At 39.2% G+C, this 576,716-nt stretch overlaps 1 protein-coding gene, 1 long non-coding RNA gene and 3 pseudogenes across 17 annotated transcripts; 2 read left to right on the top strand and 3 right to left on the bottom strand.

Annotated features, from left to right (window-relative positions):
- Window positions 1–47,855: 47,855 nt before the first annotated feature.
- Window positions 47,856–48,510, bottom strand: LOC101423092 (deoxyuridine 5'-triphosphate nucleotidohydrolase pseudogene; annotated as a pseudogene).
- Window positions 48,511–71,398: 22,888 nt separating this feature from the next.
- Window positions 71,399–72,123, top strand: LOC131278363 (large ribosomal subunit protein uL10 pseudogene; annotated as a pseudogene).
- A 13,857-nt stretch (window positions 72,124–85,980) lies between these two features.
- On the bottom strand, window positions 85,981–86,081 carry LOC111766634 (U6 spliceosomal RNA; annotated as a pseudogene).
- A 188,809-nt stretch (window positions 86,082–274,890) lies between these two features.
- LOC131278291 (uncharacterized) lies at window positions 274,891–281,449 on the bottom strand. Its single transcript, XR_009185611.2, has 2 exons — window positions 281,124–281,449; window positions 274,891–279,345 (listed from the first exon to the last, which is right to left on the bottom strand). It is a non-coding gene; the product is annotated as an uncharacterized lncRNA (long non-coding RNA).
- On the top strand, window positions 279,475–534,167 carry APP (amyloid beta precursor protein). Of its 16 annotated transcripts, none has more exons than XM_058296123.2 (18): window positions 279,483–279,689; window positions 345,502–345,669; window positions 369,420–369,549; window positions 397,994–398,106; window positions 399,878–400,071; window positions 425,928–426,127; window positions 442,096–442,263; window positions 444,511–444,567; window positions 459,088–459,221; window positions 462,717–462,791; window positions 463,527–463,685; window positions 479,255–479,383; window positions 480,243–480,342; window positions 507,186–507,407; window positions 514,692–514,745; window positions 520,236–520,336; window positions 524,130–524,276; window positions 532,973–534,167. In XM_058296123.2, the coding sequence occupies exons 1-18, from the start codon at window positions 279,549–279,551 to the stop codon at window positions 533,072–533,074; spliced, it is 2,394 nt and encodes a 797-aa protein (XP_058152106.1). In that variant the 5' UTR covers window positions 279,483–279,548; the 3' UTR covers window positions 533,075–534,167. The 16 variants fall into 16 exon arrangements, with proteins under 16 accessions (XP_058152116.1, XP_058152106.1, XP_058152113.1 ...); XM_058296126.1 differs by having other exon boundaries at window positions 279,517–280,116; XM_058296130.2 differs by lacking the exon at window positions 442,096–442,263.
- Window positions 534,168–576,716: the final 42,549 nt, after the last annotated feature.

Raw genomic sequence — 576,716 nt, 5'->3', positions numbered from 1 at the left:
TTCTAGTTCCCAGCTTTTTTCTCAGCCTCTTGCAGTTTCTCTGTCTTTCTGTAGCTGTCCATGATCCTGGAGTCCTCTCTCACATGGCAGGATAAAATGGCAGCTCTGTGTGTGTGTGTCTGTCTGTCTGTCTGTGTGTATGTCTGAATGCTTCCCCTATTTTTAAGACTCCAGCAAGAGGGCTGAGACCTACCCTGGGACATGACTCACTAAAGCACTCCAGTCAAAGGCCCTCCACTGAATCTAATCCAATGAAAGGACCCCACACCCACAGGAATGGATTAGACCCAAGAATATGGTTTTTCTGGGATTCACCAAAGTTTAATACTGTCACAAGGTATAATAATCAATGCTTTAAAAAAAAAAAGGTCAATTCTCTTCCCCCTACCCTCATATATATGCCACATAATTTTTGTTCACTTTGTTTTGTTTGAAAGTAGCATGCTCATTTAATTCCCAGCTTAAAATTTTTCATGAAAGCATGGAAATTAAATTTTACCAGAATTACACAGCTGCTGCAATATTCTGAAATTCTACAGGGCATAACAGAACATCATGACTTCTAGTAAGTTCTCTGTGAATCAGGGTAGTTGAACTACTCTGCAGTGAAATAACAGGACATACCTGTGCCAAGGCTAGTTCAGAAATTGGAGGTATCAGCTTGGTCTGCAGAGTTCAGACATGAATTCACCAGCAATTCTCATTAAAAACCAAGGGTGCTAGTCTCCTTCCTGATGGACGGCCTTGTATTTAATTAGAGAGCTGTGTTCATCTAAGATGCAAAACAACTTTGAGGGCAAAAATATAGAAACTTTGTAAACCCTCATTAAGTCTATTACTAACACAGTGATTTCCTTTATTGAGGTCTCTGCTATGCTTTAAGCAAGCCTGAGATAATAAAAATCTACTTTATAGGAATATTAATCAATGAAATTTCAAATCACCAGTTCCACTAATGCATTTAATTTTTTATTGACCCCATCTAGATTTACAATGAAAAATTTCAGGAATTTTTTTTAATATAAAACATGGATGTAATTTTTATATTACTTTAGGCAATTTTCTTGCCTTTTTTTTTTTTTTGGCAGCATCTTTCTAAAAGTAGCATTAGCTACAATTTTTTCCATTTTACACATGGCAAAATTGAGGCTAGAAGATGAGTTTGGCTTGCCTATCTCACACAGATGTACAAGAAAAGGTATAAAGGTTTTCAACTTCTACTGTGTTCCCCAAAAAGAAGAAGCTGCTCATTTGCACTATAGCCAAACCATTGCATCCACTCTTCTTCTTTTTTTCTATTTCTGTGCTTTACTGATTACGGAAGGATTTATTCTTGGTGAAATTACAAAGTCAAACATGAGTTGGAACAAATAAAGGAAAAAGATAAAACTAAGTGTTCTTAATACAGCAGAAAAGCAAGGAACTACCACACAATAATGCCTACCCTAAGTATTATGCCATCCATTGCTATCCCAAGGGTTTGCTCCTAATAATTCATGGGAATACTTGCACATGCAAGAAAAAAGCATAATTAAGATTGCCTGCTGGCATTGTCCTACATAATAGAATCTGTTTTTTTAAGAAGCTCCACATTGTCTCCTGAAGGTTGATTCAGGAGCTTTTTAAACTGACAAGATATGTTTTATTATGTTTCCTTCATAATGAATATTGGAGTAGTTAATGTAGGAACTGGTTCTTTATTGAAAACAATATATTATATAGAAAAACTTTTACTCCATCTGAGAAAGCAATCTACCAGTTCCCAATATGGGCTTATTAACCACCTAAATTTGATCTTCTCATGAAGGTAATTTTTAATTATCTTCAACAAGTACTAGCAAGGTCTTTTTAACCAGAAAAAAAAGGGTGACTATTCTAGGCTAAACACTTATTAAGTAGCTAATGCAATGGACCTCACTTAGCTTGTACTTGGCCTAAAATTTACTGAAGTCTGAAACTCTTGGTTATTACCACTTACATAGCATTGGATTTGTTGCTTATGTAATAACATGATAGAGGTGACATTAAACAAATTAAAAAAGAGAAAACTCCACACAAAAGGTTATCTACTAGTCACCAAGGGACATATTAGAATCAACTAGAGACTTGTTATACTTAGATAACATTCTGGGTTGGTCTAGAAAAATCTTCTCTGGAATTGTGTTGATGAACTGTTCAATTTTGAACAATCAATCTCACTTTATGACTTCATGCTAATAGGAGAATATTTTTTCCATCCCAGAAATGTAATATAATCTGAGGATGCCTAGTAACAACCACTTTCTTTCTTTACCAGTCCAAAAATCTATAGCTCTCCTGGGAACAGTAGGAGATTTTTTTCACAAAAATAATGTCTATTCAATTCTAAAATAACCAGGTCCATTGTCCTGGACAAATAAACAAGTCAATTTAATAAAATTAAATCTGTGATGTCTTATAAATAAAATTACTGGTGATAATATTTAATTATTTAAGCTTTCATTTGGTAATTTTCTAGGTTCAAGAGCAAAATATGAATTTGTATTCTCAATTTTTAATACAGATCGAATTTATTCTCAATCCTGTATTGAAGGAGGTAAGATAAAATATTATGGAATAATTTCAAATCATCTTCTAGAGAAAATTTTAATGTGTAAGGGAACAGAATTGATCTTTCTCCAGAAACAACTTTAAAATATGAACACATCTTATCCATAGACTTGTCCAAACATTCTTCCCTTTATAACTCTCAGTAGTAGACAATTCCCCCAGGAGCTATTGTGGACCTGACAGTATATGGAATGAAAACTGACAGACTGACCCTCTAGTTGAAATCAATCTGTTCCTTTAAACTTTGAAGCTTAAAGGGTTATTTATCATTTTTACTCACTCCATGGGTATGGAATTCTCTTGTAAGATTTTAAGGGGTCAAAGCTTTGGTCACTGTGCAATACTCTATTTATTTTCTTATTGTAGGACTGCAAAGCCCAAGTATGACTTATAGCCCAGCAAGTAATCAAATTTGCAAGAAGAAGGAAAGAGTAAATTGACCCAGAATTAAGTATCCACCTTAGAAATTTATAGTAAGGATCACAAAGAGATATCTAGTAGTCAGGAAGTATTGGTAGATTCTTGGAATTCATGGTTCTTGTGATAGTTGGAATTTGGTGAATTCCCAAAAAAGATTGTTTTTTAACTAATCCAGTCCCCTGGGTGTGAGACCCCCTGACTATTTTAGATTTGGTTAGGGAGACCTTGATTAGATCACTTTAGATTGGACTATGTCAATGAGGTACGACTTAGGTTAGGTCTCTGCCCTCTTACTGGGACCTTACATAGACGGAAAGATAGAGAGAAATAACACACAGAGAAAGGAACCTGCCATTTTGATCCTGCCATGTGAGAAACGGGACTGCAGGAAGACAGAGAAACCCCAAGAGGTTGAGTGAAGTCCTGGAGTCTGGAATCAGCAGAACACAAAGACTGTGGAAAGAGGGCTGGGTCCACAGAGTAGTTCAAGACTGAAGAGATGGGCTATATGCCTGATTGCCACAGCTGGACTTAGGAAGAAAGCAAAGCAGCCAAGGTTGAGAGAGGAGGCCTGGAAGGAGACAAGCCATATGTCTTATCACCCACAACCGGACTTTGAGAGACAGTGAGCCCAGAGGGGGATCTTGGCAGAGACTAGCAGACCCACCATCTTGACTCACCATATTGCAGGACACCCAGATCACCAGTAGCTAACTTTGGTGAGAAAGCATCTTTGATGGTGCCTTGCTTTCAGCTTTTACCTCAAATAAATTTCCCAATATAAAAGTCAATCCATTTCAGTTATTTTTCATCAGCAGCCTTTGTCAAACTAAAATAGTGCTCTTCATTTCAATTCACCTAAGAAACTGGGGTTAAAACAAACATTGTCTGACCTTCCCCTCATACTACAGTGTTGGTGGCATCAGTAATTTTTATGTTAGTAGCGCTAGTAATAATTGTGGTAGAGACTGTAGATGGGTCTGGGGATCCTTGGCCAGGTGCTTGCCCACTGAAAATTTAATCTTTCTATAATCCCCTGACCTTTTAGATATGACCTTGACATCTTGCCATACCCTTCCTCCATTCCCACCTTGGTGGCTATACCTGTAATTTATATGCCTTGATGAAGGCCAGAAACCTCTTTGGAATCTACTGAACTTCCCAGCTAATGGTGAGTTCATCTACTAACTTACCGTTTCATTTACACAGCAACCCACAGACTTGGCTCTCCTCCTTCTCTTCCAAATACCTATCCACATCAGGAAGGGAATTAGGCAAGCCTCTCCTCAAACTAAGATGGCCATATCTCTTTGAGCACCATAATTTGTGCTGCCAGCCATCTTTGCAACTGTTTTAATTTTCTGACTGCTAAAGCAAATACCATCAATGGGTTAGATTAAATGACGGGAATTTAATAGCTTGCAGTTTTGAGGCTAGCAAAAGCCCAAATCACACCATCATCAAGGCACGCTTTCTTCCCAAAGACTGACATTTGGGGACCGGTTGCTGGTGATCCTTGGTCCTGGACTCCTCTGTCACAAAATAATGCATTTGGTGGCCTCTCCTGGCCTCTCCCTTCTTTCCTGGGTTCCACTGACCTTCAGCTTCTTCCTTCCTTTGGTTTTTCTCTCTGTCTGAATTTCATTCTACTTATAAAGGATTCCAGGGAAGCAGATGAGGCTCAAATGATAGGGCTTCCACATACCATATGGGAGGGCCAGGGTTCAATCCCTGAGGCCTCCCGGTGAAAAAGAAGAAAAGAAAGCATGCCTGTGTAGTGAGCCAGTGCCATGTGGCAAGCCAATGCTCACATGGTGAGCAGAGTGCCTGCGCGGCAAGCCAGTACCTGTGCAGGTGAGTCACACAGCAAGATGATGATGCAACAAAAGAGAGACAAAGTGGAGAGTCAAGGTGAAGTGCAGTAGAAACCAGGAACTGAGGTGGCACAGCTGATAGGGAACCTCTGTCCACATCAGAAGTCCCCAATATCAATTTCCAGTGAATCCTAGAGGAGAAAAAGTGGAAAAGACAAAAAGAGATAGTGTGATGGATTTGGACACAGATGTGACCTTTCTACACATGCCTCTTCTGTCACTTTTACTGAACCTGTGGTTAGTGCTGGGGTTGGTGTATACTCAGGAGACTTGATTCTCTGGACTGGCCATGTGCCAGCAAGTCCCTGAGCCTCAGAAGAGTTCCAACTTCTTCTCTCTGGTTTGTTGGACTTACCCAGGTCAGTTGACAGGGAGGTAAAGATGGTCAACCACAACACCAGGTAACCAAGAGTCCTTATAACTACAAGCAGGAGAATCACATCCATCAGCCATGTGAAGTCTAAGCCCCCTCTTGACTGAGAGGTGGAGTAGACATCACCATCCCAGGGTCCACAGGAGGGAGGAATAAAATATGGATTAGAGTGGACTTACTGGTATTCTACTATAGAACTATTGTAACTCTAGCAATGGAAGAAATTGTATCATTGATATGGAGAAAGTGGCCATAGGAGTTGCTGAAGGCAGGGAGAGGGAAAAAGAGGTGAGATATGTGGGCATTTTTAGGACTTGGAATTGTCCTGAATGATATTGCAGGACATTATATATCCTGCCACAACCATTTGAATGGATTGGGGGAGAGTATAAACTATAATGTAAACTATAATCCATGCATAATAGCAGTGTTCCAAAATGTATTTACCAAATGCAATGAATGTGCCACAACGATGAAAGAGGTTGTTGATGTGGGTGGAGTGGGGGGGTGGTTTGGGGTATAAGGGAACATCTTATATTTTTTAATGTAACATTTTTCATGATCTATGTATCTTTTAAAAAAAGACAATTGAATAAAAAAATTTAAATTGCTTAGAAAACTATACAAAAACAAACCAAATGACAAGCAAAACAAACCATAAAACCAACTCAATGGCTGAGCACCAGCTTCCCACATACAAGGTCCCGGGTTCAATCCCTAGCCTCGGTACTGCAAAAAAATAAAAATAAAAAATTATATACATGTAGTAATAGAATTTTGTGTGTGCACAGAAATAAATAGAACAATGAAGGAGCTGGATAAATACAAATAAATAAATAAATACAGAAGATCACATAGTGAAAGGACACAGACAGCAAAAACACCAGGGTGGGGGGAGGGGAAGGGGAAGGGGAAAATAAATAAAATAAAAATAAATAAATAAATAGGTAGATAGATAAACAAATAAACAAAGGCTTCCAGTAATAGGATTAACACCTATCCTGATTGAGTTGGGCCACACCTTAGCAGAAGTAACCTGATCAATATGTCCTTCTAAAATGGATTCACACCATAGGAATGTATGAAGTTTAAGAACATGTTTTTTTCTGGGGTGCATCACTCCAAACCACTACAGAAGCCATTCCACATACTTCTCAACACTGGTTTCTGCGTTCTCCCACTGGCTTTTATACTCTTGGAGGTTCCAACATGAAGCATGAGGTACACATTTTGATATGGACCTGTCATCTATACATGGAGTTTCTCATGCTGTGCTCTCTTAACTTTGTTTTACTGCTGAAATCTGCAAAGGAAGTGGTACTAGTCCTTGAATTGCTACCACTCTCCTACATTTATATCAGCTGTGCCTGGATGTTGCCGAGCTCAGCTATAGAAAGGCTTAAATAAGTAAGGGAATGAAATTGCTAACCCATTTGAGTCTCTTCAAATACTTGATGGCCAACTAGCATTTCAGGCAATTTTTAAAGTAGATGGATTATATTATTTTAACGTGGAAAATGTATTCTAGGTAAGGAACCAGTCTCCTCAGCTTCGAATATTATCTTCAAAGCATATTGGGTAGGAATGAAGTCTGCTCTTATTTGCCTGCCAGCCCTGTTATTTGAATCTAATCCACACTTCCTGTAGAAGCTTTTCAAACCTTAGTGGTACACTAAGATGTACACAAGCCCAGTGAGGAGCTATAACGCCCCTCAGCAGGAGGAAGATGGTAACTGTGCTGCAACCGTTAGGAAAGCAACATCCCCTCCCTAAGTCAAGACATGGACTTCACAAAAGACAGAGAATTAGATATGGGGAGGAGAGGAAAATCATAATGGCAAGTATTGCCCACTCACCCTTTTCCCTAATAGCAATTTCAAAGGAAAGGATTCAAGTGCCTCAAAAAAGGGTCAAATCATAAGTTAATGAAAGCAAAAAACAATCTGTGGTCACATCTGATGGATTGGGAATATCACATGGGTTGGGAAATCTGGCATAAGACAGAGGATGACAAGGAGGCAAACTAAATGGCCCCACCAGAGAAATGAGAAGTCGTGGGGCAGGAAGCCAAGAGCTGCTGGCGCTAAAAACTGTGGAAGAGTAGGGTTGGCAGCAATTCTGGAACTGGGGCAGCAAAGCAGAAGAGAGAGGCAAAGAGAACCAACTAAGAGCACTAGCCAGCTGACTCAGGGAAAATCTGAGCTCTGTCTGATCCAAGGCAAAGCCAGACTGGCACCTAAACAGATGTCTTCAAGGTGACTCACTGATCACAGGTAGGAAACCAGGAAATGGGGAAGTAGTAGATCTGTTTTTCCAACAGCTTCATTTTAAAACTCTTGAGGAAAGTCATACATGTGTTTTTTCCTTTCTCCTGCTTTTCTTCACTGGCATGATCCTTACAAGTGCCAGAAGAATTAGGTTGTGTGTGAACCACGTTAGTAACCAAGCAGCCATTTAATAGGTACCTAATATACACCCAAGAATTACCCAGGCAAGAACAATGGAGGAAAGACATATCACAGTAGCCCGTCGCTGCTGAAAATTTAAGTCTGAGGGTGAAGGAATTTGGCCAAACTCACTTTGCACAATGGATCTCACTGCTACCATTTAAGTTCATGTATGTGAGATGGGTTATAGGAGAGGCAGTTGGCTTAGAAAGGAACAGTGTCTCTCTAAATCCTCCAGTGATTTTCCTCCCCACCTTTGAACTCCCTACCTGGCAAGAAACAAAACAAAACAATAACCTAAAAAACACCCCAGTGGATTAAGAAACCCTCAACAAAGAGTCAAGAAACTGGAAAGGAGATGTGGTTCAAGTGATAAGGCCTCTGCCTAGTATATGGGAGGACCTGGGTTCAATCCCTGGGGCCTCCTGGTGAAAATGAAGGAGGGAAAGTGTGCCCGCATGGCAAGTCATTGCCCATATGGAGAGCTGAGTGCCTGAACAGTGAGCCGAGTGCCCATATGGTGAGCCAAGTGCCCATGCAGTGAGCCAAGTGCCCACACAAATGCCTGTGTAGCGAGTCAAGTGTCCACATAGTGAGCCAAGTGCCCATTCAGTGAGCCAAGTGCTCACACAGTAAACCAAGTGCTCACGTGGCAAGCCAAGTGCCCATGTGGCGAGCCAAGTTCCCACATGGAGAGCCAAATGCCCACATGGCAAGCCAGTGCCTGTGTGGCAAGCCGAGTGCACATGCAGTGAGCCAAATGCCTGTGCAAGTGCCTGCATGGTGAACCAAGTGCCTGTGTGGCAAGCCAACTGCCCACACGTGTGCCTGCATGGTGAGCCAGTGCCCATGTGGTGAGCTGAGTCCCCATGCCACATGCCAAATGCCTGCACAAGTGAGTCACACAGCAAGATGATGATGAAACAAAAGAGAAATGAAGGGGGGAGTCAAGGTGAAGTGCAGCAGAGACCAGGAACTGAGGTGGCACAATTGACAGGGAACCTCTCTCCACATCAGAAGTCCTCAGGATCAAACCCCGGTGAATCTGAGAGAAGACAAAAAGAGAGATAGATATAAGAGATCACACAATGAATGGACACAGACAGCAAAAAGAGAACCTAACAAGGCAGGGGAGGGGATAAAGGAGGGGATGAAGGAGGGGGAAGGGGGAGGAAAAAAATGAGTCGATAAACAAAAGGTCAAGATACAGATATGCCACTCAATTATAAAATATTAAATGTTATCTAAGCGTACATAAACTAAGTTTCTTTACCTGGGAAATGAGGGTAAAGATGCAACTTTTTCAGTCTTGTCATATATCAAATAAGAAAGTGAAATGAGAAAAGTAAAAAGTATTATAAATGTACAGTAGTATGATAATATATGATAAGACATTTTTTACTTCTGTTTTATTTCTTTTTTATTTCTTCCGTTTCTCTTTTCATTTCTCTACATATAAATACAGGGAATATGAAACTCCCAGATTGAATATCTTCCCAAACCCAGTAAAGCATGATGAAACACAGAAAAACCAAAAGGTATTGGGAGTATCAGGCTCATCAGAAATGCTATTTATTAAGATCACATGTTAGATAAAATCATAATATCCACATACTAATATTCACTGGTAAAGAGTAGCAAGATCAGCTTAATAGCACTAAGACATTACCAACATCCATTCCCTTTTGTTTTCCTTTCTTCTCTTTCCACATTCTACATTTTACTCTGTCCTTCCTCCAAAATGGTTTCATTTACCATTTTTGGCCAAGTCAGTCATCTTGTCCTTATGTGTACAATTTAAAGTCACTTGATTGTGCATTGAAACGTTATTAGTATTGACCTTATTTCCAAATGTCTGCATAATATGGTGACAGCGTCTATAATTTATCAAAGTCACCATCTTAGGGACCCAAACTGTTTTAACTCTATGGTTTTCTCTATACTCTAAGGAAAGGTCAGATAGTTAAGGGGAAATTGAGATGGAGAGGAAATGGAGAATTTGGGATATTTGCAAAATTTTAATTTAAAATTCTAAGTAGTTCCAAAAGCCTCCTTCCCCTCTCCCCACCCCCCCACTCGCATCCCTTGTATACAACTGGTCATTGAACTTGTTGTCTTAGTTTCCTGAGGCAGCTGTAACAACATACCGCAAACTGGGTAACTTAAAACAACAGAAATGTATTGTCTCCCAGTTCCGGAGGCTAGAAGTCAAAATCAAGGTGTTGGCAGGGCCGTGCTTCCTCTGGAGTCTGCAGGGACCAAAGCATGGCAGACCTCAACCTCTGACCCCACTACATGGAGGTCTTCTTTTTCTGTTGTCTGTGTCCAAATTCCCTCTCCCCATAAAGAAACCAGTCATATTAACTAATCTTAACTAATAACATCTTTATTGATGCGTTTCAAATAGGATCATAGTCACAAGACTAAGGGTTAGGACTTGGGGGGTGGGTAGCACACTTAATTCCATAAAACCTATTTTAAAAGTTTATTTCCATTCTGCCCCCACCCTCTCTTATTGCCATTCCCTCATTCCAAGTCTTCATCATCTTTAATCAGAACTCCTTCAATACCCTTTTAACAAGTTCCTTATTTCAGGCTTTCACTCCTCCAGGCCAAACCTCAACTATCGTCAGGCTTTTCTGTTTAAAGGCCTTTAATGCTTCAAGCCTGCTGCTTATTAACTGACACCAAAACTCCACAGCCCAGACCTCAGATCACACATTCAATGGACTGTATCTTTTAACACTTTATCATACATCCTTCCCTTCAATCCAAGTGGACTCTTCATAATCACCACAATGTGTGATTTTTTAAAATGGAAGCACTTAAAAAAATTGGAATAATTATGTGGTTTGACCCCTGAATATTAGCCTTTCATTTAGAAGATCCTTTTGCTCTATTTGAAATTACCATTGTTCTCATAGAATTTAGTGTTAGGAAGAAAAAAATTACCAAATCTAAATTCTAACCTATTGCTGTGCTCACTGTTTCCTTTTATTCTTTTAACAAACATTGACAGAGTGCCCACTGTATATATTTCACTGTGCTTTGTGCAGTGGAATGAATGGCACTGACTGGATCTGTTGAGGAATGCTTATTAGAAGAAATGGAAATCCATTTAAGGCCTAATAGATAGCAGGGAAAAGAATGTTATATATGAGTTGAAATAGCACAGGAAAAAGTCACAAGTGTTATATGTACAGGAAACTGGGGGAATAATAACTTGGCTATAATGGGTGTATTATGTTGGGAGCAAAAAATAAACATATATTATGAAGGTCTAGTGACACTTAGGTCTTACAGAATTTTTATAGTAAATTTGGAGACTAAAGTAATTATTTTCTGCATTAAAGTTGAATGAAAGTTAAGGATAAGCTCCATGAAATACCATAAATATTTAATAAATCACTTTCAGCACTTGATTTTAATTCACCATAGTAACACAATAGAGAGGTCCAAAATCTACCCACACCTGTATGATCAATGGATTGCAACAACTTGGGAAAAGACAGTAAATACTACTAAAAAAATAGAAAGAAATGAACTACTGACATACTCAATGACATAGATAAATCTCAAAAACATTATTCTGAGTGAAAGAAGTCAGACACAAAGGAGAACAAACTCTATAATACTATTTATATGAACTTTAGGACAGTCAAAACTAATCTTTAGTGATAGAAATCAGATCGGTGATTGCCTGGAGTAGAGGGGTGGTATGACAGTTTGAAGCTTTTTGTGTGTGGTCTTTTCTGGGATCCACAGAGCTAATACATTCTTGTAGGTGTGGGACCTACTGATTGGATCGGATTCTGTTGGGGGGTCTTTCATGGGATTGTCTCAGTGAGGCATGACCCAGGGTTGGTCTTGGTCCTTTTGCTGAAGTCCTTTATGTACAAAGTACTTAAAGCAGAGACACAGAGAAAAACCTGCAGAGGAAGAGAGAAGTAACCCAAGAGCTCAGAGAGAAACCAGAAGAAAGGAAGTCAGAGACGGTGCAGCCAGAAGGTGAAGCAAAAAGCCTCAGAAGAGAAGCCATTGCTTACATGTGCCTTGCCACTTGAAAGAGTAGCCCAGGATCACCAGCAGCTGACCTTCAGTGAGGCAAGATCTCTGATGATGCCTTCCTTTGGACACTTTCACAGCCTCAGAACTGTAAGCTTTTAACCTAATCAAATACCATTGTAAAAGGCAACACTTTTCTGATATATTGCTCCCAGCAGCTTTAGCAAACTAAAACGGGTGGGAATTGACTGCAAGGGAGCACCAGGGGACTTTCAGGGACAATGGAAATATTCTATATCTTTATTCTACATCTTATTTGGGGAGATGGTCACATGGTCTATACATTTGTCAAAACTACAGAACAATACACCGAAAAGGTATGCATTATAGTGTATATAATTGTACTGCAAAACTGTTATTTTTAAAAGGTTGGATGTCTATGGAAAATTTGACACGTAAAATGAATATTATAAAATATAACTTAATACACCCTTCTCTGAGTCCAATAATATAACAACTTCCTTAAGCAATTTATATCCTTGGTATAAGGATAAGCCCTGATTTTGTCCTGCATCCATCCCAACTATTTGTCACATATTAAACCCAACAAAAAAGATACTACTTGCCGATGCGCTCAAGGAGTGCAGTGCCGCGCAGGGGTGTCCCCCGCGTAGGGGAGCCCCACGCGCAAGGAGTGTACCCCATAAGGAGAGCCACCCAGAGTGAAAGAAAGTGCAGCGTGCAGCCTGCCCAGGAATGGCGCCGCCCACACTTCCTGTGCCGCTGACGACAACAGAAGCAGACAAAGAAACAAGACGCAGCAAATAGACACAGAGAACAGACAATGGGGGAGGGGGGGATTAAATAAAAAAATAAATGAATAAATAAATAAATAAATAGATAAAAGACACTACTTGTCTCATTCATCCTTGTGAATAAAATCAACCAACTCTTGTTAAATACCACTTACATAATACAACTGATTTCCTGATCTGAATCAATCAGTAAGATACAGTTAATGTAATGAACAAAGTAGCCAAAATCTAAGATTCCAAATGCTTTTGAGTCATTTTACTTTTGTCTCAGTGAGTGCAATCATCAAGTGGGGGGCACATCAGTAGGAGGAAGCCTCATTCCGGGAAAAATTGATGGGAACTACATAAAGCCAGACACTTAAAGGCATCTTAAAGGCCAACAAGTACTTACACTCTTTTTAAAGACATAGGGAGATGGCGGCAGACTTGGCCCAGTGGTTAGGGCGTCCGTCTACCACATGGGAGGTCCGCAGTTCAAACCCCGGGCCTCCTTGACCCGTGTGGAGCTGGCCCGTGTGCAGTTCTGATGCGCGCAAGGAGTGCCCTGCCACGCAGGGGTGTCCCCCGCATAGGGGAGCCCCACGCACAACGAGTGCGCCCCATAAGGAGAGCCGCCCAGTGCCAAAGAAAGTGTAGCCTGCACAGGAATGGCCCCGCACACTCAGAGAGCTGACCCAACAAGATGACACAACGAAAAGAAACACAGATTCCCGTGCCGCTGACGACAAGAGAAGCGGACAAAGACGACGCAGCAAATAGACACAGAGAACAGACAACCGGGTTGCAGGTTGGGGGTTGAGGGTGGGAAGAGGAGAGAAATAAATAAATAAAAATAAATCTTTAAAAAAAATAAAAATAAAGACATAGAGAATTTAAGTGCTTTGCCTAAGATCGCATGGCCAATGAGGAGTAAAACAGAGACTGGCAACTTCATTTCCTAACAACTCGACCCTTGCTCTTTCCAGGCGGCCTGTGCTGTTCACACTCAATTCTTGTTTTGCTCAGTGGAAATGCAGAAGAGAGAAAGAAAAGTATAATGTGATCATCACAGAAAATGAAGGACAGAAGTTCATATCCAATAATATCAAAACCCAATTTTTTGTACAAAGAAAATGCAAGAATGGAAAAATACAGACTCCAAAATTGTGCCAATTTTATTACTTACATTCAGAGATTTCTTTATAGTTTTTCAAGAAATTTTTTGCTGTATGGATTTGGTGTGTAAAAGCTTGAAAAAAGCAGGTCCTATTTGTCTTAAATGGCTCTCAAACTACATTTTAAATTTATTTGTAAAAATTTATATCTCTGGATGATTAAAAATTTTCTTTTCAAAAATAAAAAGTTCCTTACTTATGAACCTAGCTAAGCCATAAATAAATAATGTCACAATCATTCTAATACATAAAGCAAAATAAAATTTATTGTGTTTCATTAAATAATATTTTAAAATTAGAGGCATAATCCTTGGAAAATAAGATCTAGTGATTTGTAATATAAGATCTCTGAATATATCATATTCATATATATATATACCTTTATTCACTTATTTATTAAATTTAAAATTTGTTGAGTACTTCTAATGAGTCTGCCTTAGACACAGCAGAGAACAAAATAATTTCCCTGGTCCCAGTTTGCTTATATTCCATTGTGAGAAACAAAGATAAATGAATAAACAAATATGTAATGTGAGATATTAAAGGTTTCAAAAAAGACCAGTAAAGCATGCTGGAGTGATATCAAGTAATGGGTGTTATGAAATAACTATTTAAATAAGGTGGTCTAACAAGCCCTCTTTGTAAAGGACATTTGCACAAAGACCTAAATAAAATAAGAAAGCAAGCCATATATATACCTTGGGGTAAAGCATTGCAGCCAAAGGAAAAAGCAAGGGCAAAAACTGTGGCCGTTTGAGATTATTTTATGAATCTCAATAAGAGAAAGATTATGTTTGTAAATTAATATATTCCTCTGGGTGTGATACCCTTTGATTGCATTAAATTCAGTTGAGGAGTCTTGAATTAGATTACTTGATAAGATTGATTTAGGGCTTTTGATTGGACTTTTTGATTTAGGACTTTTGGTCAGTGAGGCATGACTCAAGTTGAGTATCTGTCTCCTTGCTGGGTCTGATAAAAATAGAAACAGAGAGAGACTCAGTCAGATAGACACAGGAAAAGGAAGCCACCTTATGTGATCCTGCCATGCAAGAGAGGTTTAACTCACAGCTGAGGTGCAGAGAGAAGCCCCCAAGGGAGTCAAGGAGCTGAGGTCCAGAGAAAGAAAGAAAGAGAGGGAGAGAGAGAGCGTGCACATGTGAGAGAAAGCACATTAAGAGAAAAGCTATGCCAGGTTTGCCTACAGCTTCAGAAAGGCAGAGACATCGACAGAGATTAGTGACCATCTTTGACACATGGCAGCTGACTTTGGTGAGAAAGTATCTCCAATGGTGCCTTGGTTGAAATTTTTACAGCCTTGGAACTATAAATTTTTACCCAAAATAAATCCCCTTTATAAAAGTCAACATATTTCTGGTACTTTGCATTGGCAGCCCTTTGACTCAGACTCAGATAGGAACATATTTAATATGTTCAGAAAAAAAGCAAGAAGACTGCATAGCTGGAGTGCATGGGAAAGTGGTAGAATGATAGAAAAAGACTTGGAAATGTGGGGACTTGTCTCTGTATTTTATAGTAAGTGTGATGGAAAGTCTTTTGAGGGGTTATGAGATAAGTGACTATCCAATTGGCATTTCTAAAATATCATTTTGCTGTATATAGATGAAACTCTTAAAAAAAAACAAGAGTAGAAGCAAAAGGGCAAGTTATAAGGTTTTGACTAGTGGTGATCTAGGAAGAAAGTTTGAAGGGGGAATAATGATGAAGGTGCTTAGACATAATTGGATTTCTGGACACATCTCAGAGGTAGAGCCAGAGGATTTATTAATGTATCTTGGATGTTAGGGAAAGAACCATCAAGGTTTTGAGCCTGAGTAACCAGGTGAAAGAAAGTGCCACTTACAGGAATGGGGCAGGCTACAGCAGGAGGAAATCAGTGTTCAGTTGGGGGTATAGTAAGTTTGAGATGCTTACTATACACCTAAATGGAGATGTCAGTTGAATACCTGAGTTTGGGGTTCAGGGAGAGCTTGAGGCTAGAAATAATGATTGGAAAATACCATTCTATTGATAATTTTTAGAGCCACAAAATTGGATGAGATGATCCGTGCAATGGTCATCAATAAGAAGAGAAGAGGGTCAAAGACTGAGTCCTGGAGCTTTGAAACATTTAGAGGATCTGAAAGAGAAGGGGAGCCAACAAAGGAGTATGATAAGGAATGGCCAATGGATTAGTAGGAAAACCTGAAGATGATGGGATCTGAGAATTAACAGAAGAAAATCCTTCAAGATGGAAAAAATTATCACCTTAGTCAAGCTTGGACAACAATCATGGACAAAAAAGTGATCAAATGAAGATCAAGATGGGAGCTAAAAATTGACAACAGGGAGAGCATCAATGACCTCCACTTACAGGGTGGAGACTAGCCTGCATAGAACAGGTATAAGAGTAGACAGTAAGTATATGTAGCCAACAAGTAAAGAAATATTTTCCACAAGTTTTGCTATAAAGGACAGAGATATAGGGCAATTACCGAAGGAGAAGGCTATTTATACATTCAAGATCTCTGATAACAACTATAAAATAGGTTCTGCCCTAAAACCAACTTAATGTTCATAGGTTATATTTCTAAATATAAAGGAATTTTCTTAAATTAAAAAAAATTAATTTTAATAATGGCATAATAAAATGAATTTAAGCTCAGAATGCACTTTTGATATTATCTTGAAAAGTTCAGCAGGGCAAAATGCTGAGAAATGCAAAGCAACATTTAGTTTCATGTAATCTACCAAGCATCTTAGAGTCCTTCTGCACCTCCCAGAGGACATAACCAATTACTGTACACACCAAAAATGCTCAGTAAATAATAGCTGATTTGAATATCACTGCACCAAATCTGGCCAAAGTAAGATTTGAAAGAATACCAAAACGAAAAAAATTCAAGGTTACCTACAGATCAGGGTCTGCCAAGAAATCCCAACAGTGTGAAAGTCAAAACAACCATGTGGGCAATTTGGATAAAAAATACATACAGTAACCATGTAAAATTTAGAAAAAAAATGAAACCAAAATCAATTAAGCAATAGGTAGATGGTGAGAATTTACCAACATTTTTTATTTTATTGTTTATGTTTTATATTCCAGAAATAGTGAGCATACTGTAAGATGCTGTATTCATTCTCTGTGTAGTTGTTTGAAGTGTCATTTCTCTGAATCTGACATCATTTACAAGTTCATTCCCTTTAATTAAAATAATTTCAACTGTTCATTTTTAGTTAGGCATCTCCTCTCCATATACCCAAGACTCTATCTTCAGGAGACACGAGTCAGGGTAAGATGACACCTCCCTGGTTTCCATACTTCACTCAGCAGCAGTGAAGTGGGTGACATAAACTCCCACTTCTCACTACCTCCCAACATTCACAGACTCAACACCACTCCCTGCCTAGAGACTACCAGGATTCATCTAATTATGGCCCTTTGCACTATTTATGTCAGTCCCCATAAGATGCTGAGGCTCTCAGATAAACCCTCACCTCCTGCCTCTGTCCCCTCATAACTCTCCATATCCCTGAATCTGTCCCAGTTCCTCCCTAGCTCCTGAAACCCTTCTACCATGCCCTCTAAAATTCATGTCAGACATCACCAAAACACCCATCACTCTCAACATCTCCTCTGGAACTTTATTATCCTTTTTGATCTAACTGAATCCTGAACCTCCTTAAAGGCATGCTCCTCAAGAGATGGCTGTGCTTTCTTCCACATCCTTCATATCCTGGGATGAGAGGTAGGAAGTGTCCTTGCTTCTCATGGCCACTTCCAGACTATTGTCCCACTCTCCTCCCTACAAACCCCAGCTTTGAATTCCCTTGTTTATCAAAAACCTTGGCATCCAATTTAATATCATTCTCTCTATAAAACCATTTCTCCCTTTAATCTTAGTGATTTCAATATCGCCATAAATGATATTTCCAATACTCTGGACTCTTCTTTCATTAAACTCCTCTTCTCCATAATATTGATCTCAACCCTTCCTTAGACACAAACTCCCATGGTCCTAACCCAGAACTTTCATTGTAAATAAATGAAACCCCTCCTTTATCTTAGTTTCAAGCATTCTGTTCTTAAACCTTCAACCCCTTCTGCTCTAATAAAACTTTCATTCCTTTGACCTTGCCCCTGTTCCACTATTCTTCTCCCTCCTCATGTTTTCTTTTTCCTCCTTACCTTATTTAAATTTCATTTCAGTCAGTATAAATTCTCCCTTATGAACAATATCAGTTCCTTCCTCTTCTATCACATAATAGCACTCTCTTAGCAAAACTTTCACCTTGGTCAATTTCATCTTTCCACCTTCTCTACACTTACATCTATGCAACTAAATGTGACTGGAGTGAACTGTACAAACATATACTTGCTGTCATTTAAAATTCATGACTTCTAACCTCAAGAGGCCCCTAATGCTGCCCCAAAATTATTATATTTCCTTAGCCGATTTTTACACTCCCATTTTCTAAACAACTATAAGATAATTCTCCTCTCTATATCATCATCTTTCAACCCTCTCTCACTCCCAACTGATGACCTTTCTTTTAATTTCACTGAAAATATTTATGCAATATGAAAAGAACTTCAAGTTCCCGCCGCCACTAGAATGACCCACATACCAGCATAGGCATCCATGAACTATAACTTTCCTCCTATACTATACATCCCCACTCATTCCTTCCATGATTACATCTCATCTAATAATTTTAATTATCATCTAATTATCAATATATACCAAATTTCTACCTCCAGGCAAGACCCTCCTCCTAAACTCAAAACTCATAAAGTCTACCCATCATGTCATAACAGATACTTCAAACTTGACAAGTCCAAAACTAATGGCTGAGCTTTCCTCAAAATCCATGCTTTTCCCCCAGTTTTCCCCAATTAATCAATGGCAACTCTATCTTTCCATCTTAGGAACCATCTTTGACTTCTTGACTCTTATCTTTCTTTCACATCCCACATTCAATCTGTCAGCAAATTCTGTTGGCCGTACTTATGACATTTATTCAAACTCGCCATTTCTTGCAACCTCTACTGTGACCACTTGTCTAAAGCACCATCTCTCTTGCCTGAATTAGGTAATAGCATCCTAACTAGTCTTATCAATTTCACCCTTGCCTGCCAGTCAATTTTTAGCTCAGCATTCAGAGGGACACTTTAAAAATACATCAGCTCATGTCACTCTTTCACACAGAACTCTCCAATAGCTCCCTGTTTCACTCATAGTAAATGCTAAGGGCTTTACAGGGCCCAGTATTACCCACCAAATTCTAGTCTTCTGCTACTACTCTGATCTCATCTCCTTGTACTCTTCTCCTTGATGGATGCTCTGTAGTCACATTGATGACTTTGCTATTCTTCTTCACGGCAGTCAGGTCTTTTCTCAGAACTTGAGCCAGATGTCTTCTGTTTGACCCTCCAGATCCATTCTCCATCCTTGTTGCTCTGTGTCCAGGAAAGATGACCCAGATGACCTATCTCAAAATTCTCCCTAGCCTTCTGACTTCTAGTTGGTTTTGGCCAATGGAGAACCCCAAACTTCTTCATCTGAGGGAGGAAAGAAAGTGAGGTTGGAGACTATGCTTTGCTTCCTTCCTGAAGTGTTGGTTCTGGCTGCTACATCCCTCCACCTAGGGTCAACAGCTCCTGTCAGGTAGACTCAGCACACAGCTGTTTCTGACTCAAGCTTCAGTAACCTCTTATTCCTCATGACTCAGGTCCAGTGATGATTATAGTGCCCCACTGATCAAGGCTCCTAAATACTACAAAGTCTCTTGTCATTTCTCTATGGCCTTCCTGCATCTTTGTAAATGATCACTTTTTTGACTGTTCTCAAAATATTCAATTTGAGTGTGTCATCTATCTCCTGCTGGGATCCTGACTGATGCACAAGAGCCTTTACATTTGTCATTTACTCTACCTGCCACACTCTTTCCCAAGATATGCACATTGCTCACTCCAGGCTTCTTTGGAGTCTTTGTTCAGATGTCACCTTCTCAGGAAGGTCTTCCCTAATCTATTGAGTTAAAATTGCATTTCTCCTCTCCCTCGTTTTCCTATACATCTTTCCTAGTTTATCCTTATCCATGGTTCTTACCCGGCTCTAAAAAACTAATTCAGTATGTATTTTACTTATTGCTTATTTCCTCTCAGTAGACACTAAACTCCCTAAGGGCAAAAATTTTTCTTTAATTTCATTCACTGCTGTATCATGAACACTTAGAACAGTATCTGGTCACCATGTAATAAATGGCATTGAATGAATGCAAAAAACAAAAACAAAATACAAAAATCTCCTAAGACCTTGTGACAGACATGTTCTTAATCTTAATCCACATTCTCGTGGCTGTGAATTAATTTATAAATAGGATTTTTTTGAAAGTGTTATTTTTAGTTAAGGTGTGACTAACTGAATCAGGGTGGATCTTAATCTATGTTTCTGGAGTCTTTATAAAAAGAAGAATCCTGGAATGCAGAATGAGAAAAGACCACATAGCAAGAAGCCAGAAGTCAGCAGAAACCAAGAGAGACAGATTCACCATGTAACAGGAGGCAGAGACATAAAGCAAGGAACTCTAAGAAATGCAGCAAACCAACACAAGAATGCTCAGACTTTGGAGGGAAAGCATGGTCTTGTAGATACCTTGATTTTGGACTTCTAACCTATGAAACTGAGTTAATGAATTCCTGTTGTTAAGCCAAGCCATTGGGTGGCATTTGTCATGGCAGCCTGACAAATCAGGACAACCCCATAAAGTTAAGAGAGCTTGAATATTTTGCAAGTTTTAGTAAATTAATCTTTAATCAGTTTAGCCTTGTTCAAACCCAGACAAGTTGTTAACTAGAGATTTGATTATGTCTCACCACTGGTGACAGAATATTCTTATATGAACAAGAAAGGTGTAGAAAAGAAAGATCCACACTTCAAATTCCACTCTTAAAACAAATGTTATAGTCCATAAATCATCTCAGTTGCTTAATTAGACATACAGCCAGTCTCAGAAGTATTCACAGCAACAGCTTTGGTTTGATTCATGTGATTACTCAGTGTTTTCCATCTCCTGGCAGTCTATTGATCCTCTATATTATGAGTTTGTTGGATAAAGTAATTTTTTACTCAAGTAATTTTGCATGGATGAATTCCCTACACCTCAGTACAGTTATTATTAGTGGATGTAGAAAAGCCAACAGCTCTGCATTTCTCTCAGTCTTTGGGTCTGTAATTCTCTAATTTCCTTGCTCCCTTAAATTCATCTTCTCCTCATTGAAAGTAGGAAACCTTTATTCTTTTGTGAATGAAACCTTTTTGACACCAACCTGCCCAGGATCCAGGTGCGTAACCCATAAATAATTTAAAGTTAAAAGAGTCGACACCCTGATGATTTCACTATTATCATTTTCTTAGAAGATTCCTTTCATGTGAGGATCTGACAATTTTTTACCAGCATTATTGGATGATGATACCATTTTGTCTTCCTGTTTCCATATTTGTCTGCCTTGGAAGTCTGAATCACTGCTTTAAGGCTGCTATGAGAAATGCATTGTTTCAAAAGGTAATAAAATGATTCTGTCTGAGGTTCGTGCATTGTGGTTAAGATCTTTGCAGAGATACTGAGCCTCTTTTACACCCAGGTAGAAATATAAGATAAAATTAACTTAGGTGATATCTAAATTTGATGCCCATTTCATATGCCAATATCACCTTGGCAAATATCAACTGATGCTATAGAGCAATCATATTCTTTCACCTTCAAAGGAGGTTTAATAACTCCTTGACTTATCGAGATGAAGTGTGTTACTTGGTAGGAGTCTGCATATAATAATGACCTATATATTTAATAAGTAATTAATTGCACAGAAGTTAAGATTACTGGTCACCATGTATTATAATAACAGTGTTTATTTATTTTCTGATTAAAAGACACACTTATTCATTGTTGGAAATATGAAATACACAGGGAAGAAAACTATAGAAACTAAACTCACCCTTAGTCTCATGTGGCAGATAAGGAGATGTGCTACTCGGATCCCCCTGCAAGGAAGGATGTGCTGTCCAGCATTGAGGAGTGGACCCAGGAGACAGCCTCTCTCTGTGGGCTTCTTCAACATCAGCCTCCACTTCTGGACTGAGGGCACACTCATTTCAGGCAGGCAGCCCCCACCCCATGGCTGAGCAAGGAATTGATGTAATAAGCCTAGTTATTTCTGTCCAATATCAACTCCTCTAATGGGCAACCTTTGCTCCTGAGCTCCCCGTCAGCCTAGCAGAGACTTTGTCAGATCTGCATCACAGTCCAATGGTTCCTCTGCCTAATTTTTCTTCTCTTTTTCTTTCATGAGTTTTACTCCCCAATAATCTTTCTGCCCTCCTAACTCTGTCATAATGTCTGCTTCCCAGATAACCCTGAAACAGGGTAGTCATTGCTGAGATTTTTTATCTATTCTTCCAGTCCTCTCTTTTCTTTCTCTTTCCTGCTCTTTCTCCCTTTCTCTCTCCACACACATACACAAATGCACACACGCACACACACACACTCTGTGGGTGTTGAGGACAACTGGAAAATTAGAGGGCACAATCTCCAAATACCATCAGACTGACACCAACTGTAAGTTTAGAGGGTTCCCAAAAGCACACTCAGTTTAAATAAATCACTAGAAAGACTCACAGAACTCACAGTCATGGTTATGGTTTATTATAAGGGAAAGGATACAGATTAAAATTAGCCAGGGATAAAGTGTACAGGGCAGAGTCCTGATGGGTTCAAAACCCTTCCATTGTTTTTTTCCCATGGAGACAAGATGTGTTACTATTTTGGCAACACTGCGTGATAATATGTCCAGAGTAATTCCAACCCTGAAAACTCACCCAAGCCTCAGTGTTCAGTTACTTACATTAAAACAGAATTTGCTATAGCTTCCATATACCCTTCCATGGAACCTAAGAGCATATTCCATCCATGTCTACTTAGAGCTGACAGGATTTTAATTCCTTGAGGCACAAGATGCCCTGGGATGGAAAAGCTACCTAATGCTGTTGCTATTGTGCTTGCCCTCAAAGCTGACTGATGCGAGGAAACCCACTGACCATCAACCTCAAAAGGTCTCTTGGCCCTGGAACTTCTAACACCAGGAAACTACGGCCTTCAAAGGCTGCTAAAATGCTGAAAGATTCCTGATGTGAGGGCAGGAAAGATTATAATCAGAACAAAGCCAGGAAAGACAGGACAATGTTCCACCTATGCCGCTTACTGGTTCTCTAATTTTGGTTATATCACTTAGACTTATTTTTCCTTATCTCTAAATTAGAAGTATAATTACCTTCCTCACAAAGTTGTTGTGAGATTCAAGTAAGATAATATGTAGGAAAGGGATTTATAAAACAGAGCATAATATAAACTTCTATTGTTGTTCTTAAGTAATGAGGGTGGTGCAAGTATGCAAGTAACCAGTGGCTTTAGAGCTCTGGCCTTCTTAGAAAAACACCACGGCAGACAACCTCATTTCTTTTCTTTTTTTAAAGATTTATTTATTTATTTATTTATTTTCTCTCCCCTCCTCCCCCCACCCCGGTTGTCTGTACTCTGTGTCTATTTGCTGTGTCTTCTTTGCCCGCTTCTGTTGTCATCAGCGGCACGGGAATCTGTGTTTCTTTTCCTTGCGTCATCTTGTTGTATCAGCTCTCTGTGTGTGCAGCGCCATTCCTGGGCAGGCTGTACTTTCATTCACACTGGGCGGCTCTCCTTACGGGGTGCACTTCTTGCACATGGGGCTCCCCTACACAGGGGACACCCCTGCGTGGCAGGGCACTCCTTGTGTGCATCAGCATTGCACATGGGCCAGCTGCACATGGGTCAAACATGGGTCAAGGAGGCCTGGGGTTTGAACCGCGGCCCTCCCATGTGGTAGACGGATGCCCTAACCACTGGGCCAAGTGCACCGCCCTCATTTCTAACATGTAACTAATGATTGAACTCACACAAACTTTTGTCAAGTTGAACTATGGCATCAAATCAGTATCCATTGACTGACAGATCTACAGGATTCAAGCCAGTCAGTGGACACTTTTTAACTACCATTGAGCAATCATAGTAGCCAGAGTTGAAGATAATTTTGCTGAATCCTTAGACATTCAGTGGCGCCTAGGTAGGTTTGGCAAAATTGCCTGGCAGAACAAGCAAACACTATTGGTTCCAGAGCATTTGAAATTGCCGAAGAGAAAATTCACTAACACTCAGATGTGAAGAAAGTTCAAATTGCCCCCACGTGTCCTTGGGAAAGATTAAAGCCTATGCACATACAAGTATAACAGGGCAGATTCAACCTGAGGTTCTATGTTTTCAAGATGCTCAATCCAAGCAAAGGACTTGAACTCCAGTTGACCAAGATGACAGTGAAAGGTATTCTAGAGTGCCAACCCTCACCTCCCAACACAGAATCTTTGAATAGCTTGAACAAGGTGGCAGAGAAATCTTCTTCAAAACTCCAGAAAACAGTTCAAGGGTAGAGTACCAAGACAAGTGCTGAATCAAGAAAACAGCAGCTTGAAAAATGGTAGGCCACGCTAGGTGTGCCCTCGTAGCCCCTCCATCAAGCCCTCCCTAGCACAGTGTAAAGCCAGCCTGCACTCCCATTGTGACTGTATGTCCCTATTCCTGTAGGAACAGAGTAACCCTTATGCACATACCTGGATGCCTGGATGTCAGTGCCAATTTATCAGGTGAATGAGTGAAAAACTGAATCAGGAAACTTATCTGAGATTTACCCTTTCAGAATTTGTCCTCAAGACAGAGAAGGAGTTTGCAGATGGCCAAAGCAGTGTAAGAAATAATTAAGTCCAAACATCCTGGGCTAAAGTATTATCTGCATTGTCATGCAATAGAGCATGCAAGAAGGGTGAAACACTGTTGCATAGGAAGTAGAAGGGACATTTGAATTCCTGTAAATGGGAGAATCCTTGAAGCCACAAGCAAGCACAAACCTAGGACAAGAGGTAGGCTCCATGCAGGCTCAGATGACACAGAGGCAACCCTGCACTTCAGGAAGGCTAAGCTCTGAAGAAGATCATGAGGTGAAGAAGAGCCAATTTGCAAAGACTGCAAACAATGCTTTTTACTTTGCTTCATTTGTTTCTCTTAGCTCCTGGAACTCAAGAAAATATCTGTCATATCACTACCTGGTTACAAACATAAGGAACAGATAGCATAGGGACTAAATCAGAGAATTAAAACTTTAAAACATTAAAATGTGCAGTGTGCAACAAAAGATTACAAGACAAAGAAACAATAAATGATGACCTATCCAAAGGAACAAGATAAAAATCCAGAAACCATTGGATGATCAGACTTTGAACATACCATACTTCCTTTCTGAAAGAATTTCAAAAATTGATCCTCAATATGCTCAAGGAGAGAAAGAGAAACACGTAGGAAGAATTAAAGTATATCAGGAAAATAGTGAATGAACAATATGAGAGTTTCAATGAAGAGATAGAAATTTTTTAAAGGAACCAAACAGAATACTGGAGTTGAAGATCACAATGAAAAATTCATTAGAGGATGTCAACAGAAGATTGGATCTGGCAGAAGAAAGAATTTGTTATCTCAAAGACAGGACAATTGAAAAGATTCAGGCTAAGGGGTAGAAAGAAAAAATAATTTGTAAAAGTGAGTAGAGCCTAAGAGGCCTACGAGACACCATCAAATGTTCCAATGTACACATTATGGGAGTCCCAGAAGGAGAAGAGAGAAAGAAGAGGAAATAAGGAATTTTCAAACAAATAATGGTAGAAAAATTCCCAAATATAAAGTCAGACATGAATATTCACATTAAAGAAGCCCAAAAAACCTCAAACAAGATAAACTCAAAGATAACCAAGCCCAGACAATAATAATCAAACTATCCAATGCCAAAGAGTAGGAGAGAGTTCTGAAAGCATGAAGAGAAAAGCAATGAGTTTTGTACAAGGGAATCCCAATAAGATTAAGTGCCTATTTCTCATCAGAAACCATGTAGGCAAGAAGGCAGTAAGATGAAATAAAGTATTAAAAGAAAACAATTACCAATGAAGAATTTTATATCTGCTGAGACTTTCTTTCAAAAATGAATCTGCATTTAAGACATTCCCAGATAAGCCTCAGGGAGTTCATCACCACTAGACCTGCCCTACAAGCATTGTTAAAGGGAGTTCTTCAGAGTGGAAGGAAAAGACACTAGACAGTGGATCAAAGTGACTTAAAGATCTCCAATAATGGTAACCATGTGGATAATTATAAATTTCAGTACTATTGTATTGTGGGTGTTTTGTTTTTGTTCTTTTGTTTTGTTTTGTTTTGTTTGCTATGTAAGTCCACTTTTTACTTCCTACAGGTGCTAAAATACAATGCATAAAAATAATGATAAATCTATGGTTTGGGGTATACAATGAATAAAGATATAAATTGTAACAAGTACAACAAAAAAGTGGAGAAGAGAAGGATATAGGAAAAGTTTATATGTATGCTTTGAAGTTATATTGGTAGAAAATCAAATGTGATTGTTACAGATTTAGGATGTTAAATTAAAGCCCTGTGGTAACTACAAATAAAATACATGAAAAAAATATTTATTAGAAATAAAAGAGAAGCAACTTAAAATTGTACAATACAAAAAATCAAATAAATATAAAATAAGTATTAGTGGAAGTATTGAGGGAGAAAAATATGACTTACAAAGGCAAAAAAAAGCAAAATGTAAGAAAGCCTTAAATTGTCAGTAGTGATTTTAAAGGTAAATGGATTAAACTCTCCAGTAAAAAGGTAAGGATTGGTGGAGTAAACAGAAAAGTATGACCCAACTACATGCTTCTCACAAGAGTCTCACCTGAAATTCAAAGACATAAGTTGATTGAAAGTGAAAGGATGGAAAATTATAGCTTGCAAATAGTAACCAAAAGAGAGCTGGGTAGTTACATTAATATCAGATGAAATGGGCTTTAAATCAAAAGCCATTATGAGGGACTAAGAAGGTCATTATATACTGATAAAGGGATCAATTGAATGAAACTATGTTACAATTGTAAATATATATATATCTAATGGCAGACCCCCAAACTATATGAAGTAAATATTGACAGATTGAAGGGAGAAATAGATGGTTCTAAATAAGTAGTAGGGGAATTTGGTACACCACTTTCAATAATGGATAGAACATCTAGACCTAAGATCAATAAGGAAATAGAAGACTTGAGCAATACTCCGAACTAACTAGAACTAACAAACATATATATGTATAAACAGCAGCAAAATACACATTCTTCTCTAGTACACATGGATCATTCTCTAAGATAGACCATATGTTGGGTAACAAAACAAGTCTCAGTAATTTCAAAAATATTAAAATCATATAATATGTCTTCTCTAATGACTATGGAATGAAGCTAGAAATCAATAACAGAGGGAAAACTGGAAAATTCACAAATATGTGGACATTAAATAATGTCATCTTAAAAAAGCAAAGCAAAGTTGGAAGATTTCACAGTTTTAAAATATTATTAATCTATAGTAATCAAAATCACTTGGTTCTGGCACAAGGACAGATATATAGACCAATGGAATTGAACTGAGATTTCAGAGATAAACCCTCACATTTATGGCCATCTGATTTTCAACAAGGGTGCCAAGTCCATTCAAATGGCAAGTAATAGTTTCTTCCAAAAAAGGGTGCTGGAAAAACTGGATGTCAATAGGCAAAAGAATGAAGGTAGACCCCCCCCACACCATATATAAAAATCAATTCAAAATATATCAAAGACCTAAATATAAGAGCTAGAACTATAAAACTCCTAGAAGAAACATAAAGAAGCACCTTAAGGACCTTGTGTTAGGCAATGGTGTCTTAGACTTAACACCAAAAGCCTGAGCAAAAAAATAAAATAGATAAAAGGGATCTCATCAAAATTAAAACTTTTGTCCATTAAAGCACTTTATCATGAAAGTAAAAAGTCAACATACAGAATGGGAGAAAATATTTGGAAATATATATGAATAAATTCTTTAACTCAGCAAGAAAGATCAGTAACCCAATTTAGAAATGGGCAAAATACTTGAGTAGACATTTCTCCAAAGAAGATTTAAAAAAATGTCCAAAAAGCATATAAAAAGATTCCCAACATCATTAGCCTTTAGGAAAATGTAAATAAAAGCCACGAGATACCATTTTACTAGAATGACTTCTATTTTTTTTAAAAAATGGAAAATAAGTGTTGAAAAGAATGCGGAGAAATAGGAACACTCATTCCCTTTGGTGGGAGTGTAAAATGGTACAGCTGCTGTGGAAGATAGTTTGATGGTTCCTCAGAAAGTTGAGGATAGAATTGCCATATGACCCAGTGTTTTAGTTTGCCAAAGGGCTGCTGATGCAAAGTACCAGAAATGGGCTGGCTTTTATAATGGGAAATTTATTTGGGGTGAAAGCTTACAGTTCTGAGGCCGTGAAATGTCCAAATTTTCTGGGTAGGTCTGGGGTGAGGACCTCACATAAGATAGGCAAATTCTGATTTCTTCCATGAAAGTTTTGGACCTGAAAATGAGTCAACCTCTCCTTGAAGGCCTGGTTTGTAGAAACATAAAGGCTTGTTTCATGAGGAAAGAGTCTGTGAGGAGTAAGGAATAAAATAGATATGCATAAATAACCAAGCAAGAGAGTCCTGAGTGTTACCAACCCAGTTGCAGGCATTCCTGAATCCTAGACCTTGGGTTTCAGGAAACTCTTTAAATTCCCTATGCCCCTTTTTGCTTAATATATTTTGAATGTAGTTCCTATCACATGTTGCTGAAAGATTCCTAAATAATATAAAGAAACTGACATTGCAAATAGGCAAAATAAGCACACACAATATTATAGAGATTCAGGAAAGAGCATCTTCCCGAGCAAAGCATCTTCCTTGATTCAACCAGGTGTGCTTTATGAAATTTCACAATGAAGGAAGAAGGGGATCACCATGTACAGAGTAACTCCTAAATTCCCAAACCTAAGCTAGGTATCTTAAAATATATTTATTTCATTTAGATAATCAGTCCTTGGCTACTGGAGAAAAGATTATCTTTCCAGATCCATGTGACAAAAAAAAAAAAAATAAAAGATCTCTTCCTGAAATGGATACATATATATCCAAATTATTTTTATATATACTTATTCTAGTGTTAGGTAAAAGTGATATTAATTATTCATACAAGATTTAGAAATGTGAAAATCATTATTGAATGACTGAGAAAGCAATGATGCAAGGAAATATGAATATTTGAGCTCAGACCAAGACATTTGAATAAGCTTAGGGACAGGGGGAAGGGGGCAATGAATGAGGAGGAAGCACAGGGATACAAAGAAAGGAAAGCTGTGTCTAGGCACAAAGAGTACAACAGAGGGTAGAGATAATCAGGTACAAAGAGAATAGATTTGAAAGCTGTTGAAAAACAAATGTCCAGAAAGAACATGTTTGGAAAAGAGACTGGTTCATGGAAATGCCTCTTAAAGGAATTAATTATGGCTCATGTATGAGAAAGGCAAGTGGATTATAAAGTTTGAAGAGATTACATAGAAAGGAATAAATATCCTTAGTTAACAGAAGTTCAAGAAAAACACAGATGTGCCTAGATTAAGATTAGAAGGAAGTATAGTAAAAATGTGATATGGAAAATAAAGGTCTATAAAAGTCAATTCTGTATTCCATGATAAAGTTTTTATTCTCAGCTAAGATATTAACAGGATGTTGCATTTATTATAATTTAGCTACCAAAACAGAACAATAACTACTCTGTGTGTGTGTGTGTGTGTTTATAATGCTTTATCTAACATATTATTAAGAAGAGGTTGATTAAGGGTGGAAAACCCTTCAGCAATGAGGTCATTGTAGTGAAAGGGACAAATAGTAATAGTGGAATCATTATTTGTACTCATCCCACTTTGGGAACCAGAAAATTATACCTAGTACTTAGTTTAAGCCTTGGTTCTACAAATTTCCTTTTCCTACTACTCAGGGCCTCTGGAGGATAGTTGCTTACAACCTATGAAATGCATTTGAATCTCAAATCTCCCTTCTGCTTCTCTTCTCCCACCTGAGTCTCATTTGAGAGATCTTGCCCTCAAGCAATTCACCAACCAACATGTGGAAAAAATATTTCCAAACAAAAGGAATTGTAATGCTTTTCAAAATGACATGCTCAAATGTGATTTGAAATGTATATCCCAAAACTTTTAAACGATGTCTATCATCACAGAGACAGAGAATGCCAGATCCATCTATTGATTCTCTATTTTATTAGCCTGCTTCAAAATTATCACTAACAATTTAAGGAATGACTCAGTTAAATCCAGTTCTAGCAATATTCAGATATGGAAAGTGTCAGCTGACTGGTGTGAAGTAGAAAACTGAGGTAAAGTGTTTTTCAGGGAAGTTAGCAAAGCAGTTGAAGAGAGAGACAATTCTGTGTAGAAATTCTTATTTTTCCTGCATTCCTAAAAACCCTGTAGGAATGCAGGAAAAATAGGAATCAGGCCAACACCAGACTGAGTCAGACACTAACAGGGACTGAGAACTGGTAGCCAAGCAGGGCACCAGTCAGTAGAACAGGCCAGTGGTTGTCATTAGCCATGCCTAGTGGGCAAGAGTATCAGCAAGGCTCAGGCAGCCATCTTGGTCCTTTCTTAAAGGAATCCCCAGAAACATGGTCCTTAGCTTAACTAGTACCAGTCATAAAGTTCTGCTGACCACCAAGTAGAGGAATCATATGTTTCAATTTTAAGCCATTTTAATACCATGACAAATGAAACAAAGGAAAATAGGATGCCTGCCCAGAGGCACAGAAACAATGAGGCTGATTTTGCTTCTGTTTCTTAACCTTCAGGGCAGAAAACTGGCTTTAAGGACAGCGTCAGCAGCAACTTTCCAGACATTAAAAAGATTAAAGGACATAGTATTGGACTGAAGAAGAGAGGAAATTATTTGCTTGTTGGCAGAGAGGACATTTCTATTGTTATTGCCCCTATAAACTATATTTACCCTCAGTTCCAAATACGACAGGGCTAATGGGATTTTTTGAGGCAATATATCAAACTATCCCTGCTGAGGAAATTCCAGAGGGAAGCCTGGAGCCAAGGAATACCTTGAAATTTATCTAAGTGACAAGACAGTTAGAGAAGCAAACAGAGCCTCTTGCTTGCCACTGTGACCACCACAGCCAAAGCAATGCTAATTAGAGGAAGACCTGTGCTTTTATTCCAGTGAAGAAAGGAAGATTCAAGGATTAAGTCAATGACTACCTAAAATCTTTATAACCAGGCTTGGACTTAAGTGAAAATGAAAGAATTGTCTTGGCATAAGCACAATTAGAAACCAGAGATTTCCAACAGTATTAAAAGAAAACATGAATGCTTTCTTGACATGTACCTGCCTATTTATTGGATTGAAAAGGGTCAAGATCACACATATATTACAAAAGCTAATAAACTGTCTACTTTGCTTTAAGGAGAGAGGGATATGGAAAGACACCCTCAGAGGGAACCCTGAGATGCTCGGAGGAGCCCTCCTCCAGCCTGTTCAGTGCTGATTTTTATCACCTTAAGTATGTGTGAGGCAAAAACGATGCTTCGCAAAGCCACAGGTCATATCTAGATGTTCACTGTGATACACCATCAGCTCTAGCAGTACACAGCCAAGCACATCCTTCTTACTTACTCAGCTGGTCTTGAGGGCTCATAGTGTGTTCATCTTCTTCACATGCACCAAGTTCCTTCTCACCCCATCAATCTGTTCTGTCTCAGTATGGGTTCCTGGGAAGTAGACTCTAAGTCAGAGTTAAACATTCAGAATGTTTACTTAGGAGAGCCATTGGGTGCAACATCTGAGGAAGGAAAGAAAAGGAAGCAGGATTTGGTCAAGGAAAAAGTCGCATTGAGATGGAGGCCCAATAACAACCTCAACCAACTATATGGACTACTCTGAAGCAAAAATGGCCTCTGGAGTAGTTCTGGCTTGGGCCAAGATAGCCAGGGCTTTATACTCTCATATTAATCACACTTAGATGTGAGCTGACCCAGAAAGGGACATGACCTTAGGACAGGGCAGCTTGCTGCAGCGCTGGCAGTCCCTGAAGGGAATGACAGTTGAAGGCTGATAATGATGACACTGCCAACAGCTGGGGCAACAAACCCTTCCTTGGATGGTGAGTCTGGACAGCAGCTCAGAGTGTCAACCTCAAGCTCTTCATGCATTTTCTAAATTGGCACAAAACTTCAGACAGTGAACATGGAATTGAAGTCTGAACCTCCCTGCCTTTCCCAATGCCGAAGCCATAGCAGGAAAAGGAAAATATGAAAACATCTAGAAGAATGAAAACTGCTTTAGACCAAGCACCATAAAGAATTAAGATAACAACAGCCTTAATATTGAGATTGTGGGCCAAAGATAAAAAAAAGTTCTTCTGTCTTAAAACCATGTCTTTTGTCTTCTTCTGAGAAATGTTCATTTTCAGTGACTTCTTATTGAGGATATGTTAGGTGCTCGGCATGGTCTCTTACTTTGAGGACACTGTGGTCCATGTGGAAAGGAAAATAGAGCACACAGGAGCATAGAAGTACATCTTTTGAGAAACTGCATGCTCCTGGGAAGTCAACGTAGCATAGTATAGTAAAAGAGCATAGGAACATGGGCTCAGAGTCTAGCTTTTTAACTTAATTACTGTATGGAATTGATCATATTTCCAATATGTTTACGCAAGGCACCTACACCTCTGAAAATCAATTTCTTTATCTGCAGACTGGATCTAATATACCTAGCTTACAAGTGTGTTGTGAAAATTAAGGTAAGTATAGGAAACACGTTTTGTAAATCACATATTTTGTAAACCATAAGGACTTATGATTTACAAACCAGTTTTGTCTCTCTTAAGGAAAAATACAAATCTTTGCTGGTCTTATTATATCCAACTCTTAGTGTGTCAGAGAAGAGAGACATAAACTTACAAGAGTTGGAAAAGTCAACGAATTCCAAGAAGGGATCTTGAAACTCTGAGCAAGAGCTGAGAGCTAAAAGTTCTCTGCTGACTCAGCAAGGCCACCCATCAAAGATCCTCTTTGATCTGTCCTGCACGATGTTAAATTTTGAGTTTATTTTTAATGCTTTTAGGTGGGACATTTCCCAGTATAATGCCCACTGACTATAGACATTATCAGTGTCTGCTACAGAGGACAAATCCACTCCAGAGGACCATGGACTATCTCAGGATGTTTAGGAGGAGCTGGGAGGGGCTTTTTACAGAATGTGGACCTGTGTGGGAGGATTCTGAGGTAGATTTAAGGAGGCAGGATTCAGGTCTAGATTGGAAGCTAAGAAGTGGGGTAATTTAGTGACTGACTTGCTTATTAATTTGTATCTAGGAGGTTGGAGGGTTAAAATGGGGTAAGAAGTGCCTTGGGTAAAGGAGTAGCTATCACAAATATTAGACAGAAGAGGGGGATCTTCAGTCACTTTTATATTTGCAGAGTGGACTTGTCTCACTCTTGTTCTGAATAGTCTCAGAGTAGCCTTGCCTGAACAATACACATATTCTGTGATCGTGTCGATGAGCCATTGGGCAGGATCTGCTGGCCTAGTTGCCAGCAGAGTCACTTTTCATTTTCTCATGTCTTGCCTCTCACCAGAAGCACGGAATTTGCATTACATTCTGACCCCCTTTAGGTATCTGAATTTTCCACCCTGCCTTAATTGAAGTAGACAACTTCGGGATTGAACATTTAAACTGAGAAAGGTCTAACTGTAAGGAAGGAAGCTTTCACAGAGGAGGTGATAATGCAAGGAATCTTGAAGGATGAAGCAAAATGTGGCAAATGAGAGAGGGAGAAAAGGGCGATCTGTACCGCAGTGATTCTCACATTGTGGTCCACAGATCAGCAGCCTTATCATCACCTGGGAACTTCTTAGAAATTCTGGGGGTGGTGTCTAGACATCCGGGTTTAACAAGTGCTTCAGGTGATGTCGATGCAGGCTAGAGTTGGAGAACCACAGTCCTACCAGTGCAACCATGAGTAGTTCAGTGTGGCTAATAAATACTTGATGATTATGGAAGGTTTAAAGAGGGAAGTAGACATTGAGATGTGAAATGGGGTGGAAAGGTGGGAGGATGTGACAATGATACTGGATGCTTTTATCCCTAGCTTAATCCTTAGCCTAGGACTTGAGGTCCAAGCACTGCAGCACACCAAGGTCAAAATGACCCATCATTTCTCATCTTACAAATAGGTCAGAAGGATCCATCATCATCTTATTGGAAATAAGATAATTAAGACTAAAAGAGCATCATTCTGGATACTCTACAAAAAGAGACATAATGTAGAACTTTCTCAACATTAATATGGTGAAAAATTAATGCACTTGAAAGAGTCCATCAAAAAATGTTTAAGAAGTTATCAGTCAGAAAATTGTAGTAATTGAAAAAGAGACTTTAAAACTAAATCAAAGAGGATCTTACATTAATTGTGTGGAAGGCAGGCTTTGTGTTGGATATGAGAATGCAACCCCATCTCTAATCTTTTAGTAAAGTTAAATCTCTTCACACCTAGCCGAACTGTGTCTTTCCCAGGTAGAGGTCTGGAGCCCACCTCCCAGAAAAAAGATTGCCACAGCATTCACCTGCCAGTGCCTGACAAGAAAGGGATATAATGTGGAGGGTGAAAAAGAACAAAAATTATGATCCCCATGATCCTTTTGACTTAATAATGAAATTAAGAGTCAGTAAATTGAGTTGTTGAGAAGTAAAAAGCATAACCTTGCAGAAAAAATATCTAATGAGCCACTTCTGCCCCTGCTTCTGTAAATCAGCCCATGAGAACATGGCCTTGCAGGAAAATATCAAACGAACAACTCCTGCCCGCACTTCTGTAATCTAACAAACCACTCCTGCCCCTGGTTCTGTAAATCAGCCCATGAAAGCATGACTTTGCATCTGCCTTCTGCTTCTGTAACCCCACTTGCATAATTTCACCTAGCAATGCTTTAGCCAATGTGCAAAAGTCATGCTGATCCCACATAAAAGCCTATATAAACCTATGAAAACTGAAAAACGGGGCTCAGAATTTGGAGTTTGGTTCTCCTCTGGGCCTGTGTGGAATAAATCTGTTCCTCTACCTCTTGAGTGCAATTTGGGAGTTTTCTGCCAATCAAAACTGGCTTTGTTGAAAATTTTGGTTCTCTGGCCAGAAAACCCAACCAAGCAGGCCCTTTGAGCCTCCGGTTTGTGATCTATAGGCGGGGCCAGTGAAGGTCTCCACACGGATGAGGTGGCGCCACCTGCCCCCTTGACCTGGCCTCCTTTGGGGGAAGGATACGTGTGGGCCATATCCTCTGCTCCGACCTGACTCGGTCGGTGAAGAGGTGGATTGAGCAACATCAGAAGATGCTGGAAAGGTTAGGTAGGCCCCGGGGTTCTGAGTCCCAGTCAGACCCATCTCTGGATGGAAGGGGAGACTGATCAGCTCCCCAAATCTTGAGATTCAAGATTCCAGGGTAGGGTAGTCCCACTGTGTAACCTCTGAGTGACTGAGTGAATGAATGGGGACTGCAGAGGCTTGCCTCTGCTGATCCAGTCTGTGGCTCCACTGCCTGTGCTACAGAGTCTGAGTGGGCCCCAACCTGCACTCCACGGCTACATCATGGAGATAATGGCTAATCTGGACTCTACACAGGTGCCTTAGCTAAGACGAGCCTAAGTTCTATTGAGAGACGTGGACAGGCAGGTATCTGAGTGGCCTCATGAGAGGCTCCCCTCCTTTGTTTGTCCTGCAACACCAGTTCAGGGATGGGATCATCACAATCCAAACTCAGACTTAAATTGTATGTTAAAAAACTTCAAGAAAGACTTTTCTAGGGATTACAGTGCACGTATGTCCCCCAGAACTCTCCAGACTCTGTGTAAATTAGAGTGGCCTAAGCTTGGTGTTAACTAGCCCTCAGAGGGAACCCTAGATGTGACCAAGGTTTGTGCAGTTTGACAGGCAGTCACTGGGACCCCCAGTCACCCTGATCAGTTTCCCTACATCAATTCCTGGTTAGAAATTGCCCAAACCCTGCCCCCTTAAGTTCAATTCTGTGTTGGAAGGAAGGGTCAGAGTAGCGTCCTAGTAACTCAAACAGCGGGACCTCAAAAACCTATTATTCTACAAACATCTCTAGAAGAAGACCCATTGCCCCCTCCGTATGTCCCAGCTGTTCCAGGACATCTCCTTGCCCTGGAGCCTCCACAAGCAGATCTCCCAGAAACTCTTCCACCTTCAGTCTCCCTGGACCTGTCAGCCCCCCCAAGGGGGAGCCTAAAATCTCTTTAGCAAGGAAGCTTCGGTCAGTGCAGCCGGCACTTCAGATGCCCCTTGGTAAAACACAGGGTCTAGCCCAGATCAGTGCAGGCAGAACAACCCAGCCCAGGAGGCCAATCCTGTTTTATCAGTCTTTCACAACAGCAGATCTCTTAAACTGAAAGCATCACACCTTTTCATATTCAGAAAAGCCTCAGGCTCTTATCAACCTCATGAAGTCCATTTTCTAAACCCACAGCCCCACTTGGGATGATTGTCACCAATTCCTCCTAACCCTGTTCAATGTGAAAGAGAGACGCTGGATCCTCAAAGAAGCCAGAAAGTGGTTGCAAAAGCAAGCCCCAGCAGGTGTCTTGGAGATAGAGGAATGGACCCAAAAAGCAGCACCAGAAGCTCAACCGGCCTGGGACTTTAACACAAATCAGGAATAGGCTGCCCTTCCGTGGTATTGAAAAGCCCTCCTCAGGGAGGTACAGGAAGAAGCGAGGCAGCCCACAAACATGTCCAAAATGGCCTCCCTCACTCAAAAGCCTGAAAAACCTCCAGGAGATTTTTATGAGCAACTCTGCAAAGCCTTCAGAGTTTATACCCCCTTCAACCCAGTAGCCCCGCAGAGGCAAAGAATGGTCAATGCAGCTTTCATCACCCAGGTGGCACAGGACATCAAACAAAAACTTCAGAAGCTAAATGGTTTCACAGAGATAAACATCTCCCAGCCCCTCAAAGTCACAAACAAAATATTCATTAATCAAGACAAAACTGCTGAGGGGGAAGCAAAAAGCAAATGAAACAGCAGGTCTCCCTGTTAGCGGCAGCCTTAAAGAATCCAGACTCAACCAATTGATGAAGACCTCCCCATAAAGGGGAGATACTTCGCCCTGAAACACTCTGGTGCTGCCAGTAAAATGCATAACAGAACCCCCGGTTCCTAACCCATACAAATAATGGGGCACTTACCACCTGGGGTCATCTGGTTTGTGTATCTGGATTTAAAAGACACTTTTTTCTGCCTGTGAGTAGTTCCCCAGAGTCCGTCTCTATTTGCTTTTGAATGGAAGAATCCCAGGGCTCAACAAAAAAACTCAATTAACTTGGACTCAACTCCAGCAGGGCTTCAAAACTCCCCCACCCTTTTGGAGAAGCCCTGGTGGTGGATCTGGCTTCCTACCCACAGAAAAACTTAAATTGTACTCTCCTTCAATACATTGCTAACATCTTGCTGTCTAGCAAAACAGAAAAAGTATATGCCAGCCACCCCGACTTCCAGGACAGGCCACTTCTTTACCCAGATGAAACCCTATTCACAAATGGAAGCAGTTTTATCAGAAATGGAGAGAGCCTTGCTAAATATGCAGTCACCATGGCTAAACAAGTAGTGAAAACAACTCCCCTACCTAAAGGGTGGTCTGCACAGTGAGCAGAACTCTGGGTGCTAATTTGAGCCCTACAACTGGCCACCAGGCAAATGGTAAACATTTACACTGACTCTAAGTATGCATTCACTATTGTACATATTCATGGAGCAATTTATCAGGAGAGGGGACTCCTAACTGCAGGGGGAATAGAAATTTTTTAAAAATCCTTCAACTACTGGAGGCAGTCTGGAAGCCAAGCAGGGTCGTTGTCATACACTGTTGGGACATCAGAAGAGAATGGATGCAGTTACTAAAAGAAATACACTAGCTAATAAAGCAGCTCAACAGGCAACCAAAAAACCCTCAAACTGCAGACCCCACCACCGGTACCTCACCTGTCCCTTCTAGGGCAACACGTTAAAAAAACGAACCTACACCTGGGAAAAACAGGAATAGGCAAAGAGAAAAAAAAGGCACCAGACCCCAGAGAGAAACTGGCTACTCCTGAATAGGCAAGTCTTCATTTCAAAGGGGGCCACCTCCACCCTTGTTCAACAATACCACCAGCTCATCCACTTGGAAAAAACTGCTTTAAAAGCCCTGCACAGAAAATATAAACTACATTGCCCAGATAGCCTCTCTCTGCACCACCGTTAACAGCCAATGCCAAACCTGCATTAAAAACAACCCTTCCAAAGTCCCCGGGCCCCAGCTGGCATCCAGCTTACAGAAACTGCCCCTTTTGAAGATTTAACAACAGACTTTACAGAAATAAAACCAAGTCGAGGGTTTAGGTACTTATTAGTAATAATGTGCATCTTCTCAGGCTGGGTCAAGACCTTTCCCACTTGCACTGAAAAAGTTAAAAAAGTAACTAAAGCTTTGCTCCAAAAAATAGTTCCCTGGCATGGGATACCCTTATCCATAGGCAGTGACAATGGCCCAACTTTCATAGCAGCCATCATCCAAGAGCTAGCAAAATGTTAAAAATCAAGCGGAAAGTCCAGACAGCATAGAAGCCCCAGAACTCAGGGAAAGTAAAATGCATAAATCAAACCCTCAAAACAACCCTAGCCAAGTTCTGACCTCCTGTAAATTAGCCCTCCTTAAAGTCAAGTGCACTCCTGGGCCCTCAAGCTATTCACCTTTTGAAATTCTGTTTAAATGACCACCCCCAATTATTCAAAACTTCAAGGAAAATCTCAGACTCCTAAGAAAAACTGACCAAGATTCTACCCTCCAGCAGTTAGAAAAAACCCTACCCAAATACACAAAACTTTCCTGTCTCAGGATTCCATCCCATTAGGCCACCCAGTATTCCCACACTTACTAGGAACTCTAGTTTGGGTAAAAACCTGGAAAAAGAAGCCCCTCCAGGCCCCTAGATGTAACCCCCACTGCTCTCAAAGTTTCAGGTATACCCCTTGGATTCATCATACCAGAGTTAAGAGGGCATACTCTAATGAAAAACTAGGTAACTGGATAGCTCACACTGTACCTGACTGTCCCTTGAAAATTCAAATTGCCCATTGCCACCAAAAATCACCATCACCTGACTAGATGGACTCCTGTTCCCTGTGGTTCCTGCTCCTCTTCAAACTGCTCAGCTCACTTTTTGGGACTGAACTAACAACTACAGCTCCCAGAGACTGGAATGAAGTTTTTTAAAAAATGTGCTAATATTAATAGCATACTTGTGTTTTGTAAAGTGCTTTACTACCTTAAGTTGTTTTTCCACTTAGATTGAGTAATGCCCTATAAAAATTGTAAGGGCATTAAAGGGGAGAAATGTTGAGAAATAAAAAGCATAACCTTGCAGGAAAAATATCTAACAAGCCACTCTTGCCCCCACTTCTGTAAATCAGCCTGTGAGAACATGGCCTTGCAGGAAAATAGCAAATGAATGACTCCTGCCTCCCACTTCTGTAATCTAACAAACCACTCCTGCCCCCCACTTCTGTAAATCAGCCCATGAAAGCATGACCTTGTACCTGCCTTCTGCTTCTTTAACTCCACTTGCAAAATTTTGCCTAGTGACACATTAACCAATGAGCAAAAGTCATGCTGATGCCACATAAAATCCTATATAAACCTATGAACACTGAAATATGGGGCTCAGAATTTGGAGATTGACTCTCCTCTGGGCCCACATGTAATTAATCTGTTCCTCCACCTCTGAATCCCATTTGGGTTTTTCTGCTGTTCGAATCTCCTGGCTTTCCTGAAACAAAGTTTCTTTAAATCTAGGCTCTGAAAGATTTAACTAGTGTTTTCATTCATGCTGAGATTTGGGGCTTTTTTTCCAGAAGTAATTGAGTTTCTTTCTCTGTTCCATGCCATATGAATGCATCTGACTACACCAATTATTTATCCTTTGTACCCATTTGACAGTGAAGAGTCTGAGTTCTCTGAATATCTTCCCATTCAACTTGTTTTCTTGGAACTTGGACTTCTCTGTTGACAGTGTAACTAATTTGCATGCATCTATCTTCTGCCCTCCTCCATACCTTACACAGATGTTATCGTTTATGCTTTAGCTTTTTCAGATCCCTTTATAACACAAACTAGTTTCTTCATGTTCACTTAATTGCACCCTGAGAAACTGTCTGTCCACATACACAGTGGCAAAAGACAATCACAGGTGACTCAAAAACTGATACGGGAGTTACTGTGGAAAAAGTTAAAGGGAAATGTGGTATGCAGGGTTAGGATTAATGTGCATTTCACATTTTTAGTTTCTATAAGAAAAAGTTGACATTATCAAATGAGATACAGACTTTACAAAACCATTTATTTAGCAATGGTTCATATGCCTTTCTTCAACATAGACATAAATGTCTGGCTTCAGGGAAAAAGCATTTTCTTTCCTCACTCAGATGAAAAGAAAACTATTCAAATGAACTGCCATAGTATTTAATCATATCACTGAAACCTTTTAATAGAGAATAAATGCAACTCTTTACTCTTTCCTCTTTAGAATTATAAAATAAAGCTAACTTCCAGTGCTAAAATATTTTAGTGTGATTTTGCATCTTCCAAAAAAATGAAATTAGGAAAATAAAAAATTTAAAAGAAGCTTCATATAAATTGAACTCTTATTTCGATCAACACTTATATTCACTTTGCTTTTTTTTTATTTGTCAGCTTTCCTTTTGATTGCATCATTATAATAAATGTCTAGATTATGTTTTCAACTGTGATATATTTTGGAGACTTTGTACAAATGATGCAAGAAAAAAATGAGCAGGACTGTGCATTAAAGTGCCACATTTGAAAAAATTATGAATGGAAAAATTATTGACTACTTACATTCCAGCTAGGATGGCCTGCTATCTACTCATTTTTTTCAGGATTATAGCTATGATTAGAAAGTTCTTATCCACCTTGCTATCAAAATGTTTAACAGGGAAGAGGCTGTGGTTCAAGCAGTTGAACTCCCATTTACCATATGGAAGGCCAGGTTCAGAAAAGTTTGGTCTCAGGGAACTCCTGGTTAAAAAAAAAAAAAAAAAGGAAAAAAAAGTGGGTCCCAGACTGGCATGGAGAGGCACAGACCCTGGCATGGCAAAGTGATGCACCAAAAAAGATGACACGAACAGATTCTTTTTAAAAATGTGTAATAAGTAATGGCCTACAACACACATACGTTTCTATGCTCCTATTTAATGTTTTTACACTAGAGGCAAAAAGTTTTGTGGGAATCTTGATTTGGGATTGTTACAGTTATGACTGTAGTTGTATTTTGATCAAGTGAGATTCTGGCCTTTTTTGTGACTTGAGGAACTGTCATAAGATTCAAAGCCACCGTTATCAAGACTTTCCTTGAAACAACAAATAATAATACCAGTTTTTAATCACTAAGAACTTATATAGCCATATCAGTTATTGAAATATTTCCAAACAGGTTGAAAATCAACTTATGCCCTGAACATCCCCAGCTCAGTACCCTACCTCTCCATCTCAGCTGTTAGCCCTTCCTCCAGTACTTCTATCTCTTGAATCAGCAACTAAAGGGTTAATGTCTGGCTGAGTTAGAAAGTCCCATCAAACAATTCTTATTTGCAGCTACTAATTGATAAGTACTTGTGCCATAAATATTTTGAATGGCATTCCTGATTAAATCTTATCAGTTATCACCTCAGCTAATACCTTACATCCTCATGACAGAATAAGTGTCTCAGAACAACCCCTAGATATTTAAAGGAAGAAGAAGGAGATAAAGAAAGCCAGGAAGGAAAAATAGAAGATGACTAGATAGAGGGCTCTGATGGGAAGCTTCAAAAGACTGCTAAAGATTGAGAGAGAGACATAAACTATAATACATGCTATGTAGCAGTGCTTCAAAATATACTCATCAAATGCAATGAATGTACCATGCTAATGAAAGAAGTTGTTGATGTGGAAGGAGTGGGGGTTGTGGGGAGTGGGGTAAATGGGAACCTCTTATTTTTTACTATAACATTTTGTGTGATCTATGTATCTTTTAAAAAAAATAAAATTAAAAAAAATTTTTTTTTTAAAAAAGACTGCTAAGAGAAGCTTTACTTCACATTTTCCTTACGGTCAAGGCCAACCTTACCAAAGGCAACTACCTAATGGTGCCATGGGATTTTCTCAAGGAAAGGTGTTTTACTATGCTCTGCAGAACAATAAATGACCTGTTCTGCTCTTCAGTTAGAATTTGGGAATGTTTATGGATGTGAGAATTCTGCCTACCTGTATACAATAGATGTACTCCCCCAGATCTCCTTACAGGACCTGTGCATCTATCTCTCATTTGCTCTAAGTGGTGCTTCTAGTGCCACGCAGATTCACCTCGTCAGGATACCCATCCTCAAACAACAGAAACCGCCTGGCCTGGGGGTGGTACTCTTCCACCACTGAATTAGCCTGCTGCGAAGGGTTAATGATATGCCTGGCTTCCTTGCTTCCAGGCATGATAATTTTGGGGCACCACTTAAGCTCCAGAGCTCCTTGTGGGTAATGTCAATTGCAACTCTGCTCCTTCTTCCTTTCCTCACTTATTTGTGAGAGCACTCCCTCAATAAATCACTTGTACAAGAATCCCTGTCTCCAGCTCCACCTTTTGAGGACCCAATGCATTTTTTTAATCAATTTTATTAATACATATTAATAAAACATACAATTCATCTGAAGTGTACAATCAATGGTATTTGGTATAATCACATAGTTGTGCGTTCATCACTTCAATCATTAATTACAGCTTTTTCATTATTTCAATAATCATAAACAAAAACAGACAAGGAAACAAATTCCTCATCTCTCAATCTCTCTACTTCCCCTGCTGTACATACCTTCTATTTCTCACTATTCTTGCACAATTATTTATCTTTAAATTAACTTATGAAATTATTATTTATTTATTAAGTTGTTTTATTGAGAAATATTCACCATAAGATCTATCCATTTTTAACACAGAAATTTAAGACTTTTTTGTTTCCAAATATAAATGGAAAGAAAACATTATATGGATAAATTTTAGAGATTTTACTAAGCAGAAATTTGAGGGACATCAAAACTACTTAATCTTTTTTATTTTATTTTAATTTTTTTAAAAACTACTTAATCTTGACTCTATAGAGTCTGACATTAGGAACCTAAAATAGAAATTGAAATCCAATTTTTCTTTTCTGTCTAAAATCTTTTTTCTTTATCCTTCATAGGTGAAATGTATGGTTAAATTATGTTTTCCCTGAACATATGGAGAATGAAAGAAAGTGTTAGTACCTTGGAGACCACCAATTAGCTGCCTGAGCTACTGAGAATGTTTCCAGGTGTTCTCTATCCTCTCTACCCTGTTCTGAGCCTCAAGAAGTTAATCTTGTGTACGCAAGAAACTTTACAACTTCTATTTTTTCTTTTTAGGAATGAAGGAAAAGTCTCCAAATTTTGAGCCCTTCTTATGTCAATTCTACGAAATTGCCTGTAACTTTATAATATTTTTAAAAGTATAGTTTTGTAAATATTTAATAATCTGTTAATTTGATTTTTTCCCTCCTTTTTAAAATTTGATTTTGAATTGTAAATGCCAAGTACTCTGTTCTGGGGGTTTTTATGTTTTATTACACTTTTTTAAAAAGGAAAAAAGTGTATATTTTTAGAATGTTTTTATGGGTAAATTTAATGTACTCAAAATAAAATTTTTCAAAAAGGCCACATCAACAGACTTCCTTGCCCTCCAACTTCCACTTTGGCCAATAGAAGACATGTAAGGAAATTGAAGTATTAGTGGAGAATGAGGCAAGCATCTTTATTCCAACAGCAACCTCCCTACCAATTTATTGCAGGTTTTGACTGTGAACTTCCACCTAAAGTTGGGCAGCCCTTTTTGTTCAGCTACTCTGTGTTTCAATAACTAACTGCTGCCCACCCTTGCCCCCTTGGGATTCCTGCTTTTGGCAGTTCTAAGGCACTGTGTTGTTACACTGCACTTAACTTAGTTAAACCTCTCTTCACTCAACCTTCTTAGATGCTATTACACTATGCAGAACAATAGGATATCCCAATGAGTCTTACATAGAAACTGAAAATATTTCCTACTTGAAAAAATAATCTGATAAAAATATTTAGGTACTTTTGTCCTATGGTATCTGATTACTTAGTAGCTTCTAAATTCATTATTCCCCATTGCTTTTTGGCTCATAGTCACTCAATCATTCCTTCATTCTTTTATTACATAAATCATTACTGGTCTCCAACTAAGACTGATGCTCTTGGGCTATGGTAACCATGTAAGCCACAGGGTGATAGCTATATTACCATGTATTATATGAGAAATTTCTTCATACGGATAGTTTCCAGGTTGCCTGGAAGGTGAATGAAAATGCTATGGAAGAAAAACATTCTGACCTCTGATTAGGACTTCAGTGAGAAAACCCATGGATTAAGTAAGTGAAAAGTAACCTGTAAAAGCAGTTCTCTTTCAATAAGCTATTATGCAACCTTGAAGTACCACTCTGGAGAGAGCTTCTTGGATGAGCAGGGTGATCATGATCATCTCTTTGTCCAGAAGATGCCCTGGTAGCTAAGTGGATGAACCTGGACCTGTGCCAAAAATTTGGGATGAAAGAGTTGTGAGTCCAAAATGCTTTGTAAAAAATTTCCCAGGCTCTCTTACCTATGGAGCATATCATTCAACAGTGACTAAATAGTCAATTTACTGAAAGTCAGTCAAATAAACTGTTTTATATTCTAGACTGAAAAACCAATTGTGTGACTGAATTTTTCATTTTTCAAGGCAGTCATTGTGGAGAGAATCTAAATTTTGCAGATGATTGCTTTTAGAATAACAGTGATGATTAATCTCCAAGTTGTTCTTTCTGCTGCAGACATCTTGTAACCAAGAAAATTAATGCTTCAGAGTAAAAAATCTTCAGGACAAAAGCCTGATTTAGGATACGAAAATATCTGTAACTTTTACCCCATGTTGCTATATTACTGAATCATAACTATTTTTTAAGCAAATAAATTTCTTTAAATAAAAGGATTTAAAAAGTACTGATATAAGCAAGAAAAGGTAAGGAGCTTAACAAAATAGGGAGAGTAGTCTTCATCTTTGACTCCTACCACCTGGCCCATTTTCTTTGGCATATCATAGGTGTGCTATAAAGGGTATAGAATGAACAAAAAATATAAGAAGCTATTTGTAGCTGGTAATAATCTCATCTGTCTAAGCGAATGAAAAAAAAGACATTTGATGAAGATATTGGTTAGTATAGCACATATTTAGGATCTGGGAGGTCCATATTATGCAAAATTACTCAAAATCACATTTGGTAGAGATCTGTAAGCCCATATAAATAAAGAGTTGTTGATATTTCTGTGACACATGGTGTGTTTTTATGTCGTTGTTTTTTATTTCTCTCCCCTTCCCCCTCCCCCAGTCTTCCCTCTCTGTTGTCTGCTCTCTGTGCCCATTTGCTGGGTGTTCTTCTGTGACGGCCTCTATCCTTATCACTGGGAATCTGTGTTTCTTTTTGTGTCATCTTGTTGTGTCAGCTCTGTGTGTGTGCAGTGCCATTCCTGGGCAGGCTGCACTTTCTTTCGTGCTGGGCGGCTCTCCTTACGGGGGGGCACTCCTTGCGCATGGAGCTCCCCTATGCAGGGGACACCCCTGCGTGGCAGTGCACTCCTTGCGGGCGTCAGCACTGCACATGGGCCAGCTCCACATGGGTCAAGGAGGCCCGGGGTTTGAACTGCGGACCTCCCATGTGGTAGACGGACGCCCTAACCGCTGGGCCAAGTCCGCTTCCCATACGATTTTATTTCTGTTGTCATCTCATATTGATCATGCCTGATATAAATGTTTCAAGCAAGTGATGGCAAATAGGAAGCCATATCTGCTGCAGGTGCCAATTTATCTTCAAAAGGAGTGAGACTGAAAATCATTCCCTTGGGCAATTGTTGCAATGTGGGACACTGTTGACTGGTCTCTGTTAAATACAAAGGCTATCCCTTACAAGGTAAGGAATTTGGGAGTGAAGTAGATTCTCTGCACAAGGCCTTTGGATGATATGCCACTTATCTTCATAGTCCAAAATTTTGCTCAGTGTGAACACTGGCTGTAAACATTTGGTGCATGAATCAATGCATTTCAAGATTTTGAAAAAAGTAACGTTCATTTCATCATCCTAAAGAATGAGTGTACCAAAACTATAAGTGACCTCATTCAATAGGGTAGGAAGAAGATATTTTATGTGTGCAATTTGACACAAAGCAAGTTTCAGGTGGTAGCAAACATGATAAGCACATTAGGTATCCTGGAAAACCAATGGGTTCCATTAATAGTCAAACCAGGAAGCATGTTTCTTAATGTGTAATCTTTTATTGTAAACTGTGGTTTGGTAGGAATGAATTTATTCCATTTGGTGGTTTGAACCTCTATGTACCACAGAAAATCATGTACTAAAAGCTAACTCATTCCTGAGGGTTTAGACTCATTGTAAATAGGACCTTTTGATGAGGTTGCTTCGGTTATTGCGTGGCTCGGGGTGGGTCTTAAACTTCTTTCTGGAGTCCTTTATAAGAGAATGAAATTCAGACAGAGGGAGAGAGCCACAGAAGCAGGAAGCTGAAAGCAAGGAAACCCGAAAGAGAAGGGAGAGACCAGGAGACTCCACCAAGTGCCTTGTCATGTGGCAGAGGAGCCAAGGGGCACTGGCAGCCAGTCTTCAGGAAGACAGTATCACCTTGCTGATGCCTTGATTTTGGACATTTTTCTTAGCCTCAAGACTGTAAGTTAATAAATTCCCATTGTTAAGGCATTTTGCGGTATCTGTTTTCAGCAGCCTAGGAAACTAAAGCAGTCCACAAACTTTGATATGGTAGAAATACCACACCTGTATCTTCTTGAATCAATTGAGTTTCAACTCTGAGATCCACGCCATTGGAATTCCCACTCACACTTGGCCCCATCCTCTAAGCACCCCCCATAAACACACATGCACACATACACACAAGATAAGGCACTGATAAGGCAAAGACATGGAGAAAAAAGATATGCTGTTTTACCAATGACAAGGTACAAAGATCTGTTGATTTTCACTCTTTTTCTGAGTACATTTTTTTATGGTCTCTTCAGTCTGGCATCCTGCCCCCTGGGCCACACTTCGGACCCAATTATTTGAGGTGAGTCTGGGAACTATATAGCCATGCCTTTCTGAGGACTCACCCCTCTCTCTGGTGCTGCCAGATTGCAGGGTTTGTGTTCCATAAGGCAAGGGGCTAGTGGAACTATCTCCTCTTCCCATTTTAGCTCAGCTCTTCCCCTGCTTTCAAAATCTCTCCTGATCCAACTCTGGGATTCCCAGAATCTCTTTTAAAGAGCTAAGATTTGAACTTAAGTTTGCTTATGTTTTCTGCCAGGCTAACATACATGCAACAAAGAATTTCAAAGCCTGGATTCTGTTTTGAAATAGAGCAAGGAAAAAACAGAGTTAGGACAAGCACAATTTGTTTTGTTAAGTAGTCTACTGCAATGAATCACAGTGGTTTTTTGTTTGTTTGTTTGTTTTTAACTTTAACCTCTGCTTTTTATTATCTTTTAGTTCAGTTTATGCAATAATTTGCATCTGTACAAATTCAAGTTTATGGAATAAAAGGCATTTTTTATGGTTTATAAAGCAAAGAAAAATAAGTTGCTGATGGGATAGCATTTAGTGAATTAAATAATACACACTTTCCAATAGATCTATATTTATACATAAAATGAACTGAAAAAGAAACTGTTTGTATTAAGACACCACAAGGCAGATTTACATACAACAATAAGTAGAAAAACACAAAAAAAATTTCTGTGATCCCACAAGAGGTGCCCTTTCCTTGACCGTAAGAAAACCAAATATTTTTAGAAGTTAAAGTTTAATAGGTTTATAGCCACACAAACACCAAAACACTTTAAGTGAAGCATTATTTTTAAGGAAAAAAGTATGTTCTTGGCATATATTTTAATTCTTTCCAGTAGACCCAAAACCTCCTGAACCCCTTTCAGTGACATCCAAAACCTGAACTTCCTCTATTTCTGGATAAAAAATCCGTTCACAAATCAGCTGTGCAATTCGATCACCCTTTTTCACTTCAAACTTTTCTTTGCCAAAATTAAAAAGCACAACACCAACATTTCCTCTATAATCTTCATCTATGACACCAGTTCCTACATCTATGGAGTGTTTTGCAGCCAAGCCAGAACATGGAGCTACTCTTCCATAACATCAGAAGGAAGGGCTGTTTGAATGTCTGTTTTCACAAGGGCTTTTTCCATGGGTGGTATTGTATAATCATAGGCACTGTACAGGTCAAAGCCCGCAGCTCGCGCGGACCCCTGGGTCGGGGCCGTGGCGTGCTCCGAAAGCTGAGAAACGCTGATCCCCACGCCACCCTCTCCGCAGGCCTAGCCTGCTTACTGGGGGAAATGGCAGGGGTCTCTTCAAGGCAAGGCGGTGCAGAGAAGGGAAGAGAGAAGAGAGAACCCAAAAAGAGAGCACAAGATGAGGCCCCCAGCAGGCAACAGACCGAGTTCTCACAGTGGATTTTTAGGTGTAAAATTCGAGGAGGGTATAGATGAATATCTGTAAAACAAAGTAGACTAAAAATACGGTTCATACCTAAATCAAGAGGGAAATGGCTATGAGGCTATGAGTCTCTAAAAAAGAGCTGGGAGGTTATCAGAGGGGTTGCCCTTATGCACACTTGAGCAGAGTCCCAGAGACAGATAAAGTAGATACAACCCCAGGTATTGGTTCTTCTGAGGGCTACAGAGACCCACAGGTTTTATTGTCACGGCAGATGGAGTTCAGTGCCATGTCAGTTGGCCCTTCTTTGGAGTTGGTGTTTCTGTGTGATGGAGCTCTTTTCAGATGTGATCTCTTTTCACAAGGCTTTCCTGTTACTTTACCAGAATTGTAGTTGGTGCTGGGGTTTAATATATACCCAGGGGATGTGAATCTCTGGACTGACCATATGATAGCCAGGCCCTGAGCCTCAACAGACTTCAGCTCCTACACTCTGGTTTATTGAACTTACCCCACTCAGCTAACATGGAGTTGAAGAAGGTCAACCACCACACCATGGAGCCAAGAGTGCCTACAACTGAAAGCAGGAGGATTGCATCCAGCATTCATGTGGAATCTAAGCCCCCTCTTGACATAGATGTGAAACGGACACAAACAATCCAAGGTCCACAGGATGAAGGACTAGAATATGGATTAGAGTAGACTTACTGATATTCTATCCATGAACTATTGTGATTAGTAATTGAAGAAAATGTGGCATTGATGTGGAGAAAGTGGCCATGGTGGCTGCTGGGTGTGGGGAATGGGAGGAAGAGATGAGATGTGGAGGTGTTTTTGGGACTTGGAGATATCCTGGGTGGTGCTGCAGGGACAATTACCGGACATTGTAGGTCCTCCCGTGGCCCACTGGATGGAACGTGGGAGAGTGTGGGCTATGAGGTGGACCATTGACCATGAGGTGCAGCGATGCTCAGAGATGCATTCACCAAATGCAATGAATGTCTCATGATGATGGAGGAGAATGATGCTATGGTGGGAGGAGTGGAGTGAGGGGGGTGGGGGCTATATGGGGACCTCATATTTTTTTAATGTAATATTAAAAAAATGAATAAAGACAAAAAATAAAAGTAAAATACGGTTCATGAAAGATAAATAGAAAACCCTATTTTAGAAAGTGTCTGATAAATATAATTTCCAAAAAATTCACTTTAATTCTACATTTTTATTCCTCTTGCCTGCAAGACTAGTATATTATCGGGCAGGGGGTGTGGGGTGAGATTGAAGTCCGTGGGACTATGCAAGGGTGTGCATGTACTTACTTCTTCATAAATTTTTATACTGCAGGATAATTTCTCTCTCAGAAATTTGGCTGCTTTAAGAAATAAATTTAGAATTCAGGTGGGATGTCTTTTAAATAAGATCACAGATAGCCTGGGAAGCAATTAATTAATTGTTTAATATTGTAATCTGCTTCCAATTGGCATGATTTACCACTCTTTTATTTTGAGGTCAAACCTTTCGTTTAAAATACAGAAAGCACTTCTTTGTGAGAAAAAATGCATGGAATCTTTTTACCCCCACAACTTAACCTGAGATGGTGGTATCTAAAGCAATTTTTAAAACTAATTACAGGGAAGCGGACTTGGCCCAGTGGTTAGGGCGTCCGCTACCACATGGGAGGTCCATGGTTCAAACCCAGGACCTCCTTGACCCATGTGGAGCTGGCCCACGCGCAGTGCCGTGCCACGCAGGAGTGTCCCCGCGTAGGGGAGCCTCACTAGCAAGGAGTGCGCCCTGGAAGGAGAGCAGCTCAGTGTGAAAGAAAGTTCAACCTGCCCAGGAATGGTGCCGCACACGTGGAGAGCTGACAAAACAAGATGATACAACAAAAAGGAAATGCAGATTCCCCTGCCACAAAGAAGAACACGCAGCAAGTAGACACAGAGAACAGACAACTTGGGGGGGGGGAGCAGGGGAAGGGGGAAAAAGGGGGCCAGGGGGAAGGGGGAAGGGGAAAGAAATAAAATAAATAAATAAATCTTTTAAAAAAACTGATTATATAATTCTTTATTCTTGTTAGAAGATCACTTTGCCTGGAAAAAGGGAATGTTTGCAGTAATTAGTAACAAGCTAAATGGATGTACTTTACATTAGGAAACAGTAACAGACATTCAAGATCAATAGGTATATCACTGAGCTATGCTAGATGAGTTTATGTGGAATACACTTCCCTAAAATTTTGACTACATACTCTTTTGTGAGAAAAAAGACACGTTATATAGTCACGAAAAAGCCAATAACATACATGTTTTTAAGGACAATTACACATTTAGTATGTTTGCACATGTTTACCAAATGTTTCCAAGAATGCTTTGGAATCCAAATACATTTCAGAATTAGCACTCCTCTTAAATATATCACAGCTTCTGCAGTTCTGGGTAATAATCTAGATCATGGGCAATTGCTGCATCCCCAGCTGGGCTCCACATCTGTTCTGAATATGTTCGTACGGGCAAACACTTTAAGAGATAAGAGGCTGATCCTATAGAAGAGGCTGATCCAACAGGACCAGATCAACATAACCTGTATTTCAATGTTCCAAAGAAACTTCTTGTTGAATATTTACATTTTCTTTTGAACTTTCTATTGTTGAAGAGAAAAGAAAGTGTGGGATGACTCTTTTGCATTATTATTTTTATTTCTTCATTTCGTTAACAGATGTAGTTTGAAAAAAAGTAAAGAGCTATCACAGGTGAGAACAGTCTCAGAAGTGGGTTCTTTCCTTGCCTCTATAAACTTTAAAAGTGCTTCTGAAAGTGCACCCTCAACCTGTTACAGACAAATCTATTTCATTTCCTGACTTACAAGAAATGTTGGTTGTATTCAAAGTGAGTATTTAGCTGCAAGTATTTAGGTCCATGTATGCAAACAAAGCATAGATTGAAATCTGTGGCTACCCATAGATTATTCCCAAAATCCCTCCCAACACGGCGACCCCAGTCACCACCCTGGGTCTCCCTGACCTCCTCATAACCCAGAAAATACTCCATCACTTTGACTGTATCCGTTCTGATTGGTTTGGAATCCATGCTCCCCAGTTTTAAAATATTTTCCCCATTATCTCAGTTCTTGTAGTTATACTTACTCTTCAGTGCCTGGAGATAGTAAGACAGATCAAGGAAGGGTAGGGTTGTCAGAATATTCTTTGTGAGTAAGCAGTTTTCCATTATGAAGTGAATCTTTTTTCTTTCAAGTACTGTGTTACTCCGGAGACCATACCAATGTTATGAGGAGATCAGGCAAACATTGGGAATTATATCATGTTCCACGTGCTCCTCCACCCTCTCTGCTCTGTTGTTCAACCACAGTGTCTTCTTCCCATCACACATCCCATACATTCCACACACAACTTGCCCTACCAAGGACACTCCATGGTCATACTTTCCCAAATTCCTCCCATCCTTTTCATACACTCACTCCATTCATATAGCTCTACTTCATGCTCATGCTTAGGACGCTAATTTTGGCTTTCATAGGAATCAACTGGTTAAACACTTCTTTGCTGTTGTGATCATTACTGTCTATGAGAAGGAAAGATGTGTCCTTGTAAACGGAGTTCTAACCATGACATTCTGAAGGCAGTGTCCTCATCCATCCTTGGCTAGCAAACTGAAGAACGTTCTCCTTTGACAAGTATTACAGGCCTGAAGAGGAACACTGACTCACAAGAGGGTCATGCCTGCCTCCCATTTGTATAGTCCTTTCCAGAATAATGAGCATTTTCCAAAGTTGTACTTATACAGGCTGTGAAGCAGAGGTTTTACACTATTATTCAGTGAGACTGCTCATAGCCTCTGCCTGCATGAAGCAAGCAATGAAAAATAAAGCAGTCTGCTTTAATATTTCAGAATGTCTGGAATGGGTCCCAGATCATCAAATTGTTGGGTCCCAGATCACCTTCCTTTTGTTTTGGCTCTGAGGTCACGGCAGTAGAATATTCTCTAACGCAATTGTACTTGCCCTCTCTGGTCGTCTTGTATTCAATAAGGATAAGCATTCCTTATTGGTATATTATTTTCAAAAATTATTTCAATCATCATGAATATTAGGCTCTATTTGTTCTTGTGCAATCCACTTGCTATATCATCTTGCCTGATATTTCATAGCTCAAATATTTAAAATCTGCCCAATTTAATTAATCTAGAATCCATCATGCCAAACAAAATTCATTTCAGCTTTTGGGTTTTCTATGGGAGAGCCCTACTATTCTCCCTCTGTCTATATTCTAGAAGCCCAGTTAGGTATACTGTTCCTAGTTTGACATCTAAGAAAAATGATCAGTATCTAGACGTTTGCTAAAAATTACCCAAAACCTCTTGGAGAAGAAACAGTAGCCAAGAGTGTGGGGGTTGAAATGGCAAAGATGTCACTGGTTTTCAGAAATATCAAGACCATCTGCTATATCAATAATATTTCTGCTACAGTCAAAACCAGCTGGTGAGAGGAGAGGCTTGGCAGGATGGCCGTCTCTGTGATGAGGAGACGGGCCCTCCCACCACGGAAACTTGTTCTGGAAGGAGGTGACAGTTAGATGGGAGAGCCAGTGGGAGCTGCAGGCCACAACAAGGTCCGTGTCTGCAAACAAAGCATAGATTCATACCACCTATGGGGGCTGCTTTGTCCTGGCCATGCCTCAAGAATGCTTTAGTTACACATCTGACATTTTTACAATTGAGACACCAAATTACTCACTGGGGCACCACCCCACACCTTGCTTGGAGATACTATGTAGCATCAATAAACTTGATTCACTTCTCTTTTTGCAGTTGTCCTGAAAGAATATGAGAAAGCTGTAAAAAGGAGGCTGGATCCGGTGGGATGGGAGACTTTCTTAAGAATATCCTAGTCAGTGGTGCATTAGTTTACATGAAGGAGCAACCAGTTAGATGCCATGCAGGAGGGAGTGGAGAGCACTGGACTAGGAAAACATTTCCCTAAGCTATTTTTACTCAGACAAAAGGAGTCACTCTTGGCACCATTTATTTTCTCCTGGCCCCCAATACCCAATCATCACCAAAAGCTCATGATTCTGTTCAATCCAGTGGCCTCTTAAAGAATATCATCACCATTTAAAGGCAGACAGAATGTAATTTGATGAAAGAATAAAAAAAGCCTGCATTAGATTAGGTACATTATTAGGGAAAGTAAAAAATGTGATTCAATTGTATTTTGATTTCAACCCAAGAGAAAACTAGAGTTAGTATGATTTTGACATTTATAGATCTAACCTTTTCTATTTTAATAGCAGTTACCTTTGTTCTTTTTCACACTTCTATATAACATATAGGATTATATAAATAATATATAAAGTATAATATAAACATATAAATATATTTATGTTTAAATTTGGTTATATATAATAAAACATATTCTATGTATAATAATGTAAGACAATATATATGTTGTGGAGTCTTTGTGTGGGTGTAAACATTCCGTTTGGCTTCAAATTCAACTATTGAGCAGTACTGTTCTGTATGATTTATTAAGCCCTGTTCTATGGCCATGGTTTTTCCAAGAAAATAAGCAAGTGATGATCTCCAATTTAGTACGTCTTGGATAATCTCTTAGAAACCTAAGTGACTTTTTCTTGGTAAAGACAGATTGGTCCACCCTCCCTATTTGACTTTATTTATATAGGTAGCTTCTGAGAATTATCACAGTAGCCAGTTCCCAAGACAGTCCCCTTAAATAATCCATAAGATCACTTTTATTGTGCTGTAGTCTAAATGTGAATTGTGCAGAGATTTTTTTCATGGCAGTTCATAAATATTCTGTTTCCTTTTTAGCTAGACTTGTCACTAACCAAGCTCTTACAGTCACCATTTGTGAGGTAACTAGCAAGACTTAATTCTGCTTCTCCCTACTCAAAGTATGTATATACTTACAAAAACAAGTACCTGGATTCATGAAGTGGAGCTATAAATCTCTCTCCTGCAATGGAGATTCCGCTATCTTCTAGTCTCTGTGGTGACCACCCTGCTAACTGTGCTACAAAATGACTTTAGCCTGCAGGTAAGCTTCTACTGGGCATAATGGTCTGGTGGATAGAGTGTGAAAATAATCCACTCCTCCCTTCTGCCCTGGGGCCCCTGGTGACCTTGAGCAGGTCATTTGGTCTTTTCTTTGCATTTCAGAATTCCTATCAAAAAAATGGAAAATCTCTCTGCATCTTTCTCTTTGCAGGAATCATTGGAACATTGCTTTAGTTTTTTCCTATTATATATACCCTAGATTTATTTTTATTGTTTTTCTATTTATTAGCCCTGATGATACGACTATTCAATATTCCTAGGTCAATCAGTAATTATACCAAGAGTCAAAGGAAACTGTTTTACTTTGGGCAGGACTTTGGATTAGAATGATTAGGTAACTGTAAAAACCTGTGATTATCCTTTCTTTTTCGTTCCTCATTTTATCTACCTTGAACTATATTTTCTTAATTTGCCTTCTTTCTTTAGTGTCTGCTCTATGCCCCCTCTTACATGTTCAACCGTGACTTCCCCCAAAAGATATGTTCATATCTAAAACCCCAGAATGTGACCTCATTTGGAAAAAGGGTCACTACAGATGAAGTTAGGCCTGTTAAAATTGGGCCATTCTGGAGGAGGGTGGGCCTGGATTCCAACATGACCGGTGTCCTCTTAAGAAGGGGAGAGGAGACAGACGGAAGGCATGGTGAAGGAAGCAGAGATTGACTGAGGCCACTAGTCAAGGAATGCGAAGTGTTGCTGGCCGCTGCCGGAACCCAGGAGAAAGGCATGGAATAGATCCTTCTGTACAGACTTCAGAGGGAGCACGGCATTTCTCACACCTTGATTTTGGACTTGTGGTCTCCATAACTCAGAGACAATAAATTTCTGTTGTTTTAAGCTAACCAGTTTATGGTGATTTGGTATGGCAATCCCAGGAAACTAGAATGCCTCCCAATCTTCTTTTACAATATCCGAATGTCCTAAATAAAGAAAGGGCAAATATGACTGAGTTCTAGTATGTCTGAGATCATTTATTCACTCAGCAAGCATGTAAGCCACAACAAGTTTGAAGGGCTGTCATGCAGAAACAGGTATAGCTGTAAGAAGACAAAGTAAGGAGAGAGGTTCAAAGAGATTAATTTTGACTCAAAGTAAACGTTTTTCTTCCTGTGTAGCCATGCATGGATGGATGTGACACATGTAGAGTGAGGAGAATTGTACTGCTAGCAGAAGGAAGCCTTGTCCTGAAAATGAGGGGAATTCTGGGCACCACAATCAGCTACCTGCAACTACCCCAGAAGAACAGGCTCGGCCAGCAGAGACTTGTCCAATGATGTAGTCACGACAGGCCTGATGGAAGCAAGATGTGATACTGGTGGGCCTCATTCAGTTGTTGGGAAGGAGACCTGGCAAGGGGGAAACTAGGGTGGTCAGCTGTGATGTGCACAGAGGTTTCAGGACCTGAGAACATTATCTAGCCACAGTAGAACCTTAGCCAGCAGCTGGAAAACTCCCCCACTCTCAGGAAAAGGGACTGCCTAGAAATGGGCATAGTAGGAGCCTCCACATAACAGTGTTTTGGTAGCTTCCTAGTTTTAGAAAGAAACTGGGATTCTGGATAGCATATTCTTTCAGACAATTAGGAAAGGGGAAGGGGGATGGGGGGAAGCAGTCTCTACATCTGGAAGCTGGCTCTACACACACAGCTGGATCATGTGATTCTCCTGTTGAGCACAGTTTCAGAGAACTGCAACAGGGGACAAGGTTACTCTAGATCATGATAAAGTGTGACAAAATAAGGACACTTCATAATTTTGTCTAAGCAAAGTCAATGGCCAAAATGAGTAGCTGCTACTGCTTTCCAATTACAGCATTATCCTTGCTTCAGTATGCCCTATTTATAAGATTTATTGATATAACCAAGTATAGATGTGACCCCCCCTTCTGGCAGTATCCAATCTAGAGTGAATGCCCAGTTCCTTAGACCTTACCCCAAATCATGCAACCAAAGCCCAAACCTTGTAACAGTCCTTTCTAACACCCTCTTCTGAGACACCCCATGGTGCCCTATGATATGTGTTCTCCTTTGCTGCCACAGGTAATAAATCCAACTTGTTCATCTACAGTGTGTTCCTGGTGGTCTTTCGCTGGATGGCCTTGCCATTATGGAGTTGGAATCAAGAGACTCTGTCCTAAGGAATGGGCAAACATTTGGAGGATGAACACTCATTAAAACTGCAACAAGTCAGGAGCTGTATAAGCAGTCGAGGCTCGCCTAGAGCCCTAGATCCAGCAACTAGTTTTCATCACGACTGAATTCCAAACCACACAAGAAAACAGAATGGATGTCACGATTCTGACTCTATGTGGGATTTGGGGGATAAATGGATTACGCTTGGGCCTGCAGCATGGAGTTAAGGAGAACAGAGGCAAAGAGCAATCAATGAGCTGAGCTCTTTTGACAGTATATTAAAAGCTCTGAAATGTTATAGACCATGATTTTTATGATCAGAATTGTCAAATCTATCAATCTCCCAGAAACACATTAAAGAGAACCAAATATTAACACAATAATAGAATTACTTAATTAATAGAATCTAGGAAAACCTTAAGAAAGTCTAGCTATGAGGCCATTTATACCATATTCCTTTTATTCAGCAGATGATTGGTCACAGACAAACACATATTGTTATCTACGTATCTTATTTGATTCTATTTTCAAACATTTTATATTTATTCCCAAGGCCATATGTTCTAACTTGTTCTATTCTTTGCTTAAAGCAATTGCTCTCAAATTTGCCTGCACATTAAAATCCCCTGGAAAATTATAAAAAAATCTCAATGTCCAGGCCGTATGCCAGGCCAACTACATCAGGATCTCTGGAGTAAGACCTAGCAGCAGTTTTGTTTTGTTCTGGGTTTTTTTTCCCTAAAGTTTCCCAGTTTACTCCAACATACAACCAACACTGAGACCTACTGGTATAGAGTTTCTTTCTTGGCTTTGATAAGGGGCTCATTATTTAACAGGCAATCCCCTTCCAAAGAGCAGGCTATACACCTTAGCTATGTTCCTCTAGCAACACTGTTCTCAACCCTGCCTGCATATCACACCTGGAGGGTTATAATTTGCGAGTCTCTAGGTGGGCCCAGTGACCTGTTTCATTCTAAAGGGTAATGGTAGTTGAAAACTACTGCTCTTCCACCCGGCGCCCCTGGTAATATTCAAAATAAGTAAGAACAGCTTGGCATCAACCAATCAGAATGGATGATGGCAGTGATGATAGAGAGAGTAGGGTGTCTGAGACACCCAATGGTTCCTGGTGTCAAATCTTGATTGCTGGACCAAGTAAGGCCCAGGGGATCTTAAGGAAGGGGTCTGGGAAGCCTGAGCAGAGAAAGTCTTTTGGAGAACCTCGGACAGTTACTACCAACCAGTAAAGGAGCATTTTAATGTTTTAACATCTGGTACAGGCTTACCTGCAAGGTCGGGCTGAATATTAGCCCAGCAAGGCACACTGCTAGGGTAGCATTTATCATTCCTGTATTGAAACCTTATATTTGCTTATTTGCTTTTTGAGGACACATATGTGCTCAACAAATGCAGAAAGAAGGAAGGGAGGAATGCAGGGAAGAAGGGAGGGAAGGAGGAAGGAAGGAAGTTTGCCTAATGCAGAGAGTCCTTTTATTCTTTCTCACAACCTACCAAAATATTTTCTTTTAGACAATAGGTGCCATCTTAGTGTCTTTATCATTGTAAAGACCGTGAAGAGTTTCGTATTTGCCTTTTTCAACACTGAGTACCAACTGTTTGTTTAGCAAGGTGTTAGGTGTTATAAGGAATAATAGAAAGTATAAGAAGGTATTCCTTATTTCAGGTGCTTCCAGATACCTACGCCTCCAGATTGGATCCTGGTGCCATTTTATTTCATTGCATTCGAAGGCCTCATAGATTCATCACCCTGCAAATGGGTGCAACTGCAAAGCTAGCATCTCAGGTCCACGGCTGGCTAGTGTGGAAGGACACTTGGGGACAAAAAGACTTTTATTTTACCCTCTTCCTTATAAATGATTTCTTATTCATGTGTCAGATGTAATTTCCTGTTTGATATCAAGCCATGTGTTACTCAATGAATATTACTGTACAAAACTCCTCTTGGTCCAATTACTTAAAATTGCTGTAGAAGCAGAGGTCAAAACATTCAACTGTCCTAACTCCAGTATGTCACTGGGCCACATTAGTTTTCATGTCCTCTTCTCAAAGAAAATTAAACCATGAACCTCCAGTCAGTAATAAAACAGAAAGGAGAACTGCCTTTTTTTCCTATAGACTGAAGCCCCTAGTCTTCAAGTGGTTTATTGATTCCAAATATGATTCCAAATACAAAAGAATCTAGGAAAATAGATTTTCTTTATATTTTTATAATTTATGATTCTATATTTGATTTGGTTCATGTATTTTCTATTTCCATGGTGATTCAATATGATACATGCATTTCAATCACTACTGAGTATTTAATAATGACATTGATAATGACAAAGAATGACTAATATCCACTCAACTGTGTTCTCATGGACATGCAGAATGAAAAAGAATGTGCTCCTTGACTAAGATCCTGCTTCAAGGAATACCTTCCTGGTCTTTCTCCAAATGGTGCTTCCATAGATGCAATGACTATCTTGGCTTTTGATACAAGGCACCCTCTGCATCCTGCAATTTTAATTTCAATCTGGCTATGGGTTTTCCCCTCTCTTGATTTTAGAGTGTTTCTTTGTTAAAGTGTCATTAATAATGTTTGCAAGTAGTTAATATTTAATACTGATTCTTCAAGAAGATAAATACTGGTCTACCCTATCAGTGACCAAAATAAATTATTCAGTTTTCCAATGAACAGGAAAAGCCCTTTTCATGTTGGTATCAAGAAACAGATTGAACGAGTATAATTTAATCATGCCTCCACAGGGTATTATAGTACACAGCTCTTATCACTCAGGGACTTAATTTGATGGTTGGTATTCTTTATGATATATGTCTGCATAATATTGGGGTTTCACTCTACTTATTTGAATACCCAAAGAAAGGTTAACATTCTATTATGGTAAATCTTGAGAAAATAAGTTGTGAGTTTAAATTATTTTAATGTATTCTATCTTTGGCATCTCTCTGCATTTAATCTTTGTGCACACCTGTTTTTATAGGAGAAGGCTGGGTGAATTTGCAGCTGAAATACCTCATAAGCAGGGAAAAAAGGATGGAAACTGTTACGAAATTATAGAAGTCTGAATGAAGGGCCCTTCTAGCACCAACGTAGGTGAAGTTGAGACGTACTAACTCACAGAAGGAAGATTGATTCCATGCAGAAGGAGCAAAGCAATTTAAGTCCAAAGGTTTGCAATAAACTCAACGTTAGTCCTGGCTAGCCCCACTGTTGATGTGGGTCTGAGAGTTGTCTACAAGTCATATAAAGACAAGTTCATTATCAAGGGGATTTTCAATTAAAGACAAGGCACAGCAGACCAAGAGAAAATACCCAAAAACCTGGGGCAAGGATTAGATAGAGTTGGTAATTGTAGGCCACCTGGCCCACCAACTGAGAGAGAGAGTTAGAACAGCAGCCCACATTCCACCACAACTTCAGTTGGGTCACACAGAAAAGCAGTCACTGATGGGGTTGCAATGAGATACACTTGTTCAGCACACTGAATCCATTTACCTCTGGGCACTGGAACATCAGGAATGGATGCCTGAAGAATATTTCCAGGCACCCTGGCTACTGATTGAGGGGGCAGCCAAAAGGTATGAGTGGGAAATAAATAAGCTAGAAAAGGGAATGGAAAGAATGGTAACAATAATAATTCAAGGTCTCAGACATATTTATTTTTGTTTACAATGGAGCATATTTGTACTCCATCAAAACAAATTTTCAAATGTAAATTAGTAGTGACCAATAGCTCTGTGCTTTCAATAAAATTACACCAGGCTCAAAATCAATCAGACTTAAGAAGACAAAATGTTATAATTAGAACAATTAAATGATAAAACCAAATATAATGCCATTGTAGCCAGCTGCTCTCCAATGCGTTAACTCATTACTTTAGTCATTGAACAAACAATTGTTGAGCACATACCACGTGTAAGGCACTGTTCAGGCAGCAGTGGAAAAGACATGCAGAGCTATGTGAGCCATAGAACACTAACAAGGAAAATACAAAAGAATTTCAGATAATGATTGTCACAGGAAGATAATAATGCAAGTTTATATGATAAAGGTTGACTGTGGAGGGGAAGTGGGAGACTTCTTTATACAGAATGGTTGGAAAAGGACTTTCTGAGAAATGGTCGTAGACTTGAATGGTGAAAAGGGGCCAGCAGAAACAAAGTTCCAAGCAGAGGACCAAGGGCTAGGTCTGCTGCTTGGGTTCAAACACATCTGGGCATGTTTGATGAATCAGTCTTCAGGTCCAAGAAAGGAAAAAGTAGGTAATGACTTAGAGAAATCTATAGATGCATTGAGGAGGACCATACAGTGTCTCTTATGGGTCGGGAGACCACATCTGGGACAAATGAAAAGGGATGCTGCAGGTCAAAGACAGAGGAAGGTTCTGTTTTCACAAAGGAACAAGAGTCAAAGAGAAAAAGCACATGCCACAGTTAAGGATGGGAATGCCCCCATTCTTTTGGGGAACCCAGAACAATTCATAGCCCATGTAAACAAAAGGGAATACAGCACCATCTTCACCCCTTGAGGGCTGCGGAAAGACAGAGCTAGCGGCATATTCTCAGAGAACACCAAAGTTGAGATGATAGAAAGGACAACTTTCAAGGGATTCTGAGAGGAGCAGGACACCCACTCCCCTGACAAATGAGCTAGGATGGAAGCAGAACTTCCCTCCAAATGAGCTAGGATGGAAGAATATAAGAGAACTAGTCAAATGCATGTAAGACATTTCAACCCTAGAAGCACTGGCAGGCTACAGGAGTCATATCCTAGATCAAACCTCTCCAACTAGTGTCCATGAGGTACTGAGTTCCTCGCCCCTCACAGAGACTGAGCAATGTGGGAGCATCTTGAGTCCCTAGCAAATCACTCCTGACCTCGGGCCGTCTCCTGATATTACAGTACAGATGTATTACAAACTATTACCATTTTCTATGTTAGCCACAACAGAGAAGATGCTAGAAACCACTGCCCCCAGATCCTATCATTACCAATAACAGCAGTCCATTCATAACCTCACTTCAAATAACGACTTATTCCAGTCATCATCTCCCATCTTTCCAAGCTCCCATTCTCTAGATCCCTGAATCTAAAAATCATTTGGCCTCATTAGGACCTATATGCAATTGAACCTTCCTAAATAAATATTTGTTGAATAGATGAATGAATAGATGGATTTTCTTTTGTTCCTCTGATCTCCCTTATGTATTTTTGTTTTCCCTGAAGTTCTTAAGATTAGGATGAGGCTATTTGTACTTAACTGAGGAAAACGTAACTTTCCCAATCAAAAAAAAAAAAAAAAATTAGTCTCTAACTTAAAACATAGTCTGTGTGAATTAGCCTGAGTTAGGAAGCCCTTGTAGCAACCACCTACTCACCTCTTCTGATGCTCCTCAGTCTGTTTCCTGTGGTTGTCAAGAAGACATGTGTCTTTGTTTTTAATGTACTGTATTTTTTTAGATGTTGCTTATCCCAGCTGTCAACAAAAGTGGGTGTTTATGCACTTGTTTTTAAGGACAATGGGAAGCAATACTGATATTATACAAAGGGTTGTCCAAGTTTTATTTAAGGATTAAATGTGTCAGTGTACTTAGAAAAATATATATATACTAAATGTGGTAGGGAAAGGTTCCATAGTCTATAGAAAATGTTGTAATCTGCTCAGGTATCCTAATATTACCTACCTGCTATCCTCAAAAATTTTCTAGAGGTTATATATTTATCCTCAAACCCCCCAGCTCAATCTATCCCACCAAGTTATGAAATTGCAACATTCAACAAGACAATCAGACTTCACAATGACTGCAGCTTCCCTGCCAAGATAAATTTCTCCATCTTTCATTTGCTGTTTACCAGTAGCTTTTGACCCAGATGGCCACTTAAAACTCTGTGTCTCTTTATTTACCTTTATCTTACCCTCCTTCCCCAACGTACAGAGACGTCTCTGTTCTTTTTCCTCATTGCTCCATTCTAATACTATTTCACTTTTAATTCTCTAAGGTCTGGAAAATTTATATGTAACAAACATTTCTAAAACATTATTGCATATCATTGTTCAGCCTACTGGGATTTTTTAAAAAATAATTTAATGTGTATACATGTCTTAGAACTCTATCTATAAATAGCTTAAACTACATATGGTTTTATGAATGTTGCTTTTAATGACTAGCAATTTGTTCATGACTTACAACACTTATTATTTTATATTAAGGTCAACTGTTTAGGTGCTTCTTTTCCCCAACTCAGCTACTCAGCAAGTCTTATTATATTTATATCCACAGAATGTTGCTAAGGTTTGGAATATAGAATAAATTCAGTAAACTGTTGAATGAATGAATGGTATGAAGTTATTTAAAATTGTGTGAATATTTATTCAAAGGAAAAAAAACTGGCTGTTGAGCTCCACCTTCAAGAAATGAGTAAATAAATAAATAAGGTAAAATTCTATTTTAGGAAATTTTGAAAGAGACCTACAATTCAAAGTGTTTTATTGCAAAATTAGAGAAGCAGTCACTCACATGTATATCAGTTGTTCTTAAAGCTACTCTGGAACCTGAACTTTGACATCACTGGCAAAACTGTGTAACAACCACCAAGAATAGAACAAGAAATCTGAAATTGACAAAAGAGCAAAACATGTGATTCAAGTGATATCGTTATTCTTGGGCTCACAATGTTACTCGTGTAGTATAACACCAAAATGTATGTAAATTCTCTCCTAATTTCAAATCTAGCCTTAATATCAGTCAAAAAATTAAACTCAAACATACCAAGTACTCTGGAAAGAAAAATAACATTGGTATTATTGGTATAAACATTGGTATAAAGAAAAATAACTAATTGGTAACATTAGTCTAGAAACTGTTTTATTAGCCAACTGAATCTAGTCAATTTTTAACAACCAGTTATCAATATGATTACTTGTTCAACTGTATTCAGCCACTATGTTATTATTTTTATATAGTTTAACAGGGAAGAGTTTTCTCTGACTCTCCAAAATCATAACAGGTTCTTTCTTATGGGCTATTACTCATTTACCATCCATCATCTGAGAGAGATGAAGGCTGGAAAAGAAAGACAAGCCTTACAGTGACTATATAAGACAGAGATTTTTAAAAAATAAAAAGGCACAATCTCCATGTAAAACAATAAGTGAAGTTAAGTTGGTTCTCTCCAATTTTGGTCATCTGGGCATTCATGTAAACCCACATGGAGTTTTCATTGGCTGTTATTAACCAAATACTGAGACATCCTGAAACCAAAACACAAAAATCTATTGTGAAAGGGTCCCAAATGTCATATTATAGGTAAAGGATGTTTAGGTTCTTTGTTTTGGGCAAGAACATGCATACTCTGATATGAACTCTACATGAAAAGACAAATCTTTAACGGTGGCCAAAGCTAATGAAGAGATCAGCTGTAATGAATGGAATTTGAGAGAAGAAATAAAATTAAATATTTCAATATGTCAAAGAATGTGCTTTCATAATATATTACTCAGGCAATCCTTTTCATTGTTTCAAAAATATAATTTAAATTTAAATATATCAGAGGTTGAAATAGATGGATTTTAATTTCATTTAAAATTTCTTAATTTATTCAATTCACTTATGATGTTTAAAGAAATTTTTGTGACTAATGCTGTTTTCAAAACAAAATATCAGCTTAGAAAATGTAGACTGTAAAATAAGATAAGATTTGGCATTTTATTATGAAATGGAATAGACCAATAATGGAAAATGGAGATAACCCAGTTAAATATATTCTCCTGAAAATCACAGTTAAATGCCATATCTTAAGGGTCCATATATATTTAACTCAAAAATAAGCATGACCAATGTCAGAAAGTTTACTTTATTGTAAACTTTGTTTCTATCTTAGGAAAGGGTCACTTCAAGCAGATTTTTCAGGCAATGGTTACTAGGTTTTGAAACATACATTTTAAGGAGAAAATTCTACTGTTCTCCAGATTTAGGGTTGTGAGTCTGTCACACACTGGCTTTTCCTATACTCAATGAATAATTTGTATCTACATGCATTTTTTAAACAAATCAATTTTATTGATACATATTAATAAAGCATACAATTCATCCGAAGTGTACAATCAATAGTATTTGGTATAATCACATAGTTGTGCATTCATCACTTCAGTCACTATTAGAGCATTTTCATTATTTCAATAATAGCAATAAACAAAAAACAGACAAACAAGAAAATTCCTCACCTCTTAATCTCTTTATGCTTCCCCCTATTTCTACCTGCTGTTTCTACCTATTCTATTCAAAGAGTACAATCAATGGCTTTTTCTACATGCATTTCGCATCCACTTTTAGGACTCCAGTTTTGAACATACTTCTCTTTTATCATGTATTTAGCAAAACTTGAACTGAGGAAAGTTTTACTCCCTGATTTGTTTTTTTTATCCCTATCTCTTTTAGAATGACTCATTTGGAAGTTTAGCAAGAAAGTCTTTCTTATGGCATTTTAGCTGGCTATATGATTATAGTCTATTCCATTACTTTGGAACTGGTACATTTGCTTTTCTATATTTCCTAAGAGGTGAATATATTCAAAGCATTCATTCTGTGAGGACCTTACTTTTGTTAACACTAACTTATAAGAACATTTTCTCTCCTGTCTACTTTCCTGGAAGCTGGGAAATTCACAAGAAATAGGTTTCTTAGTAGCCTAATCATGGCTTGGAAAGAAATAAGCTGTTGTTTTTACCAGGCTTCATTTACCTTAGACATTACACAGATAAATTCTAGTAGGAAAATCACCCCCTAAATGGAGCTGGAAATGGAGTTAGGAAAACAAGTGTTTTTGCTCCAATCTTTAATGCCTTCTTTGACATGAACCGCCCCCCTCCCCCAAATGTTGATATTTGGCAAATAACCCTGATTTGGAACAATGCTGTCATTTATACTCTTGAATTTTTATTAATATTTAATAGTATTATACTTTGCATTTATGTAGCACGTTATATTATTTCAAACTATTACCTTGTTTGATTCCTGTAAGAACTTAATGGGGACACTAAGCCAAATATTTGTATTTCTATTTAGAAATTAGAAGTTTAAATGGCTTATCAAGTTCACCCAAGTCCTTGCTAGAATAAAACTAGTCTGGAGCCACTGTCCTAGAAATATTTATTCTACACCACTGAGATTCATTGTTATTTGGATAAATATTCAACAAATATGAACTTAACCATCTCCAGAGAAAACATCAGGTAATGTAGTAGCTGTGAACACAAAGTACTTTGAAAATATAAATATTCATATATTTATTAACATTTCTTCTGTGAGATGAGACCTTTACCTAAAATCTTGGAGAGTCATCTTTCTATGACATTAATCAACCATCACGTCATTCAGATGGCAAGCATATGTTTTTCGAGGATGTCATAGGGCTTTATGAAAATATTATCATATATAATTATAAACATACAACAATATTCAAGAGAAGAAATTCAGAGAAATTTGTTACATTAAGTTCTGGTGATAGTACTAATAGAAGTGTAAATGGAAGGAAGTTAGGAGAGAAGGAGGGGAGAGAATAAGAAAGGATCAAGAGATCAAGAGGTTAGAGAGGGAGGCAGATAAGGAGGGAGGGAGGATATCTAAACTTCTGACCTTTTTCCTGTATCCTGAGAGTTGAACTCTTGAATTTAACTCAGTCTGGAATGGATGGAATTGAAGAGTATATCAGTTAAATGTGTTAGGCTGTGAGTAGCAGAAAATCCAATATACAGTTGCTTAAATAAAATCTAAAAGGAGATGGTCAATGGTTGATGTATTTGTTAAGTAATGTTATCAAGGAACCAGGCTTCTTAAATATGCCAGCTCTGCCAACTTTAGTGTGTGACTTTGTCCTTGTGATCACAAAGTAGCTTCTCAACCAACCTGCTCCTTTTGCACATTCCAGGCAGGAAGAAGAGGAGGCAGGGGGAAGAGAAAGCAAACAGCTTCTCTAGTGGGGCTTTCCCCTAAATCTCATTAGCCCTCATTCTATCACGTGGTTCCTTCTAGCTGCATGAGAAATTGGCTATCAAGTATTCCCCTTTGCAGCCTCCATAGTATAGAAAGGCAAGGGAAGAGGGTGTTGTTGAACCAATAGTACCGGCCACAGAATGATAGACTGTGGGATCTTTCCAGAAAAGAAAAGTTTTGATACAAATCTTGAAAAATATATCTCAAATATAGTGGGAAGTAAGATCAAGACAGAAAGAGGAGGCACAAAATGAAAATTCTGAAGAGCAAATTTTGTTTTTCTCTTTGACATTGTAAAATGTTGTAAGCTAAAATGGACTCGGGTAATATTCAAAGTCAGGATAACTCTTACAAACCCATGAGTGCTAATATGAGTGCATATTAGATGTTTGATAAATACTTATTGCATGACCAAATAGATGAGCTGTGGTGCTGCTTCTTACTTTGCAAAAGATAATTGCTTGTCTAATTTAGGGCTTTCATGATGTAAAGAGTTGTTCATGTCTGAACGTGAATTCTTTTGTGTTCAATTCACTAGCGTAAAACGTAAAAGCTTGATAGTGTGCTTTCAATACTGATCACTAGAATTAAATCTGAAACCTATTCTTATATAAACCATTAGTTTTAGCATTTGATGACTAAAGAGAAATATATTATTTACTTATTTTAATCTTTGATGAACCATTTCTAGAAACTACTTGACCTCAAAACAACCATTTTCTACATCATTCTTAACTTTACTATTAATCTCCTTTAGAATAAATGAAACTGTCACTTAATATGTATGGAGTAAAAGAGTAAGCTTGAGCTTTTGCAGTGATCAGGACAAAATAGGTGTTTTGTGAGAGGGGTATGACCCAAGTGATCTTACCTGAACTGTATAAAATGAAGGTAGACAATCTAATGTTCAAGACAGATTTGCTCTTTTTCACTGGTAAAGAAAATGATAGGCTTAGGCTCAAGTAAGAACATGAACAAGATGGAAGATTTTTATTTCTGAAAGATAAGAAAGAGAAATCATGAGTACATAATAAGGTCTAGTTCTCAAGTTGAAGGAAATGTCAGTTCTCTTCATTTCAGGAAAATATTGTCCCAGAAAGTGGATTTTGAATGCTGAACAAGAATATGGAATGATTCAATTCCATACAATCTTCATCTCCACTTCATGGCTACAAATTTTCATAGACCTAGGGGAAATAGACATGAAACTATATGGCCTTTGCCTTTATGTTCTTTGTAATATAAACTGCAAGTGCAAACAAAGATATAAGCAAGCTTCACAACACTATATGTACTTTCACAGAGGCATCAAAAAGATACAAAAAGATGCATGCAAACAAATCTACTTGAGGAGAAGAGAGTATCTCAAGAAAATATCCGCAACAACCATCTAGTTCCCTGGTTTTCAAGCCCTTTTGTAGTCTAGCCTCCTTCCACACTGATTCATGGTAGACCTAGGTGACAGAGGGACAGTGGGTGGCTTTCAAGGCTAGGTCATAAAAGATATGCCTGCATCTATTTTGATGGCTCTTGTATCTCTTGCTCTGGGGGAAGGCAGCCTTTAGGTCTTAAAAATGCTCGAAGTAATCCTAGGGAGAGCTTTACAAGGTGAGGAACTGTGACCACTTGCCAACAGCCAATGCCAGCTTGCTAATCACATGAATAAGTAATCATCGAGGCAACCCAATCAACATTTTCACAGCAAATATACATGAGAGATCCTGGACCAGAACCACCCAACTAAGCCAATTCTGAATTCCTGACTCATTGTGTGAGATAAATGTTTATTTTTATTTTATACCACTAATTTTGGGGTTAATTTGCAATGCAACAATAGACAATTAATACAAGTCATACTAGTTCAACTGGAATTAGCTAGACAGAGACGTTGTACAACTCATTTTAAGAAGAAGAAACAGAATATATAAACGTGCAGAGATGTGAAACAGCATGTGTTTAGGACGTGACAATAGACTCAAAGTGCAGTAGCATGGGGTATATGAAGTATAGGAAAGAAAAAGGCATTTACTTAGAATGATGAACACCAAGAGGAAGAGCTTGGATTTTATCACCATAGGCACAGGGACACAATTGGAGCTTAGTAGTACATAGTAATAATCACAATGATGATGACAATAGTCACCTATTTGGGACTTACTATGTGTGTCAGGCCCTGTTCTAAGCATTTTATAAAAATTCATTTAATCCTTACCACAATCCTATGGAATAGGTGTTTTTATTATCTCCATTTTACAGAGCAGGAATCTAAAACATGAAAAAAAGGGGATGGAAGTTGAGGTTGCTTGCAAGGGAGTGGTTAACAATATGAATGAAGAAATGACTGGAAATAGTGCTCAATGGATAGAGCATCTGCCTACCACATGGGAGGTCCAGAGTTCAAACCCGGGTCTCCTTGACCCATGTGGAACTGACCCACACGCAGTGCTGATGTGCGCAAGGAATGCCAGGCCACACAGTGGTGTCCCCTGCGTAGGGGAGCCCCACATGCAAGGAGTGTGCCTGGTAAGGAGAGCCGCCCAGTGCGAAAGAAAGCGCAGGCTGCCCAGGAATGGTGCCGCACACATGGAGAGCTGACGCAATGAGATGACGCAACAAAAAGAGACACAGATTCCTGGTGTCACTGATAAGGATAGAAGCAGTCACAGAAAAACACACAGTGAATGGACACAGAACAGACAACTGGGGTGGGGTGGGGGGTGGGGGAGGGAGAAGGAGAGAGAAATAAATAAAAAATAAATCTTTAAAAAAAAAAAAGAAACAGCAAGAGGTACTGCTGAGTAAAAAGAGAGGATGTACTAATCCATTGGAGGCCACAGTGAGGTTGGGGTAGAAATACTTAAACAAGTGAGTTCAAAAGTACCCAGGGGCAAGAGGGAAATTATCATTGCTAAGAAGAGAGGAGAGTATTATCCAGTAAGGTCCAGGGGGAGGTGCAGAAGATGGAATCCAAGGCACTATGGAAAGGAAAGAAACTTCATAAACCAGAGAAAGGAGAGAAATGTGCATATTTAAAAGAGGAAGGAAGGAAAATTTAAAGAGTACTAGACTAGGGCCTCTATATGCTTTAGGAAGCAAGGTTCAAAGCTATTTGCGTGAGTGAGGGTTTCAGCACGGCACAATATTAAGGAGAGTACGGAAGATAGGTACTAGCTTCCAAGGAAGGGGAAAAAGGTTGCCGATGAGCATGGAAACCATCACCAGACAACACTAAGATCTTCTTGAGTTTGGATGTCAAAGGAATTCTTTTTAGAGAGTGATTTACTGGCTACCAATCTTGCACAAAAGCCCATAAGTGGACTCAAAAAAGGATGTAGAACTGAGCAATTCATTTGGTAAATAATGGCACATGGCTTTGTGAGGGCAACAGAATCTGGCTTTTTATATTCATTCAATGTTTTGTTACAAAATATTTACTTTTTCAGGAAGTACTATGTTCCTAAAACCAAGCTGTGTATTAGGATAGATCCTTTCCATACATCAATCTTATGGTCACTTTGGTAGGGTAAAACCAATAGATAAATGTTTGGAATAAAATATTAAGTACAGAAAAACTCCTAATGACAGGAGTAAACATTTTGGTATATGCAGCAAAGATCCAATCTAGAAGTTTATCATTTAACCAAATGCTGAATGATACCAATTATAACAAATATTAATATTTATTGAAGATTTGCTGCTATAATAAAAGGTAGTAAATTGTGCCCGTAACCAAGTGTCACCAAGTAGAAACTTTGGTTTACCACAAAAAGACTTTTCCTTCAAGGATATTTTTAGGGTAGCTATAAAATGATCTTATCACCTCACTTTTCTTTTCTGCAGAGATTCTCTGGGAAAACTCCCTCTCTAAATGGAGGTCATGATTTTTGTCACCTTCCCACTGGGAACTCTCAGTGTCCTTGTTTATATTTTGCAAGTTGCTTTAAGTTCCTGGGGGGAAAAGGGTGTGTGGTGACATTACTATTATTATCCATCTCCTGTTCTCATCTGCACTTATTTCTCTGTAAGTCCTATTCATAGTTTCTGTAAAATCCAAACAGTGAATATTTGACTGGGGAGGCTAATAAACCACCCAGAATTGCTTCTGAAGTGAAAGTAAAGTACAAAAAGAAAAGATCACCTAGAAAGAAGAACAGAATGAACATACTTTTTATTTAAAAATAAGCATTGCTTTAACCCTCTCTCATGATAGTTCTTAAATAATCAACTAATGACCTAATTTATCTCCATGGTAGTGAGGTTTTATCCAAAACCACTCCATCTTGGTCACACCGTCTTGTGGAATATATATGTGAATAGAGCTACTAGCTCCCTGAGGCATCCCGGATCTCCATCAAGGTTCATCACCAAAGTTCTTCATGTCCTCCTCCACTCGTCTATGTGCTGTTCCCACTCCTTATAATTTTTGCATTGTAATTGACTAGGTTCTTCTCTGTTTTTTTTTCTCTTCCCTAATTTCATCCAAATACTAACTACAACTTATTCATTTTTAATCACTATAGCACCTAGCATAGTTCACGGTAAAAAAAAAAAGAGAGAGAGTGAGAAAAAAAATTATACTGAATTACTCAGTTGATCAATTCCATCTAAAGCTTAGTACAATTACCTAACATGGGTCATCTCTACTTTACATTCAAAACTACCTTCAGTCTCGCCAGACGTCCTCGTGAGAGAAACATCGTCTATAAACCCTGTGCGGCAATCCCTGATGTACCGCCGTGATGCCCAGGGAAGACAGGGCAACCTGGAAGTCCAACTACTTCCTTAAAATCATCCAACTCTTGATGATTATCCAAAATGCTTCACTGTGGGAGCAGACAACGTGGGCTCCAAGCAGATGCAGCAGATTGGCATGTCCCTCCGTAGGCAGGCTGTGGAGCTGATGGGCAAGAACTCCACGATGCTCAAGGCCATCCGAGGGCATCTGGAAAACAACCCGGCCCTGGAGAAACTGTTGCCTCATATCAGGGGGAATGTGGGCTTTGTGTTCACCAAGGAGGACCTCACTGAGATCAGGGACATGCTACTGGCCAACAAGGTGCCAGCTGCCGCCTGTGCTGGTGCCATCACCCCATGCAAAGTCACTGTCCCCACCCAGCACACTGGTCTGGGGCCTGAGAAGACCTCCTTCTTCCAGGCTTTGGGCATCACCACTAAGATTTCCAGGGGCACCATTGAAATCCTGAGTGACGTGCAGCTGATTAAGACAGGAGACAAAGCGGGAGCCAGCAAAGCCACACTGCTGAACATGTTGAACATCACCTTTTCCTTTGGGCTGATCAGCCAGCAGGTGTTTGACAGTGGCAGCATCTACAACCCTGAAGCACTTGACCTCACAGAGGAAACTCTGCACTCTCCCCCCATTACTTTCTCTCCTTTCAACTTAGCACCATATGAACCCATCTTAGAAATGTTTATGATCCTTTTTCCTCACACCACAAGGTAAGTGTGCTGGTTAATTCCATGAGTCAACTTGACTATGTTTTTGGGGTTTTTTTTAAAAGATTTATTTATTTATTTATTTCTCTCCCCTCCTCCCCCCTCACCCCAGTGGTCTCTTCTCTGTGTCTATTTGCTGTGTCTTCTTCTTTATCCACTTCTGTTGTTGTCAGCAGCATGGGAATCTGTGTCTCTTTTTGTTGCGTATTCTTGTTGTGTCAGCTCTCCGTGTGGGCGGCACCATTCTTAGGCAGGCTGCACTTTCTTTTGTGCTAGGTGGCTTTCCTTAGGTGCGCACTCCTTGTGCGTGGGGCTCCCCTACACAGGGAACACCCCCGCGTTGCACAGCACTCCTTACGTGCATCAGAACTGCGAATGGGCCAGTTCCACACGGGTCAAGGGGGGCCAGGGTTTGAACCACGGACCTCCCATGTGGTAGATGGATGCCCTAACCACTGGGCCAAGTCCACTTCCCCTTGACTATGTTATGGTGTACACTTGTTCAGTCAAGCAAGTACTGACTGGCCTGATTGTTACTATGAGGGTATTTTGGAGATGCATATAAACCATTAGTCAGTTAATTGCCTTTATGGCTGATTACATCTGCAATTAAGAAAGGAGATTGCCTTCAGCAATGAAATGAGTTTCCTCATCCTAACAGTTGGAGGACTTAAAGCAAGAACAAAGGATTTCAACATAAGAAGGAATTTCTAACTCCACTTCAGCCAGCCAACTTCAACATCACCTTCATCAGAGTTTCCAACCTGCAGCTCCTCCTGGGGAATTCAACTTTACCTACATGGTTTTTCCAAACTGTGACCTGCCTTATGGAATTCTGACTTGCCAATCCCCAGAGGTGCATGAGCCAATTCCTATAACTCCCTTAATATTTCTATCTATCCATCATCAATCTATCTATCTATCTATCTATCTATCTATCTATCTATCTATCTATCTATCTATCTGTCTATCTATCGCTCAATCATCTCCTGCAGTTCTGTTTCTCTGAAAAACCCTGACTATTACAGTACCCTTCCTGTGAGCAAGACCATTTTCTGCATGGTTCACCACTGTGTCTGGAACAACAATGGTCAAATCTGTATAGGGCAAACAGGGGAGCTTTTTTTTTGTTTTTTAAAGATTTATTTATTTATTTTATTTTATTTATTTCTCTTCCCCTTCTCCCCCCAGTTGTCTGTTCTCTGTGTAACAGGGGAGATTTTAAACAGAAAGGCACCCATGCTTTACCTGGAGCAATTAAACCAGGATCTCTGAAACAAGAAACCCAAGCATTGCTCTATCATCTTGCTTTAAGTTTTAACAAGTGGTTATAATTTCCACCCAAGTTTGAGAACCATGGACCAAGAACAAAATGGTTGATTAATAAGTGTACGTTAAATGAATGAATGAATAAATGAAAGAATAATTGACCATAATGCAGCACTCAGTATTTAGCATCTGATATTTACATAGGAAATATCCCTTTGCTTAGTTTCAAAGCCACAGCTATAATCCTAAAGAGCTGCCTTGAAAATTATGACATTTAATTTGAGCATCAACCCTTAACAACTCCTGGAAAAGCTTCTCCTGGTGGGTCAGTAGCAGAATCTTTGTTTATAAAGGAGAGTGTATTACAAAACCAGTGAGTAAAAATAATCCTTGGAAAAGTTGAAGATAAACAAACCTGTACATGACAAATAGATGCATGTGATAAGGAAATTAGTTAGCACAAACCAGATCTTATGCAGCTTTTGACAAATGTTAGATGTCAGCGAAGCAGACAAAGCATATATACAACACCTAAACTTAAAATAATGTGAAATCTTTTGAAAATATTCTTGGAAATATTTATTTTACCTGGATTTCTCTCAATCAGTAAATTCCTCATGCAGAACTCAGAGGAGGAAATATTCACAGCAATTATATTTTGCCCTTCAGTGAGCTTCCTGGACTAGATAGGTTTATTCCTATATTTTCTAAGTATTCCATCACCTACTCATGTTCTGCTTCAGCCAGTAATAGAAAAAACATAAAAGTTCCTATCAATATCTGACACTCTAAAAAAGAGCCATGATTTTCCTTTTGAGTAATATGCATTTTTCTGTAGTCTTACCCTTCAGTCCTGGGATAGCCAAAACAGTAAGCTGGCTGAAAAACTTATCTAGTGTATTGGTGGGGAATCTTTGGTGCTAATAACAATTTTGCCAAGGATTATTTTATCCAATTTCCAAATGGTTATGGTTACAAGAAATGACTAAGAACTATGGTTATTTAGTACAACTCACAATTCTTTAGGATGGCTACAAACATGGAATTAACCTTGGGTTAAATAATATTGGCTCAATTATTTCTTTCTAAAGCAAGAATGATTTGTTTGACACATATGCTTTGGAAGGCTGTTTTGTCTGCATTTGCCACAAAATGTAAGCCACATGGTAAGACACTTTTTTCTCTGCCCTCAGAGTGTCACCTGGCTTTGCCACATTTCTGCACTTGGATTATTAGCATCCTTATTAAGTCACACTCTATCTATGGGCCTGGAGTCAGAGGTGCTATTGCCTACTGGATGACTGGTTGGGAGTGGGCGGACAGTGGTTGATCTCCTACCTCTACCTAATGTTCCTCACCAGCTTTTCCCAAAGCCTGAAACAAATTGAACATAGAAGCAATTTCTTGCTAAAAGCTCCAGGAAATGGTCCCAAAGCTGAGAACGAGAGGGAGTAAAAGAGAGGGACTTGAACCTTATGACCATGCACTGCTCAAATCTGTAAGTCCTCACGCCTTGGCCTTCAAAGGATACCTCTGAAGCTCCCCAATGCCCTGACCTCCCTTTCCCACTCATTCACTGAAGCCCTTCCCCTTAAACCTCTTCACCTCCTGTCCCCTTCCCTCCATCCCTGAGAGACTTCAGTCTACCCTGAGAAATAGTGATGCTTTGTCCCTCGGTCTTTCTGCATGTTTTGCAAATTCGACCACCTTGGGCACCTGCAGAAAGTCCATGGCTATCCCTGCCCAGTTTCAGCTGGCTCTGCAGATGGGAACAGAGAACTCTGGTTCCAGAGCAGGAGCCTGCTGAGAGGGTGTAGTGTGGTATATAGTGAGAAGAAGCCAGCATCAGGTCCTATCCTTGGGATATGGGAATCTTCAATCCAGGCTTTGGCTACTGATTTTTGTAAATTATATGAGAACGAACTTACCTTACCAAAGGAGATTAATTCCTTTGGAAGACCATACCCACACCATCTAGGGGACATGATCAGTTGCTATTCTTATTACCCATTGATTACACTCTATTTCTTATGAAATAAGGTGGGAAAATTTTTAAGAAAGCATTCAATGTATCCCTGCTCTGGATTATATTATGAAGCTTCCTAACTTTAACCTACAAGCCATAAGAAAAGGGAAGGGGAAGTGGATGTGGAGAAGGGGAGATTGTAGTTTCAAATCACTCTCCTCATAAGAGCAATGACATTAATGTTTTGGGGAGCAGATGTGGCTCAAGCAGTTGGGCATCTACCGCCCACATGAGCAGACAACAAGCAGAAGCAATGAGCAGACAGATGAAAGAGACATCTCGGGGTGGGGACCAAATGCTGGTAAAGGTAAAGACAATGTTTTTTCTTTTCTTTTTTTTTTTTTTAAAGATTTATTTATTTATTTAATTTCCCCCCCTCCCCCGGTTGTCTGTTCTTGGTGTCTATTTGCTGCGTCTTGTTTCTTTGTCCGCTTCTGTTGTCGTCAGTGGCGCGGGAAGTGTGGGTGGCGCCATTCCTGGGCAGGCTGCTCTTTCTTTTCACGCTGGGCGGCTCTCCTCACGGGTGCACTCCTTGTGCGTGGGGCTCCCCTACGCGGGGGACACCCTTGCGTGGCGCGGCACTCCTTGCGCGCATCAGCACTGCGCATGGCCAGCTCCACACGGGTCAAGGAGGCCCGGGGTTTGAACCGCGGACCCCCCATATGGTAGACGGACGCCCTAACCACTGGGCCAAAGTCCGTTTCCCGACAATGTTTTTTCAAATGAATAATTCTTGCTTATTTTTCCCACTAAGTGACCAACTATTCCAAATTTTTTATATTCTGTTAGAGTCATTGTGGTAGATTGAATTACGTACCCCAATTTAGACATGTTCTTAACCTTAGTCTGCATTCCTGTGGATTTGAACCTATTGTAAATAGGTCATCTTGAAGATATTATTTTGGTTATGGTGTAACTCAGCTGAATGAGGGTGATCCATAGTCTTTATTAAGGAGTCCTTTGTAAGCAGAAGAAATTCAGACAGAGTTCAGAATAAACCACAAGAGGAGCCAGAGTCAGAAGTTGGCAGGAACCCAGAAGGGAAAGGAGAGGACGTCGCCAAGTGACAGAAAAGCCAAGGAACCCAAGGATTACCAGCCAGCCAGAATGTTTCAGACCTTGGGAGGAAACGAGACTTCTAGCCTTTGAACCATGAGTCAATCAATTCCCATTGTTCAAGCTAAACCATTGCCTGGAATTTTCATAGTAGTCTGGAAAACTAAGACAATTGTGAAAATGTTTGCTTGTGCTATTATAACGTAATGGAGGGAAGACAGTATTGAGAAAAGAGTGTGGGTTTCATGTCAGGCTGACCTGGTTGGGATCCTAGCCCTGGAACTTGCTAGCTATACCAACTTGGCAAATCACTGCTTCCCTCTGAGCCTTGCTGGCACTCTTGTCAGCTCTCAATAGATGTTTTCTCTCCTCCTGCCCCCCACTTCCTTGCCCCCCACACCCCAAGTAACACAGCAATCAAACAGTGCCCCTAGATCTAGCTACAGATTTACAGGAAATACAGGGAACAGAGAAATATGTTAAATGACACCACAGGAATGAAATCAGTAAAATAAAGACTGTAGGATTCTCCACAGGATAAATATTCCATTTCTTCAAAAGAATTCAAGAAAATAATAGAGAAGAGAATCCTGTGGTTTAAAGGAGATTGCAGGTAGCAGATGTGGCTCCAGCAGTTGGGTACCTGCCTCCCATATGGGAGGTCTGGGGTTTGGTTCCTGGTGCCTCCTAAAGGCAAAACACACAGACAACAAGCAAACAATGAGCAGACAATGAGCAGACAATAAACAAAAACAATGAGCAAGACAAGAAGCAAACAACAAGCAGACTGTAAGCAAAAACAAAACAAGCAGGGAAGGAACATAGCTCAAGCATTTTGGGATTCCCACCTCCCACATGGGAGGTCCTAAAGAAGAAACGAGCAGACAATGAGCAAAAACAGCAAACAAACAGATGAAGGAGCCATCTTGGGGGGATGGGGATAAATAAAAGAGATTACAATTTATGGATATTATTTAGGTAACAACTCAAGCTGAAAAATAATTACAAAATTCTATAAGACAATTGGGGAAATGTGAACACTGACCAGATATTTGATGATATTAAGGTAATGTTATCAATTATTGTCATTGTGATTAAGGTATTTTCATTGTGTTATATATTAAGAGTCCGTGTCTTTTAGAGTTACATACTGAAATATTTACAAGGAGATTATATATAATGTTTGGGAATTGCTTCAAAATGATCTAAGAGTGGGAATGAATGGAAGCTTCGATGAAACAAGAATGACCATATATTGAAAAGTACTGAAGTTAGGTTATGCAATATTCATTTTACTCTTCTCTCTCAGCCTTCCTCTCTCTCTTTCTCTCTCTACACACACATATACATATATATATTCTATATATTTTTAAAGTTCCCATAATAAAAAAGTTAACAAAAACTAGAAAAAAGAAAAGAAAAAGTAAGTATGTTGATAGCAACAATTAGCTATTTCTTTGCAGTGCAGTAATGCCTAAAGAAAATAGTAAGTACACACCTGTATAGAATAAACTGATATACTATCAGATTATTTACTGACTTCAGAACAATTCTATATAGAATTCTATCCAAGAGCATTTAATTATTAAAACAACAAAGAGTCTTACCATATAAAACTCTCTCCTATGGTAGGTTATGGGTCTAAATCATAATTCAAGGAGTGATGTTTTAGGGAAATTTCAGGAAAGTGTTTTATGGACTCTTACCAATCAGACACACACACCTGTGGGTTCATTGTTTGCAACAACTTTGATATATATTTCCTCTTTTATTTACATTCTCACTCTAGCCTAGATCTACCTCATCTCTTCAAAACTCCCTGTTTCAGGATATCTCAACCTCAGCACTATTGACATTTTGGGATAAACCTTTTTCTGCTATTCAGGGGCTATCCTATATAATGTAGGATGTGCAATCCTGGTCTCTACCTACTAGATTCCGGTGCTACCCTTCCCCTGTTGTAATAACCAAAAATATTTTCACACATTTCCAAATGTCCTCTGAAATGTGTGTGGAGGGGAGCGGGGGCGGGAGGGGGCGTGTGGAATTACCTATAGCTGAGAACTATTCTTCTAATTTGGTAAGGTAAAATTTCAGAATCTGAGGCAAAAGCCTTCTGACACCCCAGTCCACCCGTCTACTTGGATCAAAGTATTCCCCAAATATGAATCTACCACATTCAGTTCTACATTAAAGTGGCCCTAGGAGCCTACCTTGACCCTATGACCTAAGGATTCTGGCTTTCCTAAACTATGTTGGTCAACTGCCAAAAGAGCCCTGGTTGTGAATAACTCACTGTCTCCATCTTTCAGGTATCTGTCATATATAACCTTGTGCTTTTATCTCTTCAACATATGTACTCCTATCTCAACATTTAACCTGCAGACTGTCAAAGTCAATGACTATAATTTGAGCTTCTATTTATTTCCAACATGCCTAGGAATGGCTACAATATATAATTTTTCGTTCACTGATCCTTTTTCAACTTTTTACATCAAGGAACTACAATTCATCAAAAGAGTTTTTGAAAAAAATCAATAATAAAGAATAAGAGTAAAGCAAGTTTAAGTTTATCCTCTGTGCCACGTTAACAATATCACTTTAATGGCATATTAAGCTTTGATTGCTCTGGATCCCCATTCATGAGGAAGCAAATGTGGCTCAAGCAGTTGGGCACCCACCTCCCACAGGGAGGTCCCAGATTTGGTTCCCAGTGCCTCCTAAAGAAGACAAGCAGTACAGTGAGCTGACATGAAAGCATGGCAAGATGACACAATGAAATGACACAATGAGATGATGCAATGACATGACACAACAGGAGACACAATGAGGAGACATGAGAGATACAACAAGCATGGAGCTAAGGTGGCTCAAGAGATTGTACACCTCCCTCCCACATGGGAGGTCGCAGGTTTGGTCCCCAGTGCCTCCTAAAAGAAGACAAGCAGATACAGAGCACACACAACAGAGACACAGAGAGCAGACAGTGAGTGCAAGCATAGGGTGGGGGGAAATTAATAAATAAATCTTTAAAAAAGAAGGTATATAAAGAGCATTTGGGGAATGATTTTCCCAAAAATTGATTTTTTAGTTCTTCTGTGGTGCTTACCCTTTTTTTTTTTTTCTTTTTGAGCTACCAGGGCTGGGAATTAAAACCAGGACAACAGTGTGGGAAACTGGGGTTAAACCACTGAGCTACATTGGCTGCCCCAAGTTGGTATTTTCCTTGGTTTGTTTGTCTGTTGATTGTTTTTAGGAGGTACCAGGGATCAAACATGGGACCTTATACATGGGAAACAGGTGCTAAAACCACTTGAGCTACATCTGCTCCCCAGTGTTTACCCTTTGAAGATGGCAAAGATTTTTGTGTAACTATAGGACTAAAAAGCAATAACTTAAAAAATGAAAAAATTCACTTTTCCACTTTGTTTCTTTATACTCTAGTCTACAACATTTCAGCGATGTCTTCCCAGCACTCGTACCTGCTTCCGGCAACAACATTCCCTTCCTTTGAATCAAGACAAGATCATGGAGGGGTAGATAGCTCAGTACTCTGCTTCAAGGCACATAGGGTAGTCACACCGGCATGGTCAATCAGCTTCAGGGAGGTTCAAAACGAAACCCGACAGAGAAGTCCCTTTTCTTCTTATTTTCTAATCAGGAGAACACAAACCTGGGACTAATATTGACTTCTACCTACTTGGAGTGATTGGAAAGAATCCAGCAAAAACAGAGAGAAACAGAGATGGTTACAATTATGCTCCCATTGTAGTCCTGGTCCCAAGTTCAGTGAGGCATCTCAGTATCTACGGTGGATTATATTACCGTTGACAGTTCTTCATTGTCCTCCCTGTAAATGGACCACACCGTCCTTCCTGTTGTCATGTCACCTACAACACCTCCTTGTAGGAGAAGATAGTTCCCTCAACTCTTGATATCAGGCTTGGCCATGTGGCCTGCTTTAACTGAGAGAACATGAGCAGAAGTAATGTGTGCTAGGCTGCAATTATTTATTTCCTCTTCCACAAAGCTAAGATAGGGGCTGCTTCTTGATCCCAGGTCCTAGAACCAGAAAATACCGGGAGCAGAACCACAACCTGTAGGAAACATGGACAAGAAACAAACCTTTGTTACTGTAAAGCAAAAGCTCCTTCTAAGAAATTAATAAATCTTTATCTTCCTTTCTTTTTCATTGGAACTATCACTCGGTTGAATCACTACAACTGGAAGCATTCTGATTACTTATTTCATGACTAATATATATTCTTTATACCATGACTAATATATACAATTCAGCAACACATTTACAAAGCAAATTACCAAGGTCAATATGTGTGAACAAGTACACACAGAGCTAGTCTGTCTTAGAAATAGTTATTTCAATTGTCTAATAAGAAATTACTTTCAACATAAAACATATGTTCAGTGATGCAAAACAAGTTTTCACAATAACACTAATTTGTTTTCTGTAACACTCATTGTCACATTATAGTGAGGTACTGTCTCAAGGTACCCTGTGTGATTCTACCCCCCTCCTGGGGAGAAGATGGTAGCAGCAAAAGTAAAGGGTGACAAGAAACTGAAAAAAAATGGAGCAGGACAAGACAGCAGTCCCTAGGTATCACCAGAAGAAGAGAGCAGTGCAGGAGGCCCTCCCCAGAGAGTGTGAAGAGCTGGAAAAGAAGAATAAGGATCTGAAAGAGAAGGCAGATTCCCTGGCGAAGGAAATCCAGTATCTTAAGGATTCGATAGAAGAGGTTCCACAAGACAAGAGGGAAGAAAATGTTCCCCTACTTTGGGTAGTCAGGAGTGTGTGCTTATACATAGGCTCACTTTGAATCAGTGTGTGTAATAAAATTATTTTGTAGTGGAAAAAAAAAGAAGTATATGTTAAGTATATATTAAAAGTATATATTAAGGTGTTTAGGGACATGATAGAATTCCACTATCCCATTAGCTAATGTGGTAGAGACTACTAATGCGTATGTGTCTCTGGTTCTCCTCTCCTTGATGTAAACTCAAGAAGACCATACTTCCCAACAGCCTTGCAGTCTTTTGGGACTTTATGACTAGTTCTATCTAGCCCAATGGTTCTCAACTGCAAGCAATTTGCCTCCCCCACACCCACCCACCCACCCCTAGAGACATTTACCTATGTCTGGAAATATCTTTGATGGTCACAGCTGTTAACTAGTATGTAGAGGTCAGAGATGCTGATACACATCCTACAATGCACAAGACAACCCCCCAACAACAAAGAATTATTCAGCTTAAAATATCAACAGTGTCAAGTTTGAGAAAAGCTCCTCTAGGCAATGAAATGTAAGAGAAAGTGGTGTAGGTCACTTCCAGGCTGGGGCTTTCAAGATCCTGTCCTCTCTTTTGGAGACAACTGTGGAGGTCATATGTTGACATGGAAGTACAAGACACAAGTGGCCTGGGTTTCTGAGTCATCACAGAGTGAAGAACTATCCTGGAGCATTGCCTGATGCTTAACAGACTTTATGTAATCAATACATAAATCTTTTGTTCTTAAACATTGTTGTATGTCCTAAATCAAATGTCAGGGCCTATAGAAGTTTGATGTTGTTTATGAATTCCAAAAATTTGGATTATACTGGTAAACAGGTTTGTCATAGGTTTCATTCTTACTTGGTTAAATTATGATTAGGGGAAAGCAGACTTGGCCCAATGGATAGGGCGTCCGCGTACCGCATGGAAAGTCCGCAGTTCAAACCCCGGGCCTCTTTGACCTGTGTGGAGCTGGCCCACGTGCAGTGCTGATGCATGCAAGGAGTGCCATGCCACGCAGGGGTGTCCCTCATGTAGGGGAGCCCCGTGCAAAAGGAGTGCGCCCCATAAGGAGAGCCGCCCAGCATGAAAGAAAGTACAGCCTGCCCAGGAATGGTGCCGCACACACGGAGAGCTGACACAACAAGATGACGCAACAAAAAGAGACACAGATTCCCAGTGCCGCTGATAAGGATAGAAGCGGTCACAGAAGAACACAGCGAATGGACAAGAGAGCAGACAACTGGGGGTGGGGATGGGGGAGAAATAAATAACTAAATCAGTCTTTTAAAAATAAATAAATAAATAAATAATGATTAGGGCTTTGATTGGCCATGTCGGTAGGACATTGAGTCCCTGCTTGCTTGGTGGGCAGGGGCTCATAGAGAAAACTACATGGCAGAGAAGTAAGTAGATTTTAATGCTGGAGCCTCAGAAAGTAAATACACTGAAAAGCAGATATGTGAGAAAAGAGAGAAGGCTCCATTAGACACAGCAGAGGCCCCAGGAAAAAAGACGAGTTGTTCACCTGATAGTCTACAGCTGGCCTTGTGGAGAGAGCAGAGCAGCTGAGCTTGGAAAGAAATGAGCTGTGGGAAGAGAGGAACCCAGGAAGCCTGAACCCTTGCAGACATCAGCAGACATCTTTCTCCAACATGTGGCAACAGACTTTGGTAAGGAAAGTAACTTGTGCTTTATGGCCTCATAACTGTAAGCTTCTACCCCAAATAAATACCCTTTATAAAAGCCAACAGATTTCTGGTATTTTGCATCAGCAGCCCTTTGACTAATACAAGGCCAATTTACTATTGCAGCATCTGCTATCTTATAATTCAGCTATTATTAACTCAATTATATTTTCAAATTTTCACTTATATTCATGTAAATTATACTAAGCTATTTTCAGTGCCTGATCACATCCTATGCACAGTATCAAATAACTTTCTTTTTTTTTTTAAAGATTTATTTTTTATTTATTTCTCTCCCCTTCCCTCCCCACCCCCAGTTGTCTGCTCTCTGTGTCCATTTGCTGCGTGTTCTTGTTTTTGTCTGTTTCTGTTGTTGTCAGCCACATGGGAATTGGTGTTTCTTTTTGTTGCGTCAGCTTGCTGTGTCAACTCTCCATGTGTGTGGCGCCATTCTTGGGCAGGCTGCACTTTCTTTCGCGCTGGGCTGCTTTCCTTATGGGGCGCACTTCTTGCACGTGGGGCTCCCCTATGCGGGGAACACCCCTGCATGGCATGGCACTCCTTGCACGCATCAGCACTGCTCATGGGCCAGCTCCACACGGATCAAGGAGGCCCAGGGTTTGAACCGCGGACCTCCCATGTGGTAGGCGGATGCCCTACCCATTGAGCCAAGTCCGCTTCCCCAAATAACTTTCTACATACCTTATTTTTTAGGCAAATATCTTTTAACATCTCAGTCATTAGTATTGCTGAAGATAAAGAAGGCGTTATATAGGCCAAAACAGGATTTGAAAAATGTATTTAAAATACTGGTTGGCAGCGCACTCAACATTCCTTAGAGTATAGAATTTAAGCTTGTATGTGTGAGAAGAGATCGCCCGGGTCTGAAAATGAACTGATAAACTAGAGCTTCTAGGAGGTGTAGAATGTTTTGTCCAACAGTCATAAGAAGAGTTTCAAAATGTTTTCCTCAGCAGAACTGATGCCATGCTGCCTATCTAAAGCAAGTAATGTATGTTCATAATCCAATGGTTGGTAGCTTAGATAGGAAATCTAATAAAATCCATTTTGGAGCCAAGAATAAAATCTGAGGAAAATGTTTCCTAGTTAATTATTCTAATCATTCCTCCTCATGTGCCAAGGAGGGCTCATATTCAAATCCATTCTTACTATGGGGTATTTAAATTAGCCAATAACAATACAATAAAGCTGAGTTCTCAAAAATTTTACAAGGAGAGCAGCCTTATATTTTTAGTACTTTCCACTCTTTTCTTTCTCAAAGTCACAATAATTTGTAAAGCTTTCAAGTCACGCTTCAAAGTCTTTAATGACCATCTTCTTATGAGACATTAAGTTGGTTTAAAAGGAAAAAAAGAAATAAGAAATGTGATTCCTAATGTTCTGGCCCCAGTGCATAATATTGACAAGTTCTGAAATGGGAGACCTACAGCAACTGTATATTTAATTTCAGATTTTCCAGATGGAAACCTTTGATTGCCGAAGATGCAATTAAAACCAGAACTCATATACCTCACTTTTACAATCTGAAGTTATTTCTATGTGATCAAACCTAGGCTAGAGACCATTTAAATGTAAACAAGGGGAAAAAATCCCCTGCCAAATAATCTTGACCTTGTGATATTTATTTCTCTAATATTGACCTATGGAAACGAAACACCATGAAGTCTTGGGCAGAACACTTGACTTGTAGTTCTGGGGTTCAAATTCTGATATGAAAGTTCTCTAAAAATTGCAGATTGCTTTGCAAATGTTGCATTTCACACAGACTCTATCACAAACACTCTAGGACCTCACTATCACTCACAGAAGGGAAGAGGAAAAGTAAAAATTTGAGAACACAGGATACTCAAATATGTTGTAGGAATAACCAACGAATTGCTATATTTTGCTCAAGGTCATGCAGAGAAGCCAGCCTGGTGTGTACAGATACTACTACCCAAAGAGGTCCAATCCAAAGGATGACATGGCACAATTGGAGCATAAGAGACAAAACTAGTTTCTAATGATGCTCAGAGAGGGATGACAACCAAGGACGTGGTATTACAGGAAAAATAATGTAGCACCATGAGGGATGAGGCTGGTCAAAGGGTAGGCAGAAGTACTAAGACCTCAGCCCCATAGACCAGAATTCATGGTTGAGTTCTAGGTGCTACAGGAAACTAGAATATTCAAGACACAAAGGCAAGAACCCAGTCCAATGTTCTGGCCAAGAGAAGCACAGGCTGTCTATGCAAAAAGATGATCAGAATAGTATCTGTAATACCTATATCACATTCTACCTTCTAGTGGAACTAGAACTCCTACTTTGCACCCCGCCCTCATCAGGACGGTTGTTAAGAGCAGGAAAAGTAATGGGCATTTGCTGATATTCACCTCAGAGTTGAGGAAAGTCGATGACTTTCAGCTCCTGACTTTTGTTGTTTGTCCTACATTTAAAAATATGTTTCTATGCTCTCTGCCTCTTTGGAGGCACTAATATAATAATCTTTTTGTAATCAATACTATTCAGTATATAAAAACACCATTACTGGAGATAAATGGCATCAGTATTATATTTCACATTGACAGTGCCACTTGGAATTTGGAAGAAAAATTAAGAGAAAATACTCAGTTGTTTCGAATTATGTAGTTAGAAACTAAAAGAAATACTACCGAAGAAATCAGTTTGTTCCAAGTATATTAATAAAATAACTTATCAGGTATGAAACATGTTATATTACATGACCTTTAATTTCTGACTATTTATAAATTGTATCCACTGCCATCTTCACCAGACTATGAAGGTGGATAATGCATTGTATTCATCTTTATAACTCTTCTAGTACCTGACTCATAGTAGGGCACTGCTTCCATTTTTTTTTTTTTTTTTTAGTTAGGAGTAAATTTTATTTTTATCCATATATCTCATCTCCACTGTGGGGTATGTCAGTCAGAGACTTTACATGGCCTGAAAAAATGGCCAGGTAAAGACCCAGTTCATAAGTCGGCAAAAGCATACCTGAATAGATTCAAGAAAAATATGGAACGCTTCATGAATTTGCATGTCATCCTTGCACAGGGACCATGCTAATCTTCTCTGTATCATTCCAATTTTATTTTATTTTTTTTTTAAGATTTATTTATTTCTCTCCCCTTCCCCACCCCCCCGACCCCCACCCTGGTTGTCTGTTCTCTGTGTCTATTTGCTGTGTCTTCTTTGTCCGCTTCTGTTGTCAGCGGCATGGGAATCTGTGTTTCTTTTTGTTGTATCATTTTGTGTCAGTTCTCCGTGTGTGCGGCACCATTCCTGGGCAGGCTGCACTTTCTTTTGCACTGGGCGGCTCTCCTTACGGGGCGCACACCTTGCACATGGGGCTCCCCTACATGGGGGACACCCCTGCATGACAGGGCACTCCTCGCAATCATCAGCATTGCACATGGGCCAGCTCCACACGGGTCAAGGAGGCCCGGCGTTTGAACCGCGGACCTCCCATGTGGTAGACGGATGCCCTAACAACTGGTCCAAGTCCACCACCTCATTCCAATTTAAGTATAAGTGCTGCCAAAGCGAGCACCACTGCTTCCATTAATGTCCTTAAATCCAAGGCTGACATTGCTAGAAGCCATTAGCTTTATGGTCTCATATTGACAGTGGGTTAACTGTATGAAAATTGTGACTATTCTACCCACATGGTTGATCAATAAAACAGTAACATTATTAACAACAAGTACAAAGCCCCTTGGGGTTTCATGAATTCGGTCTTAATTTTTGTCTTTGGGGAAGATGTTTGAGGGAAATCATGGTGATTGAAGGTCTAAAATACAATTATCAAACTGTATATGAGGGAAACGGACTTTGGCCCAGTGGTTAGGGCATCCGTCTACCATATGGGAGGTCCGCGGTTCAAACCCCAGGCCTCCTTGACCCGTGTGGAGCTGGCCATGCGCAGCGCTGATGCGCGCAAGGAGTGCCGTGCCACGCAAGGGTGTCCCCCGCGTGGGGGAGCCCCACGCGCAAGGAGTGCGCCCATGAGGAGAGCCGCCCAGCGTGAAAAGAAAGTGCAGCCTGCCCAGGAATGGCGCCGCCCACACTTCCCGTGCCGCTGACGACAACAGAAGCGGACAAAGAAACAAGACACAGCAAATAGACACCAAGAACAGACAACCAGGGGAGGGGGGGAAATTAAATAAATAAATAAATCTTTAAAAAAAAAAAACAAAAAAAAAAACTGCATATGAGAGACCTAAATTAGAGGTTTTAGGGCCAAACACATACTAGGCATGTTTTGTTAGGTCCACACAGTATGCAATGCAATTCTGACCCTAACAACCCAGAGTTTGTCCAAACTCCTTGGGGTAAGGGGAGCCCTCCACAAGACTGCCTTCACTTCAGACACAGCCACAAGTTCAGGGGTCCCAGGCCACCCTCACTTCTAATCATCTGACTGCACATTCAAGGATTCCCACTACTCCCTTAAGTTTGATAATTAAGTAGAACAACTCACAGACTCAGGAAAGCACCTTAGTTATGACTACAATTTTATTGCAGCAAATGAAAGATACAAATCAGAACCACTGGGGAAGTGGGCATGGCTCAACAGATAGAGCATCCGCCTACCATTTAGGAGGTCCAGGGTCCAAACCCAGGGCCTCCTGACCCATGTGGTGAGCTGGCCCATGCACAGAACTGCCACACATAAGGAGTGTCATGCCATGCAGGAGTGTCCCTGTGTGAGGGTGCTCCATGTGCTAGGAGTGTGCCCTGCAAGGACAGCCACCCTGCATGAAAAAAGCGCAGCCCATCCAGGAGTGGTGCCGCACAGACGGAGAGAAGATGCAGCAAGATGATGCAACAAAAAGAGATGCAGTTTCCCGGTGCCACCAAGGGTGCAAGTGGACATAGAGAGCAAACGCCAGGGGGGGGGGGGGGGGGCTTGGGGGAGGGGAGAGAAATATATAAAATCTTAAAAAAAAAAATCAGAACCACTGCAAGAAGAGACACATCGGGTGAGGTCTAGGAGATACCCAGCTGGGAAGCTCGTCTCATGGAGTTGGGGCACGTTCCCTTACTGACACATCAATGTGTATTGCCAACCAAGGAACCTCTTGAGAGCTTCAGTGTCTAGAGTTTTATGGGATTCCATTCCATATGCATGACTGATTGAGTTATTGGCCATATGATTGAACTTAATCTCCAGTCTCCCTCCCTGAGGTTGGGTTGATATCTCTCAGCACAAAACTCCAACCCTCTAATCACATGGCTGGTCTTTCTGGTATGCCAGATGACAGCCCACATGGGGAACCCCCATCCTGAGTCATCTCATTCACATAAGCCATCCCAGTAAACACTATCAGGTGTGGTCCCAAGGCCTACCTCAAATAACAAAGATACTCCTATCACCCCCAAAAATTCCAAGTCTTCAGAGTTTTCCTTCCCCAACCCTACCTCCCCAACTCCTGGTCCCAGGAGCCTTGACCAAGGCCAGGTCTCCCTTTAGCGGCCAACTTCCTTATTATATACAGTCTCTCTCTTTTTATTTTCTAACTCTGTAACATTTACAGATCAGGAGATTTCATATCAAAATTCAGATTTCCAAATTCTTTTTTTTTAAAACCCTGAAAAAGAGAGCAACAATTACTTAAATTGTGATGCTCACCCTGTCCCTGTGGGCATCTGAGTTTGCCCCTGTTCTTTAACTTTGACCAAAGAGATACTGCTTTATCTTAAAAGTGTCCTCTCAGATCAGTAGTGAAGCTTTGGGTGAGATACATGGAGCTGTGATGACGGCAGGGACACTTCAATGAAACAACCGTGGTTATACTTAATGTCATGTGCAAATGAATATCCAGAAGGTAAATATGCTATTTTTAAATGTCTTTTTAGGTGAATTCCATTAAGTGAAATTTCAAAGTGCCAAATATACCGAGGACCAATTATTCTATTGTTTTATTTTCTAGCATTTTCAAAGGCAAAAAGAGTTTTTCCAATACCATTGTATTATCATTATCAGTCATAACTTCATAGTCTAAGGTTTGTACTTGTCCCATAAATATCAAATATGACATCCTTGTAAAATAAAGAGAGGTAACAGACCATAAGAATATATTATTTTGCTGAAGGTCCTTAGTCATCGACTAGGTTCATTTTTTTCCCAAGATTCTAAAATGCCCACTTTTCCCCTTCAATAGCTTTGATTAGAATTCTGAAAATAGATGCAACCCTCTTGTAATATAGCAGGCAAAATGTATAACAGACAGCATTAATCTCTCACTAAGCTTTAAATATTCCCTCTCTTGTCTCGTACAAAGCAAGCTTCATCTACCATGTATTTTCTTGCCTCTGATTCCTTTGAGGTTATTGATCTTTGTGTTATTTCTGCAAGTGCATGGAAAGATTTAATTATGTGTATGAATTAAATCTATGACACACAGAGACTACTTTATTCAGCCGAACATGTCCTTAATATACTTCAAAGTGAATCTTTAGGGGAAAAAAGCCTTCATTAAGAGCTGTTTCCCATTATAATTTCTAAAGTAACTTGATAGCCTTATGCAGTTTTACAACATCACTAAATATAAATGAAGAACAAATAAAAATAAATATTACACATCAAGAATGCTCATAAAACCACTGTGTAATTGTTCTATCCTCTAAAGAAACCCAACTAAGTAGCATCTAAAATCCTAGTTTTAATGTTTTATACTTTCTGTTAAAACCTTATTATAAGTGTTCCCAAGATAAGGCCATATGCTTAAACCAGCACTAGGCCATTTCTCCTCTTCTGCGCACTAAAACAACAAAATAACTCAAAAAATAAATCCAGAAAGCAAGCCTTTGTGTTAGTTTTATAGCACCAACTTTTTAAATGAGGAAGATAAACCTTTTTAATATTAAAAGCAAATTATTTCTTCCTTATGGTTTATTTTTCCGTAACATATAATATTAAATGTTCTGAACAGAGTATTTTAAATAGTAGATGGTTCTCTTGATCCTGGGGCATAAATACATACTATGGTATTGTAACAACCAAGAAACAGTTCATTCTCTTAATTACTTACAACATTTTTATTCTCTGAAAAAACTTACAATGTGTTAAGAAAATAAATTGAGAGAAATTTAAAAGCAAAAAAATACCACACAGTCTCTACAGAGATCAAAAAATCCAGCTAAGTACAAAATGGAAGTGAAATAGTTGAGGGTATTTAACCTTAGGTGTCAACTTAATAGAAATAATTTATGGTTTTATTTATTACTATTATTAATATGATAATAGTAAGAAATCAGTCATAATTATATAATACAAATTAATAATCTGTAGGAAGATATAATTTAGGTATCCATCCAAGGGATTATGTATTCTGAGAGCAGACAATGTAACAATAGCTTAGCAGTCAGAAAGTATTTTGAGGACTAAAATAAAGATGGGCAAACTGCAGAACCGGAGTCAAAATTTGTAATGTATATTAAGGTGTTCACAGTGGAGCAAGATTTAAAGCTCTCTGGGAATGAATCAAGGCTCAGAAAAATGAAGTTCCACCTAAGAAGAAGTGATGAATATTTCTGCCCCATTTTGCCCAAGTAAAACTGGGAAGGAATTTTAAATAAGAAAAAAGATTTAAATTGATTATTTAAAAAAAAAAAAAAAACTTGAACGGACATTTCATTAAGAGACTATTCAAATGGCCAATAAGTAAATGAAAAGGTGCTCAACATCATTATTAAATAAAGAAGTGCAAATTAAAACCCAAAATAAGGTATACCACTAAACAGTCACCAGAATGGTGAAAATAAAGACTGATCATTCCAAGGGTTGACAAGGATAAGGAGTAACAAGAATGCTCATACACTGCAGGTGAGAGTGTGGGAAAATTGATACAATCGTTTTGGAAAAGTTCTTAATAGTACCTATTAAAACTAAATAAATGCCTATTCTATGACCAATTAATTCCACTCTTACACATATACCTGTTGAGTTTGCCAGGACTGCTATCACAAATACTGCACAGTGGATTGACTTAAACAACTGAAATGCATTGACTTACAGATTTTGAGACTAGAAGTTTAATGTCATGCTTTGGGAACTTGCTTTCTCCCAGAGTCTGCAGCAGTTTGGTGCTAACTTGCCACAGTCCTTAGGGTTCCTGGGCTTGCATCTCTGCCTCTGTTACATGGTGATCTGAATCACTCTCTAGCTTCTTCCGACTTCTGGCTTCTACTCATTGCGTGAGAATTTCCTTTACTTAGGAAGGCTCTAATTATATGGACTACTGACTACTCTCATTCAGTCTGGCCACACCTTAACAAATAACATCTGTACAAATGGGTTCATATCCCCACCCCGAATCACCTTAACTGATAACATATTCAAAGATACTATTTATATACAAGGCCCAGGGTTAGAAATTAAACATGTCATTTGTGGGAGATATGAGTCAATCCCCAACAATACTGAAGAGAAATGGATGCATACGTAAACAAAAAATGAGACAAGAATATTCTTAGCAAGTTTCTTCATAATCACCCAAAACTGAAAACAACTCTATTCATTAACAGTAGAATAACTAACTTACCTGGGCAGTTAAAAAAAAAAAAGAACTATTGCTTAATACACTTACCATGTATGATTTTTACACATATAATAATGAGCAAAATGACACAAAGGAGTACAAACTATGATCTCATTTTTATGAAGTTTTATAATGAGAAAAACTTATCTGTCTTGAAAATGTAAAATATTTGTTTTGGGAGTGGGTTTTAGATAGGTGAGTTTTAACATGGTAGGTGCATGTAACAGTTTGATATTATTGATGAATTCCAAAAAGAAATACTGGGTTAAGTTTATAAACTGATCTTTTCCTCTGGGCATGTTAGATTATATCGGATTCATAGGTTTACTTGATTAAATAATTATGTAAACCTCTTGTGCCAGTAAGACCAGGCAAAGGACAGAATTAAGGGTTTCTAGTTGGAGTATTCATGTTGGAGTTGGATGCTGAAGCTGGAGCCCTGGGAAGAGAGGAACCCTAAGTATGGAAAGAAGCAAGCCCTAGAAAGAGAGGAACCCCTAAGCCCAGAGAAAAGACCTGGGAAGAGAGGAACCTGGGAAGTCTGAACCCTGTTAGATGTTGGCAGTCATCTTGCTCCAACAAGTGGAAATAGACTTCGGTGAGGGAAGTAACTTATGCTTTATGGCCTGGTGTCTGTAAGCTCCTGTCCCAAATAAATACCCTTTATAAAAATCAACTGATTTCTGGTATTTTGCATCAGCACCCCCTTGGCTGACCAATACAGTGAATAAGAAAGACTTCTGGTACACTGGAAACATTCTTATCTTGATCAGGATGGTGGTTATACCTACACAATTGTGTCTGTGTATGTAGAAATCCAAAGCATATTAATACTCAAATATATACAAAATTCATGAAGTTGTGCACCTAAGATCCATGTGCTTTATAGGCTATATACATTTTAATAAAAAATTAAAGACTTTAAATCTTTATAATAGAAGGAAGTATGAGACTGCCTGCTCAGAGTCCTCATTTCAGATGAGAGCACAGAAGATGAACATTTCTGTTTGCTTTCTTCCTCACTGCTCAGCATGAAGAACCAAAAAGATGGGTCATTTTCTTATATTGGTCTCTACCCAAATGATGTGTACAGATTTAAGTGAACACAACTACACATAAATATAAGCTAATATAATGTGTAAACTCTAGCTAGTTAAGAAAAATTAAAAATGCACATTTGCTTTGTACTTTCCAAATGTAAACAAAGTTTGTTGTTTTTTTTCATTTGACTTGACCTTCAAAATCAGACTCCATAATAAAGAGAGAGAGATGTTTGCTATAGTAACCAGAGATTCATTTATTCATCAGTGATTCATTTATGTAACCAAAGAAACCTTATGAGAGGGATACAGTGATAAAACTATCAAGGTTTCTGATCTTGGGGATTCACAATCTGTTGTAAGTTTTAGCCTTAGTTCATGAGAGAAAACTGGTTTAGGTCAATTTTAAAGAAAGGAACTATGATTGATCTTCTGACTAACTATCAAAGGGATTCAGAATTACTTCAATAGTACCACCTTATAGAATAGGATAATGTTACAGAAGATGAAATTGTTCAGGTAAAAATTCCCAAGAAACAAGTTGAACACTACATAGAAATGTTTAACTAAAAATATATAACTAGCCCTCCACTAAAACTAAGAAGTTTTGTTTTCATTTTTCTCCTTTTATGTTTTCTAGCTTTTGCCCTTCTTAAGCCACACAACATATTCTTATTTCCTGTGATTCAGTACATTTATTTTTCAAATATCAATGCCATACTTAGAATTCTAATACTATTACTGTCTTTTACAAAGATGCAGTGTTCCTTTTCTTACCAAAATTATGTGTTACAAGATATATATATGTGTGTGTGTGTGTATCCTTGTGTTCTTTTTAAATAAATCCACTTCTATAATTAAAAAGCTGAATTTATATTAGTGAATATTGAGCAATTATTTATATAAAATGAATGTTTTACTTTTAAAAAAAAGATATCCTATAAGTAATTTATAGGTTTTGTCTATTTAAAATATGTTACTATTTACAAAAATTTGATTTTCATGTAACTATTTCCACAGAGTGAGACCCATCTGTGTTACTTATTTAAAATTCAGTGATTATTGTGTTATAAGAAACGATTTTGGCTTTTCCCAACAGTATAAGATATTATCTCAAGCCAAATATCCTTAACTACTCTTTTGTCACCTCAAATTTTAAAAGGAATTTCAATTTGCTAAATAGCTGCATTGAAATGGAGAGTTGCCTTTTATTGTACAAAAGACACGCTTCTATGAAAACTGCTTAGAAGCATTTTCCTGCAATTACATTATTTAAAAAGGTTTTCTATTATCATTACTATAATAGGGCAGATGTCTGCTGCATATACCATGCCTTCATTAAGAGCAAGGTTTTCTGAGGTGTTTACTACTGGAAGCATTTTAGATTACAGCACAAAAAATCCATTGATTATTTTGCAAATGAAAATTTTAGCCCCCACTGACATTTAAAGATGGCATTTAAAATGGAAGGCATGAACTGAAAGGTAAGATGTAGCAAGCAGGATGCAAGAAAATAAAGGAGAAGAGCAAAAGTTAAAAACTAGTCTTTTTATAGGAGCCAGTAGCTCTGTGATATCTTGGAAGCATTTTCCTTAAGAATGGGACAACAAAAGGGCCTGACATGTCAGGGAAGGATGTCAGAAATTAGCTCTCCTGAGTTAGGAGAGACCACTAGGCTACAGATATAGTGGGAATTTAGCAAAGCGGTTAAAAGAGTGTGCTTAAGTTTCAAATACTATGGGAACCATTTACTAGCTGTGTGGCTTGAATAATTTACTCTCATGTTATGTCCCCAGACTTGGTTTTCTGAAAAACAAGTATGAAAATAATATCTACATTGGAGAGGTATGACTGGTATTTAATGAACAGTCGATAAATGGTTGTTTTATTTTTATTAACAAATGGTATTTATTATTTTGTTACTGCATAAGGAAGTGATGAAGCTAAGCTTAATGTTAGTCATTAGGATTTAACTGACTGGATTGTAGAAACAGTTTTTGGAAGGTGATGCTGTATGTTAACATGTCAGTGGCAGTGCTGGGCACCCTAGTGTCAGACCTCAGGCAACACCTGGTAGTTGGGGAGACATTGGTATTTAATTAAAGATATGCATAAGAATCACATATATAGGTTTTTAAATTTTGCTTGCTTGCTTAATAAAAATACATCTTTTCTGCAGAAGTTCAGGAGAGATCTCAATCACAGGTGAGAGCCAACAACTAAAGGAGAGGTTTTCAACAGCAAAGCAGAAGACTCAGATGCCACCCACACAGACAAAAAACTTAGGGCAACTGTAGCATGCCTTCAGGAACCAATGAGAACAGCCAGATGTGCAGATCTGGGAAACCCAGCAGGGATTCAAGAAGAAGGGCTCATCTTTGTTGATATGTGGGTCTTAGGGTTTCAACCTGGACCCACCTACTCAGGCAGAGCCCTCGGGCTGGGGGTCATGGCCCTTCTTCTACCACCAGGCTTTTTAAAGACAGGCTCCACAAATTCAAAGGGACAGACTGGCCTGGAGATAGGCTTTAGTGGATTCAGGAGATTCTGACAGTGAGCAAAAAGGGAAATGAAGACTGCTATTGATGTGTCCAGAGGACAACCACTTCTGTTCACATGTTCCAGACAGAAAGAAAAATTAGGGACCAAAAGAAACAAATGAGCTTTTGAAACTGGAAATTCAAAGAGGAAAGTCAAGGCACAACAGCCTCGGCTGTCCCAGGGCTGGGCTGGAAGGCGCCTTTGGGTCATGGCTTAATTTCCTAAGGCTGCAGCAACAAAGTACCACAGACTGGGTGGCTTAAAACAACAGAATTTATTGCCTCACAGTTCTGGAAGCTGCAAGTCTGAAATCAAGTTGTCAGCAGGGCCATTCTCCCTCTGAAGTCTGTAGGGAAAATCTGCTCCACACCTCTCTCCTAGTTTCTAACAGTTGCTTGTCAGCCAGCCATGGCTCTCTCTGCCTCAGTCGTCACATGGTGCACCCCTCCTCATCTTTTGTGTCCAATTCTCCCCTTCTTTAAGGACACCAGTCATATTGGATCAGGGCCCACCCTAATCCAGTTTGGCCTCCTCTTAACTAATAATGTTTTCAAAGACCCTATTTCTAAGAACTGGGGCTCAGGGCTTGAGCATGTTTTGGGAAAGGGGCACAATTTGTATGATTTGGGCACTGTTGACTAGAAAACTTTAGCAATTCCAGACTAAAGTTAAAACTAAGAGAAAGGGGAAGCAGATGTGGCTCAATTGATAGTGCATCTGCCTACCAATTTTTGATCCCCAGAATCCCCTGACTTGTGTGGTAAGCTGGCCCCCGCACAGTGCTGCTGCATGCAAGGAGTGCCGTGCCACACAGGGGTCCTCCTGTGTAGGGGTGCCCCCCCCACAAGGAGTCCACCCTGCAAGGACAGCTGCCCCGCGTGAAAAAGCACAGCCCACCCAGCAGTGGTGCCACACACACAGAGAGCTGATGCAGCAAGATGATGCAACAAAAAAAGAGACACAGTTTCCCCATGCCACCTGATAATGCAAGTAGACGCAGAAGAACACACAGCAAATGGACACAGACAGCAGATAACGGGGGGAAGGGGAGAGAAATAAAAATAATAAATCTTAAAAACAACAACAACAAACAAAAAACTAAGGGAAGGCATTGTTTACTATAAACCTATAACTGGTCGAAAAAACAGTCTATTAAATTTTTTAAAAATAACAAAAACTGAGAACATCTAGATTGCTTCTTGCCAGTTCTCACCTTGAGCAAGAAAGGCTAGGATCTAACATAGATTAGCTTTGAATAGTGGCAAAGTGTTTTTGACCCTTCTTTTTTCCTAGGAAGAAAAAAACAACTGGGTTTTGCTAATGTTTTTGTATTGTGGCCTTCATAGCTCTATTCACATACCCCTTTATATAAATACAGCCACATAAATATACCCACACAAACTCATGCAAACACCCACAGGCACACAAACACATCTATACAAATTAGCCCATACAATGGAACAATGTTTAATTGAGTGGATTCTAAGTTACAGCTTTTCCCCAGAATCAAGAATGGGCATTTCTGTTCCTGTATACAAATCACCACAAATCCCTGGTGGTTATTTTACGGTAAACATTTCAGATTCTCAACCTACAACAGCCACCACTATCAAAAATTCGATGTTGCTGTATAATAAACCAGGTGTGTACAGAAGGTACTTTGAGATGGGGCTTCTAGCAGAGATGCAACTAACTGTGTTTAGCAGGAGAGTAAAAAGAGTGTTGTCTCTTTCTTTTATCTAACAAGCATCAGATTTAAAAATAAAAATGAATTGGGTAATTTACACACATGGTTCTACAAAGTCAAGGTCTAAATTATGGTGGTTCTTCATTCATCTAATAAACATTTCGTGCCTGGCAATGAGCTGGGCAACAACACATGTGTGGTCACATGAGGCAGAAAGGAAAATAAAAAAATAAACAGTCAAGCAATTCCATCACAATGAGTGGTGGTAAGTGTGTGAAAGAAACTAACAAGAGATAGAGAATGATGGGGGACAAGAATCTACTAGAGATGGGGGTAAGGAAAGGCCTCTCTGATGAGATTGAGCCATAACCCTGGTAAATTTTGTTTCATGGTCAGAATCTGAGCATTTCAGCCAGAAGGTACAAAGGGAAAATGAAAAACATCTTCAACCAAAACAGAATCCTCTGTTTGTTCAAAGTTATATGCCTCACCAACCCTCTAAAAACGTAAAGATCTCTAGGACACTAAGAAGATAGATGAGTAGCTTGCTGCATTGTCCTTGAGTTTTATGGACTTCCCAATTCACTGTGAACAGCTTACAGAAATTGGAAGTACAGTGGGTTCAGTCTCCAGCAAAACTTAGCGCACAGCACCCCAGCTAGAGCGCTACTTGCGCATTCAAGTCCACAAGAGAAAGTGATTTCAGCATTCAATTACCAGGTCTAGTAACACAGAATAGAAAAGGGAAAGGTGTGCTTACCCAGGGTGGGAGTGACCCGAGTGCTCAAGCAGGTTAGCTGCTTCGGTAAGTTTTTATAAATTACTAAGAACTTCAGCCCATGATATAACCAAGTGTATATAATATATACAATTCTAAGTTTTCAATGACCTCAAACTGCTCTAATTTGCCAATTTTCCTTTATTAAACAAGTGGAGCTGCTTATTGTAGAAAGATCATAAAATGCAGGAAAGCAGAAAAATAAAAAATAAGAAAAAGTAGCCCTGTGTAGTAGACTGAAGGTGATAATGGCCCCAGTTTGTCTATTATCCCTGTATATACATCCTTTGCATGTGACCCTCCCACTCTGGGTCCAGCCATGTGGCTTGCTTTGGACCAATGAGTTTCCAACAAGTGTGAACGAACCTTAAGAACAGTAGAGGGATTTTTTTTTCACTTATTTATTATCTTTTTTTTTAAGTTCCTAGATCACATAAAATGTTACATTAAAAAAATATAAGAGGTCCCCATATACCCCACTCCCCACACTCCCACTTCTCCCAGAGAGATGTCAACTCTTAGCTTAGCCTCTTCAGGACTGCTGTAATCATGAAAGATACTTACATGATTGAGCTTGCTCTTGCCCTCTGCCAGTGCTATAAGGACCTGCCCCAGCTACCCACCTTGTCCTAGGAGGACAAGGAGAGATATGTGGAGCAGAACTGAATTGCACCAACTATCCTAGCCAAGATCAACTAGATGCCACCCAGACTTGTAAGAAAGCCTGCCCAAGATCAGCAGAGGCACCTTGCCAATCTATAGCTGAAAGTAGACACATGAGCAAGGCCAGCAGAGATGAGCCAAACCCAGCAGGGATCCGCTGAGCCCTGCAGATTTGTAAGCCAAATAAATATGTATTGAGGTTTTATGGTTGTTTATTAGGGAAAATTATTGTGACAATTTCTGAAACAGAATAATTGAACAGTGTTCTCATTTTACTTTAACACTGTGCTCTATTTATGGACTTTTTAAAGGTCAAAGGTAGCTGCCATCAGAATCAAGCAGGAATTATGGGTCTGGTATCCTGGTTTTAATCTACCACATGGGGATGGAACAGACACTAGGGGAGAAAATCCAACACTAGTTCTGACAGTGACATTTTACTGTGGTAAATTAGAGCAATTTCTGATAGCCATCCAGGCAATCAACAAGGAAAAATTCTAGGGGAAATATAGTAGATGGTCCCATCAAGTCTGTCCTGTAACATAGCCTAGAGGTAGGAGTAAAACTGGAAGTGAGGTTGGGTAGAGAGGAAGCAATCCTAAAGGAAGGAACAGAGGGACACTTAGGGCTCCCTCTCCTTAAGCAACTCTGGCCAACTTAGGGTAACAAATTGGAAAAAATTCTGATTCACTCTCAGATTCTAAAAGAAAGCCAGACCAGCAGGGTTCAGTAAGACAAGGAAAAATAGGTACCTCTGGAGATCTCAGTAACTATAAATACTTTAAAATGTCTCCATTGTGTGCTTCCTCAAAAATGGGTCTGTTTTAAGCATCTTTAGTCTACGTGTTAATCTGGTCATAGCTTAAATTCTGGCAAGGATTATCCAATGGGCCTAGCTTGGTTCTCATGCCCTCCCCACTTAATGAGCAGTGGAAGGAGGGCAGGGCACTGTGATTGACAGCTACCCCAGACACCATGGAATGGGTAAGGGAGATATTCATTATGAGAGGCAAGAGCTCCAGGACAGACAACGACTATAAATGTCTACTGGAAACAATAAAAGCAAGGGAGAAAATGTTCCAGTTTATGTGAGACAACAAAGGGGAGCGATCCATCTACCTTAGATTGGCCTTTGGCTGAGAGAAGGGAAATGGTCTGTTTGCATCAAGAGGCAAATGTGTCCAGGAACTTGTCTCCACCTAAGTGAGGGCTGTTTCTCTGTTACTCTGGAGGAGTTTAGCTCCCAGTAGGTGTGAGTCCTTGCTATGAAAATGTGATTGCTTCCCAACATAGCACCCACTGGCCTTCAGGATATTGGAAAACAACCCAGTAAACACAGTGACTCCAAAGCGTGTGGATCTGAGCAAGGGCAATGGGGACTATATGACTTCAATGGGTAGAAATGAATGTGACCATAATTCTTAAGTAGAAACTCTGTATACTCCAGCATCTGTTTCTAAACCAGGTAGACTTAAATATAATATGAAAAAAATTAATTTCAAGACTTCAGTTGAGACAAATTTTACCTCACAAGGTATGCCAATGTGGTCCTTGTGCTGTGCGGAGCTCTGCCACTGAATTTTTCCAGAAATGATCTAACGGGGACAAGCAATCATCTAAAGTCCCTCACCACATTCATAGTGGTCAGGGCAAAAGTACAAATAGAGGCCCACATTCCAACTGTCTAAATATGTAAAAGATCTAAACCAACTAATAAATGGTTAAGTGACGTTGACTGAACCTTGACAAATACCCTTGCATAACAACCTGGAAGGCGAGGTTCAAATTTAGAATCCTTAGATCTTTTGGTTCAGCAAGAGCTAGCTCCCAGCCTCTGACCTGAAGCCTGCTCCATTTTTCTTCCTACCCCTAGCTCCAACCCACACCCTAAATACCTTCACGAGCATGTATGTAGAAATCCCATGTCAAGAAGCTCCATTCTCAATCCTCTAACATCCTTAGTACACTAGGGGCAGGGTATGCACACCAGCAGAGTGGTCTGCTCTTGTGATGACAAGACTCTGGGAAGAGGGGAACCCAGTGATATACCACCTAGAACCCCCTTCAAGGACAAACTTGTTACCCCATTTTGGGAAATGTTGTGGACAGATGGCTTTTAACTCTTAACCCCTTCAGGATTGCTTCAGCTGCAGAAAGCTCCCACACCTAAAGCCACACCCATTCCCAGGGCAACTTCATCCAATGGCTGATTGATGTGGGAGAATAAGGGCTCAATCATCTAGTCCCAACTCTAGACAAAATGTTGAGAAAAAGACCATTCAGTCTCCAGAGCTCCTCTGGCGTTGGGTGAGACATTCGTTGGACCTGAATCATGGTTCAGCTTCTCCCTTTGTCCAATCCTGTTTCATTCCTTGCATTTTCACAGGTATTGATTCCAAGGCCATTTCTTTCTCAACATGCTAATCTCTTCAGAGTCTTCTTGCTGGGGAATACAATGTGAGAGCATCTGGAGAGGCTCTGAAAGCAGATTCATTGCTATATAAGCCATGATTCCAGAGCTCTGGATAGACAGTCAGTTCTGTAGTCCAAAAAGACAGCTGCACGGATTCCATAGACTCTTCATCACATAGCAAAGAGGTCCTTTTGGCTAAGGGCCAGTGTGAGGTCCTCTAAAGAAGGGTACCTAAGGCAGAGGTCCCTACTGACTGGGTCTAAAGTCAACTCTAATCCCCTATACTGCTTTGTAAAAGACTCTATGAATTTTTCCTTTATTCCATCTATATTATTTTCCTATTTCTGCTATAACAAATTACTACAAACATTTTGGCTTTAAATACAAATTTATTATCTAACAATTCTGGAGATCATAAGTCCAAAATTGGGTCTTACAGGGCTAAAATCAAGCTATTACCAGAGTTGCTCTCCTTCTGGGGGCTCTAGAGGAGAACCATTTCCTTGCCTTTTCCACCTTCAAGAGAGCAAGGCTGCTGTCATGCCTTGGCTCACGACAGAGGAAGGATCTTCCATCTTCAAACTCCAAATTGTAGTATCTCCAAATCTTTCTCTGAATCTCACATTCCTGCCTCTCTATTATAAGGAGCTCACTGTCCCATGAAAATAATCCAGGATAATCTTCCCATCTTAAGATCCTTAATCATATTTGCAAAGCTTTTTTGCCACGTAAGGTAGAATATTCACAAGGTTCAGGGATTAAGACATGGATAACTTTGGGGGAGTCATTATTCTCCCTTCCACACCATCTCAGAGTGGGAATTTCAAGTTTCAGCTAATTTTGTGAGGTTTAAGCCATATTTCCAAAAACATCAGTGAATCCATCAATATTTATCAACTTCCATTCATAAAATTTGAGGTCAAGATGTGATGTTCTTTATATTAAAATTGGTCTGAAAAGTCATGAGCCTACTGGTTGTCAAAGATGGTGGCATAAGACACTCCAGGGTGCTGTTCCCCCACAGGATCCTTACAACAAGCAAAAACTGGCAGAGCCATCTTCTTCTGGGTTTTTTTTTTCTGGGGCTTTGAAACTCCAGAAAACAGTAAAATGGCTGCAGTAAATGAGTGAGTTCTAAGTCAAGAAAACATAGCTTTAAGAATATTAAGAGGGAAGCAGACTTGGCCTAATAGATAGGGCATCCGCCTACCACATGGGAGGTCCAAGGTTCAAACCCCGGGCCTCCTTGACCCGTGTGGAGCTGGCCCATGCGCAGTGCTGATGCACGCAAGGAGTGCCCTGCCACACAGGGGTGTCTCCCGCTTAGGGGAGCCCCACACGCAAGGAGTGTGCCCCATAAGGAGAGCCGCCCAGTGCCTACCCAAGAGTGGCGCTGCACCACACGGAGAGCTGACACAAAATGACACAACAAAAAGAAAGATTCCCGGTGCCACTGATAAGGATAGAAGTGGTCACAGAAGAACACACAGCAAATGCACACAAAGAGCAGACAACTGGGGGGGAAGGGGAGAGAAATAAATAAAAAATAAATCTTAAAAAAAAAAAAAAGAATATTAAGAAAACCCCCTGGACATCTTACTGACCTCTGTCCTACCACTTTCCTAGCACAATATGGTGCCAGCCTGAGCTCCCATTGTGGGTAGCTGGTCCTGTTCTGGAGGAAGCAAAGTCACCCCCGTGCAAATACTGGGGTGCCTAATTTTGGTGTCAATCTAATGGGTGCCAACCTGAAAAACTAAACAAGGAAATTTGTCTCTGGCTCAGCCTCCCAGAACTTACACTGCAGGCAGAAGAAGCTTGCTGACAGATAAATCAGTGTGAGAAACGATTAATCAAAGCAGCCTGGGGTAAAGGTAGACTTTGCCTCACACCATGTATGAAAATTAACTAAAAATGCTCAACAATTATCAAAGGCCTAAATATAAAAACAAAAACAACAAAACTCCTAGGAGAAAACATAGGGAAGCATATATAGGACCTTGTGTTTGGTAATGGTTTCTTAGGCTTTACATAAAATCATGAACAACAAAAGAAAAAATAGATTAAAGGATCCTTATCAAAATTTAAAATTTTGTGCAATAGACTTCATCATGAAAGTAAAAGACAACCTACAGAATTGGAAAAAAATTCTTGGAAACCACATATCTAATAAAGTTTTAATAACCTTCTTCTCAATAAGGCCTCCACTGCTCACACTACATGAAACTACAATCAGCTCCTGCCCCCAGCCATTTCCTTTTCCCCTTACATTATTTTCCTTAGCACTTGTCAAGTCTAATATCGTACTTATGTATTGTGTTATCTTCTGCCATCTCACAATGGAAAGCAAGTTCTATGACAGCAGGAATCCTGGTCTGTATCCCCATCCCCTACAGCGGCACTGCCTATTGCCTGGTCAGCACTCAAAGCATAATGCCTGAGTTAGTTAACTGAATGTTCTATAGGGGAAAAGAAGAGCTCAACATTACTGGAGAAGGGAAAAGGATGGTGTCTTTTTTTTTTGGAATTTCAAACAGAAGGGATATGACCATACATTTTAAAATGTTGGAGATTATTATAAGCAAACCTTAGCGAAACTTTTAAAAAGCAGCATAGCAAGTGGTTACTCATGAAGTCACAGATATATTACCTACAGGATGAATGAGAACCAAACAATCCTGTTCTAAGCTATGCAAATAGATATTTTCACTTGAAATTTAAAAATGCAACCATAGTATCAGAAACAGATCTTAAATATCATACATTCACCTTGATAAAAATGAAGATGAAATGCTCTAGAAACGATCAAAAGTGGCTCTGATATGCCCACACAAAGACTCATAAACAATTGTTCATAGCAGGATTGTTCATAAGAGCCAAAAAGGAAAACAACACAAATATTCATTAACTGGTGACTGGATAAACAAAATGTGGAATAAATCTTTACAATATCTCAGTCATAAGAAGGAATAAAGTGCTGCTACATGATACAACATGCCACATGCAAAACGGCCACCTATTGCATGATTCCTTTTAAGTGAAATATCCAGAAAAGGAAAATCCATAAAAACCAAGTAGATTAATGGTTAGCTAGCACAGGTGGTGACTGCAGATGGGCACAAGGAAAGTTTTTGTGGTGATGGAAATGTTTCAAAGTTGAATTGGGATGGCCGAACAACTCTTTAAATTTCCTAAAACTTACTAAATTATACACTTAGATCAACTGAATTTCATGTTATGTAAGTATTCCTTAGTAAAGCTGTGTTTTAAAAACAGCTCTGAAACAAATTTAAAAAGTGACTTTAGTAGTGTCAGAGACACTGATGTCAAAAATGCAAAGTTTGAATATTGTTTCAGAAAAAGAGAGAATGGATAAAAGCAGTATTTCTAAGTTAATATATTTTTAGAAAACCTGATTTAAAATGTGTAAATTAAAATTAATACATATTATAGACATTTTACTATTTTGTCTATATCTGTGAAAGTTTATATAGTCAAATAGGGCTTGTTTTTTTTTAAGAACAACTTTGTTTTAAGTACTATAACGAGAACTTCTTTTATAACATAAAAAACATAACTTCAATCAGTTTTTTCACAGTTACACCAAAGAATAAAACTTCTAACTTAATTAGAATTTGCATTTTCTCTTAAATATTACCAAATCCATCCATTAAAAATTGGAATTTTAATCTTGCCTGATACTATGGTATTTCACTTAAGGATAATCGTTAATCAATAACCAAATCTGAATGGCAAGAAGACACTTCTGTCAACTGACCAGTTTTATTAAGGTATTTACTAGAAAACTTTCTATATATTATCACAAATAAGTTATATTTCTGTCTTTAAATGCCAGCTATCCAATAGGGCTAGAAGATAATTGCAATTGTAGGGTTTGAGCCAAATATAATTTTTTTAACAAAACCATCTTGAAAGATTTACATTTTTCCAAAAAATCATTGGATTTACAATGAAATAATATAAGGTTATGCTTTTTTTTCAGGATCAAGGCAGAAGAAGAAAAGAAATCTCAATGACTCCAGGCTCTTTGCATCTGCTGAAGAGGCAGGGTTAATATACTACTTTAAGAAATTAACTGTCCTAATTATTCTAGTTTTCTCTTTTTTTTTAAAGATTTATTTTTTATTTGTTTCTCCCCCCCCTCCCCACCACCGTTGTCTGCTCTCTGGGTCCATTCGCTGTGTGTTCTTCTGCGTCTGCTTGTATTATCAGGCAGCACTGGAAAACTGCATCTCTTTTTTGTTGCGTCATCTTGCTGTGTCAGCCCTCCGTGTGTGTGGCGCCACTCCTGGGCGGGCTGCGCTTTTTTTCACGCAGGGCAGCTCTCCTCGCAGGGCGCACTCCTTGCACGTGGGGATCCCCCATGTGGGGGACACCCTTGTGTGGCACAGCACTCCTTTCGCGCAGCAGCACTGCACGTGGGCCAGCTCACCACGTGGGTCAGGAGGCCCTGGGTATAGACCCCTGGACCCTCCATATGGTAGATGGACACTCTATCAGTTGAGCCACGTCTCCTTCCCTTAAGTTTTCTAATAAATTTGTGTTCGTATTTTTTTAAAGTTTAGCCACCTACTGAATGAAAATATGGGATTCTAGTTCAATAACATTGGTATGAATGCCATGGCTAACAAAGATAATGCAAGGAACTACCTTAAATTTTTTATTGAGGTTTCAAAATACCCTTAACTTAGAATTTCTGAACTTAAGTTTTTGGAGGACCTTTTTATAGCACCTTACAACACAGAAGGAATGGCTTTCTCCTCTTCCAGCTGGGCAGCACGTAGAACTTGAAAGCATTTAGACTAGCCTTTTAAACATTACTTTAATTTGTTCTAGGGAGGCAGGCTATTGTTACAATGCGCAGGTTTGTTAAGTACCTCTATGTGCTTTATAGACATTTTAATTATTTCTAATATCAATAGTATTGGTTTCTCTTCTTTCCCCAGTAAGTTTGTTCAAGGGGGAAAAAATCTTTAGAGCATTTGCAAACTTTCTGGACTTTAATTTGTAAAATATTAATATTGGACAATACGTAATGATACAGTAGATTTTATATAATGGTGGGAAACAAGCTGTAGGCTGTGGCAGGCCATGAATTCCTGCTATTCAGAAGAGTGTTCTTTGGGACAGCCCATAGGCTGCAGTGAGGTCAGCTCATCTTTCTTCTCCCCTCCAGAGTTCTCAAATAGCTTAGATGGGAAGCTGAACATGATACTTGGTCCTAATTTTTGCCGTTCAACCATTTTTCTTGATCATGCTGTCTGATTCCATACATTCCAGAATGTTCAATGGATTTGCAGTAAACTTCCAAGATGAAGGGAAATCTCTTGCTCATTATTTGCCCAAAACCTTGGTCTGTGTTCATTTTATTAAACAAAAAATAAGCTCCAAAAATGCCTATAACTTCAGCTACTAAAATTCCTTTAAAGATCTTCTTTGCCAGGGGTTCTGTTACCGGATTTTGTTTAGGTTCTTGACTATGCTGCAGAAATGAATTTCAAGAGCACGTCGGGTAAGTTAGGCCAGTAATTTATTCAGGTAGGGAGGGAAGAGAAATGGGAGAAAACAACAGAGCAGGGGTCCCTGGTAGAGAGAAAGGGGGTGAAAAGTTATAAAGCAGGCTGATTTGCAGGCAACATTTTCCCATTATAGGTTATAAATGCCCAGATTTTACTTGTGTGGTGATCCAAGCAGGGGAGAAGAAGCTGGAACCTGGGTCCAGAGGCAAGAGAGCACAAGCGAGAACTCAGGCACCACCACTTTTTACACTACTAATTTATTCCACCCCTTTGCTAATGGCAGGGGGGGAGTTTCAGCTGCTCACTGTTTTGATTGCTTATTTCCCCCATCAATCTCCCAGAAGGGCCCAATGACAAAGTCCTTGGGGGAATATCCAGGGCTACTCCTGATTCTGGAGGAAGTCTGAATGGCAGAATCATGGGGAAGGGTCCTCCAGCAGCCATCTTGGGGGTTACTAATGCCCACGTGGACTCTGCCAGGTTTCAGATCCATCTATTGATTCCCTGTCTTACTAGCCCGCTTCAGTTCCACAGTGTGGACATCCTGAAGTGCAAGCACAAGCAGGATGGTGGCTTAGCTAGGGTTCCCCCTTGCTTACTTTGCCAGTGATGCTACCACAAATGCACGCAATGGGTAGCCTTAAACACAAGAATGTACAGGCTCACGGTTTCAAAGCCAGAAGTCCAAAATCAAGATGTCAGCTTGACTGGGCTTTCTCCTGGCTTTAGTAGCATTCTGGTGATGGCAGTCCTCTGTCACACCCTATCTCTCTCCCTTTGTGCCTGTTCTGGCTTCTGCTGACTTCACGCTTTTCGCTTCTTCCTGTGGCTTTCTCTGACTTCTGGCTTTTCTCCCTGACCCTAAATATACTCTCTCTCGAAAAGACCTCCAGTCATATGGATGAAGGCTCACTCTCTTTCACTTTGGTCACACTTAAATTGGATTTTCAAGCATCTTATTTACAAATAAATCCATACCCTGATTTATCTTAACATACTCAAAGATACTATTTACAAATGGGTTCACACCCAAAAGAATAGGATTAAGACTGGAATGTGTCCTTCGTGCATTGGGGAGTGATGATGATTGAATCCCCAATACCCTAAGCAGAATGCCAGGAATAAGGACTTGGTGGCAAGATAGTATATTTGTGATCTGAACCCAAGAGGTAGGAGTGAGGGAGGACAATTAGAAAGAGCCGGAGCAAAAGCCACTGTTGAGGTACTTTGCTATAGAAACCTCTGAGAAAAATACAGAATGCCTCCCAGAACTGTTCACCCAAAAGATTAAACAGTAAAGCATTTTCCACTGGCTCTCATCTCCCATTGGTTGAGGGTGGCACTATTCCCATACCACCCCCATACTTCTGAGCTGCCCAATGGGAGTGAGCAGAGAGAACTGTCCATTGGAGAAAGCTCTGGGGAGGAATGCAGAGGGACTGCTGCAAGCTCTTTCAGCAAGACCTGACAGGAGAGTCTGAGGTTTCACAGACTGTCCACCACAGCTGCCATTGAAATCAGAAGATGGAACGAATGCAGTGTGGGCACCAACGGCATCTGCTTCAGGTGGGGAAAGCAGCAAAGCATGGGGCATCTTATTTGGGATTGACTACCATTTAGAAGGTTTCTTCATTATTGTCAAAGTGGCTTCTAAACTAATAATTCCACATACTTACTGAACACTTTCATTCATATTTGTCGCCCAGTTTCACCATGAGGCAAGTATTATCATTATTTTTCAAGTCTACAGAAGGGAAAAGATAAATATTTCTTATTTAGCTACCAATATAGCATTCTGAGATAAAAAGATAAAAATAAGTAAAACATTCAGGAGCCTGTTTTGTCCAGCAAACTGGCAAAGTTGTATTAGCACTATATTACCCAGTGCTGATGAGAATACAATGAAATGGCACTCTTATGCACTATGAAGTAGAAACTGATACACAACTTCCAGAGGAAAATCTGAAAATGTGCAACATACACACCTTTTTAAAATAGTCATTCATATCATGTCTGTTGACCCAGAAATGCCCTCAAAGCTGAGCAGAAAATTTATATACAAGGATATTCAGTATAATCTTATTTTTAGTAACATACCACTAATTTTAATAACAAACAATTTTGCCATGGGATGATAAAAATAAAATAGGGTACAACCATGTGATCATCTCTGGATGCTTTGAAATTCATATTTTTAAGGAATCTGTAATGAAAATTTTTTAGTAGACAAAGTGTCACTTAAAACTAATCAGCATATGGGAAGCAGATGTGGCTCAAGTGATAGAGCTTCTACCTACCATAGGGGAGGACCCAGGCTCAATCCCTGGGGCCTCCTGGTGAAAAAGAAGAAGAGAAGGTATGCCTGCGTGGGAAGCCAGTGCCCACGAGAGTGCCTATGTGGTGAGCCAGTGCCTGTGCAAGTGAGTCATGCAGCAAGATGATAATGCATCAAAAGAGAGATAAGGGGGGAGTCAAGGTAAAGCATAGCAGAAACCAGGAACTGAGTTGGCACAATTGACAGGGAACCTCTCTCTACATCAGGGATCTCAAGATCAGGAGAGAAAATGAGAAGAGAAGACAACACAGCAAAAACAACAGGGCAGAAGGAAGGGAAGGGGGAAAAATACATAAATAAAATAAATATTTTAAAAAAACTAATCAGCATACTACAAACTTAGTTTAAGTATAAACATATACGCATTTTAAGTACATTAGTATGTATATTTATATATGTGCTAACATATCCAAATATAAAAAATACTAGAAGGAAATAGAGCTATATATTAGTTGATAATTCTGGTAGTGGTAGTAGGATTCAGGCACTCTTTATTTAGTTTTTATACTGTTCAGTATGTTTTAAATGTGGGGGCATAAATTCAGGAATTATTGTTTTTCTCTAAAGATATAAAAGAATAAATACCAGCTTTTCCAAAATTTATGACCTGAAGGGGAAATCAAGATAACAAAAAATCACCACAACTTTAAAAATCTCAATAGCAATATCAAAAATTTATAGTTAAATTATTACATGCTAATTTCAATGATTCACAGATTCTTTTGTTTAAAGAAAGAAAATTGCTAAATGTTCTGAAGATAAATAGATACCAAATAATCTGTTTTCCTTTAATTTGATCTCCTTATATTCATTTTGAAGCTGGCTAGAAGATAGGGAATCAATAGATGGATCTGGAACCTGGCAGAGAGTCCACATGAACATCAATAACCCCCAAGATGGCTGCTGGCAGACCCTCCCCAAGATTGTGCCATTCAGAACAAAGACTTCTCTGGAAGCCAGAAGAAGCCTGGGATATTCCCCAAGGACTTTATCATTGGGCCTTCATGGGGGATTGATGGGTGGGGTAATCAATCAAAACAATAAACAGCTGAGACTCCTCCTATGCCAATAGCAAAGGGGTGGAATAATTATCAGCTCGAAAAGCAGGCACAAGGCCTGAATTCACTCTCTCTCACTTCTGGACCCCTGTTCCTGCCCTCCACACCCTGCTCTCACTGTTTTTTCCCTGCCATGGTCACCATGCAAGTAAAACTTGGGTATTTATAATCTATAATGGGGAATTGTAGTCTGTAAATGAGCCCACTTTATCATTTTTCAGTCCCTTCCTCTCTACCTGGGACCCCTGATCTGTTATTTTTTCCCATTTCTTGTCCCTCCCTACATGAATAAAGTACTGGCCTAACTCACCCAACGTGCTCTTGAAATTCATTTCTGAAGCATAGTGAAGAACCTGGACAAAATCTGGTAACAACATTGTTTTTTTCTATATTTGGAAAGACCAAGGACTAGAATTACTAGAATTTTAAATAAATCATTAATAAGGAGGTAAAATAATCTCCTGAGTTCTTTGGGGGAAAACCTGTAGTTTATATCAATTGTGAAAATTCCTATGGACAAATGAAAAAGAAGGCAGAAAACCTTTATACTTAACACAGATTCTTGCCTCTGACTGTAATATAGAATTATCCAAGTGACTTCACTTCAGCAAGATCACCAGGGAGTCTGTCTGCAAAATTTCTCTAAGGTCATGCAGGGTCACTGAGGCAGAGTCTGGGTTATCGGACCAGAGCCAGTGTGGTGGATTGAACTGTGTCCTCCAGTTTGAACATGTTCTTGGTCTTCATCCACATCCTGGTGAGTGTGGACCCATGGCAAGTAAGATCACTTCAAGGTGTTACTTCTGTTAAACTATGGACCAAATGAATGAGGTTGGGTTTTAATCCAGATTATAAACAGGGTACAAGTCAGACAGAAAGAGAGAGATGACAGAAAGAAGCTAGAAGTTAAGGAACTTGGAAGAGAATGGAAAAGATGGTTCCATGAGCATTGCCATGTAATGGAAAAGCCAAGGAACCCCAACGTTGCCAGCCAGCCAGAAGATACTGACCTGGGGAAGAAGCATGACTTCTAGTCTCTGCATCTGTGAGCCTGTAAATTCCTGTTGTTTGGAAGCAGATGTAGCTCAAGCAATTGGGCTCCCGTCTACCATTTCGGAAGTCCACAGTTCAATGCCCAGGGCCTCCTGGTGAAGACAAGCTGGCCCATGTGGCAAGCTGGCCCATGTGGAGTGCTGACCTGTGCAGGAGTGCTGGCCCATGCAGAAAGCTGGCACAGGAAGATGTCACAACAAAAAGAGACACAGAGGAGAGATAATAAGAGACAGCAAATCAGGGAACTGAGGTTGCACAAGAGAAAGATCACCTCTCTCCCACTCTGGAAGGTCCCAGGATCAGTTCCTGGAGCCACCTAATGAAAATACAAGCAGACCCAGAAGAGCAAATGGTGAAGGGGGGGAGGGGGGAGGGAGGAGAAATAAAATAAGTAAATCTTAAAAAAAAATTCCTGTTGTTAAGCCGAACCATTGTATGATAGTTATTTTAGTACCTAGGAAAATAAGATAGTGTTAAGCAAAATCAGAAGGCAACAAATTTGGTTTCTGTACTACATGTACCAAGTACGTATGAACAAGCACATCTTTCTTTGGAATCTCTTCTTCCATTCTATGCCTTCAAACCCACACTGCCCTGATTCTGAATTCTCTCCCACCCTCACCCCAGCTATCAAAATTGCCCCACTCCTCCCCTTCTTTGACTCAGTCTCCATCCAATCTGAAGAACTATTCTGTCCTTTAAAAACATTTCTTAACAGCTGACAAGGCATGAAAAATGGTTAAGGCATTTTCTACTTTCAGGCAGCAGACTCAGATTATCAGGGCCCTTCCAGAGGTCACAAGTAAGACGGAAAAATGGCTGTAATAGTGAGAATTACCCAAACTGTGTCTGAATAATGGCAGAAACACTCTGCGGTAGGCAAGTCTTTTGAGTCACACCATACCAACAGTCTGTGCCCTGACCAGTAGTGCCAACCCCTGATGAGCATTGATCAAGTAAATATTGGCAACTGTAAGAATAGTTGTGCAGCCTTTTTGTTTCACTTGCACAGAAACAGAATGGGGAAAACACAGAAACAAGAAATGGGCCAGAAGCCTGGACCCTAAGTTCGCAAAAATGCCAAAGCAACTATAAAAACAGAAAGTAGAATATTCAATTCAACACATCATCTGCTGTAAAGCTGATGTGAACTCTCCCTTTCCATTACCCCATATCTTCAATAAAGCCAACAACTCACACAAAGGTTTTGTGAGATAGATGACATTATGCAATGATGGACAATATGAGAACAACTAAGTGAGAAAAAAGGATCCCATTTTTCAAAACAGCTTAATGACACATTTCCTAAATTTCTTCAGTAAAATCAGAGATTAGGAAAAATGTGAGCCCCACACTATAATGGGAGCCATATGTGCTTCTGGGCCTCCAGGTATTTCACAGCAGTGGGAAGAGCTTCTAGCCAATTCCAACTGATCCTCAAAGGACAGGTTGTGTCGATGTAAATGACAGAAGCTAACTTGAAGTATAGGTTACATCAATGCCACCCCATATTCTAAGAACATAAGATCAGGTATTTCTGTGCACGTTACTGAACCAAAACTATCAGATCCTTTTTGCTCCTTATCTTTTCACTTAGCCTTTCCTGGTCTAGAAGTCCTACCAAGATATTCCCGGGCAAAGGTTTCCCAGAAGTGGTTAACCCAGGCAAGTTGATTTCCTTGTTGTCAAGGACACCTTAGATAATTTGAAAGTACAACTGATAATTGTTTTACTTCTCCAAGTTCATAATGAAGCTACAGAAAATAATCACTCAAACTGACTACTGGCTAGCTCAAACAAACAACATCAGATGGTAGCATACCTATCTTTTTTTAATTTTATTTATTCATTTTTTTAAAAATATTACATTAAAAAAATATGAGATCCCCATTCACCCCCACCACCCCCACCCCACCACTCCCCCCACAGTAACACTCTCCCCCATCATCATGACACATCCATTGCATCTGGTGAGTACATCTCTGGGCATCACTGCACCCCATGGCCTGTGGTCCACACCATAGCCCACACTCTCCCACGTTCCATCTAGTGGGCCATGGGAGGACATAAAATGTCCGGCAATTGTCCCTTCAGCAACACTCAGAACAACTCCTACTCCCGAAAATGCCTCCACATCTCATCTCCTCCTCCCATTCCCCACACCCAGCAGCCACCATGTCCACTTTTTCCACACCAGTGCCACATTTTCTCGATTATTAACCACAATAGTTCATGAACGGAATATCATTAAGTCCACTCTAATCCTTACTGTATTCCTCCTTCCTTGGACCTTGGCTTGGTTGTGTCCATTCCACATCTATGTCAAGAGGGGGCTTAGATTCCACATGGATACTGGATGCAATCCTCCTGCTTTCAATTGTAGGCACTCTAGGCTCCATGGTGTGGTGGTTGACATTCTTCAACTCCATGTTAGCTGAGTGGGGTAAGTCCAATAAATCAGAGTGTAGGAGCTGAAGTCTGTTGAGGCTCAGGGCCTGGCTATCATATTGTCAGTCCAGAGATTCAAATCCCCTAGATATATCTTAAACCCCAGCACCAACTACAAGTCCAGTAAAGTAGCATGAAAGGCTTGTGAAAAGAGATCACATCTGAGTCCAGCTCCATCACGCAGAAACACCAGCTCCAAAGAAGGACCAACTGACATGGCAGTGAACTCCATCTGCCATGACCATAGAACCTGTGGGTCTCTTTAGCCCTCAAAAGAACCAGTACCTGGGGTTGTATCTACTTTATCTGTCTCTGAGACTCTGCTCAGGTGTGCATAAGGGCAATCCTTCTGACAACCTCCAGACTCTTTTTTAGAGACTCATAGCCATATGAACTCATTTGTCCTTTACATTTCCCCCTTACTTTAGGTCAAACAGCATTTTAACTCCTGTTATTATACATAGACAGGGATATTCTGCTGGTCCGCGTTGAACCTTTAATTCAAGGTCATTTTCTAGTTACGTCATCAGCTGGTACTTGGTAGTGATCCCTCGGTGTCAGGGAGGTTCATCCCCGGGTGTCATGTCCCACGCTTGGGGGAAGGCATTGCATTTACATGCTGAGTTTGCTTTGAGACTGGCCACATTTGAGTAACACGGAGGCTGTCAGGAGGGAACTCTTAGGCACAGTGCTGCTCTAGGCCTTGTTCTTATTTCAGGTGTATAGGCTCACAAGCATAGTCATTAGTATCAGGGGGTCACTGTTTGACCCTCATTCCTTCCTGGTCCTTGCCGTTGCACCTGGGGGACTGCCACTGCTCCCCTAGGGACCATGACAGAGCCCCCACCCCCACCCAGGCCAGGAACCCAGTACCCCCCCAGCTGTTGTTTTTAATTGTTTCCACTATGAGTATATCCAAACATTTCCATGCACCCTGGACACATGCCCTGTATAACTCCCTGTCAACCATATGTCCCCTGTCAATAACATCCCATACCAGTATTCCTCCGCTGCCATTGTTGAACCACTCTATAATCCAAAACTTCCTGAAAAGTGAAGCCCAATATAATGTCAGGTTCCTTAATAGTAAAATGGAATATAGCGATGAGTTTAAAGGTTAGACATAGAATACATATTGATTTGGAAAAATTCTACATCCTATCTTTTTCTTTTCTTTTTTCCCTAATTACTGAGCTTCTTTTCACAAGAGCCTTAGATCACAGTAATTCATATATACAATATACAGTACTCCCACATATCCATTATAAAACCTTTTCCCTTCCACAGCGATAATCTTTTAACTTATTCATATCATATTTACTGAAACTGATGTATGGATATTGAGACAATAGCTTTCAAACAAGAAAACGTTTGTGTTAACATTGTGGTTTATACTTTAGACTGTACAGTTTTCTAATTTTTTTAGTTTGTTATCCTATGTTTTACATTATGGTTTACATTATTAGTCTGTTGTCCTCTATATGTTTTTGGTGTAATATTACATGTTTAATATCCATCCTTGTATACTCTTGTGAAACACTTCTTTTGCCCTCACATTTACTTTGGTTCCATCTATTCAATATCTATTTCCCCCTCCCCTTTGGGCCCACAGTGACAGTCAATCTTCTTTTCTTGAAGAGCCATGTTCAGAGATACTTGCAACAGTGTTGAGGGCTTGACTTGCTCAACTGCCCTAATGCCCTGGGAGCCACCATTTCTCTTGAGAGATACAGTTCCCTCTATTTGATGGCATTAGTCCTCCCCAGGTTGTGGGTCTACCTTCACTCTCATTATATGGGTCTCTACTCAATAGTATAACCCACTCTGGCAAAAATGAGCGTTCAGATATTCCCTGGGAGTCTGTCCTGCGTCAGATTATCCCCTTTGAGTATCTTAAACAGGTAACTTTCCTAATTATATTTTGAAAAGGTTTTCTCAGCATTATACTCTCAACCAACACCTGACAATCTCCTATGTTCGTGTGTTGCCCCACCCTCCCCCCAATTTCTTGGGCAATATTACCCATCTGCCCATACCTAGCCCCCCTCAAACCCACAAAGCCCCACCCAAAGGTACCCTATGCCCCCATTTTATCCTTTCCTTGTACACATACTTACCTCCAGCTTATAGATTTCACCCATGTAGATGTCAGCTTACATCCTTCCTCTACCCCCCAATTTCCTATAAGCCTATCTTCCAGTCTCTAGCTCTCTGAGGCAGCTTGCTTATTTCATATCATTGAGGTCATGTAGTATTTGTCCTTCAATTCCTGCGTTGCTTCACTCAACATAAGGTTCTCAAGATTCATCCATGTTATCACGTGTGTTTGTAGTGTATTTGTTCTTAAAGCCGAGTAGTATTCCATTGCATGTATATACCACATTTTATTGATCCACTCATCTGTTGATGGGCATTTGGGTCGATTCCAACTTTTGGCGATAGTGAACAATGCTGCTATGAACATTGGTGTGCATATATTGGTTTGTGTCCCTGCCTTCAGTTCTGGTGGGTATATACCCAGCAGTGGAATTGTTGGGTCATATGGCAAATCTATGGTTAGTTTTTTGAGAAACTGCCAAACTGTCCTCCAGAATGGTTGGATCCTTCTGCATTCCCACCAGCAGTGAATGAGTGTTCCCATTTCTTCACATCCTCTCCAGCATTTGTATTCTTCTGTTTTTTTCATAGCTGCCAATCTTATGGGAATAAGATGGTATCTCATTATAGTTTTGATTTGCATTTCCCTGATAGCTAGAGATTTGGAGCACTTTTTTCATATGCTTTTTAGCCATTTGTATTTCTTCTTTGGAGAAGTGTCTGTTTAAATCTTTTTCCCATTTTTTAAATGGGTTGTTTATCTTTTTATTTTCAAGATACAGGAGTTCTTTATATATGCAAGTTATAAGTCTCTTATCGGATATATGGTTGCCAAATATTTTCTCCCATTGTATAGGTTCCCTTTTTACTTTCTTGACAAACTCCTTTGAGGTGCAGAAGGCTTTAATTTTGAGGAAGTCCCATTTATCTATTTGTTCTTTTGCTGCTCGTGCTTTTGGTGTGATATTCATGAAGCCATTTCCTATTACAAGGTCCTGTAGATGTTTCCCTACACTGCTTTCCAAGGTCTTTATGGTCTTGGCTCTTATATTTAGGTCTTTGATCCATCTTGAGTTGATCTTTGTATAAGGTGTGAGATGGTAATCCTCTTTCATTCTTCTACATATGGATATCCAGTTCTCCAGGCACCATTTGTTGAACAGGCCATTCTCTCCCAGTTGAGAGGGTTTGGGGGCTTTATTATGTGGCTATATATGTGAGGTTCTATATCAGAGCTTTCAATTCGATTCCATTGGTCTGTGTGTCTCTCCTTATGCCAATACCATGCTGTTTTCACCACCGTAGCTTTGTAGTATGTTTTGAAGTCAGGTAGTGTGATTCCTCCAATTTTGCTTTTCTTTTTCAATATGTCTTTGGCTATTTGGGGCCTCTTTCCTTTCCAAATAAATTTCATAGTTAGTTTTTCTAGTTCCTTAAAGAAGGCTGTGTTGATTTTTATTGGGATTACATTGAATGTGTAGATCACTTTTGGTAGGATAGACATCTTAATAATATTTAGTCTTCTTATCCATGAACAGGGAATATTCTTCCATTTATTTAGGTCTTCTTTGATTTCCTTGAACAGTCTTGTATAGTTCTCAGTGTATAAGTTTTTTACATCTTTAGTTAAATTTATTCCTAAATATTTGATTTTTTTATTTACTATTGTGAATGGTATTTGTTTCTTGATTTCCTCCTGATCTTGCTCATTATTGGTGTACAGAAATGCTACTGATTTTTGCACATTGATCTTATAACCTGCAACTTTACTAAACTGATTTATGAGTTCTAGAAGCTTTGTTGTAGACCTCTCATGGTTTTCTATGTATAAGATCATGTCATCTGCAAATAATGAAATTTTGACTTCTTCCTTTCCAATGTGAATGCCTTTTATATCTGGTTCTTGCCTCAGTGCTCGAGCAAGTACTTCTAAGACAATGTTAAATAGAAGGGGAGAGAGTGAGCATCCTTGTCTTGTTCCTGACTTTAGAGGGAAGGATTTTAGGATTTCTCCATTGTAAACAATGTTGGCTGTGGGTTTTTCATATATACTCTTTATCACATTCAAAAAATTTCCTTGTATTCCAATCCTTTGGAGTGTTTTTATCAAGAAAGGGTGCTGTATTTTGTCAAATGCTTTTTCTGCATCTATAGATATAATCATGTGATTTTTTTTTCTTCAATCTGTTTATATGGTGTATTACATTGACTGATTTTCTTGTGTTGAACCATCCTTGCATACCTGGTATGAATCCCACTTGGTCGTGGTGTATAATTCGTTTAATGTGTTGTTGAATACGATTAGCAAGTATTTTGTTAAGTATTTTTGCGTCTAGGTTCATTAGAGAAATTGGTCTGTAATTTTCCTTTCTTGTGGTGTCTTTGTTTGGCTTTGGTACTAGGGTAATGTTGGCATCATAGAAGGAGTTAGGCAATGTTCCTTCTGTTTTGATTTTTTGGAAGAGTTTCAGCAGGATTGGTGTTAGTTCTTTCCGGAATGTTTTGTAGAATTCACCTGTGAAGCCGTCTGGCCCTGGGCTCTTCTTAGTTGGGAGGTTTTTAATGACTGATTCTATCTCTTTACTTATGATTGGTTTGTTGAGATCATCAGTTTCTTCTTTCGTCAATATAGGCTGCTTATGTATTTCTAGGAATTTGTCCATTTCCTCTGAATTGTCGTTTTTGTCGGAATATAGTTTTTCAAAGTATCCTCTTATGATAGTCTTTATTTCTGTGGGGTCAGTGGTGATACCTCCTTTCTCATTTCTTATTTTGTGTATGTGCATCTTCTCTCTTTTTTTCTTTGTTAGTCTCGCTAAAGGTTTGTCAATTTTATTGATCTTCTCAAAAAACCAGCTCTTGGTCTTGTTTATCTTTTCAAGTATTTTCTTATTTTCTATTTCATTTAGTTTTGCTCTTATCTTTGTTATTTCCTTCCTTCTTCTTCCTGTGGGATTACTTTGTTGTTGTTTTTTTTCTAATTCCTCCAAATGTGCAGTTAGTTCTTCAATTTTTGCTCTTTCTTCTTTTTTGATGTATGAATTTATGGCTATAAATTTCCCTCTCAGTACTGCTTTTGCTGCATCCCATAAATTTTGTGTGTTTTGTTATCATTATCATTTGTTTCAAGGTAGTCATTGATTTCTTTTGAGATTTCCTCTTTGACCCACTGTTTTTCTAAGAGTGTGCTGTTTAATTTCCATATCTGCATGTGAAATCTGGACCTCTGGCCCTTGCAGATTTCCAGCTTCACTTCACTGTGGTCAGAGATATTATTTTGTATGATTTCGATCTTTCTGAATTCATTAAGGCTTTCTTTGTGGCCTAGCTTATGGTCTATCTTGGAGAATGATCCATATGCACTTGAGAAAAATTTATATCCTGCTGTGTTTGGGTGTAATGATCTGTATATGTCTATTAGATCCAGCTCCTCTAATATACTGTTCAAATATTTTGTTTCTTTAGTGATTCTCTTTTGAGATGTTCTGTCCAGAGTTGATCGTGGTGTATTAAAATCCCCCACTATAATTGTATATGCATCTATTCTTTCACTTAGTTTTTCCAGCGTTTGCCTCACGTATTTAGAGGCACCTTTGTTAGAAGCATAAATATTTATGATTGTTCATTCTTCTTGAGAGATTGTCCTTTTCACTAATATGTAGTATCCTTCTTTGTCTCTCACAATTGTTTCACATTTAAAGTCTATTTTGTCTGATATTAATATAGCTACTCCTGCCTTTTTTTGGTTATTGTTTGCTTGTAAGATTGTTTTCCAACCATTCACTTTCAGCCTCCATGAATCTCTGGGTCTAAGATGTGTCTCTTGTAGACAGCATATAGATGAATCATATTTCCTTATCCAATGTCCTAGTCTGAATCTTTTGATAGGTGAGTTTAATCCATTAATATTCAGTGTTATTACTTTCTAGGAATTATTTATGTTAGCCATATTTTGATTGGATTTGTGTTTGTCATATTTTGTTTGTTTGTTTTGTTTTTCTTCTCTTTTTGTCCTTTTTGTTGCTCTTACACTCTCATCCAACTCTGCCTGTCCTGTTTTTTCCTTTCTTCCTGCAGAACTCCCTTAAGAATTTCTTGAAGGGGATGTTTCTTGTTGGCATACTCTTTCAATTTCTGTTTATCTGTGAATATTTTGAACTCTCCATCATTTTTGAATGCTTGTTTAGCTGGGTAGAGTATTCTTCATTGGAAATTGTTTTCTTTTAGTACCTTAACTACATCATACCACTGCCTTCTTGCCTCCATGGTTTCAGATGGGAAATCAGCACTTAATCTTATGGAGCTTCCCTTGTATGTGATGGTTTTCTTTTCTCTTGCTGCTTTTAGAATTTTCTCTTTGTCTTGAGCGTTGGATAATTTGACAAGTATATGTCTTGGGGTGGGCCTATTGGGGTTTATGATGTTTGAGGTGCATTGTGCTTCTTGGATATGTACATGTCTCTTTCAGCAGATTTGGGAAGTTTTCAGCCATTATTTCCTGCAACACTCCTTCTGATCCCTTTTCCTTCTCTTCTCCTTCTGGGATGCCTATAATACATATGTTTGTGCATTTTGCACTGTCATTCAGGTCCCTAAGTCCTAGCTGGATTTTTTTCTATCTTTTTATCAATCAATTCTACTATCTGTTTGATTTCCGATGTACTGTCTTCCACATCGCTAATTCTCTGCACTGCCTCTTCTAATCTGCTGCTGTTTGCTGCAAGTGTATTTTTGATTTCTTGAACTGTGGTGTTCATTCCCATCATATCTGTTATCTTTTTGCGTATGTCTGCAATTTCCCCTCCAAGTGTTGTCTTCATATTGTTAACCTCTTCCTTTACTTCATTAAATTTGTCTGTGATATATGTTCTGAGATCTTTAAGTACTTGTGCGAAGTTCTGCTCCCCTTCCTGGTTTTTAGTTTGTTCATTGGATTCAGCCATATTTTCCTGATTACTGGTTTGGTTTGTAGATTTTTGTTGCTGTCTGGTCATCACTTTATTTTGACAGGTTTAATCAGTTCCTTAGCTTCTTTGTCTAGTCTTGGGGATTAATTAGCTGTTGTTTTTGCGTAAGTGTTATATCTTCTCTTTGTCACTCTGTTCTTCTTATTCTAATTTCTTATTGCTGGCTGATTTCACTTTGAAGGAAAGTATTAGGGCCAGGGAAAGGCAATTGTGTAAGAAAGGAAAATGTGTAAAGTAGTATTGGTAATAAATGTTAACAGAGCAACAATATGAGATCTGGGAGGATGGATATTAGATTCATGTAAGTTGTGTAGAGTTATAGCAGTAAGTAGAGTACCTAAAATGAGGTAGTCGACTGAATATGGGAGGAATATTGTATGAATTAAAAAGCTAGTGTTTTTGTGAGAAAGGGAAAGAGAAAAGAAAGGCAATAGTTTCAAGAGTGGATAAAAGACAGAAAACAAAACAAAGGTATTAGAAATTAAGAGTTAGACAATTTGGGGATCAAAGAAAGGGAGGTGGAATATAGGAGAGACAGTAGATGATGGAGGATATCAAGATGTGGGGGAAAGCAGATAGTGTAGGTAGCCAAAATCAATTCACACAGAAATGAGGCAATGGAGGATGAGGAAACCCAGCAAATGTGAGGTGTTCCCTGCAGCACCTATTGTATAATTAAGATAAAATAAAATAAGAAAATGAAGGACAAGAGAAAAGAGAGGGAAAAAAAAGAGAGAAGAAAGAAAGAAAGAAAAAGGGGGGTGGGTAAAGAAAAGGGAGGGGAACAAGTAAGGAAAAGAAAAGAAGATAGAGAACACCAACAAAAGCAACAACAAAAAAACCACTAAATAAATGGAGAAAAAAAAAGACCTTGGGGGATACAATGGGAGAAAAGACCAGGAAATAATGCAAAATTGGCAACCAGGACAATAAAAAATAAAAAATTAAAATTAAAATTAAAAAAAAAAAAACGCAAACTTTAATGGCTAGGACAATCAAGGACCTCGGATGGGCCTCAGGGCGTGGTGGATTCAGGGATGGAAAGTCTGTGATATTGCAGACTCAAGAGGTGTGAGTCTCTGGGGTGTGGGCCACCAGGGTTTAGGGGACACAGACCTGGCAACCTCAAATCCGGTTAACAGGGAGCCTGGGATCACCGCAGTGCAACACAGCCTTCAGGGATCCCCGCAGCTGGGTGCCAGCCCTTCCCATGAAATCGATGTCCAGACACCTCCTGCCCTGCAAAATCCCAAAACAGCCTGGTCCTGAAGAATTTCTAACGCTGCCCGGCTGCTTCTTTGCAGGAGAAACTATCAGGTGCACTCACTCAACCACCATCTTGCCACTGCCACTTCTCTTTTTTTGTTGTTGTTTTTTCGAGGTACCAGGAATGGGTATCAAACCTGGAACCTTATATAATGGGGAAGCCAGCACTCAACCACTGAGCCACTTTGGCTCCCCTGAGTTGGGTTTTTTATTTGTTTGCTTGCTGTTTCTTTTTTGTTTGTTTTTAGGGGCCACTGGGAACCAAACCCAGGAGGTGCCATGCGGGAAACAGGTTCTCAACAGCTTGAGCCACATCTACGAGCAGCAAACCAATCTTTTTTATTCTTTCTTAATTGGCTGCCTTTCCTCTTCCTCCCTTCTTCCCCAGTCTGGATAATATATATCATTTTCCTGGCTCTTCCAATGCAAATGTTACCCCCTATTATGGTTTGAATTGTGTCCCCAAAAAGATATGTTCAAGTTCTAATCTCTAGTCATGGTCTGTGACCTTATTTGGAAATTGGGTCTTTAAAATGTAATTAGTTGATGGGAAGTGGATTTGGCCCAATGGATGGGGCATCCATCTACCACATGGGAGGTCCAAGGTTCAAACCCAGGATATCCTACCAGTGTGATGAGCTGGCCCACGCGCAGTGCTGATGCATGCAGTGAGTGCCATGCCATGCGGGGGTGTCCCCCGTGTAAGGGAGCCCCACGCGCAAGGAGTGCACCCCATAAGGAGAGCTACCCAATGCCAAAAAAGTGTAGCCTGCCCAGGAATGGCGCTGCACACACGGAGAGCTGACGCAGCAAGATGACGCAACAAAGACGAGACACAGATTCCCTGTGCCACTGACGAGAGTACACGTGGACAAAAAAGAACACACAGCAAATGGACACAGAGAGCAGACAACTAGGGGGGAAAGGGGGAGGGGATGTGGGGAAGGGGAGAGAGATAAATAAAAAATAAATCTTTAAAAAAAAACATAATTAGTTGAGACAAGGCAAAACTGGATTGGGGAGGGGCCTTAATCTAATATTACTGGTGTCCTTATAAGAAGAGGAAAATTTGGACAAAGACACACAGGGAAGATAGCCATGTGATGACAAGGCAGAAATTGGAATTAGGGTGCCACAAGCCAAGGAATACCATGGATTTGGGGTAACCACCAGGTTACCAAGAGGCAAGAAAGGACTATAGCTATGCTAACATCTTGATTTCAGACTTCTAGTCTTCTGAACAGAGAGACAAGTTTCTGTTGTTTTAAGTCAGCCACTGTGCAGTTCTTTTACTATGGTAGCCCTAGAAAATTAAGACACCCCCATATCTGATGAATAATTCACTTGCAATATAAATAATAAGGTTTACAAATGTGTCTGCCACACTTCACCAAAAGCTTAGTTAAGTCAGGGATATGTTTGAACATTTGATGCTGTTCCTGGCATTCAGGAAGTGCTCAATAATTACCTGTTGAATAAAGGAAAGTTCCTTTCCCATTTCAGGGCTTTGCACTAGCTGTCTCTTCCTCCTGGAATTCTTTTCCCATGACAATTTCCATGCTTCACACAGGCTCATCTGTGAGGTCTTAGCCTCAACCGTAACTTTATATTTACTCTGTTTCTTACTTTCTATAAAGTAGACCCTGCCCTGGATACCCTCAAGCATCACCTGGTTGATTTTCTGCATAGCAGTGTTCAAAATCTATATTTTTCTTATTTTTCTCTTACTTTTTTCATTCAGCTTGGTCTTAGACATTATCTGAGAGCAAAGGGCCTTGCTTGAGCTATTTACAGCTCTTTCCTCAACACCTAGATCTCAAGTGTTTGTTCAAAGGTTGATTGCCCCATCTGGGTTGGACAGCTGAGTCACAAACAAAGCTTTACCGGATAGCCAGGAGCTATTTTCTGAGTGTGAACACTTTTGCTCACTTGCTAGTTTAGCACGTAATCGCCAGGCCTGGGCAGTGTGAGGCTTAGGTAGACCGGCCTGGATCTCACTGCCTATCTCAAACAGAGCAATGCAGCATTGGCAGAAGTCCCTCTTTATTAGAGCTATCTGCCCGCCACCCTGGACACAGCTGCAAAAGAATGTAAAAGATTTTATTTTATACACATATAATTCTTTGCCATCTTGAGCTTGATTTTGTTCTGGTGTATCCAAATCTATACATTTATTTAGGAAAATGGACTTGGTTGTTTAATAAAAAGTACTTATAAGTCTTCAATAAAAAATTTCACTTTTTGAAACTTGTCTCCAACCTCCTCAAAAAGAGTGATGCTTTTAGAAATGAAACTATTCCCATCTTAGGATGATTTACCACTCTGAGTGATTGAATAAAGATGCCTCTAAATCTCTATGTGCATACAGGAGCCTTCAAGTATCGGGAGAAGTGCATTCACTTTTTTCTTGTTGGAGATTTCAAATTACCTCATTTCCTGATTATGGCAAATCTTCCTTTCATGATCTAATTAAACTTCTATATAATGTCATTATGGAAAAAATAGCATTCTTCAAATTCTCTTGGACAAAATTATGATTTGGGAACATATGCTCATTTCTCTTAGGAGTATAACATTTCTTGATATTGAAAAAAATTATTTTCATAACCGTATCCTGCTGATTCAAATTTTTTTGAGAATAGATAATTTTTTAATTCTTTTTTTAAAGAAGCTTTAGATTACATAAATGTTACATAAAAAATATAAGGGATTCCCATATGTCCCACTCCTTCCCTTCCCACACTTTCCCACATTAACAACATCCTTCATTAATGTGGTACATTTGTGAAAATTGATGAACCCGTATTGAAGCATTGCTACTAACCATGGACTACAGTTTACATTATAATTTACTCTTTATCCAACACAATTTTGAAAGTTATGACAAAATATGCAATGGCCTGTATCCATCACTGCAGTGTCATGCAGGACAAATCCAACAACACAAATGGCCATTAACAGATGCATGGATAAGCAAACCGTGGTATATACATACCATGGACTATTACTCAGCTGCAAGAAAGAATGCAATATTAACACATGAGATAACATGGATGAATCTTGAAGAACTTATCTGAGTGAAATAAGCCAGGCCCTGAAAGACAAATATTACATGACCTCACTGATATGAATTAAGAAAATTGATTCAATTTTGTGCACAGTGGTTCAGTAATTTTCTCTACAAATTTATACTTAATTAGTTCCTTCTTTTCTCTTTCATTATCTTCTAAAGAATTCTTTCTCCTAGTTCTCCTTCCATCTCTGATCAGTCTCTTCTTTGCTGATTTGCTTTCCTACACCCACTTCTTAAACACTGGTATTTCTCAGGGTTCCTTACTTGGCCCTCTTCCATTGACCTGGATAATCTCACGTGGTCCCTTGGCTCTCTCTGTCACCTATGTGAAAACTGAAAGTAAATCTTTATTCCCATTTCTAAACTCTCTTATTGTCAGGCCTATATTTCCAACTGCTTTCTGATCAGCTCTACGTGGATGTCTGACATTTCAAACGTCACTGAACTCAAACTGAACTAATAATTTTCTTACATCCAAGCCAGCGCCTTCTGAAATCCTATTTTCAGCCTGTAGCATCATCACCTCCTTGCCCAGTAATCCAACTTAGAAACCATATTCCTATCCCCAAGCTTTTTGGTTTTTCTGCATGATGTTCCTCTTCTTTCTTTTTAATTATCCAGTCTGAATTAACCATTTATATTCTACAGTTATTAAATTAATGGTTCAGACATCTCTCTCCCCACCCTATACCCCTACCTTCACAGTTCCTCTGGGGCAGGAACTGTTTCTTATTCATTTTCTTAATCCTCCAAGAAAGCATAATCATCCTGGCATATGTAAGCCTACAAAGATAGGCTGAACTATTTGCTAATTGTTTAAAACAGGATACATGCACTTCTGTTGTGGTCTGATTCTTCCAACTATTACCAACAAAAGAAAAGAGGTAGTTAAATCTAACATGAATTCTGTCAGCTAAATTTTTGGATAATTTAAATAATGGTCAAAGGAAATGTTGGAATTAATACTTTGAAAGTATTTTAAAAATGTTCATAGACTGAGTTATCATGTCATATTATCCAGGTGAATTATTCAATTGAATATCCACATCTTACATCTTCCCTTTAAAATGGAAGGGTAATTATGTGTATTATTCTGAGAAGTAGGAGGAAATATCTAGGTTTCTCACTTTTTAATAATTCTTACTAATTTAAATAATTTATATTGTGTGATTAAATGTCTAAACCAGGAGTATATTGAGAATTCAAGTGAAGAGTATGTTTGCTGAAAGCCTTGATGAAAATATTAGAAAGAGGTTAAAACTACACTGAGAAATGATGTGTCTATTATTAGGAACTCATAATTTGTACCAAAACAAAATCATAGATCAGATTTCTCCTCCTAACATAAATTTCCTTTTCCTCTTTGTGAAAAATGAAATTTTTGTCTCTCTAATACAAAAATAAAATTGCATAAAACCCAGCTCTTTTTTCTATAGTCAGAACTATTTATATATATGGAATTGATTTTTTATGGATACCCCATCATCTTTGATTTCATTGGATTATAAATGACCCTGATAAAAACACTGGGACTCGGGGTTATCAGTGGTATGGTAAATGAGGTTACTTGAGGCCAGATAAACAGACTGTGTTGGCAGCCATTAAAGGAAGGCCCTTTAGCTGAGACTCCCACTGCTATGTATTTTCCAGTGTCATTGTACTTACTGAGCACGTAAAATGTTAGAACACATGAATGTGTATTCACCAAGGTTTCTTTCCTAAGTGTCTTTTACAAGAGTAAATTGCATGATTGAACCAATCTCTGAAAACCAACGTTTATTTTAAGGAACTTTCCTATCAGGAGATTGAGTACATCCTTAAATTAAAACCAATATTTAAAATTCCAAAAAATAATAATACAAGGAAGCAGCATAATATGTAGGAAGTAAAAGCTGTAGTTTGGATACTGAAAAAATTCTCTCAGAAAATCCAACAAATCATTATTTTTATTTAAGAAGACAATAAAACTTCAAAGCATTGTAAATGCTGCAAATGGATTAACTATTATTTTTGTTTTGTCAGTATCTAAAAAGAGACAGGCATTCCATAAGAGAGGAATGGAGGTTTAGATGTAACATTTCTAGGTGTGTCATGTACAAAAGATTTACCCATCCAAAATTTCAATTCCTCATTTAGAATTCCATATCATGTAATAGAAATGTAGCATTTTTTAATTATTTGAAGAACAAAGTGTCCAATATACCTCAATTTTCATAGTACAGAATAAGAAAAGCATATTTCTATAACAGCAAACTCCTTTTGAAAATTCAATACCAGAAAAGCTAGTTCTGTTTTTCAGAGCATTGCAACACTCAGTAATTTGATTTGCTTAACCCTCACTTCAAACTAATTTTAACAACGACAACAATAAAAAGTTTTTTGAAGAAGACTAGGAAATAAATAAGGCATGAAAGAATAAAGTTATAGCTTTTAACTACAAGTGTCCAGTGTTCTTAAATAAAGCTCTCAAAAAAAATGGGAAGCGGCACAAGAAATGATCCATTTTAGAGCAAGATCATAACGACATACAAAATGTTACCAACTCAGATTCTGCTCACTTGAAGTTTTAAGATCATAATCTTGTGATACTCCCCAAAGGTGACATTCAGAACTTGATGACTGTCCTATGCTATCTGTACACATATGAATACATGAAGAGAAACAAAGCCCGAAAGTAAACTGCAAGGCGTTAGAATGTGCTAATACCTGACCAGATCTTTTCTGATTATACACCAATACAAGATCCTTAACCAAATCAGGGAGTTATTATGAGAAAAAGTTATACAGATATATACATGGAAGTACACACACTGACATTCACACAAACACACACATAATGCATTGCTCTTCTTTTGTTAGAACTTTATATTAAAAAATTTCAAGATAAGAACACTAAAATACTACTGTTCTCTACTCTACAGACAAGGTAAGATGTTGATTCAGAATGTGGGTTCTGAAGTCAGACTACTTAGGTTTAAATCCTGCCTTTTCCTTTCAGTTTGAGGAACTTACTTAACTTCTACATTCCTCAGTTTCCTCATACGTAAAATGAAGATGACCATATCTACTTCATGCAGTTGTGGAGAAGTAGCAATAACCATATAAAAATAAATAACACATAAATGTTAACAGGCACTGTCATAATAAAAGTAATCCCTTTAGTTTCTGCCCTAAAACACTGTTAGAAATTAAGTGGTCCAAGTTTTCATTAATTGTGCTAAAAATTCACAATTGGTTTATTTTCTTTATCTGCAAAGGAATTAAAAGTAGTATCAAAAGAAATAAGTTTTCTGTGAATAAGTTTTGATTTGTCACGTTTTCTATGTTTAATGCCTGCTAATTCACTCATCTATTTAGTCATTTGAAGGGGAAAAAACCCTTACAAATAAAATTTTACATTCATAAATGTTCAATATTAATAAATCTCTACTCTTCACTCATCAAATTATTTTTTAAATTATAACTGATCATTTCCAAAAGAGCTACATTAAAACTGATAGTTTAAACTTCAGCATAAACTTTCTTTCCTAACTTATTATACATTCATACGTTGGTTAATATCTTTCTACGACATAAGATATGTTACAAGGAAAAGTCTGCATTACACAGTTAGTCATGATCCAGTTAAAGAAATCAATTGTTTTAGGACCTGTAAGTGGTAAGTTGTCTAAATTCCATTTGAAGTGTAAATTATTAATTTTAAGTAGACTGTGAAAAATTATTTGTGTATATTGTAATTCTTAAAGCCATCGCTAAATAAACTATATCAAGAAATAGTGTAAAAATGGAAAAGATAAAAATGAATATTTTAAGGTATTCAAATAAAAACAAAAGAAAGCAGGAAAAGGGAAACAGTAATAATAAAAGAGGAGGAACCAAAAAAGAGAAGCGCAAATAATAAGATAGTCGACCTAAACATTAATGACCATATCCTGGGTTATAAAACAAACCTCAGAGTAATAGCTAATGGTCACAGTGTGCCTTTTTGTAGTGATAAAAATGCTCTAAAATTGGCTGGGGTGATGGCTGCATATATCTGTGAAAATACTAAAAACCATTGAACTGTACCCTTTAAATGAGTAAATTGTATCGTATATGAGTTATATCTCAATAAAGCTGTTTTAGAAATCCTTAACAAATTTAAAGATTTGATCATACAAAGTATATTCTCTGAAAACAATGGATTTAAACTAGAAATCAATAATAGCAAGATAACAGGAAAAACTCCACACACATAGAAATTAAACAGCAAATTTCTAAATTGGCCATGAGTTAAAGAGGAAATCTCAAGAAAAGATATAAACTAGTTTGACAATAATAAAAATGAAAATGAAATATATCAAAATTTGTGGAATACAGTTAAGGCAGTGCTGAGAGGAAAACCTATAGCAATACATGTTTATGCAAACAGCTGTAGCTTTGAACTGCTCCAAGGTGCATGGATTTCAGTTACCATGGCTTACTTAAATAATACCAGTTTCCCTACAACATAGTTCAAATTATAGTTACCACAATATGTTTATTGTAATTAAACAAAGCACAAGCTTTGATGCTAGTTCTTCGGCCCACAAATCACTGTGTTAAAGATGCACATCATGATCAGTGACTAATCAATTACTTCTTTCAAAGTCTGTCAGCAATAGGTTGCTGAGCATCTGTTAATTTGTTCATGCACAGACAGCAAAGAAGATAGTTATGATATCCCCTTTACTCCCAATGATAAACCCATGTAACATTTAAAGAAATCAATAATGAAAAGATGCAATTGGGCAACAAAGATGTGTGTGCCACAGAGAAGTGAAGTGAAATTCCATTCAAATGTAAAAGGAGTTATTGAAGAAATAGCTGCTGGGGACATGTTGACATTGCCACCATTTAGAATACTCTACAAATATAGACAAAGGAATTTAGTGACAATTGAGCTTATTGACATAAATAAAGAAAATGGTAGGGACAAAAATGATATGATGCCTCAGAGGAAGTGACACTGGCAAAACTTCACTTGATGGAACAATTGAAAATAGTTCACAACATTGGAAGCACAAGGTATAAAATGTTGGAAGCTAATTCAAACTCAGAAAGGAGTAAGAGAGCTCACCAAGGCATAGCAAAGATGTTTGCTCCATATTATATTATACAATAAGGAGCTCAAACTCTTTTAATAAGTTTTTATAGAGAAATAAAATACTTCAATTCTCACTATTTCTAATGTTTTAAATTACAGTGTATTAAATAAGTATTAAATTTACTGTTTTTAATTTTGCTAAATATTTATAATAAACAGTTTTTACAAATCTTTTTAGCAGTCATGAAAAAAATTTTCATTTTTTCCATTTATTATTGTGATTGCTCTGCACAGTTTCAGCTTATATGGTTATTTTTCAGTCCTACACTACCAGGCAAAGCAAGAACTGACTGTATTAGAAAAGATGGAAGGACGCAACTCAAGCTTCCCCTTTAAGATACTAGAGAAAGAAAAGCAAAATAAATCCAAAGCAAGCAGAGAAATAATAAAAGATGAAGGCAGAAATTGATGAAACAGGAAACAAAAGAAAAAATGAAACCAAATGATGTCTCTTTGAAAATATTAATAAAATTGATAAACCTCCATCCAGTAAGATTGACAAGGGAAAAAAGAAAGAAGACACAAATTACCAATATAAGGAATGGAAGAGGGCATATCATTGCAGACATTAAAATGATCATAAGTCTATACTACAAACAACCCTATGCACATAAGTGCAACAATTGAGATGAAATTAACCAACTCTTCAAAAACTCACCCAAGATGAAATAGAAAACCTGAACAATACCGTAACTCTTAGAAAAAATGAATTTGTAGACAAAACCCTTTTCAAAAAGAAATCTAAAGGCTCAGATGGTTTCACTGGTCAATTCTACCAAATATTTAAAGAAGAAATAACATACACAATTGCTTCCAGAAAATAGAGGAGGAGGGAACACTTCCCAAATCACTTTATGAGGCTAAAATTACCCCAGTACCAAATTAGATAAAGACAGAAGGAAAAGAAAACCACAGACCAATATCCCTCATTTAAAAAAAAAAATTTCTTAACAAAATATTAGCAAATCAAATCCAGCAATATATAAAATGAATACACCCTGACCAAGTGGAGTTTATTCTGAGAATGCAAGACTGATTCAGCATTTGGAAATAAGTTGATGCTATCTATTATATTAACAGTATATTGAAGAAAGACAACATAATCATTTTTGTTGTAGAAAAGGCTTTTGGAAAATTCAACACTCATTCCTAATATAAACTCTCAGCAAACTAGGAATACAAAACAACTTCTATCTGATAAAACGCATCTATAAAAAATTTACACCCACATTATACTTAATAGTGGAAAAATTCAGTGTGTTCCTCTTAAGAACAGAAACAAGGCAACAACGTACACTCTGACCACTCCTATTAAATATCATCTGAAAGTTCTAGACTGGGCGCTTGCTAGGGGAGAAAAAGTCCCCTTGACTTTCTCCTAGAAAAAGTCATATAAATTAGAAGGAAAATAATAAAAATGTTCCTTTTCACAGACAATATTATTTTCTGTATAGAAAATCCCAAGGATTCTCTAAAACACCTCCTAGAATTAATGACAATTTAGCAAGGTCACAGGATACAAGGTAACACACAAAATTCAATCATACTCCTACAGCTACCAATGAAAAATTAGCAACCAATTTTTTTTTAAACATTTAAAAAATATTTAGAAAAGCTGCAAAAAAGAGTAATACTTAGAGAGAAATCCAACAAAACATATAAAGGATCTACATGCTGAAAACTTCAAAATGCTAATGCAGAAAATCAAAGACCTAAATAAAGCAATAAACACATTATGTTCACAGATTGCAAGACCCACAATAGTGAAGATATCAATTCTCCCCAAATGGGTCTATAGATAAAATGTGATTGCAACTAAAATCCCAGAAGAATATAGTCAAGCTGATCTAAAATTCATCTGGGCAAGCAAAGGAAATAGAATAGCCAAAACAATTTCAGAAAAGAATAAAGCAGGAAGAATCACAATTTTAAGATCTACTATACAGCTACAGTGTGTTATTAGGGGAGGGATAGACACATAGGTCAATGGAGGATGAAGTCCAGATTTAGATTCCAACATATATGGCCTACATCGCTTTTACAAAAGTGCAAAGGCAGTTGGAGAAAACAATCATTTCCATAAATGGTGTTGGGGCAATTAGACATACTATTCATAGGGAGAAAATTGAACCTTGACTTAAACCTCACAACCCACACAAACAGTATTGCAAAATGGATCATAGATATGCTTATAAAATGTAAAGCCATAAAACTTTTCAAAAAATAGGAGAGTCTTCATAATCTCAGTTAGGCAAAGCGTTCTCAGACATGACACCAAAAGCATGATCCCTGCAAGAAAAAATTGATAAATGGGCCTCATCAAAATTTTAAACTTTTGCTCTGTGAAAGAAAACAACTGTCAAAAGAATGACAAGAAAATGAACAAAAAATAATTGCAAATCACCTATCCGACAAGGACTTGTATCTAGAATATATAAAGAACCCTCGAAGCGCAACAGTAAGAAAGCAAACAGCCCTATCAAAAAATAGGCAAAAGACTTGGACATTCTTCCAAAGAGGTTATACAGATGTCAAATAAGCACATGAGAAGTTCAGCATGATCCTTCAGCAAATCATTTTAGCCATTTCAACACCTATTAGAATGGATGTATATATGTATCCTTTCTCTCTCTACATATATATGTACAATCCATTCAAATTGTACACTCCGTGGCTCTAGTTTTCATCACAGTTATGTTGTCATCATCATGGTCAGTCTTGTTTACATTATTCCAAAAGCATTTTGCATTCTTTATGTAAGAGTTCCCTAAAGGCAGAGAGGATTCATCCACACTTAGCATAATATTGCTTTAGCCTATAGAAAGTCATCAAAATGTTTATTACTTGGATGAATTATGCATATTAATTAAACTTCAGATTCCCTTTCAAGAAACAAAAACGATATTGACAAAACCAAGTACTGGTAAGGAGACAGAGCATCTGTAACTCTTACAGCTCACAGGTGGAAATGCAAAACGGGAAAGCCATTCTGGAAAACAGCTTGGCAGTTTCTTAGAATGTTCCATATACTTACTATATGATCCAGTAATCCCACTCCTAGGAATTTACCTCAGAGCAATCAAAACCATGTTCATGTAAAAATCTGTACATAGCAGTCTTTTACATAATCACCAAAACCCGGAAACGACCCGAATGACCTTCAACAGGTGAATGAATAAATAAACTGTGACACATCCATAGCATGGAATTCTATTCAACAATCAAAAGGAATGAACTATTAATACACACAACTTGGATGATTCTCAGAAGCATATGTCTATTGAAGGAAGCCAGTTTCAAAAGGTTAAGCACTGTATGATTCTATTTATATAAGAGTCTTGAAGAGTTGAAGGTATAATGCCAGAGAAGCATCGGTAGTTTCCAGGGGTTGGGGTGGCCAGGGGTAGGGTATGGCTACAAAGAGGTAGAGAGTTTTTGGGGGAGGATGGAACTGTTCTCATCCTGATTATGGTGGCAGTAACACAAATCTATTTGTGTGTTCAAATTTATAACTATATATATACACACAGTTTCCTCTATGTTAATTTTTAAAACCGGATTTTAAAAATTAAATCCTTTCAGAAATAGCAGTCTATGTAGGTGGACTCACCAAAAGAAAATTTCCATTTCATCCTGAAATGCTTCCTTGAATAAGTATTTTCATTTCTTTTGTCTTCCTATACATTTCTTTCCCAATTTCATCCTGAATTTTCCTTTGCCTCATTGCTTTTTCTTGTTGTTAGTGCTTGTGGTGCCATTTATTCTTTTGTTACTTTAGAATTCTTTATTCTTATATTTTAAGGAAAGCAGATGGACAGCACCAGGGCAGCATTCTTAAACTTTTATGCATATGGAATCTGATAAAATACATGTCGTAAGGCAGATTTCTTATTCCTCTCCCAGAAAGTCTCATTCAGAATGTCTAGATAGGTCAATCAGTGGATTTTAATGGTTAGAGAATTGAATCAAAGTTTCAATATTTTACAAGATGCCTTGATAGAGTAAGTATCAAAAATAAATTTTATATGACTGTATTCAGAATGTATCTATATAAATCTAGTGTTTTTCAAGAATTTTACTCCCAACTTTAAAAATCAATCATGGCAACCAAAGAACTTAATCTTTTTAAAGATTAATCAATAACCAAGTACTTACAAAATCACATTTTGTTTATATAAATTCAACTTGTTGAAAGTGGGGAGTTGTGGGAAAATAGGCAATTCTTTTCTTTATTCTGCAAGCTGACAGATAACTGATTTATTACCCTCTTCTTCTCCACCTCCAAATTTACTTGTAGTTTTATCAGATCAACTAACTGTTTTGGCACCATAAAGCCACAATATATACTCAAGCTGTTTGCCTAGTAAATTAACTACAATATTATGGAAGCATTTTTCATATGCAAATGTGCACTATGAAGCTCATTGAACCAAACTGAAAACCAGCAGCAGTTTCCTCTAAAATTTGAAAATCATCTCTTATCATTTATCTTCTTTAACCATCTGGTCATAGCGCTAAATAGCTTAGTAGAAAAATTGCTTTATATTTTCACTGGCTTGGGAAACAGTAAATTTTTGTTTTTAATTTATTCTATTAATCTTTTATTAAAAGAAACCATAGAGGGTCTCTAATGTTAGTATACCTACTATATAGAGTTGTGAATATATACAATTTCTGATCTTCTGAAATAGTTTTTTCCCATGTACTCTTACTTAATTCATCTCACTGTCATTTCTTCTAACCACACAGTATTGTGGAGTTTTGGTGATTTTATACATAGAAAAAGATATTTTCATTCCTTTATTCCTTTGGTTTATTTTCTTATCCTACCTGATTCATGCCAACTCCTTTCATTTTAATTGTACTATGTCATCTTCTACCTGAATTCCTTTAGCATAGCAAATGCAAAGAACCATGAATATCCGCTGAATCTCTTATTTTTAAAACATGGTATAAACATTGTTTCTTCCATAATTTCTAGTACAGTCTATTTTTAAATAATTGAATATCCTTCTTCACCAATTCCCAAAAATAAATTTCACTCTTCTGTTTCTCTCAAGATTTACTCCTCAGGGATAACTTTGAAACTTCCTGTAACAAAGAAAAGATAGTCAATCATTTTATTTATAGAGAAAGAAAGTGTGTTCACTGAGCAACTATAAGGATTGGCCAAATGTAAAATTTTGAGATTTAAAGACCATATATTTATCTTTTTCCCTCTGATTTAAATGTACTCTATTCAAAGTTATAGTTTTTTTTAAATGCAAAGCTAATTTCCTAAATCAACATACAGTTCTGTAGCAGTAAAGACTAGAAACAGGCAATCAAGAAGATAATTTACCACCAAAGCCATTTCTTCTCCTTTTTCCAAATATCCAAGAGAAAACTACAATACAAGATGCCTCAAAACAAAAACATTGATTCCCATTGGCCTCTGGCAAAACTTAATACTCTTTCTTGCTTAGATAACTTAATCTTTAACCAGTAAAAATAAATTCTGTTTTGCAAGGATGCCTTCCTCTTATATTCTTACAAGAGACATATGCCAAGTAATTTAGCAATTACATGGCCAGAAGAGTTTAAACGTGTTGTGTTCTATTGAAATAAATAACTAACTACACCAAAGACAGATGGCCCCAGAGAAGGTGAAGCTAATAGTTCTGCAATCATGAAGTCATCCCAGGAGAAACACCTTTACAGCTGGTCACTGTGAGAAAGAAAGTCTGGCCCATCTGTTTCCTGCACTCGTGTTGCTGGACCTCGATTACACAGCAGGGGCCACCTTGGCAGCACTGCAATGAGGTCACAGGACTTGTTTCCAGATCCAAAACTCTGCTCTTGTTTCTACTCATGTCTCTTACGATCTTGTTGTCCTCCATCTGCAGAAAGGAAAAAAATAATGCCAACCTTATAGGTAATTATGAAGATTAAATGAGATAATATAGTAAAGATATATAACACATATGAAAGTAAGTTCCCTCTCTCACATCTTTCAGCAAAGATCTAGAATAAGAGTTTTTCTTTTAAATCTTTTCCTGGTGTTAAGGAAAATCTCCAGATGGCAACCATGGAGTCATTCAAAGATACTGACTCGTTACAACTAATATCATTTGCTTTATGTTTTTCTTACAGCAAATGGCATACCTCCAGCATCAAAAAATGGTGCAATAATTTTTTGTACTTTTTTCAAATTTTTTTATTAAGAAGTTTTAGATTACATAAATGTTACATTAAAAATAGAGGGGATTCCAGGAAGTGGCTATGGCTCAATCAGTTGGGCTCCCGTCTACCATATGTGAGGCCCTGGGTTGGTGTCCTGGGACCTCCTTGTGAAGGCAGACTCTCCCACATGCTGTGGAGTGCCACCCAGCCCTCAAGCACCATGGAGAGCCGACTCAGCAAGGTGATGCAACAAAAAAAAAGGGAGACAAGCAAAAACACAGAAGATTGCGCAACAAATGGACACAGAGAGCAGACAGCAAGCAAGCCACAAGGGGGGGAGGGGAAATAAAATAAGTACAGACACAGAAGCATGCACATGGAATGGACACAGAGAGCAGACAGCATGCAAAAAACCACAAAGGGGGGGATATAAAAAGAATATATAGGGAATTCCCATATGCCACTCCCTCTCCCCCTCCCACACTTTCCCACATTAACAACATCTTTCGTTTAGTGTGGTGCATTTGTTACAATTGATAAACACCTACTGAAGCATTGCTACTAACCATGGACTATAGGTTACATTACAGTTTGCACTCTGTCCCGCACAATTATATAAGTTATGCCAAAATGTATAATGGTCTGTATCTGTCATGTCAGTGTCATGCAGGACAATTCCAATGTCCTAAAAATGCCCCCATATTACACCTACACACCTATTCATCCCTCTCCCTCCCCTCAGAAGCCTTTATATCAATGATATAAGTTCTTCCATTGCTAAAATAATAAGTCCACAATAGTATAATAGTTTAAGTCTACTTTAGTACCTTGTTCATTCCCCAATCTTGAGGATTTGGGGATGGTGATGCCGAATCTGATTCTCATTGAGAGGGGACTTAGATCCCATAGGGCAGATGGATGGAACTATCTTGCTTGCTGTTGCAGACACTCTTTGTTTCATGTGATGGCATTGTCCCTCATCGTTTCCTTATTAGTTGTCATGGGTGAATCTAATGAACTGGAGAGTAAGTTTTGCAACTTACCGAGATTCAGGGCTCAACCAGCACATGAATGAACAAAAGATTTATGTTTCTGGGACATATATTTAACAAGTATAGTGCTAATTATAGGTTCAAATAAAAGAGACAGAAGAGCCATGTTTAGGGAAACTATAAATGAGTCTAACTCTGTTACACTGGGAAGCATAAATTCCAAAGTAAGGCCCACAGACAGAGTACTGAACTCCTGAATTTGTCTGTCCTGCTTATAGTGTCTAGATGTCTCCTCAGGAGCCCCACTGTTTGAGGCACACTTTACAGAGGCATTCAATAAGATCATGCTGAGCTGTGCATAAGTATAACCTCTAGAATGACTTCCCAAATCACTTTGAAATTCCTTAGCCATAAAAAATCATTTGTACTTAATATTTCCCCTTTTGGTCAAGGTCTTTTTCTGGATGCATTATTAGTTGGTGTTTGGTAATAATCCCTTGGTGCCAGGAGGCTCATCCTCAGGAGTCATGTCCCATGCCAGAGGAGGGGGAGAAGGTAGTGTGTTTATATGCTGAGTTTGGCTTAGAAAGAGGCTATATTTGAGCAACAAGGAGGCTTTTAGGAAGTAACTCACAGGCAATATTTGATACTTGGCTACATTGCAATTTCACAAGTAAAGGTTCCTAAGTACAATCATCAAAATCAAGGGTATGGCATAATGGTCTGTATTCCTTCACTGGGCACTGCCCTTATACTTGGGGGATTCTTGCCATTCTATTAGCGAATGTAGCAGGATTCCCAGGATGGGAATTCAATATTCTTTCAGTTATTGTGTGAGTCTCCACCCACTGAGACAATGCCCCATGTCCACTTGAGCACACTCATATGCCTTAGAGCAGGGGTTCTTAACTAGTAGTCATGAGCTCGAACTGAAGTAAAAAAAAAAAAAAATTCTTGTGGGAATGCATTGGTGCAATCGCATTTTATACTACGTATTAAATTACACATAGTATCCTGTGGGCTTAGTAAAATGTCCATGGATTTCATCTGACTATCAGTGGAACAAAAAAAGTTAAGAGAATGCCTTAACAGAATGCCCCAGGTGCACCACTCCCCACTCACACACCCATCACTGACACCCCACACGAGTGATCCTCCCCTGCCACAGTTGTGACCCTTCTGTGATCCAAAACCTCACAGAAATGAAACTAACAAAAAATAAATAAACAAATAAAATTAATAAGAAAATGAAACAATTATGTTTTAAAAATAACAAATAAAAAAAATTTAAAATTCCAGGACGTGGATATGGCTCAAGTAATTGGGCTCCCATCTACCATAGAGGAGGTACTGGGTTCAATATCCATGGCCTCCTGCTGAAGGCAAGCTGGTCCATGCAGCAAGCTGTCCCATGTGGAGTGCCAGCCCACGTGGAGTGCCACCCCATGTAGGAGTGCTGCCCTACACAGGAGTGCCGCCCCACACAGGAGTGCCGCTCCATGCAGGAGTGCCAGCCAAAGCAGAGAGCTGACACAGCAAGATGATGCAACAAAAAGAGACACAGAGGAGAGACAATAAGAGACTTAGCAGACCAGGGAGCTGAGGTGGCCCAAGAGAATGATAGCCTCTCTTCCACTCTGGAAGGTCCCAGGATCAGTTCCCAGAGCCACCTAATGAGAATGCAAGCAGACATAAAAGAATACACAGCAAATGGACACAGAAAACAGATTATGGAAGGGGGGAAGAAATAAATAATCTTTTTAAAAATTTAAAAATTTTTTTGATATTGTGTCTTTCATCACTGTAGATCAGTTGTCTTGTATGTACAGTGACAATTTCTTCTATTTATTGCCCCCAGTGTATTTTTTTTTTTCATTTTATCTTGAAAAGAAAGTTAGGTTACAGAAAAGTTACATAGAAAATATAGGGGATTCCAATATACCCAATGCCTCCCCCCTTTTCCACTCCTCTATTATTAACCTTTTACATGCAGATGGTGTATTTGTTACAATTGATGTACAAATATTGAAGCATTGCTACTAACCATGGACAATGGTTTACATTATGGTTTACATTGTGCACCATACACTTGGATAGTTTTTAATGATATTTAAAATGGCCTGTAATTTTATTGCAAGATCATGCAGAGCAATTCTAAAGCCCTGAAAATGCCCTATGTTCCATCTATTCTGTTCTCTGCCCATCCCCACCACCCCCCTTGGAACCTATGGTAATCAATAAGTTTCAATTTTTGAAGAATAAGTTTCATAGTTACTTCCAAGGATATTGAGGGTTTGACATATTGGTCTGTTTTCTTTTATTAGGCACTACCTATGTGCACCACATCCTGCATATCTCCCCATACCCAAAAGCCTAGACCAGTAACCCTCATCTGCCGTATTTGCTAATAGGACTTTCCCAACATTGTAGCTTTAACCAGACCTGCACATCCCCAGAGTTTGCCTGCCCTTTCCTCCAATTCTCCTCCTAGTTCCATGGATAGTCCAACCCAACACCCCCATTTTACTCCCCCTCACAGACCAGTACCACTGAACCCAATGACATCACAGAACCTCTCTTATGCCCATCCACTGCCTAACCACACCCTTCCACCTTATCATAGATTGTGTCCATATGAGCATTGCTCACAACCCTCTACTCCCTTTCTGTCTTCTGTTAACCTATCTTCCAGACTCTAGCTCTATGAGTCTGCCGATCTGCTTAATTCATATCAGTGAGGTCGTGTAATATTTGTCCTTCAGTGCCTGGCTTACTTTACTCAACATAAGGTCTTCAATATTCATCCATGTTATCCCATGTGTTAATACTGCATTCTAGAGTAGACTTACTGATAAATCTACTATAAAACTATTGTGACTAGTAATAGAAGAAATTGTAGCATTGATGTGGAGAAAGTGGCCACAGTAGTTGCTGAGGACAGGGGGAGGGAAGAAGAGGTGTGATGTGGGGACATTTTGGGGCTTGAAATTGTCCTACATGATATTGCAGGGTCAGATGCTGGACATTATATATCCTGCTATAACCCATTGAATGTACTGGGGGAGAGTGTGAACTATAGGGTAAACTATTATCCATTTGGTGCAGCAGTGCTCCAAAATGTGTTCACAGAGTACAATAAGTATGCCACAATGATGGGGGAGGTTGTTGGTGTGGGAGGAGTGGGGTGGGGGTGGGGGATATATGGGAACCTCTTATTTTTTTTAATGTAACATTTTTTGTGATGTATGTATCTTAAAAAAATACTATTTACAAAAATGATGTGGTGGGGGGTGGGGAGTGGGTTATATGGGAACCACTTATGTTTTTTAATATAACCTTCTGTGTGATCTATTAACTTTAATTTTAAAAATGTGTTAAAAAATACTGCATTCCTTCTTATAGTTGAGTAATATTCCATTGTATGTATATACTATAGTTTGCTTATCCATTCATCTGTCAATGGACATTTGGGTTGCTTCCAACTTTTGGCAATTGTAAATAGTGCTGCTATGAACACTGGTGTGTATATATCTGTTAATGTCCTTGCTTTCAGTTCTCCTGGGTATATACTCAGTAGTGGAATTGCTGGATCATATGGCAGTACTATAATTCGCTTCCTGAGGAACAAACTGTCCTCCACAATGGCTACCCCACTCTACAGTCCTACCAGCAGTGGATAAGAGTTGCCTTTCCTCCACATCCTCTCCAAAACTTACAATCCTCTGTTTTTTCAATAGCTACCAGTCTAATAGATGTAAGATGATATCTCATTGCAGTTTTGATTTGCATTTCCCTAATAGCTAGTGATGTTAAGTATCTTTTCATGTGCTTTTTAGCCATTTGTATTTCTTCTTCAGAAAAGTGTCTATGCAAATCTCTTGCCCATTTTTAAATGGGTTGTTTATTTATTTTCAAGATGTAGTATTTCTTTATAGATGCTGGACGTTAGGCCCTTATTGGATATACGGTTACCAAATGTTTTCTCCCATTGAATAAGCTGCCTTTTCACTTTCTTGAAAAACTCCTTTGAAGCACAAAAGTTTTAATTTTGAGGCAGTCCTATTTATCTATTTTTTCTTTCATTGCTTGCACTTCAAGTGTAAAGTTTATGAAACCATTTCCTACTACACAATCTCATTGATTTTTCCCTACATTATCTTCTAGGAACTTTATGGTCTTGTCACTTATATTTTGACCTTTGATGCATCTTGAGTTAATTTTTGTATAGGTCATGAGGTGGTGATCCTCTGTCATTCATTTGGATACAGATATCCAATTCTCCAAGAATCATTTATTGAGGAATTAATTCTGTCCCAGTTGAGCGGGCTTGGTGCCTTTGTTGAATATCAATTGACCATATATGTTGGAATCTATATCAGAACTCTCAATTTTGTTCCATTGGTCAGTATGTCTATCCTTATGCCTATACCATGCAGTTTTGACCACAGTAGCCAAGGACATATTGAAAAAGGAAAACAAAATTGGAAGAATCACACTATATGACTTTAACACATACTACAGAGCTACAATGGACAAAGTTGCAATAATCTGAATCAGAGAGAAAATTGGCTCCCTCTCATAATCTTCTTCAAGAAAACAGCCAAATATTGTAATAGCAAACAACTATAAAGTGCTTACTCACTGCTCTGAATACATATTAGTTACTTAATCTTTACAGACTTATGGGGGGTGCTAGTATTATCGTTGTTGTTGTTATTATAGCCATTTTAGAGATGAGAAAACTAGAACAGAGAGCTTAAGAAATTTTCCCAGGTACACCAAGCTAAACAATGGCAGAGCCGTATTCTGACCCGAGGCAATTCATCTCCATGTGCTCTTTTTTTAAAAAATAGATTACAGCTTTATTGTAATTTTTCTTTCCTCCCTCTCTCCTTCCCCCTACCTGGTGTTTCTGCTGTCTGTGTCCATTCGCTGTGTCATCTTCCGTATCTATTTCTTTTCTTTGTCTTCTCTTCTCATCTTTCTCCTCTAGGATTCACCAGGATTTCCATCCTGGGGACCTCTGACGTGGAGAGAGTTTCTCTGTCAATTGTGCGATCTCAGTTCCTGGTCTCTGCTGCCCTTCACCTTGACTCTCCTCTTTGTCTCTTTTTTTGTTGTGTCATCGTCTTGCTTCGTGACTCACTTGGGTGGGCATTGGTTCACTGCACAGGCACTCAGCTTGCTACACAGGAACTCAGCTCACCACATGGGCACTGGCTCACCATGCAGGCACTGGCTCACCATGCAGGCACTCACATGGGCACTCAGTTCACCACGCAGGCACTCAGCTTGCCACAGAGACACTTGTGCGGGCACTCTGCTTACCACACCAGCACTGGCTCACCGCATGGGAACTGGCTCACTACATGGGCACTCATGTGGGCACTCAGCTCACTGTGTGGGCACTCACATGGGCACTTGGTTCACCACATGGGCACTCACTTTGCCATGCAGGCACTCAGCTCACTGTGTTGGTTCTTGGCTCACTGTGCAGGCCCTTGGCTCACCATGCGGGCACTGGCTCACCACCCAAGCACTCTTTCTCTTCTTCCTTGTCACCAGGAGGTTCCAGGGATCAAACCCAGGTACTCACAGTGTTCGCCTCATCACTTCAACCACATCCATTGTCCTCTCCATGTGCTTTTAACCTCTATACAATGCCTGCCTATGGATAAGTTCATAATTCAACCATTCTGATATTATGAATGACTAGGATTTGATTCCTAGAGAGTCTGAATCAACTCTTTCCTAAGAGATATCTGTGTAGAAATGTTCCACATAGAAGTAAAAATACATCTACATTATAGTCTTTTAGCTGTAGACCCTGTCTAACCAGTTTGCCCTTGAGCAGCAAGACCAAGAGGCTGGAAACCAAACATCTTTAATGATTTAAACTATCTTTAAGGACTATTAACAAGTCACTCAGGTGTATTCATCTTCACTTGCACTCACAACTCAGGGTGAGAACTGTTGCAAATCTTCAGAAGTTTGAAGCATCTTGCATAGAAACTTCTGGGAATGGCACCAATTAATTATTGATTGATTCCTTTCACTGCCAAATAATCAATTTTCACTTTGTGATGTAAACTAAGTATAATGGATCTTGAACTTGATTCTGGTGGGTTTTGAATGACAATATTATCTTGAAATGAACCATTTCTCATCATCTATATTTGATCATCTAGATTCTTTATAGTGTTCATAGTATATCTATCCCTCAGTAGTTCAAATAAGCTCATGTGGTTGATGCCGTCTTGTGCCCTCTTCAGGACTGAGGTACTTACTCCACCAGCTTCTGGGTATACTCACAGACAAAAGTTCTCAGTGGAACCTCTCTCCAGGACTTGTCAGTGTCTGAAGAGAGTCACATCACCCAAAGTCCTACCCCTTCTTATGGGTTAGCCCATGGACAATGATTAGTTGATACTGGGGTATAAGGACCCAACCCCTTTGCCTCTTTTCAGCATGCTCCCATGGAGACAGCTGAGATCTTTGTTGCAACTCCATGAAAGTTCAACTTCTCCCTCGAACTAATCTTTCTTCCTTCATTCTTCCAGGGGTATTGATCCCAGGAGCACACTCCAAATAACCTGCACACCAGCCTCTATTTTTCAGAGTCCGTTTCCTGGAGAACCTGACCTGCAGCCACTTTTTTAACAAAAGAAATCTGTAGACTGTCTGGAGAAAATGTTTCCTGCCTTCTTCTGAATATCCTGGTATATACGTCTACCTTCACATAATGAGCAATACTTGTATTTCTGTAATATAATGATGCAGAGCTTCTGGCAATGTAGGGTGGCACTGTGTGGGAGCGCGGCGACAGCAAGGGTCGGCTCGTCTCCAGGCGCCGGTGCGAGTCGGACCCGGGTGGCGGGAACGGGCGTTAAGGCCCTCCGCTTGGGGTTCGGGCGTACTGCCCGCCCCTCTGCCCAGCTGCACCCGCTTCCCCCTCGGTGGCCTAACCCCGCCTCTCCCCCGAGGGCCACCGCCGCGCCATGACAGCCCCGCCTCGCTGCCGCCGAGAACCCTGGCTACCCCGTCTTCTGCCCGCAACCAGTGATGCACCCCTGCACGAACCTATCAGCCGTCTGCCGCCCCCCGGCCACGCCCCCTGCCCCTCCCCCATCTTCGCCCTATATTAACTGCTGTACTTCCTGAATAAATCAGACTTGCGCACAGATCCTGGTCTCCTCGGTAGTCTTCTTCCTACCGCGCGTCCTCCGCACCTTGCCAGCCCTGGAGCGCCTTCTCGGAAGGCCCCTCCGTGTGTTGCAGCCCTCCGTCCGAGCCCACACCGCCCCTGCAGCGGCCCTCCGGGCGAGCCCACACTGCGAAATGGCAAGGACATTTTCTTGGGTCAATATAACTATGGAAATTATTTCAGTCAAGGGCTGTCATTAAAGGACTTTTGCAAGCTCAATAAACAATTTAATCCCATAACCTCATCTAAGAAATCCCTGAAATCTTAATGTTCAGACAGATGGCACTGTTTGCAAAAAAAGCAACAATGACCTTACTGGACAGTTGACTCAATCTGTGAAATTCAAATCTCTTAACAGTGGCCAATATTTCCATTGAAAATTAGGATTTCAATGATCATAAAATTTCTTAAATCACTCATCTCAGGTGAAATAAGGGAGTATTCTTATAGCAGATGTGGCTTTTCCCCTACTTCCCAGTTTTTCAGGGGTTTAGTCAGAGTTTTCCATTTATTTTGTTCAAAATTCATATGTTGAGAACTTTTCATTCCAAATAAAAAATGGAGACATAGAAACAAATAACACCAAAGCATAGTATCTTCCTTGGCTGGGAGCTTTGTTCAATTACCAAACAATACCAGAGTGTCTTGTTTACTATAAACATTGATTTTGTCCACAATACTTTTTCTCAAGAAAAATACACTTTCATAACCAAGAGGGAAAACTAGTTCTCTTAGGCAGTTTTTTTTTTGTTTTTTTTTTTAAAGATTTATTTATTTCTCTCCATTTCCCACCCCCCGCCCGTGCCTTGGTTGTCTGTTCTCTGTGTCTTCTTCTTTGTCCGCTTCTGTTGCTGTCAGCGGCACGGGAATCTGTGTTTCTTTCTGTTGCGTCATCTTGTGTCAGCTCTCCGTGTGTGTGGCACCATTTCTGGGCAGGCTGCACTTTCTTTCGTGCTGGGTGGCTCTCCTTAAGGGGCGCACTCATTGTGCTTGGGACTCCCCCACACGGGGGATACTTCTGCGTGGCAGGGCACTCCTTGCGTGCATCAGCACTGCACATGGGCCAGCTCCACACGGGTCAAGGAGGCCCGGGGTTTGAACTGCGGACCTCCCATGTGGTAGATGGACGTCCTAACCACTGGGCCAAGTCTGCTTCCCTGGGCAGTTTTTAAAAGGGGGGAAAAATGTGTATATATTTATATAACATCTCTAATAACAAAGCCTCTTATTTTTACAAAACTTCTCTAGGCTAACAGCATTTTAACATTAGCATTCTTTGAGATCATAAATAGACCTAAATACTTGGAGCATAAATGAACTGAAATAATTTCCCAAAAAAATCTAAAATTTGAAGATAACATTAGTAAATTATGGCTATATCCATCAGTCATGTTTCCTAGAATTTATAACTTTGTTACTTCATTTACTGATAATTTTTATTGATTTAATATTATAGTTCAATTTTATTCTGCATGCCTTTAGAATAATTTTATCTTTGGTTCAACAAAGAAGTGATTTGAACTCATATTTGTAATTAATTACTTGACTGTAGTTTTCAAATGCAGCCACGGCAATATCTCCCCTCCTACTTGTTTTTTGCATACATATCCTTCCCATGACATCATGGTGTCTATGTCCCTTTCTTGGAAACTGGATGGACCTATGTGACTGCCATGTCCCAAAGAGTATGGCAGAAGTAATGCAATGTGACTTCCAAGGCTAAATCATAAAAATACCCCGTGCTTCTGCCTTGGTCACTTGCCATGCTGTAAGGAAGACTAAGCAAGCTGAGCAAAGGCTCATGTGAAGAGGCACAAAGACCACTGACCTCCAGTCAAGCAGAATTTGAGCTAAGAGCCTGCACCAACTACTCAGTAAGTCATCTTGACCATGGATCCTCCAGCTCCCAGTTAAATCAGCTCTTTGATGTTGAGTGAGGCAGAGCTGTGTCACCCTTGCTGAGCCTTTTCCAAATAGCAGATTTATGAGCAAAATAAATGACTTATTGTTTTAAGCCACTAAGTTTTGAGATGGTTTATTACATAGCAGTAAAGAACTGATAGGTTTTTCACCTAAAATTTGTCAAATCATAAGTCACAGACTGCCCAACAAACATTTCATTTCCTTTATCTTTCTACCCACTTTGGAGACTAATTAAAGTGCCTCACACAAAAATATCAAGAGTTTTCTGCCGCTGAAAAGAAATAGAAAATATTCCTTCTGGCCACAGAAGACAAATATTAATCCTTTAAGGAACCTCTGGAGAAACTAAAACAAAACAGTCAATATTTTCCAAAGAGACAGGAATTACCAGAGGACCCAAGCATTTGTTTTCAAGAATACACACACATAAAATAGGCCTCCTCTTTCTCTATCCTCTAGTCTCACTGGTGTTTCACTCCCTCCTTAGGGCCACTCTCTTTCCTGAATTCATAGACTTCACACATGCCCCCTTCCCCTGCCCAGAACAATCTCCCATCCACTTACACCCAACCCATCCTTGAGATCCCAAGCATTTCTTCCCCAGGAAAAACCTTCTTTGAATCCCCAAAACTCAACTAGGACCTCCCATTATTATACTCTCATAATACAGAGTATTTTTTTCTACAGTCTATGTTGTTCTTGTCAGCCTCTTGCCTAGAAGAATACCTTACATGTAATGGACAACTGACAAATGGTAACTGAATTAAAGAAGGAATAGGGAAGTTGATGTGGCTCAAGGGAGCCAATGTGTTTCAATGGTTGGGTGCTGGCTTCCCACATATAAGGTCTCAGGTTCAAACTCCAGCCCTATAACTAAAAAAAAAAAGAAAGAAGAAGGAATAAAGCTGCAAAGTAACCGTTATCAACATCACCTCACACCAGGTATTTGCATTCCTAAGGATGAGGTGTAACTCTTTCAGAGGATTTGAAAGCCTACAGTGGGACAACAGCAATTGCTCTGAAAGTTAAATGTTCTTATAGCTTAAATCTGAACAAGCTGGTCACAGCAGATATTTACATGCAATGCAAGTTTGCCCAGACCACAGTAACCTGGCTCTGCTCCCCTCATTGTTGACAGGAGTACCTTCCCTTGAAACCCCCTCACATAGCTCAGGAGTCCCTATCAGGATGTCTCAGATGTGCCTGTGGAAGGGACTCTCTCTTTTTTGCTCAAAGTACTTCCATTTTCAGTCGTTCCTATCCCAGACCACTGACATGAAATAGTAAAAAATCAAAGTTTCTCAGCCTCAACTCTATTGACATCTTAGACATAAAAGTCCTTTGATGTGAGGGTGTGTCCTGTGCATTGTAGGAAGTTCAGTAGCATCTCTGGCCTCTACCCACTAGATGCCAGTATGACACCCACCCCTACCCACCCCCAGTCATGACAACCAAAAATGTCTCCAGACATTCCCAAAAGTCCTCTGGTGAGGGTACAAAATCACCATTAGTTAGGAACAACTCCTTATGGAGAAAATACAGGTCAGCTGATGAGCGAGCCCTCAGGCCTCTGCTGAAAAGTTCCATGCTAACACCAAGGGTGTCAGTGCCCACACAGTGTGGCCTTTCCAGCTTTCCCCTGTATGAGGAGCAGGCAAGTCTAGGCTGAGGCTATATGCAGCTCACTTTGTTCTGTGGTCCCCCTTTGCCTGTGAACCCTCCATAGGCAAGTACTAGTCACTCTCTTCTAAGAGTATGCTCTGCAGTAAAGGCCTCAAAGCAGGGCTACTGTGCATTGAATACCTTATAGGAGGGTTAGGAAAAACCACTTTTACATTTAATCCATCCTTCATTGTAGTCCCTCTTCATCTGGCCAGGGTAAGGCAAATGGCCCATCCAGATAGAGTGCAAGTGATAGATGCATGCCACATTAAAGAACCACACTACCCCACTATCTTCCAGAAGGTCTCCTTTGACATTCAAGGCATGTCCAGGAGTTCTGGGAAGATAGTGCCAGGGGAGGTAGGCAGGGCTCAACTTCCTCATAAAAACAATGGAGAAAGGATCGAAAGCTGTGTTTTGTGGGGGTGGGGGTGTCAGTAGACCAGGAAAGTGGTGTCAACTCCCAGGAGGGCAAGGAATAGAGGACAAAGAACCCAAAATAAAAACATAAGTTACTAAACCCCCATAGTGGCTGGGAAGGGCTTCCACCCCCCACCCTCAAGACATTAAGCTAAATGAAACCCCTTGATAATTACAGTCAGTTAAGAGGGGTAGAGACATCTTCCTCTATGTCAGCTGTTGCAAGGGATGAAGGAGGGTGAGTTAGTGGGGGTCTCCTTGCTAAATTCTGTCAGCAGAGCCCACTTTGAATCTCAGCTCTGGCCAGATCAGAATCATGGGAAAGCAGAGGTTGAAACACCTCCCTGGAAAGGTTTGCCAATGCCCACCATCTGCTGGCCAGCAGGAAATTGCAAGGAGAAAAACTTCTTTTAGGTCTCTCTTTAGCCCCAACCCTTGGAGAAAAATCTGCCAAGGGTTGAATCTCTGGCCAAATTTTGATAATTTATGCTATGAAATTTTAAAAACTTAGAATAAGTTGAAACAAAAATCAAACAAGAGCTGTGGGGAAAAGAAAAGAAAGAAAAATACTAGGCAAGAGTGAAATTGACTGTGATTGTAAATTCACCAATATATTCAGATGCTTGGACATCTGCAAAAATAATAAGCCATATGAGGAAGCAGGAAGAGATGGCCTAGCCAGAGAAACAAACCAAATATCTAGACAAGATATAGGATTTAAGAGAAATAATCAATGGAAATTACACAAATGTCTTAAATCAATTCAAAGAATTAAAGGAAAATATAACTAAAGATGTAAAGGATATAAAAAGACATGAGTGAGAACAAAGAACAATTGGAAAGTATGCAAAGAAAAGTAATAGACCTTATGGGAATGAAGACATGATGGATGAAATTAAAACTACATTAGAGGTACATAACAGCAAATGTGAATTGCTCTAAGACAGAATTAGTGATTTTAAGGGCAGAACATCTGTATTAGTTAGTCAAAGGGATGCTGATGCAAAACACCAGAAATTGGTTGACTTTTATAAAGGGTATTTATTTGGGGTAGGAGTTTACAGTTACTAGGCCATAAAATATAATTACTTCCCTCACTAAAGTCTTTTGCCACATGTTGGAACAAGAGGTCTGCTGACATCTGCCAGGGTACAAGCTTCCTGGGTTCCTCTCTTCCTGGGGCTTGCCTCTCTTTCCTCACAGTCAAGCTCTTCTGTGTATTTACTTCCCAGGGCTCTAGCTCAAGACTCTAGCATCAAAACTCCAACAGCAAAACTCCAACATCAAAAATTCCAACTCTGTCCTTTGTCACGTCTTTTATCTGTGAGTCCCACCCACCAAGGGGCAGGGACTCAATACCCTACTGATGTGGCCCAATCAAAGCCCTAATCATAATTTAATCACACACAGGTATAGAGCAGTTTACAAACATAATCTAATATCTATTTTTGGAATTCATAACTATATCAAACTGCTACAATGTCTAAACTGGAAAAGATGGGAAAACAGAAAGAGAAAAGAATGGAAAAAATGGAACAGGGCCTCAAGGAATTGAATGACAAAGCAAAACACACAAATATATGCATTGTCAGTGTCCCAGAAGGAGAAGAGAATGGAAAAGGGACAGAAAGAATATTTCAGGAAATAATGACCAAAAACTTCCCAAACTCTATGAAAGACATAAATATCAATGTCTAAGAAGGGCAGCATACCCCAAACAGAATAAATCCAAATAGACCTACTCCAAGATACCTAACATTCAGAATGACAAATATCAGAGATAAAGAAAGGTTTCTGAAAACAATAAGAGAAAAGCAAAGCATCACATACAAGGGAATCTAAGCAGACTTGGCCCAGTGGTCTGTCTACCACGTGAGAGGTCTGCGGTTCAAACCCCAGGCCTCCTTGACCCGTGTGGAGCTGGCCTATGCACAATGCTGATGCGTGCAAGGAGTGCCATGCCATACAGGGGTGTCCCCCGAGTAGGGGAGCCCCACACACAAGGAGTGTGTCCCGTAAGGAGAGCCGCCCAGCGCAAAAGAAAGTGCAGCCTGCCTAAGAATGGTGCTGCACACATGGAGAACTGACACAACAAGATGATGCAAGAAAAGAAGCACAGATTCCTGTGCCACTGACAACAAAAGAAGCGGAAAAGAAGACGTAGCAAATAGACACAGACAACGGACAACTGGAGCGGGGAGGGGATGAGGGGAAGGGGAGAGAAATAAAGAAATAAATAAATCTTTAAAAAAAAGATTAAGTGCAGACCTCTCATTAGAAACCATAGAGGAGAGAAGAAAATAGTATGATGTATTTAAAGTACTAAAAGAGAAAAACTGCCAGCCAAGAATTCTCTACCCAACAAAACTCCTTCAAAAATGAGGCTGAGTTTAAAATCTTCACAGAGAAACAAAAACTGAGAGAATATGTTAACAAAAGATCAGAATTACAAGATATGCTAAAGGTAGTGCTGCAGCCTGAAAGGGAAAAGCAAGGGTGAGAGATTTGGAGAAAAGAGTGGAAATGAAGACTATTAGGAAGGGTAAATAAAATAGTAAAAAACAAACAATAGTAAGATATGACAATAGAAAGCCAAAGGACAAACTGGGAAAAGTAAGTATGCCCTTAGAGTAATAACATTGAAAGCTAATGGCTTGAACTACCCAATCAAAAGACATAGCCTGATAGAATGGATAAAAAATATGAGCCAACTTTCTGCTGTCTAAAAGAGACTCACCTCAGACATAAGGATAAAATGAGGTTGAAATTGAAAGGTTGGAAAAAGATATAGAAACCAAAGAAGAGCTGGCAATACTAGTATCAGACAAAATAGATTTTAAATGAAAAACTGATATAAGGGCTGAAGAAGGTCACCATATTTTTATAAAAAGGACAATTCACAAAGAAGAAATAACTATAATAAATATTTATGCACCTTACCTGGGTGACCAAAGATACATGAGGCACACACTGGCATAACTGAAGGGAGAAATAGATGCCTCTACAATAATAGAGACTTCAATACACAAAACATTTTCACTGATCATAATGGAATGAAGCTGGAAATCAATAATGGACAGAAAAAGGGAAAATTCATAAAATATGGAGCATAAACAACACACTTCTAAATAATGAAGGGTTCAAGGTAGAAATTACAAGAAAATTCAGGAAATATCTTGAAATGAATGAAAACAAGAACACAACATATCAAAACCTATGGGACACCTCAAAGGCAGTGCTGTCCTCAAGTGTATAGTCCTCAAGGTCAACATTATCAAAGAAGAAAGAGCTAAAACTGAAGATCTAACCACACACCTGGAGGAACTAGAAAAAGTATAGAAAACTTATTCCAAACCAAGCCAATGCAAAGAAATAGTAAAGATCAGAGCAGAAATAAATGAAATCCAGAACATAAAAATAGAGAATCAACAAAACCAAAAGTTGTTTCTTTGAAATCAACAAATATGACAAACCCTTAGCTAGACTGACAAAGATGAGAGAAGATGCAAATAAATAAAATCAGAAATGAGAGGGGGACATTACCAATGACCCCAAGGAAATAAGAGAGATCAAAAGAAGAGACTATGAACAACTGTATGCCAAAAAACTAGACAATGTAGATGAGATGAACAAATTCCTAGAAATACACAACCTACACTGACCCTGGAAGAATCAGAAGACTACAACAAACCAATCACCAGTAAAGAGATTGAAACAAGTATCAAAAACCTTCCAAGGATGAACAGCCCAGAACCAGATGGCTTCACAGGTGAAATTCCAAAAAATTGAACAGGAAAGAATGATACCAAACTCATTCTATAAAGCCAACATCACCCTAATGCCAAAGCCACATAAAAATACTACATCAAAAGAAAATTATGGTCCAATATCTCTAATAAATACAGATGCAAAAAACCTCAACAAAATACTTGCAACCTAAATCCAAAAGCACATTAAAAGAATTATACTGGGGAGCGGATGTGGCACAAGCAATTAGATACCTGCCTCCCACATGAGAGGTCCCAGGTTCAGTTCCCAGGGTCTCCTAAAGAAGATGAGCAGATGCTGCAATAACCAGATGCCACAATTAACAAGACACCACAACTAGCACACACCACAACCAGTAGACACTGCAACTGCCACAATGAGCCGATGCAGCAACGAGCAGATGCTGCAATGAGCAGGCTCTGCAACCAGCAGATGCCAAAAAAAAAACAAAAAAGCAGATGTTACTGGTTGTCAACCAGTAGATGATGCAACCAGCAGGGAGCAGAAGTGGCTCAAGTGGTTGGGCACTTGCCTCCACATGGGAGGTCCTTGGTTTTGTTCCCAGTGCATCCAAAAGTAGACAAGCAGACAGATGGGGAGCCATCTCAGGTAAGGGTGGGGTGAATAAAAATTTTTAAATTTTAAAATTTTAAAAATACTAAAAATATTTTTTTAAAGAATTATACACCACAAGCAAGTGTATTTTATCCCAGGTACACAAGAGTGGTTCAACACAAGAAAATCTTTAGTGTAATAAACCACATTAATAAATTGAAGAAGAAAAATCACATGATCCTTTCGACTGATACAGAAAAGACTTTTGACAAAATAGAGCACCTTTTCTTGATAAAAAAACACTCCAAAAGATAGGAATAGGATGAAGCTTTCTCAATATGGTAAAGTGCAAATATGAAAAACCTACAGCTAACATTATATTCAACGATTGAAAGACTTTCCTGCTGAGATCAGAAATAAGACAAGAATACCAACTGTCACATTGTTATTCAATATTGCGCTATAAGTTCTAGCTGGAGCAATTAGGCTAGATAAAGACTAAAAGTCACCCAAATATGAAAGGAAGAAGTAAAACTTTCACAGTTTGCTGATGATATGATCCTATATCTAGAAAATCCTGAAAAATCCACAACAAAGCTACTAGAACTAATAAACAAGATGAGTTCAAGATACAAGGATACAAGATTAATATGTAAAAATCAGTAGCATGTCTATACACTACTGATGAGCAATCTGAGGGAGGAAATCAGAAAATAATCCATTTATAATAGCAACTAAAAGAATCAAATACTGGGGAGCAGATGTGGCTCAAGCAGTTGAGCACCTGTTTCCCACATGGGAGGTCCCAGGTCGGTTCCCCGTGCCTCCTAAAAAGAACAAAAAATAACAACAAGCAAAACAAATGAAAAAAAAGAAAAAAGAAAAAACAATTCAGGGGCACCAATGTGGTTCAGTGATTGAGTACAGGCTTCCCACATGTGAAGTCCCAGGATCCATCCCCAGCTCCTGGTACCTAAAAAAAAAAAAAATTAATATTTAGTAATAAACTTAACCAAGGACACAAAGGGCCTATGTTCAGAAACTACAAAACATTGCTAAAAGTAGCCAAAGAAGACTTAAATAAATGGAAGAACATTCTGTGTTCATGGACTGGAAGACTAAATATTGTTAGGATGTCAATTGTACCCAAATTGATTTACAGATTCAATGTGATCCCAAGAAAAATCACCAAAGCCTTTTTTGCAGAAAATGAATTACCAATTATCAAGTTTATTTGGAAGGGTAAACAACCCCGAATAGCAAAAAAAATGTCTTAAAAAAGAAGAACAAAGTTGGAAGACTCTCACTTCCTGACTTTAAATATTACTTATCTACAGTGGTAAAACAAAACAAACAAACAAAAGAAAAACCAGCATAGGGCGGCAGACTTGGCCCAGTGGTTAGGGCATCTGTCTACCACATGGGAGGTCCGTGGTTCAAACCCCAGGCCTACTTGACCTGTGTGGAGCTGGCCCATGCGCAGTGCTGATGCGTGCAAGGAGTGCCCTGCCATGCAGGGGTGTCCCCAGAGTAGGGGAGCCCCACGCGCATGGAGTGTGCCCCATAAGGAGAGCCGCTCAGCATGAAAGGAAGTGCAGCCTGCCCAGGAATGGTGCCGCACACACGGAGAGCTGACACAACAAGATGACACAACAAAAAAAGAAACAGATTCCCATGCCGCTGACAACAACAGAAGCGGACAAAGAAGACACAGCAAATAGACACAGTGAACAGACAACCGGGGCAGGGGGAAGAGAAAGAAATAAATAAATCTTAAAAAAAAAAACAAACCCAGCATGATCAGCATGATGTTGACATAAAGACAGATTGACTAATGGAACCAAATCAAGAACTCAGAAATAGACCCTCACATCTATGGTCAAGTGATTTTTGGCAAGGTTGTCAAGTTCTCCCAGCCAGGCCAGGACAGTCTTTTCAAAAAATGGTGCTGGGTAAACTGGATAGCCATATACAAAAGAAAGAGGACCCCCTATCTCACACTTATACAAAAATTAACTCAAAATGGATCAAAGACCTAACTATAAAAACAACAACCATTCATAAGCCTTTCCTGTTACTTTACCAGAATTGTAGTTGGGGCTGGGGTTTAAGATATATCTAGGGGATCTGAATCTCTGGACTGACCATGTAATAGCCAGGCCCTGAGCCTCAACAGACTTCAGCTCCTACACTCTGGTTTATTGGACTTACCCCACTCAGCTAACATGGAGTTGAAGAAGCTCAACCACCACACCATGGAGCCTAGAGTGCCTGCAACTGAAAGCAGGAGGATTGCATCCAGCATCCATGTGGAATCTAAGACCCCTCTTGACATAGATGTGGAATGGGCACAATCAATCCAAGGTCCACAGGAAGGAGGAATAGAGTAAGGATTAGAGTGGACTTACTGATATTCTATTCATGAACTATTGTGATTAGTAATCGAAGAAAATGTGGCATTGATGTGGAAAAAGTGGCCATGGTGGCTGCTGGGTGTGGGGAATGGGAGGAAGAGATGAGATGTGGAGGCATTTTCAGTACTTGGATTTGTCCTGGGTGGTGCTGCAGGGACAATTACAGGACATTGTAGATCCTCACATGGCCCACTGGATGGAACGTGGGAGAATGTGGGCTATGATGTGGACCATTGACCATAAGGTGCAGTGGTGCTCAGAGATGTATTCACCAAATGCAATGAATATGTTATGATGATGGAGGACAATGTTGCTATGGGGGTAGTAGTGGGGTGAGGGGGGTGGGGGGTACATGGGGACCTCATATTTTTTGAATGTAGTATTTTTAAAAAGTGAGTTAAAAAAATTAATTAATTAAAATAAATAAATAAATAAAACCACCATAAAACTCCTAGAAGAAAATGTAGGAAAACATCTTTAAGATCTTGTGGTATCAGTTTCTTAAATCTTACACAAGCACAAAAGAAAAAAATAGATAAATGGGACCTCCTCGAAGTTAAGTACTTCTGCAGCTTAAAGAACTTTATTAGAAGGGTAAAATATAGCAGACTAAATGGGAGAAAATATTTGGAAATCACATGTCTGATAAGGGTTTACTATCCATGATATATAAAGAGATGTAATAGTGCAACAATAAAAAGATAAACTACCAATTTAAAAATGTGCAAAAACTAGAATAGACATTTGTCCAAGCAAGAGATATATATGTGAAAAAAACACATGAAAAATGTTCAACATCACGAATGATTAGGGAAATGCAAGTCAAAACTACAACGAAATAGCTTTCATACTTCTTAGAATAGCTACTATTAAAAATTTGGAGAACAGTAAGTGTTAAAAAGGATGTGGAGAGATAGGAACACTTATTCACTGTTGATGGGAATGTAGGATGGTACAGGCACTATGAAGGACTGTTTGGCAGTTCCTAAGGAAGTTAAATATAGACTTGCCATGTGACCCAGCAATACCATTGCTAGGTATATACCTACCCAGAAGAACTGACAGCAATGACACAGACATCTGCACACTGATGTTCATAGTGGTGTTATTCACGATTGCCAAGAGATGGAAACAAACCAGGTGTCCATCAACTAATGAAAGGATAAACAAATTGTGGTGTATACACAGGATGGAATATTATGTACCTATAAGAAAAATGAAGTTGTAAAGTGTATGATAACATCAATGAACATGGAGGACATTACATTGCATAAAGAAAGTCAGACACAAAAAGACAAATACTGTATGATTGTGCTATTATGTACTAAATATATTGTGCAAACTCATGGAGATAATAATTAGAATAGAGGTCACCAGAAAACAGAATGAGGATAGTGAATGGAAAGCTAAGGGTTAAGTTTTCCAGAATTGGCAAAAAATTTGTAAATCTTTGGAAATAAATAGAAATGGTGAAAGCATATCTTAGTGTTTGTGACGATCAAAACTATTGTATGAGTATGACAGTGGTTGAAATGGAAAGTCTAAGGTTGTGTATGTTACTAGAAGGCAAGCTAAAAAATGTAACACAGGACTATAACAATGACACTTTATGTGAAATATGAATATGGGTAATATTACATATATAAGACTGTTTTTACAAAATATAAAACAAACTAGAGAGATGCAAACATAATTGCAGCTATGTAGGGTAGGGGAAGCATAGAGAGAGTGAGGAGTGATGAGTTTGTCTGTTTTTTTATTTATTATTATTATTGGAATGATGAAAATACTCTAATAATGATTAAAGTGATCAACACACAATTTTGTAATTATACCAAATACCATTGATTGTTCTCTTTGGCTGGATTTATGCTTTATTAATATGTATCGATGTAGCAGTTTGATATTACTTATGAATTCCAAAAATAGATATTGGATTATGTTTGTGAACTGGGCTGCTCCTCTGGGCATATTAGATTGGATTGGATTCAGAGGGTTCACTTTCACTTGATTAAATAATGATTAAGGCTTTGGGCCACATCAGTAGGACATTGAGTGCTCACCCAGGCAAAAGAACATGACAGAGGAGAAAGCTAGAGTTTTGGATGTTGGAACCCCAGGAGGTAAGTACACAGAGAAGTAGTAAGGTGAGGAAAGAGAGAAGGCTCCCTTAGACACAACAGAGACCTGGGGTAGAGTGATGAGCTGTTCGCCTGATAGTTTACAGCTGACCTTGTAGAGAGAGCAAAGCAGCTGAGCCCAGAGAGAAACAAGCCCCAGGAGAGAGACAAGACTTATCCCAGCCTATAGCTGATATTGGAAGAAGCTGGAACCATGGAGCCTCAAGAGGAAGAGGAAGCCTGAACGCTTGCAGACTTTGGTAGCCATCTTGCTCCAACACATGGCAACAGACTTTAGTGAGGGCAGTAACTTATGTTTTATGGCCAACTGTAAACTTCTACCCCAAATAAATACCCTTTTATAAAAGCCAACCAATTTCTGGTATTTTGTATCAGCACCCCTTTGGCTGACTAACACAATGAATAAAATTGATTTGTTAAAAAAAAATCCAAATGTATAGGAGCCCCAGGCTAAACATAGCATAGGCTCAGCCCAGAGCCTCCACCATAATTCTGTATGAAATTAGTAATGTTCATAGCAGGGCAGAGCAATAAATATCTCTATTGAGCTTCTGTTCACATTTCAGTTTCCAAATCTTGATGGAAAACATTAGCTAAACAACATTAGATAACATTTCCTTTATAGTAATTATGTGCACTCGTGAGGATACCGGAAAAGTGTCATGAAATAAGTAGTTCTCCACATTCCTCCAAATAGCCCAGTATTTTCCAACAGTCTAATTCCATACGAGATTCCCTCAAAGACATTTCCACATTTCAGTGCATTAAAATTGATGTCATCTCCCAAGTCCCCAGCTATAGAGATGAAATAACTCACAATGCTTTCTGCTTTCCTGCTGGTCTGTTTATGGAGGAGACAGGCTGCTTACAATTTATTGAAACAGAAAAGCCAGATAATGATGTGTTTTGAGAACAGCCTCAGAAATATTGCTTGTGCTCGATCCCTCTTGAGTTTTTGAGTTGTCTGTGCTCTCTGGCAGTGAGAGTTTTGCTTTAACGGAGCGATGCAGGTGTGGCCTGGCCCCCACATAGCTCTTTTTAAAAAGCAGGGATCACTGTGTAGAGTATAAACATTCCCAGGAAACATGTGGTATCCACCGGCTGTGGTTTTGTAAATTATGATCGCAAACATTCTCATTGGAGAATCCCCTCAAATTGTAATCAAGAGAATTTGCCTCCCTTCTCCATCTTGCTTAATGCTCTGGAGATGAATTCAAGGGTGTCTCCCAAGACTGACTGAATCACCACCTCTTGCTTCATTTGCCATGTGGAATGACAGAATTGGTTTATGTTATTTAGAAGTCCAGAGAAAACTTTACCTACTATAGAGAGACCCAACAGTGGAAATAATGCTTAGAATTTCTATTTTTTTTTAATTAGAAATCGAATAATTTTTAAAATGCTAAGTTTTTTTGGAAACTAGAGTATTTAGAATAGATAAGATTTTTTACAGTGATAAACTTTATTTTTAGAGAAGTTTTATTAATAGATTTACTGAAAAAATACACCAAAAGTAGAGAATTCCCATGTAGTAATCCCCCATACCCGCACCCACTTTCCTCTATTTTTTTTTTATTTTTTATTTTTAAAAAGATATTTAGATTACATAAATGTCACATAAAAAATATAAGGGATTCCCATACGCCCTGCTCCCCACACCACTCACATTTTCTCACATTAACAAGATCCTTCATTAGTGTGGTACATTCATTGCAATTGATGAACACATTTGGAGCATTGCCACTAAGCATGGATTATAGTTTACACTGTAGTTTATACTCCCTCCCACACAATTCTGTAGGTCATGACAAAATATATAATGGCCTGTATCTGCCTTTGCAATGTGATTGAGATGAGGCTTTTATCCGTTATGGCAAAGTGGATGCATGTTAGATTCTTGGGCCATCATGAATAGGAAGATTCCAGAATCTTGAATAGTCTAGCACATGATGAAACAGGACTCCTTACTCACACAGATGCCAACGATGCTGACCTACCTGCCCTCTCTAATATGGAGCCTCTTGGTGCAGCATTTGCGATGCCAAGCATCTGTTTCAGAGGGCGGTGCAGCTGAGCAAAGCAAAGCTGCAGGCAGGGAAAACATCCTGTTCCTTCCCCAAAAGGGACAAGTTGATAAGAAGTCACAGGACACAGTTCTGTACTGTTCAACAATCATCTGTCTCACAAACACTATCAGGTTTGTCAGGCTGGAGCGGGAAAACATTGTTCTTTCGTTTTGAGTAACTATTTCTGTCAGCCAATTAAAATCCCAATCCATTGAGAAAACTATTTCAGGCAATAGTGTTCTCTGAGTCACAAAAAAAGAGAAAAGTAAAGCTTTTAAGATAAAAGTGCATAAAAGACATGACCTTTGCATAATTTTGAAGGGAGGAAAAAATAATAAAATATCATCATATCGGCATAGCCAGCCTACAGAGCAGATTCCAGTCACGCCCATATAAGGCTTTCATTTTGGACAAAACTTAACCGTTTCTATGTCCTATCTATTAGACTTTCTATTCACTTCACAGTGGATAACAGTTTTTACTTCAAGACTCTCTAAGCCTAGAATAACTGAAATTTTCCACCTAAAAAAAAAGCATGTAAGCCTCATTAGAAATATGAGAGAGAAAACACATAATGGAGAAGTCATGGTATTTGAAATCACTAAGCCATGCTTGGGGTAGCAGTCGAAGTGGAATTCTGAGTTCTTCTGCTTCTATTTATATTGTCAGCTAACTGCAGAAAAATAAGTGTGGTGGAATAAATGAAGTAAAAAAGGCAAAGAAAAGAAATTAAATAAGCATATTCTGGAATACTCCCAGGAACAATAGGGATATGCCAAGTAATAAGCATAAACAAAATGTTTAAGGTAATGCAGCTAAATCTGTCAAAATTTTCCATATTTATTTTATAACATCCAATTTTGCCATGGCTGTGACCACCATTGGAATGTCCTTGTTGCCACATTGGAAATATCTGGTTTGTGAACTGAGAATTGACATGCAAGAGAAGAAAATATGTTTCAAGCAGATTCTAGCTCATCTTATGCATTCTCAGTGGAACATTATTATCCAGACTGCAGTTTGGCTACAGTGCTGTGTTCTGCCCAGATCCCCTTTTCAGAGAAGAAGTATCTAGATCCTAGCTACTGAGCCTCCCAGTTTCATCCAACATTGAAAATTGCCCTCTGCCATGAGGAACTGCCAGGTCCAAGGTTATACCTCCTGATGGTAGTCCCACAGCCAAAGAGAGGCCATTATAGGAATATAAAGGCCCACCCCTCATGTACCAATTTTAGAGAACTTTAAAGACCATCCCAGAGGCAGAGCTCTCCTTGGGATTGGCTGCAGCCTCACTTGCGATTGTAATGCCAGCCAGCTTCTTTGTCTTCCTTGATACCCTGGATTCATTATGGGTGTATCTCCTAAGAATACCCAATACCTGCTTCTACCTGCAACTCCTAATCTCAGAATCTCTTTCCAAGGAACCCAATCTAAGAGAATTGATACCAGGAGTGGTCCCAGGAAGATTTTCAATTGGGATTTTGGAGCTAAGTCATCTGCCAGCTGGCTGGCAGTGAGGACCTACCTCACTGCTAGCAGCTGTATAGATAGCACCTGGCATGCTATGTAACTGTTAAAATTTTCACTACTGGTACAGTGGTATGGGACACCAGTAAAAGGGGAAGCATTAGCAGTGCCAAGTATCTGGCACTGGAGAGATATGAGAGAAAGCTAACTATGAGGAGGGAATTAGGTGACTATTGAGCACCATTGATTTGCGAAGAGAAATCATGAATAAGAATGATTAAGCACCAAATCAAGGCAAAAGGGAAAGCACCTAAGTTGCTATAGGACCTGGCTAACATATACTAGAAGGAACTTGGAGAGGATGCTGTGAACATGGATCCTGGAGAGACTGCTGGATCAAGGAGGAAAGGACATGGGAATATGAAATTGGATTAGGGAGAGTTTATTAATATGGGAGCACTCTCCCAGAATACAAATTTAACACTCTGGCAAGAATCCTAGTAGACGGATGGCTCTAGGAAGACAAAACAAGTGTCATGCTAAGTGCAGTAGAAATGTCAGAATTGACATGATGGGGGTATAGAAGAGGGTATCAAAAGGTTCGGAAAACTGGACATAGTAAAATGGATAAACTGCGTAAAGCCTACCATTTTCTTTAGTAAGCTCAGGAACCACTCCCTTTGTTAACACAGTCAGGATACACTGGTAAGAAGGACATCAGCATCTCTGAGAAGCTCCATTGTGCCTGTTCTCTGAAGAGCAGAGTCAGGGTCAGCAACATAAATCATGAGACTCAGCGAAAAGTGGAAATGTGGTTTTGTAACTGTCCTGTGAGTTTGCAATTTTATCAAAATTAAAAGCTTAATTAAAAAATTGTTTAAAAAATGGAAATATGGGTTCCCTTATTTTTAAAAAAACTAAGAATTTATTATGCATTGATTTTCATAGCAGCGTTATTCACAATAGCCAAAAGGTAGAAGCAACTTAAGTATCCATCAACAGGTGCATGGCTAAACAAAATGTGTAATGTTATACTGTTACGAAAAGGAATAAAGTTCTGCTATGTGCTACAACATGGATTACCCTTGAGAACATTATGCTAAGCGAAATAAGCCAGATACTAAAGGACAAAAATTGCACGAGTCACTTAGATGAAATACCTAGAAAAACAAATCCACACAGACAGAAAGTAGATGAGCAGTTACCGGTGACCAGAGGAAGAAGGAATGGGGAGTTATTGCTGGGTACAGATATTCTGGGGTGATGACAAAGTTTTAGTAATGGAAGGTAATGCTGATGGTAGCACAACATTGTAGAAGTAATTAATGCCATTCAATTACATACTTAAAAATGGTTAAAATGGCAACTTTTGTTTTATATTTGTTACTATACACACACACACACAAACATATAGATATATGACCACCAGAGCATGAATAAGCATGGAGCCCTTCTGTGTGAAGGGTTATGTTCGACTATGTGCCCATGCACATGCCAGCCCTGAGTATGGCTAATGGTCAAACATGTATGGAACTAGGGTCATTCATAACAATGAGATGATAGAATCCCAAAATAATAGAGACCAAATGGCAGCACTTCACTCTCAGAAGTAGGTGAGGGGAAGCCAATGTGGCTCAAGCGACTAAGCTCCTGGCTACCACAAAGGAGGTCCTGGGTTCAGTTTCTGGTGCCTCCTAAAGATGGCAAGCAAGATAGTGAGCTGATGCAATGGGCTGGTGTAGCAAGCTGACACAACAAGATGATGCAACAAGAGACATGAGGAAAACATCATGAGAGACAGCAAAGCAGAAAGTAGAGGTAGCTCAAGCAATTAGGCACCTCCCTTCTACATCGGAGGTCCCAGGTTCGGTTCCTGATGCCTTCTAAAAAGATGACCAGCACATAACAAACAAACATAGCAAATGCAAAATGAAGGGTAGTGAGAAATAAATAAATAAATAAACAAATAAATAACTACTTAAAAAAAAAAAGAAGCAGTTGAGCACAATTATGACAATAAAAGGCAAGGTTGGAATGGCACCCACAGTTGTCTGACCCTTGCAGAGTTATGGAGAAAATCAATAGAACAAAATAAATAGGCAGCTAATGAGAATAAAACTTAAATTTTCATTCAGAATAATGCAGGGAGCTGAGAGCAGCCACTCCAATAAGTAGTCACTCTCCCTTGCCTGACTTCTCAGCCAACCGTTCTTAGAATCGGAACCCATTGACTAAAAGAGAGACCAGGTTCCTTTGAGGAAAGACTGAAATACCACAGTAAGAAAAGTTAGTAGTATATCCCAAGTCCTTCTTCCAAGGGACCTAATGCCATTTACTCAAGTGACTATATGTTGAGGAAATGGAAATACTAAGAACTTTCAAGAATTGAAAGAATCTGAATTGACATTGATACCCAGGGACCCAAAGAACCACGCTGGGCCCCCATGTTGGGGCATATAAAGGCCATTAATAAAATCTTAGCCAAGGTCCACTCACAAAACATCCAGTGGTATACTTGGTAGTTGGCAGAATGCTCATGTGGGATCCTTAATACGTAGTCTTAATAAGAGCTATTACAGTGGGGAAAGCCAAATGAAAGCCTGGAAACTGCTCCCACCTCAGTAAAGATGGTAAATCAAAACAATAGTGCATCCTAGAGGAAATGACAGTGCCACCTTCACAAACTTAAAGAAAAGCAATAATGGTGTCACCATGATTTCCCAATTTCATCACCAATCACGTCCCTCAAAAACCAAATGGATTATGGTGGAAGAGAATAAACCAAGTAGTAATTCCCATTGAACCAGCTGTGCAGATATGGTGACTTTTGTCATAATAGGTTAACACAGCTTCTGGCATAGAGTATGCTACCATTAATCCAGCAATTGCATTCCTTTCAATCTCTATTATAAGGACAATAAAAAGCATTTCCAATCATATAGAACAAAAAATAAGTATACGTTTAGGATCTTGCCCCAGGGCTCTATAACTCTCCCACCCTCTGCCATAATGCAGTTCAAAGGAACCTGCACCATCTTTTTTTCAGAGCATAGCATTGTACACTATATTAATGACATGATATTGGTTGAATCAGATAAACAAGGAGTGCAAGTACAAGCACAAGGCTGTGGTAAGACACGTGTGCCACAATGAGAGAGAAAGCCTGTGAGACTTCAGGAGGCCTCCACATCAGTGATGTTTCCAATAGTCCAGTATTCTGGGGTAGGCCAAAACATCTCCGCCATAATTATGGATAAATTATTGCATATTGCACTTTCTGAGAAAGAAGCATATTGCTTTATAAGTGTCTTCAGGTTCTAGATAGCATATTCCCCACTTGGGAAAACTATTTTGACCCATTTACCAGATGACAAGAAAGAAGTACTTTGAGTAAGGCCTAGAAGAGGAAAGAACTCTGTAGCAGGTCCTGTCTGTGGTCCACGCAGCCCTGTCTCTTAGGCCACACAACTTGGAAGACCTTTCGTACTAGAGGTGTGTGTGATGGGGAAAAGACACCATGTGCAGTTTATAACAGGTCTCAAGAGAAGAATCAAAATGTAGACCTCTAGGATTCTAGAACAAGGCAATTCTAGAGCAAGTCTAATAGAGAACTGTAACCATTCAAAAAGCAGATTCTGGCAGGCTCTTGGGCCTTGGTTGTGCCTCCCCATGGGCCCTTAAGTAACCATGTGGCTAGAACTGCCCATCAGCTGGTATTGCCATAGTCACTAAGTTAAAAGACTTGGTCTTGGGCAGCAGCAATCCATGATAAAATAGAAATGGTAAATCCTGGATTGGATGCAAACTGGTCCAGGAGCACAAGTAAAATGCCCAAGAAGGTAACCTAGGCTCCCAAATCATCACAATTGTTACATAATTGTCTCTCCCTCAGCTTAAATCTTTGGCCACACTGAAGGGGGAAAGGGTGGGAGCAGGGGCAGGTACAGGGATATTTATGACCAGCTGACAGGGAGGAAAAAAGTCAAGCTTGTTTCTTAGATGGGTCAGCTCAATAGGTGTGCACCGAGTTCTGTGTTGTATTGTATAATCTCCCTTAATCCTCATTACTAGATTGAAAACTCCATGAGATCAAAAAGTTTCTGTGTCTTGTTCAACACAATCACCAGGGAAAAGTACAGAGCCTATATGGTAAGTATTCTTTTAACAGATATTTATTGTTCCCATAATATATGCCGGCCTTGTCTAGGTGCTAAGGAAACAAAGGTAAACACAGCAGAACATACCACATTCTAGTGAATTAAATAAATATTTTTTTAATGAATGAAAGAAAAAAACCTTGTATCAATCATCTAGGGTCCCGCCAGGAAAATTCATGATCCATTTTATACATCTAAAAATGCTTTCTCATGATTTGGTCAGAGACCAGAAACAGAGGGAAGCTGTTACCATGCCTAGGTCTAAAGGAATGGGAAGTATTACGAAGCCAGACTTGGAAATATGAAGGTAGGGCCATCCGTAGAAGCTATAGTTATGGAGGGATCCAGCCATTGCATAAAACTGTTCCAAGAGCAGGGAGGGAGTCCAGAAGGGTTACTCCAACGCTCTCTCCCTTCACCCTCTGATCACTGGTGTCTTTCTTTGGCAACAGCTAAAAGCCAACTAACTGGCAAGGCAAACCTGGTAGGGTGGTCTGCAGAGATCTGCCTCCCAAGGAATAGATCAGGGCAAAGAAGATGAAACAAAAGGTCTAGGAGTGGGGGGAAAGCTGAAAATCAGAAATCAGCATAAATTTTATGAGAGAAGCACAGTTGCACCATTTTTACAAATGAGAAAACTGAATTTATCCCGGACTCCCACAACTAAAATGGCGGAGGCAGAATTCAACCCAGAAGCAAACGATTTCACCACCAATAAATCCACTCTAATTCAAAGTAATTGCTCTTAATCAGTACCTTATTTTCCCTCTAAGCATCGTGATTTCTGGAAAACTGGCATCTGAACATGAATAAATTGTATTTTCTATTTCCAGCAGCACCTACAAATTAGATTCTCAGTAAATGTTAATTGGTAAGGTGAAAATACTCTAATGATAGACCTAGTAATTCTATCATAGAAAAGTCGTGTGGCGGTCAACGCATTTCAAAGGGGAGGATGCTTAATATTTTGTGGCTTCCAACTCTCAAAAAAAAAAGACAGTAGTTGCTCAGTTAGCCCTATCAATTTGTTTGACATGAAATAATAAGCGAAAGCATCATACCCGTCTTTACTCTGTGCTTCTGAGTTGTGTGTATACTCTCTAGAGGGCTACGTGAAGACTTCCCAGAGTATAGCCATCATATGTGATTTTAAGTTAATCTGTTTCCAGATGTTCAACTTCCATATGTATTGTTTCTAAAATACATTTGCCTTATAATGTGCCAGCAAACTGCTAGTTCTCCTTTCCTACCTCCCATTCCATAATCAATATTTTCTCCTTTATTAAAAAAAGGTATAGTAGTCCACCAATGGAATGCTGATGCAAAGTACCAGAAATATGGTAGCTTTTATGAAGGGTTTTTATTTGGGTAAAAACTTATAGTTCCAAGGCTATGGAAAGTCCAACTCAAGGCACCATAAGAGGTACTTTCTCTCCAAAGTCAGATGCTACTTGTTGAAGCATGATGGCAGACGATCTCTGCTGGGTTTCAGCCTCCCCCTCTGTGCTTCCTCTTCTCTTGAGGCTCTGTGGATCCAGCTTCTTCCCAACCTCAGCTGCAGGCTGGCATAGAGCTTGTCTCTCAGGGCTTCTGATACGAGTCTCACCTCTCTTCCCGAGGTCAGCTGTAAGCCGTCAGGCAAAATGATCTATCTCTCCCCAGGACTTTAACTGTTTGAGCCTTCTCCTTTCTGTCACATGGCAGGATCAAAAATGACAAAATTCTCTCCTCTATGTCTTCTTGTGTCTGTGTCCCCTTACATCAGGCCCACCAAGGGGGCAGGGACTCAACCTGAGTCATGCCTTACTGACATGGTCAAATCGAAGAAGCTCTAACTCAATCTTAACAGGTAATCCAATCAAAGAAACCTCAGCTGAATTTAATGCAATCAAAGGGTCTCATGCTGAGAGGAACAGATCAGTTTAAAACATAATCTGTCTCTTTTGAGGATTCATAAAATGATCTCCAACTGCCACAAAAGGCATAGCTCTCACTCATTCTGAGACTTCCCAGGCAGCCTTGTCCCACAGTTTACAAGCCCCCAAGACACCAAACATAGGAACATTGGAGAATACCTCACTCTTGAGGAGCAGACTTTTGAGGACAAATCAGGAAGTACTGAGGGGCTGACAAACTCTAGACAAGGCTTCCTGCTAAGAAAGCTGGCCAGCTAACTAGTTTCCCAAGTATCCAATTAGTTATTTATCCCAGAATTAGAATTCCAACATGAGATGGTTATCACCAGAGTGTACATTGACATATTATTTGAATTAAAATAAAGTCAGGGAGTAGATATAACTCAAGTGATTGAGTCCCTGCTTCCCATGCATGAGGTCCCGTTCAATCCCCAGTACCTCCTAACACCACAAACAGCAAACAAATGAAAAAACCAACTCAGGGGAGTTGGTGTGGCTCAGTGGTTGAGCACCAGCTTCCCACATATGAGGTCCGGGTTCAATCACCTGCCCCAGTATCTCAATAAATAAATAAATAAAGTCAGACTATATCTGACAGAAAACAAGTCACATTTAGCTGAATAATTTGACTGTAAGGATTGGCTTGGTTAATAGGGTGACATGGCAACTTGTTCCATAAGCTGAATGAGCTAAATTTGCAACTCCATAATTTTGACAAAAACATTTAAAACCCTTATGCAATATAGAATACAGGGAGGCAAATGTGACTAAAGAGATTGGACTTCTGCCTGCCACACAGGAGGTCCCAGGTTCAGTTCCCAGTGCCTCCTGGAGAAGACAAGCTGGCGCGGTGGGCAGGCTGATGCAACAAGGTGATGCAACAAAAGGGACACAAAGAAAAAAGACAATGAGAGACACAACAAAATCAGGGAGCAGAGGTGGCTCAGGTGACTGAGTGCCTCTCTTCCACGTGGGAGTCCTGGGTTCCGTACCTGGTGCCTCCTAAAGAGAAGATAGGCAGACACAGAGAGCACACAGCAAATGGACATAGAGAGCAGAGAGTGAGTGCAAACAACGAGTGGGGGGGATAAATAAATAAAATAAATCTTAAAATATATATATAGAGAGAATATAAAATTACTTTTGAAACTGGTTAAATTTGTGACTCATCAACTTAAAAATTCTTTTAGGGAGTACATGAGCAAAAAAATTGTAAGATACTATTCTAGAACCTATAGTAAAACAAATTTTAGTTCTGGAAGGAGACTGGTTATTTGGTACAACTTTCTTTGTAGAGAAACAAACAAACAGAGAAAATTGAATGACCTACTCAAAGTCATGCAATCAATTAGTGACAGAACTGAGATTAGAACCTGAGTATCCTCAGGAATGGTTCTATTTTATATGCTTTTCTCTAAAATTCGGCCCTCTCTCACACCTCCCCAGCCATCAAAGAGTTCCTAATGCAGAAAGCAAAGCAGACATTAGTTAAATAAATGAACAATTCTCTTCCAAATAGAAGTGCCAGAGGAGGCAGAAGCTGTTCAATTGCTTCTCCTTAATGGACTTTCTCTGCGACACCAATAGAAAGAAACGGGATTAAATCTCTAGAGTCTGAGAGATTAACATTAGTCACAAGAATATCCTGATTGGCCACAGGTTACCTCACATTCCCAGGCCAGCCACTGAACTGGAAGATAAATTTCACCCAACTTCATACAGTGATCACATCTGTCTTCTGAAATGTGTCTTCCTTGAGCTTACCCAACTCCCCCTTTCTCTGCTGCAAGACTTCACCTTGATTCCAGGGAGCTTCTCAATATGTCTCCCTTTCGGTCTTAACTTTGGTGCAATACTAGGGGATTCTTCAGGCCCTTCACAGGAGTAGCCCGGGTTCCTGGGCACAGTAGAGCTTGCTTTTGCCATAAAGGCAATGAAATTCTATCTGCCCAGTGATCCAGTCATGTCTTCCCTATGAGATCTTTCATGTTTTCTGCTTTATTTTCCTGGTTTATTTGTTTTGCTGTTGCAGGGAATTTCTGTGTTCCTGTTCAGCTTTACAAAAGATGTTTCCTGCATTGGGCTCTGAGGAACAAGGGATACAGATGTTCTCTGGGAGCAAGTAAGGAAAGGCTTTAGAGTTTATAAGGTTCCACTGACTTCCATTTGCAGTAACTAATAGTACTAACTAGACTTAGATTGAAAAACTGCATGTTAATACCAAAAGAATCTCCTATGTTAAATGGGCATAAAATTACCATGGAACATTTAAGCAAAGTGCAAAGACCACGAGGGTTCACAATAAAAAATATTTGAAAGAAGCTCAGTGGCCATTGATTTGGAGTGGATGGCATTCATTTATGAGCAATCAATAGTATTTTAATTGGAATTTTGCGGTCTCTGGGTATATATGTAGTACAATCTATTAAGGCAAATGATAATTCCCCTTAGTTTTAGAGTTTACAACAAGGAATTGGAGAACAGATCTTGAATCAGGGCCTTTATTCCACTCACTAGTATCATTTAGCTATGAAATAAAATCAAAGAAGCAGCCCAACTTATAACAGAGACTCCAAATCTAAAGAGGCATTCTCTTTCTGTGTATACATAAATTTTCCCTTCACAAAAGTCCACTCTTTCCTCTACCACCTTACAATCCACGATTTCAAAGAGAGCAAGGCCAGATATATTTGGAGATAATATTTTTTCCACCTGGCAAATTAGGTACTAGAAAAATCTATGGACCAGAATAAGAAGCTCCAGATTTCACTCAGTCATCCTCTCTTACCACCTATGTGACTTTTTCTGTGCGTCAATTGCATCATCTATAAAATGGGAATAATAATATTTTCTTTCTCAAGATTGTAGCGAGGATCAAAGGGCGAAAGCACTATACAAGTGTAAGTCGATAGTATGGCATTTGCAAATGAACCCTTCTGGATGAATATTTCATTTTCTAACCTTAACTGCTCATCTATTATTCAAAACAAATAAATATCCCAGGCAGCTCTCATGGATGGTACATCACAATCACTTCTATTATCATGTTTCCTTGCCCTCCCTGCATCCTCAAAATTCACATCATTCCACATTCCTGAAGAAGCCAACTGCTGTCTGACCCAGGCTTGTTAAACTATGGCAAACCCTCTTTCATAGTCCCAGACAACCAAACCAGCAATGGAATGTTGCCCTGAAAATGGGGGTGCATGGTTAAGGCAGATCCTAGAGGGGCTAGTTGTTCAGGCAGATCCGATTCTAAGTGAATCATCTTAAACCTAATCCCCCACCTCTCAGGACTAATGTTCAATGGCGAAACAGGAAAGCAGAAAAGCCCTTTAAAAGGGATAAGTTGCAGCAGAATTGGGAAAGCCTTGAAAACGAGGGAGAACACTGCCAGAAGAAGAAACTGGGACTGTGTTATGCCCAAATGCATCATCTGTTCTGACAGGCACATTTCACAAGAAGCCAAACCTCGACAATTCTCCTCCCCTGTTTTTTAAAAAGTCCTTCCCTGGCAACCCCTTACTAAGCTACAGCAGTCACACTACATTGCAGGTGCAGTCTCTGCTGTCATCTCCCTCTCCAGGAGGCTAATTTATTCAGATGAATGGTGCAGGTGGCGAGGGAAGGGGTGAGCAGGCATGTAAGCCTCTGTGGGTCTCTACTATCCTCCAGGATGAGTCCCCTCAGCTACGGAATAAGACAGAAAATGGTATTGAGGGGTAACGAGTTAGAGTATTTGTTGGGGGGATTCCATTTTGTTTCTTTGAGCATAGGAGGGATAGCTAAACAATGCCATTTTGCTGTAGGGTGTTGGCATATTTTTAAAATACCATAGAAGAGCTAGCAATATAATGGTCATAACTCACACAGTGAGAATTTTGTATATTTAAATTGTGATGCTGGAAGAGAATAAAGGTTAAAAAAATAAAAGCTACATTGCAAGCGTTTCCAAGTAGTAGAAATATCACAATATGATTGTTTAAGTGCACACATACAAAAAACTGTTAGCAAATATAAGACTGCCATAGAGAAGGGGCTCTATCCTTAAAACCTATTTATTTTAGCAGATGAAGAGGCAAAGCCCTGAGATATTTTAATAAATATTTACTCAATCTGGCTATCCCTGATCAGAAGAGGTTAAAGCAGTAGAAAGCTTGGTTTTAGACATGGCTGCAGTACTATAGGCATGTGCTAATTCCATTTTCCTGTACATTTGCAGCAGTAATAGAGGATACACCTCTCCACTGACCTATGTGTTCTTATTTTAAGCCTGAAAGCATCTCCACCACCTTGACTCAGAGGTGATTTGGAAGTTGAACTAGAATGTTTCTGCCGAAGATTATCAGTCTTTAAACCTCTTAAACGAGGTTGCTATTTATCTCAAGGGGTAACTCCTTTCTTAAAAGGACAAATGCTACATTGGTATGTTTTCTCAATAAATTAATATGGTATATCCTGTGCTTATAAATCCCAATTCCTCTCCTATGTATTACTCAATTGATAAATGTTTATTTACTGACCATCTGCTCTGTAAAAATCAATCACACCTGAGACTTGTCCTCAAGGATATTTCCATCCAATAAAGGAGTTAAGACAGTCAATGGAATTTTATAATTCAAGATAGAAAATAATATATAAAACAAAAATGTAATAATAAAATACTACAGTGATTCAGAAGAGAGTTATTTTGCTGGGACTTCAGGAAAATTTTCATGAAAAAATGCTATGTGAACTACATTTTGAAGGGAGCAGATGTAGCTCAAGTGGTTGAGTGCCTGCTTCCCATGTTTAAGGTCCTAGGTTTGATCCCTGGTACCTCCTAAAAATAAATAAACAAGGGAGTAGAGGTGGTTCAAGTGGTTAAAGCATCTGCTCCCCACCTAGGAGGTTCCAGTTTCAGTCCCTAGTGCTTCAAAAAACACAAGCAAACAAATGAAAAAATCAGTGGCTCAGCGGTTGAATGCCAGCTTCCCACATACAAGGTCCCGGGTTCAATCCCTGTTCCCAGGTACCTCAAAAAACAAACAAAAAAATAAAAATAAAAAAACACAAAAAAATGAACTGTCGATTGAGGAGCAGATGTAGCTAAAGTGGTTGAGCACCTGCTTCCCATGTACAAGGTCCTGGTTTCACTCCCTGGTACCTCCTAAAAACAAACAAACAAGCAAAAAAAACCCAACTCTTATTGAGGAGCAGATGTAGCTTAAGTGGTTGAGCACCTGCTTCTCATGTATGAGGTCCCAGGTTCAATCCCCAGTACCTCTTAAAACAAAACAAACAAACAAACTACATTTTGAAGGACAAGTAGAATTTGGAAAACCCTTAAATCTTGGAGGAGCATAAAGTGCTCCATAAAAATACAAAAGCTCTCTTTCTCTCTGTTCATCCACCATCGTCGCGTAGATGTTTGACTTCCAGCTTTGCCATGTGCTATCATAAGACTTTTAGAATCATGTGATTCCTGGTAAAGAAACAAAAACAGAATCACCCCATTCCTCAATGGATTCAAATGAAAATTTGCAATAAAATCAGATACAAACTCCTAGAGAAGACATCAGAGAAGAACAAAGTTGGGTCAATAAGGAGTCGCAGATGTGATGGCACACGAGTTTACGCTATATCAAGTTCACTAGTATCTTGCCAAATAGAGATTAAAAAGACACCCTTTCTAAACAATTGCACTTATTTTATTGGGGGAACACCCTGGTTTTTTCCTTTGTTTTACGCTTCGGCATAAATAAGTTCTGATACATGTTGATATGATATGGATGAAATTTGATAATATAATTTTGAGAAAAATAAGCCACACACAAAAGGACAAATATCGTATGATCTAACTTACATGAAATACCTAGAATAAACAAATTCAATGAGACAGAAAGTAGAATATGGGTTACCAGGTGCTAGGGCAGAAGAGTGGAGGAGGGCAGAGAATGGGGAGTTAATTGCTTAATGGGTACAGAGTTTCTCCTTGAGATGAAGAAAAAGTTTGGGTAATAGATGTTGGTGATAGTATAACATAATATTGTGAAAGCAACTAATACCACTGAATGGAACATTTGACAGTGGTAAAAATGGGAAATTTTGAGTTGTTTATATGTTACTACAATAAAAGTTAAAATAATAGTAATAATAACCATACTGCCAAGTGAAAGAAACTAGTCTGAAAAAATGACACATATGTATGATTCCAACTATAAGACATTCTGGAAATGGCAATGTTATAAGACAGTAAAAAGATCAGTGGTTGCCATGGCTTCAAAGGCAGGAGGGAGGGATGAATAGGGGAAGCACAGGACATTTTCAGGGCAGTAAAAACTATTTTTATGATAGTATAGTGGTGGATACATGATATTATCCATTTGTTAAACCCAGAGAACTGTACAATATATGAAACTTAATAATGTAAAGTATACATTTTAACAAATAATAGTGTATCATTATTGGTTCATCAGTTGTGACAAACGTACCACCACATTAATGCAAGATGTAAATATTAAGGGAACCTGGGGAAGATAGTAATTTGCTTTTTTATTTTAAAGAAAGGAATCAGAAAGGGTTTAGCATGAAATCTGTGCATAAATATAATCCAACACCACCTCAAAAAGGAAATGAGCAAATTCATAGCATTATTGGGAAACAAAGGTTTACCAGCAAACCAGAACAATGAGGGGTTTCTAGAAATGATAGAACGTTAGGAAATAGAGTAGCAGCATGTTCTAAAAGAGCTGAGGAACATATAACCCCTCTCAGGAGACAAATAAATCCTCCTAATCTGTGTGCTTTCCCCATTTCCCCCATAGAACTCCAGAAAAATTCAAGGTCAGAGACACTGTAGGCCGGAAGGAGAGTCAGGACAGTGTTTTAGGTAATTAACAAAAAGGTGACATCAGTAGACCAAGGAAGCCATAATTCACTTACCTACAGTATTTGTCCACTGATTACTAGTCATGAGTGCCCCCTCTTAAGAACTCTGATGTGTGAGACCAGTAGGATGGCGAGTGGGAAAAAAAAAAAAGAGGAGTTTTGTCTGCCTAGAAGCACCAGGAACTCACACTTAGAAGCAAGTCACCTTCATATTTTCCTGGTCGTATTTCTGTCCTCTTCCTCCATACAATCACCAGAGGCGATTAGACTTTATATTATGTGCCAGACACAGAATTCCTCCTTTGGGTTGAGAAAATGCATTTTCAGCCCAATAGACAGTTGAATCTAGAGCCTCAACCACAAATAGGAGCAAATAAGTAAAAGTAAGCATTCAAGAAATTTAGCAACACAAAAGAGACACTCCAATCTCAAACTGAAAAACTTCAAGTTATTAGAAGAAAAAAAATAGGTATAAATATTGGAAAGAAAAACACAAAACTAGCATTATTGTCAGACAATATTAGTGTTTATCTAGAAAACCCAAAAGACTCTACTAATAAACTTTTAGAACAAATAGAGTTGTTACATGTATTCTACAAGATCAACATATAATAATTAATACTAACTTTTTTACAGTAAACCAATTAGAAAGTATTTAAAAATCTAGTCATAATAGAAAAGAAAATTATAACCTTTACAATAAAAGCTAGCAAGAGATATACAATACATTTATGAACAATACTGTAAAATTTTACAGAAGAGGATTTTAAAAAGCTCTAAATAAACAGAAGAGCAAACCATGTGTCTGGATGCAAAGACACAATATTAAAAAGTATCAGTTCTTTCCAAATTCATGCATAAATTTGATACAATTCTCAAGCAAAATTCTAAAGGGATATTTTATGAAATGAAAAGAAAGAAAATGAAATAGGTGGGACAATATTGAAAAGCAGAATAATGAGGAGGGATTCACCCTCCTATTTTAAATATCAAGAACAGTGTGGCATTGGTCCAAGAAAATATCAATAGATCAATATGAAAAGATGAAGCAGGTGCTATTTCAAATGGGGGAGGGGAAGATCAACAATTCAATTAATGAGGCTAACAACTTAGAGAAAATTGGATGAGGTTATTACCCCTACATTGTACAAAAAATAAATTAAAAATTAAAAACTAAGCACAATAAATATTAAAAGCATTAAAAACTATGAAAGTATCAGGAAATATATGGGAGAACATTGTCTGTCTTAACCTTAAAGTGCGGGAGGCTTCCATAAACAAAGACACAAAGGCCACGGAGAAAAAAGACTTGGCTATAGAAAAGTTCAAATGTTTATAATAAGGAAAGTGATATAAATAAGTCCAGAAATGAATGACTTTCTGGGAGAAAATATTTCCAACATGTATAATTAATAAATAACTAATAACTAATGTATATAAAAGCCCACTAGAAATCCATAAAAACAGAAAAAAATCTGCTAAAAATAGACAAAAGAATTCACAGATTAAATGTGTGCAGTGAATATTTTTAAATGCTGAAATTCAATGGTAATTTGGAAAACGCAATTTTTTAAAAATAATGAGATATGTTTTTTAACTTATCTAATGGGCAAATATAAAAAGCTGGATAATGTTCTATTTTGACAAGGGTATGAAAAAAAACCCACTTGTTAGTGAGACAGTAACTTGGAAGAGACTTCTTAAAGTATGATTTCCCAATTTTTATCAGATTTTACTTGTGCATTTTTTTAACTTGAAAATTCCACTTTTAGAGTTGTATGCTATGAAAACACAGTATCTACACAGAAGATCATGCATTATAGGGTGACATTTTACAGTAAATATATGGCCAATAATAATATATGGTTAAATAAATACCATAAATAACATACCCATAAGTGTATAGTACTATTATTTTTCAGTACAAAAGATATGTACTGGCATAGAAAGAGCACTAAGATATATAAGAAAAAAACAAAATATTCATGCACAGAAAAAAGTCAAGAAGTTGATGTAGGCGGTGGACTCAGCCCAGTGGTTAGGGCTTCCGTCTACCACATGGGAGGTCTGCGGGTCAAACCCCGGGCCTCCTTGATCCGTGTGGAGCTGACCCATGCTCAGTGCTGATGTGCGCAAGGAGTGCCATGCCACACAGGGGTGTCCCCAGAAAGGGGAGCCCCACGTGCAAGGAATGCGCCCCATAAGGAGAGCCGCCCAGCGTGAAACAAAGTACAGCCTGCCCAGGAAAGGCGCCACCCACACCAAGCGCTGACACAACAAGATGACGCAACAAAAAAAACCACAGATTCCCGTGCTGCCGTGTCGCTGACAACAACAGAAGTGGACAAAGAAGACACAGCAAATCAACACAGAGAACAGACAACCTGGGGGGGGGGGAGAAATAAATAAATAAATCTCTAAAAAAAAGAAGTTGATGTATCAAACTGTTAAATAGCAGTTACTTTTTTGACAGGGAAGAGGTGAAGGATTAGGAGGAAGCAAAGACTAGCTCTCACTTTTGTAATCAGTATTTTTTATTGTTTCATTTTTTTAGTGAGCATATGTGGAAACTAGCAGAAATTATACGCACAGAAAACTTTTTACTATGGTAACAGGTGTTTGCTTAACCATGGTAGAATAAACCCATTCAGCCATTTAAAGCAGAGATATACTTGTAGAATGAACATGGTCCCCTAGAGCTGTCCTTACACAGGTGAGCTTGGTTATGGAATGGTAGGAGTGTTGCCGTTAGACCTGCCCTGCTGCCCTTTCAACACTCAGGCTTTTTTTCCTACCAAACTTGGAAGTCGCATCCTAGTGTCAGTCCCTACCTTACCCAATAATGTAACACCCTCTGATCATCTAGATGTCAAATTTCTAGCTCTTCCATCTAGGGATTTGCTCAAGCTGCAGGACTAGCCATGGTCTACCATAGCATGTGTTCATTTTCCTCCAGTGATTTTTTTTTTAATAATGAAAAAAATCTTAAAAAGAACATACATTAGATGAATTACCACAGGAAAGAGAAAAAATAGACAATTCTCTATACTCTCAGATAAATTAAAGAAGGAAAAGAACTATGCAAAGAGGAGAATTTTGTTAGTAGGGATATGAAATTAAAGAGGAAATAAATGAAGGAAGTGAATTGAGCTGTCAGAGCTCACAGAAAAGTTAATAATACAAACACCGTAGAAATAAAAATGATATGGAAATGCAAAAATATAGTATAGTTACTATATTTTAAAATAGGGGACATGGAATAAAGTCTTACAAAAATCAGAAAACTTAAATGGCAAAGAACAAAGAAACTAAGGTAATTGGAAAGACAGATATAGAAAAGAGATCAAATGGAGCCAACATAAACTTGACCAATAAAGAAAACCAAACAAATGGATCAGAAAATAATATTTTAAAATTAAATGGAAGAAAAACTTTCTGAAATAAAGGAAGACCTGAATCCGAGGATCAAAAGAAGCTACATATTCCAGGGAAAAGCAATTAATTCCAGTAATCCACATAATAAAATCTGTTTGAAGTTGCTTATCTGAAGAATAAAGATTCAGTCAATTCAACCAACAAGGAGGAAAATCAAAGAGGCTTCAAATTTCTTCACAGCAACAATAGGTGACAAAAAAGTGAGAACCAAAAGTACATAGGCAGCTCTTCTTGGGGATGGGGGATGGGAACTACTTGATGGTAAATTCTTATTAAGCAAGAACTTGAATGAAAAGAACTCAGAAAGGAGGAATTAATTGCTTGAAAGTATTGGTGGTTTGCACCAAATTGATTAAAACATAGGGAAGCAGATGTGGCTCAAGTAGGTGGGTGCCTGCCTGCCACATGGGAGATCTGGGTTTGGTTCCCAGTGCCTCCTAAAGATGAGCAAGACAGCAAGCTGACATGATGGGCTGGCACAGCAAGTGACAAGATGATGCAGCAAGACCACACAATGAAGAGACACCACAAGGAAACACAATGAGAGACACAAAAAGCTAGGAGCAGAGGTGGCTCAAGAGATTGGATGCCTACCTCCCACATGAGAGGTCCTGGGTTCAGTTCCCAGTGCTTCCTAAAAATAAAATAAAATAAAATAAAAACAGCAGACAGAGAGAGCACAACTGGGGGGGGGGGGGGGAGAGGAAATGAATGAAATACATCTTTTAAAAATGTAAATAAAATAAAATATAGAATTAAGGCTGAACAATTGAAAAAATATATAAACATAATTAAGAGTATAGCTCTGGAGTAAAAATGGGATCAGAAAAGAGTAAAAGTGTTTTAATTTCTTAATCTTCATTTCAGGGAGTTAAAGATATTGTTTATTCCTGATATTTCAAGTTTCCTTTTCATATAATTGCCCTTCTGTCTTAAAAACCCCCCTTTAGCAATTCTTTTAGAGCAGGTATATTGGCAATTAATAAATTTATATTTTCTTCATCTGAGAAACTTAAATCTCACCATCATTTCTGAAGGATATTTTGATGGGATATAGAAGTCTGGGTTAACATTTCTTTCATATCAGCACTTTAAAAATATTGTTCCATTTTTCTTCTGATCTCCATGGTTTCTTGTTGTCTGGAGCGAGGGCTCGGCCTCGCTTATGCCCAAGAGTCAGGGGGGGCTCGCTCCTGCCAAACCACCGGCGGGAGGTACTCCTGAAAGGAGCACCAGTTCTTCCAGGCGTGGGGGACGCGCGGTTAAGAAGGAACCACGGAGACCGCCTGAGCGCAGGAACAGGTCTGCTTTATTGCAGAAGTACACTTGGTTATATAGGGTTGGGTGGAGGGAGGGGTTGGAGCTAGGGCGGGCTAGCTACGGGGTGGTAGTGGATAGGTGGAAGTGGGCGGAGGGCTATGCGGTAAGCAGTGTCTAAGGAAGGAGGCAGATTATATGCTAGCAATGTGGGCGGGACTGGCGGGAAGGACTGCAACGGCTGGAGGGGGAAGATAACAACGGCTGGGAGAAGGGGTGGAGGGAGGCAGTAACAGTTTCGGAAGAGAAGTATGCAATCATTAGATTCTTTGTTCTGTTATAGTTAAAGATTTTCTCTAGCTGCTTTCAAGAATTTTTTCTTTGTAGTTTTCAGCAGTTTGATTTTGTTGGGTCAGGGCATGGACTTCTTTGCATTTATACATATTTGGTTCTCAGAGCTCCTTGACTCTGAGACTCTGATGACACAAATATTGTGTCATCAGTGTCACGGAGGGAAGAGAAAGATTGTGGTGCAGAAAAAGTGTATTTGAAGAAATATGGAGGTAACCTCCCAAATTTGGCAAAAGAAAAACACCTGTAGAGTCCATAATTTAGTCCCCAAAATCATTGATATACCATTTAAGATCAGATTCATGCAGGTATAACCCAGGTGTGAGCATAAGAGTTCATAAACAAATTTTAGGAGGTCACATCCCTGGGCTCTTCCCTCTCCATGATCTCCTTGGTGCTTTCTTGATTAACTCAGGCTACCCTTTTCAGTCCACTGGCCAATGAGCTAGGACTTGAGTAATTCTGCTCTGCCACACTCTTCCAATGACTACCTACCTCAAAAACCAAATGGCAGGAAAACAGAGGAAAAAAAAACAATTTTTATTCATACTACCTGTAGCAGTTTGGTATTATTGATGAATTCCAAAAAGAAATATTGGATTATGTTTGTAAAGTGATCTTTTCCTCCAGACATATTAGATTATATTGGATTCATAGATTTATTTGATTAAGTAATTATGTAAACTTTTGGTGCCTGTAGGTTACACCCTTTGGTGGGTAGGGACTCACAGATAAAAGGCATGGCAAAGGACAGAGTTAGGGGTTTTTGATATTGGAGATTTGATGTTGGACTTTGATGCTGAAGCCTTAAGCTTGAGCCCCAGGAAGTAAGCTCACAGAGGAAAGAGAAGCAAAATCCTGGAAGGGAGGAGCTCAGGAAACCTGAACCCTTGCAGACATTGGCAGCTATCTTGCTCCAACACATGAAAATAGACTTTGGTGAGGAAAGTAATTTATGCTTTATGGCCTGGTATCTGTAAGCTCCTACCCCAAATAAATACCCTTTATAAAAACCAACCAATTTCTGGTATTTTGAATCAGCACCCCTTTGGCTGACTAATACAGATTTTGGTACCGGGAGTAGGGTAGTGCTTTGGCAATTACCAAAATGCTGGAACAGTTTTATAAATGGGCAAAAGTTATTTTTTTTTAAGGAATTATAAGATTCCTTAAAATGGAATGGCCTAGATTGCTTTGAAGAGACTGTTGATAGCAATATGGATGCTAAAGACACTTTTTATGATGCCTTAGAAGTAAATGATGAAACTATTATAGGAAAGGCGATCTGTGTTTTAAAGTCACAAAGAACTTAGCAAGATTAACTCCTAGTGTTTTATGGAAGGCAGAATTTGAAAATGGCAAGTCTGGGCATTTAGCAAAAGAAATTTCCAAAGTAAACCTGAATAATGCAGCTTGGCTTCTACTTGCAGCTTATAGCAAAATGCTATAGAGAGAGATATGCTGAGAGAGATATGCTGACGTCTGAACTGTCAGATGCAAAGTAAACAGAAACTGATTCTGGAAATTCCAAGCCTATGGAAATCAAGCTCCCAGATGAAAGTGCCCCATTGGAGGACTTAACTAAACTTGGAACTTGTAAATCAGGATTGAAGATGCAGTTATGCTGAAAAGACTTATAGAAAATCTTACTGTCTAATGACTTGACCCCCGCTTCCTGCATGCTAAACCAAAGACTTTGAGAGAACTGTCTGAACAAAACTACTGTCAGCCTGGAATAAAAGGGACATGGAAAGGAGAGATTGAAGGGGAAATGACTTCAACAGGAAAACTATGGAAGCTGAGATCTGGAATTAGGACATCACCTTGGGCCAAGAAAGGAACTCCACCCATGTGTACAGAGTTTGCTCCAGCAGTTGAAGAGAGTGGATGCTTCTGTCCGATGTTCTGGGAGAGTTTTGCTGCCCCAGGGTACAGAGAAGGTGTAGCACATTCCCCAAGGATTAGGGCAGTTAAGGCCAGCACCCCACATGTCTGAGAGGGGTGGACCTGTCCCCCATAGATTAAGGAAGGCCAGGTGATCAACTCATTGCTCTGAGAGGGTTGAGCCTGTATAACAAAGGTTAGGGGGAATGTTGCCTTCACATCACTGTCCAAGGGGGCTTAATACTCTAACCTAAAGATTGGGTAAAGTGTGTTAATCACCCCAATACTCTTGGAGGGAGAGATCTGGAGCTTGGATTACACCCAGATGCTTGATGAGGGTGGAACCAAGAAAATGGCTGTGGGGCAAGCCTGTGGGAAAGGTGGATTCCCATAAGGCCCCAAGGAGAAGAAACCATCTTCTTAAGAATGACTTCCAGACTTTGAAATCGAACAGAATTCTGCTGAACTGTAGAGAATCCGTGACTCATGTTTCCTTCCCAATTTCTCCTTAATATAATGAAAACATTTATCCTTTGTCTGTCCATTTGTGTATTAGAAGTAGATTGTTTTGCAAGTTTCAGAGGTCTATAGCAGACGGGACTTTGCCCCAAGGCAAACTGTATTTCTTTAAATTGATAGTGATATGATTTAGTACTTGCATTGTAACTGATTTAAGGTTTTTTTTTTAAATATTGTAATGTCTTTTTGGAATTCGGAGGGTGGAGCATACCAGTTTGATATTATTGATGAATTCCAAAAAGAAATATTGGATTATGTTTGTAAACTGATCTTTTATCTCTGGGCATATTAGATTTCATTGGATTCATAGGTTTACTTGATTAAGTAATTATGTAAACCTCTTGTGCCATGCCAGATAAAAGGCATGGCAAAGGACAGAGTTAAGGTTTTTGATGTTGGAGTTTTGATGTTGGAGTTTGCTGCCAAAGCCTTAAGCTGGAGCCCTGGGAAGAAAGCTCACAGAGAAAAGAGAAGCAAGACCCTGGAAGAGAGAAACCCAGGAAGCCTGAACCCACACAGACATAGGCAGCCATCTTGCCCCAACATGTGAAAATAGACTTTGGTAAGGGAAGTAAGTCATGCTTATGGCCTGGTATCTGTAAGCTCCTACCCTAATTATAAAAACCAACCAATTTCTGGTATTTTGCATCAGCACGCCTTTGGCTAATATAGACAGCATCACACTTACTGTCAAAAGACTGCTTTTAAGAATAAGACAAGGATGTCTTTTTCATCATTCCTAATGAACACCATACAAGTATTCCTGACCAGCAGAGTAAGGCAAGGAAAAGAAACATAAGGCATACAGATTGGAAAGTAAAGAAATAAAATTCTCTTTACTGCCACACAACATTGTTGTCTATGAGAAAATTCTAAGGAGTCTACAAAACATCTAGTATAATTAATAGTGAGGTCACAAAATTCAAGGTCAATATACCAAAATTAATTGTATTTCTATATATGGGCAATGAAGAATTAGAAATTAAAAATAAATACCATTGAAATATAATAAAAATATGAAATACACAGGACAACTGTGTGCTAAACATTGCTGAGACATTAAAGAAGACTAAATAAATACAGAAATATGCTATATCCATCCATCAAATATTCGAAATCATTAAGATAAAAATTCTCCTCACATTTATCTATAGATTCTAAACACTTCCCAAATCTCAGCAATGCTTTTTGTAGAAATAACAAGCAGATACTGAAATTTATTTGAAAATGAAAAGCAACTAGAATAGGAAAGAAAGAAAGAGAGAAGGAAGGAAGGAAGGGAGGGAGGGAGGGGGAAGGAAGGGGGGAGTGAAAGTCTTATGAAAAAGAAACACAAAGTTGAAAGTCTTAAACCTTGGCTTCAAGACTTAGTATAAAGCTCCAGTAATCAAGTAATCAAAAATATTATTTTTGACAATGGTACTGGAAAGTAGGACACCCACGTACAAAAAAAAAAGCAAAGAAGAGGAAATATCAACCCTCACTTCACACCATCCACAAAATTTAACTTAAAAAGAATCTCAGACCAAAATGTAAGTGTTAATACAATACTTTAAAACATCTAAAGGAAGGCATAGAAGAAAAATTTTACCTTGGGTTAGGCACAATTTCTAAACCAGGAAAGCAAAAAGAATTGATATATTGGAATTTTTTTTTATTTAACATTTGATTGTGAAAAGATACTGTTGAGAAAATAAAATGGCAAGCCACAGATTGCGAGAAAATATTTGAAAAATATGGAACTGATAAAGGTTTTGTTTCCAGAATATACAAAGAACTCTTAAAACTTAGTAAGACACACAAACCAATAAAAAATTGGGGGGAAAAAGTTTAAACAGACATTTTATCAAATAAGATGTATAATTGGTGAAGCAATTTGATATTGTTTATGAATTCCAAAAATAGATATTGATTATGTTTGTAAATTGGTCTGTTCCTCTGGGTACATTAGATCATATTGGATTCAGAGGATTTACTTTTACTGGATTAAATTATGATTAAGGCTTTGATTGGGTCATATCAATAGGACATTGAGTTCCCAACCCCTTGGTGGGTGAGAACTCACAGAAAAAACAACAAAGCAGAGGGTTAGTTGGAGTTTTGATCCTGGAGCCCAGGAAGTAAGCGCACAGAGAAGCAGATATGTGAGGAAAGAGGATGGCTCCATTAGATACATCAGAAGCCCCAGAATGAGAGACGAGCCATTTGCCTGACAGTTTACAGCTGGCCTTGTGGAAAGAGCAGGGCAGCTGAGCCTGGAGAGAAGCAAGCTCCAGGAGAGACAAGACTCATCCCAGCCGGTGTGAGATTGGAAGAAGCTGGGACCACGAAGCCCTGGGAAGAGGAAGAAGACTGAACCCTGGCAGACATCACCCAACATCTTATGTTAACATGTGGCAACAGACTTTGGTGAAGGAAGTAATTTACACTTTATGGCCTGGTAACTGTAAGCTTCTACCCCAAATAAATACCGTTTTCTAAAAGCAAACAGCAACCCTTTGACCAACTAATACAATTGGTATGTAAGCACATGCAAAGATGTGCAACATCCTTAATCATTAGGAAAATGTACATTAAAACTACACTGAGAATATAAAAAAATTACAGACCAATATTTCATATGAATGTAGGTGCAAAAATCTTCAACAAAATATTAGCAAGCCAAATACAATACCACATTAAAAGAATTATACACCACAGTACAGTGGGATTTATCCCAGGCATGCAAGGATGGTTCAGCAAAAGAAAATCAATCAATGCAATATACCATGTTAACAGAATGAAGGAAACAAAACACATGTTCATCTCAATTAATCCAGACAATGCATTCAATAAAATTCTATACCCCTTCTTGATAAAAACATATAGAAAATTAAGAATAGGGGGAAATTTCTTCAACACAGTAAGGGCACATATGAAAAACCCACAGTTAACATTATACTTAATGGTGAAAGACTGAAAGATTTCCCTCTAAGATCAGAAACAAGGTAAGGATGCCCACTGTTACTACTGTTATTCAGCATTGTAAGGAAAGTTCTTGCCAGAGCAATCAGGCAATAACAAGAAATAAAATGTATCCAGGGAGGAGTGCCTCAAGGCACAGGTGAGGGGGTGAGGGGAGGAGGGAAAGCTGAGAGTCAGAGGCAAGATGAGGAGGTCACTGAGAGCTGGGAAGAGGCACCAGACAGTGGGCAAATGGACAGTTGGATAAAAACATGAAGATCACACAAAAGAAAAGGAGAGCGGGAAACCCAAATCTCCCAAAGTGCCCTTCGTGATTCAGGATGATAGCCTTCCGACCGGTGCCCTCCACAGATCCACATCCTCAAGAGGTCCACCAGCAATGGTGTGGTCAGCAGCCCCAACTCCACCAGCAGGCCAGCACTTCCAGTCAAGTCCTTATCCCAGCAGGAGGCAGAGTTTGCCAAGGCTTGGAAGCAGGTCCTGGGCAGTGCCAACCTTAGGAGGAGCAGGAGAAACCCATCCTCGACAGACTAACCAGAATCTCCCAGCCTGAAGACAGCAGGCGGCCCAATAATGTGATTGCTCAGCCCTTGGGTCCTGATGGGTCACAAGGGTTCAAACAGCACAGATAAATGTGGGAAGAAAGGATGCTGCCACTGCCGCTGTCACTACCTAATGGGTCATCTGCTGCTATGGGCCGCGTGCCGTGGCATACAACTGGACTTGAGCTGAGAGAATGACCTAACTTATTTGCACTCTGATCTCCCTTGCTCTTCCCATTATGACCTTGGACCCCAAGTACCATGACCTCCCACCTGTCCCCCTTCCCACTGTGATTGGCATGTCAACAAGGGCTGTCCCAAGTCAATGGAAAGGGAAAAGATGGGGGTTATGGGAAGGCTGGGGAGACCTACCAAGGACTCAGAGTAGAGTCAGACTGTGCCACTTGGGGTAAAGCTAGTACAAACAATAACAGTTTATCATGCTCATCAATTTGGGATTTCAAAACAAAATTAGAACCCTGCTCCCAAGTTCATGTCTTCATCACTTAAAAATGAAGTTCCATTTGAAAAATAAAATTTTTAAAAAGGTATCCAAATCAAAAAGGAAGAAGTGAAACTTTCTCTATTTGCAGATGGCATGATCTTTTATACAGAAAATCATGAAAAATCCACAATAAAGCTCCTAAAGCAAATAAGGGAATTCAACAAAGTGGCAGGGTCCAGGATTAACACCCCAAAACCAGTAGAGTTTCTATACACTAGTAATGAGCAATTAGAGGAAGAACTCAAGAAAAAAACTCCTTTTGCAAGAAACTGAAAGAATCAAATATCTAGGAATAAATCTAACCAAGGATGTAAAGGACTTGTTTGCAGTAAACTATGAAATATTCCTCTTCTGCTTTCTTAGAACTGACATAATGAGGGACTGGTTGAACTACTTTTGTTTTGGTGTTAAATGTATAAAAAGCCACACATTCTTCTGTTTTGTTACTTCCAGTGTTTCTGCTCTGTGGATGAATAAAATGAAGCATGCAAATTCATTCGAAAGTCCTAGAAAGAAAATACTTTTCAAATACATTTTTTAAACCAATAAACTTACTAATTTTACAGAAAAAAAAGAAGACAAATAAATGGAAGGACATCCCATGTTAAGGAATTAAAAGACTAAATATTGTTAAGATGTCGATTCTGCCCAAGCAATTTGCAGATTCAACATAATCTCAGTCAAAATTCCAATGGCCTTCTTTGCAGAAATGGAAAAACCAGTCATCAAATGCATATGGAAGAGTAAGGGATCCCAAATACCAAAGCCGTCTTGAAAAAGAAGAAGTAAATTAGAGGATTCATACTTTCCAATGAAACCTTATTACAAAGCCACAATAATCAAAGCTTGGTCCTGGCACAAGGACAGACATATATACTAATGGAATTGAACTGGTAGTTCAGAATTCAAGCCTCATGTTTATGGTCAACAGGTTTTTGACAAGAGGGTGAATGACACCCAACTGGGAAAGAATTGTCTCCTCAACAAATATTACCAGGAAAACTACTTCACCACATGGAAAAGATGAAGGACAACCCCTACCTCAGACCATGTACAAAAATCACTCAAAATGGATCCAAGACCTAAATATATGAACCAAAGCAACAAAACTCATAAAAGAAAGCATAGGGAAGCATCTTCAGGGTCTTGTGTTCAGCAATGGTTTCTTAGACTTTACACCTGAAGTACAAGCAACAAAAGAAAAAAAATGGATAAATGGGATCTCATCAAAGTTAAAATATTTCATATCTCAAAGGACTTTATAATGAAAGTAAAACTACAACCTAAAAAAGGGAAGAAAATATTGGAAATCATATAACCAATAATTATTTAAAATCCAGAATATATAAAGAAATCCTACAACTCAACAACAAAAACACAAACATCCCAATTTAAAAATGGGCAAAAAAAAAAACTTGAATAAACATTTCTCCAAAGAAGATATACAAACGCCCAAAAATCACATGAAAAGATACTCATCATCATTAGCCATTAGGGAATGCAAATCAATACCAATTTCACACCCACTAGAATGGCTACTATTAAAAAAGAAAAGGAATATTATAAGTGTTGTAGAGGATGTTGAGAATAGGAACACTCATTTATTATTGGTGGGAGTATAAAATGGTTCAGCCTCTATGGAAAACAGTGTGGTGGTCCCTCAGAAAGTTAAGTATAGAATTACCATGACCCAGCACTCTCACTTCTAGGTATATATCCAAAAAGAATTGAAAGCAGGGACTCATACAGGTATTTGCACTTCAATGTTCATAGCAGTATTATTCACGACTGCCAAAAGATGGAAGCAACCCAACTGCTCATCAACTGATGAATGGATTAACAAAATATGGTATATAGGCACAATGGACTACTATTCAGCTGTAAAATTTAATGAAGTTCTGATACATGTGACAAGATGGACAAACACTGAAGACATCATGTTGAGTAAAATAAGCCAGACCCAAAAGGACAAAGTATTGTATGATCTCACTGATATGAAATAATTAGAATAAGCAAACTCATAGAGTAAGAGTCTAGAATATAAGTTACCAGGGGACAGGGTGGAGTTAGAGAATATGGAGTCAATGCTTAAATTGTACAAAATTTCTTTTTGGGATGATGGAAAAGTTTTGGTAATGGATGCTGGTGACTGTAGCAAAACATTGTGAATGTAATTAACAGCACACCATTATATATTTGCATGTGATTAAAAGGGGAAATTTTAGGTTGTATAAATGTTACTAGAAGACAATTTTTTTTAAAATTCATGGGACTGTACCACTCAAACAGTGAACCTGAGCTAAACCATGAACTACAGTTTATAGTACAATTATAAAAATGTTCTTTCATTAATTATTAAAAATATACCTCACTAATGCCAGGTATTAATAATGGGGTTTTATATAGGAACTCTGTATTTTATGTATGGTTTTTCTGTAAACCCACAAGTTACTGTAATTTTTAAAAACTGACAATACAAATGCTGACAAGAATGTGGAGTTATCCATACACTGCTCATGGGAATACAAAGTAGTACAACCACACACATACACACAAAACAGTTTGGCAGTTTCTTATTTAGTTAAACATAATTTTGACCATACAACTCAGTAATATCACTCCTAGGTATTTACATAGGAGAAATGATAACATATGCCCAGAGGAAGGCATGTATCTGAACATTCATAGTTGCTTTTTTTCAATGATCCATGTTTTTATTTAGGTTTTTTAAAATTTTTTATGTTTTGCTTTTATACTTTGTGCAGATTTTATTTTTTTCCATTGTTTATATTTATTTTCTAACTGTTCATCAAATATTTTATTTTTTAATTTTATTTTACTTTTTAATTATCTTTTTTTAAAGTTAATAGATCACACAAAACTTTACATTAAAAAACATAAGACATTCCCATATACCCCACTCCCCACCCCCATCAACTTTTTAAATTGTATTTTTTCGAAGATGCATAGATTACAAAAAATGTTACATTCAAAAAATTAAGAGGTTCCCATACACCCCCCACTCCTCCCACATCAACAACCTCTTTCATCACGGTGGCACATTCATTGCATTTGGTGAATACATTTTGAAGCAATGCTGCACCACAAGGATAATAGTTTACATTGTAGTTTTCACTCTCTCCCAGTCCGTTCAGTGGGTTATGGCAGGATATATATTGTCCAGTCCTAAATGATACTGCAGAGACAGATGCTGGACGTTATATATCCTGCCATAGTTGTTTTATTCACTAATAGCCAAAAACTATTCAAAGAATCCAAATATCTGCCTGATAATGCATGTAAACAAATTATTGAATACCAATTTTTTTAAAAAGCCAGACACAACAAACTGCATACTGTATGCTGTTTATACAAAATTCTAGGAAGAGCAAAACTACAGTGACAAAAAGCCATTTAGTGGTTGCTAGGGGCCGGGGATGGAAAGAGGCAACTGACTGTAAATGAGAATGAAGGAACTTTCTCGAGTGATTGAGAGTTCTATATTATGACTTTGGTGGTAGAAATACAATTGTATATGTTTGTCAAAACTCAGAGTTGATAAATTTAATTGTATGTAAATTTACGTTATTAGAAGTGACCTGTTTTAATAGCATAAATTAGAAAGTACATTCCATAGCAAATTCTGACTTATAAATAGGACAATATGAATTATTTGTAGATGATGCTTATAAACTTGGAAAACCCATAAGAATCCTCCATAAACTAATAGAAATAATATAAGAATTGAGTAAATGGATTGGCTATAAAATCAATACATAAAGCTATTAAGCTTTCCTATTTGTGAACAATCAACAGTAAAAACCTTATTATGGCAAGAAACATACTATTCAAAAAATCCACAAAAATACAAAATATGTATGTAATACCCATATGAAGAAACCCTTAAATCACTCCTGGAGGGGGTGGGGGGGGGCGTAGAAATGACAGGAAAAAAAAAAGGTAACTATGAAGGTATACTCCTGTTCTTGTTAGAAAAATGCTTATTGAACATCCTTTTTCCCCCTAAATTGAGCTATATAGTAATTGCAATCTCAATCAGTGGAATAAACTTTAAAAATAATCCCAAATATATATTTTAAATTTGTATATGGTTAGTATGGCACTTCATATCATTGGAGAAAAGAGAGTTTATTTAATAAACAATGTTGGGATAACCGTTAAATGTTTGGAAAATATAAGTTCACATGCATACTTCACTGTTAGAGCACAATAAATTCTATTTACATTATAAAAGTTTTATATACTGAAAATAAAACCATACAGTTTAGAATAAAATATGCATATATTTATCATCCTAGACTTGGGAATAACTTTCTAAGGATACATAAAATTCAAAATTCATAAAGATAAAAACTAATAAATTTGACTGCATAAAAATGTTATATGTGAGGCAAAAATTTACCGTAACTAGAATCAAATGGTAAATGACAAACTAGGTAAAAGCAAATTTGCAACACAAATGGCAAAGGGATAATTTCCTCAAAGTCAAAATAGCTCTTAAAAGTTAAAAAAAAAAAAAAGACAACCAACCAATAGAAAATATGACAAAGAATATAAAGAGGCAATAAGTAAAGAAAAAAGTAGAAAGGTCTCTAAAATGAAAAAGTGCCCAGCTTATAATTAAAGAAAAAAAATGTTTAAATAAGAATGAGTTTTTAAATATTTGGCTATGTCCACTGTAGTTCTCCTAATGTCGTAAGAAATACAATCCAGAGGTTTATGATTCTTGGCAGCAGGGGTTGACTTAAATGAGAGTACACTTGATCTTGAGTGCTGATGAACCTCTTTCTCAGCCTAATGGCATGAAACTAAGGCAGTACACAGTCCTGGGCTTCTGCAGCCTCAACCAAAGCACTCCAGGCTCGCTTCCAAGAGGAATAAACGACTCACTGGAAAACTATAGGCTTGCTTTTATCTTGCTGCACTGCAATGGTTCCCAAACTTTGTTGAGTATTAGAATCACCTGGAGGGTTGGTTAAAACATGGACTGCTGGGCCTCACCACCAGAGTTTCTGATTCAGGAAGTCTAAGATGGGGCCTGGGAACTTGCATTTCTAAAAAGTTCCCTTGGTTAGAAGGGATGCTGATGGTTCAGGACCACACTTTAAGACCTACAGGTCTAGAGAATACACTTGGCCCTGCTTTGTATTTCTACTGTTATCTGAAGTAAAAGCAACATTGATCAGAATCCTATTCATCCTTGCCAAATTTTGGCAATGGTGTTGATTTCCAATTAGATCATATTTCTCAAAACTCATGATCCAGAAATTCCTTGTCTAGATATTTATTGTGCATATATACTTCCAAATAAGATGTTTCTGGTAGCAGGTTGATAATAGCTGAAAACTGGAGACAGCTTAAATGTCAGTCAATTGGAAATCCTTTAAATAAATTAGGGCACATCTCCAGGGAATGCTTGGCAGCCATTAGGATAAATGTGGTAGAGTTATCATACCGAAATGAAAATATGCTCAGAATGTAAAATTAAGTGCAAAAGGTAATTGCAGAATAGTATATGGAGTGTGATACAATTTCCGTCAAAATTTATAATTATATCTTATATAAGATATGATATGTATATTGTGAATATGACGATATGGCTGATATGCATATATACACATACATTTATAATGTGTGTGTATGTGTGTGTGTGTGTGTGTACTAAAAGGTTTCTGAAAAGCAGCTGAGAGAGTTAGTCTGGGGAAAAGGGACTAGAGCCTCCAAGCAGTGAAACTGCATGTTGGGCAGGAATAACAGATGTCTTAGTTTTGATATAGGCTGCTTTCAGAAATACCACAACTGGTTTTGGCTTAAACAATGGAAATTTCTTGCCTCAGCTTCTGAGGCTAGAAGGCTTTCTACCTTGCAAGTCGATATTGGTAGCATTCTTGCTGGCTGGCAATCCTTTGTTTCCTTGCCTTGCCAGTCACCTGATGGTGTCCTCTCCTTTCTCTTCCGACTTCTGACTTCTGGCTCCTCCCCATGGTTTTCTCTCGCTGTGTCTAAATTTCATCTTCTCATAAAACTTTCCTATAATCCAGATTAAGGCCCAATCGCATTCAGTTGGGTCCGACTTTATTTAAAATAGCATTTTCGGGGAAACGGACTTGGCCCAGTGGTTCGGGCGTCAGTCTACCACATGGGAGGTCCGCGGTTCAAACCCCGGGCCTCCTTGACCAGTGTGGAGCTGGCCCATGCGCAGTGCTGATGCGCGCAAGGAGTGCCCTGCCACAAAGGGGTGTCCCCCGCGTAGGGGAGCCCCACGTGCAAGGAGTGCGCCCCGTAAAGAGAGCCGCCCAGCGCGAAAGAAAGTGCAGCCTGCCCAGGAATGGCGCCGCCCACACTTCCCGTGCCACTGACGACAACAGAAGCGGACAAAGAAACAAGACGCAGCAAATAGACACAGAGAACAGGCAACCGGGGGAGGGGGGAATTAAATAAATAAATAAATCTTTTAAAATAAAATAAAATAGCATTTTCAAGAGATCCTTTTCAAACTGAGTGTACACCCACAGAATTGCACGCAAAGACCAAGAAAGTGGGTTTTTTTTGAGGGTACCTAATTCAATCTACCACAGCATTGGAAGACATTTACTTTAAAATTATGCTTTTTGAATTATTTTACAAGTATATACACTCCATATAGTTTACTAAAAAAGACAATTTTTAAAAATCAAAGTAGAGCAACCAATTTAACACCTCCAGTGCCTCAGCATTAAATGATTTGTTTCTATTGATTATAAATAGCTTGCCAAAATCTCTCATTTTGAACATTTTTTGCCTGGTTTTTAATCACTATGTATAATTTAAGTGAATAAAAACTCATTAAAAAACTCATGCCTTGGGAAGCAGACTTGGCCCAGTGGTTAGGGCCTCCGTCTACCACATGGGAGGTCCGCGGTTCAAACCCCGGGCTTCCTTGACCCATGGAAGCTGGCCCATGCACAGTGCTGATGTGCGCAAGGAGTGCTGTGCCACACAGGGGTGTCCCCACATAGGGGAACCCCACGCGCAAGGAGTGTGCCCCATAAGGAGAGTCACCCAGCGTGAAAGAAAGTGCAGCCTGCCCAGGAATGGTGCCGCACACACGGAGAACTGACACAACAAGATGACGCAACAAAAAGAAACATAGATTCCCATGCCGCTGACAACAGAAGCGGACCAAAGAAGACAAAGCAAATAGACACAGAGAACAGACAACCAGGGTGGGGGAGGGGGGAGCGGAGAGAAATAAATAAATAAATAAATCTTTTTTAAAAACCTCATGCCTCATGAAAAAGAGAAAAATAAAATAGAAAATAGCTAAAGTAACTACAAATGGAGTAGAGAACCCAGTAGAACCTTTGTTCCCAACATGCCCCAATCCTCTGCCCATTTTAATTTTTTCTCCAATGTCTTGAGCAAAATTTAGCACTGTTATATAAACTACAATTTAAATGTTTCTCTTATGTATCTGTAATTTCTCTGTTCACACAAACGTTTCTCCAATAACCATAAACAGAGTTGGTCTGACTCCTGCCTCCTTTGTGCTGCCACAATTCCTATGAATTCTGGGAAAAGACATACCAGCAATGGCAGTATTATAATATTGGGGGCCTAGAATCTCCCTCATTAAGGGGGTATCTGAAATTAGCATAATTTAGGAGAATAAGGGGAAGATTGCCAGCTCATGAAGGGAAAGTAATCAATTCTGTTTTGGGCGTGTCATTCAGGACTTTCGGGCAGCTGGGTCAAGTTGGCATTTGATATGCAAACCTACCTCTATAAGGTATAAGACCAGATCTCAGGGGAGAGAGTATGGGAATAGATGTACAATCAAATCTTAAACTTCCCTTTAGTGTCATGAAAGCTTAAGCCATTAGATAAACATTTACATGGTCTGGATTTTTTTAGATAAAATATTCCCAAAAGCCATAATGGAGCAATATCATGTTTTTCAGCAACCTGAAAGAATAAAATAGGACTTAAAATTCCAAAGAATGGCCTATTTTCTCATTCTCCCAAAAGTGCATTGAGGAGGCCCTGCTGCTGTTTTTCAGAGTTATTCCTTAAAGACAAGCTGATATTCTTCCCCGTAGAGCTTCTAACATTAGGAGGAAACTGTCCTGTAAGCTGACCTAAACAGACTCAAAATTTATTCACCAAAGAATGTAAACTAAGATGTTCCTTTACAACCTGGGGCCAGTTGTCCTTTTTCCTTAGCAGGTCAAAATGCCATTTGTAATTGGTCATGCACCATATGCCAATGGGCATAATAGCATTTTTATCACATATGTGATTGATTTTGGCCACTCACTAATAATCTTTGTCCATCAAACCACCTGAGGTGTTTTTCTTAGTCACTTTAAGACAGGTTCATAATCCTCTAACTTTTCTAAGTTTTTTACCTCCATCCAACTAGTTGATTTGATTATAGCCCTATCATTTAGGATACATGAAAGGATATCACTGAACCCTTGCAAATATCTAGGGGAACTAAGGTGATACTGGGAGAGTCACAGAAAAGCAATTGAACTACAAATGGGAGCCAATGACTCAACCACTGGAAAAAGACCATCTAACTATTAATCACCATTCAATATTGTATTCCTGGCTTTCTCCACAGAACTCAAAGTGTTTTACAGCAATGATCAAATGAATCACCTGAACATCCTTGCATATCAGCAGGGAGAATGTGCTATAATAATGAATTGGAAAGCCTACACTGCAGGAAGGTTAAGTGACTTACTAAATATTACAAAGTGAGTCAGGATAAGAACAGAAAATAGTCCTCAGTGACCCTGATCTGGTCATTGTCACTAGCTTAATAAACACCTTTGTTTGTCTGTTTTAACTTCCTCCTCCTTATTGACTATTGCTTGTTGGTGCTCTAAATTTTTATTGTCACTTCAGAATAATGGAAATTCACCGTATCTCACCAGGTGGTTTCTTTTTTTTTTTTTTTAAGATTTATTTATTTTTCTCCCCCCTCCCTCCATTATCTGCTCTCTGTGCCCATTCGCTGTGTGTTCTTCTGTATCTACTTGTATTCTCATTAGGCAGCTCTGGGAACCGATCCTGGGATCTTCCAGAGTGGGAGAAAGGCAATCATTCTCTTGTACCACCTCAGCTCCCTGGTTTTGCTAAGTCTCCTATTGTCTCTCCTCTGTGTCTCTTTTTGCTGTGTCATCTTGCTGCCACAGCTCTTTGAGTTGGCTGGCACTCCTGTGGGGGCTGGCGCTCCTGCACAGGGTGGCACTCCCAATGGGCCGGCACTCCGCATGGGCCAGGTCACTGGGTGGGCCAGCTTGCTTTCAACAGGAGGCCTGGGTATGGAACCCTGGACCTCCTATATAGTAGATAGGAGCCCAATTGCTTGAGCCATGTCTACTTCCCACCAAGTGGTTTCTATTCATGATCTCAACTCATTAGCCATATCCTACCTTTGCATTCTGCGTTTGTCCAAGCCCCTGACTTGAGTTGAGCTGAGCTGAAATTGTCAAAAGACAACATATTTGAAATGCAGTAGGAAGGGTGAGATTTCTTTTTAATCACTATTTTCATTATATATCCTCAAGAAAATCCTGACATCTTCCATTCTTTTATTCAACATTTATTGTGCACCACACTGTATGCAGGATAATGCTAGGTGGCAAGGAGATGAAGAAAAATAAGGTAAAGTCCTTAAATGCAGGAGTTTATGGTCTAAACATGGAAATCATTTACGGATATAGTATCATAGGTGCTTCAGTTGCATTATGAATAAAACGCTCTTGAATATCAATGAGGGAGAAATGCATTCTACTTTGGGGAATCAGAAAGGGCCACTGTGCTCAATTATCTCCTTTTGGCCCCGCCCTCATCCATAGCCTCTCTCCAATTGCTCTGTACCCCATGAAGCCAGTCACTGTGACTGTATCACCCATGCTCCCCTACCTTCCCCCTAGGTTTTAGCTGGAGTTGGGAGCATGTAGCCCCAGAAGGAGATCAGAGGACATGCAGATACAGGTTGTGATATTTATTTTCCCAGATCCCAGCCTGTCCAATCACAATTTGGCGGTAGTTATATTTCTCTTTCAAAGGCTTGCTCACCTGTCCTAAGATCACAGTAACTCCCAGTCACAGGTCTTATTTCCTTCCCCAATCCCAGGGATAATAGGCTTTTATCCTTACCTTAACCTTTTACAAATAATTCCTTTCTTAAGCTATCTTAGTCATTGCTGCCAGGAAGAGAGGAAGAGCCTGAGGAAAGATGAGAAGAATTTTCCCAATTGTGAAGAGATGAAATTTAAAGTAGGAAAGAAAGTGATGCAGTGTTTCATTCCCATTAGCAGATTCCAATGGGAAAGTTGTCCTAGGTTGGCTCCAGAAAAGTAAACAGGAACCAAATAGGGAAGGGCTTGTATGCCATGCCGAGGACTTAGTGAAAGATGTTTAAGCAGGAGAGAGCCTATAGAGTGGGGAGATGCTAGGTATGGAAGACCCTGGAAGCAGGAAGACCAATTAGGAAGTCACTGGGATCTTCCCAGTGAGCTAGAACATGAATTAAGGCAACTCAGAATGGAAAGGAGAGAACAGATTTGCAATTCATTTTTAGATTGAATTACTAGGACACGTGACCAACTGGCCATTGAGGAGGGTGAGGGAGCAAGATAAGTTGAAGACAACTTCCAGGCTAATAGAAAACGATTCATTTTTTAAAACAATTTCTTTGAAAAACCTGTAGGGTGCTACTTGTGATACATTTTTAAATTAAAGATAACAGGGCATGAATGCTGCCATCTGTTTATTAAGTCGCCTTGGTCTTGCATTTGGCAAAAAATCAATAGTCACCTTCAAGAGAGCTTGCAAAGCAAATCTGAATAGCATCAAACAAACCTGAGCATGTGTATTCTTCTCAGGTGTGCCCCTTCTGCTATTGTGCACCTATGCAACTCTCAGAGCCTCTCTTGGAGGATGAATATTCTACGCAAAGTCATCCAGGATTGCAGAGATCACAATAACTTTGGAGTCCATTCTTTTCTTCATCTACGTTGAAGTCAATACCTTTTGACAGTTTGAACACTGAAATGACTCCTCAGTCTAAATATACTGGAATAATCTCCAGGCCAGGGATGATGAGAGCCTGCTACCCTCTGAAATTCATCTGAATGGAGATAACCCTAGTACTATATTTTTTTTCTCTCAAGGGCACTGCTGCCCACCCATCCTTCAAATTTCCACAACCTTTCAAAGCACAAAGTGCAAACAGAGCCTTTTATTTTATCTTCAGACTACTGCTACATGTTGAAATTCCTAGAGAAATGCTTATAAAAATACACACTTACAAATACACACTGAACAAAGGTGAAATCCCAGAAATCATTAAAAAAAAGGTTCTTTCTGGAATATTAGTAATTACATATTATCATGGTGTATAAATGCTCTCTGATTCTTTTCAAGATAGAAATCTTGCCTCAAATAAACAAAGGTTTAAAGGACCTTGTCTTTTCTTCCATTTATTAAATCAGAGGGAAAAAATTAGTTAAGTCCTTATAAGGAAATCCTTTTCTTTCAGCAAAGCCAAACCAAGACCTAGGAAGCAATACCTTTTCTGGAGATACTCAAACAAAAAGCAAACAGTAAAATGTACATGGAAAAATTAATGAATAACATGCAAAAACCTGTGTACAAGGATACTGATGACATTTTTCATAATGGCTAAAACCATACACACTAATTTTCAAAACTAGAGAATTGGTTAGGTGCAACTCCTTGTACGTCAAGGTGAAGTTCTTTTGTTCAGTCTCATGTAACCGAACACTGATCAGTAGTACAGTACAATACTGGGTCACCAACACAGTCCACTTCTTTCTCAAGGTAAGCTTCTCTCTGGAGTTCGTGGTAATCTTTCTCAATTGCAGCACTTGATCATTGCAAAGGTTTCCTTATCTTTGAATTTTGAAAAGGAAGATTGCTAGTTCTTCCAGAAGGCACCTGGTCTTCTTATGCAATGTATCACCCCCACACCCACCCCCTAGTTTTGTATACCAAGAGGAAGGGCAGACTTGAAAAGTGACACAGACCTTTGAAAGTAGCTCAGATGGAAAACATGTTTATGTCTTCTGTTCTTTCTCAAAACACTGCTAAAATGATGAATTTTAAAATCTACCTACAAAAACAAGGAGACAACAGCAATCAAGCTTGGATGCCAGAAAGATGGCAAAGCTGAAACTGTCTGAAGAAGAAAACAACAGGTCATGTCTGCAGGTCGCAGCAGCAACCCTGGATGCTAGAGACAATGAAGCAATGCCTTCAAAACCCCAGGGGGACTGATAACCAAAGAGGAATTCCTTATTGAGCCACACTCTTACTAGAATATCAGAGACAATAAAGATATTGTTGGACATGGAAAATTTCAAAAAATATTTCCTCCTTCACAGCTTCACTCAAGAAGCTACCATAGGAGCTAATGTGGCTCAAGAAATTGGGTGTTTACCTCTCACATGCAAGGTCCCAGTTTCCATTCCCCATGCCTCCTAAAGAAAACGAGCAAGATAGTGAGCTTATGCAATGGGCTGGAACGGCAAACTGATGCAAGGAGATGACACTATGAGGAGGCACAACTGGAGACACAACAAGCAGATGTGGCTCAAGCAATTACCTCCCTCCTTTCCTGAAGGTGCCAGGTTTGATTCCCAGTGCCTCCTAAAAAGAAGACAAGCGGACACAGAGAGCACACAGTGAACAGACACAGAGCAGACAGTGAGTGCAAACAATGAGAGGGGCAAGAAATAAATAAATCTTTTTTAAAAATGGAGAAGTTAACACAGGAGGTGTGCCACCAAAAAAAAAAAAAAAAGGCTTTACCAAGAAAGCAATAGACATGAAATCCAGAAACCTAAGAGTCCAAACAGGATACACTACATAATTTGTGGGCCCACTGCAAAATAAAAATCCAGGGTCCCTTGCTCAAAAATCAAAACTTTCAAGATGGCCAGAGCAGAGCCTTAAACCAAGTGCAGATCCCTTCTAGATATAATTGCCCATCACAGGTCCATGAAGTCAGACCTGGGTCCAACCCAGGAAAAGCAAGAGAGAAACACGAAGATGATGTTGAAAGGAAAATCTGGAACCATAGCTCTACAGAAAGTCTAGAGAATTGCCAGTCCATGTTGGAGCTGGAAGACAGAGTGCCCCAAGAGGAAGGCCATGACAGTTTGGAGATTATTTTATGAATCTCAAAGAGTGAAAGATTGTGTTTGCAAACTCATCTATTCCTCTGGCTGTGATACTCTTTGATTGCATTGAGTCCCCACCTGCTTGCTCAGTCTGATATAAAACGGACACTCACTCAAGAAAACACACAGGAAGAGAGAACTCTGTCATTTTTTTTACCCTGGGGCCTCAGGAAGAGATGGGCCATTTGCCTGATAGCTTGCAGCTGACCTTGGTGAGAAAACAGAACAGCTGAGACTGATAGAGAAGGCCTGGAAAGAAACAAGCCCTATGCTGGCCTGCAGCTGAAAGAGAGGAAGCCCCGATGGGAAGGCTGAACCCTTGCGGAGATCGTCCTCCATCTTGCTTCAACATGTGGCAGCTAACTTTGGTGAGAAAGTACCTATTATGGTATCTTGAGATGTACTCTCCACGTTCTCAGGACTGTAAGCTTTTACCCAAAATAAATGTTCTTTATGAAAGCCAACCGATTTCTGGTACTTTGTATCGGCACCCCTTTTGCAAACTGAAAACAGAGGTCCTCAAGGAAAAGAATGAAATGTAGAGATTCCCCAATGTCTTGTGTTTTGAGAGGACATTCCCACTTCTTGGGGAAAGTATGTGAAAGAATTAACTAGAGTAGAGTTAAAGCAACTTTCCAGACAAATTCATTACTATCAAGTGTCAATATTTTATGTCAAGCTTTGTTAATGCACCAAAGGCTTCTGATTAATCCAATTAAAGTATTTATCTTTTGATGGAAACATTTAAAGAGAAAAAAAGGGTTCAATAACATTACTAGACTGGGTACAATAAACTTTGGATAAAGTTTTGAAGTTCATCATAAGACCGACATACCTGGGAAGATAAAGCCAACTTTCATAATGAACTAATAATCTTGTTAATGACTATCAGAAAATTGTTCAAGCAATTTATTAGGAATTCTAGATGCTTTACAGAAGTTTATTCTTAGTGTCTAAGTAAATCTACCTACAAACAAACAAAGGGGAAAAAGCACAAGACAAGATTAACTCCAGGTAAAATAAAAAGTCTTACAAAAAAGTAAAATAACAGAAGACACAGCTCAACTGTAAATAATATAATATTGTTGAAATGATGTATTCACTGGCTGTTCTAGGCAAGAATTATGGGGTAAATTATTTGGAATATGGATAAGAGAAGTGGGTGGAGTGAAGTATGTCAATGAGATAAAGTCTCATATTCCTAATAAGAAATAAATAGATCCCTGCTAAAACTGAAATATCTAGAAATATCAATATAGGCATGTTATTTAGAAAAATAGAAATAAGTACAATGCAAAAAGTGCTAATGGGTTGAAAGGCATTGATTCTGGCAAATAAGAATTGGAAGTGGATACCAACTGTAAAACTCATTACAAAGCTACAGTGGGTCAAAATAGCATGGTACTAGCAGAAAGACAGATACGTAGACCAATGGAATCAAGTTGAGTTTAGAAATAAATTCTCACATCTATGATCAACTGATTTTTTTTTTAAGATTTATTTTATTTATTTATTTCCCCTTCTCCCCCCAACCCCAGTTGTATGTTCTCTGTGTCTATTTGCTGCGTGTTCTTCTTTGTCCACTTCTGTTGTTGTCAGCGGCACGGGAATCTGTGATTCTTTTTGTTGCATCGTCTTGTGTCAGCTCTCCATGTGTGCAGCACCACTCCTGGGCAGGCTGCACTTTCTTCGCACTGGGCGGCTCTGCTTACGGGGTGCACTCCTTGCGCATGGGGCTCCCCTATGCAGGAGACACCTCTGTGGCAGGGCACTCCTTGCGTGCATCAGCACTGCACGTGGGCCAGCTCCACACAGGTCAAGGAGGCCAGGGGTTTGAACCACGGACCTCCCATGTGGTAGACAGACGTCCTATCCACTGGGCCAAGTTCGCTTCCCATGATCAACTGATTTTTGACAATGGTGCCAAGTCCACTCAATTGGGAAAGAATAGTCTCCTCAGCAAAAGGTAATGGAGGAACTGGATATCCACATGCCAAAGAAAGAAAGAAGATCCTTATCTCCCACCATACAAAAATATTACCTCAAGAGGGGAGCAGGGGGAAGTGAAAGTGCTTCAAAAAGTTGAGCTCCTGCCTCCCACATGGGCAGTCGCAGGGTTCAGTTCCCAGTGCCTCCTGAAAAAAAAAAACAACAACAAGAAAAACAAACAGAAAAAAACAGCTGAGGGAAGCTGATGTAGCTCAGTGTTGAGTGAGTGCCGGCTTCCTACACACAAGGTCCTGGATTCAATCTCCAGCCCCAGGTACCTCAAAAAAAAAAAAAAGGTGGAAACAAGTGTAGCTCAGTGGTTCAAGCCTGCTTCCCTTGTACAAGGTCCTAGGTTCAATCCCCAGTAACTTGTAAAAAATATATATTACCTCTAAATGTATCAGAGATATAAGTATAAGAACTGGGATTATAAAACTCTTAGAAGAAAATATAGGGAAGCATCTTCAAGACCTTGGGTTAAGCAATAGTTTCTTGGACCTGACACCAAAAAAACAAGCAACAAACGAAAAAATAGATAAATGGGACCTCATCAAAATTTAAAACTTTGTGCATCAAAGGACTTCATCAAGAAAGTAAGAAAATAAGCTATAGAATAGGAGAAAATATTTGGGAACCACATATCTAATAAGGATTTAATTTCCAGAATGTATAACAACAACTCAACAACAAAAAGAACAACTGAATCAAAAAATCGACAAGACTTGAATAGACAGTTCTCCAAAGAAGATAAATAAATAATCAAAAAGCAAGTGAAAAGATGCTCAACATCATTAGTCATCAGGGAAATTCAAATCAAAACCACAATGAGGGGAGCAGGTGTAGCTCAATTGGTTGAGCACCTGCTTCCCATGTAGATGTCCCAGATTCAACCCCTTGTACCTCCTAAAAAAGAACAAAAACCAATGAGATGCCATTTCACTCCAACTAGAATGTCTATTTTTTTAAAAGTACGAGTGTGGGAGGATGTGGATAAACAGGAACACTCATTCATTGCTGGTAGGAATGTAAAATGATATAGCCACTGTGGAAGAGTTTGGCACTTCTCAGAAAGTTAAGTAGAAAATTACATATGACCCAGGGACTCAAACAGATATTTGCATGCCAATGTTCATAGCAGCATGTGTTAGTAAGGTTCTCTAGGGAAACAGAATTAACAGGAGATATCTGTCAATAGTATGGAATTTTATAGGAGTCTCTCACGTGACCGTGGGGATGCACAAGTCCAGGTTCCTCAGGTAGTCTGCAAGCCAAGGGTGATGAAAGTCAAATGAAGGTCCTTGATTAGTTTCTGGAGACACTGACTGTCCAAAGACCAGCTGGGAAATTTTTTCCGAATGCTGAAATCACTTCCCCTTTTAAGGCATTCAGCTGATTAGACAAAGCGTCACTCTTTGCTGATGGCCTTCTTCCTGGTTGATGTAGATGTAATCCTGTCTATACAGCAAACTAACTAGTGGCTAAAGTCCATAAATGTGGGAAGTGGATTTGGCTCAACTTATAGAACATCCGCCTACCATATGGGAGGTCCAGGGTTCAAACCCAGGGGCTCCTGACCCCTGTGGTGAGCTGGCCCACATGCGCGAGGAGTGCCATGCCACACAGGGGTGTTCCCCGTGTAAGGGAGCCCCATGCACAAGGAGTGCACCCTACAAGGAGAACCATCCCGTGCAAAAAAACACAGCCCACCCAGGAGTGGCACCACACACACAGAGAGCTGACACAGCAAGATGATGCAACAAAAAAAGACACAGATTCCCAGTGCTGCTGACAAGAATGTAAGCGGACACAGAAGAACACACAGTGAATGGACACAGAGAGCAGACAACAAGGGGGGTGAATGGGAAGGGAAATAAATTTTTAATTAATTAATTAATTAACCTAAAAATAATTTTAAAATTTTTAAAAGTCCATAAATGCCCTTGTATCACAATTAGCCCAGTGCTTGCTTGACCAAACAACTGGGCACAATTATCTGGCCAATTGACACATTAGCCTAACTATCACACAGCATTATTCACAATTGCCAAAAGATGGAAGCAATCCAAGTGTCGATCAACAGACGAATGGACAAGCAAAATGTGGTATAATGTATACAATAGAATATTATGCAACCATGAAAAAGATAAAATAAATGAACTTGAAGACATCATGTTGAGTGAAATAAGCCAGACACCAATGGACAAATATTGCATGATATCACTGATATGAACTAAATATGATGAGAAAACCTAGAGTGTGGGTTACTAGGAGACAGAATGTACATTGAGAATGGGAGCTGATGCTTAATATATGTAGAAGTTTTAATAAGGTTTACTGTAAAGGTGTGAAAATGAATAGATTTGATGGTAACACATCACAGTGAGTAAAACTAACTGATTTATAAATGGGATTGTGGCTGAAAGGGGTAGTCTGTGGATGTAAATGTCAACTGAAAGGAAACTAGAGAATAATTTAGGGATTGTATAATGGTGATTTCATTGGTGGATGAAGATAGTGGTTAATAGCATAGTAATGTTCCTTTTTTTACCAAGTGTAAAGAATATGGTGAAAGCATGGGAAAATTACAACTAATTTTAACTTATGGACAAGAGTTAGCTGTAATATTGTAATATTTTTGCAGCAATGGCAAAGAAAATATATCAATTCTAAGGGACTATAGGGGCTTATAAGGAAGTATGGGATGTTTCCTTTTTGAGTAATGAAAACGTTCTACAATTGACTGGAGGAGAGTTGATGTATCTCAGTGGTTGAGCACCTGCTTCCCCCTACAAGGTCCCGGGTTTAATCCCCAGTACCTCCTATAAATAAATAAATAAATAAAATTGGGGTGATGACAGCACAATTCTGTGGTGAAAATGAGAGCCATTGAGTGGACACTTTAAATGGATTGTACAAAGCATGAGACTGTACAACACAGGGAATTCTGTGGTGGAAGAAGGACTGTGGTTAACAGAAGAAATATGAGAATTTTCTCTTTTGAAATATAACAATATATATATACTAATACAGGGTGTTAATAATTGGGTGGGCAGACATTAAAGGACAAATACTACATGACCTCAATGATTTGAAATAACCAAGCTGCCCTAGATAGCAAGAGACTGAACGATAGGCTTACAGGAAATCGGAGGGTGGAGAAAGGATGTGAGCCGATGTCTGCAGGGGTGGAATTTAAGACGAGATGGTGGCAAGTATGAACACAAAGAAGAGATAAAAGGGGGGCAAGGGGTTGCCTTTGGTTGGGGCTTTGTGGGTTTGAGGGAGGCTGGGGATGGGCGGATGGGCAACATTGCCCAAAAGTGGGGGGAGGGAGGGGTAGCATACGAACACAGGAGAGGGTCAGGTGTTGGTGGAGAGTAAAATGCCGAGAAAATCATATCAAAATATAATAAAGAGGGTTACCTGTTTAGAATGCTCGGAGGGGAGGGTCTGATGCAGGACGGGCTCCTGGGGAATGTCTAAATGCTCATTCTGCCAGGGTGGGTTGTACCACTGGGTAGAGACCCAAGAAGTGAGAGTTGGGGTGGACCCACATCCTGGGGAGGACTAATGCCATCAAATAGAGGGAACTGTATCCCTCGAAAGAAAGGGTGGCTTCCAGGGCATTGGGGCAGTTGAGCAAGTTAGACCCTGAACACTATTCCATCTATATCTGGAAGTGGCTCCTCAGGAAACGGAGGATGGCTGTCACTGTGGGCACCAAGGTGGAAGGGAAAATGGACGTTAAATGTGTGTAACCAAGGTAAATGGGGGGTAAGAGAGGAGTTTCGTGAGAGTACACAAGGATGGATATAAAACATGTAATATTACACCATAACATATAGGAGATGACAGACTGATAATGTAAACCATAATGTAAAACATAGGATAACTAAGAATGTAAAAAACTGTGTATCCTAAAGTATGCACCACAATGTAAGCACAGATGTCACCTTGTTTGAAAGCTATTGTCTCAGACTCTGTACATCACGTTAAGTAAATATGATGTGAATAGGGTGTAAGAGTATCGCTGTGGAAGGGAAAAGGTTTTGTGGTGGATGGATGGGAGTGCTGTATACTATATATATGCATTGCTGTGGTCTAGGGCTCCTGTGAAGAGAAGCTCAATAATTGGGGGGGGGGGGAAGATAGGATGTAGAATTTTTTCCAAGTCAACACGTATTCTTTATCTAACCTTTAAACCAATCGCTATATGCCATTTCCTAGTAAGGGACCCTGACATTATATTGGGCTTCAAATTTCAGGGAGTTCTGGATCACAGAGTGGTTCAACAAAGGCAATGGAGGAATACTGGTATGGGATACCATTGACAGGTGATATATGGCTGACAGGGAGCTGTACAGAACATATGTCCAGGGTGCATGGCAATGATTGGATATACTCATAGTGGCAACAATTAAAAAGCACAGCAGGGGGGGTACTGGGTTCCTGGCCAGTGGTGCTCTGTCATGGTCCCTAGGGGAGCAGCGACAGTCTCCCAGGTGCAGCGGCAAGGACCGGGAGGGAGTGAGGGTTCAACAGTGAGCCCCTGACGCTAATGACTATGCTTGTGAGCTGATAAGCCTAAAATAAGAACAAGGCCTAGAGCAGCATTGTACCTGGGAATTTCCTCCTGTCAGCCTTCATGTTACTCAAATGTGGCCAGTCTCGAAGCCAAACTCAGCATGTAAATGCAATGCCTTCTCCCCAGCGTGGGACGTGACACTTGGGGATGAGCCTCCCTGGCACCGAGGGACCACTATCAACTACCAACTGATGATGCAACTGGAAAATGACCTCATACGGAAGGTTCAACGCGGATCAGCGGAATATCCCTGTCTACATAAAATAACATGACTTTAAAATGCTGTTTGACCTAATGTAAGGGGGAAATGGAAAGGAGAAATGAGTTTATATGGCTACGAGTCTCTAAAAAAGAGTCTGGAGGCTGTCAGAAGGATTGCCCTTATGCACAACTGAGCAGAGTCTGAGAGACAGATAAAGCAGATACAACCCCCAGATATCGGTTCCTTCGAGGGCTAAAGAGACCCATGGGAGTTATGGTCATGGCCGATGGGGTTAACTACCAGGTCAGATGGCCCCTCTTTGGAACTGGTGTTTATGTGTGATGAATCTGGACTCAGATGGGATCTCTCTTCATAAGACTTTCATGCTAATGTGCTGGAGGTGCAGTTAGTGTCGGGGTTTAAGATATATTTAGGGGATTTGAATCTCTGGACTGACAATGTGATAGCCAGGTCCTGAGCCTCAACAGACTCCAGCACCTACAATCTGACTTATTGGGCTCACCACACTCAGCTAAGATGGAGTTGAAGAAGGACAACCACCACACCATGGAGCCTAGAGTGATTACAACTGAAAGTGGGAGGATTGCATTCAGCATCCATGTGGAATCTGAGCCTCCTCTTGACATAGAGGTGCAATGGACACAACCAATCCAATGTCCACATAGAAAAGGTGGCATTGGATTGAGAAAAGTGGACATGATGGCTGATGGGTATGGGGAAAGGCAGGAAGAGATGAGAGGTGGAGGCATCTTTGGGACATGAAGCTGCCCTGGATGGTGCTTCAGGGGCAATCACTGGACATTGTAAATCCTCACAGGGCCCACTGGATGGAATGGGGGAGAGTATGGGCCATGATGTGGACCATTGACCATGAGGTGCAGAGGTGCCCAAAGATGTACTTGCCAAATGCAATGGATGTGTCATGATGATGGGAAGGAGTGTTGCTGGGGGCGGGGGGAGAGGTGGGGTGGGGGTGGTAGGGTTCAATGGGACCTCATATATATATATTTTTAATGTAATATTATTACAAAGTCAATAAAAAAATTTAAAAAAAAAATAATTGGGTGGGTTGGGGGAAAAATACACCAAATGTAAGATATGGGGTGTAATTAGTGGTAATATTTTGATGAAGATCTTTCATAGTCTGTAACAAATATTTCACAACAATGCAAGGTGTTAGTGATGGGATGATATATGGGAGCCCTGTATGATGATATGCATGTTTGTTTTGTAAGTTTATAATTTTTATGATGTACTTACTGTTTATGTATATTCATGTATGATTGATATACTTCAATAAATTTTTTAAAGTAATACATGTGTTGGTGATGCAGCACAATATTGTGAATATAATTAATGCTACTGAATTGTACACCAGAATGTGGTTAAAATGGGACATTTCATGCAGTATATTTGCTACTACAATAAAAAGTTTAAAAAATAACAAAAAAAAAAAGATGAAAATAAAATCCAAACAACAACAACAACAAAAAGCTTAATTGGTAGAATTTCTGTTGGGAGTAATGGAAAAGTTGTGGTAATAGGTGATGATTATGATAGTTGCATATTGTGAATATAATTAACACCACTGAATTGTACTTATGTATGGGTATGGCTTAAGTGGGAAATTTTATGTTGTGTATACATTACTAAAATAAAAATTGTAAAAATAAATTAAATTTTATAAAAATATTTGCAAGTATAGAGGAAGGAGTCATGAGACTAATGTTTTCTGATATCTCTTCAAAATCTTTGATTCTTTGTGCATATTTACTCTTGATAGTTTTTAAATAATTTATTGACATAGCTCACAAATCTTATAATTCACACATTTTAAGTGTACAATTCAAAGTTTTTTAGTATTTTTTTGCTCATTGTTCGTTTTCTTTAGGAAGCACCAGGAACCTAACCTGGGACCTCCCATGTCAGAAGTTGGCACTTAATTGTTGGAGCCACATCCACTCCTGATGATTGTTGTTGTTTTTTAAAGACAATTATATAGGCATAAAAGGGAAGGTAAATCACACAAACACAGAAAGACCTGTTAATACTCTTTCCCCAATACAAGAGTTTCTAGCTTGCCTTAAAATGTAAGTTCTGCTCAACTGACTCTTCCAAGATTAAAAAACATGCCCTAGTTTTAAAAAATATTTTATTTAACTACCACTCAATTACATTTGTATACGTATACATATATAGAAAAGTCTCAAAAACTAAAAAGCAAAACATTAACTGTTCATCGTAGCTACTGGGAAAGATGTTTCTTCTTTATACTTTCCTGTGCTGTCCAAATGACTTATGTTCAAATACATTGTGTTTTCAATGAGGAAAAATCATAAGATTGTTTTTCATTGTAAAAAAGAAGATCACACCAGGCTTGTCATGCATTTCTTTTTGTTTTGGAATCTGTGTGTGTGTGTGTGTGTTGAATATAGCAATCATGGATCAAGGAGAACTATAAAAGAGTGTGCAGAAGAACGGAGGAATGAATGAAAGGGCATCAAAAGGGCAACCACACTACATCTAAGGCAAAACAGTATTCTGCTCCTCTAGCTGACTCTGATTTCCCTCTTTTTAGCACTCCTGATCAAGCCTTTTGCAATTGGACCAGTGCCTGCCTTCATTCATTCCACAAACGTTTATGATTGATGATGGTATTCCAGGCTCAGTGTTCTAGGGATATATAGAAAGATAGATAAGCAAGACCCTGATCTCCAGGCTGTACCAGGTGATGGGATGCACAAAAGTGAAATAAAATAATTAATTCCCAAGGAGCTCAGACTTAACAAGAAAGATTTATGGAAATGCTGAAACTATAAAAACATATTTTCCTGGGGGCAGGAAAAATATATTGGAGCCAGTCTTGGGAAAACAGTAGGAGGATTTTAGGAAGTCAAGGTAGAGAAAGGCCTTCTGGAAAAATACGGAGGACATGTACAAAGGCATTTCAAAGCATGAACAATTCTGAACAAGCCTGGAAGAGCTGCACCCTCTTGGCCAATGATGAGTAGCAGGATAGGGAAGTGTTCTAGATTTCTCTATCACCACCCCTCACAAAATTTCTATTAAAAAATGGGTATGCTAGAAATACCTGCTAATAAATGGTTCCTATTTGGGACCCCACTAGGACCTGTAAAACAAGCTTATTTTGCTTTGTACGTATTGATTTCAGTGAATTGATTTTAATTGATTTGCTGTAATTAAACTTGTGTAATTATTGCAGGGAAATTCAGTGAAAACAGGCTCATACCTTTGTTATACCAGATCTCCACATTATTATAGTTTATCGGGATTCTCCTATGGCTCAAAGGTAGGAATTCAGGGTGAAAATTGTTTGTTCTCCAATAGTAAGGAGGGAAAGTAATAGTCAGGCATGAATACAGAACAGAATTATCTTTCCTTTGAAGATAGCTTTATTTTTGTTCTTATGATAAATGCTGATTTTTTTTTAATCCTTAAAATAAGGAAGATCTCAAAGAGGAAAAAAAATATTTCTTCATCCCACCTCCTGGAGGTAAGCATTGTTAATATTTTATTAATCATCCTGCTAGATCTCTCTCTATGAACATAAAGGCAGAGAGAGGAAAGTGAATAATGTCAAGCAAATGGTAAAAAACCAAAGGGAAAATGACATACTTTCTATAGTCAGATTTATTCACTCAATGATATATTATGGATATTTTATACACCAAATATTTATTTACATATTATCATTCTTAATGGCCACATAGCACTCCATTTTTTGTGTGCCAATAATCTATTTAAATAAACCCTTATTGCAGAGTGTGTTTCCAATTTTTCTTTATTGCAAATAATGCTACAGTAACTTAAGCACAAATCATTTCATATTTCTGTAATTACTTCCTTAAGGTAAATTTCTATGAGTGGATTTTTTGACCCAAAAAGAAAGAAAATGTTACATTTTGATACATAATGCCAAATGACCCTCCAAAGTTTTTTTTTAATCAATTTACATTCCCACAAACAGTGTAAGAAAATACAAATAACCAATAAGAACATGATAAAATGTTCAACATCATTCATTAGCCAACAGGGAAATGGAAATCAAAAGCACACCCAGTAGGATGATAATAATCAAAAATATAATAATAACTGTTGCTGGACCTGTGGAAAAGTTGGCACCTTCATACACTACTTATGGAAGTGTTAATTGGTATAGCTGCTTTGGCAAAGAATTTGGCAGTACCTCAAACACTGAGTTATCTTATGACCCAAAAATTCCACTCCTTGTTATATACCAAAGAAAAATGAAAACATATGTCCACACACAAAAAAAAAGCTAGTACATGAATGTTCATAGAAGCATTATTCATAAAAGCCAAGAAGCAGACACAATCCAAATGTACACCAGGTGATAAATGGAAAAACAAAATGCATTATGTCCATGCAATGGAAAATTATTCAGTATTAGCAGGTACTGATACCTGATATAATATGGATAAATTTTGAAAACATTATGTGAAGTAAAAGATGCCAGTCATGAAAAACAGCATACTATATGATTCCATTTCCACAAAATGTCCAGAAGAGGCAGATAATATAGACAGAAAATAGACTAGTAGTTGCCTAGAGCCTGTAGGGATGAAAGAATATGTGGGAAAGCAAAGTGAGTGCAATGGCTACAGGGTTTTATGAGGGGTGATGAAAATGTTCTAAAATTAATTATGATTGTTGCATAACTGAACATAATGAACACCATTAAATTATATACTTCAAATAGGTGAATTGTGCGGGGATTATACCTCAATATAACTGTTTTTTTTTCAATTGTGGATTCCTCTGATGATGGCTGAGGTTGGACCATTTGTTGATTTATTTATTGTTTAGTCTGTTATAAATGGCATGTTCATGTTCCTCGCTCTGGTTGTGCTTTTGATCGTTTATTTATTTTTCTCTTTAATAATATAAGGATTCATTCTGAATCCACATTGACATGTATTTTGTAAGTACATCGTGTTCTTGAAGTTGGTACAATATATTGCAGGTGGCTTGCCTTAAGCCAAAAGAGAAGGCCAGTTCTGAATGCTGACAGGTTGAATTAATTTTCTTTATAATAGAGTAAGCACAGCAAGAGAAGACAGCCCAAAGAGAACATCTTTGAATCGGCCTTACCGTGATAGCTACTCTACAAATGTGATCTCATTTAATGCATCACCCCATTTGCAAAGGAAAGAGGTCAGATTCCCCAAGGTTACACAGCTAGCTGTTTCAACTGCAATTTGAACCTAGCCCTCTCTGCCTCCACAGTGATGGTTCACCTTCAGCTCCTCTCTGAAGCGTATCTAGCACATACGCATGATAGATAATAGAGAGCCATAATGATGCCCTTTATACTTTCTGAGTTCCAGATACCTGTGATTGGAATAATGCTAAGCAGCCCCTGGCACTATTAAGTTGGAGCTGTCAGAATATACACGCTCCCAGGGAGGCCATGCAGAGAAATTTACCAATATAAACAAATTCTTCAAGGCCCCTCAAAAGCCCCTGTGGGGAATTATTAACCTCCCTGGGACATCAGGAATGCACCTGGACATCCCTGCTCAGCTAGAAACCTGACTCAGGATGTGGTGGTCATAAGTCAGATATCACACAGACCAGAAAATGTCCAAGTCATACCTCAAATGACACATAGCCAACAAAAGAGCTGGTGCATAAAATTCGGAGGCAATTAACTTGTAGAGTCCATGAAGATAGTGTAATACAAGGGTCAAATTTGGGATTCGCAAGGGATCTTAGAGCTTTTCTATTCAGAACTTTCATTTTACAGATAAGAAAACTGAAATCCTCAGATTTTAATTACCTGTTTTACTTAGGATTTTAATTACCTGTTTTACTTAGAAAATCTCAATGAGGGAAAGACAGCAAGATTTCTGCTGACTCCAAACCCTTAGGTTTTGTTGCCCTTCCTCCCCACTATGAAAAATTTTCAAAGGCAGTTTTCAAGTGGCAAAACCTTAGTCCGTGAATTTAATATTTGCTATCTCTCTGTGTTGTACTGGGAATCACTGAACTTTCTAACTCCCTTTAGCTATGAAGACTGTAAGAGAATATAATTCTCAACACTGCTCATGTTTTCAAGTCACATGTCCTCAGGTTGCTTAAAATTTCTAGTCAGAAAATGAAATGCCAGGATGCTATTTTTTGATTTGACGCCAAAAGCAAGAAAGCAGATTCATATCCATTGACAAATTCTTATGCCCATAGTGAGAAACTGCTAGTGAGGAGATACAAATGTTAGCACACAGACCACTGGCAAAGATCCCAGTGTTCCTGTTCCTTTAGATGAGAGTACTTTTCTTTAGGCTCCACTTTCTAATATCTAAAATTAGACATCTAATTTTAATTTAAAGTTAATTGTAAATGTAATTGTATAACAAGGATAATTCAGTAAGAAAGAATGAAAATCATCACAAATGCAGCTCGGTAACCCTTGCTTTTCTTTATCTTCCATTTCATCTATGTTCTCCTTCACTTGGACCTTGGTTACTTTAATATAATTTAATCCTTAAAAATACTATTAGTGGATATGGTCAGAAAATATATGTGAATTAATTTTTCAAATGGATAAATTAGGTGATTCAGGAGACAAAATTTGGTTGAAGAACTGGAAATGTTTTTTAATCCTAATGTATGAGCTAGAATAATAAAATGGACTTCTCCAAAAGATAGAAAGTATTCATTTAAACTTAAAAGAATAATTCACACATATTTGGTATCAGCCAGCTCTACACCACAGTAGCGGTAATTCAGGATAAGCACAGTTAAAATATAATGAAAGTACTTAAAATGTCAAGGTTTTTGGCACATTCAAATGGCAATATAGAATTCTGTTTCACTTGGTTAATCAACACGATGGTGAGATTTCAGAATAAATAGGTAGAATTCATAACAATTGGTATCAAATGAGAAGTTCAAAAATATATACTGTTAAATACATATTTTATACACAAATATACATAAGTATTTTATATTAAATGTATATATAAATAGCAAACAAAACTGACCCTTTTTCTCTGTTTAGCTGTTCATTTGTTTTTATAATCTTATCAATACAAAAGTATATACAATTATATAGCCAGAAAATAACCTGTGCTATTGTCTTTTCATTTAACTCCTCTTTTATTGTCCCTTGTTTTCTAAAAGATACCACTACTTCTAGACCTCAGAGTTTTTATGTCAGTTTTTTCCAAGCAGATTTTTACTCTTTAAGTTCATGTCATTGTTTGCTGACATAGTGAAATGTGATTTACAGCATAATAACCAGCCAACTGGAGAACATATTATCTGGAAACTGGGGATGCAAGCAGTAAAAAATGTCAGGATCCACTAAAAATAGAATGTTTCATAGTTTCAGTTTAGGCATCTTTGCCTGATATAAAATCTCTTACTTCAGTTCATCGTTAGTTTTTCTTTCTTACTTTTTCTTTTTTTTCTGACGCAGGGTGGAGGGAACAATTCAGCATGAAAGCGATTTTTTTAAAACTGGGATTTTTAGCCCTTTGAATTTCTGTATACATGGGTAATAGCCATTTCGAATTGCCACACAGGGAGAAACTACTCTTACCAATTTGTCTGCTGGGATTTATTAAGTTCCTCTGTGTCATCGCCAATTTATTCGTCTATTGATATCATAACTCATGTTGATATTTTCTGACTCTCATTTTTCACTCACACTGAGGTTCACTTCTTTGATTCTTAACACTAATAGTTCCAAAATAAAATGACAGACATTGGCTATACAATTTTTATTAGGATATGCAAATTCTCCTAAAAATTGTTTTTTTCTATCTCTGCACCACACATCCACACACATATACATGAACACATGCATGTGTGTGCACACACATGCTCTCGTTCATTGAATATATTCCCTTCCAAGTGGGATTTTTTCATTAGACAGATATAGATTTTTTAATATTGACCTAATGTGCCTTTCAAAGCTACTCTGAAACCCCTTAATTCAGGGAGCAGAGGTAGTTCAGTGGTTAAGCACATGCTTCCAAGTACAAGGTCCTGCGTTCAATTTCTGGTACCTCCTTAGAAAAAAAATATTAGAGAGCAGATGTAGCTCAAGTGATTGAGTGCCTGCTTCTCATATACAAGGTTCTGGGCTCAACCCCTAGTACTTCCTAAAAACAAAAATAAACAAAACAAACAAATGAAAAAACCTACTCTCATTGGGGAGTGAATGTAACTCAGTGGTTGAGTGCCTGCTTCCCATATCTGAAGTTCTGGGTTCAAATTCCGATACCTCCTAAAAAAAAAAAAAAATTAAAAAACCTCTTCAATGGCCATATTTGTGACCAAACCACATTATCTCAGAATACTGTAATTTCCACAAGATGACAGCAATGGGTTCATTTCCAACAGAGTGTCATGAGGCTCACTTCCCAGAACCAAATCAATCTGTCAGTCCTTTTCACAGTAGAGCTCAACTTCTTTGTTGGTACAGAGTGTCATGCAGTGGGCAGCACTGTGCAATCAGAAAAAGAGTCTCACTTTAGAACATCTACGACATTTTTTCCCAGATGACTGCAGAATCTGAAGAAAGCAGGTTCACACCTGCCAGTTCTGACAAATTTCTTCCTCTCAGGTCTCATACCAAATAGTTTTACATTTTCTCGAAGCAGGTAAGAATGAGAAAAGTTGTCTTTTGGCAGCAACCTGATTGTCCTCCACTACCCCAAAGGAGTGTAGCATTCATTCTCACTAATGAGATGGAGAAAAGTTTGAAGCATGATGGTAAATCGCTCCTGTAGGGAGAAAAGTCTTCTTGGATGTGTCAACCCATTGTTAGCTCAGTAAATATGGCTATTTCTCTCCACATGCGTCAAATCCTCATTACTCTCAGTGCCACTTCCTAGGACATTAAATGACCCAAACAAAGGGGTGGTCAATGAGGACTGTGTGACCCAAAGCTAGCCAAGTTAGTGGCCATAAATATACCAATAATTGTATAGAAATCAGTTCACTTCAGTTGCGGTATGCCACATTTGACCACAGCTTACAATTTTGATTTAAAAATGTACATTTTGACCATTTTCCATGAACTGACTAAGGCATTACACACCAATTACACTTGCCTTTGAAAATTTTGTCAATTTTTTTAAAAATCTACATCATAATTATGAGCTATTGAATTCAAGTCTTTCCTGTGTCTCTCTCACAGATCTTAAAGTAACTCAAACACAGCCTCTTGAATGACTAAGTGGTAATCAAGGTATTGTTTGCAACATCATTTTCTCCATTAAAGGTTATCTCCCTAACCTCCTCCACCCAACCACTTCCTCCCTGGATTTTTTTAGCCAGGACTTCTACTGACCCCCCCCCCTACATTTTCCCTGACAGCTGTGTGAACATTTTTATTTTTCTGATTGTTGCTTCATTAAGAGTCATATTACTGAAAATTTTAAAAAGAATGTTACTGCTGTCAATTTAGTACTCCACATTCCTGTAAATGATGTGCCTTGAGGGAAGAAGAATCTGAAGCCTAAAAGTGGTGGGTTTTTCTGTGTAGGGTGTGAGGAAAAGATGAATATTTGTGTGGTGAGAGGGCATGGGGAGAAAGAAAACATGGGAATTAAAATAAAATCTGTGATGGAGGGCCAATCTTTCCCCCCAATTTGTCACAGCCTGATTTTTAAAATAAACAATAAAAAGGAAATCTATAATGTCAAAGGCATATACAATATAAGCCCACTGATTCCACACTTGGATGTTATAGCAATGTCAAATTGCTATCAGAGCCTTTCACTGCTTAATCTCAATTATTCATCGAGGACAGTGACAACCCATTCACAGACCTACTGTTTCCCCTCACAAGTGAAAACTGTAACCATTTCATATTGACGGTGATGTGGGCTATGGGTGGAAGGCTCTGTGTCTCTTCAGAGATAACTAAGTTGTTTGACTTGTGGGTGTGGAATGGTAAGAGGCTGCAGTCCTGCCCTTAGGGACAGTGATAGCGGCTCCAGTCCCAGGAAATGTTTAACAATGCAAGGGCTATAAACTTTAAGTATTTAGGGGAAATGCAAAAACCAAATACGCTAAAGGCTTATCTAGAATGTCTGGAGTCCATGCTAAAAGCTTACCTAAGATGTGGAAGATATATATGCTAATTGAAGCCTATTGAGAACTGAAACAAAGGGACCATTTGGCCTTTCCTCTCTGTATAAAAGACGTTTGAAAATCTTGTTCGGGGCTCGGGATTCAAACTGAAAGCTCCCGAGTCCGGCCGGCCGTCAATAAACCATTTTTCCTTCTCAAAATCATTCCTGAGTCCTGGCCTCTCTATACTCAAATAATTGAACTTCTCTTAAATTCCACAACAACGGGCCTGGCAGAATTTAAGGCTCTGAGTTTTCAGTCTTTGCTCTGGGTTGCTGTGTGTTTCAGCTACACAGCTGCTCTGGTCCTCTGGAGAGTTCTAGAAGTCTGATTCCCAGATGAGAAAAGCCTATCCCAATCTTTGAGGATCCTCCCTAACTTGACCAAACTCTCATCCGTCTAGACATTTCTATGTCCCTGGGCCCAAGGCCCTATTTTTAACCCCCTGGTACACGCTCTCTAACTGTTAACAATGGGCTTAGCCCCTAAGAGAAGCTCAACTTCTTTACCTATGCTTTGGGATACACTGAAATACCCATTCTATGGAAATAAGATGATGGACTCCACGACTAAGTCTTCCTCCTCTTATGCTCTAGATGTATTCCTGCTCTTGTTCTTCTATCATGCGGGAGAGCCCACTTGGATCCTCCTTCTTACTGTGGGTTTCAGGACTAAGAAATACAATTTATCCACAGCTTATTTGCAGATCTGAGGTGATTTATGTTCCTCAGCATATCAATGCTGTCCTCTGCCAGTTCAAATTGCTAATTTCTCATAACTGTAGGATGTTTCCATTGTCACCCATGATCTGGGTGCCAAAACTTTGGCATCAAAAGGCCTAACTGCACTTTCAGAAATGCTATCATATGCTAGGACAGGAGGGGTTGTTCTTTCACAACACTTCAGGAAGGTGGAAGATTTATGGACTTTCAGTGGAATTTTTCTTGACTCTGGGTGACTGGCTAGATAGAAACAAAGAAGATTTATTGGTGACTGGCCCTTATGTGTGCAAGCCCAGTCATCTGGAGCCCAGTTAATTAGAAAGGTCAGTGGTACCTTTTGAGCAAAGCAGAGAAAGAGACCTAAGCCAAACTGAATGTACATATTACTGATGACTCTCTGCTGCACTGAAGCAGTGCAAGGACTGAGAATAATGCTCAAGCCTAGTGGAGAACTTTTGTGAGAAAATTCTTAAGGCAAAGGAGTGAATTCATTTTCTGGAAAGGTCACTGTAAGGAGCCTCTGTGCAAAATTAATAGCATAGCATGGTTGGTATCATGTTTCACTGTCCCCTTGGAAGAGGAGGCCTGTCTTATGAATAAAGGAAATTTATAAGAATAAGAAAGAAAAGATGAAAAATGAAATATCCCACCCTCATAAACAGACCATGCTCCACCCCAAGCAACATGACAGACTGAGATGCTTCCCCCCACAGAAACTTTGAACAACCAGCAAGAACTGGTAGAAACATCTTTCTCAAAGCTCCAGAAAACAGTTAAGGGACTGCAGTAATAAGACAAACACTAAATCAACAAAAAGACCACTTAAAACAGTAGGAGGTAGGTTTCCATGGCACCCTGGCTGGACCTTGTGCTAACCCTCACCAGCTCTGCATGGAGCCATCTCATATTGCCAGTGAGACTACCTGGTCTGGCACTGAACAGAGTAGAGTAACCCTCACACAAATACTGGGAGATTGTGTGTCTGTAGTCTGCCTGATGGTGGCCTAAGGGGCTTGCCACCTCAGAACTTGTCCAACATGTAGAAGGAAGCTCACAGAGCTCTCCTACAGAATACTGTAGGAGAGCAATCAGGTTGTGTTGCCTGGAGCAAGGCATTGCTGGCTGCAGGACAAACTGCAGTGTCTGGGACCATGAACGAATTATTTCCTAGGGAAGAGAGAACATTTGCATCAGCATAAATGTGGTGGGGGGGGGGGCATTTCTAAGGCCAACAACATGCCCAAAGCTATTCTCTAAACTCATTGTATAGATAAGGCCTAAAAGACAGCATTTCCACCAGTCAATTTGCAAAGACTGTGCAAAGCTTCTCATTTTTTCCTTCCTTTTTTTTTCACTTTTTTGGTTAGTTCCTGGAATTCAAGGAAAGCTCTGTCATAACACTCACTGGATACAAGCTAAGGAACAGATGCTTCAGAGTCTAAATTCCAGCAATAATACATTAAAAAATCAAAATGTTCAGGTTTCAACAAAATATCACAAGCATAAAAAGAAACAGGGTGGTGGACTTGGCCCAGTGGTTAGGGCATCCGTCTACCACATGGGAGGTCCATGGTTCAAACCCCGGGCCTCCTTGACCCATGTGGAGCTGGCCCATGTGCTGTGCTGATGTGCGCAAGCAGTGCCGTGCCATGCAGGGGTGTCCCCACACAGGGGAACCCCATGCATAAGGAGAAAGAAAGTGCAGCCTGCCCAAGAATGGTGCTGCACACACTGAGAGCTGACACAACAAGATGACACAACAGAAAGAAACACAGATTCCCATGCCGCTGACAATAATAGAAATGGACAAAGAAGAACACACAGCAAATAGACACAGAGAACAGAAAACTGGGGTGGGGGAGGGGAGAGAAATAAATAAATAAATCTTAAAAAAAAAAAAAAAAAGAAACAAGACGTGATGGCCCAGGCAAAGGAGAAGATTAAAGCATTAGCAATGCTCAGTGAGGAGAACTATACCTGGGTAAGTAAAGACTTTCAAAACTGGTCCTAATATGTTCAAAGATCTAAAAGAAAACATGGACAAAAATATTAAAGGAAATCAGAAAAACAATAGATGAACACAAAGAGAATATCAATATAGAAAGGGAAATTATGAAAAGGAAACAAACAGTTGAAGACCCCACAGTAACAAAATTTTCAAATTCTCTAGTGGCAACAGCAGATTGAAACTGGAAGAGGAAAGAATCAGTGAACTTGGAGATAAGACATTTGAAATCATTCAGTCTGAGATACAAAAAGAAAGAAGAATAAAGAAAAGTGAATAGAGCCTGAGGAACCAGTGAGACAACATCAAGCATACCAATATATGCATTGTAGGAGTCCCGGATGGAGAAGAAAGAGGGAAAGGGACAGAGAGAATATTCGAAGAAATAAAGGCTGACAACGTCCCAAATTTAACAAAAGATATGAATATACAGATGCAAGACTCTCTACCAACTCCAAACAGGATAAAACCAAATAGACCCACATAGTGACATATTATAATCAAACTTTTGAAAATTCCCAATAAAGAAAGAATTCTGAAAGCTGCAAGGAAGAAGCAACATGTCACACACAAGGTGTAGCAATTTGGCATTATTTATAAATCCCAGAAATAGATATTGAATTATGTTTGTGAACTGGTGTTTTCCTCTGGGCATATTAGATTATATTGGATTCAGAGGTTTGCTTGATTAAATTATGATTAGGGCTTTGATTTGCCATGTCGATAGGGCCTTAAGTCCCCACTCCTTGATGGATGGGGACTCACAGATAAAAGACATGGCAAAGGACAGAGTTGGGAGTTTGAACTGGAGCCTGGGAAGTGAACACACAGGAAAAGAACACAGAGGAATAGAGACAGCTCCTTAGATATGGCAGAAGCCCCAGGGAGAGAGACAGTGACATTTGCCTTGTAGTCTGCAGCTGGCCTTGTGGAAAATCACAGCATCTGAACCCAGAGAGAATGTAGCAGTGGGAATAGAGGAACCTAAGAAGCCTGAACTCTTGGCAGAAGTTGGCAGCCATCTTGCCCCAATACATGGCAACAGACTTTGGTGAGGGAAGTAACTTCTGCTTTATGACTGGTACGTAAGCTTTGACCTCAAATAAACACCCTTTATAAAAGCCAACAGATGATTGGTATTTTGCATCAGCACCCCTTTGGCTGGCTAATATACCGGGAAGCTCAAAAAATTAAATGCTGACTTCTTATTGGACACTATGGAGGCAAGAGGGAGTGAGATGACATATTTGAAGTGTTGAAAGACAAACAAACAAAAAAATGCTAACCAAGAATTCTGTATCTGGCAAAAACTTCTTTCAGTGAGAAAGAGATTAAGGCATTCCCAGATAAGCAAAAGCTGAAGGAGTTTGTTACCAATACACCAGCCCTACAGAAGATGCTAGAGACTTTTGCAGGTTGAAAGTTATGGACAACAGACAATAGATCAAAATAGCATGAAGAAATAAAGATCTCCAGTAAGGTTAATGGCATAGATAAATATAATGCCAGTCTATTCTATTCCTTGTTTGTAACTCCATTTCTCACTTCCTACAGAACCTAAAAAGCAAATGCATAAAATGTAATAACAAATCAGTGGTTTCAGACAAATACTAAATAAACATGTAATTGTGACAAGAACTACAAAAGGTGGGGGGATCAGAGGAGTATAGGAACATAGTTTGTTTATACTATTGAAGTTATTATCAAAGCAAGCAAGATTGTTAAATTTAAGCCCCATGCTAACTACAAAGAAAATATCTGAGAATATGTAAGCTCATAAAGACAGAAGTTAGAGCACAGGTGTGCACCAGGGGTGGGGTGTAGGGGGAATGGGGCATTAATGCATAATGAGTATAATGTTTCCTTTTGGAAATATGAGAAAATTTTAGTAATGAGAGTGGTGAGTGTACTACAATATTATGAATACCATGAATCTCACTGAATGATGTGCTTGGGAGTGGTGAGATCAGAGGAGAAGGCAGGCACCTCAGCAGAGATCAGCTGCCATCTTGCTTCACCACATGGCAGGACCCCTGGATCACCAGTAACTGACTTTGGTGAAAAAGCATCTCTGCTGATACCTTGATTTGGACATTTCATGGCCTTAGAATTATAAGTTTTTACCCTAAATAAAATCTCCGTTGTAAAAGCCAACCCATTTCTGATAGTTTGCTTCAGCAGCACTTTGGCAAACTAAGATACATGGCATTGATAGGAGCATAACACTGTGAATTAAATTAACACCACTGAACTAGATACATGAAAATTTATAAAATGGGAAACATTACATTGTATATATACTGTACAACACAAAGAGTGAGTCTTAACGTAAACTATGTGCTATGATTAATAATATAACAATAATAACATTGACTCATCAATTGTAGCAAATGGACCTGCCCTACTATGTTATCCAAACTGATGTCATCTAAATAGGTGGATAAAATGTTATTGTATTAAATTACATTCCAATAAAAAGGACTAAAGGTATACCCAGAGCCTTGGGGTATGCCTTTTATCTCAGAAAATTTGATGAAAAACATTAATTTTCTCTAGAACCTATAAAGATTTGAAAACGAGGAAATTATACCACTTTTGAGGTTAGAATAGTTTATGAAGACTTTTGTTTCTGATGTTACTATTATCTTATCTATAATAAGAAGCTCTACCAAACATATGGACTGCTAGCTCAAAGTTCTAACTGCATGCCCAATTGACAGTTTTGACACATCCCTAGAAGTAAGTGTCTGCCCTAGACTCAGAATAGAGTCTCAACTTTAGTATGCATGTTTAGTAAACATATCTTCTGGCATGTTTTAAATGTGCAGATTCTTAGGCTCCACCTCATAGAAGGTTTGCTCCAGCAAGTCTGAGATAGGGCCTTGCATTCTAACATACAATTTCTGATACAGGTGATCTGATGCTTATTCACTAAGAATCCTAGGCTCAGGATCCTTTACTCCACTTTGAAATGATTTCCTTAGGTTCGTACTCATAGCTACATGACTTTCCAGATAAGTCTAAAATATTTGAGACTTTCCTGGGTTCTTACATTGCTGGAGCAAGCCCACACATGATAAATTGCAATTACATGCCATCACAGGGGTGGCCTTTACTAACAGGATTGTTGAAGCTGTTTGGATAAGAATTTGCTTCCATTTATCTACTCAGTGTTGCTCTCAAAATAAAGCTATGAACTAGAAAAATATACAAGGCCCTTATGAATTCCAAGGAATGACTCTAATGGTACAAATTTCAGGCACCTTCAAAAGATAGACAGAAAGTCTATGGAGGAGGTTGTTGTTATGGGAGGAGTGGAGTGAGGGGGGTGAGGGTATATGGAAACCTCATTTTTTTTAATGTAACATTTAAAAAAATAAAGACCAAAAATTTAAAAATAATAATAAAAAAAGATAGAAAGATATTGAAGAGGGGGTTAAGTAAATGCCTAAAATAAATAAATCTACCTATTGGCCCATATGAATAGAATAAACACTACATTTGTTTTAATGCATGGCTTATGTCTACATGGTCGAATTTCAGCAGGAATGGCCTTAATCATCTCCTAAAATGGAGAGAAGAACAGCGGTTAATACTGGAAAAGGGGTCCATCAGGAGATACAGCATAATAACAGCCCATCTTTCATGGCAGGGATTCTTAGTATTATCAATATCTTTGGAAGAATTCATTTTGGTGGTCTCAGAAGTCCCTCCTTTGGGCTGAACTGTAGATATCTGAAGATATCTTGGTTGGGTAGGAAGTTAGAAGAAGAAACACAGAGTCCTTCATAGACCCTCACTTGCAGCACTGAGTGAATTCTTGGGTAGCAATTATGTCTGAATTATACATCTTCTACACATGAGCACACAGTCTGGGGCTCAAAACAGAGTCAGAGACCGAAATAAATGATCCTGGCTGCCATTAACTGTTCCCTTATAGCAGGGGTTCTTAACCTTTTTTTTTTTTCACAGACCCCTTTGCCAGTCAGGTGAAAACCACAGACCCCTAACAAAGTCCACGCTATACTGTGTACTATTTAATAAATACATTACACCTGCACCAACACATCCCCACAAGAATAATGCTTTTTTAAAATTTCAGTTCAAGCCTTCAGACCCCTTGTTAAGAACCCCTGCCTTGTGGTCAGGCACTATGCCCCAATCACTGCACTAAATTCCTCACCAAGGTAATGCAGGGTAACTCTGTATTTCTCTCAGCCTTTGCTTCTACATCTGTACAATGGGTATAATAGTATTGAATATCCACAAACATGGAGAAGAGTAAATGAGACTGCAGGTAAAAACTCTTGACAAAGGTTCAAGCACTACACAATTCTTAAATAGTTGTAATACAGATTCAGATCCTTTTCTCTTTTATACCTACCTTTCAGTGAATGAATAATGGGCTCTACCTAAATACTGAGAAGGCTTAATCATTCTCAAACAACTAGAATTTTAACACTCTCTGAGAGAGGCCTATTAATGATCTGATTGCTTGAGTTTTGGATGAGCATATTTAGTAGAATGGCTAAACATGTGTTGGAGACTTGTGAGAAATTCTGGTGCAACTGAGTAGGAGGAAGACTGAAGAGCCAGCATCCCTCATTGCTTCTCTGCAGAAGGGCAGATATTAACTGGTTAATTCCCCAGCCTCCTCCCTCTCACCTTCCAAGCCATATTGACCTTATGTGCCCTGATGGCAGATATCCTCACTTCACTTAGATAACATCTCAGTTTCAAGGTCATTTTCTCAGGGGGAAAAGTAAATCCCTGATCCCATTTTTGACCAGGTCAGACCCCTCTGTACACTCTCTCATAGCATCTTGTATTTTCTTTCTTAGCATCAAACATAGCTGATGAAATGTATTTATTTGTATGGTTCTTGGATTAATACCTGCTCCTTCTTCTCAAATGCAAGCTCATTAAGGATAAAGGATATGACCACATGCTTACCATTGTATCAAATCAGAGCCTAACACAGGGTCTGGCACATGAAAGGAGCTAAATAAATATTTGGTGCAAATAAGTAGCTCTCTATAGGAACTTCCATTAAAATAAAGATTGTGGAGACTTGCTCTCAGAGAAAGGCAAAGGAATCTGTATGTTTAGTTTACGGCAAGTTCACAGATCGTCTACAGGAACCCGTGCACTCCACCCACAAATCGTCAGCTATAACCCACCAAAATGTGCTTATACATAAAGAACCTTGAATCCTAGTGTTTTCTTTTCTACCCTTGGCTCAGTGCTGGAAGGGAAAATCCTCAGATCCATGCCAAAGAACATGTCAAAGAAGCAGATGAATGTCAGGTGCATCTTTCATGCCTTCATACAAAACCTGAACCATTTAATCCTTCCTATGAACTATATATCACACATATTTTTTAAAAATGAGGAAAGCAACTGTGGCTCAAGCAATTGGGCACCTCCCTACCACATGGGAGGTCCCTAGTTAGGTTTCCAGTGCCTCCTGAAGAAGACAATCAAGACTGTGAGCTGACATGATGAGCTGCTGCAGAAAGCTGATGCAACAAGATGATGCCATGAGATGACACAATGAGGAAACACAATGAGAGACACAACAAGCAGGGAGCAGAGGTGGCTCAAGTGATTAGGTGCCTCCCTCCCACGTGGGAGGTCTCCAGTTCAGTTCCTGGTTCCTCCTAAAAAGAAGACAAGCAGACACAGAGCACACAATGAAGACACAGAGAGCAGACAGTGAGCACAAACAATGAGGCAGGGGAGAGAATAAATAAATCTATTTAAAAAGGGTGTTTAATTTTAAAAATGGGGAAGCAGACTTGGCCTGATGGATAGGGCATCCACCTACCAATGGGAGGTCCACAGTTCAAACCCTGGGCCTCCTTGACCGGTGTGGAGCTGGCCCATGTGCAGTGCTGATGTGCACAAGGAGAGTCCTGTCACACAGGGGTGTCCCCCACATAGGGGAGCCCAACACACAAGGAGTGCGCCCCATAAGAAGAGCTGCCCAGTGTGAAAGGAAGTGCAGCCTGCCCAAGAATGGTGCCGCACACATGGAGAACTGACACAGCAAGATGACACAACAAAAAGAAACACAGATTCCCAGTGCTACTGATAAGGACAGAAGCAGTCACAGAAGAACATGCAGCGAATGGACACAGAGAGCAGACAACTGGGGGGGAGGGGAGTTAAAGGGAGAGAAATAAATAAAAAATAAATCTTTTTAAAAATTAAAAATATTTTAAAAATAAAAAAAATTAAAAATGATTGTGAGAGTGGAGCACAATTGCAATGACTACAGTTGACATTTACTGAGTGCTCACTGTGTAGGGAGCATAGATTTAAGGATTTTTTAAATCATCTCATATAATCTTGACAACACTGCTCAAAGGTATCTAGACTTGGCACCTAAGGTCACACACACTTGAGGTTGAAGAAGCTAAGAGGGAGAGCATTTAAGTCCTTGCCCAAGGTAATCCAATCAGCCAGTGTCCCCATGTTTCAAACATGATCCAAGCTACTCCACAGTCCCTGTGTTTACCAACTGTGTGGGAAACTCCTTCCATTTACTTGTAATTGCCATTACTTATGCACAAAATGAATGGATTACTACTACATTTGCTCAATAACTATAAGCCAAATGATAAGACTATTAGTGATGCAGGTTCAGAGGAAAAGAATCACACAATCAATCAACGCCTATCAAGAAGCCAGAGACACAGGGAGTAAAACAGACAAATGCTCTGTCCTAAAGGACATGACATGGTGGAAAAGAAGGTAGGTGAGCAAAAATCAGCAATAGCTGACTGCCTCCGCACAAAATCATCTTTCATATAAACAATTCTGAGTATAATAAGGAGCTGTATAAAATGACAGCATCCCACCAAACTGAGAGTGATATGTCAGACCAAAGAACAATTCAGACAAGTCCAGCTTGGTGAGTAATTGAGCATTTATTAGGAGGCTTATGGGAGGTCCTTGTGCTCGGTGGCAGGAAGAGAGACGACAGTTCTGAACTCACCTCTCTACACCTACTGAGAAGATGGTGAGTCTTTTATCATGGTTGCTATGAGCAAGTGAGGCATAAGCATAACTCTAAAAGAATACGGCACTTTGCTCAAGATTAAAGGTACATACATTTAAAGATGTTTATCAAGGCATGCAGGGGTGCATGTGACTTCTACAGAATGCTTTGATTAAGATCAAAGAAGCAGATATTCATATTGTTTATGAAAGGAGGAAAAGGTCGGAAAATTACAGTTTTACTGACTTTAAGATCTGCTTATTCTCAGGCAATTGTTTCCTGAGGCATGTCTTGCGACTAGCTGAATCTAGCTTGCAGTTTAATTTAAGGAAAGGACAGTAAGAGTTGGGGGATGCTAAGTTACCTATGCCACAATTCACTCAATTCAAGAGTTCTACAACTCTTACAGTCTTTGTGCTACCTCTTCCACAAAGATCCTTGAGCATGGAGACAGGGTGGTAAATCTTAGAGTCAGCATTGTTGGGATAGGAAACCACAGCCACAATACAAAAAAACAACAGCATAAACAAATAATAAGTACAGTGAGGATTTTAAATAGTAAAGTATAGCTCCAATGTGAGGGCAGGCTAGTAAGCCAGGAGGAAAGAGCCTGTAAGACCTCGGTGCCCACTATGGTGGATATGGTTTTGTAGGTGATTTAAAGTATCAGTAACAATAGCATGTTCATCTGTTATATAAGCACAACATATGGTACCAGTCATTGCCCAGGCGCCTCCTTGTGCGGCAGTGTGAATATTTAAAGCCAATTTATTTTGTAAGACCCTTTTTCTCTTGTGCTGTTTATTTAAGAGTCTTATGCCATGCTTAGTGTCACTAAGGGCTCAGGCAGTGAAATTTGCTAGGGATGTAACTTGTGTTAAAGCATCTAAATCTCCAGCGTTGGAAAGGAAAATGTTGAGGGGTCTTTGCCACCAGGAAAGAGACCATTTTAGTCTAAAACTAAAGCAATCTTGTAAAGCTGGAAGATACTTTGGAAAGCTGAGTAAAGTCTTATTAATTGAGGCCCACTAAAACCACTATAGCCTAAAGTGCATCTCCCTGTCCAATTATAAGGAAGATATGGCCATACGTGGGTCCCGTATAAGTGGACACATTTTGCCATCCAGACAATTCAGTCTGCCAGATAGCACATTTGCGTGGTAACCATCCCTGTGGTGCCAGGCTTCTCAGTCAGAGGCATCGATCTTGTCAATAAAAGGAGGAGTTTGGGGGAAAAAAGGCCATATTCAGCAACCATCTAAGGGAGGCCATCCCAAACTGATAAGAAAGATGAATGAGTCTTATTGATATGTTCCCTGACAATGGAAGAGACATAAAGATTAAAAGTATTAGTAGTTCTGGGAATTGCAACCTAGAATTGCAGCTCTTATTTGCAGTCTTTAGCCAATCAAAAATAAGGGAAGGATATTTCAGGGGAGACCGGAGCTGCTGGATACTTGCATGTATCCACACACCTAACAGTCTGATTGATTGTGGGTTATTGCCACAGTGAAGGCCCAGTCAAGGAAGATGTTAAATGAAGCTGTGTGAATCAGGAAGAGAAGTATAAGAGTGCAAGCACAAGTACTTAGTAGGTACCCAGAGAGCAAGGTCTTCTCCAGTGAGTAAAATAACAGTGGAACTTTCCCCCAAATGCATTAGGACATTTGCTGAGAGTGGGCAAGATCTGGGCTAACAATACCACACATGTTGACCCTCCATAGGAGCAGGCTATAATGTCAATTTGTGTTGCTTTAGGTTCTCTCCACATCACTCTGGCAATTATTGCCCCTGTTGGTATGCCCTTCATGCATTTATCATACTGAAGTACCATCAGTTGGTTCTCGTGAGAACAGAAAGGTTCTCACTGTGTTCCAACAGTCTGCTGCATAGCGCCCTCCAGCTATGAGACAGAGCCAGTCTGGAGGTAATATCCACTGTTGGGCTACAGAGATGGAGCCATCATGGACTGGTAAAGCCACAGGAGTCTTCAGCAGCAGGGTGTTACCACCCATGTCTGGGACATGGCCAGGCGATACAGCATATACCGTTATTCTTTTAGGGGTCATATTAACTGACCATGCCAATAACTCAAAGGTAGAGACATCATGTGCGGTAGTTGGGGCTTGGGTTTAAATGCATGATAGAGTTAGTTAACACCAAGATCCAACACCGCAATGTGTAGTTTTTAGTGAGTTGCCTTATTTGCTGTTTTAACAAGCCATTTTTCCTCTCTTTCTGTCCCGCCCCTGTGGGATTATAGGGTAAGTGAAAATGCCAATCAATATCTTGTTCTTTAGTGCATCGTGCTGGGTAAAATGTGTTCCTTGGTCACTGTCTTAGGACAGAATATTCTGTGCAGATTGCCAAGGTCATTTTATCCCTTTTATGGTTTTTTATTAGGTAACCTGTTTTACTGGAGAGGCTTATAGTGGCTTAGTATCCACATGTAGCGTTTACCAACACTGATGCTCAAGGGTCCTATAAAATCCATTTGCCAGCACCATAAAGATATGTTGCCTTTGGGTACATGCCCACTGTAGTAAGGCACTGTTCATGGCCAAAACCAAGAATAGTCTTCTCAATCTCATATGATATGAACCTGGTTAGAATGTTTGCTGGGAAAGCCTAGTGCCTTAGCCATGCGCCACCCCGTGGCAGCTCCTCTGTGGCCACTCTGTAGCCATGGGGTTGCTTCTTCAGCAGGTCTACAACAGATCAGACAAATGCAAGCTAAAGAATTTGTCTCTTGGTTCCTGGCCAGGGATGGTGTTTGATGTGCAGGGACATGGCAAACTGTGAGGAAAGCCTCTGGGGCTTAGAGATGATTGTAAATCTCTTGCCATAGGGTAGTAAACCACAACAGACATCCCATCACTTGCCAGTTATCGTTATGCCATTGATCTATCCATAAGGTGAGAACCGTATTTAAGGCCCAGCTATCAGTGCAGAGGGTGATGGTCCATCTTTCTCGAGTCATTACATCCATGTGATCCTTAAGCCCATTGGCTACTCTGCCCTAAACCTGAATCCAACCAAATGCTATCATTTTTCACCTGTGTGGCCACAGGCACCCAATTTTGAGTATTTCCTTTGCTAGAACCATTAGTGTACCAAGAATTTCAGGAATTGAAGGACTGCCCTCATGTACTATGGATAGGATGGAGGCAGGAAACTCTATCTGGGGAGACAGACTGGTTCCTCATAATATAGGACTAAGGACTTGTAAGGCCTGACTTAGCAGGCTAGTTGATATTACTCTCTTCTGTCTCAGACAAGCCATTTCTGTAAAGTCTACAAATGGGTCACTCCTGACTGGGACTTAGTTAGTAGCCCTTCTATCCAAACTTTTATGGGATAGGATGTTTTCACAGTTATAGTCTGAGCCCCTGTGACTGACTCAACTTGTTGGAGGGCTTTATATAAGCTGACAGTTGTTCCCTAACAGTATACCTAGCCTCTGCTCCCTTCCACATCTGTGACCAAATCCTATGGGCATTACACCTAAGGGTTGTTTTTTTTTTAGAGAACCCATCTCATATCTTCATTACTTCTGGTTAATTCTGATATATAAAGGTGTTGGGGCAGAGGGAAACCAAAGGCTTTGGCCTATGAGACCTGGAGCTTGGCTTACTCAAATGCCTTTGCCCTTTTTCTCCCCAGTTTTTCCTCATTTTTTGAGAGCACATAAAGGTCTGAAGACTTGGGTTAAATGTGGTATAAATATTCTCCAGTATGAACACTTGCAGCTGTTTAACTGTGGTAGGAACAAGTTGTTGTAAAATTTTTTCTAGTACTTTATCTGGAGTGTTACAGTCTTAGGCAACCAGATGACACCCAAAAATTTTACTGCTACCCCAGGCCCTTGAATCTTGTTGGGATTGACTTCCCAAACTCTAGGCTTCAACCCATCAAGCACAAAAGCCAAAGCTGTTTCTAAATTTGTATCCAAGAAGTTAACATAATATCATTAATGTAATAAGGTAATAGTTGATGGCAAGACAATTGTTGAAAGACCCCGGGCCACCATCCCATGGCAAATGGTGGAATTATGTAAAATCCTTGGGTAAAACAGTAAAGATGCATTGCTAGGCTCACCATGTGAAAGCAAATTGAAATTGGAACTACAAGTCTAAAGGAATATTGAAGAAAGTATATGAGCGTTTCTCAGTTTAGCAGTTAGCTGATCAAGTAGTTTGGCTGTATTGGGAATTGCTGCATGTATCAATGGAACAACTTTATTTATTTACTTTTTTAATTTTTATTTCTTATTTATTTCTTTCCCCTCCCTTCCCCATTGTCTGCTCTCTCTGTCCATTTGCTGTGTGTTCTTCTGTGGCCACCTGCATTCTTGTTAGTGGCACTGGGAATCTGTGTCTCTTTTTGTTGCATCATCTTGCTGTGTCAGCTCTCCATATGTGCAGCGCCGCTCCTGGGCAGGCTGCACTTCTTTCATGCAGGGCAACTCTCCTTGTGGGGCATACTCCTTGTGCATGGGGCTTCCCTACACGGGGGACACACCTGCATGGCATGGCACTCCTTGCACACATCATCATTGCACATGGGCCAGCTCACCACATTGGTCAGGAGGTTCTGGGTTTGAACCCTGGACTTCCCATATGGTAGGCGGATGCTCTATTAGTTGAGCCAAATCCACTTCCCGGAACAACTTTATTTAATTCTCAGTAGTACACTATCATTCTCCAAGTGCCACCCATCTGGCTTTTTCATTGGCCACAAGGGGCTATTGAAAGAACTTTGGGCTCTTCACATAATTTTTACTCTAGCCAGTTCTTTGGCAGTGTCAGTTATTTCCTGATGTCTACCTGGCAAGTGAAATTTTTTTTACATGTTCAAAATGCAACAGCAGAGGTAAAACGAACAATTTCCATTTAAGCCCAACCTTGTAAAGCAGCTTTGACCACTTGGACCCAGTGGCAGAATTCTCTAACAGTGGTATGCAAAGTAAGGCCAATGAAAAGATCAATCCAGAGGATATTTTCTCATTGAGGAGATATATGAACTACATATTTCCTAGGCAATAATTTCTAGAGGATGGTAGTTGCCCACTATATTCATCAGCCAAAGGGGTGCTAATGCCAAATACCAGAAATCTGCTAGCTTTTATAAAGGGTATTTATTTGGAGTAGAAGCTTACAGTTACCAGGGCATAAAACATAAATTGCTTCCCTTACCAAAGTCTACTTCCACATGTTGGAGCAAAATGGCTGCCGACATCTGTGAGGGTTCAGGCTTCCTGGGTTTCTCTCTTCCCAGGGCTCACTTTTCTTCAGACTCAGTTGCTCTGTGTACTCCACAAGACCAGCTATAGACTATCAGGCAAACAGCTCGTCTCTTTTCCCAGGGTCATCTGCTGTGTGTATCTCTGTGTGTTTAACTTCCTGGGCTCCAGCTCAAAATTCTTAACTCCCTTCTCTGCAGTGCAGTTTATCAGTGAGTCCCCACCCACCAGGGAGCAGGGATGCAATGTTCTACTAACGTGGCCCAAACAAAGCCTTAATTCAAAGTCTTTACTTCACTTCAAATAAAAGTGAAGCCTCTGAATCTAATATAATCTAATATGCCCAGAGGGACAAACCAGTTTACAAATATCCAATATCTATTTTTGGAATTCATAAACAATATTAAACTGCCCCACCCACTGCAAGAATAAGACACGTCAGTCTTACTCATATGTCAGAGCTGCCATAGCTATCTACCAAGATCCATTCCCCTTGATGTTTTTTAAGGAATGTCATAAATTAGGGTGTATTCAGCTCCTGGATCTACTAATGCCCATAGTTTTTGTTTGTTACAGGGTGGCCAAGAAATAATGAACTCCATATGTGGTCACCTTGTATGGCTTGGATGTTTAGGCAACCTTGGCCTCTTCATCAGAGAAGGGGGTCCAAGAGGTTCTACCCTATGAGATTAGTTTCTAGTGGAGCCGATGACATTTCAGTCACCATGCCTTAAGGGGTAGCTAGTTTGGTAAATTGCTGTTCAGGTTTTAAGGTTTTCCATAAACCAACTGGTACACATTTGGTTTCTTCTCTATGTCCTAGCAAGCAAGGCTTGCTTTCAAAAGGTCAGCCTCCATTTGCTTGCATATTCCTTTAACAATACATTTACCATGGACATGGATCCCTGAGATGGCTGTTTTCCTTTTGTGTCTTTTATTTTTTGTCCTTTCATTATTTTTTTTACTCACTCTTTGTTTCTGTCTAAATCACTCAAATTAGCCATGGCTTCACCTACTACAAATAATTCTTGGATCACTAATAGACTTAACAGAGCTACCAGGGTACCATACCATTCCCTAGGTTGGGAATTTATCATTTTCTTCCTAATTTCTCCTGTAAACATGGTATGGTTGGGTCCTGTAAAAGTCTAATTATTAATAGCTTCTTTCATTCCAACTCTGGTAGCTGGCCTGACCTTCCTCTACAGTTCTTCACTCAATGGGTGAGTTCAGGAGTTCTCCTTGTGTCATCCAAATATCTTTTTTTTCCCCAAATATCTTAACATATGAGAACCAGCCAGTCTGTGAGGAAATGCGTCCCTAGGATATTCTGCAAATTATGCAATTTTTGCCTTAAGGCAGGATTGGTGGTGATACTACTCAACTGTTCTGCTTCACCAGCAGTTAGGCTAATCCCATTAGCCCTGCTGTCCCATAATCATGCAATCCAGACTGTTAAAGATTCCCTAGGTTGCTGCCAGAAAGTTTTCCTAATTCAATCAATTTTTGGTGGAATATTCACTAACAATCATGTTTTATTAATAGGTCCACCATATAGCCCTCCTGCTTGTTCTGGATGTTATGCCTGGAATTTAGCTTTCCTCTGTATAAGGGGCCAGGCAGAGAATTTGGAGTCTTTTCTTCAACAAATTCTATATTAGTCTCACTATCCTCAACTTCCCACGGGTTCCATGTTTTCAGATCCCAACCTTTTCTAGATAACATAGCCTGAACCCTTGGCTGTGTTTGTTTACGACACCCTAATTTTAAGAAATAACAGGCCAGTGTCTCTATGTCTTCCTCCTTTTAATCTAGCTGTTCTGAGAGAACTGTCACTAAAGCAGAGGTGGGAGTACACATGTCTCATTCTAATTGTAATTTCTTCTTCAACCTGCAGATTTCTCTGTCTTTCTCCTCTCAGTCTGATGTAGCTAATGGTATCTCCTATAAAAATGGCCAGCCAGTTGCTGAGGCAGCATGCTTACTATCTGTATTAGTCAAACAAAGGGGTGCTCATGCAAATACCAGAAACCGGTTGGCTTTTATAAAGGGTATTTGTTTGGGGTAGAAGCTTACAGATACCAGGCCATAAAGCATAAGTTACTTCCTTCACCAAAGTCTATTTGCATGTGTTGAAGCAAGATGGCTGCCAACAACAGTGAGGGTTCAGGCTTCCTGGGTTCCTCCCTTCCAGGGTCTTGCTTCTCTCTGGGTTCAAGGTTCCTTTCTTTCCAGGGCTTGCTCTTACTGGGCTCAGGTTTCCTCTCTTCCTGCGGCTGGCTCCTCTTTCTTCTGTGAGCTTACTTCCCAGGGCTCCAGCATAAGGTTTCAGCATCAAACTCCTTCAAAACTCGAACATCAAAAACCCTCAACTCTGTCCTTTGCCATGCCTTTTATCTGTGAGTCCCCACCCACCAAGGGGTGGGGACTCAATACCCTAACGGTGTGGCCCAATCAAAGCCCTATTCATAACTTAATCATGCGCAGGTTCAGATCAGTTTACAAACATAATCCAATATCTATTTTTGGAATTTATAACCATATCAAACTGCTATACTCTCTTTGTTAAATTTCATAATCTTTTGTTCTTGGAATATGTGCTCTATTCCTTTCAGCATTTTCGAGGCATCCTTGAACTCATACAGAGGTCCACAACAATCAAATAATTGGACAACCCCTCCCCATGTAGAGATAGAAGTCCACCCCAGGATTTTCCTACATATTCCCCACTCTGGCTCATACTTTGGTCTGACAAATCTTGCCCACTACACCAATTGTTCTGAGTATAGTGAGGAGCTTTATAAAATGACAGCTTCCCACTAAAATGAGAGATACATCAGACCAAAGAATAACCCAGACAAGTACAGATAGGTGAGTAATTGAGCATTTATTAGGGGGCTCAAGTAGGGTCCTTGTCCTTGGCAGTGGGAGTAGAGATGACAGTTCTAAGCTCAATCATCCATGCCTTCTGAGAAGTTAATGGGTCGCTATGTGCAAGTGAAGCATAAGTGTAACTCTCAAAGAATGCAACACTCTGCTCAAGATTCAATGTACATACATTTAAAGATATTTATCACGGCCTGCAGGGGTGTGTATGACTTCTGCAGAATGCTTTGACTATGATCAAAGAAGCAGATATTCGTATCGTTTATGCAAGGAGGGAAAGGTCATATAATTACAATTTTACTAAATTTAAGATCTACATATTCTCAAGCAATTGTTTCCTGAGGCATGTTTTGTGACTAGCTATGTCTAGCTTGCAGTTTAATTTAAGGAAAGGTCAGTAAGAGTTGGGAGATGCTAAGTTACCTATGTCACATAAACCCATAAAGACAATATTAATGCCATTAATAAACTTAAATGACAATACTTTGCTTTAAAATCAGAACTATTCTTCAACAAATAACTGGCAAGAACAAAGAGCAAAGAGAGAGGAAGAGAGACTGGGAACAGTCAGGGTCAAAGAAACTTAATTGTATCAGCTTAATGCTATGTGTGGGCCTCACATGGATCATGATTCAAATAAACCACTTGTGGAGATAGTTATGAAGAAATCAGTAGAATTTGAACAAGATTGTATATTTGATGACAGTAAGGAATTATCAATTTTTATTAAAACTAGGTTTTAATAAGCCTATTAAATTCTACTAAAGGTAAACCTAATAGAGATAAAATCTTGTGTCTGGGATTCTCTTCAAAACAATTTAAAGAGAGTTGAGGAGTGAACACAGTTCAAACAAGAACTGATAACTGTTTAATTGTTGGACCTGTGTGACAGGTACGTGGGGTTCATTGTACCATTCTCTCTCCTTGTAAATATGTTCGACATTTTCCCTAATGAAAGGATTTTTTTTAAGTTCATTATCCAGACTAAGTTCTAGCACGTATCTAACCTTGTGCACTGGAGTCATTCAATAAGTGTGGGATACAAACATTAATTATAAAAACAATAAGTAAAATTAAGACACAAGAGGACCATATGTAAGCATTTTCACTCTGATTGTTACAATAAATCATGCACTGTAATTTCTGTTAACCTTTCCAGGAAATAGCCTACATCAATCTCCACTGCTTCCCTTGCCCCTCTGTCTGAGTATCTTATTACTCATTTCTCTTAGGTGCCTGGGCCAGAAATGGGCATCCTTGGCAGAAGGAATGAGTTTGAGCAGCACTCTTATCTGTTGATATTTTCCTCTCAGGTACAGGGCAGGATGATCTCTCAGAGGCATTTACTGCTTCTCTGAATACAGTAGTAAGTCTCCTTTGCCCCTAAACATTACCCACTGCTGGAGACACCCATCCTTGGACCTGAGACAGAGGATATGAAGAGAGTTTGCATCATCCTGAGTTTTTATTCATTCTTCATCTGGGATACCCCTATGAAGAACCATTCTAAGGATTGTGAGTGAATAATTGGACCTGTATAAAGGAAAATCAGAGTCTTTCTCCATCCCAGAGTAGGAAAAACCCTTGGTAAATCACAGAAAGACACTGGCCTGGGATTGGTTCCTAACATGAGGAAACAGTAAAACTTCCATTTTCCCAGCAACAAAAATATAAGCCAAAGGCACAAAGCCCCCTCAAGAAATCCACTTTCAGAGACTGGTACATTATTTTGTTGCAAACATTTATTTGACAATGCCCTAAGCTTGTCATGACATCAGTGGTCACAGCTGTCTGGATCGCTTATTATGGGCCTACTCAGCTTCAAATTTACTTTTGTGTTTTATACATAGTACATATGAATATGAAGCATTTAATTCCTAGAGGGGAATGGGCTTACCTGCCAACCTCTTCCCCCTAAGCAATCCCTGACTTCTAGATAGAAAAATCCCACAGACAAGTCAAGGAATGTTTCATCTCTCCTTGATTTATTCAGCCTGCTGTTAAGGCTTTCTTTTTAAACTCTTGTCATTTACCTGTAGAGTTTGAGATTTTGGTATTCAAAATATTCCAAATGGCTGCATTCATATGTCTGAGGGATTTCACTAAGCCCAGCAATTTAAAATTCTAAAGGTCAGGAAGTGTATCACTGCCTACTTAAACATTGACCCTGCAGGGTGCAAAAGTGAAATATTGATTATGCAAATGCACAAATTCATATGATCTAAGCTGCCATTGCAAATTATTGAGCTGAATTCCAGCAGGAGCAGGTTCTAGCCCTAACTTTTCTACTCACAAACTATTTAATGTTAGGTAAATTATTAATTTTCTATTCACCTCTATAAAATTAAGAACTCACATTACGTGACTTTCGGTCACCATTCAAAATCTCAGATTCAGTGAAATGTTTATTTCCCTAAGAGTCTTTGTGATGGTTAGTCTTATATGTCAACTTGACTAGATTATAGCACCCGGCTATTCAGTCAAACACTAATCTAGGTATTGCTGTAAAGGTATTTTATAGATGTGGTTAACATCTGTAATTAGTTTACATTAAGTAAAGACAATTACCTCAATAATATACATAAGCCTCAACCAATTAGGTAAAAGGCCTTAAGAGCAAAAAACAGGTTTCCTAGAGAGGTAATTCTGTCTCAAGACTGCAGCATCTACTCCTGCCTGAGTTTCCAGTCTAACAGCCTGTACTTCAGATTTAGACTTACCTGCCCCCATAATCGCACACCCCAATTTCTTGAAATAAGTCTTATATATCCCCAAACCAGAACTACCATATGCAATCCTATTTTGGGGAGCTTTATCTGAAAATGGCCATTTGCACAGGACACTCCCCTCCTGAGGCCAGGAACATCTGGAACACCAAATTACCAATCAGATGTTGCTTAATGAACTTAGTGTTCCTGGGTTTTGACTAGGTTCTTGACTATGCTGTAAAAATTAATTTCAAGAGCACGTCGGATTAGTTAGGCCAGTAATTTATTCAGGGAGGGAGGGAAGAGATATGGGAGAAAATAACAGATATTGGGTCTGAGGTGAAGAGGAAGGGGTTTAAAAATGATAAAGAAGGCTGATTTATAGACTACAATTCCCCATTATAGATTATAAATGCCCAGGTTTTACTTGCGTGGCAATCATGACAGAGGAAAATGGCAGAACAGGGAACAGAAGGCAGGAACAGAGGTCCAAAGAAGAGAGAGTACGAGTTCAGGCCTTGTGACTGCTTTTAGAACCATTAATTATTCCACCCCTTTTCTAATGGCAGGGAGAAGTTCCAGCTGTTTGCTGTTTCAATTGATTACCCCACACATCAATGCCCCCTGAGAGTCCAATGATGAAGTTCTTGGGGAATATACAGGGCTTCTCCTGGCTTCTAGAGGAAGTCTTGTTCTCAATGGCAGACTCTTGGGGAGGATCTTCCAACAGCCATCTTGGGAGTATTGATGTTCACAAGGACTTCTTGCCAGGTTCCAGATCGATCTTTTGATTCCCTTTCTTACTGCTTCATTTCCTCCTCAGAGAGTTTACACCTTTATTCTTAAAGGGGTGTTGAAGGGAGATGATCTTTCTTCTGTAGCTACTTCCTGCTGGTTACAGGCAGTAGGTCCTACCTGACAAGGTGTAAAATTCTCCTGCTATTCTATCTCAATTGGAAGAAGATGGATCTGGCATCCTGGGTGAAGATGGATGAAGTTCCATTATGGCTAACAAGATGTTGATTCTAGAAGAAATAGATTTGATTCGAATTTTGAGAATATGTGGTCCCAGTAAGAGAGTACTGGACCACAAAAGTAGAAAAGACCAGGTGCCTACAAAGGCTGTATTTTCCCAAAGTTGGTGGGAACCAATATTCTTTATTCAGTTATTTCATGCTGTTGGTAACTATAGAGAGAGATTGCAAAAGGCTACAGGGTTAAGTATAAATTGCCAATCCCAGTTCCTATGGTAAGAGACAAGAATGAGAAGAGGCATTGCCCTTTTTAGTTAAGCTACAGGAGATGAAAACAGACAAGAATTTTTAAGGGAAACGGACTTTGGCCCAGTGGTTAGGGTGTCCGTCTACCACATGGGAGGTCCGCGGTTCAAGCCCCGGGCCTCCTTGACCCGTGTGGAGCTGGCCCATGTGCAGTGCTGATGCGCGCAAGGAGTGCCGTGCCACACAGGGGTGTCCCCCGCGTAGGAGAGCCCCACGCACAAGGAGTGCACCCATAAGGAGAGCCGCCCAGCGCGAAGGAGGGAGCAGCCTGCCGAGGAATGGTGCCGCCCACACTTCCCGTGCCGCTGACGACAACAGAAGCGGACAAAGAAACAAGACGCAGCAAAAAGACACAGAAAACAGACAACCGGGGGAGGGGAGGGGAATTAAATAAATAAAAATAAATCTTTAAAAAAAAAAAAAAAAAGAATTTTTAAAGGGGGTATCTGGTTTGCCCTCCCCCTAGCAACAGGAATTTGGGCTAGAGTTTGAGGGAGCAGCTGACTTTGAAACAGACATTACTTAACTTTTTCTCTTGAAGAGGTATTTCAGGCTGTCCAATGACTGGCATTTGCGCATCCCATCAGGTACTTCTGGTGAGCTTGCACTTTCTTGGGCAGCTGGCTTCATTCAAGATTAGTGCACCAAGTTGGAAATTCCTTTAACATTAATAGCTGTGGGAGTGATCAGAACAACAGAGTAAAGCTCTTTACATTTGGGGTCTTATTGAGAGTGAGACTTGTTTTCTTGCCAAGTTTTTATTAGAACCTGGTTTGCAGGTCTAGGTGAGGAAAGGCTGTTTATGGACCATCTCAAAGGGGCTAAGTTGAAGTAGGTTTTAACCACCTCATTTGCTGTTTCCCTTCTGTTGGGAAAATGCTTAGCCCTGGTGGGATGGCATATAGATCTGCCAGTCCTCTCCAGGGTATGAGTGGGACAGGTTCTGGAATAAGGGCTACATGGGAGACCTGGGCTAAGCATGTTCATTAACTACTTAGGAAATGAAGTTTACCAGGACTTTAAACATTTCAGTGTCCCTCTGCATATCATCTAGAATAGAAAAGATATCACCATAATCATCAAGCATATATCTAAAATAAGATATAGGTACAGTACTTAATATTAATTAATGTACTACTCAATGCATAAATTTCTCTTTGAGCTGCAATAGATTTAAGTTCCAGATTTGCAGTATCTTACATGTTATCTCTCCATGAGAGCAGGCCATAATGCCAATTGTGTTTAAGTTCTACTTACAGTACTCTGGTACTCATTGCTCCTCTTGGTATGTCCTTCACACAGCCAGCATGCTGCAGCACTGTCAACCCTAGAGAAGCTAGGAAGGTTGTTTCTAGTATTCCACCAGCCTGCTGCAAAGAAACCTTTGGCACTATGAAAGAGTGCCAGTCTGGAGACAATATCCATTGTACATTTGACTATATTGAGCCATTATTGGCTACTGCAGGAGTTTGAAACTGCAATGTAGTCTCCATCGACTTCGGGAGCACAACCAGAGATGTAGTAGATACTTCATTGTTTTAGGGGTTAGTGACCAACCTAGGCAATAACTCAAATGGAGAGGCAAACTGCAGTTTATTGAAGGTTTGGTTTGAATGCACAAGAGTTTGACAATGCTGAAGTTTATCTCTTGATTTTTACACACTTTTTAAACACTTCCAATGCAATGTGTAATATACCAAATGAAGTTTTTAATACTTTGCTTCTCCTACACTTTTACCATGAAGATGTTAATTAGCAGTTATTTTACTTTAGCAGTAGAGGAAAAACTACTTCCATTTTTTTAAATGAAAACTGAAGATTCCCGATGGAATCAAGGTAACTTTTCATTACCACCACTTGAATTTGCACATCAAGGTGACTTCTAGACAGGTTTCACTGCTATGAAGTTACTTTTTGTCATTAATATCAATTTAGGTTTCTAATTAATAATGGCTTCTTAGAACTAGCCATTTAAATGCGTAAATTTAGAAGATGCTTTTACAAACTCTTTATAATTGGCCACAACCACATAGAATGGTTAATTTACCTTAGATTGCAATTAGCAACCAATGGAATTTACTTTATGCATTTAAAAGACAGCAGATCTACATTTCCTTAACTTAATTTCATAAGATATGAATTTAGAGTTTTCAGTTGTTAATTTGATATCATCTTGATGTATGGAGTTATATATTGAACAATAGGCAGACATGAATAGAGTTTAACACAGAAACATGGGACTCACTGTTATAATTTTCATTTTTTTACAAAATAAGTTTAACTGTAAGATAAAATTTAAAAGATTTCTTTGAAGGCCTCTTTTAATTACTCTAATTTGCACTGTGACCATGCAGTTTTGCACAAGAATTTTGTTCCTTACTTAATGGCTTATAACCAAAATGTCCCTAATGCTTTAATACAATTTTCCTATGCTTCAGAACTTTATTTTTTTACTTTGACTTTAGCAGACCTTGGATGAGCAAGACTAATTCTATGTATATCCACAGAGGCTATTGAAGCCTCAAGGAAACTTGTTTCTCTCATGAATTGCTGCTTTTAGGAACCCCAACAGTCAAGGCAGGAAGCCTCCTTCACTTCCCAGTCCTTGGAGATAACAGGACTCTGGCAGCTGCTAGACTGGAAGAGTGGACATTCAACCCCAAGGGTTGAGAATTCCACCAGGCAGCAATTTAGCCCACACTTTGTGCCACAAGAGAAAGCAGGGTCACTAATACAAAGTGAACTTTAAACATCCCCATCTCCTGATATTCCCCTGAGCCACAGGGGCAGAAGCTGTTATGAAATAACTATAAGCAAGGACAAGGACTTAAAGTTAGCATAAATGAAGGTAAGTTCAGTTTTAAGGTTTACACTAGGAGGTTTACAATAGTAGGTTTAGGCTAAATCTACCTAATTATGACTTCAGTTATTATCCTTCTGCTGTTTTATAATATAAAGGCATTTATAAATGATCTTAACTCTTAGTTACAGGTTCTAGTAAGTTTTTACCTTAAGGTGAATTGGGTACCTTTATTAACTAAGCCACAACAATTTTATTAGTAACAACTTTGTGAAGTTTCTAGCAATTAAATAAATTCTAGCAATTAAATTTTTCTAGCAATTAAATAAATTCCACTTGTGATTTACACATTAAATCCACTCACTAGACAGTATTGACATTTAAAGACTCATCTTCAGATTACTTTTCACAGTTATTCAATTTGTAACAGATGAACCCCAAATCTGATTTCCTAGGCACAAGCAAACTGACAAAGTTAAACACAGATTTCAAAGTTGAACACAAAGTTAAGCACAGATTAAAACAGAAGAATTTTATACCCTTAGCATTTCTAGGAACTTTTTTATTTTAATTGACGGCACATGAGATTTCTTGATCTTGATCACTAATCACGCCTTTTATAGATACAACTGAGTTTAAACTGAAAAGGCTGTTTCTAAAAGGGAGTTATTCAAAGTTTGAGGTTTATTTCCTCATTTCTTTAAGGAGACATGACATGAGGTTTCTGGGCTTCAGATCTATCTGTCCTCTTTTCTTAAACTGGTTTAACAGGAATCCAGGGTTTCATACAAAGGCTGCTCTTAGCTATACTATGACAGTAGGCAGAATTTCCTGATTCTTGAGAAGATATTCCTATGGGGAGTTTGCTGGTATGCTAGAGGCTGCACCCATTATTCTAGGAGGAACAAAGAAGCACTTTATAGTCAACCAATCTGGCATCCCAGAGTCCTGGTCTGATTAAAATGTTCACCACTCCACATAATTTGGAGCTGATGCACTGTTCTCAGCATCCTGAGAATTTTAAATGGCAGAGCATGGCCTACAAGCATCCTTGTGGGTGACCTCGGTCTTGGGGGATATCTGATAACTCCAGAGATCAGATCAATGTGCCCAAGCTGAGTTCATGGGAGACGTTTTGAGCAGTTACCCCAAATCAAAGTACCTGAGAAGTCTCGGGGGATATTTGACTGCCTTCTGAATGGAAGGGCCCGAGAAATGGAGGCTGTTCAGAGTTTACTGTTCTGGTTCTTGGCACCCCTGACATTCCAGAGTCTGAGACTGACTGCACAGTTATCCACACAGAAGTCCCTGAGTTAAATCTCAGGGAAGGTTTGGCTGCTCACTGAATTGAAGTACCCAAGCCTTCAAGTCTTGGGGGACATTCAGAGTTACTTCTCTGGTTCCTACCACCCCAGGAATCACAGAGACCCTGCTGCCAGGCATTTCCAGGACCATTCTGGACTTGGAAGACAGACCAAATATATCGACTGCCTTTCAAGCCAAATATTGCTCCCTCCTTGGAGAAGGTGCAGAGAGGTTCTTCCTCCTTTTCTTCCAGAAGTCTTAAACACAGTCCTAATTTTATGGCTTTACTGTCCAGGAGTTTTCCAGTTAGACCAGCCATCAAAATGCTATTAAGTGATTAGAGATCAATTGTTCTAGCTAACAGGCCTTGGGGCTCTGAGGCAATCACTTATAATTTTTCAGTTTTACAGTTTTTAAGACATTCCAAAGCATTTTAACATAAATCTGTAAAGAGAGATTCAGTAGTAGGAAGTAGGAAGGTAAAACATGGGTAAAGGTTAATTATGCAAGGGAGTCCTGGCCTGTGACCCCCCCTGGGGAAGGGAACTCCCATGACATTCATTTTGGCTCTGCCCACCACCTTCCCACCACTGGTAGGGTGGATAGAAAGGCAGGCCTGCAAAGGCATGGACCCATGAAGCCCCTGCTCTCTGGCTCTCCATCACTGCCATGCACCCAACTAGGGGAGAGGGTGGGAGAAGGCAATGGCTACCAGCCCTGAGGATGGAGCTGATGGCTCCTAAAAGGGCTTGAAAAAGTGGCACAGTGAGCTGCTGTCCTGTGCCCCAACCCTTCAGACTGGGGTCAGATCTAACAAGCCTGTGTATGAGGCGTGGACACAGACTTCCAGTGCCCCAGCCTCTTCCCTCCCAGGATGACATGCTGTGCAGACTTGTAGGGAAACCCATTTAAAATGGAGACCCAAAGGAAGACATTAAACAGGCTGTAGGCCATAGTTTCACTCACCAGTAAGCTCCTGGTTTGGGCTCGCCAAATGTTACTGGAATTTGACTAGGTTTTGTGTTTTTCTAGTTTATTTCTCTCCCCTTCCCCTCTCCCCCTCCCTGGTTGTCTGCTTTCTGTGTCCACTTGCTGTGTGTTCTGTGACCGCATCTATCCTTATCAGCGGCACTGAGAATCTGTGTTTCTTTTTATTGCGTCATCTTGTTGTGTCAGCTCTCCATGTGTGCGGCACCATTCTTGGGCAGGCTGCACTTTCTTTCGTGCTGGACGGCTCTCCTTACGGGGCACACTCCTTGCGTGTGGGGCTCCCCTAGGCAGGGGACACCCCTACGTGGCTCGGCACTCCTTGCACGCATCAGCACTGCGCGTGGGCCAGCTCCACATGGGTCAAGGAGGCCCAGGATTTGAACCATGGACCTCCCATGTGGTAGGCAGATGCCCTATCCATTGGGCCAAGTCTGCTTCCTTTTTTTTTTTCTTTTCTTTTTTCTTTTTTTTTTTTAGGTTCTTGACTACACTGTAGAAATTAATTTCAAGAGCATGTTGGGTGAGTTAGGCCAGTAATTTATTCAGGTAGGGAGGGAAGAGAAATGGGAGAAAATAACAGATCATGGTTCCCAGGTGAAGAGGAAGGGGCTGAAAAGTGATAAAGTGGGCTGATTTACAGATTACAATTCCCCATTATAGATTATAAATACCCAGGTTTACTTGTGTGGCCATCATGGTAGAGGAAAAATGGCAAGAGCAGAGCACAGAAGGCAGAAACATGGGTCCAAAGAAGAGAGAGTGCAAGTTCAGGCCCTGCAACTGCTTTTTGAACCAGTAAGTATTCCACCTCTTTGCTAATGGCAGGGAAGAGTTCCAGCTATTTGCTGTTTTGATTGATTACCCCACTCATCAATCTCCTAGGAGGGCTCAATGATAAAGTCCTTGGGGAATATCCAGGGCTTCTCCTGGCTTCTGGAGGAAGTCTGTTCTAAATGGCAGAATATTGGGAAGGGTCTTCCAGCAGCCATGTTGGGGTATCAATGTCCACGTAGACTTCTTGCCAGGTTCCAGATCTGTCTTTTGATTTCCTATGTTACTAGCTGACTTCATTAGGATCAGAATATATGATACTGTGTTTTCAAAAATCTACTTCCTTCAAGCTAAGACACTTGTTTGATTTCAGCCATTACAGAAATACATCAATTTAGCTACTCAACATTAATCATGAGAATCACAGCATTCACTTATTTTAGGGAATCTCAAATGAAGACACTCTTCTTGATAACATCGGGAAGACATTTCAGTCTCATGAGCAAAACTCTAATCTAATGTTCCTTTCAACTTTTTATTAACCTTTAAGTAAGGTCACAATTTTATTACCCTTTCCCCTAAATTTCAGAATTGCTTCCTATGTGGTATACGCATCTCAGTTTTCCAAGCTACTATGCAATGTGTGGGTTTAAACAATGGAATGTATTGGTTCACGGTTTCAGAGGTTAAAAGGCATGCTTCCACCCGGGGTCGGTAGCATTCCAGCTGGCCAGCAATCCTTTGGTTCCTTGCTGTTCGCTGTTCCCATAATGTGGCGATGTCCTCTTCTTTCTCTGCTGGGTTCCCACTGACTTCCTGCTTCCAGCTCCTCCCTACGGCTCTTTCTGTCTATGTCTGAATTTAGCCCATTTATAAAGGACTCCAGTAATCTGGATGAAGTCCCAACTGCATTCAGGTGGGCTATACCTTATCTGAAAATAACATATTCAAGAATCTTATTTACAATGGGCTCACCCCTATAGGAATATGGATCAAGAATAAGAACATGTCTAAATTGGGGTACATAATTGAATGATATGGGTGTTTCAGTCTCTTTTCAGCAGCATCTCATTATTTGACTACCTACATCTCTGTAAGCTTTCAACAAAAAGATCAGTCATTAAATTGCTGAAAGCCAAAACCAGAATATAGGGCAATTCTTCCATGTACCATGACCTAAGGAGAGGTCTGTTTCCAGGTTTTCAAAGTGAATGTCAAAAATTCTGTACATGTTTTCTTATAGAGCCTATTATGAGGTATAAGAGGGAAATAGAAACGACCTTGCTAGGATTTCAAACTGTTTCAATAGGATTTTTTTAAGTTGAAAGCTCAATACAAAGTTCCAATTGTCAGATATAAGAATTTAAATATCATAACATTTCTATTGTTTCAAGGAAAATTAAAAAGAGAGAACATAGAAACTAGTTTAATCCTTACAGTAAATATTTTTTTAGTCTTCAATTTTAAATCATAGCCCACTAAGTAAAACAGTTCTATTTTAATACAAAATTATCGTTTTTCTTTTTGAAATATTTAATTGTTTTGATTAGTTAGCATGATGTCAACCAAGGTGTGTCTTGTCTAATATAGCAGATTTGCTCGTGGGGGACAAAAGTCCCTTCTAATTTGCTGGGACCAGCACAGTTTTTCATGTAGTAGGTTATTCAAAGTTAGAGAATTTTCACACATTCTTAAGCTTAATATTGGCTAAAAGAGTTTACAGTAATGGTCCTTTTTATAGTAACATCTGATTGAATCTTCTATGTTCTCTAAATCACTGCTTCTTCCTTTGATTGTCTAAGAATCTAAGCTAGCTGACTTGGAATCAGCTATTCGATTTATTTTGAATAAAACATAACACCCCTTGCTCCTTAGATTAATAGATTCTTAAGACTGTTATTTCTTAGGAATAATTTGGGGAACAAATAGGCATATTGTCCTTGAAATGAAACTTTTTTCCTAAGCAAGGCAAAGGCTTTTGGAATTAAAAATTGTGGAACTTACAATGAATACTTAAGCTTGAAAAGAGTAAATATATTTGTATTCATTGTATCTGCAAACATATTTACATTTACAAAAGCAAAATTCTCTCAACAGTTCTTAAGGTAATTATATTTATTACTTTGTTTTCATTTGACTTTTTTTTGTAATGGATTATTTTACCTTTAAAGAAATGACTTTGCAAAATAGCAATAATGCCTGACATTTTCATGGTGCTCTCAATGAGCCAAATGATTTGTTTTTTCCTAAAGCTAACAAAAATGTTGTGAAATAATGATAATACCCCATGCTTTGAATTAAAAACTCAGGTCACACAGCTGCTAAGAGAGAATCAGCATTCACTTCTGGGTCTTCAACCTTCAAGTTCAATAATAAACCATTTGTCCCTTAACTATTAACATTTCCATGAAGAATGCTATATACAAAAAAAAAAAATCACTTCAAACCTTTCCACCACGTGAAATAGAAGCACATCACTCAACAATGATATTCAAAGCCAAAAAGGGAGGTCTTTCCTTTATGGAATGAATCAAAGGAACAAGTGGCCACACCAGCTCATTTAGAAGAGATACTAGTCTCCACCTTAGAGACTGGACTCCAGGAAAGGTTTCATTGATCATGCAAGGCATCTGTAGCCATCTAAACAAAACATAGCAGTTCTACAGGACTAAGTGTGATGTATCAAATCAATGATCCATAAAGTCAAAAATCCCTCTAAAATAGATCTTGACATGATAGGCTGTAAAAATTTTGTGAAAGCTGCATTTTCTCAATAGACTGGAGTAAATCTTGGAGCGATATGCTGATACTCAAGAAAGAATTGACCACTGATCAGTGACCTAAGGCAGAAGGTTATTCAACCCACAAGTCCTAGACAAAGCCCCCTGTGGTACTACCTGGACAACCCATGACCTGCTTGCATGTTTTGATGCTAACTTTGCTGTGTTCCTGACTAATTCACTAACAGCTGTATTTTGAGGAAGTGGATCTGCATCTCCATCCTTCCTATAAAATGTGTTTGGTATATAATAAAGTAATAAATGACTTAAAATCACTTAATACCTCCAAGAAATATTATCTAAGAGAATGAATATGGATGATACAGAAAGAGTAGTCCTTTGCAATCACAAAATCCAGGACAATTTCTCAGTAGCAAATAATTGAAAATGGAGCCATAAAGAAAATCAAAAAGTATGGTTAAATGACTTTTCCCTTGACTGAAGTGGAAAGATGGGTCCTAGAGCTTTATTTATAGTTGAAAACTGTCTTGTTGACTCTCCCCCGCTACTTTTATCCTGTAGATCAAGGCTTTCTCTTCCAAGCAGCCATGGTTAACTTTGCTGGTGAAACTTATTCATCATACAGCACACATTTTATAAGTTAGTATTTTTAAAGTTTCCAGAAATACACCCCAACCTTTCCTTTAATGATATATTGAATTCTTTAGATATTTTTAAAGTATGGCATTTGATTTTAAAATATAATATATTGTTGTTCTCTTTCCCTTCCTTTCTTTCCTGAACAATTTGATCAAAAATCCAATAAAGAAGGCATAGCAAAATAGGCAAGCAGACCAACAGAAGTTAGGAGATGGGGAGCTACATGGCCTAGGTCTGGGTAGTGAGAAAGGCATCTCCCATATGGGAAGACTATCCAGCACAGGGTATCAGGTCCTAAAAAGAGTGACAGAGCATTATGGAAGGGATGGCACAAGGTGTCAGAACCCAAGGATTTGCTGTGGCATTGGAAGCTTGGCTACATACAGTGGGCTTAATCAAATAAAGAAATATATTGGGAAGCAGATGTGGTTCAAGCAGTTGAGCACCTTCTTCCCACATAGGAGGTCCCAGGTTCAGTTCCCAGTGCTTCCCAAAGAAGACAAGCAAGACAGCCAGCTGACAAGACGAGCTGACACAACAAGATGATGTAACAAGATGACACAGTAAAATGATGCAATGAAGAGACACGGTGAGGAAACACAAAGAGAAACACAAGGAGGGAGTGGAGGTGGCTCACATGATTGGTCTCTCACTCTCACATAGGAGGTCCTAGGTTCAGTTCCCAGTGACTCCTAAAAAGAAGATAAACAGAGAGCAGACAGCAAGTGCAAACAATGGGGGTGAGAGAGGAATAAATAAATAAAACAAATCTTTTTTAAAAAAAGAAATATATTAAGTATAATGGGAGCCAAGTTTCTTAATGTCATAGAAGGAAAGTTACAAATATTAAAATGGAGAAAAATAGAATAAATTCAATGGTGTTGGATTGAAATTGGAGATATTATTATAAACTCATGAATTTCAATACAGATAGATAAGAAATAAATACTGCCTATGTATTTATATATGTGTGTATATATGTGCCTATAGTCATAATTACTTAGTTTTAGCCCAATACAGCCTGGGAGCAGTGACACTTTATAGCAATGAGTACATCTGGCCTTCAAATCTTGGCTTCTAAATACCATTCTCACTAAAAGGAAACAGGACTCCTTAGAGATATGACTGATTCCAAGATGGGACAGGGAAAGTACAAGATGAGGCTAGAATATTTTTCTGTGCCAGAAGCCAGAAAGTAAAGAAAAGATCAAATAGTAATGGAGACTTTTCAAAAGGACATAGAAGTCATCAAAATAACTTACACAATAATAATTTAGGCATAAAGATAAATAATGATAGTAATGGATATTAGTCTATTAAATAAAATAGTAAATCATGAAGAAACGGAAGATTCGAAGAGGAATGAGATGTTTGCATAATTTTAAAGTAACTTCCCATGAAAATATTTACTTAATAAAGAAGGAAAGAGTAAAATTTACTGCAAAGAAACCTGGCAGATACTACCTAAGCCTAGTTATCAAGGTGAACATCATCAGTAATGGAACAAATCACAATCACGTGCCACCAGACAGCACTGAGAAAAAAAATAGCATCAGTTCTGTGTTATTCCTGCCAAAGATGCATGGATTTAATCATGACATAAAATTAGACAATTCCAAATCGAAAGACATTCCACAAAATAACTGGACTAAGGTCTTTCAAAGTGTCAAATGTATGAAATTCAAGGAATGCTGAGGTCTTTCCTAAGCCTAAGGAGACTGAAGAGGCATGGCAACTAAATGCACTCATGATTTTAAACTGGTTCCTTCTGCCACAAAGGCTATTATTCAGATAATTGCTGAAACTTGAATGGGATTGAATGTTAGCTGTTAATAATCACTTAATGTTACTTTCTTGATTTTGATGGTTCTGTCGTGGTAATGCAGTAGAATGTCTTGGTTTGTAGTCTGTTTAGGTATTCTGGGGTAATAGGATATCATGTTGCTAGCTTTCTCTCATCAAATGGTTGAGAGGTCAAAAATTCCTTAAATTTATTCTTCCAACTTCCTGTAATTTCATGATTGTTTCAAAAATGTTTAAACCTAATGAGTTGTTATAAATATTTTAAATATATTAATAGGGGTACAAAATGTATGAACTTTAATTCCCATAAAATCAAATAAATATGTATAGCCAATAAAAGACACCACACTTTAAGTGACAATGACCTTATTGTTCACCTTATTCAATTTTAGATTAAAACAGCCCCAAAAACTGATTAATCATATGAATGAATAAGAAAGATATGGGGAGAAATTGAAAAAATTGAATTTGATACAACTATCATCCATCACCTAACCTCCACCCAAGGAGATGACAGGGAAATCATTCAATAGACTACAGTTCTATCAAAATATATCTATTAAGCTCCTTGTTTTGCCCTCTCTGGGAATTTCTATCCAAACTCGACTATGAAACAAGCCAGTCTCATATCAAACCAAAAAGAAGGAAAGAATTCCATGGCTGAAGAAAATGCAACATTTTCTTTTGTGTCATGAGGTTTCAACATGTGCATAATTTGTTTTAAGTATTTGATCTAATAATTAAATTTCACTAGTAGCATTTGCTTCATTATGCCAGGATATAATAATGGGTAAAACTGAAGTCGCAGATTGTCATTCCAGTTTGCCAAGTCAGAGACTGATGTTCCAGAATGGTGTTTCCTCTCCCAAATAGTCCTGATTATACTAATGTTATTTCAGCCCATATGTGATTACAGTTCACCATTTTTCCAAATGGTTTTTCTTAAGCAATTACAATTAATTGGCACATGTCCTTCTGTTCAAAGGGGGTAGTTTTCTACTAATGAAAAGAGGATTGGACAGAGTGTTGAAAGCTGGCTCTGCCACAGTCTACCCATGATTTTGGATAAATCATTTAATCTCAGTATGTCTCAGTTTCCATTCTTAACAAATTTCAATACTAAGCAACACAATTTCTAATGTTTCTTTGAACTTATCTTACGTCCTCTTCATTTGCATTCAAGCTATCATTTTGATTAAATTGCAAATGATCAACTTTAATTTATTTTTCATTTTCTCATAGTGCCTGGTATGTTTATTTTTTTGCTTATCGTAGGGCCTGATACCTGTCATAGACTTGTTGGTATCTTGTCTTAAATATGTGGAAACTTTTTACAAAATAACTGCAGGTAGTATCCACTATAAGGAAACGTGTTATTTCTGTGTTGTTTCCATTTATGGTTCTAGTTTTTCACCTGATAAGAAAATGTGTTCTTTGTGGGTGTGATCAAAACCTACTAAATTCCACCCATCTCTGTGTTTGTCTTCTGCTATGCACACACAAGGACCAGCCCAGTAATATGAATCAAATTGAAAAGTTCAGGCTATTTTTAGGGCATCAGTGAATCAGTAAACAGTACAAACGTATGTATAGTAGAAGCAGTGGATGGAATTTATAATTAAAATGTAGGCTCTCCTAAATTAATATGCTTATTAAGGCTTTTCTTTGAAATAAACAATTTCAGATGTAAGTATTGATGTAGAACAAATTAACAATGAATCATGTTATAACTACTTGAATTTTTAATGTTTCTTAATGCATATAATTTATTCCACTGTTTCACTATGTGAATTATTTTTAGAATATAAGCTCTTAACAATATGGTGTAATGAATATAATTAATTAATCACAAGTTGATTTTCTCAGGAGTTGAATACAGAAAGTGAAAACCTCTGGTAACATTTGATAAAACACTGCTTTTCTGTCTTTTCTGTTTAATTAACTGTCTTTTTTTGAAAGATTTATTATTTTATTTATTTAAATCTCCCCCCCCCATTGTTCCCCCCATTGTTTGTGCTTGCTGTGTCTGTTTGTTGTCTGCTTGCTTTCCTTTTTAGGAGGCACCAGGAATCAAACCTGGGACCCCCCATATGGGAGGGAGGCTCCTAATTGCTTGAGCCACCTCTGCTCCCTGCTTGGTTGTATCTTTCATTATGTTTTCCTCCTTGTGTCTCTTGGTGCATCAGTTCACTGTTCCAGCCCATTGTGTCAACTCGTTATCTTACTTGTCTTCTTTAGGAGGCACCAAGGAACCAAAGCCCAGGGCCTCCCATGTGGTAGGCGGGAGCTCAGTCTCTTAAGCCACATCTGTTTCCCACTACTCTTTTATAAAGAACCCACTTGATACAATCCAGCCACCCATAAATCCTGAAAGAATTATTAGTCTCTCTGAATATCAGGTTGACAAAGGCACAAACACACTATAAGATTTCAGTGCTGGGAAGCGGACTTGGCTTAACTGGTAGAGCATCTGCCTACCATATGGAGGGTCCAGGGTTTGACACCCAGAGTCTCCTGACCTGTGTAGTGAGCTGGTCCATGCACAGTGCTGCCACGTGCAAGGAGTGCCATGCCATGCAAGGGCATCCCCGTTAGGGGTGCCCCACATGCAAGGAGTGCACCCCACAAGGAGAGCCACCTCACATGAAAAAGTGCAGCCCACCCAGGAGTGGCGCCACACACACGGAGAGCTGACACAGTAAGACGACACAACAAAAAAGTGATGCAGTTTCCCAGTGCCACCTGACCATACAAGCAGACACAGAAGAATACACAGTGAATGGACAGAGAGAAGACAAGAGGTGAGGGGAGGGGAGAGAAATAAATAAAATAAATCTTAAAAAAAAAAAAAGTACTTCAATGCTAAGGATAATTCATGTAAAGAATTTGTTTACACAATAAATAAGGCACAATAGGCCAACACGTCTCAGACAATGTGATTTTATAAAAAAGAAGATACTTGTGAAAATTCAAAGTGCTTGGTTCCCAGTGTCCAGATTTCATTTATAATATATATTTCTATTTTAAAAGTAAACTTCAAAATCTTTACATACACCAAGAGAAAAAACTAATATTCTTTCTTTAACAGATGAAGATCAATCATAAGTAATTTTATTTAAAGTGCTTAGGAAATTTATTTCTCTTAATTCATCTCAGAATTTAGCCAAAATATTTATCAAAATATAAGGAGTTATAGTAGTACAATAGAGAAAATTCCTTTTCTCTAGGGGGTTACAATCTAGAGGCTTCTCTAGAATTTTAACTGGTATACTCTGTAAAATGATATATACTGTTAATATATTTAATTTACTACAATAAATTCCTCAAATTTGTGACAAATCAGATATAATGAAAGGATAGTCACAAATATTAATCTTTATGATTACTGACTACAGATTGGTTAGGGTTGAAAAAAGTAGAAATAAATCAAGACAATAAACTCCCTAACATGTAACATAAGATGGGCTAATCTCTCACATATAGGAGACTTCTGCCCAAAGATCATCTTGGAATAATTCAACTATTTGGACACTAACACTCAGTACATGACTCTCAAAGGAATAGCATTTTCGTTTTTCTGGGAAAGAAATTAAAATGCAGTGTATCTTATGAAGAATATCCTTTAAATTACCATAATGGTAGCTTTGGGAAGGGAGGGAGACTCCATTTTTCTCTGTGACAATTCTGAAATAGGAACTAACTAAGAGTTTAGGGAAGCAGATATGGCTCAAGCAATTGAACTCCTGTCTACAATATGGGGGCCACAGTTTCAGTTCCCATGGCCTCTGGGTGAAGGCAAGCTTGCCCATGCTGTGGAGAGCTGCTCTGCACCACCAGCTGATGCTTCAAGATGACGCAACAAAAAAGAGACTCAAAAGAAAGACAATGAGAGACACAACAAACCAGGGAGATGAGGTGACTCAAGCGATTGAATGCCTCTGTCCCACATCCGAGGTCCCAGGATCAGTTCCCAGTGCCTCCTGAAGAGAAGACAAGCAGACACAGAAGAACACACGGGGAATGGAAACAGGGAGCAGACAGCGAGCACTAGTGGTGGGGGGGGGGGCATAAATTAAATTAAATAAATCTTAAAAAAAAAAGAATTTAAAGTAATCAGGAAAGGTTCAGGCATTTTAAAATTTGTGAAAGCCCTAAGAATCTACACAAATATAGTCAGCATCTATACACTCCAGAAATCATTTGCAAAAAGCACAGAAGGCAGGCCAGAGATGATTACAAACAATAAACTTGGCATGGGAGGGCATTTCTGTCTTTTCATGGCTGTAACCTCAGCAATGAGCAGGGGGCCAGCATATAATAGGTACTCCTGAAATACTGGTTGAATCAATAAATGAATAGTCCTCAACTACAAAGCTATCATCTTTTTCTTTTGAAAAGTCGGAACAGAACTTCTTGTGCTATGCCTGACTCAGCACTTGGCATTTCCCTTTCTGTTCATCCTTGGACTTTGTGCTTTTCTGGTCTTATATCAGCTCCTCTTGCCATACCAGCCACAGCAGCACAACCAGACTGGTGAGACATTCATTTCATCTTTTGATCATTTAGGGTAAATTCTGATTGTTTAAATTTTATGACCCTTTGGGAACCCCATTTAAAGCAATTGTATTCTTTGTCCCCATCAAGCTAACATATTTTCATCAACACAATATAATGTGTCAAAGATTCTGTTTTTACCTGATTCATAATGCTAATTAATTCACCAATCCCATTATCACACATCTTTCTGTAAATGTCAAACAGGATGTAGCTGACAAGGTCATGGCCATTATATATAAGTTCATGGGTGTACACATTTGCTCTTGACAGGAGTCATCTGTGGCTTTGACTTTCTATGCTTCTACTACTTGAATGGCAATAATTGGATACAACGTTCATATAACTCTGTTATTATATGTCAGAATTTTCAAATATTTATGCATTATTTTATTACATCATTAAATGCATATCTTTATTACTTTGTAAATGTCCTTTTCTTTAAATGGTTTAAGTCTTGTTATTTTAACATTTCCCGATATTTATCCTCATTTTAAACTAATGAATGTTCTCATATATAGTCTTATTTGGAGCTTCTAGAGGTTGACCCTAGATGGTGATTCTCATGATTTATTGAAAAAGTGCTTGAGAAGAAGTCTGTAATGAAGTGAGGGGAACAGGTTAGTACATGAGAAGAAGCTGTCTTGGTTTTCCAGGATGCTGGACAAATACCATACAATGGGTTGGCTTAAACAACAGGAATTTATTTGCTCACAGCTTTGAGTCCAGAAGTCCAAAATGGAGGCATCAGGAAGATGATGCTTTCTTCCCAGAGTCTGTAAAATCCTAGTCCTGGCTGTTGACAATTCTTGGGAAAATTTGGATTGCATTTCCACCTTTCTTCTGGGTTCCTTTGACTTCTGGCTTCTGATTTCTCCCTGTGGTTTCTCTATGTCTAAATTCCTTCTGCTTACAAAGGACTCCAAAATCCAGATGAAGGCCCACTTTCATTCAGTTGGGCCACACCCTAACTAAAATAATATTAGCAAGGGATGCTATTTACAATGGGTTCACACCCACAGGAAGGTGAATTATGGTTAAGAACATGTCTAGTCTTATCAGTACATTGGGTGTGTGCTGCCCCTGGTGGGAGGGGTGGGAACAGGGTAGGAGGCGTGGGTACCCACCCCCTCACCACCACCACAGGCATCTTCCTGTGAGGTGGCTACAGCTACCAAGGCCAATTCTCTAGACAAAAGGGCAACTGTGTGCCCTTACCAGCCAGCACTCATAGCAGCTGGGAGGTGGGCACACAGGCCTGGTAGAGGCATTCTTTTCTGCTGTTTAATTTTACGAAAAGAAAAATTACTCCCTGTGGATTGATGGTCTAGTCTTATCTTCCTAGTAATACATTTATGCATTAATCATGTTTTCAAGATGTAAACATTTTAACTATAGTAAAATAATAAAACTGCAGGGATTTGGTAATTCACCACTAGACACGTAAAGAATTATGGAGCAGATGAAAACAGAATGTTTGATTGGTACTTATAATAAAACCTTATGGGGAAGCGGATGTGGCTCAACTGATAGAGTGTCCGCCTACCATATAGGAGGTCCAGGGTTTGAACCCAGGGCCTCCTGGCCCGTGTGGTGAGCTGGCCCATACACAGTGCTGCCTTGTGCAAAGAGTGCTATGCTACATAGGGGTGTGCCTGGCATAGGGGAGCTCCACATGTAAGGAGTGTGCCCCGCAAGGAGAGCTGCCCCATGCAAAAAAGTGCAGCCTGCCAAAGAGTGGTGCCACACACACAGAGATCTGATGCAGCAAGATGACACAACAAAAAAGAGACACAGATACTCAGTGCCACCAAGAAATGAAAGTGGACAGAAGAACACACAGTGAATGGACGCAAGAGAGCAGACAATGGGGGTAGGGAAACAGAGAGAAATAAATAACTAATGAATCTTTAAAAAAAAAAAACTTTACAGCTCAAACACAGCCTTATCTTACTAATTAAATTCTTGGAATTGCTTTTGAACAATAGACACTGTATAAATTTCAGTAGATTAATCAACTTTCAAATACTTATGTCACAAATGATGGTGATTTGGGCAATTTCTATATGTTTTTGGTGGAAATTTTACTTTCATTAGGGAAAGGTCTCCCTCCTCTGAATATGGTGTCCTTCTGTCAAAGGCAGTGACCCACTTTAGCAATGGCCTTTTTCAAGGAGCATTTTAATAAGACCATATTGCTATATGGTCTTAGAGCAATTTGGGAACAGAAATACTATTTACTTCTTTTAAATCTGTTCCCTTATGTCATTGTTTGTCTCCATTCTTTCTCTCTATGCCCCTCACATTAAGAGTCTTGCAGGTTCCATTATTTCTTCCTTGTTCATTTTCCATGCCATAAATGGCTTGCTGCTCTTTTGTCAGGATGGCTATTGAAGAAGACAGACAACTTCTCAGGTGGATCAAGTAGACTGAAGAATCAAGAACAACCTTGTCTCTTTACCTCCCATGATTGTGTACATTTTATGACTGAGCCTATACATGGCAACTCCCAGTGTTCCTTGTTGCTACATCCATATGCAGTAGCAGATGAAGAGTAAGGGTTCTAGAGGCTAATGTGCAACCAATATAAAGGGTTGCCCTGAAGGAATTTCTTGATCCTTGTTTTGCTTGTGTATGGATGCTCTTGAGCTCTGGCAGTAAATACTGATCAAGGATAAAGATATATGATCTTACAATTAACAAAAATGATAAGGTGGGGCATGGGTAGTGAGGTATATGGGAACCTCTTATGTTTTTTATGTTTTTTTAATGATTTTTAAAGTAACGTTCTATGTGATCTATTAACTTTATATTTTTAAAAAATGTAAAAAGATGTGTGGTCTTCAAGAAAAAGGACAGAAACTAGTGACCCCTGCTGATATCTAAGAATAAAATCTGATGCATCTCCTGATAGAGACCCCTATGTGACTGAAAAGAACTGTAAATAGCCAAACTTTTCAGGAATCATGGCAACCACTTTATCTGTGAAGTCTGGGTACTATCAGATTCCTACTTAGGCTCAGAATTTTATAAATAATCCACAATTTTCAGGGATGCATCACATGTTCCAAAACAACTATTATGGGAGTATTTGAGGTTTCCCTTTTTATGAATCGTTGATGGTAGAGCTGGAAAGAGATAATGCAGATGTGAACTTAGGTTTAGGGACTTCCTTTTTCTAGGCTGTGGCATGAGTGGGTGAGCATCCCTGGAGCACCAGGTTCAGCGGGTTAGAAATTCATCTGCTTCATTTTTCGAAATTTTTTGCTTCAATATGTTTAATCTGGAATCTGTGACATATCCCCATTTTATATAGTTTAATCTGTTAAAGACTTTACTGTATTTAGCATAATATTTGAAAATTCCCTGGTTTTGGTTGTTGTTGTTTTTTTTAACAATTCATGGATCACTTTAGAATGGAGACATTCACAAAGCTTAATTCCCATTCAATATTTGATGATAAATGATACAGAGAGAGCTTAATGGCTTGTCCCATGACACAGCTATTTATTGTACAGTTATAAAATATTGCAGAATCTTTCTTCTCATAATCATTGATTCCTGTTGGTGGGCTGTTTAACCAAGCAATTATATTTCCCCTCCTTTGAAGATTCCTTATCCCAGAAGCATTTATAATTTAAAAAACTCAACTACTTGTGCCATGCTATTTCTCACTGAATAATTTCACTGGCTTACACTGTCCCCTCCGTCTGGAAAGCCCCCACACCCACCCAACCCCTCTGCACCTCCACCCCCTACTCATTTTTACTTTTCAGGCAGCCTTCCCAAGTGACCCCAACTTCTGCTGGGTACATCTCATCAATTCTATGTTGTAGTATAATAACCTAGCTATGCACACTTCTCTCCAACAAGATGTGTATGTCTTATACCTTTATATTCACCATACCTAGTATAGTGACTGGTAGATTATAAGTATTAAATATTTTTATTGAATAAATGGATGGATGGATGAATGAATACAAATATGAGTGCATAAACAAGCAATATGAAAAGCAGCATCTATGGGAAGTTATGGAAAATTTTTATAAGAGGTGCTAAGAAATGATAGATTATTTAGCTAACCAAGAAAGGTACAGGTTAAGTGCTACTTTTGTGTTCCCACCTAAGGTATTCTATAATTGTGACTGCTACCAACAAGAGTAGTTACCCTATGATCAGGTTTTTTTTCTTTAAAGATTTATTTTTATTTTTTATTTATTTCTCCCCTGCCCCCCACCACTGTCCGTTCTCTGTGTCCATTTGCTGTGTGTTCTTCTTTGGCCGCTTCTGCTGTCAGCGGCATGGGAATCTGTGTTCTTTTTGTTGCGTTATCTTGTTGTGTCAGCTCTCTGTGTGTGCAGCACCATTCCTGGGTAGGCTGCACTTTATTTCACACTGGCAGCTCTCCTTACGGGCGCACTCCTTGCACATGGGGCTCCCCTATACAGGGGCACACCTGCGTGGCAGGGCACTTCTTGTGCACATCAGCACTGCACATGGGCCAGCTCCACACGGGTCAAGGAGGCCTGGGGTTTGAACCACAGACGTCCCATGTGGTAGGACACCCTATCCACTGGGCCAAGTCCACTTCCCTCTATGATCAGGTTGTCTCAGCCCTGAAGGCACTGGAAACTGAAGTGCCTCCCAAAGCTGCCCAGTGCCTAGATCAGAACCTGACATGGCACAAGTGTCTCATAATTAATAACTCAGTGAATACACATTTAGAAAGCTTAGGATTCTCACAGAAAAGTGTTTTAGGATTTTGAGGGTAGAAACACTAACCTTTGACCTCCCCAGTGACAGAGGTATCAAAAGAAGGCTGAACTAGCTCAGACTCAAGGCCACCACCAGGAGCCTCCCAGTACATTAATAAGAATCATTTCAGGCATTTACTAGATATCCCATTCTGGGCCCTTGTTTCTCCCTTGACTACTTCCATGGCTCAAGCATGAGCTCACGACAGCTCAGCCTTGTGTAGTCTATTCACATTGTGATCTATTCCTTTTTATTATGCATAATAACCAGCTGAACCAGATGAAGAGTCCTTGTCCAAGTCAAGTCCACAGTTTCAATATCAAACTAGCATCTACTGAATGCCCATTATGTGCCAAGCACTTAGCACATGTCATCTCAGAACCTCACAACTCCCGAGAAGGAGGTTGCATGATCCTCATTTTGTAGAGGAGGATAGGAGATCTATCTTAGCTAATCAGCATGGTGTCACCATGTGGAGACCAGGGGACCCAAGGTTTAACTCCTGTGTGCCTAATTCACAAAATCTGTGCTCAGTTCACACTTTGTGTCTTCAAAGTCTAGTGGGACAGATAGAAATGCATAAAAAAGTACAACACTGGGAATAAACAAAGGTGTGGAATCTTTGATAAAGAAAAATCACCTGACTCTGTGTTCTTAAATGAAACCACCACATGAGAATCCTATTTTAAAATCCCGCCCTAATGGCCTGTACTGTGACAAAGAGGTCTCTGGGTCTGGGCTACTTAAGCTGTCTGCCTGGAAAAGGAGTTTTTAAATCCTGTTCCAGCACAGCAGGCAATAGAATATAGCCAGGTAAGTTTCTTTTGTTATGTTTTTGTTCTTTAATTCTAGTCATCAGTCCTAGTCCACCAAAACTTGGTGCCATGTATGAAACTATATTTAATTCCCTGTGTTAAATTATCAATTGCTTATTTCACATACTTGGAGCATTGTCACTAGACATTGGAGACATCCAAGCAAGTTTTATCCCTCAGTCCACTTCCTGCTATCTTTATGTGATGATGTCTGAGGGTGCCCTTTTCTCTTTTGTTTCTCTCCTTGACAACCCTTTCTCCATCTTTCTTGGTGCTTGGTATACTTTTTTTTTTTTTCATTTATTTCTCTCCCCCACCTTCCCCCCAGTTGTCTGCTCTCTGTGTCCATTCTCGGCATGCTCCTCTGTGACCACTTCCTTACAGCGGCACCGGGAATCTGTGTTTCTTTTCATTCTTGTTGTTGTGGTTGCGTCATATTATTGTGTCAGCTCTCCGTGTGTGTGGCACATTCTTGGGCAGGCTGCACTTTCTTTTGCTCTGGGCAGCTTTCCTTACAGGGTGTACTCCTTACATGGGGCTCCCCTGCGTGGCACTGCACTCCCTGCACACAACAGCACTGCACATGGGCCAGCTCCACATGGGTCAAGGAGGCCCAGGATTTGAACCGCGGACCTCCCATGTGGTAGGTGGACACCCTATCTATTGGGCTAAGTCTACTTCCTGTGGTATACTTTTATTTAGGCACTGACGGTCCATCATATATTGCCTTTGGCAATTAAAGTCATTTTGATAGTAGACTTGATCTTCCATGAATTGCAAGTTCTTTCTTGCATATAGCATTCTGAAATCCTAAATTCAGGCTCAATAAATCAAATCCAGCTATAGTGCCACCTATATGGTAAGGGGTTATTCATTTTCCCATTTTCCTTTCTTCTCCAAAGTCAGTACTTCAGCTGTTAGAAAATATGAAAAAAAAATCACCTTCACATAATTGAGAATATGCTTGTAGAATTGACTATTATTCACTGGCATGAAAAAACACAGAAAAAGGACAAGGACCTTTGACAGCTGAAGCTGGCGTGGATTCCCCAGAAACGCATGCCAGACAAACCTCTATTAGACCAAATGGCTAAGATAGCATTTTTGGACTTTCACAGAGCATATAATTAAGACTCTAGTGACACTTTTATGGAAAATGTATAATGGGTTAGATAAGGACATAATTAAGTAAAACCATATCCGGCTGAACAATCATCATAAAAGCATTTTAACCAATGAGTACTTAGCAGCCCTATCTTTACAAACTTAAATAAAGATGCTCAAGGAAAGCATACAAAATTTTTAGGTGACTACAAGGAATATTGTACATGAAGTGAGATTTCAAGATTACCTCAGGAAATTAAAAAATAATACAGGGCGGCAGACTTGGCACAGGGGTTAGGGCATCCATCTACCACATGGGAGGTCTGTGGTTCAAATCCTGGGCCTCCTTGACCCATGTGGAGCTGGCCCATGTGCAGTGCTGATGCACGAAAGGAGTGCTGTGCCACGCAGGGGTGTCCCCCGCATAGGGGAGCCCCATGCGCAAGGAGCGCGCCCTGTAAGGAAAGCCACCCAGCGCGAAAGAAAGTGCAGCCAGCGCGAAAGAAAGTGCAGCCTGCCCAGGAATGATGCCACACACAGGGAGAACTGACACAGCAAGATGATGCAAGAAAAAGAACACAGATTCCCATGCCGCTGACAACAACAGAAGTGGACAAAGAAGAACACGCAGCAAATAGACACAGAGAACAGACAACGGGGGGGGGGAGGGGAGGGGGGAGGGGTGAGAAAAGAATACAATGGTATTACCAAAATGATAAAAATATTACTTATATTTTTATGTAATTCATCTTGTCCTTTTTTAACAAAATAGCAAGATGAATTATTACAGGAATAAAAGTTCTATATTTGGGTTTTCTAAAAATCTAAATCTAAAGTATAAAAGGGGGAAGACAGAGCTTGAAATGAAAGGAAATTTTTAAAGACTTGGAAGTATCTGTTAAAATGTTCTATGAGCCAAGAGAACTATTAGTATACTAAAAAACTTAATGCCCACAAAAAGGTATATAGTTGCCAGCCTAAGGGAATAATGAATACACTAAAGTATTTGATCGATCATGTGCATCTTGTTTTAAACCTATGGACCCAGGAAAGACATTCCCTTGCTGACCTCCTAACCTCTTTCAGGAGTCTTCCAGATCCCAAGGTGCTATTGGGAACATCATCAAGGCCCAGATTTAATGATGTAGATGTCACACTGATGACCTTGACAAGAGTTCTTTCAGGGAGTGGTGAAGACAGAAGCTTGATGGAAATGGATTCAAGTGAGAGGAATATGAGAAAGGAAGCACACACATCTCTGTTAAGGTTTTAGTGATAGAGAAGAATATCAAGTTAACAAAGGGTTTTTTATGTATATATATTTATATTTCAGAATTGAATATATTATAGTATGTTTGTACTGTGAAAAGAACATCTCATAGAAAACGCCCCCAACACTTTTTTTTTTGAGGTACCGGGAGCCAGGGAGTAAACCCAGGACCTCCGTGGGAAGCTGGTGCTTAGCCACTTCAAAAAGGGTGTTTTGTTTTGTTTTGTTTCGGTATCGGTATCGGTATCCAGGTGGGGTTCAAACCCAGGTTTTCATATTCAAGAACGCTCAACCACAGAGCCACATCAGCATCCCTGAGTTAAGCCACATCAGCGCCCCTGAGCCCGTCCTCTTCTCTGTTTGTTTTTATTTGTTTTTGTTCCTAGGAGGCACCAATGCCTGGACCTCCCATGTGGGAAGCAGGCACCCAACTGCTTGAGCCACATCATTTCCCCCCAACACTTAACAGCTTCATCAGCACTGTAGTCAATTGACTCATATTACCTGGAAAAGCCACTATCTTAATCTTAATCCTAATGGGTGTGAACCCTTTGTAAATAGGATTTTTGAAGATGTTATTTTTAGTTAAGGTGTGGCCTGACTGAATCATGGTGAGCCTTAATCCTCATTATTTGAGGCCTTATAAAGAAAAAGCCACAAGAGGAACAGGAAGATGGAAGTCAGCAGACACTAGGAGAGAAAACCTCTCAGGAAGAGATCAAGGACATCACCATGTCATAGGAGGCAGATGTGTAAACCAAGGAACCTCCAGGATCACAGCAAGCCAGCACCAGAACACTACAGAAATTGGGAGAAAAAGCATGGCCTTGCTGACACCTCGGTTTTGGACTTACAGCCTTCCAAACCATAAGCCAATAAATTCCTGTTGTTAGGCCAACCCAATGTGTGGTATTTGTAATAGCGCTTGGCAAACCAAGACAACCATCATCTAGACGCACATTGTCCAATTTGGCAACCACCAGCCACACATGGTACTGAACACTCGAGATGTGTCTGATCTGAACTATGTGCTATAAAGTGTAAACTACACACCAATTTTTAAAGACTAAGTATAAAATAAAGAATATACCTATTTAATAATTTTATATTAATTACAGATTGAAATATTTTTTATGTATTAGGCTACACAAAATATATTATTGACATAATTTTACTTGGTTCTTTTTCCTTTTTTAATGAGGCTACTAGAAAGTTTAAAATTACAAATGTGGTTTGCATTAAAGTTCTGTTGGACCGCATTGATTTAGACCATCAGGGCAAGTCTCATTGTGCTTTTTGCCCTAGTTTGTATTAGTCACTCCAGAAACCCTGGATTCCCAGTTCATCCATTACCACCCATCAGCCTTGAACATCCCCCAGTCTGATCCCATTTCACAACCCTCCACGACTTCTGAATCCCTTCCATTGCACCTTGTGGGAACCTGGTCCATTCGTACCAAAGGCCCTTGTTTTAGTTTCATAGGCTGCTCAAGCAAATACCATGATATGGGTTTACTTAAACAATGATAATTTATTAGCTTATGGTTTTGAGGCTAAAGAAAGTCCAAATCTAATCATCAAGGTGCTACTTTCTCCCCAAAGACTGTGGTGCTCTGCAGCTGGCTGCCGGTGATCCTTGGTCCTTAGTTTGTCACATAGCAAGGCACATGGTGGCAGCTCCTGGTCTCTCCTTTCTCTTCTGGTTCTGTTGATGTTCAGCTTCTGGCTCCTCTGTCTGTGGCTTTCGTTCTTTGTCTGAATTTCATGCTTTCATAAAGGATGCCAGTAATAGGATTAAGACGCATCCTGGATTGGAGAGGGAGGTAAGTATTGAGCAGTCCTCCCAAGAGCCCTCCTTCCACCAGTTTAAATGTTACTTCTCAAGTGCTCAATTGTCACATGTAGCTTGTGTACTTCATCTCCTTCTGTGGCAGTTTGATATTATTGATGAATTCCAAAAAGAAATACTTATTGTGTTTGTAAACTGGTCTGTTCCTCTGGGCATATTAGATTGCATTAGACTCAGAGGTTTCACTTTTACATTATTAAATCAAGATTAGAGCTTTTATTTGACCACATCCTTAGAGCGACTTGGTTTGAGTCCCTGCCTACATACAGCTGTGGGCTATATAAATGAATGCTCAATCAAAGACAGGGGAGTAAATATAGTGAAAAGGAGAACACACAAGCAGATATGCAGGAAGTGAGAATGCTCCATAGACAAGGCCCCAGGAAGAGAAATGAGGCTTATGCCAATCGCAGCAGAGCTCAGAAGAAGCTGGAACCACAGAGCCTTAAGAAAAAGGAGGAAGGCTTAACCCTTGTAAACATTACTCATATCTTGCATTAACATGTGGCAACAGACTTTGGGTGAGAAAGTGCCTGCTCCAGACTGTATTTGCCAGATGCAGTGGATGTGCCGCAATGATGGAAGAGATTGTTGATGTGGGAGGGGTGGGGGGTATATGGGGAACTTGTATTTTTTGAATGTAACATTTAAAAGAAAATAAAGAAGAAGAAAAAAAATAAAAAGTTACCAAAAGATATAACTTACGTAAAAACATGTTGTTGTTGTTGTTTTTTAAAGTGCCTCTTATGGTAACTTGAGTTGGACTCTTCAGGGCCTGGTAACTGTAATCTTCTACCCCAACTAAATACCTTTTATAAAAGCCAACAGAGCTCTGGTACTTTGCATCAGCACCCCTTTGGCTAACTAATACGCCTCTTTATTCTAGGACATTGTTCCAGCAATGATCCTCTCTCTCCTGCCTCATCCCAGCAGGGGATGGGAAGAGAAATAAATAAAATAAATCTTTAAAAAAAAACGAAAAGACAAACCAAGACACTTGTTTGCTAGCTCCTGCTCATCTCCTGGGACCACTAAATTTCCAAATACCCTAGAGCTCAGTCCTGGGTCTCTCTCTCTTCCATGGCTACACACTGAGTGATCTCATTCAGTACCATCTATACCTTTACCCTGATCACTCCTATCACTCTAAATTCACACACCTCCCAGTCTATTCAGCCCCTCAGAGTCAAAGATTAGTAGGCATCTTAAACCTAGTGAAACTCCTGATTCTCCCCTACTAAAACCTGTTGCTCTAGCAGGCTTTTCCATCTCAGTGAATGTCAACCCCATGCTTCCCGTTGCTGTGGCCAACAGCTTCATGTCGCCCTCAACTACTTGCTCTCTCTCACATCCCAAATCCATTTCACCAGAAAATCCTCTTGGCTCAAACTTGAAAATATATCCTAAAAACTTTCCAGGAGTGGGTGTTGCTCAATGGTTGAGTGCCTGCTTCCTATATATGAGGTCTTAGTTTCGATCCCCAGTACCTCCTAAAAACAAACAAACAAAAACCCCTTCTGCCTCCCCACCACCTACTACTCTTGTAGCTTTCGTCATTAGCCTCCTGACTCTAACTGGTCTTTCATCTTAGGCCCTTGCCTTACTCTTTCAATACAGAAGTCAGAGTGATCCCTTTAAAGCATAAGCCATACCCTGACCATCTTCTGCTCAAACACCCCCACTGACTCCATTCCATTCAATGGCTTTTGAGGTCCTAAGTTATTATCTGGCCCTTTAGCCTCTCTGGCCTTACCTGCTACTACTATCCTCTCAATTCTTCCCATGGTGCCACAATGACCTTCATGCTCTTCTTCTTTAAACGTGTCAGACTTACTCCTGTCTTGAGAGCTGTTCTCTAAGCCTGAATTCCCCTGTTCCAAACAGCTGCAAATTCTCCTCCATCGCCTCCCTTACGTGTTTGCTTGAATACCATCTTACCAGTGAGGTCTGTATATACTAGCAAGCCTTCAATCCTTCCTTCCATACCTATATATTAGTCATATACACTTACTCTTCTTAATTTTTCTCCATAGCCTATATCATTAGGTACCACATGACAAAATTTTAACTTAACATAAAAGCAAAAAAAAATAATTAGAGAAAAATCTTATGTTTCTTGTAGATGTGTAGATGGCTCCCAATAATAGAAAATAAGGAAGCAGAAGCCAGATGATTGTTTCAAGAATATTGCCGGGGAGACAGCTGCCTTGGTGGGATAAAACAGGTGATTTCTCGTTACATTCCAATTCTCCCCAACTCTCCAGAAAGAATGTGACTTTAGATGAGGAAAATGTCACCACTTCAAAAAGTCTGGCTGCTCTGAGTGCCCCATGGTTTTCGTAACTCAAGTCTGGTGAGATCACCAGATCCAGGAAGCATCATGGAATGAAATGAAAACAGGAAGTCAAGAGGAGTAGGGGCAAGCTTTGGCAATGAACACTCCATGACTGTAGGCAAGTTACTTCATTTCTCTCAGTTCCCAGTAAGTGCTCATCAAATTAGTGTCTTGGCTAAGTGACCCAGCACATCCCCTTCTTTTCTAAAAACTATAGTTCCAGGTTCTTTTTCAGTTCCTAGGAACTGGAAGAGTGTTATACATGGAAGGTTCAGGTAGATACAGAATATGGATGGGATGGGGAAGGAGGCAAACTGGCACACTCAGATTAAAGGAAAATCACTTTCAATCAGATCCCTCCTTGCAGAGAACATCCAAAATGAGAGAAAATCACCCAATATCTTCTCCTTAAGCATGTGAAAGGTTTAAAAGTTCTGAGCATGAAAAATCAGGATAAAACTGCATCTTTTACAGAGAAAAGTTATCATGACCTTTATAGCAACTGTTTCTCATTCCCAGGGAATTAGTAAAACTACACATTGTGTAGCTACTTTGACTCGTGACTGAATCTTACACTGGATGATTATCAGTGAAGACTCATTCCAAAAAGAAGTCTATATGTGAATACATGTGAGTGGGCTTACCTGAGCATCTTCCATCATAACTGATAAAATATACCTCATGTATGTTTTCTAGGTGTCAAATTATTGAGACTAATAAGATAGCATTAAACACCTGAGTTACTCAAGCTTGGTTTCTCATTCTTGGTTTGCCTTCTTCTAGACACACTTTGCATGTGGATTCCAAGGTTGTTTAGAGATGTTGGTGGAAAAGCACCAAACAGTGTTGACAGAATTAGAATCTGATTGAAAAAATAAAAATTTTTAAAAATTCCCAGGAGCTGCCAAGTAGTTGAGGCTGCAATGGTACAATAGACTTTAAGCAAATCTGTAACCTGTTTTCTTATATAGGCCAAAAACTAACACTGAATTTGATATTTCCCAACATTTAAGCCTGGCTAGATGCTCCGGCTCTAGGATTCTCTGAAAACCAAGATTTGTGTTTTCGCCATTTTTCCTGTTTATTTTCATCTCATTTTACTCTTCCCCTGTGAAAGGAAATGTGTCTGACAAGTTCCCCTTTTTATTTAGTCAGTATGCCTTACCAGGCTTCATAAACTCACCAGAACAAGGTGGCTTATTTGTGCCCTTGGCTCGGCAAGGTTTCAATAACAGAATCTGTTTTCACTGATAGCTGGAAAACAGAAATGACAACATTCCTTTTCAGACTTGGCTCCCTAAGCCTTTTCCTTATTTTTCTTTTTGGTGCAAAAATGAGGTCTGACAGGGCCGCTTGACACCATTAGTGGTAAATGAATTTTTCAATAAGGACTAACAGAGAAAAACTGTAGAAATTCAGATTTATTTTTTGACTCAGAGAGTTCTATATCTCTGGATGCCCTTGCTCTCCATATATACTTTATGAGAAATTTCAGCAATGACTTCTCTTAAAATTAATCCAATAGCTGTCTCCTTCAATTCTCCTTCCTGGAACTCTTCACCAGTCTTCCTGGAGGTACAGCCACTTCTAAAGGGCCCTGCCTCTGTATGATTAAAAATAATGTGGTGAACTCAACAGTCTTATCCTGTGGCTTGTCTTTGTCAGCTTAGCAGTACTTCCTCCTTTTGCCTATTAAAATGTAAGGAGAAGCAGTTTCCAGTGTATTCAGAGACTAATTCGGTATCACTTATAATACACATTTTAACTCTTTCAATTTTAAAATGCTTTTTATGGTATCTGTTATATCCCACTTGCAAATGTCTGACACCCTAATATCTTTACTTTCTTCCTTTATTAATTTATCTTCAAGGTCATATGTGGAAACACCATTCAATGGAAAGAATACATTTATTTTCTTCTTTTTAAATTTTTTTTGGTTAGAATCCATCTATTTTGACAAAAAGGTACAACATAGGGAAGCAGATGTGGCTCAAGCGATTGGGCTCCTACCTACCACATGGGAGTTACAAGGTTTGGTTCCCAGTGCCTCCTAAAGAAGACAGCAAGGTGGCACAATGGGCAGGTGCTGCAAGCTGACACATGTTGATGCAACAAGAAATACAAAAGAAAAACACAATGAGAGACACAACAATGCTGGGAGCACAGGTTCCCGGTGTTTCCTAAAGAGGACAAGCAGGATGGTGAGCTGGCGCAAGGGGAAGATGCAGTGAGATGAGGCAACAAGATGATGCAACCAGAGACAGGAGGAAAAACTTAACAAGAGACACAACGAAGCAGGGAACAGAGGTGGCTTAAGCGATTAGGTGACTCACTCCCCTATTGGAGGTCCCAAGTTAGGTTCCCAGTGCCTCCTAAAGAAACAAACAAGACCAACAGTCGCAGCAAGTGCAAACAACAAGGGGGTAGGGAGAGAGAAATAAAAAATTAAAAAAATAATAAAAAAGGTACAACATAAAATTGCATTGTACAAGGATCTGGAAAAAAACCCAGAAGATTTCAATTAGAATTCCTCCAAAGTAGAGTTCTCTAAAGCTTGTTTATGCAACACTAGTTCCAGGAGTTGTTGTAGTAATAACAACAAAAGAAGTGGGAGGATGCTGGATACTAGAGCTACTCTCTTTAAAATTCAAGACACATGTTGACTTTTTAAAGGGTTGAAGACATTCTAAAGTAAAGATATTTGTTTAATTTTACTTAACCCTTTATTTCTCAAATTTACTTCATCATAGAACTCTTTTCATGTATGATACACCTAGTAACCTACTGTCGAGCTAGGTAGGGTTCCACAGCACACAGTCTAAGAAATGTGGTAGAGAATGTTCTTTATTTGTTAAACATTATTATTCTAATGCCTTCATGTATTAGGAAATGACTCTGGGATTTAAGTACAGCTCAATTCTTTCTCATATCGCATATATAGGGGTATTTATGGTTTATCTTCCGTACACTAAGTAAATCTCCCAGTGACTATCAAATTCTTATCAGTCAACAAAAAACATGTCTGCTTGTAAGAAATATCCTTTTGTTAACTTTATTTGAATAGTTTTCAAATCCTCTCTTTGGAATAAATCATCAGTTATCATTAGACAATTTCCACAGTTACACCTCCAATACTCCCCATTTGCCTTCCTTCGATCTTTATTCATCATTTTCAAGATTGTTCCTATCGTATTTTTTTTTGTATTTGTTTTTTTTAATTCTTTTTTTTTTTAAATATTACATTAAAAAAATATGAGGTCCCATTCAACCCCACCGCCCCCACCCCCCACTCCCCCCACAGCAACACTCTCTCCCATCATCATGACACATCCATTGCACCTGGTAAGTACACCTCTGGGCATCGCTGCACCCCATAGTCAATGGTCCACATCATAGCCCACACTCTCCCACGTTCCATCCAGTGGGCCCTGGGGGGATCTACAATGTCCCGTAGTTGTCCGTGAAGCACCACCCAGGACAACTCCAAGTCCCGAAAATGCCTCCACATCTCATCTCTTCCTCCCATTGCCCGCATCCAGCAGCCACCATGGCCACCCTTCCCACACCAATGCCACATTTTCTCTGTGGACATTGGATTGGTTGTGTCCATTGCACATCTATGTCAAGTGGGGGCTTAGATTCCACATGGATACTGGATGCAATCCTCCTGCTTTCAGTTGTAGGCACTCTAGGCTCCATGGTGTGGTGGTTGACCTTCTTCAACTCCATGTTAGCTGAATGGGGTAAGTCCAATAAATCAAAGTGTAGGAGCTGAAGTCTGTTGAGGCTCAGGGCCTGGCTATCATATTGTCAGTCCAGAGATTCAAATCCCCTAAATATATCTTAAACCCCACCACCAACTACAATTCCAGTAAAGTAGCATGAAAGTCTTGTGAAAAGAGATCCCATCTGAGTCCAGTTCCATCACGCAGAAACACCAGCTCCAAAGAAGGGCCATCTGACATGGCAGTGAACCCCATCTGCCATGACCATAGAACCCGTGGGTCTCTTTATCCCTCAAAAGAACCAATACCTGGGGTTGTATCTACTTTACCTGTCTCTGAGACTCTGCTCAGTTGTGCATAAGGGCAATCTTTCTGACAACCTCCAGACTCTTTTTTAGAGACTCGTAGCCATATAAACTCATTTCTCCTTTCCATTTCCCCCTTACATTAGGTCAAACAGCATTTTAAAGTCATGTTATTATATGTAGACAGGGATATTCTGCTGATCCGCATTGAACCTTTAATTCAAGGTCATTTTCTAGTTGCATCTTCAGCTGGTATTTGGTAGTGATCCCTCGGTGCCAGGGAGGCTCATCCCCGGGTGTCATGTCCCATGCTGGGGGGAATGCACTGCATCTACATGCTGAGTTTGGCTTCAAGACTGGCCACATTTGAGTAACATGAAGGCTGTCAGGAGGAAACTCCCAGGCACAATGCTGCTCTAGGCCTTGTTCTTATTGCAGGCGTATAGGCTCACAAGCATAGTCATTAGTATCAGGAGCCCACTGTTGGACCCTCATTCCTTCCTGGTTCTTACCGTTGCACTGGGGATCTGCCACTGCTCCCCTAGGGACCATGACAGAGCCCCCCGGGCGGGGAACCTAGTACCCCCCCAGCTGTTGTTTTAATTGTTTCCACTATGAGTATATCTAAACGTTACCATGCACCCTGGACATATGCCCTGTATAACTCCCTGTCAACCACATATAGCCTGTCAATAACATCCCATACCAGTATTCCTCCACTGCCATTGTTGAACCACTCTGTGATCCAAAACTTCCCGTAAAGTGAATCCCAATATAATGTCAGGTTCCCTTACTAGTACAATGGAATATAGCGATGAGTTTAAAGGTTAGATCTAGAGTACATATTGATTTGGAAAAATTTCTACATCCTATCTTTTTCTTTTCTTTTTTCCTAATAATTGAGCTTCTCTTCACAAGAGTCTTAGATCACAGTAATTCATATATACAATATACAGTACTCCCACACATCCACCATAAAACCTTTTCCCTTCCACAGCGATAATCTTTTAACTTATTCATATCATATTTACTGAGACTGATGTACAGACTCCAAAACAATAGCTTTCAAACAAGGTGATATCTGTGCTTACAATGTGGTCCATACTTTAGGATATACAGTTTTCTAAATTTTTTAGTTATCCTATGTTTTACATTATGGTTTACATTATTAGTCTGTCGTCCCCTATATGTTTTTGGTGTAATATTACATGTTTTATATTCATTCTTGTGTACTCTCGCAAAACTCCTCTCTTGCCTCCACATTTACCTTGGTTCCATCCATTCAACATCCATTTTTCCCTCCCCTTGGGGCCCACAGCGACAGCCAATCTCCTTTTCCTGAGAAGCCACGTCCAGAGATACTTGCAACAGTGTTCAGGGCCTGACTTGCTCAACTGCCCTAATGCCCTGGGAGCCACCCTTTGTCTCGAGAGATACAGTTCTCTCTATATTTGATGGCATTAGTCCTCCCCAGGATGTGGGTCCACCCCAACTCTCACTTCTTGGGTCTCTACCCAATGGTACAACCCACCCTGGCAAAATGAGCCTTCAGACATTCCCCAGGGGTCCATCCCGCATCAGACCATCCCCTCTGAGCATCCTAAACAGATAACCCTCCTAATTATATTTTGATACAATTTTCTCAGCATTTTACTCTCAACCAACACCTGACACTCCCTATGTTCGTATGTTGCCCCTCCGTCCCCCCAATTTTGTGGGCAATATTACCCATCCGCCCATCCCCAGCCCCCCTCTAACCTGCAAAGCCCCACCCAAAGGCAACCCCTTGCCCCCATTTTATCTCTTGTTTGTGCTCATACTTACCGCCAGCTCATCATAGATTCCACCCCTGCAGACGTCGGCTCACATCCTTCCTCCACCCCCCGATTTCCTGTAAGCCTATTTTCCAGTCTCTAGCTCTCTGAGGCAGCTTGCTTATTTCATATCATTGAGGTCATGTAGTATTTGTCCTTCAATGCCTGGGTTGCTTCACTCAACATAAGGTTCTCAAGATTCATCCATGTTATCACGTGTGTTTGTAGTGTATTTGTTCTTACAGCCGAGTAGTATTCCATTGTGTGTATATACCACATTTTATTGATCCACTCGTCTGTTGATGGGCATTTGGGTTGATTCCAATTTTTGGCGATAGTGAACAATGCTGCTATGAACATTGGTGTACACATATCGGTTTGTGTCCTTGTTTTCAGTTCTGATGGGTATATACCCAGCAGTGGTATTGCTGGGTCATATGGCAAATCTATGGTTAGTTTTTTGAGAAACCGCCGAACTGTCCTCTAGAATGGTTGGATCCTTCTGCATTCCCACCAGCAGTGGATGAGTGTTCCCCTTTCTTCACATCCTCTCCAGCATTTGTATTCTTCTGTTTTTTTCATAGCTGCCAATCTTATGGGAGTAAGATGGTATCTCATTGTAGTTTTGATTTGCATTTCCCTGATAGCTAGAGATTTGGAGCATTTTTTTCATGTGCTTTTTAGCCATTTGTATTTCTTCTTTGGAGAAGTGTCTGTTTAAATCTTTTTCCCATTTTTTAAATGGGTTGTTTATCTTTTTATTTTCAAGATATATCAGTTCTTTATATATGCAAGTTATAAGTCTCTTATCGGATATATGGTTGCCAAATATTTTCTCCCATTGTGTGGGTTCCCTTTTTACTTTCTTGACAAACTCCTTTGAGGTGCAGAAGGCTTTAATTTTGAGGAAGTCCCATTTATCTATTTGTTCTTTTGCTGTTCGTGCTTTTGGTGTGATATTCATGAAGCCATTTCCTATTACAAGGTCCTGTAGATGTTTCCCTACACTGCTTTCCAAGATCTTTATGGTCTTGGCTCTTATATTTAGGTCTTTGATCCATCTTGAGTTGATCTTTGTATAAGGTATGAGATGGTAATCCTCTTTCATTCTTCTACATATGGCTATCCAGTTCTCCAGGCACCATTTGTTGAATAGGCCATTCTCTCCCAGTTGAGAGGGTTTGGTGGCTTCATTGAATATTATATGGCTATATATATGAGGTTCTATATCAGAACTTTCAATTCGATTCCATTGGTCTGGGTGCCTCTCCTTATGCCAATACCATGCTGTTTTCACTACTGTAGCTTTGTAGTATGTTTTGAAGTCAGGAAGTGTGATTCCTCCAATTTCGTTTTTCTTTTTCAATATGTCTTTGGCTATTCAGGGCCTCTTTCCTTTCCAAATAAATTTCATAGTTTTTCTAGTTCCTTAAAGAAGGCTGTGTTGATTTTTATTGGGATTGCATTGAATGTGTAGATCAGTTTTGGTAGGATAGACATCTTAATGATATTCAGTCTTCCTATCCATGAACAAGGAATATTCTTCCATTTATTTAGGTCTTCTTTGATTTCCTTGAACAGTCTTGTATAGTTCTCGGTGTATAAGTTTTTTACCTCTTTAGTTAAGTTTATTCCTAAGTATTTGATTTTTTTATTTACTATTGTGAATGGTATTTGTTTCTTGATTTCCTCCTGATCTTGCTCATTATTGGTGTACAGAAATGCTACTGATTTTTGCGCATTGATCTTATAACCTGCGACTTATGTTGAAATGGGAAGTAAAAGAGATGTGATTGGCTGTGCCTAAGCCAGTCAAGTGGGTCAAGTGGGTGGTCGCTGAGGCTTGTCAGCATGCTGGGGTGGAGTCCAGGGATAAAGGTGGAGGGGTGAGTCAATGACCAGAGGCCAGGATGTCCACAAGGGCTGACCTATTGTATTTTTTAAGCCTTATTTTATTTCTCTCCCCTTCCCCCACATTGTCTGCTCTCTGTGTCCATTAACTGTGTGTTCTTCTGTGTCCACTTGCATTATTGGCAACACTGGAAAACTGTGTCTCTTTTTGTTGCATCATCTTGCTGCGTCAGCTCTCCATGTGTGCGGCACCACTCCTGTATGGGCTGCACTTTTTTCATGCGGGGTGGCTCTCCTTGCAGGGTGCACACCCTGAGTATGGGGCTCCCCTATGCAGGGACTCCCCTGCATGGCACGGCACTCCTTGCACACAGCAGCACTGCGCGTGGGCCAGCTTGCTGCACGGGTCAGGAAGCCAATGGGGATAAAACCCTGGACCCTCCATATGGTAGACAGATGCTCTATCAGTTGAACCACGTCTACTTCCCCATATGTATTTCTGATCCTTAAACACAAACACACTGAAAATTGATGTTATTATTCCCCTCACTTAAAAATTTTTTTTTTTTTTTTGCTTTTTCTCCTCTGCAGCTGAGTATTGTAATTAACATGGTGTCAAGGTCAGAGAGACTGGGCACAAGACCTCCCTCCGCCAGCCCTTATTGGCTGAGTTAACCTTTCTCACCTCTTCATCTGTGAAATGGAGCATTAACACCAACAGAGCTCATGAATAGTCAATGAGATCTGCCTGTAAAGTCCTCAGCTCGGCAATGCAGGCGTCATTAGTATTGAAGTGTCCTGTTGGGATTGTTTTCACAAACTTTTCACAGCTTCCATCTGTGGTCATGCCTGGAACCTCTGGTTCACCCTTCTCGCTATTCTTCCTGATCCCAATTTTTCCATCCTCCAAACCTCCCTATCTCCATACTGACATTTCTCAAGGTATGTTAGACTGTGTCTGATGGTGATTTGGAAACCTGTAGTGAGTAGAGGCCCACTGCTGTCCATTCCATCTGACCTAAATTCTTCAACTCCGACATTAATGGCTTCTCCCACCACAAGTTCCCACTTATTAACCCCGTTACGAACATTGCTCTGCTGCAACTTGTGCCTCAGTGTATATGTCTCCTCTCTTTTCTCTTTATGGTCACTAGCAAATCCTCTACAGAAAACAAACAACCGAACAACTCCTCCTGATAGCGCTGATTCACCATTTCCAGGGCTACAGGTGTATGAATCTTTCTTCTGACAAATTCACACATATATATATACAAACATACTTTACACTGCACCAAATGTATACTTGACGTTTTTTTCTTTATGCATTTCTTTCACATACAATTTTCTCACATAAATGTAAGATCTGTAAGTGTGGGGAATATATCTTTAAAAAAAAAATCCTGTCCACAGTGGAAATGGACAGATTCACCAATATGCAACATTTTCATTTCTAATAGTTATGTTATATGTACTTTAATTAGCATAAATTCTTTATGGAACAGAAAGTGTTAATTGAGGGATATTGCAAAGATGTGTGTTTACTCAGGGATAAAAGTTGTATGGAGTTTTTATTGGTTTGTTTTGCCATTCAGGATGCTGTTTTTCTTTCTTGATACAATGTCAATGTGTTCATCAATACTTAAGGTTTATCTGCCTGTGACTTTCCTTTTATCTTAGGTTTAAGAAACACTTCTCCACTTGGATTTTTTTTAAAATTTTATTTTATTTATGTATTTCTCCCCATCCTGTCATTGTTTGCACTTGCTATGTCTGTTTTTGACTTCTTTGTTTCTTTAGGAGGCACCAGAACCAAATCTGGGCCCTCCAATGTGGGAAGGAGACGTTTTGCTTAGGCCACCTCCATTCCCTGCTTTGTTGAGTCTCTCACTACGTTTTTCCTCTTATGTCTCTTGTGTCATCTTGTTGCAACAGCTTGCTGTGCCTGCCCATCTTCTTTAGGAGGCACTGGGAACCTCTGCTCTCTGCTTTGTTGTGTCTCTCATTATGTTTTTCTTCTTGTGTTTTTTGTTTCATCAACTTATTGTATCAGCTTGCTGTACCTGCCCATTGCACCAGCTAGCTGTCTTTAGGAGGCACCAGGAACTGAACCGGTGACCTCCCATGTGGTAGGTAGGAGCACAATTGCTTAAGCCACATCCACTTCCCTCTGCTTGGATTTTGAAAGTTGAATTTACTAACCAGAGATTCTGTAGGACGTCCCTCTCTTAAAAGAGGAGTACCTATGAACAACCCCTCTCTTTCCCCCAGGTGTAGACAAATTGATCTAGTTACCTTGGAATATATGGGCCCTTCAGCCTTAATGTTTGTCAACAGCTTGGACTATTGACCATGGCCCTAGGCCATGGGAATCCTGGTGAGAGCTGTGGCTTCCAGCAAATACTCTGGACAGTGTCTTTCCTTGACTACAGGGTGTGGTTCTCCATTCTGAAGGAGGTGACCAGCCCAGTGGAATCCTCTCAGCACTTCTGGAAAGTTCCAACACTGCCATCTGCAAACATTGGTGCTTATCTTTTCACAGACCCTTGGAAGTAGTCAAGGTAATTCTCAGCATACTAGCTAAAACTCTATCCGGTTTTCTCCCACTCAAGAGAGCATACTGGAATGCAAACAAACCTAGCCTGATGTATGCACAACCTTGAGTCTGCTCTCATTTATATATATATACATATATAAAAGTTAATCACTCACAAATTTGGAAGTTTTATTAGCAAAAATTACTCAGGGACCCCCCAGCATGTCAGTTTCCCCTATTATTGGGTTGAGAGCCACAGAGTTAATGGGGTGCCCCCTCCACACCACCCCTCACAAGGTCTATGCAAGTCAGAGGCATGGCTGTGCCAGCTAACCAAGTGACAGTTATTGTGAATTACTGTGGGGTGCCTTCTCAGCTCACCACCACATCAATTGACGGGGGTAGGGTGGGGGTGCATATTCTCTTTATTTTCCAGATCAGAAAACTGAGGTTCTGGTAGGTTCCATAACAATTTCCAAAGCTAAAATGTAATGATCAGGCTTTCTCTCAAAGCTTGGGTCTTTTTCCACCACAGCATATAGCCACCCTATTACCCAAAGCTCACTAAAAAGCAACCTGTGCCATGTCATGATTCTATTAAATCTTTCTGCCATTTGATGGCTCTTCATACTCCCTTTCTCTGGGGTTGGCATGCATGGCCCATTTTTTCCTCCTCTCTTGTTCTTCCTCTTTAGGAATATTCTTTAAATTAGTCCTTGCAGCAACCTTGGAATTACTGTCATTCTTCAAAGAAGTTACGTAAATCAGCCACCAATTGTGGCCCCTGGTTAAATATGTAATTTTATTGTCCTGTAGAATTACTCCTGACATACACTGAGCCTGATTGCAAAATATCATCTTTTTTAATCTGAAGGCTATTTCTGATGTAGTTTTGTGCGGTGACCAAGGAGGAACTAATTTAAAAAGTGTTGTACTACTTGAACACTTCGTAGATGCAGTAGTGAAGTAAAGATCCATCAATGAAGAGGTAACTTATGGAAAAGGGAAAAAAAGGGTAACATCTTCTATCTACATGCAAGTCTGATAGATATATGAAGTTAAATGTAGGTAGGTTAATTGCTAATTAATTTAAGCATCCCTTTATGTCTATTCATTAAAAAGAAAGAGAAGAGAAAAAAAAGTTTATGAAAAAAATGTGCCCATAATTTAGAGAAAGGATTTTAATTTGAGAAGTTTGAATCTTATTTACAGTTCAGACTTCCTTAGACATTGAAGGCTATGGAAGAGATAAAGGATCTACTCTGGTCTACAAAGAAGAATCCATATGAAGTTCTAGAAGGAAAGACACCTTAAGAAGTGCATGAAAACTTTCAAATACGTCACAGTATGTGTCATAACGTAGCACCTCCAGAGACAGGAACATAACTCCCCAAACTACTGGAAATCTGGCTTGGGCAGGTGATCCAAATATTCAACCAGGAGGCAGCTAAAGAAACTACTTTGGTTTCCTAGGAAGCATTCTGATTTCAAAAGGTCATGAGTAAAAGGTGGCAAAAATATACCCTCAAGGATGGATATGAGGGTAGCTTAAAATGTTAGAATAATCTGAGGAGTTCTAAATGCCAGTACAAGTTTAGACCTTGATAAAATTTTCTGAGGAAAAATGTGAAAGACCAGTTTATTTATTTCCAGAACCTGATGCACTGTTGCTGCATGACAGACAGAAAGGAGAACACTCCCATTCTCTTTTTTCTTTCTAGCTGAATCATCTTCCAACTGAAAAGGACAGAAGAATCAGTGGTTCTTGGTAACAGAGGCCAAGAATTAGTGACAGGATTATTGCACAAGTCCCTAGCTGCTCTAAATAAGGCCTTCTAACTCAGACTAAGTCTTCTAACTTAGACTAAGATTTCTTTTGGTGATCATTACAAGGGATAGATAACAGTCTTAATAAAAGATGACAGAGGTGAGGCTCAGCTACACTGTCCTGGGAGATTTGGTAGCCAGTGGGATGTAGCTACTAAAAAAAAATCAAAAGCAACCTCAGGCTGCAGACCTAGGTGGGCAATAAACCATTCCATGCTGCACTTTTGGAGTGCTGTAAGGAGACACAGACAAGCTGTTATCAGAGCCGATATCTCGGTTTTTGACTTCATTGGGAGAAAAAATTCAAGGATGAGCCCCAAATTAATTAAGCAAGTAGAGAATTTACTGGGGGGTAAAGCAAGAGAACAGAGTGTACCACCAAACATGGGAGTGGGAATCCCCAAGGGAGAGAAATGCGGGTTCTGCCCTGGGGTCCCCTGCTTTATGGGGTACAGGGCTCCAGGGTCTGCACTGATTGGCATATTTGAGACAAAGCAGGGAAACTTTTATTGGGTAATTTGATTCTCTTCGGGGGGGGGGGGCGGTTAGTGGTTGTTGTCCAATGGCGAGTGGCTTCAGGCTATTGTTCACGAGCTCTGCAGGGTGCTTTGGCTGGCAGTGATTGCCTCTGGTCACTGTGTGGGTAGGGGGTGGCGGTGGAGTCCCTCCTTTCCCTTCTCTCTGCTGCCTTCCAATAACTGAGCCGTTGGGTGTGTGCTGTAAGGTGCCCCTTCTTAACTTGCCTGTGGGACTCAGCAGGCCGATGCTAGTCAGCAGGCCATTGCCTCAGTTTCTCTTACTAGATGGTGTTTGTGTGGCTTATTAGGTTTTTCTGCCCCTTCCTCTCAGGTCCCTATTCTATCCTGATTCAAAACCAGAACACAGTAAGAAGAGAGTGGCCAGGATGTAGAAGGAACTGGAAATATCATGTCATTTCTGTAACTATGTTTTGAAGGAAGTGCCTGCTTTGTCTTGTGAAGAGAGGAGTGTGGAGGAAGAAGCGGCATGAAAACTGCTGGCAAATACCTGAAGACCTGCCATGTCTAAGAGATCAGGCTCCATCACTGAGGGTATAACATGAACGAAAGTGTGGGAGTTTAAAGGAAAGGGATGAAGGCTTGAAATGGGATAAGAACTTTCTAATAACTGGGAAACGGACTTTGGCCCAGTGGTTAGGGCGTCCGTCTACCACATGGGAGGTCCGCGGTTCAAGCCCCGGGCCTCCTTGACCCGTGTGGAGCTGGCCCATGCACAGTGCTGATGCGCGCAAGGAGTGCCCTGCCACACAGGGGTGTCCCCCACGTAGGGGGGCCCCACGCGCAAGGAGTGCACCCATAAGGAGAGCCGCCCAGCGCGAAGGAGGGAGCAGCCTGCCTAGGAATGGCGCCGCCCACACTTCCCTGCCGTTGCCGCTGACGACAACAGAAGCGGACAAAGAAACAAGAGGTAGCAAAAAAAGACACAGAAAACAGACAACCAGGGGAGGGGAGGGGAATTAAATAAATAAAAATAAATAAATCTTTAAAAAAAAAGAACTTTCTAATAACTGCAACAGCCCAAAGACAGAATGTCCTGCCTCTAGTGAACCTCTCACAAATGGAGGCATTTAAGCCCAGGCTGGGGGTGATGTGGGGATCCCAGCTGTCCGTGTTTGATCTCTTTCCAAACGTTGTAGAGTTGTAACTGGGGACACTCCTCTATTTCCTGCCCAGGGGATAGGGAGGTACCTTAGTGCAGGAAATGGCATTTAATGTGGAACAAAATGAAAAACCATCAGCCTCTTTGAATAGTGATAGAACAAGGACAAAATGTAGGGAATGTCCATCATTTTAATACAGTCAGCAGCTAGTCATCTCTCCTCTGCAACATCTTAATCAGGGAATGTGTGAGCGTGGTGAATTTTAATAAAGAAAAGGGAAACTGCTAAACCTAAGAACTTTCATTATTCTAGATTATTAACCTCATGTCTATATTTTTAAATTTCAAGCTCAAAAAAAGTCCCTTACTGTTAAAAACTGCTTCTGTTCTCCCAGGACTGGTTCTCTGGGTGCACCACTTGTGCTGTAACATAGAGCCCCACTCAGAAGGGTCCCTATACTTGGTTAAATGTTGTGCAGTGGCGCAGGGCCTTCCTTGCAGTCCCAACTTGGTATCCCCTGCTGTCAGGCTTGGGAGGAGTTCTTTAGTTTCAGTTTCCCGACCTAGGAAAGCCTGCAAGCCTCGAATGGGGAAAGACAACATTTAGGGGAGCTGCTGACTTCTCAGGAAGGAAGTCTGCATCCCGCTGGAAGCCTCCCTCCACAGTGCAGTGAGCTGGCGCCCTTCCCTCCTACCCGCCCCGCTGTGGACTGCGGTGGAGGCTGAGCCTCCTTCAGGTCAAGAGCAGGGGCTACATCCGGGCAGTTCTAGACACCCACTACCTGGAATGCGGACGGTTCCGCTTAATCTAGAGGAAAGTGGTTTGCAGAAGGTTCATTTTTGTCATTTAGGGCAGACAGTGACGAATAAGGGCAGAGTTGAAGGTCAGAAGTTCCTAGTTATGGGGGCCGAGTAAGACCCATCCCTCGAGCTCCTGTCCTCCTGACTTCCATTTCACCCCTGTCTCAGATGGAGGCCACACCTCTGCCGGTTAATCTGTGCCGACAGCCCCCTCCTCTAAAACGAGAAAATTCCAAACAAACGCTCTTCTTTCAAGGAGGAGTAAATGGGTCGCCGGCTTCTTTGCCAGGTCCTGCGCCTTTCTCCTTTGGTTCATTCTAAAGATAGAAATTCCAGGTTGCTCGTGACTGCTTTTGACTGAAAAAAAAAAAAAAAAATGAGGCTTTTGAGCTCTCAACAAGCAAAGAAAATCCAATTTCCTTGATGCTTCGCTTGGTCCCATTCTCTTCCAGAGACACCTCCCCCATCTCTCCAAACCTTGACAAAAACCCAAATGCGGAATAAAACGCACCCTAGCAGCAGCCCTTTGTACGACATCCCCGAGAAGCCAGCGGGGTCGGATGAGTCAAGCTCACGCGAACGAGCTGGGAGCGGCTCCCGACTTTTCCGGAGCCCCAGTGTCCTACGACTCACCTTTCCCTGATCCTGCACCGTCCCTGCCTCGGCCCCAGACGCTCCCACCTACTGCTCCCGGAGCCCAGGTGGGCCGTGGGCCGGAGAGGCGTGCAGGGTGCTGCAGGGGCCCAGGGCGCTGCACCTGTGGGCGCTGGGGCGACGGGGGGAGGAGGCCCTCCCGACCCGAGCAGGCGCAGCTCCCCGGCGGCTCCGCTAGGGGTCTCTCTTGGGTGCCGAGCGGGTGGGCCGGATCAGCTGACTCGCCGGGCTCGGAGCCCCGCCGCCGCGCTCCTGCTCGGTCAGTTTCCTCGGCAGCGCTAGACGAGAGCACCCGGAGCGGGGCGAGCGCGGGGCCCACCGGAGACGGCGGCGGCGGCGGCGGCTGCACTGGCAGAGCGAGGGCGCGGCGGATCCCACTCGCACAGCCGCGCACACGGTGCCCCGCGCAGGGTTGCGATGCTGCCCGGGTCGGCGCTGCTCCTCCTCGCCGTCTGGACGGCTCGGGCGCTGGAGGTGGGTGCAGCGCCTCGGAAGGTTGGGGGCGGGGGTGCGGCCGCGGAGAGCACCCGAGTCCCCGGAGTCTTTAACCCAAAGAAGCCAGGGACGGCCAAGGGGACCCAGCTCCCCTCCGCGCCCCGGCTGGCAGGTGCCCTGCGCATCCCGCCTCCGGCCCAGCCCTTCCCGGGGGACGCGCTCTCCCGCCCGCAGAGGGGGAGCGGGCGAGTCCCCGGGCTCTCCAGGTCCGCGGCAGCCCCGGAATAGGGACCCTGACCTCAGACTCCGGCTCGATCTCTGGAGATCTCCGGTAGATCTCTGGAGCAGGGGCCGAGAGAGGCGAGAGACATCCAGGTGTGGGGAGGGGGGGGGCACGTGGGGGAAAACCGAAAACGCAGCCCCCTGGGTCCTGTTCCCGGCTCTTAAACGCCGTCCTTCCCAGTCTCGGGCCCAGGGAAGAGCCCGGGCAGCTCGCGAAGCTGGCGGCACCCCCTTCGCTTCCTTTTTGCCTTCTCCGCCCCGCTCAACTCCCCTTCCCCCCCGCCACCCAGTCCCTGCCCGGACCTCCTCCTCCCTTTTCCCGGGTGCTCGCGACGGCCGCCTGGCTGCGACCACAGCCGGAGTGGGCGCCAGGATCGCGCCCCACTTCCCGCAGGCAAACTTTGTACGTTTCCGCGTCTCCCTTTTGTGTTAAGTTGGGAGAGCTGGGAGGGGTCGGAGACCTAGGAGCCACCGCACACTTTCCCGAGCCTGGACGTCCCGGGCATCCAGTCGCACCTTCAGCTGCTCTCCGAGAGGGGGAAGGTGCCCGGGAACAAAAGCCGCGGCCCCCCGCCCTCGCCGGCCCGGGGCGCGGTGGACCGAACCGCGGTAGAGGCTGTGCGCCACCTCGGTTCCCTCCCGGCTCCCTTCCCCGCGTTGCGCCTCTGCCCGGAGGGGGCTGGGGTGCTGCTGAGGCTTCCCTGGCCGAACCTCGGGCCTCTCCAACACCCCCTCTCCCCGTCCTCTCTCTCCCTCCCAGTCACCTCCGACGCTCGCTGATTGTGTGCGGGGCCGTAAAGTCCTTGGAAAAACCCGTGGAGTGTCGTTGTGCGTCTGGAAAGGGCAGTGGCGGGTGGTGGAGAGGCACCCGCTTCTGGGCATCAAAGGAGGCGTTTGTCTGACGAGGCGCGGCCTCCTTCCTGCCAGCGCTGGAGACTCTGATTTTGCCCCCCGGGGGGGCGCGTGCTGCTGGGGAGGGTCCACCGGGTCTTTTTTTTTTTTTTTTTAAGGGTGCAGATAAAAGGTTTGAATTGAGTGAAGATTAAGACGGAGAAGATGGCGCCTCTGCAGTGCAGCAAAGAAAAGCTGTGTGGAGGCTGCAGCCTGGTGAAATCCACCCACCACTAGGTGTTTAACAAGTCTTCGCCGTTCATCCAACTCTCGAACATTCAACTCATGCCTTGTGCAAAATGACCATTTTCTTTTTATCTAAAGATGCTTAGGAGTTGTTTGTTTGACAGTTGGGGCAGAGGAGACTGCATTTCAGGCTCCCTTTCAGTATTTTACCATTTGCATCCCCCCCCTCTTCCCCCTCCTCCCTATCTCAAGGTAATTTTACAAAAAAGCAATTTCCGGGGAAGTGTTTTTCTGTGATTCCACCTAGGCCTTACAGAATATCATACCCTTACTGGTTTTTTTTTGTCTCCAATTTACAAGGTCATTGAACTTTTTTCTCTTCTTGCTTTTACCCACAAGTGGGTAAAAATCGCATCAGGGCTAGTTAAGATAGTGGAAGAGTGGAAGAATTTGGCTTTCTATATTTTTAAAAATGCATTTTGTTGAGGAACTCTCATTTCTCTGATGATGTACGTTTATAATCATTCCAGTTTTTTTGAGTTTTCTTACTTCAAATTAAAAAACAAACTAGGTAATTCAAGCATACCTTTATTTGTGAAGCTTTTCTTGAATAAAAAAGTGGTAGCCTGTAGGCAAATATGATTCAGACTTACTCCCTGGCCCATATGATTGCATTTCTTTGCTCTTCCTGCTGTCCTTTTGGATATTTTCACTGTTTATTTCACCTCCTTCAAAGGGCGGAGGTGAGATTCACATTTGTCCATTTTGTACTTTGCTGGCAGTCAATTGCAAGCTTTGGTGGGAAGGTAGATAATTCATTCCAGAGAGGCTGGAGGGAGATTTATCTAGCTGTGTCCGTAGCCTCTAAAAAGACAATTATCTTTTAGTTGATTATCTTTTATAAAGCTTATAAAATAGCTTTGCTGAAGTTGGCTCTGAAAAATAAGCAAGTAAGGGCAATGGTAACAGGGTCTCAGATTTTGGGGGGAAGCATTTTATTTTCTGGGTTGCTAACTTTGCCTGGTATATTGATAGAAGTATGGTTTTAAAAAACCCTGATATTTATTTATACAAACTGGCTTCCTCTTAAGTGTTGTTCTTCTGATCATATGCCTTGATGGTGGGGCTAATTCACAGATTATAGAAAACCTACCTACACTGCTTGAAATGTAGGATCCTATAGGTAGAGTAGCGAGGCACAGATTTGATGTGGTTCCATGAGGAGTCACTGTTTTCCTGCTGGTCACTGGGAGCCATGGCAACAGGCAGGGCACAATCACTTCTCACTGGCCCCCCAACCAGCAGAGGCCCCTGATAGCACTTGGCAAAGCTGTTGGTACTACGGAGATGTTAACCAGATAGAGGGATAATCCCCGGGCCTACTGAGGGAACGAGGAGGACCCTGCAATGTACACAGATGATGAGGTTATGAATGACCGATTAAAAAAAAACGGAAAAACAGTGTGCACTGTTTTGAAGGAAAACAGAGAGGTTCTTATCTTTATGGGTGAGACTCTATCCCTGTTGCTAGAGGATCCTGTTTTATGTTACTGTTTGTGACAGTGTTAGAGACTTTCTATACAGATGTTTGTACGAAGGTAGAAATTGTCAGTTATTCTTTAAATAGCTCTTCTGTGAAGAAACAGCATTATAAAATTCTGTAGAAAATGTATGTTCTGTTTCTGTAAATGTAATCTAGTTGGGGACGTGTATTAAGAGAGTTGTAAAATCAACTTTCATAAATACCTTTTGTAGATGTCTGCTTGGTTATTATCAATTATGAATGCAAAGATAAGCCTGTATAAATGTACTCTAAAATAGAAATTCCAGAACATAGTGTTTAGTTTGACTGTATCCACCTATCTCCTCCCACCCCCACCAGGAAATCTGCCTTCTAATAGGGTAAATAAGACAGACACATGATTATAAAGCAAACAGAAAGTGTTCCATACCTAGAGGAAAGTACAAATTAAATGGTATGATGAGTAGAAATGTTACAGTGTCCTGTGTGTCAGGGATAAAGGAACAATGGGATGAGATAATCGTAGAGAATCTCCTGGTAGTAAATTTCCAGACAGGTTTACATCCCAGGTCTGGGAAATGGCAGTTGGGTCTTTGCAGTATTTGTTTATATGTCTCTGCACTTCTACTCTACCATCCCCTCCCCGACACACACACTTACACAACTCATACTCATACACACACTGGCCTGAGTGTGTGGGCAGGGCCTTTGTCTTCATCTTTCTCTATCTTTGCCTTATTTAGAGTCAGACATGGGTGAGGTTCTTAAATGAATGAGCATGCGTTAGATTTGATTTTCTCTTTCAGTTAGTTAGGGGGAAAAAAAATTATCAATTCCCTTTTTGGGCCAAGGCCAGGCCCTCAGTTCTGAGGGTATTGTGAACAAAACAAAGTGTTTTCCTTCACGGGGCTTCTAGTCTATTGGGGACGACAGACATTTAACAAATAATTATAAATGTGTGCTAATGAACTGTGACATGCTGTGCAGGAAAGGAAAGGTGCAGGGTGCACCCTGGGGAGAATTACGGAATTACAAGTTGGGTGGAAAGCAGGACCTGAGAGCTCAGGTGCAAAATCGTCCAAGGGTCTCGCTGAGGGCATAGTGTGATGAAAAAAGTGATTGACTGAGCAGCAGTTGGGGAGGGTGGGAAAGTCAAATTTATGTCTTGTTTATTATTTTTTTGCTGGTGTTTTTCTACCTCTTCCCAATCTTATTTGACTGTGGATCTTTTCCCCCTTTTATAGTGGGCTCTCAGATACAAATGTGTGGAGTGGGGGTTGATGCTAAACACCATCTTCTGTGATCCCTTGGAAATATTTTCCTGCAAGTTTATCAGCCAATATACAGATATGTCCTCTGGGGTGGCTGGGGAAAGACAGAAGTAGGCTGGTAAACTGAAGGGAAGGAATGAGCAACATTTCCCTGGGCGAGTACTAGGTTTATGCAATAAAATGTATATTTCTTAATTTATTTGCTATAAAAAGAAAAGCAAACAATACCTTAAACCAAATTTGCAAATGAAAATCATAGTGGAGGTGGAAATGTTACGTAACTCTTCAGTTTAATGTGGATAGCTTATGAAATAAATGTTATGGTGAGGACACTAATATATATTTTTTAATGTTTGATATCGTCTTCAAAGATTATTCCTGGTTAAAAGATAGATTTTTTGATATTGTTTTAGAAGTAGAAATTCACTCAAAACTGGATTAGAATGACTGACAGCTCAATGAATAAAATCATTCATCTAAAAAAAAAGGGTGGGATGTTCATCAATTAATAGTTCTTTGAAAAGGTGATACATAATTGATTAGCTAGCTGACTTTTGAAAGTGAGATACAAAGGCAGTTAGGGGCTCAAGTTCACCGGTATTTTCTTAGCTGCAGAAAGAAGCTGTGAGGCATTTTTAGACTGATTCTGTATGGCTACCATTTAAAAGAACATGCATTAGAGATTTCCTTGCATATTTGCTAGGACTTTAATATCTTATAAAAAGGTAATAGTTGAAATGGGTGGAAGATAAGAGATTTTTAAAAGCCAAGTTTTGCATGGAGAGGAGTGGAATTGTTCCCGTGTTCATAATGTTGATTCCAGTGCCAGGTGTGATGTCAGTCCAGTCTCACGGAGTCATCTAGCTTGTTCCTCACGTGAGCAGGGAAGGCAGCGTCAAACAGGGAGCAAGAACCTGGATGGGGCGAAACTGCTTGGTTTAGATCCTGGCTCTGTCCCTTTTTGAGCTGTTCACCTCGGACAAGTTATTTAATAGTTCTGTGCCTCACTTTTTTCCTTTGTAAATGAGAACAGTATTTAGGGTTGTTGAGGATTACATGAACTAATATATAAGTAAGATGCTTCAAACAGTATATGAATTAATATCTATGTAACATATTATTTGTGTAATGTTTGTATATATTAATGTTAATATATGTAACATAACTGCTATGTGTTGTATTGGTATTGTTACTGTTACTATGTAAAATAGATGTATTGAAAAAGTAAAGACAAAAGACATTATTCCACTTATTGGCCAATTAATTCACTTACTGACCAATTACGACTTGTCAAACATTGACAGTTCCTTATAAGAATGAATGAATTTGATTTAAAATTAAAAAGGACATCTTAGGTAAAGATTTTAGAATGAATACTAGAAAATATCATCTTAAATATATATATTTTGTTTCAACTGGCTTTATTGAAAAGTATTAAGCTAATTTAGACTTTTTGAAAAATTTGAACAGTGGAGATGTGTAAAAAGCATAAACTGTTTTTACACAAATAGGAATGATCATTTTAAAGGTTGTGCATTGCTGGTGGCCGGCCACACATATCTAATATTGAGCAAGTATATATTTCAATTTAATTCACCTATGAGTTGGACATCAGCTTTGTGCAAGGTGCAATGAAAAACCATGATTTAGTTTAAGATTTGCCCAAGTAGGTAGAAAAGGAGGATTTCAAACGCCAGCAAGGGAATTTTGATCCTAGAATGGAAGCTTGAAATGATCCTCATCAGAGGACTGTAAAATGAAAAAGTAGATTTCTTGAGAATGGAGCATTTCTGCATGAAATCTTTATTCAAAATAAAATGAATGTTTTTACCTGCCATGTTATCCCAGCTTAGAAACCTTTCAATGGACTACTGTGTAATTAGAAGCATACATTGTTTTAATTAGCATATTTTGCTTATATTATATAAAAAGGTTTTCAGTCTCTACTTCAAAATTAGGCTAAGAAGATATTTGAAAATTTTGAGTACATGAAACTGGTGTTATTATAATATGGTTAAATTATGATTAACACTTTGGAGAATCATAATAAACAAAGTCCAAAGGAGTCTGTGATGTCAGTTCATGCATTTATGATCTTTCTGTTTAACTTGTAAAAGACAAGAGGTTGGGTTCAGGTAGAAGGTTGTAACTATTGTAGCCATATTTGGGATAAACACTGTTTCAGAGTAGGGAAGTGAGGAATGAATGAGGTAGTACAAGGATCCCATATGTTGTTGGGTCAGTGAGCAAGGGCATAAGGAAATGAGCAAGAGAAACACTTCAGAAAGGGGGAAGACAGTAAGCCTGTTTTGTAGGGGAATGAATCCTGGAAGTTCATTGTTTCTCACGGTCTTAAACCGTGAGACTGAGCCCAAACAACATTTGGATCTCCTAATTTCTAGACAGTCTCTTTTTTTTTTCTTCCAAGTTTAGATGATTTTTAGATGATAAATTGGATTCAAAAAGAAAAGTTTTTTTTTTCCTTTTTTTGGTGGTCTTGTTGATATGAACTTATTCCTTGCCTGGTTCTCTTGAAAAGAATCTGATAATTTATCCTAAGTGCTCAGTTAGCTTCTAGAGAAAGCCACATACTGTCTTCCTCAAAAAATATTGGGCATCTGAGATGACAGAGGCTAATAAATTGCATTTCAGTCTTAAAGATTCTTATGAGAATAAGAGCTCTGCTTTATAAAGAAAAGCCATTTCCATTATGGGAAGGAGAAATTCATTATTGCTCTTGTTGCTTTACTAAATTTCAAAGCTTTAATGACTAATATATTTTGATATCATGGAGATGTTTTACAGGAAGAAAAACAAGAGAATAAATTTTGCTCTTGAGGTACATTTATGCGCTTTAGGCCTGTCCCGTCATCCCCAATTACCACAAACTTATTTGTTCAATTTTTCCTTGTCTACATGTGCAGAAGCATGTGCTTGATCAGCAACGTAATTTTGACTCTTAATCAAAAATAAAGACAATGACATTGTCCTTTAATGTTTTGATTAGTCCAAACTTTTTAAAACCATAATTGCATTGTTTTTATAAATGTCACCTCTCAGTTATTTTGTTGGAAATGAAATTGCAAGTACATTTGATAATTGATAGGTCCTATTTCCTAATCATATTTACTGAGTTTTTTTCTTCTTTGAAGAAAATAGAATCCTTACCTATTTTGAAGATTCAGCCTTTAAAACTGGTGTAACTATTTTAAAACCTTTGTTTAACTCTTAAGAGACTAACATTAAAAACATCATATGTGATACTTAATTCCAAAGATTCCCTGTACTGATGCATTTAATTCCTTACTATTTTGTTTTAGCCAAATATAGTTTTGTCATTGTATAATATTAGTCTGAGGGTATAAAGATTTTTTAACTTAAGAAACCCCCATAGAAACTTACCAATATGCAGACTGTAATCATTCTGAAAATAGCCCTTTCACAAATGCTTACTTATTAAATAATAATTTAAAATTAACATAGAATATTTGTAGTTAAGTTAGCAGCTTATTTTCATACACAAAGGAACTTAGAGTTTTATGGACATGCCCAGAGAAAGAAGTTCACTTTACATATATTTTTGAAATCTCTGCCCTGAAGAGAGCTTACAGTCTAGTAAGGGTAAACAAAATAAACTGGAAGTATTAGGTGACTTGGAAAAAAATTAAGTTGGGTAAGAGGCATAGGAGAGTGCTACTTAGAAATGAGGTGAGAGAGTGATATTTATTTAGTGTTATCAGGAAGGTCTCTGATCGGGTCACTACCCAAATGTAAACCTAGATATCTGGGGCGTGAGAACTGTAATTTAACCTAGATGTAAATGAATAACTGGAGATACTTTGGGGTGGTTAAATATTAGAAACAAAAGTGGTAGAAAGAGAAGTTAATATTGATCGTGGTTATACAGTGATTTGTTTCATCATTCACCAAAATGCCTTCCATTTAATGTTCTCTGAATAGTAAATATTTTCAATAAATAAGCCAGAAATTCTATACTGTGGTGATAATTATTTGATTATTAAAAGCTGAGGTAAATATTATGAATGACACCTTAAGTAAGATTTATTTTTCCAATCCTTTTCTAGAAAATGTGTTGTGAACAAATTTCATAAATTATGTCAATAATAATGTTAAGTAATTTGCCACCCTTTGATTTCAGAAATTCAGTTGACCAAGGTAAAGTGTTTCATTCTTCAAGTGTTTCATCAATCCCCTGACTGATTGGAACTCTTTGAATTAAGGATGCCTAGAAATGGATTTTGTTTGCATAGCATAGTAGCATTTAGGAAGATGTTGTCTATTGGAGTTAAATTGAGTGACTATCAAAATGAAAATTTCATTGTCGTTGTCTTTTTTGTTTGCTACATTCTTGTCATTTTACAGGCTAATATTTACTCTTTAGTTTGTGGAAGGGTCAAAATTGTTTTTTTTTTAACTGGAGAATTCTATAATCATTATCCACTAAAAGATTTGTACTTTTTAAGTTCAAGGACTTAAAGCCAATGTCAGAATATTCTACTAACTTGACAGGTGTTGAAAAATCTAATTCAGGTCATTCTGATTAGCCTTGTATCTTGCTGGTGTTTTCTCAGGTTGGCTTTTAATGTTTTATGTCAAGTGTTAAATCCTCCTCTGCTACAGAATCCCATACAAGTAAACCAAAATTTAAAATCCTATCGTTTTTATTTTCTTTGATCAGGGGAGGGTAGGGGGTGGTAGTAGGCTGGCAGGTCCTGGCAAACGGATTAGATCTTTGATTGTGAAGGCAGTTTATTACTGGTTGGTTGAGAAAATGTGAAGGATTCGACTTTGAAGAGTACTTTTGTGAAAAAACTGCAGTATTAGAGTCATTGCATACTTGTTCAGTGAAGTATGAGAGGAGGGGAACTCGAAAATTTCCAGGTGATGAGTCGGCAGCCATATGACTGTGGCTGCACTGGAGTAGAGATAATGACTACTGGATAGACACGGCTAAGAATGCATAAGCCTCGGGAGCTACGGACCAAGTGATTTACCAGCATGGTTATGAAAAATATCCAGGACTAAAGTAATGAACATCATGGTATTATAATAATGTTATTTAAGGGAGTGTGCCTGTTTTGGTTAGCTAAAGGCTGCCAAGGCACAATATAGCAGAAATGGGTTGGCTTTTACAATGGGGATTTATTTAAAAGCTTACAGTTTCAAGGCCAAGAAAAATGCCTAAATCATTGGTGATGCTTTTTCTCCCCCAAGATCGGCTCTCAGCAGTCCTGGAATCCTGTCACATGGCAGGGCACAGTGGTGGTATTTGCCTGTCTCTTCCTTCTCCTCCAGACCCTGTTGCTTTCAGCTTCCAGTGTTCCTTCCGTGGCCTTCTCTCTCTGTCGAGTTCCGTTGATTTCAGCTTCGTATTCTTGTGGCTTTCTCTCTCCCCTACTGTGGGTTCCTCTGTGAGCTCTGGGTCTTTTCTCCCTGTGTCTGCAGCTCCTAAGGACACCAGTAAAAGGAATAAGACTCACTCTGGGCTATGCCTTACTGAAGTAATCTAATTAAATGGCCCTTAACTGAATCCTGTCTAATCAAAGCATCCCAACTACAATAGATTCACACCACAGGAATGGACCAATTTAAGAACATAATTTTCTGTGGTCCATGAAAGACTACCAGAGTGCCTTTTCCTGCCTTTTTTTACTGTTTGGGTACTTCACTTCCCTTTTGTGAGCTGGACTCTAATTTGTATCATTGTGAATTTTCTGAGTCATGTTGTAAGGACACAGATGGGAAACATTAAATTGTTCTTTGATGGGGGAGGGAGATTTCTTGTTATAGTTATTGATTTCATAAATTGCCAGTAAAGACCTCAGGTTAGAAAAAATACCATCTCTTTCCTGAAGGAAAAAGACATTGGTCATTAGTTAAAATATCCCATCCTAAAAGTTGATTATCAAGTGTTACCTTTTGTATACTTAAAAAAAATGTTGACATGTGATTTCTCATTGACATTTTTCATGCTCATTCATATCAGAGTTTGATTGCACAAAACACAGACCCAGACTGTTGATTCTTCAGTTAGAAGACAAGGTGATGGTTTAGTGCAGGATATTTAATTGGATTTTTGGGTTATACGTTGCCTGTTCTCTCCATACTCCAGGTTTTGTTAGGGCTTTTGTGATTGATATCTGTGATGCTGACACTGATTTGGAGTTAAGATTTTTATTTTTACTGTTTAGTGTCTCACTGCATTTTTCTCTCTCTCACCTTAAATTTTTTTTTTTTAAAGATTTTATTTATTTCTCTTCCCTTCCCCGCGTTGTCTGCTCTCTCTATCCATTCGCAATGTGTTCTCTGCGTCCGCTTGCATTATCCGGTGGCACTGGGAAACTGCGCCTCTTTTTTGTTGCATCATCTTGCTGGGTCAGCTCTCTGTGTGTGCAACGCCTCTCCTAGGCAGGCTGTGCTTCTTTTTTTTCACACAGGGTGGCTCTCCTTGCAGAGCGCACACCTTGCGCGTGGTGCATCCCTGCGCGGGGGCGCCCCTGTGTGGCACGGCACTCTGCGCACAGCAGCACTGCAGCACTGCAGATGGGCCAGCTCACCACACAGGTCAGGAGGCCCTGGGGATTGGACCCTGGACCCTCCATATGGTAGACGGACGCTCTATCAGTTGAGCCACGTCCGCTTCCCACTATAAATTTTTAAAAGCATCTTCTGGACATATATGGAAAGTCTTCAGTGGCATTATGGCAGAAGTTCTAGAGAAGTAACTTGGTCTGTGCCTTGAAGGATATTGCAGCCTAAAGAGATGCAGAAATAATTAGGTACAGTGTAGTTAAGGCTGCAGAATCACAAAATTAAAGCCAAGGGACATAAAACTTCACAGAGAAGGCAGGCAGCATTTGTACTGGGTTTTAAGGATGAGTAGATGTTAACTGATTGGGGGTAGGGCTTCCCAAGCAGAAGCAAAAGCAAGGCACAGAGGTTCAAAAGAGGACACCATGGTGTATGGTGGGGAGCGGAGGTGGGAAGTGGTAGGAGATTAAGGGCATTGGGTGCCTTGATGAGAGTGAACTTCATTTCCCCAGCAATGATACTTTCAAATATTCCTCAAATGAAGTCAGCCATTGATGACTTTGGTTCTGTTAGTTTTAGGAGCCTTTGCAGAAGTCCTTCTGATGTCTACTTAACCTGTGACGGGGACATCTAGCTGCAAGGGTGACTTAAAAGTGAACTGTTACCTAGGAGAATTACCACCAGGAATACATTCCAGGTTCTCTTCCTAGGGGTAAAGAGGAGGTAGGATTTTGGATGACAACTAGCATTCTGGGCATAGCCACTGATGTCTGAGAAAATGGATGGATTAATAAACATTCTGGATGGAACCAAAAGAAAGAATCTTCATAAGAGATTAGAGTAAGTTTTGGGGATTTACGTACTTTCCTCATCCTTTAGCTAACCACATAGTTCCTGGGAAGCACATCTTGCTAAGTGGTGGCAGTGGTGGGGAAGTGGAGGCAGAATGCTTTTCATATTTATGGCAGGAATACCCAAGAGTTGAGCCTTCACTTTGGCTGGACTTACTTACCCTGGATTATTCAGGCTTGCCTTCCTGGGAAATCCTCAGGCAGTGATGGAAAAAGGGTAATTTCGTTGCTTCTGTGGAGAGTAATGGCAGTGCCAGTTAACCCTCCATGTTGGTAAACTATCTTTCATTTGATCTGGAGACTTCCTTAAAGCAACTTTGTTGTCCTGCTTGTTCTTTGAAGGCAATAACAGATAAAACAAGTTTTGATGTTTTTAAGAAAGGAGCATGAATCCTGAGAACCTCTTACTTAGATTTGCCTATCATGCCCAGCTATTCTGCTGCTACATAGCCTTTCAGATCTGTTTATGCTTACAGAATGGAAAAGGGAATAATAAACCTTAATATATTTGCCTTAGTAAAAATAGGATTGCCATTGAATAATTAATTACTTAATCATTTTCTTCTTCAGTTATTCTAGAAATGGCCAAATGAAGATATTTATCAGAAAGTATGTGATGAAATAGAGACAGGGAAAAGCCTTTACCTCTGAGTAGGTTTGATACAGTCATCATCAATAGAGAGTGACTGGAGGGTTTGTGGTAAAAATTTTATCAGTATCCAAAGAGTTGTTTAAAATATGTCTCAATAGTTGGGAATATTATACCTGGTTTTATCTTGAGGAAATATCTACAATATCATCACATCCTCAAAAACTGCTTTTGGTTTTATTTGCTGAATTATTTCTTTCCTTAGTACGTTATTGGTTCACTGTAAGAGAATCAAAAAGGTAATTCAAGCTTGATCATTTTAAATTCTGGCATCTCTTTTTTTCCTTTTATTTTGAATTATCCATCAAGAAAATATTTTTATCTTCTTACCTCTTCTAGATGCTGTCTTCAGAAAAAAACAGATGGCAATTTATGCATGTCTGGAATAGCTGCTAATTGATATGAGATAATTTCACAGGAATCAGAAAGAGTAGCCAGTATGTGCATGGATGTGTATTTTGCTCATATTACACTGATGATATACTGATTATACTCCACCCCCCCTTAAAGCACATGGTAATTTTCAATATCATTTGGGTAAGGTTGAAAATTTGTTATATTTATTTATATTTTTATAATTTGTTAATTATCTTAGAATTTGAAAACATTTTTAAAATCTTTAATTCCTACATAATTCTGGTAGTTGCATGGTTTATATAATTTGAAAAACCAACTGAATTTTGTTCCTGTGTCTCTGAAAATATTTTGAGCCATAATTACTGATTATATTTCAGGTCCAATCTCAAATGTGTGCTTTAGTTGGCTCTGGATTACAGTGAGGGACTGTTTCTTGCTTATCTGAATTTCAGTTAATGGTATTTGACTTTGCTGGCAATGAGATGTCTGCCTTTGTTAAGGTCATCTAGTTGAAAAAGTTTGCAATCCAGTCATAAGCTTTGAGAAGCCAATCGCTTGTATATTTTCTCTCATTTCACCTGGTTCTTATAAATATTTGACTTTGTGTATAGTCTGTTGTATTTCTTCTGGATAAACAAGCTCTTTAGAAATTTACCTCAGCTTCTCTGATGATTTATAATACATTAAATTGAAAAAGATTTCAAAAATAAGTTGAAAATCTTTCAGGTATCAATAAAATAAAAATGTGGTCCATCCATGAGAGTTCATTTAAATTATCAGCTACTCTTCTGGGGTCATAACACCTCAGAATTCCTCTGGCCTTTAATTTATGCTTGGGGCTGACTTCACAGTAGTGCTACCCAATAAAAGTATAAGGGGAACAGCATATGTAATTTTTTAAACATTTTCTGGTAGCCACACACACACACAAAAGAAACAGGTGAAATTAATTTCCATGTTTTTTTTTTTTTTAGGAGGTGCTGGGATTGAACCTAGGACCTTGTACATAGGAAGCAGATGCTCAACCAGTGAGCTCTACCTGCTCCCCTCCATGTTTTCTTTAAACTAATAAATCCAAAATGTTATTTCAGCATGTAATCAGTATACAAATTATTAATGAAATACTTTATATTATTTTTTTTTTTATATTAAGTCTTTAAGGTTTTACACATAGAGCACATTTCAATTCCAGCCAGCTGCATTTCAAGTTCTTCATAGCCACATGTACCTGCTGGCTGCCATTTTGGACAGTGCTGCCCTAGAGGGGCCACGTTGGCCTACCTACCCTTTAAGAAGAGAATTATATTTCTTGGAGCAGGTGGTAATCATAAGACCTCCTCTCTTATCCCTCTTATTTTACAGATGAGGAACCTGAAATCTGGAGATGTTAAATTGCCCAGTATGGCCCAAATATTAAGGGTCAAAGCCCAACTGTTTTCTTCAGTCTTCCAATCCCTTCGTTTTTCATTTTCATTTTGCTATTACACATTGCCACATCAGTTTTTCCCCCTACCACATTAAGGACTTAATGAAATAAACAACAAATAACAATTATGCTGCCAATGGCTTTTTTTTCCTCCCCCTACCCCCCTACCCTGCTGTTTTTGCTCTCTGTGTCCATTCTCTGTGTGATCTTCTGTGTCTGTTTCTTTTTGTCTTCTCATTTCCTCCTTTGAGCTTCACTGGGATTTGATCCTTGGGGACCTCCAATGTGGGAGATAGGTTCCCTTGTGCCCTTAGTTCCTGGTTTCTGTTGCCTCTTGCCTTGATATTCTTCCTTGTGTCTCTCTTTTGTTGCGTCATCATCTTGCTACATTGCTCATGGCATGCCTTTACCAGGAGTCCCCAAGGGATCGAACCCAGGTCCTCCCATATGGTAGACGGAAGCCCAATCACTTGAGCCACATCCACTTCCTGCCAGTGGCTTTTAAAAATTTTTTTATTGTGGTAACATATTTATAATGTGAAATTTTCCATTTTAACCACTTTCAAATATACAATTCTCCTTAATTACATTAACAATGTTGCACTGCCATCACATCCATTACCAAACTTTTCCATCACCCTAAACAGATATTCTAATTCCCACCCCTAAACTGTCCCTGGTAACCTGTATACTAACTTCTAGCTCTATGGATTAGTCTGTTCTATTCTAGTTATTTCAAGTAAGTAGGTCATAACAATATTTGTCTTTTTGTGTCTGGCTTTTTTCAACAACATGAGGGTTCATCCATGTTGTGGCATATATCAGAACTTCATTCTTTTTATGGCTGAATAATTCCACTGTATGTATTAAACATGTTTTATTTATTCATTTATCCCTTGAGGGACATTTTTGTTGCTTGCTTTCTTTTGGCTACTGTGAATAATGCTTCTATGAATGTTTGGTGTGCAAATATCTGTTTGAGTCCTTTCAGTTTTCTTGGGTATATATTGAGAAGTGGGATTGCCAGGTCATATGTTAATTCAGTATTTTACTTTATGAGGAATCTCCACAATATTCTGCACCATTTTACATTCCCCCCACCAGTGAATGAGTGGTCCAATTTTACCACATCCTCTGTAACACTTGTTATTTATTTATATATTTTTAATAGCCATTCTAGTGGGTGTAAAGTGGTTTCTCATTGTGGTTTTGATTTGCATTTCCCTAATGGGTAATGATGTTAAGCAAATGTTCATTTGCTCTTGGGCCCTTTGCTTATGTTTGGAGTAATGTCCATTCAAGTCCTTTGCCCAATTTTTGATTGAGGTGTTTGACTTTTTGAACATTTAGAAATGCTTTGTATAGTCTGGTTATTAAACTTCTAATAGATATGTGGTTTCCAAATATTTTCTCCCGTTCTTTATGTTGTCTTCACTTTCTTAAAATCCTTTGCACAAAAGTTTTAAATTATGATAAAGTCCAATTTATTTATTTACTTTTGTTGTTTGTGTTTTGGGTATGAAGCCTAGCATTCCATTGCCTAATACAAGATCCTGAAAATGCTTCCCTATGTCTTCTTTTAGGACTTTCAGAGTTTTAGTTAATATTTAGGTCTTTGATATTTCAGGTCTTTAGTTAATATTTAGGTGTCTTTAATTTTTGTATATGATGTGAGGAAGGGGTCCTTTTTCATTCTTTCTCATGTGGATATTCAGTTTTCCTAGTACCATTTGTTGAACAGACCATTCTTTCTCCACTGAGTGCACTTGGCACTCTTGTCAAAAATTGTTGGTCGTTAATAAAAATATGTTTAATAAAAAAGAAAAAAATGACAAAAAAACACAAAAAACAAAATCATTTGGTCATAGATGTAAGGATCCACATCACCAGATTCAATATGTATGACTATTAGATGTGGCTATCAATTAAATATTGAGACAGGAGCCTTAAAAAATCTGGCCTACTTGAGGCACATGCAGCCAAATCTGGTTAACTGTTTTTGGGGTGGCTTTTCAGCCTTAATCCAAATAAAAGTATTAGGTACACCCAGAACCTCTCTATGAAATGTAATGTGAGATGATGCTGAGCCCACTAATTAGTCTTTTTTTGGTGTGGTCACCATTGGAGGGGGTGGGGGGCCGCCCTTTGGGACCCAGGCACGCGATTCTGCACACTGATTGAAATCTCAGCTCCTCGCAGAAAGTAGGGAGATGGACTTGTCATTACCATTTTACTGAATATGTGGGGTGCGCTAGACATATACATCTAAATGTAATTGTGCTTTGTTCTTGGAAATCCTGGGGTTGAGCTTTGTTTTTTTTTTTTTTTTTTGGAGGGCGGGGGAAAGGGTGCCTATGTGTGTGTGCCCAAGTTCTTATTCAGTTATGTTTAAAGAATAATACTTTTTGACAACTTAAGCCCAGTGCACTCCTGGCATGTAAAGTAGTTATTTGCAGAACGGCAGAACGTAAGCAAATGTGGAAAGACGTATCGTGTGGCGTGGTGGAGCAGAGAAGACGGGGAACTGGTGCGCTTACAATATGAAACTGCTTGGTGAGGGAACTTTCAGGAATGGAATTTGCTTTTCATTTCATCTCTAAAATATTAGGGTGGATGTTGCAGTTTGTGTAAGAGTGTTAAATTTATTCATGTGACTTAGATTTAGCGATTTTTGGATTTAGCATTAAACTTACCAGTCTTTCTATTTGAACCCTAAGACTTCTCATATGTAGCTAGGTTTTACCCACAGAGGAACTGCCCCGGGAAGTGAAACCGGGATCTTGTGTATAGGAAGCAGGAACTCAACCAAAAGAGCTACTCCCACTCCCCAACTATTGACTTTTAAATCGAGCATGAATTATATTTTCTTTAGATTCTGATGAATCTGAATTTTGCAGATACTGATCTATGGGACAGTACTTAGAGGATTCACAGCTTTCAAGGGTGAGTTAAAAAGCACAGAGAGGGAACCGGATGTGGCTCAAGGCCTCTGCCTTCCATATGGGAGGTCCCGGGTTCAATCCCTGGGGCTTCATGGTGAAAAAGAAGAGAAAGTGTGCCTGTGTGGTGAGACAGTGCCCACATGGTGAGCTGAGTGCCCGCGTGGCCTGAGTGCCCCCGTGGCAAGTCGGTGCCTGGTGCAAGTGAATCATGCAGCAAGATGATGATGCAACAAAAGATGGATAAAGGGAGAGTCAAGGTGAAGTGCAACAGAGACCAGAAACTGAGACGGCGCAATTGACAGGGAACCTCTCACATCCTAGGTCCCCAGGATTGAATCCCTGTGAATCCTAGAGGAGAAAGACGAGAAGAGAAGGCAAAAAGAGAAATAGATACAGAAGATTGCACAGCAAATGGACAGAGACAGCAAAAACAGCAGGATGGGAGAGGGGGAGGGGAGGGGTAAGGGGGTGGGGGGAAGGGGGAGGGGAAGAGAAACAAAAAGGCACAGAGAAGGAAGTGGATGTGGCTCAAGCAGTTGGATACCCACCTACCACATGGGAGGTCCTGGGTTTGGTTCCTGGTGCCTCCTAAAGAAGACAAGCAAGACAGTGAGCTGATGCAACAAGATGATGCAAGGAGATGACAATAAGGAGACACAATGAGGAAACACAAGGAGAAACACAACAAGCAGGGAGCAGAGGTGGCTCAAGTGTTTGGGTACCCTTCCCATATGGGAGGTCTTGGGCTTGGTTGCCAGTGTCTCCTAAAAAGAAGATGAGCAGACAGAGCACACAATGAACAGACAAAGAGCAGACAGCAAGCGCAAACAATGAGGGCAGGGGGAAGAAATACAGAAAGAAAATAAATCTTAAAAAAAAAAAAAAAGCACAGAGATAGGAGCAGGTGTAGCTCAGTGGTTGACTGCGTGCTTCACATGTACGAGGTCCCGGATTGAATCTCTGGTACTGCCTAAAAAGATAAAAAGCTCAGATCTGTATTTCCCTTGGCAGAAGACTGAGAGCCTTTAAACTTAAATATATATATAAATATTCACCATATTTTGTGATCTTTCTGTGTATTTTTCATAGACAATAGGAATAGAAGTTTAGAACTTTAAAATGTTTGGTTGAGTCATTTTTTAAAAAATTATGTTTAAGTTAGATTTTTTTTAATTTGGGAAGTATTACAAGTTAATTGTAGGAAATTTAGAAAAATTGTATAAAAACATGCATAATCCTATCACCCATAAATGACTCTTTTATGTTATGTTTAAGGCATTTTTGAGATACAGTAGGTACAGTTTTATATCCTGTGTTTTACTCCTTAACATTAAATCTCATGCCATCATAAATTCTTCATATATGTTTCATAGATGTATAAATTTATGTAATTGTGGATGTGTGCTTTTTTATTTGGCATCTTCAGGTTGAAGTTAGGCTGGAAGTAGTGGTATAGGGAAGGATTGTATGCTAAATTACCTGTTCATATTAAGTATTTATTGAATGGTCCAAATTGCCAGGTTTTTTTTTTAAGGAGATTAACCTTTTTTTAAAAGAGATTGGGGATTAACCCAGGACCTTGTTCATGGAAATGGGCACTCAACCACTTGAGCGACATCTGCTCCCCAGCCAGCTTTTGAGTGGTGTTCAGCCTAGTCGTCCTGTAGTTAATAATACAGTATTAAAGGAAATAAGATTAATAGAAACCTTAGAGATTAATAAAGATAAAGAACTAAGTTAAACATGACCTAGTAATTCAAATGAACCATCCTCTCATTTACTGCTTCGTTGATTGCCTGTGTAAGCAGAAATATGATTGTAAGAGGTTGTTAGACTTGACAGGCAAACCTACCTGGGATATGAATATAGATGTTAATGAAATTGTGATTTCAGTGTACTAGAGCTATTTAACGGGAGTGCACTAATTGGTTTATATGATCCCACAAATGAAAATACAGCATCTTTTCAATTTCTTAGCTATTATGGTCATTCCTGATTATATATGGTTAAAAAACAAGTCAAGAAACACTCACTCATGAAATTACCAAAGATAAGCATCTTCAGCCACCAGATAGAATTAGATTTGTCCTTAAATTTAACATGTGATGTGATGCTTTTCCCACATGACCCTACATCGAGTTGTAGGTCCATTCAGCTGAGCTGTCATAGTCTTTATTAGTTGCTATTCCCATGGCCAGTTAACTGGTTTTCTATTATTATATTCCATATTCTAGGCTTTTAGAGCAAGGACTATATTTATTGTTTACTGATTTTAAATAATGGAATCCCTATACTGTAATTATAGAGTGAATAAATGCTGGCCCTGGTGAAAAATATTGGTTAAAAATTTTCCATACCATGAAAACCACTGGAATTCTAAAGAAAACAATGATGTAACATGGAAACTCCATTTATTCAACACAATTCTGTGTATGTCAAGCACTGCCATACAGCCTTGAAAAAGGCCAGTTCCCCAATGTCATGGAGTTTCTACTCTGTAAGGGCTGACAGCAAATTGACTCATACACCGATCAGAATATTCTGGGCCACATTGTAGTCAGTGCTAGGAAGAAAACTCAAGCAAGCAATGGGCTAGAAAGGGACAGCAGTCAGTAGGTTACAGTTTTCTACCTCCGTGGTCAGAGAGGAGGCTCAGTTAAGGTGGTATGTGAACAAAACCTTTTCCATACCCCATATAGCTCCCTCATCTGTTTGCTCATTTTTTTTGGTGGGTTTTTTTTTTTTTTCTCGTGGTTTTTGCTTGATATCTGCTCATTTGTTTGGAGACACTGGGAACCGAACCTGGGACCTCCCATGTGGGAAACAGGCACCCAACTGCCCGTGCCACATCTGCTCCCCAAAACTTTTTTTTTTTAAGATTTATTTTTTATTTTTATTTATACCCCCTGCTCCCTTGTGGCTTGCTTGCTATCTGCTCTGTGTCCGTTCGGTGCGCATTCTTCTGCTTGTCTGCATGTCTCCCTTTGTTGCGTCATCCTGCTGTGCCAGCTCTCCGCAGGTGCAGGCCAGCTTGCCTTCACAAGGAGGCCCCGGGACACGAACCCAGGGCCTCCCATATGGTAGACGAGGGCCCAATCGACTGAGCCACAGCAGCTTCCCCGCCCCACCCCCAACCTTTTTTAAAGGGAGGCAGTGAGTCAGAGAAGAGTATTTAAACCAGAAGGAACCTCAAATACAAAGACTGAGAAGTGGGAACAGTTGGGGTGCTGCAAGGAAGTACTTGTGCTGATACTAGCCTCCTGCCAATTAGGCATACATAATTTACCAGTAACAGTTCTTATTAGTGATTCATTTATACAGTTAATGGCAAGGGTCTTCATACTGAGGTTACTTGGTCTTGGAGAAGAATAAATGTTTTAATCAAGAGGATTTTTTGGAAGACATTCTGTATTCTAGATATTTAAAAGAGTATATAATAGTTCACCTTGGGCTCCGTATTTTAAAATTTAAGACAGGGAGAAATACTGTTTTATATTTAAATTTCAGGTATTTTTTTCTTGTTCCAAAACAATTTGCTTTACAAACTTGGCCGCCAGTCATGTCATTGTTTGTGATTTACTAGTTCTAGAATAAGCACCTGTATTTCTGGCATATGTACCAATAGTCTGCAGAGAAGGCTGGCTTGGCGTGGTTATAATAGCAACAAAAATATTTGATTATATTAATTACATAATGTAATCATACTATTACCCGAATATATTGTTTTCTATGAGCCTGACACCGTTTCCAAGTGCTTCCCATTTAATCCTCACAGCAGTTCTCTGAGGAGGTACTTTTGACAGAGGAGAAAGTGGAGCAAAAAAGAGGTCAGGGCTGAAGCTGCTAAACCAGTTGTCTGCTGGGAGCTCGTCAATGGACAAGGATTCAAATGTACCGTCTTCCATGTCTGCAAGCTTACCCACTGGCAAAATGGAGTGATGGGTGGGAGAGCTGGTATTTCCTCAGGGGCTTAGGCAATCAGAAACTAGGTGGCTCATTGAAGAAGCAAGTGAAAAGGGTTACAGGGACCTGATGATGAAGAAATAAGGTATGCCCGAGGTCCCTGTCCTTGAGGCGGGTAGTCCTGAAGCTCCTCCACCCTCTACTCTGACTCACAGAAGAAGGCTCTTAGGGCTGCTCTGTCTCCAGAGCATCTCCTGTATCTTTACAATCACTCCTTTCATCCCAGTCCTATTCTCTCCCTTTTTCTCCGCCCCATTGTGAATGTGGGCACTGAAGTCATTCAGCCCTTCCAGTCGCACCTCTTTCTATTACTTAACCTTCTAAGCCTAAATTTCCTCATCTACAGAGTATCTGTAAATAAGTTGGTCAGGAGGAAGACATTGAGGACTAAGATACACAGCCCAGTGCCCGGCCAACAGCGGGCACTGAATGAGGGATGGCAGCCTGCCAGGGTCACACTTGACCCCTGCGAGAACGGGAAGGCTGGGGACCAGTTGCCTGTGGCGCTGCTTTTTAAGTAGTTTCGCATTTCAGTGCTATCAGAGAGCTGGAATGCTTTCCAGTCTCTTCACTGATAACATAACAAGAATGCCTTGTTTGTTATTCTGCCTGAACACTGTTTGTGGTCAGGTCACAATGAGACTAATTTCCTTGTTGTGGTTCCTCCCTGCTGACCTGTCCACCTCAGTGCACCCAGAAGAGAAACCACTTGGAATCTAAAGCTCTTCCCCCTTCCGTCCACTTTTCCTCGTCCACTTTTCCTCGTTCTGCCCCTCCTTGCGTTTCCATTGGTGACCTGGTAACAGCAGCAACCCTAGCTAGCATTTCTGTGGTGCAGACAATGCCCTCCCCGCCTATTCTTTCAAAGATCTCTGCTCCCTGGTGTAAAATGGTGGGGGGATTGTTTACTGTGTTATCAAAGAGAACTGGAAGGGGGAAACTGAGAGATCTTTCCCAGGGGCCATGTCTGCAGAGGCTTCCTGAAACCTTGGTTGTGCTCACACATAGCATTGACTTTGTATTAGAAATGTTCATTGCTGGTTACATTTTAGCTGAGTTTCTCTACTCTGGTCATTCAGACATTAGATTTGGGAGAAAATCACCATTTACCTTGGGTGGTTTCAAGTGATTCTTAAATTTCATTAATTCACAAAATGTGAATTGAATGGAACAGTTTGTTTTGGAGGTAGGTGTTTTTTTTGGGGGGCGGGGGGGAGTTGTTAGTCTGAAAAGAGCCAACAAACACAAGACACTGTGGGTGTTTTTTTTTTGTTTTTTTTTTTTGATGTTTTGTTTCCAGAAGGATACACTTTCCTTCTTCTCCATTTCTTCCCTCTGACCCAGGCATGTGTAAGACCCTATCAGGTGTTATTCTGTGGGATCCTCTTACACCCACATCCTGTAGCTGCTTCCAAGTTCGTTGAGGCCCACTTAATCAACATGGATTAATTTTACAGTTGGTACATGAAAACAGATGCTCTCCGCTGCTTATGTCTAATAAATTGATCAAGCCAATTTTAAAAGGTATAATTTTACCTTTAAGAAATCCTGTCTTCCTTTGAAACATCAGACTCATAAACTAAAACCAAAATGCTTATGTCTAAAATTAGTGTATTATATTTAAAACATTCTGCCTCATACTGATTATGTCACACTCCTTTAATGAATTTTGAGTCAGGTGCTTATTCATAAAAAGAAGACATCTAAATGGAATATTTAAGAGGTATTTTACACCAGTGTGTTTGGCAGTTTAATCTTTCACAGTAGCTAAATAAATATTTTTACACCAAGATAATGATTATTTAACATTTGTGGGGAAACGGACTTTGGCCCAGTGGTTAGGGCGTCCGTCTACCACATGGGAGGTCCGCGGTTCAAGCCCCGGGCCTCCTTGACCCGTGTGGAGCTGGCCCATGCGCAGCGCTGATGCGCGCAAGGAGTGCCCTGCCACACAGGGGTGTCCCCCGCGCAGGGGAGCCCCACGCGCAAGGAGTGCACCCATAAGGAGAGCCGCCCAGCGCGAAGGAGGGAGCAGCCTGCCGAGGAATGGCGCCGCCCACACTTCCCGTGCCGCTGAGGACAACAGAAGCGGACTAAGAAACAAGACGCAGCAAAAAGACACAGAAAACAGACAACCGGGGGAGGGGAGGGGAATTAAATAAATAAAAATAAATCTTTAAAAAAAAAAAAAAAAACATTTGTGTGCTAGTGTTATGTCAAGTTTTAATGCAACAGAGGAGACCACAGGTAGAAACATGAAAACACAGCTAATTTAAAGAGAAAATCAAGCTCCACTATCTTTGGGGTACAGCTCTGTAGGGAGAGGGATGGCTATAAATACGTTCTACACTTAAGAAAATTAAGACAATTCTAAAATTCATCTTGGAAAATCATTATGTAAGAATAACCAGAAAAAAAAATCTGAAGAAAAATGTATTCTAAAACGATAGAAATTAACACTGCGTAGTAGATACACAGACAAATCAGGGACAGAATGGAAGTTGAGAAATCAACTTGTACATATACTGGAAATTGGTTCAGGACAACAGTGTTTTCCATCAGGGGCAAAAGATGGACTATTCAATAAATGATGTTGGGATATCTCAATGCCCATTAGAAAGAAGCTGGGTAATTATTTATAATGCATGTAACAAAGGGAAACGTTTCTTAATTCCACAAAGTGTTCTTACAAATCAATATGAAATATCAAAATGAACAATGTAAGAGTAAAAATGAGCAAAGCATTTTTAAAAACTTTCAGTATGAAAACAATTAAAAACATACGCAGTATAATAAATTCCCAAGTACTTTGCTCTGCCTCAAGTCCTCTTTTTCCTCATAGTTATTTTGAATTAAATATAAGTATATAATTGTATGTGCAAATTATATATTTTATGTGTAATTTTATGAGTAAATATTATGAGTCTCTAAAAGAAATGGACCAAAAAGGCAAATCATTTAACAGATAATAAACAGGAAAAAAATATACCTGGCCTCTAAACCCACCAAGATGCTCAATCCCATGAGGAATCAGGAAATGCAAATTTAAACAGTGAGATAACTTTCTTTTTAACCATCTGCTTGGCTAAGCTAAAAGACCTGTCAGTATTGATTAAAATGTCAAGAAACACATTTTCTTGTACTGTCAATTGGTACAAAATTTTTTACGGGAAATCTAATTCTTTATGTTCTTTGATTTATCAATTGTAGGAATTACCATAGTATATTTGTATAAATGCACCCAGATGTGAATATTGCTAGAGAATTATGTTATTATATTGTATCAGTTAAACCTGCTTTTTCACTATCTTGTACCATCCATTGAAATGCTGTGCTTATTGTAAATTAAAATTAGACATACACCATACTGATATATAGAAGTATCTAAAATATACCATTAAGTAAATAAGGAATTTGCAGAAAGCAGGCATGATACACATTAAGGAAATGTTATATATAAAACAGAATATGTGCACAGAAAATATCTGAAAGGTTTTACTAAATTTAACAAAATTTGACTCTGGATAGTGAGAAGGTAGAGTGGAAGAGAGAAGATAGAATGGGGTAACTTTTTTTATTAAACCTATTTTATTTGAATCTTTTTAACTGCAAACAGACTAACATACAGTTTGCTCTCTCCCAACCCATCTTGGATTTAGGATTCCCTGGTTCTGCCATCCTTGGTAGGTGACCAGTTGTCTCTGGATAACTTTTATCACAAAAGATCCATCCCACTCCATTTAAAACATCTTTAACGTTAGGTAGATATGAATTTTGATGTGATATCTAGACTTCTCCCAATTGTTCTTCCAAGGAAGCTTACTTTTATAAAGGGGAAACAACTAGTTTTATTATATTATAAATCTAGGTTGTTTCAGTGAATTCTGTCTGATTCCTATAACTTGCTTTTGAAAGTACTGGAAATAAATTATTACTTGAGGCTTATTTACCCTATTTTGTTCAGTATATTGAACATCAAGAAGAAACTCCCACAATCTATAAGTTCTAGGGCCGCTGCTTGTACTACCATTTCTCATGTTGACACTAATTCTAGGTATGCAATTCTTATGCTAAGGAGAAAACAATTTAATGGAAGCATTCTTTCTCCCATTGAATTTTACACTGAGATTTTGTTATACTTTCTGCTTCATATTAACCCAGAAAGTTAGTGAAAATAATTGATGATTAAAGTATTTGGCTTTAGCTTATTTAGCTTTACAAATGGAAATTGTGCCTGTCTTTCTGTGCCTTTATGGCCTTCTGGAGACTAAAAAGAATAGTAGTTGAAATAACTCTTTCCAATTTTCTATGATATTTTATCCCCATACTATTTAAATAGATATTCTGAACAGCTCCATAAGAAAGGCAGCTCAAATTTAATACAAACAAGAATCAGTGGGGCTGCAGAATTTGCCCCAAACTGCAGTAAGCATTTTTATTACACTTTTAAAAAATTGCATTCCTATTCATCTTTTTGGATTAAAACTGTTATCAATCTATTCCCATCCTATATTGATTATCAACATATATTGGTTATGGAAAGTACAGTTATGTTAATTTTTTTTTCTAAAGCTCTCTTCCTTGTCTTTGGATAACAGTTTTATAATTCAACCACTTTGTATAAAAAAATCTAGTACTATTTATTTAATTATAGGAGGTACCGGGGATTGTACCTGAGACCTTGTACATGGGAAGCAGACACTCAACCAACTGAGCTGTGCCTCCTACTCAGTACTGATTATTGAATCATGAGTTCTGCCTATCACTGAAGTGCAGTGATTTTTAAAGTCCATAAAAATACTGGCTTTTTGGACATAAATCACACTTTGTGTATTCTGAAATGACTTAGGTAACTTTAGCAATAAAATCTAATACCAAGGAAGCAGATGTGGCTCAAATGGTGGGGCGTCCACCTATCATATGGGAGTACTAGGGTTTGATCCCTGGGACCTCCTAGTGTAAAAGAAGAGGAAGAGTGCCTGCGGTGAGCCAGTGCCCACATGGTGAGCCGAATGCCCGCGTGAGTGCCTGCATGGTGAGCCAGTTGCCCGTGTGGCAAGCTGAGTGCCCGCGCAGTGAGCCAGTGTCCATGCAAGTGAGTCACGCAGCAAGATGATGACGCAACAAAAGAGAGCCAAGGTGAAGCGCAGCAGAGACCAGGAACTTAGGTGGCACAATTCATAGGGAATCTCTCTCCACAACAGAGGTCCCCAGAATTGAATACTGGTGAATCCTACAGGAGAAAAAACGAGAAGAGAAGACAAAAAGAGAAATAGATACAGAAGATCACACAGCGAATGGACACAGATAGCAAAAACAGCAGGGCAGGGGAGGGGAAGAGGAAGAAAAAAAATCTAACTCCACTTTTATATTCTCCGAAGTAGGATTTTTTTTTTAATTAAGTGGTGCTAAGTATTATGATGCTATCTTAATTTTGAAAGAAGAAACATCTAAGAGTCCTAGTATGGTCTTGCAGAAAAGTGGGTAGGAGACTTGGTGAAAATAAGCCACCCCATGAATATATCTTGAGAGAAGTGTTTGTGGTAGTACGCATCTTTTTTTTAAAAAAAAATTATTTTTTATTCATTTCTCTCCCTTTCCTCTCCACCCCAGTTGTCTGCTCTCTGTGTCCATTTGCTGTGTGTTCTTCTGTGTCCGCTTGTATTCTTGTTAGTGGCACCAGGAATCTTGCCTCTTTTTGTTGTGTCATCTTGCTGTGTCAGCTCTCCGTGTGTGTGGTGCCACTCCTGGGCAGGCTGCACTTTTTTTTTGCATGGGGCTGCTCTCTTTATGGGGCACTCTCCTTGTGCATGGCACTCCCCTACACAGGGGACACCCCTGTGTGGTACTGCACTCCTTGCACACATCAGCACTGCGCATGGGCCAGCTCACCACATGGGTCAGGTGGCCCTGGGTTTGAACCCTGGACCTCCCATGTGGTAGATGGACACTGTCAGTTGAGCCAAATCTGCTTTCCAGTACACCTTCTTGAGTCTCTCTCATGTTCAGCTTGGTAGCTATGATTTTTGCCTGTTAAGATTGGGTGTGGAAAGCACACGTGGCTCAACTGATTGAGCTCCCCTGCCTACTACATGGAAGGTCCTGGGTTCGGTTTCCATTGCCTCCTGGAGAAGATGAGCAAGGCAGCGAGCTGGAGGGTCGGGCAGGTGCAACGAGCTGATGGAACAAGATGACACAATAAGGAGACAAAAGAGGAAAGACAATGAGAGACAGAACAAAGCAGGGAGCTAAGATGGGTCAAGTGATTGAGCACCTCACTCCCACATGGGAAGTTCCAGGTTTGGTTCCCAGTGCCTCCTAAAAAGAAGATAAGCAGACACAGAGAGCCCAAAATGAATGGATACAGAGAGGAGACAGCAAGTACAAACAATGAGGGGGAGAAGAATAAATAAAGAAAATAAATCTTTGGAAAAAAAAAGTTCGGGTCCTAGCAGGTTTAGGCAACTGCTAGTAGGTATTTTCCAAGGCTCTTATACCCCCAAATATGTTGCTACAGAACACCATCATAATCACCTTATAATGGCTGCAAAACTCCATTGTAGGTCCCATCACTGGGACCTACTATGTGGCTTTCTGATACCATTTCTTGTGTGTGTGTGTGCGATTTACTTTTTTTTTATTTTTAAGTTTTTCTTTTTAAAGAAGCTTTAGATTACATAAATGTTACATAAAAAATACAGGGGATTCCCATAAGCCCCTCTCTCTCTCCCACTTTCCCACATTAACGACATCTTTCATTAATGTGGTACATTTGTTAAAATTGATGAACACATACTGAAACATTGCTACTAACCATGGTCTGTAGTTTACATTATAGTTTATACTCTGCACAATTGTATAGATTATGACAAAATGTATAATGGTCTGTATCTGTCATTGCAGTGTCATGTAGGACAATTCCAGTGTCCTGAAAATGCCCCATGTTAACACCTTTTCTTCTATTTCCCTTCCCTCAGAACGTCTGGTGACCACCGTCTTTATATTACAGGTTATTCCATTATTAGAATAATAACAGGTCTACTGTAGTTCATAGTTGCATTTGTTCATTCCTCTATCTTGAGGATTTTGGGATGGTGATGCACACTCTGCCTCGGATTGAGAGGGGCTTAGGTCTCATAGGACAGATGGATGGAACTGTCTTGTTTGCAGTTGCAGACACATTGGTTTTTGACAAGGTGCCTGTGCCTGTCAAAGGCCTTCCAAAGGTCCCAGAAAGCAATTTATTGTCTTTCTGAGTTCTTGAATGTTTTATTCGTGGGACTCTTGACATAACAATTGTTTGCATTGTTTTTTTGGAAACTCACCTTACCTCCCCTGAGTTTCTTGCTCAGTAAAGTGGGTCTAATAAAAAACCTGATTCCAAGCTGTTATTACCACTGCTGCAAAATAGCATTGGTGAATCATAATAGCTATTTGCCAGCCAGTGTCAGTAGCTCTGCCTGAAGTTTTTTATTTGACTTGTTGATGTTCACACCCATGTTTATAAGGGACAGAAAGTAACTTTCTTAGACCTCTGCCTTTTCCTTTGGTACGAGCTTTTATCCAAGGTAAAGGATATCAAACATCCACAACCCTGTCTTGGAGACCTATTTTTCAAGATTGGCAATTTAATAGAAAATCCAAAACTCTCTATTACCTTCCCTGGGGTTTTGTTGCTTCCCTTGTAATGTGGCTATGCCCCCAATACTGGCAAATCAAGAACTGAAAACTTAAGAAGCTGCATCACCACACAGGATACGTTGTCAGGATATTCCTATTAAATGTTAAACATGAACATTCAAGTTAAATTGTGGCTTGAACACATTTCAGAGGCTTACAGAATGCTCTAATGATATGCACTGTTCTGTAAGTTTTAATTAGACTCTTTGTGTTGATATTTGCAACATCAGAAGTAGATGTCATCATCAACCCTATTTTTGGACTGTTTACCAGGTGTCAGGTATTGTTTTAATTTATTCATTTCTCACCTTGTCTCTATGAAATGTAGATGCTATTTTTTTCTCCTATTTTACAAATCATGAGCCCAAATCATAGCCTTTTGCCCACAGTCAGCCAATGCAATCTGATTCCAAATCCCCTATCTTTACTAAACTAGAATGTTCTGTGCAAATGAATTGGTTCTTAGAATTAAAGAGTGTTAATGCTAGAAAGGAACTTGAAGTGGTTAGCCCAGCCACTGCATGATGCTTCCATTCTTTGTTGCCATTTTTACAATAATTTATTTGAGTTTAAACCCACCTATGAACTGACGGCAGCACCAAAACCCTTTTAATGCCAGTGTTTTGTGAGAAACCAGACTTTTTTAAGATGTCGATTCAGCTGTCTTGCTTGACAGGTTTCCTGTGTTGCTTACCTAAATGATTCTAATTCTGGTGTAGATGCAGTGGACTTTGATTTTGTTGAAATCTGAATTGTGTCTCCAGGTGTTTTTTAGAGGCCTGATTTGGACGAGGAGGGTAGCTGGGATTAAATCACCAGTAAACCTTAGACTGAATTTCTGCCAGTATGATTTTTTTTTTTTTAGGATTCTGTTCCCCTCCCCCGACCCGGGCTTTGTGTTAAGAAAATACTACAAAGGAAATTGAGGCAGTATACCTGGGACAGAGTTCCCAAGGCTGCGGTTGTCCAGGATTGGCCCTGTGTCACCTCTCGGCGTGGCGCTGTGAGAGTATGATCCATGCGGAAATGGCACAGCCTTGCTGGGCCTGGTGAAAGCTGAGTTAGCTCTGACGCACTCTTGACTCGCCTTCCCACGGGTGGAAGCTCTGGAGTAGGTCAAATTGTGGTCACTGCGGCAACAGCTTGTTGATCTCAGGGAGCATTCCAGAGCTGAAAATGTAATTGAAAGTGATTGGAGCAAATGGACCAATTAGGAACTTGTTGACACTCCCGTTTGTCAGCTGCAGGAGTGAGTTCTCTGTAGTAGAATTAAGTCTATTTAAGGTGAAACTCTGTTCTCAGACATTGGCATCTTTCTGTAAGTTACAACTTTATAATAATTTCTAACTACCAAAGTAGGAATGAGGTTTAAAAATTCCTGAGTATCTATGTAATTTGCTAGTCCATGAGACACAGCTTTGCTAACCATGGTGATCATTCTCTTGGTAAAACACCCTTGCTATGCCTGAAAAGTCTGTTTAAGGAAATGGTCCTCATGGAAGGGGTGTTGGTTTTTAAAAATTGTTTCTGCTTTTATAATCAGGTAATTTGCAGGAATTGATCATGGTATAAACCAATGGTTTTCCTGTGATTTCAGGTAGTCCTAGCAATCTGTATTTAACAAGTTCTCTAGCGGATTCTGATGCAAACTAAAGTTTGAGAACAGTCTACTATAAATTTACATAGTGCCACAAAATGTGGGAAAAAATGTAGAAAAAAACAACACTTTGTATCCTTCACAGGGCTAAGGGGTGATTCCCCCCCCCCCACAATTAATTGATTCTGATGCAAACTAAAGTTTGAGAAGAGTCTACTATAAATTTACATAGTGCCACAAAATGTGGGAAAAAATGTAGAAAAAAACAACACTTTGTATCCTTCACAGGGCTAAGGGGTGATTCCCCCCCCCCCACAATTAATTGATAGTGAGTTTACATTTGAGATTAAATTTATAAAATTGATTCATTCTTGAGCAAGAGGGGATGCACTTACGGCTTACTTGTCCTTTCCTTCTCAGTTAGTTTTGTGCTTTAACATATGTTTTCCCCTGACTTGAAGCTCATTTCTTAAATCAGGGTTGTTGTTTTTTTGTGGCCCTTGCTGTTCAAGATATAGATCAGCCTTTTTCTAGCCTATTAATCTGAAGTAATGGTTCAGAGTAATATGATACATGGAAAACTGTAAGAATAACATGATTTTCGGCAGTCTATTTAAAATTGCAAGCATCTTATTGCTTGTCAAGAAAATAGTCAGTACTGTAGAAGGCGGCCCTCCTTTCTTTTGACCAGTGGAATCGTCCCCAGCATAGGACAATTTGTTCTTTGAGTCACCAAACAAAAATCTATTTTGTGTTTGCAATCTGTAAATATTTGAGTAACAGACACTATTAGTTATATCCATTGGAAAAAACCCTCTGGCAAATTATTTATGAAATGAATGATGCTCTTTAGGTACTTTTTTTTTTTTTTTGGAGGTACTGGGAGATGAAACCAGGAGCTCATATATGGGAGGCAGGCACTCAACCACTTGAGCTACATCCACTCCCCATTGAGAGTTGTGTTTTTTCGTATTGTTTGTTTATTTTGTTTTCAGGAGGTACTGGGGGGGGGTCTAACCCTAAGTACCTCATACATGGGAAGCAGGTGCTCAAGTGCTTGAGCTACATCCACTCCCCTCTATACGTACTTTGAATTCTTTGGTTTAATTCTATATTTGATGTAGGATAATGATTAACATGTCTAATATTTGAGTATAGTTTATAATAGACCAACTTACCAGGAACATTTTTTTGAACTTTTAAAGGAAAATTTTAAATCTCCTCCAGCTTCAACAATTGTCCACATTTTGCTGTTCTTGTTCCAGCACACACATACCCCACATATTGTTTTGTCTGTTTGTTTTCTGAAGCATATTAAAGTGAGTCCTAGACTTTTTACATTTTGCCTGTGAATTCTTCTGCTCATAGTTTCCAAAAATGATTTGATGCAGGATTTGTAATTAGATGGTATAAACAAAAAAAATACCACTGAATATTAGTAAATGTTTCGTTATTAATTTAAACAATCTTTGCAGACCACATTAAAGCCCTTATTAGTTTTTGAAATATTTTTTAGAGTTCCCCAAATAGCTATTAGACAACTCTCACTGAAGGGAAAGATGAATTCCATAGGGAAGCCTTTGTTTATGGAACTAATAATGTATTTTGCTTCATCAGTAAAATCGTAAGACAGTCATGACTCATATTGACTAAATGAAGAAATAGAAATAGGATCCCCTGTCTTTTTATTTACCTCTGGGATGGGCAACCAGAATATTTTTAGATTGTTTCTAAGTAGGATTTTAAAATTGATTTAACAATGCAAGATGTTAATAGGGTGGTCTATGGGAATCCTTTATCTCATGCATGATTATTCTCTTCAAAACACAACTTCTAATAAAGGGGGAAAAAACCAACTAAACTGACATATTATTTAGTCAGTCAAAGGGGTGCAAAGGCAGAGTACCAGAAATCTGTTGGCTTTTATAAAGGGTGTTTACTTGGGATAAAAGCTTACAGTTACAAGGCCCTAAAGAGTCCAACTCAAGTTTATTTTCTGACCAAAGTCTGTTGCCACGTGTTGAAGCAAGATGGCAGGCGATCTCCTTATAGAGTCTCCTTCTTCCTCTTCAGGTTCCATGGGCCCAGCTTCTTCCCATCTCAGCTGTAGGATGGCATAGGACTTGTAGCTGTTCAAGCCTTCTCCTTTTTGTGTATCTTCTCCAGTGTGTCTTCTTGAGTGAGGGTCCATTTAAGTAGCCCACCAAGGGGGCGGGGAGTCAACCCTGAGTTCCAGCCTATTGATGTGGTAGAATCAAAACCCTCATTTTAACATAGTTAATCAGACTTCTAAGCTGAATCTAATACAAAGGGGATCACGCACAGAGGAACAGACCAGTTTACAAACATAATCTCACTTTTTGGAATTCATAAATAATCTCAAACTGCTACATATTATTTCAGTTTCAGAAATATATTTAGTTGTGTTTTTCATTTTGCTTTGTTTTTAATTCTAGAGGTTGTAGTATCCCAAACCTTCCTTGATTTTGGTGTGTTGGTTTCTGTCCTCACCCTTTGCTGTGTTCTGTAATTCCCCACAGGGAAGGAGTCCTGCTGGGCCTGTTTCCTGGTTGGGATGAATGAGCCTCCCCCACTCCTTTTGGGAAGTACTTGTTTTGGGAAGATGAAGATTATTTCCTGTTGATTACAACTTAAACTCTTGGCATGTGATTTCCATTTCTAATTGTAACATTTTTAGTCAAAGAATAGATAGGGTTTTTACTTGTATTAACAAAAAGGAGGGTGGGCAATATAACCCATTATTTTAAATAAAAATACAGATCAGATTGGACCCCAGTTTGTAAAATAGATTTTAAAAGCTCATTTGCTTTCACTGAAACCTCACAAAACGTGTCCCTTATTTATTGAAACACCTCAAAGGAATGCTAGGGGGATAGATTTGTGATTTTGATGGGGAAGGCCATTTTAAGTCCCTTTACAGACTTAGCAGATAAACTGACTTGCTTTGGGGTTAGAGGGCTGAGACTTGAATCTAAGCTACATACGCTTTATTTATTTATTTGTTTCAGCCTGTTCTGGGTCCTATGTCTGCCTTATAATTTGTTCAACATATAGATAAAGGAAATATGGGCACAACTTTTTATGATCACTTCCCTGAAAAAATAGATTCTGTGGACTAAGATAAAACACTGCACTTAAAAAAAAGTCCATACTAAGAAACTGTTTGGGAATCCCATTGGTTTAGGTGCTTGAGATGGGATGAGAAAGACAGGAAAGCTTCCAGGAACTTCCAGGTGAGACGTGGGTTTGACCTGTCTGGAAGACTTAACCATCTAGGCAAACGAAGATACTTAAGAATGAATCTGAGATCATAGTTGAGTGTGTCGCCTTGTGCAAAGAATTTTGCATTTTTCCTCGTATATGAGACTGAAAATGAAAATTTTGCATGGTTAAAAGAAAAGAACCGTAAAAAGTAATTGGATTGACTTTGCATTGAGTTAAAGAGAAATGTTTTGGGTTTTGCATATTTTGTTGTGCTTTTATAATTACTAGTGAGGAAGTGGTATAAAATTAAATTGCGGTTATGTCCTTGAGTGTTACAGAATTCATGCATACGATATGGTTGCTTTGGATCCCTGTAAGTTTTCTGAGATTGTGTATAGCCTCTGATAGGCTGGGAGCTCTTAAACTTCCTGGGTGAAAAGGCCGGTATCTGCTCTGTAGGTAATCTTATTAGTCAGCTTTACCTACTTGATAAGCTGTGGCCCGGAGAAGGTAGTTCTAATCCTGGCTTTACCTTTGGCATGCTATCTGATTATGATTAAGAACAGCACAGAGGGGGCATTTTCGGGGGTTGGAGTTTTCCTGGGTAGTGCTGCAGGGACAGTTACCAGACACTGTATGTCCTCCCATGGCCCACTGGGTGGACTGTGGGAGAGTGTGGGCTATGGTGTGGACCATCGACCATGAGGTGCAGTGGTGCTCAGAGATGTATTCACCAAATGCAATGAATGTCTCATGATGATGGAGGAGGTTGTTGTTATGGGGGGAGGAGTGGGGTGACGGGGTGGGGGGTATATTGGGACCTCATATTTTTTTAATGTAACATTAAAAAAAACAAATAAAGACAAAAAAAAACAACAGCTAAGAGCATAATTATACTAAGAGACTCTTTAAAACTATTAATAGATACTGGATATACAGAGATCTGATGAAGTGTGAAATTATTGGATGACTTTGAGTGAGAATCTCATTAAAAGTGGTGAAAATTTATTTTTAATCTTGTGTGGATATCTTAGATATTTGGAAATATTTAGGCCATAAGAAGTACCAAATCACCCTTTATTACAAGAAAATGGTCAGCAGTGTTTTCTTGGGAAAATCTTTATCCTGGGTTAATAACATAAATGGTTCCGTTTTGAAGTTTGGCTTATTCATAATATATTTTACAGAATAATTATGGAAAATTATTACTGTCTTGAGGGTGGAGTAGGGGGACTGAAGGGAAGAAATGAATAAATATTTCCCCCTAGAATCACACTTAGAAAATTGCTGTGAAAAGCAAATTGTTTTTTAAAAGAAATGCTTTCACACTTTGTGTTAACTAACAAGGGCTCAAAATTCCCATAGGAAAAATTCTGAGAGCAGATGATATTTTCAAAAAATGCAGTCTTCTGAAAATGGACTTGATCTTATTGGCCCATTGAAAATATGTTGCTTGATTACCTAGTTAATTATGTGTTCTTTTTTATTGTCTTTTTTTTTTAAGATACATAGATCATATAAAATGTTACATTAAAAAATATGAGGTTTCCATATACCCCACTCCCCACCCCACCGCCTCACTCCACCATCACCAACCTCTTTCATCATTGTGGCACATTCATTGCATTTGATGAATAGATTTTGGAGCACTGCTACACTGCATGGATTATAGTTTACATTGTAGTTTACACTCTCTCCCAGTCCATTCAGTGAATTATGGCAGGATATATAATGTCCTGCATCTGTCCCTGCAGTATCATTCAGGACAACTCCAAGTCCGGAAAATGCCCCCATATCCCACTTCTTCTTCCCTCTCCCTGCCCTCAGCAACTCCTGTGGCCACTGTCTCCACATCAATGATACAGTTTCTTCCATTGCTAGAGTCAAAATAATTCTATATGTGCTCCTTTAAGATGACTTTTAATTGATTTGCAGCCAAGACTGTCTTATTTGCAGCTATTAGTAATAGTGGTGTTTTCATATTTATTATTCTGTCATTTTTTGTAAGAGTGTTAGGGTGTTGTTTTTTTAAGAATATGTGCAATTTGGACTGAAACTGAAGACTATAAATAATCATAAATAATCATAGACAGGCACAGAGTGTTTTTCCTCTAAATGCTGTATTACTTCAACACCTTTGAAATTCCTGCAAAGGCATTCCAACATCAGAGAAACCAGTGAGTAATAAAAGATTGAATATCATTTTGCACTTGATAATAAGAAATCTCAGCCAATTTAAATTCCACGTCAGTGCCAGCCATCTCCATCTTCTGGTGAAGGAAAATTTTCTTATTGCTTCTGATTGGTTTAACATTAAAGGGGAATGTTTTCCTTTAGTCTAATTGTTAACCAGTTAGCATAGCAAAAAGATTTGGAACAAGATTGTACACTTAATCCATATTCTAGTGATTTATCTCCCTAGTTATTGTAATGAATAATTAAGACTTTCAAAATAAATCTGGATCTAGCATCAGACAAACATTAGGCCAGATAAAATCAAGATGTTGGCAAGTGTGTTAATAAAAATTACATTACAATATACAATATTAATAGGTTCCTTCCTTAGGCTATTGATTACTCAGAAACTCACATTTATTTTCTCTTTAAAATTGTGTTTCAGGATTGAAGTATATATCAGTGAACTTCTAGAATAGAAGACATTGAACTAAGAAGACTACTTATCCATTATTTACTTTCCTATATCAAATAAAGCTAGTTCTTAATTCATTTTGACTCAGGGTCTCTGCACCAACACTTAGAATTTGGTACAGACATTAAATAAGGTTTTTGTATGAATCAATAAAGATTATTTTCCTTAGAAATGGTCTTAAAACTCAAAACACTAAATTTTATAACATAATTGACAGGTCTTTTTCACACTAAGTTTAAGTAATTTTATCAGATATAAGGGAATTCTTTGGGCAGGGCACAATGCCAATAAGTTAAAGATTTATAGAGGTAACATGTATTGTATACACTAAAAAAAAAAAAATCCAGGTAATAAGGCAGTGTATGGCTACTTAAAAATTTATTTATTAGAAAATGTAGGGGAGAACTAAAATTGATTTCTTAAAGAGTCTAATTCAGTGCATTGGAGTCTGTTGTTTTAGACTTTGGCTTGAATGGGTTCATTTGCTGAAGTAGCAAATTATAAAGCTGAACTAAAATTAGTAATAAGGTAGGAAGTATATGTAATAATGTTTTCCCTTTAAACTGAGTCATTTCTTGTGAGCATCAAATCCATATAATATATATTTCTCACTGATGAGAAAGTATTATAATTGGATCTCTGATTTGAATTTAGCTATCTAGATATCTGTTAATATTTAGATATCAATTCAAGTCAATTGCCAATAAATTAGGCTTTACATTTCAGAGGATCATGTTATGTTGGTGGGATGTTTTTCTCAATTATTTCTGAATAGCTCATTTTGACAATGACATTGTCCTTTATGCTTAAATTATTACTAAGCACAGTAGATATTTTCTTTTCATTTCTTATTTAAGCATACTTCCATTATAGATTTGATGTCTCTAACAGGAGTTTAACGGTCTTTGTTTTGGCTTACAACTAGAAGTCACCACATATATCGAGTGACTGGCAGGGTATTTTTTTCCCCCTCTAGACTTTGTTGTCTGTAGGGGGAGAAAAAAGCATAGAATTATTGTGAACTATAAAATGGTTACATTTGCAGGACACATTGGTGCTCTTTAGGAAAATGATGAAGTGTTTTATTTTATGGGCCTTTCCACTACTTTTATTGATAACATAAATTTATATTACCCAGAAATAGGTATACTCAGAGGAAAATAATAGAATTTAATCTTAGTAGTAAACTTCCTCTGAAAGATGGTTTTGGCTGTTTAAGTAGGATTTTTTTTTTTAACTGCTTTGTTCTTTTCTGTGGTGAGGGAGGAAGGAAGGGGATGCTTACTGCTAAAAATACGAGTTGCCAAGTAGAAGTCTCTGGGAGTTTTAGAGCTCACATATTTCTGCTGTCCAGTCCTGCCAGATTTAGAAACAGGAATTAGACTTTAACATAATCTTAGCCAAACACTTGAGACATTGCTGCTACATGTTTTAAAGTTATAGAATGTCTTCAGAGGTATTGTGAATAGCAGAAACTGATTTTTCTGGTGGGTTTTACTGGCTTTGCAAAATATGAGGCGATACTTGATTCTCAGAGCTAGAACCTAAAAATCAAAGACGCTCTTAGTTGGTAAGTCTTCGGTCATAAATCAGAGTGGTCATGGCTGATCACGTCTCCTGATTGAAAGAAACCTTGTTCTTTTCTGCGTAAGTTTTCTCTTGAAAACTTCCAGAGAGGGGATCTTAAAAAAAGGACTTGAAACAAGGAAGTTTTCTTTCATTAGCTGTTTTAGGACTTTTGGTTAAATCTGATCTATGAATAATTATATAGCCTAATTCTTATCAATTAAAAAAAAAAAGCACAGGTCTGCTATGTCTTAAAAATTACAGAGTGGTGATCTGTCTCTAGTTTTCTTTGTGATTGAGTCTTTTGTGTGAATTATAGTCTTTTTTAAAATTTTATTTTGAGGTACCAGCAACCAGGGACTGAACCTGGGACCTCATGTGTGGAAAGCTGGTGCTCAACCAACTGAGCCACGTCAGCTCCTCTTAGTTTCTTTTTTTTTTTTTTTTGCTTGTTGCTTGTTTTTTTCTTAGTAGTCACTGAGAACTGAACCTGGAACTTTCCATGAGGGAAGCAGGCTCTCAGTTGCTTGAGCCACATCTGCTCCCACATTTTTTTTTCCTCTTATTTCTCCCCCCTCTTGCCTCCGTCCGTTGTCTGCTCTCTATGTCCTTTCACTGTGTGTTCTTCTGTGTCTGTTGTATTCTCATTAGACAGCTCTGGGAACTCATCCGGGGACCTTCTGGAATGGGAGACAGGTGCTCCTTCTCTTGCTCCATCTCAGCTCCCTAGTTTGCTGCATCTCATATTGTCTCTTCTCTGTGTCTCTTTTTTGTTGCACCATCTTGCTGCGTCAGCTCTTCCTGTGGGCGGCGCCACTCCTGGGCAGTCTGCTCTCCTGCACAGGACTGCACTCCTTGCGTGGGGGGCACCCCTGTGTGGGGCACTCCTTGTGGGCAGGAGCACTCCACACGGCCCAGCTCATCACATGGGCCAGGAGGCCCTGGGTATCAAACCCTGGACCTCCTATATGGTAGGCGGGAGCTGTATCTGGTGAGCCACATCTCCTTCCCTATTCATTTTTAATTGGACGTGAAACTAGCCAGGTAGTGAAAAATTTAGCACCTCATTTCAACATATTTAAGGAAAACATTATTGATGAAATAGTGATGTGTCTGGCTCTTCATTATATTTTACTTACCTACAGCTTTTTTATTTATCACCAAAGATTATCCTGATGTCATAAGAGATGTATAATAATATCTGTGAAGGTCTTCTATAGAACTTTCCTTTACAGAAAGGGAAATTTTTTTAGGAGGTACTGGGGATTGAACCCAGGACCTCGTACATGGAAAGCAGGCACACAACCGCTGCGTTGTATCTGCTTACAGAAAGGGAAATTTAATTCAGAAGTTGGGCTGACCTCCCTCCTTCTAGTGTGAAAATGGGAAAAAATAATAATTTGTATTTGTGAAGTCAGTAGTAAGTTGTGCTCTGAATTGTGGAAACAAAAGCATTAAACTCCCCTTCTTTGGTATGTGCTTCAATTCAGAGTTACGATATCCATGTCTTCTGCTCTTTCTGGTTTTTACTACATTGAATTTTACAATGTGATTTTTTAATCCAGGGATGTGATTTAAAAACATACAACTGTCATCCTCCTTCACACATTTATTTCACTGCATGAAACTTTTTAACAAACCACCTTGATTCAGTTTACCTGTGTGGTTTAAAACATCAAACAGCTAGAATTTCGCACTGTTTTGGGAACTTACAAAGTCCTTAATTTTTATTTTTTGCCTCTTTCTGAATACTCATGATTTTTTTCTGAAATGTTTTGGATGCTTGGGAACACGCCTTCTTAAAATCTCTTTTGCTCTGCTTTCTACATGTCATATAATTCCTTTGCCTAAAGCCAAATCCAGTACTGTATTATTGTCGTCAATTCATCATGATGCTTGTTAACTTTCACTACTCTTGTTCCTTTTAAGGCTTTTTGGTTTTGCTTATTTTTTACTTGAAATGACCTATGTATATTTTGCATGATCATCTCTCAAGTCTCTTAGAAAAACACTTCTCAAATTCTTTTAACTATCTTAAATATGCCACAAAGGAAATGTTCAGTTGCTTAATACATTTGGCAAACATTGATTTATAAAAAATTAAAGTGGCTTAATTACTACAGGATTTTTCTCAAAGCCTCTAATACCATCTTGAAGGATCCATATCCCATATGGGTTGACAAGAGAATTTGTTTTTTGTTTTCCCCCAGAGACTGTTAACATATTCTGTAAAGTTTGGGAACACTGAGTTAGGCATTAAGTGAGGGATATAGTAGTAATTTGAAAAAAAAAATATCTTAAACACTTGGGCCATTTTGATTAAATATTACCTAGTGATGTATCTGATGGCTTATTGATAGAAGCTTGCAACAGCAAAAAGTCTTACATAAGTGAGGGTCTTTGTACAAACATAAATTTAATACTGTGACTAAGCCTCTTTCCCCACTCCCACCGTCCCAAAAAGACTGCAGTCTTAACGTTTTGAAATTGGCCACAACGCCTTAACCCTGTAAAGAATTGCAGTGATTCACTAAAAGTGAACTATCAGACTGGACTTCATGAACTTTATGTGGAAAAGAGCTAAAATTGCCATTAAATTGCATGAATTAAAATATCATGGGTGGTTTAAAACTATATGATGTGGGGGCATTTTCAGGACTTGGAGTTGTCCTGGGTGGTACTGTAGGGACAGACGCTGGACATTGTATGTCCTGCCATGGCCCACTGGGTGGACTAGGGGAGAGTGTAAACTACAATGTAAACCATTATCCATGTGGTGCAGCAGTGCTCCAAGATGTATTCACCAAATGCAATGAATGTGAGAGGTTGTTGAGGTGGGAGGAGTGGGGTGAGGGGGTGGGGTATATATGAGAACCTCATATTTTTTTAATGCAGCATTTAAAAAAAAATAGAGAAAAATTTTTTTAAAAAACTACTATGGGAACGTGGTGATTCAGCTCTGCCACATTGAGCTTGTCGCATGTGACTGGGAGTGAGGATACATTCTGCAGTGTTGTTACTAGTTTGTCTCTTCAGGAGGCAACTTGGCAGGCAAATAAATGAGGAAAGATTGTCTCTTCCAAGTGACATAAGACATTCTTTAAACCAGTATGTCTGGTTCTATAGTCAGCATTTTCTTTAGAGCAGAAGAATCCTCTCTCAGGATTCCTGAATAGATTGCAGGCATCTTTGTAGCCATAACTCTCAGGAGATCCCAATGCTATATTTTCATTAGTTTTAGTTTCCCCAGGTGTCTTGAGAGGATTTTCATATCGGAGTTCATTTATTTTTGCTCTACCTGCAAAATGCAATCTTTGGTCAATATTGTTAAAACTCTTACCATAAGATGCTTACTATAAATTTTACATATATTATTTTTTTATTTTTTTTATTGTCTTTTTTAAAAAGATAAATAAATCACACAAAATATTACATTAAAAAACATAAGAGGGAAGTGCACTTGACCCAGTGGTTAGGGCGTCCGTCTACCACATGGGAGGTCCGCGGTTCAAATCCGGGCCCTCCTTGACCCATGTGGAGCTGGCCCACGTGCAGTGCTGATGCATGCAAGGAGTGCCATGCCACGCAGGGGTGTCCCCCACGCAGGGGTGTCCCCTGTGTAGGGGAGCCCCACGCGCATGGAGTGCGCCCCATAAGGACACACATGGAGAGCTGATGCAGCAAGATGACGCAACAAAAAGAAACATAGATTCCCGTGCCGCTGACAACAACAGAAGTGGACAAAAGAAGAACACGCAGCAAAATGGACACAGAGAACAGACAACCGGGGTGGGGAGGGGGATGGGTTCCCATGTACTTCACTCCCCTCCCCTCCAACCCCCCTCCCCATCAATGTCCCCTTTTGTCAGTGAGGTACAGTCATTGCATTTGGTGAATACACCCTAGGGCACTGCCATACCCCATGGACTATAGTTTACATTGTAGTTCACACTGTCCTCCAGTCCATTCAGTGGGTTATGGCAGGATACATTATGTCCTGCATCTGTCCCTGCAATACCTTTCAGGACAACTCCAAAATATGTATTATTTAATTTGAATCCACACAACAAACTGAGGTATGGGGTGTTACTATTTCGATTTTAGAGATAAAGACAATCAATCCTTAAAGTTAAGAAGATTGCTCCTAAACAGCTGGTAAAAGTGAGAGATAGAATATGATCTTTTCCTTTTGATTCCAAGGTTTACGCACTACTTCCTGAGGTGGGTTCACTCAGCCTGTTGACACAGGGACCATGAACCAGCTGTAAACTACTAGAGATATAGACAGTGATGGATTAGACATTGATACTTATAGCTACAGGACATAGAGAAGTTTCTAGAAATAGTATGTCATTACTTTCATTGGGCATGTGATTTAGGTAACCCATTGGACATGCATTTGTTATTCCTGTAGGGCTAATAAGTTTTTCAGAGGGAGGCCCATGGTTTAGCCCTCTCTCCCTTCCCTTTGTGTAAGTCATTCATTATGAAATTATTGGCTAAGATTTAGCTGGCTTCCTTGGTCATGGAACCCTGCTTAATCCTGTTTCTTGTGAACTTGATTCAGAAGCAGTTACCACCCATTTTTTTGTATGTGTGGATGAGATAATTAACCTTCAAGACTTCATAGTTGATAGATTACTGCTACAGATTGACCCACAGAGACTTAGTACAATAAAATTATTATTGTATAATTTGTATAATATACAAAATAACCCCTTTCTCTCTAGTGGGGGTGTTATCCTCCTGAAGGTTAACATCTTTGGATATCCAACCTACCTTTTTTTTTTTAATGAGGTACTGGGAATTGAACCCAGGACATGGGAAGTAGGTGTTCAACCACTGAGCTACATCTGTTCCCCAAGAGAGTTTGTTTTGTTTTCAGGAGGTATCAGGGATTGAACCTGGGACGTTGTACATGGGAAGCAGGTGCTTAACCACTTGAGCTACATCCACTCCCCTTACCTTTTTAAAATTAACATACATTTTTTTTTTATGTGTAAAAGGTGGGTTTCTAGTTAATCCTTTCTTTTTTTTTTTGTCTTTATTTTTTTAATATTCCATTCAAAAAATATGAGGTCCCCTTATAAGCAACAATCTCCTCCATCATCATGAGACATTCATTGCATTTGGTGAATACATCTCTGAGCACCGCTGCACCTCATGGTCAGTGGTCCACATTATAGCCCACACTCTCCCACATTCCACCCTGTGGGCCATGGGAGGACATACAATTTTTCTGAGCTGTCAGTGACAAGCTGTATTTTATAGGATTTATATAATTAAAATCTTTTACATTACTTAAATGGATTAATGATTACATTATATTCTGGAAGGAAAAATCTTCAATTCAATCAATGTCTGAGTACCAATTTTGTTGTGAGAACTGTCCTAGAAGTATAGACATAATGATTAAGACATAACTCTCTTCCCCTAAGGACAAAGCTTAGGTAAGGGTTTCTCAGCATCAGCTGTATTGACAGATTGGCCCAGATAATTCTTTGTTGTGGGAGCTGTCCTTTGCACTGCAGGATGCTTAGTAGCATCCCTCACCTTTACCCACGAGATGCTGGTAGCACTCTCCAAGTTGTGACAATTAAAATTGTCTCTGGAACATGCCAAATCTCAACATCCCTGTATTTACCAATTCCCAAATACCATGTACAGCCCAACTTTCTCACTTAGAAACAGTTCATTGGGATTGAAAAGGAAAGCAGGCTCTGATCCATGTGGATTGACAAGCTTTCCCTGGTGAGGAACCTGTGTAGCTCAACAACATGGGCAAGACTGATGCTGAGGGTAAAACCCTGGACTAAAGACTGACCGTGCCTGCGGAAAGGGACAAGGTGGATAGTTGAGAATTTACCTTCATTATAACGTCCCAGGACCGGTCAGTTAGTAGTAGGTGTACGTACACCCACATCATTCCTTCTTTATAGAAAGGCTATGTAAAACACCTTTTAAAAAATCTAAAAAGGTGTCTCCATTCCAATTACTTAAAATTCTAATTTCTTAGAATTATTCACCATAAGCAACTACAGTGAGGAAGTCAGAATCCATATGTTGTCATTTTGTGCATGTGTGTATGTTGATCACAGCTGTGTACTCTTGATTTTTGTGAACACATTTAAAATATATGTAGGGGAGCGGATGTGGCTCAAGTGGTTGAGTGCCTGCCTCCCACATGGGAGGTCCCGGGTTTGGTTCCTGGTGCCTCCTGACAAAACAAAAATAAACAACAAGCAAAACAAATAAAAAACCAACTCAGGGAAGCTGATGTGGCTCAGTGGTTGAGTGCCAGCTTCCCACATACAAGACCCTTGGTTCAATCCCCGGCTTCTAATACCTCAAAAGAAAAAATATAGACAGACAGACATAGATAGATAGATTATGTAAGCACTGTGTTAGATTTCTTAGTAGAACATAAATCTTTACAACATAGTTTAAAACCTCTCTTCCCAAGGGCAGGATATACATTGTACTGCATGTTATTTCTCTATTTTAGTGTTTATTCTCTGTCAGCGTGTCAGAAAGACATCTGTGCAGTGTCAGAAATGCATTAGCAATCCAAGATGATACTCTCCACGGTGAGAGTCGGATAATTCTTTCCCCCAGTTCATGGCAGCACAGTGTGCTGTGATGGACTGGCAGCCCTGCACAGGTCCCTTGATCATCTCTTAGTTTTGAAAACTAAAATAATTTCTCACCACTCAAGGCAGTGAAATGTAGACAGAGTGATCTACCAGGTTGACTTTGAGCTCTCCTGATGTGATGTTGGGGGCCCAACAGAAAAGGGTGCTTGCTAATAAATGGGGGGAGAGAGGACTCAGGCTACACAGTTTCCTTCCTTCTCCCACCTGGGTGGGACAGGCTTGCATTCCCCAGCACTTTGCACATGTCAGCCATGAAGAGCCCCACAAACTCACTGTCCCCCACCTCCACGTCCCACCCATGTGCTATATTCTCCACTTCGCGGCCTTGCCCTCTTTCCCCTCCCCTTACATCCTCCTGTCTAGCCATTTTTGCCTTCCTTGTCCTTGTTCAAGTTCAGGTTGCTTACGTCCTTGTCTGGAGTATCTGCACTTATCTGTGCATATCTCCCCCTGCCCTTGCTTCCCTGGGTGCACTTCTCTATAAGCTACGGGAGGCACAGTGTCTAGGGCCGGTGATATCCTGGGGACCCACGATCCTGTTTTATTTTTAACTTAAAATCAGAAAAAAAAATACAATAATAATGAGTAACCAACCTCCGTTGTGGTTGTCTTTTAGCAATACAGCCCCAAAACCGCCCCTGGGATCCATGGAAGTCCATGCTGCTGCCTCTTCTCCTCAAACACCTGTGGGAGGCTACCCTTGCTCTCCTTAGAAACGCAGCAGTAGCTCCCCGTACCTCCAGACGTTTACTCTGCGTTCAAGACCTTTCGTAGCCTAGCCCTGCTTTGCTTCTGCTTCCTCTCCCCACATTCTCATCCTGCGCACATTTTTTGCTCCAGTCCTTGGTTTGCCTTCTCTGTGGCGACTCCATCCTCCGCCTTCTCCAAGTCAAGCCAGTTGCTCCTTGAGAGCTCTTTGGCACATCCCCTGCGTTCTCATTTTAGCGTTTTTTATCAGTGATGGGTCCTCATTTGTGTCACCACAATTACATTATATGTCCACTGAGGTCAGAGGTACTCTGGTCACCCCTCTGTTCTCAGCCTCGATTAGGTTAGGTGCCTGGGAAATGTTTCTCTGCATGTAAAGTATTAATCCAGAACATTGCTGAAACTCAACCTAGGAATCAAGAAATGGTGAAACTGGCTTGCTGAAGTGAGAAGGACGCGTGTTTGATAACCGTTGGCCTAAGCTGCCTGACTTCTCTGTCAACAATTAGTTTCTGTCTCTTTCTCTTAGTATTTTCAGGTGTATTTTTTTGCACTAGCCTTTCACTTAAAGTGTTAGATTACACTGAAATCTCAGAGAGGATCAGTTCCTTAGTGCCAGGGGCTTTCAGCTGCGGGATTTGTTTAACTAGTTGATTGGGTGCTTTATTACAGAATTCTGGCTGCCCCCCCCATTTGTGGAATTCTTGGAGTGTAGTGAGATAAGCTAATTTTTTAAAATGTTGCTTGAGTGTTAGCAGAGAATCAGGAAATTAACATTGAAGCTTACTGATTCACATAGATCATAAGTGGACTGTAAGTTTGCTTTCTGAGCCCTATTATTTTTTAGGAGGAACCTGTAGGTTCTTGGCAAACTTGAGCTTTAAACGGCATTTTGGAATTGAGAGAGGGATGTGGATGCCGCACTTTCTTCACACTTGGTAACTTACTTTCTTGGTGGCTCAATACCAAAATTTTCACAAGTGTCTTAAGTTGGAATTTATTTTGTTTTGTTCCATTCCTTTATCAGTAATTAAGTTTCTACATTCTAGCTTATTGTTATTATTTTTCATGCTGGGCATACATTAATGGCTTCCATAAATATTTATTAAAGGCTTGTGTGTGGGAGAGGCAGGAAGTGCTAAAGAGCAAGGATGGAGCTCATATAAACAGTGAAGTAACTCATTTGTTTGAGTCTATGTTTTGTTTTTTAAAGGTAAGGACTCGGAATTCTTTGGCCCATCCACTTGACATCTGGCAAGTTCAGAGACATCTCTGCATCTTCATTACTTTTACTCTAAACCCTATAACTTAGAATAATACTAGTAGTACATCAACTGCATCTGTGTATAATAGCATTCCACATAGCTTACAATTATCACTTCCAAATTACCTTCAAATGACCTCCCTATGCATTATTTTTGGGTTGACAAACAGCATTTTAAGTTAGGCAAGATGCAGCCTTTGGAAAATAGCTCAATATTTCCTTAAAAAGTTAGGCCTAGAATTACTGTGACCTGGCCATTTCTTTCTTGGGTATATACCCAAAAGGATTGAAAACTGGAACCCAAACAGATACTTGTACACAATGTTCCTTGCAATAATAATAGTATTATTGACAATACTGAAAAGTGGAAACAACCCAAGTATCTATTGACAGATGAATGGATAAACAACATTTGGTATACACAAAATGGAATATTATTCAGGCATAAAAAGAATGTGGTTCTGATAGAGCTGCAACTTGGATGAAACTTAGAGCAAACATGTTGTGTGAAATAAGCCCAATTCCATAGGAAAACATATAATTCCACTTACATGAAATATCTAGAATTAGTACATTCACAGAGACAGAAAGGAGATAGAGGTTGCCAAGGGTGGGGGTAAGGGGAATGGGGAGTTAATTGCTTAATGTTAAAGAGTTTCTGTTTGAGAGGGATGAAAAAGTTTTAGTAATGGAGGGTGGTGACGGTAGCACAACATTGTACAAGTAATTAATGACACTGAATTGGAACTTAAAAATTTGTTGGGAGGGAGTTCTCCAGGGCATATATGTGGGGTACATAAAAATGTTTGGATATTTTCATAGTGGTTACAGTTGGGAATGATGGCTGGGAGAGTGCTGAGTTCCTGGCCAGGGGAGCTCTGTTGCATTCCCTAATGGAACGGCAACAATACTCCGAGTGCAATGGCTAAGACCAATAAGGAAGGATGGTCTAACAATGAGACCCTGATGCTAATGACTATGCTTGTGGGCCTGTGGGTCTGAAATAAGAACTAGGCCTAGAGCTGAAGGGTGCCTAAAAGTTACCTCCTGAGAGCCTCCATGTTGCTTAAATGTGGCCAGTCTCAAAGCTAAACTCAGCATGTAAATGCATTGCCTTCCCCCAGCGTGGGACATGACTCCCGGGGATGAACCTCCCTGGCACCAAGGGATTACTACCAAGTATCAGCTGATGATGTGGCTGGAGAATGACCTTGAATAAAAGGGTCAACTCAGACCAGCAGAATGTCTCAGCCCACATGTGATATCCATAGTTAAATATGCTTTTTGACTTTGAATAGAAGGGGGAAATGGAAAGGACAAATGAGTTTATATGGCTATGAGTCTCCAAAAAAGAGCCAGGAGGTCATCAGAGGGGTCGCCCTTAACACACACCTCAGCAGAGTCCCAGAGACAGCTAAAGTAGATACAACCCCAGGTATTGGTTCTTCCGAGGGCTACAGAGACCCACAGCTTCTATGGTCATGGCAGATGGACTTCAGTGCCATGTCAGTTTGCCCTACTTTGGAGTTTGTGTTCCTGAGTGTGATGGAGTTGGACTCAGGTGTGATCTTTGTTCACAAGCCTCTCCTGTTACTTTTACCGGACCTGTGGTTGGTGCTGGGGTTTAGTGTATACTCAGGGGACCTGAATCTCTGGACTGTCCATGTGATAGCCAGGCCCTGAGCCTCAACAGACTTGCAGCTCCTACCCTCTGGTTTATTGGACTTACCCCAACCAGCTAACAGGGAAGTGAAAAAGGTCAACCACCACACCAGGGAGCCAAGAGTATGTACAACTGCAAACAGGAGAATTGCATCCATCATCCAAGTGGAATCTAAGCAACCTCTTGATACCATCCCAGGGTCCACAGAATGGAGGAATAGAGTATGGATTAGAGTGGACTTACTGATATTTTATTCTGGAACTAATGTGACTAGTAATGGAAGTAAATGTAGCATTGAGATGGAGAAAGTGGCCATGGTAGCTGCTGAGGGTGGGGAGTGGGAGGAAGAGATGTGATGTGGGGGCATTTTCAGGACCTGGAGTTGTCCTGGGTGGTACTGCAGGGACAGTTAGATTGTATGTCCTCCCACGGCCCCCTTGGTGGACTGGGGGAGAGTGTAAACTATAATGTGGACCATTGACCATGTGGTGCAGCAGTGCTCAGAGATGTATTCACCAAGTGCAATGAATGTCCCATGATGATGGAGGAGGTTGTGGTTATGAGAGGATTGGGGTGAGGGGGAAATAAATAAATAAATAATTTGTTAAAAAGGAAAGTTTTTATGTTTTTTTTTAAACATAAATATACTCCAAATAAAACATAAGTGGGGCTTGAATATGTCTTTTTGCTTGACTCATGGTCTTCCATTGTTTCTGTAGCAACTCTTTATTAAAAAAAAAAAAAAAAAAGGAAATGGAGTCCTCACTGTTAAATCCTTCAGAATTATTTTTCTTCTAAATTGTACTTCCTAATAGACTTCATTCTGATAAGAAAGACAATTTGAAAAATTCTCATTTGAGTTTGAGATCTCTAGAAAGGAAAAGTTTCCTTGTGAAGGGCCTTAGAGGCAGGTTATTTAAGAAGGATAATCTACCTGTGCTTATCAAGCAAACAGCCCGTAACTTGAACCTTGGGAATTCTTTAATGTTATAACCCAGGAGGAAAAGAAATAATCTTACCCTAAAAGTGATGTTACCAGAATACAGTTTCAATAATGAACCAGGAATGTCGTTAGGAAGTTATCATGGATTTTTTACATGAACTTAATACTCTCTCTGAATATTTACTTTTGCCTAACACTTTTCTCCTATACCAAAAGTCCTAGCAATAAAAACACAGAAGTATGGGAATTATAAGCAGATAGCAAGGGCAGATAAGTAAATATTATGGAACCTTGAAAGGGAGGAAATAAACCAAAGAAAATAATGTTATCAAAACTGAAATATTTCATTATCTCTTCCTGAAATATTTCAATAAATATTCTAAAAGTAGACTCTTATAAGACTATGAGTCCTTTGATGCCACCTCACTAATAGATATTGGGACTCTTTATTCCATATTTTTAAAATATATATAATCTCTCTTATTGTGGTGGACTTTAGGTAGCTTCTTATTATCTATATGAACATTTGAATGTGTGTGGCAGTATGAAGATATAAGAACAAAAGTAAATGATAAATATCTGAATTCCTGTCTCAGTTTCCACAGAGTTTATTTATTATTCTTATTCTCTCTCCCTGTCTTCCTGCTTGAATGGTGTCTTCTAAGGTGAGCTGCTTTAAAGCCCTTTAGAAACAGTTTCCTTTTCCTTTCTTTTCCTTATGATCTTCCTCCTGCTGCTAACTGAAAACCGTCTAGTAATGGTGAGGAGCAGTTAATACCATTTTAGATGTTTTTGCTGTTTGTAAATAGCCTGGCTGTTTGAGAAATTGTCCTTTTAGAATTTGCTTCCAATATTCCTACTCAAATTCTTTACCTAATTTATTTTATGAAACATAAACTCATGGGCGGGTGCTAAAACGTGCAACTGTCTTTAGTGTGGGCTTTGATAATGGCATGTCAGGTGACTCTCAACATATTCTAAACTCCTCCACCTCCTGGCGGTAGGAAAGCAGATGGAAATGAATTCCTAGGGAGTTCAGCAGCCTCCTGATGTGCATTCCTATCTTCCCCCTCCCTGAGAGCTGAGCTCAGATTTGAATGTATGCAAAGGACAGCATGCTATCTTAACTTACCTGGAAAGTGAACATTTTTATAAGGGTGTTCAACATAATTTTACTATTTTCATACCGTTTTGATATGAGACATTGTAAGGATAGTAAAGGATGTGGTTGTTCTGGAATGTTCCAAGCACAACAAGGTATAGTGGCTCCCTCAGTGCAGCAGCCCAAAACTAGGGCTCCCATTAACCATCTCTCCCTCTTCTAGCCCCCGTTTTCTCTCCAACTATGCTTGGTTTCACAGCGACCTGCAAAGTTGGTAGAGGAAGAAAGAAAAATAAGCTGGGGCACATTTAGAGGTAATAGATTTCTGAAACAAGAAAGGATATAAAAAATATGCTTTTTTCTTAGCGTAGGCAACTCTTAAGGTACAGATGTGTGTGCCTGGCTCTCCTGTATGTGTTCTAATTAAATGATAAATTGACTCCAGTTATAAACCCACCACTCTTCTGGAAGCTTTTTTCCTTCATTTCCCCCACCCACAGCCTGTTTGAAGGTTTCTCTCTCCAGCTAGTAATTATCCTTTGGTGTTCTGCTTATTTTTTGCTATGCCTTATAAGTGGGGCAGCATTAGCAGTGGGTAAATGAGAAGAAATAAATGGGGAAAAAAAGAACGAAAAATCTTTTGAATTTGCACACACTGGTATATTGAAGCATTTTAGCATAGGCATTATGTTCTGGAAAAATGTATTGTAGTGCTGTATATAATGTGCTGTGGATAACGATAGAAGTCTATTTTAGTGCTACGTTATTAGAGAGTGTTGAATATTGATATTGCATCAAAATTAGGATAAGTGCATCTGCCAAGTGATGAGTTGGGTATCACAAATATCACGACAACATCCTAAATCTCAAATTAAGAGGAGTGATCCCAGGAACAGTACTACCAATTTAGCTTGCAAGTTTTGTTGCCAGGCAATAAATTAAATTATGTCTGTAGAATTCATAACTCTTGTATATACCTGGCTATGTCTGTACTAAACCTGGGTGATACTGAGGCTTTAACTTTGGAATTTGGTTGGTACTAACTCTGCCTTATGGGTGAACTCTGGTATGATCTCAATGAGAGGTCTGTGCTTGACCCAACATTCTAGAATGCCTTAACTTCCCATTTCTCAGCCCACCCTCTTTCCTGCCCGTGTTATTTTGAGGGTTGAACCTGGGCTATGTTTGACAAGAATCCTCTTTGCTCCTGTTAACGGATTTCAATAAGCACATTACTGTTTGGCAGGTTGTGATCTTTGTAGTATGAGTGTTCGTGGGTAAAATCTGCATGTCCTTTGCTGTCTGATGAGTAATTTGAATATTTTATATTCACACAGCCACATGTAAAATGTGAGCAAAAGTGTGGTCATATTTAACAGCATTTAGACTGCTCTCAGATTACAAATAGTTCCTTTTAAAAACATCGAGTGAAGACAGCATAATGACAAGAACTGTGCATTGAAATAAATTATCATTTACAGAGGTATAAGGAAAAAGAAATGTCCACAGCAGGTCAGATCTAGATTACCACAATTACCTGCCACCCTCCTAAGCTTCTGGGCATGTTTCTTTTTGCTTCTACTTAGATTCTTGGTTTCCAGTTCTAGGAACTAGAATCTAGGGAGAATAGTTTCTATGCCTTAACTGAGCCTTTTCTTAATCAGTCTTCACCTCATATACATTAAATATCAAATACCTAATTTCTGGATATAAATGAGCCCACTTAAGTAATTGAAGTTCTCACTTTCTCAGAGCTTATAAAAATGGCCAAGATAAAGTGATGTGTGCAATAACTTTAATAAAAAATGAGCTATTTTATATTATTTATTTATTTTCTTTTACTAAGTCTTTGAAATCTAATATGTATTTACTTAAATCGTATGTCAGGGAGCAGATGTAGCTTAAGTGGTTGAGTACCTGCTTCCCATGTACGAGGTACTGGGTTGGATCCCCAGTATCTCCTAAAAACAAAACAAACAAAAAAACCCAACTCTCATTGGGGAGCATATGTAGCTCAGTGGTTGAGCACCAGCTTCCCATGTATGAGGGTGCTGGGTTCAATCCCCCATACCTCCTAAAAAAAGATACATAAAACCCCACATAACAATTGGGGCACTATATCTTCTTTGGAAAGATTTGATATTTGGAGTTTGTCCAAAACTATATATGCTTACCTAAGTTTTTCCAAACATAGTATAAAAAGTTTTCAATAGTGGGATTACATAAATTGTGATTAAATGGATTGAAAAGTTTCAGCTCCTCATTGGCACTAGCCACATTTCAAGTGCTCTGAAACTACGTGTGGCTAGTACATACCGTATTGGACAATATCTTGAGGACTGTGTAAGGGAGTAGAATTTTGACAAATGCAGGAACAGGAGGGAGCACAGGGCAGGAATAGGTAAGACCTGTAGGCTAACAATAGAAGAGACAGAAAAACAGACTCTACTGATAAGCCACCGAACACAAGTTGTTGAGCAAAAAAATAAGAAAGGAAGGCACTGGGGGTAAATTAAACAGTGTGTTAAAGATTTGCAGTCTCTGGACTGACAATATGATAGCCACGCCCTGAACCTCAACAGACTTCAACTCCTACACTCTGATTTATTGGACTTACCCCACTCAGCTAACATGGAGTTGAAGAATGTCAACCACCACACCATGGAGCCAAGAGTGCCTACAACTGAAAGCAGGAGGATTGCATCCAGTATCCATGTGGAATTAAGCCCCCTCTTGACATAGATGTGCAATGGACACAACCAATCCAATGTCCACAGAGAAAATGTGGCATTGGTGTGGGAAAAGTGGTCATGGGGGGTGCGGGGAATGGGAGGAAGAGATGAGATGGGGAGGCATTTTCGGAACTTGGAGTTGTCCTGGGTGGTGCTTCACGGACAATTACGGGACATTGTAGATCCCCCCAGGGCCCACTGGATGGAACGTGGGAGAGTATGGGCTATGATGTGGACCATTGACCATGAGGTGCAGCAATGCCCAGAGATGTACTTACCAAATGCAATGGATGTGTCATGATGATGGGAGAGAGTGTTGCTGTGGGGGGAGTGGGGGGTGGGGGCGGTGGGGTTGAATGGGACTTCATATTTTTTTTAAAAAATGAATTAAAAAAAATATTAAAAAAAGAAAAAAAGATTTGCAAGCTCTGTGGGGGTAGGAATCCAGGTTCTGGAGTGGGAAGTTACCCAAGGTAGGAGGGTTTCACACCAGATTTTATTTGAGCACAGGGTTCCACTCCTTAAAAAAAATTTAGAAAACTAACTTCCCACGAAATTAAAAATTTCTTTGAAACCCTGAGAGCAATGGTTTATCCATCTCTGTGATGAGTCACTCACCATCATGGTATTCCTTTTTTGCAATCAAAAAACCTTTCTCCATCTCCATTTTTCATATTTATAGGGATTACCTTGTGATTTTTCCATCAGATAATATCTTTTCTTTTTTTAAGATTTTATTTATTTATTTATTTATTTCTCTCCTTCCCCCCTCTCCCCCCAGGGTGTCTGCTCTCTGTGTCCATTCGCTGTGTGTTCTTCTGTGACTGCTTCTGTCCTTATCAGTGGTACCAGGAATCTGTGTTTCTTTCTGTTGCATCATCTTGTTGTGTCAGCTTTCCATTTGTGCAGTGCTGTTCTTGGGCAAGCTGCACTTTCTTTCGCGCTGGGCGGCTCTCCTTATGGGGTGCACTCCTTGTGCGTGGGGCTCCCCTACACGGAGGACACTTCATGCGTGCATCAGCACTGTGCCTGGGCCAGCTCCACATGGGTCAAGGAGGCCCAGGGTTTGAACCGTGGACCTACCATGTGGTAGGCGGATGCCCTAACCACTGGGCCAAGTCCGCTTCCCCAGATGATATCTTTTTTTTTTTTTTTTTAATTTCTCTCCCCTTCTCACCCCCCCCCCCCGCAGTTGTCTGTTCTCTGTGTCTATTTGCTGCGTCTTCTTCTGTTGTTGTCAGTGGCATGGCTATCTGTGTTTCGTTTTGTTGCGTCATCTTGTGTCAGCTCTCCGTGTGTGCGGCGCCATTCCTGGGCAGGCTGCACTTTCTTTCGCGCTGGGTGGCTCTCCTTATGGGGCGCACTCCTTGCACATGGGGCTCCCCTATGCGGGGGACACCCCTGCGTGGCTGGGCACTCCTTGCGTGCATCAGTGCTGCGGGTGGGCCAGCTCCACACTGGTCAAGGAGGCCTGGGGTTTGAACCGCAGACCTCCCATGTGGTAGATGGATGTCCTAACCACTGGGCCAAGTTCACGTCCCCAGATGATATCTTTAACTCTCACTTTTTCGTATTAACTAGTCCTGTTTTCTTTAAATTCCCCTGCTGAAATTTTGTTTCTAGAACACTTCCCTTCCAGAGACTGTGCATAAAGCTTAGTCCTTCCTTCCTTCCTTCCTTCTCTTCCTATCATTTCCTTCCTTTCTTCACCTTTTCTTAGTAACTTCACCTCACTTTTAAAATTTTAAAACATTGGAACTTTTTTTTTCATGAACGACTTCATTCATCTATGCTTTTCTCAGACCACTTGAAAGAATTATTTGAAGCAAAAAGCAGGACTTCACTTATACTTATAAAATTCAATTTGGGGAAGTTTCTACCTTCTGAAATAACTGTGAGCCCTGATTCTAACACTTAGCATTTTATTCCTATCAAATACTTGCCTATATTAGAGTCTCTTAACCACAGTAATGCTGTGAAACCACAAACTGCCCCAAAACTCAGTGGCTCAAAATAACAACCATTTATTCTAGCTCACAAGTCTGCAGCCAGCTGAACTTGCCTGAGCTTGCCTGAATTTGATAGAAAACAGTAAAACTTGAGAAATTAAACATATAAGAATATTTCTTGTGTCTAAATGAAAGCGAGAAATAGAATTTGATTTTTTCTGTGTTGCTGTAGGTGCTGAATGCTAATCCTGTGCTAGATGTGAGAACCAGTGGAGCTCCCATGGGAAAATTGTTCATTTGTTACCATAAGATTTCTTTATAGTATATACTGTTTAAACTAGTTTCTCCAAGGAGCACATGTTTCCAGGTCCTCTGGAATTTTAGCAGCTGTACATGAAGCTGAATGAGATTTTAGCAAAGCACTGGCATTTCAGATTTTCTCTGATCTCTGTGATTAAGCCATATATATATGTATATGTGTGTTTGTATATGTGAGTGTGTATACTTATTACTACTGCCACTACATACTAGACATGTGTGTATGTGCCCACAGTTGAAAAGTAAAGGAAGAAAACATTTAATGAACCTGCATTGAGAATTGAAGTGCTTATATTTTGGGGCCCCTGGTTTGCAAATTCAGTTGGGTCCTTTTGATTTGTGGAAACTAATTTTGGAGAATTTGGGGAAGGTATTTCAGAAAAATTTGCTAAAGAGAATGCTACCAAAGGTTACTAGATGTTAACATCTAGTCATTAGAAAAAATTTTTTGTATTAAAGAAGTTGTGAGTTTATGGAATAATCATGCATAAAATACAGAATTTCCATATGGTACCTTGTTAACATCTTGCATTGGTGTGGTACATTTATTACAATTGATGAAAGCACGTTTTAATAATTGTACTGTTAATTTAGTCCACAGTTTAACTACGGGCTTCTGTTTCTGTTTGCTGTTCCATGGATTTTTAAAAAAAAATTTTTATTCTAGTAACATATACACAACCTAAAATTTCCCCCTTTTTGAACACCTGCAATATATAATTCAGTTCTGTTAACAAAGTTCACAATGTTGTGCTCTCATCACCACTATCGACTACCAAAACTTTCCCATGGTCCAAAACAGAAACTCTGTATATGTTAAACCTTAACTCTTCATTCCCACCCAGTTCCCTGGTAATTTATATTCTAGATTCTGACTCTGAGTTTGCTTGTTCTAATTATTTCATATCAGTTGAGATCATACAATACTTTGTCCTTTTATGTCTGTCTGACTTCATTCAACATGATGTCTTCAAGGTTCATGCATGTTGGCTCATGTAACAGAACTTCATCCCTTTTTACAGCTGAATATTCCAGTATGTGTATATTTGCCGCAGTTTGTTTATCCATTCATCAGTTGTTGGACACTTGGGTTGCTTCCGTCTTTTGGCAGTTGTGAATAATGCTGCTATGAACATTGGTGTGCAAATATCTGTTCGAGTCCCTGCTTTCCAGTCTTTTGGGTATATACCTAGTAGAGGGATTGCTGGGTCATATGGTAATTCTATTTTTAGCTTTCTGAGGAAATTCAGAAACTGTGTTCCACAGCAGCTGCACCATTTTATATTCCCACCAGCAATGGGTTAGGGTTCTCATTTCTCCATTACATTTACCTGTGGCAAATCATTTTGAGGCTGAAAGTCGAGCTCTTAAATATTAATGCAGCAAAAAGTGGCTGTGATGCAGGTGGTCAACTCTACACATGGGTAAAGTGAAGCTGCCTACAGTTTCAGTAATCACATTTCATTTTCTTCTATGCTTTGATTAGCTTCTCCATTTATTTCTCACCACAAATACATGCACACATTCACAGGGGCAAAAGCCTTGCAAAATTGCAATTTTCCACTTTAATTTGAGAGTCAGCCTGGTCATCCCAGCAAAACCCTTGACTGAGAAGTTTCATCTCCCATCTCCCACTACTGCCTCTTCATAACTGTGTGGCCTTGGACAGATGTCTTACTGCAGCCTTTACCTTCTCCCTAGAGTTGAGATCGATGATTTTGCAGATTGTTCCAGTTCTAGGATTCTCCCCTATTTGAGATAAAATGGGCAATTGCAGATGCTCTAGTTCTGCTTAAGATATTTTTAGCAATTAGAGGTAAAGCTGAGTCTTTTCCAGTGAAGAATGAAAACTTATTTATGTTAAGGGCTAAGGGATGCTCTTAATTACCATTTGGAAGGGATCTAAAAAGTTTGCTGTCAATGCCCTAGATTGTGATTCTAGAGAATAGATACTTATATTGAAAATGGAAAATTTAAATATTTTTAAACTAAATGTAAGGACATATTTATGGAGTATAATTGAATTATGTGCAGGTTCAGGGAAAACTGGAATTTTATGAGGAAACCGTGGATGTGGTAGAAATAGGATCACTGTCCGATGTTTTTTAAAAAGATGCTATAGAAACATCCAATACTGAGAAAATTGCGAACTGGTCAAAGGACCAAATACCCCACCAAATGAGACCCAACTATTCAAACAGTGTAAAGTCCATTTACTTGTGAAACCAGATGGTTTTCATTAGCCACGAACGTTAAAATTACATAAAATCCACGGATATACTAAGCTATGGCTCTTTGCCAGCTCCTTGCCAAGCAGGACTTTTTAGAGACTGAAACAGAAGTTGCCTTGTGTGCCTTTCCCCTGCAGCTGAGGAATGCAGTTGGGACTCTGTGGAGGAATGTTGCCAAACCTGCTCTAAAAGGAATTTTGATCTCCTTGATGATAATAAAGAAAAACTTTTGGGGGAAAGTGAACACCTGATTGAAAAGACAGCAGGAAGCCTTGTTCCAGAAGCTTGGGTTTTATTCTTAATTGTAAACTGTGTTGATTCTAGGTGCCTGGTTTCCAAGTTCACCTCTGCTGGTAGGTCCAGATTAGATATAGGTGTTTACATCCATTTATATTAACTTCCCTGTAAGCTCCGTTAAAAACAGCCTAGCTAAATTGCTCTGGAAAGTCCATTTTGTCTTCAGTGCTCTATACTGTGACAATAAAGAAATAGGTTTCTGATAGCAAAGGATTATTTTTTATTAAAGTCTTGTAGCATTTTGAAATGTAATATTTATGTCTCTGTAGTTGAGAGCATTCTGTAAATAGGCTCTTGTTTTTGAGGCAATGTGAGGACACTCCATTGTTTTAGCTCGATTATCTTGTTCCTCATCACTGAACACAGTTTTCCCATGGGAAAGTATCACCAGTATTAGGATATCATTGGAAAGTTATTCAATTTATGAGAATTGCCTTCATATATAGTCTCTCTGAAAGGCATATACCATGAATAGTCAGTTTATATGACTGTTCTCATCTCTTATGTCTTTCTCTTACATGTCTTAGATTTTCATAAAGCAACCTAAAAGTTACCTTAAAAAATGTTGTGATGACACCAAAAATAAAACGAAGTGGTTGCTTAAATGGTTCTATTTCCCATTTACTAAAGTATTTATGCTTCTATTCTAAAAGCCAGGAATAATCATCTTCAGGATGAACTTGAAAGAGAAAGTGTTTCTACTGGCAGCAAGGAACTTAGTATAGGGCCAAAGACTTTAATTTCAAGAGTGTCCATGTGAACAAGTCTTGAATAGGATGTTGCTTTTGATTTATTAATCTGTTTCTTTGAGTCTTCATTCAAATAAATGGATTTAAGTAAATCTGCTGGACCCTTGGATGACTGTATTATCTCATAAGGGGCCACTTTGGTGATAATGGTTTCCTTCTAACTGAATTTCAGAGGCTGGCTTGCTTCTAACAACCAGACTTTGTTTCTTAAAATGGGTTATTTGATGCAGGTGAGGTTTCTGTGGGTGATTTAGTTTTGTTTTAATTAATCGAACCAAGGATATGTTAGTTAAAGCAAGAAATTCTTTGCCAGGTGAGCTTCAGTTAAGACTGGAAAAGATTCTGGTTCAGTTTGTATCTTTACTTGCTCTGAACATCATGTCCACACCCGGTGTCAGTTTCGGAAAATAGTTTTACCTGAGATACATGTTTCTTTGATTTAAGTATTTATTTGTGGAAGGCCTCTTGTACTATTGAATATATCAGATATTTATAGGCAGATATATCCTGCTTTAAGGATTTGCCCTAATTATTGAGGAATTACACCTAAACCATTAAACTATTTTACTTTAAGAAAATAGGTAATACTAATGTTGATGTATCTCTCTACACTTATCTCCAAAAATAATATATTTTTTAAAAGACTAATTTACTTATTTTCCTCCTTTCCCCTCCTTCCGCCCTGCTGTTTTTTGCTGTCTGTGTTGTCTTCTCTTCTCATTTTCTCTGTTCTAGGATTCACCGGAATTTGATTCTGGAGACTCCTGATGTGGGGAGAGATTCCCTGTCAATTGCACCACCTCAGTTTCTGGTCTCTGCTATGCTTCACCTTGACTGTCCCCTTGTCTCTCTTTTGTTGCGTCATCATCTTGCTGCATGACTCACTTGTGCAGGCACTCACGTTCACCGTGTGGGCACTCGCGCGGGCGTTGGTTCACCACGCCAGCACTGGCTTGCCACGCAGACATTCTTTCTCTTCTTTTTCGCCAGAGGCCCCATGGGTCGATCTCAGGTTCTCCCATATGGTAGGGGGAAGCTCTATCACTTGAGCCACATCTGCTTTCCTCTCCAAACATAATATTAAAGCCTGGTGGAAAACTGAAAAGGAATGGAAGCATACATTTTTCAGTCTTAATTCTTATTGTTAAAATGAAGAGATCATGAGACATTTAAAGATGTTTTCCTATAATATGATAGTACCTAGAATCAGTTTATTTGAACAGAGGTGAAAAAGATTACCACCATTTGTTAGTCAGCATACACACATGTGCAAGAAGATGGCATTAAAATAACTGGAAAGTCAAGGAGAGGGAAGGGAGACTAAGTAAAGAATGGAAGAAATAAAAGGAATTTAGTCAAAGTAGGAAAAAAAGGAAGAAACATTTATGTGATCTCTTTGTCCGATAGATTGCCCAACTGTTGTGGTTTGGCAAGAACTTTCCCAATTTCAGCTCTGAAAGTTTCACATCTTGGGAAACCTGCCAGTTGTGGGAAAACTGGGACAGCTGGTCACCGTTTTGTCAGGGCTGGACCTTTGCCTCATTTACTGTTTTTCCAAAACTTCAAGCAGGGCCTAATGTGTGTTGTATATTTTAAAGCTATTGAATGAATCAAGAAATATTAGCTGCTGCCGTTTATTACTATTGTTGTTGTTATATCCAGGTTGCCCCTCTGCAGCTAGGGATTGAAAGACTAAGAATAGATGTCACCACCAAGGATTGGGAAGTAAAAGACAACCAGTGATCAAACTTTTAAGAATGCCTTGTGGGAGCAGATGTGGCTTAAGTTCACTTACAATTTCTTCTTTGACCCGTTAATTATTTAGGAGTGTGTTGTTTATCCTCCACACATTCGTGATTTTTCCACTTTCCAATCTAGTATTGATTTCCAGTTTCATTCCATTTTTGATCTGAGAAGGTGCTTTGTATAATTTCAGTCTTTTTGTATTTATTGAAACCTGCCTTGTGACCTAACGTGTCTATCCTGGGGAAAGATCCATGCACACTTGAGAAAAATGTATAACTCGCTGAGTTTGGGTGCAATATTCTATATATCTCTGTTAGGTCTAGCTCTTTTATCATGTTTTTCAATTTCTCTGTTTCTTTGTTAATCTTCTGAGATCAACAAAGATTAGTTGTTCATCTAATGATGTGAGTCGTGTGTTGAAATCTCAACTATTATTGTAGAGATGTCTACATATAACCTTTTTGCATTAAAGTTTGTTTTGATCAACATTAGTATAGCTACCCTTGCTCTTTTTAGATTATTGTTTGCATACTGTTTGCATGAAGGTTTTTCTAACCTTTCGCTTTTGGTCGGTTTGTATCCCTGGGTCTAAGGTGAGTCAGTCTGTTGTAGGCAGCATATGGATGGCTCAGGTTTTTTTGATGTATTCTGTCAGCCTATATCTTTGATTGGGGAGTTTAATCCATTCACATTCAGTGATATTATGCAAATGTATTATTTTCTTCTACCATTTTATTCTTTAGTTTTCCTGTCTGTCATACCACTGTCTTCTTGTCTCCATGGCTTCTGATGAGAAATCTGCACTAAGTCTTGTGAGGCATCCCTTGCAGATGATGGTTTGCTTCTCCCTTGCTGCTTGTTTCTCTTTATCTTTGACATTTGACATTCTGAGTAGTATGTATCTTGGAGTAGGTCTAATCACATTTATTCTGATTGCTGTATGATATACTTCTTAGACATGTAAGTTCATTACTTTCATGAGAGTTGGGAAAAATTTAGCCATTATTCCCTCAAATACTCTTTCTTTCTCTTTTCCCTTCTCTTCTCCTTCTGGACTCCCATTACATGTATGTTATTTCACTTTGCATCATCATTCATCTTCCTGAGCCCCTGCTTAATTTTTTCCATTCTTTTCTCTCTTCAATTTCACCTGTTCTGTCTTCTGTATCACTTAGTCTTTCTCCTGTCCTTTCGTGTTTGCCCCTAATGTGTGTTGTTTTTTTAAATCTCATCTATTATATCTTTCATTTGCATGAGCTCTGTTACTTTTCTATTCAGGTTTTCAAATTCTTTGTGTTCCCTCAGTGTCTTCTTGATGTCCTTTATCTCTTTAAGCATATTGTCTTTCAGTTCATTAATTTCGTTTTGGAAACTTGTGGGAATCTTACTGATTAGTTGTCTCAAAACCTGTGTCTCTTCTGGGGCTTTGATATATTTCTTTTCTTGAGCCTCTTTTTTCCCATTTTCTTAATATGGCTTCTAATTTTTTGCTGATGTCTAGGTATCTGATTAGGATGGTGAGTTTACTCAGGTGCTCGATTTCTTTCTCTTTCATTGGGATTTAGTGGTGGAAGCCTGTGTGTTATTGCTTTTCAATTCTTGTTTCAGCCTGTTTTTTATGATTGTCCCTGTTAGTTGCTCAAATCTGGGCCCTGGACCCAGTAATGGGTTGTAGACCCACTTCCAGTGGCCTTAATTAGGGAGGCTGTAATGGCTGGACAAAGCTTTCTTATTAATTTTTTTTTTTTAATTTTAGAGATTAGAGACTATTCTTTTTTATTTTTATTTTTATTTTTTATTTATTTCTCTCCCCTTCCCTGCCCTCCCCCTCCCCCCCAGTTGTCTTGCTCTGTGTCCATTTGCTGTGTTCTTCTGTGTCCGCTTATACTCTTGTCAGCGGCACGGGGAATCCATGTCTCTTTTTGTTACGTCATCTTGCTGCTTCAGCTCTCCATGTGTGCAGCACCACTCCTGGGCAGGCTGTACTTTTTTGCACTGGGTGGCTGTCCTTACATGGCACACTCCTTGTGCATGGGGCTCCCCTGTGCAGGGGATACCCCTGTGTGGCATGGCACTCCTTGGTGCATATCAGCACTGTGCATGAGCCAGCTCATCACACAGGTCAGGAGGCCCTGGGTTTGAACCTTGGACCTCCTATGTGGTAGGTGGATGCTCTGTCCATTGAGTCAAATCTGCTTCCCACTAATTTACTTTTAATTTCCTCATGTGCACTACTTTGGTCTGCCAGGAGATGGCGCACCTTGGACAGCCCTCTCATTTCAAAGCCTGGTGGGAATGTGTTCCTTCAAAGGGACAGGATCAGTGTGACAGAGATATTGACTGGAGGCCAAGAGTCTCGTAATTCTAACTTTCTCAGAGACAGTTCTCCAACCTTTGCTGCCAGCTCCCTCCCTTTTCCTGGGTGGGAAATGATTCCACTTCCCTTTGCATCCTCAACAACCAGTCCCAGTCAATAGTGAGGGATGTGAGGGTTGGATCTCTTTAGTCCCTTTTTTTGGCTCACAAGGGAAACAATAGTGCCATCCCTCTGGCCTGGAAGGGCTCTTGGGACACAACAGCAGAGCAAACTTGTGGGTCAAATCTGAGTCAGCCTTAGGCTGCATTCCTCTCTTCCCCATTTCCTAGGGAGGTAGATCCCTGGGGTCCCCTTTGTCTGTAATGTTGGTCCAGAGGTCTGAGAATTCAGTAGTGTCTATAGGGTGGGAGAGGATGCCAGCAGTTGGAGCTGCAGCTTTTAACTTACAGTTTGCCATTGTGAATTCTTTTCCTTGGCCCCTCTCTCTCCTGGGCAATGTCCAGCTTGCCCTGGTATCCTAATCCCTAGAATATTTTTTCCCTGTCATTTAGTTATTTTTCTGGGAGAGAAGAGAGTCCGATGTCTTTCTAGTCTGCCATCTTCCCCCAATTTTTTTTTTTAAGATTTATTTATTCATTTATTCCCCCCCCCCCCCCCGCCTTTTGGCTTGATTTTTTGCTGTCTGTTCTCTGTGTCCATTCGCTGCATGTTTTTTCTGTGTCTGCTTGTCTCCCTTTGTTGCATCATCTTGCTGCATCAGCTCTCTGCAGCGTGCGAGCGAGCGTGCTTTCACAAGAGACCCCAGGACTCAAACCCAGGGCCTCCCATGTGGTAGATGGGAGCCCAACTGATTGAGCCACAGCTGCTTCCCTTCCCCAAGGTTTTGTACTGGCTCATGGTCTTTGAGGTTGCCATCAGTTTTTCAGCCACATGTTATAACATGGCAGCTGGTCATTGGAGGCCATTTTGGTATTGGCTGCTAAAAGGAGAGAAATTGTTGATGTAAGTTCACTGAGGGGAGGAAATGGACTCCAGGGCATTGTATTGACAAGGAGATAGAGTGCTTTCCTTAGAAACTGTATGGAACTGATGATAGAGAAACAGGTATGGAGAAATTTGGTTGTAAAGGGGAGAGAATTGTGGGAGCCCCTGGTAAATGAATTTAGACTTTACCACCCATGGTAGAGGATTATTAGTTTATCTCTTCAGTTGGGAATACTGTTCTAAGATTCTGGTAAGATTGAAAATGTTTGAGACAGGCACAGGGAATGAGTTTGAAGACTGAGCACAATAAAGGTGGCTTGGAGTAAATACTGTGGGTAATATAATTTTGAAGCTATTACTGAAGTGTATGTTCCCTGAGGGCAAGGCTGCAATTTATTTTTATTTATTTATTTATTTGTTTGTTTGTTTGTTTATTTATTTATAAGTATATATAATATCTATTAGAAGTATATTTTTATACACTTTATGTATTTATTTCCATAGCACCTAATACAGGACCTTATGCACAGGTGTCTATTTGTCTTTCTTTAACTTTCGTCCAAAGTTAGTATCTGTACTAGTTCTTTCAGTAAAATTGTGGCAAAATTTGAATTCTGATTTTTAAGATCACGGCATTGAATTTCCTCAGGAAATTTTTTTCCCCCACAGGAAATTGTGAGCTTTAAATTTCTACAGAGTTCTGTTCAGGCTGCCTCTTCACATCCTATGAGGAGCTGAGCTCTGTATATCTGGTGTGGAAATTATGGAGGCAGCAAGAACCTGGATGAAGGAGCAAAGAGGAGAACCCAGTATTCCTGAAGATATTCTGACATTCTGGCCACAGCTGCTGTTTTAAGTGAATTACCTAAACATCTGGCAGTGTAGGGGAAGAATGGAGTTAAATTTACCTTACATATTAGAACTATAAATGTAAAAAAGTTTCTGGAAACATCGTTTTAGAGGTTTTGCAAGCAGCTTGTGCAGTGACTGTAACAGGCCTCTTTGACTGAAATCTCTCACAGCAAGTTTAGTGTTTCTTTCCTCCTGTGAATAATTTGCAGGAATGATACAAATTTTTAGCTCTTGCCTGCCTGTGTGCCTTCTGTTGGAAGTTAATTCTTCTCGGCATGGGCATACACATTTCCTCAGCAGCTCAATTTAACAAGGGAGCAATTGTTAATGCTTAATATGTCTTTAGATTCCTGTTTCAAGTAATAATTTTACTCCTGTAGATTTTTCTTTTAATCTCTTGTGATTTTTGTTTGTTTGTTTTTTGAGACTTCAGCTCATTAAGTGTGGTAGTACAGATATTTCAGAATGTCCGATCTTGCTTTTTAAATATTTATATACAGGGTAAATGTCTATACATAGAAGGTTTTGAAAATACGGGAAGAAACCTTTGTAACATTATTTTCATGAAGTGGTCTGTTGCAAGCAGTGCTAATAGCCAAGCTTAATGAGAGCTTACTATGGGCAAGGCACAATGTCAGGCTCCAAATGAGATACTGAGGACTCCTTGTAGTGTGGTTGCAGAGATGGACAAGGATAGAGGCACTCCTGATATATACTTAGGAGCTGAAAGAGTGGTGAGCAGAGACACCCAACATAGTGAGTCACCTTTGTGGGTGGTAAATTCTACAGTGTTGTTGTCGTCATATGCGTCTAATACCATGCTCCCTGTGCTGGCAGGAGGCACGCAGCCTGGGCTTGCCAGCAGGCAGGCACTGACATTGTGCTTTGTGTGAGTCAGTCCGAGGTTATTATGAGAATGTGGTTTCCTCCAAAGTGTTTATATTTATTTCAGAAAACTTGTCTTGTTTTTAATTGTCAGAACCTTTCAGCAGGTACCGCAGAATCCACTAAGGGGGAAAAATATTAATTCTTCAACGATTAAATTCCTCTCAATATATTGCTAATTTCTTCTAATGTTTCACTGTTAAAAAAAAAAGCAATGTATTAGAGGAGGCTGGAGATGAATGTAATGTACGTAATAAGGGATCCAAAGGAATGCTGAATGCAGGGCCGATTCATAATTGAGAATTTGCTAGGAGAACTATTTTTGATATTGTTGCCTGATTCCTTTTTCCTTTTTACATCTTTCCCCAACCTCTGCCCCAGAGCCACGGATTCCATAACTAACTGAAACTTATGTTTTTAGGTGCCCACCGATGGAAATGCCGGGCTACTGGCTGAACCCCAGATCGCCATGTTCTGCGGGAAACTGAACATGCACATGAATGTGCAGAATGGGAAGTGGGAGTCGGATCCATCTGGGACCAAAACCTGCATTGGCACCAAGGAGGGGATCCTACAGTATTGCCAAGAAGTAAGTCCCCTCTGGCGGCCAAGAGTTGATGTTGGATCACATGCATTTTTTTTTTAACTTTTTAAATTTGTTATAGTTTATTTCTTACAGTGAAAATTGGTTCCTAATGATTGGCTATACCATTTATTTATTGATTTACTGCACAATACACAAAATGTTTTTTAAAACCATATTATCTTGGTGCTTTGTTTTTATCTTCAGGATATTTATCACTAAGGCTGGTCAGTCAAGGTATTATGCTTAAAAAGTTGCAAAAATTAACCACTTCTATTTATGTTACCAATTTGATAGGTTTTGGTTCATTTATTTTGGATTGTATTCAATTTTAGGTCCCCCTCTTACTAATTTACTTTTTGAAGCTTACATCTTTAAAACATTGGAACTGTAAAGTCTCATTAGCTACACCTACCTTTATTGATAAGCATAGTCATCGTGCCTGATTTATTCCTCTTGCAAAAGAGAATATATATTTTCCCTCCATTTTCTGAAGCAAAAAGGTAGCTCACCATAAGCCCTGTTCTGCACTTTGCTTTTGTTGCCTCACTTTGTATCTTGAAACTCATGTCCTCTATTCTTGTCTGTCTTCATTCTTTTTATAGTTCTCTCTAGCCTGTTTGCTGTTGTTGTACAGCATGGTCCTTTCTTATTAATTCTGTTTAAATAATGAGTCCCAGGCATTTTTATTCCACACATCCTAGACATTTATCTGTTCTAGGGCATGTGGCTCTAGCTGACACAGCAAGATGATGCAACAAAAAGAAACACAGATTCCTGTGCCGCTGACAACAACAGAAGCGGACTAAGAAGAACACGCAGCAAATAGACACAGAGAACAGACAACTGGGGCGGAAGGCGGGAAGGGGAGAGAAATAAATAAAATAAATAAATCTTTTTTTAAAAAAAGAACAATAAAGGAATCATTCGTTTGCTTTTTGGCAAAGCAAAGTTCATTATCTTTAGTATGAACAACAGATAGCCTGGCAGCATTTTCAATGTTGTAATCCTTTATGTACTAGGAAACTGCCTTCTTGGAGGAACTCTAAAAAAGGACAGTATCCAAATTTTATCTGTGATTTGAGGAGCAAAAAAAGCATGTACATTTAAAATTGTTTTTTTTTCTTAAAGGAGTATGAGGCATGATGTGGAAAGGTAATTCTGAAAATTTAAGTGGAAATAACTAGTATTTCAGTCCTTTATTTATACTTCTTGTTTTAAAACATCCTGCCTGCCTATTTATTAAATAGCATTGGTTAATAATAATTCATATCTACAGTAGCTCTAGGAAAGTAACTAACTCTTCTTGGCTCTTTCTCCTTCTTCCTGCAGTTCTGACATAATCCGCTCTTTTTTTATTAGCCACAGAGGCCCTGGGAGATAATGCATACAGGCCAAAGTCTTAAAAATAGGTTAGACAAACATTAGGCTGGAGATGAGAGAGAGGGTGGGAACATCAGGTCCTAAGAGCCATTTTAATGAATTCGTCCCTTAAACTGTGACAACAGGACATGACATCCTTAAGGTATTTATTTGTTTGTTTAGATTTAAAGAATGGGAGTGACTGTAGCTTTGCATATCAAAGAGAAACCTTCCCTTCACTTTGGTTTTACGTCCTCATACCAAACCTAAGCCTGCCCTAGCCTGCTGGGACTCTGTACCTGTGCTGCCCAGTATGGTAGTCACTAGCCATGTGGGACTATTGAACACTTGTAATGTGGCTAGTCTAAACTGATATTGCTGTGCGTGTAAGATACCATATTTTGAAGACTTAGCATAAAAAAATTTTGTCAAGTTCATAATTAAATTGATTTCATGTTGAAATAATTTTTTTGATATATTGGGTTAAATAAGTTTCTATAAAAATTAATTTTGCCTGTTGTTTTCACTTTGTAATGTGGCTACAGGCAAATTTTTAAATTATATAGGCTGCTTGCATTGTGTTTCTCTACCCCATGCCACCAGGAATTCTGAGCTATAGGATCTGAAGTCTGGCAAGTGGGAAATTGGGCAGAATTGGAGAGTCCGCCAGAATCTTCCACTAGAATTTGGGATTGGGGATTAAGGTGGAAGGATTCTTTGGGGCCATTTTTACTCTATATTTTCATTGAAAGAATATATTTTTTAGATTTATTCTTTAAAAAAAAAAAAAGATTATTTATCTCCCCTCCCCCACCCCAGTTGTCTATTCTCTGTGTCTATTTGCTGGGTGTTCTTCTTTGTCCGCTTCTGTTGTTGTCAGTGGCACGGGAATGTTTCTTTTTGTTGCATCATCTTGTTGTGTCAGCTCTCCGTGTGCGCGGCACCATTCCTGGGCAGGCTGTACTTTCTTTCACGCTGGGCGGCTCTCCTTACGGGGCTCACTCCTTGCGCATGGGGCTCCCCTACACGGGGGACACCCCTGTGTGGCACGGCACTTCTTGCGCTCATCAGCACTGCGCATGGGCCAGCTCCACACGGGTCAAGGAGTGGTAGACGTGTGGTAGACGGACGCCCTAACCACTGGGCCAAGTCCGCTTCCCTGAAAATATTTTAATACATGATGCTTGTATCAATACTTCTCTAGAGCCCAATGATGTGCTCTTCCTTCCTCCCCAGAAAAATCTCTCTGGGTGCTAAGAATGCAAAGATGAATAGAATACAGAGTAAAGTCTTAAAGGATGAATCTGGAGAGGCAGAAAGGCCTATAAAATGACTAACAGTATAAAAAATGACATGGTGATGATACTACTGCTGTCAATACCAACTAACATTTATTGAACATAATCAAAGTGCCAGATATTCTGTCCAGTGCTTGCGCTCAGTGCCTCTTAGAAGAGCCCTGGGAAAGATCCTTGGGAATCTGCAACATGTAATGGGAACAAAAAGAAAGAATGCCATCCATGATCGGTGAGAAGTGGCTAAAGAGATAGGTGCTGCAAATCAAGCCAGGTTACTTTCTAAAGGAGAGGAATGCTGAGAGTGCAAGTATGATACAAGCAGAAGCCTTTGGAATATGACTTTTGAATTTTCTCCAGCTGAGATGGGCTTTCCCCTGGAGATCAGGGAAGATGGCAACCTGTGGCTCTGGGAGTATGGTATCCCAGTTTGGCATCCCAATTTCTTTCTGCCACCATGCATTACAGTTCCAAGGAGGATTCTGATTGGCCTTGCTTTTGGTCACACATAGAAGGGTAAACCAGGCACTATCGCCTCTAGGGTCTGTGCTGCCAGCTGGGGCACCTTGGCCTTGTGGATATAGTAGGGCCTGCCTCACTGCCTGATCAGAGCCATGTGGTGTGGGTAGAGGAGCTGCTCCCAGAAAATGTACATGGAAGCACGGCATGTGGGGCAAAATATGAGAATGCCCACAAGCCAACACAGTGAGTATGGATTAGAAAAGTTGTATAGGTTGGTGAGTGGGCAGCTGAGGGAATTCATAGTGCATCATGATTTAAATGGGCTCTCTTTGGAAGGTTGGGGTGAAGAGATGTTCATTGAGAACTTCACTGTTCACTGAGAAAGGTGTGATGACACATCTCAAACAGTCTAGCATCCTGCTTATTAATATTTTGGGATCTCCTTGCCAATTTCCACCACAGTACCTATTTTGACCGTTTTCTTTTATAATTAGAAATAACCTATTTTTGGAGGTTGTTTTTTTTTTTTGTCATTGGGCCATCTGCATTTTTAACTCTGTTTTCATTTTAGACTATTGATTGATTCCCTGCTATAAAAGATAAGGAAAATATTATTCTTTTACACTTTTTCTCCCTCCCCTTCTCACAGGTTTTATAAATTTTTATATTTTCAAAGTTATAATCTAAGTCTGTTATATAGCTGAAATTCCCATCTCAGGTTCTGTGTTTAAATGAATTCACTCTTCACAGTCAAACTTTTCACCAAAGCATCTCTTGTCCTTTATTATCATCCAATATAGTTATTTTAGTTCCTCTTTTGGTTGGATGACTTTCATCTTAGTTATTCTGAGAAGTTATTCTTGCTATTGAACACTGACTTAGTTGGATATAAAATTCCAGGTTGATGGGCGTTTTTGTTTAGAACCATTGTTATTAGTTACCATTTATGGAGATACTCATTTACTGATGTTTTCTGTGAAAAGTGTTATATGTGCTTAGTCCATCTTGTGACCAAAGCACAGATGTTTTAGAGACTGCTGGATGAGTCAGAGAGACAGCTGTTAGCAGTCTTTCACCCCAGCACAGAACAAAACCAACTGAACTCTTGACCGTGGCCTCATTGTGACCTTTTGCTAGCAGTTTTTAACTCACTTAAGTTTGTCTTACCAAAGGATTGTCTTGCATAAGCTGCACAAATTTGTCAGTTGGTGCTTAGCTTTATATGTTGTGTCAAACAGTCTTACTTTGATGGTGACTTACCTAGTCCATGTCTTTCATAGTCCTCTTTTCATCTCAATTTTTATTTCCTGCTATTGGGTTGTTTTGTTGCTGTTACTGACATTTTTCCCTCTGAATTTTTTTCAGTCCTCTCCGAGGCCAAGGGTAAGATTAAGAAGGAGAAGCAAAAATTGTCTTTTATTTTTACTTCTGATTTCCTCATTAATCCATTGGTTTTTTAAGAATATGTTTAATTTCTACATATTCGTGAATTGTCCCTTTCTCCCTCCGTTATTGATTCTAGCCTCATTCCCTTGTGGTTAAAGAATATACATTGTATGATTTCAATGTTTTTGAATTTACTGAGACTTGTTTTGTGACCCAACATGATCTACCCTGGAGAATGATCTGGGTGCAATTGAGAAGATATGTAATTTTTTTGTTGGGTGCAGTGCTCTGTATATATTTAGTGTATCATTCAAGTCCTATACTTCCTTATTGATCTTCTGACTTGATGTGCTATTCATTCTTGAGAGTGGTTTGTTAAAGTCTCCTACTATTTTAATGTAGAACTGCCAGTTTCTCCCTTCAAATCTGTCATGATTTGCTTTGTGTATTTTGGGGCTCTGCTGTTAAGTGAATATATCCTTATAATTGTTAACAGTTGTTGAATTTTGTCCCCTTGCTAATTGACCATTTTTGTCCCTCTTTACCTGATATTAGTATAGCCACCCTCGCTCTCTTTCAATTACTAATTGCATGGTGTATTTTTTTCTGTCTTTTCACTCTCAACCTACTTGTGTCGTTGACTTTAAGGTGAGTTTCTTATAGACTGCCTTAGTTGGGTCATGTTTTTTAAATTTTTTTTTTTAAGTAATTTTAGTGAGATATATTCACTTTTTGTGTAATTGTCTTACCTTCAGGAAAAAATTTCCTTTTTTCAGTCCCTTCTCTGGAAATTTTGATCTGTTCTGTTGTTAACAGCTGCCCTTAGAGCTGAGACCCTGTGGTCTGAATTTGCTAATGAAAAGCTGTGATAGGTGATTGGCCACACGCATCCTTTTTCTTGGAGGAGAGGGTTTTTATGTTCCTTTCTGCCAACAGCAGCTAGCCAGGGACGGGACCCATGGCTGGCCGCTACAAGAGTGGGAGATGGGTGCCTGTAGCTGCTGTGCGAAAGAGCAGTCTAGTCTTTTTGTAATTTATCATCTTCTTCCTCCCGTTCTTCTCTGGATGTTGTACAGTGTTTTTCTGGCCTCTGGGGTTTCAAACTTGTTCTTTTTGACATTTCCTGCCTCTTTAATAGTTCTTGATGGAAGACTGAGTCCTGGCACTCCCTAGTCTACACCTTCCCTGGAAGTTCCGCTGCCCCAGATGGTCACTCTTGAGTAGGCTATGTAAGTCCCAGGTACTAGCAGAGATTTCCAGCTGGGATAGGTAAACTGGTGAATGTGGCTTTGTTTATAATCACTCCTATTCGATCATAGGTATACTTTTATTCCCCAAGTGTTTTCCATAGCTGATAGTATGTGCTTTCTGTTTCTCTAATCTTCTTGCTGTAAATAAACACTGATTTTATCTAAAATTAACAGAATTAGTGGACAAAACATACCCATGCCTGAGCAAAACAAAAACTAACTCTTGGATGAGTCGTGGTCCCTGTCATTATCTTTTCCCAATTTTTTACTTTTATAATGTATAACTGAATGTGAGAGGGCCAGAAAAAAGAGTTTCTCATGTTGTTTTGTTTTCACTCTATGGTAAAATGCAATTAGTATTAAATTGAGAAAATTAACCAATTTTGAGGGCCTGCTGTATGTACTGGACTGTTGTAGATGCTATGGTACATTCTTGGTCATTTTTTTCTGTGCATGCCTCTGCCTTTATAGGTTTAAAATTGACCCAAAAATTATAGGCATGTACACATTGTGGTTTTGGGATTTAAAAGATCCAGAAGTTCATAGTAACCAGAAAAAAAAAAAACCTTTTGAGTAGAGTTATTGGCCTACCTATAAAGAGTATAGATGTATTTTATGCATTCATGGTCTATATGAATTCAAGGATTGCATGTACAAAACATAGGATTTAGAGCTAAAGGAGATGAAGCCAGTTGAGATATTTTAAAATAAGAAATTTAACCGTGAATTGAGAGAGAATGACAACGAAGGCTTTATGTGTCCACAACTGTCTGTATTTCTATATTCCTTTCCTGTCCTTCATTTGGGTGCTTCCTCTCTCCCCCGCCAGTTTGTTTTTACATTCAGCTTCTTGTGACTTATAAATCAAGTAAGCTTCCTTTACAGTACTTCCCGAGTCTGTGCATATGAATGTATCTATATAAAATATATTTATATGCAGTGTCAGAAACAGACTTGGCCCAGATTATTGGGAAGTATGCTAATGCCCTGCAGCATTTTACTTCCTTTGCTTTTACATAGGCCATCATTATGGAAACATTGCACTGCTCAGACTTCCCATTATTGCAGTAGTATTTCATCAGCTGCATATTGCCTCTCAGCAACTCATTAAGCTGTAAGGAGAAAACATTTTCAGTTTCCAGTTCTCTTTCTCAATTAAATTAGGTATTCTATTTTCAATATCTCTTATTATTAAAAGAGTTTATGTTGAAAGCTGTTTAAGGTGTGATTTTCCTTTGTTTTCCAGAAAATTTTAAAGGAGAAAGTATGTCATTTAAACCCTGACAGTACATTGTCTAGAACATATGTTGTTTTGGTTTATACACTTAAGTTTAAAGTTTAAAACTTAAAATTAATACATGGTTGAGAGATAAGAAATGGTGCTGATGATAGTTATTACATTCTAGCTCTGCCAGTTTCTTCTTCTATAATATGGAGTAATCACTAATTCATAGATTACCTGAAATGCTACATGTAAAAATTTACAGTGAAGCCTGGCACATTGTAAACCCTCAATATTACATAGTTTACTTATCCTGCTGGGTATGTTTTTAGAAAAATAAATTGGTATATAATTAGGCTACTTCCGTAATATTTGCTATAATTATTTTGAAATTATTGCAATCTTATAGGACAGTTACAAAAATAATAGAAAACTCACTCAGAGAACATACACTCCTGTACATCCACCGATTTTTTAAAGTACTTTTTTTTTAAAAAAAAAAAAGCTTTAGATTACATAAATGGCACATTGAAAATATAGGGAATTCCCATATACCCCACCCCTTCCTCCTCCCACACTTTTCCCCATTAACAACATCTTTGATTAGTGTGGTACATTTGTTACAATCGATGAATATATATTGAAGCATTGCTACTAACCACAGGCTACAGTTTACATTATAGTTTACCCTTTCAACTGCATTTTTATAGGTTTTGACAAAATGTATAATGGCCTGTTCTCTGTCATTACAGTATCATTCAGCACAATTACAGTGTCCCAAAAATGCCTCAGGTTATACCTATTCTTCTGCTCCCTCCCCTCAGAACCTTTGGTGACCACTGCCTTTATATCAATGTTACAAGTTCTTCCATTGCTAGAATAATATTAAGTCTACTTTAGTCCATAGTTGCATTCACCCTTATGTTTGTTCATTCCTGATTTGAAGATTTTGGGATGTGATGCCCACTCTGTTTCTGACTGAGATGGGGCTTAGATCCCATGGGGCAGATGGGTGGAACTATCTTGCTTGCAGTTGTAAATACTCATTTTTTCGGGAATGGGCATTGACCATCATCATCATTTTGTTAGTTGTCCTGGTTGAGTTTGATGAACCAGAGAGTAGGTGTTAGATGCAACTCTGCTGAGATTCAGGGCTCAACTGGCATATGAACAGATGGAAGATTTAAGTCTCTTGTATATATATTTAACAATTATACAGTTAATTATAGGGTCAAGTAAAAGGGGCTGAAGAGCCATGTATAGGGAAATTATAAATGAACCAAACTCTGTTACATTCATCCACCAGTTTTAACAGTTTTCACATTTACATTATCAGTCTATATCCACTGTCGATCTATCCATCTGTTTGTCTATTTACCTATTTCTAAACAATTGAGAACAGGTTGTATAAATTATACTCCTTGAACACAACACTTCTATGCACATTTTCTAAGAACAAGGATATTTACTCATGTATCCACCTCGAGTATGGTTATTAAGTTCAAGAAATTAAACACTGATAAAGCTTATAGCCTGTTTTCCAGTATTTTCATATGTCCCCAAAATGTGCTTTTTTAAAAAAGTTTTAAACCACTTTTATTCACATACCATTACAATCCATCCAAAGTGTATACAATCAGTGGCTCTCAGTATAATCAAAGAGTTATGCTTTCATCAGCACAATTAATTTTTGAACTTATTCTTTGCTTCAATAAGGAAACCCCATTCCCCATATCCCCCCATCGACACATAGCATTGGTGTGTTACCTTTGTTACAAATGGTGGAAAAATATTAAAATATCACTGTTAACTATGGGCCATAGTTTGCACTAGGTCTGTTTTCTCCTGTATAGTACCCTGTTATTAACACCTTGTTATAGTGACATACGTTTGTTCTAGTTCATGGAGGAATAGTCTTATATTTGTACTATTAACCACCTTCATTATCCACAATATGGTTCACTGTGTCTCATGTTTCATCCTCTAGCTTTCCTACTAGTGACATACACAACCCTAAACTTTCCCTTTCAACTGCAATCACATGAATAATTCGGCTCTGTTAATTACACTCTGCTACTATCACCTCTAACCATTTCCAAACATTTACAGGCAACCTTATTAAAAATTCTGCAGGCAACAATGTCCTTTTGAGTCTTTCTTCTCCACCACTATCAGATCCAGTCTATGATGGTGTATTGCATTTAATTGGCATTGTCCCTTTAGTTGCTTTTTGTGGAAACATATATACAACATAAACTTTACCCTCTCAGCCACTCCCAACTTTTAATCATTTTTAATGCTAAATTTCAAGCATACATAAAAGTAGAAAAAATAGTTTAGCAGACCTCTCACTCAATGCCAGTAATGAGCAACTATAGTCACACTTGTCCCTGGATAAGTCTTGAATACAAGTTCTCCAAACTTCTTCAGGTCTGCGTTAGTTTTGGTAGGCCCTTCATGCAGATTCATGCGCATCCCTTTTGCAGGCCTGTGAATTGCATAAGATGAATTGTATGTTATTAATTGATTTTTGACTTACATGTTTAAAATACCATTTTATAAAACATAATTTCTAGCTTTTTTTTCCCTAAAAAGAAGTATCCTTGAGAAGTAGGTTGAAATTTGATTTTAAAAGTTAAATGGATAGAAAGAACACTAAAATTATTTTCAGAATTAATAGCAGTTCCCATTCACTTTATTCATGAACTGTTTTCATTCTTTTATTAACCACATTTTATTTTGTTTTCTCAAAAACACTTTTGGCTATTCGAAATTTAGTGTTATTATGAATATGATTTTGGGGACATTAATTTTGGGACATTGATCGCTTGCTCCAAGTGGCCTGTTTGCATAATGGGTTTTCCCATTTGCCCTTAATGATGAGATGAAAGGAAAGTTTCTGTAGCACTTTGACAACATATGTCTTGAAGAACTACATGTTCTTGGCTTGCTTAAATATCATCAGTGTTTTTTACTGTTTTGCATTTTAACAACTTAAATGTCATCTTGTGTGAAATTTATTTTCAATTTGAAGAGAGACTTCTCACATTTTAAAAATTTTAAATGAAAATATTCTGATGGTGACCAAATTTTAATGGATTTCTGCTGTAGACAAAACTACTTAGGCTACCAACTAAAACCTTATTGGATCTAAGATTTCTTTCTAGGTTGTCACTTTGCTGGCTGATAGTCTTTTGTAGTTTTTCTTAAACTGTCTTAAAATTTTTTTATTTTATGTACTGATAGATTTGCTTTGGAATTTAAAAGATGGCTACCTTTACGGCTATAAAGGTGGGTTGCATTTTAGCTTCCATGACCAGCTTAGCACTCTTAACCTAACTGAGAGCCTGGTTTTTCATTTTTCTTTAGAAGAGCTTTTGTTTATTAACATTAATCTGCAACTTTTTTTATAAGATGCAATAATTTGTATACGTTGCCACATCTTGGTTGAAAGAACAATATTGGAAGGTGTTTAGATGCTTATTTTTCTCAAATGTTCATAATCCAACCTTTATTTAGAGTATCTTGTCTTATCCCACATTGGCAAACACACAAAACATAATTTTGGTGAGCCAGCTAATTTTTGTTTTGACAGGAAGAGCTTGAGCAGATTTGATAACCTCTGCCAGAAGAGTGGGTGTGGGGTTTAAGCTAATGGGTCTACCCAAGCAGATGTGCATGTCTCCAGACCCGAGACCATGTCTTCTTGCTCCTCTTTGTGATCCAAGCATCCCCTTCCCCCAAAAAAATTTACAGTTACACTTACAACAGCCAGTGGGAGCTCAGTATAAACTGAATTTGCCTGTCATGAGTGTATTTCAAAATAGATACCAATAGCTTAACCAGAAATATTCCTTAAGTATTTATCAAACACTTTTTTGTGCTCTCACTATATTGGCCACAGTTGAGAGAAGAAAAAATGTGGTCAGATATGTTCCCTGCCATCTGGGAGTAGAAAACCTTAAGAGATGCAGGAGGCACATAGGTATAATAAAGGTAGAAAGTGGTCCGTGATCAGATCAAGTGGTAGGATACAGTGCTCTGGGTTCAGAGGTGTAAGGGATCAGGGAGAAAGTATCAACATTTGAGCTGGGCCTTTTTCATGCTTAATTGCAAAGAGCATAAACCTACTCAAGTAGCTTAGCTTTTAAAAGAAAGTTTATTAAAGGGAGAAAGGGGTATCTCATAAAATCCAAGTGCAAGCCAGGCCTCACAGGAGTTTTCTTGTCTGTGTGTCTCTCTCTTTGTCTGAGGTATGCCACTCTCTCATCTTGGCTTCTCTCTCAGCATGTCACCCCATTTTCCTCTCTGGACCAGCTGCTCCTGGTTGATGCTCAGTTTCCACTCATCCCTGTTTTCTGGGGTTTTTTTGAGGCACCAGCCAAGGCGGGCTGACTGAACCTGGGTCCCTGCATGTGGGGAGCCGGCTCTTAACCACTGACTCACATTGGCTCCCCCGAGTTGTTTTTTATCGTTTGTTTGCCTGTTCTTTGTTTTCTTTAGGAGGCACTGGGAACTGGACCCAGGGCCTCCCATGTGGGAAGCAGGTGCTCCACCACTCGTGCCACATCTGCTCCCCTGTGTTGTTTTGTTGTGCACCATCTCTGGCTCTGATGTCACACACCTTCTGGTTAAGCAACCCCCGTATCTAGCTTTAGCCTGTGTGCTGTAGTTCATAACCCTTGAGGAAGAAAATCCAGTCTACAGTTTGCTTCCTCTGGTTATAATCAGTTTTAGGGATAGAGTTGGAGATTTAAAATGTGATCGCTGAAATGAATTCCTCCAGGGGACTGAGAGTGGGGATACTGCAAAGAAGCGAGTGGCAGGTGACAGGCTCCCAATAGTGTTAAAACAAAAGGGAGTGAATGTGCAGCACCATCGGGAGGCTCCAGCGTGCCAATCCGTGTTCCCTGCCCTCCAGGAAAGCCCCTTTTCCTTGGAAGGGGTTTACACATGTACTTAACACAAATGAGAGGCATGCTGTGATAAATACCATGCAGCATTCCACAGGTAGGAGGGAGGAATTAACATGATATTATATTGGAGTGCGCACAGCGTAGGTGTGTTCACGTAGGGGAACCCTAGTGGGCTTGGGCATTCGGAGTGTGGTGTAAGGGATCTTAAGTCAGTGAGGGTGTGTTTGAAGCAAAGTGTATGTGTTTATATGGAGACTGCTCTGGGTGGCTGTAATTTGGGTGGATTTGCAGGAACCGGGAAAGTTTGTTTTTCAAGTAGCAGACATGGATGGGCCTAGATGTTCTACTGCTTTATTGAAAGTAGTCATTAAAATAGCCGTAGTTACCTAAAGTCTTTTATTTAATAATCAAGAAAATAACTTCTTATAATTGGGGTTCATAGAAGAAACATTTCAGAAAAGGAGGTCATGAGAGTTGGGATGTGCTAATGCTTGGTTGTAGGTGGGAAGCAAGTAATTTAAGTAGTTGAAGGAACTCAAATGTTAAGATTTGAGTTGCTGCGAAGAACATGTAAGACATTCAGCCAAGGCTTGCTGCTAATTACATGTTGTCATATGCTTTATGATGTCATTTCTTACAAGTGTATAATATCCCATGGTGTGTATACACCACAGTTTTTTTTTTTTATCCATTCATTGGTTGATGACAACCTGGGTTGTTTCCGTCTTTTGGCAATTGTGAATAATACTGCTGTGAACATTGGCGTGCAGTGTCTGTTTGTGTCACTGCTCTCAGTTCTTCTGGGTATAGACCCAGTAGTGGTATTGCCAGGTCTCTTGGCAAATCTATGTTCAACTTCTTTAGGAACTGCCAAACAGTCCTCCATAGTGGCTGTACCATTCTATTACATTCCCACCAATAATGAATAAGTGTTTCTGTGTCTCCAAATCCTTTTGAACACTTGTAGTTCTCTGTCTTATTAATTGTGGTCATTCTTATAGCGTGAAGTGATATATCATTGTAGCTTTGATTTGTATTTACCAAATCATTAGTATTGTTGAGCATTTTTCATGTGTTTTTTTGGCATTTGTATTTCTTCTTTGGACAAATGTCTATTCAAGCCTTTTGCCCTTATTTTAATTTTTTGTTGAGTTGATACTTCTCTTTATATATAGTGGATATTAAACCCTTATCAGATATGTGATTTCCAAATATTTTCTCCCATTGGGTTGACTGTTTTTTCACCCTTTTGACAAAATCCTTTAAGGTGATTTTATCTATTTTTTCTTTTGTTGGTCATGCTTTGGGTGTAAGGTCAAGAAACCACCTCCTACCACAAAGTCGTTTAAGATGTTTCCCTACATTTTCTTCTAGTAGATTTATGGTCCTTGGTCTTGTCTTTTATAGTTAGCTCTTTGATTCATTTTGATTGATTCTTGTATAGAGAGGGAAGTAGGGGTCCTCTTTCATTCTTTTGTTTGTGGATATTTAGTTCTCACAGCACCATTTGTTGAAGAGACTGTTTTGTCCTCTTAATATGGCTCTGGTAGTTTTATCAAAAACCAGTTTGCTCTAGAAGTGAGAATTTATTTCTGGACTCTGAATTCTATTCCATTGATTGATGTATCTGTCTTTATGTCAGTATCATGCTGTTTTGAACACTGTAGCTTTGTAATATATTTCGTGGTCAGGCAGCGAAATTCCTCCCAAACCACTGTGTTGTTGTTGTTTTTTAATTTTTTATATGTGTTTTTTAATTGCATTTGGCTATTTAGTTGCACTTTCCTTTCCAAATGAATTTAGCAGTTGTCTTTTCCATTTCTGTTAAGTAGGCTGTTGGAATTTTAATTGGTATTGCATTGAATCTATAAATCTGTTTGGGTAGGAATGGAATTTTCATGATATTTAATCTTCCAGACCGTGAACACAGAATGTCTTTCCATTTGTATAAGTCTTCATTGATTTCTTTTTTTTTTTCCAAAGATTTATTTTATTTATTTCTGTCCCCTTCCCCCCCCCTCCAAGTTTTCTGTTCTCTATGTCCATTTGCTGCATGTTCTTATTTGTCTGCTTCTGTTATTGTCAGTGATATGGGAATCTGTCTCTTTGTTGTTGTGTCATCTTACTGCGTCAGCTCTCTGTGTGCGGCACCATTCCTGGGCAGGCTGCACTTTCTTTCGCGCTGGGCGGCTCTCCTTACTGGGCACACTCCTTGTGCATGGGGCTCCCCTACGTGAGGGACACCCCTGCATGGCAGGGCACTCCTTGCGCACATCAGCACTGTGCGTGGGCCAGCTGCACACGGGTCAAGGAGGCCGGGGTTTGACTCGCTGACCTCCCATGTGGTAGACAGACGCCCTAACCACTGGGCCAAGTCTGCTTTCCATTCATTGATTTCTTTTAGCATTGTTTTATAGTTTTCTGAATATGGGTCGTGTACTTCTTTGGTTAAATTGATTCCTAGGTTTTTGAGTCTTTGTTGCTATTGTAAATAGAATTTTTCCCCAGATTTCCTCCTGAGATTATTCAGTACTAGTGTACAGAAACATTACTAATTTTTGAGTTGATCTTATATCCTGCCACTGAGCTCATTTATTAGTTCAAGTAACTCTGTTGTAGACATTTCAGAATTTTCTAAATATAGGGTCATGTCATCCACAAATAGAGTTTTACTTCCTCTTTTCTTATTTGGATGTCTTTTATTTATTTTCTTGTCTAATTGCTCTAGCTGGAAGTTTTAGCACCATGTTGAATAACAGTGATGACTGTAGGCATCCTTGTCTCGTTCCTAATCTTTAGAGGGAAAGCTTTCAATTTTTCCCCATTGAGTACGATGTTGGCTGTAGGTTTTTCATATATGTCCTTTATCATATTGAGAAATTTTCCTTCTAGTCCTATCTTTCATAGTGTTTTTACCAAGAAAGGATGCTGGGCTTTGTCAAATGCTTTTTCTGCATCTATTGAGATGATCTTGTGGTTTTCTTTCCTTCAATTTATTAATGGGGTGTGTATTAGTCAGCCAAAGGGGTGCTGATGCAAAATATCAGAAACTGGTTGGTTTTTATAAAGGATATTTATTTGGGTAGGAGTTTACAGATACCAGGCCATAAAGCATAAGTTACTTTCCTCACCAAAGTCTATCTTCACGTGTTGGAGCAAGATAGCTGCCTATGTCTATGAGGGTTCAGTCTTCCTGGGTTCCTCTGGGCTCAGCTCCTGTTTCCTCCACAAGGTCAGCTGTAGACTCTGAGGCTCTCTAGGCTTTGCCTCTCTCCACAAAGTCAGCTGTAGACTATCAGGCAAATGGCTCTGTCTCTCTCCCTGGGGTTCCAGCTTCAGCATCAAACTCCAAGATCAAAACTCCAACATCAAAAACCCTTAACTCTGTCCTTTCCCATGCCTTTTTTCTGGGAGTCCTCACCCACTGGAACTCAGTGCCCTACTGGCACAAGAGGTTTACATAATTACTTAATCAAGTAAACATATGAATCCAATATAATCTGATATGCCCAGAGGAAAAAAATCAGTCTACAAACATAATCCTTTTTGGAATTCATCAATAATTCTTTTTGGAATTCATCAATAATATCAAACTGCAACAGGGTGTATTAAGTTAATTGATTTTCTTATGTTGAACCATCAGTGCATACCAGGAATAAATCCCCCTTCATCATGGTGTATAAGTCTTTTGATAATTGCGGCGGCTTGCTCGGTCGGTAGAGGTGGGGTCTGGCTGCGGACGAGGGGTTGGTCCAGCTCTGGACGAGGGGTCGGTCCCGCTTGGGACGAGGGGTCGGTCCCACTTGGGACGAGGGGTCGGTCCGGCAGCAGACGAGGGATCGGTCTCACAAGGGGTTGCGCGGTTCGGCTGACGGGGTCCCCCGGCGAAGCCGGCGACGAAGGGGTCGCCCGGAGAAGCCGGCGACGAAGGGGTCGCCCGGAGAAGCAGGCGACGAAGGGGTCGCCCGGAGAAGCAGGCGACGAAGGGGTCGCGCGGAGAAGCAGGCGACGAACTGGGGACGAGGGAGGCCAGGCCCTTGTCGGGGGCTCTCAGGACTGGAGGGCGCACGGCAGAAGAACTACCGCGGAGACGAGGTAAACACGCAGGTCCACTTTATTGAGGGAGAGGCAACAGTTTTATAGGGGCTGGGGAAGGCTGATTGGTCGAAGCCACGCCCTGTTTTGATTGGTTGCCATAGAAAGGTCAGTGGGCGGTTCTGGACGGGGGAGGGGTGGTGGTTAGGGATTGGCTGTCGCTGTTGCTGGGGGAAGGGGCAGGGTTTAGGGATTGGTGGCTGCTGTTGCTGGGGTGGAGGGCAGACTTGAGTTTCCCGCCCACGCCTGGCTGTTGCTGCTGTCGGGGGAAGGGAAAAGGGCAGACTGGATTTCTCCGCCCACGCCTGGCTGTTGCTGCTGTCGGGGGAGGGGAAAAGGGCAGACTGGAATTTTCCGCCCTGCGCCTGCGCAGGGAGAAAGAAGAAGAAGGGTGCCGTCCCACAGGCATCGTGTGGCGCCATCCAGGAGGAGGGGCGGCCGCGGAAGCATGGCTGCCGAGAAGGGGAGACCCGAGGGCACTCTGCGCCCATGCCGAGCTCCCTTCAGGGGTGGCGGTGAGTCCGACCAGCCACCCTATTATGGGGGCAGCGGCTTGGCCTACTGCGGCTGCTCCCCCGCCAGGCCAGCAAACCACACTTCAGCCCGAGGGGTGACCGCAGATAATGCTGTTGGATTCTATTTGCAAGTATTTTGTTGAGAATTTTTGCATCTATGCTCATTAGAAAGATTGGTCTGTAATTTTCTTTTCTTGTAGTGTCTTTATCTGGCTTTAGAATTAGGGTGATGTTGGCGTCATAAAATGTGTTGGGTAATTTTCCCTCTGCTTCAGTTTTCTGGAAGAGTTTAAACAGGATTGGTGTAAATTCTTCTTGAATTGCTTGGTAGAATTCACCTGTAAAGCCATCTGTTCCTGGACTTTTCTTTTTTCGGAAATTTTTGATGACTGATTTAATTTCTTTAAATGTGATTGGTTTGTTAAGTTCTTTTATTTCTTGTAGTCAGTGTAGATTGTTTCTGCATTTTTAAAAATTTGTCCCTTTCATCTAGGTCGTCTAGTTTGTTGGCATACAGTTTTATGTAATATCCTCATATGCTGCTTTTTATTTCTGTGAGGTCAGTCATAACTTCACCCCTTTCAGTTAAACCTATCTTTTTCCCTTGTTACTCTACCTAAGGGTTTGTCAATTTTATTGATCTTCTCAAACAAGTTACTTTTGGTTTTATTGATTTTCTCTATTGTTTTTCTGTTTTCAATTTCATTTATTTTTATTCTTTGTTATAATTTTATTATTTCTTTCCTTCTTGCATTGAGAATGGTTTGCTGTTCTTTTTAGAGTTTATCCAGTTTTCCAGTTAGATCTTTGATTTTAGCTTTCTTCTTTCTTCTTTTTTAATATAGGTGTTTAAGGCTATAAATTTCCCTCTCGACACTGCCTTCCTTGTCTCCCACAAGTTTTGATAAGTTTTGTTTTCATTTTCATTCATCTCAATATATTTACTAATTTCACTTACAGTTTTTTCTTTGATTCACTGATTATAAGTGTGTTGTTTATCCTCCACACATCTGCAAAGTTTCCTTTTTGCCATCCGTTTTTGAGTTCCAGTTTCATTCCATTATCATCTGAGAAGGTATTTTGTATAATTTCAATCATTTTATATTTATTCAGGCATTACTGTGACCCAACATGTGGTCTATCCTGGAGAAAGATCTATGAGCACTTGAGAAAAATGTATAATCTGCTGAGTTTGGGTGCATCCTTCTCTGTATGTCTGTTTTACTCATTTATGTTATTCAGGCTCTCTGTTTCCATGTTGATCTTCTGTCTAGTTGTTCTATGTGATGATGTGAGTGCTGTGTTGAAATCTCCAATGATTACTGTAGAGATGTCTGTTTCTCCCTTTAGTTTTCCCAGTTTGTCTCATGTATTTTGGGGCACCTTGGTTAGGTGCATAGATATTTATGACTTATTTCTTCCTGGTGGATTGTCCCCTTTATTAATTTATAATGGCATTATGCATCTCTCATAACCTTTTTGCATTTAAAGTCTGTTTTATCCGATATTGGTATAAGTACCCCTGCTCTATTTTAGTTGCTCTTTGTATAGAGTATATTTTTCCATCCTTTCATTTTCAGCTGATTTGTATCCCTTGGTCTAAGGTGAGTTTCTTGTAGATTAGGATGGTGAGTTTACTCAGAAGCTCAATTTCTGTCTTTTTTTGGTAGGGATTTAGTGATGGAGGCTTTGTATTGCTGCCATTCTTTGAGTCTTGGTTTCTCTGGAGCCAGGACCGAGTAATGGGTTGCAGACCTGCTTCCAGGGTCTTTGGGAGGGAGAGTGTAAAGGCTGGTGTAGCAGTTTGTTATTATTTATGAATTCCAAAAAATAGTATTGGATTATGTTTATGAACTGATCTTTTCCTCTGGGTGTATTAGATTGTGTTAACATGCATCAGCACCCCTTGTGGCTGACTAATGCAGCTGGTAAATGCCACTCTTACGTACTTCTAGTTTCCTCATGTGCACTTCCTTGTTCCACCAGCAGCTGGTGCTCTTTGGCAGCCCTGCAACTTGGACTAGATCAACGTAATAGAGCATCCTGTCTGGAGGCCCAGAGCCTTGTAATTCAAACTTTCTCAGAGGCTGTTCTCCAACCTTTGCTGGCAGTACACTCCCCCACTTTTGTGTAGGATGTAGTTTCACTCCCCTCTGAATCTTCAGCATCTAGTCCTGGTCACTAGAGAGGGAGGTTGAGAAGGTTGGATATCTTTAGTCCCTTGCTGACTCCCTAGGCAAACAATGGTGAGTTCTGGAAGGGCTCCTGCACCACAGCAGACCACATTTGTGGTTCAAACGCTGAGTAAGCCTTAGGCTGTGTCCTTCCCTCTCCCTTTTTCTTGGGAGGTAGATCACTGGCGCTATTGTATGCCTTCTTTGTCTGTAGCTGTTAGCCTAGAGGCCTGAGAATTTAAAAGTGTCTATAGGGTGGGGAGGATGCTAGCAGTTGCAGCTGCATTTTAACTCATAGTCTTGCCATCATGATTCTTTTCCTTTGCCCCTCTCTCTTTTGGGTGCTGTCCAGCCTTCCCCTGGTGTCCTAAACCCTAGATTTTTTTCCCCCAGGCTTTTTTGCCTGTCCTCTACCTGTTTTTCTGGGAGAAAAGGGAGTCATGTGTTTCTCTAGTCTGCCATTTTCCTGGAAGTCTTGGTGTTTGGAATTTTTCTAGAAAAAAAATATTTTTATTTATTTTTCTCCCCTTCCTCCCCCTCCCCCCAGTTGTCTACTCTCTGAGTCCATTCGCTGTGTGTTCTTCTGTGACCGCTTCTATCCTTATCAGTGGCACCAGGAATCTGTGTTTCTTTTTCTGTTGTTGTTGCATCATCTTGCCATGTCAGCTCTCCGTGTGTGTGGAGCCATTCTTGGGCAGGCTGCACTTTTCTTTCGCGCTGGGTGGCTTTCCTTATGGGGCGCACTTCTTGCGCATGGGGCTCCCCTATACGGGAGACACCCCTACGTGGCACAGGGCACTCCTTGCACACATCAGCACTGCGCATGGGCCAGCTCCACTCGGGTCAAGGAGGCCCGGGGTTTGAACTTTGGACCTCCCATGTGGTAGGCTGACATCCTATCCATTGGGCCAAGTCCACTTCCTGAAAAAAATTTTTTTAAACGTTTATTTATGTTATTACTTTTTCTTCCTCTTCATCTCCCCCACTCTGCTGATTTTGCTGTCTGTATCCATTTGCTGTGTGATCTTCTGTATCTTTTTCTCTTTTGGTCTTATCTTCTCATCTTTTCTGCTCTAGGATCCACTGGGATTCGATCCTGGGGACCTCTGATATAGAGAGAGGTTCCCTGCACCACCTCAGTTCCAGGTCTCTGCTATGCTTCACCTTGACTCTCCCCTTCATCTCTCTTTTGTTGTGTCATCATCTTGCTGCATGACTCAGTTGTGCAGGCACTGGCTCACCATATGGCATTCGTGTAGGCACCCAGCTCACTGCATGCATGCTTAGCTTTCCGCGTGGGCATTCAGCTTACCGTGTGGTTACTTGGCTCGCCATGCGGGCACCCACATGGGCACTCAGCTTGCCACATGGGCACTTGGCTCACTGCATGGGCATGCTTTCTCTTCTTTTCATCAGGAGCCCCAAGGGATCGAACCCGGGTCCTCCCATATGGTAGGCAGAGAGGCCTTATCACTTGAGGCACATCTGCTTCCCAGAAAATTTTTTTATTGTATGTTTTATTTTGTTTTGCTTTTTACTTCCTGAGTTGGGATTGCTAGTGTATGTGGTAATCCCCTTGTCTAATTGGGACTTATGCTGAAATATTCTCGTGATTGTTGATATCCCCTCACCTTAGACAAGCCTCTTAATTTAAGACAGCTAAATATCTCTTATCTACGAATAAAAGAAGTTACTGTTTCCATTTTAAAAGTTGAGCAGTAAGCAAATTATGCATCGGAAGCACATGGTTCAAATTTTATAATCTTCATATCCTTCTGTTTAAACACAGTGGTCATTGTCAGCAATATGGAGATAAAAGTTGATGCACAGGAAATATGACATATGCCCTAGAGTTTGTAGTAGAAGCTAGACATAAACCTGTGTTTAGCAAATTGCTATGTAAATTCCAATGATCTTTTAGGGAGGCAGCCCCTCACCACTGGTTTTAATGTGTCAACACCTACAGCTCTACCTGCTAGAAAATTAGTAGTTGAATAAGTTACTCCTCGGTTGCACCAAATATCACCACAGGAATCTGGAGGTGGTGTCTGCTTTGAAAAAGAGATGCTTTTCTCCAGCTGATCAAATTGTACCCTACAAGCAATTGGTTGTTTTTCAATTGAAAAGAAGGAAATGTGACTGTGGCTATGCCTGCTACAGGGTTTATGGAAACTGTGAAAGCTCCTGAAGAAATGCTCTGCAGGGTAGTGTTTCTGTGAAGTGGCAGTTGGAACCCCTTTAGAAAAGTGCAGTTATCCACACTTTACTTCACATAAAGTCCCGTACCTTGGGGCAGTTCTCTAGTGTCATAAAGTTTATGGCTCATGAATGTTGTACTTTTGTGATAATAAACAAGTAAAGGTCATGGGGAAATTATATTCCTCTACAAAGACTTGCTTATCTCTCATTATACAAATTTTTAAACTTTGGGATATTGCCTTGTTTTAGTGGAATTTTCAAGTAAAGCATTATCTCTGACCTGAAATTCATACATCGAGGTGTTAAGATACTTATGAATAAGATAAAATTTGGACCTAGGTTATGGGTAATCTTTTTTTTTTTCATTTTCACATTTTTATTATTATTGCTTTCTTTTAAAGATACTTGGATCACACAAAATGTTACATTAAAAAAATGTAAGAGGTTTCCATATACCCTACTCCCCACACCCCCCATTCCTCCTACGTTGACAATTTCTTTCATTGGTGTGGTACATTCATTGCATTTGATAAGTATATTTTGGAGCGTTGCTACAGAACATGGGTTATAGTTCATGTTGTAGTTTACATCATCAGCCATGTGGAATCTAAGCCCCCTCTCGATTTGGAGGTGGAGTGGACATCCCAGGGTCTTTCCCTGGGATAGAGGGTCTTTAAGATGGAGGAATAAAACATGGGTTAGAGTGGACTTACTGGTATTCTACTATAGAAATATTGTGACTCTAGCAATGAAAGAAATTATGTAATTGATGTGAAGACAGTGGCCACGGGAGTTGCTGGAGGCAGGGAGAGGGAAAAAGAGGTATGATATGGGGGCATTTTTGGGACTTGGAGTTGTGTCCTGCATCTGTCCCTGCAATATCATTGAGAACTATATATCCTGCCAAAACCCACTGAATAGCCTGGGAGAGAGGTAAACTACAACATAAACTATGGGCAATCTTTTGAAGAAGAACTTTCTCAGCACCCACCCTAGGATTATTTTGGATATCCCTTTTTTTTTCCTGTTCTCATAGCATTGACCTCTTCCACTGCACTTACCATACTGCCCTGTGATTGGTGCCTTATTTTTTAACTGATTAATCACAGGGTTGGACTAGGGTGCAGCAAGTCAGGTACTTGGGAATCAATATAAATAATATTTTAGTCCAACATTTTAAAAATATATAAATTAATGCAAAAATTCACAAGGAACAAAAACATCAATCAACATTTAAAAATTAAGATAGGCATCATGACGCTGAATGTTGCTGACAGTCATATGCAAAATTCTCTATATCTATAACCTATCCACTGAACATTGTAGTCTTGCTCTGAAACCTGGCTCTCCCAGAGGACACTGCTTGCCGTGTAGCCTTCTCAAAATTCTTTTCTCAAAGTCTTCCAATCCTTTTGCCTGGAGGGAGAGATGCTTCCTTGTTCCTTTTTGCCATTTCCAGACCATTCTTCTCCCCATTCCCTAAATCACCTCCCTTCCCAACTGTGAAGTAGAGTGCCCCTTTCCTCTCCTTTTGGAGACATCTGTAGACCTCTTTCTACCTCACCAGTCTCTCCTTCCCATCTCTGAAAATTTTAGCTCCAGGCTCTCTGTCTTTCTCTCTTAATATAGCTGCTTTGGCCATGATTCATGAGTAATACTGGTATCAACCTCAACTATTCCAATACCCAGCCTCTCCGTTTCTTGCTTTTCATTCCTCCAAAGACCTTGCCTTCATCATTCTTCATCAGTCAATTCTCTCCGATGGTCATTGCCCAATAGCCGTGTTAACAATATTCGTCAATTTTAAATGATAGTAATGGCATCTCCCTTCAAAATCTTAATTTGAGCTCTCTTAGTTTCCACATGCCACATCGTCTTGCTACCTCAATTTTAGTAATACTTCTACTCCAAAAATTACTTGGCACCCACCAGGGCTTACACTCCATTGACCCTACAGTGCTTTAGCAGTCTGTCACTCCTTCATGTTTTCGTACTCTGTAGTACATTTTATGGCCCATCATTCCCCTGCTTATACATTTAATTCACTTGTGTACCTCTCTCCATTGTACTTATTTCACAAAATAGCAACCATGGTGAAATGGAAGATTTATCAAGGAAAAGCCCATTTTAGAAATAAATTTTTATTATATTTATTTCAAATCCCCAATCATTACTATTAATAAATAGGAATGGTTTGCTATTTCACAAATCTCTTTTAGTTGATTGAGTTCAGTTTTTCATTCTAAGTGCCCAATAAACACCGTGATTTACTGAGAATAGTAATCAAGGCAAAGGGCTGTAATTGAAGGGAAGAGAATTCATGAATGCAATTCTTTTTCTAAATGACACTATATAACTTTTTGATACGTGATTTCTATGTAAATTACTTTGCATAAAGAGAAAGATTTTTGTAAAGAAAGCTTGCTATGGTAATATCCTGTATATAAAGTCTTCATCTAATAAGATGGGGACAGGTTGACTTTAGCTAATGTCCCAGGCATATCTATTAAAACATTTATTTAGGACATTATAAAATATCATCCCTAATCCAGTTTATTTTACACCGTAGATGACTTCATGTTTACAACTGTGTTCTCCCGCCCTTTCCTATTTTATCTTTCCTGGAAAAATATTATTTTAAGCTTGACTGAGTGCAATAAAGTGAAATAAAAGTCACGTTATTTAATGTCATGACTAGATCCTTGTCACGTGCCTCGTTTTCTTTAGATTAGACTTCTTTGGCTTCATCCTAATTAGATCAAGTTGAAATGGTAGGGGATAGTAATGCCTTAAAATAACAATGGTGCTTCATATGGTCCTGGTGCACACCTGCAGACCTCTGTCCCATGTAACAGTTGATTTTTTTGTGTGCTCTCCCAGGTCTACCCTGAACTGCAGATCACCAACGTGGTAGAAGCCAACCAACCAGTGACCATCCAGAACTGGTGCAAGAGGGGCCGCAAGCAGTGCAAGACCCATGCCCGCATCGTGATCCCTTACCGCTGCTTAGGTGAGCTTGTCGGCCACGGAGCTGGCCCTGGTGGACTGGTCTTTGGGGACAAAAAGGAAGACTGCTGTAATTAGGGTGAACTATACAGACTGCTGCAAACTGCAGCATATTGCTACTCAGTGTGAGACTATTATCTAAGTTGGTGTTCTCTGCTCTAATAATACGGGAACAATGTTTCTGAGTCCTCTGCCTCAGAAGTAATTTACCCTGGGTATTTATTAAAACAACAAATGCCTGATCCAGTCCCAGGACTGCTGAATCAAAATCCTTGGCAGTGGTGCCAAGGAGTCCTTATTTTTTTACCAAATACCCTGGATGTTCTCATGTACACAGAATGTCCAAAATTGTGGGATTGGGCCTTGCATGTTTCTTTGTATAGATTTCGCAGAAGGAAGAATATCATTTTGCTAATTGAAAAAAAAAATATCCTTTTCCTACCACAGTTGACTACTCCTCATTTTTAGTGATGGGGAATTTTTCTCTGCTCGGATCAAATGAGAAGAAACCATTTATTTGATCACTGAGGCTGAATATGTGTTTCTCTCACCAATCTCAAATTTTACTTCTATTTTTTATTTTAAAAATTAACTGGTTTTATATGATAGCATATTTGTCCTCTGGAAGCACTGTCATATTCCAGTTTTAATCTGACTTGCTTATTAAATATCTTCCTAGCTGATATTATTATGTAACCTGGTACTGCAGAAATCAGCAGCCTTAAATCTGATAGCTCCCATCAAGATGTTTTCCACAAGTCTCCATTCATCAGGGGGAAGGTAGCAGATAAGGACATATAAACCTATCTACAGAGGCTGTGGGCAAATATTCATATGTATTTGGATGACTTCTTATGGAGACTGAAGGATCATTTAAAAAATATTAAACTTTGAAAGCAAGAATAACTATTGAAGACTCTGACCATCAGTATAATACGTGGTCAAAAATGAGTGTCATAGGGGAGCAGAGTTAGCTCAGTGGTTGCTTCCATGTACTAGGTCCTGGTACCTCCTAAAAACAAAATAAATAAAGAATGTCATGACTGCTTATTAGTCATGAATGTGCATCATTCAAGACAGACATAGAAACATTGGGCATTAGAGTGAAGAGTTTGTCTGGTGGATTTAAGTACTCACAATGTTGTTACTGATGAAAAGGGGGCCTGGAAAACCAGATTCTTAAACGCTAGAATTCAAGAGTTTCCCCGCTCCTCCTTATTCTTTACTCCTGAAAGTGAAGTAAATTCACTTGCTAATGAAGAAAGTGAATTTCCTAAGAATAACTGACTTCATTTGAAATATACAGGTGATATAGAGACCAGTGATCTCTATATTTTCTTGAAGTAGTTGCATAGCTATTAATTGTTATTTTATTTTTGAAACTGTAGCCTAAGTAATTTGAATTTTAATAATTGCTCTCATCTAAGAAGCACCAATTTAATAATGTTCGCTTAATAACCTGCCCTCATCTTATATTTTTAACCATTATGGAAAAAGAACCACTTCAAAATATATCATTTCATCCTTAGAGCCCTGATTTGGGGGGTTGGGGGAGAAATGAAAAGCCTATAAAATAGTTCTTTCTGTGAAAAACTCTTCAAAAGGATGAGAAGGAATTGTTTCCAGCCAAGGCTTTGCCATCAACAAGTACCAAACTTTTCTTTCATCTTTTGAATAGATTCTGGGCTTTTATGTAGATATACATAATTCAAGAAGACAGGTCCCTCATGACATCTTAGCATATTTCCCAGCTCCAATTTAGCACCCAGTGTTAAATAAGCTTATTGACACCATCTGTTCTTGACTATTAATGGTACTCAATCATTAGATACTTCCAAAATGTTCGAATCTTTTGTCACATTTTTTCATTTTTTGGAATCCCTGGTCTTTTTCCAATTGGATTTAAAATTAGATCCTCATATGACAAGTGAAGTGTACATTGTCTTCTTTTTTTGTTTTGAGCTCAAATCAGAATGTAGGAATAAGGGCCTCTCTTGATTCCAGAAGTCTCAAGCCAAAATATTACTGAAGACATAAAAAATATTACCTAAGATATATTCTAGTAACACTTCCTGCTCCTGAAAATTGAACATAGTATTTTCTGGTTCCCACCCTTTCCTTTCTTTTCCATTCTCTTTCCCTTCCCTCTATCCCTCTCCTTCCCTTTCTTCTTTCCTTCCTTACTCTTCTTTCTCTTCTAGATTTCTTAGTCTTGTATCCATAGTAATATCTGGCCCTTTATTAGAGCCAGATATTACTATTTGGTTTATAAAATTAAGAATGAAAGAAAAGGCTGTGAATCAGTCTTCTAGAAGAAATCACAGCAGATATGCTGATAGAGGAGACAGCCAGACCCCCTGGTATAGGATCAATTTCAGTGTGATACTTTAGCGTTGTAATGAAACTACTTTTAAACATAGTAAAATTCCTATAATTTCATGGTCTTGGAGTGTCAAACCCAAACATTTGCCTTGTCTCGTGCTTTCACCAGTTTTTTAGTTTGCATAATATCTTAGACAACATTCTTACATATTACCTTGCTGCTTGGACAAAGAGTTACTGTTTTCTATCCACATAAGTATCCCCAAAAGCTCTTTCTGTATCCAAATAAATATATCCTTTACTGAAGATTATTCTCATACAGGTATTACCTAGAAAAACAAAGTTAAGATTATTTTACGCATTAAGCATATTACAATTCAAAACAAAGCTTGAAGAGAAAAAAAAGGCTTGTTATTTCTAGCATGCAACCTTCCAGACCTTTTGATCAGATGCAGGCTATGGTGCTATACAAATTCATTTTTTTCTAAATCATGGGTGTGCTTTGGGCATACTTGCTCCATAGTAACTACAGTTCCTTGTTTGAATAGGAAAAGTATGTTAGACAGCTTTCCCACTTTCTTTTCATCAGGTAGATAATTTCCCTTGAGGTGGAGTTACCTTTCTCCTGTCACTTTTTGCTTTTGGTAACATCTTTGGAACCAGAAATGTAAGCTCTTTCTTAATCATCTGAACATTTTATTTTCTCTTATGGGATTCATATGCCTCATTATTGTTATTCAGAGAGAATGTATTCTTTGCAAAGTTTTCAACCTCTTTCTGTTTGAACAAATGCACTTCATGGAAATAAGGTAGATTACCATTGAAAATCTCTGACCAACAAGAGCAAGGCACGTTGAATAAGATAAATTACTATTGATTTATGGGGGCAAAGTCAGGTTACTAGTTTAATCCAAAAGAAGATTTGGGAGTTAAAATATTGTTACCTTCACTGTCATTCTTCTTCATTTTATATTCAAAACTTCCAAATATGTAAATGGTAACAATAAGGAAGCTGTTGAGATATGGCCAAATGGGAAATTGAAAGTTCCTCGTGTTAATTTTGAATTTTATTGTTGCAGTAAAATTATAGGACAAGGATAACTCACTAGGATTGCCTCTTTTTTTCTTAATTAGTTATACAGTAATCTTTATCTTCTGTAGTGTGAAAAGGACCTATTTGCATCCTCAGACAGTACCAGGGTAGGTCTTTGGATTTATGCTAAACAGCAGCTCTCTGAGACTGATCACAACAGCCCAACAATATTAAAGATGTTACATAAGCCTTCACCTAAATGTAAGAATGGGGGGGGAGGGGGGCTGCAGTTGGAAAATATTTTTATTGTAGACTTTAGGACTTTGCAAATGCCCACATGTCTCAGCATAGTGCTTGAGTATGAGAGCAATCCAGTGTGGATGGCCCCTGTGATTCCCAAGATTGTCTGCTCTGTGTAGGTTCCATCACTTATGGCGTCCTAGGAGATGCACATGTGCTGTGGATGCACATACACTTGGATGGGAATGCTGTTCAATGAGCCTGGATCTGTGTGAGAGAATGATGCCTGTGTTCTAGTTTTTAAGGATGGTCTGCACCATAATCTCTTACTGAATGACCAAAACTAGCGGGCATTTCCTAATCAGGGAAAGCTAACTTGCCATTCTTGGAGAGATAGTATGCCATCGGGCTTTTAAAATGTGGTCTCCCATGTAGGACCTTTGAATACTCCACATTCATGTTGCTTAAAAACCAGCCTGTCGCATCTGTTCTCAAATATGTTAAAGAAAATATGCTGTGGAAGGGGAACTTGTACCATGATGATGTCCAAGCACTGGGATTATACGTGATTTTTAAAAGACAGGCTTTTTTTCAATTAATTTCTATATTAAATAAGATGTTTTTATCATCAGAAAAAGTATAAACTGTGAAATCAGTGTCGAGGGTTAAAAATATTCAAAAGGACACAAGAAATGATCATTAATTTGTTTTTTCTTTTGGTATTTGTGCTATGATATATCACAGTGCTATGATATGGTATTATGAGCTTTACATAGTAGTAATTTATGAGAGAATATGTTTCATTTTTTAAACCCATCATGCTGCCAAATGAAATATCTCCATTCTTATTATCTCCAAGTAACTTTAAACTGCATTTGTCATCACTAATTTTTCAGACTTTGATCTTGTTTAATTTTTTCTCCAAAGTTTACATCTGGGAGCTACATTTATTTTTGGCAAATGTTGAGGTTAAATTTATCCTGTAGATTTCTTATGGAGGATAAAGCCCCTATTGTTTGGTTAAGCAGGAAAACTTAAGTAGTGATACTTAAGTTTAAAATGAAGAAAAAATTATACTTTAAAAAAATTGATGAGTAAAATATTTATAATTTCTATTGTTTGTTAATAATTAGGTGACTATTTAGATTTTTTTTCCCTCAAATTTCCAACTTAGGAAACAGTTAAGTGATTATTCACACATAAATACACCTTACACAAAGACTATTAAAAGGTCAGATTTACATATTCATTCTATAAGTATTTATTGATCTCCTGCAACTTGAAGGCCCTAGAGACCAGGAGGTGAAATGTGGTCCCTTCTCTTACAGAATTTATAATCTAGGAGTGGGTACAAATGGGGATTCTAGCTGATTAATTTAAGGCTTGTTGGGGAGTAACATTTCAGCCAGTATATCCAGGACAGGTTCAAGAATGGAGATGCGCAATAGGCGTTTAGACAGAAAGTGAGCAAAGTCTCAAGTGTTGAAACTCTAAGGTTTCATATATAACATGGTTCTCTATTTTCAGTAACCACTAACTGGTCATGATAAGAATACTAGTTTTTTCAAAAGCATGCTGTTTTCATTTGCAAGACATACTATTATGTTATTTTAAATTTACATTTATTTCTAAAAAATTATTTCAGACTGGTGTTGAATACATAGTTGGTGTGTATGTATTTATGTGTGTGTGTGTTTGTTTCAGGTTTATAAATGGTACTCAACTCTTGCTTTTGGGCAAGTAGAAACCTTTTGAAAATGTAAATCTAATAATTAAATCATAAAATGGTAAGCAGGGAAGCAGACTTGGCCCACTGGATAGGGCGTCCGCCTACCATATGGGAGGTCCACGGTTCAAACCCCAGGTCTCCTTGACCCGTGTGGAGCTGGCTTATGTGCAGTGCTGATGTGCGCAAAGGAGTGCCCTGCCATGCAGGGGTGTCTCCCACATAGGGGAGCCCCATGTGCAAGGAGTGCACCGGGTAAGGAGAGCCGCCCAGTGCAAAATAAAGTGCAGCCTGCCCAGGAATGGCGCCGCACACATGGAGAGCTGATGCAGCAAGATGACACAACGAAAAGAAACACAGATTCCCATGCCGCTGACAACAACAGAAGCGGACAAAAAGAAGAACGCGCAGCAAATAGACACAGAGAACAGACAACTGGGGGCGGGGGAGAAGGGGAGAGAAATAAATAAAATAAATCTTTTAAAAATAAATAAATAAAATGGTAAGCCAAATCTCAGGGATCATCTGCTGCTCTGGTTATTCATTTTTTATGAAATATCAATAATAGTTGAATTGGACCACTGATTGTATATTTGTATTGTAGCTTTCTGCAAGAGATAATGGGATATAAAAATTTAAAAATCAAGATTATTGGTTATCCTTTCAAGTGAGTTATAATCCCCATAGTTTACTATTTGCTTTTGTAACAGCTAAGTTCATGGAAAACATATTTATTTTTTCATTTCTTTTAGATACTGTGTTTTGTTTGTTTCCAGATATCCACAGAAATAAAACATAATATATAACATTTCACAGGATCACATTTTCTGTTTTTACTATTTTATAAAGAAAAGACAAAAAAAGTCTTTAGATTTATTAAACACATCAGTTGAACATAATAGGTTTATGTTGAGTTATTTTGAGTTTTTTATTTATATCTACATTTTTGGTGCTGTCATATCAGATATGATGGTCTGAAATATTAAATTATCTGTGCCAAGCAGTCAACAGCTGCTCCCTCATTACATGTACATAATCCAATCTTGGAAATCATTTAGATGACTTCCACAATCCTTCCAGCTTGTTGTTTAACATAAATTTAAATGAAAAGCAATGTTTCCAGCTAACCTGGTATCTTTTGTCTTGGAATTTTTTCCCCCCAGTCGTATATGACTACAAGTGATTGTCATGGGGAATCAAGAAAGAAATTGACTTCCTCAAAGTTCTCTTTTTACTCTGGCAGTTGCTGAGCACCTTTTTCAGGTATTGGCATAATCACTCCCCCTACCTGCCTTCCATCTGAGAAGGAAAACAGATTTTCTCTTTTGTCTTCACATCTCATTTCTCGTCATGTTATTGCCCAAACTTAATGACCTTGTCTTGATTTTAATGTTGATATTTTAGTCAGTAAGGTAATTTTCCAAAGTGGCTCCAGTTAGAAAATATAACTTGCATATGAAACTGATGGAAACTTTTTAGATTGAGTTTTCTATGTTTTGTGCCATAAGAATAATTGTAACCAGATAAAGACTGTAAAATGGAAGGAAACTTTTTAAATGGTGATTTTATGATTCTTGGGGTAGGGGAGTGGCTTAATTCCAACATAAAAAATGGAATTAACTGAATTATTTTAGGCTTTTGCCATGAAACCCCAGTTTTTATTATATTTTAATTTGTGGCCTGCATTAACATAATTATACAAGTAATTTATAAAAGAATATATAAAACACAATATATGCAAATTCATTATGATAACAAATCATAGGAAATTCCTGATATATTTCTTTTCTAGCAATAGAGCCGAGAAATGTTTTTTCCCCCTATATTGTGAATTAGGTGCAGTACATCTTTATCATCCAAATGGTGCCCATTACAACTTAACTATTTATTCTGAAGAGCTTTTGTCGAAGAAGTTTCAAGAACATTGAAATGAAATTGAGAAAAATGTTTTGAGTATTTTAATAGACTTCAACAAGTTTATTTAACAGTTGTTAAGTAATAAATAAAATAAATAAAAGAATCGACTAAAAAAGCAATGAGATAAATTCTGTTTATTATTTTTTTTTTTTATGGCTGTAGTCACTGAATGAGTGGCTTTATTAAGCATTCTATCTTACATTCCTTGAAAAACTTCTGCTTTTTCTGCTGGTTCTCTCCCCCCCGCTCCACCCCCACTCCCTTTCCTTTCTGTTAGTCTCAGGCTTTTCTTTGCTTTGAAACCTGATGGTGAAGGGAAATCCCCAGGCAACAGCTGTGCAGTAGTCTGGAGAGCAGCCAGATCAGATCAGGGTCCAGATCGGAAGAGAAGAATGGGGAGGGTCCCAGAAGGGAGGTCTCCCCGACAAAATGCATTGATGTATTATCTGATGCTCCTGCCTCTACTCAGAGTGGCTGTAAAATCAGCTGGGGAGTATGGGAAAGATGGAGTACTCATGGATCCATAGAAAATGAAGCAAATGGAAAAATGGGGCAGGTGCTAACTTCAGAAAAAGAAAAACCAAACCTTAAAAGATAATATAAAGTCGTAAGATAAAAAGACAATGTCATTGTCCAGGTATGAGCCATATTTGCACAGTTGTGATGCAAATGTCTTTTTACATGATAAAACTTGCTGGACAGATATGGTGGGAAGGGAAGGGAGCTTGTTAATGTATGAAATTTCATGTTCCTTAGCAGGAAGACATAAAGTGGAAAAAATTGGTAAAATAGTTATATAAGTACAGACTTTAGAAATATGGGCATAAGCAGAAGAATCAGCTAAATGAGAAGGCAGTGAATGATTTTTATTACCTCCCCTTTGCTACAGGGAAATTCATGAAGAAGATTTCTATTAGATGGTAGGAAGAGGTTGATTGCAGTGCTTCCAGGCATTTTTTTTTTTAATATAGACAATTACTTTTAACATTAAAGATTGCAAGTCAAATTATTGTTAATTAAAAGTATCCTTATTTAGCTTTCTAATCTGAATTGAATAAAATTAAACTGATTTAATAGAGCTCTTTGTGTTCTATATGTCAACTTTATAGTATGGTTTTCTTGGGTGTAATTTATCATTACACGTAACATGAAAATGTCACCTTAAAGCCTATTTTTCAGGATTTAGGATAGAATATCACTGTTTAAGACACTGTAAAGGTTTATAGTTTGATCATTTCTACTATTATTTAAATTGAGGGTAGTCTAGAAGTCACATTTTTTTAAGTTTGTAAAGGCATTGATTCATTTGATTTCTGTTTTTTATCTGATGTCCAGAAAAATAACTGAACATTCAGCAGTTTTGTCAATTTTAGTAATATTCTAAAACCACCTCTAAAATTATGCTGTTATTCCTTGTTAAAAGTATATTCCTTGTATATTCTGTACATCAGAATAAACTTTTTTTATTATGTCAGTTCCATTAATAGATGTTAGATTTGGATTAAAGAAGAAAACTGTGATTATACTCTGGCATATTTACATAACCTGTGGAATATAGTTCTTCATCATCTTTGAAGTTTAATAGCAAACCCATAAGAGCATAATGGATTGCTAGAAAGTATTACTGTCAGTGGATTTGAGGAGCTGATAAGGGAAAGAATAATTGTAGAGCTTTATTGGGAATAGACAGTACAAGGTGCATGTTTTAGTTTTCTTGGCTGCCCCAGCAAATATTTTGAAATGAGTTGGGTTAAACAATGGGGATTTGTTAGCTAATGGTTTTGAGGATTAAAGAAAGTTCAAATCAAGGTGATACTTTCTTCTGAAGACCAGTGCTATATAGGACTGGCTGATGAGATGCTTAGCCTTTGATTCCTGTCACATGTCAAGGCACATGGTGGCCTCTTTTTTCTCTTACAGCTTCCATTGGATTTTAGCTTCTTGCTTCTCTGGTTTTCTCACTCTTATTCCACTTAAAAAGTACTCCAGTAATAGGATTAAGAGTCATCCTGGGGGAGCAGACTTGGCCCAATGGATAGGACATCCACCTACCACATGGGAGGTCCACGGTTCAAACCCTGGGCCTCCTTGACCCGTGTGGAGCTGGCCCATGCACAGTGCTGATGCATTCAAGGAGTGCCATGACATGCAGGGGTGTCCCCCGCATAGGAGAGCCCCATGTGCAAGGAGTGTGCCCCGTTAGGAGAGCCGCCCAGCATGAAAGGAAGTGCAGCCTGCCCAGGAATGGCGCCACACACACGGAGAGCTGACACAACAAGGTGACGCAACAAAAAAAGAAACACAGATTCCGTGCGGCTGACAACAACAGAAGTGAACAAAGAAGACAACTCAGCAAATAGACACAGAGAACAGACAACCGGGGAAGGGGAGAGAAATAAATAAATAAATCTTTGGGAAAAAAAAGAAAAAAGGAAGTAACCCAGGAATCTAAGATTAGGGAAAAACAAATGCCTTCAGATAGTTAGAAAAGAATGTGAAATTCATCCTTGGGTAATAAGGTCAAACCTTCCCTAGATGTGTCCAGTGAAAAGCCAGTTTATAGCATTTGTGTTTAGAGATAAATCATACCAATAGATCCGTTTATGATGGCTTCAGTATCCTTAGCCTTTAAATCTAATGGTAAAGAATTCCTTAAAAAAAAAAAAATAATTGCTTTAATTGATGTACTCTTCCAAACATTAGTCAAAATGGCAATGAGGAATTTAGAAACTTACTTTGGTTTCTTATATGCAATACTTCAAGAGGTACGGTACTGAATGCCATCCTATCTTTATTTTTATTTGAAGATCTTTATTAAATGCTTAGATCAATGTGCTGTTTTGCTAGGTGCCCAATATAGATGTAAGTGTGCCCTATCTGGAGGTTTAAAACATTTTACACCAATGAAAATTTTAGGCATCCTCTTAACTTATTGATTCGGTACATGTATTTTTAAGAATATTACCCAAATTGAGCTCCTCTAGTTTTTCTCTCAGAGTTAGCTACATTGCCAGAATATGGTACAAACTTGTTTTTGTTTAATTATTTCTTAAAAGTTTGGATGTCACTTTAGGGTCCCTTATTTATTCCATGTTATCTTTAACAACTGTGAAGATAATTGGGTTCTTAGAGTTGCTGGATTTTTATGAATAAGTCATATATCCCTTCCATTATTGAAAGCTTAGCTGTAATCATAAGCCAGGGGCTTATGATATTCTTTATGCATATTTAATATTAATAGACTCATGTTCAGCATGCCAAGAAGCAGTCTTATGTTTTACCATTTAAATAATTTGAATTTGTTTTTCTTTTTCCACCAAGTCTAGTCAAAATTTCCAGTTGAGTCTAAATTTATGAGTGATAATGTATATATTTTTAAATAGGCTCTTTAGCCTCAATGCATCTAATCTTTGACTTGATAAAGACCTTTAGCCTAAGAACCCATAATTTATCAGTCTTAGCTTTCTTCTCATATTGCCCTGTTCATTGGAGACCTCATGGTCTGTAATTCAATTATTTGACTCCCTATCTTTTAACTTCTCTCAATGCTCTACTCATTTGCAGGACATGCTTGTCAGCAATTCCTCTTTGATATTCCTAACCTCCTACTCCCTCACAGTCAGCCGTTGGGCACATTCTATCCTTCCTGTCTGTGGTGTCATGCTCATGCTGCTGCTTCTGTTTTTTTCTTCCTCCTGATTCTCATTCTCCTTTTTCCACTTCATTTTTCTACAGCTCACTTGAGAAATCTTCCATGTCGGTGTTTTCTAGGAGTCTTGCTGGGTAATTCTTTTTCCCACAAAATGTGTGCTTTGTAGGAGATCTCATCAGTGCAATGGTTTCCCAAAGGCCTGGGTTGATGATTCCTGGGTCATTATATCCATCCAGCTCAGGCCACCAACTTTTTACTCGTTATCTTCCTATGGATATTCTAGCAAGAATTCAGAGTTGGTGTGATTGCCAGAATATTGGCTATTAGCTTAGTTGGGCATTTCATATAAGATGAATGCCCATTTCCTTATGAATAAATATTAAATTAGGACTTTAATAATGTTTAACAAATGTTTCACAACAGTGCAAGGTATTGGTGGTGGGCAGATGTATAGGAGCCCTGTATGATATTATGCCTGTTTGTTTTGTAAGTTCCCAGCTTTTACTATACACTTATTTTTTTATATATGGTCATGTATGATTATTGTACATTAATAAATTTTTAAAAAATGAAAATAAACACTTTGCTGGAGTGGAAGAAGATGATGGTGAGAAGAACAACTAATAAGCACTGAGTGCTTTCTACAAACCAACAAACAAACCTAGTCCTCTCTTAAAATTTGACTTTGAAAAGGCATTTTTATGTATTTTAACTTAAAATAAGAATTATTAAAATATATGCTTTTAAGTTTAAATGTGATTTCAATGTTGTAATTAATGAGTGAAGAATGATAATATGATCTTATCATTTACTCAAATTCTAAAAAGACATTTATTACCTGTTATTTATTGTTGTAGTTGATGAATGCTTATTAGCACATGAGAACTGGTACCAAAGATGTCCTTTGTACTTATTTGGTACTACACTGTTTTTCAATCCATTAGCTTTGTTTTCCCAAAGCGATTACCTTCTATATATGACCTTAAAATTACATAGTTTCTAAGGACCTATTTAAATAGCCTGTTCCCCTTTACAGAAACTTAAAAGCTAAGGTTTGAGATACCCAGGTGGTTTGGACACCAACCAGAAATGAAATTAAGAACATCTAAAATGTTTATATAAAGGGGTGAGTGAGAAGGGAAAACAGCCCAAGAGAGGGAAGTGACCTTTTGCTTCCTTTGACTCCAAAAAAGGCAGACATGTCTTTCTTTGTTAGTAGACTTCATTTGTCAGCTAAATGGGTAACCTTGAACTAGATAAGGAGATCTTTGGCCTCTTAGTTCATCATAGAGTCTGCCTTAGGTCAGAAAAGTGGCAAATCACTTACTTTTCAAGTCTTTTCTTAGCATTTATTCAAAGCCACAGTATTTCTTAGTTAAAATAACTGATATCTTAAGTATGATTTGCTTTAATGTTCATTTTAGACATCTTTTTAAATTTTAAGTGAAAGGTAGAAACTGCAGTATTTGGAATGAAGGATACCCCAGACACCCTAGAATTTTCCTCTGTAATTATAGCCCTTAATCATATGCAGTTTTCTCTTTCCCAAATGTAAATCTAAAATGAGAGTTCTGCCTTTCGAATGTCTACTATGTGAAACAGAACCTTACTTTGAAAAACTATTTAAGGCTTGTTTGAGTTAAAAGCTAAGGCTCTGCAGGCCTGGAATGTTTGCTCTTCAAAATGTTTGCTCCCTGGAGAGGTAAACTGAAGATGGAGTTGTCATGCGACTTTGGATTGTAGGCCTGGAAGACATTTGAGGTAATGGAATGGGTGTTGGCACGGTTCCACTGATTCCTGGTTGGGGAGGGCGGGCATAGGAAGGTGGCACTGACTGTGTTCAGACGTGGAAGAACTAGTTGAAGATGGTATGAATGCACCTTCTTACCATATGCCTTTTGCTTTATTGTTTAAGAGACCTTTAAATGGCTGCATCCTTGAATGTGCTGTAGCTTGTGGTGATACATATTTAAATGTCTTTGCGTCTAAACAAAAGCATTCACTCTTTGCCTGGTGTGTAAAATTTGAATGACATTTGTGCGCTGTCTTGCAAAAAAATAGACATTTTCATTATAAAATTCAGTCAAGCAGAAACACAGCAAAGCGAGCAGAAATTTCCATTTATATCCAAGATGGAAGTTGTTGTGATAAAAGGAAATTACTAGGTTGTGGAATAGCCCAGTTCTCATTTTGTTATATGACACAGGAGATTTTGTCTATATGGAAATGCTTTTTAATACTTATGTTTTGAGGAAAACTCTGATCAAAAGTCTCACATTATGTATATTCTTTGTCCTTAGATTTTTCTAGGGCTTGTTGAGTTGTCTCTAAAATAGGTTGTAGTATTCCCTTTATTTTTAAATCTGTTATTTATTAGTTATAAAATTAGTTAAAAAAACACTTTCTGTTTCATTACCACAGAGACTGCCAGTACTTTTCAGCTTTTACTTGTGAATGTCAGTGGTTATAGATAGGCAATCAGTTGGGCTGAACCTAGAAGCCATCTTAAGCCACTGGATTACAAAATTCTCCAGGGGGACTTTTCTGCAAAAGAATCGTTTGTATTCTGACTTTTGGAAGTCTTGATGTCGTTATTTCCTATCCCAAATCCTGTTCCTTAGAAGAAGTCCAGAAAGTGAATTATTTCAGCCCTCTCAGGAGTGATAAGCCCTGGCATATTAGTTTATAATAATGGAACCAAGACTTGTTTACAAATCTGAGTGTTAATTTCTATATCCACAGTGCAGTGGTAACAGAGGGAAAGATTCTAATTTAGCTTGGGATCCATCTCCATTGAAGATCACTTGATATTTGAAGCATGACACAAGGGGGAACTAAGTAATTTCTAAATAACATTTTTATTGAAGAGCTTGATGAACCATTTATACCTATTATAAATTTTTTATCCTGTTAGATGTTTCATCGCTCTTCTCTAGATAGTGTTGCCTAAAAAATGACAGAACTCTTAATCTTTTTCTCTCCTCTGTATAGCAGTATTCTATTACCTGGTTTTAACTCCAAGTACTATATTTTAAGATTTCCTGGGTAGTTCTTTGGCTTCAATAAAATGCAGTGATTAAGATACATTTTTTTTCCTGCTGTTATTACTTTATCTACTTCTTTAGACTTAAATATTTCTGCCTCTTTTAATAGATACATTCCTTTCTGGGAGACTTTGAGTTAGAAAAACCCTGAAATGTATGTAGAAAAACATTTGTTCCTGTGGTCATTAAATCATATTGTTTCCTAAATCTAAAAGTTTCAAGTCTGGGCTATACCCAAGAGAATTTATTGGAGGGCAATTGATAAGCTCTCGAGGAGTACCATATGGCAGTTGGGTAGTAAGGTCTAGCACTTAGGAAAGAGGCAGGCTAGAAGGAAAAAAAAAGAGTCTGGAATCAGAACCAAATGGGTGGTAATTGGTTACAGTCACATGTGATGAATGATGTGCTGCTGATCCCATGCCAGGTTGGCAGGGAAACAAAGACTGTGAAACTTACTCTGATAATCTTAGAGAATGATGGGGAGTCCAGGGACCGAGGGTTATGATGAGCTGTTGTAGCAGATGAAGGACGGGGTAAAATTGGAAGAATACATTTCTGGTCACGGGGAGTGTTTTAATGGAGTGCAATATTTCTGATTGGTCCTGATCATGATGTGGTCCAAGGTGTTCAGCTGCCAGAGTATGGATAGTTAGAGTAGGTAAGAGCCCCTTGGGTCATGAATCATTGAAAAGTACTTATTGAGAAGGCAGAAGCACACTGTAGTGGGAAAGGAGACCTGGGTTCTGGCACTAAATACAATTTATTTTGCAGGAACCACCATCACAAGCTCCTCTAAAATATTCAGTGTTCATTCTATTCTCTTTTCTTGCTTCTCCATAAAATAGATTTCGACCCAGTGAACAACTGCTCATTGTTCTTTGGGTCCATTTCCAGGTTTTGATCGTCAGTTGGGCATATGACTCTAATACGTTAGCTAAAAGAAATAATGTCTAAATGGAAATGTGCAATTGGAAATGTATAACAATTTCAAATTAAATGTAAGAGTGAAAGACTTAGAAATGGTTGGTGAGTCCTGAGGTCCTGAGTCCTAGGTCAGCCCTAAGGAGGGCTGGCTAACCGATTCTTTTTTTTTAATATATACATATATTTTTAAATCCACCCCCCTCACCCCAGTTTTCTGCACTTTGTGTCCATTTGTTGTGTGTTCTGTGACCACTTCTATCCTTATCAGCGGCATCGGGAATCTGTTTCTTTTTGTTTTGTCATCTTGTTGTGTCAGCTCTCCGTGTGGGCGCCGCCATTCCTGGACAGGCTGCACTTTCTTTCGCGCTAGGCGGCTCTCCTTACGGTGCGCTCTCCTTGCGCGTGAGGCTTCCCTATGCAGGGGACACCCCTGTGTGGCAGGGCACTCCTTGCACGCATCAGCACTGCGCGTGGGCCAGCTCCACATGGGTCAAGGAGGCCCGGGGTTTGAACCACGGACCTCCCATGTGGTAGCGGTCGCCCTAACCACTGGGCCAAGTCCACTTCCCCTGATTCTTACTGTATAATCAGAATTATTAGGTGAGAGCAAAAGATGAGTCAGAAGGAAAGAATGATCAACAAGGCAGTGAATGGAGAACAAGTGCTGTCTCTAGCTTGGTGGAAGCTAGAGAAAGTTGAATTTAAGGAAGAAAGTGTGAGAAGAATTAATTCGAAAGAGAGGTTAGGGGACTTGAGGGCTGAGACAACTTAATTCATTTGCTGCTATTGACCTTGAAGGAAGAATTGCAGAAGATTGTTGGGGCAAGGTGGTAGGTTGAAAAGAACAAGTCAGGGGCTTGGGAGCAGTTGACAGGCCACTGCTCCACTGAGAAGTTTACATGTGAAAGTGCCTCTTCCTGTCTTGATTATAGCCTACCTCATACATGGGTTTCTGAAAATGGTATGTGGAAGAAACGTGCTGTGTATTTTTACCTTCCTGTATAATTTAGGGTTTTTGGTAATAGCTGGTAGGTTTTTTTTTTTTGCCTCACTGTGCATCAGCCTGCTTTGATATTTTGTTAGCAATTATGTGGCTTTTTAAAAATTCCATATATAACCCTAATTAATTGTGTCTTTAAAATGTATCAGGCTACGGATTTTTTCATAAGGCAGAAAGAAAGGAAAGTTTTAGGACGGGAAAGCAGCTAGTGAGAATGCTTGTGTTTTCCTGAGATGAAAAATAGAGAATATAGGGGGATATCTCTACAATAATTTGCTTTCCAGCTCATCTCTCAGATAATTGAGGTCTGAATTAGCCTAAAGGTGAATGGGTTCAGGTCTGAGGTAAACCTTACTTCAATTTCCCCATCTGAATGAACCACATACTCATACATACAAATTTTAATATAACAATAGCAAAAGAAACGGGAAAGGAGAGTTTGCTGGAAAGGAGGGTTATTTAGTCTTAGTTGTATACAACCCATTGACTAAAATGCATGGTACTATGATGCCATACCAAAGAAGAGTGTTCACACGGTCTTCTTAGGAGATTAAACTCACGATTTATATTTTTTGGCCACAGCCTGTTTCCTTGGCTTCTGATTTTTTCTCATAACCCCAACCTGTCCATATCCAATCATCACTCCTTAAAAGATATTCCTGATCTTTAGAACTTTGACTCTAAATCAGTGCTGCCCAATGGTAAATTGTAAAATATATACCCGATATCAAAGAGTATGTGAAAAAAAAATTTAGACTGTCTTATTAATAATATTTTATATTGATTACATTTTGAGTGATAAAATTTAAGATACCTAGGGTTAAAGTAGATATAATCCTGAAATTAATTTTACTTGTTCCTTTTTTTAAAATGTGGTTATTAGGAAATTTCTAATTGCAGATGTGTACTGCATTATATTTCTGTTGGACAGTGCTGTACTTTTGGTGTAGGATTGTGTCTCAGTTCTTTTGTATCCTTTGTAGAACTGGGTAAGGCGTGGTATGCTGTAATATATTCAGAGATAATGTCTTTTAATTGAACTAGTTTGCATTAGGTGTTCTTTTTGTTTCTTGTCCCTTGTTTTATTGGAACCTCTGGCCAGGAGGCATTTTTAGCATCATCTTCTTTTATATGAAAAAATCACTAAATTCCCTCAGTTTTCTCATTTTGGCCTTAAATCTAGCTCTTTCTACCTTAATTTATAACGTCTGTGATTAAAGAAATGAAAGGCAGAAAGATTTCAGATGGGCAGTCAGTCCTTGGTGCCAAAGCGACAAATCTATGGGATAAGACACAAGCTTATAAAGAGGGAGGTGTGAGAAATCTGATTTTTTCCCCACAGGACAACCCATTCTTAAAAGTGCCTTATAATGCAGTAATGGATAACTTAAAAAATCAAAATACCTTAATGAGATATTTTCATGGATTATCTTAAGTAGACCCTTGCTACTTGAAGGAACAGCTGAATCGGTGTCACTTGGGAGCTTATTTAGACTCAGTCCCTCTCTAGACTAGTCCTGTCAGACCTGCCTTATAACAAGATCCCCAGGTAGTTCATGTGCACATTAAAGCTTGAGAAACCCTGCTCTAAACATAGTTTCTCAAAGTCTGGTCCATGAACAACCCGATCAGAGTCACTGGGGAGGTCTGCTTGCAGACACAGCTGAAAGCACACAAGTCAGACACTGGGGGTAGGGAGAGGCTGTTCTAGAGCAGGGGTTCTTAAGGAGGGGTCTGTGAGCTTGGATGGAAATTTTAGAAAAAACGACTTTATTCTTGTGGGGACGTGTAGGTGCAGGTGTGATATATTTATTAAATAATAAACAGTATAGTGTGGACCTAGTAAGGGGTCCGTGGTTTTCACCTGACTGGCAAAGGGGTCCATGGAACAAAAAAGGTTAAGAATCCCTAGTCTAGAGGAATCTACCCGCTCATCAAGAAGCCCAGGGGATTCTGAAGTACCTTTGAGTTTGAAAACTCCTGGTTTGGAAAGACTTAACAAATATCACTAAACCTTCTTCTGCTGGAATATTTACAGTAGACAAATTTTCCAACTGCTTTTAGAATTATGAAAAATAATGAGTGACACTGACAAAATCAAGAATTTGAGAATTAATACAGTATTAAAGAGACAACAGAAAAATATAACTAAACTAAGGCTAAGTTAATGAGGGAGCAGTCGTTCAGAATTTGTGGACTATTTTAACACTTTACGGGGGTAGTGAACATTGAGTGAGAGCCAGGGCATAGAGTCCTGCCGGATTCTGTGGTTAGCTGTTCAGAAACCACCATGGACAGTGCCAAGTCACGTTGATAACGCGCACCTTGGTGCGATGAGAATGACACTTTGTATCTCTGTGGTCTTCTTCCCCCCATAACCCTAACCTAATCATGAGAAAATTCCAATGGAGAAGCATCCTGCAAAATACCTGCCCAATAAATACTCCTTACAACTGTCAAGGTTATTAATGAAAAAAAAAATCTGAGAAATTGTCACAGCGAAGCCAATGCCAAAGAGAAGTGACAACTACATGTAATGTAGCATCCTGGATGGGATCCTGGAGTAGAAAAAGGATATTAGGTAAAAATTTAGGAAATCTGTATAAGTATAGACTTTAGTTAAAAATAATGTATCAGGTTTGATTCATTATTTGTAACAAATGTACTGTTAGAGGTTTGCAATAATTAACAAGCTGTAACTCAGTTTCCCCTGATATGCATTGGAAAAAGGCAACCCCCCTTCCCGGTGTCTGAGGGCATGGCATGGCACTTTCCCACAGGTTAAACAAAGAAACCTCATAGAGACAGGAGTAAAGGGAGATAGAGATCTTCACCATCTGCATATCAGAAGGAGATGGAGATCTTTACTACCTCTACCTGCACTATCAGAGGGAGATGGAAACCTGCACTATTTACATATCAAGGGGAGATAAAGAAACCCTTTAATCCCTACAGATCAAAGAAACATCTGCTCCTGCAGCATTCCAAGAAACCCTAACCCACTATTCTCTAGTCATTATCAGGGAAAATTTTCACCTCTAGGGTTTCCTATTGGTCCCTGCACCTCACTTGGACCCTCAACCCCCTCCCACTAGGAAAGTTCTTATAAATCAAGTCCCGCTCTCCCACGAGTGGGCTGAAGTCTCTCTTCAGACCCCCACCATGCTGGTGGTGGGGCTGAAGTCTGTCCTTCAGACCCCCTCCATTGGGAGAGCTTCTCAATAAATTCTTTCTCTGCCTGTGGTCATATCAGTCTCCGTGTCCCAGTGAACACCATTTTTCTCCAACATGTACCATACTGACTTAAGACGCTAATAATAGGGGTATCTCCCACCATCTGCTATCCATTTACTTCATTGTTCAATTCCAGCTTACATATGTGGCAGTATCAGCATTAACTTATCAATATGTTGGACTTTTTTGGGAGGGGAGGGTGTAGTGGAGGAGGTACCAGGGATTGAACCCAGGACGTAGTAGTACATGTGAGGAAGTCAACCAACTGAGCTGCAGCCACTCCACATTTAAAATTGTTTCTTTTATGTGGGGCTTTTTAAAAGCTGCAAATTTTTTATCTTGTTCCTCTCTCTCTTTTTTTTTTTTCCTAATACATGGAAGTTAGAAAAGCAGTGCAACACTTTTTGACATGTGAGCAATGCAGCTGCCAATTTTGTAGGCCGGAGTTAAGCTATTGATGAGATTTGACAAAACTATATGAAATCCTCTGGCAGTAAATGCGTTAGATTTTCTCAAACTAAAAAGAAAAGTCTCCAGCATTTTCAAAAGATTCGATGAACCTGTCTTTCTTACTTGAAAGATGAAAAATACTTTGAAAAAGCTGTAAACACAAAGAAATAGAACAGTAATAACAACAAAGTAAAAATTCTATCAGGACCCTGCATGCTTGGAAAAGAGGATCCAGGAAGTGATCACCCACAAAAGTCAGCATGCAGCATCCCATTTGTTAGTTAATTAAATTGCTACTTCGCCACAGGCAAGCCTGATGTGGTCCACTCTGCACAGTGCATAAGCATTTACCTCTGGCTTAGAAGAGGCCTTGCTTGAAGAGCTATCCTTTTCCTATGCTCCTCTTTTACAGGCACAGGGTGAGGGGGCGGGGATTGAAACCCTTGGGTAGCTGTGAAGAGATAATGCTTTAAAGGGATTGACTATTAAGGCATGAGGATTCCACTTCCATTCATGAGGATCTTGTTCCTCTCTTTTTATACACCAGTATTATTCAGGGCCTGGGTTGGATGCGATTTCTCTCTTATAGTTACCTGCTCTGTGTGTGTGTGTGTGAATGCATGTAATACATGTGTGACATTGGGATCCATTCACATCCTCAAAGAGGATTTAGTAATAGTGCCTGTGTGATGATGGTGATGCAGCCATCACTTTTTAAAGAGATGTGTCATCACCCTCATGCCCTCTTTGCCCACTCTTTGAAACAAAATGTCTTCCAGGAAAATTTTCCTAGCCCTTTTTTTAAAAATTATTTTATTTGTTTCTCTCCCTCTTGTGTTTGCTCTCTATGTCTGCTCTTCTTTTCAGAAGACATTGGGAACCAAACCTGGGACCTCTCGTGGGGGGGAGGTACCCAATAGCTTGAGCCACCTCCACTCCCTGCTTGTTGCATCTCTCATTGTCATGTCTCCTTGTTGTGTCAACTCTTTGCATCATCTTGTTGCCTCAGCTCGCCACACCAGCTCATTACATCGGCTCACTGTCTTGTTCATCTTCTTTAGGAGACACCAGGAACTAAACCGGGGACCTCCCTTATGCTAAGCAGGTGCCCAACTGCTTGAGCCACATCTGCTTCCCAGCCTATTTTTTAACATGTGACACTTGAAATTGCTGAAGGAAAGATTTGTCCACAGTTACCATTTCGATATGCATGTATATAGTAGTATAGGTTAACATGTACATTAGTCTGCGGACTTCTGCTGGTCTGTGCATCCATAAGGAAAAAACTAGGAAAGTCTGTCCACTCCTTTTGTATCATCCATAATATCTCTTCTTGCTCCTGGGATCTAGAGTTTTTCACTGACTCTTCTCTTTCTCTCACACTTCTCATTGGAGGAGGCTGCCTTTGGACTCCATGCAGAATCTAACTAACCACTCTCTATTGCTTTTATTCTGGTCCATGCCATTGTTGTCTCCCACCTGGATTATTGCAGCAGCCTTCTACCTGGTGTTCCTACTTCTGTGTTTCTCCCCCCAGAGTAGCATTGGCTTGCTTAGAAAACCACTCCAGAGTCTTCCCGTGTTAGTGTATTGTTCAGTGTTGGCAATGTTCACAACCCCAGGTAGGCTACCTTCACTTCCCAACCCCCACCTTTGATGTCTTCTGTGAAACTACCTCAGGACCTTTGTACATGCTGCTTCTTCCTCTGACACCTGGATGATGGGTTAGGCATAGGGCTGGGTTCGTCCTTCTGACAACCTGGGTGGTGTGTCCTCTCACTTCCTTCAGGCCTTCCTTCAAATGTCATCTTTTCTGGGAGGCTTTCCCTGACCACTGTATTCAAAATTCCATCCCACAGAGAAAAATCCCTGTCCCCTTTCTCTTCCCTATTCATCTCCATAACATTTATTACCACTGACATTCTGTTTTTATTTCTTGTCCTTATCTTTCCTACCCAAATCCTGTTTATTCCCATCTCTGATTACTGCTGTATTTCCAGCACTTAAGAGAAATGTACAGGAAGCAGACTTGGCCCAGTGGTTAGGGCATCCGTCTACCACATGGGAGGTCCACGGTTCAAACTCCGGGCCTCCTTGTCCCGTGTGGAGCTGGCCCATGCGCAGTGCTGATGCACGCAAGGAGTGCCCTGCCACTCAGGGGTGTCCCCGCTCAGGAGAGCCCCACACGCAAGGAGTGCACCCGTAAGGAGAGTCGCCCAGCATGAAAGAAAGTTCAGCCTGCTGGGGAATGGTGCCGCACACACGGAGAGCTGACACAACAAGATGACGCAACGAGAAGAAACACAGATTCCTGTGCCACTGACAACAACAGAAGCGGACAAAGGAAAACACACAGCAAATAGACACAGAGAACAGACAACTGGGGCAGGCAGGGGGAAGGGGAGAGAAATAAATAAGTAAATCTTAAAAAAAAAAAGAGAGAAGTGTACAGAGTCATTAGTGGAGTGAGTGAGTGGATGACTGGGATTGCCTGCGGAGACTCAGGGAAAGCCCCTCTCACAGCAGGACCAGAACCCAGTGCAAAAGTGTCTGTTTCCCACTTCTGCAATAGTAGGGTCCCCAGCATGTTGGCTGTTCTTATTTCTTCATCACCTCATAAGCAGTCCTTTAATGTAAAATGGTACCATGTCATCTATAGGATTATAACTAATCATGTATGAATAATTTCTCATTACTTTCAGTAAGTGCCTAGCAGGTGATCAGTAAATGATGAAGAGTAGCTGTTTCTATATGAATATGAAAAAGAGTAATGGTTAATGAATGGACACTAGGGACAAAGATAATAGTAATGGTAATCTTGGTCATCCTCATTATAATCTATTGAGCACCTTTGTGCCACACACTAAGTTGAGTACTTTATAGTAGAAGCTCATTTAATTCTCCCAGCTCTGCCCTTTGCTGCATGTGTGACTAGGCTGGTTATGTAAGCTTTCTAACCGGCACTGCTTCTCTTAACTGAAGTAATTGTAGCTGCCTCAGTGAGGACAATGTGAGGAGATGCTCATGAAGCATTTAGAGCCATGCCAGCCATGTGCTCCAGCGTTACTGAAACAATAGGCATCCCACCTTTGAGTGCCTGACCTGGGCCCCCGTCATCCCTCCTAGGAGAGCAAATACAAGGAAGGATGGTAAGGCTTTGCCATTTTTCAGTAATTCCATCACTAGAATCTGCTCCCTCCACTTCCTCCTTTCTTGAATCCTGGAGCTCTTGAGAGACAAAACTTCACACGTTTTTGGCCATTTTCACTCCCATGATTCTGGCCATCACCACGTTAGTCCTTTGGAACTCATAGGGAAAAAAAAACTATGATTTTGGTTTTTTTTTAAATCTGAGATCTCTGTGCTTTGAAGAATCTTGAAGAACTTCCATGTGGTTTTGTGGAGTACTTTAATCAGTTCTCACTTCCTGCTCTAATTCTCACGCATTTAACAATCTTGATTTTGAGAAATTTTACTATCACCTTTCCCTTTCCATTTCTTCCGGTGCCATGGATTCAGTGTCCCTTTGTTTTTTGGGGGTTTTTCTTAAAGATTTGTTTTTTCTCTCTCCCCTCCTCTCCCCCTCCACCCCGCAGATTGTCTGCTGTGTCCATTTGCTGTGTGTTCTATGTCCACTTGTATTCTGGTCAGTAGCACCGGGAACCTGTGTCTCTTTGTGTTGCATCATCTTGCTGTGTCAGCTCTCCGTGTATGCAGCAGCACTCCTGGGCAGACTGTGTTTTTTTTTGCATGGGGCAGCCCCCTTACAGGGCACACTCCTTGCACATGGGGCTCCCCTATGCAGGGGACACCCCGGCATCACACTGCACTCCTTGCTGCCGCAACAGCACTTGCGTGTGAGCCAGCTCACCACATGGGTCAGGAGGCCCTGGGTTTGAACTTTGGACCTCCCATGTGTTAGGTGGATGCCCTATCATTTGAGCCAAATCCGCCTACCCCTGTGGTTTTATTTATGGCACCGTAGTCTCTCAGAATTGTCTCCTTCCCAGAATCATCTCTAAAAGGACAACATAAAGAATTCCTTTCTTTGAATTCCATAATGTGGTACTTGTCTATCTAAAACTCATTCTACTTTTTTCCTTTCTAAGAGAATCCCTGATTTTGATCAGTTGAAAATACTTTCCCGGATTCCCTTGTCACTAGGGGTGGCCAGATAACATAGTAATGGCATATTATGTAGATGGGAATCACAGGGAGGCTGCCTCTCCCATAGGAAAAATAGCAAAGCTTCATTAGAGAAAAACAGGTGAAAAACCTTTATCCCTTGGCTTGGTCTTCCTGTTTCCTGCCTGGAACTTGAGGACATGAGCTTTCTTTGGAATTTTGTAACCATAACACGGGGACAAATGCCAACAAGCTAAGGATGGTGGTAAAGAAATATAGCCTAGCTCCCTGATGGCATCATTAGAAATCTGTAGCTTTCCTTGCCTTAACACTAGACTTCTTACGTGAGAAAAATAACCATTGGGTGTTTAAGCCATTGTTCATGACGTGTTCTATTTTATGCAGCTGAATGCATTCCCAAATATGGCTTGCTAGCTAAGTCAACTCCAGTTTTATCGTCATATTGGCCACGTTGTAGATCATAGCAGTAGGATATATGTTGTAGTCCAAATGTGAATCCACTTTAATAAAAGGAAAGGCCAATTAAACCACTGGGACGGGAGTTACATGGCAGTGTGGTGAATTATCACTCCTGGGTGGAGAGCCAGGAGACCTGGAGTTTTGTAGTCTCTGTGAGCAAGTCACTTGACCTGGGCGCTGTCCCCACATCTGCAAATGAGGTAATCTGAGCTAGACAAAGTGCCAGTGGGATGAGGCCCCCAGAGTCCTACTGAATTCATCATCATTGTTCACCTTGCCAAGGCTCTTTAGCCAGAGGCCAAACTGAAAGTTTTTGTTAGCTTTGAAAACTCCCTTTCAATAGGAATTGTTTTGCATGCTTATACAAAATAGTGAATTATTTGACCAAGAAACCAAAATATAGCAAGATTATATGGCTATCAATAAATACATAAATATACACAGTATATTCAACTGATGTAAAAGTAAATGGTGCTAAATCTCCTAAGGTTCAGTGTAGAGAAAATTATGATTTCTCAGGATACTTAAATTTATTTTTGTTTTAGTTTGTCTCACTTTAATTCTGTTATAAGAATGTTTTGCCTGAAGAATGAAACCAAGTAAACTGGTTTAATTTCAAAATCAAAATGCATATGGTTCTACATGAAAACTGCAAGTATACATTGTCATAGATTTTTAAGTATAATTCTTCCACAATTAGGAAAATGAGAAAGCAAATCATGTTAAGCTAAGCCAGGTTGTGAAAAAGGGTTCACTGTATTTTTAGCATTCCTCTTTGATTCTTATTAAAAATTCTTAACACATTTGCATGGCTTAATTGATTACTATTTCTGATGTAATATTCTAGTATGTTTCATCAATTTTGAAAGTAATATAAGCAGTGATATAAAACCATAGCGTCCAATTACTGAATTTTATTTTAATGTTAAGATACAACGACTTTTCTATTTTGCCATTAGTCCTGAGGGCTTTTTAAATAACCAGTACTACTTCTTAGGAAATGAGAAGTCAGTCTCATTTTGGGGGCATGTAATTCCTGGTTATGTATAACCCATTAGAAATCTTAAGAGTATCTTCACATTCTAAATGAAAAATAATCTTGCATTTAAAAAAAATTAATGTCCTTTTATAAGCACCATGAACAGTTGTATTTCAGTATAATTAATGCAAGTACATGTTCTTTGGTGAGCACTGGATTTTTTCGCGATAAATATCTTTCGCTGACTTTTACTTTACACTATAATCAAGTCCTCCAGATTGGCTTCAGAGCAAGTAAAAGATGACACATTTGATAGGCATTAGTCAGGTTGTGCCCTAATAACTCTTTCAGGCCAAGATCAGAAATGTCCAGTGTCTACTGCTGATCTTCTCATTCTAATCTTTCTAATAAGTACAAGTAAAATAGCAAAACAACACTTAGTATTGTTTTGACCCAGTGAAAGGGCCTAAGAACTAATAAATGAGGCAGGCATGCCATTGGTCCCCTCTGCCTTAGGAATTGGGATACCTCAGGTATCAGGTAATTTTGGTAGCAGCTGAGGATGGTTGTCCAAGCTCAGAAACCCAGAAGAGTTCATCTGGGGAAGATGTGTTGAGTGCTAGTTAGACTGCCTTTATTTTCCAAGTAAAATCATTTATGTTATTACATTCTTTCTTTCCTTATTACTTTTTCTCTATTACTCATATTTAATACTTAAACTACAAATGTATTGGTTTACTAATATTTCATTGTTAATATTATTGAATAGTGGTATTTATTTATATTGCTGTTTTCCCTGGGAATAGGTTATAATCTCTTGAAGTAGCTCGCTTTAGGATTCTTGGCATGGGGAAGTGGAATTTATAAGGGCTAGGTCAGACAGCTGTTGTGGCGCTGCTGTGGTCCAGATGCTCACCATTCATTCCTTCCTTCCCCACCAAGAGCCGTCTGCAGCCTTTGGGGCTCTGGGGCTCTCATATTCTTGCATTGCCTGTAACACCTAAACATTATTTATTAAAGTGAATACCTAAATATCATGAGATAAAGGTAAGTCTATTGGACTTGAACAAGCAATAGAATAAACTCTTAAACCCTTTACAGAGAGAATTAAAAACCTTTCATATAAAGGGAATGAAAACTTCTTGGGGCCTTTCTTTCCCTTTACGTACCATTTCAGAAAATGTCATATAGCCGGACTATGAACGAAAAAGAAATGCATGCCTGACTTTCCTGGGGGGATGGGTAACCTGTATCTCTTGCTTGGTTGGTATCATTGGTCTAAATCTGTTCCTGGGTGTTTTGCCCGAAGGATTGCTGTAGCCTACTCAGTGGTCTCCCCACTTTTGTGGTCTCGCTGTGCAAGTCCATCCTTTACAGAGTTTATCTGCAAAGCAAACTTGAGCATGTCCTTCCTTGTTTAAAAGCACCTTTTACCTTGTTACTTCCAAAATGGTGTCTGAAACCTTTGACTCTTTAAAATTAGAATCCAACTCACTTCTTCAGTTCTCATTTACTTCTCAAGTCCCTTTTATATACTCCTCGTATCCCAACCACTCTTCTGTAAATATGCTTTGCTCTTTCTTTACTCTCTCTTTGAACAAGAAGGCCCCTCTTTGAAGTACCTTTCACTCTGCAGCCAGTCAACCAGCCGTCAATCCAATATGATCATGTTTGGCAGAATTGAACCAGGCATTGGAGGAATTATGATAAACAAGACAGATACTGTCCTTAAATCCTGGAACCTTCATTCATTCCCTGTGTGACATACCCCTGCTCATCCATTTGGACACACTTCTGTTACTGGATTTTTATCTGGGTTCTTGGCTATGCTGCAGAAATGAATTTCAAGAGAATGCCCATGCCTGGTGAATTAGGCCAGTAATTTGTTCATGTAGGGAGGGAAGAGAAATGGGAGAAAATAACAGAGCAGGGGTCCTAGGTAGAGAGGAAGGGGGTGAAAAGGGATAAAGAGGGCTGATTTATAAGCTGCAATTTCCCACTGTAGATTATAAATCCCCAGGTCTACTTGTGTGGCCACATGGCAGAGGAAAAATGGTGAGAGCCAGGGCAGAGAACAGGTCCAGAGGCAGGAGAGCAGGGCGAGACCATGCTCGGGGGTCTGTGCCTGGCTTTTAAACTGTTAATTATTCCATCCCTTTGCTAATGGCAGGGGAGGGGATCCAACTGCTGTTTGGATTGATTACCCCACCCATCAATCCCTTAGTGAGGACCCAATGGATAAAAAGTTCCTAGGGACCATCCGGGGCTTTTCCTTACTTCCAGGAAGAAGTCTTTCTTCTGGATAACAGAATCCGGGGGTCTTCCAGCAGCCTTCTTGGGGGTTACTGATGTCCAGGTGGACTCTCTGCCAGATTCCGGATCTATTAATTCCCCATCTTACCAGCCTGCCGCACTTCTGGTGTTATACTGTGAGGGCTGTTCAATGTACCTGAGTAGATTTGGTCACTACTATGTAGGTCCAGCACTTGCTTCATATTTCTATCATTGTAGCATATAATCTGTCCATTCCTAAACACCTGTTGCCTCCTGTGTACAGATCTCTGCCAAAAGCAGGGGGTACTACAGTGAAGAAAATACACCAACATTAAACTTTACCATCTTTCACCCTCACTAGATATGTATTCGTGTAGGACTGTGTAATTTATTTTTTATATCTGCAGTACATACAAGGCCCAGAAATAATTTGCATTGTGCGTACATTTTCTTTAAAGCTTGTAAAAGCAAGGAGATGCTTTCATAATATAATTTATTTAAACTTCCTTCTCTTCATCCCCTCCTTTCCATCTCCTCTTTCAACCCCCTCTTTATACACACACTAGCTATGTGTGTTGATATAGTTGTATTTATGAGGAAGTAGAAAATTTCCTGTGTTTATTTACAAGTAGATTAATATATCCATGAAGGCATAGTAGACAATTATTTATATTGATTCTGCTCAAATATTTACCTAGGTGGGCAGTGTCCATCTTCATATTTCCTTCCTGTTTCAATTGAATGGTAATGGACTCTTTAATTAACCACCTTTTTGGATGATTAATTTTGCAGCAAGAAATAGAGATTAAGGAAAGAGTTTACTTTCCTTTTGTAGAAAATATTTTAACCATGAAGGTTGATGTGACAAGGGACTGATAGGTCTGATGAAGGATGCCAGACCCAACATTCCAATGGTATCAGAGTCTTTCCTGAGTTCCTTAGTGATTCAGAAAGCTCTGTAGCTTCTCTGAAGTTCTAGCCCACCTTTCCATGATACTTTTTCTGTGATGAAGAGGGAATGACGTGAAGTGGTTTTCTTTCCTTTCAGTTGGTGAGTTTGTAAGTGATGCCCTCCTCGTTCCCGACAAGTGCAAATTCTTGCACCAGGAGAGAATGGATGTCTGTGAAACCCACCTTCACTGGCACACGGTCGCCAAAGAGGTACCAGCCTATAAATCCTTTTTGAAAATAAAATTGAACCATGAGTGATTATTTTTAAGGAGTCAAAAAGATGTACCCATGCCATGTTTTATAAAATTTAAAATGATAATCCTTAATACTTAAAAATCTTAAAGTTTTCCTTATGCTTTCAAATTTCTTATGATTCTCCTATTATTTTCTTTGTTGCCTACAAAGACTTTACTATTTAAATTTTTACTGGGAAGCACAGTAGCTAAACAAGGAAGTAGCTTTTCCAACACCAACATGAAAGCTACAGTTAGAATTCAGTTTCTATATTATGCCAGTCATTTTTGCATTCACCAAGTGGTGTACCCACCTTCATTTTTCCATGGTGGGTGAGTGTGGCACCCATCTAACCCCTGCTCTTGGCTAAGCTAATAAAAGACAAGACATTGAGGGCTAAAGACCTAATGTCACTTTTCACTGCTATTACCATCTTCAAAACTGCTCTGTCCTTTTAATGTACTATGAGGTTTTCCTACTAAATTTCTGTAGTTTTCTTGTGTTGAGATCAGACTTCTAAAATTCAACTCCCTTAGTAGATAGAGCACAGTAGCTCCTGTTTGGGGTTGATTTTATCCTCCTACTCCTCCTAGGAACATAGGCCAATGTATGGAGAGACATTTTTGATTTTTACAACTCTTAAGTGGTGGTGCTAGTGGCATCAGTGGCTAGAGGCCAGAGATGTTGCTAAACATCCTTGATTGAGCAAGACAGCCTTCCACCCCCACCAAAAATGTCCATAATGCCGAGGTTGAGAAACCCTGATCTAGCTTAACTTCTCCATTCTATCACAGCCTTAAAACGATTAGGCAGAAAATACCAGTTTAGGAATTTGAGTGATTTTTGTCTTTTGTAAAATAATATACTCCGATTCACTGTAAAATAAAATTTGCTCTATAGAAAAATGTGTTTTAGAGGTTTAAGAACATATCGAGCTCAAGAAATCTAACCAAAAAATTTAAAGAGCTGCTACCTGTCTCATAATCTCATTTTCATTAAAAAAAAAAAAAAATTCGTTAATAAGAAACAAAATGACTTGATTACTATGAGGTCAAAATATATTCTGTAATACTGTCATTGTTTATGTGCATGTGTTGATTTTTTAGTCTTTTTTTTTTCCATCTGTTGCCAAGGGATACTTTTAGGACTTCATATTAATCTAGATGTATGCAAATTTAGCAAATCCTAGGAAAACAAAAAGATAATGAAAGAGAAACCACTGAATTCTAATTCAGGGTATCTGAAGATGATAATATGTTCTCTTCCCAAGATTGTTATTTTGGGAGTAAGGCAGGAGGGCTGGAATTTCTAAAGAAAGGCAGGTCCTAGATAGGGAAACATCCTTCTGTAATGCTGATGGGAGTGAGTTGTAAGCACTAGAGCTCTGACACTTCCTGCTATGCTAATGAAGCTAGATTCTCTGATATCCCTAGTTACCAGAGCAGAGCTTCTTCTGCATCTTATCTCCCAATTAGTTTCCCTTCCAGTTTTTTAATAACCAGTCTTCTATAGAACTACTCTTCTGTAACAGTAGTATTCTTATTAAGTAAACAATAAACTTTAAAAAAATGAGGGGATCAAAGAAGCCCTGTTCGAAATCCACTCATAAAGCAAAACATCCTATTCTGTGTATAATCGGCTTCCAACAAATTGAGTCTGTGTGTTGATCCCTGTATTTGGGAATTTGAAACACATCTTTTGCCAGACCACTCTGCCACTCTGAATGCATTCTCCTTGCTCTTCGTAGACGTGCAGTGAGAAGAGTACCAACTTGCATGACTATGGCATGTTGCTGCCTTGTGGAATTGACAAGTTCCGAGGCGTGGAGTTTGTATGTTGCCCACTGGCCGATGAAAGTGACAATGTTGACTCCGCTGATGCAGAGGAGGATGACTCAGATGTCTGGTGGGGCGGAGCAGATACAGACTACGCAGATGGGAGGTAAGGTGGCCTCTGTGTTCCACCCACAGATCCCAAAACATCAAGCGTATGGTTTTCATGCCTTTCTACAAATCACAGATCACAAAACATTGAGCATATGGTTTTCATGCCCTTCTACAAATGAGTCTGTTTCTCACCAAAAGCTTCTCTGCTCACCCCAATGCAAGTTTCTTTTATGGAATAAAAAAAAAATCTAACCATAAAACCCTGTTAAGATTGTGGCAAACTGTTTAATTTTAATTTAGTTGACCCAACCATTACAGCTTGTTTGTTTATTTAAAAGGTACAGGGAATTGAAGCTAGGACCTTGCATATGGAAATCAGGCTCCCCTTAGCTTGTTCATTTATTTGACTTAAAAAATTTTTTTTTTCATTAAAGTTTTAAAATTTGTTCTTTAAATAATAAACTTTATTTACTTAGCAGGTTTTGGTCTATAGAAAAAGTGCACGGGAAGTGCAGAGTTCCCATTTTGCCTTTCCTCCCCACCCTCATCCAGCCACATACAGGCACATTTCCTTCCCTGTTATTGTCTTATGTTAGTGTGGAACATTTGTACGCTCAATGAGCCATTATTGCTTGATTACTATTATTTGGAAATGAAGTCCAACGTTTTTATTCGTGTTCACTCTTTGTGTGTGTGTGTGTATATATATATAGTTTTATGGGTTGACAAATATGTAATGCCATTCAGGTATCATACAGAATATTTTCCCTGCCTTTCAAACCCCTGAATCTTAACTCTTTGGTTTTAATCTCAAAGTTTGGGATTAAAATTCCACTTATACATCTAACAGAGAATTAAAATTTGAGTGAATGATAGGGCATTCTGTTTTGGTTTATAATTAAGAAATATTTTTTAAACACTTCGGGATTATTTTTTCAATCATTACATAAGTGTCAACTATAATTTAAAAAGGAGTGGTTCTACCTCCCACCCCTTAACATTTTACTCTGTTCCATTATAACACAAGTCAGTCAGTCATAAATATTTGCTAAAATTCTTCAACCTTTCTTTGCTTTTTTATTGTTAAGAGATACATTTTTACTTCTTTTTCTTGGGGATATTAATCTCATCATCTTGGTATATCCAAGGAGTTTTATTCTGATTCTCATTTTTAACTGAAGACTAACATCTGTATTTCAAATCATAAAGTTATAAAATCAGAATCTTGGTGTTAGGAAGGACCATCTGGTTCAGATGTGGATTTGTTGCTACATCATCTCCTGAAAGGTGATTTTATTGCTCCTGTATCTTTTCCCCTTAGTGTTGTAGAGATGTTTCATAGTGTTACAGATTTCCAGATAGAACATTAAACTTGATTTACAAGACTTTTCATTACTAATATAAACTTTCATGACTTTTATATAGGCAAGCACAGACTTTGTACATGAGTGTGTGCCTTCAGAATCCTAACTGCCTGTTCTTGCCAGTTATTGAAACTAGGCTTCTTTTTACTTGGCTGTTGTCCAATTTTTCAACACTCTGTTGTTAGCTAAGCCCTTTTGTCTTCCTCTTCACTAGATTTTAAAAAAATGTTTAGTCAAATAAATTTAAAAGAAACAGGAAGGAAATAAAGAGGACTCTGGATGCTGGCACATATTTCTCCACATTTTAAAATTTGAAAGTTTAATAGTATAAATCCTTCTTCTCCCAGGGCAGGAAACATCATTGAGAGCAGGATTTGCCAATGGGAAAGCTTCTCATCTCTTTCCCATGGAGTTAAGCATTCGGGTCCTGTGCCACAGCTGATCCTGTGTACACACCTGTATTCCACTGGTTTGGGTTTCATTGCTGCTTTGTCTGAAAATTGGATTTCCCTAGTTCTTGCTGTCCTTTATAGCTTCTTCATACTCTTTCGTCAATTATATTGTGACTTGAACATTTCAGACTATTTTTTTAAATAATTTTTTTTAAGATTCTCAGATTACATAAATGTTACACCTAAAATATAGGGATTCCCATTTGCCCCACTCGCCACACCTCCCACATACGCAACATCCTTCATTCGTGTGGCACATTCATTGCAATTGATAAACGTACATAGGGGCATTGCCGTTGAGCATGGACCATAGTTCACATTGTAGTTTACACTCTCTCCCACACAATTCTGCATGTTATGGGATGATATAAAATTGCCTATATCTGATGTTGCAATGTCATTCAGGATGATTCCCAAGTCCTGAAAAAGCCCCCGTATTACACCTGCTTTTCCCTCTCCCTGCCCCCAGAGCCTCCAGTGGCCACTGCCTCCACATCAATGTTGTAATTTCTTCCATTGCTAGAATCACGATGAGTCTATACTAGAATACCAGTAAGTCCATAGTTCATTCCCTAGTCGCAAGGATTCTGGGAATGGTGATGTCCACTTCACCTCTAATTGAGAGGGGGCTTCAATCCCATACAGCAATGGATGGGACTCTCTTGTTTGCAGTTGTAGGCTCTCTCGTTTCCTTGATGTGGTGGTTGTCAATTCTTGCCTCTTTGTTAGTTGTCCTGGGTGAGTTCAATGACCTGGAGAGTAGGTATTGCAACTCTGCTGAGGCTCTGGGCCCAGCTGGCACATGGACCGCCCAAAGATTCCAGTCTCTTAGATGTACACTTACAAACTCCAGCACCAACTATAGGTTAAAATAGAAGCAACAGATGAGCCATGTGTAGGGAAGCCCTAATTGAGTCCAACTCTGTCACTCTTGGGAGTACAAACTCCAAAGCAGGGCCCACTGGCAAGCCACCAAACTCCAGAGCTATCTGCCCCAACCATAGGACTTGGGTAGCTCCAGAGTCCTCATGATCCCCACTATTTGGGGTAGAATCTCCACGTTAGCAGTCTATAAGATCTTGCTGAGATGTGCATAAGCATTACCTCTGGGATGACCTCTGACTCACTTTGAAGTCTCTTAGCCATATAAATTCATTTGTCTTTACCTTTTCCCCCTTTCATTTGAGGTCCTTTTCCAGGTGCATTACTGGTTGGTGCTTGGTAATAATCTTTCCGTTGCAGGGAGGCTAATCCCTGGGAGTCATGTCCTATGCTGGGGGGCAGGTAATGCATTAATATGCTGAATTTGGCTTAGAGGGAGTCCACATATGAGCAACTAGGAGCTCTCAGGAGGCAACTCTTAGGTATCCACAACACTAGGCTAAGTTTCAATTTCAAGAGCAAAAGGCTCATAAGCATAATTGTCAATATCAGGGTCCTATTAATGGATCATCCTCCTTCACCAGTCATTGCTCATGCACTTGGGGAACTGTTGCTACTCCATTAGAGAACATGACAAAGCTCTCCAGGATGGGAATTCAGTAGTCTCAGTTTCCACCCACTGTGACAATGCCCCGTGAACATTTGAACACATTTATATACTTTATGTGTATGTCCAGGTGAACTTCCTCCGATGTATCCCCCATCACTGACACCCTGCAGCAATGATCCTCCTCTACTCCAGCTGTAACCCTTAAATGATCCAAACCTTCTTGAAAAATAAAGCCAGTAAAATAGCCAAATACAATTAATAGGAAAATGAAATAATAATGATAGGTTTAAATATAAGAAATAAAATACATAGAAAAAATTCTTGGCACTGGGACACTGACCACATGATTCCAGTCCAACCTGTACCACAAAGGGAAATTTGGATTTGCACAGCCTTCTGAGTTGTTTATAGGCTGTTGGGTAGTTGATGTGATTTTTAAATCAGTACTGAATCTGACTGTCATGTAAAATAAGCCCGTTTCATGGCTGGTGTTAAAAGTCTACATAGTTGGTTATGTACTTGGTACCCTGTATTAAGATTGATGACTTGACATGCATGATAGCTGATTTACAAGGGGCTTGGGAATTATTTTTTGTTTCACACTGAGGATGACAGGCCTTTGCCAAGCTGTCTTTCTCATTTATGAAATTTTATATCTTGTATACCTTCCTGTTCCGTGGTAATAAATTTCAGTATGTCTCAATCTTTTCCTTCTAGACTCTTTCCAATTTATTGACTTAATTGAAAGCTTCTCTATCAGTGGCCCTTCCTTTTCCTGGAATCAGGAAAAGAAAATTCTGGAAACAGATCCACAGGGCTTCCTCCCTCATCTGGCCTCTAAACCCTTATTTATTATCGTCAGACAGTACCCATTCTTTCTATGATATCCATCTCTTGTTATACCACACTTCTCTCCTCATTGCTCCAATCATCAAACTATACAATTTATACCATTTAACGTTTTCTTTTTCTTTTAATCTGTTCTACTGCCTACTACCTAGGCAGTCATATAATTTATTTTTCAAACTAGATGGGAAAACACCAGGACCACAGTGATAAACTGAAAGACCCAGGCAAATTACCTCTACTGTCTAGTGATGTCAACATCCAAGTTGATATGCCATTGAAATGTGAACTGGCTCCATCCTAGTCACCTTCGTTTATATCCCATTTCATTTACCTGCAACACACTCATCACTGGGAGTCTGTCCTCACTTAGAAGTATTGCACCCATAGGCTTTCTAGCTTTGGCATTCCTCTCTGACCATTTTTTTTTCAATCTTACACCTAAAACACCCATCAGGTCCTACTGAATTTTACCTTTTCCTCATAATCACCTTCTCACTTCAGGCTTTATCCCATTATCCTCTTTTTATTTTTTGGACTTTCAAACCAGGATGGACCCAGTGGATAGACATTTTTACTTATTCATTGAACACCCTGAACTTGCTGATAGACATTTTTGCCAGTCCTCCATATCTGAGAAAAATTTATTTCTCTGTTTACTTGTTCCTGGGTTACCTAAGGTCGATGGCTCAAGTCATGTAAACCCTACTAATTAATTCCATTTCTTATTCATGATGTAACCTCATCTGGGATCTTAATGTTGCTAAATGTACCTAATTATCCCTATTTGACAACCTGTTACCTTCCACATAGCAGTCAATCCAACCCAGCACCATTCTCCTTGGAAAACAATATCACTCTTTTTCATGCTACGCAGGTAACGCCTTAAAAGTCGCTCATTGTAAATTTTTGCAGCATTCAGTGCATGCTCAGTACATGTTTGTTGAATAAATATATGAACTCTCTCTTCTACCTTAACATCTCTCTATCCCTCCTTCCATCCCTTTGTTTCCTGTCTTACCTTTTATGATTATCTTCTACCTGGACTGTTCATAGCTTTTGGCAAAAATTTAGTTTTAGGTAAATGCTGTCCAGTAGAAAAAATAACATGAGGCAGGTATATAATTTTCTATTATCTCAACATGGAACCAACATGGAAATCTTTTTAATAAGATATTTACATTCTTATTTTGTTTATTTGTTTCGTACAAGGTCTTCAAAATCCAGCTTGTATCTTTCACTTACAGCACTCAATTCAGACTCCAAATGTTCAGTAGCCACAAATGACCAGTGCTTGCCATACCAGGCAGCATAGGTCTGGATGCCTCAAAACTTTCTTCTCTTTATTCTCCACTAAGATAAATGGTTTCTATAGCCGAATAATGCAATCTAAGCAAACATTTTAGTTGATGCAATAGTTTGTTCTTTTAGGATTAACAAATGGTTGGTTTCAAGTTAATATTATTAGGATTTCCAGTCACTTCCAACACTCCATTTTTGAACCTGTTTTTCTGTTAGCCCCATGGGCAGGTTTGCCTTCTTCCTCGACTGGCAAAGCCAGTGGGCTAAGCGAGAGAGGTATTGGCATCCCTGACCCGCACATGAGCTGGGCTCCTGCCAACTAGCATGCTGCTAGGTCCAAGAACCAGCCCTCCTTTGTGACACTTAAAATGTAGAATCAGTATATGAATTTAACACACCTGAGTTAGCATGTCCTCCGGGGACACAAAAAGATCATCTGTGAAGAGGAACGCTGATCCTGAACAAAATTCGAGCCACAGTTTCATGTACTTTCTTGGTAGGTAATGAGACTTGTTTTGCTCGAAGATGAGGGTTTCCCTATTGCTGATGAGACGTTTAGAGAGACGTTCTTAATGGGATAAGCTTTACTTTATGCCCTCACTGAAAAATATTTCCTTTGCATATTGAATATAAGCAAAACAGGTATTGTTCCCAAAGTGAATCTGTAGGTGTATTCTGGAGAACTCGTATTTAATTCTCCAGTGTTAGGGAAGGTTGTAAGTTCTCAGACCACTTTAGAATGTCTTGTTTATGCAGTCAATAATGCAGCATACTTATGTTAAAAGGACCACAGATTCCAGGCATCATAGGTAAGAATTGTTCCCGTGGGAATTTCATTTGGAAAACTAACTTGTACTCCAAGCCAAATATCTACTCCAGCCCTGGGAATGTGGAGGGCGATATTTTCTCTGGACCTGCCAAATCTGACTGAAACCACATAATCCGCAGAAGCTGTTGAATTTGCAGAGCAAATGACACTTCTCATATATGAACCTGGAATATATCCATTTGGAAATACTGACTTCCAGGTTTCACATACATCTCTGCTAGGTTTTAACTTACGATACTTAAATTTTACTTAACTATTTAAAAAATTTGAAAATTATAATATTTGCAAAAAGTCAGTTCTTTAATAGCTTAGTTTGCTGAATATAAGATAGCGACCTTGCCATAATTGCAAATAGATTTTCAAATTAAGATTTATAAACACCAATGAGAATGATCAAGCCAACCAATTTATGTCAATTCTTTATCATGTCTTTACTTTAAATCCAATTTATATGCACCCCTGTCTTCCTCTTTTTTTCTTCTTCCAAATTGTATCAAATACATTTTGTTTCTCAAACATAAAATTTGTTGTTCTATAACCATGTTAAAAAACTAAAGAATACTGTCACACATCTTTTTAGCAAACTGGGTGGTTCAGGTTTTTGTTGGAAAATATTGCAATAGGAAGTCCTTCCTGTTGAAAGACACCATGGATGAGAACACCACATTTTCTTTTTCTTCTTGTAAGTACATTTCTCAGCAGTTCTTAAGTTTGAGAAAGTTTATCTAGGATATTGTCATCTGTAGACTCATGGTCTGAGATTTCACTTGTGTAATCAATCTAATTTGCCATCTGATTCACCTAATATTGCAAAATGTCTACTGTCATTTTTTATTTGCCAAAATTTGTAGAAAATGAAAAATTCTTATTTTCAACTATATTCACGGAATTTCTCCAGACTTATTTTGTACCTTCTTGAAAGATGAAGCAGTTTTTTGGGAACACAATAATAACACTGAAAGATAATATAATTTCCCTATTGCATCATCCTTCTAGGCAGTTCCATCATTCTTTTATTTTCTTATGATAGTTGATGAGTAATGATGAAATTATTCTTGGGGTAATGAAATAGCAAAATGTTGCAAAATACAGGAAAAGAACCACAATGTATCTTAGACATACAAAAATGTCCAGTCTCATGGTTATTACGAGACTGAGTGAATTTTATTCTACTTTAAAATAAATCTCTAAGGAAGAGTAAAAATCAGAAATTTCAATTCTTACAATTCATTATAGCTGCTAAAAAAGACAGTCAAAAGGTATTTTTGGTGTAGCATACCTGATGGTATTCTGATAATTAAAAGCTTTATCCCACTTACCAGGATTTTACATTTATTATGAGGTTTGTGTCACTTCATTAGTTAAAATACTTGGCATAATTTTCTACCAGTTAAATGCTCAGCAAATATTTGAGTTGAATTAACATTCACATCAAATATATCCACAGATGTAGCCATGGTAACTCCAGGTTAACATACGTAATCAAAACTAATTGGTCTTAAGAAAAAAACTACTAGGGAATATCAATTTAGACATGCAATGATTAAGTGAGATTGCATCAGGTGTCTCTTTTTTAGCAAAAACATTGAAAAAAATGCTGTAACTTAGTAAAATTTTTAACTTCTTAACATCTTTCCTCTTGTTACCATATCTCTGTATTGCTTCAGAAAGTTGAAAAAAATGCAATTACAATTACAGGTAGGATTCATTGCCATTTGGGCTTTTGAATAAATGTCCATTTTTGGACTGACTTTCTTGTTTGAACCCCACATGTTTGAATCCCTAATGTCAAGTTAAAGCTCAAAACAACAACAACAACAAAAAAAAGGTAGGCCAAAAAAATGATACTTATGAACCTAGGTAAACTCCATAGCTATTGGCAAAACATTCTGAAGTTTTAAGAGTGAATAAATAAACATTAGTTTAGAGCAGTGGTTTTGATAGCTGAAAAATGTGCTTATTAAAAATTTATTTTCTTAAGCAGGTCTGAAAAATTCAAATACCTTCTCCAGATCGAGTTAGTTGACCTGGTTTACTCTTTGTTTTTAGCTCTTAATAGGACAATAACTAGACCTTCCCAGTTCTAGTCCCAGGAAAGTCAGGAGTAAGGTATCATCTCAGCAAAGCCATTGCCAGTAGCACTTTATAGTCCAGGAAATCTGTAACTCCCCTGGGATAAAAGGCTGTGAAGCAGGACATCCAACAGGAGTTTTACATACATCTCAGCAAAACCAGAGAATGGTGCCAGGAGCGCTTTATAGCTCAGGAAATCTGTAACTTCCCTGGGATCAAAGACTCTGAAATGGGACATCAAACAGGAGATTTGCATAAGAAATTTGCACACATCCTCCTAGAGACCTTATCATCATCCAAATGACAGGATTGCATCACCCAGGTATCACTTGATCCTCAGCCCCTCTTCCGCTTACAAAAACCCAGCCCCTATTTCCCCTATAAACCAGCCCTCTTCGTACTGGTTTTTGGGAAGATTCCCCAAGTTCCTTGCTTGTGCACTTGCAGTAAATCACCTTTTCACAGAGAGAAATGTTTCTCCTTTGTAGCCCGGGATCCAACGGCCATTCTATTGGAAATAGCCTTGGTATTTTTTGGTTGTCACAATTGGGCGGAGGGGTGTGTTACTGACAGCTTGTGGATAGAGGCCAGAGATGCTGCTCAGTATCTTACAGTGACAGGACCACCCTCACGAGAAGGAAATGCCAATAGCGCTGAGGTTGAGAAAGCTTGTTTTAGAGGTGTCTTGGTTTCTTTAGCTTTGGAAAGCCAATGGAATTATTGGCTCAAAGAAGAATAGTCTTTTTTTAAAGAGTAAATCTGTGTGAGGTGTTGTAACACCTATAGGCAAAAATGCAGTTACCCCAGGGTAATGCAAAATCAGCAAAAGCTGTTACTCAGTATGAAGGTTGAAATCTTAGTCATAACCATTGCTCTTTGCACATAAAGCTCTTGGTGACATAGCGCCAGGTTTTTTTGTTTTTTTTTTTTTAATTTAGTTCTCTCCCCTTCTCTCCCCGCTGCCCAGTTGTCTGCTGTCTGTTCTTCTGTGACCGCTTCTATCCTTATCACCGGCACCGTGAATCTGTGTTTCCTTTTGTTGTGTCATCTTGCTGTGTCAGCTCTCCGTGTGTGCAGCGCCATTCCTGGGCAGGCTGCGCTTTCTTTTGCGCTGGGTGGCTCTCCTTACGGGGGCCACTCCTTGTGCGTGGGCCTCCCCTACATGGGGAACACCCCTGCGTGGCAGGGCACTCCTTGCACGCATCAGCACTGTGCATGGGCCAGCTCCACATGGGTCAAGGAGGCTCGGGGCTTGAACCATGGACCTCCCATGTGGTAGGTGGACGCCCTAACCACTGGGCCAAGTCCACTTCCCTAGCACCAGGTATTGTTGAAAGCCAACTTAACTATGGTCTCTGTGCTCTAAGAATTTTTCTCAGAAAATAATAACCAGATGATAGTACAGAGTATGTATTTCACAAAAAAACGTTGTTGTTTGTGAAAACTGTCCTTCAGTCATGTAGTAAGGTACACATATTGTCCTCTAATAAGCCAGAGATATTAAAACATTCAAATAGCCTATATGATCTCAGGCTGTTGTGAAAATTTATGTCTCTTAGTGTTAGATGGTCAGTATTTTTCTCTGTTTTCTTTAAAATTGGATGAGGGGGCCTTCATTTCTTATGTATCTTATTTGAATCTCGAGTTAAATTTCTTGGAATATATAATCTTTCAGCTGCTTTTCTGCGATGCATTTTAAGAAGCTAACAACTTTAGATGGTTACAAAGTGAATCATGCAAAACATAAATTCAAACCTTAAATCTATGCCCATGAATGAGTCAAGTAAGAATGGATTTGATGAAGCAACTCGTGACTTTGAGAAGCAACTGTCATAGTGCTGGGTTGGCAGCTTCTAGCTCTTGTTTGGGGCTATGACTGCATCACTGACTCTGGTACAAAAATAAGGGAACTAATCTGAGGCTGATGAATAGGAGAATAGCAAAAGCTTGCATTTCCTCTTGAGAGTACTGTCTGCCAGCTCTGGGGTCTTAACTAAAAGGCGGAATTCTTGATTTAATGAACTTGGACCACATGTATGTCAAGGAGAACCTAAACATTTTAACAGCCTTAACCAGATTACAGATGTGTGGCCAAACCAGTGGGATTTGTTTTGGTTTCCCAGCAAGTGATGGCAAGATGCCTTTGAAGTGCAGGGTTGGGTTGCTGCCATCTCAGCTACATCTGGCAGTGATCATTCTGCTTCGGGAAACCTAATGGCACTAGATGCTCCAGTAATAGGATATCTCTGAATGAGAAGTGCTGAAGAGACTTTCATTTGTAAGAGTTATGGTGAGGTTTGCATTATGTAGTGCTAAGAATTTTAAGCCATTGTGGTATGGAAGATTTCTTTTCAAATGTCCAAGTGTCCTGGGACACAAGATAGTAGGAAAGTGGAAGAAGTACAAATCCATGTGATTTAACTGGTTTCAGGCGGTAAGTACCCCAAAAAACAAACAAAACCCCAAAATATCTTGCTTGTTATTATTTTCAATATAAAACCTCTACCTTAGATTGTATCAACCTCCATTTATCAGCTTATTATGACAAGAAGTCTCCTTTTCTCACACCATGTAGCTCATCAAATCTTTGGTAACAATAAATCATATGCAGGAACTATATTGAAAGTCATTGTATAAATTGGCTTCCAGAAGCACTAAAATAGAAAGTCAAGCTGGCTGCATGATACCTCCCCGCCGCCCAGCCTAAACTAGTAATACAGTAACTTATCACAAAGAACTAAACAAAATTTTAATAAGCCTGTGTTTGTTTTTAAAGGAAGTCAGTTACATAAAAAATAATTTAGATATTCAACACCATTAGCTTTAATTAGAGCTAAAAGAGTAAACAAAATCATTCCCAAATAGTGAAACCAGGAAAGTCTTGAATTCCTCTGGGTTCTTGGCTATGTTGTATAAAAGAATTTATTAACACACTAGTCTAGTTAGGCCAGTAGAGTTTTTTGAGATGTAGGGGAAAAGAACAGAGCTTGCTGAGAAATGGGAAAGATGGAAATAGACATGGAATTTGATGCAGGCTCCTCTAGGCAGAGAGAGCAGTCTGACTTGTGCAATTACCTTTATCGAATTATTGGTTATCCCTCCCTTGCTAATGCTAAGGGGAGGGCCTCAGCTGTTATTGGCTACATCACTAATGGTGGGGGCCAATGGTGAGAACTGTTTGGAATATTCGGGCCCGAGGGAAGGTCCCAAAAAGAAATTGGGACCTCAAGGGTAAGGTCAAGCTATTGGCGAGTCTCCCAGCCATGTTGTGGCTTGTCTTTTCCTCAATTCCCTGCCTAACCTGCCTCTGTAGGAATTAATGTTGGCTTCCTTTTTCAACCATCTGCATTTACAAAATAATCTTTTCAGCATGTTCATTGTTTATTGTGGAATTTCAGGTGGTACATTTACCCCGGGAATCCCAAACCTGGTGTTCACCTGAATCATATATGTAAATCCCTTCTTCAAGATCTGTGTACACTTTGTTTTGAAATAGTCCCAACTGGTTTTCTTACTTTTGTATCCTGTTTTTCTTCAAAGATGAGGCTACTTACCTGAAAATGAACTTGTTTCCTCACATTATCTTAGCAATTTTTATGTGTGGAGTGAGATATTAGAAGAGCAGTTTTTTTAGTTAAAACCGTCCTGTTATTGTCAACTATGCGGTAGTATCTCCTACATCCTTTATTTCAATTGCTTTAATACCAGTAGCATGAGATTAATGTCATTGGATACTAAAGATGTTAACACGTGTTATCTCTCAAACTGTAAAGGAGATCATCATAAAGAGGAAAAGGGCAGCATTGCATTATGGTGATGCGATGGTGGCAGCATTAATCTGCCTAACAGTACAGGCTCTGAGGAAATGGAAACTGAATGTAATGACTGTATTCAGGCACTCAGAGCACTTAGAAGCACTTTTGAAAAGAAAAGACTGGTTAGTAAATAAGATGATCTTTGCCTCAAAAATATCTTTAAAGATTTAAGATGTGCTTCGAAGTGAATGTAACCATCCTTAGCCTGTGTGGCTTCACATCAAATGGCGGAAAATCCTAAGAACAAATTATAATATTTATGTTTTCAGAACTGAGTTAAATAATTGATGCAGAAGCATGTAAAAGCCACAATGGACTTTTTTTCTCATGCATTTCTCATGCAGATACTGGAATGGTAAGTGCAGATAGTCCAATATGAGGCTGATGCTTTCTTAGTCAAATGACTCTGCCATCCATGGTCTCACACTGTCAAATATGAAGTCTCTCCTTGAGCTCGGTGGCTAATCTCCCAGCTCTGTTTTGATAATCATGGCTATTATAATATGTTCACTTTTAATTAGGTCTTTAAAAAGTATTCTAGACCTTTTAATTATTATAGTCAAGTAGGTAATGGCTACTTGGGCACCGTCTGTCCTAGATGTGTTTGAGAAAATTATTAAAATAGATTTTGGTGGTAGTTTTACTTTAGTTTTATTTTATGAATGTTTAATTTTATGAATTTAAATTTATAGGAGTCCTTTTTTTATTTTAGGAAAGCAAAAAACTAGAAAATATGATTTTTCCATGATTTGAAAATTCCTTTAAAAATTAACGTGGGATTGATTTGGCCTCTTTCAGGCATTTTAAGTAGAAAATCAGCAGGCATTCAAATAGGATTAATATCGTTCTACTCTCAGCTATTCCATATATTTGAAGACCTTCAATTTTATATTTAAATTGTATTTCAAAATCAACCTTCAAAGGAAGAATTATCATCTCTTAGACTAACACAAATGGTGTATCAAAATTTTTATCTTTTACATCCTGGAATATGTTGTTCATTTGTTTCCTTTCGTAGATCCTTTGACTATTAATCGGTTAGCCTCAGTTGGTTCTCAGGAGGATTTTAGTTATTAGTATTGGAAAATTGGAAGAAAGGGGTCATATACATGCCAGAAATGGTAATGAAGCACTTTGGTTTTATGAAAATGTGTTTACCAAAGTAGTCCAAGTATAGCAAAAGTATACTTAAAGTAGCTTAATGATGCTAGAATTAATTTCAAGAAAAGGATACTGAGACCACATTTTTCCTGCATCCCTACGTACCAAGTCCAATTATCATCCAACCTCATATACAACTCACTGTTGGTGTTGAAAACTCGCTTAGCCACTTACACATCATCTGTTTATAACCCTGTAGCTTTTCTGACTTTTTTCATCTGAGGAATGTTCTTTACCAACATGCACTGTGATAAATTGACAATGTAAATCACATCTCTCTGTCCTAAATGCTGTATTTAAAACATCTGTGGTCTTTGGCCATGACTCCTACACAGAACAGAGGGATGCTTTTGCTCTGACATTAGTATTAGTTGAGAGACAAGTAAGATGGAAATATCCATTTGAAGCGCCTTGAGGTTAATAAACCCTTAGAATCGATTTTCTTTGTTCAGAAGCCATTGTCCTGATGTAACTTGGCTGTCACTATCATTTCCAACCTATTTTTCCTGTAAATTCTTTGCACAAAGCTTCAGATAGTTTTAAACATCATTTCTTTATTTCACGACTCCAATGTATTGACAAATCCTGCCATCAATGCTTTTTATTTTATTTTTGTTTTAAATTTAACCCTGTTCATTAAATTCCTGACTATTGTAGTGTTTTCCTTAGTGGCCCTTTCTCCCTGGTTGCCCAGTGACGAGTTGTCAATTGGTTAGGACAGTGTTTTCTTTCTCCAGCATAGACTGCTCTTCAGTAACCCTCCGACATGCTTTCCACACCTGGGTATTTCATAGGCATTTGAATCCTAATATGTACAAAAGAAAGCTCTTAATTCCACACCATTCCTCCTTCCCACGCTTTACCAACTTTCTTTTTCTCAAGGCTGTTCTAGCTCAATAAGCGTGTCCCTGCCCCCTCTTAGGAATTGTAGCTGGGAACCTGGAACACATCATTGACCCTTCAGCAAATATCTTTAGTTCTGCATTCATCCACTCTAAACATCTTTTTCACGACAATTCCACCCACGTCTAAACTACCATTATTTCTTGATAGAGTTACTTTAGTTTCCTACTAATTTCCACTTCCATTCGCTTCCATTATGTCTCTCACCACTGCCTCCCTTACCGCCCCCACATAGACATACTTTGAACCATTCTATCTTCAGCAGCCAGAATGGAGCAACTTTATATACATAAAACCCTAACATGTAACTCCCCAGTTTGAGAAGTTTTCATGGCTTTCCAGTGGATTTAAAACCAAATGCACAGGGGAACACATGTAGCTCAAGTGGTTGACTGCCTACTTCCTGTATATGAGGTTTTAGGTTCAGTCTCCAGTACCTCCTTAAAAACAACAACAACAAAACCCAAACGCACAGAGTGAAAACAGTAAAGCCTTGCATTGGGATGCTGAAGATGATAATGACGGGTAACAATTACAAAGCCCAGCTTTGAAGCAGGCCCTGGTCTACTTTCTTTAACGAGTTGTAGCGTATTTGACCTTGCTCCTCTCTACCTCTCCAGCATCACCTGGGCCTTTTCCCTGTCTCTTGTCTACCACAGGGCTGATGATGTAATGGTTTTTCCCAGGATCCTGGTGAGGTGTTGTTTTTTTTTGTTGTTGTTTTTTGTTTTTTTAAATCTCTCAGCCTCAAGGCCAGTGGCATCATCTTAGAATGGATTCTCCTGATGATTCTTTTCAAAAGAAAACACCCTTTCCTACCCCTGCCCTGACAGTAATCACACTTTTTAATATTTTAGTTCCTTCTTGTCTTCTCTTCCACCCTAGAATGTGAGTTAAGGGCAGGGTCCTTTTCTTTTTTTCTTTTGGAGCCTCAGATCTAGATTGACTGACATGTAGTAGGTATCCACTAACATTTATGCAATGAATGGCTTTTACTCTGATACTGCTTTAAACATAGTAGCATCTTTCCAACTTTTTAACAGATACTAGAAAATATCTTCTTAGGGAAGTTTTCACGTAGACCTCCGAATTGGGAACCAGTCCTGAGTTGTTCTTGAGGGGAGAGAGGAAGGAGGAAAGGCACAATTAGAATTCAGAAGGCTAGATTCTACTTCTAGTTATATATGCTCTAGTAACAGGGCATATTAGCTATGCAGAAAGAGTGAGTGACCATCTGTTCCATTATCTGTCGCCTTTCAGGAATGACAGCTCTTCAACAACAAAAATGTACAGCACCATTTATTTAATGGAAATAGAAAAAGCAGTGCTTCCCAGATCTGTGTATCTGAGGCCCAAATTTCTAGTCCTTTATTCCCTGCTGTGTGCTGGCAGTCTACAACAGTATCCTACCACATCTCTAATCCATCACCATCAAAGCTGAACCCATTAACTTCCATTCACTGGTATCCATTCTTTCTGCTGTATCCTCTATTACCATTAGTAATGCCGTTATCCACCCAGTTGCTCTGTCTCGAAGCATCAGATTCATCCTCCCACTAGCCCCCATCATCCAGATAGTCACCAGCCCTGCTGTGCTATTTTCTCAAAGCTTTCACTTCGCAGGAGCCTTCTCCCCTCCCATCTGGCACCCCCCTACCTAGCTGTCCTCTGTACACCTGCCAGCCCATACTTGGTGAAATCTAATCATCTTGCCCCTCTCTTGCTTAAAGCTTTTTTCCTAGGCTCTGCCTCCCTAGCAAACAAAGCCCACACTCCTTAGCACCGCGTAGCGTAGTCTACATTCTCCTTGGTTCTGGTCACCTGCTTCCATCCTCCAGCCATACCAAGCTGTTCTTAATTAGTTTATTTACACACGCTCTTCCCTGTCTCTATGATACCCTTTTTGCCATCTGCTGCTTGGCAGATTTCTCTTCATTCTGCATTTCCCAGTTCAACTGTTACTTCCTCAAAGAAGCGTTACTCGACCTGTCCCTTCCAGACCCTATTAACAGACTTTCTTGAACAAATTGTATCTACTGTGATTCCATTTTGTACTTGTTGACATATCCATTACCACAGGAATTTGAGCCTGTCGCTAACATTTGGGGCTTATGTGTCTTTGTCCCCATCTCTTAGCATTATTCCTAGTGAAAAATAAGGTCTGAGTAGATTTTTCTGAAATGATAAACCTATGGAAATTATTGTATATGAAAAACTTTATACCACTCTCAAAACCTAGCTACAGTAAGAGGCGAAATAATATGTGTGTTCATAAATTTAAGCTGTAGTCTAATAACATTAAATAGGTACAGATTTAATGTGTTTTTCAAAGCACTTTATATCGATTAACTGCTCAGAGCATCCACTGAGGCAGGTACTCTTATCCTCAATTTAAAGATGAAGAAACTGAGACACAGTAGGGTAAGTAACGTGCCCATGGTTACACCAGAGGTGGGATCCAAACCCACAATTTAACTCCCTCAAATGTGCCTTAATCACCAAATTGTATCCTTCTCCAGGACCCAGATAACTAGAACATTCAATTAACTGGAATATATTTTAAGTGTAATCTTTCCTTGAGAAGGGGAAAATAATTCATAAAGCAGCTATTATCTTGGATTTAACTTAAAAAGTAATATACAGCCACAATCATTTCATTGCCCTGTCCCTTTTAGATTTGTTGCATTGTGCAAGTAGTGTAGATATTTGATATTTTTGTTCCTACACATTGCTCAGATACCAATGGCAGGTGCTTTGCTTCTCATTTACTTACCAAGGCAAGAATATGGACTTGTTAGAAGAGGAGAAAGTTTTGCTCAGTAATACAAAAGGAACTAAAAATTTCATGTGGTCTCCAAATGTGTTCACTGATCAAAGATTTTAATCATCCTAACAAGTTATGTTTATCTATAATTTCTATTTATTTGAAGCCCTTAGAACAAAGAGGCAAGGGAGGCCTTGAGCTGAAAATGCTGTAGCACTAGCTATATGGCTTATTTCCCCTCACGGATAAATGGCACATCGTAACAGGACAGAATGAATAGTACACATGTGTCTGTTTCTCCGCACCTGAGAATCAGGTAGGATAAGGTGTTCCTGAAGTTTCTGCGGTATGCTAGAAGAAGGAAAAGAGTTGTTTGCTTCCCGTGTAGAGCCACTTTTCTATGAATATTTATTTTTCTAAGACTAGATCCTTCACCTGGTGTCCCTGAGTATAAAGGGGTTTAGGCTGGTCTCTTGCTTTGTGAATTTTCCAGAGGATTTGGTAGCCATTTTGTAAGCATACCATCTTTATCTTTAAATTAATTCTCATATATATAGACAGCATGGAAAAGGATGCTAGACCTCACAGTTTTTGCTGAAATGGAACCTTCTCAGATCAGTTCCCTCACTACCCTATTTAAATATTGCAGCAGCCCCCTCCCTTCCCACTCTAGCACACCCTGTATTCTTACCCACCACTCCTGCATTTGTTTTCTCTGTAGCACTTGTCACCTTGTAATGTAATATTATAGCTTCTTTGGTTTGGTTTCTTACATCATTTCTGCCCTATAAGCTTTAAATGCCAGAAGGGCAAATAATTTTTCTGTTTTATACCCTGCTGTATCCCTAGAGCCTAGAACAGACCCTGGAAATAGTACATACTCAATTATTTGTTAAATGGCTAAAGATTATGAATTTCTACCCCCCCCCTTCCGCCCAAAATATTCATAGATAACCAAACTCATCAGGAGCTAAATCTTTGAACACAAAGAATTAGCTAGTTAAAAGTTTTCAGGCATAGCGTCTGATTAACCAGAATTTTGTTCCACATATCAAGAATTCAAAACGACTTTCAAACTTTTTATCACCATAGGTTCCTCCTGTTAATCCTACTTCGTTCATAAAGCTGTCAGGATAATAGCCTGCTTTTGATTATATATGGCTTTCCTTGCCTCCAAGATAGTCTTTTAAAAAGCAATTTAGCTTTTTACTGTAATTATATTCCAAACTTAACATTTTTTAAGCCCTGCCAGAATATCATTTTCCTCTTTTCAGCATACTTTTTATGATACTGAAATACTTGAAATTTAGGACATTAAGCATACTAAATATTGTATCTCTTAAAAAAACATGATGACCATTTTTCTACAGAACTCAAATGACATCATCTTACCCACCAAAATTAGCTATACGATCCCGAGTCTATAATCAGATTTTTCCTGTGTCCCAAAAATGTCCTTTTACAGCTTGTCTTTCCACCCAGCATCCAATCCATCCCAGGCCTATCACCTCCCATCCTTAACTCTTGTGACTTAGAACGGCTCTTTTTTTTGACTTCGACTTGCTAAAGAAGCTATGCCAGTTGCCCTATAAACTGCCCCATCTTCAAATTTGTCTTCCTGTGTCCTAAGGGTATTATTTAGGTTGTTTTCTCTACTACCAGAATATTTTTTTTTACCATGAGTATGCCCTGAGATAACAGAGAAAAGAAAAATTGTCTTAAAATCTTCTGCCCAGGTGCCTCTAGTTTACATAAAAGCAGAGCTTTAATCCTTCTCTCCTCTCTTTGTTTTGGTCTTCATTTTTAGAAGTTCACAAAAGTAATGAGGGCAAAGTCTGCCAGTATATATTAAAGGGAATGAATTTATTTTCAACTATTAAAACTATTGGCACTATCTTTATAGTCTTCCTTAAATGTTCTTGCAGGCATAGCACCTTTTAGGTGAAGACATATTAGGACTTAGATTTATATGCATCCTTTACTCTTGGCATTGGCAAGAACCATAGTGGCCAGTATGCACATAAGTTTAATAGTAAATTCTATAGTATTGATAATCATCATACTGTGTCTGCCACATTTTTTCCTTTAATGATTAAGTAATTTTGTATTCTCTTAAGCTCTTTCCCAAGACTGCCTGCCATCTGTGTCTCCTATGTTTTCTAATAAAGAGTAAAGTCAAATGTTTTCTAATAAAGAGTAAAGTCAAATGGTATGTGTAATTGTCATAGGGAATATTCCAGTGATATTTAGATACTATGCTGTTCACTCATTAAATAAATATTTTTTGAGTAATCTGTACTATATGCCAGACAGTTTCAAGCACTATGTATGCGTTTTATTTGTCCCTTAATGTGGTCTTATAGGGGGCCAGGCACCGTTCTAAGTGGTTTACAGGCATTAGCTCATTTGTTCCTCACAACACACCTATGAAGGTAAAGGCTGTAACGTTGCCATTTTACAGAGGAGGAGAAGGAGGCACAGAGAAGTTAAGTCATTTGCTTAAGGTCCCAGAGCCCAGATTCAGCCTCAGGTAGACTGGCCCCAGAGTTCATACTTTTAAGCACCCCACCATTCTGCAAAAGCCTTTGACCCCATGGAGCCTACATGTCATGAAGGAGGCCTGAGAAATGGATTATTGCTCTTTCTGGATACTCTGGAGCCCACAAAACCTGTTTGCCCCGCTGTGTCCCCTTTATTTCAAATCAAGGACATGATTTTCCCTACCTAATCCACCCTCTTTGCCAGGGTTCTGCAAACTGTAAAGGGCCAGATTTGCAGGCCACATACAGTCTCTGTCACACATACTTGTGTTCTTTTTTTAAAAAAATAATCCTTTTAAAATGTGAAAAACATGCTTAGCTCACAGGATGTACAAGACCAAGCTGAGGACTGTAGTTTGCCTGCCTCTGTACCATGCTGTTGCACTCAGTGCATTCTCATCAGCTGATTCCTCCCTCATAACACAGGACCATTGCGCATGCTCTACCCACTGCCAGGAGAGCTGTCTTAGGCCCCCAGGCTTCTTTATTTTGTTTGTTGTTTTTTTATATATTTATTCTTTATTTATTCCTCCTCCCCGCCATCTACTCTCTGTGTCCATTTGCTGTGTGTGTTCTTCTGTGTCCGCTTGGATTCTTGTCAGCAGCACCGGGCATCTGTGTCTCTTTTTGGTTGCGTCATCTTGCTGCGTCAGCTCTCTGTGTGTGCGGCACCACACCTGGGCAAGCTGCTCTTTTTTCACAAGGGGTGGCTCTCCTTACGGGGCTCGCTCCTTGCATGTGGGGCTCCCCTATACGGGGGACACCCCTGCGTGGCAGGGCACTCCTTGTGCACATCAGCACTGCGCATGGGTCAGCTCCACATGGGATGAGGCCCTGGATTTGAACTGCGGACCTCCCATGTAGTAGGTGGACACTCTATCCATTGAGCCAAATCTGCTTCCCCACCCTAGGTTTCTTTAACTGGGTCTTGGGCAAGTCCCATTTCAGTCATCCCTGCCTCATGGATGCCTTGATGGACATCCTAGATCTGGTCAACTCTTAACTCTTTTGGATTTTTTAGCTGTTCATAACATTTACCAGAGTACTAGAAGATATTTCTTACCCTACCCAGTGTGGCCTTAATAGGTTACACCCTGCCTGCCTCTATTAAGGTATTACTTACTACTTGATAAGATCATTGGATCTCTGTTATTGTTTTCCCCGGAACATTCTAAGCTCATCATCACCCCAGGGCCTTTGCATTTGCTGTTGGCCCTTTAACCATTTCCTTCCACCTTTTAGGCAGTGTGTGACTCTCTTCAGAATTCTGTGTCTTGGTCCACGTGACCCTCTCACAGAGGACTTCCCGATCACCCTATTTGTAATGATGGCTACGTGCCCTCTTTATTGGAGCTACTGTTAGCACATTAGCCCTATTTTTTTGTTTGTTAGTATCACTTTTTTAAAAAAATTAATTTATTGATTTATTTGAGCAGTTGTAGGTTATAGAAAAACCATGCAGAAAGTATAGACTTCCCATATCCCCACCCCCACCCTTCATGCAGTTTTTTCTTTTAACATTTTCTATTAGTGATATATTTGTTACAGTTAATGAATACATGATACTGTTATAATCATATTATTAACAAAAGTCCATAGTTTAAACTGGGGTTCACTCTTTGGGTTGTACAGTTCTATAGGTTAACTGGGTACTATAGCCTAGCCAAGTTGACACGTAAGACTTCAGCCCCTGATAATATGTGCCTTTTTATGGAGATGAGTGTTAGGAAGGGAGATAATTTTCAGATTTGGAGGCCCTGAAAAATACAGTTTTCCCTATTAGAGAGCTCTTATTCTAAGCCAGTCCATGAAAGTATTTAAGAAGCTGTGAAAAGTTCTTTCACATTGTCCCTTCCCTTTTAAACCTCTCTGTTGTACTGTAATGTACATAAAGAGAAGAGCCCATTCCACAGTATGTATAGCTCAGTGAATTCTTCATAACTGAGCACAACTGTCTAGGCAGCCCAGATCGAAAGACAAAGCCAGGCCAGCCCCTAGAAGTTTCTCTTCTCTTCCAGTCCAGTCACTAACTGCCCTCCACCAGACCTAACTCACTTGAGTCCTAACAGCATAGTTTATAGAAATGGAATCAGCCAATTTGTTCTCCTGTTGTGTTTGACTTCCAGCAATGCCTTTAGGTCGGAGAATTTGCTGGCTTTTCCCTACTTAGCCCTCCTACTCTTGCAACATTTTCCTGGAACCTCAGAGAATAAGTTTCCTTTCCTCTAGATTTTTTCTCATTTCCTGGCAAATTCTGATTTTCCTATTTTAGCAACAATAATTTCAGATACACTTTCCTCTAGGAAAAACTGATTTGTCCAGCCATTGTACCTTCCAGTTTAAAAACTCTGGCATCATTAAGAACTGGGGTAGTGTGTGGGTAAACCATCTGTTTTCCTTTTTCATAATTTGCCTGATTTTCTCTGTCTTACTGACTCTGGGAACATCTTTCTACCCCTTTCCAGATCAACATATAAATTTCTAAGCTTCTTCCTGTTGAGACTACCTCTTCTGGCCTCTCCCCTGGTTGATTGTTAGAGTTTGGGACTAACAGTGCTTCTGTTTTCACTCTGCCTTCATCACTGCCAAAGTTTACGTCTCCTGATCATAACCAGTGGAATCACTGCTTTCTCTCTGCCATTTCTGCTCCTTTGTCCCACAGGGGGGAAAATGTCAGCTTTAGCAGAGACAGTAAAAGATTAAATATAACTTTTCTAGAGAATGCAAATGGAAGCTTGTTTTGCATGACTTAAGAAGGAATTAAAACTTAAAATCATTTGCTATTGCAAAGGAATATCAAGGAGGCAACCACAAGTGGAATTATATTAAGGTCAGACTTTATTTAGATAGAGAAGGAGGGTGTCTAAACTGGTCTCTAAACTTTTGTGCTGTAGTTTTATCTTTCACCAAAGAAAATCTTGCATGCTGATGGCCAAAATTGTATCATCAGTGATTTATTTCTTCATAGTAATGTCTCTTTGACCTTCCTAGAAAATTCAGAGACTTTAGGAATGGTCAACATTTTCCGGTAGCTCCCTCATCTTTAGAAGTGTTTCTGATAACTGATATTTAAAATTTGTAAAAATACATCTCTCATAAATTGACAGACCACTAGAATTTGTAGATGCTGTAGGACTATTCCACTATGTTACCACATGGCTATTTAATTGTGAGTGGTTATTTGACTATGGAAATTGCTTTGTGAAGCTCTGCCTCCTGACCTCTTTCCATGGGAGACTTCTTGCTTTTTCTTCACTGTGATCAGTTTTTTGAATCCAGGTCACCTTAGTCATGTCACAAACCAAGATCATCCAGCATTTAAAAAGCAGGTAGAAAAGTAATTTGTTTCCTTTCAATGTTTTCTGTTATTTATGAAAGATACAACAAAAATAATAATGTTGCCATGTTTGGTTTTCTTGGTGAAGACACAACATTTTCAAACATAACTGTGCTACTGTTTTAATAGTGCCCAAATAGGTAATTGAATTCATGGTCATCTAAATTTAATTCCAGAAATTTAAGGTATAGTAACAAGAAATGGACCTGAGTTCTCTTAGGCTAAGTAATTTAGTTCCTCAGCCATCTGAACTATTATGCATTTCTGTTCCTTGTTAATATGTCAGTAAATTGCTCAGGCAGGTGCAGTGATGGGTGAGTGTGCATATATTTCATTCCATTTCATCACTAGACACAGCTCAGAATGTGAATCACTTTGACCACAGCTGTTTTCATAAGCATGTTTTTCCTTTCGAAGCTTTATGCACAACATTCAAGAAGTAACAGAAGGTTCCTGGAGCTGCCCAAGTTCGTTTTCGTTTTCCCATTTGGAAGGAGAGTGTATGAAACTGGATTATGTACTTGGAGACGCTGTCACTCCAGTCATGCTTTAAATAGCATGCTCCCTTAATCCCATTTTAGATCATGGTTTAAGGAGACTATGCCTCTGATTTGATTTTTCTCCTTGGCTTTACTAGAATTTTCTACTTAAATTGGAGGCCCAAACAGTATTGGTATTGGTGCCCATGTTTTGATTGAATAACGGTGAAATTTCAAGCAAAATAAATTGAGCAATAATTTGCATTGGGTCATCTTTATTTTATTCAATAATAATATAATTTAGGTTTATAGAAAATGAAGAGGCAATATACTGGGTTAAATATGGGGCAGCTGAACAACTGTTAAGCTTAGAATTATTTTGAAAATCCTGAAGTACTAGGGTTTTGTGCAGGAATTCAGGAAATCATCCCATTTATCATAGGCAGATGAAAGCTTATGCCATCTGCCTATCAAGGCCAATTTTTCTCTTCTTAATCTTTTCCCTATTTCTTGGTCTTAAGGAAATGTTAAAATAACTGGTTAGGATCTTCTGTATTAACACTTGATTTGTTGAATATCCTCATATACTAGTAACTTATCTTTTATTTCAGCTATGTTCTTCCAAGTTCTTTGGACATTTTTCACTATTCTTGCATCATGCAATCAGAAAGACATTCTGTTGGAGATCTTTTAAAAGTCCTTTAAATTCCAAATTAATCAGACAATTCCCTTTCGTACCATATTCATCTTTTTGCATATCTTTCCCTCTTATCTCTCAGCAAAATTACTTATAACTATACTGTCAGACTTTGCTTTTGAAAGTCTTTCAGCTTTCTTGAGCCATCTTCCTTTCTATCATCCTAGATCACAGATTCATGTTAGTTCTCTTTATCTAGCACTTTTTAAAATTTTAATTTAATTTAATTTTTAAAGAAGCTTTAGAGTACATAAATGTTATATAAGAAATATAGGATTGGGAGCAGATGTGGCTCAAGTGGTTGAGAGCCTGCTTCCCATGTGGGAGGTCCTAGGTTTAGTCCCTGGTGTCTCCTAAAAATAAAATACAAACAAGCAAACAAACGGAAAAAACAATTCAGGGGAGCCAATGTGGCTCACTGGTTGAGAGCTGGTTTCCCACATACGCGGTCCCAGGTTCAATCCCTGACCCTGGTAGCTCAAAAAAAAAAAAAAAAAAAAACACACACACGGGGATCCCCATATACCCTTCCCCTCCTCCCCCCCTCCCCCACCCACTCTCTAGCACTTTTGAAATCTGATTCCCACACCATGCTATAGTCGTGACCATTCCAAGACTTTGTATTGTGGCTGACACAAAATTCAGTAGGTTCCTATCACTTCTTCCAACAAAGAACTTTTCCAGAATCAGTTCTGAGGTAATAATTCCCCCCTGCTTCCTTTTTTTTCCCTGGGGAAATTTAAATGGCATCATAGTGGCTCTAACTCCTGTTACATCAGTGCTTGTTATCAAATGAGACTTACGGCAGATGCCCTGGTAAGCTGAAATCCTCCACCATAACTAGATCTTTTTCCTCTTAGTTTTATGGTCTTATCAAGGATGAAACAAATATTTCTCCCATCCAACCAGATTTATTTTCTGGTTGTTTTTTCACTATTTAACACATATTCCTATCTTTATTGTCCTTCAAATGCTCTAAATAATACTTGCACTGGCAGGTACATGTTATTCAAGTGGATAGGATAAATGGCTTTTCAAAATTTTGTACAAAACATGTCCTTCTTTTGTCTTACAAATTTACTGATTTATTCTTCACCATTGTGCATCAGCATAGTTACTTAATGCCATAAATATTGTTTCTTATCCCCTTCAATTTTATTGTGAATTGCTGGTTTTCTGTTGCCATTATTCTCAGTATTGTGTATTTCAGTGGCTCTCAGAATATGATCCCTGAATCATCAACATCACTGGGAACTTGTTAGAAATGCAAATTCTCATAACCTTCTCTTAGACCTTCTAAAACTCTGGCTGCATCAGAAACTCTGGGGATGGTGTCTGGTGTTCTGTGTTTTATTTAGTTAGCCTTCCAGTTGATTCTAATGCTAGGTGAAATTTGAGAACGACTGATACTCTCCAAAAGATGAAACAATAAACAAAAATAGGGAGCCCAGTGACTCTAGTTCCAATAAGCATCCCTGACTAGTGGGTATTCAGGTTTATTTAAGCATGCTTCTTCCACCTGCAGTTACCAAGTATCTACTACTGTGCAGGTTTGTGTAGTACTTTCATATACATTTTTAGAAGTAATCCCCCAAATACAGTAAACTTCATTTTGGTATCCTTTTTATGCAACTGCATAAAACGAAGAGCTGAACCCAAGTGTAAGCTGAGCTGCTGAGTTGCCGAGCTGGGATTCAAACTCAGACCCACTGGTTTTAAGCTTTGTATGTGTGTTTTCTTCTATGCAATAATACTTTCTTTCTCTGAAAATTACAGAATTTCCAAGTGCTTGATTTTGTTGTTGTTGACACAAGTTGCTTAAGTAATTGTTACTGTTTTTTCTGTTTCCTATTGTAGTGAAGACAAAGTTGTAGAAGTAACTGAGGAGGAAGAGGTGGCTGATGTTGAGGAAGAAGTCGATGAGGAGGAGGATGAAGAGGATGGCGATGAGGTGGAGGAAGAGGCTGAGGAGCCCTACGAGGAGGCGACAGAAAGAACCACCAGCATTGCCACGACAACCACCACCACCACAGAGTCCGTGGAAGAGGTGGTGAGAGGTAATCACTGTGCTTGGAATGATTTTTTTGGGGGGTGGGAAATAAAGCATCATACCAGCATTTGAAATTTTCTATCCACCCTCCTACCCATGCCTTCCCCAACCAAAAATAAGGCAATATAAAAAAAGACCCCGTTTAAGTAGCCTTAATAATTAACGTCAATTAATTAGAATTCCTGATTATATGGACTTTTCTGTATGCCTTGTGTATGTGGCTGGGCAAATCCCAAATTGTTCTACAAGAGTCCTCCCAGGTGTCATTTCATTTTATAAACCACCCCTGTGCCCATACACCACCCTACTATTAACGCCCTGCGTTAGTGTGGTACATTTGGTATAACTAACGAAAGAACATTTTTATAATTGTACTAACTATAGTCCACAGTTCACAGTAGGGTTTCGCTGTTGGTGTTGTACAGTTCTATGTTTTGTTTTGTTTTGTTTTTAAATTTTATTATAGGAACATTTGTTTGTATAGCCTAAAATTGCCCCCTGTAACCACATTCGTATGTATAATTTAGTGCTGTTAATTAGTTTCACAGTGTTGTGCTACCATCAATTAATAGCCACCAACACTTCATAGCCATTCGTTTAACATTAGTTTTTGGAGCATCTGTTCAGTACAAGCCATTTTGCTTGTAGAACAGGTGATGAGAATATATAGGATATCTTTACCTTTATGGATGGTAGAATCTGATGAGTCAAAGAAATGCAGAGTCATTTGTATTGTGACAAACATAATTGCAAAGCCTCCTTCAAGGAAGGAAGGAAAGCTAGATTGATTAGAGATGGTTCCATGGAGGAGACAGGTCTATAGTTGGATTTTGTTACAGAGTAATTTAGAGGGAGAGGGAACAGCAAAGTAAATGCATCGAGGTGGGAAGGTACGTGACCTATTTGGAGGCCAAAATTGGTCCATTGTAGCTAGAGCAGATGTCTCATGTAATAGAGAAATGGGAACCTGATGAGAGGAGTAAGGAGGATTATGGAGACCTTCAGTGCTAAGACAAGTACGGGCATTCACTGAGTGTGATTAATTCAACAATTATGAGTTTAGGACCTACTATGTGCTTAGGGGTTTTCTAGTAGACCACGATGAGATATTGTTTTACTGTTGCTGTTGTTGAGGAGACTGGCATAATTTTGCATTGCAGGGAGAGGATATAACATGAATTTATGCACATAATCCAGACCAAGTCAGCATTCTCTTGAGATAATCTGACCTTGTTAATGTTCTGAGTTAGTCCAATTCATTTTGCTTCTGTTTATAACAGAAATTTATTGAATCACAGCTCTGGAAGCAATAAGTCCCTAATCAAGATTTTGGTAGGGCTTTTTTGTTCTGTAGAAAGAGAAGGTCATCCCCTATTTCTATGAGTGATTCTCTGGAGTGGGGTGGGGATTGTTCCTCCCTTCAAATTGTAAACCTGCCCATGATCTGAAGATAAGAGAAATATCTTGAGAATGTATGTAGAATGGGTTGCATCTGCTTGGCTACACAAAAAGCATGCAATTTCTTTCTGTCTAGCAATCTCTTGTGGGTTGCCTGTGATGCATCACATTCTGGTTTAATGCTTATTCAATAATAAAATTGTTTTTCTTTCACTTCTAAAAAAATGAAACAGAAGGTCAGTTTAAAGAGAAATGAAAAAAAAAAGAAGCAGCTGTAGATTAAAGAAAAAAGATAAGCTAAAAATGTTGATGGCAAGAAGAGCAGTAAAGGTGACTTTCTTCAAGGAAATACCTGGTTTTCAGGGTATTTGCTGTTAATGTCAAAAGCAGAAGGGTGGTTAATGGGAACCCATCCTTCCCATCTAAGACTCCTCAAAGGATAAAAGCTATAGTTGAGGCAAGTCTTTCTGGGAAAGGGGGCCTAGGCAAAAGCATGTTATGGTATATTGTGTCCATGGGTGAGGGATCTCTGTATTTCCAGCTCATTCCAATTAAGAAGTAGAAGTTCTAGATGGGAACACTGAATTTAGGGGTCGACTACAGGAGCTTTCCTTTTGGGTCACTGAGTTACAGTTCTTCCATTTTATGTTGAGCTGCTGTGCTGTAGGTGATTGCTGAATTTGTAAAGCTTTAATTATAAGTAGCCTGCTTCTGGACTGAAAATAAAAGTTAGAAATGCCTGGCAAATAAGAGATAGTGAAAAGATACTTACAATCTTGTTTTCACAGTTAATGTTTTAGTGCCTGAAAGAAAATGAGATCTACAACCATATTTAATGAGAATTGCTTCAGCATTACCAGCATATTGCTCCTAATACCAGTATTTAATGTGCTTTATAAAAAATTCAATACTTTTGTAACCTGCTAAAATTTGAAAGAAATAGACAAAGAGAAGAAAAATATAGGACATTTCAGCAGAGTCATAAAATTTTCAGCCATATTTTATTAGAATCAATGATACAGAAATGGAAGCTGTCTAACTACATTACTAATTCTAAAGGAGGAAAACCTTGTTTAAAAGTGAGTGCAGTACTGCAAAAATCCATAAACCCATCTGGCTTTATTTTTTGTGCTCTTTGGTAATTAAGAAAAACTTCGAAATTGAGTAGAATAAGCCATTTCCAATTCAAGTTAAATAATCGTATATTTAGACACTTGCTCCTCATTTTCTGTGTTTTGGAACAGGATCACACTTCACAAACCCAAGTTGTCAGGGTAATTTCTGACTGAACCATGAATTCTAAACTCTGATTAAACCTGGACACTGTAATCAATGACCTAATCTTTATTTAATCTGATCAACTTTTCCCGATTGCTCTTTTCTCTTGCGTTCATTTACTCAGCAAACACTCATGATGCTTGCTAGGCTCTGTGCTTCTGTGGAAGGTATAATCGGGAGGACAGCAGGGAGTTGGCTATTGCAGAGTTGTGGCAGCTCCTGGTTGGAATTCTTTAATGAAGAAGTACATTTTCAGTATCATGCCTACCCTTGCCCTTGAAGGGCAATGATTTTTCCTTAGGCTCCTTGTCACTATGTTGTCTCATGGAAATTTTACTTCCCCATCTAAAGCCAAGATGACTAGAGAGTTAAAAATAATTGCTGGCAGTTATATACAGTGAGTGGGAAAGCCAGGATTTAGTCCCAAATGGGCCAGGGTATTTCTGTCACACCAAGGTCACAATTATGCTTCTTTTACTTTTGCTTAAAAATTCAGTTTAACCTATGCTCCTTCGTAAATGACTATTCCTTCTGCTGTAGGCATATCTTCATCTTACCATGATTTTATACTAAGTATTTCCTAAATTTTAGGATTCTTATTCCTATAATAATATTGATCAGGGGTCAGCAAACCTAGATGACCTGTCTCGTGTTTTATGTTTTATAAACAAAAGTTTTATTGGCTCACAGCCACCCCTGTTTGTTTACATATTGGCTGTAGCTGCTTTCCTAAGGCAAAGACAGCATTGAGTAGTTGGAAAAAGCCATATGGCCTGCAAAGCTGAAATTATTTGCTATCTGGCTCTTTACAGAAAGGATTGCCAGCCCCTGGTTTTGATCATAGAAAGAGAAAATATGATACTAACATCAAGTTAATTTCATTAAAGTAATTTCGAGGTGCAGACTAAACATAGTGGTTAAGAGAGGGTTTTTATACAATTCATGGCCTCAGACCAGTTAGGTAACCCTTGTATGTCTTGCTTTCTCATGTAAAATGTACATGATAATATTGCTTGTTGTGAGAATTAAATGAGGTAACCTATGTTAATTAGTTATAATGACTGGCACAGGGTAAGTGTATAATTTGTTTTACTCAGGCTGCTGTCATTGCAATCTTGACTTCACAACCTAATAACTGTAAACTTGGGTAAATCAAATAGCCTTTAAGCCTCATGGCTTCCCCTACCTATAAAATGGATATGAGTATTGTCTACCTCATATTTAACCATTTTGTGAGGAATAAATAAAGTAATCCATGGGAAACATTTAGCACAGTTCATGGCAAACAGGAAATGCTCAACTAACTGTAGCTGCTATGGTGGTTGTGGTTATAATCATCATCCTGATCCTCCAAAGAATTAATGTTTGTTATTAATTAGCAATGCCCAAGTTAAGCCAATAGATTGATTTTTTTTTTAATAAAAAGCATAAACATGATGATTCCTTATCTATTGGTACACGAGTGCTAATATTTATAATCGTCAAGGATAAAAAGGGCTTAAGTTTGTTTTTGCTGAAATATTTATTGTGAATCTACATAACATATTAAAATACCTGCAATTAAATTTTATATCAAACTGAAAGTTGAACAAGATAGTACCAAGTGCCAAGATTCAGAGTTTCATTTTTTGTGGACGTTTTAAACCTCTTGGAAGTTCCTCTTATAAATGGATCAGTAGAGACACTGATGTGGGTAACTCTTTATCCTATATGATGGTGAAACTATAAAACGTTTGAACTAAATGTTGCTTGCCTTGGGCCAGGTGATGAACCTCCCTGGAATCAAATTATTGTTCTTCTCCCTTTAGTGACTCTTAACCCAGGAGAAGCACCATTTGGTTTGCTGCGTACATTCCAGTGTTGACGAGGCTCCCCCTAGGCACCAGGCATTGCCGTGGGTGTGGGGCACAGGATGAGTGAGGCGGCTCCCTTTTTCCCAGCCATCCCTGCACAGTCTCTAATGGAGAGGGATGAGTCTCTCTGACTTAGCTGAGAAGGAACTTTGGCAGCACCAAAGAAGGGGTCAGCCTGGGGAAAGAAGATTCAGTTAAGGCAGTGCAGGGAAGTTGGCATTTGAATTATTTGAGCAGGAAGAATAGGAAGTTACCAGGCAATCAGGCAATTAAAGGCATGGAGTACCAAATAAAATGAATCTATTTAGTCTTATAAATAAGTCAGAGCTGCTTGCATCAGTCTCAGGGGCAGAAGAAAAAAAGCTTAGCCTAATTCTCACATCTCTGTTGTCTACTTGTTTGTAATGAACATGACACAAAGAATCCTACCACCCATTCACAATGGGATTCTTGCTTATCACTCATATTTGACTTTTTACAAAGTTTGGAGGAAAACTGTGGATTTGTCTAGCTGCAAACATTAGACACCTACTCATAACCAAGTCAGGTCTCAGTAGCGGTGCCCTTCATGAAAATGAAAATACAGCTCCATGGGGTGTTTGGGAACAGGACGATGGGAGGATGGCTCCTTCCTCCAGAGCAAGCCTCAGACCTGTAACTGTTTTCACCAGGGGCCAATAAGGTCCACTCTCATTGCTCGACCAGAATGTGGCATCATTTCTCATGCTGTTGAGAGAATCCGTATCAGCACTAGCCTAGACATGACAGGTGGCAACCTGTTATTTTATTCTGTGCTCTGTGCAGGGCAGCCATTGATTTCAAGGTACTTGATATACTTTTTGATGATGGCAGAGTGGAGAGTGGCATTGACAAGCTTCTTTCCATGTATTTTAACATTCCCAACATAGAAAGTCCACACTAATAATCAGCTTGTGGGAAATCAACCAAGGAAACAGACACATATAGAAAATTTTATGTGTGTTTGCATATATACTGAATAGCAGCTTGATTGAGACATAATTCACGTGCCATGAAGTGTACAGTTCAGTGGTTTAGTACATTTACAAAGCCTGTGCATCACCATATAGAAAATTATACTTTTGAACTTGATTTTGTTTGAAATTTTATGTGACTGTTTAATGCCTACTTACGTTTCATGTTTCACCTCCCATTTCAATAGGCACTATTTCATTTGTGCCAGTTTCCATAATTCATTGTTAGAATGACTGAAACAGCCAGATAAAGATCCTTTGATATAATTATCTGTATTTAATAAAAAAATAAAGCACATTTTCAATGCCAGAAATGTTTTTCCCAATATAAATTGCTGTTCAAAAAAATGTCGTCAAACATGACAGTTAAATGCAGCTACTCAATTCAGACATTGCAATTTTTTAAAATAACGTTAAACCTAAAGAAATTTAGCTAGTTACTAAACAGTTTGTTTAAACCTGCACCTGCAAATCTTTTTCATAGGCATGCTTTTTTTTAAAGCTAATCCATGTGTCCTACTGAATAATGGCCAGTGTCCCGTGGCTGGTAGCAGTATTTTGGTTGCTGGAAATCTTTAGTTCCTTTATGAAAAATGTGTTGTTTTTAAGCAGGGTAGAAATTACCTTAACATTCCCTTTTCTCAGGCTTGAGTTATATTTTATTCTTCTAAAAATTTATCTTTGCATCCATTCACCTCCCTTAGTCATATTAGGCCTTTTACAATCCATTTACTAGAAAAACAAGAAGTCAAGGAGAGGCAAGCTTGAATGAATAGCATGTCAAAGTAATGTCAAGAAAACCCCTGTCTTCAAGACAGCAGCCCAGATTTTAAAAATTAAGGGACTTGCATACTGAAAGGAGTTTAGGATAACATGAATGTTAAAGATGCACTGTATTTTATTCATAATTTAGGACCATTCAGATTTTAACTTGGGAGTGCAGAGATAACCAAAGGACAGAATGGCGTGCTTGCTCTCTGTCTTTCTCTCACTCTCTCTCCCTTAAATAAACATGTGTTCTTGTTAGATCCTAACTTCTTAGACAACAGGAAAATCTCAAAAAACATGGATGGAAATTTGATGTTGCTTGCGTGCGACTTTAAGTTCTTGATGTTTTGCCATAAAAATAAGACAGGCCTTATTGGGCGATTCCCAGGATTGCATCTCTTCTGGAAATGTAATTATATTTATGTCACCCAGAATTGCTGAGGTGTTGGTGTGGCTGCACAGTAGCCTTGTTCATTTACTTGTGAGCAGACAAAAGAACTAAAATACAGGTGTTTGCTTGGACTGTGGCAGAGTTTCTCAGCCTCAGCACTATTAATGGTTACGGCTGTTGGAGTTTTTGCTTTGGGGGGGCTCTTCTGTGCATAGGGGGATGTTTAGCAGCATTCCAGTCCTCTACGCAGTACGTGCCGCTACCAGCGCCCCAGGTATTGCAACCAAAAATGTCTCCAGACATTGCTGGATGTGCCCCAGGAGTGCCAAACCAACCCTAGTTAACAACCCCTGGGCCATGGTCTTGAGATCTGGAATGATGCCTGGCTTTAAATATATGATGGGAGAAATATTCCTACAGTAAAGCATCCGATTTTAATGTTACCAATAACTCTGGGCATTCCAGACATTCAATAAATGTTTTTGTTTTAATTTGACAATAATAGCTGAGATAAACAATAAAAACAATGATGGCAAATATACACCCGGTAAGGGAAAAATATGTACTTGAGAGATGTACTAGAGTCTAATAGCTTTTATTTAGAGATAAATCAATGTAAAATTTTGATCTTAAAAAAAAAAGTATATATGTATTATTCATATAGATATATATGCAGGAAGGTGAGATATGAAGGAAACTGCCTTCCTATTTTTTTATTTTTTATTTTCATGAATCTTTCCAAAGAAAATCACTCTCCCTAGTCCACTGTTATAAAATAGCTCCTGGTGATTAGCATCCATATAGCAACCAGAGGTAGCCTTGGTCCCAGCTGGAGGCTCGTCAACATGGAGTGCTACACATGCTCAGTCTGCCCCTGAAAAGGACTTGGAAAAGCAGGGCCAATCATCTGACCCCTGATTCTCTTGTCTAGAGCATCCTTATTTCCAAGAACAGAAATGCCATTTAATCCAATGTTCTTTCTCTACCTAGAAGGGAAGTGATACAAGGAGGTAAATTCCAAGTCCAGTGATCTTTCCTTGCTTTTATCTCATCTTTTCCTTCACCCCCATTATTTTTCCAAACAAAAACAAGACCTTTGATATTTCCAGTGCTCTGGTATGTTACAGGAACGTCATTTGAAATCAGATTTCTGAGAGGTTTGCATAAATATGAGTCAAGGAATTATGATCTTGGTATTATATCACAGGCAAAAGAATAGACAGGTAGAACTTCAGAATAGAATAGTTATGTATATATAATCCTTTAAAATCATTGTTTTCAGATATGGATTTGAGCCTACATCTTTCCCATTTTCCCAAGCATATTTAGACTTTTTAAAAACAATAAATCCAAATCAGTACAACTCTTTCTAATTCTTCCCTTCTGGTCCTTTTCTCAAATGATTGAGTCTTAGATCTCTAACTTTGAAAATTCAGCTGCACTTATAAGATATGGCAGATTATGGTGATTCTCAACTTCAGATGTCAACTTGAGTCAGCTGAGGCTCTTGCTGAATTCTGAGGGAGCAGGTTTGGAGGGCAGCCTGCTTCCTAGGTGAGACCACAAATTGGCTTTTGAAAAGGAGACCCTTAAAGCATTTCATGACCCCCAGATTTGGGGAATAGAGACAGACAACAGGAAAGTGAAAAGGAAAACCATCTTTTCTATGGATGATGTATTATTCTTAGCATATTATCAAATGTCAGCAAGTGCAAAAGAATCCCACCCGACATGTCTATCCCCTGAGCATTTTTTTAAATTCAACTCTCTAAAGCAAGAGACTTGAGAAACTCTTATCTCCCTTCATGCGTGATGGTTACCACTTTCCCTTGTGCCGTTTCCTCTTGTATTGGTGTGGGGCAGCCAACTCCTTCTAGCTGATGAAAGCTGGCTGTTAAATTATTCAGGAATTTTGTGAGCCACAGCCATTGTTAGCTTGAAATGGTGGCGTTTCCCAGTGGTAGGAGTATTTACACTATGGAAAGTGGCAATCGCTACAAATCAGAGGGTTTTTGTTTCAGTTTTCTGGAGAGCCAATTTCCCAGCACACCCCTGCCTCTCAGTCAGGAAGAGAAATTACTTTCCCTTAAATTCCAACAAAGGACATGGCATCATTATTCAGAGTCTAGAGCTTCTTGTCATTATTATGTTCAGCTGCATACTAACCACGCAGCTTAATGAAGAACATGTTTATTCCCATACCAAAGAGCAATCAGATTTCAGAAACAATCATAGTGTGGTTCCTTTTTATGAATGCTCACTGATACGAGTACTGATGAGTCTAAAAACTTTATAAGTAGAGCTCCTCAAGGTGGCACTTTGTAAACACCCTTTCATCAGGAAGAGATGTAAGAATTGGGTCAGGTAGAGTGGGAATGACAGATGTATTGGATAGCCTCAGAGAATCAACGCAATTCAGTAAAAAGGTTAGCCAACTACAGATATCTTCTAGAGACTTCCGTGACAAATTAACACCCATCATCTTGTAGTGAGTCAGTGGTTTCATTACCATGCACAGCTGTTCACATCAGTTGTTTGTATTTCAACACCGTATTTGGAACTTAAGTGAGATTTATCATAAGATAGTTCAAGCTTGCTAACTTAATTTCACATGCTTTTATATAGTAAAATATTGTTGCTGTTTAATAAATATCTCATCATATATTTCCCTGATCAGAGTAATTTTCTAGTTTACATGTTTTTTGATTAAGGCTTTGCTATTACAAACAAGCACAAGGTAAGTATTCTTTTCTATTAAGTGAACTGGCATCTCATTGGGGCAAAACATATTCTTAACAAATAACCAGTTTCCCAGTGTATTGACTTTTTAAAATTTACATCAATAAGAACGAAATGCAAATTTGTCTACTTATTCTTCAACAGAAAACAAAACTTATTTTAATTCTTAGGCTCATGAAAGTGATTAATGGATATTTAAAATCAGCAGTAATAACTTAATCACATGACAGTGAAGTTGTTTTAAACTACAATGAGATCAGCCTTTATTAATAGATAGAATGACTAAACAGCTAAATCAAAATTTATTTGAAATATCAAATTGAAGATAAGTATACTTAGTAAATTTCAACACGTACGTCTTTGTATTCATTTTGTATTGCATTAATCAGGTATTTAAAATTACAAAATCAAACTATATTTACCTCCACATTTGTCCTTTTTATTTTGCTTCAAAATTGGAGGGGAAAAGTGCGATACACCTAGTTTTTAACTCAAAGTAGATATATTGAATTTTCTTTTATATTTTTGCAACATATGGAGGAATTTATAATTTTCTTTTTTTATAATATCACAATATAAAATTCCTAGATCCCTCTAAATAACCATCTAGTTTGACTATTTCGTGTGATTAGTGGTTGCTTTCCCAAAATCTGTAAATTTGAAATTTATGCATTCCATACAATGTACAGTTCTACTTTATATGCATTCCAGTAGACTGAGAGTAATTTAAACTCATTTATTTAAAATAAAATCATAATAAAAGTCATTATATCATACTAAAATTGTTCTTTGATGCTTTATTTGAAGCCAGGGTGGAGATTTTTCCCCCCCATCCTAGTTGTCTACGCCACAACTGCCATCCTGTTAAATTTTTTTGAAAGTGTAAAATTAACTTCCTAACTTTTTTTCCCACACACAAAAACTTTGCTCTAAATTGAAATATACATTGAGAGCTAATATTTGAGCATTATATTTGAAGAATAAACTGCATAATCGTGTTATATAATGCAGGGTGCTCTAGCTTCACTTTTATATTGTGTCTATATTGTCTTGATTCTTTTAAAAATGGTATTTAGTAATGAATCCAGCACAAATCCCAGCCAGGGCCTACCTGACAAAGATATTGAACATGCATGGAGCATAGTTGGAAGCACATAAACTTTTTTATACTGCTTTCATTGTTACCAGATTTTATTTAGGTTCTTGGTTATGCTGCAGAAATGAATTTTAAGAGCACATCAGGGGAAGCAGACTTGGCCCAATGGATAAGCCATCTACCTACCACATGGGAGGTCCACGGTTCAAACCCAGGCCTCCTTGACCCGTGTGGAGCTGGCCCATGCACAAGGAGTGCACCCCATAAGGAGTGCCACCCAGCGCAAAAGAAAGTGCAGCCTGCCCAGGAATGGCGCTGCACACACAGAGAGCTGACACAAGATAACGCAACAAAAAGAAACACGGATTCCCAGTGTTGGTGATAAGGATAGAAGCAGTCACACAGTGAATGGACACAGAGAGCAGACAACGGGGGGCGGGGGGAAGGGATGAGAAATAAAGAAATAAATCGTTAAAAAAAAATAAAGATATTTAAAAAAAGAAAAAAGGAGCACGTCGGGTGAGGTAAGCCAGTAATTTATTCAGGCAGGGAGGGACAAGAAATGGGAGAAAATAACAGATCAGGGGTCTCAGGTAGAGAGGAAGGGGGTGAAAAGTGATAAAGAGGACTGATTTACAGCTACAATTCCCTATTTTGGATTATAAATGCCCAGGTTTACTTGCATGGCCACGTGGCTGAGGAAAAATGGCGAGAGTGGTATGCAAAGGCCAGAAAGTGATCCAGAGAAGAGAGTGGGAGAGCGAGCTTAGGCCCTGTGCCTACCTTTTGAACCATTACTTATTCCACCCCTTTGCTAATGGCAGGGGATGGGTTCCAGCAATTTGCTGTTTTGATTGATCTCCCCACCCATCAATCTCCCAGGAGGGCCCAATGATAAAGTCCTTGGGGAATACCCAGGGCTTCTCCTGGCTTCCAGAGGGAAGTCTTTGTTCCGGATGGCAGGATCTTGGGGGTGAGGGTTCCAGCAGCCATCTTGGGGGTTATTGATGTCCACATGGACTCTACCAGGTTCCGGATCTGTCTGCTGATTCCCTGTTTTACTAACCTGCTTCAGCATTATGTTAATATTTCAGTTTATTAACTGGTCTTTTGTCTTGAAGGGTAAATAGACCTATTATAAAAGAAGAGATAAATTTGCCTTCAAGCTGAATTCAGCTAAATGAATATTAGAAAACATATTGGTGATCTTAAAATTAAATAAGAACCAGCAAGGACTATCACTTAGATGTCCATGAAACTCTGTCAATGTTTCTACCCAACTTTAGACTTTCTCTTTGAGAAATATCTCCATTTCTATTGTTCTGGAAAATTCTCTCCATTATTATCTGTAATATTTACTTTAAAAAGAAATAAAAGGTAGCTAGGTACTCAAAGGATTAATTTGGCAAAGTATTTAAATATTCTCTCCATTTATTCGTTTCTGAAAAGAGAAGGAAGACAAGAAAAGGAAAATGCAATTTTAATTTCTGATGGTTTCTGTTTGGGCTAACGGTTATAGGGCTAATTTTACATGTTCTACATTTAGTGGATGATATTATAAGTAATGTTCCATTGACTAAAAATGGTAGTTAATATGAAACAAAGTTTTCACAGAATATTTTAGTGGTTTCTGTGGATAAGTAAAGAAGAAATTTTTCTGTCAGAAAAAGATATTCTTAACCGTAATCTCTTGAGAATTTTTTGCCCCAAATTTAGTCATGCAGTTTATAAATATTTTAGGATTTGGTGCTTTAATATGCTTCTTCTTGGTTAGACTCATGGTTGGTTAAATCTCCTGGTGATTTCCCATTACTAGAAAGTTGTTTAAAGGAAAGTTTCTCAAACTGAGATTTGTAGGTCTTTGGGGGAATTACTCTGAAGGGATTAGAGAGTGAAGGAAGGAGACAAATTAGAATTCTAAAGCAAATTAAATTACCAATATGCTACTGAAACTTTATTTTTTATATGGGTGTATTTTTTTGTTTTTATTGTTTTTTGGTTTTCTTTGTCATGGTAATTGTAGATTCACATGCAATCGAAAGAATTGATACAGAGATCCAGTACATCCTCCTCTGTGTTTTCACAAAGTATCACAACAATGACGTTGACATTGGCCACTCAACACTTTTTCAACCCGTACTTTTTTCCCTTGTTCTCATTGGCCACAAATCTTGTACACAAATCAATCCCTTATGAAAAAGCATTAACATACTACTTCCCTAGTACTGCTCCTACCCCTACCCCCACCTCTCCCAGGTGAAGCAAAGGTTCTCTTTTCCACAACACAGAGAGCTTTTTTTCTGGAATGAAAAAGAGCTAGAGAAAAGACCAGAAAGGCCAAACACTTATATGCCCTATAGCAGAGTGGAAATATACTTAGGAGTGGGAGAATGATCCATTCTGTTCTGACTTTCCCCTGAAAACGGCTCTCCGCCTCTAGAAAGGATACGCTCTGGTCAGAGTCTTATGGAGAGTGATGGGAAATTCCAGGTGATGGTTGAGTGGCGATGCTGATGATGGAGGGATGCGTGTTTCACCAGCCCAGAGGGATGATCCTGCTGACTCTGACAGTGGCCAGTTGGGTTGTGCTCTTCAGTGTCAGCAGAACAGAATCATTTGGACAGGGTGTCTGTCTTTGAGAGACACATTCTCAACCCTCTATATCGCCTCAATATATTATATATGTAGCATTATTATTATACCTATTTCCAACCATACTATCTTAAATATCCTTTTGTATGTGAGTACCCATGAGAGTGATTGCTATTCTGTATGATGCCCACACAGGCTGCAACAAGGCCATGAAACTATTTGGAGCCATTCAGAGTCAGTAATGCTAGCAGCCCCGACAAGGTCAGGAGAGCTAACAAAACACTCCCCAAATGGAGAAAACCTCACTCGTATTTTTACCTTTTCAAAATGATGGAAAGCTGGATTCTTAAAGCAGGAGACTCCCAACAAGAATTTTGAGTTCATCCTATTTCCTTGGTTGACACATAAATGGAATTCGAGTCCTGAAAATTTTTTCTTGTTGATTAGAGCTCATTGGACCTGGTTTCCACAAATTAGTTTAGTAACAAATGGATTCAGAGCCATTTTAGAATGAGAAAGAAGGAAAATAAAAGTAAATGTCCCATTAGACTTCACCAGTGGTATAGGAAAACGATATTATATTGTAATGCCATTTGGGTTCTGGAAGGTGAAATTTTGCCTTTATCAGAAATATGAGACTTTTCCTAGGTCACACACATGGACAAATATCTTAGATTATCTCCTTTGATTGGCAACCTTTTATTCCATTATTTAACTTGCACCCTCCCAAAATTTTACCATTTAGTCTTCCGTACATAGGAAGGTCATAAAGACAAGATCCCTGTCCCTGCATAGCTGTGACTTATACCATGGAACCTGTGGCAGACAAGTTTCAAAATACATGTATTTGGTGCTCTAAGATGTATAAAAATATAGGATTCAGCATGAATTGTTGGGGCACAGTGAATTTTTGCCCCAGAACCCTAAACAACCTTAACTCTACCTCCCTCGGTAGCTGCAACCATACTCTTTGCAGCTCCACTGCTGGCTGTAATCACAGCATGTGCACAGGAGACATTGTTTCCTTGTAGGCTTGTTGAATTAGCACAGGTTGAGGGAGAGAATAATGAAGATGGGTATTATTTATTATATTTCACTAACACGAAAGAGGATGTGGCGAGAACATGTATAGAATGTTGCAGGAGATACAGGGGGAGGTGAAAGCTAACCTAGCAGCCTGATGGGTTTTTACAACTGAGAGGAAGAAGATAAGATCCAGTAGTGGAGAGAGCTGTTGAGCCCCATGGGTGGGTCATTCTTGGAACAGATCCCAGATCTGGATCACGGCATTTAGCTCTGTAATCTGGGAGTTGATTGTTGGTTACTAAAGTTATCAGGCCCCTGAAATGAACTTAACTTTCATAGGTCAGAATGCCAGCCCTTCCATTTTGGGAGATAAAACTGACAATCTCACATGTGCTAACAGGTCAGCAGATTTTCACCATACGGGAGGAGTCTGTGCAGAAAGCCATCTAGAAACACAGAGTGGCTTGATGGACCTGGACTTTCAAAGCAGCAATCCTGAATAAGAAGAATTTACTAATGGGGGACAGATTGAGCTTGATGCACTCATTGCCAGATGTTTCCATCTGAACATGATCGAGGAGAATCAGGATAGTCTTAGCTGTCCATTACACAGGCTATTTCTCCAGCTAGGTGTTTCACAGTCCTTTGCTGGGCTCAGCTGAATGTCCCCCCTCTGCTGGCATCACGAGGGTAGTAGCGGCTTGTGGTTATGGCACCCCCTCTGCCTCAACGGGAGAGAGCAATGGGTGGTACGGGTGTGTGTGCGCAAGTGGGGATAGGGACTAAAAAGTTAGTTCTCTTCTTGACATTGTGGTTCTTTGTCCTTGGTTGGTGGTTTAGGGTCAGTCTGTTGCGTATTCCTAATCCGGAAGCTCTGGGTTATGTGTGGTTTATATCTGACATGTTAATAAAACTAAGAATAAGCAAGACATCTGCATGTGCCAAGGCCCTCTATAGGGCATGACACAAAGCCTAAGGAAGAATAGGGGCCCTCATTTTACTTCTAGCAAAAATGGCACCTCCATGGGGAGGTGGAGTTCTAAATGGACTAGTTACTACACTTTGAGTCACTCAGGAGTTATGAAACGGATCCTGGGAGGGTGGTAGGGCAGGGTGACAGGTAAGATGTGTTTTGATGTAAAACAATGCACAATGATGTAAAAAAATATGTGTTGACAAATTATTGTTGGTTAAATATATGTGCTTTATTGTTTGGAACACTGTTGTCCAAGGAGCAAATAAATATACAAATAAAAACTGTCCTTAAATGAGTAAATAAAATGTCACCAACTGGAGTCACACTTAGAGATGTTGCCTATGCTTTCAGACTTTGTCAGTGGACAGTCTTACTCTCCCCCAAAACTTGATTAATTTTATACTCAAGTCAGTCATTTATTAAAGAATAATCAGATGTTTTTGAAAGGTTAACACGTTTGCCTTATGACAAATAATTTTATAATTCAAAGCTGAGTTGAAGTCACTTTGAAAGCAACATTTCTTTTTCACAAAGAAGATACATTTTGATGTGCACATACCTTCTGCCACTTATTACTAATCTAGAGGCAGCTAACAGATCATTTCACCTCTAGCTAGAATCCTCTTATTACCAGTTCTACCTACACTCATTAAACCAGATGAGAGCTTTGTTCCAAAGACAATTTTACCGTCCTGGTGGGTGACTAAATTCCGCAGTAAACGTTTGGTGGGTGCTGCCTAATAAACCCGGTACAAGTTACCACTAGGAGGAAAAATGCGGTAAGAAAAATAAACAAGTGTGCGCGTGAACGGCGAGACCGTACCTTTTTCATGCTAAATGTGGTTCCCCACATCTCGTCTGATTAGAGGTGTGCTCTGAACAAGCCGAGACGGGGCCGTGCCGAGCAATGATCTCCCGCTGGTACTTTGATGTGACCGAGGGGAAGTGCACCCCGTTCTTTTATGGCGGCTGTGGCGGCAACCGAAACAACTTTGACACTGAGGAGTACTGCATGGCGGTCTGTGGCAGCGTCAGTAAGTGGACCCTTCCTCCAGCCTGGCCACCTGTCGTCTCTCTCGCCACTGACTCTGCTCCCTGTCACAGACTGCTTTTCCTGGTTCTTGGGAATGGGTCTCTTGCCACCACTAACCACATTCCTGTCCACTTCTCTAATTGCCCCGAGTCTCCGCAGTATGTTCAATCGTGGGCGCTCCTCTCCGTCTTTCTCTGAGAAAGCATGGCTCTAGATGTGTTCTTTCACTAGCTCTGGCAGCCACGTCTGGCCCTGTGTAGGGACTTTGCAGTGCTTCTCTTCAAATAGAGCTGGAGCTGCTGTTTTGTCATCTGCAGTCGTTTCTGCAAATGTCGACCTCTGTGTATTGTTTTTGTGTACAAGTTGTCTTTGTGTTTCCGCACGTGCAGTCCATGCAAGGGCGGTCTGCCCCTGCAAGCCTGCCTGATGTAGCTTCAGTTGCAATACTGAGGTGTATTTGCGGTGATGAACTTCATAATATGTGTCTTCTATTGCGTGTGGTGGAGGTGAGTTGGGGACAAAGGCATGATCAAATGGAGCGTACGCACCTCAAATGCCAGACAGAGAAAGGTCTTGTGTTCCCCCTGAGCTCATGCACAAGACGTTTATGTTGTCAAGTTTTCACTTCTTCTCTTGCAAGTAGGAGAAAAGGGACTTACCCTTTGAAACCTTCAATGGTATAGGTGCAGGCAATATAATTTTCGAGGCACATTTCTTTTAAACTAAGATTTTCTAACACTGCACATAAATATGTAAAGTCAAGATACTTAAATGGAAGCTGAAATTTTACTTTGGGATTAGTTCTGAGGAGACAGTGCACCAGATTTATGAAACTCTGCTTTTGTTAACAGCCTTATAATGTTAGGTCCCCAACTTTATTATTATTATATTAGAAGGAAGTCAGCCTCCTCAAGAAATAATTATGTGATTGGATCACTGAACTAGTAAAGTCAGTAGTTGTATTTCCTTTTTTGAGAGACTCCACTGCCTTTTTCCCTTGTTCTTGGTATGGTCACCATTTCCTGCCTGGGTCTCCTGGGGATTATACAAATTGTTTTTCAGGTGTGATCATAGGATTAAACAGAAGAACAGAAGGACCAACATAACTAAAACCTTGTGTTGTGAAGGAATCCAATGGAAAAGTACCTCTTGGTCTCCCCTTGAGTGTGTGTATGTGTGTAAATGTGTGTGTCTACACAGGTTTGTGTGGTGACTCCCTTTTCCTTGTGAATCCAAAGAGTTCTTTTCCAGCTCTGATTGGATAATTGCACCTTCTGGCTCAAAGACTCCTTTCTTCTGTTGCGAACAAAGAAATTAATTAGGTCAGGTAATGGTGGAACACAGTGGGGGTTCTGTTTCCTGGATCCAGTAGAACAAAGGAGTTTTGTTAAAGTGATTCTCACTGTCTGAGTTGCTGTGGGAGATTTCCTGATATATTTCCAAATTTTTTCTCCCTTTCCCTGGAGGTGGCTTTAGTATATTATTATTTTTAAATCATAAATATTATTTTAAAATCGTAGTTATACACTTAAGATAAATATTTATAATTTTTAAAAATTTATACTAAGAAAAAAATTTTTTAAATTATTAGTACTGGTGAATTTGTCTTAGATTTACAAATGCTACTCCTCCCCATACCCACCACACTAACCATGTCCCATCCATGCCCTCTCCATGGTTCAGTTTGATTTGATTCAAGGGCTGTGGCTAGATGGACAACAGAAAGTCTGCTGAGAGATTTGGGGAAAGTAGATGCACAAGTTGTAGAGGATTAGGCCGGCAGTACTTGGTTTCACAAGGGTGGGTTATGAAGACTGGATATCAGTAGAAGGGTGAACAAATGTAAGTGGAGAATAAAACCTCAACAAATAGCCAGAACCAAGGGCTAAAGACAGCCCCAGGAATGGGTGAAACAAATGGAGATGCTGTGAAGAATGGATCAATGGGAATTGGTGATACTTTTCACTGAGGGAGGAAAATAGGAGCAAGAAATCCCTGATAGTGTACTTGGATGTCCTATCTAAGCCAAAATAGATAGCTTCTAATGTGTTAATTTCTTTCATTTTTATTTTTATCTTTACCTTGGTTCCCTGCAGGGGCTGAATCTAAGGATGTTTGTTTTATTTATTTAATTCAATGATTTTGATTTTGATTTATTTTGGTCAGTGGCATCATATGAGTGAGTTTCAGCCATCATTCCCATCCTTCTGTTTTTGTTTTTAGTTATGTTCTCTTATTTTTTCTATAGTGTCCCAAAGTTTACTCAAGACTACCCAGGAACCTCATCCCCAAGATCCTGTTAAACGTATGTTGTAATTCACTGGTGGGAGGTGTAGAGTGTGTTGCATGGCTGGATTAAAATTCCATTATCATCTTCTTTGCATGATTTTGTGTTTCTTGAACATCTGTCTCCTAATTAATATTTATTACCATTGCTTTGCTTGTAATTTCATCAAATTTTGCCAGAGGACTTGAGATGTCAGGTAAAAAGCATTGACTAAGCTTTTTCTATTTTGGATCCATTTTAATGTAAGTATTGTGTATACAATGTTATTGTTTTATTTAGCAATGCTATTGTATTTTCTAAAAGCTGCTAAAAAGACAAGATTTGTTAATAAGCCATATATACATGTAACTGGTTTCCCAGAGACATACTTAATGTGCTTGCATGGCATTGCATGAAAAACTGTATGTGCACAGGCTTTAGTCACGTGTGTCTGCAGATAGATGTCAATACCTCTCCCAGAATGCACAGTGGTGAATAATACATGCCCAACCTCTGCTTGTATCAGGAAGCAGGGAAAGGGCTTCCCATAAGGAACAGTTGTATCAACCAACCACACCGGTCTTACAGTGGCTTGTGTTTTGTGATCATTTCAGTTGACAGACAAGTCTAGTTTTGTTTAATTATGTGGGATCAAACTCAAATACTCACTTATATTTGGATTATATCCTGCTTTGAGTTTAGTATCCTACATTCTCTTGACACTTATGATTGGTAGAAGGAGAGATAAAATTTCAGTATTGGCTTAGACATATTGCAATTAAAATTTTCATTGATCTATTTATGAGATAAATTAGAGATGACGAATGATGTATTTTACAAAAGATTTCACCATAAACTAAAATATTTCAATGGCCTTCGTAGGATATTCAAATTAATTCAAATTATGTATATTTTTTGAAGGATGTCGTTTTCACTTCCACAGTAGGCTTATTTCCTGCTCCTGTCAAAATACATTTGTCTCTAAGAATGTTGAAAGTGTGGCAAGTGGGTAGATATAGAAGGACTAGGAAAAATACTTCGATTTACAAGTTATATTGTTACATTAAAACAAGCATTTTCACAGATAGTTCATGATCTCCAGAACTTTTTGTGAGCATTTTTCTCCTTTCCTTTGTGCATATGAAAAATGAGCCTTTAACAGCTCAGTGATGTATCCCAAGTCACATTTGAAACCGACTTGACATCATAGCCATGTTCACATGCCAGTGGCTACTACACATTCAGTTCTGACACCATTATATATGTTAGTACAATTATGTTTGAGGGTGAGAAGAACATTTAAAGGATCCATTAAAATCTTGGAAAGATGAATATTAAACACAATTTTCCTAGATGCCATAAATATAGCATCCATCTGTAAATTAAATGTCTTCCATATCCTTTTACAAAGTAATCATTATTTTCCTTTGTTTCATATTATATCATTTCAGCATATAAAAGAATTATATTTCCATTTTTATTAATGGAAATGAACCTCATTTGGTACACTTATTTTCACGATGTGCATATAACTTGTGTTGTCTCTTTCATAATTATCTCTTTTGCAATAATTTTCCCCATCTAGTTGCATTGGTTTGGGATCCTGACACCTTTCCATTCTAGGAGGGTGACGTGATTTTTGGCAGCTGTATTTTCTTGTCTACCTACAGAGATTATTCAATCACAGCAATTGAGGGATTTTGCAGTGCTAGTGCAAACAGTGTGGTGAAAGCGTATAATTTCTCATTATTTATAGCCTGAGCGGCAATGCAGTCTTATTTATAGCACGTTTGAATTGAAAAAGTCATGGTCATCTGGAGGTCAAATGTAGACAGCAGATTTGAGTGTGAGAAAATAAGCCAAACTAGAAGGTGAGCAAGCCCATTTGATTTGGCAATTTGGGCTTGTCCTTTGCTATTTCACCAATTTAGGGCTAATTGGATGACATCTCTGTGCAGAGGTGGTTAGTTTTATAGATTCCTATGTCTGAGTTGCTTCTAGCCAAATAATAATCCTGAAATAAGATTTTTTTTTAACGCTTATCAAACACACAGAGAAAATGTTTAATGTATTATACATATAATAATTTTCCTATTGAGTCTTCTTAAGCAATAGATGCTGAAAATGGCACAATTATTATAATCAGACATTTCTAGATTTTGGATGTTTTTCATAAAAAAAACATTGTAGTTGTTTTTTATGCATTTCAGATACACTGTTTTGGGATTTTCTTTTGGTTATGATAAATGAAATTTTAAGCTACAAACAGGACAGATACAGATATGAGGCTTAGGGCCTTCATTTCACTCATATACTCATGAATTTGAATTTAAAAACAAACAAGAAACCTTTCCCATTTGTGAGAAAGGATCTTGCTCACTGACAGCTGAGGTGGTGGTGGCATTCTTCCCTGCTCTGCACATAGGCATAGGGCAGTGCAGAGGTTTGACAGGCAAGTTGCCCAGTGCTGTGTTTGTAAGTAGTAGGGTACTAGATAAGTATCCATCCATTAGTTTATGTTTCAGGTGGGACTGGATGGTCATTTCTTCCAGTGTCGCTTCCTGTCAGATTGTATCTGAAAAGGACCAACAGTCCAACTCCTCAATAGCATCCAGCCTCAAAAAAAACATCGAGCTAATCTTTTTTTTAAAGATTTATTTCTCTCCCCACCCCCCCCCACCCTGGTTGTCTCTTCTCAGTGTCTGTTTGCTGCGTCTTCTTCCTTGTCCGCTTCTGTTGTTATGAGCAGCAAGGGAATCTGTGTTTCCTTTTGTTGCGTCATCTTGTTGTGTCAGCTCTCCGTGTGCGTGACGCCATTCCTGTGCGTGGCTGCACTTTCTTTCGCGCTGGGCGGCTCTCCTTACGGGGTGCACTCCTTGAGCGTGGGGCTCCGCCACGCGCGGGGGCACCCCCGCGTGGCACGACACTCCCTGCTCGCATCAGCACTGTGCATGGGCCAGCTGCACACGGATCAAGGAGGCCTGGGGTTTGAACCCCGTACCTCCCATGTGGCAGACGGACGTCCTAACCCCTGGGCCAAGTCCGCCGCCCTAGCTAATTTTTAGTCAAGTGTGGGCACCAAGGGATCCAGTCAAAGGACAAGTGACCCATCTTTTGCCCCTTCACTTGCAGTGAGGTGTGGGTCATGCATCTAGACACAGATTTCTCTACTTCAGCAACAATGACATTTTGAGCAGGAGAATTCTTTGTTTTGGTGGGGGTAAAGGGGAGCACTGTCCAGCCGTCCAGTGCCTGGGGGGATGTTTGGGAGCATTCCTGGCCTCTTCCCATTAGATGCCAGTAGCACCCACCCAGTTATGACAAACAAAATGTCTCCAGACTTTGCCAGATGTGTCCTGGAGGGCAAAATTTCCCCCAAATGATTAAGAACCACAGATCTAGACCAGCAAAGTTTCCCCATGTCGAACTGAGAGCTGTAACTAGACTGGTTTGAACAAGTTTCTGCCAATTTGAGGGCATGCTAGAGTGTTGGAAATAGCAGGAGCCTCCAATTCTTGACAGATGTTTATGAAAATCAATGTTAGACCACTATGCTAGCACTCAATATGCAAGAGCTATGCCGCTCTCGACTATAATACGAGCTTTTCCTGCTCAATATAAGCCACTCTAGGAAAAAAAAGAAGAAACCAGTAAATACTTGTTCTGGAATACTCACCCATGCATCATTCCTTCCTTCTCCCTTTGTTTCATGTTGGTTTCATAGAATCCCACCTGGAGAACTACTGTTTGTAAAGATGCCCTGTAACTTCAACACACAGGGTACTGGGCATCTAGGATGTACCTTGGGATCATGTTCTTTTTCTTAGGAACTCAAGAGGAGCATAGTATTGGGTGAGTGTGTGGTGGCAAGGATTGATTTCTACTCAAAATGACCCAAGTTAACTGGTACAGATTAGTATACTTCTAGAGAATGTAAAGAGAGTTGGAACATACCTTCAAATTAGGCCAAACTACCGTCCCCAAGCAATAAGTCTCTAGCCTCCGAAGCTCATAATTTGCAAACTGTCAATAACTTCTTGGGCAACCTTCGAGTGGGATGTGCCACCCATCCCCCAGGTTTATCATACCCTATTATAACTGCAAAGCCTTTTAATCTTTTACCATATTTGAATCATTTTTCTTTATCATGCTATGCTTATACTTCTGGTTGTGAAATAGCAAATAATAGTTTCCTTTAGCATGTTCTAGTCTAATAGAATATGATTTTTTATAAACCTGCCAAACATTTTAAAAAACAATTAAAATACATTAAAAGACAGAGTGGTGCATGGAATTCCACATCACATCAGTGCACACGTAAAACCTATTAAATTGATAAATATGTAAAGTCAAATCTTTGGTATCCAGAAACGCCTAGAATAAAAGAATGACTCTTTCCTCAAAGCTACTATAATGAGAAACCCTAAGTTTCAAAGCAATTAATTTGCTCAGCAAACCAGCATTGTAATGTTTCTAAAAATTCATTTACTCAGAAGTAAAAATGTGTTCTCTTCTTTAGCTATTTGCTAGAGGAGAAAAAGAAGATACTTAAATGCAGGTGTTGGAAAGTATTTTATGTAAAGGGCCAGATATTTAGACTCTGCAGTTCATATGGTGTTTGTAACTACTTACCTCTGCAGTTGTAGCATAAAAGCCATAGATAATTCATAAGTGAATGGACACGGCTGTGTTCCAGTAAAACATTATTTACAGAAGCCAGGCATCATGCCAGATTTGGTCCATGAAATGTGGTTTAATACACCTGTTACTCTTGAGCCCACGGCATGCTGGTGCTAAGCTAGGTATTTTGAGGGACACCAGCCAAGTAAACCAAGTATCCTGCTTTCAATAACCTTACAGTGTTATTGATAGAATGAGACCCAGGTATGGAATAGAATTAAATAACAATATAAAGTTAGATATACAAATGTAAAGAAAGATTGCCTTCAAGGGCCAGGGTAAAATGAAATTGGCTTTATCCTTAAGATGGCAGCAGTTTCATCTCCCTTTTACTGCTGTAATTTCTATGAAAGTAGAAAATATTGAAGATTTTGACATATATTGTGGGTTGAGCAGCTCTGATGGGTTCTTTCTTTATGATTCTCCATTAGTGAAGTTGAGAATAGCTTCTAACCTAAGGTTAAGAGATTCTAGATGCCAGTATTATCCCCATTACCTCACATATATTTTACAGATTCAGACTGGAAGTCACATTTTGGTGCATTGTGCTAAATAAGGTAGATATATTAATAAATATAATTCCAGTGTTCATTCTTTCACACTCAGTTCATGTATTTGTCAAAATTCCCATGTCAGATGTGTCTAAGACATAAAAAAGAAATGTACCTTGACTAGAGTAGAATAAGCATAGTATAGATTACATTTTTATTACCTTTTGTCTGCACGATGTATTGATAGTGTTCTCTGCCAACTATGATTGTGCTCGCTGTAAAATAAACAGGATGTAAGAGAATATTGGGGGAAGTGCCTTTGTTCTTTTTTTTAGGAAAGTCTGGTACCACCTATAAGGTTCTCAGACATTATTTTCATATTATAAAAGGCTGCTCTGGCGGCGTGGATGTGGTTCGAGCAGTTGAGTGCCTGCCTCTCACATGGGAGATCCTGGGTTTAGTTCCTTGTGCCTCCTAAAGAAATACAAACAATGAGCAGACATTGAGCAAAAACAACAAGCAAACAGATGAGGGAGCTATGTCAGGGCAGAAAATGGCTGTTCTGTCTAGGACTTGGTGGGGATGATGAATAGAACACTGGTAGGGATTTTATCTATTTGGGTATTAGAAAAATGGAGGGAAATGTGTCTTTGTGTGTGCATGCATGCTGTTTGTGGGTTGGCAATCTAAAATCTCTGCCATGTTTTGAAATTAACGTTTCACCTAAGACTTCTCTCTTCATTTCTGTGTTTCACCTTTCTATAAAATATCCTCATTGTCACTTCTGCTATATAAATTAGACTTATATAGGTCTTAATGTACTTTCACCTTCTGTTGTACTTTCATCATCTGTATACAGATGAATTGCCTCTCTGCTCATGAAAGGAGACTGGCTAAATTGTATTATTAGGCTCTGCTATTAGTATATTGACTAAATGCCATTCACAAGCCTCTGTTAAGAGAGACATTCAGTCTTATTGGCCTATCAGAAGTGGTCGCAGTGGTTACTGTTCAAAGGTGGGGTTTTATTCCTAAGCCTTTAAGACTGTAAAATTATGTGTCACCCTAGAGATTGAGGAAACAAGTGAATATCAAAATGATCGTGGCACTTTTTCACAATGACTTTAGTTTTGGCTTCACCACATTCTTGCTAACTTTTAAAAATAATCATCTTTGTTTTTTTAATTTATTTTTAAAGAAGGCTTAGGTTACATAAATGATACATCAAAAATAGAGGGAGCTTCCCATATACCGCAGCCCCCTGCCCCTCCCCCACTTTTCCCGTTAACAACATCCTTCATTAGTGTGGTACGTTTGTTACGATTGTTGAACACATATTGAAGCATTGCTACTAACCATGGTCCGTAGTTTATGTGATAGTAAACTTTACACTGCACATTTTTATAGGTTTGACAAAATGTATCCATCATTGCTATGTCATTTGGAACAATTCCAATCCCCCAAAAATGCCCCGTGTTTTACCTTTCTTCCCTCTCCCTCCCCTCAGAACCTTTGATGACCACTGGCTTTATATCAATGTTATAAGTTCTTCCATTGCTAGAATAATAATAAGTCCATAGTTGTATACCCTCCCTTATGTTTGTTCATTTATTAATCTTGAGGATTTTAAGATGCTGATGTCAACTCTGTTTCTGATTGAGAGGGGGCTTAGATCCCTTGGGACAGATGTATAGAACTATCTTGCTCACAGTTGTAGATACTGTTTGTTTTGGGGGGTTGGCATTGTCCATCATCATCCTTTTGTTGTCCTGGGCGAGTCCGATGAACTGGAGAGTAGATATTGCGTCTCTGCTGAGATTCAGGACTCAACCAGCGTGTGAACAGACCGAAGATTTAAGCCTCTATATATATTTAATGAGTATAGTGCTGATTATAGTTTCAAATAAAAGTGGTAGAAGAGCCATGTGTAGGGAAATTTTAAATGAGTCTAACTCTTTTATTGGGGAACACATGTTCCAAGATAAGGCCCACTGACAGAGTGCCATATTCCTGAGATGACCTGCCCTGCCTCTAGTGTCTAGATTTTTCTAGAGCTCTCAGAAGCCTCACTGTTTGAGGCACCTGTTTACTATGCCAGTCACTGAGATCCTGCTAAGATATGCGTAAGCCTAACCTCTGGAAGTAGCTCCTGACTCACTTTGAAATCTCTTAGCCACAAAAACTCATTTGTATTTAATATTCCCCCTTTTGGTCAAGGTCTTTTTCCAAATGCATTACTAGTTGGCACTTGGTTATAATCCCTTGGTGCCATGGGATTATATTCCCAGGGATGAGTCATGTCTCACACCAGGGGAAGGTAGTGAGTTGATATGCTGAGCTTGTCGTAGAGAGAAGATACATTTGAGCAACAATAAGACTTTCAGGAGTTAACTCTTAGGCAATATATATACTAGGTTAAGTTTCAGTTTCACAAGAACAAGGTTCATAAGTACAGCCATCATTCTTGCTGACTTTAGTACAAATACGAAATGGAGTGCTATGCAGGGATTACAACATCAGGACTGAAAATGAGGCAACCGGTGTATTGCAGTTAGGCTCCATGGTATCCAATATGTAGCACCTCCGGATGGATGAGGAGAGTGATTTCTACTACGCTCTGATGCCAGTACCAGGATTTCACCCTGTTTTGAAGCAACTTCCTCTAAAATTGTGACGTTTTCTCAGGGGAAAAGCAGGAATGGAAATGTTTCATTGGCATCGTGTTTTTAATGATTGTGGAGTATTTGTGACAAGAAGATCCAGCACAGGGCCAGGGCTCGTGCATAAACTAAAAGCAAACTTGCTTTTTCCTCTCAGAAAACCGCCCAGGCAGGTGTTAAGAAAGGGGATTACAATGTGAGGTATTAAGTGTTGTGATAAGCATCAATGAATCATTATTAAATTTAAATGTAAATTTTTAAAATTTCAATTTCATGCAAGTGTGAAAACAGTTTCTTCCTTAGTGCCCAGTTACCTGTGTTTTTGTGGTGAGAGAAAGAAGTAAATTTGTAGTCTTTGGGTGTGTGTAAGTGTGTGAGTGTGTGGGTATGTGTGTGAGCGTGTGTGGGTGTGTGAGTGAGTATAGGCAGGCACCATCTGTGAGAGCCCCTTGCCACCTTTTCTCCCTAGCCCAAGTCCCTCTCTTCTTTGTCATCTACTCCTAAAGATCTCCCTCCTTTTGCATTTGTTCCCTTAGGAGCCAGTGATCTTTTAAAACACATCACATCACATTCTTCCCTCTTCATAGCCCTGCTATGGCTTTTCAGAGACTTTTTCAATGGCTTCACGGCCATTCCTGATCTGTCCCTGTTCTTCTCTCTTCCACAATTCTCTCCCTAGCGTCTTCAGCCCTTCTTACTTGTCTTGGAACTCACCAGGCACTCCTGCCTCCTCAGGTCCTTGTGCTGGTGACCCCACTGCCTGCACTGATATTCCTACAGATAACTGCATCTCTTTCTTCACCACTGCCTTCGACTGCTTGTCCAAGTGTCACTTTCACAGTGAGACCCAGCTGGTTAGATACCAATGTAATTCTCCCCTCCCCCCTCTAGCATTCTTGATCCTTCTTAACCCTAATTTTCGATTTTTTCCCATTTTTCTTCTCTAGAATATAAATTGCATTGTAAAAAGATGTATGATTTCTTGTTTGGTTTTAATATGATTTTTATGTTGGTTGGTTCTCTCACTAGAATGTAATTCCATAAGGATTTTTCCAGTGTGTCTCACATATAGTAGGAACTGTAATACTTATTTAATGAAGGGATAAAGGAATGAAAATACCCATTCAAGACAGTCAGAGCTTCTAGCTCAGCTTCTCAGATACCTTTGACCTCCCAGAGCTGCAGGAACAAGAATGAGGATTCTAAAGAAAGCGTTAATCATCAAAAAGTCCACTCAATTTGGGGAAGCAGAATGTTTGCTTTGTCAGTAATGTACTAGGACCTGGAAATGCTTTCCTTTTGCATTTTTTCATTGGATATGGTTATTGACACCATTCTCACTATAATAAAGCAAAGATGGCAATGCCTTTGTATCCTCCCATATCCTACAAGGCTGCTATGAGACTGAAATAAGCAAATAAGTATGAAGGTCATTTGAAAGGTTAAAAGCCCCTGCGTATGATAGTGTCAGTACTCCTAAAGATTTGGTCCCTAGAGTCCAAATGCAGAGCCAAAGTTTACCCCTGAATTTTAAGTCTAGGAAATGCATGTTTTCTGTGGAAAGGGAGCATACCCAACGAGCTGGCTTGGAAAAGACCTGAGTGAGCATGTATGAGTAGGTTCCTAGGTCTAAAAATACTGGATGCCAACTTTGGCCAGTTTTTTATTTTTTATTTTTGAAATATATATACTTATATGTATTTTAAAGATACTAAGATTACACAAAATGTTAAATAAAAAATATAAGGGATTCCCATATGTCCCACTTCCCACACCTCCCACCCTTCCCCACATTAACAATTTCTTTCATTAGTGTGATATATTCACTGCAGTTGATAAACACATTTGGAGCATCATTACCACTATGCATGGATTATAGTTTACACTGTAGTTACACTCTCTTCCACTCAATTCTGCAGGTAAAGGCAGGATATATAATGGCCTTTATCTGTCATTGCAATGTCATGCATCACAATCCCAAGTCCTGAAAGCGCCCTTAATATTACACCCCTTTCCCTCTCCCTGCCTTCAGCTCCTCCAGTGGCTACTGTCTCCACATCAATGATATAATTTCTTCCATTGCTAGAATCACAATAAGTCTGTAGTAGAATACCAGAAAGTCCATCCTAGTCCATATTTTATTCCCCAATCCTGAGGATTCTGGGATGGTGATGCCCACTCTACCTCGATTTGAGAGGGGCCCTTGATCCCATACAGTTGATGGATGGGACTCTCTTGCTTGCAGTTGTAGACTTTCTCAGTTCCTTGGTGTTGTGGCTGTCCATCCTCACCTCCCTGTTAATTGTCCTGGCTGAGTACAATGAACTGGAGAATAGGTGTTGGCAACTCCACTGAGGCTCAGGGCCCAGGTGGCACATGGACAGCCTAGAGATTCAAGTTTCTTTGGACGAGCACGTACCAACTGCAGCACACACAATATAGGTTCAAATTGAAGGAAAGTCACAGCTGAGTCCAATTCTGTCACACTGAGGAGCACAAACTCTAATAGGGCCCAGTGGCAAGGTCTGGCCTGTTTAATATCAGGCAAAGATCAGAACCCTAGTTCTGCTGCCAAACTTAGGTAGCAGGTCATTTACTAGATAGCAATCAAGATCAGGAATGTTTTATTGAGTCACAAAACAAAAATGATTCCCAGTGCCCTGGACTTTTATAGACTTGGTTTATCTAACCTGAAATGCAATCATTTACATGTGTGTCTGGGGCTGTGAGGAGCATGTTGAAATTACATTGTCCTCTTCCCATACTCCTAAATGTAATAGGGTAATTTTTTTTTCTCTCTCTCTACCTAGTTAAATGGAACACAAGTAGATCACATAGTTTAGTAAATATTAATAAATGGAGGCTATTATTATTTGACCAATGTCAGAATCTGAACCCAGAGGGCAGCTTCTAAGGGTACTGAAAGGACTCTGAGCTGAATAAAGTACCCTTTAAAAATCCAGAGTCTCTGCTTTGTGGTCGTTTAAAAAAACCAACTCTCCTAGGCCCATTTGTTTCTACTTTCGACGTTATGAGGTTCTCTTTTAAGTGATAGTTTCCTTTTCTCTGGGGCATATCCTGGCACCCTTTGGGCTACTCCCTTCCCAAAAGGAAGCCCCATGGATAGGGCCCAGCTGCTGCCCTGCCCACCACCTCTGTGTCCATGTCCCTGCCCTATGCTGAACTTGATCACAAAAGGGCAGGCAGTTCTACTAGAAGATTTCTTTGCAATATAGGGATATTAGGCAACTAAAAGCTGAGCTGTCTGCACATGCATCTCCATAAAATGTTCTCCCCTTCCACCTCACCAGTTGCAGGACAGTGATAATAAAATACTTTAATACATTTTAAAATAACAAGATTTGTATCTTCTCTACTTGACTAGACAATGATCTGGTTTGTTGGCTGGTATGAATATAGAAAAACTTGGCTCCTTTATATTAATTGTGATGGAGTTATTATGAATTGCTAAAATGTCTGAATTGAAGATTATTTGAAAGGAAGCTTCTTTTAAATTTCTCAACTGAAGGAAGTAAATGGAACTACTAATAGGGCTTTATTCATAGGGAAATACTTCTTGATTAAATGGAATAAATAGGTAATACAGTACTTGTATTGATATCCAAAATTTGAGATATTTATAAATCTGTTAAACACAGCTCATGCTAATTTCTTCATTATGCTTTTATTCATAGATACTGCAAAGCTACATTTTAATTTAGGCCAATGAGATTATAATGACTAAGGATGTAGTTTTTAGCTGTGCCCAGTAGCACAGTAGACAAAAATTGCAAACCAAAAAGAAAACCTTCCTACTTATATATAATGAGTTATAATTCTGGTTTTCCAAAAGGGGCACCATGCTGTAATTACAACAGTTATAATAAACCAGTGTTTCTCTTGATCAGTGAATGTAACCCCAAACACTTGAACATTTTCCTTTGTTTAAACATAAAATGTGGTTTGCCTGATTATTTCCTTCTGTCAGAAGTACCATGCCAAAAAGATGTCATTGTTTTATGTTCTGCTTTTACTTGATGTTGTTCTCAGTTGAATTTTACCAGTAAAGATGGGAACATGATTAAAACCACGTGAAACAAATTTAAAATTCTAAGTAACACTACTATTTCAATTATAAGTTGAGAAAATGATTAAGTCAAAATACTTGCATGTTGATTTGCTTCAATTTATACAGAGAAGCATTTAACGTTGTTGATTTTTGTGTTTGTGTGTGGTTTTTTTTACAAAGAATTTTAAAAAAAGAAACTATGCATTACTTTTCCAATAGATAGTACTTTATAGTCCTGTGTAATCCATTTTCAGTGATTTGAAATAAAAGTGATTGAGATTTTTGCAGTTGAGATTTCTGTGGTTAGCATCACCTTTAAGATTTGGATAGGGAGCTAGCATGTGTGTGGTACCCTATATGTCACCTTCTCTGCCACTTGGTGGCCACAGTGGTATGGTATCTATCACACATGTTATTAAAGAATTTGGAACATGGTGTGCTAAAGTTACTTGTTCTGGGTCCCAGTTAGTATAAGAAAGAACTGGGATTCAAATCCAGTTGTGCCTCATTGCAAACATTCTCTTTCATTCCTCTCCCCCTTTACTGTCAATGGAAGAAGAAATGCAAGCACCCTCCGCCACCCTCCGAAGACAGGGACAACATATGTACAGCATCGCTAACCACCCAGAAATATTGCTTTCCAAGATAAACATGGAGTTCACCAATCCCATACCAGTTGAAACAAATCCCTTGGGGGTGGGGAATTGTGGAGAGATGGGTAACATATATTTTGAAAAAATCGTCCAGATTTTGCCCGACCTCCTTCCTTCTGGTTGAGAGCAGCTTCTGAATAGAACACCTAAATTGGCCTTTTTTGTTGTTTTTGTGGGCTTTTTTTGAGCTACCAGGGTCAGGGATTGAACCCTGGACCTCAATCGTGGAAAGCTGGTGCTTAACCACTGAGCCACAACAGCTCCCCTGAGTTTTTCCCTTGCCTGTTTGCTTGCTGTCTGTTTCCTTTTCTCTAGAAGACACTGGGGACACAGTCTGGGACCTCCCATATGGGAAGCAGGTGCTCAGTTACTTGAGCCACATATTTTCCCCTCAACTACTTTTTTGTTTTTTTTAAGGTTTACTTTATTTATTTATTGTCCCCCCTCATTGTTTGCAGTCACTGTCTGCTCTCTGTCCGTTTGCTGTGTGATCTCTGTGTCTGCTCGTCTTCTCTTTAGGAGGTATCAAACCAAATCTGGGTCCTCCCACATGGAAGAGAGGTGCTCAGTCACCTGAGCTGCTCAGCTTCCTGGTTTGTAGCGTCTCTCATTGTCTTTCCTTTTTATGTCTCCTTGGTTGCGTCATCTTGTTGTGTCAGTTGGTCTTCTCCAGGAGGCACTGGGAAACAATCCTAGGACCTCCCATGTGGTAGGCCGAAGCCTAATACCTTGAGCCACATCGACTTCCCTCAGCTCCTTTTAAAAAGAAAATGATTACACAGCCATTGGGGTAGAAAGGAAGAATGTTTCTCTTTTAAAAATAAAGATAATTATTCAACCAAAAAAGAAATATTCAGATTTGGGTTAAAATCATGGAGACTTTGGATTGTTTGAGAAGAGTCCACACATTTTCTTAAAGCATGTCTGAAAGGCATTTAACTTGGCACTTACTTTCAAAGTGACCTACCCACAAGTGCTTCTCATTCAGTCCCCCTTTGGGATACAATCATATTGTATTTAATAACAGTTCAAATAATTAGATAAGAAAATTTGATGATACTGGAATAATCTTATGAACAAAACACTTAAAATTATGTGACGAACTATCTCATTTCATTTTTGAGGGTAAACATGCTTTCCTCTTTCAATCAAAATTTTTATCCCTTCTTTTTTTAAAGCTCATAGATATTCTAGATTCTCACTAGTCATTGTTACTCCTTTGGAAAACTGCCTTTACAAGCATTATAATTCACTTAATTCACAAGTTTGGACATTTCTGTTTTATAGAGCACTTTCTTTTTATGGGCATTGATGTTCCCACATAATATAGCAGTACATGTTACAACTCAATATTGCATAGCAGTATCAAGTGAATTCAAAATAGAAATCACTTTCTTTGTGATAGCTGCTGTAGTGAACTGGTGGACTATAGCCCAATTTATAAAGGCAGAAAGAGCCGTTTATTGACATTTATGTTTGTTTTGTTGTGTTTCAAATACTTTCTCATGAGGATGGCTTTGAAATCAAGGTACTCAAAATACAGTTGAGAATTTATACTCTGAGGTTCATGTATTTTGCAATAGGCTAATTTTGAGATTTCTTTGGTTTCTGCAGGAATTTTAAGGTGTAGTAGAGATGATACCATCATTTACTTCGACATTTTAAAAATCTAGTGAAACATGAGGATTTGGAAAACATGTCTGAATTCTTAAACACAACCCTTTTTGCTGTACGCATGCTTCATTGCAAAGAATTTTAAGTATAATACTGTAATTGCAAAGCAGACTGTTTTAAAGATTTTCCTTCATGCTGTACTTGAGAAGGGTGAAACACATCTTCACTGTGTTGCAGAATGTCTTGTGTTGTTCTTTTAAACAGCATTAACATCTTGAATGTGCTCCTCTACTAAATTCTTTATTCTGGAAAGCACCTGAATATATGCTTTTCTTTTAAATGATTGGATATTCTGTTTCTCTTCTCATACCTTCTTTCCTTCTACTTTATAGTTCCTACCACAGCAGCCAGCACTCCCGATGCCGTTGACAAGTATCTTGAGACTCCTGGAGACGAGAATGAGCACGCCCATTTCCAGAAAGCCAAAGAGAGGCTCGAGGCCAAGCATCGCGAGAGAATGTCTCAGGTAAATGTCACTCTTCAGTCTTTCAGTTGTGGCTTGTCTCTGTATCTCCTCTCGTGGCTGATAAATGCCTGGGCATAAGAGTAAGGGTCTTTAATTTTATCTACATCTTTTAAGGTAAAGTATTAGTATATTAATTTTAAATGTTCCCTCTAACATAATCAATTGTGGAGTGGTTTTTGTTTTTGTTTTGTAACTTCCATATTCATGCCACCTAGGAAATTTTCAGGTTTAGTTTTGAAGTATGATTTTTTTAAGCACAAATTAAATTATGGATACAACATTCTCTATGCTGAAGAAAGATACTTGATTTTATTACCGTGTCTATACGTGGTACCTATAACCATCACATTTTAAATTAAAATCCATTCAAATGTTTTTTAATAAATACTAGATTTTTGTAACTTTGTGCCTGCCATTTCTTGTAAATTTAATTCACAGAACCTTAGAAACTTAAAATTAAACTGAATCATAATGATCATTTCATCCATAATGAAATAGAAGTTCAGAGAGTAGCATGCCCCATCTAACATGAAGCTATTAATATATATAAGAAGCACAGAGATGGCATTTGTTTGGAACCCAAGCCTTTTCTGCTCCTGTTACAGTGTTTCTTTCACTCTATTGTTACAGACCAGTCTACCTCTTATGCCTCCACTGCTATCATCTATTTCATTCAAGGCCTAGTTCCTATAAGTTTCAACAGCTTATCTTCTTATCTCATTAAAAATATCTGAGGTAACTTAAAAGATTTTATCCCAGAAAAGAGAATGCTTTCTACTAGAATCCAGTGGTCATAGAAAACTGATAATTCTGAGATCAACATTTACTGTCATAATCTATGGTGTAGAATTCTGGGCAGTGTTTGACTTTGAACTTTTCTTGCCACCTAAATCTCTACTTAGTAATTGTCAGTTTCTCTTTATGAATCAACCAAGTCCTTGAAGATAGATAAGTCCAGGTCATATTGATAGCTTTGTACACACAGTGGAAAATTATTTTATAGGAATATAAAGACCAGGTTCAGGGTCTACACCCTAGAATTTTAAATTTTAAAAGATACATTTTAAATTGATTTTGTTGTGGTCGATGCTTTTTTGTTGTTATTTTTTGTAAGGTGGGGCCCATAATCCCTCTAAGTTTGTAGCTTTCTGTTCAGTTGCTATGGTACAAATAGAATCTAGCAGATATAAATTAGCATCTGAACAATATATTTTTTTTATTACTTATGACTTACTATATCCTTAAGATGAAGTTTCTCAAAATGAAATTTTCCATTATTCTAAATTTCTTACATTTAAAATAAGCAACCATATTGTTACCTTCCAGCCCTTTCTTTTATCACCAAAAGTAAATAAATTTAGCTCTCCTGTTGGATTTGTCATTTTTTAATGGTAAATTGGGCCATGGTGGTAAAACATGGTCTTTTGAGATACAGGCTTTGGTTCAAGTCCTTCCTTATTATCTGTATGACTTTAAGCAGCTAAATTAGCTTAGTCCTTGAAAGGGGAATAGTGAGGCCGAATATCACAAGTGGTTGTGAGGAATCAGTTTAGTTAGACACAGTATGTAAAACATCCAATACTGGAGCCAGTAGGTAGCAGGTCATGTAATGTTATCTGTTAGTATCTCCCCGGTCAACACCATTAGGCCCGTGGAGTAAAGATGTGTGTTCATCTCGCATAAGTAGGCCTAATATCTTATTTGTGGGCAGTGGGCCTGGAGACAAAAGTAAAAAGCACAAAGTAGAATACTGTAAAAATGCTCTGAAAATCAGAACTTGATTTCATTTCTTTAATAATGTATGTTTTCATTAGCTAAGTGAATCTCCTTCAGTATTCCGTGGATCACCAGCTCAAAGCTCAAAGTCTAGGTTCTAAATGAATAGGATAAGATGGTAAGGATGTAAACGTAATGCAGGAAATTAGTTTTTCACATTTTGAGAAGACTTTTGACTTCTCTCTCAAATTGATTTTGAGATTCCTTGTAGAATTCATTGTAGAGCATTGCCTCAGTGGACATTCTGGGAATAGGAAAATGAAAGACTTTTATTTCAAGGCTTATTATCTCATCTATAAAGTAAAGGTTGTCTTCTCCATCCCCCTTCCCCACAGACACACCCTTCAGTAACCAAAAACAGCAAATTTTTCTGGGACAATATGTTTCTTTTCTTGCATGTTCTGTTTTTGCTCATGGCAGGAAGGCATTTGTTCCATTTTTGCTGTGAACATTGAGGTTATTTTTGATATGTTTTTCAACTGTAATAGATAAGTCCTTAGATCCTATATTCTTCATAATTTTTCTTAAAACAATTAAAAGCTAATTAAAAGCCCAAGCACACAACTTGGCATTATCTCATAGATGTCCTATATTTATAGTTTATTTATTCCAAGCCTCATTTTCTTTGTGATTGTGAAAGATATCAGAAAAACCAATTCTTGAGTGATAAACACCTACAAATAATAGGCTCTTATAGACCAGAAGTCAAGTTTTTCATCCTTTAGAATTCCACAAAGTATGCAAGGGTACATCTGGCAACAAATCAGTATTTTGGCTACTTGATCTTCCTGTTCTTTATTTTACCTGATTCAGGTAGGAGCTGTACTTAAACTACTTGGCAACTATAATACTAATCACTTGAAAAGAAAGGGACAGTCTAGGTGATAAGAATCTAATATCATTTTCTTCCAACAGCATATAGAGGTGCAGACTTTTCCTTTTTGCATTTAGATCATGAGTATATGTCACTTAGAGAAATGCTGCTTGAACATCAGGGTTGAGAGGAAAATAGCTTTATTTTTGCCACAAAACAGATTAGCCTGGTTACTAAAGATTACTTGCCAAGAATCTTTCTTTTGTTACACTCCAAAAATGATCACCTTTATTTTTTTGAAATTTCTGGTGAGCTTTAGAGTTATCCATTGTTGTTCATGCAAAAGGCCCTAACCAGATAACTCCACCAATTCTTGAAAGGGATGGAGCACATGATTTCTAGCAACAGATATCCCATTTATCTCCCCTCATTATTGTACTTCTTTCTGATACTGTATTTATTGCATGTGCACGTACACACAAAATCCTATATTTGCTCCCCCCACATACAGCTTCAAAAACATAACTGATCTTTTAACTTGCTTTCATAAAAGACAATTTTCAATTTAAAATGGGAAAATCCTGTTCAAAAAGTATATACCTATTTGCATGTAGTTGGCATTTGTTCACACCAATCAAAATTGATTTCAGCCATTTCTCGGGGGGAAAAAAATCTTTATTTCAAAGAGCCATATTCCTACTATAAATGTGAACATTTATGTTTAGTATCCTGTAATTATAGATTATTTATAACCTAATGTGCAGTCAAATATAGTTCAGATAGAATGTTTTTTATAAATCATTTAAAATGGCAAAAATAGGAGAGAGCTACAATAATTCAGCTCATTACATATATATCTGAAGGAAGAACTGATGATTTTTATCTCATGTTTTCTTATTTTATAGGTCATGAGAGAATGGGAAGAGGCAGAACGTCAAGCAAAGAACTTGCCTAAGGCTGATAAGAAGGCAGTTATCCAGGTAAACTGTGCTCCCACTCCCTTCCAAATAAAGAAATGCCAGGAACCTCTTTGTATTCAGTGTCTACTAGTTTACCAGAATTTAAGAGACCTTTATTGGTGATTATCCATATTAGGAATGACCTGGACTATTCCTAATCATTATATAGTAATTGTTTGATTTGCATAGGTCCTACCTTACATTTCTTCCCATTTAGCTCAAGTTATGATCCATTGCCATAAAACTCATGTTGTTACTTGCAGTCTACTTTTTATCAGTAATGTGAATATCTTTTCAGTTGTCATGGTTTTCTACCACTCCTCCTCCCTTGGCAAAAATGATATCTGACCTCAGATTATTCTCTGAAACCACTCTCAAAATTACTTTAAGTAAACCAAGAGATTATCTTGGTCATGTACTTAATGTTCTTTCAAGGAGAAAAGAAAACATTCTTTAAAATATGCAAGAGTGTATAAATTTAACCTGCATTACCATCAGTCAACATCAGCCTTCAGTGACCTATACAATATTGATTTCCAAAGACTATTAGGTTTTAGGAGGCGGGTGCAGGAAAGGGAGGTAATCCCTGAAACATACTGAAGTAGTCAAAATGTTGGAATGGTTGTATACTGTTTTTGGGATTGGTTCCATCACTTGAAGAAAATGGAGTATGACATCACTCTCAAAAGACTTGGATTTGTTGCCCCATCATTTGTTCAATTCCTGATTATCATGCCTGTGTTCTTCCAATGGCAGCATTTCCAAGAGAAAGTGGAATCTCTGGAACAGGAGGCAGCAAATGAGAGGCAGCAGTTGGTAGAGACACACATGGCCAGAGTAGAAGCCATGCTCAACGACCGCCGCAGACTGGCTCTGGAGAACTACATCACTGCTCTGCAGGCCGTGCCTCCTCGGGTAGGTCTTGCCAAGAGGCCTCTCTTCACAGCTTCCTTCAGGTTATAGAACACACAGTAGTGGGGAGGGGGATAGGGGCACTGGGGACTGAAGGCCATGAGGAGAAATGCTCGTTCAGTGTGGGTTACTCTCCAGCCCATCCATCTTGAGCTTGAAGTTCGCAGGGTAGCTGCCTCCATGGGTCTTCTCAGCACAGTGGAAACACATCTTTCCACAAAGAAGTCACATAGGCTTCCCAAGATGAATTGATGTTCTTGAGGTGCTGATGACGTGGCACATTAAAGCAGGGAACCTGCTTTAAGATGGAAGGACTTAAGTACCAATCCCAGCCTTCTTGTCATCTTAGTCACTTAACTCAGTTCTAGAGAAATTGAAGCTTTGCTGGGTTATAAGTATTTTTAGTGGCCCAGCAGGAAGAGAGTAGTCAGTGGCCATATTCCCTAGGAGAATCTCTAGTCAGTCATGAAAAGCAATGGGGAAGGTTACTTACGATGTTCTGCGATTGATGTCCAGAAAGGCTTGCAGATTGTGCAGGCCTTGATTTCCCCAGCGAGGCTCAGTGGGAGAGTTCACTTTGGATGTAAGGAACATTGTGAGAGGGAGTGTGAACAATATGCCTATTTTCTCCTGTTATTGAGTGAAGGGTATTGGAATCTGTCACTAGGGATTTGATGGGTTTGTCTATTTCTCTTTCCAGTAGGATCAGTTTTGCTCTTGTTTGTTTTGAAGCTTTGGTTTTATGTGCATAAATGTTTCAATGTCCACTTTGACCTTTTTTTCATGTAGTGACCTTCTTTATCCCTGATAAATAATTTTCTTCAGTCTACTTTGTATAATATTAAAAAGCTACTCCAGCTTTTTTTAAATTTAATGATAGCATAATATATTTTTCCATCCTTTCATTTGACCTATTTGTCTTTATATTTGAAATGCATTCCTTATAGACAGCATATAGTTGGGTCTTGCTTTTTTGATCCAGTCCCAAAATTGCTGCTTTTAATTGGGGAGACCATGTATATATCATGTGTTTATTGATACGGTGATGTCTCTGTCTATCCTAACTATTATTTTCTGTTTGTTCCATCCGTTCTTGTTTTTTTAACTTAAAAAAATTTCCTAGCCCTCCCCCTCTCACATTTTTCTATATTAATAACACCTTTAATTAGTATGGTACATTTATTACAATTGATGAACATATATTGAAGTATTGCTACTAACCATGGTCTATAGTTAACATTATGGTTTATACTTTGAACCACATAATTTTATAGGTTTTCACAAAATGTATAATAGCCTGTATCTGTCATTGCAATATCATGCAGAATAATTCCAGTGCCCCCAAATGCTCCATGTTCCACCTGTTCTTCCCCTCAGAACCTCTGGTAACCACTGTCTTATATCAATGTTTCTTCCATTACTATAATAATAATAAGCCTACTTTGGTCCTAGGTTACATTCTCCCCTTATGTTTATTCATTCATCAATCTTGATGATTTTGGGATTTTGATGCCCACTCTGCTTCAGATTAAGAAGGGTTTTAGATCTTATGGGGCAGATTTAGAAGGAACTGTCATGCTTGCAGTTGTAGATACTGTCTCTTTTTTGGGATGGGCATTGTCCATCACCATCCTTTTGATAGCTGTCCTGGGCAGGTCCAGTGAACTGGAGAGTAGGTGTGGGCTGCAACTCTGCTGAGATTCAGGTCTCAACTAGCATATGAACAGCCTGAAGATCTGAGTGTTTGGGAAATATAGTATATAGTTAGCCTATAGTGCTAATTATAGGTTCAAATAAAAGGGGTAGAATTATCATGTGTAGGGAAATTATAAATGAGCCTAACTCTATCCTTTATTCAGTTTCTCCTTTTTTGACTTGTTAGCTTTAAATCTATTGTGTTACTTTAGTGGTTGTTCTAGGCTTTATAGAATACACCTTTGATTGACCACTGTGAATCTCTGTTACCATTTTAAATAATATTTTGCTGCTTCACATATAGTATTAGAACCTTACAGTAAAAAGAACCTTAAATTTCCCTTCCCCTGATCTTTGAACTTTTCCATACTAAGTTGCTGTTGGTGTTTGGTGTTTTTTTTTTCCCATTCAAGTCCATTATCTTTAAAGAGATTTAAATAATAAGAAAGTAATAATATATTTGCCTCTGTATTTACCTTTCTTTTTGGTGCTTTTCATTCCTTTGTGTAGATCCATGTGTCCATCTGGTATCATTTTCCTTCTGCCTGAGATACTTTTCTTAACATTTCTTGTAGTGCAGGTAGGCTGACAGTGAATCACTTCAGCTTTTGTATGTGTGAAAATGTTTTTATTTTACCTTGGTTTTGGAGATACTTTTAGCTAATATGGAATTTTAGGTTGACAGGTTTTTTTCATCTAATACTTAAAAAGATGATGCTCTGCACAGCTCTGGGCTCTCTCTGTGCATTACTCACTTCTCAAATACTCTGTCCTTGAACTCTACCCATCTTAGTCTCCTCAGACTCTCACTCCATGTCCTTAACTCAGGGAGCTGACCAGGCTCCACCTGGGTTCCCGCTCCTTCAGCTGCGACCTGGAAACTCTCTCAAAGCAGTAAGCTTGGGTGATCGTAGCAATCACCTCATTTGTTTCCTGTCTCTCAAGCCTCACTGTCCTTAACTGCCTGATTTCCAGTGTCTTGCAAAAACATTGTTCCATACATTTGATCCAGTTTGGGGTTGTTTCAGGTGGAGGGTAAATCCAGTCCCTGTTAGTTAGTCCATTTTGCCTAGAAGCAGAAGTCTCTGCATGCATTATGCAACCAAATCAGAAAGCCATCCACTGACACTGATTCTCCTCACCTTTTTTATTTTTCTTTCTATGCTAAGGTTATAGTGCTGAAAACTGTGAGAAATCCAAAAAGAGCTCCTGGCACCCTTCCAGATAGCTTGGAAGTATTAACCGTTTTTCACTGACTACTTCCCCGAAACCTTGGGAGATTGTCTGGTCCTGAGAGAGAGAACGGACGGCCACTGCAGTGCCCTCTCGCTAGCCCACACTGCCTCGTTGAACAAAGATCTTTTGGAAAAGATAATGCACATTAGCATTTTCATTTGCTATTTGGAAAAAAGCTCAGTCCTAGCTTTTTTACTGCTCAGTAAAATTCTGGTGATGTCCCTTTGCATGTGAAAAATTCCTGGGTTCCTTTCTTTTTCTCGAGAACCTATCTATGGAGGTGGAGCCAGTGGGATCATTTGCCAGAGCTGTGCAGGGAGATGGGTGTTGCTGAGACCAGAATCTTAATAACTGACATTTAGAGCAGTGTTCCAACTGAAAGTCTAATCTCTGAAGTAGGATCTTTGCTAGTCCTTGATAGAGCTAAAAATAAGATGTGGATTGAATGGAGTCTTTACCAAAGTCACATTTAAAAACTTGCAGTGTAGCCTCATCAGCCCTCCCGGGAAAGACTGTGGCAAGGAAGTGTTTGCTAAGGCTTCGTGTTTCATCAAAGGGGATAATTTTAGATTACTCATAATGCCAGTGGTAGTGGGCCTGTTGATCACTTCATATGGAATTAGACAACATGTTTACTGGAGATATAAAAAACTGAATCGGGAAGATCATCTTACTGTCAAAAAAACCCCCAGATTGTTATTGATTGAAGCAAGTATTCCTATGGAATTCTTACCTCAGAAATTCATAGAACTTTCACATCTAATATAATATGGTGTCACTAATCACAGGTCTGCAGTCTTTAGGTGTTAACTTGTTATTTTTGTTGGGTTACCTTCTTCATCCAAATATATTATTCAAATTTTAACCAATGATTTGACATAGCACTTAACTCTGTAGTTTGAAAAATACCTGAAAATTCTTCATACCTTCTGGAATATTTTTATATTGCTTACGCACCCAAATTAATTATATATTTATTTTTAGGGGGGTACTGGGACCTCATACATGGGAGGCAGACACTCAACCACTGAGCTACACCCACTCCTATACATTGCTTTTAAAATATAGAAATCAAGACCTATTGTCTGTGAAAGGTCATTATTTTTCATTGTAGCCATCAATATTTCTGAGATCTCCTTCAGACTTAATACAGTACCTGGAAAATATAAAATAATTGGTAAATATTAATTGAGTATACCTACATTAATGAAAACATTTTAAATTTATGGATTGTATCAATGTTACTGCTATCAGGATAATTATTTCTCTAATCCTGACAACATTCTACCCAGACATTGTAAACTTGGGATACTGAAGCAACATGGATTGTTTTCACTTGGTATCTTTGAAAGTCAGGTGTAATCATGCTTTTACACTCAAACTCGGAAGACTTTATAAGATTATATTTTGGTGTAGGAAGAATTCCTTGCTCTACTATTAATTTCATTTCATAAGTCCCCATGTTTGCACTTTTTATTTCTGGAATTTTTTGCACATGCATATAGCCTGAAACTGTGAATGGCCAGCCTCAAAGTCTGTTGTATTGACTCACATTTAGAATCCCATATAGATATATATGTTTAAAAATTTTATTTTTTTTTTATTTTATTTTTTATTTATCTCTCCCAATCCTTACCCACCCCACCCCCAGTTGTCTACTCTCTGTGTCCATTCACGGTGTGTTCTTCTGTGACTGCTACCATCCTTATCAGCGGCACCAGGAATCCGTGTTTCTTTTTGTTGCATCATCTTGTTGTGTCAGCTCTCCATGTGCACAGCACCATTCCTGGGCAGGCTGCACTTTCTTTCGCGCTGGACGGCTCTCCTTACAGGGCACACTCCTTGTGTGTGGGGCTCCTCTATGCAGGGGACACCCCTGCATGTCATGGCTCTCCTTGCTCATCAGCACTGCGCATGGGCCAGCTCCACACGGGTCAAGAAGGTCCTGGGTTTGAACCGTGGACCACCCATGTGGTAGGTGGATGCTCTATCCATTGAGCCAAGTCTGCTTCCCAGTTAGTCACTTTTAAGGAATTTAGAAAATTGAGAATTCCACCCTCCATTTCATTCCTCTTCAAAACTGCATCACTGATGGTTAATTTCCATCACCCTTAGAGTCCTTGTAGATACCAAACTTAAGGACTACCAGCATCAGGCTGTCTTCATTTATTTGCCAGCACTGTACAACTGTGTGCTTTCCTATTTTTGACTTTTTCAGAGCTCATATTCAAATTGCTCATGTCTTCATGGAATATAAGCACAATCCTTCCTGAGTCTTTCCTCTTGTAATTGGAAGGATTCTACTTTTCCTTCACAGATGGAGAGAAGCGGATGAGGTTGCTGACTGTTCAGCAGTCTCTGTATTCTGAAAAGAAACTAGGCTCAATGTGGGTAGGAGCCTATACTATTAAATCAAAGCCTGAATAGGGATTTCTTTCCATTACAGAACTGTTTGGAAAACCTTAGAAGTCCCTAGTAATAATTAAAATATTTTTTAAAGCTGAGGAATAACATATTTTTGTACATCTGAAGTATTTGATGTTTTACAGTTACTTAGTTTAAGTTTTCCATTAGATGGACTCATAATTACTTACCCTGACTTTTTTATTATTATTTTTTTTTTTAGTTTTTAACTGGCACAAGCTTCAGTGTAAATGTCTTCAAGTGTTCGAATCCTTCCTCCTCCCCATCATCTGCAATTTTTTTCCACATTTTAAATACATTTAAAATGAGATAGACCTTAGATTTTCTAAAACTATGTTTTTTTTTTAAATACTTTGTGTCTGGTTTATTTCACTTAGCATAATATTTTGTTTTTTTCTGGGATGTTCACATCTTGTAACATTAACCTGTATTTATTGGGTTTCAAAGAAAAACAGTTTTACAATATATGCAGTTATACCCATATTCGTATTTCATATGAGGTTTCACTATGCTATACAGTCCCATATTACATTTTTTAGCTTTCCTTCTAGTAATGTACATGACCTTAGACTTTCTCTCTCAACCACTGTCGTACCCATCTAACTGCTATTTACAAACACTAAATGTGCTTTCACCTTTTCTATTCATTTCCAAAGATTAACAAACAATCTTTTTGCCAATTCTGCATAGATTAACCCCCAGCTTTCCGTTCTCTAACCTCATCCTATTTTCTGGTGACCTGTATTCTAATTATTAACTTCTTGAGTTTATACAGTAAGTCACAATATGACTTTGACTTTTGAGCATTTTCTAAATGGAAGTGAGAGTTGGGAAATATCTGTCTGTCCTGTCCATGTGCCAGTAGTAGGGTGGTTTTGTTTTGTTCCGTTTTTTTATTCAGTGTCTCACAATTGCAGCCAGCCTATCCACACTAAAATTTATTTCATGCTGGGATCTGCTGCTTCATGCTCAGGCTTTCAGTATTTAATTGGGCAAAAAAAATTTTTTATCTGGTTATAGAAACTGGTGCTATAGAAAGCAGCAGTACTCTTTCCTTTCTCGTTTCTAAAGGTTTTGCCAATCAAGTGTTTCCTTTTACTGAGATCTCTTGAAAATTTCTTCACAGAATTCTTCAGTATAACGTTCATATAATGATCTTTAAGTCTTTTAATTAAGGAACACAACTTTGTCACTAAGTTGAGATTTTCCTTAAAGCTATGTGTCAAATTTCAGCAGGAGAGCAGTAAATGTTCAATAAGAGAAGAGTGGTCATTGGGGAGAAAGAAAGGGCAGCAGTTAATAGGTATTTGGTGATGGACAGCCTGATAGCATGAGAAGGAGGTGCCAGTTAAACTGATCTTTGACCAGCATGCGGTGTTGAATCAGTGGTGGCATTAGTATAATTATAAGTGTTCTAAACCACAAAAAACTCGAGCTTCTTAACTTGGCTATTTAGATTTAATGTAATATTGCTAACTGCCCTTCTCCCTACAGTCATTCCTTCCTTTTCTACTAATCACTTTTTGTTGCAGATGAAATATAGAGCAATTATAGAATATGTGTAGATATCATATATCACCAAGGTAATACATTACATTTATACCTTAATGCAATAGATAATAAGTTAAAAATCATAATCTTAATATGTGGAGGTACTGGGAGAGAGAGATGATTAAAGCATTCTACTCTCAAGTTTTGAATATAACCAAAATTTTGGAAGGCTGATTGAAATGCTCCTAAACGTTAAAAGACTGCCAGTTGAAAAACACGTCTTTTAGAAATGTAAAAAGTTACCCTATACCTTATTTAGTTTGTTAGTTATCATTCATTTATATTTACTTGAGATTTGTATAAACTGCTTGGCACAAAGGGACTCATTATCTTAAGTTCTTAAAGATACACTCATTAACCAACACTGGATTGAAAGAAAAATGGGAGAATTAGCATTTATTGAACAAAATCCTTTTTATAAACTATGCTGAGTAATTTATGTACAATTTCGGTCAAGCCTCCTTCTATTATCTCCTTATCTTGCTTTGAATCTTTACCAAACTCAATGGACAGATTGTGCTAAAACCAGTGGGAACTGTCTAATCAGACACTGGTGTTTTCTGTTTTTAATTGGATTCAGTTAAATACTAAATGAAGGGAGTATTATAGTGAAGGCGTTAGCAAGAAAGCTGACCTGTGCCTCAACCATATTCATCACCCAGATTCCGTTCACTGCAGAGCCCCACTCAGTCACTGCCTTCCGACTTGGATGTATCAAAACCTATAGAGTCTTGGGAAGCTGTATTTTGTTCCAGGAAAGGTTATGTATTTATCTGTTAATATCTAATTTTGTTTCATCCTCAAAAATGAAACCCCATTACAGAAACGGAGATTTGTAGTTATTTTAAACAAATGCATAGTGCATTGTTTAAGGAATCAGAGCTTTTCTCCTGCCTGGATTACAGACATATGCCCTAGAGCTGATGTCTATAAGGGATCATCTCCCTAGTGATTTGAGTGCACACACGTGTAATTTTAAATCCATTCCAGGAGGTTCTTTCATTCTGTGAAGGTTAACATGGATCCCAGTTTTAAAATCATGGGTTATGTCTTGATATTCTTAAGTTTTATTGTGAGTTTCCCTATAAAAATGTTTTTACATTTTTTTAGTGTGGAATTTTTAGTAGATCAAGTCACTGTGGTTAGGTGTGAATACTAGAGGGTGAAATTCAAGAGAATATAAATGTGCTTTATCCTTGAAAATGTTAATAAATTAGAGGATGTTGTGTGAAGCAAGAATGCCAAAATCCAAGTATGAATATACAAGATTAAAGCATAGTGCTGTGATTCTCTCTAAAGAAGTCTAAAATATGGTATGGCATTTGTTGGACATTAGATCACTTGACAGATCTTCGTAAGGGCTTTGGTACTTTAAAACATCTTTGTTTACAGTTTCTTCTGTAACTCTGTAGTTTTCTCTGAGTAGCTTAAATAATAATGCCTAACATTCCTTTTAAAGCTTCAGCATGTTTCACCACTTGAACAAACCAGAATAAGTTCAGTTTCTATGCCTTCTTTGCTCCTAAGTCAGCATATGCTTTATGTCCAGTCTCCACTAAAGTTTGTCCAGAAGCATAAATAGCTTATTTTATAGTGAATTGTGTCAGGTCCTGAATTTCATTTCTGTATTTTGTCTTCACTCATTCATAGCCATGACCAAAAGACCTTAGTTGGGAGACCTAGCAAAATATCACTGAAAAAAATTATAAACCCTTCCATTAATTTGCAAGTGACCAAGATTAAAATTTTCTACATTTTTTATTAGCGTATAAACACCTGTCTGCAATTCCCAGAATTGCCATTTATATAACTCCTAACTAGGAAAATGCCATTTAATTAAAAGGAGTTAATCCATCTGTAAATTTGGATTGATTTTATGACTCTTTTACAATTAACATTATTCTAGCTAGTGTTAGCAGTAATTAGAAAAACAAAAGAATTAACTGAAATGAGATTGTGAAGAAGGAAGATGTCTTCCTCCCTAAGAGGAAAAAGATTTTTCAGGCAAAATTGACAGAGACTTTGGAATGTTTCCTTGTTGGGAGGTGAGTCGCTGCAATGTGGACTTGGGAAGGAAGGGTAGGAGATGGCTTCACTTTGCTCTGGAAGTTTTTGCGTTGAGTTCCAGCTGGGAAGGACCAAGCCAAAGCAGCAGAGTTGGATGTGCTGGGAAAGGATGTGGTGGTAACTCTGAAGTCACATGCAGAGTTTTGCTCTCACAATATGAGCTAAGTGGATTAATTAAGATTGATTATCCAAAACACTTCCATTCTGGTGCATCCTCACTATTTAAACTTGAAAATGTTGTAGTGGGGCAGGGGACTGGAGAATCTACTGCCATTTCCTCTGTTGCTTTCTTAAGGCTTTTATCTTGAACTTGGTATGAAACTGTTGTTTGCCTTCCTATACATATTTTAAGCTACAAAAATCATCTCTGCTCTCTGAAGGAAGGTAGGTGGATGAGTACTGCAGTGGACTTTTAAGAATTTAGCTCAACCCCTTAGTAAAAGAAAAACAAAAGATTGTGATCCAAAGGTTATCATGGAAACCTTCTCAAATGTTACTTTTTCAGATGTCCTAAAGTGTGTCACTTACTGACTTTTTCCAGTGTTGCAGGTGCACATGAAATTCTAATGCATTGTGGGAAAATAAGCTCAACCAAGACCATCTCAAGCAAAGAGGTTTAACTCTCGAGTTGGCTTTGTAACCTACACATAGAGATTTTGAACATTTTATATTATAGATTCAAGAATTCTTGAAATCCAGGGTGTAGAATTGTGAAAATAATAGACTTGACCTATTCATGAAAACAAGGGAGAATTACTTTTTCTTGATGGGGCATAGTGTGGGAAGCCACTAAGGTACAATTTAATGGTCCAGGAGGGTGTTTTCTGAATAGGTTCCCGGGACCTGGAAGGATAAGTGTGCTCCCATAAAGCATCACTTACTTCCATCTTGGCAGCATTACATCCAGGGCTTTTAAAGGTTCTTGACAGCTCACTCCCTCCTGTGGTTTAAGGCACAAGTGGCTGTTATAAGAAGATGCCAGATTTCTACATCGAACATAAAACTACAGAGTAGGACAAAGGCAGTGAATAGTCATGTTTTAATATACTTTCTATGTGAAATGTCAAATGCTCCATATTCAGATGTGATTTGCTGTCCATCTTCAGTCAGTCAAATCTCCATGACTCATCCCAAGTTTTAGGAACACAAAATTCGAGCAACTGTACAAAAGAACCAAATGAAAAAGACTACACATCTGAAAAGTGAAAAAATTAATCAAAATACATTATCTTATAAAGGGAAAGACTGTAAAATTTCCCTCAAAATTGCCTATATTATCTCAGTGTCAAACCACAATCCATAAAATTACAAGCTACTACATATTTTGAGATCAGTGAAATCTTTCTTTTCATTGAGGCTATAGTTTATATTATACGGTAAAGTCCATTAATTATATTTTCTGGGAAATATTCTCAGTAAAACTAGCTTCCCAAGGAACCCCAGCATAGCTAGACCAAATGGGGTTGTAAAAATCAGCAAGTTCCAGCAAATCGTCTTGGTGGAAAGAATATTTACTATTCTGATACCATGAGAGCTGCGCTGTGCTACTGGAAATTATATTTAGCTCTACATTATTCATTAACTGCATTTAAAAAACCTTTATTAGCAACAACATTGTGCCAAGAACTGTTCCAGGTGGTGGAGATATGCTGTACTCTTCTGAGAGAGGACATTGATTAATGTTCCAGGATGTTCCCAAATGTTCAAGTTAGCCCCTTCTCTTGATCTCCTAGTGATGCTGTGTAAACCATCTTAGTTATGCCTGTTCTTAATCCTTTAAGAAATTTGTTTTGGAATTTTTTTTTTTAAGTGAGATTGTGAGTTGAATTTAGTGCAAATTGAAAGTGCCACATTTGCAAATAGATGCCATGTCATTTTGGGCTAAACAATCATTGTGAAACAATAGGGACAATTAAAAGAATTGGCTATAATTAGACCCCTGGGGCAGGTCTTTTCCTTCTAGCATCATTTTTGCTATAAATTTTAATAAAATTAGCAATCTAATGCCAGTGTAATGGAATTATAATATTAATACATAGAGAATCTAAATTGTGAAATAATGGAAACTTGCCAGAATAATTATTACTAGTTATAGAAGATTTAAATATTTGAGGGTGATTCAAATCATATGAAAAGTTGCTAAAATATAATGTCGCTTAAACTCTCCTTTTTTCAATATCCTTATAACCAGCCACTGAATTCTTATGATTGTTTTTCTAACTATATGATAATCTTGTCTTAAATTTTAGTACTGTGACAATAGTAATAGCAGGTACTTGGGAAAATATACTCTAGAGAGAAACCAGGGATTGTTTTTTTCTAACCATTTCTGCATGGATGTCTGTGTTTTTAATTAAAACTTTTAAAAAATTCATCCTTGTCCTACCAACTTCCTAAACAATCGGGTTTCCCTGCTGTTTTGGAATACAAGATATGGCGCTAGATATAACTAGTTTGGAGTCCTGAAAATTCTATTTCCTAGCTAAAAGTTGTGAGGGTATTTATTTCAAATGAAATATACATGAATCATATTCTTTAAAAGTAGGGCTCTACTCTTTTTTTTCTTTTAACCTAAAGCAAATACAATTATCTTAAGTAAGAACAGTATTTATATCTGAGGTGTTGAGCAAAACACTTTTTTATCTGGTATGGTTTACCTGCCTAAGCACCAGTGTAAAAACTCATCTGATTTTTCTGTCTTTTTCATTTCTAGAATGATTCCTAGAAATGTACTTAATGACCAGATCAACCAAGCAGATCGCTGTAATTCAATTATTGATGAACATCCTAATGTCCTCCTCAATTTTCTGATGTCCTGAGGCTTTGCTTATCAAATAGACATCAGGAAGAAAAGGTTTATGTCTAGAGATAGACTCATAATGTGTGTCTGAACCCATATAAACAATGATGAGGTCATGCCTTGTGATGGGCTTGCAGAGCTCATTAACTGGGCGGAAGCTTCGTTCCCTGGCAGAGCAAGAGAGAAAACCATACAAAGCCCTGAGGAATCAGGAGAACCTCTTGTGCTACTGCCTCATTATCAAAAGCTCAGGGGATTTTCAGGGGAATTTAGGAATATATTTCTTAATCTGAAGCAAATCAAGAAATGTTGGTATTAAAAGCAGTTGAAAACACATGAACTTTCTCACCATATAATTATCCATGCTAGTAGAAGATAAAGAAGATTTTAGAAAGAGAATCAAACCTAACTTTTAACTAATACCTTTCATTGTGTTTGAGTAATTCTAACTTTAAGGAAATCAACAAAGGACCTTCCTATCTTGTTATATCCCCTTCCTACATCTAGCACATTGGCTAAAGAATAGCAAGGTCCCAAAACTTAGGACAGTAATCGAGAAAGCAAACAAGCTAAATGTCGATCATCTTCTGCTTAATTAAAGGAGGTGATACTAGTGTGTCCCAAAAGAATAGGAACTGACATGTAAGAACTATAATTCCAGGTGAGGTCTCCTATCTTTTACTCTCTAACCATCCCATTTTTTTCTTTCTGTTTTCAACACTGCATGTTACTTGGTAGAACTGTCATCACTGGCCCAGTGATGGAAAGGCAGCTTTATGTAGTAGTTAGGAGCAAGGCTCTGGAGGGAGACAGCTGGTCTACCTCTTCTCACTGTACCCTGAATAACTGGGTAAGCTTGGGCCAGCTATGGATCTCAGTTAGCCTTAACCTCATTTGTAGGTCCCTTGCCTCATATGTTAAGAAGAGACGGCAGCTGTGCCCCTGTCACAGGATTGCTGTGAAGATTTGATGATTTGAAAATTTGATACATAAAACGCTTAAATCTGTGCCTTCTTCAGATAAGCCATCAGTAAATGAAAAACAAAGGGGGAGGGGGAGGGTTGGTGTCAGAGACTGAGTAGCAGAAATAAACTCCTATTGGGTGCCTGCTATGGACCAAGCATTATGCTGGTACTAGCAAAGAACCTGTTCAGTCCCCTCAAGTACTCCAAATGAAAGGTATTATTGTCTGAATTGCAAAGATGAGAAAATGAATGCTTTAATAATTGTCAGACTTTCATATTTATTTAAAAATTTTTGTTAAAGTTAATAACTGGCTATGAGAATATATGCTGTTTGTGGTGATAGTGAAAGAAATTGCAGCCCCATTCCCTGCCTATAGATTTAGATTAATGGAATAATGCCAACACCAGCTTGGGCCCATGATATCCTTGGTGCATATACCTGTTGGCAACAATCTTTTAAGGATAAAATACTTTGATCAAAGCAATCAGATATAACTAACTGTAAAAAAATAAAATTAAATAGAGTATGATAAAAAGCTATCCTTAACTGTGTTTTTTTCCCTTATATAAGCTCTTCAAAGAATCCATGTTCTAATAATCATTGCGCTTCTAGAGAAAAAATATGAATTGGAGAAACTAAGAAACACTAGTACTAACCAGTGATGGGTTATGACCTGACTATCTCCAGTCTTAGAAGTATGTGACAGAATTAGGAATTTTTCAGGCCTTGGTGTATTATAATGAACAAGTGTCAAGAATGTATATAAACTCTTGGTTGACAGTCCTCCACATAGAATGTCTTCATATTCAACAATTGTCAGTCTTTAATTTCTGACCTTTTAAAGATTCTTCTTCGTTAGTGTGTATAAACCTATGATTTTCTACATATATATTATATAGGTAGTTTATTGAGTATCTCTTTTACTACTTTTCTTTTAAGATTTAGAAGGTCATCTGATTCAATCAGATTTCATAGTACAAATGAGAATTGTAATGATGTGCTGCCAAAAGCTATGTTTCAAGCTGTGATGTCTGCCTCTTCCTCCCTTAGGATTAGAGAGGCTTCTTGGTAAAAGAAATGAGCAAGGCAACTGAGTGCAGGTTTATTTTGTTTTTATTGTATTTTTCCCCCTCAAGTATAGGAATGAGGCCTCTGTGGCAGGCATGTAACAAAAACATACAGGGCAACCCCTCTAGGTTATGCACTGTGTGATTGGGGTCCTGATAAAGAAAAAGGCCAAGTCAAACCCTTATATGGCTCACAGTTTAGGAGAGGAGTTGAAAACATAATTTAATAGATTGTTAAGTGCAATAATGAGGGTTGCACAGCATTTCATGGGGAAAATGGCACCAAATTCAGTCCCTTGATGATGAGAAGGAGCTAGCCAAACAGAAGAGAGAGGTGAGGGTCATCCCATACACTTTGGATAACATGAACTAAAGTATTGGGAGGGAAGCAGACTTGGCCCAGTGGATAGGGCATCTGTCCACCACATGGGAGGTCCGTGGTTCAAACCCCGGGCCTCCTTGACCCGTGTGGAACTGGCCCATGCACAGCGCCAATGCACGCAAGGAGTGTCGTGCCACGCAGGGGTGTCCCCCATGTAGGGAAGCCCCACGCGCAAGGAGTGCACCCCGTAAGGAGAGCCGCCCAATGCAAAAGAAAATGCAGCCTGCCCAAGAATGGTGCCACACACAGAGAGCTGACACCACAAGATGACGCAACAAAAAGAAACACAGATTCCCGTTCCGCTGACAACAGAAGCAGACAAAAGAAGAACACGCAGCAAACAGACACAAAGAACAGACAACTGGGGGCAGGGGAGGGAGAGAAATAAATAAAAAATAAATCTAAAAAAAAAAGTATTGGGAGCCTTTCTTCTCCCAACCCTGAGAAGAAATTCTATACCTTCCTACCAATTTTCAAGAGGCCCATGGCTCAAATGTTAATAATGACTAGGATTTGCCTGTTCCTGAACAAACTTAATATAACTGACTTTTATATATATTTATAAAGAACAGATGTATATCTTTGGAAATCTTTTCAGAGTTGTGTAGGAGAATGCATACTGTGATAGAATTTTTGAAGACAAAAGAGCTTTTGTCCTGTTTTATTAGGATGAATGTTTTGAATTAAAGCACGAATAAAAATTAAGTGGAACTAATTTGGAAAAAAAAAATAGAAGCACTTAAAAAGAAACATAATTGTAACTGAAAGAATTAGAATTTAATGGCTTAGAAAGTAGAATAACTATAGTATAGCATTGGCTTGTCTCCTAGAAAAATTATAATGTCTCATCATTTGTTCCTTGACCTACAAATTAGTAGTGGTTAAATTTAAATTCCTATTGTTTTTCTCATTTTGATTTTTGTGCTATTACGTGCTACTGATGTTGGGATTATTAGTACAACTATTTCTGAAATAACCATTGACTCTATGGCTGTGCTTGTAGAAATTTGGTTCCATATATGTTCCTGTCATTTACTGTAGGTGAGAAAAGGAAAGAACCTAACTTAAATCTGACAGATTCCAAAATCTACCCTCTGTCTCTGTCTATGGCAGGATGCTGACATTTAAAAAGAAAATGTTGATTGAGGAGAATAGTGATCATATATGCTGCAAATACTAAATGCTGTTGTAGAAAAGCTGGCCAGTCAACTGAGGATTATCCGTTAAGAAAAGTTTGGAAGAAATGTGTAAAAGTGAGAATTGTAAGAGCAGACTTACAATGCTTTTACAGCATGTTATAAATTAAAACTCTGCCCTGTGAAAACCATTGGAAGAAGCAGTTTGCACAAACCTAAAAAAAGCTCTGCTATTTTTTCCCCCACAGCCTCGTCATGTGTTCAACATGCTAAAGAAGTACGTCCGTGCTGAGCAGAAAGACCGGCAGCACACCCTAAAGCATTTTGAACACGTACGCATGGTGGACCCAAAGAAAGCTGCTCAGATCCGGTCCCAGGTAAGCACTGAGTGTGGTGACCTTCCAGTATTCTTGTGTCTTGGGTTGGTGATGGGATGTCGAGGTATTCCCAAAGCAGGTATGGCAAGAGCTCATTAAAACCTGGGTCAATTCTAACGGCTCATTTAATGTAATATATGGCTTGGCATTTTGTGAGTTATGACAGTAAGAAAGAATATACAAATCTTAATATAGAGAAATCTTGTCTGTTGTTGCCAGTTTATAAGGAACCATTTAAAACTGATGAATAAAATGAGGAAAACCTAAGTTTTGTTAATCAAAGCCTCTAAACGAGTTCACCTAAATTGCAGCAGGGCAATAAACTCTGTGGCTATCAAAATGCTTGAATTTAATGGAAGCTGAAATGAAGACCTGCGATGAAATGTTTTAGACCCCCAGATTCCCAACAGTTGAAAATGAGAATTTACCTTTGGAAATCTTAAATTTATCATCTCCTAAATAGAAGATTCTTAAAATATATATTTTACATGGAATATCCCATCCAATACCAATCTGTTCCTATCAGTTAGAATTTGCAACGAAATAGATTTAGAGCCCCAGGGTTTATTTTAGGGAGCCTCAATATTATGAATCAGAGGTACTCTTAAATCTATTGTCTTAACAAGGCCATGAAATAATGGGAAGCTTGAAAGATAAGCCTTAAAGCAGCGCTCAAAGTTAGCACAAATGAGCGGAGAATAAAAAAAATAAGGATGCTTTTTCAGGTTAAAAGTTCCAGCAACAATTTTATCAGTTTGATTTTGGAAGTGTATATTTTGTCATTTTCCTGTGGTGCCTGGTAAGAAAATACCTGTTCCTATCCCAAAGCGGGCTTACCTGGAGCTGTCCTCCTCTGCAGGTGATGACACATCTGCGTGTGATTTATGAGCGCATGAACCAGTCCCTTTCCCTGCTCTACAATGTACCTGCAGTGGCCGAGGAGATTCAGGATGAAGTTGGTAAGTACGCTAGTCTTTTCATGCTGTGCATATAAACCTATTTACTCCTAAAGGAGAAAATTGGGACATTGTGTTCTTCTGCTTTAGGAATCAACTTCATTGAAATAAGTAAAAGGAAGAAGACCAGATTTCTTTTTACAGTAAAACTCTTGGGGGATGGAACTAGCTCTTACCTTTAGCAATTGCATCATTTCTTAACTTTCCATACCTATAAGACTGGGGAAAATGTAACTCGACCAATGATCTATTTCTGAAAAAATGAGTACCTGTTATTAGATTCTAATTGTTACCAGTTTTTTTGCTAATTTGGTCAATCTTGGAAATATCGTTTTATGATGCTTTGGTATCTAACAGTTAATCAACTGGGTTATTTAACCCAGACATTATTAAAAATTAAATTATATAGTTAAACTTGTTTTTTAAAAAATCAGCCCTTTTTGTCTCTTGATTTGTCACCCTATCCTCATAAGTGATATGATATCCTCATTTCAGGGCAAAAAAGCTCAAACTCAGAATTTAAGTCTCATAATCTTAGGTAGCACAGCTGAAAAGCAAAACTATGACTTCTGATTTTGATGTTATTCTGAGTAAGTCACAACTCTCAGGAAAAAAAAAATAGCCTTGAGTTAATGAAGTGCGTCCCTTAAACAATTACATTGGTTAGGTTTCCATTATCTTTTAGGAATGTTTATTTGGGAAAAAACCATAGTCTCCCAAGAAGTTGCAAAATAAGATGTCCCGTGTATCCGTCACTCAGCTTCCAAAGTGTTAGCATATTACCTAGGTAAAATACGTGATCAGAACCAAAAACCTTATGCACCCATTATCTTGTATGCTCCTTGTTTTCTCCTTGTTTTCCTAATGCATCATTAAGATTTCACATAAATTCTCCCAGGTCAATTTTCCTTAGGAAGGGAGTTAAGTTTCACATCACATGATTCTCAGTAAACTCCCAAATGCTCCATGTTTGTTTAACTTTACCTCACAAAGGTACATAGATGCTCTTGGGATAGTGAATCTTTCAACATAAAGCAAGTGCTTGTATTATATATTGGAGATTTGGTGCATAGAGTGTCAGCATCTATTATCTCTTTGTGTAAGGAATCCTGCCCTTTACTAATTGGGTTAGTAAACGTGTATACCCATAACAGGAATTTCTTCTGTGAAATAATTTTGAAGCCTGAAACACCATTTAAGAGAGCCACTGGCTCATTTTTTATATTTCATTCCACCACTATTATAGGCTTTTTCCTAACTTAACACTATCTAGTAAATGTTATTTTACTATCAGGTATTTGGCATGTCTCAGGTGACAATTAGTTTGTTCAGTGCTGTTGATGGTTGGGGGAAATGTACTTCAGGCTACACACTCAATCAAGAAACTTTATAATGTGTCATTAATTTTTGTCTAGAAGGGGAACTCACTGTTGAGCAAGAGCTTAAGAGGATAACTGGGCAGATTGAAGACAGATTTCCAATTCATTTCTCACTCTAAAGTTTTTTTAATAAGGAAATGAATATAATTGTTAGATATATACACTTGTAGGGTACACACTGTAAGGAACAAATAAAATATTGTATAGTAAATAATGTGAAAAAAATCTTCCAAAAAGTTGTAGAAGGGTCAAAACCAATGAAATCATCTCATTCTTAACAAACAGAAACTAAAATCTTAGACCAATGTATTTTTGCATTATAGCTTTCTTTCTGGCTTATTTTCACATGAGACTTCAATTGAAGCATTTCTAGTCATTCCAAATCATAGGGGACTAAGTCAGTTCAGAGGACTAGAAAGTTGATGACCAATATTCCATTCTCACCCATAATTATGGTTGACATCTTCCTAATTAAATTATTAGAACTTAGGTTTTTTTGGCAGTATGGTACAAAAAACATAGTGAATAATGAGTCATGCTTCCACAGAATAGGTGGTGATTCTGGTATCTTGAGTGCTGCAAAATGCCCAAGAATAAAACAAAGCAACACAGTAAAATTCAAATCATAGTGTCAGAGAGGATGTTTAGATAATTAGAATCAGGGAATTTTCTTCTAAAAAGAAAGCTCCATACCTTTAGGTTAGTTTATTTTTTTTACTTTTTAAAATTTCTTATTAAATTGTCTCTTTTCTTTTTAAAGATACATAGATCACAAAAAATGTTACATTAAAAAATATAAGAGTTTACCACATACCCCACACCCCTCTCCCCCCCCACTCCTCCCACATCAGCAACCTCTTTCATCATTGTGGCACATTCAGTGCATTTGGTGAATACATTTTGGGGCACTGCTGCACCACATGGATTATAGTTTACACTGTCCCCCACTACATTCAGTGGGTTATGTCAGGATATATATAATGTCCAGCATCTGTCCCTGCAGTATCATTTAGGATAACTCTGAGTCCTGAGAATGCCCCCACATCTCATCTCTTCTTCCCTCTCCCTGCCCTCAGCAACTACCATGGCCACTACAGTTTCTTTCATTACTAGTCACAATAGTTCTATAGTAGAATACCGGTACGTTCACTCCAATCCATATTTTATTCCTTAGTTGGTGATGTCCACTCCACCTCTATATCAAGAGGGGGTTTAGATCCCACATGGTTGATGGATGCGATTCTCCTGCTTGGAGTTGGAGGCTTTCTTGATTCCCTAGTGTAGTGGTTGACCATCTTCACATCCCTAGTAGCTGACCTGTGTAAGTCCAACAAACCAGAGAGTAGGAGTTGCAACTCTGCTGAGGCTCTAGGTTAGATTTTAAAAGACATGTTATTTTAGAAAATGTATTTGTCATTCTTAATATACTAAATACCAAATCCCAAAGACTAATCTTTTTAAAATCTTCCATTTGGAATTCTGCATACTTCCATTTTTTATGTGAGTATTTCAGGTAGAAGGAGAAGCTTGCAGTAATTTTACTTGCATTAATTTCACCTATGCATCATGTGAGCTAATACAAAGCTAGAGAAGAGAAGTTGCTTGGGAGAATGACTTTTCTGGATTGAACTTAGTTGTTGTTTACAATTGTTATTTGTTTCAAGGAACATTAAATAATAACTCACTTAAAATAGGGGTATAGATAAAACAAGACTGGCCGTGATGCTAATTGTTCAGTGACGGCCATTTGGAGGTTTTCTTGTATTCTCTTTACTTTGTAAATGTTTGAAATTTTCCATAATGAAAGGTGTTTTTTAGCTCATTTTCTAAATCGCATCTTCACAAAAGTCTTCCAGTTTATGCCTTTTGCTCTTTCTGATAGTTTCTGATGAAATGCTTTGTCATTAGTCTGATTTGCATTTATCTGACATTTCTGTATACAGCCCATCATTAGATTTGGAGTCAGTTCAGTGCAAATAAAAATGACATTAAAATTCACAGCTACTGACAAGGACAGGATCTTTTACCTACCAATGAATGTTCTTTGTTCAAACATTCATGCTTATAAATGTGGGCAATTAGGCTATGTTTAATGCTGTAAAACATCCAGACAGAAAATATAGTCGTTTAATTAAATTACATTAACAGGTGCTGGCTCTCTTGATGAAGGGGTTTTTCACCAGTCTGAAGAACTACTAGCATCTCCAGTGACATACATATACCTGCTTCAATAAATTTATGTTCCCATTAGTATAGGATTCTCTGTTATGGGAGAAAATGTAAAGGAGGGAGCCACACTAGAAAGAAGGAATGCTGTGATCTGGGCAAAGGTGAGCATTGGCATCAAATTTATGAGAAGAGTAAAGCATGCCTAGAGCATCTGGTCCATCAAGCCTAGAGCATAGTGTTCATCAAGGAAATGGATTCTCATGCTGGCCACCATTTTTTAGCATGCTTCCCCCAGTTTATACTAACTCCAATAAATCCCAGGGCTATAGGTCTAGCCACAGAATCTTAGTGCCATATTCCAGGCTGTCAGTATATGCTGCACACATCTCAAATCCAAGTCAGTGTATATAAAAGAGAACTCCATGCATCCCCCTTATAGCTTACTCTTTTCTACATTTCCATCATGGTGTATGGTCCCACCACCATCCTCCCAGTTGCCTAATCTTACCCATGACACCTCTTCCTCACCCATTATCCCCAGGCAATTCTTATTCCCTGTCATCACTTTCGATAGACTCCCAACAAGTCACCCTGCTTCTTGCCTCACCGCGCCCTCCTCTCACCCAAATGTGTCCTCTTCAGGACCATCCAAATTCCCTGCTAAAATGCAACTTAAATCTCACTCATGGTTCTTCCTTACCCAGAATATTACATCATTCAATACCCAACTGGAATGCTCACACACCTGTATACCCTTAACTCATTTGCACAGGGAGCAAAAGAGAGGAGCTGACATTTGAGTGACCCCGATAGTTAATGAGTATCTTTTGGCTAGTCGATGGTCCAAGGTCCTTATCAGAGTTCATCCTTTAGTCACAGGGATGCCACGTATGGATATGGAAGAGTGGACCCTGGCATCCCACCCACATCCCTGTCCCGGAGCTAAATGCTCTGGCTTTGGGTCATCGCCACTTGAAGCAGGACTTTCTTGAAATTCGCACAAATGGGACATTTGCGGACTAGTGACAATGCTAATCAATTCAGTGGTATTATCCCCAATTTACAATTGAAGACACTGAACCTTAGAGAAGTAACTAACTTAACCAACACAAAACAAAGCACATCAGAGTCATTTGGAGCCAAGGTCTGACTGACTCCATACTAACCACTCTCCTTTCTAAGGCAGAATTTTCTTCTTTACCTCAGTGTCAAAAGCACCTTGTACCCACTACTAGTTACCATGTGAGTTTTTTAGTTAAATTATTTGTTTATATGTTCTCCACCCCTCCTATTTTGTGAGTTCTTGGTCATCTTTGCATTGTCAGAATCCAGAAGAGGGCTTGATACCTTGTAGGTATTCAGTAATCAGTTATAAAAATCCCATATTGTGAAGCAGATGATCCTTACCTTAGGTTGATTAAGCAGTGTCAAGAGAAGAATTCCACTGGACAGTGTGACATGGGCGAGGATAACTTTATTCATGCCTACCATGGTATGGTACAGAGAGAACTCAAAGCTGGAAACAAAGGACAGCTATCTTTTTAAGGGCTAGGAGGGGGTTGGAGGAAGAACCCTGGCAGATAGTGGAGGGTGTTCGTCACTGGAATGAGTGAGGGATTTATGAGGGTACATTTAAGACCCTTTGGTGTAGAATGTAAGGGCCTGGAGGGAGAAGAGAGAGCTGGGGAACTTAGTCTGGAGCCTGTCAGGCTGGAGTAAGAGGGACACCAGGAGCCTGGAGTCAGGGAGAAGTCTGTCCATAGTTTTAGTCAAGCTAGAAGGAAGTTGAGGCCATCTTGCTCAGCGAATTCCTCAGTAAACTTATAAATACCCAAAATGAATTCCTTTCTTAGCACCTAGCATATAGCATTGCACAAACCAAATCTCTTTCCTCAGCCATAACATTCTCTCACACTGTCAAGGTTCAGGCCAACAGAATGAATGCAATTGTATCAAAATAAAGTAAATAAAACCATGTTCCAAGGACTGTAATTAATAAAATTTCACGACATGGACCTGTATCGTACTATGACACTATGCTGTTTGGTCATCATCCTGTTTTGCATATTTTTTGAAAAAGTCATTTGCATGCATTTGCAAATTATGGTATTTTCTTGCTGCAAAAAATGGGTTTAATGTGTTATTTTTAGAGGAAAAATCTCTAGTCTATTTTCAGTAGCTGTTTAGGACTTTATTTTCTCTATTCAACAAATGCTAGTCATTTTAATGAAAACATGGTTTCTCTTCAATGTCCATATTTAGCTTTAATCATGTTTTAACCCTTCAAAAGGCAAAATGTCTTTACTGTTACTATTGTTCAGCTCCGTTTTTGCTTCCTCAAATAGATGTTTATAAATGATTGGTTTTCTTTGCCCTTTAAACCCTCAGTAGATCTATGCTAAAAGGATTCTATTCAACTCCTATTAGCTCTGAGGTTCTTTAATACAATGCTTCAGTTTGTAGCTCCCTCAAGGCTTAAAATATTGTAGCTCTCAATTTAGAGGTAGATATTTCACAGAATACTGTAATGACCAATTTATGAGACGCTATAGGAAGGAAAGGGAAAAGGAAGGCATAATTGTTTCATGCCCTGATTGTTTTTCTTTTAGCATTCAAAATTAATAAAAACATGAATTATTATAAGCCAGATGTTTGAAGGATCTCCGGCTTAATAAATCTATAGTGAATGCTGTAGGATTGAAAGTCATGGCAAGGGACTGACTAAATGAAAGAATGCTTATAATTTTTTATTATAATTTTATTGTGGCCTTTTCTAAAATTGTTCACTCTTTGGGGAAAATGCCGGATACTTCCTTTAAGGACTGTTCCCATTGTCTGTTCCTAATAAACCTATTGATTTTTTAATTTAGTGAGTCCAGTAATCAAAGACTAGGTTTAAAATAGACCTTATAGCGCTGTCCAGTCCAACAAAATGCAATATTTCATACTGTTGAGAATTTAAAGTATCCTTGGTTTTATATTTACAGCTGATTTGAGTATTTGTAAAGAAGAGCATTTGTTTGTGTCACAACCAATCAAGAGGCATTTCCCTCCTTTGATTGTGTAATAGTCTGAAAGCCCCTTGTTCATGTTTTTCTTAGTATTTTTACCTGCATAATAGGTAAGACCTATTTCTTCGCCTACTTATAAAGATATGTCTTTATCTTCTGAGCAAGAGGCATTAGTTACTCGTCCAATATAGGACCATTCAGTTTCTAAATTAAAAAATGAAAGTGCACAGTCAAGTCAACCTACATACAAAGCATTTAAATCATCAAAATGGGAAATTATACTGTGAACATAGCACCCAATTGTACTGATACCTAATGCCATGTTGAAATGTCACAGATCACCAGACCAGTTCATATGTCAGATCTTAGGAGGTTATAGCCCCATGCTGGCTAGTAGAGTGCTGTGTATACATTTAGCTGCTCTGTACCTCCTTTGAACACAGCTGTTTTCTCCAACCAGAAGATTCCTGAGGACTGATAAGTGGCCATTCTCAATGTAAAGTTGGGTAGAAGAAAAGAGGCAATAAGCATGTATGAAATGGAAAAATAGGATATCCAGGGACAGAAAGGAATATAAGAAGAGATAAAGGAGAAAAATACAAATAATCAGGAGGGACAAATCTGAAGTCACTACATTTCTTCTCACTACCTCAAAATAGATCTAAGAATTTTTCTTTACTTGATGGGTATTGACACAGTAGCTCTGGGGCAGTTATCTTTCGCTTCAATACAAATTTTGGGACCAGATAGATGTGTTTTTGATATAGCCAATATCCAGCTAAAATTCTATTTTATTTATTCAGTTTTATTTTTAAAAGCCTATGCCTTGTACAGAGAGAGAGTGATTTAAAATACTATAGGAGCAGGGGAAGGGTAATGAGCTTTTATTGATAACTTGCTTTTGTGACAGGCATAATGCTGTTTGTCCTATGTATCTCTTCATTGAATCCTCACAATTGTGCAACAGAGTGCATAATTTACAGATGAGAAAGTAGAGGCTCAGGATGATTACACAAACTACCTACATCTCTCCCCCAAGCTGGGGGACTCGGATTCTCTCCTGTGTGTTTGTGGCTAGACAGACTAGCTCTTCCCACTCTGCCATGCTGTCTCCATGCATTTACTTTCACTAAGCATTTAAAATAGTCACACATAATTAGCTGCCCACATCTTAAACCAAGAAATCTATCAGTTAACCTTACTGACTTAAGTTTCGTTTGGATCAAATTCTAACAACATTTCTCACAGCACTTCAGGAATTGATAAACAGATCAGTAGAGGTTGGTTTCGATCAGTTCATCTTTCCCTTAATCTGCCTCCTTGCCCTTCTATGCTTTGCAAGCATCCCTAATGTCTTTCTGGACATCTTTACCTAGTCCTGTTGTCATTTTTTTTTAGAGTTTCTATCTTTACTCCATCTTGACTATCTTTTCCTGATTTCTCTTTCTCTCCCTTTAGGTTTGCTTTTTTTTTTCTTACTGTCACTCTGTCATCCCTTTCTCTCTACATGCTTTTACTTTGCTTTTCCCTTATTTCTCATCAGCACACCCTATGGTTTGGGGGGGGGGGGGAAGGAGCTCTGTTCTTCCAGAGACAAGAATAAGCAATCTCCCTCAGCTATGTTGTTCCTGGAGGAAAGAAAACAACCAGAATGTTTCTGTATTTAAGATCACTTGGCGGGCCAAGACAGTCAGGAACCCAAGGAAATAGACTTTTTCACGGTTTACTATCTTCTTTGAATATATTTCCTTGTAGTTCTCAGAACTGAAAGATTCACTGCCTTCCATGGAAGGTAATATTTTCTAAAGTTTTAGCAAAATATTATCTATAATAAAAGCAATCCACTATAGGATGACCCCACTGTGAACCACATTGAGAAAAAAAGGCTATAAAAAGAAGAATCTGTTTAGGACACTGTCATTTTTATCCCACATTTTGATGAAGTTATAGCAAATTTCCTTGTCAGCTTCTCTGTGATGATTCAAACATTTCGTTTTCCGGGCATCCCCTTATTTGCCTATGGGCATCTCAAGCAGGTGACCGGTGTGAGGCAGGGTAATCCACACCAGTTCTGCCAAGTCCAAATGTGTTTTCCTTTTTTTTTCCTTAATGGACCAGGGACCAGGGACTGAACCCGGGACCTCGTATGTGTGAAGCCAGCTTCTCTAAGTTGGTTTTTTCATAGTTTTTCTTGTTGATTATTTTTTGTTTTTTTAGGAGGTACCGGGAAGCAAACCCAGGACCTCCCATTTGGGAGACAGGCACTCAACTGCTTGAACCAACTCACCAACACTCATGTGTGACATTGAAAATTGAATAAAATCCAAAAAGAAATCCTGTCCAAAATGATTAGGGTGTGAAGTCAGACCACAGCGGGAGCTGTTGGGCTCCTTCGTGACAGAATGCTAGAGCAGATGTGTCCTGGTTATTATGTAGAATCATGGGAACTGCCACTGATTTTAAACTGGAACCACAGACTGGTCATTATGTTTTTCACAAGCAGCTGCTTTCAGGGTTCTTTTTTTTTTTTTTTTTTTTTAAGATTGATTTTATTTATTTCTCTCCTCTTCCCCCCCATTTCTGCTCTCTGTGATAATTTGCTGTGTGTTCTTCTGCATCTGCTTGTATTATCAGGCGGCACCAGGAAACTGCATCTCTTTTTTTGTTGTGTCATCTTGCTGTATCAGCTCTCTGTATGCGGCACCACTCCTGGGCAGGCTGCACTTTTTTCACGTGGGGCGCACTCCTTGCGCATGGGGCACCCTACGCAGGGGCACCCCTGCATGGCATGGCACTCCTTGCGCATGGCAGTACTGTGCATGGGTCAGCTCACCACATGGGTCAGGAGGCCCTGGGAATTGAACCCTGGACCCTCCATATGGTAATCGGATGCTCTATCAGTTGAGCCACATCTACTTTCCAGGGTTCATTTTAAAAGGAGGAGTTTTACTACCTCGAATATAGAGATGAATCCAAATTGAGATTTTTGGAATATGTTTCCACAAAGCCTAACTGGGAACAAGGTGAATTTGTTTGGCCTGCGAGGCAGAGTTTGGAAAGAATGTTAACGTAACCTCTTGCTGTTCAACTCAGAAAATTTGCAAGGTATTCCCCAAGTAAGCTCTGTCGTTCCTTGTTAGCATTTCTCCTGTCCTATATCCAATGGACTGGCTCAGAAAGGAAATCATATTGGATGAGGTATAATGTCTCATCAAAAGTGAGAGCATGATAATTAAAAAAAAGAGAAACAAAAATAAAAATAGTAGAATCAATCTTTTAACCTATTCCAAATTATGAAACGTGTGCCCAAAAGAATGTTGAATCAGCATGAGTCAAAACCCTGTTCATAAAGAGTCTTTTTGACTCAGTGAGAAACAGGTGACCAGAGGCCAAGGCCAACTACTGTTGACAGACGCATTGACCTATGACAGTGGATTTAAACTAACTTTTCTAATGTGTTTAGTTTTTTACAATTGTCATTCATTTACATGTGCTCATGGAAGCCCTTATTATTTCTGCATGCATTCTGGTAACATCTGGTGCATGTTTCTATATCTTTGATTTTTGTTCAGGTGGCATTTGGGTGGGTCTACCCATCTCCTGAGAGCAGATCTGTGTCTCTGGTGTCGATCTGTGTCTTTAGCTTCCCTTGCAGCATTGAGCTTGATAGAACTGCTCCTTAGGCCACTGGAAACCAGAGACATGTTTATCTTAGAGAAGGACAGAGGAGCACTGTGTTTCATGACTCTCGGAAGCAATAGCTTAGCCAGCCTGGCCTTGGCAAGCCATTCATTTCTTCTCTTTGAAAGACTGTAATAGTGAAGTGAAGCTCTCAGGCTGTTGCAAAATGAGTTCTTCTGAAGCTTTGCCAAGTTATGAAGGAACTTCCTGGGGCATGAGCAGTGGAGTGCTGGGAGTGCAACGGGGAATGTGGAACAGTAATATGATTGTACATATTAGCATTCCATACTGGATGGATCTAAGAAATTCTAGAAGCAAATCAAGTTCCACGTTCTGTTGTTTGCTTTGCTTTTTTAAGAAAGAGATTGCTGTGATAAATTCTAAATTAGTCTCTCTCCCTACATTTTATTGATGACTGCTGTGCCTTGAAAGATTTGAAATGGGTTTACTCTCAAATGATAGTGAATATAATTGATAGAAAGGAAAGATGGCAAAACCCACACCTTTTCATATGGCCTGCACTCTAAGTATCATGTACTAATATTAATCTAGCTGGGCTATACCCTCACCCTCTCTCCTGTCTATTAATTTTAAGCTCTTTGAGTATATGAATTAAACCTCATGTATTTTTGTATCTCCTGAAACAAATTTTGAGGTGTAAGTTAGGTGTTACATACACATGTCCCCCCAAGGAATTCTTAACTTCAAGCAATGGTTCTTTAACTCTGGTGCTCAGATGGTCCAACAGCTGATGTATCACCTCAGACTGTGCAAAAAATGACATTTCTCAGGCCCCACTCTGATCTCCTAAATTAACAACACTAGGGGTGAGGCTCAGGAATCCTTGTTTTAACAAGCTTCCCAGGTGATTGATGTAGGCTAAACTTGGAGAATTGTGAAACTTAAGAAAAGTTATAATAAATAGGGCAGGGTCTGCTCTAGTATCCCAGTAAACCAATTAGATTTTATATTCCATATGACAATGACTATATGCCACAGCTGTGTTTAAGTCAAAAACCCAAATGAATTGTAAGTTTAATTTATAAATTTCAACAGCTCCAATTCACAGAAAAAGTCATGAGTAGTAAGTTGTCATAGATTGATAATACATTTGATTTGATAAAACAAAATAAAACCGTTGTCAATCGATCAATCGATAGATATGTTTTATCAGATTGGTGTTTTTTAAATGAGCCATATACCCTGTCGTGACAAAGGCAGGGAAAAAGAAACTTTCATATGTTATTGATCAATGTATGGTCATAACCTTTTTTCCCCCCTTCATTAGAGAAGTTGTGGGCTTACAGAATAACCATGCATAAAATGTAAGATTCCCATATATGGCACCCATACATTAACACTTTGCATTTTTGTGGTGCCATAATCTTTTATGGGGCTATTGGGCTTTATGTAATACATTAAAATGTACAATCTTGTCTGATTTAGCACTCTACTTCTATAGCTATAGTAGCAATCTATGGACAGGGGCCTTCTACCTGTTACTTAATACCCTTGAGTTAATTTTTTTTTTTTTATAATAAACATTATTTCATTTAAAATATCTATGAACACAGGAAACACAATGAAGAACAGACTGCTTCCAAGAGGAAGATTCCTTTTTATTTTATGTCTTTCGCAGAGTTTGGAGGTTAATGTCCTTAATGTTACAGGGAAATTAAAATATGTAATGTTTGGATAAAAATGCAGAACTGCAAGAAACTTAGAATGAAATGGTCAAAACCATCAGTGTAAATCATCAACCAAAGTACTGAGAGCCTCTGTCTTCTTCCAACACTTTATGATCTGGAGCTCTTGATTTCCTTAGAATTCTGGGAAAAGGAAAAGAGACACCCCTTTGTACACTATTGTGGTCCTCTCCTCCAATTATTAGGGTAGTTGATGTCAGTTCAGCCAAAACAAGCTCTAGAAATTCTTGGACACATGCTTTTTTTTTTAAATATTGAGAACTATTGGAGCAATCCAACTGAATTTTTTTTTAAGTTGTTTTTTTTTTTTTTAAATTTCTCTCCCCTTCCCCCCTGTTGCCTGCTCTCTGTGTCCATTTGCTGTGTTCTTCTGTGTCCACTTGAATTCTTGTCATGCGGCACCAGGAAACTGTGTCGTTTTGTTGTTGTTGTTGCATCATCTTGCTACATCAGCTCTCCATGTGTGTGGTGCCAATCCTGGGCAGGCTGCGCTTTTTTCATGCAGGGCACACACCTTGTGTGTGGGGCATCCCTACACGGGGGATACCCCTTGCGTGGTATGGCACTCCTTGCGTGCAGCAGCACTACATGTGGGCCAGCTCACCACACGGGTCAGGAGGCCCTGGGTAAAGAACACTGGACCCTCCATATAGTAGGCGGATGCTCTATCAGTTGAGCCACAACCGCTTCCCTCCAACTGAATTTAAGTGACTGCACTAAAAGTGGCAAGGCCCAAGGGCTTTATATATCTTGCCAAGGCCCTTCAGAAATTGAAGCAGGTCTTCGTATATCTGGATTAGGAAAAGATTAATTCTTTTTAAGAAAAATAAGCATAGTAGAGTAGAATTGGGAGCTCACTGTGGAAACCTGCCTCCGATCGATGCTCTAGTGTTATATATAAGGCCTCATTCATCTGCATTTGAGGTCCTTGAAATCACTAACAGGAAAGGCTGGTATGATTAGCTGACAGACACAAGTTGTATCTTGAGCTTTCTTCCCTGCTCTGTGTGATTTCTGTACCTTTTTGCCATCAGACCCCAAAATAAGCAATAGTACCTGACATTTGCCAGTATCTTTGATTTGGTTGCTATGACAGATCTTGGATGGTAAAGACACCTGAAAACTCATCCATAGGTCTCCCAGGAAAAAATTCATTTTCTTTTCTCCATTGGAGCTGTAGACCTTGAAGCCATTGTTCCTTAGTGTGTGCTTGGGGGCCAGCCTGGAGCACAGTAATTTGGAGAGTTGTTGGTTAAAAATACAGCGTGAAAAGAAAGAGCAGCCTGCCCAGGAATGGCACCGCCCACACTTTCCGTGCCGCTGACGACAACAGAAGCGGACAAAGAGACAAGATGCAGCAAATAGACACCAAGAACAGACAACCAGGGGAGGGGGGGAAATTAAATAAATAAATCTTTAAAAAAAAAAAAAATACAGATTGCTGGGCACCCCCCCAGACCTACAGAAATCGACATCTTCCTTAAACAGTGATTCTTAAACAGTTTAAAACTGCTATATATAATAGCAAAAATATAAAGATCCTTAGAATATATTTATATTTACATTGATCCTGAATATATAGAAGAATGGCAGATGTCTTTGAAAATTAGTATGTCCTGGTAAATTAGCCTTGTGTATTTCTTTTGGTGGTTATTTCCAAAGCAGTGATATTTATAAAATATTACTAGTAGAGTTATTAACCTTGAAGTCAAATGCACTTACAGTTTCTTTATGTGTTATAAAATTGATGGCTATGTTTTATTTATCCACCTTAAGACTTCTCATGAAAAGGTGATGTCATAAACTGCTTGATAACTTTAACAGCATCTGAAGGGAATAAACAGTGCAAGGATAGGGTGGGTTTACGTCATGAATTGGTATCACTGACAACTTTTTCCCCATTTACTCCTTTACTTTCTCTTATAAATATGAATCTACTACTTTATTTACTAGAGCCTTTTCCTCCCTCTTTAAGGTCTTCACTTTCCATTATTCATCCTCGCATTTTACTCAAAGAAATGATCCATTGAGGTTCTCTTCATATCCAAAATGATAGTATTTTAATAAGGGATGAAAGAAAATTGACAGATGCAACCTGGAATTATCAGCATTGTAAATGACAAATTATAAATGCTTGTCTTGGAGACTTATCAGAGAGCCTGATATTAGCTTAAGAAGGATATTTCTTATTTTTTAAAAAAATTACCAGGAAAAATCATTGCTATGTACCAACTTCAAGTGTCAAATTTGAAAGGCAACTCATTCTGTTACGCAAAATAGTATACATATTTTGAGTGTTACACATGAGTACAAGTTAGACTTCTGCTTCTTAAAATATCTTATATAGTGGCCCATTGTGTTTTACTTCCACCTTTGCACCCCTAAACTATAAGTCCAGCAAATAGAACACATAATTGTACATGTCCCAGATATATGGGGAAACCATCAGTGGGATTTTATTCCCTCTACGTAGAGTGGAAGAAGCTAGCAGGGGAAAGTACTTGAGAAGTTTCTTGGGAAAATGGTCATAGAAAGTAAAGAAAATGAAAAGCCCCCCAAGGTTGCCATGTGCTTTTAAACCCTAAACTGAATCACATCTGAAAAATGATCACTGCACATTCCTTGTGTCCCTTACGTAATTTATACTCCTCCCCTTTATCTTCAGCTATTACCCTGCCAAAACATAAAAAGAAGAAAATAGGAAGGAAGGAAACCAAATTCCCTAGAGAAAGCCGTTCTGAACTTTGATCTTCCTTTTGTCAGGGCGCATAGATGGAACAAAATCATGCTTCCCAGTAGCCCCAGCACCCCATCGACATTCCTCCTCCACGGTCCATTTCCTGCATATGGGTTCTTTATCCTAAGAAAATTAGGGAAGGCCATGAAAGATACTGGTCCTGCTTCTGTACCCTAAGGCTTCCAAGCCAGGTTTTCCTTAGACATCCTTTGCCCTCTGCCTTTTATGAGTGTCAAATCCAAGACCTCTTTGGTATATGAAGAGCATGTACATGTTATGGAGGGGGTTAATGGATTTTTAAAAAACATGCTTTTAAACTAGTTTTTTATCCATCTCCTTATCTTTGTCTCTGAGTGACCAGAGCCTAGCATTCACAGAATTAAAGGGTGCAGACAGCCTGGGTAGTATGACAAAGTTTAGCACGACAAATCCACAGCCAGGTGTTGTTGGCCATATGTTCTCCTATCCTGAAACCACAGGATCATACATACACTGGATGTTGCTGTAAATAGCTCGTGCCGCAAATATCCTATTCCAGCCACTATCCAGTGTCCATAGTAGACAGGACTTTAGGGTACAAGACCCAACTTCTCAAACGCTAACCCCAAATTGAAGTAGAAATGCTAAATTTATAGGTTACTCTATTATCTCAACTCTATTAAATTTCATTGCTGAGTCTATCAAACTGAGTCAGGCATGAGAGACAGTTTTCATCACCCTGGAGTTCGTAAACCCTGAAACCCACCAGGCATTTGCCACCCATTGTGCTGCCAGAGAGAGCTCAGCTGCTGGCTCCTTGGAGAGGAAATGACACAACCTCTGTATTTACAAGCTATTTGAAGCTAAGGCCCTTTCACTTCCTTGGAATCCTTCCCTGGGATCCAAAGTTCCCATGATCTTTGGGTATTGAAGCCATCGAGAGTCCAGAAAGGCAAGAGGGAGGACACTGTTCCCTGTGGAAGCGTGATGAGAGAGAGAAGCAGAGCCGTGAAACAAAGGAATCACCTGTCCCCACCGCCCCATGTTCTGGTGTTAGGAGGGAAGACATTTTTGGCCTAATGGGGCTTCATTAGACTACTGGAAAGATTATAGATTTCCTTATTCTTCTCCCCAGCCGACATAATTCCAGCTTTGAATAAAGGGCGCCATATGAAACCACAGTGTTCTACTCCAGTATAACCAGAGAAGTTTCTCATATCAGCAGTTAATTTTCACTTACATGAGCAGTTTTCTTTTTTCTTTCCCTTTACTACTAAAAATCTGAAATATTGTCCAACTTTCTAAAACACTATCAAATTAGCAAAGGACTGCATGTCTTGAGTTTATGGCCTCTTCATTCAAAAAAAATTAATTTCCACGTTTAATTGTTGTAAATTATATAAGACTTTAAATGCTTTGCATTTGCTTGAGTCTGATTAATGAGTAAATTTGTAAACCGTGGCTGTTTTAATTAGCCAGGGTTAATTAATGTTTACCGCACTTGGAAGATGAAAAGACATGTATAAAAATGAACTGTAACATGAATCATTTTTAATTGGGGTTCAAGCTAAAAGTGTGTTCAAATACAGACTGTTTAAATCACACTTTTAAAAAAGGGTTGGTGGGAGCACTATGGCAGTTAATTTGGAGAGCTCTGAATTCTGAGGTGGATTAATCACCTGTTACTGAAGAAGAGCATGCTTTACTATTGCATATTTAGAGAAAAGTAGCTACATTTTTTTTTTTAATCTGAGAAGGAAAGAAAAATCTCAGATAAAATTGATTACTCCTTAGTATATCATAAATGGAGATGAAATCTGTTTTGTTAGCTTTGATTTGCTAGATATTGAAGGCAGGGTGGTGATGAGAAAAGCTAACTGTTCTGAGGTGAAAATAACATTTTTTAAAGAAAAGAAAGAGCTGGAATTCTTGAATGAGGTCTTATGCTGACACTGGCAAATGTGGACAATCAAAAACAGTTTGGAGATACTGGGGTGGGATTTCCCATTTGAGGCCCGTAAGCCGTACATCCACATGGAAGGCTGTGACTGGCTGGGATAATTTTCTGCACATTCAGTGAAACAAAGCTTCTAGCTCCAGGCTTTATGGTTCAGTCACCATGCAGGACACTAGGTAACTTAACAGCAGATCTTCCATCTGTCATACCATCACCATTTCACATCATCATTGTCTGGTAAAATGGTTTTCCTTGGTCCCAGATTATTTGTCTAACTGTGAATCCTTTCAGCTTCTCCCACACCCCTGCATTATTTACACTTTCCTGAAGATGCACACTTTCCATCCATTCATCTCCTAGACCCAAATGTCAAGCAATTTCCATTACCTGGCCTGGTTTCCCAAATAGTGTTAAAGGGACTCATGATAAGCTAATGTAGAAGAAGAGGAAGGGTCATTGCCGTAGCTAGTCATGTTCACCAGAGAGTGAGTGTTGTCTTTTAAAGAAATAGACCAGTATATAGTATAGAGGGATTGGTTTTTAAATGTTTTATCTGCATAAGGAACGTTTCAAATAAGCTATCATGTATACAAGTTTCAAATAAGCTATCATGTATACAAAGATAGCGGGCTGTCTGTAGGAACTTGGAGGTCACTCTCCATTGTGATGATATATTTGTGTTGATCTTAGCCACATTGACCTGTTGTTCTTATCATTATCAGCATAATTCTTTTAGGCTCTTAAAGTAGAATTAACTATGCATAATGCTAAAAATTCTTCCTTTTTGCCCTGGGCTGAACAGCCAACCAAACCAGTCCTTGACATCTTACAATTCTATCAATCAAGCATTTATCAGATATGGAGCCATTAAAATGTACTTCCTTCACAGCAAAGCAGTGAATGATTTCTAGGGCACATTGTTTTCCATTTGTTTGATTTCCTTTGGTCAGCCTCTGGGTTTTCTCTTACCAGGGCAAGAAAAATTTCTTTCATGAATTTGGAAGATGGTGTTGGTCAGACAGGACCACTGCTGACAGTTGTGCAGGTTGAATAGAACACACCTGTCGTGGCTTCATTCAGTGTTAGGGTTGTCATCTTCGGCCTGCACAGCTGTCAGGGGCAGCCCTGTAGGAGTGCTTCGCTCAGCATTCCTCTTCTCTAGCGCAGCTGAGGATACAAATGGGGGCTGAAATCCACTCCACGCTCAGCTTACATGCCATGTGCGTCTGTGGTGCATTCACAAAAAAAATAAAAAATTTTAAAAGTATCATTTGGACTCCTAAGAGCCTGGCCTTTGTCCAGAAATAAAAATTTTAATCTCTACCTGCTCTCTCTTCATTAGTTCAGACTACAGGCAGAGAAGAAGGGTGCTGTGGCTTGACCCCATAACATCCCAACACCACCCAAACCTACAGGAGAGTATTAGCTCAGATTGCATACAGTCATCAGATTGACTTTATCTTTATAATAATGTATGCAAGAACAGTACAATTATCATTTGAATATTTAAAAAGTAATCTTCGTCATTTTGCTTTCTTGTCCATACTAAATTCATTAGCAGTTTTTAAAATGAAATGTGATGCTTTCCCAGATGCAGCAAGCCTCAGTTTTCATTTTTCCAATCTACTCAATACGTAAGAACTTACTTAGAATAAAACAAACAAAATGTTCCAATTATGCAGAACAACCTACCAGAAAATTGAAATATAAGTATTGTATAATGAAACAAGAAACAAGTCATCATCCTGATATTCCATTTCTGTGTCCTTAAACCCAGTGGTCTTCAGCATGCCTCAGTAACCTCGCAAAATTTGTTCTCCTTGACCATAGTCGTAAAAATCAGATAATAAAATAATGATGGGGAAGAGACGAAATAATCAATTCTGTAAAGGAGGATAAGACCATTTTTAAAAATAAAGCTTTGCTCTTGGTTATCTCTAGTGGGATCGCAAGTATCTTAGTTATTTCACCTTTTTTTTGTTTTGTTTTCAGCATTTTTTTACATTACGCATGTATTACTTTTATAATGAGACAGTACCAACTGATTAATTTTTTTAAAAAAGGAGGAATTACAGTAAAATCACAGCTTATGCTGCAGGGGTTAAGTTGTTAAAGACTGATAAACAGTAAGAATTTCATATAATAAAAATTACCTTGGAAATCCTTAAATCGGTCATAAAAGCATATATATCTCAACTAGTCTAATACTGTAGGTTTTCCCCCCAGCATGTGATGCAATAAGTGTTAGATTCCTGACTGTCCAGGCAAGACCAAGATTCCTGATGTAGTTGGAAATGAGATGAGGATTTTGGAACAGGTTGCACAAATAAACAAATGAAGAAAGAACCCTTTCATCTGTTTTTAGATGCCAGAGAGCAGAGCCGGACTGATTTTTATCTTGATTTCTTACCGATTCCATTGGCTAATCAAGATTGTTTTGTCTGCAGTGTTTGAAAACCAAAAGGAAATTTGTCTTAAATCCACAGTTATTTCTTCTGTACCCTCAGTCTTAAACGAGACACATTTCAGGGAACTATCACTATCACTTGTAATAAGGCTTTTTCTCACAAGTGAACGTGCAGCTTATTCATGTCCCCTCAAGAGACAGTTTTGTTGCCTTAAGTGGATAAAGGATGGCCCATTTAAAATCTGTGGCCAAGAAATTACTAAAAAAAAATATATCCAGATTGAGACATGGAGTTTGAATTTTCACTCTGAAAGATTTCCAAGATTGATCATGTGGCTAAAAATAAAATGGATGACCCAATTTTCTGGAGGTCAGAGATAAAAACTAGATTTGTGGGGCAGCATTACTTTGTGATAATATCTTTATAAATTTTTTCCCAAGTTGGAAAATAGCTGCATCCTACAGGACCATTTCACCCACGGCATTGGGCTGTCCTCTCACTACACTGTGGATGCAGAGGGATAAGTGGAGCAATTAGGTATACAGACTCACACTGTTCAAGCATTTAAAGAAGTCAAAATAAAAAAGATGTCTAAATTAGTTTAAATTTTGACTTGGAGTCAGTGAAACTTAATGGCGGTTCATTTAGCTGTCGTATCCATGCCAGAGAAAGTGGGACTCTAAAGAAGTGGGAGTTGGATTGTCAGAGAGATCAGCTGTTATTGAAGATGGACATTCAAAAGGGAAATGGCAGGTACAGCCTCACTAGAAAGGAGGGAGCATTGCGTAGTTGTGGATCTGGGAACCAGCCAACCTTGCTTTCAGTTCTGTAACCTTGGACTATAGCTCTAACCTGTTTATATGGAGGGGGCGGGGAACACTACCATTGAATTCATCCCCTTTCCAAATCCGTCAGAAATAATGTATGCCAGACAGGATGCCTGCGATAGCAGATGGGTTAATACATCTACAGTATTCATTCAAGGTTTGAAAAGCCATCTCCTCCATAAAGCGGAATTTTTCATGGAATGGTAAGAAGGTTACACTGGAAATTGGCATAATTGGGTGCAGATCCCATTTCTGCCACTTGCTAGTTGTAAATATACTTTTCAGGATGGGTGTTGAATTACTCTACCATATATGGGGGCATTGATCCAGTCATAAGTATCAGACAAGTGGATGGATATAAAAAGGCTACAGAAATGGAAGGTATTATCAGTGCATTTGATCTCATGCCATCAAGAGGTGAGAGCATAGTACAATTTTGTCACAGTGTGGTTATAACATGAGGCATAAACTTATCAAAATTTCCCAATCATTACAATAATCCTTTGAGGAACACATACATTTTCTCCAAATTAGCATTCCAAAGAGCCTCTCATCCATTGAACTATAGGTTAAGTCCATGCCTAGAAGTAAATTCACCCAGCTGCTAGGGCTGGTGCTAAAAGCTTCTTCAGTAGGAGATCGCTACTTTTTATTTTTTAAAGATTTATTTTATTTCTTTATCCACCCCCCCCCCCGCTTGCTGCTTGCTTGCTGTCTGCTCTCTGTGTCCATTCACTGCGCGTTCTTCTGTGGTGTCTGCTTCTCTCCCTTTGTTGCATCATCTTGCTGCGCCAGCTCTCCATGGGCACAGGCCGTCAGCTCTCCGCCGGCGCAGGCCAGCTTGCTTCACAAGGAAGCCCTGGGAAGCGAACCCAGGACCTCCCCTATGGTAGACGAGAGCCCAGTCGATTGAGTGACATCCACTTCCCCGGGGTGGCTACTTTTTTCTGGCAAGAGCACAATGGTAACACATGTCCATGGTACCTCCACCCTTGTAAGTACATTCATTTTCTCTGAGTCTGAACAACTCACCTGTTTCCTGAACACTTTTCCTGCTCGGGCTGGTATGCAATTGCCTGCCTGACAAATGGCTGAGTAAAGAAGGTTCATATCCCGTCTTCCCTTTCCTCTGGCTTTCGGGTTGGAGATGTTACAGTGACTGAAAGATTCCAGGTAAAAGCTATAGTGGGTTCTAAGGACATGACTTAAAGGTATGTTGGAGTGACGTTTCCTCTGGCAATATTGTTTGTTGCCCATGCTCATCCTTCTTACCTTTTTTGTTTCGGGGCATGTATTATCTTTTATGAAAGGAGGAACCGAGGCCATTGTATAGTGGTGCTTTTGAATAAATTTAACTGTGATCGAGCCAAACACCGGCAGTGGACAGTGTGGTGGAGAGCAGAGCCTCACCTAGGGATCGTTAACCCACATAATCTTATTCCCAAGGGATGCCCAGGTAGCAAGGCTATAGATCAGAGGATTTAAAGTGAAGGACCTGCAGAGACTTTGTAGTCCAACCTCCCCTGATTTTATGGCTGGAGAAAGGCCATGGTGACGTTCAGTATAATAAACAACGTGGCATTTTTATGCTGAGCCATGAATCAGACATGCACAGAACTGTGGCTAGAAAATTAAATCTGATCTCACAAGCCTGGAGTGGGCAAAATGCCTAGAGTGGTTGACAGCTGATTTATAGTGGAGCTTCTTGGTGGGGAAAAAATTACATTCCCTTCTGTAATACTTCAGTGCAGCCATCGGGCAGCGGAGAGTGCACACTGTGTATGGGTATAATTCCGTCCTTTCAGACGGATGCATAAGTAAATATTTATTTAAAAGATGAGAACTGCTCATATGAGAATCCCTTGTTAGATGAGGTTGAAAGGAAATTTCCGTCTGGGCGAGAGGCTACAGTAGGTATCTCTTTCCCTACCAGGAACCAGAAGAATCAGAAAATTGAAAAAAAAATAACTATAGCAATGCAGGTTAGATCCTCAGCTGTAGAAAAGCCAGCAAGGCTGGGGAAGCTCACACACTCAAAAGACTTCCAAACCAGACCTCTAATGGTCAGATTTTACAGGTGAAAGACTGAGCTTGCACTTCCTTGATATGAAGAAAATTTCCCTACCCACCCCAAATATGTTTCACAAGTGGAAGAGACAGTTGAGTAATTATAACTGAACCATGTAAAATAAAATTGATCTAATGTCTATAAACACTGATTTTCTTGAAAAACCTAAACTGTTGAAAATGTCAGTTAAGTTTTTTAAAGGAGTTCTTGTGGTAGATTAATAATTAAAAAGATTAGTAGCACAATTATCTGGAATTTATCTGTTTACCATTCAGCAATCTTTATGATGCCATTTCTCTCAAAATGAACTGCCATGGAATTCTGTTTTTCTGCAGATTAAAATATACCAGCCATTTAAAGATGAAGTCACTACTAGGTATCTTTTGATGCTGTTTCCTTCAAAATAATTCGTATATTTTCTGTGATCGCTAAGTGATGGGTTTCTTCTTTCCTGATTTGCCTTAATATATAATACATCCTTAAAACAGTTTTTTAAGAGGCAAGAAAATGGGGTTGGATATATGGTTAATATTTGAAATTATGCATCTCCATTATTATTTAAACCACAAGTTAAACATGGTCATTATTGACTTCAGTTAAATATTTCCACTTTCAACTCTAAGAGCCAAGTGCCCGGGTATACAAAAGAAGATATTTGACTCCAGAGGTAATGACTGCAATTTTGGCATAGTGTTTAGAAAAAATCTTGGGAGAAAATTAGTCTGGTCTCATAGTTTAATATGGCAGTTGGGAAATGTAGATACTTAAAAGCTTTGGAAATGCCCTATGCATGCCATCAAAGCATTGCAATAAAATATTAAATTAATTCAGATAAAAGGATAATCCTTCAGGGCTACCAGCACAGTACAAGAATTGTGTTTGTATGATTAGTTTCACCATGGAAGTCAGAGATAAAGACCCCATCAGAATTAGCAATGAAGTCATCATATTTGGCTCTGGATTCTTGTCACAGGTGGAACTGTCCAGTGCCAATTGTGATAGCTGTTGGTAAAATCTTGAGCCCTTACTGATGTCAAGAGGTAGCTGGCCACCTTAGTCATTTTATGATCACAAAATTGAATCCTACTCTGGCTAATGGTAACCCATCATTCTACCCTCGTTTTTCATTCCCCTAAAGCCACACTCTGACTTCATTGTTCCAAACCAGATAACTAGGGGTGGTTATTTCTAAATTTCCTGTGATAACTTGAGCTAGGAACATGGATTTCTGCTATTTTGTACAATTCCCTTTCCCTCTGCAAAACATGCGACATTTCCTGGAGGTTTCATTTTCTCACCTTCATTTTCTGAAAATGGATATAAGAAACCAGCCAGGACAGGGAAGCAGATGTAGCTCAAGCAGTTGGGCACCTGCTTCCCATATATGAGGTCCTGCATTTAATCGTTGGTACCATCTTAAAAAAGAAACCAGCCAAACCACCTTAGGAATTAACATTCTGGCAGCCATTTTCATGGAAATTTTCTGCCAACACCTAAGAAATGAAAGAGAGAAAGAGTTGTCTCTGTGTACCTTCACCTGGAGTGCCCTGAATATTCCATGAAGTACAGATGTAATATTTCCCCCCTGTGACAATTCCCTACATCCTTCCTTTTCACCACCAGGAGTCAAAATGGGTATAGAATCCTCCTCCTGCCTGTGTCTTGGAAATGGCTGTTTGGGAGAAGAAAGTGATAACCATTGCCAGGGGACGAGTAGTGATTTAGCATGCAAGCCAGGAAGCCTTCTGTTGTGAGGAAGACATTACTGAAGGCATCAGAACTAAGTTTAAAATATACCACCTGGTTTCTACATTTACTTTGTAAATGAGCAAGCCCGTGATGTGGCTAAGAATGAACCACCTCCTCCCTGTGAAACTCCACAGGTAGTGGTAAATATGTGGAATTTGGTGTTATACAAGCCAAGACTTGTATTTATTGTCCATGTGATCCTGCACAGTTTAGGTCATTTCTCCTAACCTCAGTTTCTTGGCCCATAGGGATAATACTACATGCTTCATAAAGTTGTGGAGAGGAAAATCATGGGGGAGGTGGCATTTGAGCTGGACATAGAACTTAGGTAAGCAGATATGAGACAGAGGGATCCCAGGATGACCCAAGCCTTCTGTCGGAGGCACAAGGAACTATGAGCCTCATGGGTACCAAGATGGAGTATACCCTGATCACAGAGCACCTTTCAACGTCTGCCAAAGGGATTTGGGCTGAATTCAAGAGCCACAGAAAAGGGCAAGAGCCTTCCCTCTATATAATATCTGGGGAACAGAAGATGATAAAAATTAGAGTAGGGAGAGCAATGAGGAGGCCCTCAGATTATCCAGGCAAAAAGCAATGATGGTCCAGGGAAACCCAACTGTATTAAAAAGGAGTCGTCAATAGTATGAGTATGGGGCACACAGAAATCCAGAGTGTCACAGGTTTTAAAGATTTGAGCCTCATGACCAGGAGAATGGTGCTGCTGTGACAACAAAACAAGAAGGCACAAGGAGGGATAACAAGGGGCACTAAGTACAGCTTTGTACGTGCTCACTTTGTGGATAAGGAGGAATATCTAGGTTGATGGATCCAGCAAACTATTAGAAGATAAATCATCTAGAGTCAAAGGGAAAGTCAGAGCTAGGGAAATAGATAGCATATTCATCCAAATGTAGGAGTTCCTGGGGATTTCAAGAGTGGGTGGGACTTCCAAGGGGAGAATTGTCTTGAAAGATGCAAAGAGATACAAAGGGAAAAATGACAAGGACGAAGAGATTAGAAAACAAGAGCAAGTGTGCTGTTGAGTTTGTCATAAAGAAGGTGTCCGAAATGAAAAAAGAAGCCCCTGCCTCTGCCAAAACTGAAGTCAAAGCAAAGACTTTGAAAGCCAAGAAGGCAGCACTGAAAGGCGTCAACAGCCACAAAGAAAAGAGCTGCAGGTCACCCACCTTCCAGCAGCCCAAGGTGCTGCATCTCTGAAGTCAGCCGAAATATCCTCAGAGGAGCACTCCCAGGAGAAACGAGCTTGACCTCTATGCTTCATCAAGTTGCCCCAACCACTGTATTCAGCCATGAAGGAGAAGGAAGACAACAATACACTTCAGTTCATTATGGATGTCAAGGCCAACAAGCCCCAGAACAAGCAGGCTGAGAAGAAGCTCTATGACATTGACGTGGCCAAGGTCACCAACGTGATGGAGAGAAGAGGCATGTGTTTAACTGGCTTCTGACTGTGTTGATTTGGATGTTGCCAGCAAAATTGGGGCCTTCTAAACTGAGTCCAGCTGGCTAATTCTAAATATAAGGTTTTTGACCATTTAAAAAAATAATAAACAGTGTTATATCAAGATTCTTGTCTCTGTAATCTAGTTAAGTATTTAGCAGTCACAAGCATAAGATTTATATAAAATAAATGCCCGTTTAATTTATTAAATCAGACATTGACTAAGTTATTAGCCATTACTCATAACTATAAGACATGAAAAAGTTGGAAGAAATCTAATGGGAGCCTTTTATCTGTATGGTAAAGGTCATAGCAAGCATCAAACACTGAATTTTTGAATGGTGCCACAGCAAGTAGATTTATATTATAACTCAAATTGGACTTCAGAAGGACAGATTTGCATGAAATTCCATCATTTAAAATAATATCTTGCACTGAAACTGACTCCATGGAAGAATATTAATCTCTTGCTTTAGTGCTATTCTATCAAATAGTTTTAATGGATCTGTTTGATCAGAATTTTAATTTTCGAGATACTTTCTCTGTTAATTTTCAGAGAAGTTGAAGAATGATAGTAAAAATTTTTTTATCAGATTTAAATTCTGATTTTACTTTCTTTGTTTTCCACAACAGTAATACTAACCTATGATTGGTTTGAGAAATAGAATAGCATAAACAGTTGATGTTTATCATTAAGAAATGAAATCTTCTGATAATCAAATATTACAGTTAATAGCACATATGCTATCCTTGGGTCTCTGACTAAAATGACACCCTGAAAACCTGATCAGTCTTTGACAGCAGAATAGGACTTGTACAAATCTTGTGATATCCTTGGGTCATTTCTTAAAGCAGTAATTATACTTGATACGGCATTATTTTCTAAGCTTTTTTTTTTTTTTCCAGCAAATATGCATTTGGTTATAAAATTAATGGTTTGGGATTTCTTTTACTAGACTATAAGAACTTTAGATAAATCAAGTATGTTTCATAAAGTTGATTTTAATTTAGTCAGTTTTTAATTGTAAGAATGCCAGTAATGCTTTTTTAGAGAGGAAAAGCAGCAGGGAGAAAGGCAGGATATCTGGTATCAGGCCACATGAGAAGATTGGGAGCCAGGGACATTTGTTCCAGAGGAGAGGCTTGCAGAGCACTTCTACAGGGCTGCATCTGGAAAGCAAGGAAATGGATATTTTGTTGCCTCAGAATGTAGCTCATGCAGTGCCAAATGAACATTAGGGGAAGGCATATTTCTTCAAGGCCAAGCAATGAGAAAGCTTCAGAACTGAGGCAGACTGGGGAGCGAATGTAGCTCAAGTGGTTGAGCACTTGCTTCCCATGTACAAGGTCCTGGGTTCAATCCCTGGTAACCCCTTAAAAAAACAATGGAGCAGGTGGTTATGTGTATCTTGTCCTTCCCACTGCTCAAGGACAGACGGGGGATTTGCTGGGTTTGTCCTTCAGCCTCAGATACCACACCAAAATCACGAGGTTCTACTCCACTGGAGTCATTCTCCAATTTCAAATCCCATTGCCACTTGGCATCTGTGACTTGGCAAAACTTAAAAAAAAAAAATGGAGTTGATAGTCGAATCCAAGTCATGGCTCTAAATGAGATTATGCTTGTAAAGCAGTTAAACAGAGGCTAGCGGACAGTAAATGGTGACTGTCACTGTTACTCACAAAAGAGATGTTTTTTGTGTTGTTCAGATGAGCTGCTTCAGAAAGAACAAAACTACTCCGATGATGTCCTGGCCAACATGATCAGTGAACCAAGAATCAGTTATGGAAATGATGCTCTCATGCCATCTTTGACTGAAACGAAAACCACCGTGGAGCTTCTTCCCGTGAATGGAGAGTTCAGCCTAGATGATCTCCAGCCCTGGCATCCTTTTGGGGTGGACTCTGTACCTGCCAATACAGAAAACGAAGGTAAGCATCCTGGGTGGGGAGAAGAGCATTCTGGTATATAAACATGTAGACAGGTAGGTTGGTAGGTAGGTAGGTAGATAGACAGACAGACAGACAGACAGACAGACAGACAGACAGACAGACAGACAGATAGATAGATAGATAGATAGATAGATAAATAGATAGATAGGTAGATAGATAGATAGAATACCTGATATCTAATGTTTTGAGTGATGACTTCTGATACAATTTTTAAAAATACTTTCTTATCAAGAGGTACTTTTTTGTTTCTGGAATGCTGCCGCAATATTCAACTTTTTAAAGACCGCAGCCAAGAATGCCCACCTTCAAAGAAAATAGACAGGATATATTAATGATTCCTTCAGGATGGTGATGAGAGTATAGAATTCATAGTTCACCAAGCAAGGAGAAAAGTTTAGTGAGACCTGCATAAATAAAGATTTGAAAGGCACCAAAATAGTCTCTTCTGGCTCTTTATTCTTAATTAAATTTCAGATGGGATTAAATGTTAAAAGCAAAGCTGGAGAACCACTTCTAAAGAAAATGTAATTGTGAAATAAAATTTAAGCCATTTTATATTTAGAAAGTTAAATTTAAGGCAGCAGTCAAATTAAGAAGCACATTACTTTTAATGTATTTTCCTATGATGGTTCAAAGACATAGCATTTTCTCTTATCAACAAATAATTACCGTAATGAATGTTGTATTTTCTTTCACAGGAGTTTCTTTCAAATAATTTAGGAGAAAGCATCTTTTAGTTTTTTGGTTTATTAGAATTCCACATCATTTTTTACATTTTTAGAAATATATTAATAAAATTACAGACTATTTCTAGATGCTAATGATATGTTTTTCAAGAACATAGTAGGATTTTACCTTAGATTTCCTTCTTCAAATATCAGACTTCGATGGTGGCTTTATATTTGTAATATGAATACCTCATCAAATGTAATCAATGCTCTCTTCAGACTAAATCCAATCCAGTATTTGAACTTCAGTATACTGGATAAGCTTTTTTTAATTCCTTTTAAAAGAACCACAGATAATCTTTATTTAGATCATTTTCATAATGTGAGTAATCACCCCAAATTTGTTTCCTCAATTTGAAAAGGGTTCTTCTTAGTAATTCCATCAAATATGAACAGCAATGTTATTTTTGATGCAAAAGTGATTAAGTCTACAGTTTATGGAAATAATTCTTACTCATACAGAGGAAAAAATGTCAAAAACAGTTATAAAGAACTGGGTAACTTCCCATATTAAATTACATTATCATCTTGTATAGGCGGTAGATATATTGTGGCCATTTAAAGTCCTCATTCAGTCTAATGAATTTTTTGTGAAAAATGTTCAATCTCATTTGTGTAAATTGAATACACAACTAGACTTTATCCTTTTCCTTTAGAACATTGGGTTGCTTAATTGAGGGGGAAATGGGTAACATATCTCAAGTGTAACAACCTTCTTTGGTAGAAAATTGTCATCCATAATGCTCTATATAACAAAAAGATAAGTAAATATTTGCTTTGTCATTTATGTTTAATTGTTGTGAAAATTTTAATTATCTAGATTGTCTCTTTTTTATTAAAAGTTACTCTTGGCTATGAAAACTTTTTTATCTATAATTTGATTCTAAAGTTATAATTTTTAAAGAATTTTATACCAATTTCTCATAATTTTAGACATTTTTACTTGGCTTTCCAAATGTGTAAGTTCTACGTGTTAAAATGCTCCAATTTAACATTTTCCCTTATTGGTTGATTTTGGAAAAGGAGGACAAAATATACTTCAAAGCTTTCTTAAGTCGTTTTTATGAGCACACATGTACACATACTTTCAAATATTAGAATCTAGAAAATCTCATTTATTTACTATGAAGTTTATGGAAAACATTTACAAATTAAAAGCCAAGGTAATTGAGCATCAGAATGAAATTCATTTAAAGAGATACTATGTACGGTTGTTATGCCTGGTATTTCCCTTAAATATTGTGTACTGTACAGAGTCTAAGAAAGATAACAGATACTCAAGGCCTTGTATTATAACCCATCTGAAAACCAATTCAGCAAATTTAATGAATATGGTATGGTGAGATGCAATGAGCTTGGTGCCACATAGCACAATACAGAACATCAAAACATTATGTATAGGGAATAGATGTAGCTCAAGTGGTTGAGCGCCTGCTTCCCATGCACAGGGTCCTCAGTTCTACCCCCAGTACCTCCTTAAAAAAAAAAAATCATTATGTTTAGCCCAAAAGGAATTTCAAATCATCCTTTATTTTCTTACACTCTTGATGGCTTAACTGCTTTATGTGAAATAGCAACCTCCGTATTTCCTTGGTATCTTAAATGAGATAGATTTAACTTTGGGTTTATCACACTGGTAGTATAAATAAAACAAGGTTAAATAAATAAATCTGCTTTTATATGCTCCCTGTGCTTATCTTGAATTTATAGATATTCATGTGCATATATTCATCCTCCACTAAAAATTGTATGTATTCTGTTGTTCATTCTGCTTATATTAACTTTTTTAACTAGAAGCCAAAGAAAATGGTCCATTTTGTTTAGGGGGGAAGAAGGAAGGAACTATTTAAGCAGCTTCATCAACTCCAGAGTTTGCTACTTAACCCTGATGCCATCCTCAGGATATCTATTGTTTACCTGGTATCCTTAGTAAGGTGTTTCCTTACTAATTCCCCAAATCAAATAAGAAATAATACAGTTTCTGTCCAAGTTAAGAGGCATCAATAAAAGCTGGGAGTATTTTTTCCTCCCTTGCCAAATAAACGAAGAAGATTGGATTAACTGCTAGGTTTCCCCAAAGCGATGGGTTTTTGGAAGGCCAAGAACAAAATAGCTTGGAGATAGCCCAGAGCCACAGCGATGCCTCTCCTTAGAAGTGGGCTCTGAGAGTGGTCATTGGGCTTAACTTCCTAAATGCCAAATACTGTAGCATCGGCTCTTGGGCCCGGGGGCCTTGGTTATTGCCAAGATGCACAGTTGGGCAGAGACCTTAATTAGTACCTCCGGGTCCTTAACCAAGATGCCAAGGTGCCGCTGTTACATCGCCTAGGCTGCCTCAAAAGAGCTGGTATTATTCTTGTTAAAGTTCTGTTCATGATAAACAACAAACTCCTGCATAAAATTATTGGGAGGCAATAGTACTAAGACTTCAAAGTCTTGACTTGTGGTTCTCAGTGCTGTTAGGCCCAATATCCTTTTTCTAACAGATATTTTGAAAAGCTTCCTTAACAATCTTCCATTAAAATTGAACAAGTTTGGGGGTGGGAAATCAGTATAATGGATGTAGTTTGCAATGTGCATTTCAATATATTAAGTGCTCAGGCCCAACTTCTAGTGGAAACAGTGGCATCGGGGTGTTTGCCCTGTGTGGATAGGACAAATTCAGATGCAGACTGACACAGAGGGATGGTTTTAGCAATTTAGTTTCTATGTGCAGGAGCAACATCAGGAACATGATTTCCCAGAATAGTAAATAACTCTTGTAATGCACTGAATGAAACGCTCTTCTCTTTATTTACCCAGTGCCATGTTCTTAGAAAATTAAGGAATATTAAAAATTTTGCAAAAGTTCTGTGTATTTATACACAGACATACACACACATACACAAAATGAGTTACTTTCTGGACTCATCCTAAATACATGATAGTCCAGCAGGAAATTAGAAACTTGGGTTGGCTGCAGGACAATATATAGTTGTGGGGGATTGTTCCATGCAGAGCATCCATTAAAAAGCCAGTACTCCACTCCCCCAAAGTGACTGTCCAAAATGCCTCCACATTTCTCATTATCCCATGGGGGTAGCACTGCCTCCACACTCCTGAGTGATGCAGATCTGAGTTTGAATTCCAGCTCTGCTGTGTGATTGTGGGCAGCTTACTTGGCTTCTCTGGCTATTTCCTAATCTGTAAAACAAGATTGAAAACCTCAGAGTTAAGGTGTGAGCATAAATGAGACTTCATGACAAGCTCTAACATAGTATCTGGAACATAGAAAATGTTCTGTGGACTTTTTTTTTTTTTTAATGACATCTTATCAGAGGAGATGTTTCACTAGCCTATGCTGGGGAGAGTTACCCAACTGGCCTAAACAATGTATCCTTCTGGAAAATAAATAATTTTACCAAATCAAATAACAATATAGTCCTAAAATCTCACTTTTTCTCCACTTCTCTCTCCCCTCACCCCTTGTTCTATCCCCCCAGGACCTCTTTCCTTGTTAATCTCTTTACATACACTACACGTACACAGAGCTATTTGGAACTCTCTAAAATTCTCAAAGGATTTCCTTTCATTGTTCCTGAGATCCTTATCTCCAGAGCTTCAAATGCCTACCAAAAACTTGTTGTTTTTCTTAAGAACAATCAGGCAAGTCCAGATAGAGTGTCAGATGCCTGGCGTTCTTATAATTATGGCCGTGACAGACACAGCTTTCCAATATTATAAGCACTTGAACAGCTGCAGTTGGCCAATTTCATAAAATTATGAAAATAATTTTACAGAGGCACACAAGTCCTACAAGACTGTATGTACCTATTTGCAGAGTAAAGTTGCCCTCTGGTATATTCTTATTATCCATTAAGAAGCAATGAGCAAACCACTTTAAATGGTGAAGTTGAGATTAAATGAATTAAGTCTTTCATTAAAACTACAAGCCAGGCTTTTTCAGTCTCTCTTATATCTAGGTAGAACTGGTTTCCTGCTGATTCCTCTATTACTTTAGGCCTGGTGAGGAGATTGTGCCAAGATTACACTAGCTGAGATTTATATTGCAGATAAACTCAAAATTTCCAGGTTTTCAGTCATTCTGTTTCTTCTTCTGGGAAGATTTTGATTCAAAGCTACTGAGGGCAGGTGAATAATGCCCTTTTGCTTAAGTTTTTGTTTAACTTAAGATGATCTGTTTCCTATTTTTAATTTTCTAAACAACCCATGTAAAATATTTTTAGCACTATCTTGATAAATTTACTTTCGTTCAGCAAGTGAAGAATTAGAAAGTGTTTGCAAAAGATTGGGTAATAATGTGCTACTTTTGTCTCTTCACAGTGATGTTGTAATTTAAGTTTTTTAATGTATGATCACTGAACACAGCGTTGCTTATTTTTGAGTATTCATATTAAATCTGCTTCAAGTTGCTAATGGAGTCTAGGATTTAATTCACTAAAAATTCACTAAAAACTTTTGTTTGCTAAAAATAGAAACTTTGTTATCATTTTTAAAGAATATGTGCACATTGCAATAAAAGGGGGCCAGGGAAATTTTTAAATATAATGTCCTCACTCAGAGATAACTAACAGTAACATTTTGTGGTAATAACTTTCAGACTATTTTCTTTGCTTATTTTCAGTATTAAGTAATTGTGGAATAGCATTTTATTCTTTATAAGGTTCTGTCACATGTTTTTGCACATTTGAGTCATGGAATACCCATGTTTACTTCTACTGAAACTGAGGCTCAGAAAGAATGCCACCAAGATCAGAGAGAAAATAAATTACAGAGCTAGCAGCGGTAGCTGTTCTGCAGCCTTCATTAATCCAGGAGACAACTGCCTTTTCCAGTGGAGAATATATTTTTAGATGATTTCACTGTTGATTTATCTTATTATCACATACTTGTTTGTTCTTTGAGTGTGGTTTAGTGTGTTTTTATCTGTAACTGAAGTACCATTTGGGGCTCTCTTTTCAGGAAATTCTTCAAAATTTAAATAGCCATTCAATTAACTCTATTTTATAAGGAATTACAAGCTCAATTCCTATGTTTTTGCACAAGGTAAAAAAAGAAACTTCACTATTTAATGTCTTTGAGCTACAGAAGGAAATATGTCTTATTCTAAAGCATGAATAAAAATCTAGTAATCATCCTCACAGCCATTGTTATAGAAAATTTAATTAGGATATTTACTAAATGCCATTTTATAATATTTGCAGTTTATGAGATGGGTTTTTAAAACTTACATTTTTGTTCCTTGTTAGAATTAAAATTAGACGATTCAGTTGTTATTACTTGAGTTTTCTGTGTGGAGAAACAGCCTCAGGCGGGGTCATTGGCCCAAGATTGTTTTTGTTTTAAATGATCCTCCCAGCCTCCTCCTGTCACACCCTGCTACCAGTCTCTACATGGTAAAGGACAGAAGCCACCTTTCCCTTTTGATTCATCCAAACTTCTTAGCGGTCTCCGAAACATTTTCTGACGTTGTCTTTGCGTATTTTGAGTACCTGGCTTACAGCAACTTTCTGGCCCCCTCACTGTCACTGACAGTGGCATTCAAACTTGATTTGGGTTTCTCATCTCACCTCTGAATGTCTGCATTCATTAGGCTGTATGGTTTGATCAGTGGATCCAAAAACCATACACTTTACCTTCCCATCAGCACCTGGGCTCACTTTTTCTTAACTGTTCACCTTTACACATATCCTAGACCTCACTGAAGGGACTTTTCTCCCTCTCTTGGCTTCGTTTGCCCCTTTCCCTTTATTAATTCTAACAGCTTTGTTTCTCTCTCCATCACTTGTTTCTTCAAAGACCAGTTGAAGCTCAAGGAAATATTATATGAGAAACAGAAACACCTTGGAGATGCCAACTACTGGTGTACAAACAGCACCAGTGCCCTGAAAAAAATCAGAAAATCGACGAATGTAGAAGAGTCACGTTTCACCCACTTCAGCTGTATGGCATCTATCAAATGGAAACCAGACATTAATTAAAAGAGAAAGAAACTCTCTGGTCTACCTCTTCTATCCTCAAACTAGGGACATGGTTGATTGACTAAATGGCAGATTGTACGGTGACGCTTTCCTCTCCAGGTGGATTCATATTTGCATTTCCTCCTGTGATTTAACAGAGTCCTTTTGTAGTAAACTAACTGTAAAATAAGATATGATTGTGCAGTTGTAAAAGGAGGTATCTTTAATGTTTCCTGCTGGGCTGGGTAAATATAAATTCTATTTCTAAGCCAAAGTCAAGAAACTATCTCTAAACTAGCTGAGAGGGAAAGCCACACGCTCCTGTCCCCTTCTTTGGTGACTGCTTTTATTAGAAAGCTAAGGCATAAGATTGATGGGTCAGTAAACCTTTTGAAGCAGTACCGTCCCAGGCCTTTCTGTTCGGGATTAACGCACTGTGGTTCTTTTCCAGCTGCTCCTTTTTTTATAACTTGTTTATTGCACATGCTATTCCCTGCTCTGTGTTCAGGGGCCGTGACTTAATCTGTCTCGATTTGTCTTGTCTGCTTTCTGTGTGTCTTGCTTCCTGGGCCCAGTTGAGCCTGTTGACGCCCGCCCAGCTGCCGACCGAGGACTGACCACCCGACCAGGTATACCACTCGCTTACCTTCTCCCTCTCAGCACCTCGTGCTTGAGCTTAAGCAGACACCATCCCCTTTCTTCATGCTAAGCCTGCAGATTCTGCAAAAGAGAATTGGAAATGACCAACATGTAAATACCCCCTGTGCTTCTCCTTCCATCCCATTTTCCTAGTTCCTAATTAATTTTTTAATCTCTGGGCTTTCCCTTTGATGCCCTTCCAGCTTTGCTTTTTCCTCTGTCTTTCTTTTTTTTCTTTTGAAGTAGAAGGACATATAGAGCCAGTCCTCAAAAACGGAAGGCCACACACCTTAAGAGTCTATCTTGTAGTAACTCAGTCACTGCTGTGACTCGCTCATCTTCCCTTTCTTCTTTGCTATTTGGGCAGATCCTTTTCTAATTGACGTGGGCTCAGACTTCAACCGGTAACTAAGGTACACATGACTCCCTAAAAGTATTAGAATTTGAATATCTCTAGAGCTGGAAATGTTTAGTTTCTCCCTTTTGGGCTATATACTCTTATTTTCAATGAGTGGCTAAAATAGCACAACAGATGCACATGCATAATTTTGCATATGAGTCCTTTATTTTTTTTACATTACTTACAAATCCCATTAACACCAAAATAGACACGTTTTGCAGCTTCTCCACCCTTTGTTCTGTTTTTAGCCCATATCTCAAAGTTATAATCTCATCACACCACAACAAACCTCATTCTACTCCATGCACAGTTTTGCCCAATTAATAGTAGCCCATGTGTTCAGTGTCTCAAGAGGAGGGAAGTTATCACATTGACAATCCTGCATATTCAGGGGAGGCTTGACTCCAGGCAGCTCACAACTTCCCATATTTATTGTCTTCTTTATCCTCATAATGTCGGGGTACAGTAGTCAAGGAACAAAGAGTTAACCTTATTTAAAGATAGTGACACACAGAGGGTCACCTTTGCTCCCTGGTGTAGATACAGCCAGCCGCGGGTCCTGGGCTAGCTCTGCCAGTCTGTGCCCTCACAGGCTCAAGCCACATTGGCCTTCCAGCCAGAGTCATCGGTGAAGACTCTGAGAGTGTCTGCCTTGTGCCATCTTCACACCTTCACGCTGTAATTAACGGTGGCAGGTCTTGACGGCTGATCTAGTTGATTTCATGAATCCCCGTCCATAGGGCTCAGAAAAGGGACTTAAATTATAGTAAGCAGGAGACAGTTTCGGCTCTCCTGATGGCCTCCTTATTGCCTCTGTCACGTACGTGAATTTCAAGGTGCCAGAAGTTGACATTCTCATCCTGCTCAGCCAACTGATAGGGCCCAAGGCTGAAGGTTCAGTTTAGTAGCTGCAGACCTAGACCAGCTCAGAATGGTCATTTGCTCTGGGCCTTTTTTCATGGCATTTCCTACTTTATGTTTAAACAAAGAGACACTTTTCATCAGAAAACAAAAAATATGACTCAGAAGCCCTCGTTCAACCAATTTTACCAAATGCCTGCAGTAGGTGAGGTGGGCCTAAATACCCTTGTTGAAATATTCAGGAAGGTTGACATATCAGTGTAGATGTTTTTCCTTAAAAAGAAAAAAAAAAAATCTAACATGAAAAGAATACATTTCCAAAGTTGTCAAACTAAAATAATCTGTTTTAAGTAAATAGCTAGAGATATTTTTATATAGGCAAGAGAAAGCCATCTAAAAATCTGTGTTGGAATAGTAAATCAGAAAGTCCTTTTAAATGCATATCGTATCATTTTGATATTTCATAAAGACCAATGTAACAAATGCCCTGGAGGGTCGAAAGAAATTAAGTGATAAGTTTCCTGCTCTTGGGAGCTTGAAGTATAATAGAAGGAAGACAATTTGTGTATTTAGAAAGTCCAGTTGCAATTAAGAAGGCAGGGAAATTCAAAGCAACATAAAACGCAAATTTTGTGTTCTAAATTTGAGCAGAGGAAGGCTTAACCATTCAAGGGATGTATTATTAACAAGGGGTACTTGGCTGGAGGTGAGCTTTTGAAGATTACAGGCACATGAACTGGGAAAGAAGAGGGAAATGATTTTATACAGATGAGAGAATGGCTACTGATAGGAAAGAACGCTCAACTATTAAGTGGGAAAGATTCTAATGGAGGTATGTTTATGAGTAGCTGTATTTACCAGGCATGTATTAAGGCACACATATACTTTATAGTTTTGTGTTTGTGGTGAATCTATGAAGCATTTGGACTAGTTTCCCCCTGTGTTTTATGGCCCAAGTTTTGGTTCTTTGTCAGTCATGCTTTAACAGAGTTGAATCTAATGTGCTAATATATATCTTTAGACTTTCCAAACTTAGATACTCTTCCCAGCAGTGTCATGACGTGTCATATCATGTCAAATGGTGGATGGTGGCATAGTTTTTCAATAATCTCGTTATCACTCTGAAACAAGTAAGGAAAGGGGTTTTGTTTTTGTTTTTGTTTTTGAGGAGGGAGTCCCTCCCTCATCCAATGCTGCAGAACCATGACACTTGAGTTCTTCACAGAAAAACCAGGGCATTGTAACTTCTAGAATGTACTGTCAAGTCAGGAAGATAGTAATATCTGTGCTGATTTCTTGGTGCTGATTTCCAGGAAAAAAAAAAAAATACTGAAAGACAAGTTATACCATTTAAGCAGAATAAAGAAGAAAAATAGATTAGCATTAGCATGCTCTTCTTGAGTATAGAAAGCTACCCGTTCTGATATAGTTCACTACCACTCTTCTCTCATACTGATAGAGACCCTTCACCCCAACCCATGTAAGAGGGGTCATGAAGTTATATGCTGCCTTAGCCCCCAAGTAAGTAACATTTGGGGATCCCAAAAATTATGACTTAAGGGTAAAGAAGAGATCTAAAGTTACTCTTCAAATAGAGTTAGCACAACTCAGAAAAGAACTGGCAAGCCTCTAAGCAAAAATCACTGCAATTTATTTCAAACTACCCATCATACTTCATTACAAGCAATATCAGCTTTTTATTGATGATGCTTCCCTATGTGCACACTTATTAGATTTTTTCCCCTCTAATAGTGAGATTTGCTTCATGTATAGAAAGTCTTTTACTAGATGACTATATATGCCAAACAAAAGGTACAAGCAAGAACCATTTCTGCTGAGAGTATCTCAAGCTGTTGAACTGTAAACTGTTGAGCTATAAAAATTAATTATCTGTCATTCTAACTTGTAACATGAATTTGAATTTTTTGAACCTCAATATTATTCTCAGCATGCTTTGAGAAACATTGTTGGCTTAGAAAGCTTTTAGTTGAGAGCTCATTCTTTACTTATTTTTCAGGGTAATTTGGCCCCCATGAATATAAAAGGAAAGACTGTTCAGAGAGGGGTTTTTTTAATCTGAGAAATACAATTTTAACTAATATGTTGCTGGATCCTCATGACAGAGAAAAGGTTAAAAAACTAAAGAAATCCCTGTGCTTATGCAAGGATTTCAGAATTTAAAAGGACTTGTAGAAAGAAAAAATATATACACTGAGAAATAAAAGAGTATTAGTGTTATTGCCCTACGAAAATTAGGGTCAGGAAGATCAGAGGTCAGAAGGAGGTGAAGCGTAATCCCAAAACTTAAAGCGTAAACAATAAGCATTTAGTTTTTCACAGTTTCTGTAGGTCAGAATTTGGGGCATGGCTGAAGTGGGAGTTTCTAGCTCAGGGTCTCTTGAGGTTGTACTCAAGACTTCTCTCTATAGGCTGCTTGAGTGTCCTCACAGTATGGCAGCTGGCTTCCCCCAACCAAGACTTAACCAAGAGAAAGCAAGTAAGAGGGAATACTTTTTATAATCTACTCTTTTATAATCTACTCTCAGAAATCGCACGCTATCTTGTCCTTCATTTTCTGTTCACCAGAAGCAAGTCACTACACTTCCAAAGGAGGGGATTAAGTGCCACATCTTGAAAGGAGCAGTGTCATTGAATTTGTGCACATAAATTAAAACCACCAAACCTCTCTAGCTAAGTCCAAGTCCTTATGACGGAGACAGATCACAGGCTACGAGAACTTGAAGGTGAATCACAGTACCACTGTCCATGATCTTTGTGGAACTCTAGAGCACAAAGAGCTGGAAAGCTAGGGATAAGAAAATGTACTCACAGGCAGATGGAAGAGAAGATAGCTCCACAATCTACGAGGCAGATGTAGATTGACATTGATCTTGGGTCAGTTCTCAGAGAGGTTATTAAATAGAAGCTTTTGAGCACTTGAACGAGGAATCAGTGATATGTCAGAACCAGCCTGGGTTGCCTAGGTCTTGAAAAATTATCTTCATTTCCACTTAGTAGAGGCTGCACTGTCCACCTGGCACTTCACTGGCTGTGGACATTGTGCTTTTCAGTTTCAACAAGATGTGTGACAAGTTTCACTGCACCTTGCAGACAAGATTCTATGAGTGATCAGACCAGGAGCCAAGAAATTACATCCCGTGGGAGCTGAAAGACCTGGGAATGTGTGGCCTCGTAAAAGAAGAATCAGCAGAAACATGATACCTCTAGGTGTCTGAAACCTGTTCAAAACTGTATTGGGGAGGATTGGTTTGCTAAAACAGTGCAAGTTAGAGGGAAAGTGATGCAGTTTAATACAAGAAAGTTTCCAGTAGGCAAGAAAAAAAAAGCTGCCTGAAAATGGAGGCAAACTATTACATTCACCACTTTTTAAACACAGGCTGAGAATCTGCCCCTTGCTGGGAAATATCATAGAGATTTTAGAGTCCTTCTCATCCTAAAATTCTGACTTTTTAATATTTAAATGCTGCAGCATAGGAACAGGTACTTCACTGTCAATTTTATTTTTAAAATGACCGCATTTTGTTTAAGCTTCAGATTATGACTTGAGTAATAAAATTCGTTGAAATTATTAATGCAAGAATTCTACAGCAATGTATGGGGAAGGCAGAGTTAGTAAGTTTTAAATTCTGTTAGTCTTAAAGAAGCATTCTTCAAAATTGATGTACTTCAGCTCTTCGTTCAGCAGATGCCTCTATAACTCTTAACTAAATAAATGATAGACTTTTTGCAATGCTTCACTGCATCAATGCATGAACATTATTTGTAATTTGAACAAAGTCCCAAAGTAGCAGTTTTGTTCTACCAGGTAATTATGCTCCTGTTTAAAGCCTTTTTAATTATTTTTCTTCGGAAGGAACGAGCACATGGAAAAAGATAAATAATAGGCTAAGCAAACAGCCCCTTAACCAAGCCATCATGTTTTGGGAACAGATCCTTGCCAGTCTCCCAAGCAGCATATACTTCTGCTTTTACCCCAGTTTTTTGAAAGTATAGCATGTGTTTAAAGGCAGTGGTAGTCTTAAGTTTGGAACTCTTTAAAATCTAGTTTCATTTTGTTTAAAATAGGTAGTGATTAAGGTTTTAAATATAGGATGCCATTCTTCTAATTTCAGGCCTAGGAGTTTTTGTGTTGTAAAGTTGTCGTTTATATATCAAATTAATTGATTCTCATGCATAAATTGGTTATGGTGAAATGCAGGCTCGGGTTTGACAAATATTAAGACGGAGGAGATCTCTGAAGTAAAGATGGATGCAGAATTCCGACATGATTCAGGATATGAAGTTCATCATCAAAAACTGGTAAGTAAAATAATTTACCATTCTGCTGTTGTGTTCGTCTTGCCAAATGATCTATTATCTCTTGTTCATCCTGTGCCCAAAATCCCATTAAGGAAACGATAGTAAAATATTTGCATGTAGGATCATCATGAAAATATGAAGAAATAGAAGAGTCTCTGGAATTAATTTTTATTATCGAAGCCATTTTAATCAACGTTCACATTATGCACTGGGAATGTTTGGATTCCAGTAGTATCCATTTGCACAAGTCTTGGACTTAGCAATTGTAATCTTCACATCATACCCTTGGCTGTGCTAATTGCCTGATTTCTTGAAAATGTTCATTGTACAGCCTTTTTACAGACTCCCATGGAACACTGAATAATGTTTCAGCATAATCAGAGCATTTAAAATGCCTGAATAACCAATCCAATGTCCACATAGAAGAGGTGGCATTGGATTGGGAAAAGTGGACATGGTGGATGATGGGTATGGGGAAAGGCAGGAAGAGATGAGAGGTGGAGGCGTCTTTGGGACATGGAGCTGCCGTGGATGGTGCTTCAGAGGCAATCACCGGACATTGTAAATCCTCACAGGGCCCACTGGATGGAATGGAGGAGAGTATGGGCTATGATGTGAACCATTGTCTATGAGGTGCAGAGGTGCCCAAAGATGTACTTACCAAATCCAATGGATGTGTCATGATGATGGGAACGAGTGTTGCTGGGAGGGGGAGAGGTGGGGTGGGGGGGGTGGAGTTGAATGGGACCTCACATATATATTTTTAATGTAATATTATTACAAAGTCAATAAAAAAAAATAAAATTAAAAAAAATAAATAAATAAAATAAAATGCCTGAATAATGCTCATTCTTTAGGTTCATTTAAAGAATCCGACTCTCAACTACTACTTGGTTTCACCACTTTTTAGGCACATCCACTTAATTTCATATTTTTAACTGTCTCCCTTTGCATCTTCATCTCTCCCCCTCTCCCTTCCTCCCCGTCCCTTCTCCCCACTCACACTTTTTCAGTTCTCCTTCCTGGGTAGGATCACAGGGACTCTGCCAAGGGAGGCAGAGGCAGGAGCTGAGCAGGGTTGCAGGTTGTTCCCAGCAGTGCTGTGTTTCTAAAGGTTTGGACAAGGAAGACAGCAGCTTCCTTTAAAGATGAGGTGGTTCCTTGTCCCCACCCCCAAAGTGTTAGAATTGGAAAAAATAAAAAAGCAGTCATCTCCTTTGTAATCAGCACCCTGCGTTTTGTAAAATCCTTTAGAAAAGCTTGGATATTCAGTTAAATAAAATCTTGGATTATGTTCAGGTTTCTTCCATCTGATTTATTAGGAAGGGGGTTAAATTAATAAAGGCAAATTTATTGTGCTTTCTCTCATGAACAAAAATGGTAATAAAACTCTCCTGAAACTAATACTTGAGAAGTACTCCCACTCCATCAAGCACTTTTGTTGTTTTGTTTCTTTGTGTGTGTTTTCTTTTTTTGTGGAGGGTGCTTTCTTTTTTTTTTTTTTTTCTCCTTTTAAGGTACCAGGGGCTGGGGATCCAACCTGGGGGCTCATATATGGGAAGCTGGTGCTCAACCACTGAGTTACATTGGCTTTCCTGAGTTTGCTTTTTTATTTATTTATTTTGCTTGTTGTGCAGCAGGAACTGAACTCGGGACCTTCCATGTGGGAGGCTGGTGCTCAACCTCTTGAGCCACATCTACTCCCTGGGGGAAGGGCTCTTTTGCAAGGGGAAAATATCTTTTCTTTTTGTTTGTTTTTTTGTTTTTTGTTTGTTTGTTTTTTGTTTGTTTGTTTTGGTGAATAACACATGTATTTTACTTAGATTAAAACAAAACCAAGACAGTGTTTTTACATGTCACTGATATCTGTGTTTTAACATTGATTATAAGTCAATATAAGTACATATAGCTGAAGAAAATATCTTTTCAACCATCATAAATCAAATTTATAAATCCATTTAAGAAATGCATTTAAAGCATTGTTTATGTCTCTTTACACTAAATTGCAGGGAATCAAAACTGACTTGGGCTTAGGTTTGCATTTTAGCTCGTATATATGGGTTTTGGTGGGGTTTTTTGCAAAGGACACTTAGCTTTTAGAAGCATGGTTTCCACTGGCAAGTTAATCCAGTATCTGTTATGATAGAATCAGAGATGCTCTTGATCTGACTGATGTTGAAGTTGTTTTTTCTTTTTTTCTTTTTAAAACACGCGCACACACACACACACACACACATAAAACCTGGGCATACTGCTGAAGAGGCAGGAAGGAGCCAGCGGGGCAGAGAGCTGAAGATGAATGTGCTGATTTACATTTATGGTGCTGGTGTCATCTAAGCCCATCTCTGCAATTATACTTACTCCTGTAATGCGACAGTGACTAATGACAGCAGCAACAATTAGGAGAATCAGCCCCCTCTACTGAACTAGCTGATAAGATAATGCACTATAATTAGGGCAATGAATATTACAAAATTACAGTATTTTCTTCAAGACATAGGACGGTGTCCAGACTTGCATTTATTCCTGATTACCTCAAACTAACATTATTAGCTAATTAATGATTTACTTTTTATAAAAAATGTTAACCTGGCATATTTGTTTACTAAGGGGAATAATTATAAACAATTTCTAGCTTTGTTCCAGATATACCATGAGTAAAAACTTTCTTTAGAAATTTGCTTTTTTTGCTGTACTTCGTGTTGACTTTTCATATTGCTGAGATGCTCGTTTCAGCTATGAAAGTCAGTGATTTTACTATTGTGAGGTTGTATTAAAATTTTTCATTTATTTATATAAAAAGTGTGGTTTGTGTTTAGTAATAGGTTTTTTGTTTTTGTTTTTGTTTTCCTTTTACTCAATCTGGATTAAGATCATCTTCTTATATGAAGATGATAAAAATTCCAAGGTGGTTTTATCATTTCACTGAAGTAGATAAAGTTGAAAAATAATGACTTGCTTTAATAAACAATATGGAAGAAATGTAGCAAAATAAATTTATCCTACTGAATAAATCTCCTCTTTCCAGTGTCCTCCAGATTCTTTTTATGTTTAATCTAAATAGCAGTAATCAATAGTTTTTATTTCAGTTTCTGGAGATGACTTAGTAAAAATGCACGAGTTATATATAATTATTAAAATTTGTATCCTGTTGCCACCCATTCTTCCCTTTGAAATAACTGTCTTTTAAGCATTATGTTTCTCAAAGTTAATTAGTGTCCTCCTGAATTATTGTGGCTGAAAGTAGGTAGCAACATGTGTTTTTTCTTTTGTACAAACTCCTTTGTTTTAGAATACTTTTTCCTGTGTATTAAAAATATCCTTTCAAGGAAATTAGGACGACATCTGAGGGTGTGAAAAGAACCCAAAGTCTATTCATTTAGAGTCACACATCAGGTTTCCCATTTTTACACCTGCTGTGACTGGGAAAATTCTGACCTCCTTTCATAATCATGATCCTTGCTTTTACAGTTTTTGATAAATCCGAGATCTGTTATCCCACCTCTAACCAAATGTTCCACCTCTCAAAGGGTTTCAGATCCCTGCAGGCTGCTGTTCTGCCTTTCTAGCAACATGTAGGAGGAAAAGTAGACTTCCTCAAATTGGGACATGTTACATGATGTGCATCATTCTATAGGCTACATTCTTGGAAAGTAGAAAACAATAAAGTGATGAACCAACCCATACTTACAGCATAAGACTGAGTTATGGCAGAAAATGTACTGTAACATTGCACATACCTCATTTAAATGTCTCCTGCAATTACGGTCCTTTTTCTTGATTTGTTTTCAAGGTATTCTTCGCAGAAGATGTGGGTTCAAACAAAGGCGCAATCATTGGACTCATGGTGGGTGGTGTTGTCATAGCAACAGTGATCGTCATCACCTTGGTGATGCTGAAGAAGAAACAGTACACGTCTATCCATCATGGTGTGGTAGAGGTGGGTAAAAGTGACTGCATGTTTGCACGTGGGAGTTGCAAACATGTATATTTGCAATTGGGAGTCTCAGTTGCAAGACTCCGAGGGAAATTATGCTTAGCGTTGGGCTGTGGGTTATCCAAGTATCTCATCTTTGGGAGAAAAAGATCAGGAGTCCTTCATGTTGCCCAAGTTGCAACTATTTTCTTTCTTTGGTTTTCACTTATTCTAGTTTATTCTAAGTACCATAGCCAAGGCATTAAAATGTAGTGTGCTACTACCTCAAATTATTAATATTTGTACTGAAATTATCAAATGAAGTCTACAGATAATGCCTGGCCTTTAAAAATTGTGATTGCCCTCAAGTGTTAAAAAATAATGAAGTATAAAAGGGTGGTATCCCTTTTTACAGTATTTCTCCCTATAGGTCAAATCTGAGAGTATAAAGGGTACATATAAAGGGTAGCAAACTATTAGAGAGAAAGCAAATTAATACATTTTGAGAATTATGGAGTTTTTCAAGCAGAAAGAAATCACAAAGAGCAATCAAACTGATATTTTCATTTTGTAGAAGAGAAAATGGAAGAAGAGAAACGAACGATTTGGCCCAATGTTGTTCTGCTCTTAAGTCTGCATACAGATTTCCCCACATATAATCCATTGCATTTTCTATCAGGAAGTACAGATGTTTCCAGTGAGTTAGCCCCAAGGAAATGTGTTCCAAACCATTCTTAGTTTAATTAAATTTGTGGCAAAGCCAGAAACCTCATTCCGTTCCACACTTAAAATCTCCACAAACTAATTGTTTACAGGAGCTGCTGATGGAAATCAGTTTTGAGTCTTATTTCCCCTGTTTATACTGGGCTGGACTGTAGTAAAGAGGAGTGAAATGAATGAAAGCAGGTTGCAAGATAAAAAAGAACTAAATGATCCACAGTCTTTTCATTTATGAACACAGAAAACTAGAAATGATTGCATCATCAAATTTGCAGTTACTCTTTTTGTAATAGTATCTCTGAGCTTGTACCCCTCCAGACATTGGAAGATGTATTAGTTTATCTCATTTTCACTCAGAACATTTCCTTTTCATTTCAACTCCATGTGTGGGAAAATAAAAATGTTTTCATACTTGAATAACTCAAAATCCCCTTCTTCAACACTCTTTATATTAGGTTATCTCTCTTTACTATTAATAAGCAAACCTTAGGGAGATATAAAATGGTGTTTATTGTCTCTAACATAACTATTTCCCTTTTAAGCGCTCTTAACAGTTGCCTAAGTTAGATGTTTCTTTTGGTCAATTACCAAGAAATGTCACCTTGGATTTGGAAGGTCAGAGAAGTTGATGGCCCAGATTCTGAAAAAGAATTAGTTTTTAAGCCCTGATGTATCCTTAAGGGAGCAAACTCAGAAGGAGGGCAGATGTGCCTCTCTTCTCTGAATACTCATTAGCCATCCACTTAAGAGCAACTGGAAAACTCTCTGGAGTAAGTGCCCCACCTCGTTTTCTAGTTTTTTGGGGGTGTTTGTTTTGTTTCTTTATTTCCTCTTACCGCCTTCTTCCTTAATATAAGGATATTGTCAAGAGCCTGAAAACCATTCCAGCCCCCTTCATTCCCTCTCTGTGCCCTCTTTCAGTCCATTCCATTAGCAAACCTTTGCACTTCCTACAACAGTATTGAAATAGGACTTCATCTGAAGTATTTTCCATCGCCCCTGTCCTTAAGAATGTCATAGTCTAGCTGGAATGGTAAACCTTGGACAGGAAGAGCCGCACGTTCCGTGAGGGGGGCAAGATTGACGTCAGGACCAGTTCTCTCAGAACATAGCAGAGTCTCTGTAGAAGGGATCCTCCTGAACCATTTATCTACCTTACAGATCCTCACATGCAAGGCCATTCAGCAGCTCTTATTTCCTCTCAGTAACCTGCTTCATTAATGAGCAATCCTACTTCACTAAGAACAAAAATGAGTAAATAGATATTTCCGGTTGGACTGGCCAAAGTCTCTCAGGACTGAATATAATTGTACCTCACACCATCAGTGCGTGAAGACAAAACCATAATGAAAGCATTGGTTTTCAGGAAAGCTGTCATTCTTTGAAAGAATACTGTACTTCACAGAACTAGGAAGCCTAGGGAAAAAACGTGGGGGTGGGAATGTAGAGAGGAAAACGAGCTTAGTATTTTCTTAATAGAGTTGTTTCAGTTGGAGATTAGCAGTTTCTAGTTTTTGCTTTTAAAAATAAGCAATAAATATTGGCTTATTGATTTACTTAGCCAACCGTGCTTTCCCAAGGAGATGACTTAGCTTTATTTTTGCCTCAAGCAGTAAAGTAATAGCCCTTTGTTACACTGTTTCCCAAAGATGTCCTCCAAATCAAGGCATCTCTGGTGGCTGAGAATCCTAGCACCAGCTGAATTATTCACCATTGTGTATGTCCTGCAAAACCCTCTGACTGCAGGTTCTGATTAATAGCAGATGGAATATTGCTACACTGATGTCCATTGACACTGGATGTTTGAAAATATACAGCTGTAGCCCTTTCATCCACCCCTCCCAGATGGAGACATCCACCCTTATCAAGAGAAGAAGGGGAAAAAAAAAAACAAGAGAAGATGGGGAGGCACAATTTCATATTACTTTAGGGTGTAGAAGAGTTTTCACAAATCTGCTAACTGGAATACCTGAAGTGCCCACCCTAGGCCCTCCCTCCCAATCATCTCATTAATGATCTAAATTAGAAAAGATTTGCTTATTTAGCTTTTTGTTGCTTTTTGTTTGTTTGTTTTTGAGATATTGGGGCTGGGGATTTTACCCAAGACCTTGAGCTTGGGAAGCCGGCACTCAACCACAGAGCCACATCGGCTCCCCTAAGTTGTTGTTGTTTTCCATTTATTTTGCTTGTTTTTCTGTTTTGTTTTGTTTTTAGAAGGGACCAGGAACCAGACCTGGGTCCTCCCATGTGGTAGGCAAGCACTCAACTGCTTGAGCCACATCTGCTCTTCTAGCATACTTTTATAGAGCTATGAAATATGACTTTTCCTGATGAGTGTGTCTTCATATTCATGGTCTTATCATATAATTAAGGGGTCCTCTTCTCCTGATAGGAGTTGACCCACCAGAACTGAGACACTTAGCAGCCACTAACATAGGTGTCGTAGAGTAGTCGGAGAAACTCATCAAGTAACGTCAGAAGGAAAGGCAAAAAAAAAAAAGGAGTGGCTTAGAAATTTGCATGTTGACTTAAAATGAACAGCAGGAGATAATACATCGGAAAGTCCAAAAAAGGGATCAGAAATGGTTACAAAGGGAAAAGGAAGTTCTAGCGCCTGCCTGAAAATTAAGTATTAATGTAACTAGAACAATAAGTATTAATATAACTAGAACTAATTGCAAAGAGATGGAATATAGTTAAGAAAATGAACCTGTGCACAGTTGAACAGAAAGTCAAGGCTGGGGGGTTACTCAGAAGGATGAGTTAAATGCCTAGTTTAGAACTTCTTTGCCTTTTACTCTGCTTTCGTTCTCCCTTCCCATCTTACTGCCTCTTCTGATGCTGTTACATACTATTGTTGTTATGTAAGTGTTAGCTATCCTACCCTCTTCGTCTGGTTCACTTCTGACCTGAAATGGAAAATTTTCAGGGGCCAGGATTCTATTACTTCACCTGACTCAGTACCATGTATAAAGGGACTCCCAGGTAGGTTAATTAGCACTCCTGAACATGTATCCTGCTGGTTACTAAATAAAATTAAAATGTGATATTGACTGCCCCTCCTCCAGACTTAAAATAAATACACTAGAAGCAGTACAAAAGAAGAGATTAAACTAAGGACACCCAAAGACAATTTCATGTTTGCAGTGGGATGGTAGAACTATAAATCCCTCTTGATACAGTGAAGGAATAAAGCGCTCCAAAGAGGCAACATAAGTATTGTCTATGAGTATTCAAAATTATATTCATTTCCTCAGGCTGCCATAATAAAGTTCCACTCTCTAGATGACTTAAAACAACAGGAATTTGTTTCACAGTCCTAGAGGCTATAAGACGTCAACATGGCCATGATTTCGCTGAAGTCTGTAGGGTGCTGGTGGCTTGCCGGCCATCCATGGTTCTTGGCTTGGGGCCTAACTCAATTTCTGTGTCTGCCACATGGCCATATTCCCTCTGTGTGTGTGTCTCTTCTACAGACAATGTCTAAATTTTCTTTTTCCAAGGACACCAGTCATTGGCTGAGGGGCCAGCCTAATTCAGTGGACCCCATCTTAACTACTAACATCTTCAGAGATTCTGTTTCCAGATAGGAATCACACTGAAGGGATCTGGGCTTAAGACGTGAGCGTATCTTCTGGGAGGACGCAATTCAGTCCACAACTGAAAGTTCTATATAAGGCTGGTAGAGGACAAGGCTGGTTGGGCTATTGGGCTCAACTTTTTACTGCATGTCATCAGCAAGTCAGTTGAAGCTACAAGGTGAAGGCGTCTCTCATCAAGACATAGTACACAGCACCGATGGCCACATGAAGACTTCAAATCAGTTAACTACTGCTGTCCCATCCAGGAAGTTGGAAGAGAATGTTCAGCGATGGTGCATTTGTGTGGTTTCATGCAGCAAGGGGCAGCTGTGCTTGCCCAGTGGGAGGACAGAGATTTTGTTCTCCACTTCATTGTTCTATTGTGCCTTCCAGAACAAGCACCACTGCCTCAACCTCCCCCAGCTGTGCTGTAAAGGAGATAAAATTCAGGTGTCATTGGGACAGGCCATTGCATGGTGCCCCACACCATACTGTAGCTTAGTCATGAGGAAGTGATGTACCTTGCTGGAGAGAAAGGTTCACTCTTGCCCAATGCTCTTCATTTAGTGGTAGATGTATTCAGCAACTTGAGTACTCAAGTTTTTTGCTTCTGGCTTTGGAGGCTTTGGGGGAGGGGGGCGGTGTTGAAATCCAAACTCCTTGGATGTCATCTTGAAAAGATAATCCCTTTTCCTGTCCATCTTGAGCCCTCTGAGGTCTGAGGGCTCAGCCACCCCACTGCAGGAATGGTGAAACATGAGCTGGCCTCCCAGCAGCAAGGGATTAGCAAGAAGAAAGGATGCCAAAAGAAGGAAGTTAGATGCCTGGATTTCACACCAGCCTCTGAGCCTTGCATTTCTGAGGGGGTGCTCTCTAAAGTGTTTGGCTTTGGAGTTTGAAGAGCAGAGAAGCTATTAAATCACCAGGTGTTCCCCTGCCCTTGGTGAATGCAAATGATTGCTGACAGTCAGTGTGCCTCCTGGAAGAGATAAAAGTATAATATCCCAATAATCAAACAGCATTATGGTTTTTTCCTCTGTTAGAAACATAGCAGCTTGGTGCTTTATCTCCTAAGAGGAAATACATCTTTTCCAACCCTGGCACTCACCCTCTTCGAAATCTCAATTAAGAGATGGTACAGAGCAAAAAGACTCCCAAGTTCAAATGACACACGGCTGTAGACAGGCTGTTTCCTGGCAAACATGTTTGGAGAGTAAGTGAAATCTGTTAGTACTGTTGCTAATCTTTAGTGATGGCATTTTAACTTACGAGCCCATGGCTAATTACACAATTGCCAGTTAAAGCAAGGTGACCTCATTTGTTGATGACAGTGTAGACCAAAGAAAAGGATAGGATGGAGAAAGCAGCTTTCAGTTATTCCCATGAGGACAGTGATCCATTCAAGCAGTGTCCTCACAGTACTGACTTCTGGTTGGCACTTGTTGGTAGCATTGTTCGAAGGGGAAACCCCTGGGCCTTCACTGGGATAGTCTGAGGATTTGTTGTAGGAACACACAAGCAGCTCTTACAAGATGGTACGGTTCTCTTCCATGGATGGAAACTTAAGAATGAGGGCATGATGGGAAACGGATGTGGCTCAAGTGGTAGAGCTTCTGCCTACCATATGGGAGGACCTGGGTTCGATTCCTGGAGCCTCCTGGTAAAAAAGAAGAGAAAGTGTGCCTGTGTGGGAAGGCAGGGCCTGCATGAGTGCCCACATGGTGAGCCAGTGCCTGCGCGGTGAGCCATTGCCCTGCACAACTAAGTCACGCAGCAAGATGATGATGCATCAAAAGAGAGACAAGAGGGGAGAGTCAAGGTGAAGTGCACCAGAGACCAGGAAGTGAGGTGGAGCAATTGACAAAGAACTTCCTATCAGAGGTCTCCGGGATCAATTCCCGATGAATCCCAGAGGAGAGAAAATTAGAAGAGAAGACAACACAGACAGCAAAAACAGCAGGGCAGGAGGAGGGGAAGGAAAATAAATAAATAAGGAGAAAATAAATAAATCTTTTTTAAAAAGAATGAGGGCACAAAATGGAGGGAACACTCTGGTCCAGGGTCTGAAGGAACAGTACAAATACCTCTTCTAGCTGCCTTGGGTGTAGCCAAGGTGGTAATCCCACCTTATATCCAGACTCTAAAAAGTCAGATCAGCCCATGGCATAGGATCCTAGAAAGTGACCATTGCCGGGGGGGCACGGAAGACAGATTATATCAACAAATCTGTTATTCTCAATTTTTTGCTAGCTAGTGTCTTCTCATTGTGACATACCTACCTCATGCCTTGGCCCAGTGTTGTCTTAGTGCCAACATGCCTGTTCCTTCATTGGGTTCAAGGGCAAGTCCACAGTGGAACTGCTGTGTAAGGTCAGAGCCAATGCAGATTGGCTATGACGGGAAAAGCTGGGTAAAGAGCCAGGTGTTCTTGCAACCTTCAGTGGTGGTGAGAGGGTCTGCGGTATTTTTCCAGGAATGATGTGGAAAGCCCAGTGTCATCATGTGCCAAACAGAAAAATCTCCTGTTGGCGGAACGTACATCTTAAATTTTTATGGCAAGCATCTTTGTTCTGTTTAAATCTGTATTTATTCTCTTCATCTGCCAGTGTTTTTTTACAAAAGAGAATTACTGCTTAAAAACATAACAAAACTAAGCTTTCATTCATTCAACAATGGGTGAAGTACCTCCTCTCTTCTGTGCACTTTGAGAGTTATGGCAAATACACTAGAGAGAACAGCCACTGCCCCCCAGTTCCAGGGATCAGGACTCTGCCTAATCTGCTGTCGTGAGCTCCCACACACAGCTGTGTCCTACCAGAAATGCAAGTGGGGGGGTGTTGGAAAGCTAACTACCAGCCCGAGATTAGTGGTAAAGTACCATGTTAGCAGTCAGGACCTGTTTTTAAAACCTTTAGCCAGACACAATTCCATAGTATCTTAGTGCCCAATGCAAAAGAAAAAAATCTATTTTGAAGACCACCATATTCATGGTATATTTTTCCTTTTTCCACTGCCAAATGATAGCCCCTTTGGTATGCATACATTATTTTAATTAAAAAGAACCTCAGACCTCTAATACATGAAACTGAATGAAAACAGGAACATTAAAATAAGCATGGGAAAATACTGAGCAGTCCATTAAACAGAGTTTTTCTGTACAGAATTGCGAATCATCTAGTATACTTCGCTGAATCTCACTCTGGGATACTCTTAGACGTTTTTTTCTAGCTCACCACCACACTTCCAAATAAAACACTCTTCCATTACGATTGTTTGGCCTTCATTGAGCCTCCTGGGGGAAAAAATAAATATATATAGCGCCGATTTATCCAGTTATTGGTGAGTTGGGTAAGCAACAGCGAGGTTTTTACAAGCGTAAGCCGGTACGTCAGGGGCTTCGAGCGCCACCTGGTGGCTAGAGACCAGATAAAGCATCTGCGTTACCTGATTGCCACAGGGTTTCTGCTCTGAGATATTCAAGCTGGGAAGAAAGAAAAGAAAATAGTGAGTGTTCTGCAATCTTGACAACAGGAAGAGTACCAGACTCTTTGCTTTTTATTATGTCCATATGTATACTCTTTCTTCTTTTTTTTTTCACATTTTTATTATGGTAACATGTATATACAACACAATTTCCTGTTTTGTCTAATTTATGTGTACAATTTAGTGACATTAATTACATTCAAGATATTGTGCTACCATCACCACCATCCATTACCAAAATTCTTTCTTATCACCGCAAACATTCTATCCATTCAGCAATAACTCCGTTCCCTCACCGCCACCCCCAGCCCTGGGTAACCTGTAATCTATTTTCTATCTCTGTGAGTATGCATATTCTAGGGATTTCCTAGAGGTAGAATCATGCAGTAGTTGTCCTTTTGTGTCTGGCTTATTTTACACAATATGATGCCCGCGAGAGTCATCCATTTTGTAGCATGTTTCAGAATTTCACTCCTTTTTATGGATCAGTACTGTTCCATTGTGTGTATTTTTTTTTTTAAAGATTTATTTATTTATTTCTCTCCCCTTCTCTGCCCTCCCCAGTTGTCTGTTCTCTGTGTCTATTTGCTGTGTGTTCTTTGTCCGCTTCTGTTGTTGTCAGCGGCACGGGAATCTGTGTTTCTTTTTGTTGAGTCATCTTGTGTCAGCTCTCCGTGTGTGTGGCGCCATTCTTGGGCAGGCTGCACTTTCTTTCGCACTGGGCGGCTCTCCTTACGGGGTGCATTCCTTGTGTGTGGGGCCATTATGCGTATTTACCACATTTTGTTTATCCATTCATCTGTTGATGGACACTTGGGTTGCTTTCACCTTTGGGCTATGGAGAATAGCACTGTCATGCACACTGGAGTGTAAGTGTTCAATTTAACAGATTGGATTTTTATTTTTCACTCCCTTCTCATCACCCTTACTTTTCAGGTTGACGCTGCTGTGACCCCAGAGGAGCGTCATCTCTCAAAGATGCAGCAGAATGGCTATGAAAATCCAACTTACAAGTTCTTTGAGCAAATGCAAAACTAAACCACCGCCACAGCAGCCTCTGAAGTTGGACAGCAAAACCATTGCTTCACTACCCATCGGTGTTCATTTATAGAATAATGTGGAAAGAAACAAACCCTTCTGTTTTATTATTTACTCATTATTGCCTTTTGACGGCTGTGCTGTAACACAAGTAGATGCCTGAACTTGAATTAATATACAAATCAGTAATGTATTCTCTCTTTACATTTTGGTCTGTACACTACATTATTAATGGGTTTTGTGTACTGTAAAGAATTTAGCTGTACCAAACTATTGCATGAATAGATTCCTGATTATTTATCATGTAGCCCCTTAGCCAGCTGTATACTATCCTTGTGGTTTGTGACCCAATTAAGTCCTAATTGAAATATGCTTTAAGACTCGATGGGGGATGCTTCATGTGAACGTGGGAATTTAGCTGCTTCTCTTGCCTAAGTATTCTTTTCCTGATCACTATGCATTTTAAAGTTAAATGTTTTTTAAGTATTCCAAATGATTTAGAGAACTTTTTTCCATGATTGCATTTTACTGTACAGACTGCTGCTTCTGCTATATTTGTGATATAGGGATTATAAGGATACACATTTATTTCTTTGTGCCTGTTTTATGTGCACACATGAGGCATTGAGAATCAAAACTTTTTGTGTCCACATATCTTTGGATCTTTGATAAAGAAAAGAAACCCTGTTCATTATAAGCACTTTTACTGGTGGGGGTGGGAGGGAGTGCTCGGCTGGTCTCAAATTACCAAGAATTCTCCCAAAACTTTCTGCAGATGATTGTACAGAATATCATTGCTTAGGACATAATAGCTTTCTACACTTGATTAAGGAAATAAATTAAAACAACCCTGGGCAAGACTTTTCTTTGAAGGATGACTTACAGACATTCAAAGTAATTTTTGGTGGGGAAAAAGAGGAAGATTCCATTTCCTTTAGCCAATTTAATACATTTTATTTATGATATCATACAAAATTGAAAGGGAATGGGCCAAATAAGGGAATGGGAAGGCATGCCTGGACAAACCCTTTAAGATTTGTCTTCAATTTGTATAAAATGATGTTTTCATGTAAATAAATACATTCCTGGAGGAGCGCCCTTGTGCTGGTGTGAGTGTCTCCATGGTACCCTCCTTCTGATCATGTAGTGATTCAAAGACAAGTGGGAGTTCTTCTTTGACCTAAAGTTGGGCACCCAATCCTATCGTGCCTTCACTGCAAGTCTAGTAGGAAACGAGGGCTATGTGCTGTGTGAAAATACTTCGTAAGACTAGTTTTTACTCAGTCCAAAAGATTGTGCTGCCATATTTTGGTCGTCAAATTTATCCCAAATAAGAGATGAGAAAAAATACTAAGGACATAAAAGTTGAGACCAGCTGCTAGTTCTCTCTAAAGCAGGATTTTTCAGCCCCAGCAATACTGACACTTGGTTCTGATTCTTTGTTGTAGGGGGCTCTCTTGGGAATTGTAGGGTACTTAGCAGCATCGCTGGCCTCTGCCCACTAAATGCCAGTAGCACCCCCAATTGTGACAAAAATGTCTCCAGACATTGGCAAATGTCCCTCACCTGCATTTGAGATACACTGCCCTATAGTTTCAAACAATGTCACATGTACAGCCTATCCGACTGCTATTCCAGAAGTCTTAAAGTGCGTTAACCTGGTCGTCTTAGCCTTGGGTTTAGATGAACATGAGAATCAGGTAAGCACATCTTAGCTTTAGGTTGCAGCCTTAACTAAAATACTAAGCACAGAAAATTAATCAAAGTTATTTCATCATTTCATAGGCAATGAAAACAGACTCAAAACTCATCCGCATGTACCCTATTTTCAAGAGAAGGAAGGTGGGCATCCTGATTAGGGGCAGTTAGACAAGTCTGCTGTATGAAGATGTGCTATATGACAGTTGATAGTGTACAAGCTACACACGGTTCCATCTTACCTGACCCAAAGAGGTGACTAAAAGGGGGACGTATTAATCCTACTAGTACATTTCTAATGGTGCAAATGAAATGAAACCCAACTTTCTCAAACTTGGCATTGTTTGGGGCATTACTAGCGGCCAGCTTTCAACAATCTTTAACTACATTAAAACTTTAGCTTTGATTACTTAAGTTAATGAAAACATGTAGAATTATGAAAAGAAAAGATAATACCCTATCATTTGGGTTCTTAAATTGGAGGTACGTTGGAAGGATTCTTCCAGTAGCCTTAGGGATTAATAAGGTAAGTTGCACAAAACCTGAAGTATTACCAAATAGAATTATAGTAGTAGTTGTCCAGGCCAAAGATCAGTGGGATTGGGGGAGGTTGGTGTGGCCAATCTGACAGGATCTCAGTGTAGTTTTAATTTGCATTTACCTTATGAGTTCAAGGACTCTGACTTTCTATTTGCAGATGCCTACATCTTATTTTATTTTATTTTATTTATTTATTTTTTAATTTTTTTATTTTTTATTGACTTTGTAATAATATTACATTAAAAATATATATGTGAGGTCCCATTCAGCCCCACCCCCCCACCCCCCCTCTCCCCCCCCCCAACAACACTCGTTCCCATCATCATGACACATCCATTGGATTTGGTAAGTACATCTTTGGGCACCTCTGCACCTCATATACATTGGTTCACATCATGGCCCATACTCTCCTCTATTCCATCATGTAGGCCCTGTGAGGATTTACAATGTCCGGTGATTACCTCTGAAGCACCATCCAGGGCAGCTCCATGTCCCGAAGACGCCTCCACCTCTCATCTCTTCCTGCCTTTCCCCATACCCTTTGTCCATTATGTCCACTTTTCCCAATCCAATGCCACCTCTTCTATGTGGACACTGGATTGGTTGTGTCCATTGCACCTTTATGTCAAGAGGAGGCTCAGATTCCACCTGGATGCTGGATGCAATCCTCCCATTTTCAGTTGTAATCACTCTAGGATCCATGGTGTGGTGGTTGTCCTTCTTCACCTCCATCTTAGCTGAGTGTGGTAAGTCCAATAAATCAGATTGTAGGTGCTGGAGTCTGTTGAGGCTCAGGATCTGGCTATCACATCCTACATCTTATTTTAGCTTGCAGACTTTTAGCAGGTTAGTAACCCCTGTTGTCTTACTGTTTCTATTTGCCTGGTGAATCTTTGTCCTTTTATTTTCAGCATTTTGAATCACTGTGTTTGAAGTGTGATAGCCAATTTGAAAATCTTAACAGGCAAGGGAAATCCATTGTTTTATTGATACGGCTGCAATGTTTACTCTCAATTCTATCAATATATTATAATTTCTGAGTGTATAATATTTACTGTGTCTATTTGGTGGTTCCTCTTTGCTTTAATTTTTTCTTTATGTTTTCTAGTGTTTTCTTTGCACTATTTTTTGTAGTGGTCTTAACCCCTTGTTTTACTTAACTTTTTACAGTATTTTAAGTGATCGTCATTGACTCCCACCTGTTACTTAGACAATGATTTTACTCTACCTTCCCTTCTGTCCCTTTTCCCAGTTTTTAATTAAATTTGTTCTACTTTATCAGAACATTGTTTACATATTCTTCAATCCATGATCCCTTGTTTAGTTCTAGCTCTACAACTGAATGTGTGGAATGCTCTTCCGGTCTTTTCTGAGGAGATCCTGGACATCTTTTGGTTGAGTGACGCTCACCCTCCAGTAAATTACTCAGAAGGGACACGTGTACAACCTTCCTGCCATTCTCTATGGCCTTGGAACTTGAAGGGCAGCTTGGCTGATATTTTTTGTTTTTCCTTGAGTTCCTTGAAATTACGGCTGTGCCACTGCCTTGATTTGTATTTTTGAGAAATCTGGTACTAATCTCATTCTCTTGCCTTTGTAAATTATTTCATCTTTTTGCCTAAAGGCTCTGAGCCTCTTATTTTTTTTCTTTATCCTTACAGGCAATTTTCCCAGATCCCCGAGGACTCTTTCAATGTATAGGTTTAGGTCTTCTTTTATTCCTGGAACTTTTTGTTGGATTAGAGTATTCTGTTCTGTTATTCTTCTTTTCTTCTTTGGAGATACCAATAATATAAATATTGAACCTCCTTTGTCCAACTTCCATTTCAAACTTCTGACCCTTCTTATTTTTTCTTATTATCATTCTCTTGGTTATTTTCCTTTTTAAAATGTCCTTCATTAGGTATTCGTTTGAACCCATTCTCCTTTTGGCATCTTGTAATCTCTTCTTTATTTCTATGACTTTGTCATTTTTCTGCTATTTCTTTCCTGAATTCAGTCGACTTGTATTTCATTGCTTCTTGTTTACTGTTGATTTCTCTTTTCAGTTTTTGTTTTTATGATTCAGGGTGCTTTCTGTATCCCCAGATGTGAACTGGAGGATCTTTAATTGGTTTGGAGCATGTTTGTCAGCATCAGCTTCATAGTGTTGTTTTTTGTTTTCTTTTTGTTTTGTTTTTAATTAGAGAAGTTGTAGGTTTACACAGAAATCATGGGTAAAATCGAGTCCCCATATACCACCCTATTATTTATACCTTGCGCTAGGGTGGAATATTTGTTACAGTGAGCTTCATGGTTGGTTTTAGGAAAAGACGTCACCCACATAAATAATTACTCGCAATTCCCAACTTTTTTGCAGTAGTAGGGGTCTCCTTTTTTTTCTTTTCCACTTTTGTTTCATGGACTTGGTTCCTAGTTTAAGAACACATTCCCTGTCAGTTCTGCCCTCTTAAGTGCAGTTTGGGGTGTTTTTAAAAATAGATTGGTGCAGGTAGAGGGAGGAGGGAAAAGGTAAGCATACCTCATTTCTAATTTCTGCAAGATCCTTCATTTTTCTCTCTAATGTCCTTTTTTCCTTTACTGCCTCTTCTCCAAGGGCCAGCATCTCTTTCTATATCAGAATCTCCTCCAGAAGCAGTGCTTCTCCAAGTCTATAAACCTTTATGTCCTGCACACCTCAGGGCCCCTCTGTGTAGTCCCAGAATTTTGCATGTATTGATTTCACTCTCCCTTTATGCTTTTGTCTGTTTTTCCTCGACGTCCTCTGCTTCCCTCCACTCTTCCCCAATCTTTTCAGACTCCCCTCCCCTGATTTCTGCATGCAAATTGCAGAAAATACAGAAAGTAGGAAGAAAAGCTCATAATCCCCTCACCCAGACATTGTTTATTGCTAATATTTTTCCATACATACTTTGAATATTTTAATCATGTGCATTTACCATTGATTTGCACATCTTGTAGCCCATGTCCTGCTTTTCACTTGCTTTAATATGCACCTTTTCTCATGGCAGTTAAAAATTACATAAAATAATCTCTTAATGGCTGCAAAAGAATATATAATTTTACTTTAAAAGTGTTCTTTTATTACTATGTTTATCAACATCTTTGACCACAAGTAGTTATGGTTTGAATGAGTTAATATATACGAAGTGCTTAGTGCAGTGCCTAATAGAAAGCCCAAGAAATAGCATTGAATTCATTGGAAACTTGTGTTCTTATATCTTTTATTCATGTGAAATTGATTTCCAGAAATCCCAACCCCATTAGTAGTGTATGAGAGTACCCTCTCAAAATGCCACGGGGGCGTAGGAGAATTCGACCAGTCAGGAATAGTGCAAATAGGGCTGCCAGGAGCTGCCCCTGAGGCTTGGGGTGTGCAGCTTAGTCTCCCACTTCCACTGGCCAGAAAGGCACACTCTAATAAGGTGTGCCACAGCAAGAATAAACAAGAGGGACCTGGAAAATGTCATCGTCATGGTGAAGAGGGTCTACTTTTGGCATAACTGTGCACATCATTTTCCTATTAGGCTTGTCACTCAAGAATGAGTCTTCTACGAGATTCTTGAAATGCCCCTTTAAGCTACTTTCTTTTATTTCCTTTCCCTGAACCACAGACATCTATATGGTCCTACAACTCCATCCTGAGAAAACTGGCTGAAAAGGAGAGATGAACAGATTGAATTGCCAAGTCACGGAGAAGAGAAAGCCCTTTGAAAACTGTTATGTGCTGTGCAAATTGCACTGATAAGAGTTTCTAGGTAAAAGAAAAATTGGGAATACAAATCACTTATGCAATTCCCTTTCTTGCGTTGTATATTTACTTGGTTGAAAACATTTGCAGATCAATCTGCCCACGGTGCTTCAGTCAGCTGCCTTCCACCTTCTCCAGTGATTGACCAACTCTGAAGCTAGCTAGCTAGGAGGTAGCATCTCATTTCAAACATTGATCTATTTGCAAAGATTTTAGAATAATTTCCACAGTAAACGACTTTAATTGACAATAAGTTTTCTTGACAACAAAAATATTCTTGGATATGTTATTTACACAATTCAGAGCATACTACAATTTTTAACCATCCAAAACTGAGTTTTTCTTAGGCTGGACTTGTTCTCCAAATCAGAAGCCTTTCACAGTATTCCCCCAACTTACCTCCTTTAATTTGTCAGATGACCACAACTACTTTGTCTCGGTTCTGTCGTCCTTTGCTAGTTATTGCATGCATTAAGACAAGGCAATGGCAAAAAAAAAAGACATGGTCCCATCCTCAGTTCTTCACCAGTCTCACAACCAGCTCTGGCATCCATTTATTTTTCCTTTAGAACTCCGTATTAGGCTTACAATGCCATCCCTTACAACAAAGACTTTGCTCTACTAGAACTCTACCCTGTTTCCTCCAGCTTCCTACTCCTGCCCAGTGGAATAGTGCAGAACACCCAGATCCCCAGGGGAGAGATGACCCATGTAGGGAAGAGGGAGCTAAATAGTACCATTTGTTTTTTCTCCCAGGTACCAGACAGGATAAAATACGTGCTGCTTTTCAAGTCCTTGTTGGACTGTCAAGGCCAAATTCATCATCGATGCCACAGCCATGTTGTATAAATACATTATGTATTGATTTCAAATTATATCAGAGACAGACTACATTTAAGGGTGCTGGTCATGTAAAACAAGAAGTCACTGTTCAATAGGCCACACAGATAAAGCATGGCTTCTCGTCTTCATGATATGCTGTTTCCCACCCCATCCTCAAAAGAGTTTCTGTAAATATAATTTGGTTAGTTCAGTAAAAGTGACAGAAGAGGCATGTGTAGAAAGGTTGCATCTGAGTCCAACTCCATCACACTCAGGAGCACAAATTCCAAAGTAGGGCCCACTGATACAGCACTGAACTCCAGAGCCATCTGTCATGACCGTAGAACCTGTGGGTCTCCGTAGACCTCAGGAGAACTAGTACCTGGGGTTGTATCTACTTTGGCTGTCTCTGGGGTCCTGCTGAAGCGTGTGTAAGCATGACCCCTTTGATGACCTCCCGACTCTTCTTTGAAGACTCTTAGCCATATAAACTCATTTGTCTTTGCCGTCCCCCTTTTATTCAAGATGAAAAAGCAATTTTTAACACATGATGCTACAGGTAGGCTGAGATATTCCAGTGGTCTGAGTTGACCCTTTTATGGGTTGGTGTATACTCAGGAGACTTGAATCTCTGGACTGTCCATGTGTCCATGTGCCAGTTGGGCCCTGAGCCTCAGCAGAGTTGCAACTCCTACTCTCTAGTTCATTGGACTTAACCCAGGTCAGCTAACAGGGAGGTGAAGATGGTCAACCATCACACCAGGGAACCAAGAGTGTCTACAACTCCAAGCAGGAGAATTGCATCCATCATCCATGTGGGATCTAAGCCCCCTGTCAATATAGAGGTGGAGTGGACATCATCATCCCAGGGGCCACAGGATGAAGGAATAAAATATGGATTAGGATGGATTTAGTGATATTCTACCATAGAACTATTGTGACTAGTGATGGAAACAATTGTAGCATTGATGTAGAGAAAGTGGCCACGGTAGTTGCTGAGGGCAGGGAGAGTGAAGAAGAGATGAGCTGTGGGGGCATTTTCGGGACCTGGAGTTGTACTAAATGATTTTACAGGGACAGATGCTGGACATTATATATCCTGCCATAACCCACTGAATATACTGGTGGAGATCTTAAACTACAATGTAAACTATTATCCATGTGGTGCAGCAGTGCTCCAAAATCTATACACCAAACGCAATGAATGTGCCTCAATGATGAAAGAGGTTATTTATGTAGGAGGAGTGGGGTGGGGTGGGGTGTGGGGTACATGGGAACCTATTATATATATATATATTTTTTTTTTTTAAGATTTATTTATTTATTTATTTCTCTCCCCTTCCTCTTCCCCAGTTGTCTGCTCTCTGTGTTCATTCGCTGTGTTCTTCTGTGACTGCTTCTATCCTTATCAGCGGCACCAGGAATCTGTGTTTCTTTTTGTTGCGTCATCTTGTTGTGTCAGCTCTCTGTGTGTGCAGCGCCATTCCTGGGCAGGCGGAACTTTCTTTCGCACTGGGCAGCTCTCCTTACAGGGCGCACTCCTTGTGTGTGGGGCTCCCCTATGCGGAAGACACCCCTGCGTGGCACGGCACTCCTTGCGCGCATGAACGCTGCACGTGGGCCAGCTCCACACGGGTCAAGAAGGCCCGGGGTTTGAACCGCGGACCTCCCATGTGGTAGGCAGGCATACTATCCATTGGGCCAAGTCTGCTTCCCTCTTATAAATTTTTTAATGTAACATTTTTTGTGATCTACGTATCTTCAAAAAAATACATTTAAAAAAAAAGATTGGGGGTGGGGGGGTGGGGAGTGGGGTATATGGGAACATCTTATGTTTTTTAATGTAACGTTTAGTGTGATCTATTAACTTTTCAAAAACATAATTAAAAATTTAATTAAATTTTTTAAAAAATTTGGTTGGGCCAACAGAATGAGTTTATGTTCCCAGTGTTGACAGGGATGTATGGCAGAGCACAGGTATGAAAAAGAGGCTAAGGAGCCCAGTTTGTGCCTGAAAATTGCTACTGACAATTTACTAGAAGGGATAGGGAAAAAAAGAACCTCTCAGATTTTAAAAGGCAGAATCTCCAGGGAAAAAAAGAAAAGGAAAAATACATATCATTAAGGTATTCTTTCCCCCACCCCTTTTTTTTTTTAGAAGGAAGGTAGAGGAAGAATTTTGTTTTGTTGCCTCAGTAAAAGATGCACCATGGGTCTTCCGCACAGGGCAGAGCTCACTTGGCTGTCTCTGCTTTACTAAGAGATACTCACAGGCTTAGTTTTGCCTTTCAGAAGTCAAGGATAAAGGAGCACTTCTCACAAATTACCTTGACATTTGGAAACAAAAATCGGTCGCCTATTGCCTAATGCTTTCACCGGTAGCTTACCATTTTATGGTAACACTGGTTTGTTTGTTTGTTTTTTTAAAGAAACTTTAGATTACATAAATGTTACATAAAAATATAGGGGATTCTCACATGCCCCACTTCCTCCCCCTCCCACACTTTCTCACATTAACAACATCCTTCATTCGTGTGGTGATTTTGTAAAGAAGAAACAATTAGAATTAGTTTGCTCAAAGGAGAGTTAGAGTGAATTTTTCTCCCTATTTTAGACAGTGGACAAAATTCTAACATCAGAAAACTTTGGGGAAACGCAAGGAGGAAAAAAAGTAACAAAGCACAGATGTTTTTTTGGTTTGTTTTTTGAAAAAAGGACAATAGCCATATGTAAAAGAACCCAGAATTAAAGGTCAAGATGGTTCAGTCTATTGTGATGCAAACAGCTCTGAAACTGACATCCTCATTATATGTGCATTTTACTAAAGTAATTTCAATGCTAGCACAGTGTGGTCTGGCCCCTTATGTTTTATTGTTTATGCTAATGGGTTTTGTGGGTACTGGATTCGTTTGCATTTTAAATGTCCAGAGGCAAAAAGGTGAAATTATTCTGATGACAGGAATGGATGAAAAAACAACCAGCTGCTTGAAGCTTCAGACACAGAATTACATGATTTTGTTGTTGCCTTTGCTGGCTTAACTATTTTGACAATAGCCCACAATTCTAGAGTGACTTTTCCAGAATAATCCAATGATGTCTTCTTTCTCAAATGTCTCCTGCATCATATTGTTTCTTTATGGCATCTTCTAAATCTTTCCTAAAATTGAATAGATAAGTCTGGCAAATGTATATGATTTGCCACACATAGGTCTACTTAATCATCATATATATAATAGCGGGTTTAATTAAGGGAAAGAAAATAACACGACTCTAATTTTTAAAAACTTCCTGGTTAAAGGGGGCAACACGTTTGAGGGGAATAAATATGGGTGCACGCCAGCCAAGATTCAGGGAATATTCACTTTGGGCCTCTGAGCAGTGAGACAGGGAAAGGAAAGACTTGGGTCACAGTTGAAGACCTGAAACAAGCCCAGCAGACAGCATGGCCAGCTGACCACCCACACATGGCCATGAGACTCTACCCAGAAACCTCCTGAGGGGAAGGCTGCCAGAAAGATCCCAGGAGGCCCCACCGTTAGCATCCCATTTGGAACGAGTATCCTCTACAGGGTCAAGCGGAAGCCCAGATAATTTCACAAGGCTGCTCTATTGGCCCCCTGAGAACTAACAGGTGGAGTAACCAATCAGAACAGCAAACAACTGGGGCCCCTCCCCAATATTATGAAGAGGGAAGAGAAAGGCTTTAAAAGGTCTAACCTGGGGCCCCCACGTGTAAAACTCACCCTGGCGTATGCCCATGGTCCATGCCTCAGACTGTGTACTTCTCTCGTTTTCTTATTTCTTAATAAACTCTTTACTCCCTTGCTGACCCTATGGCATATCCTTACATTCTTTTAGGTGACATAATCCAAGAACCTAGAAGCCCCAGCAGCAGGTGAGTCTCCCTCTCTCTCTTTTTTCTTGATAAAATACTGGGTCTTATCTGTCAGGACTAGGCCCCTTCCCTAGCCCCCATAACAGGCACAACTTGCAGAAGCTGCAAGTTTGTTATTACCCTGCCCCATTGTGGAAGTGGCACCAGCCATTTATTCAGAAGGAGCCACGTCCCATGACATAGAACAGCCCCCCATCCTGAGCCTACGTGTCCAGGTACAGTTCATTTACTCACAAGAATAGACAAGTCACCGGACCCCACCAACCCCTCCTGCACCCCTAGAATTCACTACCCCTAGCCCATCCCTATAGGCCCTTGAGCCTACCTCAACCCACTCTCACTAACTAAGCATTTTCCCACCTGTAGATGTACTGTATAAATTCATGACTGCCCCTGCCAGAAGTGGGCTAAAGTTTCTCTTCAGACCCCCGTGATGCTGGTTGAGGGTTGCTGAAGTTTATTCTTCAGATCCCCTCCATTGGAGAGCTTCCCAATAAATCCTTGCCTGCAGTCACTAGTCTCTGCATCCCAATTGTCTCACCCCAATATCTAACATTATCCACAACCAGTGTCATTGTTGAGAAATAAAAAGTATAATCTTGCAGAAAAATATCTAACGAGCCACTCCTGCCCCCTGCTTCTATAAATCAGCAAGTAAAAACATGGCCTTGCAAGCGAATATCAAACGAACCACTCCTGCCTCCCACTTCTGTAATCTAATGAAACACTCCTGCCCTCTGCTTCTGTAAATCAGCAAGTAAAAACATGGCCTTGCAAGCGAATATCAAACGAACCACTCCTGCCTCCCACTTCTGTAATCTAATGAAACACTCCTGCCCTCTGCTTCTGTAAATCAGCCCATAAAAGCATGACCTTGCACCTGCCTTCTGCTTCTGTAACCCTGCTTACAAAATTTCACCTACCAACGCATTAGCCAATGAGCAAAAGCCATGCTAGTCCCACATAAAATCCTATATAAACCTATAAAAACTAATAAACAGCTCAGAATTTGGAGATTGATTCTCCTCTGGGCCTGCGTGTAATAAACCTGTTCCTCCGCCTCTCCAAGCACTGTTTGGGTTTTTCTCCTGCTCAGAACTTCTGGCTTTGGTGCAACATCATGGAAAGAATTAAAACTTGGCAGGTACTAGAGGCCTTGTTAGATCTTGTCTTTTCTCTCCCCACAGCAAAGTATAATCTTCAGAAAGCAACACAAATGCTGCAGACATTCCAAAAGTTCATGAAGTAATAACCAGTTAACTACTCATGTGGAGTCATTTTAGATTACATTTGGGTGGGCCAGAGACACACCAGGCCCCTGCGACACATGACCCAGTGGTTTCTAATGATTTCTCCAGCAGTGAAGCTCTGATAGATATTGTAACAATCCTGGGTTTCTCTCCTTTTTTCATTTCTATTTTTTTCAGTTGGTGTTATTGGAGGAAGGGAGGGGTATGCTAAGGAAGTGTTAAGTAAAATAAAATGGCCACCTGCACCGGGCATTGCCAGAACATAAAACAATTAACCTGCAGAGGCTTTCCCAAGAAATGAAACAATGGAATTCACCCTTGGAACTACAAATAAGCAACACCTGGTGATAAATCAGTTTGAGTTCAAGGGAGATAGTTTATGAGATTGGACATACCGTTTTAATCAATGTACATCTGCTCCCCACTTTATAAGACCTCCTCCTATGTAAAATGGAAACTTAACATCAACAAATCAGAACATTTCCTCACTTGCTTCTGCATTTCCCCATATAACCTTTCCTTTTCCACTCCTTGGTGATGTTCCTTTCTACTTTCTGAATGGAATACTGCCTTATTCATGAAATGCTCAATGAAGCTGTGAGATTCTAAATTGCATGAGAAGCTTTTCTTTTAACAGTAGGAAGAAAGATCTCAAAGAAGCCATAAATGCTTCTGCTAAATAACTCTTTGCTGACCTGAATAGAAAATGGATCCTTGAAAATGTTCATGGTTTGGCTTTTCCTTCTTTTCTTTCTTTTTTTTTTTTTTTTTTTTTATGAGGTACCGAGGAGGAATGAAGAGTTGTTTTTTGCATGTATTTTTGGGAGGTAACGGGGATCAAATCTGGAACTTCGTACATGGGAAGCAGGCACTCAACCACTTGAGGTGTATTTGTTCCTGCCTTCATTTCTTGAATTAGGAAAACCGCTTCCTGATAACAAATCTCTGTAAAGCAAGAAAGGTCAACATGAGACTTCTAATGAATTTTTCTTATATTCCCCAATGAAGAACATCCCAGGAGAGACTTGTCTATTGTCACAGAGCCACTGTCATATGTTTGCTATTGATTTGGAAGACAGTAGCAATAGCACTGACCCCAAGCCAAGAGCTCTTGATAAGATGCCACACACATTCCCAAAACAAACGCAGACACACACAGCAAAACAAGGCTAGAAAAGGACACTAACAAGAAACCATGAGCCAGAAAAGTGATATTTCAAATGAATCTTCTTGAGTTATTTGAATTCCTCCTTGCCTTCAGTTTGAAATAATCAGCACAGCTAAGCAAAATGAACATCACTAAAACAAACTAGAGGCTAGGGTTTGGAACTACTTTAAAATAAATAATAAATGCACATGTTGGATCCATGATATATACCCTTAATTGTTTTTTAAAGGAATGAAATTAACTGATGGTGGTAAACCTCTTATTAGATAGTGGATATTATATACCAGCATCAGGTGGAGATTTGGGTTATTAATATGAGCCCCCTGGGAAGCAGATTTGACTCAACTGACAGAGTGTCAGCCTACCACATAGGAGATCCAGGGTTCAATCCCAGGGTCTCCTGACCCATGTGGTGAGCTGGCCCATGCGCAGTGCTGATGCGTGCAAAGAGTGCCATGCCACACTGGGTGTCCCCCATGTAGAGGAGCCCAATGCACAAGGAGTGCACCCCTCAAGGAGAGCCGCCCCATGCAAAAAGAGCACAGCCTACCCAGGAATGGTGCTGCACACACAGAGAGCTGACGCAGCAAGATGACGCAACAAAAAGAGGCACAGTTTCCCAATGCTGCTGACAAGAATGCAAGCGGACAAAAAAGAACACACAGGGAATGGACACAGAGAGCAGACAACAGTGGGGAGGTGGGGAGAGAAGGGGAGAGAAATAAATAAATGAATGAATAAACCTAAAAAAAAATACGGGCCCCTGGCCAGAATATTCGAAGAGTTTTTAATACAACAACAAGCCAGTGTTCTGAGTCCCAGGCTAAAAAGATGGCATTGGGCATCACCGAGTGGAAAAGAAAAGAAGCCCAAAACTATTGAGAAAGAAGAACCCTGGTGTAGGAGGACAGGACTTGGAGAATAAGTTCATGCCCCAGGTCTGCCAATTACGAATGGATTCTCTCTAGACCTGTTTTGCTCCTCCTGAAATGGAACAGCAATGGAGATCTAGTGAGATGAGAAAGAGAAACAGCAGCAACACCATCAGCGAGGGCACAGTACTTCAAATTCAGAACAGGAAGATAGTCCTGGCATTGGTAATTACGCTGCTGTTAGGTCTGTAAGTGCGGAGGAAGCTGGGTGAAAGCACATGGCAGTGCTCTGTTCTAATTTTGCAACTTTTCTCTAAGTCCAAAGTTATTTCAAAGTAAATAGGTGATAAAAACAATAATATTATATGGTACAAAACTTTTAAAGAAGAACTCAGCAGATATGCATACAATATCTGACAGGGTCTCTGTGACATTTGTGTGTGTGCGTGCTTGCCTGTGTGTCTCTCTTTTGGATGATTATCAAAGTAATCCTCAGGGCTGCTGTCATTATTTAGAAATGGCCAATTACTCTCATGGACAACTCAACAGCTATTTTCAAAGAAAACCCCCTGGTGTCCGAATTTGAATCAATTTAGATTGAAATGGCATAAAACATAAACTAAGGAAGAAGCAATTCATTGGGAATAATGAAACTTGCCAGATAACCCAGAAAATGAGAAAGAACAGTTAAATTCACTGTTCACATGTGTCTTATTAACAGTCTTCCAGGGAGAAATCAATTTAGCCAAATGCAGGAGGAATTGGATATCTTTGGGCCCCTATACCTTTTTTTACAAACTTTTAAATTAGCTTCTTGGTTTCTTTGCTTCCTTCCAACCATCCCCTATTTCCCCTTCAATGCACTGATTTCGAACTTTCATTAATGTTCATCAGCTCTATAATGTGACACTAATGCTAATTTGCAGTCCATTTTAACACATATTTTAAATTTTTCTATACTATTAGTCTTCTATCATTTCCCAAATCTTTTGATTTGTGCTAGGAAAACAAATACGTTCTGTTGTACTCTTTCTTTTTTAAAGATTTATTTTTATTTATGTCTCTCCCCTTCCCCCGACCCCAGTTGCTCTCTGCATCCATTCACTGTGAGTTCTTCTGCTGCCACTTGTATTATCAGATGGCACCAGGACACTGCGTCTCTTTTTTATTGCGTCTTCTTGCTGCGTCAGCTCTCCTGGGTGCGGCGCCACTCTTGGGCAGGCTGTGCTTTTTTCACACAGGGCAACTCTCCTTGCAGGGTGCACTCCTTGCTCATGGGGCTCCACTACGCAGGGGCACCCCTGAATGGCACGGCACTCCTTGCATGTGGCAGCACTGCGCATGGGCCAGTTCACCACATGGGTCGGGAGGCCCTGGGGATGGAACCCTGGACCCTCCATATGGTAGGACACTCTATCAGTTGAACCACGTCTGCTTCCCTTGTTGTACTCTTACACAGGTATTCTGTATGATATAGTTCCTTTGTATTCTTTATTTTCCAATTATTAGAAGTTTATGCCCAACTCTGAATGTGTATTCCTTGTCCCAAAACTGTGGTACCACAAGTCACCTGGAAAGAGGAAAAGAGGTAAATTCAGGGAAAAGCAAAAAGCTTCTTTTATAACATCTTACAAACCCACAGCAGTGGGATCATTACATTCTTATTGAAACATGCATAAGCAATAATTGAGTGAATGGATGAATGAATGAAATTTTAATAGGCTTCCTCGGATTACAACGCCTACTTTTTGCCACTAGGAGGCAGCCCAGAGGCAACAGAAACAAGGACTACTGAGCTTTTGTCCTCCAGGCCAGTTTTTTAAAAAAATCAACAATACTTAATATGCATTGAATAAATTTTGGTCTTTGTTTAGCTATTTAATAGAAACACATATATCTTACAATGTTTTTCTGTTATTTATTCATTTACCAAATATTTATTGAGTACCTACTATGTTCCAGGTGTTAGGATATGGCAGTGGGTAAAATAGACAAAATACCTCCCCTCATGGAGTCTGCATCCTAATGTTAATATGGTAATATTAACATATTAAATATCAACATACAAATTTGTAGAGAATCACTCTTAATTTCTTTTAATCAATGGACTTCTTGAGAATTTGATGAAAACTCTGGTGCTTTTCCTTTAAAAAAAATAAGTAAAAAGAAAACATGTATGAGCATATGCATACAGTTTAATATATCTCAATCTCAACTTGTGACTATTGCTATCAACGCCTCTGAGGTTTCAGAGATTTTCTGCTGATTTTTATGTCCTGAACCTATTATTCTTAGATTTATTGGAACACAGCACAGACAAAAAACAGACAACAACTGGACTGGACCTGCTAATTCCAGATTATTTCAAAGACCCACTGATTTGTTTCTGAAGTGCTAATGTCTCTATATGAGATATAAGAAATCACTGCCTTTTGTTTTCTCTAGTCATTTTTTAAAGATTTTTTTTTTAATCCCCGGCCCCCCCGTCCCCCCGTTGTCTTCTCTCTGTGTCCATTCGCTGTGTGTTCTTCTGTGACCGCTTCTGTCCTTATCAGCAGCACCGGGAATCTGTGTTTCTTTTTGTTGCGTCATCTTGCTGTGTCAGCTCTCCATGTGTGCGGCGCCATTCTTGGGCATGCTGCACTTTCTTTCGCGCTGGGTGGCTCTCCTTACGGGGCGCACTCCTTGCACGTGAGGCTCCCCTACGTGGGGACACCCCTGTGTGGCACGGCACTCCTTGCACGCATCAGCACTGCGCATGGGCCAGCTCCACACAGGTCAAGGAGGCCCGGTGTTTGAACTGCAGACCTCCCATGTCGTAGGTGGATGCCCTAACCACTGGGCCAAGTCCACTTCCCTCTTTAGTCATATTGTTGAATCACTGGACATGTCCCATCAATTGTCCATGCCTAGGCAGGTTTAACTGAGTTAAATCCTATTATAACACAAAGTCATGATAATTAACAGAAAGCAGTTATGAATTGTATGAAGAGAATACTGGCTTCAGCCAAAAGAAGAAAATGCATCATTAATCTTTTTAGTTATTAGGAGAGCTTTGGGTTACTAGACATGTCATATTTATCATACAAAATTAGGCCAAGCAACATTCAGACCAAAGGATGTTTAACAAATACACATGGCTGCTGAGTTGTTTTGTCATAAAATTAGGCACTCAGATTTTCATAACCCAGGAAAAATATGTATTTACCACTACAGCAAACGTATTCACAGCTAAAAAATCATTTACATTTTAAGTTGATGTAAAGGAAAACTGATGATTTTGACATAGACTATATAATATAATCCTGTTTTGTGTCCCTGATGAGAAAACAAGTGTTAACCTCAGAGATGCCTGGCAGGTGAGGAGTGGGGGAAGAGTCCAAAGTCTGAAGTTGAGTTCCAGGACTAAGCTTCTGTGCAAATCACCAGAGGTAAAGAACATATCTGCAAGTATTTTGACATGCCCAATTCAAAAAGACACTGTAAAATTATTAGCCACTGCAGTCTCCATTTCTCAGCAGGACCACTTATATGAAAACTACCAACTTCCTAGGTCAAGCTGTTCTTTGGTTGTTGTTGCCTTCAGGCTGTGCTAAAGCTCTTTCCTCCTCCTGGAGTACTTTTCCCTCTTCTCTCTGCCTGGTTAACTTTACTCATCTTTCAGGTACCAGCATCACTTCCTCCCAAAAACCTCTTTTGACCCCCAGATGTGGGTGGAGGCTTCTGATGGGTGGGCCCCGAGTACCGGAAGCAGGCCTGCTGGGGTATAACACTGAGTGCTCCCTCAAGTGCTCAGGAGCTGGGGCAGATCCAAAACCATGTCTTTACTGGCTGATCCCCAGATAGCCAGGTCCTCCAACTTCGAAAATCTGTTATGGTTCCTACCACCTCTGGCTGTCAAAACACACAGATCTGACCTTGGCCAATGTGCTGGAAGTCTCTCAGACCTCTGGCCTGCATCAAAGTCAAGAGCCTCGGACTCCTGACTTCCCGATTCTTCTCAAAAAGCCTTGTTGGGAAGGGATATGGTTGAACCAGATGGGTGCCCACCTACCATGTAGGACATCCCAGGTTCGGTTCCAGTGCCTCCTAAAGATGAGCAGGAACCCGCTGCAACAAGCAGATGCCTAAATAAGCAGATGCCACAAGCCAACAGACACAGCAGACTGCCGGGAGCAATTGTGGCACAGCCCGTTGGGCACTCACCTCCCATATGGGAGGTCCCAGGTTCAGTTCCTGGTGACTCCTGGAGAAGATGAGCAAGCAAGAGAACCATTGGGGGGGGGGGGGGGTGTAAAAATAAATAGGTAGATAGATAAATAAATAAAGTAAATGAATCTTAAAAAAAAAAAGGCTTGCTGACAAACAGCCTAAATCATCAAGGTCTAAATGAACTGTAGCTAAATCCTCTAGATAGTCTAAATTCTAGCCATGTTGCAAATTAGATCAACAAAAGCCATATAGATTACTCTAATGGAGTGCAAAAAGATCCAAACTGGGACCTGATTCTACTCCCTCCCAGCTACGTAACCTCAGGCAAGTTACCACCTAGGTCAAGTTTGAAACAAAATAAGGCCTTAGGAAATGCCGACTATGACATATGTCTCTGACACCAAATCTTGTCTGAACTGTCATGGTTACAAGACTAAATAAAGAAAAGTCCGAAGAAAGGAAGGAAAGAGGGAGAGAGGATGCTTCTGGATCCAAAGACAGTGTAAATTATAACTTTTCCCCTCTGGAGAAGAAAAGAAAGTGAATGGCCTGACTTAGCCTAATAAAAATCTCCTAAGCCAGAAATTCCACTACTTTTATAAAAACTGTCGTCTTAATTTATGATCTCTATAACCCAAAGCATGCTCTAGCATATCATTAACAAAGCCCAAAAACTCCTTAACATTCGATCTCTTACATTCTTCATTAGACTTCTTGACCTATGTTTTTGTGGTTCAGTTTCTTTGGCTTGGATGGATCATCCCACTCTTAGGAGATTTCTAGCATAAAAGCAATGCCAAGCTCTTTTATATGATCACATCATAATGAGTTAATGACTTAAAAATGTATTCTGATCCAATCTTTTCTGGACACACAGATTTTTAAACTAAATTTTTTATACCAGAAGAATAATAATGACAATGGGGTAGTAAGCATATTAGATTTCTTTCCTTGCCATCCTAGCTGAAAGCTCTCTTAATGCTCCACAGAGGTTTTAAAAGAAGTAAGCAAGTATAAATCACCTGCCTGGCTAAACTTAACCTTCACCACACTTAGGGGACTATAGCTGATGATCTTATTTGATTTATATGCACATTTCAACTGAAGGGTCCAGTGAATAATGAGCACGTGAAGCCAGATAGACAAAAAAACCCATGTACAAACTCTGCTGGATGAACTTGATTAGGCCTCACCTTTGGGCTTCCCATTCTCTATCTCTCAGAGAAGGATCCTGAACCCCCACAATCGTTTTAGAGAAAGGCGGAGAGGTGACTGAGGCAGATGCACAAATATCTGCTGAGGCCATTAGAGGCAGGAAGTTGAAGATAAAAAAGGATTGCCTGCTCACAAGCTAGAGTCAGGCAGAAATGCTGGGACTCAAATATATTAGCTCTTTTCCAACATCTGATATGATAACAAGTTTAAAAAAAGGTTGAAAAAAAGTTTGTAGAAGTCAAGGTAAATATAAATACCAGCTACACTTTATTATCATTAATGTGAAATATAAGTTAGGAACACAGCAAGTATAACATTCTTTCATATTAACATTCCAAAATAAAGTTATCCATCTTGATTTAAATTTTTAAAAAAATGAGTTAAGGGAAGTAGATGTGGCTCAAGCAATTGGGTTTGATACCCAGGGCCTCCTGGCGAAGGCAAGCTGGCCCATGCGGAGTGCTGGCCCATGCGGAGTGCCACCCTGCACAGGAGTGCCACCCTGCGCAAGAGTACCAGCCAATACAGAGAGCTGATCCAGCAAGATGACACAACCAAAAAGAGACACAGAGGCGAGACAATTAGAGACTTAGCAGACCAAGGGGCTGAGGTGGCACAAGAGAATGATGGCCTCTCTCCCACTCCGGAAGGTCCCAGGATCGGTTCCTGGAGCCGTCTAATAAGAATATAAGCAGACACAGAAGAACACACAGCGAAAGGACAGAGAGAGCAGACAATTGGGGGGGGTAAATAAATAAATAAATATTTTAAAAAAAAATAAGTTAATATGGTTATATTGGTAAAAATGTGGGTTTCTCAAACTTAGAACTACTGGCCTTTTGGACCAGACAATGCCTTGTTGTGGGAGACTATCGTGTGCACCATAGGCTCCCTGGCCTACACTAGATACCAGTAGTCTCCCCTCAGCTGTGATGCCAGAAAATGTTTCCAGACAATCTCAAATATCTCTTGAGGGTCAAAATCACCCCTGGCTGAAACCACTGGTTAGGAAAAAAAAAAGGAGGAGGCCCCTTATTATCCTTTGAATGTACCTTCAATTTTTGCATAAAACTACTAGGTCCAAATTTCTAAGGCTTTCAGCTTGGCACATCAAGGGTACCTAAATCTTCTTATGTGAGGGGGCTGCCCATTAAGGAAAGCTTTCCAAACATATGGAAATACGTTAATACACTGGACTTGAGTATCTGGGCTGGCAAGGCTATTCCTTGGGCCAGAAAAAACCTCTGTCCTAATCACCCTTATACCAACTCCTAGCATGGTGCTGGCACATAGTAAACTCTCAGTAAGTACTGGTAGAATGAATGAATGAATGAATGAACGAATGAATGAATAGGAAAAATGGAAACAAATAGGCCTAGGGAGATAGGGACTTGTTTTCTTTGACTATCTGTGGTCTCCCTGGTATACACAAAGAATATCCCAATGATCAAGAAAAGTTAGTTAATGTGTCCAATCTAAAAGAAAATCTTATTGAGCTTCTGAAATGGCACTTATGGGACCATGAACCCAGTATGACATTTTGGGTCTTTCATCCATTATTGCTCAATAAATAATGCTGCCAGGTTGAGAATTAAGCCAAACATGGCCTTAGGCTAGAAATGCAATGCAAACGAGCAGGCACATAAATACCCCAAGGTGTAAGAGTCTCTTCTACAGCCTGCATTGCCAGTTCCTTCCCTCTACAGTTTGGAGTCAAAGAGCTAAAAGTGGGTCAGCAGTCAGCATTATAAAGATGCATGCTTCTCGGGGAAAGTGCTCAGCTCAGACCGCACTCAAGGTTCCTGAGATGCCTGAAGTCTATAAACATAAATTCTTTTTCCAGAGTAGTAATTTAATATGCCTTCTTCTATTGTGGTTGGCTAAGTTTGCCCAAATTACCCCTTCTACAATGCTGGAACTGGACCTTACAGATTTGTTTTTGGAAAATTCTTCTTCTAGTATGAAATCAGTTGGCTTCCAAGTTTGAAAATATCATCTTTAATCTATATAAATAAACAATTTCTTACAAAATACCCCCAGTCTCAGTGGGATCTGACTTCTCTAAAAGAACAAAGCTGGGACCTGTGGGAGGCTGGGGATGGGCAGTTCCTAATGTTTCGATTTTGTGAGAGGTGTTTTTATTGCTATAGAAATAAGCAGAATATTCTCAAGGGTCCCAATTACCATAGCCCCTTCATTAATGAACCTGCAAGCATCCAATCTCTTCTGTGATGAAAATAGCTTGCTCTTGTTTCACAAAGCTGTGCACATTAGGCCTGCTTGGCTCCCACCGACAAATGTCCCATAGGGACCTCCTAATTCCTGGAAATCATTTTCTTTCCAGCTCAGGGGAGAGATTGCTCTTGACTGTTTTAAATGGCCCCTTGTGCTCAGCAGACTAAGGAAAGAGGAGGAGTTAAGTTAATCATCCCTTTTGAGGACCAAATTTAAGCACCGTGGCAGAGGTGGCAAATAAGGAAGAAGGCTTTCAGAGCAGTGGGAAAGTAGGTAAAAATAATTTCAAACGTGTAATAAAGTTGCTCCCCATCTCTGTGCACAAAACCAGTGTTTCCCAAACCAGCTAAGTTTCAAATTCTCTCTGTGCACAGGGACCCAAGAGCTCCTAACCTCACCAAATAAGTTCAAAGATGAATAAGACCAGAAGTAGGTCGGTCCCTGTTTCTCAGAGATTTAAAATCCAGATGTGCAGCGTGGAAGAATAAGAAAAATGCACAAATAAGAACAAAAAAGGGCAGAATATGCTAGTACAAATGCTGAAACGGCCCTGAGGTCCCGTGGAATTAAAAAAACATATTCATTTTGTGGGAGATGAGGAAAGGTTTCATGGTATATGAAATGGATATTGAAGAATGGATTGGATTTGGACAGGAAGAGATAAATGTATGTTTAAGGGGGGAGGACTGTATTTCTGTGATATAGAAAATGAGCAAAGTATAAATATATGAACATGTTTAGGAACATGAAAGAGATTAGGAACTCTATTTTGTTCTTGGGAACTATGTCATACAGGGTTCAGTCAAGTAAGAGAAACAACAACAGCTATTTCAATAGAGGGAAGATGATATAAAGAATTGTTAGCTGCAGGGAGGTGGATGTGGCTCAAGGAATTGAGCTCCTGCCTACCACATGGGATATCCTGGGTACGGTTCCCAGTGCCCCCTAAAGAAGATGAGTGAGCTGATGCCATGGGCAGGCACAGCAAACTGACACAACAAGAGACAAGAAAAAACATAATGAGAGACACAACAAAGCAGGGAGCAGAGGTGGCTCAGGCAATTAAGCACCTCTCTCCTACATTGGAGGTTCCCGGTTCAGTTCCTGGTGCCTCCTGAAAAAGAAGACCAGCAGACACAACAAAATACAAACAACAAGGGGGTGGGGAGAAAAAAATAAATCTTAAAAAAAATAAAGAATTGTTAGCTGCAGATAAAATTGTGAAAAGACAAGACTGTGAGCCTTACTGTTGCCTGAGGCAAAAGAAAAAAAAGATGTGTCTATATATATATGTATATTTTTTATGGTTATTTTGTCCAGAACATTAGTTGAAAAATATTTAAAAACTGAAAAGTAAATGTATTAAAACTCAGCTATTTTATTTTAAATATTTTATTAATATAAAAAATCTAACTTATTATCATCTTAATTCAGCTTAAACTAATTAAAATTATTTAAGAGCATAAGAAGGTCAGGAGAAATTGTCAAACATGGCAATTCTCTCAACTGAAAATGAGATAAGCCAAAAAAGAGAGTAGAGAAAAATGAAGTTTGTAAGCTCACCTATTCTTCTGGGTGTGATACCCTTTGATTGCATTAAATTCAGCTGAGGGACTTTGATTAGGTTACCTGATTAGCTTTAGGGCTTTTGATTAGACTATGTCAGTATGGTGTGACTCAGGTTGAGGTCCTGCCCCCTTGCTGGCTCCAATATAAATGGACATTCACTCAGACACAGAGGAAGAGAGAGTCCTGTCATTTTTGAGCCTGCCATGTGACAGAAAGGTGAAGGCTCAAACAGCTGAGTCCTCGGGGAAAGATGAGCCATTTGCTTGATAGCTTACAGCTGATCTTGGGAAGCGAGCAAAACCGCCAAGACTGATAAAGGAGGCCTGGAAAGAGAGAAGCCGTATGGCAGCTTGCAGCTAAAACTGAGAAGAAAGCAGTGCAGGTAAGCCTGAGAGAAGAAGCCCAGAGAGGAAGGTGGAGACCAGGCAGAGATTGCTGCCATCTTGCTTCAACACATGGCAGCTGACTGTGGTGAGAAAGTACCTCTTATGGTGCCCCAAGTTGGAATTTTCATAGCCTTGGAACGGTAAGCTTTTACCCCAAATAAATAACCTTTATAAAAACCAACACATTTCTGGTACTTTGCATGGGCACCCCTCTGGCAAACAAAGATAAGATTTTATAAGTTTTATTCATAAATTTGTTTCTATTAAAGCCAGTGGTGCCTGTTTTTCCCTCTGTCTCAGGCACTGACTAATATGGCTTGGCATGACACTGGACTCCATTTAAAATTTTGATATTTTGTTCACCACGTATTTTTTAAAATATTGAATTAAAATATTATTCATCTTGATTCCTGAGTATTTTGGCACCTCCTGAAATTTTGAGTCTGAGGTGACTCCCTCACTGGCCTCACCCTAATCCCTGTCCTGTGAAAAGGTAAAAAAACACGAAGGTATCGCAGTCTACTTGAAGAAGTGTTGCTGGCTAATAGGAACCAGTGACAAGAAGCACACAGGAAACAAACCGGATGGAACAAGTTCCTTCCTGTTCCAGCGCTGTAGCCTCTGTCTTCTGCCCTCTATGGGCAGAGTCTAAAGGGGAGCCTGTAAGTCAAAGAAGAAATGCAAGTTGCAAAATCTCGGCCCTGGCCAACTGAAGATGGGTGAATTTGGATTGACAACTTGATAGCCTAATACCTGGCACAGAGGTGATTTCCCTGAGTTTAATCTTGACAGATAAGGAAGTTAAACATTACTTGAGCACTGTGCTAAGCACTTTACAGTATCACACAGTTAACAGATAAAAAGTATCTGGTTCCAAACCTAGTGTATTAGTCAGCCAAAGGGGTGCTGATGCAAAATACCAGAAATCTGTTGGGTTTTGTAAAGGATATTTATTTGGGTTAGAAGGTTACAGTCACAAGGCCATGAAGAGTAAATTACTTCCCTCACCAAAGTCTGTTGCCATGTGTTAGAGCAAGATGGCTGCTGACATCTGCAAGGGTCCAGCATTCCTCTTCCTCTTAAGGCTCCATGGTCTCAGCTTCTTCCAGTCTCAGCTCTAGGCTGAGATAGGTCTCATCTCTCCTGGGGCTCATTTCTCTCTGGGTTCAGCTTTTCTTTTCTCTCCACAAGGTCAGCTCTAGACTATCAGTCTCTCTCTCTCTACTGTGTCTATGGAGCCATCTCTATTCCTCTGTGTTCTTCTCCTGCATGGTTATTTCCTGGGGCTCCAGCATCCAAAACTCCAACTAACTTTTCTGCTGTGTAGTTTTCTCTGTGAGTCCCCACCCACCAAGGGGGCAGGGACTCAATGTCCTACAGACATGTCCCAATCTAAACCTTAATCATTATTAAATGAAGTAAAAGTGAAACCTCTGAAGTTAATACAATCTAATATGCCCAAAGGAACAGACCAGTTTATAAACATAATCCAGTATCTGTTTTTGGAATTCATAAACAATATCAAACTGCTACACCTAGTTTAGTCTCAACCCAAAGTAATGTTTATCAAACACCTTTTCACAGGTAAAGAAAGAGACAGACATATCAAGAGAAGGAAAGCAATATTTATACTTACATTGCTGATACTATTATATTCCTCAATTCCTTTAACATTGACCACAAGGAATAAATCGCAAGTGGTTCATTATTGTTCATCAATAATGAGTTTTATACTTAAGCAATTAACCTAACCAAGTCAATATAATCAAACCCATAGTGTTGTGATACAGGCAGAGAGATAGAACAGAAAGTGAGAGACTGGCAAGATAAAAAAAAGAAGGAAAGATAGGGTTTCTACAGAAAGATCTTGAGAGTTAACTCATGACAATACTCTCCTCATCCAGGAAGTAAAAGTATTTGCTCCAGCTCCAGTTATGTCTAAACATCCCAGAGGGGGAATGTAACTCTCTGAAATGCAATAAGAAACATGAAAATACACAAAATTTGCCACATGACATGCTTTTTATGCTCTAGATCTGTCTTTTGTAGAATTTACATAAGTGGAATTAAACAGTATGCAGTCTTTTTTGTCTTGCTTCTTTAACTCAGTATAATGTTTTTAAGATCCATCCCTGTTAATGTACATATAAGTTGTTCATTCTTTATTAATGAGGAATAGTATTCTGTCTGATATATGTATCACAATTGGCTTATGCATTCACCTGTTGATGGACCTGTGAAGTGTTTCCAGTTTAGGGGTGTTATTAATTAAGATACTGTGTGCTTTGAAAAAAAAAAAAAGAAAAGGAAAACAGCAAAACAGAATACAAAAAGACAAAGAGTTGAAAAACAACAAGGCATATGATGGAAAGAAGCGGTCCAATGTTAATATGGCTCACACTACAGAACATATATTACATGGAAGGCATTTTAATAAGAGTTTACTACTGAAAGTATTTCATTTAATCCTTCTTACAATGAGGACAAGGTAGGTGCTCTTTTCATACCCATTTTACTGCTGGGGAAGCAAAGGCAAAGACTGTTGATTAAATTTTCCCAGCATCCCTCAGATCATAGATGGAAGAATGAGAATACAAACACAGACACTGCAACATCAGAGCACTTGCTCTTGGTCACTAGCCAAACTGCCCTCACAGAGCATAAAATAAACAGGATTCCTGTTCCTTGACCCTAATTTCAACAGAGAAATGTGCAGAAGGTCAGATTATATCTATATATGCAGTGGAGTGTATTGAAAGAGAGGAAACTGGAGTTTATGGAAGCCATACATATATATTTTTTAACTTTTTAAATGGAAGGTATATCATTCATACATGAACATATATAAACAATTGGTGTATAGTAAAAGAGTAAAATTTGTGAATTTATGAAACAAACATGCATATCATCATACAGGGCTCCCATACATCTCCCCACCACCAACACCTTGCATTGTTGGGAAACATTTGTTACAAACTATGAAAGAGCATCATCAAAATATTACTAATGATAGCCCATATCTTACATTTGGTGTATTTTCCTCCAACCAACCCAATTATTAATACCCTATTTAGTACTAAATATTTGCTATCATTCATGAGAAAATGTTCTCATATTTGTTCTGTTAACCACAGTCCATCACCCACCACTGGAAGGAATCTATATATCTTATAATTGGCAGTAAGCAAACTTGCTCTTTAGCTCTAGAAGGAGATATTATCTTTATTTTCCTAAGTTAAGTAAACATGCCTTTTGCTCCAGAGAGGGAGACATTGCCTATATCTTGCATGATGGTTTATTACACAAATATTCTTTAAAAACAGAATGTGAACATAGTCAGCTCTGCTCACAAGACCTGCAGAAATGTGAGAAATCCATGGAGATTTGTCTCCTAACAATTAAATGTTTTTACCATTTCCAAATGACTTTATAGTTTCTTGGCTTTGCCTTAGCAAGTGCATAACACAAAACTTTTGAAGGCATAAAGCATAAGGAGAAAGAATTAAGTTAGCTAAAAAAATAGAATGTGTAGACATACCTGAAAAACAAACAAACAACAACAACAACAAAACAAGCTAGGCAGTTAAAACTTTCCAGGAAATATTAATAGAAGGGCAGTCACAAATGCAGATTTTTAACAAATTCACTTTACAGTGCTTGGGGAAGTGAGAGGCAAGTGGCCAAGAAAAGACCAAAAAATAGATGCCACTTATATCCCAAAGAACAAACAAAAGAATGTAAGAGGTGGTTCATCGGCTTGTTGGGGCTAACATTCGCAGTTCTGTCTGCTGCAGGTGAATACACCAAAAATTGGTAATCAGTGATTCATATCCTGGTGGCAAAGATACCGCACTGAAGAGCCAGAGATTAAATAAGAGGAAATAATTCCATCCTATATCCCAATTTTAACTGTTGGGAAGAGTTTTTACATATATCATCTCATACACATTCAGTTAGCCAGAGATCAATATGAGAAAATACACAAGTCTCACAGGGAGCTGAGAAAGAAAAGATTGCATGCTTCCCCCTTTCCTCCACTTAGAAAGTCCCGAACTTATGCTGGGAAGGCTGTTGCTAGGCAACTACTAACTTCTGGTATAGGCTTTGGGACTAAATGTTCTTGTTCTCTAGTAGAAAGAAATATCAGAGTAAAGGCACAGGACAGAAAAGATGGATTTGCTTGTTTGATGATGGAGGACTTGCTTACACCATGATGGGTCACTGGTCATTGGCTTAGCTCAAGAAAAGCCATGAGGCCAAGGCAGACCTCAAACATATCAAATTTGGAAATTGCTTAATTTTTAAAACTTATTGAGACAGCTGTAAAATTTATTTGTCTTTCAGAAATTATCAATCAAACATAAATGCAGGACAGTCCCTAGGGAAGCTTGTGTGGCAATGCTGAAATGATGTAAGATGACAAAGAGTTCAGCTCTCTCTCAGGCTGCTCAAGTCTTTTCCTACAGTAGGGAGAGAGAAAGAACAGAAGGTCAAAGATCGCTGGCCATGGATTAGTTAAGAAAATAAGAATGAGTGAATATTAAAGGAACTCAAAACTCCATCGACAAATATTAAATTTAGCACACTAGAAATTACACTGAGAAGAACTGGAAATGAGTAGACTACAAGAACAGATATTTGATACAAATGTAAACGTTGGTTTGTTTGCTTTTGATATATATCCAACTTTTGCCTCTAAAGTTCTTACCTACATAAATGCATGAAACCATTTAACAAAATTCTTCCAGAGCATCCCATTTTATCCAAGAAGGGTGAAAAAACTCATTCATTAAGCAATTGTAATTGAAGGCTAGTGTGTGCCAGGCACCGTGCTAATTGCTGGGGGTTATTACAGTGAGTCACCAGTCAGACATTGTCATCTTTCTAAAGGCTGAGAATCAAGAGATTTAGAACATTAACAAACAGAACTCTTAAAAAAAAAAAAAGGATGAAATTCTGTGAAGGACCCAAACGGGATACCAACATGGGTAGAAGGAGGTTATTGTAAACAGAACCCAGGGAAGGTCCTTCTGAGGTAGACGTTTAAGCTGAGGCAGAAAGGGGGAGAATGAGATGCTCTGTTGCCAGCATCAGAACTAGCTTCCAGGCTGTCACAGGCAAGCAAGCACAGCTCTGTGCCAAAGCTAACTAATTTGCTAATCACCACTGATTTTTTTTTATATTTCTCCCCCCACACCTTGTGGCTTTTTGCATGCTGTCTGCTCTCTATGTCCATTTGCTGTGCCTTCTTCTGTGTCTGTATTTATTTTCTTTTCTTTCCCCTCCCCCCTTGCGCCTTGTTTGCTGTCTGTTCTCTGTGTCCATTCTCTGCACGCTCCTCTGTGTCCTTGGCACCAAGTCGTTGTTGTTGTTTGGTCAAACACTAGTCTAGATGTTGCTGTGAAGGTATTTTGTAGATGTGAGTTAATATCTACTATCAGCTGACCTCAAGGAAAAGAGATTACCCTCAATAATGTGAGTGTATTTCATCTGATAATTTGAAGGCTTTAAGAGAGAAAAAACCAGAAGTTTCCCAGAGGAAAAAAAAATTCTGACTCAAGACTACAATATCTACTCCTGTCTGAGTTGCCAGCCTGCTAGCCTGATCTACAGATTTCAGACTTTCTAGCCCCAAATCATGTGAACCAGCTTCTTAAAATAAACCTCACATATATATCGCATTGGTTCTATTTCTCTAGAGAACCCTGACTAGTACAGCATCTTTGCCTGCTGAAGTAAACAATTCTGTTGAGAGAGAGAGAGAGATAGACATTCATAATGCAAGAGAGTGAAGATATGGCTGAAGAAGCCACATTCTTTAGTAAATGCAAGTGGAGGAAATCCAGAACATGTGTGTGAGTCCTGGCCTTTGAAAAGAACAGGTTTGATGAATTCAAGGAAAAAGTAGGTCACATAAATGATAGTTATATAGAAGAATAAAACTTCACAAGGCAGGTACTGAGATGGAGAAAGAGGTGCTTATTAGTACACCTCTCAGAAGATATTCCTGTGATAGAGAAGAATATTGAGGGGACCTGCTTTTGATGCAATGAAGGTGAGATGAGGTCCAGAAACTGCCTTCTAAGAAGGATGGATGTGGTAAGCTGCTTAACTATGTGGGTTACATGATGCTGTGATGCTTGGGGCAATATAAAAGAAGCCGAGCATAATCCTCAGGTGCACAACCTTTCTTCCTCTGACTAAGCACTTGGCCTTTCCTCCTTACACATGTTGGAAACCATTTAAATGATTTTTGTTTGAAAATGTGCCGACATTATCCTGCATGTAGTACCATACCTCCTTCCCGCTCTAAGTTCGGGTGGCTCATTTTCACATAAAGGACCATTGCAAACACTAAGCCAGGCAACCTCTAAAGTATTTCCCTCTTCTCTGGTGCTTTAGAGTCTGAAGCAGAAATTATCAAGGCATAATTAACAGGAGGTATAAAATGACTGTTTTGGAGAAGCAATTGGAGTAGCAAACATCACAGAGACATAGGTCACTGATGGCTTTTTATATTAGGTCTGCTTCATTTGAGAACGGAGTATGATGGTGAACCTGTCTAGTGTTCTCCAAAATCAAGGAGCACTGGGAGCAAGTAAATAATCCCTGATCTACTTACATAGGGACATTCCGCTCATTATCTAAATTCCTGCTATAAGTAATCTCATCAGGGATCCTAGGCGGAACTGAGGGAAGGAGATATAAGTGCAGCACCAAAAAATAAGTCTCTAGGAGAACTGAGACTGATTAATTAGTTAATTTTATTGCCTGTCATCCTCTATATCTAAATAAAGATATTTGTCTTCCAGAGAAAATATTTGGAGATAATAATTTATTATGAGCGTAATTCTAAACAGCACACCATAATTAGGTTTTGCAATGAGATAAATGTGAACAAAGTTGGCCACCACCACCAACCACTAGAAAACCGGGAGTTTCAGCTGCCCAGATACAATATCCAAATAGTAGGTAACAAAATGAATGTTGAAAAATGAAACATATAAGAAGATTCAACTGGAATATTGGGCATTTAGATATATACACATATATCTATAGACCTTCCATTGGTGTTTTCCATGTAACCAATTACATGTGTGCTAGATTCTGGGGCTACAAATATGCATAAATAAAAGATGGTCTCTGCCCTCAGAGAATATGCAGAACAGTATGGGAGAGGGACATGTAACAAATAATTACACTATTTATTTGTATTATTGCAAACAATACTTTTTATTGCAATAATAGAGGTATGAACTAGGTACAAGGCAGAACTGAGAGAGTTTAAGCAGATTCTCAGAGCAGACACTTGACATTGGTGTGAATGGACTGACTACATCTGTGAAGTAGGAACAAGCATAAAATCTCCAGGCAAGACTTTTGTGAAGAGGCTAAGTGAGGATCTTAAATTACAACTCTTGAAAAATGTGTCATACATTACAAAATCCAGGAAAAAAAATTCTCTTGGCATAGAGAAATCAGATAGGTAGAGATTTCTTGAGTAAAGCCAGACCTTGACGATCAGGTAAAAAAAAAAATTCAAAATTAAAACCAGATCATCATTTCAGAGACTTCTATCTAGCCCTCCACCTAAGCAGGAATGCAAATCATGTTTTCATATTAGAATGTGTATATGTTTGTTTGCTTCTTTGTTTGTTTATTTTTTAAGGTACTGGGACCTGGGATTGAAACCAGAACCTCGTGTGTGGGAAGCCGGCATCCAACCAATGAGCTACATTGGCTTCACTGAGTTGGTTTTTTCATTTGTTTGCTTGTTGTTTGTCTTTTTGTTTTTAGGAGGCACTGGGAACCAAACCCAGGACTTCCCATGTGGAAAGCAGGTGCACAACCACTTGAGCCACACCTGCTCCCTACCTATTGTTTTTGTAACAAATTACCTCAAAACTTAGTGGTCTCAAACAACAACAAACATTTGTTACTTCACGGTTTCTATGTGATGAGAAGGTGGGAATAGCTTAGCTGGATAGTTCTGCTCAGGATCTCTCATGAAGTTGTAGCCGAGACATCAGCCAGCACTGCAAATATCTGAAGACTTGATTGGGGCTGAAGGATCTGCATTTATGTGGCTGGAAAGTTGGTGCTAGCTATTGACAAGAGGACTCAGTTCTTTGCCTTCTGGAGCTCTCCATCAGACCTGATTATTATTTTAGATTCCTGGCTGCTCAAGTAAATACCATTGTACTAGTCATCCAAAGGGGTGCTGATGCAAAATACCAGAAATTCTGTTGGCTTTTATAAAGGGAATCTATTTGGGGTAGAAGCTTACCATTACCAGGCCATAAAGCATAAGTTACTGCCCTCTCACCAAAGTCTGTTGCCATGTGTTGGAGCAAGATGGCTGCTGACCTTCAGCCTTCCTCTTCCTCTTAAGTCTCTGTGATCCCAGCTTCTTCCAACATCAGCTGTAGTATGGGATAAGTCTCATCTCTCTCCCAGGGCTCGTTCTTTCAGGGCTCAGCTGCTCTAGTCTCTTCACAAGGTCAGCTCTAAACTATTAGGCTCTCCAGGTTTTGTCTTTCTCCCTGGGTCTTGATTCTCTCTGGGCTCAGCTGCTCTGCTCTCTCCTGTGTGTTTACTTCCTGCACTCCAGCTCAAAACTCTACTCTGTCCTTTGTTATGTCTTTTCCCTGTGAGTCCCCACCCACCAAGGGGCAGGGACTCAACATCCTACAGATGTGGCCCAATCGAAGCCCTAATCGTTATTTAATCAAGTAAAAGTGAAACCTCAGACAGACAACTTTAGAAACATAATCCAGTATCTATTTTTGGAATTCATAACAATATCAAACTGCTACAGCCATGCATTGGAATGGTTTAAAAAACTGAGAATTTATTTGCTCATGGTTTTGAGGCTAGAAAAAAAAGTCCAAATCAAGGTCTCATCAAGGCAATGCTTTCTTTCCCAAAACTGGCATTCTGGGGCTGGCTGCCAGAGATGCTTGGTCCTGGGCTGCCACCTTGGAATACACACGGAGACCTCTCCTGGCTTCTTGCTTCTCTTCTTTCTGCTGACCTTTGACTTCTTGCTTCTCATGGCTTTCTATCTATCTGTCTGGATTTCATTCTGCTTATAAAGGACTCCAGTAAGAGGACTAAGAACCATCCTGTTTGAACTGGGCCACACCTTAACTAAAGTAACCTCACTGAAAGGTCTTACATATCAGTGGGCTCACATTCACAGGAATATATTATGTATTAAGTTTAAAAATATGTTTTTCTGGAGCACATACAGCTCCAAACCACCATAAGTATCTTCACATAGGAGCTGGCTTCCCCTTGTGAGAGTGATCCAAGAAAACAAGGCAAAAGTGATTACCTTTTATGAATTAGTCTTGGAAGATATTCATTATTACTTCATCATTTTCTATTGGTTGCCTGGCCCAACCTTGATAAAAAGTGGGAGGAACCTATAAAAAGGATAGAACCAAGAGGTGACGAACATGAGCATGGGGATTCTCTTGAAAGCTAGCTCCACTTTATATCAACTTTTCTACCTGTATATCTAATATCGTAAAAACTTGCATCTTCCTCCCTTCAATCAGCCACATAGAATTATTCCTTTATAGTTTCTAATAAGATAACTCACTCTTCAGTTTAATATTATTTGGCAAATATTGAATTGGCTACTAATCAGCTGTTAATAATCTTGTTCTAACAATGGGCATTTCAGAAAGATAGTCTAAGGGCATTTCAGAAAGATAGTCTAAGGGACTAATTATCTTAGATAATTAGTTGGATTAAGTTAAATGAACTAAATTCTAAGTACTTGTACTAATTTAGCATATTTGACCCAGAAAGACTTTCATTAATGAAACTATACTTAGAGCTTTAAGCAAAATCAGGGTTAGAAAGTATCCAACTGACATGTGTCATGATGATGGGAACGAGTGTTGGTGGGGGGGGGGAGAGGGGGGGTGGGGGGGTGGGGTTGAATGGGACCTCACATATATATTTTTAATGTAATATTATTACAAAGTCAATAAAAAATAAAAAAATTAAAAAAAAAAAAAAAAAAAAAAAAGAAAGTATCCAACTGACTTCTGGTCAAGAATGATGGTGGTATGAGACAATCCAGCGTTCTATTCTCCAGAAAAATCGTTGAACAACTAGCAACAACTGGTAGAGCCATTTTCCTCAAAACTTCTCAAAATAGTTAAAGGGCTGCAGTAACTGAACAATTGCCAAATCAAGAAAATGTGATTTAAAGCTAGTAGGAGATGGATTTGGTGACTACTAGATATGCCTACAAGCAATGTTAAATGAAATTCTTCAGACTGACAGGAAAAGACAACACAGTGTCTTCATATATATATAAAGAAATAAAGAATTCCAGTAAAGAGAACTATATCATTAATTTAAAATGCCCACCAGACGCAATGGATGTGACATGATGATGGGGGAGAGTGCTATTGGGGGGGGAGTGGTGGGGTGGGGGCGGTGGGGGTGAATGGGGACCTCATATTTTTTTAATGTAATATCTTTTTAAAAAATGAATAAATTGAGTAGAATTTGAAAAAGAAAAAAAGAAAAAAAAAGAAAAGAAAATGCCAACACTATTATTAGTATTTTTTTTTGGTATGTAATTCCACTTTTTATTTCCTAAAGGTTCTAAAGTGAAAATGCACAAAAGTAATGATAAATTTTGGTTTTGCACAACATTGTATAAAGATATGTATTGGAACAAGTACAACGAAAAGGTGGGGGGACAGAAGGGAATAGAAACAAATAGATGCAAACATAGGTTTGTGTATTCTATTGAAGTTAAGTTGTTATCAAGTCACATGTGAGAATTATACATTTAGGATGTAAAATTCAAGCCCTGTCATGACTACAAAGAAAACATCTAAAATATATATATAAAGAAGGAAATGAGAAGGCATTCATGAAAGCACTTTACGAAAAAAAATTGAATAAATATGAAAGTATATATTAACAGAAGAATTGAGAGACATACAAGGCACAAGACTTACAAAGACCAAATAGCAAAATGAGAGAAGAAAGTCCTGCATTATCACTACTTACTTTAAATGTAAATGGATTGCACTCTCTAGTCAAAAGGCAGAGAGTAGCAGAGTGGATAAGAAAACATGACCCAACAACATGCTGTTTATAAGAGACAGTGCTTATAATCAAAGACATGGGTAGGTTAAGAGTGAAAATAAGGGAAAAAATATTCCATGCAAACAGTAGCCAATGGAGAGCAGAGAGAGCTATAATGCTATCATATAAAATAGACTTTAAGCAAAAATGCTTACTAGGATAATAGTAGGACACTATATACTGGTAAAGAAGCCAATTAAATAAGAAGACAACAATGATAAGTATATATGCACTAACAGCAGGACTCTAAAATATATGAAGCAAATATTGACAGATTTGAAGGGAAAAAATAGTTCTACGTTACTACTAGGAGACTTCAACATACCACTTTCAATAATGTGTAGAGCTCTAGAAGGAAGAAAATGGAAACAGAAAAATTGAAAAATACTATAAAACAAGTAGCCCTGGCAGAGATAGAATACTTCATCAAACAATGGCAGAATACACATTCTTCACTAGTGCATAGGGGTCATTCTCCAGGAAAGATGATATCTAGGTCACAAATCAGTTTCAATAAATTAAAAAACATTAGAATCATATAATGTATGTTCTCCCACAACAATAGAATGAAGCTAGAAACCAGTAACAGAGGGAGAACTGGAAAACTGACAAATATGTAGAAATTAAACTAAACACTCAAACAATAAATGGGTTAAAGAAGAAATCACAGGGGAAATTAGGAAATATCATGAGGTGATTAAACACAAAACACAACATACCAAAATTTATGGGAGGCAGCACAGGCAGTGCTGAGAGGAGAATTTATAACTCTAAGTCCTTATATTAAAAAGGAAGATCTCCAATCAGAAACATTACCTCACAACTGGAAGTACTAGAAAAGGAAGAGCAAACTATATCGAAAGCAAGCAGAAGGAAGAAAATAACAAGAATTAGAGTGGAGATAAATAAAATAGAGAATAAAGAAACAATAGCTAGAATTAGCAAAACCAAAATTTGTTTCTCTGATAAGATCAATAAAACTGACAAAACTTTAGCTAGACTTACAAAGAAAAAAACAACAGAGGATGCCAATAACTAAAACCAGAAATGAAAGGGAGCATTACTACTGACCACACATAAATAAAAAGGAGGATAAGAGGATTCTATGAAGAATTATATGCCAGCAAATTAGATCACCTAGATGAAACAGACAAATTCCTAGAAATCCAAAAAGAAGAAGAAATAGAAGATCTCAACAGATCAATTATTAGTAAAGAGATTGACTCAGTATCAAAAGCCTCCCAGCAAAAAAAGCCCAAGATCAGATGGCTTCTTTGGTGAATTTTACCATTCAAGAAAGAAATAATAGCAACCCTGCTCAAACTTTTCAAAAAAATTGAGGAGAAGGGTAAACTTTCCAACTCATTTTATGAGGCCAGAGAAACACCCAAAGACCAAAGCTACATAAAAATACCACAAGAAAAAGTATACTTTTTGAATATAGATGCAACAATCCTTAACAAAATACTAGCAAAGTGACTCCAACAGCACATTAAAAGAACTATATCCTATGATCAAGTGAGATTTACTCCAGGTATACAAGTGTGATTCAAATTTTTAAAAGCAATTAATATAATACACCCTACTAATAGAAGGAAAAAATACACATGATCCTCTCAATTAACAGAAAAAAGACATTTGGCAAAATGCAACACTCCTTCTGGTTAACAACACTTAGAAAACGAGTAATAGGAGGAAACTTTCTTACTCAATAAAGGGCTTTTGTGTAAAACCCACAATTAATATCAAACTCAATGGTGAAAAACTGAAAAATTTCCCTCTAAGATCTGGAACATGACAAGGATGCCCACTGCCAGCACTGATATTCAACATTGTACTGGAAGTTCTAGCCAGAGCATTAGGCAAAAAAAAAAAGTGAGATGAAAGATGAAAGACACCCAAATTGAAAAGGAAGAAGTAAAACTTTCCTTACTTGCAGATGATAGGATATACAGAAAATCTTGAAAAAATCCACAAGAAAGCCACTAGATGTCATAAACAATTTCAGCAAAGTGGCAGGGTAAAAGATCAAAGTGCAAATATCAGTAGTGTTTCTATATACTACTAATGAGCAATCTGAGGAGGAAATCAAGAAATAAATTCCATTTACTTGGCAACTAAAATAATCAAATATCTAGGAATAATTTAACCAAGATTATAAAAGATGTATACCCCCAAAACTATAAAACATTGCTGAAAGAAATCAGAGAAGACATAAATAAGTAGAAGGAAATTTGGGGTTCATGGATTGGAAGATTAAATGATATTAAGATGGGAAGCGGACTTGGCCCAGTGGTTATGATGTCCGTCTACCACATGGGAGGTCTGTAGTTCAAACCCTGGGTCTCCTTGACCCGTGTGGACCTGGCCCAGGCACAGTGCTGATGTGCACAAGGAGTGCCATGCCACCCAGGGGTGTCCCCCGCGTAGGGGAGCCCCATGTGCAAGGAGTGCGCCATGTAAGGAGAGCCGCCCAGCGCGAAAGAAAGTGCAGCCTGTACAGGAATGGTGCCGCACACATGGAGAACTGAAGCGGCAAGATGACGCAACAAAAAGAGACATGGATTCCCGTGCCACTGACAACAACAGAAGTGGACAAAAAGAACATGCAGCAAAATGGACACAGAGAACAGTCAACTACGGGGGGAGGGGAGGGAGGAAGGGGAGAAATAAATAAATAAATAAATCCTTTTTAAAAAATTATATTAAGATGACAGTTTTACCCAAATCAGTTTACAGATTCAAAACAATCCCAAACAAAATTCCAACAGGCTTATTTGCAGAAATTGAAAAGCAAGTGATCAAATTTATATAAAGAGAGGACTTCCAGGGAAGATGGCAGAGTAGGGAACTCCAGGCAGTCCTTCCACCAATATTAAACAGGGAGGAATTGTCCAAACAACTATTTTGAAACTCCAGAGGCCAGAGGAACACTGTACAGCATCCAGGGAAGAGCGGGAAAAAGAGGATAATAAATTATGGTAAAGAACTGTGCTCTCGGCACAGAGTTTACTGACACACACACACCCTGACTCCCACAGCAGACCACTGCAAGGTCCAGTCCCTGGCTAGTGGCTGGTGAAAGAATGGGACTTAAAAATCCTCTTCCCCAAGAACAAGAGTGTGTATGGCTAATCACTGATCACAGCTTTTAATTAGCAAATTTGGATTACCTAGTCCTGGCTCTGATGGCAGCTATTATTTCAACCCACCCCAAACAAAGGTGGTAGCAGCTATTGTTTCAACCTTCCCTGGGAAGGGCAGGGATGGTGGATATTTAAAGACACAGAACTTCCTCAGGACTGGGCGGGGGGTGTTGAAATTTAGCTGAAGTACTGCATGGTCAGGTCAGGAATGTTCAGCTTTGGATAGCCATCAGAAAAGTTTCTGGCACCCTTCCTGATCTCTTCCACAGGAGCTGGTCTGTCCTTCATGAATCCCTGGCTTTGTTTTGGCTTAGAAAGACTGAACTGGGAAAGTCCTCTCTGGGATGACCCTCTTCCCAGAATTAGCCCTCCAGGCAAAAGCCTGAGACCACAAAAGGAGTATGAAAAACTATAGAATTTCCTTCCACTTATTCAGGTCTCCTATGATTTCTTTCAGCAAGTCTGGGACAAGCGGGAAGCGGACTTGGCCCAGTGGATAGGGTGTCTGTCTACCAAATGGGAGGTCCACGGTTCAAACCCCAGGCCTCCTTAACCTGTGTGGAGCTGGCCCATGCCCAGTGCTGATGGCGCAAGGAGTGCCGTGCCACTCAGGGGTGTCCCTGCATAGGGGAGCCCCATGCGCAAGGAGTGCACCCTGTAAGGAGAGCTGCCCAGTGTGAAAGAAAGTTCAGCCTGCCCAGGAATGGCGCCGCACACACGGAGAGTTGACACAAGATGATGCAGCAAAAAGAAACACAGATTCCTGTGCCACTGACAACAACAGAAGCGGACAAAGAAGAACACGCAGCAAAGAGATACAGAGAACAGACAAATGGGGGGAGGGGGAGGGGGAGGGGGGAAGGGGAGAGAACTTTAAAAAAATTTTTTAAAAAGTAATGATAAATCTGTTTCTAAACATACACTGTGCAACTATATAAGTAGTACCAAGTACAAAAAAAATGGTGTGATGTGAGGACAGAGGGGAATAGGGGAAGTTTATGTATATGCTATGGAAGTTAAGCTGGTATCAAATCAAACATAATTGTTATACATTTAGGATGTTAAATTTTAGGCCTATGGTAAAGAAAACAGATGAAAAATATATCCAGAGAGAAATAAGAAGGCACTCAATATGGTTCAACATACAAAAGTAAATAAATGCATGCTGTTAATAATAGGATAGCTGAGAGGGGTTATATAGGGACTGTACTTTCTACATGATTTTTATTTAAACCTATCTTTTCAATTTAAAAAAAGTATTCAACTGTGACACTTTTTTATATATCTCACTCAGCCTCACACACAACTATCTTCTCTTCTCTACCTCTGTGGTAGAGTCTACAAAAACAATTTTCCTAGGTTTCCTTACTCACTTACTTCTACATAGGTTCTGCCAATAGGAGACCGGAAGGTGAGACAGTAAAACTCTGATGATAGAGCTGGCAGTTGCTATGATTGCAATAGAAAGTCAATGGAATCCTGGATAGTGGCTGCATCTGTGGACTGTTCTAGCTTTGGTGAATGTGACCTCTCCTTCACACATCTGACGTGACAGGGTCTTCAATACTCAGTATGACTTACTGTTCCAATTGAGGGGAATTAACAGCTTCTGATATGTTGGTTTCACCCCTTTTTGCAATCCCTACCTCTCTTCTTCTATCTGCTCTTCTAGCTCTTCCAACACCTTGAAACCAATTCCCAGTATTAATTTCTTTCTGTCTGAAATACCTCGAAGGCTTTTCCATTTCCCCAACTGGACTATGTATGCATACATAAGCAAATATATCCTTATGTTTTCCCCTCAATATTTGTACATAAATTTAGCATATCAGACTCATTGAGTCACACTTGCTTTTCTTACTCAAAAATATATCTTGGCAATTTTTCCATATCATTACATGAAGAGTTCCACCATTCTTTTTGCATAATTACATATTATTCTATGAGAGTAACTGCTGTTCTTATTGAGAATTTAATGCATCAGACACCATTGTAAGCACATTACTTGTACTTTATTTAACAACCATTATATCCCTATGAGGTAGGATACTATTTTTATCCTCAGATGAGAAAATAAAATCACAGAGAGATTAGGTAACTTGCTTATCATCACACAATTAGTTCATGGCAGAGTCAGGATTGGCTTTAAGCAGTCGGTTACTAGAGACATGTTCTTAAGCACTAAGGTCTACCAGTTTCATGTAGATTTATTATATTAGAAATAACCAGAAAGAGCCTCAGGTAGGATTCTCAGTCATGTCAAACACTCTCCCACTTCAGTGTTTGCACTTCCTTTTCCCTCTGCCTGTAATGTCATTGCCCCAGATAGCCACATGGCCTGTGCCCTTATTCATTCAATAAGTTCTTATCAGAGAAGATAAGATGGTCTTATCTGAAATGGACATCCTACTCCTCCAGTCGCTTTATTTTGCTTCTTAGAACTCATCACCTTCTTACATATTAAATATTTGTTTGCCTGTTTATGGTCTGTTTTCTCCAATAGAATGCAAGTTCTGTAAGGGCATAGATCCCTACTCTGTTCCCCAAAACTAGACCAATGCCTGGCATATAAGAGGTGCTTGACAAATATTTGTTGAGTGAATAAGGCAACACATGAGTGAATAAGACATTAAGTTATTTAATGTTTTTATCTATAAGATTTATGGCTCACATAGATCTTCTAGAGCTATCTAGGACTGTGGTTACTATACAGAAATTACTTAATGTTATTTATTATTTCCACAATAATTATCATCAATACTTCTTGTAAAACAAGGTAGGCACTGGGTTAAGCACTTTGCAGTCACGATAGCTTATCCTAGCCTAATTCTTTCAACAATCCTGAAAAAAAGTAAGCAGGTAGTATTAATTCCATTTTACAGATCAGAAATTGAGGCCCAGATAGGCTAAGTCATGGAGAGAGTTGCAGAACTTGATTCAGACCAGTCTCCAATGCCCATGGTATTACCCACCAGGCTATGCTCCTCCCACAGCCTACTTTACTGCTATTAACAGAGCTCTCACATTGTTTTACAACCAGTTGTATTTAATGCACATATCATTTCCCTCACTCAACTGTGAGCCCCCAAAAGAAAGGGCTTAGTCTGTTCTTTTGTGTGGCATCCTTTAGAGTGGATTCCCCACTGAACTCTGCAAGCCCAAGGGATTCTCTGGATACACGTGAGGGACTAAAGAGAGGAAGGAGAGAAGTGGTGAACTTTGAGCCCCTTTCTCCCACCTCAGTTACTTGTAATCCATATTCAGATTCTGTACTATTTCCTCTAAACAAAGGATCTTGGTGCTAAAATATTAAAGCTCTTGAATCTATCAAGACCCAGGCACTCAATGCCATTGAATAAAATCTAGTTAGACGTGAAAGGACAATCTCTACATATGAGGATCTGGAAGGAACTAGTGATCACATGGGTCCTTTCTGTGTTGCTTCCATGAATAAATCTAAAAGTTGAGTATCTTTCCACACAAAAGGAAGCATAGAATTACCGTATGATACAGTAATCCAACTTCTATGTATATAACAAAATAAAATTGAAAACAGGGACTCAAATGGATATTTGTAAACCAATATCCATATCAACATTATTCATAATAACAGAAAGGTACAAATGACCCAACTGTCTATCAACGGATGAACGACCACACAAAATGAGGTATAGTCATATAACAGAATATTGTTCAGTCTTAAAAAGAAATGAATTTCTGGCACAGGCTATAATCTAGATGAACTTTGAAGACACCATGCTGAATGAAATGACAGACCCAAAAATAAAAAATATTATATGATTTTGCTTATATGAAATATCTAGAATAAACAAATTCATAAAGACAGAAAGTAGATTAGAGGTTATTAGGAGGCAGAGCAAGTGGGAAATGGGGAGTTATTGCTTGAGGGTTACAGGGTTTTTGTTTTGGATGATGAAAAAATACTGGTAATGGATAGTGGTGATGGTAGCACAACATTGTAAATGTAATTAATGCCACTGATTAATTGTATACTTAAAATGATTAATATGGCCAATTTTGTTATTTGTGTATTATCATTATAAAAAACACATTTTAAAAATTAAACAAAAAAGCAAACTTTAAGGTGACATTGATGTGGGCTATGGGTGGAAGGCTCTTTGTCTCTTCAGAGATAACTAAGTTGTTTGACTTGTGGGTGTGAAACGGTAAGAGGCTGCAGTCCTGCTCTTAGGGACCAGCAGGCTCCAGTCCCAGGAAATGTTTAACAAAGCAAGGGCTATAAACTTTAAGTATTTAGGGGAAATGCAAAAACCAAGGCTTATCTAAAATGTCTGGAGTCCTTGCTAAAAGCTTACCTAAGATGTGAAAGAGATATATGCTAATTGAAGCCTATTGAGAACTGAAACAAAGGGACCATTTGGCCTTTCCTCTCTGTATAAAAGACGTTTGAAAATCTTGTTCGGGGCTCGGGATTCAAACTGAAAGCTCCCGAGTCCGGCCGGCCGTCAATAAACCATTTTTCCTTCTCAAAATCAATCCTGAGTCCTGGCCTCTCTATACTAAAATAATTGAACTTCTCTTAAATTCCACAACATTAATGGCGACCGCGAAGGGACAATAAATGAAGGCCAGAGACGGTAGCATTTTGCTGCCCCTTCCAAATCCCCGAGGAAGCCGGGAGGACTCGGGTGAACCCCAAATCTGGGCGCCCCTGGATTAAATTTAATCCAGAAAAGATGTGGGCTCCACCAGAATCTTCCCGACAAAATCAAGGGGCAATGGAAGGTCTGAAGAGAAAGATTCTGGGAACGAAAAAGAGCTCCGAACATGGAAGAAGGTAAGACTCCCCGGGTGAGCAGAGTCTGGAAGGCCCTAGCTTTAATTGCTAGGAAGGGGAGGCTGATCACCTCCCGAGAGAACCCTAGTAGCCCCAGAAGGCTGGGGGGAAGCCGTTCTCTCTAGGCTTGGGAAAAGGAGGAAAACCGGGGAAAAGCCCTGGTGTTTTGGGTTTGTCTAACTGCATGTTAGAATCTGGTACTGGTCTTATATACACTAAAGGAGTGGAGTCTCGATTTTAATAGGAAGGGTATTTATAGGTTCGAGTCCTAATATCCTGGAAATTGGTCTAGATTAAGGAAAACAAAACTTGGTTACAGGAAAATGGATCGGCTTGTGGAGCTTGGTCTGGGTGTAAAGTTTAAACAGTGGAAAAGTCTAGCTGAAATCTTTTGTTATGGTGCTAATTTGTGAATGAATTTGCTTTATACCAAATGTTAAGTGTTCTGAGGTTTGTGATGGCTGTGGGGGCAGCCGTGGTGAAAATAAATATATAAACTTGTGAGTCAGATTAGTGACCTTTGTGCTTCTGTCTGTGTCAGCTCAATGTTAGTGTTGGAGTTGTGTCCTTACATGAAGTAGAATTACAGCTGAGCTGGAGCCCTCCCTTGCCATTGGCAAGGGGGTGAAATGATTCTGGGGCAAAAGCTGAGGAGTCTAGATGTTTGTGCATGTTCTGGTGTCTTGTCTCTGGTCTGGCCCTTTGCCGGGGCTTGGAGGCCATCTGTGTCCGCGCCAAGCACCCAAGTCTGTTGGGAATGTCCCAGTCAGGGCGGCTGGGTTCCTGGGAGAGTTGCCAAATTTGAGTAGGTTCTGTCTGCCCATTTTGGCTGAAAGCTGGAAAGGGGGGAGCGGCTTGCCCCTTTCCAGTGAGTCCACCCTTCTATTCATAAGCCGCATTCCTGTTTGTTGTGCACCCGACTGCCTGGAAGGGGGGGAAGTGA

Source organism: Dasypus novemcinctus, chromosome 4, assembly GCF_030445035.2.
Source record: "Dasypus novemcinctus isolate mDasNov1 chromosome 4, mDasNov1.1.hap2, whole genome shotgun sequence".
In the NCBI taxonomy this organism is placed as follows: domain Eukaryota; kingdom Metazoa; phylum Chordata; class Mammalia; order Cingulata; family Dasypodidae; genus Dasypus; species Dasypus novemcinctus.
This window is presented reverse-complemented; position numbering and strand designations above follow the sequence as displayed.

What these genes read in the sequence shown, in the direction of transcription:
- APP (XM_058296123.2), top strand. Translation starts at nt 279,549, where the DNA reads ATGAGTCAAGCTCACGCGAACGAGCTGGGAGCGGCTCCCGACTTTTCC. An exon ending in CTGCTCAGATCCGGTCCCAG is followed by an intron (nt 479,384 to 480,242) that starts GTAAGCACTGAG and finishes CCTCCTCTGCAG; the next exon opens with GTGATGACACATCTGCGTGT. An exon ending in AGGACTGACCACCCGACCAG is followed by an intron (nt 514,746 to 520,235) that starts GTATACCACTCG and finishes GGTGAAATGCAG; the next exon opens with GCTCGGGTTTGACAAATATT.